The sequence below is a fragment of the Peromyscus leucopus genome, chromosome 20 (assembly GCF_004664715.2).
Source record: "Peromyscus leucopus breed LL Stock chromosome 20, UCI_PerLeu_2.1, whole genome shotgun sequence".
In the NCBI taxonomy this organism is placed as follows: Eukaryota; Metazoa; Chordata; class Mammalia; order Rodentia; family Cricetidae; genus Peromyscus; species Peromyscus leucopus.
The window spans coordinates 46724666-47301381 of NC_051080.1; the positions used below are offsets into that span (position 1 = coordinate 46724666).

General features: G+C 39.3%; 3 protein-coding genes and 2 pseudogenes across 52 annotated transcripts in view; 2 read left to right on the plus strand and 3 right to left on the minus strand.

Moving 5' to 3' along the window:
• Positions 1-4019: 4019 nt before the first annotated feature.
• Rims2 (regulating synaptic membrane exocytosis 2) lies at positions 4020-476105 on the plus strand. Of its 50 annotated transcripts, XM_037197756.1 has the most exons (35): positions 4285-4563; positions 73224-73256; positions 73659-73745; positions 90463-90673; positions 99621-99632; positions 144700-145010; positions 227582-228507; positions 232749-232808; positions 241935-242002; positions 243952-244071; positions 247254-247353; positions 248320-248443; positions 250227-250273; positions 253194-253306; positions 259237-259284; positions 262424-262554; positions 266862-267033; positions 269502-269655; positions 274857-274883; positions 282997-283065; positions 289166-289322; positions 290570-290683; positions 296927-296992; positions 314689-314868; positions 315743-315852; positions 327802-327891; positions 349417-349517; positions 371069-371241; positions 394813-394890; positions 402921-403162; positions 467304-467445; positions 470927-471039; positions 471331-471432; positions 472726-472865; positions 473283-474177. In XM_037197756.1, exons 1-35 carry the CDS (start codon positions 4376-4378, stop codon positions 473499-473501), a joined length of 5028 nt encoding a protein of 1675 aa, XP_037053651.1. In that variant the 5' UTR covers positions 4285-4375; the 3' UTR covers positions 473502-474177. The 50 variants fall into 50 exon arrangements, with proteins under 50 accessions (XP_028735095.1, XP_028735102.1, XP_028735099.1 ...); XM_037197762.1 differs by lacking the exon at positions 232749-232808; XM_037197746.1 differs by lacking the exons at positions 232749-232808; positions 241935-242002 and adding an exon at positions 242138-242346.
• On the minus strand, positions 270986-271148 carry LOC114699936 (annotated as a pseudogene).
• Positions 323054-323173, minus strand: LOC114699935 (annotated as a pseudogene).
• A 49951-nt stretch (positions 476106-526056) lies between the features above and the next one.
• LOC114699921 (dendrocyte expressed seven transmembrane protein) lies at positions 526057-543058 on the plus strand. Its single transcript, XM_028879288.2, has 4 exons — positions 526057-526302; positions 534130-535180; positions 540102-540410; positions 541439-543058. The coding sequence occupies exons 1-4, from the start codon at positions 526274-526276 to the stop codon at positions 541511-541513; spliced, it is 1464 nt and encodes a 487-aa protein (XP_028735121.1). The 5' UTR covers positions 526057-526273; the 3' UTR covers positions 541514-543058.
• A 22339-nt stretch (positions 543059-565397) lies between these two features.
• Positions 565398-576716, minus strand: part of Dpys (dihydropyrimidinase) — an 81739-nt gene continuing 70420 nt past the window's right edge. The window contains exons 8-10 of the mRNA XM_028879289.2: positions 575873-576080; positions 567372-567511; positions 565398-565822 (exon numbers count right to left, since the gene is read on the minus strand). Of these exons, the coding sequence (XP_028735122.1) occupies positions 567383-567511; positions 575873-576080 (337 nt within the window). The 3' untranslated portion in view covers positions 565398-565822; positions 567372-567382. The remainder of the gene's footprint in view (positions 565823-567371; positions 567512-575872; positions 576081-576716) is intronic.

The following is a 576716-nucleotide window of genomic DNA, read 5'->3' on the forward strand; positions in this document are numbered from 1 at the left end:
CATTCAAATGCCCAAGCTTATGCCTCTTCAACACCACAAACCCACTTCCGGGACCAATTCAGTTCTAGTTTGTGTCTCTGTTACTGTGATAAAAGTAACTGACCAAAAGCAACTTTTGGAAAAAAGGGTTTATTTAACTTATGGGTTACAGGTTATAGTCAGTCATCAGAGAGGCCAAGGCAGGAACTCATGGATGGAAGCAGTTATCATGGAGGAATGCTGTTTATTGGTCTCCTCTGCTTGCTTTCTTATGAATGCCAGGACTACCTGCCCAGGGCTAGCACTGTTCATAATGTGCTGGGTCCTCCTACGTCCACCTCAGATCAAGAGTCTAATCTGGTGGAACCGAGTCCCCGGCTGAGCTTCTCTACTTCTTGGGTGACTCCGGTTTGTGTCTAGTTGATAAAAACCAACCAGAACACAGCCAAGTGCCCCCCACCAGGCCACATACACAGCCCAGGGTGCTTGCTCACCATGCAGAACTTCAAGGACAGAAGCAGCTCTCTCTACCTGTTAGGACAAACTGGATGCAGCGGAGTACAAATGATTGTCTTGTAAGTATCTAGATTTTGTAGCATAATACAAAGGCCTCGATACATTTAAAGAATGTGATCATTTTATAGTTTTATACTTCAGGTATTCCTCCTGATACTTACCTATAGCTTATAAATAGTCCTTATAATTATGTAAAAGGAAAGTTCACAGGGGACATAAGCTTACAAGAACCCAAATTCAGTAATAAAGGGCAGTTCCTTCTCAAGTTAAGCAAGAACATTGTATTTGGAGTCTATTACACATGTGTTCACCTAATGAGGGACATGCCCAAGTAAAATAGAATACATGTCCATACAAGACATAGTAAGAAATGACTAACATTTCAAGTAACACAAAACCTGAACAAATTATTTCTAAGATCCATATTTTGGAAAACCAAAGCCTTGTAAGAATACTTTATTACGAGCATAGCAGTCCTATCTTAAATTGGGTGAATATTTTTAAAGTACATCACCTAGGTTACAGATCATTTTAAAGTTCTATATGATATATATGCATATATATAGTCTATCTGTGTGATACAAAAATTACGACAAATTTTTACTTTGTAAAAGTACATGACTAATGACAGATGAATATTATGTATTTCCACTTCTAAAAAAAAATTCAGTTGTAGTAAGTAAAAGACAGCACAACAAAAAGCAACAGCAGCAAACCGCCCAAACGGCAGATCCCAGGCAGCCCACTCACATTCTCGGAGGATGCGGGCTGTGGCAGATTCAGGTTCATGCCTACTATGTGTTAAGGGCCGGTATTGGCTCATCCAGGGAGGTGAGGCAGTGGAGGGGGGAACTCAGGAAGCTACACGACTTGCAGAAAATAATGTAGGTCCCAGAAGGTGACCCTCTGCTGTAAAGCAACCCACATTTTTTTCCAGTCTTACTAACTGCTTTCAAGTTCACATTTTATGTTTTTGAAAAAGCTAAGTTATTTTAACCTCAGAATCTTCAGACTCAGCAGTGTGTGCACATTCTGGTTTCTGATCCTGTTGCTGGCCAGGGTTTAGAGGATGGTATTTTTAAAAACGGAATCAGAAATAAGGTGGAACGTTATTATTTATAGTGCTATCGTCACGTTTAAAGGAGAATGTACCGTGGTTTTGGTGGCTGGTGTTTCCTAGGTTAAAGCTGTATGTATACCAACTGACTGGGACCCTGTCTTTGCATGGTGGCAAGGAGTGTGTGCACAGCAAATTTAACAGTGAATTTTAGGTCAGCGATTCAACGTTCTTCCCAAGTCTTTCCTTTTGCTTGCTTCCTTCCCTGTCTGGTGTTCTTTCTTCACCATTATCTGTATAGCTCTCTTCACCCTTCGCTAGCCATTAGCCAGCTGGGGTTCTTCCACAACATACCCACGACTCAGGTCTCAGAAACGGATTCATTTGCTCCAGGGGTGGGCTCAGGTGTTTTTTTTTTTTTTTTTTTTTTTTTTTTTTTTTTTAAAGCAATACATGTCATCTTCACGTGGTAAGGTTGAAAACCACATTGGACTAAGTTTATCTAGATTCTGGGTCCAGCTCTATTATTATTTACCATATTTATAAATCTCCTGATCTCAGTCTTCAATTTCCTTTATGATGAGCTTAAACATTCTTTAACTGTAAGACATTCAAATCAATTGCGATACATATCTCATCTGTTTTGCCCAGCTCCAAAGCAGTGAAAATAATTTGGATTATGAATCTGGTTGGAAACAGGTGAGTGGCAGTAGCAATCGGCAGTAATAATAATAATAATACGAAACAAAACATAAGCAAGCTTTTCCATTTCTTCTATCCAGTTACAAAGCATGGAGAAAAACAATATAGAAATTTCAGCTTAGAAATCACAAGAGCCATCTAGCGCCGCGTTGTCTGTTCCCAGTTCTCTTAAATTGAGACTAGTCAGATGGTAAGTACCTGGGGAACAAAGGGAGGAGGAGAGAGAGCTTACTACACATAAATACAATACAAACCCCGAAGGCTTTACTCGCCAGCCCACGATCTGGCCTGGTACGAAGCGGTGCGAGTGTGGAAGGCGTGGTGGAGGTGTGTACACACACACACACACACACACTCATGCACGCACACTCTAACCTTGCTATCCGAAGCACTTGTCTAGAGCTCCAAGAAGAGGAAGATGGGGTGATCCGGATCACCCCCATCTGGCTCGCTCCGCCCCCAGGGAGAGCTGTCTGGGCAGCTCTTGGCTTCTCCTTGAGCCGGCGCGGGTGGCGGCCACCTCCTTCCTCCCGGAGCCCGTTTTTCTTCTTTCACGGAGCTCATCTCCAAGCTTCTAAAATCAGGCTAAGGCTCTCCTCTCGCTTCTCTAGAGTGAACGGCAGGAAGGGGCCAGAGAGGCCGAATCCTGGGTCCCAGCTCATCCTCCGGGGAGCAGACCTGATCCTTTTGCCCGCACACCTCCAGTCTCCTCCTCACCCCAAGCCTCAGGCCAACCCTGACTGTCCCCTCCGCCTCCAGCGTCCTCCCTTCAGTGCCTCTCGGTGCCGGCCAGCCCCGTTTTCCAGAACTTCCGCACTCCTCCCGCCCTGGTCCCGGCGGCCCGAGACCCTACGAGCGCTCCCCATTTCTCTCACACCTCCCTGGGGTCACTCCTCCGGCCCTGCCCGCTTCCGGGTCCCCGACCCCGCGGGGACACCCACCTGCTCGGGTCTTTCCCCCATTCCAGGACCCCGCCCGGGGACAGCTCGGGAGCGCTCGGTCCCCGGGGCTGCGGCTCCAGCCACCCGGGGAGCTCCCCGCCCCCACGGCCCCTCCATCCACAGCCCCGCACCTCGGGGGCGCTCACCCGCGTCCCCACCCGACTCCCGGGCCGTGAGCCGCGGGTGCTGGGGACCAGGCCGAGCGAGTCCCCGGCCTGGGCGGTCGGGAGGCGACGCGGGGCCCCCGCGGGGAAGAGCCTGCGAGCGGAGGGAGGGCGGAGGGCGGAGGCGGCCGCACCGAGCGGCGGCGGCGGCGGCGGCGCAGTGAGCGGGCGGACCCCGGGGGCGGCGGCGGCGGCGGCGGGACCCCGGGCGGGCGCGTGCCGAGCCCCGCCGCGGGTGCGTGCTCGCTGGGGTCCCGGCGTCGGCAGCGGCGGGGCGCGGGCCGGAAGGCCGTCCGCCCCGGGCCGGGCGGGGGCGGGGGTCCCCTGCGGCAGCCCGCGCGGCGCGCTTCCCGGAGGGCTGCCTCCCTCCCTCCCTCCCTCCCTCCTTCCCTCCCTTCCTCCGGCCGGCCGGCGGGACAGACAGCCGCGCCGCTTCCTCAACGCCCCCTCCGGGCGCTCCCCCGGCCGGCCGCGGCTCGGGGCGCACCCGGGGCGCCTTCCCGGGACTCCCCAGGGGGTCGGGCTCGCGGGCGGGCGGCGCTTCCCGCTCGGCCGGCGGCGGCCACTCGCGCCCCGGCCCGCGCGCCGCCGCCCTCCCGCCCGCTCGCTCGCCCGCCCGCTCCCTCCAGTCACCCCACCCTCGGCCGTCCCCGCCACCTTACTCCACCGCCCTCCCCCGCCGCTCGGCGCACTCCGCGTCGGGCCTCCTGCTCCGCGCTCCCGCGAACCGCTCACTTGCCAGCCCTTCGCCCCGGGAAGAAGAAACATTTCCCCGGAGCGCACTCCTCAGCCCTCCTCTCCCTCTCCTCTCTCCCCCCCCCCCACCCCAGCCCGGCCCTCCCCTCCCCCTGCCTCCTCTCTCGGGGGAGGGGGGCTGCCGCCCGGGATTGCAGGCCATTGATTTGTATGGTTTGGTCCCCGCGCCGGAGGCTGCCCCAGCCGCCCGCGCCGGAGCCGCCGCGGCCCGTGGAGTTGCCTCCCTGCTGCCCGAGGGTGGTGGTGCGGCTCCACCAAACATGTCGGCTCCGGTCGGGCCCCGGGGCCGCCCGGCTCCCACCCCGGCGGCCGCGCAGCCGCCGCCTCCTCCTCCTCCGCAGCCCGAGATGCCGGACCTCAGCCACCTCACGGAGGAGGAGAGGAAGATCATCCTGGCCGTCATGGATCGCCAGAAGAAAGAAGAGGAGAAGGAGCAGTCCGTGCTCAAGTAAGGACCGGGCTCCTCCATCTTCCCGCCTCTCGCCCTGCCCTGCCCGCCCTCCGCCCCCCGCGGCCGCTAAGCCCCGCGGCCGCCGCGCGCACCGGGGATCGCCGCCGCCTTCCCTCCCGCCGCCGCCGCCGCCGCCGGGGTCGCTTTCTGGCCGTGGGAGCCGCGGGGGTGTGTGTCGCGGAGGGAGGGCGCCCAGGCCGGCCGAGGTGACGGCGGCGAGCTCGGGGAGGCGTCCTCTGCCCCGGCGGGCGCCCTCCGGCTTTTTCCCCTCTGCGGGCCGCCGCGGCTCCGGGGGACCGGGACGGACGAGGCTGGAAGCCCGGCTCCTCGCGTCCCCCCGCTCCTTCCCCGCCGCCCCCGCGCCCAGGCGGTGGCTGGGGCACGGAATCCAATATGGCCGTGCACAGGTGCTCCCCGGGCCGGACCCGGCGGAAGGCGCCCGGGCCCGGGGTGCGGGCGCCGCCGGGTCCCTCGGCCCGCGCCCGCGAGGGCCGCCTCTGTGCCCCCCCACTCCCGCCCCCGGCCCCCGGCTCCCGGGCGGGTGCGGGAGAAGCGCGCTGCCCACGGCCGCGGCGGGCGGCGGGCGGGCGGGCGGCGGCGCGGGCCAGGGGCCTAAGCGCGGCCGCGTCTCGGGTGGGTGTGCGGCCGCCGCCATCTTCCAGCCCCTCCCCCGCGGCGGGTGCTAACACCCTGCGCTCGGTCGCCGTCCTTCCTCTTGGGCGAACTCGTAAATCGGGGCGATCCCGAGCAGGCTCCGGCGCCGGCCCTCGCCCGGTGCGGTGTGGGTCGCTCGCTCCCTGGCTCGGGAAGTTCTACTCTTGTTTGCTCGCAGTCCAGCCAGCCGGGATTTTTGCCGAGGGTGGGAGGCGTGAAAAGTAGCAGCCAGACATCGGTGGAGAGGCGGTGTAACTTCAGCACCAGGGAACTGTCCAGACCGAGTTTCCCTCGGCTTTGGGAGTCCTTGTCACTTTGCAGTGTAGCTGAGATTTGTGCCTACAGGTTTGCTTTTAAATGTTTTATGATTTTGGGTGTCTCGGTTACTCCGGGAAAGTCACTGTCTAGATGTGTAACCTTTTGGTGTTTATCCAAGTCATTTTTTTTCCATTTTTTTTTTTTTTGCTTGAAACGAGTTACTCACTATAAAAAATTAACCTGTATGTGCCTAAAGAGGGACAGTTCTTTTTGCAAGTCACCAAATACACTTTTCCATAATCTCTGTAGAAGCATACAATTAAAAGTGTAGACTTCCTCTGTGAAAAGAAATAACATTCTGACCTCCAGCCACCTAGTTTGAAAACAGGTTGTTGAATTCAGTTTTCTTTCACGTATGAAAACACACTTTGTCTATTGTACATGTGTTCATATTTAATTGAAATATATTTTGCATAGCCTATGGTAACAAAATTTATATAAAATAGCTATGTATCTTAGGAAAATATGCAATTTCTCACAAAATAATGAGGGAAAAAGAGAGCAAATGTAGTCCAGATATATTAACAGAAATTGAGAATTCTTCTTCAAAACTAACTTTCAGATTTGAATAATTACTATGGAATTTGACTTATCAATGGACATAAGATATGAACAAAAAGTTAAGTAATTTAATAAGCTTAAACTACGAAATAATATAGATATTTTTAAAAAGCTCTTTGAACATACTCAACTTTAGGGATACAAATAGTGCTAAACTTTTGATCATTATAATTTTATATTCAGACATATGAATTTATATTTCTTAATATAGTTGTTAAATATTAGTGTAGCCAAAATGATGCTCAAATAAAATATGGCTTTATTTCTTTGACCCACATATTTAAATGGAAATGGGTTTTTATTTATAGTAGATTAAATCATAGTGTTTATTGGCTAGTTAATTTCATATAGTTCTATATTTACTGCTTCAATATATGGACATTTAGTAGAATACTCGATTGCTGAATTAAAAATTGCTCAAAATGAACATTGTATTTTATTGGAAAGATGTTATTAAAGGATTTTTCAGGTCAACTATATGTGTGTACACCTCCAAGTAAACCTACATACTTTGCAAATACATATGTTTGTCCGTATATTTCACATTATTTAGGTAGACACATTCTCTAAACATATCCATATATGTGAAATCACATCAATGAAAAATACAGATTCAGATTTAAGTACTTATTTACATAGTTTTAAATGTTCTTTAAGATACTTTTGAAATGAGATTAGACAAGGAAACTGAGAGTAAACTTTATAATAAATTTACAGTGACAAAAGGCAAATTATTTTGAAGAATTGGACTGTTTATTAAATAATATGTTCCTGGTCTTGGGTGTTGGATAACAGTGTGCTCTGTAGGAAAAAAATAGTACTGATAGTTGTGAGTGACTACTCTTTCCCTTGAAAGTTTAGGGCTGTTACCCAGTTCATGGGGACACAGTTTTCTATAACTTGGTAGTGCTATCCTTTATTTGCATGCTAGCATCTTTTCTGAGAGAAGACCATAGGCACAGAGAAATAAAGCAAAATTCAAATTTATATCTAATACTTTAAAACTGTTATGTTAAAAATAAATTTGATGTGTGAAGCAATTGAAAACTAGGTAAAAATACTTTGTGTGATCTGTGAGTTTCAGTATTCATAATAAGTATTATGCAAAGTAAGATGTTTGTATCCAAGGGCATCACAAGATGATGTGCTGGAATGCAAGAAGAGCATACTAAAACTTATAGTCCTGTCTTTGAAAAAAAATAGACTATGCCCCATTAGTACTTAGTATAGATTAACTAATACTAAGATGCATATAATTTATGAATAAATGCATACATTAAAAGTTTATGCCTGAGATGTTTTCAATAAGAAAGATGAGCCATCAAAACAGGTTGAGGCCACTACAGTAAACTCTCTTTTTAGGAGCCTGAATAATTAAAAATGATTCATACTTCATTATTAGTGATTCCTTCAAGGCCCAGCTCTGCATACACATACTGAGGAAGCCTTCTGCCAATCAAACAATGCTATCTTACATGTGAGTGAGCTACTGTAATTTTCAAAGCATTTTTACATCTCACTAGCCCCCGGTTAATTACTAAACCAAAACCAAGCAAAAACCCTTACGCAGATCCCTGCGGCGGTATCAGTTTTGAGTCTTGAGAAGTCACTGTTGTGTTATTTTGCTCTGTAGCATCCTAGTGCCTAGTAAGAAACGCTGAGCAGAACTGCAGTGCAGTTGGTTCATTCATTCTGTGGGAAAACGAGGAATCAGTTTTTGAAAGAAAAACTGTTTAATGACTATTGTGCTTCTGTTGTCTTTTTTGTTTTTGTTTTCATGTGATTTTAATTTTTTTTTTTTGTAAAAAGTATCAAGAAGGCAAAGCCACTAAAATCAAATAGAAAGGCATCCAGTAAATATGTATTGAGGTTTGTTATACACCTAACATAGTCTTTTATACAAAGCGTTTTGAACACAGAAATTATTTTCTCCTTTCTATCCTTTCTTGCTACTTTTTCTATCCTGCCCCCTCCCCGCCACCGTCCCCCCTGGATAGTGTCTTTCTGTAACCCAGGTTGGCCTTAAACTCACAATCCGTCCGCCTCTGCCTTCCCAATCCCAAGCGCTAGGACTAGAGGCATTTTTTTTTTAATGCCACATCTAGCTATTTATGTGTTTCAGAAGGTGTGTATTATATTATGTCTTCATATTCAGCTTTGATTTTCTATTAATGTTAAAAGGGTAACTTGCCCCCCGAATAACCAGAATAAAGCACATTCTTGATAGATTAAATTAACAAGTACACATTGTGTGCGTGTATGAGTAGTTCTAAATGTTTTATTGTATTTAGTTTATTTATTTATATTTGGGACAGATTGTCGCTTTGTCATTCTGGCTTGTTTGGAACTCACTCTGTAGACCAGGCTGGCCTCAAACTCACAGAGATCCACCTGTCTCTGCCACCCAAGTGCTAGGATTAAAGGTGTGGGCCACCATGCCTGGCTAGATTTTTTATTTTATTTTAGTTTGGGACATAGTCTCTCTACATAGCCCTAGCTGTCCTGGAACTGACCATGTAGACCGGGACAGCCTCAAACTCACACAGATCTGCCTGCCTGCCTCTGCCTCTTGAGGGCTGGTATCATAGGCTGTGTGCCACCACACCCAATTTTAATTTTTTAGTGTTGCAATTTTATAATGAGTTTCTAAAGTTAATTTATAAAGTTAAGTTATATTATTGAATAGATAATATATAGTTTTGCTACAAAATATCTTACTTACCTGTTTATTACCCATGTACAATTATTGTTACCAGAATATTTGTTCTCCGCACAATAAAATCTAGGCGCCAAGAGATGTATGTGTATATAAGCATGTGTATTTATATGTGTGCGTGCGCTTGCACACAATACACACACACACATATGCATGTTTTTTTCTTGTGTATGTGTTGTTGTTTGTTTTTCAAGACAGGGTTTCCCTGTGTATCCCTGGCTGTCCTGGAACTCACTACCAGGTTGGTCTTGAACTCACAGAGATCCTCCTGCCTCTGCCTCCCCAGTGCTGGGATTAAAGGCGCATGTCACCACCACCCATATATGCATGCTTGTATGCAAACATAAAAGTATAAGTATGTCCTGTATTTTGCTTTTTAGGAAATAATTTCTACATTCTGTTCAGTGCCAGTATCTGTCCCATTTTCTGACTATTTCCCTAACTCATGCCATACTTTTAGGTATTTAAGTTGTTTCTGGTTTGCCACTAGACACAGTACTTTGATACATTGTTTTTAATGTATCAGACTGTATCTCTGGGGTCAATTCTTAGAAATAAAATTGTTCTTACAAAGAGTCAGTAAACTTCAATAAATACTACCAAATTTATTTTTGTAGAGGAAGTATGTATAAATCACATATACTGAGGAGATTTTCCTACTTCCTTGCCAAATCAGTGTGTGGTAAGCTTGGTCAGAGTTTCAGTAATAAATATGCCACTGTAGATTTAACTTGTAGTTTTCTTATTACCAATGAGAGTGAGAGTCTTTCCATTTGTTTAGGATCATCTACATTCCCTTTATTGTTGGTGATTTTTAGTGTATTGTTGAAGCTCTTCATATATTTGTGTTAGGACCTTATTCATCCTCTCATCCCTTTTTACTTGTCAGGATTTAAAAAACGTGTTCAAATTTATGGCTTCTAGATTTGATACCAGCTTACAATGGCCTTCTTTATGCTAATATTTGTCTGTCTGCCTGTCTACCTGTCTGTGTCTCTCTCTACATAGCATGCCAGATGAATGATAGTGAGTCATAAAGACTTTAAATAAAGATGATCACTGCACCATGTGAATATATCCATTACCTTTGCCTAAAATGGAGACTTTTAGTTTAAGGATTCAGATGTATTCTAACAATAGCTTGGCATTTTTATAAGAAAGTGTATAAAGAAATTTTAATCTATATTCTGTTTTAAAGTAAGAGAACAATTAGTAATATATTCCAGTTGACAGTTCATTTTAAAAAAGGGACAGTTATAGTGTGTGAATAAAGAGGTAGTGGAGACAGGGGTGATGGGCCAACTTAGTTGTTTCTTAAAACTTCACTGGTTAATAAGTTCTTGCTTAAATTATTAAAGTCTCTGAGTTTTTGAACCTATGCTAGCTATCTGTGTACTAGGGTTGATCATTATCGACTGAGTTTCCTGAGTGTGTAGGTATGCAACATGCCATCATTCTTGTCTACTAATTATAGACAACACTCTTTTAAGAATTAAAACGTTTTAATAACAGATGTAGGTGAAGGGATTGAGAGATTTATTTCTTGTTTAGTAGGATGTCAAAATATTTAGAGGGACATTTATTTATTTATTTATAGACAGGGTTTCTTTGTAGCCTTGGCTGTCCTATTTATTTATTTATTTATTTAATTTATCTATCTATTTATTTATAGACAGGGTTTCTTTGTAGTCTTGGCTGTCCCAGAACTAGCTCTGGAGAGATCTGGCTCTATCTCACAGAGATCTACCTGCCTCTGCCTCCTGATTATGGGATTTAAGGCATGTGCCACCAATGCCCGGGTTCAAGGGACAAATAACTTGTAAGAATAGGATTGAAGTGAGGGAGTATGAGGACTTGGAAGCAGTTTTCTCATCAATATTCAGTTTTTAGGAAGTCTGAGAACTAAGGGGTAGTAGTGAAAATAATATGAATACCAAATACTGCTTACCAGAGGGAATGTAAGTGACTAATTGTGTAGGCTACTTTGTGATTTTCCTTTGTGGTTACTTTTTCATTATGTTATCGAACCAAATATGTACTTATTTGTATTATTCCTATTATAAACAAGAGTCTGAAGCCTGGTTATTAGAACTTAGAATGCCCATCTTCAAATTGTTGCTCAGAAGCTCAATGTGTGTATGATCGTGTCTTTCTTATCCTTTGGACCTTCCCTGAAATCATGCATGTTTAGAGACCCCCTTCTCTCACCATGCTTTTAACCAGGTTTCTTCTTTCTCCTTTATTAGAGCATCTTCTATGTTTCCCAATTTATGGTCTGCCTACTCTGCTAGATCATTGACTTTCATAGACTAAACACTATTATTTAGAGAATACTTGAAGTTAAATCTAATAATTAAAAGAAAAAATATTGCTTTGCAATAGTATACTTATTTCTGAAATAAAATTTAGTTTTAAAATTTATGCCTAATTTACTTGGAAGTTGACATATATAATGCAGCTTGTTTATTTTATAATTATTTATTTGTACAGTTGCAATTGTTTTTAAACTTAGCTTATCCATTTTCACCAGAAAATAGAAAATTGTAATGATATATCATTTTAAAATGTAAGAAACTTAGGAATTAAGTAATATTTTGCTTTAAAAATTTTCTTTTGATCATTCATAAATTTCCATTGTGTGTAGCAGAGCTGAATGTACAGAATGCCTTTTTTTTCTTCTTCAGGAATTGAACCTAGCTAGGGTATTGTGTGTGTTAGGCAGACACTTTATAGCTGAGAGATAGTTGTATCCTTAGGCCTTTAAAAATATGAAATAATTAATTCATTTATTGTCTGTGCATGTATGTCTGAGTACAGGTACACATATGCCACAGTGCCCATGTAGGGGTCAGAGAATTCCTTTGGGAGTTGGTTATTTTCTGCCATCTTATGTGTTTTGGGGAACAAACTTAGGTCGTCAGATCTTCTTCGTACAGTGCTTCTGTTTGTTGAGCCAGTGCTGATATGTAGCCTAGGCTGGCCTTGAACTCATGACCTTTGTTCTTCAGCTTCATGAGGGCTGGGAGTGCTGGCCTAACAGGTGTGTACCACTGTACTTGGCTCACACAAAATGTATTAGATAGAAATAGTTTATGCCTTTCACAGGCAAAGCGTCTGAGACTAACCATTTCATATGAAGACAAAATAATGTAAAATGTTATGAAAAATACAGTAAAGGTGTATTCAGTACATAATAACCATAGTAAAAAACATTCAGACTAATCGTGTAAATAGTTTGTTTCTTGGGCGTTGTTTCAAAGTACCAGTTTATCCTGGTAAAATATCTTGAGATTTTACTCCTAGGCTTCCGTGTTCTCTGGTGACCAATGAAATGCAGAGATCTCTGGGTATCCAGATACTTTTAACCACTGCCAGCTAACCCTTAGGGAATTCAGTGTAGGAAAAGTGATGAACTACACCTAAAATACTGCATAGTAAGTGCTAGACAGCCACTGAGGACAATGCCTCGGGAATATATGCAGGTGAAGAAGTTTCCCAACCAATCCTAGGTAGATGACTGCTCTTGTGTCCCAAAGGATGGGTAGATGTTATCCAGGCAAGTGGAGCTATTCCAAGCAAAAGCCTGACCCAAAGAATTCTTCGATTGTAAACAGATGTGTAGCATATAGGGCATGGTCAAGGAACGGTTCAGCAGAGTATGTGCTTTAAATGGAGATGAGTTATTAGAGGAGACGAGAGAGGCCAAAGGTCAGTTCTCAGGATATGAGTGTCATCGTCATGGCAGTCGGAAGGGATTTTAAACAGTGACACAGTATAGTTAGACTTTTGTTGGGAAATACTCTTACAGTGATGATTAATGAGAAGTGTAGAACTAGAGGCAAGGGCACCAGTTAGCAGACTTTCAGTAATCCAGATGATAAATGATGAAAATATAAAATTAGACAGTAGAGAGCCAAGGTAAAGTTTTCCAAGAGTTAGAATCCAGAATTTCCAGGACTGGACAGCTGTTTGTGAGAGTCAGGTACGCTGTCTTTTAAGATGCTGGGCTTGTTCACTGACGGCCATATAAACCTGCTCATCTCAGTGTTGGTTAGTGCTCTGGACTTGGCTAGTCCGAGCACTAGTGTTTTTCTGATGGAGCAGCCCCACAGCAGATTCCTTTATTGCTTTAGTTTTTCTAAGTTTTATCGAATGAATATGAATTAGAGAAGTAACTCTGTAACTTGTAATGTCTTGGTGGGGTAGAAAATAGAGAAGTAGAAAAACTTACCAAAAGTGAGGAGGAAGAAGAGGAGACAGAAAAAAGTGGAGAGAGAGAGGTCAGTTAGGGCTCTGTGAAGCTATTAATCGGAAAGAACCCTGCTATATCTTTGCATGGAAACTTCTCTGCTGGAGAGCTTCCCTTCCCTGCCCTCACTCTGCTCCCTTCCCTCTTCCCCTCCCCTCTTTCTTTCTCTCTTTCCCTCTTTCTTTCTCTCTTTCCCTCTTTCCCTCTTTCTTTCCTTCCTTCCTTCCTTCCTTCTTCCCTCCCTCCCTCCCTCTCTCCCTCCCTCCCTCTCTCCTTCTCTTCCCTTCCTCTTCCTTCCTCCATCCCTCTCTTCTTTTCTTTCTTTCTTTTTTTCGAGACAGGGTTTCTCTGTGTAGCCCTGGCTGTCCTGGAACTCAACTCTGTAGACCAGGCTGGCCTCAAACTCACAGAGATCCGCCTGTCTCTGCCTCCAGAGTGCTGGCATAAAAGGTGTGTGCCATCAAGCCTGGCTGCTATGTGGTCTTTCAAAACTCCTGGTCTTTTCTTTATGAAACATGCCTTATTCCCATTGATAAGAGAGTCTCAGGAATTTCTCACCCTCTGGCTTTGTTTCAATTCTTGGGCATTTTAACTATGACACTGTCTTTGTTTTATGTTAGGTTTAACTAGAATAAATTTCTGTCAGGTATATATTTATACTTCTGCGAAAATTTTGAAGATTTGGATGAATTTTAGAAAAATAGAAGAAATTAGCTATGGGACTGAAATGTTGGAGTTAATGAAGTTTGTTTCTCTTTTTACTAGATTACTGAATTATTGCAGAATTATAGAATGTGTATTATGAAAGGAAGAGGGAGCTCATTAGATTTTATGGTGTAAATTTCAGAAATAGGATCGGAAGTAGTTGTCAAAGGGGCCAGTTAGGGAGCTGGAGAGATGGCTCAGCGTTAGGATTACTTGCTGTTTTGCAGATGACTCAGGCTTGATTTTCGGCACCCACACAGCAACTCACACCTGCTTGGTACTAGTTACAGTGGACTCCACACCCTCTTCTGGCCTGTACCAGGTGCTTATGTGGTGAACTGAAATGCATGCAAACAGACACTTACACACATAAAAAAAATCGTTTCTTAAAAAGGGAGACAGTTTAGTCCCAGGTGTGATGTGATAGTTCATTTTCTTTATCTGTAGTTCATAGTATAATATAAACAAATTGACTAAAAGTTATCAACTTTTATGCTGTTTGTATTTTATGAATATTTTTACATGTGTGTTATATAAATATTGAAAGCATTATTTCTATTTTCATGTAACAAAGAACTACCTACATGCTTTTAAAAGGTATTTGGGATTAATAACTTTTACCTAGTTTATACATCATAAACATTTAATATTTTTATGTAACACCATTTGGTAGGTTCTTAAACAGAGCTGGATACATACTCCTTTTAGTAAGCTTATGTTTGTCTGGAAGGGAAAAATAGCATGGCAGTTTCCTGCATCTGTGACTAGGCTTCTGGGCTTGTACGACTGGGAAAAAACAATACAGTAAGCAATGTGGTTAGGTAGCAGAATAATCAGAGTGGTATTTGGCGCTTTGGTATTTAGTTGACAGATGGAGATGATGCTCACATCCATCTTGTTTTGTTGGCATATGAGAAGTCTATTATAATTTTTCTAATAGTTTGTTTCCCAGGAGCATAGATGAAAAGCCTGTTTTATCACACATAATTTCTGTTACCCAAAAGCTGTCTTTAGCCTGAAAGAATTAATTAATGCTTGTTCTGTCAAAAATGAATTTTGTTATGGAGATGGCAAGGTGTTCATGTTCGTCTATATTTTCTTTCAGAAAGTTATTGCTGTACATCATGGCCCCTAGCTCTGGCCTCCCTTTATGCTCTTCTCGCATCTGGATAGGTTGATGTGACACCGAGTTTTAGTGGATGACTATACTGTTCTGTTCCCACTAGCTTTTAATGAGTAAGAAATAGGCTTTGGATGTTAGATCATTGCAATTTTGGGGGTTGTAACTATTGTTATGAGTAATATCACCTTGTTTTGTTGGAATGTCTATTATCATTTTTCTAAATTTGGCTAATACCAATTTTCTCAATTTTTTTTTCTGTTTTTTGTTTTTTGAGTCAAGGCTTTACTGTGTAACCCTGGCTGGCCTGGAGTTAATTTTTAAGACCAGACTGGCCTTGAATTTATAGAGATCCATCTGTCTCTGCCTCCCAAATGTTGGGATTAAAAGTGCATGCCACCATAACTTTTTGTTATTTAACTTTGAAAAAGCTTGCATTTCATAACTGTGCAATAATTAGCTACAGAAGTACTTCCATTTATATATTTGTTTGTTTGTTTGCTTATTTACTGAAGGGTCTTATGTATTCTAGGCTGGCCTTGGACTTGGTGTGTAGCTGAGATTAACCTTGAGCTTCTGGTCCTTCTGCCTCTACTCCTGAGTGCTAGGATGGTTGGTGTGTGCTCCTGCACTGGAAGCCTTAAGAAAGGAACTACCTCCCCGGCCTCCTAGTACCAAACTCTTACTGTAGGCCGATAGCTCTTCACTGATTGTCTGGTCTAAGCCAAGTGTTAATTCAGTCACAGGATTAGTGAACAAAATTTCTAAGGAAGGGTCTGTTCCACTTACTTGGTAATTACCATGCTGAACTCTGTCCTTGTTTGTCTGGGTAGGTATAATCATAATAAACTGGGTGGCTTATAATCAACAGAAATGTATGAAAAATAAATTCTTTTCAGTTTAGTTTTTCACAAGTTTCTGCGAAAGTCTAAAATCAAGGCAGTGATGTAGTCATTGTTGGCCCAAGTCTACCTTTCTGGTTTGTGTGTGTGTGGCTTTCCTCTTGGTGTGCCCTCACATGGCCTGAGGGCACAGGAGCTCAGGAGTGCCTTTTCTTTTTCCTTTGCACATAGGGCCGCTGATCTTAGTGGAGGCTCTACCCATAAAATCTTGTCAAGTGCTCCACCTCCTATTATCATGACATCCAGGAAGTAGACTTTAAGATACGAATTTGTGAAACATAAGCATTTGATCTACAATGTAATCTAACGGAGAATTATAGTTGACAGTTCAAGTGTTAGGTCTGACAGGTGTTTTGCTTTAGAAGCATATACAGCACAGAGCCTTAACGAGAAGTCAGAGATACATACCTCTAAAGACTGGTTTAGAATGTGTTGAAGCCTCATGTTAAAGTTCACCAGGTTTAATGCTGATGGTTGAATTCTGTTTCCAAACTGAAGGTAAGGAAGCTTGATAGGAACTGGAAGTTAATTTCAGCAGACATTAAGGGCATACAGTTGAATGCTATTGGAATCGATGCTTGTTACATATTTCTTCCATCTATTCCACTTTCCTTCACTATGTGGCATACTTTTGGAGGCTAATTTATGTGGTTTGTATCAAATGGCTTCCTTATTCTCAAACTTCATTCAGGTTTTGTCAATGTGGAATACTGGCAGAGTAGAATGATAGAAGAGAATGTGGGCATAATATATGTTCATAGTCTTCTTCCCTACCATGTGTTTGTGGGTAGCTTTATCTACCCCCCACCTTGGTTTTTCGAGACAGGGTTTATCTGTGTAGTTTTGGAGCCTGCCCTGGATCTTACTCTGTAGACCAGGCTGGCCTCAAACTCACAGAGATTCACCTGCCTCTGCCTCTGGGTGCTGGGATTAAAGGCCACTGCCTGGCCTGGTTGCTTTATCTTTGTACTCAATCCACAGGTAGTCTGTCCACACACGTTTTCTCCTTTTGTTTTGAAAATGCTTTCCAGCATCACTGTCGAGGCTCACCTCCGCCCCTCGCTGGTTTCCTTCTTCCCTGCCCCACATCTGTAAACTGTCCGTACACAGCACTCCTAGTTTTTCAGTTTCAGAATAGTGTTTCTTTCCTGGTAGAGCCTGGCTTCATACCCCATTGTTTACTAACAAGTTAATGAATGTGAATAATGGGTCACATCGTAGGTATTTAGAATCTCCTTCACTCCATGTACCAATGACATAACCATGCTAATCTTGGACTCTTTAGTCATTACATTCTTGACTCTGTTATGTATATAGCCTGATTCCTTAACTGATAAAGGGCTGTGTGTGCAGCTCCATTGCCCTGATGAGAATCTTTTAATAATTTTGCCAGTTACAGTCTTTCCTTTCAACTTACATAGTTCAACTTACATAGTGTTTTGTATTTTTCTATGTTTCTGATATTCAGTAGTAGTTACTAATCTTTGTTTTCCTTAGAGCAATTAAGTTATTTGAATCTGTGGACTAAATTTTAATATTTTTAATTAAACAATTTATTTTTATGTTCAGGGAAGTGCCAGGTACATTTAAACATGTTTTAAGTAAGACTTGGAGGTGGAAGGATCATCTTGATTTCCTTCTATTCTTTCAGCCACTGATGTAACCAATTAATAAATATTTTTTAGTCATATTTTTCAAATATCTTTGAAATCTGTCTTTTTGTCATCTTCACGGTCCCTGTCTTGAAGCTTTAATGTGATTTGCTTATTTATTTCTAAATTATTATTCATGTCTAAATAGGTTTAATTTTCATGTTTACCTCTTCTGACCCAACCTCTAATAATGCTTTAGCTCTTTAAGACACAGATAAATATATTTTAGAATCCTTAACATTCTTCCGTGTCTTAAAAATTATTTTATGTACATGGGTGTTTTGCCTGCATGTATGTCTGTGTATAACATGAGTGCCTGGTGCATGAAGAGCCCCTGGAACTGGGGTTACAGATGGTTTTGAGCCACCAGGTGGGTGCTGGGAATTGAACTTGGGTACTCTGGAAGACTGTCCAATCCTCTTAATCATTGAGTTATCTCTGCAGCCCCAGGTGTTCATTTTTTATTTTGAATTTGTCTTCCATTAAGTTTTGTTTGGCTTTGACTGTATTGGTGGACTTGTAGGAGTTGAATTATATTCATTCAGTATTTATTATACACTAGGTTTCAGGTCACAGAACCTTGTAAGTATAGGACACAGGATTGTATCTGATACTTTAACAAACACTTGTTTATTTACTAATGCATGTGTCTGTCAAAGACTGTGAGAGCATATGCAGGAGTCTGTGTCTGTACTTGCACATGGAGACCCAGAGAGGGCAGCAGGTGTCTCTTCTGTCCCTTTTTCCTATTGGAGGAGGGCCTCTCCTTGAATCTGAGGGTCACACTTGGGCTAGGCTTGGAAGCCAGCCTCCCCAGTGACCCTTCTCTGCTGTCCTCAGGGTTGGAGTTTTAGACATTTGCTGGGGTGCCTGGCTTGTTCTCTAGGTGCCAGGATTAGAACTCCAGTCCTCACGATTCTGGAGGAAGTCCTCCTTAATTGCTGAGTCAACTCACTATCCCCTGTATCTAGATCTTTTCGACTGAAATGTGTTTCCCTCCCCTCACATTGTCATTTCAAAAGCAGAAAGAGCAGAAGTGCTTGGACTCTGGAGTCAGACAGCCTGGGTCTATTTGTAAAATGGGAATAATATGCACTTCAGAAGCTGTTTTGGAATTGAGTTTATACTTGCAAAGCTCTAAAAAAATTTCTGAAATATCATGTACACCATGTTTTTTTAAATAAATATATTAGTTATGAAGAAAACCTTGACAGCTATAGAGATTGTTATCAGCAAATACTTTCAACAACTATTATAAGGCTGGTGTGACATTCATGATTAGTCTTAGATCTTCCAAAGTTATACCATATTCCTCCCTAGTGGCTTGAAAGAACACACATTTATTATTGTACAGTTCTGCAGGTCAGAAACCTCACGAAGTCTTACTGGGTTAACGTCAAGATGAAGGCGGGGTGCATTTTCTCTGGAAGCTTTATCTGCTTGCTCATTTCAATTGCCCAGACAGGTGTGTGTGTGTGTGTGTGTGTGTGTGTTTTGTTTATAGAATTAAGATTCCCACTTCCTCGTTGGCAATTATCTGAAGAGTATCCTTGCCTTTTGGAGGTCTCTTGCATGTTGCCCTGTTTCAGAACCAGCAGTGGGTGCTGACTGTATCCTTCGTAAGATGTCATGACTCTCACAATTCTTTTGTTCTCTCATCTCTTTCTGCTCAGATCAGTAAGACTTTTCTTGTCCCAGGATTATCGTGATTAGATTGTGCTTGCCTATATTAGATATTCCAAATATTATCTTCTCCTTTTAACCACATCTTTTAAATTTCCTTTTGCCACAAAAGGAACCATGTTCTATGTTCACATATTCCTGGGATTAGTACAGAACACTTTTTATTAGGTAGGAGTTATTCTCCTTATTTCTCTATTGAGCACCAGTGGAAATAGATTTGGGGACACACACACACACACACATTTTTATTTTATGAGTATTTTGCCTGCCTGTGTGTATATGCACCATGGTTGTGTGTTGTTATTCATGAAAGCTGAAGAGGCCATTGATCCCCTGGAACTGAAGTTACAGTTGGCTGTGAGCTGCCCTGTGGGCTTGGAAAGTCTGGGTCCTCTGCTAGAGGAGCAAATGCTCTTAACCACTGCACCATCTCTCCAGTCCCCTTGCTATGATAATATATATATATATATATATATATATATATATATATATATTATAAAGTACACAATTTTATTTTTAGTTTTTAAAATGTCTTTTGTGTCCTGAGACAGATTTCAGAATGAGATTATTCTGGATAGTTTTATGTCAACTTGACACAAATTAGAGTCATCTGAGAGTATTGAGCATCATTTGAGAAAACGCCTCTGTAAGATTAGGCTGTGGGTAAACCTGTAGGGCGTTTTCTTAATTGATGATCGATGGGGAAAGCCCAGCCCATTGTAGGTAGTACAGTCCTGGGCTGCTGGTCCTGGGTTCTATGAGAAAGCAGGCTGAGAAAGCCATGAGGAGCCAGCCGGTAAGCAGCACCCCTCCATGGCCTCTGCATCAGCTCCTGCCTCCAGGTTCCTGCCCTGTTTGAGTTCCTGTCCTGACTTCCTTTGATGATGAACAGTGATGTGTAAGCCAAATAAACCCTTTCTTCTCAACTTGCTTTTTGGTCATGGTGTTTCCTAGCAGAAATAGAAACCCTAACTAAGACTGAGATTACATTATGAAATAATGTTCTATAGTGTACTTTTTTCTTGGGTTTATAATAGTATATCATTCTCAAATTAATACCAATATGATGCTCACTTTTTTATTTACTTAGGAGTTTCCTTCTGAGTTAAAATGTTAGTCTTCACACAATCTACATGTTAGGTTTTTAAAATTAATTTTAATAAAATTTTACATACCAACTGTGCACAGATCCCTCTCTTCCCTCCTCTCGCCTATGTGTTGAGTTTTAAGGCTACACCTTGTATTGAGCCAGGGCTAGCTACGTAGTGAGATGGTCTCCCTGCCAGAAGGTTAGTCTAACTAGAGATGGGGTGGGGGAGCTGAAGATAAGCAGTAGGGATTGTTTGGTGTTCCGAGTCTAAAGATTAAGTACCCTTCCTAAATAGGTATTTTAGTCAATCGCTGTGTTTTTTATGACTTATTTATTTGTATTTTATGTACATTGTTGTACATTTATGCACCTGCATGTGTGTCTGTGTGAGGGTGTTGGATCCTCTGGAACTGCAGTTACAGACAGTTGTGAGCTGCCACGTGGGTGCTGGGAATTGAACCCAGATCTTCAAGAAGAGCAGCTAGTACTCTTAACTGCTGAGCCATCTTTTCAGCCCAATAATTGTATTTTTTGTAGAGTATGAGATAATTTTAACAGAGCTGAAGTAGTAGAGTCATTGACATATTACCAACTATTGTGTTTTCATTATATGAAGGCGATGTTAAAGGCTCAGCCTGTATTTTATATTGCAATGCAAATAAAGATTTGTATTTAAATTTTTCATTGCAATATGGTTTTCCTTGTCATGTGTGTTAACTGCTTTCCCTATCGCTGTGACTAGATACCTGGCAGAAGCTACCTAAGGGAGAAAAGATGGATTTCACTTATCATTTCAGAGGATCATAGGCTCTGGATGAGGCAGAGCCTCTTGTCTCGCTCGGTCCGTGGTGCCAGTGGCACATGGTGTTGGCCCCCGCACATGGTGGGGAGCAGGGAGCAGAGGGTACCGACGAACCGAGCCAGAAGAATGCAGGAATAGCTTTCAAACGCCTGTCCTGAAGTCTCCACAGCCTACGAAGTAGAGCCTCAAGCTGGGAAACAGATGATTGCATTCGTCCGGGCATTACATATTTTGACATAATTTTGTGAGGAGTCATCCTTTTCTTAAAATAAAGTACATATTTATGTATTATTTATTTTTGTAATTATTAGCAAAGAGTGTGTTTAAATGAAAAGATGTACTGTGTATGTACTGTGAGTTCAGCTTTATAGACATGTTTAGAGTATGACCAGTTCATTTGACAGTCATGGACATTAGCAATGAAATAAAGTAGAACAAATAATCCCCAAACACTACCATACATTCATAGTACAGCTTATGTTGTATACGTTAGAGTCGACTAAAGTTCAGAGTCTAGTCAGAACACGGAAGTGCTAACAGTGTTTGAACAGGAATCCATTAATATAGAGGGGCTATTAACAAAACAAAATAAACAAACAAACAAACAAACAAACAACAATGGAAGAAGCACCTTCCTCTGTCTCTGAGGCTGAGACTCGGCCACTGAGGAGCTGTAGGGCTGGCCGACTGTGCTCATGTGTGCTAGACTAGGGCAAACCAAACAGTTTGTCGTTAGGGAAGCAGGAAGTCATCTGCAGAGACTGGTGGACTTGGTGGAGAGGCTGGCTGTGCTCCTCCAGGGAATGTCAGTCAGACTTCTAAGAAGCTGTTGGTGGGAGTGCCACTCGACTTTGCTGGGAGGATCTCCTGTGAGGTGCTGGGGAAGCAGACAAGTAGGTCTGATCCCACTGGGTATTCCTAGACTCCAGGCGGCTATGTAAACAAAAGCTGCACAGCCTCAGAGAGACACCCTTTCTTCCTTCCATGTCGCCGTGGCTCCCTCTACTGACGAGGCTGAGCAGTGTGCCATTGGCAAAGGAGACTATCCGAAGAGCTGTGTAAAGAAAGGTAGTCGGAGCTGAGAGAGAGGCAGCGGTACGTCTTTAATAGGCTGACTGGGTGGTAGACTATGCTCTCCTCAAATACCCGTATGTTAAAGCAGCATTGATTTCTTTTTCATGCTACATGATTCTTTTTCTCGGCCGCTGGCTCTCTAGTCTGTCATTATCATTCAGTGCATAGGCTATTGTGTATACACACTCTCTGTAATGATGTGAGCCGAACAAAAGGGAACTGTGTTGAATTGCAAGCTGTCTCCTAAAGTTTCCTCTCAGATGTACATACATAACTTCTGCTTACATTTTGCTGACCAAAGCAGGTTATATGATCACACCTAAGTCAAGGTAGAGAAGAGGAATCCTATTACATGGAAGAAGAACAGGAAGCATCCCTGTATTGATAGAATTGATACTGTAAAAATTGGCAATATCTAGGGTAATTACTTACAATTTCCCTTAAAAAAATTTGTCTGGTTTTGTGGTTTTTACAGTTTTATAAAAATGGCATTGACATGGAAATGGTGTGCTTAGCCTCTGGATCTGTACAGTTAAACTACTGTACAGTAACCGAGCCAGTGCTTAGAACAGTGGCCGTCAGAAGAAACAAGCAGCCAGAAAAGGTTCGTGAAGGTTCACTACAAATTAAACAGTTGGGAAATCTGTATTAATTGATGCTTATACAAGCTAGCATAGAAAACAGGAAGTCTTTAAATCTCTCTGTGTGTGTATGATATGTATGTGCATGTTTCTGTATGTGTGCACGGGTATACCATGCATGCATGAGGAGGTCAGAGGACAGCCTCCAGTGTTTACCTGCTCCTTCCACCTTGAGACAGGTTCTCATCTGTAAGAACATTTCGGAAGACAGTCTGGCTGTCTCTCATGCATCCAGAAATTCTCTTGTCCCCACCTCTGTCCTGATGCAGGAACACTGGGTTACACTAGATGTGGGCTGCCGTGTCTGGCTCTCTGGATTCTGGGGATCTGAATTCACGCTCTCATGCATGCAAGACAAGCAGTTCACTCGCTGAGCTGCTGAGCTATCTTTCAGCCCTGGAAAATGAAATTGCTTGATATTGAAGAAGCTGTTTTCAGTTTTGGTCAGTCTTGGGTAGACATAGAAAAATAAAAGTTAGATATTTCTATTAGAATTTCAGCTCTATCATTTATATAACTAACATTTTGTCTTGAACAAATCAATTAAGCTTTCTAAAATCTATAAAATGATAAAAGCAAAAGTCCATGATCCCTAAACTGAAATTTTGATGCCAGTATACTCTAGGATTCACATAATTTGGACTTTAGAAATGCAAAGGTGCGTAGACCATGTAACTTGTTATCCTTAGTAGAGATAGGACAGCAACATCCAGTAAAACATACTAATTTTTATCCAGTGAAATGGATGAACATTTATATGCAAGTCAAGGATTTTCTTAAAAGAGAGTTTTGTTTTCCAGAGATTTTTGTATTTTGGAGTCACAGTAAAGGCAATTATGGGGTTAAAGTGACACTGTACAGGTAAAAGAATATTTAAAGGGAAGAAGTGACATGTTTGTTTTGCTGTTGTAGGTGCATTATGGAAGACCAACACTGTAGTCTTTATTGATGATATCAGATTACGTATACAAAATCAGATCGTAGAACTCTTTGCGTAAAGTATCAGTGCCACCTGCATGCATTATTTAACTGAAATTCTTGCTTCAGAACTATGAAACACATAAAATAATAAGTAGCTATTGTCTTAGGGAAGGGTACATAATTAGTACTACTCTAGGTTCACATGAAATTATTCATTATGTATTATAGATGCCTTAGGTCAATAAAGCTTAATTCTTCTATTCGTTTGTATGACAAAGTCCATAAAAAGTACAGAGGTCTTAGTATGCAAATAAAAATCTTCATTTTCCCCTTTCCACTGTTAGTTATCCTTCCTTAGGTTATGTTAGTGCTCCTAAACCTTTTTCATGTCATGCCATATATAGGAAAAAAGATAGATTTGTAGTTTTATTGAATAATATGAACTAGGTAAAAAATCACATTTTTGTATTTCAGCTATGAGCAAAAATGCATGGTATTATGGAATATAGTAATATTAAATTGTAAACATTTTAAAAAATCAAATCTTTTCAATATCTAAAAAGGCATAGTAAGCTGAGTTCCAAGAGTATACCTCTAGTCTTATTTGTCTGTTTTTGTAACAGATACATATATTTCCAAGAATTTCTTTTGATCTCTTCAGGTTCCTGTTGGTTACCATTTATAAGAAAGTCTATACAGGCAGTTTGTAAAACCTGCAGGAAAACCCTTAATCTTTTTGTAAAAGATTGATGGGAATTCTTTTTGTCCTATTAGGATTTTGATAATTTATCTTCAAGTTTTACTTCATAGATAGTAATAGTTTTTGACATTTGGTTTTCATTGATGGATGTAATGTTGAAATTTGTTCCGGTAACATAAATGGATGTTATATATATATATATGGATATTTTAAGAATTTAATTTATTTAAGGATAATGTTGATATCATCCATCATCTATATAGTGTTCGTCTAGCCTTAATTTTCCTTTAGACTAACACTATCATTGACAAATTAATCTCATTTTTCTGAAACTGAATTGTTGCTTGGAGTTTATAAACTTTACCATACCCATTAATGTATTTCATGTGTGGGCATACAGAGGTCAGTCACTCCACCTTATTTTGGAGCTCATTGATTGGTAGACTAGTTAGCTGTGGCAGACGCTATACCCGTTGATCCACCTCCCCAGCTAGATCATGCTTGTTCATTCAAGTTTGAAAAGCTCTGGTTGAGCCCCCCTCTTTCTCCTGCTCCTCCCCTACCCTCTCCACCCCTCCTTTTCCCCCTCCCTCTTTCTGTTAGGATACTGGGGATTGAGCCTCTAGGCCTTGTGCATGCCAAGCACACATCTATCTGCCATTGGGACACAACCCTAGACACTGAGCTTAGTTTTTGAAGTCAGTAGATACCTTCTAACAAATATGTAAGGTAGAAATCATCGTTACAACATTTTTAACTATTAACTTGAAGGTAATTTCCTTTGAGTAGACAATAAACTGAGATATGGAACAAAATAATGCAGTCTTGATCCTATTTCTTTGTATAAAGCCCAAAGCTGTAAAAGGTACCAATAGAAGTTGTAGTCATTAGGAACTGATTAGATTCTCGAATTTGATAGCATTATTTTACATTAAATTATTTATAGAAGTTTTCTATCTAAGAATTTCTCTGAAAATATAAAATTGTATTACTTGAATTTCAGAATTTTCAGAAAGGTTGTAGAAGTTTTCTATTTTCTTATTGAAGATTTACATAATATTTCAATGACTGTTTCAAAGTCTTAGTTTATCTATTTGCATATTTGGTTTGTTTTTGATATGGCTTTGTAAGACAAATAACTTTTAAAGTCATTTCTTTTAAGGCCCTATAACCTTAGTTATTAACTAAATACTGTTACTGCCTGTAGATTAAATTATTTCTGCAATGGAAATTTTAGGATTTTTTTTTTTTTTTTTTTGAGATAGGCTTTCTCTGTGTACCCACAGCTTGGCCTCGAACTCACTCTGTAGACCTGGATGGCCTCTAACTCACATAAATCTGTCTCTGACTCCTGAGTGCTGAGACTCAGGAGGTACACCAACCACCAAACCTGACTGAAAATTTCAGTAATATTTTTGCTCAGTGTTTTCTTTGTATATTCTCATATGCTGTTCTGATTATTGATCATTGGAAGTATCCATTCACTCTGTTTTCATCCATTGATTTAAAGTATAGTGTCAGTTTCTGTGCAGAGCTGTAATTGAGAGGCCCTATTATTGTGTTTTGTTGTAGGGTTTTTTTTTTTTCACTTACAACAAAAGTTAAAGTCTCTTGTAGTAAGGTGTTAGTTAGCATTGGTCACTTGCTTTCATTGTTGTACGTGATAACTTTTTCATGCAATATGGCATTTATTTACTTTGAGGAAGTGTTTTTATTATTATCTGTATAGGGTTATTTAGGACACAGGAATCCAAATTTGAAAAATACAATGCTTAAATAGAGATTTTAACTTTTATTTCAGTAAATACTTGAGGAGTCACATTATACTCATGATTCATTAAATACACTTTTTATAAAGTTCTGCAATCCCTTTGCTGATTTGCTTAATAAAATTATGTTAAATATATGTGGTGATATATTGTGGCCCCCAATATATTGTGCACCCCAATAAAGCTTATCTGAGGATCAGAGTTGAAAAAGCCAGCCACTACAGTAAACATAGAAGTCAGGCAGTGGTAGCACACGCCTTTAATCCTAGCATTCGGGAGGCAGAGATCCATCCAGATCTCTGTGAGTTCAAGGCCACACTGGGAACAGAGCCACGTATGGTGGTACATACCTTTAATCCCAGCACTAACCCGAGAGGTCTGGAGGTCTGTACAGACAGACAGAAAGTAATGTAGCTGGGCGGAGAGAGGAAATGAGATGGCAGAACCGAAAGGCATATAGGCGTGGATATACAGGAAGTAGATCTCTTGGAGACTGAGGTGTGGGTGAGGTGAGGTTGGCTGTGGCTTGTCCTATTCCTCTGATCTCTCAGTTTTTCACCCCAATATCTGGCTGCAGGATTTTTATTAATAAGACCATCTAGCAATTTGTCTTACAAATACATTTTTGGTTTTGAAATTAAAATGACCCATTTTGGACTTCTGTCATGAATAAGTTTTGCTAATCATTAATCCTATCTCAAAAGTCAATTAAAAAAGAAAAAAGAAGAAAGCAAGAAAGATGGAAGAACAGAGGATAGAAAAATGAAAGTAAAACCTGACAATTTATGTTCTCTATATGGATATCTCTAAACATGTATTTATTTATTGTGAGTGTATGTGTGTGGGCATTCACATGCCACAGTACACATGTGGAGACCAGGGACCACTTTGATGGGTCAGTTCTTTCCTTCCACCATGTGGTTTCCAGGACAGCACTCATGTCTCAGGCTGATCATCTCATAGGCCCTCTAGGGACATTTTAATATTAGGTCTTGCTGCTGCTGAAGATAACGATTGCTTTATATGTTAGAAATATATGCAGAGAAAAACTTCAAAATATTTTGCAGATATATGTAGAATAACCCAATCGTGATCAAAGCAACAGTTAGATTATGTGAAATGATCGGGTGGATGATCAGGGAGAGATTTTACATGATGCCGATTAACAAGCAGTGCATGTTCTCTTCTTAAAACAAAAAAAACCTGCCTCTTTATACACAGTTAAGGAGCATCTAAAATATTTTCAGAGTAGTATACAGTGTGGACAGCAAAAGACTGTTTTGGGTTAGCTATTTATTCAGATTTTTGTTTAAACAAATGTATTTTGAGTACCTGCTATAAACTCGCCACTGCACTAATTTGGGAAACTGGAATTGGATATAGTCTCCATACTAAAGTGCTTACAGTCTCATGGGAAGGAGTCATACAAGCAAATTACTAAGCAGCTCTCACCTGTAATCTTAGCACTCAGGAGGCCGAGGCAGAGGGATCTCCGGCTTGAGGATAGCTTGGACTGTATAGTGAAACTCTGCCTCAAAAAAGTAAACTACGTAATAGCTGCTTTAAAATAGTCACGTTGAGCTGATGCAGGGAGAGGGGAAGTATGTATGAGCACTGACCAGTTAAAGGAGGCTTTATAACCAAAGAGAACATTCAGGCTGGCCTTCCAGGAAAGTATTTAGTCTATGTAGAATAGGGGCATTTTAAACACGTTCAAAAGATGGGACTGTGAAAAACTATGCTGTCTTTTGTGGAATGGCTAGTGTTTGTCTCTTACTAGGGAGTCGGAGGATGCAGAGAAGGGATAAAGTGGTGGAAGGAGAAGCTGATGTGCGGGGTCAGTTGTAGCCATTCTTGCATGCAGCATTAGTATAGAGATACTAATTTTAAAAATATTGAATCACTTGGGAGGCAGAGACAGGCAGATCTCTGTAAGTTCAAGGCCGGCCTGACCTATAAAGTGAGTTCCAGGACAGCCAGAGCTGTTACACAGAGAAACCCTGTTTTGATAAACCAATCTATATTATATCGAGTCACCTTCATGCAGATGGATAAGAATTACTGAGAGAATAAACTGATGACACTCTTTAGTATAATCTGTCGAGGTGGGTTGTGGGAATTTGTAACCTGCTTGGTGTGGATTAACTTGGTCCCCTGGAAGGCATATGCTAACTAGCTGGAGTTTAGAGTGCCCTGTTGTTTTTGTCTGAGGCACAGGAGTTTCTGGCCCTATGGGAACAGTAGTATTTATATGACCATGATATGTAAGCTTGCCCAGTGCCTTACAGTTAAAGGGAATTACTGGATACCAGAAAATTCATGAGTTGTTATTTTAATGAGGGAGAAATCACGAAAAGCTTGACACAGTTTTGAAGAACAAAACATGACCCTATTAAAGAGGTTAATTCAATGCTTTCCAAACTGGTTTCTGAATTCGTAGAGTGACTATGTAAATAATTTGGACCGCAACTCTTGTTATGTGGTAAACACAATTATCTATATGTAGTTTATTTGGGGAAAAGATTTATTTTAAACTTACTGGGTTTACATATTGATTTTATATTACTGTATTAGCTGTTAAAATTTTAGAATCACCTATTCTTCTCTACTATGTTTAGAAGTTTGGATGGTCTCCCTAGTTTGTTTGATCTACAGGGAGAGACTTTGAAATAATAATGGAAGGTATTAAAAAGGGCCTGTTGTAATATGTCAAGAGATTCTGTTGAATTAGTGTCATAGTCTCTTTGTGTGAGAATTCTTACTGGTGATTTCTCTTGGTACACTCACTGTTCTGTATTCTGCTTCCCTATCCTGGGTTTGTCTTGTGAGTTTGTGCAGAATATCTTCTTAATACTCAAATTTAAGATGGGTCTAGTGGTACAGGATGGTAATCTGTGCTCCTTTGGAAACTGAGGCAGGAGTATTGCAGATTCAAGGCCAGCCTGGGCTGCATAGTGAGGTGAAGGACAGTTTCGGCAACTTAGACTTTGTCTCAAAAGAAAAAGAAAAAGAGGGCTGGGGTTATATAGTTCAAGGGCTGGGGTGAGTGTGTGCGAGGCCCTCGGTCCGTCTCCAGCCCCTGCCTCCAGCCACCTATTCCCTGTAGTAGTGGGTGCTCTTATAAGGGAAATTTATATGGAATAAACAATCCAGTGAGTTTATATAGTATACTTACTAAGTATCCTGAAATATTTGAGGTTAAGAGAAACCAGCTGCTTTCATTTAAAAAGTTAAATTAAAATCTCCTCAGATACTGTTAAGAACACAAAACCCTTGTTACTCATTTTTTTCAACTTCAATAGGAAATCTTATGGAATTGTTTTGGAACACATGCCTCCAATCTGCCACCAGATTTTGCAGCAGGAATTTATATAATCATGCCATAGCTCAAACTGTCTCACAATTCACCATATGTTTCAATATTTCCAATGTTTTCAAACACTCTCTTCTCTTCCCACCCTTTCTGGTTTACATTTCTCAGCTTTGTCCCAGCTCTTACCCTGCAATTTTCATCTCCTTTCTGATTCACTGATGATCCTGTTGGAGCCTTCTAGTGTAGAATTAGTTCTGTACTGGTTCTTTTTCTGGACTCTCTTCTGCACTATTAAGCAGTGTTCATCCCTCACTTAGGAACTCTTGATTGCAGGTCTAAGTTCCGCACTCTACTCTCAGCACATGTTTTCAGGACATTGAACTAAAGGCCTTACATATGTTAGGCACATTTTCCACCACTGAGCTATAGACTGAGTCCTACTGTCGGTCTTTTACTTCTGTTTAATTTTTTTCTTTTTTTTAAAAATAAAATAACCATAAGTATTTTTTGAATATTAAATTGTTTTGAAAATTCGATTTTTTTTTTTTTTGAGACAGGGTTTCTCTGTGTAGCTTTGCACCTTTCCTGGAACTTGCTTTGGAAACCAGGCTGGCCTCGAACTCACAGAGATCCACCTGCCTCTGCCTCCCGAGTGCTGGGATTAAAGGTGTGTGCCATCACCGCCCAGCCTTGAAAATTACTCTTTCATCTAGTTCAGTGGAAATTTCTATAGGGCAAACCTAAATCAATTAATATAAGCAGCTCCATCCTGTTTTTCTTCTGTACTAAGGATTAAGTAGGTCCTCAGGCACTGAACGACAGCCCCAGCCTTTATACCAGCAAATAATGCTTTTCTGACTGTCTTCTTCCTAGTCCCATGCTTCCTTCCGATTTCTAGGAGTGAAGGCAGTATGGTGTGTGGGAGCAGAATAAAAGCGTTGCTATTGGTCAGCTGTGGGTCATTCTTGTCAATTTCTAGTTCTGTGAGCTTGAACAAATCTCTTAATCTCTTGTGCTTTGTCTCATTATGTTTAAACTGAAGTGAGAATGCCTATTTCACAGCACTAGTGAGGTAGAGGCAGGGTATCAGTAGTTCAAGGTAATCCTTAGCTACGTAGTCAGTATGAGGTCTGCCTGGCCTATGAGACCTTGTCATGGACGGAGAAACAGTAACAATAACAAAATAGAACTGCTGTGTCACAGAGTTGTGCAGAGTGTAAATGCAGTGTATCGGTGCACAGAAGACACATGACACATGGTAGAAATTAGTCACTCTCTGTTTTAGGTTACTACTGGTCGCCATTCTGGTGTTCTTTACCCCCCTGAAGTTTGTTTATATGAAGGTCAGTCTTGAGGGTTTCAGGTGAGACTAGAGTGAGAGGAAGCAAGAGTCTAGGCATGATTTATCTTCTTTGAGGGATTTGACCTTCACTAAAGAAATTTTTACTTTTTGTTTTGCTGCCCTGGGAATCCAATCTAAGGATTGTGCATGCCGGACAAATGGTCTACCACTGAGGTACATACTTGGCTCACCCAAGTGTTTCTAAGACTTGATAACAGCAGATTCATCTATTGGTACCAAAAAGTGTGGTCTTTTTATTAAAAAATTAAATAAATAGCATGTTGAAATTGGTGAGCAGAATCTCATCTGTGCTCTAGTGCTGTTAGTAACTTGACAGTTAGATTTTTAGTCTATCATTACTATTTAAACATTGTTTTTGAAATTCTGCAGTTTATCTAAGCTCTAATTTGTACTTACATAGTTTGACAGGGGTACATATATCAAGGTTGTTCATTAATTTGATCTAAATAGTACTACTATAAGAGTTCTGTGAATTCTCTTCTGACCATTCTGAAGTCGCCATCTTTTAGATACTTTTACCCAGTGTTCTGATTATTATGCAGAAATGAGAAATTCAGACTGTTCACTTATCTTGACGTTTATTATAATCCTGAACTATAGCAACAATAGACATTAAAAATGAAATAGTTCTGTATATCTCATCACTGCCTTCATCTGCGCATTTGTTCACTTTTAATTACTTATCGCCATCTCTGCATATGCTATAGAAAGACGCAGTTACAGTGCAGGGTGATTTTACATCTTGCTTAGAATATATTCTGTTATCTATGCACATTATTGGTTTTTTTTTTCTTGAGACAGGGTCAAAGTCTGTTTCTAAGATGAGATTTTAAGTGTGCCACCATTGTGTTTGACTTTATAATTTCTGCTTTACTTATTAGGATATAGATCTGATACAGATTCATGAAGACATTTTCTTAGTCATCTACTTCAGTATCTATCACTTGACAGGCATTTTCATTTAAATGGGTTCCAATACACTCTGATTTTTATTTTAATCGAGTAATTAAAGTAATTGATTAAATACTTCATTTTTTGAGTCAGAGTCTTGCTATACTGCCCATACTTGCACTGTTCCTTCTGTCTCTGCTTTTTGAGAGCTGTGATTACAGGCACGGACCACTGTGCCTGCCCATTTTAATTTCTGCACTTACTTATTTAGTGTGTGTGCATTCTTCTATGTGTATGGAGGTCAAAGGGGAACTCATGGGATTTGTTTTTTTCTTTCTACTGTGTGGGTCCTGAGATCAAACTCAGGTCGCTAAGCGCAGTGGCAATTGTCCTGCCGAATTGGGCCAGACCCCCATTCTAACTTTTTTTTTGTTGTTGTTTGTTTTTTGTTTTTTGAGACAGGGTTTCTCCGTTTAACAGCTCTGGTTGTTCTGGAACTTACTTTGTAGACCAGTCTTGCCTTGAACTCAGAGATCTGCTTGCCTCTGCCTCCTGAGTGCTGGGATTAAAGGCGTGCACCACCACTGCCTGGCTTTAAACACGTTTTTTAACTAGAGTTACATCACTTTCTGCCCTCCTTATTCCTCATCCAGTCCTCCCAGTTACCCTTCCTTGTGCCCCTCCGTGTTCCCCTTCAAATTGATGCTCTCTTTTCTTTGATTATTATTTTTACACACGCACACACACATCTAAGGGCATGCACAAATAGATAGAAATACAACCTGCTGAGACTGTTTTTGTTGTTTGTATGCGTGTGGTTTCAGGGTAACCACTTTGCATTGGACAACCAATAAGGGGGCTCATCTCTGGGAGAGGCTAATTATCATTCTCCCAGAAGTCATTAGTTCCCTTTGGTTGTCCAGGATGGGCACCCCCCCCCCCAAATTTCTCCCTTTCATGTTACCATGTCCATTTATACTGGCATTGTTCCGGTCTTGTTTATGCAGCCATTCCTAGGAGCAACTACAGATTGCCTGGGATTCTAGCTCTCAGGCTCTTCCCACCTCTTCTGCTTCAGATCCAGGAGATCCATTGGACTGGGCTCCCCATGCTCTGCTGATCTCTGTCTGCATTGTGTCCACTTGTGATTTGCTGTGATGGTCTCTATTTGCTGGAAAGAGGCTTCTTTGATGAGGGCTGGGAGCTGCACTTTCCTGTGGTATAAAAATAGGGTTTAGAGCCGGGCGGTGGTGGCGCACGCCTTTAATCCCAGCACTCAGGAGGCAGAGCCAGGCGGATCTCTGTATGTTCGAGGCCAGCCTGGGCTACCAAGTGAGTCCCAGGAAAGGCGCAAAGCTACACAGAGAAACCCTGTCTCGGAAAACCAAAAAAAAAAAAAAAAAAAAAAAAAAAAAAAAAAAAAAAAAAAAAAAAATAGGGTTTAGAATGAAGTCATTATGCAGGTCTAGCAAAGTGGCGGCGGTGGATTCCTTTCTAAGGCCCATGACCTCACTAGTCCCAGGAACTTGACTAGCTGTCTAGTACAGGCATGGTTTCTGTCCTGTTGAGTTAGCAGCTGTTGGCTGCACTGCCATGTGAGTAGCACTTACTGCACCTGGATGCCTGTTTTCCACGCTGGCTCATAGGTGCTGCAGCGAGGCAGAACTGTTGAATTGCTTTCCTCCCTCGGCAGCTGGCACAGTGTTTCCTGGAGCTATGGGAGCTAGATTGCAGGAAAGATTTTTATTGTTTTTTGTACTTATAAAGGCAATGTGGTTTTTTTTTCTATTTCAGTTATTTCTTAGGTTTCTTCTTTAACTCTTAAGCAGCATCAACTATTTTCCTAAATGAATATAGTTTTTTCTTAAAGAGAAATCTGTAATATCATATGTTAAAGTATTTTCCCTCCATTCTGCTGTATTGGCTTCTCCTGTGCCTTTGGCTTGGGACCTTATGCATATTAATTAAATAAAGCATTCCATTACTCTTCTATATTCCTAGTGCCGATACGGTTTTTCTGTAAATTATTTTCAATAGAATTTAATTGTTTTTTTAGGAGATTCCTGACAATCTTAAGATGTGGGCTTACTAGATCTGAATAACATTAACATTTTGAGTAAGAGTTTATTGTATCTACTTAATAGAAAGCTTAATATGAATTGGGTTGATATTAAGATTAATTTCAGTTAATTTTTTTCTTGGGTTCATAAGGAGTAGAGTGATTTCATGATTAGAAAAAAGTCCTCTTTAGGCATGGTGGTGCATACCTTTAATCCCACTTGGATGATCTCTGAGTTTGAGACCAGTCTGGTTTAAATGGGGAGCTCTAGGACAGCCAGTACTACACAGAAACCCTGTTTAAAAAAAATCTCTGAAGATACAATAATCACAACATAAAATAGTTGTGATTCTTGGTCTCTTAGTAACAGTATCATATCAATAGTGCAGTGTTTATTTATGTGTCCTAGAGTGATAATAAAGAGGTCTAGGCTAAGGTAAAGCTGTGAACTTGGTGGCATTTATAGTCTTCCTAATTTTTCCAGTTAATACTTTTAGTGTTTGTGGATGATATTTTCCTTTGAGCATCTACTTTTTTCCTACTCTTTGATCTCACCATAGCCTTTATCATATGTGAAAAGCAATAATCAACTATATATTCCAAATGGCAAATAATAAAATAACACTGACGAAGTTATGACCTTGAGCAGATTCCCTGGAGACAAACTGTCAATTATTATTATTATTATTATTTTTAAAGATTTATTTATTTATTATGTATACAATGTTCTGCCTGCACACCAGAAGAGGGCACCAGATCCCATTACAGGTGGTTGTGAGCCACCATGTGGTTGCTGGGAATTGAACTCAGGTCCTTTGAAAGAGCAGCCAGTGCTCTTAACCTCTGAGCCATCTCTCCAGCCCCAAACTGTCAGTTATTGACAGCATTTCATAAAGAATGAAGGTGATAATTGTATGCAATTACTGTATTAGTCTTCTTGAGCTCAGTGTAGTGTCTGATAGGTCTAGGCACTCAGTGAAGAGCACTGAAGGAATTAAACACAACTTGCTTGAAGTATTTGAAGACATTGATATTAGAAAGAAAGGAATATAAAGAACGAACTTTTAGAATTATGTTAAAATATTTTAATAGCTGATCCTGATATAAACCAGAATCAGTCATTGTTGTGTGTGTCTGGGGAGTGGGTGTGGGACATGAAGGGAGAGAAGTGGGAAGTACACGTGGGATAGTGTGGTCTTCACCTTAGAGAGGGAAGCACAGACATCCTCTGTCTTTCCAATCCATTTAACTCGCAGATTCCACTTCCTTTTATTGCCTGTTAGTTCGCTGGGGACGGTAAGATTGACTTACACTTCTCCTGAGGAAGAAATAAGTTGGTGGACAAGGAAGTATGTGAGGAATGTAAGTGTATAGGACAGTCTTGTTCAAGGATTAGGAGGTAGGGGTATGTGTGTGTGTGTGTGTGTGTGTGTGTGTGTGTGTGTGTTAGGGAAGGAAGAAGAGGGAGACAGATAGACAGACACATACAGTTAGCATTGCACATTTGTGACTCTTAGTTATTTTCCTTGTATTTGTCTGGAGGCTAAAAGCAGATACATTGAGAATGGACAGTAGGCAGGGACTAGATTGGGCAGAGATTTATTTAGCACAGCACAGAGTTTGATCTTGTTCTGACTATAATGGCAGTGTATGAAGAGCAAATGGGAAGAATGGTATGTGGGGAAGTAGAGATGGGCAGCGTTTGGATGGAAGCCGGAGAGGGACAGAACTCAAACAGTAGTGCACCTTTGATTGAATGGGACATTTGGTTTGTGCTCCCAAGGAAATAGATGTGTTTTAAAACTTCAGATGAGTTAATATAGTGTGATATTATCTTATTGCTATTTTGTAAAGTATTTATTAGGCTTATCGTTTTGCTTGTGTGTTGGTGCTATACCATTGAAATAAATAAGAAATAGAATCTAAGGAAAGATATATAAGTGGTGCATGGTGCACACATCTGTACTTTTAGCAGTCAGGAGGAGAGGCAGGAGAAGAGTGCTGTAGGTTCAAAGCCATCTAGGTCCACAGAGTGAGTGAGTTGTAGGCTATCCGGTGTTCTATATATTGAGACCAAGTCTCAAAAAAGCAAAACAGAGCAAAGCAAGCCATCTACCCAACCACTTAACCACCCAAAATCCACACACAAATAAAAACAAGAATCTAAACCAACTAAACTATACAACAAAACAAAATATAAAAAGAAAGGTTCACATTTTAATTTCTATCTCAATTAAATTTTACTTACCTTTAATATTTGGCACTAAGATGATTTTAACTCGTGTGTATTGTATTTATGAAAAAATTTCTAGGTAGTAACAATTATGATAAAATGAGATTTTATTTTAAGGAAGAGTTTCTGAGGAAATTCTTGCTTTTTGTGATTGAACTTCTGAGTATTTAAACTTAGAGTGGTCAGATTTCTTTTGCTTTGGGTGTCACTGAAATGACATAAATATTAAGGCAAGAATAAAGAAAGTAAAGAGACTCTACAGAGGTTGAGGGTGTCGGAGGAGGACAAGAAGCACAAGAATCACAACTAGAAAAGCAAATCCCGTGCCTCTGAAGTTGTGTAATTCAGAATACAAAACCTCGTGAAAAAGCACATAAAAACTGTACTGAATATTATAACCGAAGGAAGTTTAACATGGAAAATTAATTAGCATGAGTGTTAGTTATCTGTGTGTTTTCTGGAAAGACCAGTGACCACAGGAAACCATCAGGGCTAGGCTGGGGGAGGAGGAGAGGAAATAGATGTCAAAGCAGTGGGTGTAAATGCTGGGATGCGGAGGCTGTGGATGACTGCTGTCACCTGGAGCTGCAGTCTGCTGGTTTAGAAAGGCAGTAGTCACGGGGATGACTCCCCTCAGGTGGACATGCAGTCATGTATGACCCACCTCAGAAGGTGCTGGAGCCTGCATCCACCCATTGCTACCCCGGACACACTGACAGGTGATCCTAGTAACTGCTTCTCTGGAGACAGTTTTGGCTGTCATCCGGGGCAGATGAGCTAGTGGCAAGTGGTGGGCGGAGCCTGAGAATGATTGAACACATGGGCAGCTCCACAGCAAAGAAGACCAGCTGAGAATATCAGCAGAGCTGAGGCTGAGAGACACGAGTCTAGATGCATCGGCTTGTTGAATCAAGATGTACACATTAGCTTTTGTTGACTAGGATATTTTCTAAGTGTTCGTGTTGAAAGAAGATGCATTCCCAGAAAACTGAAAAGTAGTAGAGAACAGTCTGGAGCCCCTCTTCACCACCCCTGCCAGTAATTGTCCACGTGACTTCTGTGCAATGTCATAGTCACAAATTTGGTTGTGGGATCACCTGTGGTCTTGTCCAGGTATGTTGTAGTAGACTGGTGTGGCTATTGTCCCTGGAGCTGTTCCCACGAGCAGTTTTCTCCCGAGTTTCCTGAATATCACCATTGTACCTGCAGGAACCAGGGACAGAAAGAAAGTACAGTTGTCTGCTTTCTCCTGCCATTTGGTTTTCCTCAGTGCTTCCCAGGAGCAGGATGGAATTAGGCACGAGGTACCAAGGGAGTGTCTTAGAGATGCAGGCGACATCTTTCAAGCCTTCTGAGGAGGGAATGGGGGGATAGGACTAGAGTTGACAACCCACAAAGGGAGCCCAGGAAGCAGTTATCAGGTAGGGTTATTTGGTCACAGAGTAGAAGTAAACAAAGAAAATTTGGTCAGTTTTCTGAACATAAAGACAGAACTTTTGTTATTTTGATTTCTTCAAAGGAATTGCTAAAAAATATATGGGCTAATAGAAAAACTTTGAAAGTGAAAGAGTTCTCTACTGAAGTATCAGAGTGTTTAGTTTCAAGAAATGGAAATTGACCTTTTAACCAAGCCTGTAATTGCAGCACTTGGAGCTGAGGCAAGAGGCCTGCCCAGAGTTTTAGGGTGGTCTAGACTACAAAGTGAGACACTATCTCAAAATAATCAAAACAAACAAACAAACAAACAAACAAAAGGAAGGTTTTAGTTAGTGTTTCTATTACTGTGAAGAGACTATGGAAACTATTATAAAGGAAAACATTTAATTTGAGCTGGCCTACAGTTTCAGAGGTTTAGTTCATTATCATCATGGCAGGACACAGTGGTAAGCAGGCAGACATGCTGTTGGAGAAGGAACTGAGAGGTCTGCATCTTGATCTGTAGGCAGCAGAAGGAAACTGTGTGTCACAGTGGGCATAGCTTGAGCATGTAAGACCTCAGAGCCTACCTCCACAGTCACACTCTTGCTCCAGCTAGGCCACACCTCCTAATAGTGCCATTCTCTATGAGCTAAGCATTCAAACACGTGAGTCTATAGGGCCATTCTCTATTCAAACCACCACAATGACATTGCTTAACATCAAGTAGAAAATACATTTGTTATAAGTTCATTAGATCTCAGAAAAGTTGAATAACTATGCCTTGAAAAAAGACAAATTAAAGGATCATCTCTGAATAGCTAGTTTGTAAAATTTATAGGTGGCCTCTTCAGAGTGCTGCCTCTTACATATGTTGACCAACTCCGGCATCTGTTGCTTCCGGTTTGTATTATCAGATAGATTGTCTGCTCTAGATTGGGTTAGTTGCTCACCCTTGGACAGAGAAGATCTGGACAATTGAAAACTACAATGTTATTGTACTTAATAACTAAATACTAAACATACCATTGCATTTAATAATCAAGTACTAGCTTCTCAAAGAAAATTTGAACTATAAAAGAATGATTACTAGGCAAGCAAAAAAAAAAAATCACAGGTTATTTTTTATTCAGGGCTATTTTAGACTAGCAGTAGGTAGCTCAAAATTATGGCCCAAAGTGCTTGTGCACTTGATATGTAATTGCCTCTCTGATCTCTTTGAGTAGTACTTTTGAGGAAGTTGTCATTGTTCTCCTCATGTTGCAGATGGAGGGAGTTGTCACTATTATCCTCATTTTACAGATGAGCAAAGTTGAGAGGTGCACTTCTGATGATGGTGGATTAGGCAATTTGGACTAACCCTCTACAGAGAGCAACTAGACAAACTGGATCAAATATAAAATTCATCTGTTTGAGAGTATCAGAGAGCTAACCCAGCAGTGACGACTGTGGGAACAAGACCCGGAGAAGAAGGAAACCCAAAAGGTGAGCTGGGATGTCAGGCTTCTTTCCCTGCGGAGATGTGTTTCCAGTAAAGGTGGCCAAGAGCCTGAGAAATTCAGAAGAGCTTTTGACATAATAAGGAATTTGATCTAATACAGCTAGTTTGGAGTAGGATTTACTGATAGGAAGACTGGTTAATCCCTAAGCTTTGGGCTGGGACCTTGAGGTCTACTCTTTAGTGGTGAGGATGAATCAGAAAGAGAATGGCCTAATGCCATCTAATATCCATGGTGTGGTGTACATCTGTAATTGCAGCACTTGGGGGGTAAAAGCAGGAGGATCAGGAGCTCAACATCATCCTATGAGTTCAAAGCCAGCCTGGCTTACATGAGACCCAATTTCAACAAAAGTCTACTTATACAACAAAGCTGAACTCTAATCTTGATTAGATTATAGACGTCCAGGATTGTTAAATGAATCTACTCACTAGTCAAAGCAGGATCAGTCCTTCCTGGCAGAAAGTAGTATCATGCATAGTCTCAAAAATTTCTAGGGGGCTGGAGAGATGGCTCAGTGGTTAAGAGCACCGACTGCTCTTCCAGAGGTCCTGAGTTCAATTCCCAGCAACCACATTGTGGCTCACAACCATCTGTAATGGGATCTGGTGCCCTCTTCTGGCCTGCTGGGACACATGCAGGCAGAATACTGTATATATAATAAATAAATAAATAAATCTTTAAAAAAAAATTTCTACCATTAATATATATATGTGAGTGCCTGAGAGATGGCTTAGTGGTAAAGATCATTGGCTGAGGAACGGGGCTTATTTGCCAGCACCACATGGTGACTTACAATCATCTCTAACTCCAGTTTGACAGAATCTGACACCCTCTTGTGAACTCTGTGAGTTCCAGGCACACAAGGTGCACAGACATACATGCAGGAAAAACATTCATACACGTAAAACAAATAAAATTCATACACATAAAACAAATAAAATTCATACACGTAAAACAAATAAAATTCATACACATAAAACAAATAAATTATTAAAATTATTAAAATATATTATGTCTTACAAATATAAAAATAAACATATAGGAGACAAACATAAAACTGAAACTAAGGGACAGCATAACACAAGATTCTGATGATGGAGTTCTTAGGCACTGACTTAGAAAATAAATGTATTTAAATTAGCAAAATACAAGAATGAGGATTTTGGCAGGGAACTGGATATGATAAAGAAAAATATATGGAAATGGAAAACAGCAGTATGAAGTCAAGAACTCACTGAATGAATTTTATAATGTTTTAGGTAACAGAAAAATAGTTAACTGCAAGGTTAGGGGGAAATATGTCTAGTAAAACATGGAAATATAATATGAGGGAGGAAAAAGGAGAAAGGTAAAATATGAGACAGCACTCGCAGCTGGGCTTTCAGGAGGGGCAGAAAGCACAGCAAACTCAGTCTGAAGAGGTCACGGCTGAGACATCCCGCACTGATGAGCACCAAGACAGTGATTGGCAGTTTTACAGACCCAGGAAAGCTAAGCCTAAGGAAAACGTTGTTAAGTAGGCTTTTCTTAATAAATGCAACCCCACTTCCGCCACACACAAATTGTAAACTTTCAGAGCAGAAAAACACCAACTTTCAAAGTGTCCCCCATAAAATCTACATCGATTCTCAGCAGAAAAATGGGAGTGTAAGCCTGGAATGATGTCTTCAAAGTAATGAGGGAAAAGGAAAATGATCTTTAAAAAAGAGGTGGGTCTGTGTTACTCAGGCTGCTCCAACCACTGGGCTCCGGGACCTGCTTGCTGTTCTAGCAGTGGGCGTCTATGGCATTCTCCCAGCTTGACGAAAACAGAAAACAACCCAACTTAATGTTCTGTAAAAACATCCCCCTGAGAAGGCAGATTAAAGGACAATTCAGAAATACAATAGCTGAAATATGTCACAGCTTCCCATATAAGGAAATATTAGGGAAAATGATCTTAGGTGGAAGGCCAGAAATCAATAAAAAAAAGTTGAAAAAAATGGAAGTTTAAATTGACAATGTGAACAAGTATGATGATATTGGGGTGAAATGTTATCAACACTGCACCCATACAATAAGACAGGTGAATGAGTTAAGTGGTTTAAATCATGTTGTCAGGAAGAAGTTAACATATATGCTAGGTTAGTAAGTCGATACATAGGGTAATTGGTGAGTTTATTTAGAATGACAGTCGCAGGGTGTATAACTCTCAGACTTATGCATAGGTGAACCAGAAAGTGCAGTCAATTGAATACGAGAAGAAAGGAGACGGAATAGGCACGGGGCACTGAGAACAAGTGGTAAAATAGTTTGGAACTCAGATTGGTTAGAGAATTCAATGTGTGTTTCCTGGCACGGTGGTGCACCCCTGTAGTCTGCCCTTGGGATGATGAGGTAAGATGATTTACCTGTGAATTCTAGACCGACCGAAGGTCTCAAAATCAAATAATCAAACAAATGTAAATACATTGTTATAAATTATTGATAGACTGGATAAAAATCTGACTCTACTTATCTGCTATGTATAAGAAATGTGTTTAAAGCCTCATATAGATATTGAAAATATAAGAATATGGAAAGGTTAAAAAATAAAATGATGTTAAAATAACTTTGTAGGAATTAACAAAAATAATTTATTTTATAACACCATCATAACATTTATGCTAAGAATTGAGATTATTAGAAAGAAAAGTTTATAGACAAAATTTTATTCAAGAATATAAATGTAAATATTAAAAAGGCAGGAATTAGTAGCAAATAACAAGAAATTAAAAATATTAGAGAACACAAATTTATATATTCCCAAGACCTATAAGTTAGTTAAATGTTTGAAAATCAGTGTAATCGACAACATTAACAGAATAAAGGCAGAGAAAACTGTGGTAATATCATTACATGCAGGAAATGGGCTGGGTAAATCTATTAGGCGTTTGATTAAAAAAAAAAAAACAAACCTCAGTGAACTAGAAATTGACAGAAATATTTTTGTATACAAAGTAATACAAAAATATCCTAGTGTCAGTGATTTCATTGAGTATTCACCAGTACAGAAAGGTCAGAAGAGAAATACATCAGTTAGAATTGGGAAAACAATATAGCTTTCATTGACACATGTTGGTATGCAGTGAATTAAAAAAAAAAAAAAACAACCACAGATACACTTTAAAGTTAAGAATTTTATCACGGCTTCATGATATAGTCAATAGTTATGAAAAGAATGTATTTTTATATCAAAAACAACATTTGAGGGGCTTGAGAGATGGCTCAGAGGTTAAGAGCACATGCTACTCTCCCAGAGAACCCGAATTTGGTCCAGTACCCACATCAGACTGCTCACAACTGTCTGTAACCCCAGCTCTAGGGGTCTGTTGCCTATGGCTTCCATGGGCACCAAAACTTAGGTATATATCCCAAACGCAGGCACACACCCCTGCACATCACTTAAAACACTGAGATAAATCTTAAACAAACAAACAAATCCCACCTGGAAATAATGAGTTTAGCATATGTGATTTGCATCAAAAGAGTAGAAAGAAATCTAAGTAAAGGTTTATAATCTTTCAACACCCAAATTATAATACTTTATTTAGAGAAATTTGAGATTTATAATGTTGGTAGATTGGAGTCTCCATGCTATTAAAAAGTGAATTCTCCCTAAATTCAGTTTTAACTTGTTGAAAATTTTAGCAAAATGTAGCAAATGTAAACAAAAAACATTTACTTTAAATGATAGACTGATTCTAAAATTTACATGGAAATGCAAAGACCCCAAAATAGTCAGACACTCTTTTAGAGGAGCAGAGAAAGAAATTGATCATAAAGGAAGAGATTGATGAATTATATTACAATTACAGACTTGGGAATATGTGCCTGTAATCCCAGGATGTCAGAGGTGATGTAAGATGGTTGCTTGAGACCGGGAGTTTGAGACCAGAATGAACAACATAGCAGTACTGTTTCAAAGTAAATTACCAAGATACTTTTAGAAATGTACAAAATAAGTTTGAGAACAGAAGATATTTGAGAATTTGGGTAAAAGTTAAAATTTAATTGGAAAAAACTGTACTTACTAGCTTTTAAATATAAATATAATAGGCACTGGCTATTTTCTCTAATGAGTTTTTTTTTTTTAAACTTTTTAGTAGTTGTTCAAGTAGGATCTTTTAAAATTCATTTTTTCCTATAAAGGATTTGATTTATTTAAGTCTATTAAGTAATAGCATATAACCCAGAAGGGACTGTGTTCTCTGTCGTTTACTTACTCTATGACTGCCGATTGATTTGTGTCTCTCCTTTTAAGAATTCGCTGTGCCCAGGATATTTGATCCTTTTATTTTATCACATAGTTTGAAATCATTTTTGTTGGGTAGGTAAATGAATAAATGCATGCTATTTGTTGACATGTTACTATTAGTGGCAATCTATAGAAACATGGTTATCACAGTCCAGAAATTCTTTGATGTTTCTAGTTAGGCAAACTAAATTTATTCAGATACTGAGTTGGTTTTCAGAAAATGCAGTTGGAAGCCTCCACTGAGAGTGTGCGGTGGTAAAGGGGAGTGGAAGTGGGTCCTGTGTAGGTCAGGTCATCCCCTCCCGGCTCCCGCTCCCTTCTCTATAGCCCAAAGTTCTCGCCAGCCTCGATTTTCTCTGTGACGCTTTCTTACCCTTACTTAGAGGATTATCGGAACTTTACCTACCTTTTTACATACAGTATCAGTGATTTCATATTTTATGTGATTAATGAGCTAAGAACACTAAGAAGAGTTTCAACAGCATACATTCCAGTATCATTGTTTTATATTATGACTTTACATTTGTATCTGCTACAGAAGACACACTTAGAATACTACTTAGTATCATCTAAAATCAGTTAAAAACTTGAGGGGAAAATATTGTACTTTGGACAGAATGGTCACTTGATGCTGGTTGGCTTTTTTAGATTCAGACCGACAGTCCAGATTTTTGGAAGCATACCTTTTTGAGCTGGAACATTTCTTCTGCCATCTATTAATGTCCATAGGGACATACTACCTTGAAGGTTGTGAAAGTTTAGCAAGAAGACATGAAATATTTAAAGCGTAGCTGTCATATTTTCCATTGCTAATTATTTACTTTCTGTCCTTCTTAACAGTAGCCCAGAGGGGTCTGTATCTTATGTCACATGACAAGAAAAAAATAGGCTAGAAGTGGCACACTTTGTAGTGTTCAATAAGTAATTGAAATTAATTTTAGGTATAAATATGTATAATCAAGTACAAGAATATGTACATATTATCATATGCTTCTGTTACTCATGTCTAACTCTTCCTCAAGTTATAGTGGCATATCTATCCAGCTGTAGCTGAAGGAAATAGCTTTACTATGATCCCAGTTAGGTCATCTTATTTAACTTTCTGGTATTTTGTTGTCAACAAATATGATCCCTCCATTTCATTCAAATATACATCACACATGCTACATCACAGAATTATGACTTTGTAGGTCTGCGATTTAGTTCTAGGAGTGAGAAATAACATTTTCTAACATGTTTTGATCTCCATTTCTACCTTCATTAATTGGTTTTTTTTTTCAGGAGCCAGCAAATGTTCATAGGCCAAATCTGATCTGTTCTCTGTGAGCAGTTACATCTTCAGTTGTTTTAAAAACTCAAAGGAACAATAAGGTTTATGAAAAACATGGAATTTCAATTCTAATGTTATCGGAACAGAGTCCTGTATGTTGGTTTGTACATTATGGCCACTTTGACATCATAATGGTAGAATTGAGCAGTTGGGACAGTGACCAGCTGTTTGGGCCACTACAAATAGCAGTGGTGCAGTTATAATTCAATCGCATTTGGAGTGTAATGATCGTGCTGCGCTGTGACAGTTGGTTTATTTATTTTCTAGTTATCAGAGAATGCTCCATCAGAAGGGAAGATGTCCCATGCGGTTTTTAAAAAGAGATATTTACTTTATGAATCTGTGTGAATGCCTCTATGTATGTGTATGCACTACTTACATGCCTGGTGCTGGTGTAGATCAGTAGAGGGTATCACATTCCTGGAGCCAGGGTTACAGGCAGTTAGGAGCCACCTAACGTGGGTGCTGGGAACTGAACTGGAGGCCTGCAAGAGCAGCAAGTGCTCTTAACCACTGAGCCATCCCTCTTGCCCACATGCTATTTATGCTTTTTAAAATACAGTTGAGAGTTAGCAAGATAGTTGAGCAGATAAAGGAATTTTGCTTATACAATACAAGTCTGATGACCTGAGCTTAATCTCTGGAACTCACTGAGTGGAAGTAGAGAACCAACTCCACAAAATTGTCCTCTGACTCCCACATGTGGCCCATGGCATGCATGTCTCCTCCTGTCCCCCACACAGTAATAATGACTGTTACAAGAGAAGGGCTGGAGGGTTTAAGGGGATTTGATGCCCCTTTCTATCACCCAGGGCTCCTGCATGCATGTGGTGCATACATATGCATTTTGGGCAAACACATACACATAAAATACATAAATATAAAAAAGCACAGTTGAACATAGATTATTTTGTTATAAAATTAGATGACAAAATATTGGATTTATATGTTATTGATGTTGTAATTATACTTAAAAGAAAGTAATGTACATTGACCTTTCTTGGCTAAGCATCTCTTACAGTATTTTCAGCTAAGGGACTTAGGAAATTTAAAATGAGATATACTGTTATTACAGATTTTCTTTTCCAAGATAAAAAAAATAAAAGTAAAAACAAGGCTATGACCAAAGCAAGTTTCTGAGTGACTTAATTGTTAGCAAAACAAGTCCACTTATGGTGAGCTCCTAAAATTCCATTTAACCAAAGAAATTGAAATAAGATGGGCCTAGATAAAATAAACTTGCTTGAACCTCTTAAATTTTGGGTGAGAGTAATTTCTCGGGGTTGAGGACGATCTGGTAGTTAATGAAAAATAATGGTAGAAAGTCTTCTTTGTCTAGTGGTTTTTAATGGTTCCTGTTGAGTTGATGAGTGCTGTCAGACTTTTCTGTTGTTCCTTTGAGGTGTTCACATGAATAATCATTGTGTAATAACCAGAGGCCAAGCTATTTTAAAGGAATTTTAGAAAGCATTAATTTAGTAGAACTTGGAGCAGAATCTGTTGAAATTTGTATTATGGAGCGAAAAAATGTTAGTTTCTACAAATCTATAGTTTGTGCAAATAGAAGGAACTTAAGTCATGGACATTTATTGTGTTGTTTCTAAGGCTGCATTCTGTAGAAAACATTTGAGTCATCGTATGCTATTGAACTGGTAATGTGACAGTGAACTTCATTCTGTTGTCACCTTAATGATGACCAGTTCTGTGCATTTTGGTAAAGTAGAGACCGAGTGCCTTGACTTATTCTGTCATAGAAGGCTAGTGACTTAGGAAACATTTGTGTGAAAATGTCTTTAATTACGGTGTAGAACACAATGGCTTTGTATACTTGCTTTTCCTGTGGAATTGATAAAATTTCCACATATAGACAAAAATATACTTCTTTGTTAAACGTAGAGGTTGTCTTTTCAAATTGACTCACCATCACTGTGGAGTGGTCACTTCAAAGACAAATAACAGTTGCTATCCTGTTCATTACTTTCGTTATTGCTGTACCCAGATACCCAACAGAAGTGCCTTAGACGGTTTATGACGGCTTACAGGTCCACAGCTTATATTTATTTCACCATGGTGAGAGTACATGGCAGCGGGTGGGCGTGGGGGGGGAGCAGGTCAGTTGGTCACTTCCTGAAGGTGGGCAGGAAGCAGAGAATGAACAGGAAGTGAGGTCAGACTACAGAACATCAAAGCATCTTCCTTCTGCCACCTTCCTTCAGTAATTCTCTACATCCTCACCAGTCAGCACTGCCAGCTGCGGAGCAGGTGTTCACACCCACGAGCACATGGAGGTCACACTGTATTCAAACCACACTGCCAGCTGCGGAGCAGGTGTTCACACCCACGAGCATATAGAGGTCACACTGTATTCAAACCACACTACCAGCTGTAGAGCTGGTGTTCACACCCACGAGCACATAGAGGTCACACTGTATTCAAACCACACTACCAGCTGCAGAGCAGATGTTCACACCCACGAGCATATAGAGGTCACACTGTATTCAAACCATACTACCAGCTGTAGAGCTGGTGTTCACACCCACGAGCATATAGAGGTCACACTGTATTCAAACCACAGCAAGCACAAGTAATGTCAGTACTTTACATGCTTCTCGTGCTGTCAGTAGTTAAAGCAAATAGTGAGCGTTATTGTTGGAATTTTAGTGTATAGAATTTTGAGCTCAAAGTATACTTTTAATAGCATTTTTATATGATGATTCTAGTGGAAATAAGATCTCAAAATTTATTTAATTGTAAATAAAGAGCTGTCCACTCAACTGTAGTCTGGAATGTCACAACATGATGAAAGGCAAATCCAAGGGAAAATTCAGTCAGTTCTGCTTTATTCACTAAGGCAGGGTGTCGTCACTGAGAATCACATTCTTGAGGCCTGAGGGGTGGCTCACTCAGTGAGTGCGTGCTCTGTAAGCTAAGGGTTTGTGTTTTGTCCCCGGGCCTCCAGCGGGCACGGTGCCAGGTGCTAGAACCTCCGTAGTAGAAAGACTGAGACAGGAGGATCCCAGGAGCTCTGGTCAGCCACCAGGCTGCTTCAGTGAGAGATCCTATCTCAAAAAATAAAAATAAAAAAAGGTGGACTGCAATAGAGAAGAAAGACTCCTAATATTGACCTAGCTTTGAAAGGCACATGAATATGGGCACACGCTCACATGCACAAGCATTTGCTAACCATGGGTGGGACGTATCTCTGTGTGTAAGTGATGGATTGACACCAGCATCTGATATTTTTACATGTGTGAAATATATAAACTCATATCACAGATTAACAGATGAACATTTGCAGTTAATTTGGGTGATTTTGAATACTAGCTCTGAATCCAGTTCAGTGAGGTGTTATCACCTCCTGAGAGAGTTCCACTGTTTCTTTATGTAGACAGGTTCTTTACACTCAGTAAGAATTTAATAGAACAAGCTGTGCATGGTGGCACATACCTGCATCGTAGCTCTTGGAAGGCGACAGCAGGAGGATCAGACGTTCAGGGGAAAGCCTTGGCTGCTGTCTCCAAAAGAAATTTTGTGGAATGCTAGCACCACATAGCATCCTTAATTTTGATTTGTAATCCAGAAAAACAACAACAACAAAATACTTACTGTCAGCTCTTTCACAGAGCAGGGAAAAAAAAGACTTGCTTATTCCACTTTAAATAATCAAGAAAAATTATTCATCTTTCGTTTGACATATTCATTTTACTCCTGCCTCCTACCGCCTAAAAGATCTTTTTAAAGGAAACTTTGAATAGAAATTATGTAGCACTTTCATGTGAAGTTATGTCTAATTGTTTTAAGCATTATCACATCATTTTTTGGTACCGTTTTAAAGGACTAAACAGAAACAACTCTAAGTTGTAGCTAGAATCCAGATATCTTAACCATCTCTGAATGTCAGAAATCTCTGTCATAAAATTTTATTCTAGTTTGTGAGAATTAGCTAGAGTAGAGATTAGGCTAGCAGGAGCAGTGTGTGGATTGGTAGTATAAATGCTTCCTCCTTACTTGCTTGCAGGGTATCAATTGTCCTTAATTATTTTTACATTATTTAATAATGAGCTGCACTGCTAGAAAAGCCTTATCTTTACCTACATTCAGAGTTTTGAATACTGCGTTAGAAAATAGCAGAATTGTTGTGTAGAAATATGATGATTAATTCTTTAAGTGCAGACCAGGTTCAAATGTATCCCCAGGATTTTAATCCTGTTGTGTTTAACCTCATTACTGCGTTGATTACAGTCAAATGAAATGCTCTGAGTACCAACAGAGGTTTGCCAAATTCAACATTAGCTTTTGGCGAGGCTTCAGGATGCAATGGTAAACTTGGGCCATCTGGTCTGCTTTCTCACCTTCAGTTCTTGCCAAACAGTGAAGCAGTAATCTGGTGTATTTGATTAATGATAGGTCTAGCAGTGGGTGATGGGTTAGACTTTAGTAGTTAAATACGACAGGATGAGTGGGGTTCATATTTAATGAGTCTCTGAATGGATCAAACCTAGAAAGAGAAATAATAAAATGACATGTGGAGAAAAGTTGAGAAGGAGCTAAATGTATGGAAGAGTGGGGGAATTTTGCTTTATGTCCATTAGTTTATTGAATATTGTTACTGGAATTTTTAGGGACAAATACTGTGTCATGGCAGCCCTAATAAAGCTAGGCTTGGCCACCCATTCTCAGGATGCCAGTTGGTGACAGTAATAGTGCGAGGCAGAGGAGGGGTTATTCAGCGTGGCCGCATTAGGAAGAAGGCAAGGAAAGAGGTCCATTTGGGGAAGGACAGGCGGCCTCGGTGTAGAGGGCAGAAGTGCACATTGCTAAGCAGTATGGTCTCCCCCGCCCCATCGTTCCCATCAGTGTCTCTGCTTCAGTCTGAACTGAAGACTGTTGTGATGAGGCCCATCCCTTGGAGACAAGTTCCTCCTCAGGCTGGCATGAGAACTTCAGCTTTTCCTTTCCCCCAGCACGAGGTTCGTAGAAGATTCCAATCCATTGGGGTCTATTGTTTCAGTAGTCTGGTAGCCAACAGCACTGGGTGATTAGTTAATTCATAGTAGTAAGGAGTATGCTAAAAGCTAAAGCTGAGCACTGTGGCTCATGGCTAGAGCCCTGGTACCTCAGAACTCCAGGAGTTATGCAAGAAGATTTTGATTTTGAAGCCAGTTTAGGCTATAGTATGTTCTAAGTGAGACTATTACATCCTGAGACCTTTCTTAATAAACTACAGGCTGGGAATGTAGTCCATCAGTAGAACGGTTTTAGTTTATGCAAGACTCCAGGTTTGATCCTCAGTACTACAAGAGAAACAAAGCAAAACCAAACCAAAGGAAAGCAGTCAAACAAATGTCAGTAAAAGTTCCTGGAAAGAAGCCACACTTTGTACTGAATGTTCTACAGGTTTGCCCAGCTGACTAGAACTTGAGTGATGTGGCGGGGCTGGAGTATAGCAGGTCCAGAACCTAAGGACAGTTTATCGTGGGCCCTCACAACCCCTTTAATAACTGCTTGTTAGGAGGCTGGCACGATGGCTCCGTGATTAAGAGCATTTACTGCAGGTGCAGAGGACCAGGGTTCGGTTCCCAGCACCCACAGGGTTATCACACCTTGGTAACCATCTATAACTCCAGACCCAGGGCATCTGACTCTCTTCTCATTTGGCTCGGCATGACATGCCCAGGGCATACAAGTATATGTGCAGGCCAAGCTCTCCTCAGACCCATAAAATAAAATAAATAAGTCCAATCAGGAAGACTATCATTGCCTTCTTCAGTGTTGACCATTCTGTGACTGGCAGGTTTGAAACCCTTTGTAATGTAGACCACTTAGTAGACCACTCATTTTCACCACCTCCAAGCTAAGACTGTCAGGAGAGGACGTCTGTCACTGAAACCCACCTATCTCATGTTTCACCAAGGTGTTTAAGCCATGTCTTGTGATTTTCTTTACTCAGTTACTACGAAAATGTCAGGAATTGGTTATTAATGTATAAGAACATGAAATTTCAGATAACCTAAAGTGTTTTCATTCTTGGGTCATGATCACTCATATTTGGCTCCAGCAGAAACTGTCTCTTATTCCCATGGAGGGCTTGTGTTTCTTGTGTCAGCACACACAAGCAGATGCTGACACAGCAGGCATGACCTGTCTTCCCAGGGTTGGTCCTCTCCTGGTACAACAGTAACCGAGAGTCAACCGGAAGTAGAAAAAGCAACGAACAAACAATGTTGTGTCACCTCTGACTGCAGTGTGTCTCACTGGGTTATTTGGGTAGCTCAGTTGTGTTTGGTGTAGCCTTCTGTTCTGAGACTGTAACTGCAGAAACACCTTGATGTCCTGTTTTTATGTTTAAGCTCTGAGAAGTATTCTCCTGGTTGTGTCCCAGCAGCAGCACACAAAGGCACTTCTTCGGGTATGGGATCCAATGCAGTGGTTGAAAAAGGAAAAGCTTTAAACTTTATTTTAGATACTTTTAAAAATGTGCTTTATGATAGAAGAGACAGACATTATCCGTAAAGTTAAGAATAAAAGTAAGAAAGGAATATTAATATAGGTTAATGTAAAATGTAGACCCTGTGATGTAATAATGTATATTAAGGTGTATATTACTGGTAAGATCTTTTTTTATTTATCTTATATTTTACTTTGGTTATGTGCTTGACGTTGAACCCAGGGTCTTGTGCATACCTGCCCCTGAGCTATGTCTCTAGCTCTGGTCAGACTTTGGTAATGTCTATTTATGGACTGTAAAGTGTAAAGAAAAATAAAAATATACAAAAGGAAAGCCTGAAAATCTGATAGGCTGTAAAGTAAAAAACCAAATTATCAACTTAATAAATGAATTCAACAATCTGTTAATCAAACTTAGTTCATTATATGATATTTTTACCAACCACTAAGGATATAACAATGAACAAGACGTGAATTTTGTCTTATTTCTCTAAGTCATAGTTTTAATATCTATAAAATCAGTTTATAATACTTAGTTTAAAGGACTCTTGTATATACAATTCAGAAAATTATGTTAACTTCTGTCTTAGGGTTTCTGTTGCCATGAAGAGACACCACAGCAGCTCTTATAAAGGAAAACATTTAGTTTGGGTGACTTACAGTTCAGAGGTTTAGTCCATTATTGTCATGGCAGCACATGATGGTGTGCAGGCAGACATGGTGCTGGAGAAGGAGCTGAGAGAGCTACATCTTGATCTGCAGGCAACAGGAAGTGAACCGTCTACTGCACTGAGCATAGCTTGAGCAAAGGAGACCTCAAAGCCCACCCCTGCAGTGACACACTTCCTCCAAGGCCACATGCACTCCAACAAAGCCACACCTCCTAATAGTGCCATTCTCTGTGAGCTATGGGGCCAATTACATTCAAACTACCACAGTTTCCAATTACTGTAACTGTCTTGTTAAATAAGAAACACAGCCAAATGCAGAGTTCAAAGCCCAAGAGGTCAGAGCAGTAGTTAAGAGTTAAAAACCCTTTCTTACCCTTCACTGCCGCAAGAGGCCTACTTCCTCGGTGTTTGTCCTTTTTTATTGACTTTTTTTTTCTGCCTTCTCATTGATTGTAAACCCAACCACATGACCTCGTCACTGCCTGTCTATACAGACCTCCAGGTCTTCTATGGTTGGTATTGAGATTAACCATGTGTGTCTCCATGCTGGTGGTGTCCTTGAACACACAGCACATTAAGTAGTTCCCTTCATTACCCCTTCTCAGATAACCACTAATCTAGTTCCCATCTCCATGGACTAGTCTGTTCTGGATATTTCCTGTGAATGGAATCGTTAGCAATTGCATGTAGTCTCGGATCTGGCTTCTTTCCATTTACAGTAATATTTCCAAGAGTCATTCATGCGATAACATGTTTGGACTTTACCTTTTTCTAAATGGCTGAATACTCTTCAATTGTATGGATAGTCAATCTTTTATTTACCCACTACTCAGTTTATGGACATTTGAGTTATTTCTACTTTTTGTGGACAATGAATAATGGTGCTATGTGCATTCATGTACAAATTGTGTATGAATTTTCATTTTCTCTTTAGAATTTTTTATTAGTTTTTTGAGGATTTTGTACAATATGTTTTTATCATATTCATCCCTTACCCAATTTCTTCCAGATGCACCCTTTCTCTATAACAATCAACTTTGTGTCTTCTTGCTTTTTTCAAATACCCATCAAATACAATATGTACTACTCATATATTCTTTTTTCCCTTTTATTGATAATAGATTTTTTTCATACAATATTTTCTGATTTTGATGTCCTTCCTCTACCCAACTCCCCCTGTCCTTTCCTCCCCTCCAAATCCACACCCTTTTCTTCTCATTTTAAAATACAAACAGACATCTAAGTAATAATATTAAAATAAAACTAAAACAAATAAATCAGAACAGGACTAAACAAACTAACAGGGAAAAAAAAAGAGCCAAAGAAAAAGCATGGGAAACATATAAATGCAGACACACACACACACACACACACACACACACACACACACACACACACACACGTTTCCCCCCACAGGAATTCCATAAAAACACAAAACTGGAAGTCATAATATATATGCAAAGGATCTGTGAGGTTAAGAAAGAGATGCCCTGACACACATTATGAGAAAAAGAACTTCCAAAACTGCCATCGAATTCATTTTGTTGGCCATCTACTGCTGGGCATGAGGCCTAAGTGTGATTTGTTTCTCCCTTGGAGAGAACTGATTTTTCATTTGTAAGGAGTTATCAATTAGAGATAGTTTCTGAGTCAGAGATGGGGGCATGTGTCCACTTCTCCTTCAGCTCTGGGACCCCACTTAGTGCAGGTCTGTGCAGGTCCTGTTCATGCTGCCTCAGTCTGTGAGTTCATATGTTGTGCTGGGTTTAGAAAGCCTTGTTTCCTTGGTGTACTCCCTCCCCTCTGGCTCTTATACCCTTTCTGCCTCTTCTTCTGCTGGGTTCTCTAAGCTCTGAGGGGAGGGGTTTGATAGAGACACCCCATTTAGGGTTGTGTGTTCCCTTACTCTGTGCACATTGTCTGATTGGGAGTCTCTGTATTTGTTCCCATCTGCTGCAGGAAGAATCTTCTCTGATGATGGCTGAGCACTAGTTTATGAGTACAGCAGAATGTCATGAGGAGTCACTTTATTGCCATGTTCCTTAGCAGGACGGTAGTATTTGGCTTTACACTAGGTCCCTGGCCTATCTAGTTTCAGTTTCTTGGCTACCCAAGCAGTGCCAGGGATGGGTTCTATTTCATGGAGTGGGCCTTAAATCCAACCAGACTTGGTCGGTTCCTCCTATAAGTCTTGTGGTACTGTTGCACCAGCATGTCTTGCAGGAAGGTCATTATTGTACATATAAGGGTTTGTAGTTGAGTTGGTGTTCATCTTTGTTGTTTGGGAGCATGCAGAGTACCTTCTGGTACCATGAACACTAGTTTGTAGGAGTGAGACTCCAATAGTCTGTAGGAGTGAGACTCCAATAGTCTGTAGGAGTGAGACTCCAATAGTCTGTAGGAGGGAGACTCCAATATTCTGTAGGAGTGAGACTCCAATAGTCTGTAGGAGTGAGACTCTAAGTAGCACCAGTTCAACATCTTTGTGATCAATGAGTTGTGTAGGTGTTGTCTTCAGCAATACGATCTTAACTGTTAGTTTGTGGAGAGTAACCTACAGCCTTTGCAATAGCCTAGGTTGTTTGGCGGTTTCCATGGGGCCCTTTAGCTAACAACTCAATTAGTTGTGACCTCTTTTCTGGTACTTGAAGCTTCATTTGGTGATGAGAGATGTCTAGTTGGGACTCAGTCTCCCCTCTTATTTGGAGATTACATTTAGATTGCCTTCATATTATAGAAAGCGTCTACTGTATTAGATTTCCATACTACATCTCAAATGGCCCTTAGTTTTAGCTGTCCCTCTCTGTATTCTCTTCCCTTGCCTTCCCCCTCCCCATTTTATTCTCCCATTCCAATCTGTCCCACTCCATTCATCCATAGCTATCTATTGTATTGTTCCTTCCCTCTACTCCTACTCTCTATCAAATCTCTGTGGTTATACAGGTTGTACCTTGCTTATTAGTGACTCAACAGCTAACATCCACATATAAATGAATAAATACTGTATTTGTCTTTCTGTGTCTGGGTCACTTTACTAAGAATGATTTTTTTTCTAGCCCCATCCATTTACCTGTAAATTTCATGATTTCATTTTTTTTTTTTTTAAAATGGCTGTGTTATATTCCATTGGGTGAATGTACCACATTTTCCTTATTCAGTCATCTGTTAGTGGTCATCTAGATTGTTTCCAGTTTCTGGCTATTATGAATAGAGCAACAATGAACATGGTTGAACAAGTGTCTGTAGAAGGGTGTAGTGTCCTTTGAGTATATACCCAAGAATGGTGTCTTAGTCAGTGTTCTTTTGCTGTGAAAAGACACTCTGACCACAGCAATTCTTATAAAAGAGAGCACTTAACTGGGGCTTGCTTTAGTTCAGGGGTTTAGTGCATTGTTGTCCCAGGGAGCATGGCAGCACACAGGCAGACATGGTATTGAGAGTTCTACATCTGGATATGCAGGCGGCAGGAAGAGAGAGTCCCTGGGACTGGCTTGGGCTTTGGAAAGCCCAGAGCCCACCGTCAGTGACACATTTCCTCCAACTAGGCCTCACCTCCTAATCTTCTCAACAGTGCCACTCCCTGGTGGCCGAGCATTCAAATCTATAAGCTGGCAGGGGTCATTCTCTTTCAAACACCACGTTCCACTCCCTGACCTCCATAGGCATATACTGTATCATAATTCAAAATGCATTTAGTTTAATTTCAAAAGTTGCCATTGTTTATAACAATCTCAACACTGTTTAAAAGTCCAAAGTTCAAAGTCTTTCCTGAGACTCCCAGTAATAACTTAACTGTAATACTTGAAAAATCAAAATCAAAAAGCACATCACATACTTCCAGCATACAATGGCACAGAATATACATTACCATTCCAAAAGGAAGAAGATGGGCACACTGGACCAAAGCAAGAACTACAACCAGCAGGGCCCACTGCAAACTCTACCTTCAGACTCTACCTCCAACTCTTTCATCTTTGTTGACCGTAACACACTTCTCTCTCTGGGGCTGGTTCCACACCCAATCTGCAGCTGTCCTTGTCAGGTATTCCATGGCTCTGGCATCTCCAACATTGGGGTCTCCAACAAAATTCAGGCTTCATAGCTTCATACAATAGCCATTCTAGGCCTCCATGCAGGGACACCCCTGCCCCATGCCTTGCCTCAGCAGCTTTCCTTCACTGTGGAGGGAAATTCCACAATCACTTTCTTTTATTCTTGACTCTAAAGCCAGAACCATGTGACTGAAGCTGCCAAGTTCTGCTGCTTGCTGGGCTTGGAACTTGGCCCCCTCTTTCCATTACATTTGCAACAGTTTTCTGTTGGCAGTGGTTTCCTTCACTACTTTTTAAAAAAATTCCTTTCCACAAGTTGGAAGCTTAGCTGAGTAGGGTCTTGCCCTGAGGGCACCACTCTCTTTATTCCATTTAGCATCAGGCTTTTCTTTAAACTTTTTATCTCCTTGAGCACTCGATTTAGCTCTGTTACACTCCCTGGTGCTCCTTATTACCTCAAACTACTTAAAACAAAAACTTTCCTTTGCTCAGCTTGCTCCTTTTTATTACAGATCTGCATAAGTGTGACTCCTTCATAATCACACAACAGAGTTAATATTAGGCTGTCTTGAAATCTCTTCTGCCAGTGCCAATAAACCAAAACTCTTCAATTTAGCCTCAGGAAGATTTTTGGACAAAAGCAGAAATCAGCCACTTTCTTCACCGAAATAGCACAAGAACAGGCTCTAGGACACTTGTTAATATTCTTCCCCTCTGAAACCCCCTGAGGTGGCTGTCATGATCACGATTAATCTCAGCACTTCTCTCTTCCACTTTCCTAGTACTGTGGCCCTGTGGCTCTGCTTAATGTGTTCAACTGCTTTCCCAATCCAAGGTCTGAAAGTCCACATTCTGCAAAGCAGCAGCATGGTCAGGTCTGTTACAGGAACATCCTGGTGCCAACTTGTGTCTTCGTCAGATTTCTGTTGTTGTGATGAGACACCATGACCTAATGTGACAATCCACAGAGGTCTATTATTAATTTATTAAGGGGTGCAATGGGGTAGAGACTCACTGGCGCAGAACAAGGAAGATGCCACTGCTGATTCTGCTGGTCCGGCTGCTGCTGTCCTGTCCTTCTGCCCCAGGGGTGGTGGGAACCAACTGCAAGCTGCTCCACACCGCTTGATCCAGTGCTGGCCACCCAAGAGAGCGAACGAGTCCTCTCCCTCAGCTCTTAGGGGGTCATGTACACAGACAAAGCCATGCCCTAGGGCTTGTACCCCAAAGCCATTGGCGAATGGAACGAATTCCCACAACAATGACCATTGCTACTAAAATGCATTTAACTGGGGCTTCATTATAGTTTTACTTCATTATCCTCATGGCAGGGAGCATGATGACATGCAGGGAGATGTGGTAGCTGAGAGTCCTACATCCAGATCTGCAGTCAGCGGGAAGAAAAAGATATTGGGACTGGCCTGGGCTTCAAAGCCCACTCCCAGTGACACTCTTCCTCCAACGAGGCCACACCTTCCTATTCCTTTCAAATAGTACCACTCCCTGGTAACCAAGCATTCAAATCTATTAGCCTATGGGGCAGTTCTCTTTCAGACCACCACAGCAGTATATCTGGATCTTAAGGTAGATTGAGTCCCATCTTGCTGAGTGTACTGGCTAGTTTTATGTCAACTTGACACAATCTAGAATCATCAGAGAGAAAGGAGCCTCAGTTGAGAATTTGCCTGCATAAGATTGGGCTGTAGGCAAGCCTTAGGATGTTTTCTTAATTAGTGATGATGGGGGAGGTCCTATAGATGGTGCCATTCCTGCGCTGCTGGTCCTGGTTCTATAAGAAAGCAGGTGAGCAGTCCATGAAAAGCAAGCCAGTAATCAGTATTCCTCCCTAGCTTCTGCACAGCTTCTGCCTCCATGTTCCTGCCCTGTGTGATTTGCTGTTCTGATTCCCTTTGGTAATGAACTGTGATATGGAAGTGTAAGTGAATAAACCATTTCCTTCCCAAGTTACTTTGGTCATGGTGTTTCATCACAGCAATAATTACCCTAACTAAGATGCTGAAGAACTGCCATACTAATTTCCATAGTGGCTGTACAACTTTGTACTTATACCAGCAATGGATGAGTGTTCTTACTTCACATCTTTGCTAGCATGATCTGTCAAGCATTTCTCAACCATTTGAGTGTCTTCTTTTGAGAATTCTGCTTAGGTCTGCACCCCATTTTTCTTTTTTGTTTCTCTATATAGCCCTGGTTGTCCTGGAACTTTCTTTGTAGACCAGGCTGGCCTCACAGAGATCCACCTGCCTCTACCTCCTGAGTACTGGGAATAAAAGCATATGCCACCATATCTGGATTGTACCCCCCTTTTAAGTTGAGTTTTTTTCTTGATATCCCAATTTTTGAGTTCCTTATATATTTTGCATATTAGCCCTCTATCAGATGTGTATTTGGTAAAAAACTTTTCCCATTCTGTAGCCTGTCATTTTGTCTGAATAATGGTATCCTGTAAATGAATGTTTCTTTGGGCCGCCAGCTCACAAAAAATGACACAGAGACATATTAATTATGAAAGCTTAGTCAATAGCTTAGGCTTGTTTCTCTAGCTCTTATAACCTAACCCCATTTCTGTTAATTTACTTTCTGCCTTGTGGCTTTATTACGTCATCTCTGTATTGCCCATTCTTTTTCTTCTCTGTCTGTTTGGCAACTCCACCTTCTTGCCATCTCTCTGTCCTGAAAATCTTGCATAGCAATTGGCTGTTTAGTTTTTTATTAAACTAATCACAGTGACCTATCTTCACACAGTGTAAAGTGTAGTTGTAAGTCTTCTCTGGTCCTGCCTGGCTCTCGTGGTCTTGCAGTCCCACAGCTGCTCAGACCCAAATAAACACACAGAGGTTTATATTATTTTTAAACTATGTGGCCTAATGGCTCAGGCTTCTCCTTAGCTAGCTCTTACATCTTAAATTAACTCATTTCTATAAATCTATACTTTGCCACATGGCTTGTGGCTTACCAGTATCTTTACATCTTGATTCTCCTGGTGGCAGCTAGCAGCATCTCCTCTGCTCTGTCTTTCTCCTTCCTCTCTCTCTAGTTGGAATATCCTGCCTGACTTATTCTGCCTCACCATTGGCCAGCTTTATTTATCAACCAATTAGAGCAACATATATTCACAGCATACAGAATGACATTCCACAGCACACAACAGTGTCCTTCGCTATGCATAAGGCTGTCAGTTTCCTTAGATCCCATTTATTGTTGTTCTTACTGTCTGTCTTAGTCACTGTTCTTTTGCTGTGAAGACACCAAGACCAAGGCAACTCATAAAAGAAAGCATTTTATTGGGGCTTGCTTACAGTTTCTGAGGTTTAGGCCATTATCACCATGGTGAGAATCATGATGGCATGCAAGCAGTTGGTGGAGCAGTAGCTGAGAGCTACATCATCCTTATTTGTAGGCAGAGAGGAGAGCAAGACTCAGTTGGCCTGGTGTACCCACCCCCAGTGACATAATTCCTGCAACAAGGCCATACATACTCCAACAAGGCTGTACCTCCTGATCCTTCTAATCCACAAATAGTTGACTAAGCATTTGAATATATGAGCTTGTGGAGGCCATTCTTATCCAAACCACCACAGTGCCTGTGCTATTACTGTTCTGTTTTGGAAGTCTTTTCCTGTGCCAGTGAGTTCAAGGCTGTTCTCCACTTCCTCGTTTATGAGATTCAGTGTGTCTGGCCTTTGTGAGGCCTTTGAGATATTTTGGAGTTGAGTTTTATGCAGGGTGATAAGTCTGGATCTATTTGTATTCTTCTACATGCAGCAGCTATTCAGTTTGACCAGCACTGTTTGTTGAAGATGTTGCCTTTTCCCCCAATGTATATTTCTATCTTTGTTATAAAAAATCAGTTGTCCATAGGTGTGTGGACTCATTTTTGGGTTTTCAATTGTATTATATTGATCAGTGTGTCTGTTTTTGTGCCAATACCGTTCTGATTTTATTACTATAGCTTTGGAGTACAATTTGAGATTGGAGATGGTGATGCCTCCAGAAGTTCTTTTATTATTCAGGACTGTTTTAGTTATCCTGGGTTTTTTGTCTTTCTTTAGGAAGCTGAAAATTGTTCTTTCAAGTTCTGTGAATAATTGTCTTGGAATTTTGATAGGGATTACATTGAATCTGTTGTAGCACAAATCCTAATTGATCGTAATAAAAACCTGGAGCCAGATATCAAGGTGCAAGCTGAAAGATCAGAGAAGCAGAGCAGCCAGCCACTAGAGTTCTTAACTCTATGAAATCCTCAGCCTGAAAGGGCTCTGAGCTCCTATCTTCTCCTGTCTTACATTTCTTTCTCCACCCAGCCATATCACTTCCTGTCTCCACCTCCCTAGTGCTGGGATCAAAGGTGTGTGCCACTATTGCCTGACTCTGTTTCTCTTTTAGACTGGATCAGTCTTGAGTAGCCCAGGGTGTCCTTGAACTCACTGAGATCCATCTGCCTCTGCCTCCTGAGTGCTGAGATTAAAGTTGTGTGCCACCACTGCCTGGTCTCTGTGGCTAACTAGTGGCTGGCTTTGCCCTCTGACCTTCAAGCAAGCTTTACTTGATACAATGTATCACCATAGTCTGTAGATCGCTTTGGTAGGGAGGCCATTTTTACTGTGTTAGTCCTACCCATCCATGTGCATGGGATGTGTTTCTATTTTCTGATATCTTCTTCAATTTCTTTCTTCAATGTCTTAAAAGTGTTTATTATCCAAGTCTTTCACTTGCTTATTTAGAGTTACCCCAAGATATTTTATATTATTTGAGGCTATTGTGAAAAGTGTTGTTTTTCTGGCTTCTTTTTGCACTGTTTGTTGTTTGTATATATAAAGGCTACTTATTTTTGTGGGTCAATTTTGTATCCAGCAACTTTGCTGAAAGTGTTTATCAGCTGTAGGAGTTTCCTGGTGGGAGTTTAGGGTCACTTATATATACTATCATATCATCTGCAAATTAAAATACCTTGACTTCTTTCTTTCCAAATTGTATCTCTTTGATCTCCTTTAGTTGTCATATCGCTCTAGTTCAGACTTCACTTACTGTATTGAATAGGTGTGGAGAGTGTGGATAGCCTTGTCTTGTTCCTGATTTTAGTGGAATTTCTTGAGTGTAACTCCATTTATCTTGATGTTCGCTCTGGGCTCACTGTAAACTGTCTTTATTATGTTGAGGTATGTCCCTTGTGTCCCTAATCTCTGCTGGACTTTTATCATGCAGGAGTGTTTTATTTTGTCAAAGGCCTTTTCTGTATCTAGTGAGATGATGGTTTTGAGTCACCATGTGGGTGTCTGGAATTGAACTTGGATCCTCTGGAAGAACAGTCCGTGCTCTTAACCACTGAGCCATGTATCCAGGCCTTTAATTAGTGCTCTTTAGAGGCACAGAACTGATAGAATGAATATACATTACAAAGATTTATTAGCTTCGCTTCCACAGTGCATACTACCTAGTCCAACAGTGGCATGCTGGAGTGGCTGTCAACCCAGGTAGCTAGCTGATCAGTCCATGAGGCTGGGTGCCTGTGTCATCTCAATCTGATAGTGCAGGCCCAGAGGACTCCTGGATAGCTTCTGGTCTTCAGTCCACACTGGAAAGCAAAAGCAGCTGGGTTCTGATATCAGTATTTCCGCAGCGACAGTGGCAGTTGCAATAAAAGAGTAGAGTACTTACCATCAAGGGCAAGGTAACTGCCAAATACCAGTGGCGTAGGTCCCTTTATGTCTAGACAGCAGCCTTGTAGGGGAGGATCTCTCTGCTCATTGAACACTTCCAGGAAATACCTCACACACCTGCCCAGAGGCTTCTCTTCTAGCGATGCCAGATGCATCTAAGTTGACAACCAAGATTAGCCATTTAATACTCTATTAAAGTTCTTGAAATTTTAACAATTACAAAATTAGTTTTATTTTTTATGTATTTCAGTGATACTTATTTTTTCATCTTAGTTTTACTGCCTATACTGTGGGTTTTGTGAAAGTAACACTATTTTTGAAAAAAAAAATTCAGAATTGAAGAAGTTTTCGAGTCATTTCTCACTCTGTATTGTTGGTTTGTTTGCTCTGAAATAGCAGTGCTCAGTTTACTTTGCTTGACGCAGGGCCTCATGTAGTTCAGCTTGGTCTCAGACACACCAGGTAGCTGAGCTTGACCTTGAATTCCTCATAGTCCTTTCTCCTCTTCCAACTCCTGGGATTCCAGGTGTGTTCCCTCACATCAGGCTAGGATAACAATTGCTTTTACATATATTTACGGTGAGTGAAGTGTTTATATGTATGGGTGTATTTTTGCCTCATTGTGTGGGGAGAAGTCAGAGAACAACTTTGTGGAGTTCGTTTTCTCCTTTCATATTTATGTGGGTTCCCAGGATAGAACTCAGGTCCTTAGGCTTGGTAGCAAGTGCCTTTACTCACTGACCATCTCACTGGCTCCTATAATAATATTTCTTTTTAAAAAATGGACTCAGTCTGTATTATAAATTATGTACGTGCTACTGATCTATTGTACAACGTGGTAATTAAAATCTTAAGCTTTGGAGTTAGGCTGGAATTTAAGTCCTGTGTCCTTAACCTTGTAGTCCTTATTAGCTATTTTACCGTGTAGAGATTACTTAGTGCTCCAGTCTGTGAGACTGCTGTGCAGGTTATAGGGTATCAGAACAGTCTTCTTCTTTTCCTCCTTCTTCTTTTCTTCAAGTAAAATATAATGAGACGAAGCAAAAAACATCACATCGAAGTTGGACAAGGCATACCAACAGAAAGAAAAGTGTCCCGGGAGAAGCACCACCATGTTCTCGAAGCGTCTTTAGTATGGGAAGGTACTCCACAGGCTACCAAAAGAGAAACACCAATCCAGCCACAAATCCTCTGATCTACAATCCGTCCTGCCTGCAAAATACGCTAGGGCAACGGTGGCACAAGCCTGTGGAGTGACCAACCGATGCCATTTGCCTTAAGGTCCACCCCACGAGATGGAACCCATACTTGATACTGCTTGGGTGACCTGGAGTCAGAGACTAGATAGCTCAGGGACTTAGAGTAAAACCAAATGCTACTGGTCTTTAACTCAGGTAACCCCAATGGAAGAGGAAGCTAAGGGAGTGGGGGAGCCAGAGGGATGGAGGATGCCAGGAGAAGAGGACCCTCTAAATCCCCTGAGCAGAGGCTCTATGACCTCACAGAGACTGCAGCAGCAAGCACAGGACCTACCTGGGTCTGCATCACGTCTTGTGCGTACGTATTATATCTTTGAGTTTAGTACTTTTACGGGACTTCTGAATGTGTGAACAAGTGGGTCTATGATTCTAGAATAACAGTTTTCAAGTTAGCAGTTAACCAAACTCATTTGTGGATGATTTGTTTCTGTGGGTGTCTTCTTTTTCATTAAATTTTGAATGCTTTGCTCCCTGGAATTTTTTTTTTCCTTCAGGAAAAATGTCTTTATAGGAGGATGTGTGTTCAGAGGTAGACAAGACTGAGGCTGTGCTTGTGTACTGTGAGCACCTTAAAGGCCAGAGCATTGAACCTAGAGCTGTGGCCTTGCTAGACAACCTGCCACTGAGCCCCATCCGTCATCACAGCCCTGTTCATAATTCTGTCCGACATCTGTGCTGTGTTTGTTTTGTTTTGTTTTGTTGCCAAGGCTTCACTGTGTAGTCCTGGCTGGCTTAGACTCACTATATCACTAGGTGCTGGCCAGAACTCAGAGACTCATCTGCCTCTGTCTCCTGAGTGCTGCAATTAAAGGCATGCACCCCTACCCCCAGCTACCAGGGCTAGTTCTTTTTTTTTTTAAGTAGTTACTAGAGAGTAAATTCCAAAAGCAACGGTCATGTGTGTAGACTGTAGTGTAGTTCTTGACAATAGTAGGTACTTTTAAGTGTCTACTGAATAAATAAACAAATGACACTTATAAAAGTAAGAATTTCTATTTTCAACAAAGTATAAGTTTAAATCCCTTACTATGACATATGAAGTCCATAATAGTGTAATCAAGTTCCTCAGTCTTACCTATATTCCCTCCTGTTCTGTACTTTAGTCTACATGGTCTGGTAGACATTTCTTGAAAATAATGTCTGATAGGACATTAATAGAAATAGAATATTAATTTTTCATCTGGGGGCATAGAATAAATTTGCTTTCCTTTGTGTGTGTATGTACCATGATAATAAATAGTGAAAACTTATTGTTTAACCCATTGCTTATACATGTTTTATTATGTGTATTTCATATGTATATGCTTACATGTGTGCACACGTGTGTGTTTTCATTTCCATTTGTTTTGTGAGGGTCCTTATTTCTCCCTCCCTTTTTCCTCCTTCATTTCCTCCTTGAAGTGCTAGGGACAAAAATCCGTGGTCTTCACATGCTCTGCTGTTGAGACATACCTAGCTCTAGTTAGCGCTGTTAGGACTTCAAAACCAAAAACCCAACTTTAATTAGTTTGAAGAAGAAAATTTAGGGAATTCTGTTGGTTTCTCTAAGTAGGGTGGCCAGGAGGTTGGTTTCAGACCTTCTCCTCTACTGACTCTGAAATGGTGAGGACAGATTGCTTACATGTTTAGGCCACAGTATCCAACTTTAGCAATTGTGCCGTTTGTTTATTACCTTTTCCTTTGTATGTTCATGTGTGTGCGCACCTGCCTTTGCATGTCTGTGTGGAGGTCACAGGCCAGTACAGTGGATGTCTTCCTTTATCGCTCTCTACCTTGTTTTTTGAGATGGGTTCTCTCACTGCACCCGGAACTCTCTGTTTTGTCTAGACTGGTGACCAGAGAGCCCATATGGAATCACCTGATTCTGCTGTCGCTCTGGGGCTACAGAAGTGTACCACCGTGTCTGGCTTTCACTTGGGTGGTGGGATCCAAATCCAGGACTTCATGTTCATAATTTACTAACTAATCTATACTCTACCCAAGAGCTACACTGAAGAGATGAGGAAATTAAAATACAAAATTAAGTAACTTGCTTGATCATTTAACTAGTTAGTGATGGGCCAAGAATTAAAATCCAGGCTGTTTCTGTATGATTATCTCTATACGCTACTGTCTGTGCCTTGTCTATTAAGAAAAATACTTTTTTTCTGTTTCATTTATACCTATTCTCAGACTAGCCATGCTATTCAGAAAAATAATAGCTCTGAGTTTACTCACCTGTCTAGCTCCATTGGCAATCTCAGCACAGAGCACAGAGCAGAGAGTTTCTCTAAAGAAGATAACCACATGGGTACACACACACACACACACACAGAGCAAATGTTTTGTTGACCATGCTGCTTAGCAACAGACTGTTCCATATCAAACAATGTGAATAGTGCCATATGTTACAGGCCAACAGTATAATCAGTTTTGATTTGAAGTAATTAAATATACTATGTTTTTGTTAGGCAAGATCATTTGCTAGTTGTATATTGAATAGCTAAATTATGCAGATCTTAACAAATAAACTTATAAAAATAAATCTGTTTGGGAAGTTTCAAGATGTTTTCAAGCTATGTATATTTAGTTTTTATGTAAAAATAGCAAGTTCTTAGTTATATAATATAGGTTATGTGTTTGTACATGCCCAGATTTTTTTTAAATTTTAATATTTTTGATATATGTTTAATAAAAACATTAGAGAAATAGCCCAATACTTGATGTCTTTTTGCAGAATTTATTTTAGCTACTGATTTTTAAAAATTAATTTTTATTGTTTTAAAATTATGTATGTCTATGAGTGAGTATGTGTACATGTGAGTACAGATGGCCATAATGCCAGAAGAGGGTCTTGGATCCCCTTGAGTTGGAGTTACAGGTCAGTAAGCCACCTGGTGTGAGTACTAGAAATCAAAGTTAGGTCCACTGCAAGAGCCAGTATGTGCTTTTAACTGCAAGAGCCAGTATGTACTTTTAACTCCCAGAATTTTTCTACCTGATTTACCTGCTTTAGGATATGAGAGGTATTTTGGGAGTAAGACTTACTTCTAATGGATATAGAAATTAAAAAATAAGGTCTTAATAGAGTCATTATGCAATTGTCAGGATGCTAGGAGCCAAAGAGATATTTTGTAAATAATTAAGAAATGGAAATCAAAGTATCATTTATGTTCAGAGAGAATCATTGATTTCTGACTCAGATGCAGGTTTCCTTTCTACCTAAGCAAGGCATTCCAAATGCTGAAGCTTCATAGTCTCAGGACAATTACAAGACTAGTTACCTTGAACCATAGAGTAACTTGTCTACACCTTTCTAGCCAGGAATAATAAGAAGGAACAAAACCCCTCTGTGTCTAAAAACTATTTTCCTGGTCTTCAACATTTTGTGAATTTTCCTAGGGTTTAAGCTACATAAAGGCAGGGAAAGAGTCCAGGCTTCCTTGGTACTTAACACAGAACTCTGCACCTTAGCTAGCATTCAACAAATATCTACTAAATCCTCGAGATATTGCAAGCTCACGTTCTTTTAGGTCTCATGTTAGTTATCACCATCCTTCTGAGGGACCAGTAAATGAAGTCCCCTCTGTTCCTATTGTTCACCACAGTAAGCCTTTTTTACATATTGTACTAGTCTTCTAGCCTCAAGTGCATTTTATAATCACAGTTTTCTTATCTTTTCTTCTTCTTTGTAAGCCCCATGATGCTCATCTTGGTTACCAGTATACCCCTGTGCCCAGAATAGATACAATCCATATGTTTAGTGAACGGATATATAATGAGTTTGTGAGTTGATTGGTTGATGAAAATATTGTGGGCAGAGGATGGAAGGAAGCTTCTGTTGAACTATTGCTCCTAGTAAGTGATTCAATATTTGCAAATTCACAGTTGATAGCAACTGTATATAGCATAGAATGTTCTATAAATAATGAGAACTATTTGTATTTTTTTTTTTTTAGAGAAAAGGAAAAGCAATTTTTGGTTGGTTGCATTCATAGATACAGATTCATGAACTTAAAGAATGCTTAAATAATAATGACTCTGGGCCCTTGGTACCTGAGTTTTTAAAGGTCTACAGATAGAGATCCAAGACAGGCATCAAAACTACACAGAGAAACCCTGTCTTGAAAAACCAAAAAAAAAAAAAAAAAAAAAACCCTAAAAACCAAAACAAAAAAAAGGGGGGGGGAGTAAGAAAGGCTAAGGTTGATGTAGATAGACTCATGAGTTGGGTGAGAAAGCATTGAGGGTAAGGAAAGGTTAGAGACCTGGGTAGTTACTTCTCTTTAAGTTTAGATATGCTATAGAGATTAAAGGAAGAACTTACAAATTTTTGTACTTAGCAATTGGGTTATTCTGAGGAGTAGTGGAATATCTCAGCAGAAGAAACATGACGCCTGCCGACCTTAGTATGTTTTAACCTGTCCCTCCAACTAGTATGGCATTTATTTATAGTATCATCTTAGAAGAAATGAGGACTTTCTCCTCTCACCATGCATCTCACTGGAAAATCAGTCATCTTCCCTCCTTCCCTTCCTCCCTCTTTATTTTCTGTTATTGTGTGATTAAACATTAGAGTTTTTACTGTGGTTGTCACTGCTGTTTTTGCTACATCTTTCTCCTATTGATAATTTCTTCCCTCCCTCTCGTCTTTCCTTTCTCCCTGAGTTCATTCATGCATACTAGGTAGATTAGCTACTTTTCTATTACTGTGACAAAACACCATGATCACGACAACTAACCTTGAAAACAGTGTGGTTAACTGGATTTGGGTTTCAGGAGGGCTAAAGCTAAGGTCCCTGATGGCAGAGCAAAGGTGTGGCGGCAGGAATGCCTGAGAGCTCACATCTTGACCTACGGACAGGAGGCAGAGAGAGCTCACTGGGAATGGCCAGAGTCTTTTGAAACCTCAAAGACTGTTCCTAGCCAGCGTTGTTCTAAACCTTAGCAATATTCTGGAAGCCTTGAAGAACACCCTGAGCATGGAGATTGTCCTGTCAATAAATTATAACTTACCTGTAGTTATTGCAGATTGTGTTTTTTTAAACTGAGGATCATAAAATCAATTTAGTAGCGCTAAAACTAGTAATTAAGAACAGAGAAGACATGGAAAAACAACAGCCTATACTACTGTCTATTTCACTCAATATTTGATAGAATTTCATTTCAGTTATACACATTTGCACAAATATGTATGCTGCATATAAAATGTATTGATTACTATGTGCCAAATTTAAAAATGAATATAATTGTATAGAACAGAGGTCTAACCTTTTGGTTTCTGTGGGTCATATTAGATAAAGAAGATTCAATTTGGGGCTGGAACGATGGTTCAGAGGTAAAGAGCATGGACTGCTCTTCCAAATCACATGCAGGCAAAAAACTCATACACATAAACTAAAATGAAAATAATTATTTTTTGGGGTGGTTTTGAGATAAGGTTTCTCTGTGTAGCCCTGGCTGTCCAGGAACTCACTCTGTAGACCAGGCTGGCCTTGAACTCAGAATCCACCTGCCTCTGCCTTCTGAATGATGGGATTAAATGCATATGTCACTAAATTTTTTTAAAAAATAAATAAGATTAAAACGTTGTTTTGGGCCACTCATTAAATACACACTGATGAAAGCTGATGAATGAAAATAATGTCTGTGTATATTTTTATAATATTTTCTAACTCAGAAAAGCAAGAATTCTCACAAAATAATTCTAATTATGTAGGCTCTGTTCAGAGAATCTTTCAAAAAGAATGGTTGTGTGATGGGACACACCTTTAATCCCAGCACTCTGGAGGCAGAGGCTGGCGGATCTCTGTGAGTTCGAGGTCAGCCTCATCTCCTTAGTGAGTTCCAGGATAGCCACGACTGTGTAGAAAGACCGTGTCTCAAAAAACAAAAACAAAAAAAAATATTTTTTTTTTAGACAAGGTCTCACGTAGCTCAGGCTGTCCCAGAACTCATTATGTAGGGTGACCCTACGTAATGGACGTAGAGAACTTCTACCTCTACCTCCTGAGATTATAAATGTTCACCATCATACATTTTGGTTCTAATTTTGCTCTTCGTGTGCTCCGTTTTTGCAAATAGTTGTCCAGAAGTGTGGGTGCTGCCAGAAGATGACCACAAGAGATGTGATTGAGAAGCTAGGGCATTTGTTTCTGGAAGTCAGAATCTATAAATGCCTAGTAAAGAGAGATGAATTACATCTTCTCAAGGTAGATGTCAGAATGAAACTCTATTCTTTGTTTGAAAACTGGCAGGTATCATACTTATGTCAAGTAAAGATGGAATAGAAAATATACCTAAGTATTTTCCTGAAAAATTTCATTGTTCGTAGGATTATGTTTAGCAGAAATGTCAAAATGCATAAAACTATCTTCCTTAATTTGAGTTTGCCATAATTTCAGTTTCATTTCTAATACTGTTACGATTTTCACTGGGAAGTTATGACATAAATTTTGTTTTTGATACCAAAAACAGTTTGATAACATTATAAAACATGAAATCTTTTTAACATTTGGCCTGGACTTAGCCATCTTATTTCAGTAAAGTTAATGAAGTTTTCATAGTCAACATCAGCACTTTTTAGGAATTCTTGATATTGGTGATGATTTAATCTCTTGGCCACTGTAAATCTCTTCCTTGATGATGATTTTCATGATGTTACCCATTTTTAATGCTTTTGCATATAAATTTTCTTGATGTAATATGCAGTTATACTTCATTAAATATGAGTTTTGGGAAACAGTTGCATATATTAATTTTATAGGTACCTGTTTTATATGTACTATCACCATTAATAATTATGCTAGTTAGGGTTTTTTCTTGTCTTTTTTTTTTTTTTTTTAAATATGTCGACTTGAAGTAAGCTAGGGTCATTTGGAAAGAGGGAGGCTCAGTTGAAGAATTGCCTCCATCACATTAGCCTGTAGGCAAGTCTGTGGTTGTCCTCATGATTCATGACTGGTGTGGGAAGACCCAAATGTGGTCCTGGGTTGTGAGAACTGAGCAAGCCACGAGGAACAAGCCCGCCAGAAAGCAGCTTTCCTCCATGCTGTCTGCTTCACTCCCGTCTCCCTCTTCCTGTCTTGCTTGAGTTCTTGCCCCGATGTCCCCACGTGATGGACTGCCATCCGCAAGATGAAACCAACCCTTCCTTTCCTAAGTGACTCTTGCTCACAGTGTTTGTCACGGCACCGAAAAGCTAACTAGCAGCGTAACTAGACTAGTTATGTTGACAGTAGACATAGAAAATCATTTTAACACATTTGTTCATACATTTCTCGACTTAGTTGTGCCTCTTTTTCTTTAAGGTAGAGTGATCTTCATTTATTTAGGAAACGTGAGAGCGTTCCTTTAATAGAGGACATTGTCACAGCTGCAGGAATGTTCGAGATGGATGTGCCCTCCAGCCCTCCCCTCCTTTTTCTGATCTTGTTTGGTGTTTTACACGAGTTCTTCTCGCAGCTTGTCTTCACTTACCTCTATGCTCTCCTCTGCTATTTTTGGGGTGACTGTCGTACACAATATTACTTTACAGTAGTCCCAGTGCTACCTGTTTCCTTTGTTTTTATTTCTCCCCAGTCAGTTTCAGAGATAGCCGCATTTTCCCAAAGAGAGTGCAGTTTCCCAGTTCTTTAGTGACAAGGATTGAGAGAGTTAACATCAAGAAAGGGTGAGTCAAGAAAGGATGAGGAGGAAAGTGTGGGTCACAGACAGGAGAAACAGAGAGAACCTTGTTGAGTCAGTGTAGTGACAGAAAGAACAACCATCCATGAGAGAAGCTAAGACACAATTGAAGTACAAAGTGTAAAATGTAAAAAAACAATAGATGAAACAGAAGATATTTAGTGTTTCTATCTAGTTTGGGTGCCTTGGCTTGTCCTTTCCCTGGGATTGACTTTTGTATTATTCTCTAAGGTGGGGCCGAGCCTGATTGTCTCAGTAATTCAGCTTTCCCACGTTAGAAGACTTCCTGTGTAAGAGGTCAACTTTTAGCCAGATTTCCCAGGCCGAGCTCCTCCTTCTCACCTGTCAATCACAGCCTTGTCTCCGGTGCTTTGGGAACACCCGTGGGGCTCTGCACTGAGGCCGTGAGGGAGTGTAGGGGCTTGCCTGCCTGTGTTTCCTCTGTGTCTGGGAGGTCTCTTCCTGGTGTGCTCCTCAGAAGACTGCAAGTATTTCTGCAGTACACTTTCCACAACCCCTTGTATCTTGCCAAGGCAATGGTGTAGTGTGTTGCCTTTCCCAGGACTTGTCTCCCCAGTGCCCATTGAGAACCAGAGCTTCAGAACTCTGTTCCAGTTTTCTGTCTGCATTTCCACAGCCTGCCAGGCTCTAGCTGTCTGTCCACACATGGAACCCTGGTTAAATTTCTGACATTCTGACAGTCTCTCTATGCCCTCTAGCTCTCAACCGACCCTTTCCATAGCTTTTGGTTTAAAGTCAGCTGGATCTGTTGCTGATCCTGACACTGCCCTGGTGTCAGGAACTTATGGTGAGGGCTGCTTGCCTAATGGTGGATGGACTGCACAGAGAGCCGTGTCAGTGGGCTCCCTCTCCCGTTCATTCATCTGAGCCCTCTGAATTTCCAGTATTGTCCACACTCAGGGCAGTCGTTCAGTTCTAGTAAGGTATCTAGTAATATCCTCCCGAGAGGTGCCTCACTAATCTTACAGTGCTGCTTCATTCCGTTAAGTTGACACGACGAGCTATTGCACACTATAAAACGAACATATATTTGATTGAAAGAGAAGATTTAACCTATGTTCTTGATGTAATTTTGTAGTGAAAAATCCTAGTTTTTTGTGTAAATTTTATTTACTAGTTTTTGGTCTTCTTTTGAGAAGATAGATGCATTTCTCAAGACAGTTCTTAGTCATTCATGGAAAGTCCGATTTTATCAGTCTTTTCACTACCCTGTGTAAGATCCTTCTCAGTCTTTAATATTCAGTCCTATTACATCTGTATACCTGCAGCTATGGATTGGTCCAGTCTGCTCTTCATTCCCTGTAAATTGTGAAAAGAGTGTACAGATGTAGGTCTGTGGGGTGACTAATTTGTCTTTAATGAGGGAGCATAAGTGAGTAATGCTAATCCCAAGGGTGATTCACTAAGGGTGCCACATGAGGTGGGAGGTTTTGTTGTTGAGTGTGTCTAGTTACTCACATCATATCCACTAGGAATTGACTGTCTGTTTATGAATCAGTTCCTGACCAGGATTTGGATCATATAAAAATCTTATCTCAGTAAGAGAGCCAACTCGGTTTTGGATGCCGAAGGACTGTGCAGACTTGAAAGAGAAGACTTGATTGGGTTCTAGTCACTGCTCACACAGTGTTTGCTTGACCTTGTCCTCATCATACTGTAGTCATGTGAGGAACCTATGGGAGCATGAATATGAATGTTTTAGTTTAATATACAGTGTTTAGTAATGTGAGCTTATGAGACTGACTATGTTACCCCCTCTAGTTCTTTTTATCTGTTCTTTTAGGCATAAATAAAATTAATTACTAAGGCTTTAAAAATTCATTTATAAAATCTTGTGTTTTATTTAAAATATTTAGCCTTTACTTCAATTTATTCTTAAAAATTAACTAAGCCAGGTGGTAGTGACGCAGGCCTTTAATCCCAGCCCTCAGGAGGCAGAGGCAGGTGGATCTTTGAGTTCAAGGCCAGCCTGGTCTACAGAGTGAGTTCCAGGACAGGCTCCAAAGCTACAGAGAAACCCTGTCTTGAAAAACCAACCAAACCAAACCAAACAAAAACAAAACCAAAACCCCCAAACAACAACAACAACAACTAAGAAGTAAAATAGAAATTATTTATTTTTAGTTAATATTACCTTATTTACTATGGTACCTTAAAGTAAAAATATGTAGCAAAACTTGTGATTAAAACATTGTTTTAAAGAGCACCAGAGATTTAGTCAAAGAACAGTTTATCTGGGGCTGAGGTTGTAGCTTAGTAGTAGTGTGACTGCCTACCGTGTGTGTGACTGTAGTAGTGTGACTGTAGTAATGTGACTGCCTACTGTGTGTGTGACTGTAGTAATGTGACTGCCTACCGTGTGTGACTGTAGTAGTGTGACTGTAGTAATGTGACTGCCTACTGTGTGTGTGACTGTAGTAATGTGACTGCCTACCATGTGTGTGACTGTAGTAATGTGACTGCCTACCGTGTGTGTGTGACTGTAGTAGTGTGACTGCCTACCGTGTGTGACTGTAGTAGTGTGACTGCCTACCGTGTGTGTGTGACTGTAGTAGTGTGACTGCCTACCGTGTGTGTGTGACTGTAGTAGTGTGACTGCCTACCGTGTGTGTGTGTGACTGTAGTAGTGTGACTGCCTACCGTGTGTGTGTGACTATAGTAGTGTGACTGCCTACCGTGTGTGTGTGACTGTAGTAGTGTGACTGCCTACCGTGTGTGTGTGACTGTAGTAGTGTGACTGCCTACTGTGTGTGTGAGTGACTGTAGTAGTGTGACTGTAGTAATGTGACTGCCTACCGTGTGTGACTGTAGTAGTGTGACTGTAGTAGTGTGACTGCCTACCGTTGTATCTAACCACAAATATATAGGTAGAAATTGCTGCTTAGGACAGTGCACTCAGTTGTGCAAACTTATTTTTTTAGGATCAAAGAAGAGCACAAACCGCAGCCGACACAGTAAGTAACGTGTTCCGAGTGCAGCAGACGGCCGCTGCCCCTCCGCTTGCTGCACCTCCGACGGTATTAGCCTCCACTAATACTGGATGGCTGCAGCCGGTGTGTCTTCCGCTTTCTGACTCTCGGGCTTGGTAGACAGCTGCTGCAGCTTCTTACTCATCCACATAGTGACTGGATAGTTTCCTGCTGCCTGCTTGTGGACTAGTTAAGTGTCCAAACTTAATTTCCCTACTTCCTGATTGCCTGGTGATAATCGGAGCTCACATTTCCATTGGCTGTAGCTTTTCTGCCTTTCTGTGTGTGTGTTTTGCTTTTTTAAAGAAATTATTTTGGGTAGAAAACATTGAATCTACATTGTTATTCTTTTGGTTTTTCAGTCACATTATTTGCTTATTTAAACAGGTGGTTTCCCTTTAGTGGGATCACTGAACTGGTAAATAACGTTCTTCAGCCCCAGCAAAAACAACAAAATGAAAAGGAGCCCCAGACGTAAGTAAGCTGGTCTATATAGACTAGATATTATCTGTGATACATAATACACTGAAGAGTACGAATTTAAATTCTTCCCTTGGGATGAGTGTCCTCAGAGAGGGAAACTGGTCAGTAGCTCTGCCATTAGCTATTCCATGGAAATCTAAAAAGAAAACAAGGGCAGCTTAGAGGCTAGTGGAACAGAATAGGTAACTCCCTTGTTTAATATGAATATGTAAGCCACATTTTCCCAGAAAAAATATATTTCTCTAATAATATAGGATATTCTAGAGTATCTCTAAACAAAAATAGTAGAAGACAGTAAGAGGTATTAGCTCCTAAATTTGTTGTTTGGTCAAATAGTTTTGGATAAGTTGTTTTAAATGGTTAAGCAGATTTGTTTATTGTAATAATTCTGAGAACCTAAGTATGATTAGATCATAGCATTGTTAACTAAACTTATTTGACCACCAAATCCTGTTTTCACTGAATACTTTATTAGACAATAAAACATAATTTGGGAATACAGTAGTATATTCTAACAATGACTTGAAACATTAAAAACATATAGATTCCATTTCTTTTAGTTGTTAATAGATTTTAAAACATTTTAAAGAAGTTGTTACAGGTTATACCTATTATTAATTGCATAACAGAAAAGTGGACAAGTCATTTGAGCTTACAGCCTGTTGATCAAAATTTATTACGAGATCTTAACTACTTGCAGGGGAGTCTAAAATGTCTAACCATGTATGCAGGAAGAGAGGAAAACTCTAATGAGCAATAGAAATATCTACTATAATTAGTTCACATTTAATTTTTCATTTGTTTCTGATGGAAATTTTCTAAATGAATAGCTCTTGCAGTAAGAATAACTTGAATATTAGTTCCTATTTTAGTATTTTTCTTCAAAAATGCTGTAATGGCTTGGATTGACCGAATGTTAGGGTTAATATCATAATGGAAATCCAAACCTAGACGTGTATTCAGAAAGGACATTGCTGTCTCCAGTGATTTCAGGAAACTAGTCCTCTTTCATTTGGATAGAGGCTGTTTGCCTTATTTTTTTCATTTGTTTTATTCAAGAGCCGTTGGCTGTGTTTTTTCTAAAGATTATATGCTTGGGGGATTTCAAAGATTCTCCTGTCTCACGTCCCCTGAAAGGGGTTTTCGGTAGTGCAGGAAAAGTGGATTGTCTTTCTGGCTATCAAATAGGAATCCAAGGATCAATATTAAGCTTTTATCAAAGAGCTGATTGTTAAACAACCCCTCCCTCTCCGGTCTCGCCTCTCTCCTTCCCCCCTCTTCCTTTCTTCCTCTCTTCTCCTCCCCTCCTCCTCTCTTCTTTCTCCCACCTCTACTCTCCCTCCCTGCCCCCTCATTTTGTCTCCTCTTCTCTTTTTTCCCCTCTCTTGAATCTCCTCCTTTCATTTCTCTTCCGGAAGACTAGATCTTTTGATTCCAGGTCCAAGAGTTCCTTACTACTTGTATCTATTCAAGATTAGACAGTAATGGTTTTGCTTGTTTATGTAATATGTAACATAGCAGAATCTAGGATCAGAGATGAAAACTTAAAATAACAGAGCAGCCTGTTACTAATTCAGAAGAGATATGGTCCTTCAAAGTATTGATCATACTGTTTTGAAGGCTAATACCAGAGTAAATGGAAGACTTTGAAAATAGTGTAATTTTTGTCTGGGTGTGGTGGCACACGTCTTTAGGCAGTCAAAGGACAGAGGCAGACAGGTCTCTGGGAGTTAGCCTGGTCTACATGGCAAGTTCCAGGAAGCCAGAGCTGCATAATAGAGGCCCTCTCTCAAGAAAATAATGTTAATTTTACATTTCCTTTATTATTTCTATTTTTCTCTGAAGACTGATGATACTATTGGCAAAAGATCTTTCTTTCTAGACTCACTCACTGGTGCTTGACTGGTCATGGTCAAAGCAGTTGATAAGTAGTTGTGAGATGCTCCAAGCAGTTGCTGCACAGGTACAACATAGTTTTCATTCTGAATAATCTAAAATGACTGCACTTGTTGCGTACTTTTGAACCATCTGAATTTTGAACCATATAAATTCTTATATGAAGGAATAAATGGAAACTAATATGTTGTATTTGTCTCATGGTGCATACCTATAATTTCAGCACTGTAGTAGTATGACATAGCATAGATCATAGCAAGATCTTCTCTGAAAAGAAAGTATGAAAGTGCTACTTGCTATATTTATGCAAAGAAGGCATTTAGTGAGAGATGCAAAAATTGAAGATGTGCAGCGCATTGACTTGTTCTATAGTGACTGTATCTGGAAATGAGCATTGAGGCCAAGAAGCTGACTGTTCCCAGCCCCCATGCTCCTTTCCAGGAACAGTGCCTCCATCCTTGAGGTGAGGGTAACTTGTGTCCTGACCTCCACAATCCACTGTGTTCTACCTTGCATCATTATTTCTGTCTGTTCTTATTTAGGCTATACATTTTCCACAAGATATTTGTGAGATATATCAGTATGATTTGAAGTAGCTGTACATCATTTATTTGCTTTGCTGTATAGTACTTTGATATCTTAGTAGGTTTCATTTTATTTCCCTATTTAGTCTAAACTATTTTGTCTTAATTTGTAGTTTTTTTTTTTTTTTTTTGCTATTAGTAGTGCTGCTTTATACATCTTGATGACATTATTTTTTCCAGTTACCCTGGAGGATAATTTTATAGTTATTTGTAAAAGTAAGTATTTTAGCTAATGAAAGATACTTTCAAACATTAAAGTTGCTTACTGTCAGGGTGTTTATCTCCATTTTGTCCCTGGTTTATCTGATAATGCTACATGTGCGGTTCACTGAGCATGCCTGAACACTTGAGGATTTAGTGACTCAGCATATGGCCTAGGAGAGAGCAGGAAAGGCAAGCAAAGAAGCTTGCAGAGGAGTGACAGGATTTATGCTGTGTCACGTTCCTGCACTGTGTGAAGTAACTCAAGCTTCATAGTTTGTCTCTGCTCTATGGGACTTGGGGGAATGGAGCCGATAAATGAGGTGGACCAAAGTCTCATGCAATAGCCAACTTTATTGAAAGCGTCAGACAATTTGTACTTTGAGGGTTAAGAGGAGTCATGTGAGTCTAATCACAAGGACAAGCCACATGTGGCAAAAACATGTTTTTCCATAGAGACATATAAACAAATAGCAATAGCCAGTTGTAATGAATAATCTGAAGTAAACTCACTCCTATTGGCTGCACCCAAGGGGCATGAAACCATATTCCAAAAACAATTCTGTGCTTTGAAGAAACTGAGGTCACACGTTTGTCTTGTCTACTTTTGGAGTTTTTTCACAAGCACTCAGAATTCTCCTCGTACGACTCCATTCTTGGACTGTGTTCTGATAATAGTTAATTATGTTGACTATGATTAACTATGACGAAGTCATACCAATTTTTAGAAATGCCAACAATGTCATCAGAGTTTTATTTATTTTTTAAAGGCATGATATTTTATATAGGAGGCTGGGCATAAAAGCATTTTACTCCTTAATTTCTCCTTTCTTCTTTACATTCTTTTTTTTAAAAGAAGCGTTTTGTCTGTGCCCCCAGTGGCCTCAGAATGAGTTCATCTCCTTCTAAGATGCAAAGTTGAGTTTGTTAAGTAATGAAAGTTTCGGAGAAGCTATGAACACACTTTCCCTATTAGTCAAGAAGGATTATGTATATATTGAAGACAGGTTGTGCTCTCATTATAATCACAAGCAGAAAGTATTTTTTATTTATTTTTAATCCCAGTCTCTAATTTTGTGAATAGATAAATGCTCCAGAAATTTTATATCTAATGATTATATGCACATTGTTATGAGCTTGACTTTAATGACTTCAGTTTAATTACTTTTCAGATGTTATGGTAACATAATAAATTGAGAAGCAGAAGTATACTGGTTCACTCCTATCATTGGGAGGCTGAGGCAAGAGAATCCCAAGTTTGAAGGTAGCCTGGATTTTCTAGCAAAGTCTTATCTCAAAAAACAAAAAACAAAAACAAAACAAAACAAAAAAAAAACAGAGCTGGAGAAGCAAGGTCTTTATATTAATGAGATGTATTTAAGAGAAAAGAGGATCAGAGAGTTTGCTGTGAGGTTGTGTTTCCTAGTAATGTCCCAACGCCACCAATAAAGTCTCACCACATGAGAGCCCAAATGTGAGCTGAATAAGGAAGGATACCACAATCGGACATGTCAAAGTGGATGGGAAAAAGCCCATGAGGCCTCAACCCTACACAAAGAACTACAGGCAACTGAGGAGTGAGAGTGGGAGAGGTGGTCCTCCCAGGGAGGAGCACAGCAATTGGTCATCCAGTGCCAAACAGGCAGCCCATGAAACATACATACAAGTAACATATGGCCTGAACCTGTTACATGTGGTCTGTATATGTATACACATGTACATACATATGTGTGTGAAATAACATCTAGTGGAAAAAGTGGCCATGAACTTAAAGTCAGGGAACTGTATATGGGGGATTTGGAGGGAGGAAAGAAGGGACAAATGTAATTATAATACCATAAAAAGAAAAAAGCATAGTGTTAGTAGAGAATGTTATGTGACTTGATATGAATATTTTTCAGTCTTAAAAATTGTTTTTTAATTTGAGAATTTCATACAATATATTTTGATCATATTCTTTCCCCTCCTCCAACTCTCCCAGAGTCTCTTTCCACACCAGCTTCATGCTTTTTTGTCTTTCTTAAGGAAAACAAACAAACACACACACAATCAAAATGACAAAGACCAAAAAGCACAAAATGTCATGAAATTCATTGTGTGATCATCATCTACTTCTGGGCATCGCGCCATTACTGGAGTTTGGTTGTTATACTCAGTATCATTCCATTGAAAAAAGCAATTTTCCCTCTTCCAGCAGCTGCCAATTGCAGAGAGTTTCTGACTAGAGATGGGACTTTATGCCACTCCCCTTTTCCTTGCTGGCATTCTGTCTGGCTTGAACATTACACAGTACATGCTGTTTCTGTCTCTGTGAATTCATGTGTGCATCAGCCCTATTGTGTCTTAAAAATACTTTTTTTCTTGATGTTGTCCACTGCCTCTGGCTCTTGAAATTTTTGGATTCCTTATTCTGCATAGATTTTAGAGCCTTGAAGGGATAAAGACATCCCATTTAGGGCTAATTGTTCCAAAGTTTCTCACTTTCTTCTCACTGTCTAGTTGTGGGTCTCTGTGTTAATTACCCTGTAAAGCAAGAAGAAGCTTCTCTGATAAGATTCATAATAATGGTAGGTTTTCCCCTGGATGTAGTCATATGTTTCTCCTGTTCCACCTGGCACCAAAGTCCCACAGCTGCTTATAAAATAATCACGCAGAGGCTTAATATTAATTATCAATTGTATGGCAGGTTTCTCGCTAGCTAGCTCTTATAACTTAACCCATTTCTGTTTATCTATAAGTTGCCATGTGGCTGTGACTTACTGGTATTTTCACCTCTCCTGGAGGTTTAAGATTTAGCATTTGAATGATTGTTCAATTTCTTCTACCTTGTCTTCAAGACCTGAAGTTCTGTCTTCTAATTCATTCAGTCTGTTGGTGAGACTTTTCCTTTGGACTTTTAAAATGATTTCCTGAGTCTTTCAGTTTTGTTTTTATTTCAGTTTGGCTTTTTTGTGGTGATTCTGTTTCTTTGTTAAATTCTATTTTCATATATGGACTGTTTTCCTTATCATTCTGTTGTGTGTTTTCAAGGTCTTCATTCAGTCATTTATTCTTATCCTCTCTTTAAGGTCCTTGAACATAATCATAGTTGGTATTTTGAAAGCTTTGTCTTGTACTATCTTCTGTTGGGTTTATCTAAATTGTTTTATTGCCAATAATGACTCGAGTGTCAGATGTTGGAGTGAAAACCTGATAGATAAAAGAAGCAGCGAAGGAGTGACTAGTTGATCTTCTTCCCATACTTCCCAGATCTAAAAGGACCTTGAAGCTTTCAAAGCCTCTCCCCACTCTTTTCTGTGCCTCTCTATTGTGTCCTGGGTCCTCCAAAGTCTGTCTCTGTGGGCAATTCTTGTCAACTAGTTGCTGGCTCCGCCCCCCTGATCCAAGTTTAACTTTAATTAACACAGTTTCAGAGTGGTCATTGTGTGATCAAATATCTTGAAACATGCTTTAGCTAAATTGCTTTTCTCAGCAAATCTTATAATAGGAGTAGTGGCTTCTGGAGGAGAAATATTATCTTGGTTGTTGGTGTTTGTGATTTTGGGATGGGATCTGGATGTCTGAAGTTAATGATGTTTTTGGTGTTACTTGGTGTAGATAATCTGATCGTGCCTTTGTTTGGTGGGTGTTTGGGTCTTTTTGTTCTTTCTCCAATCTTTCAGTTTGTGTGGGGCAGCTGAATGATGCTTGGTTTTCAGTGTTGGGGCCACGGTGGATTTCAGGGTTTAGACTTTGTTTCTAGATTGGTGTAGTAGATAGGTGGCTGATGTTGTAGTTGGAACTCTGGGTTCTGACTTCAGTCAGTCCCATTTAGGGTGCAGGGGGAGGGCTGGGTGGTAGGCTAGCAGATGGGATAAGAGGACTGACCTTGAGAATTTTTTTTTTTGGTATTATCTCATATATTACATCCTGACCTCAGTTTCCCCTCTCCACAGCCTCCCTCCCCATCTACTCTGTCTCCATTTCCCTTCAGGAAAGGGCAGGCCTCCCAGGGATATCAACCAAACATGGCATATCAAGTTGCACTAAGAAGGCATCTTCCCTGCCCTCTAGTATTAAGGATACAATCCAGTAGGAGGAAAGGGTCCCAAAAAGCAGGCAAAAGAGTCAGAGACAGCCCCTGCTCTTACTGTTAGGAGTCCCACAAGAAGACCAAGCTACACAACCGTGACATATATGCAGAGGGCTTAGGTCAGACCCATGCAGGTTCCTTGGTTGTCATTTCGGTCTGTGTGAGCCCCTATGAGCCCAGGTTCATTGATTCTGTGGGTTTTCTTGTGGCGTCCTTGACCCCTCTGGCTCCTACAATCCTTACCCCTCTTCTGCAGGATTCCCTAAGCTCTGCCTAATGTTTGGCTGTGGGTCTCTACATTGGTTTCTATCAGTTGCTAGATGAAGCCTCTTTGATGGCGATTATTCTAGGCTCCTGTCTATGAGTATAGCAGACTATCACTAGGAATCATTTTATTGTCTTTTTTTTGGGGGGGGGCTGGTAATGTTTGGTTCTACTCTAGGTTTCTGGGCTATCCAGCCTTTGGTTCCTGGCCTGTAGCCTCTGGTTCCTGGTCCTCCAGGTAGTGTCAGCAGTGGGTTCCCTCTCATGGCATGGGTCTCAAGCTGGACCAGTCATTTGTTGGCCACTCCCACAATTTCTGTGCCACCTTTACCCTAGCATATCTTGCAGGAGGACAAATGTAGATGGAAGGTTTTGTGGCTGAGGTGGGGTCCCACTCCCTCCACCAGAAGTCTTGCTTGGTTACAGGAGATGGCCAGTTCAGGCTCTGTGTCTTGCTTGGTTACAGGAGATGGCCGGTTCCGGCTCTGTGTCTTGCCTAGTTACAGGAGATGGCCGGTTCAGGCTCTGTGTCTCCTGTTACTAGGAATCTTAGCTTGTAGATTCCTAGGAGTTTACATTACACTAGGTTTCTAGCTCATCCCTGAGATGCCCCCAATTCCAGTTGTCTCTCCCAGTACACTCTCCTTCCATCTTCCCTGCACCCAACCCTTACTGTTCCTGGGCATCTCTTAAGTAGGGTTCTGTGTTGCTCCATATGGCCCAGGCCTTGAGACTCAGTGGTTGGGGAGATGCTGAAAGAAGGGAAGGAGTGTGATGGGGAGACTGGCTCTGGGGATTCCTACCCGAAGTCCTCAGTGTAGCACCGGGCCTCTGCTCCAGTCAGTCCCAGACTGGTGCAGTGCAAAGGTGCATGGTAGGCGTGTAAGCTGGTCACCGGAAATGACTTGGGGATCTGTTAAAGAGAGGTTGGGGTTTGGGTTCCTGTGGTCGCTGTCTTGCACCCAGGCTGATCATTATATTGGTAGCCTAAATTCAATGGAATATCTGATTCATTTCAGATCATTTTGTAAAATATTTTCACAGTGACTTACTGATTTCTCTAGTGCGATGTCAAAAACGAGGGTAGATATGTAATAATCTAGGAAATAGTCCTGTGCATGCAATTAGATATTCTAAGTTGCCTTTCTCGAGTCTGCTTTTCTGTGTTTTTATTCTCTCCTGATGTATGTCTTATTCAAAAATGCACATTCTTCCTACTGCCTGAATTTTCATCTGCTTTTATGTTTTGCATATGAAAAACTCAAAGTAGAAATTAATTCCTCACTTGAGACCTACTATACTCACCTTCCAAGAACAGGATGTTTAAAAGCTAAAGAATGTCCCTTTTCTGTGAAGTCATGCTAATACTATTTACAATTAATTTCTGTTTTCTAGAACCAGTTTTTTTTTTTTTTTACATTTATTTTGTGGGTGTTTCAGTTAATTTTTAGTTTGCTTATATGGCTGTCCAATATCCATAAACCATGTCTCTTATTTTACTCTTGACAAGAACTAGGTTATGTTCAAGTTTACATGTTTTGTTCCACCTACCAAAGAGGTTATATACAATGTTACTTATTAATCCAAGCATTCAATAAGTATTTATTGACAAGTTGGCTATGGAACATATATTATTAAGCTAGTCACTGGGGTAAAATTGAGAGCAAAACAAAAATCTCCATGGATTTTTTTCATTACACAAGTAGGGGTAATCAGAAAGTTGTGTCATGAACAAAACGTGCAGCTGTGATAAATGCACTATGTTCTGATGCTTTGGAAAGTCTAATGGAGAGGTTTGACCCAGTCGCTGAAGCTAGGGAATGCATTCCTAAGGAAGTAACATTGAAGTGCTGCAGGAACACTGAAGGAGGGGTAGAAGGAGAGCATCATGGTTCTGTTAGCTCTGGGGAATTGTTGGGGAACGTTCTTTTACTTTCCCCATAACTACATGTAGAACATGGAGATAGTTTGGTTGTTATATTAACGTCTATAGATGATGCTATCTTAAAAGAAATAAAATGAACTAGGAAGGAAATAGTTTAAACTGAAATAGAGGTTAGTTCATAGACTTCTGGATACTTGATTATGAATTAAAGCACAAAATTTTGAGATAAAATATTAGTGGCAAAACCATTGTTATTTTTGAGAATTAGCAATAAATGGAAACCCTAGTGAGTAGGAAGATTCAATGTTCTAAAGATGTCAGTTGTCCTCAAACTAATCTATAATACAATGCAATGGCAGTGATAAGCTCACTATGATTTTCATGGAAATGGATAAGAGCATCATAGTGTTTTATGGAAGTAAAATGTTTTACCAATAGTAAAATCTTTTCAACAGAGAAGAAGAAAGAGACTGAACTATTTTTACCTTTTAACTATTTTAACTATTAGATTTCAAAAACAGTTACAAAGCCCGATATCTTAGTTACTTTTCTACTGCTGTGACAAAATGCCATAGCTCATAAGAGAAAGTGTTTAACTGGGTTTACAGTTTTAGAGGGTTAGAGTCCATGATGGCCAAGCAAAGGCATGATGGCAGGCTCAACGGAGAGCTCACATCTTGATCCACAGCAGAAGGCAGAGAATACACTGAAGATTGCAGGAGGCTTTTGAAGCCTTAAATCCCACCTCCATGACACAGCTCTTACAACAAAGTCACACCTTCTAATCCTTCCTAAACAGGCTCATCAACTAGGGACCAAGGATTCAAACATGAGCCTGTGGGGGAAGCCACCCAAAGTGCTGTATATCAGGGATGGATAGATTTCTTTCCCCTCTTCAAGTCATCTCTATAATTCAGAGTAGGTATTCTAATTTGAGTCTTTATAAATTGATGTGGCAAAGAACTCTCATTTTTTTTATTTTGAACTATAATATACTGCTTGAAGAAAATGGTTACTTTTATTGTTTCTATAACAGTACTAGACAGAAACAACCTAAGGGAGAATGCATTAATTTTGGTTCATGGTTTCAGAAGGTTTAGTCCTTGTTTGCTTGGCCGTATCCATCATGTGGACAGAACATGGCAGTGGGGGGATATGGCAGAGGTTACATACCTCATGGCAGGCAGATGGGTTGGTGTAGGGCTCAAGGAAGAAGAAGAGAGGAGGGAAGGAGGAAGGGATCAAAAGAAGATGCTCTCAATATCCTTTAGGACAGTGGTTCTCAACCTGCCTAGTGCTGTGACCCTTTAATAAAGCTCATATTGTACTGATCCCAACCATTAAATTATTTTCATTGCTACTTCATAACTGTAATTTTGCTACGGTTATGAATTGTAATGTTAGTACCTGATATGCAGGATATCTGATATGCAACCCCTAAAAGGGGTTGGATGCACAGGTTGAGAACCACTACTTTAGGATCTACTCCTCATGGCCAGCATTTTTCAGCTAGGCCCTACCTTCCAACGTTTTGATAACCTCCACAAGTGTTTCCTCAGCTAAGGACCAGACATTCAGTGCAAGATCCTTTTGGGACAAAACTTCATATCTCAATCATAACAAAAATATATCATCTACAAACTACCTCAAAATAATCCAAAGGCTGTATATCTGTATCTTATAGAGATTATATGATGAGTCTCAGAAAAGGGAGAAAATAAATTTAACATCAGTCTAGAAATAGGAAAAGGTGTGAGTTCACCATCGAAAGTGAAGTTTTAAGGAGCAAGCCTGCCACAGATGCCTTTTAAAGCAGTAATGTAAATGATTGGTTTGTGGAGAGCTTAAAGACACATGTATAAATAACCACAATAAAACTATGAGACTGGGAAAGATTTCAAGGAATAGCAGTAAACACGAATTTATAGGATCTGTTAATCCACAGGAATAACATTTACTTTAGAAAATACTGAATTTGATGACTTCTTTTTTTTTTTTTTTTAGATTTATTTATTTATTATGTATACAGTATTCTGCCTGCATGTATACCTACAGGCCAGAAGAGGGCACCAGATCTCATTATGTGTGGTTGTAAGCCACCATGTGGTTGCTGGGAATTGAACTCAGGACCTCTGGAAGAACAGCCAGTGCTCTTAACTTCTGAGCCATCTCTCCAGCCCTGATGACTTCTTTAGTGATGAATATTGATGTAGAACATACACAAAACTTTGGATTATTAAGCTTTTCTGAAATAATAAAAATTACCAACACTTCAAAATTTATGCATTATTGTGTATAACTTAAATATTAGTTTATAAAGTGCTTTTTAATAGAATATAGTGTCTTTGACTATTGAAATTTGCTAAACTTGGATTGTACATAAAGTTTTAGTGGAATATATCCTAGCTCATTTATTTGCACATTATCTATGGCTGCCTTTATGTCTCAGTGATAAGTTGTGATAAAGATTGTACGGCCCACATGCCTAAAATATTATGCAGCCCTTTGCAATGTGTGGTAACTTTCTAATCTGCCTTTCTAGAAAGTTATATATTAAAATTTATCTATGTAAGATCTCTTGGACCTTTCAATGTATTATTGCAAGTTTGGTTTTGACAGTGTTGTTCTGGAGTAAAAGTAGACACTGCTCCCAGTGAAATACAGCACAGTGTCCATCAATGTAAGTGTGCATCTTAATATATGATAGGCTGATCGCACAAATTGGTGGAAGAGAGATTAACTACTTAAGAAATGATGATGGGCAAATAGAATCTCTATATAAAGAATATTGAGATTAAATCAATGTTAAAATTTTAAATCAATGTTAAAAAAATTTTATAAAATCTTTTACATTGTTTTGTGTTTCATATCTTATAATCCAAACACACATTTCAGATCGAATAAAAGCTTAGCTGTGAGAAGTAAAATTATAAGGCTATTTAGAAGAGACTGGAGAATTTATGACTAACACAGGTGAATGCACATGGATGTATCTGTGTGTACATACATGCCTACACACAAACACACATGTGCACACACACACACACACACACACACACACGCAGCAGTTAAATCACAGTGATGAAGGAAGAAATTGGTATATTGAGTACTGCAAAATAAGCAATTAGACCACAAACTTGGAGAAGATTTTGCTATGTTTAAATTTATAAAGGATAATATGTAAGATATCTATGATACTCCTTCAGACCAGGAAGAAAAATATAGGAAGCCATATCCATAGTGTTTGTTAAAAGATCTGAGTAAGCAGTTGATATGAGTAGCAGTCCGTTTGAGTGAACTTCATCAGAAACTAGAAAAGTGTCTTGTTCTTTGGGCCTACTGGTTAGAATCTAATACTCTCACTGCTGTGGTTCAGGTATGATTTCAGGTTGGGGAGTCTTCCTTCTGTTAGGTATAATAGCACCCACCTCAGTCTTATCACTTGGGAATCGGAGCAGGAAGTTCTTGAGTTCTAGGCCAGCCTGGGATACACAGATGATGGGGTAGGTAGGTAGGTAGGCAGGCAGGCAGGCAGGCAGGCAGGCAGGTAGGTAGGTAGATAGGTAGGTAGGTAGATGCGCAGAGAGATATAGGACTAGAGAGAGAACTATGAATCGAAGGCAGAGAGAACAGGTCACGATGCATTCTGATGTATGTAAGGACTGAAAGAAAGACAGGATGACTTTAAAGGAGAGAAGAAATAATGTCAAACCCGGGGTTAAAGATGTCGACTTGTACCTTGTGCTGTCGTATGTCACTTCACAGTGGGGTTATGAGAAATGTATGATAGATGATGTCATCACTCTACAAATATCATATGGTATATTACACAAACTTACTCTGTACCTAGGCTATGTTATAACTTCATGGAACTCCCATTATATGTGCAGCTCATCGTTGCTTGAGGCATCATCATTTGGCACATGACTGTACATTCAAGACTTTGTAGGTCATTATAATAGTCGAGTTAACAATGAGCATATTATTTAATTTTCACATATTTGTAAATTTTATAAAATCTTCTATATTGTTTTGTGTTTCATATCTTATAACCCAAACACACATTTTGATGTGGTTCTGGTTTTCTTAAGTTTGCTGAGACTTGTTTTGTAGTTAACTATGTGGATTATCTTGGAGTGTTGTAGTGTATGCTCTTGAGATGAATGTGTATTCTGCTATTTTGGGATAGAAAATAATTTATTTTTGTCCCATTATATCTAAAGTGCACTTCAAGATCTTTATTTCTGTATTGATTTTTCTGTTTATATGCTCTATAAATTGTCGATAGCGAGCTAATGGACCCATCAGTCTTTTTACTGTTTCACTAGTAATCTAGTGTTTGCCTTCTGTATTTTGCTGCTTCAGTGTTGGGTGTATACATATTTAGAATTCATATATGTTCTTGATGAATTTATTATAACAGAAGAACTTTGTATCTTTTTACAGTTTTTGATATAGTATTTTATTTTTATCAGATGTAAGGTAACCCTCTTTGCTTTGTGTGTCTCTGCTTGTGTGGAATATCTCCTCAGTCCTACTTTAATCTGTGTGTCCTCAGTGGTGAAGTGGGTCTTATAGGCAGCCTACAGTTGAGTTTTGTGTTTTCCTTGGAAAGAAATCTTTCATTTATTTTGACAAGAGGACATTATCTATTATACACAAGATACTTACTGGTAGATGAGGAGTGGTTATTGTGACTTAATTTTATTCTAGTTGTTTTGTACATTTTCCCCCTTTAATTTTTAAATTGGCATACACAATAACATGTTTTCTTATGATGTTTTTATTCAGACCTAGTTTTGTCTAGTTGTCTTTAGAGTTTTTACTTTGGTTTCTGGCTATTTGATGAGAGGGTATGAGAGAGAGGGAGGGGTGGAGTGGAGGAATGAATGAGAAATTGGGGTTTATTTTATAAGGGCTTCTCTGAGGTGTGTTTTGTCTTAGTGTTTTTTTTGTTATTTTTGTAAAATTCCTTGTCCTCATCTCTTTAATTGCTTTTTTTTTCCTGGAGTTTTATTTCACCCACCACATTGACAGTGAGGTCATTGCTGTTTTTCTGACCTCTCTTATCCTCTATCAGTTTCATTTTGGACAGTTTTTATCAACTCATTTTCTATACATTACTATACAGTCTTCTCAGGAAGGAATTCTTTATCTTTGATAGCATAATTTTCCTTCTAGAATTTCCATCCAATTCTTTATTTCATTATTACAATTTTCTGTTCTAATTCCCCATTTCTTTGTAAATGATTCCACCTTTTTTATGTATTTTTTATTTTAATAATTTTAAACATTTTAATTAAGATATAATTATATCATTCTTTTTTTCTCCCTCTTATTTCTCCTATGTTCCCTCCCAAATGTGCTTATTCCCAAATCCATGTCATCTTTGAGTTTATTTGTTATGTTTCTTGTAGTGGATTATTTATTTGTTGTTTTCATCTCTTGGTGCTGTATCTTTGAATTGTATTTGTACCTGGACATGGAATACCCTTGCCGACAGGCTGTTGGTGCTGAGAATTTAAACCTCAAAGAAATCACGAATTTAGATAAGTTTGGATTTTGATGTAGCCATCATTGTCTTTAGTGCAACATAGGCCCAAAACTCTTCCAAGCACGTGAGCGGCTTCTGCATTCCCTTTTAATGGATGTCGGTGTGCTGGAAGTTGCCATCCTTACACATACTCCCCATATAAAGGCTGCATAGGTCACTCCCATACACTGGAGTCTTTGGAAGTAGTCAGCTTCTGATGCTTATTTCTTTATGATTGCATCTCAGGGAAATGGGTGTGCTCTATGATGGTTCCCTCCTTCCAGTTTTGACAGGTCCTAGTCACCATGTGAGTTCTTGGTCTGTCTTACCTATGGAAACAAGTATGCCTTGATCTCCAATTCTGTATCCAGTTTTGGGGCAGGAGTTTCCTCCCATGTCCCAGTGATAAAAGATGTTTTGTTTGTGTTTGGGTATTTTCTGCACTGTGGAGAAAGGATTTCTTCAATCCTTGTCTGTAGCTATAATGGCTCTTTGCCTTCATCTTAAGTGACAGAGCTTACTTTTCTTGCTTGTGGTTTAAAGAAAGCTTTTACTATTTTAGCAAAATCAGGAAATCATGTCTGTACCTCAGCAGCCACAATTTACCTTTTAATGTCTGCACATATGCACTCCCCCCAAAGCAGGGCTGTGTTTCTTGGCTGTGTTTTCAAGTCTTCCAGAGTACTTGTGGAGGGAGGGCTGTGGGAAAGTACTCTGCGTCTTGATCTTTAGCTGTTTGCAGCTGTCATGTTAGATGAGTCTTGCCATTTCACTATTTGTTAAAATTTTAACTGACCTCTGCCTAGAGCTGTAGCTTCGTAGATACAGTATTTACCTAGAATGTGTGAAGCTTTAGTTTCAGTCTCCACAACCACATACAACAGATGTGGTTGTGTGTGCCTCTAATCCTAGCAATGGACACCTGAAGCTGGAGATCAGAAGTCCACGTCATCTTTGATACATAGAAAGTTCGAAGCCATCCTTGGATATATGAGCTGCTATCTCAAAAATCAGCAAACAAATAAACAACTCCTCAAATAATAAAGATTTCCCTTTACCTGTCTGTATGGTACTACTTCCTTCTCCTATGTTATTGCCAGAGATGGAACAATTAGACTTGGTGTACTTTGGAATTTAGATTGTTTGCCTGATAACTTCCCTTCTGATGGGCTTAAAATAAGTTATGGTTTTGTAGATTGTCAGCTTTAGGATTGGAGTGATACCATTTTTAGTTTTCTAAATCTTTAAAAAAATTTCTTTTTGGTGGCTTTTGAGACAGGGTTTCTGTGTGTGATAGTCCTGGCTTTCCTGAAACTCACTTTGTAGACCAGGCTGGCCTCAAACTCACTGAGATCCGCCTGCCTCTGCCTCCCGAGTGCTGGGATTAAAGGGGTGCGCCACTGTGCCAGCACTCCCGGAGGTTTTCTAAATCTTAAGTTAATTATAGTTATGAAGCATTAAAATAGAAAATAGAAAAATTTGTAATGATACAACTTTCCAATTGTCCCTTTCTTAACTTAGTTTTTTTTTTATTCATTTTATTTGTATTTATTTATGTGTGTGTTTCTACATGTTAGTATGAGCAAGTCTGTGTGTTCACAGAGGTCACAAGAGGGTGTCAGAGCTCCTGGGACATTGTGAACCACCCAATGTGGGACCTGGGAACCCAATGTGGTCCCGGAGTAACAAGTGCTCTTAGCTGCCGAGATAGCTCCCCGGCTCCAGTATTTTAATTTTCAAGTATACCTGGCTTTACTTTTCTTTTTTCTTTCTTTCTTTTTTTTTTTTTTTGCATAACTCCATTTGTCAGGCTGAGAATGTGTCACAGTCACAGTGTTTTCTTTTTATAGCTGAGTTGTGTTCTGACAGGTGAACAGATGCATTTATCTCTCTGTGGAGAGTCTAGTTCACTTTAGTTCAGACTGTGTCTCTGCTTTTAAGACACTAGGTTATGGCTTCTCTGTGGAGGTAAAATTGTCTTCCTGTATTTCTGAGGCTAAACTGTTGAAAAATAGTAGTAGGTAGAAGTTTAGTTTAATATTCAAGGAAGTGTTCCACAAACATAATTTTATAATTAATATGTTTATCAAAGATAGAACTAATTTCAACACTTTTATGTTGCAATATGCCATTCAAGCAAGATATTCTATAGTTCATAAAATTAAAATTTATACTCCTTTAATCTCATCCTGTATATTCTAATTATAAAATAGATTGTGATTTTCTTTGATCATCAGAAAACCAATTTTGAAAACCCTTTTTCTTTCCTGCAGAAAACTGCATCAACAGTTTGAAATGTATAAGGAACAAGTCAAGAAGATGGGAGAAGAATCGCAGCAGCAGCAAGAACAGAAGGGCGACGCCCCAACCTGTGGCATCTGCCACAAGACGAAGTTTGCTGACGGATGCGGCCATAACTGTTCTTATTGCCAAACGAAGTTCTGCGCTCGGTGTGGGGGTCGAGTGTCATTACGCTCAAACAAGGTACAGGACAACATATGATTGTTTTCTAATAGTCAAGCTTGTTGTGAATAAAGTGGAATAGATACCTGAAATTACGAAGAACACACCCTGTTGTTCTCATCTTTTACTGAATGTGAAAGGTGGTCTTCACTGTTTCAAGTCAGCTTGTGATGTTGGGTAGAATCCTAGGGCCTTTGACTTTCGAACATAGTGAAGACATTTAGAGATTAATTGATATGTCCTTTGTTGTGGATAATGAAAACTCTGATCCAGAGAGACTAAGATTGACTTTTATAGCCACTGATTACTATCAGAACTCTGATAGAGAGTTCTCTATTATTGGAACACTTTCACAGACTTTGTAGATTATTTGTCTTCCCTGGTCACTGGAAACAAGACCATTCCAGCTCTGAGATCTTTTCTTCGTTTTGTAGAATTTACAGATCTATTTTTTCATATTTATTCTAGGCGTTATCTACACTTTATCTGCTTTAGTGAATATGTAAAGGTTACTCAGAATACTTTGTCAAATTCGCAAAAGCAGTATTACAAATGCTCTGCTGAGTTCTTTGAATTCCCTTACTAATTAATATCTTATCATCAAACTAATTACTTAGATAGTTTTTACATACAGACAAATCTGTACATACATTATTTGGAATAATTGTGGGAATTAGTTCTTCTGTGTGATTTTATGTCTTTATTTTCTTATTGTTTGTTTCTCTCAATGTTTTGTTTGCCCAGAACCAATCCTTTATTTCTCCTACTGCTTCCTCTTGGCTTGATGATAGTTTGTGCATATGTATGTGTATACGTACACATATTATATTGCTATAATTTTGAGTAAAAGTGATACAAGCAGAAATCCTTAGTCTTAGAAGAAATGTATTCAGTCTTTCAATATTAGGTATAATGTTACCTATAATTTTTCATAGGTGCCATCAATTACAAATTTGCTAAGAATTTTTTTTTGTAAGATCTTCAATAGGAGTTGGACCTTCCCAATGCCTTTTGCCTTCTATTGAGATTATTCCCCCCCCCCCCCCCGCTTATTTAAGATGATGAAGTATATTGACTGATTTTTGACTGTTGAACCAACCCTGTTTTTCTTGGAATAAAATCCAGTTAGTTATGATAGATAACTCATTTCATTATTAATGAGTTTGATTTGCAAATCTCTTTCCTTGATTTTGGAATTAGCATCACACTGGCCTAATGGAAAAGATTATAAAGTGTTTTACTCTCTTAAATGTCATAGGAGAGTTTGTATAGAACTGATAATCTATTTTTTTATGTCTTATCCACATGCAGAGCAGTTGAGTTGTCTCATTGGTGCCATCCAGTGACACAAGTCCTTTTTTAATTATTAAACATACTTGTTAGTTTTGATATGTTAAGGTATCTGGGGAGGTGTTAAAGCACACTTTTAATGTTTTATTTGATTTAGGAGGTTTTTTTGTGTGTATGAGTAAGTTTTCATAATTATATCTTTTAAGGAATTTGTCCAGTTTCACATAATTAAATTTATTGATGAAAAATCTTCGTAATATTTCACTATTTTTTAATATGCATATACTCAGTGGTGATGCTGCATCATTCCTTATTTTGGTAATTAGTGTCTTTTTTCTGTTGAATTTGATCACATATTTGATAATTTTATTGACCTAAAAATCAATTTGTTTTATTGAGTTTTCTCTATTGCTAAATTATGCTTTCATCCTTATTATTTTTCCTATTTCCTTTGGTTGAATTTTGTGTTTCTTAAAGGGAAAGTGAAGTTTTAGTACCTTTCTCTGATATAGGGATCACATGCTCCTAATTTCTTTCAAGTACTTTTAGTTGCTTCCCTCGATTTCCAATTTAATATTTTTCATTTTCTTTAAATTAAAAATACTCTCAAACTTTCCTCTCAGCCTCTGAGTCTTTTTCTCATTGATTCTGTCTCCAGGCTCTTCCTAAGCTTCCTCTCACTGTCCTGTTTTATGAAAATTCTTGAACAGTAGTCCTGGGTTTATTATTGCGCTTATCTCCTTGTCTATCTTTCACTGACATTGTCCTTTGTTGCCTTATATTAATTACCTTTAAAACACAACGTTAACATTAGTTGAGGTTTCATACATGCATATATGTATTTGGATTGTATTTTCCCCTCTCCTCCAGCTCTTTCCAGATCCTCCTCCATTTCCCTCCCAACTTTATTCTCTCCCTTTTCCTCTTTCTCATTCTTTCAAATAGCCTACTGAGTCTGTGTTGCCCATATGCACATAGATGTGAGGCCATCCGATGGACCATGGTATAGTACAAGGGGACATACCCTAAAAAAGGCTTTCTCTTTCCTAACAGCCACCAACTGTCCACAACTCCTCAGAAGAGGTAGGGCTTCTGGGCCCTTCCCTACTTCCCGCTGGAGTAGTTCCTAGACTGATCTTGTGCAGGGCTTGTACAAACAACCACAGCTGCAATGAGTTCATGAATGTCTTGTCATGTACAGAAGATACTGTTTCCTCCAGCCCTCCCAAACCTTTGGCTCTTACACTCTTAAAACTTTCACTTCCTCAGAGTTCTCTGAGGCTGGGGAGAAAGTGTGTGAGTAGTTATCACTGTTATGGCTGAGCACTCCAGAGACACTTACTCTCTGTTTTCTGACCATTTGTGAGTCTATGCTTCAACTGCTATCCATTGCACAACATCTGATATCAAGTGTCTGAAAAGACCTTCTCGTCAGATATGGAGGAACATTGTTTAATCTGAGCTACTAGGAAGGCAGGATGATTGTAAATTCGAATCTAGTGTGGGTTACATGTCTCAATTAAAGTAAAACAGGACTGTAGACATAGTTCAGTGATAGAGCAGTTGCCTAGCATGTGTGATTTCTAATCCCAGAACAGCAAACCAAATAGCAGAGAGTCTTCCATGTTTTTATGCTTTTTGTTCAGGTAGGAGGGAAAAATCTGATCCTTGCTACTCAGTGTAGACTAGAAACAGAAGTATCTGATGACATCTGATCATAGCTTAATTGTTTGCTAATACATATCTCCATTTCTTTTTTTTTTTTTTTTTTTTTTTTTTTTTTCTAATGGCTGGAGAGACAGCCGTGGGTGCTGGGAACCGAACTCTTATATTTTTGGTTGTGAGCCTAGCCTTTAACGGCTGAGCCATCTCTCCAGCCCACATATCTCCATTTCTAATATATGGTAGGTACCCTTTTACTACAGAAGTCTTAAGCACAGTAAACTGTTAGACTACTCTGTGGTGGCATTGTGTTCCCCAAAATATTGTGCACCCTAATAAACTTTATCTGGGGTCAGAGACAGAACAGCCACTAGATACAAAGGCTAGAAAATGGTGGCACTCATACCTTTAATCCTAGCACTCCAGAGGTAGAAAGAAATCCCTCTGGATCTCTGTGAGTTCAAGGCCACATTGGAAGCGGGCAGGCATGGTGACACACGCCTTTAATCCCAAGAAGTGAGCCTTTAATCCCAGGGAATGATGGCAAAAACAGAAAGATATATAAGGTGTGAAGACCAGAAACTAGAAGCATTTGTCTGGTTAAGCTTTTAGGTGTTGAGCAGCACAGTTCAGCTGAGAGCCATTTGGATATGAGGACACAGAGGCTTCCAGTCTGAGGAAACAAGATCAGCTGAGAAGTTGGCCAGGTGAGGTTAGCTGTGGCTTGTTCTGTCTCTCTGATCTTCTAGTTTCACCCCAATACCTGGCCTCAGGTTTGATCTTATTAATAAGAACTTTTAAAGATTCATGCTACACTACTCCTTGAACATATGTTGTACTGTGAACAACTTTAAATCTCTATGTTTTAACTTAGCTGCATGAGCAGTTTCATTGAAGAAGGAAGGAGCCAGAGGCAGGACACTTCACGATTCTCTCTTCTTGATTTCTATCTGAGGGTGATGTCAGGAAGTAAAAGACTAAAAAGCAATTTAGATTTTTTAGTTCAGGGAAGACTACCCTGGGTTTCTATATTATAACTTCTAAATTTTCTTTCAAGTGAGAGAGCTGTAATATGAACATCTTAATTTATATAGGAAGGCATTCATTTGAATGGAATGGGGAAAGCATCCACATTATAAGGTCCAACTTATGTTTTCAAATTTGGTCTTGTAAATACCCAGCTGCCTCATGTCATAGAAGGTTTTGCTCTCAATAGTTGCTCAATGCATTTCTTTGACTTATTTAAAGTCAGTGAAATATTGTTAGACTATCCTTATAGAGAATACAAATATTTTATATCTCAATATGAAGTTATTAAAATTCTTGTAATCTTCTAAGAGAATACAAGAAAATAACTGTTTGCTTGGTTTTGAGGCTCTTTCATGTGGAGCCACGCTTTGCAGTTACCTATGTCTCCTGGTACACTGAAGACAGAACAAAAGACATGCTAGTCACATGGAGATGCCAATATAAGATACACTGCACCATTCTGCTTTCTATTTTTCTCTTTAATGGTATTTCTGTAACAAGTAAAAATTCCATAGGATTATAGGCAAATGAAGAGATGAGGAAACATTATTTTGTAACATTTAAATTGTGGAAGACATTGAATAAGACATTAAGAGTAATTTATAATAAGGAATATTTTAAACTTTACTTTTTTTTTTTTTTTTTTTTTCAGATAGGGTTTCTCTGTGTAGCCCTGGCGGTCCTGGAACTCGCTCTGTAGATCAGGGTGGATTTGAACTTGGAGATCTGCCTGCCTCTGCCTCTCGAGTGCTGGAATTAAAGGCATGTGCCACCATGCCCGACAATAAGGATTATTTTTACGCTTCAAAATATGACAGCTTTAACTTATTTCTTTTGTCTTTTGGTCGAAAAAATTGATTGCCATGTGTTTAATTTCCATCTGCTTGATTAATCTAACTTTGAAAAAATTTCAGAATTATATTGTTTAGCTTAAATAGACCACTTCAAATGGGACATTTCATCTTATAGAAATAATCTGGAAAATAAAGCAATTAATCTAAATGACCTTTAAGGTTTTTTTCTGGGTTTAATATCTTATGACATCAGTTTCTACTAACTTACTCTTATAATTCTTGAAATATCTGATAAATGTACTTCTGATAAATGAAGTAAAGCTAAGTATTTCTACTGCTTAAATAATCTAAAAACTAATTAAGAAGCTTCATTAATCCTCATTATATGTGTATATATAGTGACTTAGGCTTTTTTTTTTTAACCATTCTCTTATATATTATAATGAAGGTATTGAAGCTAGTACTATTTTAGAAAACTGGTTAATTGAAATTTGAGGAATGGAAAAGCAAATTTATATGATTATATAAACATAATCTTTGGTGTAATTCTAGCCATCCATGGTTTGTAGAATCAAATTTTGGAAAGAAGTTGAATTTCCAGATAACACATAATGACAGTCATTAAGTTAAAAAATGAAAGTTAGGTTTGGATGAGGGCTTGATAGTGGGTGCTGATTTGCCCACAGGATGCACAGTCGACATGTTCCTTATAGTGAATGAACTAAGTAGTGTCAAGATTTGATAAACACATATTTAATCACATCAGTTTATAACATATCTAAAAATGTGTCATAAACACTTAAACTTTAATGCTAAATTGAAAATGTATGAGAGGTACATAATCTAGTTTATTTTGGAGAAGAGAAAAACTAGTGGATGCAGGGCAAGTTATGATCATATCTGCATTTGAAACGTACATCTGCTATCTGCTTGCTCTTCAACTCTTGGAGAATTTGAACTCTTCAGTTTCTAATGTTCTAATCTGTAGCTAAGATGAGCTGCTTATCAGTAGCTATGGCAAACCTCATGTTAGGAAACATTATTTAGAGTATATCGGGAAGAGTGTAATGACAACCTCAGTGCCTTCTAATAATAATGGAGACTATCTAATAGTTTAAGACTCAGTAAAGTAAGTTAATTTCAAATATTATTAGCCCCACACAATGAACAATGAAATCACATTTTAAAGAAATCCTTATTTTTAACTTGTTTTAAATTCAAGTAGTTAAGATCCACAAAAGAACTATGACATTGTAGTCTTTCGAAATGCTATTTTTATAATTCTTCTTCCATAAATGTCTTGGAATACCACTAGATTTTACTTATTGTAGACTAGACTTCCTGTATCCTTTCTGCTACTGGAATAATCCTCAGATTTCCTTCTGAAATTTTTACCTTTTTCAAAAGTATCACTACATGTTGTCACCTAGACCAGAAAGCCAGACCTCAGATTTCTTCCCTTTATCACTTTCTCCACAAGTTTTAAAAGTTGAATAGTTTTGTTTCTACAGACTCTCATGTAATTCTATTCTCTTAACAGGTCTGTGTGCTCTAGTCTTCGATTCTCAGACACACACACTGCCATAGTGATTCCTCATGGTGTAAAGAACCTCCCTGTCTGTCTCCTGACTAACTTAGGAGCACTCCACCCAGTCCTCTGTGTCCCAGACCAGCCACACCACAGAATGCTCTTTAGTCATCTTCATCTGTGTCTGCTGTGCCCTGGCTCGTCCTTCTACAGCAGTCAGAAATAGTCTCCTCTCTAGACCTCACTCTCAAATCCTTACCTCCTTGATGAACAGTTACTTGTTTTTGTCAACATAAGCACCACCTCCTTCATGATCCTTCTTTGGGGATTCTGTGTGAATCAACCACTTACTCCTTTGTGGTACACTGGATTATACAGATCTCTAATCTAGTATTCTCAAATTTCATTGTTAATTGATTGCTTCTCTTTAATTCACTTGGACTACTCAGTGCATGTTTCGCTGTACTTAGTATGTAAAGGTCAGTGTATTAACTGTTGAGTGAATGACGGGAAGGAAAATACTGGTCTACATATCATAGACATGTGTTTTGGGATATATATCATCACCGTCATTTTTCAAACATTTAATTTTAATTTATTTTTAATAATAACTTTTCTTTATCCTAAAGAATTTTATATGTTTATACAATGAATCTTGATCATGTATCTATTTCCATCCTCTCTGCCTCCCCTCAAATGCCCCAGACCTTCTCAAAAATTGAAGTGTGGGGCTGCCTGCTGGTGTAGAGGAAATGTACTAGTGGGCGCACAGTATAAAAAAAAGATTCTTCCTCCCCATCTGTGAGATTGTCGGCATCCATATGGTTTTCCAAATACTCTTTCTTTAGGCTAGATTCTTCTCCCCTATTTCCTCCACACTCCTGCCCTCTACCTGCAGTATTCCACCTCTCTGCTTTCATTTCACTATCAGTTACTGTTTCCTATCCCTATTGTATCCCCTACCCCAACACCTCTTTCTAGTTTTTTGGTTTCTTCATGTGCTTCAAGTTAAACACACAAAAGTTTTGAGGCTAGGACCTGCGAAAAACTAAACAGAGAAACCCTGTCTCGAAAAACAAAACAAACAAACAAAAATGTGTTTCCTAGTCAATTTGCATTTCTTCTTTTGAGAATTTTCTATTCAGTACCATAACCTTTTTTTTTAAGGGAGGTTATTTATGTTTTTAATGTTTAGTCTTTATTTTTTAGTTCTTTGTATATTCTAGACACTAATCATGTCAGATGAATGGCTGGCAAAGATTTCTCCCATTCTAGGGGCTGTCTGGTCACTCACTTCACACTTTTCTTTGATGCACAGAAACTTTTTAGTGTCATGTGTTTCCATTTGTTGATTGTTGGTCTTATTTCCTGTGCTATTGAAATCTTATTCATAAAATCCCTTCCTGTGCCTGTAAGTTGATGCATTTCCTGCTTTTTCTTTTAGCAGTTTCAGAGTATCAGTTCTTACGTTGAGGTGCTTGATCCATTGGAGTTGAGTTTTGTACAGGGTGAGAGATAAAAATCTAGTCTCTCTCTTTTTTTTTTTTTTTTTTTTAAAAAAAAAAAAACACATTGAAGACAAGTTTGACCAGCACCATTTGTTGAAGGCGCTGTCTTTTCTGCAGTGGATAGTTTGGGCATCTTTAAAAAAATATCAGGTAATTATAGTTGCATTCTATTGAACTCTGTAGACAAGAGACAATATATTTGATAAAGCTCTTTCCTGCAAGAAAACTGTTTTCTTGAAGATGACAATTCAAACTAATGTAAAGGTCAAGCGTACAGTCAGAGTTTATTTATTTATTTAAAGAGGCCAGGCCTGTGAGAATACTATGGTGAAATGAAAGTGGGGCCTTTCAGTTGATTAGAAAAGGCCGCATGCAGGAGAAAATGATGGTAGGTTAACCACAGAGAGCAGGAAACCCAGCAAGGTCGAGGGAGACTTTGATCTTTTTGACGGTATATAGGAGGAAATAAAGACTGTATTTAGGGAGGGTTTTGAGGGGAAGCTAAGGTTCTCTTGACTGTGTTTCTTCTTTGCTTTGTTTGCATTTCAGATATTGAGACTATGACCTGCAATTGCTAATAATAATAATAATAATATTTTATCTTTAATGAGTTATATAATTTTTCTTTTCATTTGCGTAAAATTTAGAAGAAATCTAAATTAATAGAAATAATTTGTGAAGCAAATATACATATTTCATGTAATACTTCATTTTGTCTACTTTTGATAGTAGTTTAATTGAGCAACAATGCAATGTTTTATCATTTTTATATATAAAGGCTTTATTTCTAAATCTTTTTCTGTTTTCTTTTCTGAGTTCAGTATTTAGTTAAGGCTTAATTGTGAAAAGGGCACTTTCCCTTTTCTGATATTTGGGTATTTAATTGCTCTTATGCAAATTATTTTGTTTCTATCTCAATATATTTAATGTTTGGAATGCTTTTTACTTGAATTTAATGAAATAAATGGGAAAATTTCCCTCTTAATTTAAAGTTGCGTTTTTAGAATTCAGTAAAAGTGGAAACATTTTTTCTGTACTTTTTTACTAAGAAACTCTTAAAAGCTGCTCTTACTAAGAATGGAATTAATTATTTCTTTTTTTTTTTTGTTTTGTCTTTTCTGTCTTTTTAAACTTGCTTTCGTGGATATTCACACCAGGAGGACAAAGTGGTTAGAGATTTTTCTTTCTGTCTAATATACTTTTTCTTATTGTTATTATAAATTTAATTTTATAACTACATTTAATTTTATCCTTCTAAGTATTTTGGTAGTTATATTGCATGAAAGTTGCTAAACATTATAACATACTTATGCATGCTGATTTTACTGAAAAAAAAAACAACTTTCATTTCATTGTATTAGAGATGAAAATATTAATTTTTTTATAGAGGCCTGAATTTTTATAATTTAATACTTTTGTTAGTATCTCATATCATTCTCCATTATGATAAGCCTTCCTTTACCTTACAATGTTTTCCTAAACTCACTGTTATATTATTCAGGTTTTTTAAAGTTTCCAACTTAATATCTAAAGTTAATGCCTGCAATAGTAATTACAATGCTATAAAAATGGGTTTACTGAAATGATTATCTTGTAGTTTATCATAAATATTTAATATATTTCTGTTTTTCACAAAAATTTGTTTCATGAGTTAGTAAAATACACCCTAGGTTTTGATAGTTTGATATCTGTCCAGGAATGTCTATTTGCATTTAGATCTGCCCTCAAGACTGATTACTCTGCATATAATGACAAAGATCTTTCTATTGTGGTAGCTTTTCATGAGTCAAACTCAGCCTTGAGCCTGTTCAGATTTCCCCATTGCAAATGACACACATTCAAAGTAGTTGAAGACTTCTGTGTAGTACCATTTTTTTTTTTTTTTTTAAAAAAAACCACCTGGAATTTTTCGCTTCCTTTCAAAGTCTTCAGTTACTCTGTTGGGGACAGTGCATTTTGTGGCAAATACTGAATATGAATTTGGAATGAAATCTCTGAGTAGAAGAAGGGACATTTTAATTCTTTCCCCTTTTAAAATCCTTAGGAATCCTAACACTTTTAGAGGCTGTTTTGAAGATTAATGGGTTAATTAATGCACAAACTATTCATCATCCTTGATTTGGGCATGGTTCTTCAGAGAACGTATGAGCTTTATTCACATTCACCTTCTACCATAGCTTCCCTACAGACAGACAATCCATGTAGTTCATGACCTTTAGAATCTCTGGCAACTTAATGTGTCTGGAGTTAAAATAGGGCGCATAATGGTCTGCTATCTTTTTTCCTTTTATATCATGGCTCCTACTTCCAGAAATTGGAAATTTAATGATGGAAACTTAGCTTCTATGTGCTGACAAGATTTCATAATTATCAGTCTATCATTTAAGTTAAGGGATGACCAGAAGAAAATATATTTGTATGGATTTGGAACATGCAAATGAATCTGGACAGGCCTCTGTTTCTCTAACACAGTAGGTTGTATTCACAAGTAACGATTGAAGTTTGAGAAAGGTTTTACTGATAAATTGATGATTACATTTAATTTTAAATTAATTTAAAATTTAAAAACCACGTGTAGCTAATGGATAAAGCAACTAACCTTGATAGAAAATATTATCTATTCAACCCCTACGAGAATACACAAGACCTCATACTTTATTAGCAGGGTATGAATACTAGCAGTGGACATTCAAGCATTACAGTTTGTAATGTGTGTGTGTATATGTGTGTGTGTGTGTGTGTGTGTTTGTATATATATATGTATATATACACACACATATACATACACATATGCATAAATGTGTATGTATATATGTCAATGACAGTATTGTATGAAGGCAAGGATGATGATGGACAAAGGTCATCCTCCTGAAGGGTAGACTCAGGAACCCGAGTGGCAGTGGTGAAAGTCCTCCTTGGATGACTGACTTGGGGTTGCTAGATAGGGTGGCCAAGGGGGGAAGCAGTTGCTCTTCTGTGGGCGCTGCTGTGTACGGTGGACACTTGTCACTCTGCATTGCTGGCCCTCCGTTTTGAATGCAGTTGTTACTAAAGCCACATTTTCCTTGCTGCTTATTAAATCTTTTCACATAGGTCAGTGGTTCACAGTCATTCACACATCATGACGAGATTTGCTTTCCTTCAAAGATCTTGGTTTTGGAGGTTTTATTTTTAATTAATTAGTTAGCTAAGACTTTAGAATTGCCTCCTTTAGGGAAGAGACAACTATGTTACATGTAAAATATGTTTGAAAGGCTGAGTAGTTGAAAGAATACACTGATGTAGACACTGCTTAGTAGGGTACCAACAGATATTTTCAATTTTCTTTTCTCTTGCAGTCTCCTTTTAGACAGAGTGAAAACCCACAACATTTTCTTAGCTCTCCTTGAAATGGAAAATGGCTGTCAATGCAGTTCTAGTAAATGAAATTAGAAGAAAATTTCTAAATTTGTCTGGCAAGTCATGATACTAAAGCCCTGCCTTTTCATGCTAATAGGATATCTTGACATGGCTTGTCATTTGTTAAGATGAAAGGAAGCCCAAGTCTTCGAGTCACGAGGATGTATTAGCACCAATATTCTCTCAGTACAGAACCACTCAGTTTCTCCGCCTGGCTCTCCTGATTGTAGGTTAGATAGTGCAGAGGTGGCTTTTGGTGTGCTGGAAAGGAAGTGGCTGAGAGCTGCTCACTTCCAGAAGCCAGCAGCCTCCGAACTGTTGGGCGGGGGTAGGGCAGTGATGCACTCCAGTCTGCAACTGGAGGCCTTGAAGCTCCTTCAGCACTTTGTTAAAATAGATTCTCCTGGTCCAAACTATGTGACCCACCAGAGTTTTATCAACCTGAGATGTGGTCAACTTGGATCTCTAAGCATAACTGTGCCTTAGCTCTAGCCACCCACAATATCTGACAGTGAACACGCAGGGATTCCATAGGGACTGTGTCTATAGAGAGGATGTGCTGTCTTAACTTCTGTCCAAAGTTCATTTTTATCTATTTATCACAATAGACTTCACAGAGTTGTTTGTGCAGCTCTAACAAATGCCAGCACATTTTCTTCAAGTTAGACGTAAGCTTCCTTAGTTGACAATGGCACCAGTTGAGGCTGATGTTACTTTAATCAGGTAGTGTTAGATTTACTGTGATGCTGAAAAAGCAGGGAAACGGCCAACAAAAAGTAAGATAATGCTCAGGGAGATACACATGACACAGAGTCCATAAAACTCCAGGACTTGTTGACTTGATTGAATACATGCTATTGGTGGAGGGACTGCGATACAGGAAAGGTATTCTTTGCTGCTAGGCATGTAATTGCCGTGGCATATGACACCATCCATGAATGGGATTTTACCTTAGCATCTGTTTTATCTCCTGTGGTTCCACTTTTAATTTTTTTTTTGCCTTTGTTTGTATTTGTACACGTCTGTGCTTCTGTGAACTTATACAAACATGTGCATATGTGAGCATGTGTATGTAGAGGCCAGAGGTTGATGTTAGTGTCTTCGTATTCTTTTCACTTTATTGTTTTTGAGATAGAGTATCTCGTTGAACCTGTATCTTGACATTTCAACTAGACAGCCCACCCCGGCCTGTCTCTGCCTCACTGGAGCTGGGGTTACAGGAGCAGGCTGCTGTACCTGACTGGTTTCTGGGGATTCTTAACTCAGGCTTCACGCCGAGTAGGAAGCCCTTTCTGACTAAGCTGTTTCTCCTGCCTCTACTTACTTACTTTCTTTCTTTCTTTTCCTTTCTTTCTTTCTTTCTTTCTTTCCTTCTTTCTTTCTTTCTTTCTTTCTTTCTTTCTTTCTTTCTTTCTTTCTTTCTTTCTTTCTGTCTCTCTCTCTCTCTCTCTCTCTCTCTCTCTCTCTCTCTCTTTCCTTTCTTTTTTTTTTTGTTTTTTTGTTTTTGTTTTTTGAGACAGGGTTTCTCTGTGTAGTTTTGGTACCTGTCCTGGATCTCACTCTTTAGACCAGGCTGGCCTCGAACTCACAGAGATCCACTTGGCTCTGCCTCCCGAGTGCTGGGATAAATGGTGTGCACCACCACTGCCCAGCAAGTCCTCTTCTAGTGTAGTTATAAACTAGTTAGTTTGCCTCTGATGTTAAATGTTACTACTAAAATTTATTTCAGATGAATATACTAGGAGTTTTTAAATATTTGCTATATTTTTGCTTCTAACATATACTTGCTTAATAAAGGCAATTTAAAATTTTTATTAAAATGAAAAATTTAAGAATATTTTGTTTACCACATCAAAACATTTTAATATCAAAGTGTATATTTTTCCAGTTGCATACCTTATAGATAGTCATAAGAATGTATTTTTGAAAAAAATTCTAAGCAGAATTAAATATATTAAATAATTTTCTGGGGCTGGAGAGATGGCTCAGCGGTTAAGAGCACTGACTGCTCTTCCAGAGGTCCTGAGTTCAATTCCCAGCAACCACAAGGTGGCTCACAACCATCTGTAATGAGATCTGGTGCCCTCTTCTGGCCTGCTGTCATATATGCTGTATACATAATAAAAAAATAAAATCTTTAAAAAAAATAATTTTCTGATAATTATTAAAAATATGTATTTCTATTATTAACATTCTTAAGCATTGCACCTGTTTTAATTAGTACTTTTACAGTCTTTTTATTCAAATTAGCAAACACGTTGTTGTTGTACCCATGTGCTAATTGATGAACATAAACACTTGAGAACATCAGATACATTTTTGTAACTGAGAACTCTATTGTTTATGTTTAAAATATATCACATTAACTTTAAATTCTAAAGGTACAGGCAGGAAGATTGAATTTATTGTATTTATGTGCACATTGGGAAGTGTAAATATGCAATATGTCAGTAATGTTTCCTAGAAGCTGTTGACTACCAGGTCATCGGAGATTACAGAACACTGTTTGACTGTCTCCCTTCAAGTACCTCAGTTGTCTTTATTTTATATAAAAAGATAGAATGTCAAATAGGTTCAATAATTTTCTCAAGGTCCCACAGCTAATAGTCAGATTTGCCATGATTTATCTCAGAAATTCCCTGATGGCCATTTGCCTATTGATTGTGTCACATTCAGTGTAGGAGCTTTGAAAAAGAAATTGTACACACTTCTTTGTCCATTGGACCAGCTGAGCCAGAATATCCAAAGGTGGTTCTGAGAATTGTTCTTTCCTTTTTAGTAGTTACTGAGGTGATTCTAATGTGTAGGTGGGTTGAGATACCTGTTTTCTCTGACTATAAGTCCTGCTTTTCTCTCACTGTTAACAAATTCAGAAGCCCATATGTCACAGATTCTAGATTTCCAAATATAGAAAGAACATGAAGAGTAAAACTATGTAGAGGTAACTTACGTGTTAAGCCATTAGCAAGAAACTATTCATAATATATACTCTGCCCTGGCTTAGATTGAATTGCCTCATTTTGTTTCTTAATTTAGCATGTATTAGAAATGATTAATTTAAGTAGGTATTATTTCATATTAACATAGAAAGCTAATATTCTGCCAGTGCTTGGGGGATGCAGATTTTAATTTATTGGAATAGTCACTGCTAAGGCTGTGAGGCAGTTATTGAGAATGAGGAAGGACATACATCTTTAATATGCCATGTAAGAGTTTCTAATGCATTTTCTCATGAAACAGTTTTACAAATGGTGATTAAATAGAATATTAGTACGAATTACTCCATGAGATGGGCAGACTTATTCTAAATGCCTGCTGTCTTCTTGGCTGTCTCTTGGTGGGGAAGACATGAATGCTGTAGTAGTCAAGGCCTGGCTCTCCGAACTTTCTCTAGAAAAGGACTTGCAGTCTACTGAACTATGCTCAGAATATGGTACACTTTAGCTCAATGTAGGATGGTTATGAATGGGAACTTGATGTGTGTCTGTTAAAGAAGGAGCTGAGATGGTAGTCCAGGCGTTGATTTTAAACTATGCTTTTTATTCAATATTTTAAGTTATTTGAAAAAATTTTATACTTCCTTACATATTTTTAGTATAACAGCTAATATTTTCATCATGTTATATAGTTTCAGATTAAATTTTCTAGCATTATCAGTATTGACATTTATAGGAAGAGTATTGTATTTGTAAAAAACATAACCAGAAAATTTGAATAGCTTAGGAGTTTGATGAGTTCCATAAGTGTCAAAAACTAAATGCAGATTTTGTTCCTGCTGATAATTTTCCTTCTTTGTTTCTGAAAATGAACATTATATTTTCTCCACATTTTTATTTTTCTTTTGAGAATTTCATATATTGCTTTCATGCATTTTGATCATATTCTTCCTCCAGCACTCCTGCATCTCCCATTCCTTCTCAAGTACATGTCCTCTTTACTTAAACACACACACACACACACACACACACACACACACACACACACACACGGAGTCTACTGAGTCTAGTTAGTTTTGCCCATATGCACACGAGTATAGGGTTGACCTGTAGGACACGGGCCGTGTGTCAGGGCCTTCATCCCTAAAGTAAAGCTCGCTTCCCTATTCAGGAGCTCTAGCTCCTCAGCGGGCGGCTTTGTGAGCCATCCCTCAGCCATGCTGGAGTGTGGTCGGCGTGATCCTGTGCAGGTCGTGTGCAGGCAGCTGCAGCTGTGGAAAGCTCCCAGGTGCACCATCCCGCTCTTGTCCAGAAGACACTTCCAGTGTTGCCACCCCTCTACCCCATGGTCCCTGAACTGGGGACGTACAAGTTGTGTCACATCTGTCCCAGTGGGGGATGTGCACGCCACAGTCGGGTGTTCTCTGCACTTTGATCAGTTGTAGTTGGAGCTTCTTTGAGGAGACGTGAGAGCTGTACCAATTTATACTTGTAAGGATAAGCAGAATAGGAGTAGTAGATTCTCCTCTAGGGTTCTTTGCTAGGTTTTCAGAACTAGATATGAGTTACCTCCTATTAAATGGGCTTTATTCCAATCAGATAGCTTTTGGTTACCCCCAATATGTTAAGTCCACATTACATTGGTCATTATTGCAGTTCACAGCATTTACAGATGAGCAAGACTGTTGATAACTGTTTTTACCTGACAACTACATAGCTCCTTCTGACACTCTGGAGATTAGTTATCAGGAAGGAAGCTTCTAGGTCAGTACCAGCTCAAAGTTCTGTGACCAAAAATGTATGGTGTCTTTAGCAATAGAACAAGTGAATAGAAAAAAAAAAGAAAATAGAAGAACTTACCCTTAAGCTCTGTCAGTCACCCAAGAGCAATGACAATAGCCTGAACTGTCTCTGCGCCACCTCACTAACAACTCAGAGGTAGGATCGCGTGCCTGTCACAGGCCTTTTTGTTTGATGCTCTCTGACTTCTGGGGACAGCATTATCCCTCATATTCCTCCACAGTATTTCTTTCACATATAATAATGTTTTTGGTAGTTATTTCCTAGACATCCAAAGAGAATATACTGGTATATATATTGTCAAAGAAACATCTGTTTATAGTTAGCCACAACAAAATATGTATAATTTGAAATGAGACATTCAAATAGTTCCAGTGACTGGATTGAGCTAAATTATAATTATAATTAATACACAATTTATTAAAGTAACAAGTAAAAATTGTAATTGAAATTATTAAATTTAATAAATTTTACTAGAAACTCATTTCTTAAGGAAAAGGGTAGATTGATTATCAAAGTTGTTTATAAATCTATTCATAAATGTTGATAAAATAAACCTTGATAAAATTTAACAGAAGTTCTCTTTTGTTTTAATAGATTCTTTTGCTGAGGAAAGTTTTCTCAATAATAAGAGCATTTGAATTGAAGTTCAGTTGTAACCATCCACTCAATTCTTTGAATCTGTCACAAGTCATGTGACAAGCGTGGTGCCCTGTCATCAAAACTTACATTGTATATCAGTTGGCTACTAATTTAGGTTTTCCCTCAATTTTCTGAAAGCAAAGAACCTAAAACATTAGCCTTGTAAAATTTATTACTGAGTTAGTGATTCATTCTGTCAGTTTCTGGGAGTTATACCAAAAAAGGCATTACTGATAATTATCAAATGACTATTCTTATTTTTCTTTGACTTAGAAATACCTTGTTGAAGCCAATAGCCTAGGAAGGATTTGGAAAATGTTAATTTTAGTATTCTGCCAATTACAATTTATACTATGAAATCATTTTTGCATTCTCATATACCGAGTTATTTTTAATATCTCAGAACTGCCTATCTTGCTTTCAGTTTGTAGAAAAATGGAACACGTTAGTGAATAGGCAAAGATAATCTAGTTGTCAAACCTAATCAACCAAATGAAAATGGGTTGATGAAAGTCTCATGTTGCTGTCCAATTAAATAAATGTTCATGTTCTTCCTTTGCTGTGTATATGTGTATTATATGCATGTTTACGTGTGCTTGCCTGTCAGTGTACATGTGGAGGCCAGAGGTTGCTGTCTGTGACCTGCTGTCTCATGGTCCACTGCCATCCCTTCTTACTATGATGGACCATGTCCCTTGTAGATGCATTTCTAAACAGTCTTATTAAATAAGAAGCACAGAGCCAAATACAGGGGTGAGAGCCCCAGAGATCAGAGCAATAGGAATAGCCACCAGCTAACCTTAGCTCACCAAGCTTCTTCCTGTCTAACCTGCACCTTTTTTGCCTTGCTGTTCTGCCCTCTCATTGGCTCTTAGCCCAGCCACCTCACTTCCTTGTCACTGCCTATCTGTACAGACCTCCAGGTCTCTATGGTTGGTACTGGGATTAAAGGTGTGTGTCACCATGCTTGGCTGTGTCCTTGAACACAAAGAAAACTCTGCCTGCCATGTGGTCAGATTATGGGCGTGTGCTACCACCGCCTGACTTTTGTTTATGGCTGGCTATCTATGTCCTCTGATCTCCAGGCAAACTTTATTTATTAACATACAAATAAAATATCACCACATTTCAGCACAAATAAAATATCACCATAGTCCCTTAAACTGTACACACTATGACCAGCTGCCTCGTGGTCCATTGCCATTCTTTCCCACTGTGATGGACTGTGTCCCTTAAACTATAAGTAAACCATTTCTCTCCTAAGTTGTCTTCTTAGATATTTGATCATATTGGTGATAAACTAATACAGTGATCCTTATGTAAGTTGCTAGATAAAACCAAAATAATTTGAGTATGAGTACTCATTAGTTTGAAATTTCTTCATCACTTGATTCTCAGGTGTATCTCATAGGTACCACAATTTCCTTCATTATTATCTTCATTTGAAGTGACTGGAAGTATGTATAGGTGATGAATCTACCACAGTTTCCCTATAGTCTAAGTAATAACACCTGTAATTTTACAAACTCTATAAAGCTCAGTGCTATCTTTATCATGCTTTCATAAAATCACATCAGTGGGTCGTATCAGCTGACATTTTTGCTATTTATAGTAGATTCATAGTAATCTGTTGTTTAAGACTTCCTGGCTTCACCAGTGAATGCTATTGTAAAGCATTTCAAAGCATTCTGGAATAACTGCTGTAAGTTGATATGCTTTGTTTCCTAACTGCAGTATTAGTAAGTAGAAACTTTCTTTAGAGGTTAGCTGTTTTGCAGACAAAAGTGTCAAGGAGATGGTTTTATATTGTTGTTTAACAACAGTTTCTTGACAGCAGAAAACACAAGAACACATGTGAGCACTGTATTCTGCCACAGTCAAGGGTTGCTTCTCCTGAGGCTATTTCTTGCATGTTTTCATATTTTCCTCCTTAAATTTGTATAATTTTTAACCGATTACAAATTAACAAGTAGTATTATTTTATTTTAAAATTGTATACACAAACTGGCTTTTAAAGTATGATCTACTATTTATTTACTTGCTTTAGTTGGTGGTGGGACCTGGAAGAGGGGAGCTGACAGACGAGGTGGACTTAGGTCTCATGCGACAGCCACTTTATTCAGAGTATCAGACAGTTTGTACTCTGAGGGTGATGGGGAGTCACATAGTAAAGTGGACAATTGTTTTTCCCTAGAGACATGTAAACAAATAGCAATTGCCGGTTGTAATGAATAATCTGAAGGAAACTCACTCCTGTCCACTGCACCTGAGGGGCATGAAAACACATTCCAAGAACAATTCCATGTTTTTGAGGTAACTGAGGTACCAAGACTCTTTTCTTTATTTCTTAAAGTTTTCTTACAAGCACTCAGAATTCTCTCCACACCATTCCATGTAGACCATGTTCTGACAGTCTACTTTACTGGTAATTGATGAGGTGTACCAGTTAAAATTATAATCTGAATTATTCCTTACCCTAAAACTTTTACAGTATCTTTGCTGTCAGAGTTAAGATGTTGTTAAGTTTAAAAAGCCAGTGTTGTGTTTTAGTCTTGAGTGTGTGTAACTGCACATTGAATAAACAAGTATTGGTTTTAGCTGTTGGTAAAAGTTCATTTATAACAATATAAAATCTACAAATATTTCACATTTACTATAGGAAACTATCACATTTCTTCCCATTTTTAAAATAACAAATACAGATGAATTTGGAAACTAGGTTAAGAAAATTATGATATACATGCAGATTAAGATTACTTGAGAGCCAGGCAGTGGTGGTGCATGCCTTTAATCTATGCACTCAGGAGGCAGAGGCAAGCATATCTCTGAGTTTGAGGCCAGCCTAGTGTACAAGTAAATCCCAGGACAGTTAGGGCTACACAGAGAAACCCTGTCTCAAAAAAAAAAAAAAGATTGCCTGACAGATTTGCTTATCTGCAGTTTCTATTCCACTGATTTGATTTGAAAATATTCTTTAAAAGTTGTAACACTGGCCGGGCGTTGGTGGCGCACGCCTTTAATCCCAGCACTCGGGAGGCAGAGGCAGGTGGATCTCTGTGAGTTCGAGGCCAGCCTGGGCTACCAAGTGAGCTCCAGGAAAGGCGTAAAGCTACACAGAGAAACCCTGTCTCGAAAAACCAAAAAAAAAAAAAAAAAAGTTGTAACACTGGATTATCAAAGGTATTGTAGTTTGAAATTTACCTACTTAAGGGCATTCTCAGTGTTACAAGTCTAGGCTCAAGTCTTTTCTGTAGTTCCCGACAAGTAACAACAGCATGTGTAGTCTGCTCATTCGTGGTGTAGTTTGTTGACATCTTACGTGTTTTGTTTATTAAACCTTCTCTGTCAAATATGGTTTTGGGAAAGGTTTTTTTGTTCCCCCAATTTTTTTTTTCAGATTTGGATCAGTTTATGTGTTTATTATAAAAAGTGCTATGAAGCATTAACTGCCAGATACTCATGCCAGACCTGAATTTGGCCTCCTCAGTTAAAATGATAAACAGTAATTTTTACCTTCTGCTGCAGATTGCTGAGATGCCATGGCCCTCTAAAGTCATTCATCTTCTCTAATTGACTTTATCATGCCCTTCATTATTATAAGTGGGAAGGAAAGTTTGTTGACATAAAGGAGAGATGAGATTCCTTAAAACACAGTTTCTGAGCATCCAAGGTTCTATCTTAAAGTAGCATGCAAATATATTGTGGATTTTTATTTTGTACTATGCTGCCCCAAAATTAGCCACTCCATTTAGAAAGACTATGTCTATACAGGTAACTGTATTTTATGGTTCCCAAAAACCTTCTGAAAGATGATGAATTTCTTTGAATTTGTGAGAGCTTCTTTGGTTTCATCTATTTAAATTATCTCAATAGTGTTATAAGATTTTTTATGAACTATCAAGAAGGGTTTCTCAGAGTACTCTATCTTTGTAAAATAATATTAAAGCACTGTTTCAGTAATTATACACGTAGTATGACTATCCAGGAACTTGGCTATAGCTTTTCCACCTGTAATTGCTTCTTTATCTTCCAAGAAAACTGATCAATTATTAAAAAAAGTTCTGCTTTTCTTTACCTAATATTATTACTGACTATAGTAAATTTAATTTGAACATAGTCATTTCATATGACTTTCAAATGTTGTTTAATGTCTCTATGATAGTTTATTACTTTCCTATTGCTATGACTAAGCAGCAAAACAAAGACAATGTATAGAAGAGAGAGTTCAGTTGGGCTTACAGTTCTAGAGGACCAGAGCCCAAGAAGACAAGCCAAGGAAGAGTGGTAGGGGAAGAAGCCAAGGGCTCACATCTTGAACCACAAGTATAAAACACCAGAGAAAGAAAACTTCAAATGGCAGGAGTCTTTAAACTCTTAAAGCATGACCCCAGGGACACACCTCATTCAACAAGGGCACACCAAGTAGCCCCACAACAGGATTATCAACTAAGGACCAAGAATTCAAATGGCTGAGGCAATGGGGGACATCTTATTCACACCACCAGATATAGTTGGTTTCCTGTCTCACTGCTGTATGCTTCAGGCTAGAGCTTGTAAATAAAATAATAAAGGGAAATGAGAGAACAGAATGCCTCAGCTGTTTTAGAACCATTGATAATTTGAGAAGACTGTTGGGGACAGTCTTCTAAGCCTGCATCATTTCAGCAGCATCAAGACTGTTCTGGATGACTGGGTCAGTGTATGAAGACTTCCAGATAGTATAGCAGCATGTGGACTTCATAACCACACACATAATCCAGGAAAATAGAGACAAATTAATCACATGAAGAATGAAATTTAATTCTGGTTATTTTCTGAAATAGCTTTATAAATATTTTAATTTTCTTATTTATGATTATATGAGGAAGTTGCTATCAATGCACAATTTATTAATTGCCTTCTAAACTGAAAAAAATATTTAATGGTGTTTATTTATTCATTATTTTCCATTCCTCCTCTAATCCGTAACCAGAATTTAAAATAGAAACAATTTCTTTAAAGCTCCTTACCGTTTTGGACAATAGATTCATTCATATCTTTTTTAAATGTGTCTTACTATTTACCAGATTATAATTGACAGACATACGATTTCACCAGGGCTGTGTGTCAAATTCTATAGTTAAGACTGTATGTTTAATATTGTAGCAGGGCAAGCCCTTCATTAAAGCCCTTTATTAAAAATAAGGGCCAGACCTGTATGTGGTGCTAATATTTTCTGCAAGTCTTTATGAGAATTTTGTGAAGCACCTTGTCATATGGCAGAGGAACATGCCATTGTCTAACAGACAGCTTTGGTTTGATACCTGGTTTGCACGGCCTCATTTGCAAGAGGCTATTTCCTGGTTGTTAAGGGACATAAGTCAATTTGTAAGTATTCAAGAAATGAGCAGTTACTCAAATTTGAGTATTATGGGTGAAATATTTCAGAGCAAAAAATTTTTTTTGAGATTGCTTCCCTAGTTTCTGAATAGAAGAGGTAATTTTATTTTTTTATTTTTATTTTTTATTATTATTAATATTTTATTTTATTTTACAATACTATTTAGTTCTACATTACAGCCACAGATTCCCTTGTTCTCCCCCTTCCTGCCTCCCTCCCCTTCCCCCAGCCCACTCCCTATTCCCACCTCCTCCAGAGCAAGGCCTCCCCCGAGGACTGAGATCGACCTGATAGACTCAGTCCAGGCAGGTCCAGTCCCCTCCTCCCAGATTGAGCCAAGTGTCCCTGCATAAGTCCCAGGTTTCAAACAGCCAACTCATGCAATGAGCACAGGACCCAGTACCACTGCCTAGATGCCTCCCAAGCAGATCAAGCCAATCAACTGTCTCACCTATTCAGAGGGCCTGATCCAGTTGGGGCCCCTCAGCCTTTGGTTCATAGTTCATGTGTTTCCATTCGTTTGGCTATTTGTCCCTGTGCTTTATCCAACCTTGGTTTCAACAATTCTCACTCATATAAACCCTCCTCTTTCTCGCTAACTGGACTCCCTGCGCTCCACCCAGGGCCTAGCCGTGGATGTCTGCATCCAGATTCCTCAGTCCTTGGGTGGGGTTTGTGGCCCAACTATTAGGGTGTTTGGCCATCCCATCACCAGAGTAGGTCAGTCCCGGCTATCTCTCGGCCATTGCCAGCAGTCTTTTGTGGGGGTATCTTTGTGGATTTCTGTGGGCCTCTTTAGCACTTTGTTTCTTCCTTTTCTCATGTGGTCTTCATTTACCATGGTCTCCTATTCCTTGTTCTCCCTCTCTGTTCTTCATCCAGCTGGGATCTCCCGCTCTCTTTCCCTCGACCCTCGCCGTTCATTGCTCCCACTCATGTCCAGGTTGTTCATGTAGATCTCATCCATTTCTCCGTCATTGGGTGATCCCCGTGTCTTTCTTGGGGTCCTGTTTTACAGGTAGCCTCACTGGTGATGTGAGTAGCAGTCCAGTCATCCTTGTTCCACATCTAGTATCCTCCTATGAGTGAGTACATACCATATTTGTCTTTCTGAGTCTGGGTTACCTCACTCAGGATGATTTTTTCTAGATCCATCCATTTGCCTGCAAACCTCATGATGTCATTGTTTTTCTCTGCTGAGTAGTATTCCATTGTGTATATGTGCCACAATTTATTTATCCATTCTTCAGTTGAAGGGCATCTAGGTTGTTTCCAGGTTTTGGCTATTACAAACAATGCTGATATAAACATAGCTGAGCAAGTGCTCTTGTGGTATGATTGAGCATTTCTTGGGCATATGCCCAAGAGTGGTATAGCTGGATCTTGGGGGAGATTGATTCCCAAATTTCTAAGAAAGCGCCATATTGATTTCCAAAGTGGTTGTACAAGCTTGCATTCCCACCAGCAGTGGAGGAGACTTCCCCGAGTTCCACATCCTCTCCAGCATAAGGTGTCTTCAGTGTTTTTTATCTTAGCCATTCTGACAGGCATAAGGTGGTATCTCAGAGTTGTTTTGATTTGCGTTTCCCTGATGATTAGGGATGTTGAGCAATTCCTTAAATGTCTTTCAGCCATTTGAGTTCCCTCTGTTGAGAATTCTCTGTTTAGTTCTATAGCCCATTTCTTAATTGGACTGTTGGTCTTTTTGATGTCTAATTTGAGTTCCTTATATATTCCGGATATCAGCCCTCTGTCAGATGTGGGGTTGGTGAAGATCTTTTCCCATTCTTTAGGCTGTCGCTTTGCCTTGTTGACCGTATCCTTTGCTCTACAAAAGCTTCACAGTTTCAAGAGGTCCCATTGATTGATTGTTTCTCTCAGTGTCTATGCTACTGGTGTTATATTTAGGAAGTGATCTCCTATGCCAATGTGTTCAAGGCTACTTCCTACTTTCTCTTCTAGCAGGTTCAGAGTAGCTGAATTTATGTTGAGGTCCTTGATCCACTTGGACTTAAGTTTTGTGCATGGTGACAGATATGGATCTATTTGCAGCCTTCTACACATTGATATCCAGTTATGCCAGCACCATTTGTTGAAGATGCTTTCTTTTTTCCATTGTACACTTTTGGCTTTTTTGTCAAAAATTATATGTTCATAGGTGTGTGGGTTAATGTCAGGGTCTTCAATTCGATTCCATTGGTCCACATGTTGGTTTTTATGCCAATACCAAGCTGTTTTTATTACTGTAGCTCTATAGTAGAGCTTGAAGTCAGGGATCGTGATGCCTCCAGAGGTTGTTTTATTGTACAGAATCCTTTTGGCTATCCTGGGTTTTTTGTTTTTCCATATGAAGTTTAGTATTATTCTTTCCAGGTCTGTGAAGAATTGTCTTGGTATTTTGATGGGGATTGCATTGAATCTGTAGATTGCTTTTGGTAAAATTTCCATTTTTTACTATGTTGGTCCTGCCTATCCATGCGCATGGGAGATCTTTCCATTTTCTGACATCTTCTTCAATTTCTTTTTTCAGGGACTTAAAGTTCTTGTCATATAGGTCCTTCACTTGCTTGGTTAGTGTTACCCCAAGGTATTTTATGTCATTTGTGGCTATTGTAAAAGTGATGCATCTCTTGATTTCCTTCTCAGCTTCTTTGTCCATTGTATATAGGAGGGCTACTGATTTTTTTTAGTTGATCTTGTATCCTGCTATGTTGCTGAAGGTGTTTATAAGCTTTATCAGTTCCTGGGTGGAATCTTTGGGGTCACTCAAGTATACTATCATGTCATCTGCAAATAGGGAAAGTTTGACTTCTTCCTTTCCAATTTGTATCCCCTTAATCTCCTTATGTTGTCTTATTGCTTTGGCTAGAACTTCAAGTACTATATTGAATAAGTATGGGGAGAGTGGACAGCCTTGCCTCGTTCCTGATTTTAATGGAATTGCTTTGAGTTTCTCTCCATTTAATTTGATGTTGGCTGTTGGATTGCTGTAAATTGCCTTTATTATGTTTAGGTATGTTCCCTGTATTCCTGATCGCTCCAAGACTTTTATCATGAAGGGGTGTTGGATTTTGTCAAATGCCTGTTCTGCATCTAGTGAGATGATCATGTGTTTTTTTTTTCTTTGAGTTTGTTTATATGTTGAACCACCCTTGCATCCCTGGGATGAAGCCTACTTGATCATGGTGGATAATTGTTCTGATGTGTTCTTGGAGTCTGTTTGCCAGTATTTTATTGAGTATTTTTGCATCAATGTTCATGAGGGAGATTGGTTTGTAGTTCTCTTCCTTTGTTGTATCCTTGTTTGGCTTAGGAATCAGGGTAATTGTAGCCTCATAGAAGGAGTTTGGTAATGTTCCTTCTATTTCTATTATGTGGAACAATTTAGAGAGTATCGGTATTAACTCTTCTTTGAAGATCTGGTAGAATTCTGCGATGAAACCATCTGGTCCTGGGCTTTTTTTGGTTGGGAGACTTTTAATGACTGTTTCTATTTCCTTAGGGGTTATTGGACTATTTAAATAGTTTATCTGGTCTTCATTTAACTTAGGTATGTGGTACCTATGCAGAAAATTGTCCATTTCCTTTAGGTTTTCCAGTTTTGTGGAGTAGAGGTTTTTGAAATATGACCTGATGATTCTCTGGATTTCCTCAATGTTGGTTGTTATGTCCCCCCTTTCACTTCTGATTTTGTTAATTTGAATGCTCTCTCTCTGTCTTTTGGTTAGTTTGGATAAGGGCTTGTCTATCTTGTTGATTTTCTCAAAGAAGCAACTTTTTGTTTCATTAATTTTTTGTATTATTTTCTTAGTTTCTATTTTATTAATTTCACCTCTCCCTTTGATAATTTCCTGGAGTCTATTCTTCCTGGGGTACTTTGCTTCTTCTTGTTCTAGAGCTTTCAGCTGTGCTGTTAAGTCACTAGTGTGAGATTTCTCCAACTTCTTTATGTGTGCATTTAGTGCTATGCATTTCCCTCTTAGCACTGCTTTCATAGTGTCCCATAAGTTTGGGTATGTGGTGTATTAATTTTATTGATCTCTAGGAAGTCTTTAATTTCTCTCTTTATTTCTTCCTTAACCCATTGATGATTCAGTTGAGCATTATTCTGTTTCCATGAGATTGTAGGTTTTCTGTAGTTTTTGTTGTTGTTGAAATCTAACTTTAAACCATGGTGAGGTTATTCCAATTGTTTTGTATCTGTTGAGATTTGCTTTGTGGCCAAGTATATGGTCGATTTTAGAGAAAGTTCCATGAGGTGCTGAGAAGAAGGTATATTCTTTTTTGTTAGGATGGAATGTTCTGTAGATATCTATTAGGTTCATTTGAGTCATGACATCATTTAAATCCTTTATTTCTCTGTTAAGTTTCGATTTGGGAGATCTGTTCAGTGGTGAAAGTGGGGTGTTGAGATCTCCCACTATTAATGTGTGGGGTTTTATATGTGGTTTAAGCTTTAGTAATGTTTCTTTTACATATGTGGGTGCCCTTGTGTTTGGGGCATAAATGTTCAGAATTGAAACTTCATCTTGGTGGATCTTTCCTGTGATGAGTATGTAATGCCCTTCTTGATCTCTTTTGATTGATTTTAGCTTGAAGTCTATTTTGTTGGATATCAGGATGGCTATACCCGCTTGTTTCTTAAGACCATTTGATTGGAAAGTCTTTTCCCAGCCTTTTATTCTTAGATAGTGTCTGTCTTTGAATTTGAGATGTGTTTCTTGTATGCAGCAGAAAGATGGGTCCTGCTTTCGTATCCATTCTGTAAGCCTATGTCTTTTTATAGGTGAATTAAGTCCATTGATATTAAGGGATATTAATGACCAGTGATTGTTCATCCCTGTTATTTTTGGTGGTATCGTGTGTGTACTTCTCTTCTTTGGGGTTTACTGCTGTTGCTTTATCTATTGCCTGTGTTTTCAAGTGTGTATCTGACTTCCTTCGGTTGGAATTTTCCTTCTAGTACTTTCTGTAGGGCTGGGTTTGTGGATAAGTATTGTTTAAATCTGGCTTTGTCTTGGAATGTCTTGTTCATTCCGTCTATGATGATTGAAAGTTTTGCTGGGTATATTAGTCTGGGCTGACATCCATGGTCTCTTAGTGTCTGCATTACATCTGTCCAGGTCCTTCTGGCTTTCAAAGTCTCCACTGAGAAATTGGGTGTTATTCTGATGGGTTTGCCTTTATAGATCACTTGGCCTTTTTCCTTTGCTGCTCTTAATATTCTTTCTTTATTCTGTACATTTGGTTGTTTAATTATTATGTGCCGAGGGGACTCTTTTTTGGGGATCTAGTCTGTTTGGTGTTCTATAGGCTTCTTGTATCTTCATAGGCATTTCCTTCTTTAAGTTGGGAAAGTTTTCTTCTATGATTTTGTTGAATATATTTTCTGTGCCTTTGAGTTGGTATTCTTCACCTTCTTCTATCCCTATAATTAATAGGTTTGGTCTTTTCATGGTGTCCCAAATTTCTTGGACATTTTGGTTCATGACTTTGTTGGCTTTAGTGTTTCCTTCGACTGATGAAACTATTTTTTCTACTGTATCTTCAATGCCAGAGATCCTCTCTCCCATCTCTTGCATTCTCTTGGTTATACTTGCATCTGAAGTTCCCGATCTTTTACTCAGATTTTCTATTTCCAGCATTCCCTGTTTGTGTCTTCTTCATTTTTTTTCTATTTCCCTTTTCAGGTGTTGGATTGTTTCCTTTATTCGTTTCATTGCTTTTTCATGATTTTCTTCCAGTACTTTATTGTTTTCTTCCAGGACTTTATTGTTTTCTTCTAATTTGTTTGCCCTTTCCTCTAGTTGTTTATAGTGTTCTTCCCATTTTTTGTCTTTTCCTCTACACAAGCCTCTACCTTCTTCATGATGTTATTCATAAGGCTGTTTTCTTCTGCTTCTTCCAATTTTTGATGTTCAGGTCTAGATGTTGGAGGCGGGCTAGATTCTGGTGATGCTGTATTGCTCTTCATTTTGTTGTATGTACTCCTCCTTGACGTCTGCCCGTCTCCTTGTGGTTCGTTCTTGGTCTTATCAGTGCACTTGGTTCAGACAGAGCTGACAGATTCAGGAAGTCTCTCTCTCTTGTCAAGATGGGAGCTCTCTTATCCAAATGGGAACTCCAGGGCAAGCTCTTATCTGGACAGGTTGTCTGGGGCAGGATGTCCCCCAATGTTTTTTCAATTAATCTTTTGGCAGTGTACATAATGGTGGATTTCATTATGGCATTTATCTATATATAACTGTACTTTGCTCATATTCACCTTCAATTATTGTTTCATGTCATCTGCCTCCTCGTCCTTCTCCCTGCTTTCATTAAATCTAGATTTCAAGGGATGGGAGAGATAGCTGACGGGTTAAAAGCACTTGTTATTTCTGCAGAGGACCTAGGTTTCATTCCCAGCACCCACATGGTGGCTCATAAATATCTATGGCTTCAACTTCAGAGGATTAGTACCCTCCTTTGACCCCTCTGGCCATCAGACATGCAGTCTTTCCCCCCTCCCTCCCTCCCTCCCTCTGTAAGGAGCAAGGTCTCTGAGTCTGTGGCTTCCTGAGTTGGTTAGGCTAGCTGGCTATCAAGCTCCAGGCACCCCCTGTCTTTGCCTCCCCAGTGCTGGGATTACAGATGCCCTTTACCGTGCTTGACTTTTTTTTTTTTCTTAAAGATTTATTTATTTTATGTATATGAGTGCTCTATCTGTATATATGCCTGCATGCCAGAAGAGGGCATCAGATCCTTCTAGAGATGGCTGTGAGCCACCATGTGGGTGCTGGGAATTGAACTCAGGACCTCTGGAAGAGCAGCCAGTGCTCTTAATGGCTGAGCCATCTCTCCAGTCCCCGTGCTTGACTTTTTACAGGAGTGCTGGAGATTAAATTCATGGCTGTACGGCAAGCACTTTATTGACTAAGGTGTCTCTCCAGCCCCTCCACCATGTGTCACTAATGCACACATGCACTCTCTTGCATGCGCACACACACAAACAAACAAATATATGACTTCTACATATGGGAGAAAATATGCAGATTTGTCTTTATGTCTTTAACACAATGCTCCCCGGTTCCACCCATATCTCTACAAATGACATACTTTTATTCTTTATGACAGAATAAAGCAATATTGTGTAGATCTGCTGCATTCACTTTATTTATGGATCTATTAATGAACACCTAGGTTGGTTCCATATCTTGGCTGTTAGGAATTAGTGTTGCAATACATACGTATGTGCAACTATCTCTGTAGTATTCTGACTTACAGTCCCGTGCATGCACATCCAAAAGTGGGTATAGCTGTGTCACCTGGTACTTCCAGCTTTCTGAGGAGCTTCGGTGTTGATTTCTCTAGTGGTTGCCTCACCCCAGTGTGCAAGGGTCCCTCTCTCCCCACATTCACCAACAGTTTTTGTTGTGTGTTTTCTTGACTGGTGTGAGATGGAATCTCAATGAAGTTTTAGTTTATATTTTCCTGAGGTCTAAAAATGTTCAACATGCTTCAAATATTTATTTGCCAATTGTATTTCTTCTTCTGGAACTGTCCAATCACTTAATCTGCCTGTTATTAATCAGATGGTATGGTTCAGTTGTGGTGTGTTTCTGGAGGACTTTATAGATTCTTGATATTAATTCCTGTGGGATGTAGAGCTGACAAAGGTTTTCGTTTATTATGTGAGCTTTTTTTTCCCACTCTACTGATTATTTCCTTTGCTATGCAGAAGCTAAATGGTTTCATAGAATTCCATTTGCTGATTTTTTAAATTGTTTCCTGGGCCATTAGAATCTTTTTCAGAAAAATGTGTGCCTGTGCCCATAGCTTAAAGCTCTTCCCCTAATTTTTCGTATATTAGTCTCAAGAGTTTCAGGTCTACTGTGAAGGTCTTAGTTACATTTTGAACTGATTTTTGTGAATGGCAAGAGATAGGGATGGAGTTTTAGTCTTTTACATGTAGATATAGTTTTCTTAGCACCCAGTTGTTGAAAATTTTCTGCAATGTGTGTTTTTTGTCAACCTTGTCAAAACCGGAGAGATCTAGCTCATGGATTTATTTTTGAGTCCTCCATGCTGTTCTATTGATCTATATCTCTCTGTGTTCTTGCCAAGTTTATTCTTGAGAAGTAAACTTTATGAATCTGCAGAGCTAGGTTTTTATTTATATTTCAGTTCCCATGTTGAAGACATTCACTTGTATTTATAGTTTCCTAAGAGTTAATTTAAACCCCTTTAGTGGTGTTAAACTTTAGTGACTGCTCTTTCTTTATTGATTGAGATGATCATATTGTCTCCTGTATTCTTTAAAATGTTGAATTAAATTTCTTAATACTCCACCATTCTTACATTCTTGATTGTAATTGTCTAGGATTTTGTTATTAACAGAATCATTAACATAAACATTAGTTTTTATTTTGACTTACAAATATATGTGAATGGAATAAACTTAGTTTTGCTTATATTGTATCAAAACTTATTCACCTCATACAAAGATCTGTAAGGCTTTTATTATTGTTTAAATTTTAATTTTGTAGAACAGTTTTGTATGGTGTGAATTCGTGATTCCTTGGAAGTCTGGTGATCTCACCTGTAACACCTCTCCAGCAGTTGTTACAGGTGCTCTCCACACACTCCTTCAGCTCACCCTGATGTCGTCTGCATGGTTTGTGGGCCTGCCAGCAGACTTAAACTTCTCTGCCTGAGACCATCTTATGATCAGAGAAGTAAGCCTAACCCAAGGAGAGATGCAGAAGTTCCATTTAGTTACTAGATCAGTGGCCCAGTCTCCTTACTCTTGGTGCAGTGACTGAGAACATTCCCTCATGGCCTAGCTTCATAGGCCTCTGCCAAATAGTCTATTATTTAATTAGAATTTTTTGGCTTATCTTCCTTCTGTGTTTTATTTCTCAAACTTGCACTGTACTTTTTGGGATCAAATTTCAACCGAAGAAACTACTCTGTCTCCTAATTTTTCCACTAGAATCTTAAGGAGAAACCCCAGATTCAGTGTAGACCGTCTGGCCCTGAAAGTTCTACAGAAAACGTTTCCCAGAGGAGGTGTTTCTTTTTAATTTGTAAACTAGTGCATAATTTGTATAACAGAGAAGTCTACAAGCTAGTGGTTTTTAGTCTGTTAAGGATGCCACACCACCATCACCATTGTGGAATCTAGAACATTTCCCTTTCTCCTCCCCAAGCCTACCCTAACTAGCAGTCATTTCTGCACACTCTGATAACCACCATGCTACATTTTATTTATGAGTTTTCCTGTTTTGGACATTTCATATAAATTTATTTACACAATGTAATATATGGCCTTTGTGTCTGGTTTGTGTCAATCCTGATAGGTTTGAAGTGTCATCTCATTGTTTTCTTTATTGACAAGGTCTTTCTGCATAGCCAGCTTGTCTAGAGTCTCACTAAGTAGCCTAACTTCTAGCCACTCAGTCCTGGGATTACAGGTTTGTGCCACCAAAAGCAGCACATTTCATTTGTGTTTCTTTAGTGACTAATGACGTTCAGCATCTCTTCATGTACTTGTTGTTATATTCAGTGGAAAAATGATTATGTCTGTTGATCATTTAATAGTTTGGTTGACTTTTATCATTGAATTGTAAGAGTTATATATGTGCTTTGGATACTAGTTGCTCATCAGATATATATAATTTCCAATTTTTAAAAAATTTTTTGGATGGTTTTTCATTTGGTGTACCAAAATTTTCATTGTTTTGTTTTGTTATACTTAAGAAATGAAGTTTCTAAGTTTCTAAATTACAGTCATGGAGTTTTACTCCCTTTTTTCCTTTAATTGTTGTATGAGTTTAGGTTTTACAATAAGGTTTTTGAGCTATTTGAGTTAATTTTTGTGTATGATTTTATTAAAACCTTATTGTGTTGTAGGTGGATATCCAGTAGTTCAGTGCTGTTTGTTGAGAACAATCCTGTTCAATGGCCATGTCACTGTTTAAGGCCAGTGTGAGCTGACGTCTGGGTGCCAGCCCTGTCCCAGTGGTCTTCTGACCAGTGTGGGTTGACTTCTGGGTGCCAGCCCTGTCCCAGTGGTCTTCTGACCAGTGTGGGTTGACTTCTGGGTGGCAGTCCTATCCCAGTGGTCTTCTGAGCAGTGCGGGTTGACTTCTGGGTGCCAGCCCTGTCCCAGTGGTCTTCTGACCAGTGTGGGTTGACTTCTGGGTGCCAGCCCTGTCCCAGTGGTCTTCTGACCAGTGTGGGTTGACTTCTGGGTGCCAGCCCTGTCCCAGTGGTCTTCTGACCAGTGTGGGTTGACTTCTGGGTGGCAGTCCTATCCCAGTGGTCTTCTGACCAGTGTGGGTTGACTTCTGGGTGCCAGCCCTGTCCCAGTGGTCTTCTGACCAGTGTGGGTTGACTTCTGGGTGGCAGTCCTATCCCAGTGGTCTTCTGAGCAGTGCGGGTTTACTTCTGACCAGTCCTATCCCAGTGGTCTTCTGACCAGTGTGGGTTGACTGTGTGGGTGCCAGCCCTATCCAGTGGTCTTCTGACCAGTGTGGGTTGACTGTGTGGGTGCCAGCCCTATCCAGTTGTCTTCTGACCAGTGTGGGTTGACTTTCTGGGTACCAGTCCTATCCAGTGGTCTTCTGCTTTCTCCTCTTTCAGCAGCACGTTGTCTTGACAACTGGCTTTCGGTGTAAGTTTGAAGTAGGAAAGATGAATCATATAAGAGAGCTGTGATCATCATAAATATTCCATCAGGACTTACTCATACATATTTAAAAACTACTCACAGTTAGGGTCTTAGTGAAAAAAAAATGTTCTCAAGAGTATTATATATACACCAATTGATTTTTATATTGAGTAATAAATGTGCCATTTCCCCAGTAAAGACCAAAATATTATTTAAAAATAAATTAGGAAATGAAAATATATTGAATTGAACAATTTTGGAAAACAATGAATAAACTTTACATATAATGTTTTCAATGAAATAAGCAATCTTATGTACATAAAATAATATTAAAATATGTTTTTCTGAACTTTTAATTTTATTAAATAATTTTGATCAGAAAAATATATTTTGTAATAGTATTTGAGTTTGGGGAGCCTTAAATATTATTTTTAAGACATATGAAACTGAATTTTAGAACTTTGCACAGCAAAAATTTTAAGGAAAGCAGTGTATAACTCTCTTATATGTCTGTAGTTTATATACCAGTTCATTCAGTCATTGGTGTAATATATCTGTAGTTCATATACTAGTTCATCCATTCACTGGTGTTAAGGTTCTGGAAAGATGATAGTGAATTAAAACAGGTAAGTATCTCATACTTTTCTAGAAAACATGTTCTAATTAAGGAATGAGACAGTACCTGAAATAAATATTGGAATATGTAAGTGACCTGGGAAAAATGAAAAAGACATCTAAAATTAATATATATTATTAATTTTATAGCATTTATATATTATATGTGAGTTATATATTAGTTATATATAAAACATATATTTATAATTAATATATATATAAATTAAATGTACACACACACACACACACACACACACACACACACACACACACACACGCGCGCGCGCGCGCGCACACACACCCCATTTATTAGAATGGCTTCCAGGCTCTGGTCCAGGTAGTACAACAATGGTTATCTCTGAATGGAAGGTCCAAGACTCCTGTAGCTGTTCAATCCACATTGATGGATGTTTCAACTTTCTTCAGTGTACACTGGAACACCAACGAAGTAGACTCTAATGCCAATGAAGGAAAGACTTGATAGAGCAAAAGAGAACTTCCTTCTTCCATGTCCTTTATGTAGGCTGCTAGCATAAAGTGTGGCCAGATTAAAGGTGGATCTTCCCACCTCAGAAGATTTGCATGAAAAGTTTATCTTTCTGGACCTCTTGAAACTGAGAAGCTTTTGTAGAGCAAAGGATACCGGTCAACAAGGCAAAGCAACAGCCTACAGAATGGGAAAAGATCTTCACCAACCCCACATCTGACAGAGGACTGAGATCCAGAATATATAAGGAATTCAAGAAATTAGACATCAAAAAGACCAACAGTCCAATTAAGAAATGGGGCTATAGCCGGGCGGTGGTGGTGCACGCCTTTAATCCCAGCACTTGGGAGGCAGAGGCAGGTGAATCTGTGAGTTCGAGGCCAGCCTGGGCTACCAAGTGAGTTCCAGGAAAGGCGCAAAGCTACACAGAGAAACCCTGTCTCGAAAAACCAAAAAAAAAAAAAAAAAAAAAAAAAAAAAAGAAATGGGCTATAGAACTAAACAGAGAATTCTCAACAGAGGGAACTCAAATGGCTGAAAGACATTTAAGGAATTGCTCAACATCCCTAATCATCAGGGAAACGCAAATCAAAACAACTCTGAGATACCACCTTATGCCTGTCAGAATGGCTAAGATAAAAAACACTGAAGACACCTTATGCTGGAGAGGATGTGGAACTCGGGGAAGTCTCCTCCACTGCTGGTGGGAATGCAAGCTTGTACAACCACTTTGGAAATCAATATGGCGCTTTCTTAGAAATTTGGGAATCAATCTCCCCCAAGATCCAGCTATACCACTCTTGGGCATATGCCCAAGAAATGCTCAATCATACCACAAGAGCACTTGCTCAGCTATGTTTATATCAGCATTGTTTGTAATAGCCAAAACCTGGAAACAACCTAGATGCCCTTCAACTGAAGAATGGATAAATAAATTGTGGCACATATACACAATGGAATACTACTCAGCAGAGAAAAACAATGACATCATGAGGTTTGCAGGCAAATGGATGGATCTAGAAAAAATCATCCTGAGTGAGGTAACCCAGACTCAGAAAGACAAATATGGTATGTACTCACTCATAGGAGGATACTAGATGTGGAACAAGGATGACTGGACTGCTACTCACATCACCAGTGAGGCTACCTGTAAAACAGGACCCCAAGAAAGACACGGGGATCACCCAATGACGGAGAAATGGATGAGATCTACATGAACAGCCTGGACATGAGTGGGAGCAATGAACGGCGAGGGTCAAGGGAAAGAGAGCGGGAGATCCCAGCTGGATGAAGAACAGAGAGGGAGAACAAGGAATAGGAGACCATGGTAAATGAAGACCACATGAGAAAAGGAAGAAACAAAGTGCTAAAGAGGCCCACAGAAATCCACAAAGATACCCCCACAAAAGACTGCTGGCAATGGCCGAGAGATAGCCGGGACTGACCTACTCTGGTGATGGGATGGCCAAACACCCTAATAGTTGGGCCAGAAACCCCACCCAAGGACTGAGGAATCTGGATGCAGACATCCACGGCTAGGCCCTGGGTGGAGCGCAGGGAGTCTAGTTAGCGAGAAAGAGGAGGGTTTATATGAGTGAGAATTGTTGAAACCAAGGTTGGATAAAGCACAGGGACAAATAGCCAAACGAATGGAAACACATGAACTATGAACCAAAGGCTGAGGGGCCCCCAACTGGATCAGGCCCTCTGAATAGGTGAGACAGTTGATTGGCTTGATCTGCTTGGGAGGCACCCAGGCAGTGGTACTGGGTCCTGTGCTCATTGCATGAGTTGGCTGTTTGAAACCTGGGACTTATGCAGGGACACTTGGCTCAGTCTGGGAGGAGGGGACTGGACCTGCCTGGACTGAGTCTATCAGGTCGATCTCAGTCCTCGGGGGAGGCCTTGCTCTGGAGGAGGTGGGAATAGGGGGTGGGCTCGGGGGAAGGGGAGGGAGGCAGGAAGGGGGAGAACAAGGGAATCTGTGGTTGTTATGTAGAACTGAATAGTATTGTAAAATAAAATAAAAAAAAAAGCAAAAAAAAAGTTTATCTTTCCACCTTAAGGATCCAGTTTAGAAGTGGGTTTTCCCACTTGAAAGGATTTAATTAAGAAAAAAATCTCTCAAAGCTGTGCCCAGCCATTTGGGTTTTAGTTAATTCCAGATGTAATCAAGTTGACAACCAAGAATAGCGGTCATAGCCTGATTGTTTATACTTGGCTAATGTTACTGTATCTTTAATAGATGTTTAAATTACTTCTTTATTGGGGTGGGGAGAGGTGGGAAATTAACAGTGTAGTCCCAGTATGCAAGGAATGGCTTTCAGTGTGATTGAACAAAGTGCTGTAGCACAGACTAGTGGTACAACATTACAATTGCAGAAAGGTTCTGTTTCCTTATGTTTGTAAGTGAACCTAAGCTTTCAAATATAATTCAGAATCCAAATTCAAAGATATAATGTTGCATATTTATTTTGAAGGCAGCAGTTATCTATTTTGATAATAGTCAATACAGAATTAAATACTTCTTAATGGCTAATTTGCTTTGGAAACCACTCACCTATTTTTTTTCCTAAAATTTCATTAAAAAAAAAAGCATTAATAAAGAGGATAAAAAAATCACTACAAAGTAGGTACAACTGAGCTGAGGATGTCACTCTGTGGTAGAGTGTATGATTAGCATGTGCATGGTCCAAGGTTCAGAACCTCTTCTCTCAAAGTGTACTGATTGGATACTTTTGAGGGAACTGATTGGCCACATTATTCCCATCATGGCATGTGGACAGACACAGACAATCAGATACACATCTCTCTGAAATAACCTGTGTGGTATTTTTAACTTATATATGTATGAAAAATTGAGAAGTCATTTCTCAGTTAGCTAATATGTTGATATCATATATTAATTTACCAGAAGTGTGAATATAAATATCAATATATATTTTATTATTTCTATTAACCTTTAGTAGTTACCAGTTTTACGTGCTTAGTTATGCATGATTGTTGCCACCGGTTTCTGTTGTCCTTTTAAATTTTTTCATTTTTGAGAATTTTATGCATGTATACAATGAAATATGATCATATCTCCTTTCCATTTTCTGCTCTAATTTCCTCTATGTCTCCCAGCATCTTCCCTTTCCAACCTTACATCTTTCTTTTTTCTGTTAATGTTGTGAATATGTGAGGTGTGGTCCAGCCAGTAGATCATGGGGCACCTACCAGTGGCCACATCTTAAAACAAACAGTGATTTTCCTTCCTCCTTCAAATATTAGTTCTTCAGTAAGGGGTGGGCCTGAAGATCATTTAATCCATCTATCCTGCAAATTTGCCTGTCTTGATCTGTACAGGTCTTAGGCAGGTAACCATAGCTCCTGTCAATCCATGATTGTTTTAGCCATGCCCTGTCCAGAAGACAATATTATACAGCACTTTTCCTTTTCCCTGGCTTGCACATCCCTTCCTCATCCCTCGTGGTGTTGCCTGAGCCTTGGTGTCATCACTGATATAGAATCTCTCACTTAGGACTCAATACCTAGCCTCTTATTTTCTGCACATTGGCCCTTTATGCACTTCTCCACTGACTGTTGCCCACTGCATGAAGAAGCTTCTGTGACCACGGATGAAGGTAGTCTAGGCCTATGGGTATAAGCATAAATATTTAGTAGTTATGTAGTGGCACAATAACATGTATATGGCTTTTGGCTGGGATTACAGTACCAGGCATGAAATTCCCTTCTGTGGAGCAGTCCCCAAATTCAAATGAGAAAGTTGATAGTCACCCCATAACAGTCATGCCACTATTACAGCAGTAGGTCCATATTGCCTGGCAGGCTGGTAGTATAGCATTTCCCTGAGTAAGGTCATTCACTGGTGCCTTTTCTCCGCCAGCAGATTGAATAGCACTTTCTAACACTATGAAAGTTAGGCAGCGGGCAAGGCTTCCTGGTTAGTTTGAAATTGACTTCTCCATATTCTGTAGGTTAAGTGCCTGGCTTCCTCAGCATTAGTGTCTTATCTGTAGTTATGGTGGGTAACCCAGGGCAATGGCAACAGTTTGTTTTGGAGAGCCCTGGAACCCCTTAACCAGTAACTTACAGGGATGTATTCCATGTCATGTCCTACAATTTTCCCTTAATAAACCATGTCTTCTAGGAGCAGCATTGCCTACCCATGCAGGGCAATTATGTTTAGACCTTTTATTTTTTTTTAATGTTGCATTATGAAATTAACTTCTTAACTATTGGATTTCAATAAATTGTTTTCATAGATCATTTTTTGTTTTTAAAAAATTTTTTTCCAGACAGGGTTTCTCTGTGTAGTTTTGGTGCCTGTCCTGGAACTCACTCTGTAACCCAGGCTGGCCTCGAACTCACAAAGATCCACCTGGCTCTGCCTCCTGAGTGCTGGGATTAAAGGCGTGTGTCACCACTGTTGCCCGGCCTTAGTTTTAATTAAACCATGCTCTGTAGCCTCCTTTCCTGCAGTCCCTTGTCCCATCTCTGCTTAATCCATTTTTAAATAAAAATTTTTTGGCCGGGCGGTGGTGGCTCACGCCTTTAATCCCAGCACTCGGGAGGCAGAGGCAGGCGGATCTCTGTGAGTTCGAGGCCAGCTTGGTCTACAGCGTGAGATCCAGGAAAGGCACAACACTGAACAGAGAAACCCTGTCTCAAAAAACCAATATATATATAATTACATCTTCTCTTTCCCTCTCCTCCCTCCAATCCCTCCTGTGTTTTGTTCTCAAATTTATGGCCTCTTTTTCTGTAATAGTTGTTACAGATACATGCATACATACATACATACATACATACATACATATATACATACATGCATACACGTGCTTAAATACATAAATTTAGCCTGTTCAGTATGTATAATTTTACTGCACGTGTGTGATCTCAGGGCTGACCAGTTGGTATTGGATAACCGATTGGGAGGCTCTTCCCTCGGGCCACCCATTTCTGTTGCTTTCAGCATCCTCCAGTTGCCTGAAGTTCTTAGTCTAGGGTTGAGACTCCCCCTTTCCGTATTAGTACGTCCGTTGGTGCCATCATTGCTCAGGTTTTATTTAGGCAGGCATGTGATGAGACTTAATGAATGGGCTTCTCTGGCATTTCTAGGAGAAGAAATCTCATAGAAAATGTCCTCTTCCTCTGGCTCTTGTGCTTCCTTTTCCACAAAGAACCCTGGACCTTAGGTGCACGGTGTGGTAAATGTATCAGTTGGGACTGGGCAACCACGTGGTCTCCTGTTCTTTGCATTTTGATTACTTGTGGTTTTCTGTAATGGTCTGTGTTGCCAAGAGGTTTCTTTGATGAGGGGTGAGAACTGCACTTATCTGTGGACATAAGGATAACTGTCTAGAATGTAGTTAGGGATTATGCTGGTTTAGTATAGTGACAGTTGTAGGTTCTTCTCCAAAGTCCATGATTTCACTATCCCTGGGTAGTTGGCTAGGTTTCTAGTACTAGACATTGTTTCCTCCTTATTGAGCAGGCCTTAAGATCAATTAGAGATCTGTTGGTTTTTCACCAGGGTTTGCATGTCAACCGTTGCATCCTGAGGATTATTGTGGTGTGCTGGTGATTGTAGTTCATAGGCATCACAGCTGGGTAGGGACTATTGGTTGCTGTTGGGGAATATTATTTGAAGGTGTGTTACTTTTGTTTATGTTGCATTTGTTTACCTCTGTGAAGCTGTGTTACTGTGCCTGTCTAAAACACCTGATGGTCAAGTAAAGAACTGAATGGCCAATAGCAAGGCAGGAGAAAAGATAGGTGGGGCTGGCAGGCAGAGGGAATTAATTGGAGAAATATGGAAGAAGAAGGAAGAAAGAGCAATAGAAGGAGGAGGACACAGGGGGCCAGCCACCCAGCTACCCAGCCAGCCATGAAGTAAGAGTGAAAGTAAGGTTATAGAAGTAAAAGAAAGATAAAAGTCCAGAGGCAAAAGGTAGACGGGATAATTTAAAGTTAATAAAAGCTGTCAAGAAACAAGCCAAGCTAAGGCCAGGCATTTATAATTAAGGATAAGCCTCCATGTGTGATTAAGTTGTGAGCTGGGGGAATGGACCCCCCAAAAGAGTAAAAAACAACCAACAACAGGTTTCTTTCCTCCGATGGGAGCTTGCTTGGCATCTTCTGGAACCATGAAAGCTTCTCCTCAGGAAGGAGGTTTTCTGATCAGATGCAGCTCACGTCCTCTGAGTCCCGTGTCTGAAATAATTGGTACCTGCAACAATAGAGACTGACCTTCCATCTCTGGGAGACAGCTAAGGCAGCAGCAGCAGTTTATAGTATTTTGGTAGTCTCTTGGACAACCCTAAACAACCCAAGAGGAGGCTTCTTATTTCTAGTGTTGGCTTTTGTTAGTTAATCTTTGGCTCTTGGGGGGCAAGAGTCAGTCCAGATAGGGAGGTTTCATTTAAACTGTATATGTATATGTATATGTATATGTATATGTATATGTATATGTATATGTATATGTAGTTTTTTGTGTATTATATATAATTTTAGGTAGATAACTTTTTCAGACATTACTTTAGTATACCCACCCCTTTCCTTCTGTATTTATCTAATTAAATTTTACCACTTTCCCCAATTAAAGTCCCCTCTCATTTTTTTCTATTTCCTCCTTCAAATGGCCTGTAGCTTCTTAGTCCCCTATATTGCCCACTCCACCCTAACTGTAGTTCTTTTACTTTCCTTGTTTCTGCAGTTAACAGTTTTGGTGGTTTGGTTGAATATCGATGCTCATCCATGTTCTTTAGGTTTTCCAACTGAGAGGAGTATAGGGTTTTAAAGTATTCTCTTATAATATTCTGAATTTGATTGGAATGTTGCGATGTTCCCATGTTCATTTCTGATCCTGTTAATTTGGATCCTCTTTCCTTTGGTTAGTTGGGCCAAGGGTCTGTCAGTCTTGTTTATCTTTCTCAGAGAACTAGCTCTAGATTAGTTGATTCTTTGTGTTGTTTTCTTTGCTTCTTTGCTTTACGAATTTTGGCTCTGATTATTATTTTCCTTGTCCTCTAGTGGATTTGGGTTGTTTTAGTTTTTTTTTTTTAAATTTTGAGTTGTATCATTAAGTTGTTTATTTGTGTACTGTCTGATTTTATAATGTAAGCGTTAGAGCTATCCATTTTCCTCATATAATGATTTTTAATGTGTTACAGAGATTTATTTGCATTGTATTTTTATTTTCACTTACTTCCAGTAATTTTTAAATTTTCTTTCTTGATTTATTTTTGACACATTCATCATTCAGTAACGTGTTGTTTAATCTTCATGAGTTTTATTTACTTACTAGAGAGTTTGTTTTCTATCAGTTCTGTCTTATTTCATTACAGTCAGGTAGGATGCACAGAATTACTTCAAAATTCTGAGTTTCTTAAGATTTGTTTTATGCCCCAGGATATGGTCTATTTTAGAGCAGCTTCCATGTGATGCTGAGTAGAATATATATGTATATGTATATATATATGTATATGTGTGTATGTATATACACATACACATATATATATTCTTTGGTGTTTGGGCAGAATATTCTAGGTATTTGTTAAGTTCATTTGATGTTCACACATCAAATTATTATTTAATTCTGTTGTTTATTTATTTTTCATCCAGACAACCTGTCTATTAGATGAAGTGAGGTATTGACATCACCTACTGTTAGTGAGTTGATATTAATCTGTGTCTTTAATTCCAGTAGTACAGTTCTTTATTTTTTTAAGATGAAATTGGGCACTCTAGAGTTTGGTGCATATATGTTTAGGATAATATGTCTTCTTGGTAAATTGTCCCCTTGATTAGAATGAAGTGTCCTTCTTTACCTCTTTGGATAAGTTTTAGTCCGATATCTCCTTTGTTGGCTATTAGAACAGTGGCACCTGCTTGATTTCTGGTCTCGTGGAAACTTTTCTTCATCCTTTTCCTTTAAGGCTTGTCTGTAAAGTTAGGATGTTTTTCTTGCAGACAGCAGATAGATAGTGATAGTTAAGTTTTCTTTTGATTGGAGAATTAAGATTGTTAATATTTAAAGTTATTATTGAAAGGTATGTGTTAATTGCATTCACCATGTTGTTGAATTTTGGTGGGGCGTTCTTAGTAGTTCCTTGTGTTTCAGTAATTTTTAAAATATTTTTAAAGACTTATTTATTTATGTACTTTATGTATATGGGTGTTTTGTCTGCATGAGGGCACCAGATCTCATGGGACTATGGTTATAGACAGTTGTGAGCCACCACGTGGTTTCTGGGAGTTGAACTCAGGACCTTTGGAAGTGCAGCCAGTGCTCTTAACCACCAAGCTATCTCACCAGCCCTGTGTTTCTGTAGTTATAGTTTCATTTTTCTACATTCTCTTGGCTATGCTCATTCTCTTAAAAATAAAATATTCCTTCTTGTACTTTCTCTAGGTTTGCACTGTTGGATATAGTGTTTTCAGGTTGTTTATTTCATGGAATTTTTTTCTCCTTCAACCATGGCAGATAGTTTTGGGAATGTTAATCTGGGGTTGTCATCGTTGTCTTTTGGGGCTGAGAACGTTCTGCTGCAGGCTCTCGGCGTGTCCTTTGAGAAACCAGCTGCTGTTACTTTGATGTGCTTTCCTTTATATGTGCTTTTTTTCTCTTGCTCTTGTCAATACTGTTTCTTTCTTCTGTGTACTTGGTGTTATGACACGATAAGACGTTTCTTTTCTGGAATTGCCTATTTGGTGTTCTCTGTGCCTCTTCTGTCTGTACAGGTGCGCCTTGCCATAGTTGGGGGAAGTTTTCTTCTATGGTCTGTGCAGGAGCTGCTCTGTGATATTGACTTGTGATTATGGCCCTCATCTATTACCATAATTAAAAGTTTTGGTTTTTCATGGTGTCTTGTTTTCTTATATGATCCTTCCTTGTGTTTACAAATTTTTTTTTTTTATATTCTCTGCTTATTTACCAGTATTCTACCTTCTGCTTTTCTCATTCTTATTGTAAAGTTTGAGTTTCTGGTTCTGCTATTGGGTTTTCAATACCATCTTCATTTCATCTCAAGTCTTCTTCAGTGTTTCTCTTTATCTACTTCCATTTTCAAATCCTGGATTGTCTTTGTTATTTTCAACAGCCTTAAATTTGTATTTTCTTGGTAATCCCTCAGCTATTTATTCTCTTTAAGTTCACTGACCAGTTTCTTTGTGTGTTCTTTAAATTACTCAATAGTTAATGATCTTTAAAATTTTATGTCCTGATGCTCATTTGAGTAATTCTCATTGGTGAACATTTTGGTGGTGGAGATTCTGGCATGATCTTTCATATTGTTTATATTTTCAGTGAGATCTTTTACCTTATAGGCATGTGTATTTATTTTGTTAGGTCTTTGTGTGATATGAACAGAGCAGACTGGGACAGAACACAGAATATGTGGACTCGGTTGAACCTAAAAGTTGGATGTGCCTTAAGTGGCATGAAGTCATGTGGGTGAATACAGAGTGCTGGCTGGCATGCAGGTTGTGTATTCTGGAGTTTGGGCATTAGATCTGGGGGTTCAGTAGGGTATGTGGAAGGCAGAATCAGGTGGATTTATCTGGTCAGACCCTGGCAGATGATGAGTAGGGTCTGCAGAGGGGTTGAATGTGGTATGTGAGGGGCTTGTAATTTGTGGGCAGGAAGGGAGGGTCCTAGTAGAATCCTGGAGGCACAGAATAGGCCAAGGCACTGAATGTGGGACCTGAGCTAGATCTAGGGGTTTGTGGTGGGTGTGTGGAGGGTTGGGTCGGGTGGATTAGCCTGGGTAGGCCCTTGTGAAGGATGTTTGGGATCTGCCTGAGCAGAGGAACTGTCTGCTTAATCCTTTGTCCAGTATTTCTCCAGTTGTTTCATTTCATATGCCTTCTTTATTTTACTTTTTAAAAGTTGTGTTGTAAGATAATAGCCTCCATATAGCTTTTCATATGTCCTTCCTCTGGGTTAGCCCCCCACGGGAGTGGAGTGAACCCCTGATTTTCCCTTGATCCCATGCCCTTTCTGCTTAAGGTTTCTATCCCTGGTGTTCTACTCACTACTTTTGTTAGTCCTGTAATCTACTGTTCCTCCTCCCAAGTCCCTTTCTACTTTCCCGTTTTCCACCCGTGCTCCAGATTAAGACACATAAAACACAATATTGGAAGCTAAGATCTGCATAGGAGAGAGGATACAAGACACTTGTCTTTCTGGGTTGAGTTACCCCCACCCCACCCCAACACACCTATGTATGTTATTGTTTGATCCACTTACCTGCAAATTTTGTGATTTTATTTTTCTTTATAGCTGAGTAAAATTACATTGTGTATATTATTGTTTTTCTTAATCATTCATCTGTTGCTGAATATCTAGTTTGATTCCATTTTGAGTGATTTTAAATAGACTTGCAGTGAACAGGAATGTGCAAATGTCTTTGTAGCAGGATATGAAGTCCTCTGTGTTATGATGCTTTTGGACACTGGTTTAATAAAACGCTGATTGGCAAGTAGCCAGGCAAGAAGTATAGGCTAGATAAACAGACAAAGAGAATTCTGGGAAGAGAAAGGCTGAGTCAGGAGATGCCAGCCTGCTGTCCAGGGAGCAGCATGTAATGGCACACAGGTAAAGCCATGGAACACATGGTGACATATAGATGAACAGAAATGGGCTGAGTTTAAGTGTAAGAGCTAATCAGTAGGAAGCCTGAGCTAATGGCCGAGCAGTTTTAATTAATATAAGCCTCTGTGTGTTTACTTGGGTCTGAGCGGCTGCTGACTGGGAGGGTCACAGGAGAACTTCTGGCTACAACTCTGAGTGTATGTCCAGGAGTGGTATAGCTGGGTCATGTGGCAGTTCATTAATAGTTTTTTTTTTGAAAACCACCCGGCTGACTTCCAGAGTGGATGTGCTGGTGTGTACACCCACAGTCCTCGTTCGCCACACTCTCACCAGCCTTTATTGTCCTTTGTGTTTCTGATGATGGCTGTTCTCATTGGGGTGAAATGGAGTCTTGAGGTAGTTTTAACCTGTATTACCCTGATATCCAAGGATGTTGAATGTGTTGAAGGATGTAAAAGTATTTCCTAGCCATTTATATTTCTTTTGAGAATTTTCTATTCACTTCCATAGTTACCTAATCCCCTTTAAGGTGGGTTGTTTCTCTTGTTTAATTTTTAGTTTTTTTTTTTGGGTTTGTATGTTTTAGGCACTAATCTGTCAGATGAGTGGCTAAAAATGATTTGCCTCCATTCTGTAGGCTGCCTGTTCACTCATGTCAGTGTCCTTTGCCCTACAGAAGCTTTTTATTTCATGAGATCCCGTTTGTTGATCTTTGCTCTTCCTGTGCTACCAGAGAATCATTCAGAAAGTTCCGATCTGGGCGCTCTCTCCTCTTTTCTTCTAGTAGCCTTAGGATGGCAGTTCTTGTGTTGAAGTCCTCATCTGTGTGAGTTGAGTTTTATAGAACATGAGAGATAAGGATCTAGTTTCATTTTTCTGTGTGTTGAAATCTGGTTGTCCAATCATTATTTGCTGAAGCTGCCTTTTTTTCCAGTGTATATTTTTGGCATCTTTGTCAAAAATTAGGTAGTTGTGTGAACTTACATCTAGATCCTCAATTCTATCTCTTTGATCTATGTGTCTTATTTTTATTTTTATGTCTTATTTTTATGTATATAGAAAAGCTAGGTGTATGTGTTTTCGTTTTGTATTGTCCCACTATGCTGAATTTTTTTTTTTTTTATCATTTAAGATTTTGTGTGTGTGCGTGTGTGTTCAGGGATTTTTCTTTAAAGGATGATATTTTCAGAGAATGGGCTTCCTTGACTTCTTCTTTTCCTGTTTCTGTCCTTTTATTTCCTTTCTTATCTTACTGGTCTACCTTAGACTTAAAGCACTCTATTTAATAGGAGTGGAGAGAGTAGACACCTTTGCCTTGTCCCTGATCCCACAGGGAACTCTGAATTTTTCTTTTTAGCATGGTGTTGGCTACAAGTTTGTCATGTCCTGTCTTTCACTGTGGTGAGGCAAGCTTTCTCTGTCCCTGTCCCCCATCACTTCTATCATGAAGGGATGTTGGATTTGTTTTATTTTTCCAAAAGGCCTTTGGGAAAGTATTAATTTGACATTCTCTTTTTTTTTTTTTTTTGAGTGTGGGCACTTAGGACCATAAACTTTCCCTTTAAGACCACCCTCACTGTGTCCCATAGATTTTGGTATGTTGTGTTTCCATATTCCTTTAATGCTAGGATTTTTTTTTTGATTTCTTCAAAAAATCAAATGACATAAGTCTGTTCTTATATTAACTTTAGTTCTGTCATTGGAATTTTGAAGGGGATTGTGTTGAATCTAACGACCACCTTTGTTACTGTAGCCTTTAAAAACTCTATTATAGTCTCTCTGTGCATGTATGTGTGTGCACACAAGTGCATATGCAGGATCATGCATGTAGAAATCAGAGGATAACTGTGGGGTTGTTGAAGCAGGGTCTTCCTTGTTTGTGTGATGTGGCTACTCTAGGTTTTGAGTTTCTGGGTGATTCCTGGTCTCTATCTCCATTACCCTTAGGAGTGCTGGATCTGTAGGTGCATGCCACTTGCCAGCTTTTTATGTGGTTCTGGGGGCTGAACGCAGATTGTCAGACTTTGCAGCAAGCAATACTGGTTGTATTGTCTGCCTGCCCGGTATAGCCATTTTCACAATATAATTCCTGAGCATGGAAGCCCTTTCTGTCTTTTAGTGTTTTCTTAAATGTCTTTCCTCAATATTTAAAAATGTTACTTGTATAGATCATTTACCTTTGGTTACATTATTTTATTGTAGTCTTTTTTTTAAGCTATTGTAAATGGTTCCCCCACTATGATTTCTTTCTCAGCAAGTTATTAGGATATAAGAAAGCTACTTATTTTTTCCTATGTATGTATGTATGTATGTATGTATGTATGTATGTATTTGTATCTTAGAGGTATAGAGTGGTTTTTTTTCATTTTTCCAACATAATGTTTTATATTGGTTACTTAAGAATTTTACACAACGCACCCCAGCTGCACTCACTGCTCAGTCCTCCCAGCTCCATCCCCCCTCACCCTTGTGCCTGCCCCCAAATAGAAGAAGAAGAAAAAGAAGAGGAGGAAGAGAAGGAATATACCAAGTCCAATTTGTGTTGCCCATATGCTCATTGGAGCATGGTCAAACTCCTAGTGGCCAGCCTCTTAAAGAAAACTGGGGTCCGTCCCCCTGGGCCTCCCATGAGCCATCTACTGTGAAGAGCTTTAGCATCCCCATCACATTTTTAAGGGGCTCTCTTCAATAGCTTCCTGTTTAGACTATTTCTTTGTTTTGGGGTGGTAGGAGATTGTCACAGAAGCCTTGAATGTCTCTCATTCTCAACTGCGAGGCTGCAGTCATTGATATCACTGCAAAAGAAGCTTCCCTGTCTGTAACAGCCAGCAGTAGTGTGGATCATGAACTTCCACATGGCCCCTGGCAGCAGCATGGATTACAGACATCCATAAGGCCTTTGGTAGCAACTTGAACCATGGACCTCAACAAGGCCTCCATTGACAGCACAGACCATGGACATCAACAGAGCCCTTGACTATAACACAGGCCATGCCACAGGCACCAACATGGCCCCTGGCAGCAGCACAACCCACACATATAAACATGGCCTTTGATGGCAGCACAGACCATGAACCTCAACGTGGCCTCTGACAACAGCATAGACTACAGGCATTGACATGCCCTCAGTGGCTACATAGGCTTCTGGTGGCAGTACAAATTGCAGACATCCATATATACTGTGGACATAAACATGGCCTTCTTTGGCAGCATGGACCGCAGACATCAATAAATATGGCTTCCAGCAAGAGCACAGACCACCGACATCCACATGGCCTCTGGTGGTAACAAGTACCATGGACATCGACATGGCCTTTGGCAGCAGCATGGTCAACAGACATTAACATGACCTCAGGTGGCAGCACAGACCATGGACATCCATGTGGACCACAGGCATCAACATGGCCTGGGTTGGAAGCATGGTCCATGGATACTAGCATGTCCTCTGATGTAGCAGGAATCTTAAAAGTTCTTATTAATAAAATCAAACCTGAGCCAGGTATTGGGGTATAGCTGGAAGATCAGAGAACCAGAACAAGCCACAGCTACCTCACCTCACCGGATCCTCAGCTGGTCTTGTTTCCTCAGACTGGAGTCCTCATCCAGAATGAATCTCAGCTGAACTGCTGCTCCAAAGCCTGAAAGCTTAACCAGCCAAATGCCTCTAGTTTCTGGTCCTCACGCCTTATATATCTTTCTGCTTTCTGCCTCACTCCCTGGGATTAAAGGCTCACTTTCTGGGATTAAAGGCTGAGTAACCATGCTTGGCTGTATCCTTGAACACATGGATTTCTGCCTCTGGAATGCTAGGATTAAAGGCGTGTGCTACCACTGCCTATCCTCTATGTTTAATATTGTGGCTTTTCTGTCTCTGACCCCAGATAAGTTTATTAGGGTGCACAATATTTCAGGGAACACAATACCACCTCACTCTGGCCTTTCTTTATGTCCTAAAATTGATCTATTTTAGAGAAAGTTCTTTATTTTAAGCCAGATGGTGTTTGGAGAACGTATTAGGTGTATAGACAAGAGCAGTTGAAAACAACCAGCTGCCCCTTCTGTGCTTGTGTGGACATGGGTGTGGATGTGGGAGTGTGGAGAATTCAGACAGTGTTAAGGCCAGTATTTGATATCACTTGTGTTCTATTTCTCTTCTTTAGACATTGTCTTTGTACCAGACAATGTGCTTGGTTAAATTTAACAAGTATCTTTTACTTTATTTATATTTGAAATTCTTATAAAGGAATCACCCTTCAGGATGCGATAGCACTCACTGGTGCATTAGTATTTCAGAGTGAACTCAGCATTGCATTATCATTAAGAATGGGCCAGGAGGAAAAGACACCAAAGTGTTTGTCTATGCCTTTTACGTTGTTCATCACAGTAGCACATTGCCAGATTTTTCTTTAAAGCCACCCAACAGAATTTTAGTTTGACAAATAAGTCCTCTGGATCAATGGCCTATTTCTGATATTTGTGTGAGTAGGTGGGTGGGTGGGTGGGGGAGAGAGAGAAATAGAGAGGGACAGACAGATAGACGGAGTATGTTGGACACACAGCAGAGTGTTGGGTGTCTTCCATCACTCTCTGCCTTATTCCTTTTAGGCAGGGTCTCTGTGAACCTGGAGCTTGTACATTTCAAGTCTGGCTCATGAGTGACCCAGTGATGAGTCAGTGTGTGTCTGCCATATCCCTGTCTTTTATTGTCCCAGGTCAAGAGATTAGATCTTGTGTCTCTGATAATCTTGTATATGTTCAAACATGTCATTGCTGGCAAAAATAGATGGCCAGTTGTGCCCAGGTGTGCCTGGAAGATGCTGGTCTACTCATATAAACAGAATGTGGAGTCCTTCCGCTTTGACACTTGTGCTGTGAGAAGAGTGACTTAAGTAAACAATGCTGCTTTATGATTTGCAATAATTCAAGTCTAGGTACAGTCTGAATGCTGTTGATATAAGTAACAGAAAAACCAGAGTAGGCCTGACTTGTTTTCTTCACATATTGAAGAAAACTAGATAAACCACTGAGAAACAAGGTATATTTTGGTGAGTTACTTGTCAAAGCACAATAGTAGCCAACAGAGAAGAATGTAATGACTTAGCTTGGGAAATGCCCAAGTTTAAACTTGCTCATTTTTCAACCTCCTAGACACTTACCAAAGATCCCATTAGCTTGCTTTAGCCTATAAATGTAGCTATTACCAGAAATGGCATGTTAGCTGTTTATGGAGGCCATGCATAGTCTTGTTGTATATATCAGGTGAATATTTCTGATTCGTGTTCTGTATCCCAGCAGTCTCTTACATAAGGATTATGGTGACCTGTTGGAAAGCCTTAACACTCGAGGATATATGCCAGTATACTGATTTTGAAAATCCATCCCAGCGATCTTGAGAGAATAACTTATAGGTAGTTGCCTAAGTACCTATAAATTCTGCCCATTGTGAGACAGAGATACCTTCAAATGGGGAATGCTGTGATTGAGCTCCTCTGGATTCCAGCTATGTTGCCAATAGCTTTTGCACCCTCATTTTTTTTCCCTTGACATAGGGCTAGGCAGAGAAGAAAGCTTCAAGGGATCCGTGGTGTGATTGCAGCATATGGCTATATTCCATAGCACTGAGTGTAATATGACAGTGTTTGTACTTGTGTGTTTGCTCCCCTCCTTCTACTCTTTAACATTCACAACAGAATTTACACCTCTGTACTCACTATCTCCTTGCAGAGTGTCTGGCATGTACGCATCATCTAGTGAGTGTTGTCTGAATCCATAAACATAGTGAATTAGTTTTAATAGTTATTTTCCCTTCTGTATACAAATTGGAATTTTCTGGTCTGAAATTAATTTTTATGGTAAATTACAGTTTCCTTCAAGTTTGTCTGCGAATGCTGAATATAGTGTCATTATTTTCATAGAGTAAGTATTGTGCTGACAGCTGACTTTTGGAAAAAGCTACTGTTTGGACTTGTCTCCTCGTTTCTGTAGTCTCAATATGTCTGCGATTTCCAGTTAACCCATGTTACTTCATGGGATGAAGTTCCAGGGGGAGTTGGGAGTTCTTGTGACGTGCTTCATGGTACTGAAACTGTGTATACCCCAGTTAAAGATTTCTCTAGTAGTGCATTTTCAATAGAACACATACTTTACAAAGATTTCATTTGTTATCAATTAAAATAATAAATTAAAACCAAATCTTTGTGGCTCAATGAAGAAGTAGTTATTCTATGAGAACTTCACACTAGTGTGGTGATCAGCTAACTTTCCTTAAGTTTTCATTCAGATTCCTAGACTTATGGTTACTATTAATATTTTTGAGGTCCATGATCTTCAAGCCCCATCCCCATTTTAGGAGGTTAAATCATTGCACTTTCAGAAAATATAATAAATTAACTGTGGTGCCAGCTTGCAGCTATCCCCAGAATTTGTTCTTTATTTTGTTCCTAATAATGTGTTGGACTTTATAGCTGATTTGTTGAAGTTCATGACCACACTGAAGGGACTGATAAACCAGCTATAAAGTGTAGATTTGTATATAGTGTATTGTGATTGCATTTGTTGTCTAGCTACCCTTTCTCACCCTTTCCCGACTCCCACCATTCCCTTACTTCTTATGTTTAGTCCCCTTTCTTCCTCTCTCTCCACAGTGCCCACACCCTTCCTTTAAGAAAAAAATTCTTGATAAGGGTCTCACGAATCCAGGCTGGGCTCAAACACCACAGGTGGAAGGTTCACCTTGACTTTGTGACCCTCCTCCCTCCATCTCCCAAGTGCTGAGGTTATAGTGATGCACCGTCACTCAGCTTTAGGTTATTTCTTAAAATAAGTTGCTTTTGGAGTATTTTATACTAAGGATCCTTTCTACCTGTCTCCATTAAACTGCACTGTGGTTCTTTTGCTGCAGTTCTTTCAAGCTATCATCTTGAATATATATTAGTTTTGGATCTTTTTGACAGAGGTAAATAACAGTACTTAGATGATTGCCTTGCAAATTCATTTGTTCCATTGTTAATTATCAAGTTATTCTTTAATGTCTTGAATGTGACTTATTCCAAAGACAGCTAAATTTTAGAGTCCTCTAACAGATTAGTGATTTGTTTCAAACCAGAGAAGTTGAACTTTGATTTTATTTGCTGGTTGAAGACTGAGCTTAGTCAGAGAGCATCTGCCTGGCCAGTGTTCTTGGTTTGCTTCCCGGCAACAGTTCTTAATGTGTTTTCAAAGTTCCTTCCTTTAATAGAGGTTGGAAAGTGTCTGCATTTGTCACATGTCACCTCAAAAGTGGTCATATCTTGGTTATCATTTGGACATAATATGATTTTTAAAACTATTGGTTGATATATTTGGATATATTTATATTTAATGTCTATTCACATCAATCATAGAAAATGAACTGTGGAGTTTGTTTACTAAAAAATGAGTGAAACCACAGTGTTTTTGTTAAAAATACTGCCTTACTTATTTACAAATTAAAAGTGGCACATATATTAACATTATTGTTGAGTAACTTATTTGGGAATTGATGAAACATAAATCTTGGTTTTATAGTATCAAATACCTTACTATATTTCCTTCAGGATTACTTCAAGTGACTTCAAGCTAGTAGGCATTTAGATCTTAGTAGTCTATGATTTATATGGTCTTACTATGCTAACACAAGATAGAGTCTTTGCTTCCAAAATAATAGTCAATTCAGTAGTGGATAAAGGAATATATACCCCATGCAATGAAAGAACAAAATCATAATAAACAATTATAATGCTGTGTGATACAAACTATAATACAACTGGTTTAATGGAACATTTAAATGATATTTTACAAAGCACCCTTATTTCAATGAAAACCACTTGGTTGGATGCAGTGATGGGTAATTATTTATCTCACAAGTTGATTTCTGCTTTGTTGTTGATTAGTAGGCAGAAAGGCTTTCTTTTTTTGTGATTATATTATTGGAAGTCATTTAAATATGAAAAAAATCTTGAAATGTGGAGTCTGTGTGAGAGTCAGTGTAAGCATATAATTCATATTCATTTGAAATACATGCTTACCTTACATTTCACAAACACATTTTTTGTTTGTTTGTTTATTTATTTATTTATTTGTAGAGTTTCCAATTAATCAAAAAAAGAGTTTTGAGATGATAGAGAAGGTTTTCTGGTCATACAGCAATAATGTCCTTAGATTACTGGATTCTGAAAAAGATATTTCAATTACCAGTTAAGCATGAGATAGGTGTTATGGTTGGGAATAAGGGAGGGAAGGGGTATTTCTGTCTAATGAGTATAGAATTGAGGTTTATAAGAAGTTTTCAAATTCTGCTTGGGAACAATTTGAATATAGTTAATATTACTTGAAGTATCATTTAAAAGTAGTGAAGATGGTTCAATTTGTTGGATTTAACTAACAAAACACCACAATAAAAATCAAGTCTATCTCATGTTTTTGTGGAAATATGTTTTATGGATGCCCATTTGTTGTGTTAGGTACTTTTACTGTAGTTACCCCCTCTATGCTCTCTTTTCACTCTCTGTTCCCTTCAGGTCCCCATCCAAAATCGTGCCTTGCCTGCCTGCCTGCCTGCCTGCCTACCTGCCTGTGTGTCATCCATCCATCCATCCATCCATCCATCCATCCATCCATCCATCCATCCATCCATCCATCCATCCACTCACCTACCTGACCACTCACCCACCTACCTTCCATATTCTCTCTCTCCTCCTCCCTCCTGCCCACCCTTTCATGCCTCTCCCACTGCATTAGTACCTCTTCCTTCCCTCTCCTGCTGTTCTTTCTACTCCAGACTCCGCCCCTAAATCTTGAGTCAGCATAGGAGAGAATGCATGTAGTATTTTTCTTTCTGAGTCTGGCTCATTCCATAGCCTAGAGATCTGCTGCATTTGTTTTCCTGCACACATCATGATCATTCTTGTTTATTGGTGATTAAAATGCAGTTCTGTATATGTAACCTATCTTCTTTATCTACTCATCTCTTGATGGATACCTAGATTGGATCCATTACTTAGCTATTTTGAATAGTACCCAAATAAATGTAGATGCAAAAGTAAAAGAATCAAATATATCATTACAATTTATGATCAGTGAATAGGTTTTTATTGAAATTAATAGTGTTGTCAGCTTTGTTTTAGTCATTGATAGCTACTTAAAAGAAATAAAACTCTTTAAATAAGCACATAATATAGTTGGTGGTAGACTATTACTGTTAATAAACTGTTAACATACTGGAAATCTAGTATATAACATGCATTTTTATGAATTATTTTTATTTTAAAAATATAAGAGATGCTATCATTTTGTTTTTATCCCTTGTTTGTTAAAGAAATTGAGTTCTATAGTTATAAAGGTTCAGTATCTTGCTGAAAATTTTAGTTTCCTGTTTTGGAGATACTATTTAAAATTGACTAACTCCAAAATTCATTTTCTGTTTGCTACATCATGCTTCTAAATAAATAAATAATTACAGAATACAAGCAAACAACTATTATTTTGATGTAAGTTTTTCTGTAAGTGTAATTTCATTATAATCATGCTTATAAAATTAAAAGAAAGGATGAATTATTTAATTTATAGTAGCATTTAATCCTGAGTTCATTTTAACTGCAGAAGTATAACCATGTAATTTTTTTGTTGGCTTGAATTTTCTCTCCTTTTGTTTGTCTTTCATTCTGAGGGAGATTTATTTCTTTTTTTTTTCTGTGTTATTTTGTGCAGGTTATGTGGGTGTGTAATTTGTGCCGAAAACAACAAGAGATCCTCACTAAATCAGGAGCGTGGTTTTATAATAGTGGGTCAACTCCATCACAGCAGCCCGATCAAAAGGTTCTTCGAGGGCTTCGAAATGAGGAGGCACCTCAGGAGAAGAAAGCGAAACTCCACGAGCAGACCCAGTTCCAAGGACCCTCAGGTGACTTACCTGTTCCTGCAGTGGAGAAAGCTCGCTCTCATGGCCTCACAAGACAGGATTCTATTAAAAACGGATCCGGAGTGAGGCACCCGATTGCCAGTGATGTCCCTTCTGACAGGTAAACATCTTGTTGAGTCTCTAATGTTTGTGTTTATGTGCATGGTGTGTCGGGGTTCCCATGTGCAGGTCAGAGGAGGCCAACTCTGTGGAGTTAGTTCTCGCCATCTGCCTTCTCGTGTGCTCTGGAGATTGAACTTGGGTCATCAGGCTTGTGTGGTGAGTGCCCGCTGAGCCATCTTGCTGACCTAATGTAGTACTCGTTATATGCATTCCGAACAGAAATAAACATAGGAAAATTTTAAGCAACAGTGAGTTGCCTACATGTTGTATCCTTTTTTTTTTTTTTTTTTTTTTTTTTTTTTTTTTTGTAAGTGCTCTATGTGATGTTCAGGTGTTCAGGATTTGAACTACGACAGATTTAAAGTATTTTATATTTGATATGGGCAAGATTATAAGACAGATTTCCAAGAATAAAGAAATGAATTTTAATATGACAACTTTTGTTGCTGTTGTTGTAAATTGCAGCCTTCCTACTCGGTGTATTAGCTTTTCACTGTAGTCTTTCTTGAGTAAAGGCAGGGGCTGTTTCTTCTTGTATTTAGTAGGCATTTATATAGTTTCTGTGGTAAACAGTCTTTTTTTTTTTTTACACGTTTGCACTAAGTTGTAAAAGTACTTTATATTTCTTTTTAAACTTATGTATTACAACTTTTCTTTTTAAATTTCTTGAAATATAATTTGATAATATACAGGGTTCACTGTGTAGCTCAGGCTGGCCTGGAGCTTGTAATGTAGTAAGGGTTCCTTTAACTTCCTTATTCTCTCATCTCAGCCCCCCAGGTGCTGTCATTTGCCACCATACCCATCTTATCTGCCTTTTGATGAACACAATCCTTATTTTGATGATGTCTGATTTGTTGTTGATAAGTACTTCCTAAGAAAAATCATTGATTCCAAGAAATCATTGCTCACCCTTGAGTCGAAATGTTTCCCTCCATTCCTTTTAGAGGCTTTGTGTCTTTAGTTTGAATCAAAGGCAAACCCTCTTCTTGAGTACTTTCTTTTGTGGTGATGGGAAGCGGACCCAGTGCCTCATGCATGCAAAGCAAGTGCTCTTCCACAGAACTGTTGTCAAGTTGCTTCATCTCAACTGCTAGAAAATTTATGCTTTTATGTTTCACAGTTATACACATGATCCATTTTTGGTTAAGTTTCTTAGAATTAAAAGAGAAACACTTTCAATGTATATTTCTCTGAATTATGAAACTTTAGTTGTTATACCACTGTTTATTACAAAGGCGATTCTTAACTGACTGCTTTTGTTCTTCTGTCTAGAATGAGTTGTCAGCTCTGAGTAGTCCTCCATGTAGACTTGTCTTCTCCTTCACTGGTCTGCCTTCATGCCAAGGCCTCGTTGTTGTGATTGCTAAACACTTATTTGCCTTCAAACAAGATAGTGGTAGGCGTCTAACTTTGTTATTTTTAAAGCTGTTATGGTCATTAGAAGTTTTTATTTGAATTTTAGGATTGTGTAATGAGTATAATTTAGACTAATTACACCACAAATGCATAACATTGTACTTAATTCACATAGAATGGTGTCTGCCATTTCTGAACAGTAGAAAGAGTATAGGAAACATAGCGTTGGGTTTTTAATTTATTCTATAGCTTTTAATTGAGAAATTTACTTAATTTAAATTTTAAGTAATTATTGATTAGTTAAGGTCTTATAACTACTTTGTAATTTGATTTCTAGCATTTTTGTTTTTATCTTTCATTTTCTCTCTCCACCTTTTTTTGATATTTAAATTGACAAGTCAAAATGGTATGCTGTATTTTTAGTGTGTAGCATAGTATTTGGCATATATATACACATACATACACATGCATATATATATATATATATTTATGAATTTTGGAATGGGTAAATCAAACTATTTAACAAATGAGTTTTATTACTTATCTGTTTATCCAGTGAGAAGATTTGAAGGCTGTTCATCAAATTTCAAATCTATAATATCTTTTTACTAATTATAGCTATCATGGTACAAATAAATCTCTTTCATTATTATCTATTAGTGTACATATTCTTGGATGTTAGTGTGATGTATACATGTATGTAGCTAGAGTTTTCCTGCCTTGCCCATAGTCAGGACAAATCTTTGTCACCTGCCAGTCCCACAGCCGCTCAGACCCAACCAAGTAAACACAGAGACTTATATTGGTTACAAATGTATGGCTGTGGCAGGCTTCTTACTAACTGTTCTTATAGCTTAAATTAATCCATTTCCATAAATCTACCTTGCCACATGGCTCGTGGCTTACCGGCATCTTCACATGCTGTTTGTCATGGCGGCGGCTGGCAGTGACTCCTTCTGCCTTCCTGTTCTTTCTTTTCTCCTCTCTGTTAGTCCCGCCTATACTTCCTGCCTGGCCACTGGCCAGTGTTTTATTTATTGACCAATCAGAGTAATTTGACATACAGACTATCCCCCAGCACAACAGAGAGTGAACTGTGTGTCACATTTGTCATAGTTTGAGCATAGGAGACCTCAAAACCTACACAGCTACTCCAACAAGGCCATACCTCCTAATAGCGCCACTCCTCATGGGGACCATTTTCTCTCAGACTACCACAGCTCACTCCATTTCTCTTGCTTTCTCTTGTTTCATCCTCTGTGTTCTTGAATAGTGTGTCTTGGGGCTTGTTCTTTGTTTGCTCAGGTTAACTTCCATATTAATGTCTTTTTTGGGCATGCTTTAAAATTCTCTAGTGTATTTTTCAATTGTAAGATTTCTGTTTGATTTTTAAACATTGTCTCCATTTTTGTTTTTGTATGAGAATTTTGAATTACTTCTTTGTGTTCTACAAGCTCTTGGTTTCTTTAAAACAGCGATTTAGAACTTCATTCAGGAGTATACCTGTTTTCAGTATCTCTTGCCTTGTTTTGGCTGTTAGTTGATCTCAGCTAAAAGTTCTTGGTGTTTGTTGGTCTTAAATCTCATTCTTGCATTGAAGAGTTAGGCACTTATTCTCAATTTGCAATATTTGTGTCTATTTTTCCAAGAATTCTAAGCACGTTGTTTATTTTTTATGGATATGTTGTCCCTTCTGCTATTTCAGCATTTTGTTTATTAGTGTGAATCTTAATTGGTCTTAATAATAAAAACCCAGAGCCAGATATTGGGGTAAATGCTGAAAGATTAGAGAGACAAAGGAACAAGCCACAATTACCCCTTACCTTGCCAACTCCTCAGCCTGAAGGGAGGCCGAGCTCCTGTCTCAGCCTGCCTTATAGTCCTCTCTTGGCCCAACCATATCAATTCCCATTTCCTCCTCCCTAGTACTGGGATTAAAGGCATGAGATCCCAAGTGCTAGGATTAACAGTGTGGGCCACCACTGCCTGGCCCCTATGGTTAACTAGTGGTTAGCTCCACACTGATCTCCAGGTAAGCTTTATTTGTTAGAACAAAAACAAAATATTATCATATTTCCCCCTTTTGTCTAAAATAAAAAGGAAGGTTATAACTAATATAAGAAAAACTATATACAATAAGTACAATAGCTATATACAGTATATACAAGCAATAAATACAACAAGAATATCTAGTCCATTAAAAATTGATAAATTCAGAGAAAATACTCCACATCTATCCTCTCCTGTTGAGTCCAAAAGGTTGTACCTAATTCACCTTCTATTCTAACTTGCCTCACCAAAATTATCTTTTAATGTTTCTCAATCTTATACACTTTACACCTCTTTAGTCAATTTCTTTACTGAACCTGTTAACAAGCAAAACTGTAACTACAACTACAGAGTCTTCAACTCTACCAGAGACCTGAGAAGGAAATAATATTACCTGAATAAGCAGAAAGTGCAAACAAAGCACTTCCAAAAAATGTTAGAAATGACAGAAACAGCAGGCTGCATGGACAGTCACCCAAGTTTCCTCTGCAACATCTTTAGCCTACAGACCTAACATATCTGACAGACGTATCTGTGAAGCAGGATTTTCTGAAGAGCTGTCCTATCTTGTCTTGGCAAAGTTCAGCAGTCTTTTCTTTTGTGTCCTGTTTGTCCATTTGGATAGCATACTGTCAGCATTTGAGGCAAGGGCATTTTCTTGCCCAGTGGCTAACTTTTGCTACAAAGAAAGTAAACTCCATATGGAGTTTCTTTGATGCCCATCATCTTCTCTGAAGTAGATTTGTGCTGCCAGGAGCAGACATGTCTCATTGTCATTTAAAAAAAAAAAACCTATGTTACTAAAGCATCTTAAATGCCATAATCTGTAGGTCTCTGAAGTGTTTGAAGATGACATGTCTATCTAAAATATATCTCTGTTTGATGTTGATAACATACCTAATATGACCACAATTATAATAGGTGACTAATTACTAACCTGCATTTCCTTATTATCTTAATAGTTGGCAATAATAACTTTCAAGGACTAGAAATTTGCATTACCTTGTTAAATGAGTTGTATAGGTACAGTACCTTCAACAAGATTAGAAATGTACATATAGTATGTTCTAACAAAAATAATCTCAACTTTGTATCAGTATACAAAGATCCATATTAATGTAAAATATTTGAAGCAAGTAGTTGCTTTTTAAAAGTAGATTCAATAATCTACCCTTTTATCCTATCATATCTATATCCCCCTTTTTTCTTTTCTTTTCAAGAGTCCTGAATCTAATCTTCTTTGTTCAGCTTTTTTTAAAAAAAAAAAACAAAAACTATTACCAATAACAACTTGTAACCAATCACCCTAAACAAGAACAAATATCCATGACCCAATGAATGACCAAAACCCACCCAACCCCCTATTGAGAATGTGGGTGTCATGTTCTTAAAATTACTTCTTGCTACCTGGGGCAATGGCATCTTTAGGGAATCCTGAGGAGAAAAAAAAATGGGTTAATTGCCAAGTCCTGGGGGAGGTAGCTGTATCATTTTTTATCTAGTCTCTGTGTAATGGGAAGATGCAGGGCTTGTGTAAGTCCTGCTAGAGTAGTCTGTGAAGCTGCATCATCTTAGCTAGCCACCTCAAAATTGTCCTGAGCATTTTGTAGTCCAAAGCCGATCTTTGGATTGTGTTTGTCATTTAGGGGTGTTATGATAGTCCATGTGGAATCATCGTTGTGAGACCCCATCTGTATTTTGGAGACTTCAAAGGTTGCTGTTAGGCGTTGTCATGGTTTTTGCAGAAAACGTAAACATTTTAAATGTCATATGCAGCAGATCTCAATGAGGTTAAAGGATCAATATTTGTTATGTACATCCAGAGTACAAAAACTTAATTCCTAGTTACCTGATAGAGACTCAAACCTAAAATCATGTATAGGAAGCTAGATGAAGCCTTTTTCTAGAATTAGTTAGTACTCTATATGACCATTAATACCATGACAAAAAGTTTAACATATATGTGTGTGTGTGTGTGTGTGTGTGTGTGTGTGTGTATGTATGTATGTCTTAGAAATTTTGAGATAATATTTGTACCTTAAGAAAAGTGTTAAAGAGTCAAAATAAAACCAAAGGATTGTAAGATTGGTAGCAATAGAACAGTCTTTTAATTTTGGTTTTTCTTCTGTCCCATATCAGGTGGCTCTCCTGACATTATACAGAGATTTTGGATTTTCCTCTTAACAAGTATGCTTGGGTTTAGACAAGGAGAGAGCCACACTCCAAATCCATAGCCAGCTTTATTTTTTATTGGACTGGGACTACAAAAAAGCCATTTGTATTATATGTCTGTAGAGAACAGCAGAAACAAACATTTAGGAAGATGTATGAAATTCTATCCTGTTGGAGATGTGATATACCAATCACCCAATTTACTCTTTTTCTTGGGACTTTTTCTCTGGATGATTCATCCTTTTTCTTCAGGTGTCTTATTTGTCCAGTGGTCATCAGATTCTTTAGCTGGGTGCCTTCATTGTCCTGAAAAGACAAAAACAAAACCCTTCTCCAACCCTAATTTTGGGGAGGTTCTCTTTTGGCAAGTTATATCTGATCAAATGAAAAGCATTCGTTAGTCTTAAAGTTAGTTTATATTGACATTGTTTGAGATTAAGAGCTCTCTCTTGCTCAAATTGAACCTTTATCTATTTTGATGGTATCTGTAGCTTATCTTCTTCTGTGGAAACAAAAGTAAAACCTCTTCTGCAACGTAACTCATGTCCTAGTTTTCATTTTTAGGTCAACACATCTTTTAGGTACACAAGCTGATGTAATTCCATAGTTTTTTCCATTGTCCAGTGTCTCTTCGCAGCTTTCGTTCCTTTCTCATTAGCATTTAGAAAACTTAAAGTTAATTAAGCATTATGCAATCTATTTCTTGGGGGTTTTGTTACTCCTTTCTGTTTATTTAGCATATCCTTTAGAGTTCGATTTGCTCTTTCTATGACTGCTTGCCCTGTAGGATTATGTGGTAAACCTATAATATGTTTTATATTGTAATAAGCAAAAATCTGTTTCATTTTAATAGAGACATGTGCTAGAACATTGTCATTTTTAATTTGTACAGGTATACCCATGATGGCCATAACTTCTAGCAAATGTGTGATTACAAAATCAGCCATAGATAGGAAATGTCTTCTAATAATCTTTGAAAGTCACTAAGAGTCCTCAATTCATCTCTCCTAATTTGTACCTTTTGTGGTCTATTTTTTTTGTACACCTATTTTACATTCTTAATAATTAATAGAATCTCCTCTTCGTATTTTTTCAGGAGCAATTTGTAATCTCTAACAAGGCCAAATTTTCTTTACTTCTTCAAACCTTCTTTCTAAAGTATTTAAATTTGAGTCAGCTAATAAAATATCGTCCATGTAACGGTAAACTATAGATTGAGGAAATTGCTTTCATATCATTTCTAACAGCTGACTTACAATATATTGGCACAGGGTTGGGCTATTTAGCATTCTCTGTGGGAGAACCTTACATTGATATCTCTTAATAGACTGAGAATTATTATAAGTAGGTACTGTGAAGGCAAAATTTTTCTCTGTCTTTTTCTTGTAAGGGTACAGTGAAGAAACAGTCTTTTAAATCGATATGCTCCAGTATCAGCTGTTCTAAGGCCTGCAGTTTCTCTGATGTTAAAGGCCATTGCTCAACCCATACAGTTTTGTCCATCAACCATTTTAAAGGTAGGGCTGTTGATGACTTTGAAAGATCAGCAGCTATTGTGCCCTCTTCTTGTATAACCTGAATGGTCAATGACTGTTCTTTATAATACCTTCTGATATTTTCCCCAGAAACATATGTTACTTTATGATTTGTTTCTGAGATTGGAGGAGTGTTAATCTGGGTATTCCATTTTGCTGGAACAAATCATGTCCCCATAAATTCATTGCTATGTTAATCACATATAGCTTTAATTTTCCTCTCTGTCCTTCTGGCCCTATACATTCGACCCATCTCATGCTGTTTTACCTGAGATAATGTTCCAATCCCTAAATGCTGAACATTTACCTCCTTAAGAGGCCAATTTGGAAGGCAACATTCTGGTGCAATTATTGTTACATCTGCACCTGTGTCTATAAGACTTTCAATGACAATGTCATTTATTTGTATTTTTAATTTTGGTCTTTGTTCACTGATCTCCAAGGAAAGCTTTATTTGTTAGAGCACACAAAAAATATACCCATAGCATCTGATGGTTTTGTCAGGTATCTCTTGAATAGTGGACATTTTCATCTATAAGACTCAAGTGTAATCTGCTAGTGTCAGACTTGGTGACCACACGATCCATTGTTCTGAACATTGATACTGTGTCAGTACTGGAGAGCTATTCAAGTCCAGTTTTCTTCCAAGTCAACAGTTGGTAATTTTAGTAGGAATGGGGAACACCTGAGAAGATGTTCCTCTAAGCGTCTTCCTGCATCTAGGGTAGTCACAGAGATCCCATCTACAGTTACTGACCTTGTGAGTGGAATGCTGCCTGACTCTGGGCAGCACTGCTTTGGAGGGATACACTTCAGCATCCTGTGTCAGGAGTTAATGCTCTCCTCCATTTTCCTCCTAGGCAGTTATTTTTCTGTGCTTTGCTAATTGAACTTATGTAAAGAATGGAATGGGCTCTAATACCACAATGCTGTATCATATCCCCAATTCAAAACCCATTAAGACCAGCAGCACTGAGATTGGACCAAGGCCCATCCTAACCCAAGATCATACCAGCCACAGGGAATGGTGGTTGGAATAGAATCTGATGGGCTAGGGCTTAGGGCCTTTCTCTGTCATTGAAGGTGCTATAGGGATTTCATTTTTGAGTCCTGGCCTGGTGATGGGGCTTTAGGGTTTGGGAAGGTTAGGTTTTGCCAGCCTCTTACTGAGTACTAGAAATATACCCTGTGCTTCCTACCTGATAGTTCAGTATGGAGTTTGGTTCCACACTGTGCTGGCCAGGGTTGTAACAGTGTTCACCTGGTGAGTATGATTCCAAAGGCTCAGTGGTTAAGAACTAACTTCAGGGCATGGATTATGGGGCTGTGCCTGGTACTGGGCTTCATTGTAGCAGTCTTGGTGCAGACTTTCCAGCCTAATATCTGGCCTTTATTTATTATTTCTTCTTTATGGCTGCTCTTTCCAAGCAGAGCTGCAGTGCTTGGAGTCTGGGGAGGAGTTATGTGGGTAACTTTTTCTTGCCTTCTGCAGAGATGCATCTTTTATTTTTACTAAGCACCATGGTCTGTTATCTGCTGTGGTGATTTTGAATAAGAATGGTCTCCATAGTTAATATATTTCAATGCTTGGTCATCAGGAAGTAGCACTACCTGAGAAGGAATAGAGGTGTGGCCTTATTGGAGTAGGTGTGTCTTTGTTAGAGGAAGTGTGTCACTGGGGGTGGGCTTTGAGGTTTCCAATGCCCATACTGCTAGATCTAGTGTCTCCTCTCTCTTCCTGCTGCCTGCAGATCAAGATGTAGAACTCTCAGTTACTTCTCCAGCACCAAATCTGCCTTTTACCATCATGCTCCCTGCCATGCTGATAATGGACTAAACCTACTCAACTGTCCACGGTGACATGCTTTCTTTGATGAGTTGCCGTGGTCATGTTGTCTCTTCACAGCAGCAGAACAGTGACTGAGACATCTGCCTTTGGTAGCTCCTAGGAAGAGAGTTTGGTGTGTGACTTGCTGTTCAAATTGAGGAATACTTGATCTGGAGAGAGAACCTCTGAGGATTTTAGTGCCATTTTTTTTTTCACCTCCTGTTTTCTACATTTCATCTTGCTGATTTCATTGAAATTTCATTTGGCACCAAAATGTTTAAGACATAATGTAAAATTGAATAAAAAGTAATTTTTTTTCACAATCAGACTTTCAACATAGTAGTTTTAACATTTGGAGATGTATGTATTTATTAAATACTGACAGTGTGCCTAGAACAAACTAGTTGCATTTAAAATTTGCCACGCGGATATACATGGTTTAAGGCATATGCATTTCCTTTTCATGAGCTCTCTGAAGAAACCGTGGCACAGTGCGCATGAATCTTATCTAAAATGGTTATCACAAACAATGTAGGAAGAAGTAGTGTGAACGTGACAGACATCAGATAAAAAGATACACATTCTTTCTGCACTTTTTTTTTGCACTGCTGCATTGCTAGAGAAGTGCTCTGCTGCTGAAGTGCGTCTCTAGACAAGGAAGACATGTTTACAGGAAATCAAAGTGCGGTTAAGAAATACATTGAAGTATAAGATATAAAACTGATAATTGCCTCAAGAGGAAAATGAATCTTAACAACTTGGAAGCAAATGTACCTCATAAACTTTATCCCTGGATATTTCTTCCTTTGCCTTCTAGATTATCTAAAGAAATAAAAAGCAGTTGTCTTAGTTTATTTTTCTGTTGTTGTGATAAAAATCCTTGACAAAAGCAACTCAGAGAGAACGTTTATTTCAGCTTACAGTTTGAGGTTGTAGCCATAATGGTGGCAGGGTCATATCGTCCTGATCTGTGGCATCTGAGCACATCACACCTACAGTCAAGACGTGAAGGACTATGAAGCTCTGTGCCCAGTACTCTCACTTTCACAATGTTTAGGGAATCATCCTAGGGAAATGGTGCCACCCACAGTGACAGGACTTCCCACCTCAACCTAATCATGATAATTTCCAAGAGGCGGGTGCAGAGTCCTGCCTCCTAAGTAATTCTCCATCTCATCAAATTGATAACTGGGCTTAACCATAACAACAGTGATGTTGGCTATGTGTCTGGTATTAGTTTTGGTGAATTGAACCCATTCAGTAAATAGTTCATATGGTAAATAAGTGAAAACTAAAATATTGTTCTTAATGTTACTGATGTCCTTACTGCCTATACTTGGTCATTTATTCACAGAATTATCTGTCAGTATACTTGAAGATAAATGGCATGCTCTGAGATAGCCAATGCTATGTCACTTGTTTATATTGAAGGATGTGATATGAATTCTGAAAGACAAGCAGTATTTTTAAAAAACGATGTGTATTGACATGCCTGCCACACAGCTCCCGCATTTAAGGCTCAGGGATCCTATCAGAAGAGGGGTGGGAAGATGGTAGGAGCCGAGGACCAGGGAGTTTGCTGTGAAATTTCCTGTCCTAGAAATGCCAGAGAATGTGAGTGTATGAGTGTGAGTGTGAGTGAGTGTGTGTGTGTGTGTGTGTGTGTGAGAGAGAGAGAGAGAGAGAGAGAGAAAGAGAGAGAGAGAGAGAGAGAGAGAGAGAGAGAGAGAGAGAGAGAGAGAGAGAGAATATCATTAGCAATCCATGGAGTCTATTTAATGAACAAAGGAATTTATTTGGGGGTTAACTCACAAGGCAGAATAAAGGAATTTGTCGCAGGATCTTGGAAGGGTGAGGCACGGTCCAATACTGTTCTCTGGCAAGCTCTGCCATGGTCCATTCCAGCATCCCAAACCATGAGGTAATAAAGAGAGAGTGTGTACATTCATCCCAGGTCTTGAGGGTCTCCCAGAGGCCTCGCCCCAGGGGCCATGTACCTCCAGGTCAAGGTTAAGGTCAAGGCAGGCGGAACAGCTGCCTGCTACCTCAGTAGGCATGGTGCTTCCGGGCATGGCTCAAACAGCTCCCACACAGTGTTTCTATACTCATGGCATCTCATCAGCATGGCTGCCTAAACAAGAGCTGTACAAGAAGGACACCAGTAGACAAGCTGACAGGAAAGGAGGAAATCTCATGGAGCCTCAACCCTAGTCAAAGAACTATGGCAACGAAGGAATGCTGAGAGCAGGACTAAGTCTTTCCAAGGGAAGATAACCACCTTCAAAGTGGTTATCTACTACCAAGTGGTCAGTCCTAAAATCATACCATAAGTAACTTTATATGGACTGAGCAGGTTGTATTATACTTACGTTATATGTATGTATATACAATATATATTTATGCCTACACACATACACATGCATATATATGTAACAACAGTTAAGAAGATAGAGGCCATGAGTTTGAGAGAGAGCAAGGGGCCTCCTGGGAAGGGTTTGAGGAAAGGAAGGGGAAATGATGAAATTATGTTTTAATTTCAAAAAGTAAAAAAAATGATGTCTAATAAGTTATAATAATCAATTTTACCAAATAGCAGTCAGTTTGTTCTTTTAGAACAACAAACTTAGATCTCATTCTTACGTGTGGAGATCGAGATTAGAGTCAGGTGTCTTCTTCAAGTACTCTCGGCCTTACTTTCCGAGACTCAACCTGGTGTTTCCTGATGTCCCAGGCTGGCCAGTGAGCTCTGGGGATCTACCTGTCTCTGCCCTCTCAGTTCCAGACCACACCTGGCTTTTTCACTTGAGTGATGGACAGCTAAACTAAGCTGCTTGTGTGGTAGGCCCTCTACCTCCCCAGCCCCTAATTTAAATATTTTAAATGTTATTTGTGTGTGTGTGTGTGTGTGTGTGTGTGTGTGTGTGTGTGTGTGTGTGTACAAATTACACACCCACACACATATACACATCAGATTTATATGCTCAATAGAATTAATTTATTTTCAAATTTCCTTTACTTAACTGACCTAAGAAGATAATTGAAACATGTGCCAGGGCTTTCTTAGGTGACTCAGTCATCCTGCATAGGTTGGTATTTATTCTGTATTTTGACTATTTTATTAAGGATTAAATTAAAATGAACTGATATGAGCTTGAAAAGTCTCCACCCACAGTTCCTGCCATGATTTCATCCTAAGTAGGCTATATGTGCAGTGAACACAGGTCTCAACTAATGTGAAACGTGCAATAATGCATCTTTCCCCCTACTTTCAAGACAGTGACCATTTTCTTTTTCAGGATAGGTTGCAGCGTGCTTAGATAAAGTACTGTGTGACAGGAAAGTATCTGGCGGCATTACATGTGTGGGACATTGCCGCTCCACCTGCAGTCTAGCCCTGACTCGTCTTCAGTGTGCTGCAGGAACATGATTTCTGGGAGACTTTGGAGACCATAGGTTAAGTTTCTGTGAGTGTGTGCAGGAAATAGAGAGAAAGTAACCTGTGCTCTTTGTACAAAGTTTTTTTTTTCAATGTAGAGTATGAAGTTTCACTGTTTATATATTTTGTTCAATATTGAAAATGCCTTAAAATAAGTATTTTATCAATTAGGTACTAAAAGCATATTATTGATAACGAGGTAACTTGCATAAAATTTTGTCAGCATTTGCTGGCCACTAGAGGGCTCCTAGCCACTGAATTTACATTAAAAAAGTACACCATATGGTGAAAAACAACATCACTGACTTTAAAACAACAATAACAAAAAGGAATTCTTTAAAGAAAGCCCCTAATGTTGGGATGAGATGCCCAAGTTGTCCAGAAAGCCTCTAAAGTTCAAGTAATACAGATGGAGAAGATACACTTTACACCTTACTATGTGAAGCATGACTTTTCTCAAGGATGGAAGTGCTTGGCTGGTTTTCTCCTCATTTTCATTACTGGGTATCAATTTACCAAAATAATGGGTTTATTATATATTGTATTAACTCCTTATCCTGTCTTGGTCTTTAAAACTGACTTCAATCCCAAGATTTTTTTTTTTGTGCACGCAAATGCTGAACTATTGCCTCCACTGTCCCATAAGTAGTGAAATTAACGTTTTTTTTCTTTTAAAGTGAATGCTTTTCAATACCAAAATACTGAAATTTTCTTCTATAAAGCAAGGGAAGATTTAACCAAAATAAACAAATTTAACGGTGTAAAAGTCATATGTGTTTTGTTTACCCCGGATCCTGGTACCTTGTATGGAAGTTGGTGCTGGTACTCCTTGAGTAGTAGTTCCTGAGAGTCTTAGCAGTGAAAATACAGTTCATGTCCAAGATAACATAACGCATAGTCCTGTGTGGACATGTTATTAGCATTGAGATGCATCAGACATATAAATTCTGCTGTTTGAAAACTAGAACAATGTCTCGGCACTGCATTCCTTAGTGGACATATATAATAGTATTTTAGGATAGGCTATGTGCATTGGGGTTTGAAAATTACATGTCCTAATTGATCTTGCCAGTAGACCATAAAAACTGTTCCACCTCAAACGGGTGTTTATATTTCAGACAGAGAAGATGACAGCTGCCTAACTTACTCATAACTTACAATTTTGTGTAGGTCTTGTTTACCCGTTACTAAGCTTACTCCAATTTTGAAATTGTAAAAAGTTTATTTCTTCATAGATTGGCTAAAAATTGAAATAACATACAAAACATAAAAACAACAAAAATAATAAAAATAAATATTTTTGTGTGTAGGCCTAAACAATATTAAAGTATTTTATTAGTGAGAATTAAGTTGTTTGTTTCAAAACGACTTCGTATTATTGCTGTTGATGTAACTTTGATAGAACTATTATAATGGGACTAGAGAGATGGCTCAGCAGTTAAGAGCACTCGCTGTTCTTCCAGAAGACCTAGCTTGGACCAGTTCCAGAGGATACTATGCCCTCTTCTGGCCTTCATGGTTCATGGGCATACAAACAAACAAAATGTGTACTTAATCTTTCAGGCATCAATTTTTAGGATAAACTAAAGTTCCCATAATGACAAGCATTCAGTTAAAAGAATACGTAAGTGTAGTTGAAAATTTTCATAGGCATTGCCAATCTGCCCTGTAGAAAGGATTTACCAGACTTTTTTTTTTTTTTGCCAACATTTACTAGGATTCTTACTTCATAATTCTTTAGCCAATAAAATGTAATAGAACTTTTGATCTTTACCAGTCTACCTGTTAAAAATGAGATAGCATTATATACTTGAATAATTTTTCTATCATTATTGAGTAAAGTTGAACATTACTATATGTATTTAAGAATATTTTTGCCGGGCGGTAGTGGTGCACGCCTTTAATCCCAGCACTCGGGAGGCAGAGCCAGGCGGATCTCTTTGAGTTCGAGGCCAGCCTGGGCTACCAAGTGAGTTCCAGGAAAGGCGCAAAGCTACACAGAGAAACCCTGTCTCAAAAAAACAAAACAAAACAAAACAAAACAAAAAACGAGAATATTTTAAATTTCTTATGAATTGTTATCTTTTCTATTTGGTTGTCGATATTTAATACAGTGTTTTTAATAATCTCTACTTATATTGTGGAAAGGAACCTTTTGTAGGATAGATTGTTTGGTTTTTATTCTGTGTAACAAATGACACAAATTTAGTGGCCCCAGACAACTTAAATTTATTATCTTCCAGTTTGTGTGGGTCAAAGTCAAAGTGTAGGTTAACCAGGCCCTCTGCTTAGGATGTCACCAGGCTGAACTCAGATTTTGACAAGTCTCATCTGATGCTCCCAGTTCTCTTTCACTGTGCTGTCAGCAGAAGTCATTGTCTTGCAGTCATGTGACAGGTTGTCAGCCATCAGAGACGCTGTCCCGAGCTGTGCCAGCACCACACAGCCTGGCAGGGTTTATTTCAAAGCCCACAGGAGAGAGTATGTGCTGCTGGACATCTCGGGCTAACATCATCGACTAACTTACCCGGGACAGTCTCTCTTGTTTGCCTTAGAGCAGTTTTAGGGGGCATCACATCCCCCAAATTTCCCCCCTTTGTCATATATTGTGACCTAATCATGGGCGTGATGATGTCATATCCATAGTCCCTCCCCACACTCTAGAGGAAGGAAGGATGGCAGCAGATGCCTGACCTCTGCTCTCATAGGCGACAGTGTTCCAGGGTTAGATTGCCGATTGTCCCCACCCCCAGTTGTTATTAGTGTTTGATTTTGTTCATACTATTCTTTTCCCAATGCATACATGTCATAATTGGATATAATTTTTTTCTTTCATGCCTCTTGATCTTTTTCTTGGGAAATGGAGATATAATTTACTTGGTATAAAATTAATCTTTTAAAATATATACAGCTCAGTGATTTTTAACGTATCTTTGAGTTCATACAACCATTACCATTGTCGAATTTGAGAGTATTTCAGTAGCTTCAAAATAAACCCCAAAGTAATTTGCTATTATTCCCTGTTCTCTTCTCCCCTCACCCCTCTAGTGATCATTAATCTGTTTCATGTTTGTGTTTTTGCCTCTTATGAGCATTTTGTAAAATGCAGTCTTGAACTATGTGGCTTTTTATTTCTGATTGTATAAGTTAGCATACTGTTTTCTGGAGTTTATTCATTATATCGCCAAATCCAGCAATTCCTTCATTCTTACGGCCAAATAGGGATTATTGTATGGGCATACCATATTCTTCAACTGAAAGGCTTTGCAGATGAACACTTTCTATGAGGACTAATGTCTTCAATTCTCTTTAGAGTTATCTCAGTGAATGTAAATTGATCTTGCTTGTATATCTCTAACATTGAACATTTTTCCCTCTGCTTATTGGCTGTTTATGTTTATTCTTTGGATGGTTTTCAGTTAGATATTTTATTAAGATAATTAAAAAACCTTCTTTACCAAAATTAAAAATATTCTCAAGATTTCTTCTAAATATAATGATATCATTAAATTATAAAATAGTGACTTATTTGTAATTTCTAACAATGTTGTAGTAGGTACAGATCCAGCCCTTTAAAACATCATTGTTCAACTGTTAATATTTTTTATTGAGTGATAATTATTTCCTTCTCTTGGCTTGAGATATCATATTTATGACACTGAATTATATCCTAGGTTATATTTATAACATTCAGTTCTGTTCCATTAATCAGTCTGTACAAACATAATGTCTAGTTCTTAAAAAAAATCTATCTGAGCTATTAGATATTGAAAGCAATAAAACTTGACGCATAAGCTTTGTTAATCTATTTAAGTTTATAGATACTTAACTAATTTTCATCAAATGCGTATGGGAGGATGTAATGAGTTAACTAGGAAGGTCCTAAGGAATTGGGAACATTATGTTTTCACCAGTAATATTTTGCCAATCATGTAGTTTGAATGTGTTAGTATTCAGATAAAAGAAAGACAGCAATTAAAATAGAATTGAAGGATGAGAGAGCCTTTCCCTCTAAATATATTTATAGACTGTAGTTTTTTGAGTCAATAAACCTGTATTTATCATATTTGCCACCAGATGGCAGAAGTGTACCCTGAAAAATGATTCACAACTCAGCTGTTTTAGCCAAACTCACTGCAAAGATGATTTATATGTTTAGACTAGAAAATGCATTAATTTACATCCAAGACTGTGAAAAACAAGACCACTGCATTTTTATATTCAAAACTGGTACTTAACCCTACATATGTGCCTCTAGTTCTGAGATTTTCATATACTGGATTTATATTTACAAATGCAAGTTTTATAATTGCTTTCAATTTCACAAATACTGCAGTATTAAACTCTTCAGTAGCAAGTGTTCAGTCCCTCCCAAAGTACTGATTTCCTGTCATCCCTGACCAAGCGGACAGCACTGCCAATTAAAGTACTGGTTTCCTGTCTCCCCTGACCAAGCAGAGAGCACTGTCCATTGTTCTGCACCCTGAGTGTACATACTGAAATCTCAGTCTTATCTTTTCCTTGTTGACTGTCATATTACATTTGTTTGTGATTTTGGTCAATTCAGTTTCAGAAATCCCTTTTGTATCCAACCCTTCATTTTCAATAGATACTGTCACTGGGTTTGTTTGGGCATCAGCTTATCTTATTCCTTCCCAGACTCTTGCTTCTCAGTGAATTTGCGCATTGTACTTTGTTTCTAGATTCATACTATTTAAGTAAAGCTAGGACAAGGTCATTTTTGATGCTTCCCAACTTATACTTCAATTTAAAAATACTTTAATTGAAATATAATTGCATAATTTTTCCCCTTTCTTTTCCTCCTTCCGTTCCCTCCCACATGCATCCCCTCAATTACTCCCTCTCAAAATCATGACCTCTTTTTCCTTAGTTATTGTTATACACACACACAGGCACCCACAAATGCCTAAATATAAATACAAAATCCATTTGGTGTTACTTGTATGACTTGTATGTACTTAAAGTTTTAATCCTTAGCTTTTAAATAGACAAAATTTCTCACTGAGATTGCTTATTTTGGTTGGGAAGACAATGTGTAGTGTCCTGGGAACTATGGGCCTGTGCATCTGCCTGCAAGGAACTCTAGGTGGCACCCTTCATTGAAGGATGAGTGCTCCAGCCATAGTGGTGTGCTTCTCAGGGCCTGGACAGCTCTGGAGAGGGGTTTAGATAAGGGGAGGAAAAAATGGGATCTTTAGGTGTGGGAGAAGTTAATCATTTTAAACAGAACGCTGGAAAAGACCTTACTTAACAAACTCACTTAACACTTGGAGGAAGTTACGAAGTAAGCCTGTAAGGCTGTGTCTGCTGGGAGGTCACTCCAGGCAGTGCCAAGATGAAGTCAGGATATGCTTTGATGTGTCTGTCTAAATATTGTTTTTTTTTTTTTTTAAAAAAAAATTAAAAGCTCAGTTCAAATGTTCCTACTTAAACAAAAGCTGCCTGTATCCAGCAGGAATTATACTTTTTGCTTATAAAGGATACTTTTTAATTAATTTATTCCTTATTGTGTGAGAGTTACTTACATGCCTATAATATGTTTTGATCAAATCTACCCCCATGTTTTAATCTTCTACTCCTCTCTTATTCCCCCACCATTTTCCCTCCCAACTTTTGTGTTCTTTGAAAAAAAAAATAAAATAAAATGGAGTCTACTTAGGGCTGCCTCGATGTTCATGAGTTACACCATCTACTGGAATGTGGGAAGATCTCAGGGGCCACATTTCTGGAGAAAATGACTCTCTCCTGGCAGCCGTTATCCAATAGCTCCATAACTGGGACTGGGACTTCATGAGACCCTCTCCTGTTCATGCTGGGGTTTTTGCTTGGCTTGATCTAGTGCAGGACTTAGGGATGCTGTCACAGCTGCAGTTAGTTCATGCGTTGGTGACATGCACTACCTCTGGTTCTTGAGTCTTTCCGACTGATCGCTGAGCCTTGCAGGGAGGTACTTTTACTAACGTATTTAATACATCTTACTTCAGTACACTTGCCAAGCTCCTGTTTTTGCTAAACGTTGAACTATTTAAGGACACAGTCTCTTTCATATATTTGTGTTAATACACTGAGATTTTAGAAATAGTAGATACTCACTGACCATCGGTTGCAATAGAAAGAATTGAAATAAATTGTATTACTGAAAAAAATTAATGGATTTCCAAGTATTTTTTTTAGCACACTCTTCGTTTATTATTATTTTTATTATTTGTTTATTGTTTTTGAGACAAGGTCTTGTGCATCCCATGCTGACCTTGTATTTGCATTTTTCCTGACTTTGCCTTAAGAATGCTGAGGTTACTGTCATATATCACCAGGTTTGACTTTTCCATACTTTCTGTGTATCAAATTATCTTTTACTTACCAAAATTGAATTTATTCAAAGACTACAATGATTTTCTGTCTCTTAGTTTTATTTTGCAGTAATGTCCTTAAAAATATCGGTCAACACACCTAAGTATGTATTAATGTGTATTAAGGTTATTTATTATTATTATTATTATTATTATTATTATTATTATTATTATTATTATTTTTGAGACAGGATTTCTCTGTGTAGTTTTGGTACCTGTCCTAGATCTCGCTCTGTATACCAGGCTGGCCTTGAACTCACAGAGATCCGCCTGGCTTGGCCCCCCCCTCCCCGAGTGCTGGGATTAAAGGCGTGTGCCACCACCACCACCACCACCACCACCACCACCACCACCACCACCACCACCACCACCACCACCACTGGCATGTATTGACATGTATTAAAGTTCTTAAAGGTCCTTACAAGATCGGTACCCAGTACCCTTCCTTTGAAATGTGTACCATTGATGCGGCATTAGCATAATTTTACAGAGATTCTTAGGCCTTCATGTTTGATCTGTCACATTGTAGCATTGCTGTAATGGATTTTATTGACTGTCTTCCAGTTTCCATGTTCTCAGAGCTGTGTTTGGGTACTTTATTTTGGGTTGGCCTGGCTTGTAAATGTTGTGCTATCAGGATAATAATAAGAGGACTGACATTCTCATTCTTGATAACATCTTGGGTGCTGGAGAGATGTCTCAGTTGTGAAAAGTCTTGCTTCTTTTTTTGTGAGGACTCGGGTTCAGGTTCCCGCATCCATGTTGGGGAGCTCACTAATGGCTGTAACTCAACCACCAAGGGTCCAACTCCCTCTTTTGGCTTGCGTGAGCACTAGCATGCACACTTGAAAAAACACACCTACGCATAAGTACAATGTCTTTAAAAAGTACTCTTATGTGGACAGTACATTCTATGGTTTTCTGAGTCTTTTTAGAGGTTTCCGTGTGACATCTGATGAAAACTGTGCAGAGTTGTTGGACTTCCTGAAAGTTCCCAGTGACACTGCACTGTAGCACACGCTACCCCATGACTGTGTCCTCAGCTGCTCAGGCTGTGCCTCACAGCTGTATCCGGTTAGGTAGCAAGTACGGAGGCTTGTGAAGAAGTGGATAAGAAAAGGTTTATAAACATGTGCTGTCTAAAGTTGAATCAACTGTCATGTGTAGTGACTCCAAGGGTTTTGGCAGCAGTCACAAGTGCTGTACTGTACAGCTGCGCTATAGCCTTGGGCTCTGCAGTGCGGCGTGTCCAGTGCGCACTGTGCACTGCATGTGCTGTCCCATTGGACTGACCCAGCGACACTGGCCCGAGCACCCTGGCTCAGGCTGTGTTGTGACTTGCAGTGATTTCACTGTACACACAAAGTTTCTGTTCTTACAGAAACACGATTTAATATAGAAAACAAAGACTTTTAATATTTTCCTAACTTTTCCTTATCATATAAGAATTAAGTGAGTTTATTTTTTTGATTCTATTGTGTTAGAATGCTTGCTTTTAAAAATATCTGTTTGAGTTACTGACTTGACTTTTATTTAATTTTTGTAAGCATTAAATGAATTTTAGCTTGTCAGGATAAACTTTATAACAATTTCTGAAAAGATCATAAGTATTTCTACTATTTTGTGCAACATACTTCTGTTGAAGTGGTATTCTTAGCGTTGGTGATTATAAAATCAATATATTGATTAACTCTGAAAAGCATTGTGGGTATTCTATGCCTTAGAGTATCAAATTCTCAGTCAAGATAGACAATACATTTCATTGGTATGCAATTTTGCCTTCATCTGTAACATATTAAAGTTATATATGCTAGAGAGTAATTTTAAAATAAGTATCTATATGCTTTATTATTAATAAATGATTTGTATATGTATCTTACATACCTGTGTACCTAGGTAGTATACAAATATCTTTGGCAAAAATGGAAAAATTTTAAGAAGCTCTGATTTAGTCTGTGATATTTCCTGAGCCTGTATTTTAATTCTAATATTAGCGTACATGGAGAATGTAGTCGATGAAGATGCTCTGTACTAGAGACACTTATAATCTACCAAGTCAGTATTAATGGTGCACTTACAAAAATCAATATTTGAAAAATGTATGGAACAAAAATAATTTAGAAAAAATGTAAACTAGGGAATTAAATGAACAGATTTAATGATAGAATCAAGTAGGGAAAATATGTCTTTATAGACATTTGTTAAAACTTCAATAGATTTTTTAATGAAGGAATTTTAAAGACAGATGGAATGGCATTTAATATTAGGAAAGCGAGATTTTATAGTTAAGTTCCTGGTTTTCAGTGTCTCCTCTACCACTTTGATTTTATCTTATTGTGGTTATCAGGTGCAGTGTGTTTGGTTAATCATATTTTCCAGTTTATAATAGTACTCGAGTAATCTATTTAAGGTACCCCCACTATGATTATTTTCACCTCACAATTTATCTTTATATAACCTCTAATGTTACATATGCACACAACTCTGCACATTATATAGTAGTCTTACATTTAAAGAGATTTATTCATGTAGGGATGTTAGATTATTGCTCCAGAGTTCTGCATTACATTCTGTGGTAGATGGTACAGAGGTCTATACATCCTGGTCATAGCATCTTGTGAATATGTCTGTCCCTATGTTACAGGAGAGATTTTTACAGATGTGATTAAAGTTACAGACATTGATTATTCTCAATTACCTTTGTGGGTGCAGTCAAGTCCTGTGTATTTCAAAGTGGTGAATCTTCCTTTAAAAGTATGAATGAAAGAGATAAGAAAAACCCAAAGCAGGAGAGGCCATGCTTCTGTATGAAGATGGAGGAACGAGGCTTTGAGTCAGTGATCCTGGTAATCTTTAGGACTTGGATATTGTCTTCAGTTTATACCCAACAAATGGGGGTACTAGTCTTATAGTCACAGGGACTGAGTTTTGCCAGCAGTTCAGTGAACAAAATATGAACCCTTTGCTAAAATCTCCACAAACCCCTTAGCTGAAACTTCCTTCTGAACAACTGGACTGTGTTATTTAACCTCTGTACTTGTGGTTATTTACTATAACAACAGTAGAAAACTAACGCAGTCCCTAGTGTGTTTCTGTTTTATTCACCATTTCTTTAGTAATGGCAGTCAAGGCTGTGTTAAAAGGCCTAATGATTATAGTGAATCAATGAACTCATATGCTTAGACATGTCTCCTTATGATCAATGCAAGACTTCTCTGTAGTCTCCATATGTAGGTAGTGATTCATATGTCATATAGTATGTTTACTTAAATTTCATTAGTTCTTTGAAAAATCCTTCCAACCCTACTCCTATCTAGAGTACTGAAGCTTTATGATTTCTATTTCTGCATTTTATATTCATTACTTAATATTTCATCTTAAGACTCTGAGACTCTGGTAGTATGGTTGATATGAGGTGATGTGTAGTCTTAGTCATTTATTTATTTATTTTGGTGGATGTGGTGCGCACATGTATGTGGGTGCACTAAGCAGTGCTTGCATATGCGGAGACCAGAAGTTGCTGTCACAATGTCTTTCTCAATTGCTTCTGCTCCTTCTTTTATTTTTAAGATCTATTTTATTATTTGTGTGTTCGTATGCACATATTTGTGCAAGTGCCCATGGATGCCAGAAGAGTGCATTGAAACATTTGAACCCGGAGTTGCAGGTGGTTGTGAGCCACTCATTCTGGGGACTGGGAACCAAATTCTTGTTCTCTGGAAGATCAGCAAACATTCTTAACCCTGAGTCATCTTTTAATACATGTCGAATGGGCCTTAAGTCCAATCATACAGCTGTTGGTTACCACTCTTGTAGCTTTAGGGATAGAGATGTCATCACACTGTTCATTGTTGTGTGGTTCATAAGCAGCAAAGCCAAGTAGGATTGCTTTCCTTCCTTGGCATCTTGTGTAGCACCTTCTGGGTCTATGAAAGCCAGAATTCAGGAAGGAGGTTTTCAGGTAACATCCAGCTTGACTCTTCCAAGTCCTGTGTCTGAAGTATGTGGTGTCTTCAGCAAATAGTGTTATCTTTTCATCCTGTCTTAATTTAGAATCTGCTGTAGATATGGTGAAGAATCCAAGTTTATTTTTTACATGTTGTAGGCTGTTTTCACAAGGAATAGCTACTAAATAACTTACCCACCACTGGGTTTTGATACTACCTACCTGTGTTGATGACATTCATGGTCACTGGCCTACTTTTGAACATTACCTGTCCTCTTCATCTGGTTATCTACATAGTGACAGTGCCACAATGTATTTCCTTCTCCTCCCCTCTCCTCCTTTTATTGCTTCTTCCTTCTTGATTTTCTTCCCAGATGACCATGTCATTTATGAATCAATTCTTTTTTTAATATAGACCTCTTCTTTTAAATTACCATTTTGAAGCCAGCATATAAAGTGATGGATTTCATACTATGTCAGTATACTTTGTTCTTATTTATCCTCTTTCCATACCGCCCATCTTCACTCCCTTACCACTCTCTTCCTGGTCCTTTGCTTCACCCTCCCCACTTCCCCCCAGATTTTTTTTAACAACCAGATGTCTTCATTATGTCGTTGAGAAGAAGTGGTTAAAAAGTGGTTATCTTTGCTTTGTTTCAAATCTTATTGTAAATGTGTGGATATTACAATCAAATTTGATGTTAGCTATAGATTTTTCATAAATATCCTCTACTCTTTTGAGGAAATTCTATTACTAGTTTCCTCAGTTTAATAATGAATGACTGTAAAGCTTTGACAAATGTTTTTCTGCTTCTCTTAAAATGAGAATATATTTTTCCTTCAGTCTGCTGAGTTACACTGATCATTTTGAAGTGCTATACTTACCTTGCATTGCTGGACTCATCCTTTGGTTTGAGGGTGATATTCTGTTTGTGTATTTCTGTATCTGATTTACTAGTATTTTACTGGAGAATTTAAAAATCTTATATTTATAAGAGATATTGGTATATGGTTTTCTTCTAACTTCACTGGCTTTGCCGTCAGAGGAATACTGGCCTCATAAATCAGTTACCAAATAATACTTTATCTTTAATGTTCTTCAGAACTTAATGTAGAAGTGTTCTTTTTTTTCTTAGAATTTTTAAACTATGGATTTAATTAAATGGATATAATCTGTTCAGGTTACTTACTTTTCTCTTGAATGTGCAGACATTTTTACAATTTGGCTTTGTAAGGTGTAGTAGCTAGATGATGCCCACTAGTCACTTGAAAATATTTTTTTTCTTTTAAAATAATAGAGACAAGCAGGATATTCACCTGTAATCAGGTATGTAATGTACCTACCTGTAATGTAGGTGCTTTGTAAGTTTTGGGACTCACTTGATAACTTAGGAAGAGTTATCAAAAGATACTTACAGAAAAATGGGGAAGCCTGGGTATAGCTCTGTGGTATGAATCTTTGCCTAATGTACATGTGCCTTGAGTTAAGTGATTTCATAGTATTGCCATAAGGTGCTGGATCAGATGGTTTGATAGTTTGTTCTTTCTCATACTCCATATCCACTTCTATGTCAGACATACATTTTATTCTTTCAATTCACTTTTATATCTGTTGGTGCATTTGGGATAATTTCCATGATCATTCTTCCTCTGTCTGAAGTTGGTTACTGTTGACTTTCCACATAGAGACATTCAATCAAAATCACTTTCTTTTGTCTTACAGAGATTTTCCTTTTTGTTTACTGTCTGATTTTTTATTTATTTTTTATTGTTTTGTCCTTCCTATTCAAAGTCTAGGGAACCCATTCCATTGTCTACTTCTTTTATATCAACTTGACAAGACTGCTTGCTCCCTGTTGAAGTAGTCTTCAGTTAAACATGCACAATTATAATTGATTGTCATGTCCGTAGTGACAGTTGATTATCTTAGGCTCTTTTTTTTTTCTTGAAAGTGCCTTTAATTTCATTTTAACAACTTTTTTCAAGCATTGAACATTCACTTACAAAATATAGTTTTGATATTAACAGCACTAAGGAAATCGCCTCCGTGACTCTAGAAGGACAGAGGGAAAGAAAGCTGGAAAGACATTGACACAGGTCATTGTTACCCAAGAAGTGGTGGTTTGGGGAGCTAGCAGTGTCCTTTCTTTTAGCTGTTGCCAAGAAAATTGTATGTTAATACAAAATGGTCATTTTTTGAGACTATTCAATTTGAACACTAATTTATGTCTTGGATTACTCAGGTCTCCTCTGTTTAAAAAATATAGAAGTTAATCTTTATAATAAATTTCATGTGTTTTTCCAATTTTTTCCATTACAATGTTTTTCATACATTCTGACAATATTCTTTCCCCACCCCTAACCACTCCCAGATTTTACCATCTGACTATATGCGCTCGCTCTCTCTCTCTCTCTCTCTCTCTCTCTCTCTCTCTCTCTCTCTCTCTCTCTCCTTAAAAAACAAAACCAAAAACCAAAAATCAAATCAAAGAAACCATCCAATAGGAAAAAACAAACAAACAAAAAACTAAAACAAAACCAGTAAGACAAAAAATACCAAAACCAAAACCACACCACAGAGTCTGTCTAGTGTTGGCTGGCTACTCCTGGGCAGAGTTCTTGTCCTGGAGTGGCTGATAGACCCAGTGTCACTCCAGTGGAGGAAACTGGTTTCTCCTTTCCTGGCAGCTGTAAACTACACATAGCTTCTTCCTAAGAGGTGGGACTTGGTGTTCACATTCCTTCTCCTGTTAAGATTTTGTCTGGTGTCAATTTGTGCAGGTCTTATATGTACTGCCACAGTCTCTATGAGTTCACATGTATGTCAGCTCTGTTGTGTCTGGAAGACATTATTTCCCTGAGTCATTCACACCTCTTGCTCTTACAATCTTACTGTTTCCTGCTCTACATAGATCTCTGAGCCTCGAGGGGAGAGGTGTGAAAGGGCTGAGTGCTCTGAAGTCTCTCACTCTGTGCATATAGTCCAGTTGTGGGTCTCTGCGTTAATTACCATCAACTGCAAGAAGCAGCTTCTCTGACGAAGGCTTAGTGATGCACTGGTCCATGAGTAGGCCACTAGGAATCCTTTGATTGATGTGTTCCTTTAGTACAGTGGTTCTCAGTCTTCCTAGTGCTGTGACCCTGTAGTACAGTTCCTCATGGTGTGGTGATCCCAACCATAAAATTAATGTGAAAATTTGATATGCAGGATATCTGAGATGTCCCTCTGAAATGGTTGTCCAACCCTCAAAGGGGTTGCAACCCTCAGGTTCACAACCACTGTTTTAGTACAGTGATTGTTAGTAGTTGTTTCCCTTAGAGCCCATGTATTTTTAACTGATACTGATTTGTATGTTCATAGAATTCTTTACAAATATTTTGTAGATGTATTGGCCATGGACATGAATCTGAATGGTAAGCTTTGGGCCTATTGCTTCTAGCTTAGCTTTTTTGGGCAATTTTTAATGCTGAATACTAACTTGTAGGGTTCCTCATTCATGTCTCCCTTACATTGCCTCTTCCAGTGTGTTCAGTATAACAGTCCTGCCATTTGGCCAGAGGTATAAGGATAAGGGCTACTACTAAGTTAGACTGTCACCCTGAGATGAGGCAAGTGTAGAGACCATTGAGTACAGAATAGTGAATAAACAAAATGAATTGACAGTAACTTCCTCAATGCTTCCTTTCCTTATGGCCAAATGTGATGAAACAAGCCTAAGGTGAACCTGTTGGCAGACTTCAGGGCACGGGGGACAGAACCAAGGAGGCGACCAGTAGACCTCCCTTGTCCAGTGTGCAGGGCAGCAGCGGTTTTTTCAGGGCTCATACCGGCCTGTCTACCTCAGCGTTAAAGCAAACAAGCAACGAGAAGCATGGAGTTAGTGACAAAACTTTAACTAAAGATATACTTTCTTATTTTATACAGTAAATTCTTTAGTAATTCAGGAATTTAAGTTTGTCAAATTGTCACATAGATTTAACATCATGGTGAAACATTTGTGTTCTTTATGTCAATCATTCTGCGACTTCTGCTCTTGTTCTTGGCCTTTCTTCTCGTGACTGTACATAAGCAGTCTTTCTCCATTCAGCTACAGAAGATTCCCTCTTTATCTGTTTAGGGCAGAGCTCCTACAGCTATGTATAATTCTTAAAATATGTGATTGGGTAAGGAATATTTAAGCACTTACCAAAAATAGTTACTAGACTTCAAATTTTCAAGGTACATTGTACAAAGAGCTGAATAATATGAATAATTTTCATAATTTTAATTCCAACTTAATATCCTTTCTTTAATTATTAAAAAAAAACCCCAAACTAAAAATAAAACCCCACCAACTATAATAAGCTTTGTTCGTATGCTCATGGGTAAGGGGCCCTGCCCTGCCCTGGAGTGTGATCATCTTACCTTTAAGAAAACTGACCTCCCTACCTCAGAAGCTCATCCTTGCTCCTAACCGTAGTGTTCACTGATTTGATCTTATGCAGTTGTGAGTGTATGACTGCTACAGCCCTGTCATGTCCAGAAGACACTGGTTCACCCTGGTCTTCCATGATCTCAGTCTCTTGTAATCTTTCTGCTTCCTCTTCCGAGATGGTCCCTGAGCCTTGAGGGTAGGGATTATGATGTATGTGTTTCACTGTGGCTGAACACTCAATAGACATGTGTTCTCTGTACTTTTACCAGCTGTAAGTTTCTGTGTTAACCACCATGCTCTGCATAAAAAAGTTCCTCCGAAGAGTTCTGAGAGCAGTTTCTTACCATGTCTGCATAGCAAAATAGTATCAAGAAATTCACCTCCAGGGTCTATACCTTTCCAGCCATGGTTCTTGAATAGAAGTACAGCATCAAGCATGTATTTTTCTTCTGTGGAGTGGGCTTTGAACCTCACTAGAAAGTGCTTGGTTACTCCCAAGCCCCTATTGCATCCCTGGGCACACCTAGCCATGCTGATCATTATTGTAGCTCACGGGGTACACAGCTGGCTAAGCCTGCTGATGACCCCTGCTCCCAGACTGTCAACCCTGCATAACACTCTAGTACTATGAAAGCTAGCCAGCAGGGAGGAAGCTTCCTGGTTAGTACTAACTCCATTTCTCCATGTCCTGTGACCAGTGTGCTATTTCTGTTTTAATTTTGTATGGTTACTTTTAATATTAAAATCCTAGAGAATGAATTGAATGAATTAGTCTTGTGCATGTCAAGATAGTTTAGTACATATCAGAATGCTCTTTTCCTAAGATTTGGAATGCTAAAATTAATATAGAATTGTATGGATTTCCTTAGTAATTTTTGAATACTCTAGGTTTTTTCACAATAAGACAGTAAAAATAAATGGTATAGAGAACGAAGCTTATAATCTACTGATTTTCTCTCTGAGATACATATCTAGTAGTTGCGTATACATGTTATGTGATACAGTTGGGGAGTTTTGAATGAAAGTCTTTCAAGGGTAGTTTGAAGGTTATCTGTAGAGTAGTTCTTACTGTGCTTACCTAATTACACAGTGCCTGAACTGGAAAATTGAACTTTAGCATGATTTTTCCTCCCTACGGATGCAGAAACCCCTTCCATTTGTTACTTTGCATGTCCTTTTCTTTTAATGTATTTCTATGTAAGCATTTTTCTTTGTCCATATCTTAAATGTTATTTTCCTCATTAGTATTTTCAAATTCTGAGTTTTCTATTTGTATATCCACTTTAAAATATGAATAAAACTTACTTGTCTTAATAAAGCAGACAATGTAGTTAAATCTTTCAGAGAAATTGTATCACAGCTTTTTATGTAATTAAAATGATAGCACTGCATAGTTTAGGGAGTCAAATTTTGATGCCAAACAACCCTTTTCACTTCGGTGATATATACACATGTATATATGTAAAATGCATGTGAGTTATTCGACACAACTGAAGGTCTTCCCATTTATTTTGTGCTTTAGTATTTTATTCCTTCAGAAAGACATGTGATTTAGGAATTGTGGTTATGACAAAGACTTAAATTAGTCTTTTACTCATTTTTACATTATCTTGTCTTGTATAAATTCTGGGGCCACTTAAAAGCTGCAACATCAACTTATAAGTCAATTGAGAGATTTTGTAGGAAGGAGCTGAATGAGATGAGGCACGGGAGTTCTGTGTAAGGAGCATTTGGTTTCCATGATCAGAGTTGCAGAAATTCGGTTTTAGTAAAACAGAGTTTGATTTGCTTACTTTTCATGAAGGGAAGAGAAGGTTTGCATAAGTCAGATGTCTGTTCCCAGATCCTGTCAAGTGTGACTTGGGTGTTTTGGAATGAATAGACTCAAGTCAGAAGAGCTATTTTCAGGATGCTTATCCTACCTTTACCATAAACCACTTGGGAAACACAAACAGCGAAACCAAAATTCACTTGTACGAAATAACACATCTCATGCTTGTCTTACAAAACAGGAGAGTTTAGCATCTTTGACATACAACTGGATATCACTATAGAGATTAAGCATGGAAGAAACATACTGCTTGTGTTTTTTGAAAATATAGTCATTCTCTTGCGTAATAGATACTGAGGGTCAGTATGTGCAGAGAGAAGTTAAGACACTCTGGATGTGGACTTTTGGTAGCCTGAACTAGAATTATATTGAGATGGAAAATGTTGATGAACTTGTGTTTTGTAGGTAGAACTGGTAAAAATCTACTGATAGTTTGGATGTATGTGGTATGTATGTATGAAACAAAGAATATCAAGGATAGTTCCTAGATAACCTGGGGGAAACAGGTTTGATAACATCAATCAGGAATCCTTGTGATGCCAAATTGACAAATGATTAAATGAGTCTGAAATTTTAGAAGGTGAGGTCAAAGATTGGAAGTATAAATGATTGTAGTCATGGGACCCATGTTGCCTTGGGGGAGCCTGCATATGAATATACAGTGTAGCCACAACAGGACCTTCAAGACATCTAGAGACACAGGACAGGAGTAGAAGTTAACTGAAGACACTAAGAAACAATAGTCATTAGGGAAGAGGAAGTTCCAAGGGTATTGTGAAGAATGAAGAGTAAAAATGGCTTCTTGTCAAGGAGAACATAGCATTAGCATCTAATACTACAGGTATGTCATATTAAGTGGAGAAGGAAGAATTTTCTGTTGAATTTGGCAATATAGAAGTCATTGCTAAGAGTAACCTCAATAATATGTTAAAAATAGAAACTTGATCATTTAATCCAGAAAAGAATGTAAAGTAAGGAAGTAGATGCAGTGGCTGTATACAGCTTCCAGAAATTTTGCTATGAAGATGAACAGAAAGAGAGAATAGTCGTACGTAGAAGAAAATTTGAATTCAAGGGAGGTTCTTTTAAGATAAATGATTCAGTAACAGAATCAGTGGGGTAGAACTTGGTAAGAAAATGTGAATCTTGTGTGAATCCCCATGGGTAACAGACTTAAGAGAATACTTTCCTTTTATGTTCTTCAAGATAGGGCATAAATAACCTCATTCATAACTAGCTGGAATCTCAAATAAGTCCCCATTTCTGGTCTTTCTGAGGAACATAGGAATAATTTTAAAATTTTAAGATTGAACAGTAGACTTCCCGGTTCTTATTTTCAGAAGGTCCTTTTGGGTTGAACACAAATTTTGCCTGCTTAGTTTTAAGATGAGGGAAGAAAGGGGTAACTGCAAAACTAAGGTTCATAGATCATTTTCAAAGCAAGATCTGGATCCTATGGAATGAGTGAGTTCAGGTCAAAAGAAATATTTTCAAGAGAATTGTTTTGAATCAGAAGATTACAAGTTGTAGTTCTTCACATTCAGAATGCGTGAATGTAATGCCGAGTTAATCATATTCTTTACAATCACTATTTTTTCTGGTCTCTAGTTCTCCTTTGAGTTCTTCACCTGCTGTTTTAATGTGGAGCTTAGTTGCTTGGTGCCTGTATTTTGAATTATTTTTTATTTACTTGTATATGAGCATGTGTGTGGGCTCACATGTGTACACATGTGGAGGTCCGAGGACAAACCATGAGAGTCAAGTCTCTCCCTCTATCATTTGGATCCCAGGTACTGAACTCAGCCCAGTAGGCTTAGAGTAGGAGTCTTTACCTGCTAGCCATCCTGCTGTTTCTTGGTGCTTTATCTCACACCTCTTATTTTAATTTTCTCTCTGGGTTATCTCATCTACTTACTAACATTCTCATGTGCCCTGAAGTTACATCTTTGCTGGTAATTCACCTCCATGTTGACATGTCAGTTACTAACCCATCTACCTTTTAAAGAACCTTGTGCATATGCTTCAAGTTCAACTCAACCTCTCTCCCTTCCTTCTTTAAGCTGCTCCTCATTTAGCATTCTCTGTCTCAGCACATTTGGAGACTAACGCCTCGTTTCCTAAGAAAGAACTCTAAGAGCTGTTCCTGACTCTTTGACCTTCGCACTCCACTTCTTACTCCTGTGGACATGACTAAGTACTCTTGAGTTAGCCTCCCCATTGTTAGTCCCTTCCTTTCTCTCTTGCTCTACTGTGAGAGCTTTAATCCAAGCCAACTAATAGCTTGTTTGGCTTATTATATTAACTCTCTAATTGATGTCCTTACATCCTTACATAGTAAGGTGGTAATATTTTGATATATTTATGTTTTTCTCTTTTTGTGCTCATGTCTGAATCTTCTTGATTCTGACAATCAGGACTGTGCATTTGTTGGCACCTGTAATACTCGTTCTTGTTTGAACATGCAGTACACTGCACCCACAATATACTCTTCCTTGTTTACACATGTAGTGCACCATACATGTAATACTCTTTTTTGTTTGAACATGGAGTACATTGCACCCATAGTATACTCTTCCTTGTTTGCACATGCAGTGCACCACACCTGTAATATATTCTTCCTTGTTTGCACATGCAGTGCACTGCACCTGTAATATACTCTTCCTTGTTTGCACATGTAGTGCACCACACCTGTAATATACTCTTCCTTGTTTGCATATGCAGTGCACCGCACCCATAATACTCTTCCTTGTTTGCACATGCAGTGTACCACACCTGTAATACTCTTCCTTGTTTGCACATGCAGTGTACCACACCTGTAATATACTCTTCCTTATTTGCACATGCAGTGCACCACACCTGTAATATACTCTTCCTTGTTTGCACATGCAGTGCACCACACCTGTAATATACTCTTCCTTGTTTGCACATGCAGTGCACACCTGTAATACTCTTTCTTATTCTCTTCCTTGCATGCTTGAAACTTTATTGTCTGTGATTCTTGTCTTGAATGGTCCTTAGTCCAGGAGAACATCCTCTGAACTAAAGAGTCCAAGATTATTTCAGGGTTACTGCTACAAATTCTCTTTATATTACTGCTCAGAATCCTCACAGAGGCAACAATATCACTTATTTACTGTCTGTCCCATTAGACTACAAGTCAAAACTCATGAGAACTAGGATGGTATTGTATTCTCTTCCCTCCGTCCTTTCTCCTCCAATCTACCTTTTTTCTTCCTGTGTGCTCTTTAAGAGTTGAAAAGTACCCATAAAACTGTAGTTAATACTTAACAGACACTTCTCGAATGAATGAATGAATGATTTTAAACAGGGATTTAGTCTTTCAATATTTTCATGCAGCATAACAGTTTGGATCATTTCACATTGAGATTCAGTACCTTTGGCTGGGAAATGTTGGGCTGTATCTTCAAGTGACTTAATGTTTAGCACATACCATTCAGAGGATAAAGGACTAAGAGTTAGAGAGTTGTGGGGCCCATATGATAAGTCTGAATTCTTCCACATGTACAGGAAGTCATTAGTTTGTCCTGAAACTGTAGTCCTGCTAAGTACGTCTGGGCACTAAGGTACTAGATTATTAGATATTAATTGATATTATTCCTTTTGTAATTGCAGTGGGATAGAAGTCAATTTTTTTTGGTTCAACATATAATTTAATTAAAAAAATTTAATTATTTTATTTTTTGAGATTAAAATATAATTATATCATTTTCCCCTTTCCTTTCCTCCCTCCCAACCTTCCCATAGACTCCTTGGCTCTCTTTCAAATTCACTGCAAACTACATTTTAGATATTTGTCCTTATATTCACAACATAAAATTTAAAGAAATTTAATAAATCAATTTAATATTTGTGTGTAATACAGTCTTTCATTAGATGAATGTCTAATGCCTCTGCTTGAGCTCTTCACAGATAGCAAGGTCGCATGTAGCACAGTTGACTGAGCCTTCACCATGTGACTGACTAACAAGACCTCTCTTTAGAGACTCTCCAAACACTCCTGTCGGTTTTGAAACAGGTGGGAAAATGGCCCAGTGGGACTCTCTGCTGTTGCCTTAAGTTTAACTGTCTTAATGATAGCTGTGGTTCTGTGATGGCCACTACGGCTTGTAGATGGACCCGAACCACAGGTAGGAACGATGGCATAAACACACAGGGCAATGGAGAACAGTTACATTCTAACTCTGTTTCCCACTTGCCCTGAGCCAGAGACAAGCTGTTGCTTACTTTTTCTGTACATTGAATTGCATGTTTTATATAAATGACAAGAATAAAAATGTATTCTCATTTATGAGAAATGTTTTGTAATGTGCAACTTAATTTGAAAACAGAGGACTGTAATGTTAAAATTTATTCTTATATTTCTATGTTGATAACTTTTTTCAACATAGAAACTAATTGATGTTCTTTTAAAAGAGGAATTAAGAGTCAAATAAGGGGAGTGACCATAATCAAAGTATGATACATACATGTGTGAAAATCTCACAACTAATATGTGCTAATAAAGTGAAAAATATTGTGTATACTTGAGATCTACAATAGCATGCCCTGATAGTAAGGTAGTTATTAGAATTAAGCAAAAGCATATTCTGGTGTTTTAACACAATTTCCTGTAGCCTGTCTCATGGCTGAAACACATTTGTATTTTTGGTTGTAAGCCTAGCCTTTAACGGCTGAGCCATCTCTCCAGCCTGGCTGAAACACATTTGTATTAGTGTAATAAAATTACCAATGGAGAAAAAAAATCCGTTCTTTTTTATAATGTAACAGGTAGAGAGGAATTACGTGAAAGGAATTATAGATAAGAGCTCTTTAGGCCAATATTATAGATGCCACTGTTCTCATGTCTTGCTGAAACATGTTTATAGTTGTGACAGTGATTATTGTTATTTTCACATAATAGCAAGGTTTTGTCAGTATTCTTTCTTGAAGTGTGTAGGGAAGCTTGGGAATTACTAGGTGGCAAAAGTGCTTTTTGATCTCTCTTCTCAAGCTCAAATGGAGTCCTTGGGGTCCCAAGGCTGAAAACATCCCTTACATTGTGGTTCTGGGAAAATGTAATTCAAGCAATTGAATTGGCTCTGATCATGTTCAGATACATTCTGAGACTGTAGAGTTACTGCCAGTGGCTTCCTCGGTGGCTATACTTGGAGCTAGCAGTCCTGACATTGGGCATACATTACCTTTTCTGAAAGACTCATTTTCCTCCTTCTAGGTATTGTGTATCAATTAGAATATTCTCATTTGGGAGGTAGAATCTGGTTGTTCTCAATAGCTGGGTTCTTGCATTCTGTGAAAAAGTATATTCAAGTTGCTGCCAGCTTTTAGGCATTTTTCAAAATATGTCTGAGCCAGAGCACAGCAGGATTCGCCCTCATATCTCCTGGCAATGAAGAGAAGCCTGAGAGATTGTGATGCTGGGACTTCATGTGGCATGGTGGCTTGTCCTTGTTTTCTCTTTGCCCTCCGACTTAGATGACAGAGGTGATTTGGATTGAGTCTGTTCTGAAGCCATGGTGAATAGTATATACCAATATAGTTCAGTCTATGAGAAATCTATAGATTAACTATTTATATTAGAAAGCAACTAGGCATCTACAGAAATTTAAAATCATTATACAACCTGCTTTATTTTATTTTATTTTTTTTTGAGAGAGCGTTACTCTGTGTAGCTGTCCTGGAATTCGCTCTGTAGACCAGACTGGCCAAAAACTCAGAGATGTGCCTGCCTCTGCCTCCCAAGTGCATATTTAAAGGCATAGGCCACTCCCACCTGGTGACCTGCTTTAATTTTAACTTTGATTTTTTTAATCGGATTTTTTGTATGTGTGTGTGCATGTGTATGTGCATCATATGTGTATGTAGGCATATGTATGCATGTTCACATGAATATGGGCATTTAAAATTAACGTAGGTGTCTTTCTAGATTGCTCTTCACATTTGAGCAGTCTCTCTGTGAACCAGGACCTTGGCACTTGGCTAGTTGGGTTAGCCATCTTGATCCTGGGGTTCCCTATGTTCTGTTCCCATGTTCTGGGATTACAGAATTAATCCACCTGACTTTTACATGGGTCTGGAGGTGAGAACTTCTGTCTTCACCCTGCCTATTGGGTGCTTACATGGGTCTGGAGGTGAGAACTTCTGTCTTCACCCTGCCTATTGGGTGACTTTTACATGGGTCTGGAGGTGAGAACTTGAGTCTTCATCCTGCCTATTGGGTGCTTTGCTCACTGAGCACTGTCCAGCCCCTTTATCAGACTTTTGTGAAGACAAATGTTCTAGTTTTTAGATTTGAATACATGTATTTAGGTCTAATTTTTTCCTCTCTTTGATCCCGAATATACTGTCTGGTTCATCCTAAGTTGAGACATAGGGCAAATGACCTGTTTTAAATGCCTCCCATTTATATTTGTTAGGAATTCTATGCTTAGTGTTTCTTGTCTAATTTGTTTTCTCTGAAGTGAATACTTCTGCGATCGTTGCTTCAGTGAAATATTTCTAATAGATGATATTAATTTGCAAAACACAGGACAGGATTTTTAAAGATGTTCTCTGCTATCTGTTTCCCTCTCCTACACTTCAGATAGTCAATGGAACAAGATTAGTGAAGTGGGGAATTGTATCAATTATATGTATACGAGTAATGTGGATATAATACATAACATATGTAGAGAGGAGACTGTATGTATACAGCTATATAGTTTAAGAAATTAAAAGCTCTGTTAGCACTTCTAGATTTTTGTCATGACTTCAAATATTTGTCATCACAATCTCCATAGCTATGCTTTCCATAGCTAATTTCATTAGCTATGCTTAGATACTAGTTTAGTTGTTTGCAGGTTAAAGAGTGTAATAGAAACATTGTGGTACATTTGTTTACATTTACTTATTTTTATGTGTTTGTATGTATGTGGATTTTGTTCATGTGTGAGTACAGATAGGTACATGCCATGGTTCATGAATGAAGGTCAGAGGACAGTTGAACTCAGGGTCAGGATGCACAGAAAGTGTCATTTCCCTTTGGGCCACCTCATTGGGCCTACTTTGTTACTATTAAAAATTTAAAGTGAGCCACATAGTATGGTTCACGCTTTTGGTCCCTATTTGGGAGGTTAAGGCAACAAGATCCCCATGTTTCAGGCCAGCCTAGGCTGCTACATAATGAGGTCATGAGGTTAGCCTTTGCTATGGGGTGGGATCTTATTTAAGAAAACAAAGTACTAGAACTGGTGAGATGGCTCAGGGGTAAGGATGCTTGCAACAAAGCTGGGTGACTCAGGATCAGGCAGTGGAACCCACAGGATGGGATGAGAGAATTGATTCCTTCAAGTCATCTGCCATGAGCTCACAGGGGCAAATGTACACACACACACACACACACACACACACACACACACACACACACACACAGACGACAGACAGACACAAAAATTAAAGACAAATGTGCACATCTTTAAAATAACAAACCTAACTATGCCTTGAGTAATGGTGCCTTGGCAGGTAAGAAACTTATGTTTCTTATCAGGTAAGAAATATCACCAGATTCTGACTCTTACCTTTTAAATTTATGTTAATTTTCTTAATATTTAACTAGCATCTCTTAGATATTTGTAAACCAAAACTTATAAATGACCATGAATTTATAACTCTGATTTTTGAAGATAATATAAAGAAACTAGCATTAAGTTTTGTTTTCTTGTTTCATAGTAACAAATTATATTATTATAGAATTTCAGAAATTTGTTGTTAAAGGAGTCTATTGCTAATGGACATTCATAGCTAAACAGAAGGAAATTAGTAAGGTGGTGTATGATTTACTGAAGCCTTCCTAAGCATATGTTTAAAGGCCCATTCTTAACTCCCACTTCTAATGGTTAGTGATTATCTTGTGATTATAGGGTTATTTATACAAACTGTTGAAAGTTTGCCTTTTCTTGTAGAAAAAAATTGTTATTTTCATATCCTGAGGTAATATTAGTGTTTTGCCTTTTTATTGTTCTGTTTTGTACACTTTTAATTCTTTGATTATATCACTAAATATTGTTCCAAAATGCTTTACCAATGTAGGATATTGCCCATATGATGATCACTTGGTCAATATTTTGCCTATTTAATAGGTGGAAAACCTTGTTTTCATTTTTTGTAATTATTTTAATTACTCTTGGATTGAACTTCAGGTGTTGATTGGCATTTTATATATCTACTTAAGTGGCCTTTGCTTAAAATGTTTCTAAGCACTTCTGAATCCGGGAACTCTTAACGAGCCTGCTGTTTGCAGTGAGTTGCTAAAGATCTTAGTAGAACAGCCACACAGAGCGGAAGGATCTCCTCATCACTTCCAGTGTTAAGTTCCATTTCTACTAGACTAGATAGAGAGGAGGTCACTCTTGGTTGTGAGGCATTTCTTCATTTACTTAAGTTTTCTGGAAAAGGTAAATCATAAGTATTATCTGCCACTGCCGTCTGTTGAAGAGGATACTAGAGGCATGCATGAGAAAACTATAAATATTTTTTGATAAATAAATGTGATAACAACTACACCCGAATGTAATAGTTAAATTTTTATCAGTAATTTGCTTCTGTAAGTTCTTTCTTATAGTGAGATTTCCAAATACTATGTATTGTAGAGTTTATAAAATACATCATGTACATTACATATTTAGTCCAATAATAACTATAGAAGATGAATGAGAGTACTGTTTTGATGTGAAGAAATGAGTATGTACTAAATATATAAAATGAGCATCCTGGGGGCATTATAGCTCACAAGGGTTCAGCCAGTGCTTATATCCAGCTCTTTGCAGACAGACTCTGTGATTTCTGTTCTCCTCGTGTTGGTTAATTTGCACTATAACAAAACATGAAGCCAATAGCTTTAACAGTCTTTGCAACACTTGAGATCCATGGACAGTTGCAAAGTCCATCAAATCACAGTGCTTTTATTCATAAACATAGTAATTCTTCTCTTTATGAACTTTATTGCATGATGTGATACCATGTGGTAACTTGAAAACTAAGAGGCATAGATAAACCTTTCACTGATTTTTCTATTCCATCTATGGAGGTTACTAAAAACTAACAATTTAATAAAGTCTGCATATCTTTTTATTTAACATGTTTATTGTACACTGACTGTATTGGGCACTGTGCTAAATGACTAAAACAGAATGCAAGACACAACTCAATGGATGAATGAATCTTTCAAATTCTGTCGGGTAACTACATGGATTTTACTTTCTCACACACTGTAAAGAGGAAGTGAGGTCATGAGGAGAAGGTACAGTGCAGGACAGAATCTAAACCTGAAGACTTGCTTTGCCATTTGATGCACTAAGAATTAGAAGGACAAGGGAAAGGTAGTACTGGCGAGGGAGAGTAAGAAGTGCCATTGAGGGATGTTGAGGAAATAGGAGCAAACCGGACAGTAGGGTCAGTAGTATGTGAGTTATATGGAGAGAGTATAAAATAAATCTCTGAACAAGCCAGTTGATGAAATTTTGGTTAATTCAAGGATTCATCTTAAAAATTCATTTCAGTGATATCTCTGTGCTTAGGCCACTTTTGAAATTCTTACTGTGATCTGCCCCCAGATCCAGTTTTCAGACACAGAAGAAACATTTTTTTAAACAATAAAACATGCTTTATTCTATATTTATGTAAGTTATCAGGCTGTTTCAAAAGAGCTTTATTTATAAAAATTAAATCTATCCACAAGAACAGTTATTTAGCTAGTAAACCACATATTGTAAGCCATGAAATTAAGCCAAAAGCAGTAAGAATCTTAAAAATATATGCTTCCATTTTATAAAAATTGACCATTTTAAGATCAAAATTATCACGTTATGATCAGAGTCCTAAAAACACACAGCATGTAGGGTTTCTTCTGATTGAGGTAGATGGAAGAAACATACTTAAACTTACTATGCATTAAAATGTAGAGTTGCTTTCTCTTAATTGAATCTCCCTGTTTAGGTCACTGGGTAATAGTTTTCCTGTTCATCACTAGAGAATGGCTTATTTATAGTAGGTTTTGTATATGTGCCAAAGACTGTGTGCACATATATAGAAAATAGAGAGCAGGGACACATGAAATGGACAACGTGAAGACTCATTCCAAATATTCTTTTAAAAACTGTGCAGTCATTAAAGTCCTGTTTTCCATTCTCTATAAAATGGTAGCAGAACTAACATATAAAGTATTTTCTGGGCAATAAAAATAGTTAAAAGGCCCTTGAAAACTGAAAATGTTCTTTATGAATGGACATGTGTGTGTTTGACAAATAGATTGATGGTCACCTATAAAATATGAAGTAATGACATCAAAATAAGGGCATTCTTAGTTTAGGTCAAAGCTTGAGCTGAACATCTTAGATAAATGGCCCTATATATGGAACCACCTAAGATTTCATCTGAGACAGTTATTGGCAGTGGATGCATGCTGATTTGAGAGTGTTCTAAGACCATCGTTGGAACCTTCAGGAAATAGGCTCTTATACTGAAATAAATCGAGAATAATTGATAAAATATCTCTGATCATGGTTACATTTTTTAATTTATGGGAAAGATTTTATATAATGTGTCATTTAGTTGGATTTTAATTAAGATGGTAAAATATTTTTCTATAATTACATAACCCACTATATCGTCACTGTATGGAGTCTTTAAAAAGAGACCAGAAGGAACACTATTCACTTTTCTTTAAAAATAATTTAGGGTGGGTTAAAAAAGAAATTAGTATGACCGAGTGCACGTTTTCTGAGTGTACTGTGCTGCAGAGTTACAGCCTGAAAGCTGTAGGTGGTAGAAGCCTGTTGTCTGTCATAGTCTCATTACTTCGTGATATTGAAAGGAGAACAGAGCACTTATTTTTAGTGTTTCAGTCCTGTGCAGTAGCTGGAAGAGACACATTCTCTGGCTGAAGTCATTCGTTTTTCAGAAAAGAGAAAGAGACTGGAAAAAATGCATAATTTCTCTTCTTTCCCAGTAGCAACATTGAGAAGATACCTTGTCCCATTTTTTATTACTTACAAGATTTTATTGCCGGCAGCCAGATGTGCAGAAACTCCTGACGACAGCATATATTCGTTGCGTGTTTTTAATAGGCTTAGAGAAATATGAGTAGAGTACATGAAAGCAGCCCAGCCTCACACTTCAGCTGGGAATGCCCAAAAGCTCACTGCTGTTTAGAATTCTTGCTACAGTCAGGAGAACGCCGAAAGCTGCACGAGCCCGAGTCTCCTCCGACTGAAGTAGAAGAATAATGACTGTACAATTAACCATCAACCTCTGCTCATTTAAGCACAGTTTTCACAGAGCTCAGGAGAAATATGGAACTTGATTGGCATGTTTTTATTTGATGGTGTCTGCGAATAGATGACTTTTAAAGACAGGTGGTAAGGAAAAATAAGAGGAGGATAAAAGGAAAGAAAATGCAATTTGAGACATTGCGCCAGGTCTGCAATTCTGTTCTATCTCATTTCCATGGGGTTTTTTCATCCCCACCAAATATTATACAGAATGAGCTTTTTGGACAAACGCTGAACAATGCAAGGTAAGTAAGGCTAAAGTATATTTTTTCTAATATTATTTTCAGAGTAGTAATCTTGTATGTCTATGACATTGTTTGCCTTGAGGTATTAGTAATATGGGTGCTGTTTTTTTTTTTTTAAGTAAAATACGGCATTTACATAGCATTCTTAATTTGATTTTAAGAAGGAAAGTCTCTTATTTTTTAGGGCATATTGAGGATATTAAATGTAAGTAGATTGACCTCTGAAACATAATACAGATCAGGCTGTTTCACTATCTCTTTCCTAATAAATAAAATGATTAATTTAAAATGCCTAATAGATGTTTTTCCTGCAATCATGGTAGTGATTGCATTGCACATATAAGCATGGCACTGTATAATCATGTGTGATTTGTTGGAAAATATGAATAAGCAATCATGCGTGCTCTTGTAAAACATGCAGAAGATGATTTCTGGCCTGAGACATTTCTCTATGCAGGGCAGATCAATACTCACTCTTAAATAGGCTGGCTTGTGAGACTGCAGGCAATGTCGTGTGTTAGGTTTGCTTCTTTGGGAGGATTCTTTATTTTAAATTTCTACTGCTCTCTCAACTGATCTTTTTTTTTTTTGTGGTGAAGGTTGTTCAGTTATGAACATATGTTCTAGATGGTTTTTCTGGCTCACACTAACCGAGGTATTCTACTGAGGAGAGCTTTAAAAATGCAGTTTTATCACTAGGCTCTTCCCTCATTGAAGTTGTTCAGCTTTTGAGACTCTTTCCTGTTTTATTCCAATATTAATAAAAAAACATACCCCATTTAGGCAAAATATACACAGGGAAGGACTGAGAAAGATGTCTGATAACACAGAAATGCCCTGAAATTTTCTAGAAATTGATGGAGGGGCTAACAGTGCTTAGAGTACTGAATGGTTTTATCGATCTACTTCTTTCAGGACCTCTGAATACTGTGAGGCAGCCCATTTTAGAGATTAAAAAACCCCTCATTATACATTATGTATCTTCATATAGAAAGTGAAAAGGATGCCCTGAAAATGTATTGTCACTTAAAAATTTTCTTGGTGGCAAATATATTTGACCTTTTCTATTTGTATAGAGGTTTTTTTTTTCCCTTAGTGAATGGACATTTTTTTCATTGTTTCCTTTAAGACTTATCTAAGAAGTGATGGTGTATGAAATGCTGGGCTGTTCTACAGTAGGCTCTTTATTTTAAGACATTGTTTTCTTATTCTGCAACATATTACCTTACTTTCTTTAACTTACTGTAAAATTATATATATTGTGTCATTTTAAAATAAAAGTAATATGTGGCTTTCTAAAAATTTCCATGATCAAGCTACCAGAGTTTTAGAATGAATGCTCTTTTATAGTCTTCTCTGTATGGTTTTGATATGGAGAGTCCCGTGTGCCTCGGTCCATGCTCCCTGGAGAAGCTGTGTTGTAGCAGCATGGTGGGCACAGGTCCTCAGTTAGTGTTGGCAATGTGCCCATTGCTCTGCCATTGCCTTGGCCTTATTTTGCGTTGTTGTTGACATGTTTATAATTTCAGTGCTCTTATTAAATTCTGGCATTTTATTTTGGCACAATTAAAGAATAGGTTGTGAAATTTCTAGTGCTTTCATCAATCAATATTGTTTAGTTTTCTCAGAAATACTAGTAAATGATGAATTTATTCCATTTTAGGAAAAAATGCTTTTATAAGTTCTTAATGTCTTATTCTTTAAAAAAACATGCCATTAATTTACAAATTGCTCTTTAGAAATAATCAGCTACTTCATTTATGTTTATGATCAAGCAAAAGCATTTGTGCACATAGTTATTTTGGAAGTATGGAGAGTGTGAAATAAGTACATGAATTCCCAATGTGTATTACCACATTTAACAGTTTTGGTTATATTTTGTGTTTAGATTAGATAAATGGATTGCTTCAGTTTTCTTATTCTGCTTCAGTTCTCCTAAAAAGAAATGCCTGTGCCTCAGCAAAATGTTACAGTTAATGTTGAAGCAAACCCAACCCCACTATACTATTCCAGTTTCTGTCTTCCACAACTTCATGGAAGGAGGAGCTGAACTGTCAGCTGAGGGTGCACTCAGTGGGGCCTTCCCGCTGGTCTGCACGCCAGTGCCTCCGAGTCCCTCAGTTACATAAGCCACTTCAGTTGGGCTTGGTATGTGAGTAGTACAGTTTTCTTCTTAGATTAGTTGAATGGAAGATTCAGAATTTGTGCTGAGATATTAGTTATAATATTTGAAGTGACAGGAAAATAACGTTGTAAATTAGGCCAAATAATTTTATTCTGAATTGCTTTTTAGGAGAAATTACTAAAATTCGATGCATCCATTGTGGGAAAATCCATTATGAAAAGGGGACCTTGCCTGGCAGTTTTTAAATTAAAGACTTTTCTTAGGTACCATTCCTGTTTTCAAGCGTGTAACTCAACATGTATCGGCTTTTTGGTGGCAATGAAGTTGTTTTCTATGACATATTAGCAATAAAAGGTTAAAAGCTGAACATCTTTTTAATGTGCTCTAAAAACATTTCTAAGTTCAACTTGTCAAAGAAGGAAAGATTTTATGAATGCCAGTAATACTGTGCAAATCATAAATCACTGAACTGGAGATTAATATGGATTGCCAAATCATTTCATTAGCTATAACTAGTAGATATTTATTAGATTATTTAGAGTAGTTTTTGTTTGGAAACCATATAGTTTAACTGTCATGCTTCAGGCTGAATGTTCTTAGTTGGTTCTCTCTTCTTTATGGGCCTTCAGTACCATTTTAGAACATCAGGGAGGCAGGAGATACGATCTGTTCTTCAGCAGCTAAGATGAGACAGCTAATGACCCAGCAATGAAAACGGAAAGTGCCTGGATTCTGGTAAACCACTGCTGATGGCTTTTAAGGAAATTCTTGTCATCTAGTCTTCTCATTGTGAGCTCGTTTTCCCACAAATTAAACCGTGAATTACTTGAATCAGCAGTATACAAGTCCTCAAGTGCTGATTTCATCATGAAATCTAATTTTTAAGTTTTGCGACCCTGGCTTTGGAATTAAGGTTAAATATGTTTAGACTCCAGAAACTGTCTATGACAGAGGGCACTGCATTGAGTTAACAGTTGCTATGGGCAGCACTCAAACGAACATAATAACAATGACTTGTTTTGTAATAAAATTAGGTAAAAGTATACTTTATTCTCTAAATTTTTCTCTTTGTTGGTTTTTAGCATTGTCATACAGTGGAGAAATACGTATTTTCCTTTAGATGCAATTATTGTTTTGGTCATTAAATGTGTGACAGTCAGTTTGCTGTTCCATCTGACCAGATAGGGGCACAATAAGACTGGAATTTATTCAGAAAAGATACTATAAATACTTTTCTCTCCACTGTGCATATATGCAATGGGATATGCAGAATTTTTAAACTAAGATAAAAACCAGTAGAGTAAGGACTATTGTTTTTGTTGGCATTTCTAATGGTAAGTCCAGGAACTGCGTGGGCTAATTTAGCTGGAGTAGACCCATCTTAGACCTATTGTCCTTGATTGCTGTTAGTGCTACTTTTGTCTCACAATGTGTTTGGTGGTAAATGATAGACCACTATGTAATAAAATGAATTATAAATCTTTAACTTACCTAATGGAAATACATCATTTCTATTGTAACATTACAACAATTCTAAACATCAATGTTTTGCATGATTTTATAAAATAAATGTTTATTTAGAATGGTAGTACTTATGGTCAAAGCATTTAATCCTTTACAGACCATTTACTATTGCTTTGGTTTATTATGAAACCACTAATTTGTGTTCATAAATTTTGGCACGGGCACTGTTATTCATGCCTGAGCATTAATGATTGCTCTGACATTGAGGGAGCAGCATGCTTTCTTTTCAGAGCTTGAGGATGCACTCTGCACACTGTGTGCATTGTTGTGCTTGGCACAATCATAGCACAATAATTTTTCATTTTAGGAATGCATTTCCTGGACCGTCTATATTCAGGGGCATAAAGAATTGAATTCATCATGAAATGTAATTGTTAATTTTTGTGATCCTGTCTTTAGAAGCAAAAGGAAATATGTTTGGATTCTAGAAACTATCTTAACATGCACTGCATTGAGTTATCAGTGGACACAATTTATATATATATAAACTTTATTAAGTATATTTGTAATCATTGTTATAGTCATGGAAGGTTATTTTTACAATTGTTTGTGTTTGATTTCTGAGAGAAATGACTTGAGTCAGATATGTATATCATTGACATTTTTACAGAAATATTTATTATGACCTTTGATTGTATATCATGATTAACATGGATGCTTAATAATTATATTGGATATATTTAAGTGATTTCTTCAATGACCTAACTTACAAAGCAACTGCTTTTGATGATAACTGATAGGTTAATATAAATTGCAATTTCGTTACCAATTTATAATAATCTTAGTGAAGTTAAGCCAGTTATTAGTAACTTTACAGATGCTGATGCTGTTCGTGGCATGGTAAAATGCACTTATTTAATGTGTGCTGTGGTCCTCTGAGCTGTCTCTATAGCTATTTATAAATTACTCACAAAAATTTATGACCTCAAGAAAGTCAGTCCTTGGAGGCATGTGCAATTTGAATTTTGATTCTGAAATTTGAGATATTCGATGTGATTCTAAAACATGGCTGAACACTTCTTATGGGGAACTTTAACCGTTGCAGCATGAACACTCTATTTTTGTACAGTACTTTAAGGTCGTACTTCAACAGAGAAGATGCTTTCTTTGGAGTTTAACTCAGAACTATATGTTGTTTAGAATGTGAGGCACAAGAATCATGTTGAGTTATAAGAAACACAGTTTGAAACTTTTCTGGTCCACCACTGTCATATTACTCTTGAACAAACTAAAGTCCAATTGCTTAAATAAAACTCAAGATTTGGATGAACTTATATCCGTGTCAACTTTTTCATCTTTTTTTTTTGGTTTTTCGTGTCAGACAGGGTTTCTCTGTATAGTTTTGCGCCTTTCCTGGAGCTCACTTGGTAGCCCAGGCTGGCCTCGAACTCACAGCGATCTGCCTGGCTCTGCCTCCTGAGTGCTGGGATTAAAGGCGTGCGCCACCACCGCCCGGCAAACTTTTTCATCTTTTACTGTGAGACTTTTGAAATACTGATTTCCCCCTGACTTTCTATGGCACTTGTAGCTGTATGGTTGGGTGTTTTGCTTTGTGTCCCTGCTTATTCTCTGTGCTCACAGGTGCATGTGTACCTGTTAGGAAAACCAACACATATGCTCTTATAATTGCAGTTAAAATTATGTGTGTTACATACGTATATTACCCTTCGCTGATGCATAACATTCCATTTTGTGAACACACCACGATATTACATAAATCTTTAGTCTGGACAGATAAGTTTATGAATTTCTAAAATTGGAATTTGTAGATTACGGGGCATTTTATATACTTAGTCTTATAATGGTAGACCATTTTATAAAATGGTTGTACTCTATAAGCTTCCATTGACATGTCTGAATTTCTGTGGTAAAAATACTTTGACAAAAGCCACTGAACTGAAGGGTTTTACTTGATTATTGTTCCAATGGTTATATAGTCCATCATGCTGGAAAGGAGTGGAGACAAGATCAGAGGCTGCCAGATCACACTGTGTCTGCCTTTGGGAAGCTGAGAGAGAGAACAAGACACCAGGCCAGTCTACAAAGGCTGAGGCTCACTCCGGGTCCATCACATAAAGACTTCACAAACAGCCCTGCCTGCCAGGACCAAGTGTCCAGCATTCCCATTTGAACACAGCACTTCTGACACACTTGTGATCCCATTGGCTGTGGTTATTACTATTTTTACTTCAAGGCAACAGTAGTTCTTGATATTAGTTATTCTATGTTTGTCATTTTAATGTCATTTCCTTTTAAGCACTTTTTAAAAAATTTTCCCGATAGCTAACTATGTACATGAACAACTTTTTACGTGTTTATTGGCCGTTTGTATATGCTTCTCTGTGGGGCATCTGCCCTCTTCTTACAGTTTTTATTTTCTATGGGCTATTTAAAAACATTGTCAACTCCTAAGTCAAAAACCATATTCTATTTACCTTTTATTAGACTGAATTTTAGATTTTTAGATCACATCAACCACAGATTAAATTTTGTTCCTATAATGTTAGCAATGGGGGAGAGATTCATGTTTTTCCAGATAATAGTCAATTATCCTCCTGTGGGTTGCTGAAAGGACTTAAGGATATGTCTCCTATTGGACTGTTTGGACTAAAGCTAGCGTAGACAATTGAATCATTGTATAAAAGTGGCTCTCCTTCCGAACTCCCCTTTCTGTTGTATTGGTGTATTTGTGCATTTTGTGTAGCACTCTAATTTTTATAGTAAACTGAGTCAGTTATTTGTCTTACACTTGTATTCTTTTCATGTTAAGTTGGTGTCTTTATACATGCTTATCTATTCTTTTTTTTTTTTTTTTTTTTTTTTTGGTTTTTCGAGACAGGGTTTCTCTGTGTAGCTTTGCGCCTTTCCTGGAACTCACTTGGTAGCCCAGGCTGGCCTCGAACTCACAGAGATCCGCCTGGCTCTGCCTCCCGAGTGCTGGGATTAAAGGCGTGCGCCACCACGCCCGGCTATGCTTATCTATTCTTAACTCACAGTCCCTCCATTACCCTGTCTTACACTGCTCTTTGGACCTCTTCCTCCACACAGTCGATCTGCTTTTATGATGTATATATCTATATATTATATAAATCTAGATTCCTTATATGAGAGGAAACAGGTAATATTTTTTCTCTCAGTTTGGGTTATTTTGCTTAAAATGGTGACCCTCAGTTCTATGGATTTCCATGCAAATACTATTATTTCATTCTTTCTGATGAAATAAGATACCATTGTATAGATATATCATGTTTTCATTTAATTATTTAATCTTTAAAGTGTGTGTGTGTGTGTGTGTGTGTGTGTGTGTGTACGGACAGGCCCATCTGTGTGTGAATGTGGATGTGCAGGTGAGGGGCATGTGTGTCAGGGGTCACAGGAAAACCTTGGGTGTTGGTCCTTCCACCTTGTTTGAGGCAGTGGCTTCATTGTTTGTTGCAATGCATTCCAGTCCAGCTGTCCTTTGAGCTTCCAGGAATTCTCCTGTCTCTGCTTTCCATTTTCCAGTAGGAGCTCTGGGATTACAGATAGCTGCTTTTGTGTATGTTAAGGGGATTAGAAATCAGATCCTCAGATTTGAGTGGCAAGTGTTTTATCTACTAAACTGTCTTGCCAGCCCATAGGCAGATTCCACATCCTGGCTATTGTGAATTGTGTGTAGTGAACTTAGATGTGCAAGTGTCTGTATGGTACACTGACTTCTGTTCTTTCAAGTATATTTCTAGAAGTGGTGGTGTTGAGTAGTTATACTTTGAGGCGATTGTATGTGTGTCTGTTGTGTGAGTGTGCTCATGTGGATGCAAGAAGATGATGTTGAGTTTCTTCTTAAGTTGTAAGATAGAGTTTCTCTTTGAACTTGGACATTCTGATTTGGGTACACTGGCCTGCTGGTATACTCCTGGTCTTGCTCCCCAGAGCAGCAAGCATTTACCTGACTAGCCAACCCTCCACCACTGAACTTTTTCAGTAACTTTTGTTCCAGGTGGAGACAGGGATCTAGTTTCATTATTTTGTATGCAGATGTCCATGTCCGCAGCATCATTTGTTCAAGTGCTTATATTTATGTTAATACACAGTTTTGGCAACTTTATTGAAAATCAAGTTGCTCTAGCTGTGTGGGTTTATTTCTGTGTCTTTATTCTGCGCGCGCGTGCGCGCGTGCGCGCACGCGCGCGCGCGCACACACACACACACACACACACACGCATGCGTGCTGGTTCCGTGCTGTTTTTCTTACTAAGCCTGGAATACAGTTTGAGATCAGGTATTGTGACATCTCCAGTGTTATTCTTACTGTGACATAGTCCTGATGTTGTATACGTTGTCACTACAAAATTCACTCCCCAGTTGTTACAGATGTTTTGTAGATTTGTTTTGTGTTTTGTACACAAAGTCATCTCCTACAAATAGAGACCATTTTTAGTTCTTATACCATATGTATGCCATTTTTCCTGTCTTACAACCAATAATATATTATCAAAAACAAAGTGTTGTAAGTTTGCAATGATGGTGTTGTCCTTACATTTGACTTTAAATATTTTTGAGGATTTGCTTAAAATATAAATAGCATGAATTGCCTTCTATCAGGTAATATAATGAGTGTCTGACATTGTCAAGTCAGAATAACTGAATACTAACTCTTCCACTTCAGTGTGTTGCTGACCAGGTATGTGGGTTCTTTGAAGAATTGTTTGTGATTGCATTGCAGTATTGGCCTCTATGAGTTAAAACATTTCTGACATGATGTAAATGGATAGTCTGAGTATTTTTTTAATTACTTTATTTAAACACGTGAACTTTTCATTTCTAGTTATTCTTTTGTGTGTCAGGTTTTTATTTTAACTTAAAGTTGCATCTTGAGCCTTTGTGAATTGGCTTGTTGGATTTAAACTGGGCAATTGAAATGTGATTTTTTTGTGCAATAAAAATCCAAACAAAAGTTGTGAAAGTCTACTAGTTTACTTTGTTTTTGTTTTTGAGACTGGGTTACCCTGTGTGTGGCCCTGGCCTTCCTCGTACTTGCCCTGTAGACCAGCCAGACCTCAAACTCACAGAAATCCACCTGCTTGTGCCTCCTGAGTACTGGGATTAAAGGTGTGTGCCACCACTGCCCAGTTTAGTAACAACTTTTTAAAATCATGAATAAGTTGGGATTTATGAAATGCTTTTTCTATGGCTGTTGGAACTGTATATTAGTTCCCTGTACTCTGTTAACAATGTGAATTATGTTTTACTTTTAATTAAACCAACATTGCATTTCTGGGTAAATCCCACTTGGTAATGGTATGTTATTCATTATATTATTATATATATATTGCCGCTTTACCTTTTCTATGGTTTTGGTAAGTATTGCCTACATCTGTGTTCATAAAAGATCCTTTATAGTTTTTTTTATTGGAATATAACATCTTTTGCAAGTTTTCCATTAAGTTTATTTACATAAGCACATCTTATTTTTAAAAATAACTTTAACACTGTTTGCCTTTTTTAAAAAACAATTACTTTATTTTTTGTGTACGAGTATTTTACCTGCATGTATGTATTTGTGCCAAATACATGCCTGTTGCCTCTGGAGGCCAGAAGAGGGTGTTGGATGTCTTGGAACTCAAGTTCTGGATAGTTGTGATCCACCATGTGCAAGTCAGGTCCTCTGTTAGAAGAGCAGGTGCCCGTGACTGCCGAGCTCTGTCCAGCCTAGCAAGCTCTCTTCTACAAAGAACATTTCTTCAGATTTCAGTGCAGTTAGTGATGTCCTTCAATCCAGGTCTGTTTTCTTTAGATATTTGCTTCACTTTTGTTTGGTTTTCTGCTCTTTTAAAAGTTGGGTGACTGTTTTTGGGAAATCTATTTTACTACAGTTATAGTGCCATTAGATTTAGTTGGTTGTGTAAACTACTTAATGTTTGTTTCATGTCATTGAATGTATCGTGAACTTTTCAACCATATCAATCCATTCCCTCTTTCCTTTGACCTTCTATACGTCTTTTTTCATTTCCATGCATTATATACTTTTATGACAGTGTTACAAATTTTCTTTTTTCCTTTTTGTTTTTTTGAGACAGGGTTTTACTGTGTTGTTTTGGTGCCTGTCCTGGATGTCACTCTGTAGACCAAGCTGGCCTCGACAGAGATCTGACTGGCTCTGCCTCCCGAGTGCTGGGATTAAAGGCGTGTGCACCACTGCCTCCTGGCACAGATTTTCCTTTTAGAAGACTTTTACTAATCTTTTGTAACTATTCATATACTATTCATTTCAATAGTTTCTCTTTCTGTAGACTCCTCAACATGGAGAATTTCTTAGTATTTCTTGAAAAGTAGATTACTTCTCTACTATTATTACCTGGAAAACCTTTAATGTTCTTCCTTGTGATTATTTTCACTGCGTGTAGACAGCTATGCTGATTTCAAGTTGAAGTTCTGTTGCTTTCGTGGTCTTCCCAGTTTCCGGTGGATAAGTAAGTCGTTCAACATCACTGCTGTGCTGTCTTGAGGCTCTCGTGACTGCTGCCACAGCTTGCTCTTCATCTTCTGTTTGTCACAGCGTCACTTTGACACACTTGGACACGGTGTGTGTTGTGTTTCAGATTTTGCATTTCTGAGTATCTGTCTCACTCTGATTTGATAATTCTTGGCTGCTGTGCAAATCTTTTATCTCTCTATAAAGATTTTTTATTCCTCTGATTGGCTAATTAAATGTATCTGTTTGTAGATTATCTTACAGTTCCTGTAATTTTTCGATGGAATGCATCCTCCCCTTTCAGATAGAAAAATGATGATTTTACATACAGTATATTCTGATGGTGGTTTCCCTCCCCAACTCCTCAAAGTCCTTCCCCCACTCCTCACCCACCCACTCCCCTCCTTACCCTCCCACTCCCCTCCTCTTTAGAAAACAAATTTAAGATTCTTATCTGTTCTTTTATGATCAACAAGATAAAAAGCTTAGTGAATTTTTAATTACATGTTTTTTATTTTTTAAAATTGCCATTTCATTTTTTATCCTTTTTTTTGTAATTTCTTATCTTTTTACTATTTTCTTTCTCATTATGAGTCTTTAATCTTTATTTCCTTGGACATTGTTGATATAGGTAGTGGCGTGAAACATCCTTCTTTGCTAATTTTAATATCCAGGTTGTATCTCCTTCAGTTTTAAGTGGTGACTTTTTCATGTATTAATTAAGTTTTGAATTGTGTTTTTCATATATGGAGTTGTCTTTGGACATGAAAATGTTTTATCTGTTTTCTGGAGTGTGGTTTGATGCAGGATCTTGAGCTTTACCACGAACTGTGTTTTCCTTGAGGTGATGGTAGCTGAAATGTTACTATTTTAATTTTATCTGATTTGTATATAAATGTTTGATTAGAGTGAAAAGAAAAAGAACAGGAATATTTATTAGAATAAGGAATACTTATTCCTTACATTCTCATGAGATGTACTTCCAGTTCAGTGGTTTTCTTCTCTTCTTTTGAATCAAGGTCTCAGATATGACAAGCTTTTCTTAAATTCTCTGTGAGGCCGAATGTGGGATCAAACCCAGGCCTTTGTGCATGCTAGGCAAGCACTCTATCAGCTGATCTACATCCCCAACCCACAAAAAAATATTTTGTACAGGAAGTTTTAAAGAAAATTTCATGATGTTTATAATTAGAATGAGTAGGCTAAAGATGAAATTCTAGTTTTTAGAACAATGTCTAAGCTTAAAATATGACTATCCGTGATTGTGAACAGTTTTTAAAAAATTTTAAATCCCCACACCTTATTTTTTACAATCTATTTCTGAACATTACTCTTTTTTGTGTGTTCTTCTATGGTACACCTTAATTTCAAAATGAAATGTGGCAATCATAAGAATAGAACTTGCTGCATTTTCTAGAAAAACTGAACAGCTTGTTCTAAGAACTATTTACACAAAATGCAAATCTGAAGATGAAAATACATTTGAAGCTTAAAGCAGTGTGTGCTTTAAAGAATATTATCCAGTTCCTATGAAGTGCATACAGGGGAGGAAATGCTTGTGTGTATTCTTTACTATTGGTATTGTAACAAATGCATGCAGGAACAGCTTCAACTAAATGAAGTACCAAGTTGGATTATATAATGCAAATATTATAATTCTTCACCTGCTTATGTGTAAGTCATAATTTTTTTCTACTTTGTCATTGATTCATTTTCTGTTTTATAATAACAAATGACTACAAGTTGAATGAGCTAAGCATTTCTTTATTGTCTTGCTGTTTTATAATCAGAATCCCAGTTGTACTCAGATGGATCCTAGGGCTGAACCCCAAGGATAGAATGGCCATCTGACAGCTTCTGGGAAGAGTTTATTTCACCTGGCTTCGGATATTTGGCAGCATTTAGTTATTCCCAGTTGTCACACAAAGTCCCCATTTCTTTGGGAATTGTTGGGGGCAGTGTTGTTTCTTAGTGTTAGAGGTCTCTTATAGTCCTTGAATTAGGGTTCCCTCATCCTTCAAAGCCATTCATGATTGGCATGTCCAATCCTAATGCTTGGAATATTTCTTATTTTTTTTCTACTGCTAGCAAGAAAATATTTGTGCTGTTCAAGGAATCCTGTGATTGAGTTGAAGTATTGCAAGTTATATTTCATTTGTTGAACTCTGAGTCAATGGATTAATAACCTTAAAACCCATGTTAAGAAAATTTCTTTCTATCAAATGACACAATGCAGTCGCAAATTCAGTGCCATATTGAAGTCATATGGTTTTACATGGAAATTTAGAATTTGAGATAAAACATTTTCAGAATTTTCTTACCAGACAGCATAAGAAGAAATATTTAAATTGAAATCATACACATTGGTAACAGATCATAAATTAATACAATTTGGATGCTTAGACTAGTAGATTACAATATTATCTTTAATCCTAATTCTGTATGTTTATTTTCAACAAAATGGTTTGATATCTCCCCCCACCCCGTGTGTGTGTGTGTGTGTGTGTGTGTGTGTGTGTGTGTGTGTGTGTGTGTGAGAGAGAGAGAGAGAGAGAGAGAGAGAGAGAGAGAGAGAGACCCAAGGAGTTTCATTAGGGTTAGTTACAGGGGCATACGTGAGGTTTTGTAGTTTTTTTGAGTCCTTATATATTCTGGGTAATAATCCTTTGTGACAAATATTTTTTTACTGCCATTTTTATTATGCTTACCTTAACTTATCAATTTAGAATTAGCAGGCTATAATCTTACATAGTAATTTTCAGTAGAAATGAGTAAGTTCACTTGAAAGCTATCTAATTATTAATGTTTGATTTGATTGGGATCTTGTAGGAAAATTTTTGTGCTTTTATTAAACTTCTAATTAAAATTACTCCTTTACCTGTTATGTGCTATTTAAACTATTATAGTAACTTACTACTTAGAAGAGATTCAAGTACAATTTTATGAAAATTTGTCTATTTTAATTTATATATATTACTTATTATATAATATGTTTGATGGTACACAAGTGTAGAACGTTAAACTAGTATGTGCAAGTACAGGTCACCATAAATTATAATGTAGAATTCCAGCGTTTGCCTGATGCCCAGGACTATACCAGTATAACAAGAGGAAGCCAAATAAAAATGTGCCCAGCTTTTAAAGTGTTACCTCCTGTCTATTATCATTACCGTTTCCATATTTATCTCAAAAAAGTCAGAGGTTGTGTTAGCAAGTTGGTTGTTTATTCGGGCCTGCATGAGGGCAGTTGTTAGTCTTCTGTACCCAGGTGGCTTTCTTTTTATCTCTTCACCACTGCCACCATCGCTCGTGTTCTGTTTGGTTACTTCTCAAAAGTTAGGTTTTCTTTAACCCTTTTATTTGTGTATGTTTTATGTGTGTGTGTTCATGTCTGTTGTGGTATGTATGCACTTGAATATGTGTGTGTATGCCATGGAGGCCAGAGATTGACACTGGGGTTCTTTCTGATCATTGTCTATTTTATGTTTTGAGACTGTGTCTCTTACAACCTGGAGCTCACCAATTTGGCTAAACTCGCTGGCTTGGAAGTCTCTGTGTGTCTCTGCCCACAGTGCTGCGGTTCTGGTGCCCTGCCCAGCGCACATGGCTTTTCCTGGGGTGTTGGGGACCTAAACTCGGTCCTGGTTGCCCCGCAGTCACTTTAGCTGCCAAGCCTGCTCTCTAGCTCCTGCCCTTTGATTTGATTTTTTCATATAATATATTCTGAGCATGGTATCTCCTCCGCCAGCTCTGCCCAGATCCTTTTCTATCACTGCTCTAGAGGACATGGGACCTGAGAGAGAATGGAGTGGGTGAATGAGGCAGACTAAAGTCTCATGCAATAGCCAGCTTTATTTAGAGCCCCAGACATTTTATACTTTGAGAATTAAGAAAGGTCACATGAGTAAAGTTCTCATGAGTTCAAACTGTATGCAATCTTAAGGACAAGCCGCACATGACAAAAACATTGTTCTGTAAAGGCGTATAAAGGATACTTTAAACATTTCATTGAATAACAACAGCAAGGAATGGGTAATCTAAGGAAACTCACTCCTAACCCCTCCACCTGGGAGGAGCATGAAAACATTCCAAGAACAGTTCCATGTTCTGAAGAAACTGAGGTCACAAGACTCTTGTCTGGTTTTTTTGGGGGGATGTCCTCACAAGCATTTCATTCCTGGAGTGTGTTCTGACATTTGTTACCTCCCTACCCACCCAATTCCATACCCTTTCTTTCTCCCTTTAGAAAACAATCAGGCAAACAAACAAACAAACAAACAAACAAACTGTAATTAAAAACAAAAAAACACAACACACACACACACACACAAAAACAACAACAACAACAACAACAACACATAGTCGGAAACCATAATCTATAAGCAAAAGACTAAAGAGACAGAAATGCCCCAACCAAGCAGTATGAGTCAACAAGTGTGCAGAAATACCAATGAGTTCATTTTGTGTTGGCCTCCACTGCTGGCCGTGGAGCCGACCCTTAAATATGGTTAGTGTACCCAGTGAGGCTCCGTTGGAGAAAACTGATTTTCCTTTGTAGTCGATAGTGATTGCAGACAGCTTGTTGGTTAGGGCTGGGAGCTTGTGTCCACTTTCCCCTCAACACAGGGGCCCTGTCTGGCTTGAACCTGTGCAGGCCCTGTGTGTGCTGCCCAGTCTCTGGTTTCCTAATGTAGAACCGCCCTGTTGTGCCTGGACAATCCTGTTTCCCTGGAGTCTTCCATCTCCTCTCACTCTTAGAATTTTTCTGTCTCTTCTTCAAACAGCTCCCTGAACCCTGAGGAGATGGGTTTTCTTTTTAATTTAGGCTGCCATTAATCTCCTGAAATTCTTCCAGTTCCTGAATGTATATATCTCTCCTCCCACTAAATCCTTTTATAAACTCCTTGCAATTAAAGTGCTTATCTGCTGATGGCAGCATGCTGGTCATCTTCAGTACTGTTCTGCTTTCTGTTCTCATGACTATGGATTCATTTTCCTCCTCTTTACATTTATTGTATGTAGTTTCTTGTGGAGATTCTACTTTGGTGTTTCATTTAGAGGAAGCTCCTCTGTCAGCCAGCTACATAATGGACAACCACCTTGTCAAACTCTACTTTAGGGTTTTCTTGATAGTATTCTCTCTTTTATTTTTCTGTTTTTCTTTTGTCCATTGTCACTTTTTTTTCTTTGTTCTTAGTGCATGGTCCTTGTGGAAACTCAACTGAATGCCCAGAGGTTTTCACAAATACCTTTCTAAGCTTGCTAATGGGACAATTTTGCAGTAGTACACAACTTGAGGAAAGTATTCCCAGCTTTCAGCCCTTCCCAGTGCTTCATCTTTATTGCTCTGGGATATGGTAGTTCATTCAACTGCTGAATAATATATTTTATACAGTTACAGCACATTTTGTGCACTCTTTTTACAGATTTTTTTTTTACAGTTTTGCTTTTGTGAAAGTGTACAAATATTTTTTAATATGTTCCCACAAGTATGTTGGATACGTTCCTCTCCCATGTTACTTGTAGGTGGTGATTCTAAAGTGTTCTCCGCCTGGGTTTTTAGGTCATGGCAGTTCAGTGTACATGCTTCTGCACTATGAGAAAACGTTGGATGACCTAACCAGAGCTGCTAGGAGGGATACTTGTCAGTTTGACTGGAACACATGGTGAGAGGAGAAATGAGCTTTCAATGACTGTACTCATACCAGAATTTTCTTTCTTTTCTGTTAGCACATACTAATTAATTTTTAAAGTAGGCTTTAAAGATGGTATTTTAATACATGTATATAATGTATTTTTACCATATTCCCCCCATTAACTTCTCATTTTCCTCATATTTCTGCTGACCACACTAACTCTTCCCAGCTATTCTCCTCTCTGTGTTTATTCTTTGAGGGTTGCCCTGTGCATTTTTTTTTTAGGATTTCTTAGAGGACCCTGAATGGAGATTATTTATAAGAACATGAACTCCTTACCAGTGTTTACACTAAACTAAAGAAAATGTTTTCACTTCTTCTAGTGACTATAAACTGCCTATAGACACTCAGCGAGGGGGTGAAGTCTCAGGATACCACCCCAGTGAATCCCCCTGCCCACACTGCCACCACCCAGAAGGATGATGTCAGAAGTCCAGTCTTGTTCAGATCTTGTGCCTGTAAACACAACTTCTGTGAAATTAGTAGTGCAGCAGTGTTCTCCTTCACACCATGCTTCTTCCATCTCTTACACTTCCCCTTCTATCAGTGCGGTAGGTGTTCCTGAGCCTTGACGCTGGAGTCCCTTTGGATGGATGTTCCGTTTATGGGAGAGTTCCAACAGTCTCTTCTTTTCAACACCCGTGGGTCTCCCACTGTAAAAAGGAGCTTTTTCTCTGATCAAAGTTTATGTCAGCATTAATATTTGGGCATAAACAAATTTATTTAGCTGGCAATTTTATGTGCATATTTTATCCTTTAGTAAAACAATAGCAATAGCTTTCCTACTGTGGTGCCTTCCCAGACATGGACTTTTGACCAAGCTAATGGTGTTTCTTCCTGTGGAGCGGGTCTGAAGTCAAATTAGAAAACTCTTGGTTACCCTTATCACTGACTTGCTGCTATTGCACCCGTGATTAGTTTTTTGCATAGCTAGATCAGTAATGCGGCACACAGGGTTCACAGCTGAATAAGACTTTTAGGGCATTTCTCTCCCAGCAGTCTGCGTAGCACCTTCTGGCAGAATGTGAGGCTATTGTCCATCTTGGTTCCAGCTTGATTTCTCTGTGCCCTGCTACCAAAGCACATGGTGTCTCAGCAATAGGGTCTTAGGACAACCAAGTGACATGGACTCAGAGGCCTCCATCACTAACTGCTTTCAGGAGGTAGCCCACCTGGTATAGGGGTTTTCACTTAATAACTCATGGCTTCTGGATGCATCTTTATCTCCCAGTATAGAGTATTTTCACTCAGACTTTGTTTTCCTTTTTCTTTTTAGCACCCTTCCCTGTGAACCTTCCTCATGTTAGGAGAGTGTTAGTCCTTGCTGCATGACTTGCACACTGGTAGCATGTGTGCAAGTGTGTCCTTGCTGCATGACTTGCACACTGGTAGCATGTGTGCAAGTGTGTCCTTGCTGCATGACTTGCACACTGGTAGCATGTGTGCAAGTGTGTCTTTGCTGCATGACTTGCACACTGGTAGCATGTTTGGGGTTACGTCTCCTCATTGCTGAATGTTGCCTGAGGAGATTATTGATGTCTCTGGTAATAAGAAATTAAAATTTCTGAACCTCCTTAGAGCTGCTGCGTGGAGATTATTTTGTTTATTTATTTCCAATTAACTAGTTACTACAGCTTCTCCCTCCCAGCCACCTCTAGCAGGAAATTAATTCTTTTTTTACTTTTATCTCACTAAATAATAAATTTTAAGTCTGTAAACTTCATTTCCATATTTATTGCTGATTTCTTTCTTAATAACTATTGTATATGAAGTTGCTTTATTAATTGTCTCTTCTTTGAATCTTTATTCTTAAACAGTGTAAAATTTAGATTTGATGACTTTTTCTCTTGTTGTAAATATTCATTATCAGCAATGAGATTCAAGTAAGTAAGATTTCCAGTCTCCCCAGCCTGATGGTGCTCTTTCTTATCTGCCTGTAGCTACAGAAATGCAGGGGGGTCTTGTTAGCCAATCAGCTAGACATCTTTATCTCTACACTCTTACAGATGGTTTTGATGTTTGAGGAGTATCTTAGCATCTGTTTAAAATTTTCAAACTGCTTCCATCAAATTTGTTTGAATCCTATTTGTGCTTACACTTGATTGCACATCTGTAGACCTTTGAGGATTGGCATTAAGAAATAGCTTTATGTTTTATCTCGTACTAACATTAATTATAGGGCAACTATAATTGAAGTGAAAAATAAATAGAAATAACCAAATAGATGTGATCAAGGTGTTTAAAGGAGTAAAACATAATAGGTTTTCTGTACCCCGATAATAGGTTTCTCCACCAACACAGTAAGCCAGATCAAGACGAATTGGAAAAGTAAAAGAACAGGTTTATTTGAGCAAAGCAACTCCTGGGTGAGTTCTCCAGCTCCAGAGATCAAGGCAGGAGAAGTCACATGCCCAAACTAAAGCAGGGAGCTTATATAGCCTGTAGGTAGGGGTGATGACATGTCTGCCTCCAGCTGAGTTTGTGCCCAAGTATGGTCAAAGGCTGGAATGCTTGGGCAGGGATTGGGGTGTTGGCAACTTCAGGGCAGGAAGCTACCATGGCTGCTAAGAATGGGGAACCCGGCTTTTTGGTGCCTTCCTTTGTTTGGAGAATCTCTGAGTGGTCATGGTTTAGAGAAAGAAAGAGATGGGAATGAGGCTTTCTGCATCATGCAGGGATGAGCTGGAGCATAACCAAACAGAGCATAACTTCACTTTATATGAGTTGGTAAAATCTTGCACATAAAACAAAATTCTGCTTTTTAATTATTTACATTACACTTCTCAGTGATTTGGTATTAGAGTAATACTCTCTGACCTCCTCTATATCATTTGATAAAATGTATAGAAAACTAATAAATTAAAAGCAAATGCTCTGGATTTTGTGACTTTAAAAGTAACTAATAAATACTATAACAATGAATTTTATAAAGCCGAAAAATATAAGAAAAATATAAGAAAAATATAAGAAAATGAAATATACTTAGAATATGGCCTAAAAAGAAACGAATTAAATAATAATAAATAAATAATAATTTATAACTAACCAGTATTTATTTTAGTCTCAAGATTTTACTTCAAAAAGATTATCTGATATCTAATGACTAGGTTAGAATATATTAGCTTTCTAAAACTAAAATGCAAAATTATTTTCCTAAGAGTCTAATTTAAATACATTTTCACCATAAATACATAAAATTACTTTCCATCATTGACACTGATTTTGTGCTAATTTTAATTTATTGATTTTGTTTGTTTGTTTGGTTTTTCTAGACAGGATTTCTCTGTGTAGTTTTGGTGCCTGTCCTGGATCTTGCTCTGTAGACCAGGCTGACCTGGAACTCACAGCCTGGTTCTGCCTCCCGAGTGCTGGAATTAAAGGTGTGTGCCACCACCGCCTGGCTAATTTATTGATTTTTAAAATAATTTCTAAGTGTGTTTTAAAGAATGTACTCATCTGTGTTAGTTTACTGTAGCTGCCATAGAAAGGTCAAGCCAATCGGGGGGACACTCAGCAGCAGAACCTCTGGAGGCTTTTAGTCCAAGACTAAGGTCCCAGCAAGTGTGGCTCTTTCCTGTTCTTCAGCGGAGAGAGATGACCACCCCCTCTTGCTGTGTCTTAATGGTCTTTAGTCTGTGTGGATGGATATGTGCTTGGTGTGGGTGTATAAATCTCTTCTAGTAAGCATACTAGTCACTGGGCCCAGGGTCTATCCCATGGTAAGTTTCAACCAATTATGTCTTTCAGACTTCTGTCTCCAAATACAGATGTGTTTTTAGATATTGGGAGTTAAGGCTTTAACATATACATTTTGAGCAGACAAATTCAGATCATGTATCATGTAATTGCCAATTAAGGATAATCAATACATTTTACTCGTTTCCTTGGAATTTAGTGCTTCTATTTGAATCTGCTTTTATTGTACCTTCATAGAATTCCATTGTTTTTTAACTTTGAAAATTTAATTTATTTTTCATTGCAACAATGAATGTCGTCAGTAGTTTTAAAAGGAAGCAGTGATATTTTCTAGGAATGTGTCTATTGGATACTTTTCTGTGATGGTTGTATGTAGTTAGGCATAAAATTTTGAATCAGTGATTTTCCTCAAAGTTCTGCAAGGACCTAAATAAGTAAGTATTTCTTCATCTGAGGGTAAACTATGACTAAATAGTGAAAATTTTTTTGTCTGTATTATTTTTTATAATGATGAGCAAACTTGCTTTATTATTTATTTTATAGCAATGAGTTCTTTTATATATTATTGTATGCTAAAACCATTTGACTTGTTTTATAATTTGATAAAATAATATGAAAATTTATGTGTTGTAATTAAAGTAATTATTTTGGCATGTTTTGAATTTTAATTCTCTTTAAGATACCCTATTTATATGCATTTGGTTACTTTTGAAAGGACCAGTATCTGCATAAGACATCCCAAGACCAAGTTCTTAGCAAAAAGGAGATTTATTTGCTCCACATTGACAAAGGGCAGGGAATAAAAGACAGGAGCTAGAGAGTGAAAGAGAGGAGAAAAAGAACGAAGGAGAAGAGGAAGGGTATTTGCTCTGTAGGGACAAAGGATTGCTTCTGCATAGAGAGGAGACAACATGGCCCATAGTCAAACTACAGTTTATAAAGGTAAAAGGGGAAACCCCATGTTAGGATGAGGGCCAATTAATTTTGGTTGCGCAGATAAATTAGGGTAGCCAAAAGGGCGATTTTGATTACTGGACTTGAATACTTTGATTGCTGGACCTTGGTAGTCAGCCTCATGGGGAGGAAGTGGCCAAATAAGGGAATCGACCTTGGCTAGCTTTAGGAATGTAATCCAATGGTTTTTAGCAAGGAAGAGGGAATAGAAGAAGGGCAAGGCCTGCCAGAGCCATGTTTGCAATGCTCAGGCCTGCTAGAGCCCCTTCAACTTTAATTGCTTTTCTAAAGTTATGCCTACAAGCCTGGTGCATATTTCATTTGCCTAGCATCCTCTAGTCCATGGTATTTTGGGGAAAAAACAAAAAAGAAAATGTTCTGGTCAATTTAGATCTTTTCCTACCTTCATATTTTATTGAGGGATTAAGAGATTTATTTCAGCTGTCTTCAGGTTGAACTGTCTCAGATTTGGTTTATCACTTCTGGGACTTCATTTATTATCTAATTAAATATACATCTACTCTAAAGGAGAGTGTGGTTACACTGTGGTCCTTTAATGTCTTTGAATGTTTGTGTCAATTAGATCTCGTGTTCTGTAGATGGAAGTTTTCCTATGTTACACCTGGTCCTGTGGCCGTTTGGTCCCAAGTAAACACACAGAGGCTTATATTAATTACAAACTGAATGGCCTATGGCTCAAGTTTCTTGCTAGCTAGCTCTTATAACTTAACTCATTTCTATTAATCTATGTCTTGCCACGTGGCCCCTGGTTTACCAGTACTTTCACATCTTGCTTCTCTTGGTGGCGGCTCACAACATCTCTCCCACTCATCTTTCTTCTTCTCTCTTCCATTCAAATGGACCGCCTAATCTTATTCTGCTTTGCCATTGGCCAAACAGCTTTATTTATCAACCAATCAGAGCAATACATATTCACAGCTTACAGAAAAAATCCCACAGCAGTATTCAGTCCTCATAATGTCTGTATATGTCCCTTTCTTTAGTGTACAATTAACTGGTCATAATGGTTTTAAGATATTCAGATAGAGAGGGAAAATCACAATTGTATAACCTTGTTCTTCTGGTGTCAATTTTTCTTTCTGGCTATTTGCTTAACTTTCTTACTTTGTTCAGATTTTTACAACTGGGCATGGGGTTGTCACTTTTATGTGAAGTGACTGGTTTCAGTCTTCTGCTTATCTGTCTATCATCTATCTATCTGCTTATCTATCTATCTATCTATCTATCTATCTATCTATCTATCTATCACCTATTGTCTACCTATTGTCCATCTAGCCTTGTGTTTTCTATTTACCTGTCATCTCTTGCCCCAGAAATATCACATTTTCATGGTGATTATTTTCATAAATCTAGGGTTAGAATTCCTTGTTAGTACTCCAGCTTTGCTGTCTTTCATCCTGACTTCTGATCGTATTAATTATGTCTCTGTAGCCTCAGCTATTCTGAAATTTTATCATATTATCATACCCACCAGTCCTAGAGGGTCTCAATTTTGTAATAACATCTTCTGTCCTTAGCCTGGGTACACAGTTTTCAGTCTCCCATCAGTTATGCTAAATGTCTCCTCACTAGGGTATTTGTACCATCTTGGTTAATGAAATGTCCCCTAAACAGTTTTAGGCAACACAGACACACCACTGCATTTTCCAGTCTTAAATGGTAGAATCATTCCAACGTAAACACTTTGCATCTTTGGACCCTCCTCTCTGCAAACTTCCAGAGCAGTGATGGCCTCTCTACTTCATTCAGTGCAGACCATCACTGCTTGTTCAAGCTTCCATGAGTTACTCCTAATGTCCCTTGCCAGAATGCTACAGTATACCTCACAGCCAGTAAATTATTACGTAGCCTTTACCCCACTCATTTAGGATCCAGGCAGACAGCACTCCTGTAGTATCTGCTGGTAGATAAGATCAGATCTACTGATTATCAGGAGTCAAGGAGGAGGCATATAGGTAGACAATATGGTCTTATAAGCCATCTACCTCATTTGAAGTTTTTGTATAGTTTTAATTAAGAGGGGTCCTCTATGCACCCTGGCCTCATGGCACCGGATGGCCTGTAGTTGATCTCTGCCCGCCCAGGCAACAGTATCTGGGCCACCACCTATGGCAGGATTGGTGGTATCCAAGGGCTTTGCTGCTGCCAGGGCCATACAGACCTGAGTGACATGTGCTGCCAACCAGGGCCAGGGTGTCTTCTGGCCAAGCTGCAGCCAGGGCCATGTGTGGGTCCCTGACTTAGCCACAGCCAGGGTCGGCATTGATGTTTGAGGCTCCAGTTACCATTGAGAGCTCATGGATGCCCAGGATCTACATTGCCACCTGAGGCCAAATTGGTCTTCGAGGGACATGCAGCTGAGGAGTTCATTTAGATCTAAATCACCTGCATTGCCACCTGGGCCATGGCAATATCCTGGCCCAGGCTGCTAACAAGGACCATGTCTAGGTCTGTGGTCCAACCACAGTAGGCGGTCTATGTTGATATCCATGTCCCGTGTTGCCACCAAGAGCCACATGAATGAGCCAGGTCTGGGCCACCACCTAGGCCCATGCTAATGTCCGAGGGATGTACTGCTCTTGGGGCCATACAGATCTGAGCACCTTGTGTACCACCTGGGACCATGGTATCGAACAGGCCTGGGCTTCTGGGAAGGGCCATATCTGGGTCCATGGCCCTGCTGCAGCTTTGGTCTGTGTTGACATCAGTAGTTCCTGTTGCCAATGAAGACAGTAAAGATAGGCTGCACAGAGTTGATACCACCACTCATTGGCTGCAGCACTTGGGAGAACTGGTCCTCCCCACCTTCCAACTGCAGTCCCAAGTAAACACACAGAGGCTTATATTAATTACAAACTGTATGGCCTATGGCTCAGGCTCATTATTAACTAGCTCTTATAACGTAATTCAACTCATTTCTATTAATCTATGTTTTGCCACATGGCTTCATGGCATTACCTATTCTCTCACGTCTTGCTTCTTCTGGCTGTGGCTTGAAGCTTCTGCCTGACTCCACCCTTCTTTATCTCTGTCTTCAGGTTGAATGTACTGCCTAACCTAATTCTGCCTCGCCATTGGCCAAACAGCTTTATTTATCAACTAATGAGAGCAATATATATTCACAGCGTACAGAAAGACATCCCACAGCAAATCCCCTAGAGGTTTGTGTCCTGGTGAGTCTAGATTTTGTCAAGTTGACAATTCTAGCAACTACAGGACATGATCGGAGGGTAGGGAAGGGGGGAAGAGCTCAGGAAGGATTTGGTCTCAAGTAAAGACAAATCTGACAGGGCCTGGCTAAGTGTGTATGGGAGGAGGAAGACATATGTTTGTAAGGTTGAGTCTTAAGTATAGTACAAGACAGTTTTCTCCTTTGAATCAAGAGTTTTAAAATACAATATTGCCATACATTAGGGTCATTAGCTCTATATTGTACCTGCGGTTGGTATGGGTGTCGTACTTTGAAGTGAAGGTTTTTATTATTTTCATTCCTGCTCATTGGGGAGAAAGTGCTTATGACAGCAGCCAGGGCTACAGAACTAGGGGCGGACTTTATAATCAGATGGTCTGGAAAGCACACCAGCAGTGTCTTTGATAAGAAGAACAAAAGTTATGTTCTTCTTGGAATAAAAATAGTGAATTTTGGTGAAACAAGACTGATAATACTTAAAAATGATCTATCTTTGTATGTGTGTGGTCTGTGTGTGAATGAGTGCCACACGAGAGTGGCTTTGTGGGGTGCCTCTCCTCTCCTCACTTACGTGGTTCTGGGGATTGAGTTCAGGTCTCCAGGTCTATGTGGCAAGCTCCCTTACTTCTGTGCCCTCTCACTGGCTTAAGGCTGATAAATCTGAATATACTGTAAATATTAGCTCTTTTGTCTAGAGAGGTAGGAATAGGTATGTTTCATTGATTAATTTGTGATGAAAAACTTAATGTATTTGCAATGAACTTTATTAAAGAAGATTGATTTAGGAAAACTTATTGAATGGGTTTACACTGGAAAGAACAATTTTTTAATATTTGGAAATTTAGTGATATCCTACCTAATAAAAGTATTAAATTTTTCTCACTCACTTTTATTTAATTCTAAGAATTGTTTCTTAGAGTTGGAAATAACATTTCTGATAGAATACTTACTGTTCTCATGTAGTTACTTGATTTCACATGACAACAGTACACAATGGAAAAATTCCCAAGATTCTATCTAAATTTATTTTTAGAAAAGAGAATGAAATACTATTCTACTTTTATGAAAAATAATTTTATGAAACAGGCATTTAGTTTCAAAATATAACATGTCCTTTGTATTGATATGAACTGTCAAACACTCTCACTCTAGTCTGCTCATGGTGGTAAGTCATTGACACTCAGTAGATTTCCTACTGCCTGTGTTCTAATTGGAGTCTAGTTTCAGAGAATACCAATGCACTGTCTTGGAGGAAGGATCATCTTTCCTTGGCGCTTCCAGGTGCCTGTCTAATGCTCCATTGAATGCCAAAGACCAGAAGCCCTGGTTTTGGCTAGAGGATTAAGAGCCTGGGGACGTCCTACTTTCTATCTCTATCTTTTGGAATTACTTCTTCCTTTTCCACCACAGTGGCTTTCTGCTTTTACTTGAAAGTTTTATTTTCCCATAATGGTTCTAGGAAGCTGGGTTAAGAAATAGGTTTGGAGTTTAGTAGGTAAGTCATATATTTTTCATTTGAGTGATTGAAAGTGCTGGGTCTGTTCTGCTGTACGTGATCATCTTTATCTGAAAGTATATAAGATCATCTGTGTCTGTGTCTGTAGTTATATACTAACTCTATGTCGTCTTTGAGGCTCTTGTTAAGGAACATCCTATATGCTTTGTTACAGTTTGGGTAATTTAGTTTTAAAACTTTTAAACTTTCACATCAACTGTACGTTATTACATTCAGATATAATGGGAAATCTGCTTATAGAACAACTTCTGATATTCCTTAAGCTTTTCTTTATCATGCAGAAAAGTAGATCAAGGCAGAAGTGAGAAGTGCCACATTACAATCAAATACATAGCTAAATAGTAGTTTTCTTCTTGGTATTTTATTGGAGGTAGAGAAGTTGCCTTTAAAATGGCTATAGGTTTCTATTAATATGTAATATATATTTTTAACCTGGGCTGTTTATTTTTTGTATCATTAATCATTATATAAAGTTGCTCAATAATTTTGGTAACCAAAATATGTATAAAATATTAAAATTATAATAATGCCATGAAAATGTTTCTTGAATATATGAGCAGACTAAATCATCTGAGAAACATTGTGTAATAGATTTTATTTTATGTAGTTCAAACAAAGGACTTTCAAATATGCTACTCAGTATTTTTTTCATGTTCTAAATACATTTGCCTTCAATATTTTATCATAGATAGGTCCGACCAGATTGAGTCTATAGAGGTTTATATGTCTGCATATATGTGTGGAAACTCACATATATGTGAAACATAGTGGAAACTCAAAAGTCGTACCAAAGGATAACTTTTTTTTTCTGAAAACCAAATTATCAGCTGCTGTGGAAGTGGGATTTTACTCACATATGATTTTACTTTTGTGTACATTATTTTACTACACAGATATATAGAACATGAAAATATAACTGCATTTAAAGGAAAATCATTATGTTGTCATTTATCATTTCAAAGAATCCTCTTGTCCCCCCGCCACCTCATCACACACATAGAAACTAGAGATAGCTATACTGATGTCTTATAATGCTCTAGCTACCAGTGGTACTCTGGCACATAGACATCCTCTACTTCATCGTCTATATTCTTCTCCCGTATTCTAAGATAAGGTATACACAAGGACATTACTTGTCCCCTAAAATGTTGCTGTATAAAGAAGAAGTGCCTTGGACAGTGAGACTGTGGCTGCAAATTCCAGCAAGGCTGAGCCCTGTTTGCTCCAAGGGGAACTGGCACAGAATCACACAGTCAGCAACAACAGGAAGAGTCTGCTGTGGGCAAGGATCAATGGGCTCAGAAGACTTAGGAGCTAATTTGAGCAATGCATTTAAAGTGGGTTTCTTTAGTTTTGAAAGTAGAATCAGATATTATTATATTTGTAATTCAAATGTGCAATTACAAGATCCTTTACAGAGAAGTTTTAACTTAATATGTTGGCTAGAAACTAAAACTTTTGTATGGGCATTATAAAACAGAAGGACATGTCATGCCAGCTTTACTAAATTGATATTTACTTGAAACTGAATAATTTGTTATAAATGGTCTCATATGGCGTGAAAAGAACAGTGATACAAGAGCATATTGAGAGTTGGAGTCTTGGCAGGTTGCTTAGACATGCCTAAAACCATTGAAGTTTTTGAACAAAGTACCGATTCTACTTATGACCAATATGGTATATACCCAATGCTAAGTAAATACTTTCTGTAAGTGTTTGATTTGCCATCTTTAAAGTTGTTCACATGGACAATCTAGTTTTCCTCAAAAAGCTTTCCCAAAGTTTGTTTGTCCTTTTTAGATATTCGCATATAGTGGAGATATTTAATAACATTATATTAAACTATGATATTTTTTCCCTACCAACTGTAAATTCTATTCCTGAATGTAAGATAATGAGTGAGAGTATGTAGATAGATACATAAGCTCTTATTCAGGAAAGTCTATGAATTATCAAAGTCTGGAGAAGAAATCAGATAAGTTATTTATTAATGAGTAAGTTTCTGTTTACAAGTGTATGCTATATTCAGTGGAGATTCTGAGGGCAGTGACCAGTGCCTCTGAATTATTCACTAAGCCATTTTCTTTTTCTCTTTTTTGTGTATGCATGTGCACACAAATGTTCACATTTATGTGGGGGTATCTGTGCACGTGTTTGTGTATGTGTGTAGAGGCCAGGAGTTAATGTCAGATGTCTTCCTCAGTTACCTCCATTTTTTGAGGTAGGCTCTCTCTTTGAACCTGTAGCTCATCATTGGGGCTGCACTTGTTGGCCAGCAACTCCCATGATCCTCCTTCTTTCTCTGCCTCAGCAGAGCTGGGATTACAGATGCGCACCATTGGGCCTGCTTTCCAGTTGATCACTCTCAAGTCCTCATGCATATGTGGCCAGCCCATTCCCCAGGGACATGACACTGGTAATTTGTGACTCTTTTGATCATTTACACGTAACCATACTCAATTGTTTTGTATTTTGTCATTAATGTTAAGCATTTCTTTTAGTATTTGTTATTAGGTATCATGTCTTATATAGATTAGCATTTAGAGAATAGCTTCAAAATTGTTTTTCTCCCATGGCCCCTTTTTAGTTCTCTCTCTCTCTCTCTCTCTCTCTCTCTCTCTCTCTCTCTCTCTCTCTCTCTCTCTCTCTCACACACACACACACACACACACACACACACACACACACACACTGTTTTTTTTTTTTATATGAGAGAAAACAGGTAGCATTTGTTTTACTGAGTGTACATTTTAAGAAAGTTATGTCTTTAAAAATTTAGGCTTGCTGATTTTATGAGCCCTAGGAAAAGCTCCCCTCTGGGGCAGGGATGAGCTAAGAAAAAAAGAGGAGACCCCTGTTCTCCAGTCTTTGTCTTTCTGCTCATTTGCTACGTAGTGCAACTGTTACGAGATTTCTGAAGCTTGTATACTGAGCTACTTGGGAGACAGTTGACATGGAGAGTTCTTATAGGAAGCTGAGGAAGCCCAGAGTAAGCCAATCCTGAATGAGTGAGCATTTTGGCATGGGCATGACCTTGTTGAGGATTCCCAAAGCCTCTGACCTATTGGGATAATTGGCAAAGCCATTACCTATATGTCCACAAGGATTCCCCTAACCTCCGACCTATTGGGACAACTGGCAAAGCCATTTCCTGTATGGCCACATTCAAGAGAAATGGCAAAGGTGTTTTGGAAGTCTGAGTATGAGTGTTTATACACAGTTGATCGGTGTATACATTTATTAGCAAACGTCCACCTTCTGTATGTTTATAGCCTGAGACTGCTTGCCTACAGAGCCTTCCTACTGAGACCAGCTAACCCCTCTCCTGGTGTACATAATAAAGAGGTTGAGGTTCCAGATTGTGGTGGTAGTGGTTGGAGATCTCCACATGATCCCATCTTCGCTGTACCTGTGCCTGTCTTTTCTTCATTCTCTTAGTAAGGGATCCAGGATGTAATCCACATGGACAGTACAGATTATCTTTACCCACAGTGTTCTATTTACACACAGTAGGGTACTTGTTACTTAGTCACTTGCTGAGTTTGGCCAAGCTCCTTTCCCACTCCCCACCATTGTTAGAGCACTGCAGTAATAATACAAACAATTCATAATGTTCTTTATCACGCACATGAACTTAGAGCAGGTATATTGTCTACAAGCACTGATACCTGCTACAACCTTACAGTCGTCTCAGGTAACAAAACACTCATGTTGACAAGCCTTATTAGTGAAGAGACATGACTGCTGTCTGCATAACAACTTCTTCAGGAAATGTAGCTATGCATGGGCCATACTATGTACATTTTTCTGCAGAACTTTTTCTTTTCCTGTATGTCAAGTCTTATTCAGTTAGTTGTTTAAGGAAAACGTGCATCCACAGTTGGTTTTTCTTCATTTGTTCTTATCAGGTTCCACCTGTTTGATCAGAGGTTATTCACTCCATTCTCTCCTTCTGCCTGACTCTAGTTTGAAATTTCTTATTTGCTCATTGGAATAATAGAATTCATCTTCCTTGCCCCAAGTTTGTCCATTCGTTCCTCTCCCTGGCTTTAAGCAGACACTGCTCACGACCTGTCGACTTGCCTACAGTATCCACACTTCAGGGGTGTGTATGCCTGACTCTGCCTCCTCTTGCCACCTCTGAATTTGCTTCTGATACTCCATTTCCCTTTTACTTGTTTAGTAATTTTGCTGCTTCACATTCTGTAGGGAAATAGAGCATAAACGATTTTAATTTCTGAAGTAGTCTGAGGGATTTTTGTATACTTTAAACGTCTAGGCAGACTTCACATGGATTCAGTTATATAATCTGCTGATAACTACTTTTAGTTGTTTTGTGGAAACGTTAAGTGAAGCCTGGCACAGCTCATTGTTTGCCTACTGTCATTACACTGAACATTGGATTTTTGAAAATCGTAGTCACAGAATTTGCCTCTCAGCATCTCTAACGTGTTCTTACTCCACAAGTGCACCTCCGATCTGTGCGGCATGCAGCTCAAGTCAAAGTGTGTAGGAAGAGGGGGGCATGACGTTCACAGCTGCTCAGGGATGTCCATGTTTTCTTAAACTAAAGCTGCAGGCGTTGTCCCCCACCCATGCATAGTTGTTGTGAAAAGTCAACTTAACCCTAAAGCTCTCAGTGAGTGCTAAAGAATTATTTTTTTCGACTTTATTCTCTTTCCTTCTTTCTCAGTGACTGTCTTCCTGTTAAATGTCAGGCTGTGTCAGATCACCTTTGAACTAATGAAGTCTCAGGATGAATAATGGGGCCTTTTGAGTACTCGTTATTCTTTTTCTAGGCTCTAGTTTGGCTGAGGAATAGTGTGCTCTGGTAACTATTTGACAGAGAGAGCTTTAAAGAAAAAAAGGACCTGACTTGCAGGGTTTGAGAATTTCCAGGGTCTAAACACTACATAGCTAATTTAGAGATATTAAATGACACCATCAACCTAGGAGTTGAAAAGAGGTGCTTGCAAGGGACTCTTGGTTGCAGCATTCCTTGGATAAAAAGAGAGAAAATGCCATACTGTTCACATGGTTTCATCTAGGGCCACTCCGCCCTTAGCTTCTTCTCTTTAGACAACTGCATGTGTTTTCTTTTCATGGACGCCTTTCACTTGTTATTGACATATATTTCAGAGGAAGAACAACTAGGTCATTACTGACACTCGATACCTGAGATTTCCTTCTCTGTCCTCAGCACTGAACTTACCCATATGTAATGTAGATTGTGTAATCACATACTTGTGAAAGAAGCTCTTTTCTTTTTTACAAAGTTTTCCTGGAGAATCTAAGTGCACAGAGCTCAAAGAGAACATGGAATTCCAGAAAGTCAGCAGGACTCTGTAACTCTAGTAAAAGGAGGGCTGCTGGTTTATAGGTAGCAAGACTGCACAATAAAAATGATAAAAAGGCAAAAATAGAAAACAGCATATGCCAGCAGGGCCTCTTGCTTCTCACTGGTAAAACTAAGGTTAGTAGAAACTGTGCCTGATCAAATCCTATCCTAATTTTGTTGTCTTCTATTATCATACGACCATTCTTAAGCTCAAGAGAACCCGGGGAAAATCAGTTTTTATATTCGACACACTTCTTCTCTATAAGTAGCCAAGATTCAGTTTGTTAGAAGGTAATAAGTTAGATATTAAGTCGGCAACCAGATGTATTTTATAACTTCTTTCTTGACTTTGGTTCTAGTTCAACTCTGTGGACTCTATTAATTATTTATTAGCTCCTTACTATCATTTCCTCCACTTTCCATTTAAGAATAGTATTTTTAGCTAAGTGTGGTGGCTCACACCTTTAATTCCAGCACTTGGGAGGCAGAAACAGTTCATATTTGTAGTTCAAGGCCAACCTGGTCTACACAGCAAGTTTCAGGACAGCCAGGGCTATATTGTGGGGCCCTGTCTCAAAAAAAAGTATTTTAAAAGTAAAATTAATTTAACAGGCACATACATATGTGATGTTTTCATCCGTGTATGTATCTATACATTTAATGTTTAAATCAGATTGGGTATACCTATCTCTTCAAAATTCATTTCTTTATCATGACATGAAAAAAATCCTTTCTTCTACTTTGAAAAACAGCATATTATGATATCATTATTTATAACACCCGTATTATTAAGTAGCATATCAGAACTTAGTGCATCTATCAAATATAACTTTGTGCCCTATTGTCAGCCCCTTCCTGTTCCCCTCAGCCTCAGAACTGCCATCATAGTCGGAGTTTTTGAGATTAACTTAAAATGTTTATCATGTGGTAGTTTTCTGCCTATGTAATGCTGTTGTCCTTCCTCATTAATTTCTCTTTCAATCTGAAGAATTCCCTTTAGCATATTTTATGTCTGGTAGAAATATATTCACTCAGTTTTTCTTGGCAGGTGGCCTGAGAATTTGCTTCTTACATTTCTGTAGTGTACTTTCCTGACTACAATATTCTTTCTAGCTTGTGGTTTTCCCATTCAGCAATATGGGAGTCTCGTGCTTGGCCTATGAGATTTGTGCAGAAATTTTCCGTGAGGTCAGCTGGGGTATCCTTCATGTGTTTGCCTCTTCTCTCATGCTGGTTTCAGAATTTTCTTTTGTCATTCATCTTCAGGAGCATAATTTTTGTATTGGATTATACTTCCTTGATCCACTAGTGACTTTTGACTTTTTTCCATGGTTATTTGTATTCTCTAGGTTTAGGAAGCTTTCTAGTATTGTCTTCTAAAATAAACTTCCTATTCCTTTGGTAGTTCCCTTGGAACATAAACCTTACATATTTGCTCTTTTAATGATGTTAAAAAATCACTGTAAGCTTTCTTTATTATTTTTTGTCATTTGTCCTCTGACTACATATTTTCAAATATACTGTCTCTGAGCTCACTAATGCTTCTATTTGATCTACTCTTATCAGGCTTTAGATTTTCTCAGTCTATTTTTTAGCTTGACGATTTTTGTTTGACTTAAAAGGAAATTTATTGCTCAACTAACTTTCTTTTTTTTAAGAGTACTGAATGTGTGTGTGTGTGTGTGTGTGTGTGTGTGTGTGTGTGTGTGGTGTTTACTTGAAGCTATTGAGTATCCTTAAAGCTTGTCCTACTGGTTACTTTATGGCTGATGTCTGGCACATTGATTTTTCACTGTTAAGCAATATAAGTTAGATCCTTGAAAGTTCCTGATTCTCTTCCTTTGGGCACTGATAGGTCATGAGTACAAAGACAAGGTGCTCATAATCTGCCTTCGTTTATTATGCCTATCTCTTAGTTCTGTGCAGTCGGCTAGAATTTTCTCTCAGCCTGTAGTTACATCTACTTCTTTACCTTAGGGTGTGTGCCTTACGTTTACATTTGATATGATTTATATGTTATTGTAATTTGGTGTGAGAGGGCCACCCAGGCCAAAGTTTGTCCCAAATTCAAAGTTTCTGTGTTTGGTGGTTTTTTTTGTTTTGTTTTGTTTTGAAATGGAGGAGTACCTGAAATGGAGTACCCTGAAGCTTCTCTCTGTTCCTACAGTGGGCTCATATAGAGTAACCAGCTTATTAGGTGCTCTGGGCTTCTGCCAGGCTCCAGGTAGAACTCAAACAGAGGGACCATCCTCAGCCTCCAGTACCCTACTCATGGCCACAGTGCTGCAATGCTGTGGTACCTGTGCCGAGGAGCCTTCCAAGACCAGTGAGGTAGGTCTAGCAGCACTACTATAGAGGTTATCTGTTGTTAAGGAGGACTCATGGTCCTCACATCCTTCCACCAGCCGCAGATGGGCCTGACTGGAGTAGATGACCAACAGACTTGGATGGACCATGTGCTGCTCCTTGATACCAGGACTGCAGGCACATGTTCCCAGGACAAGAGCTGTTTGTAACTGTTCAGTGTTAGGTTTTACCAGTCGGATGCTTAGTTCCAAGGCAAAGTTCTGTGATGTCTATCCCTTGATACCTTTACTGGATGGAGATGAGTCATACTGTGGTGCCCAATATTTGGTTATTGTTGGAGGAAGCGGTCCCAGGGTCACTGAAAAGGATGCTAAGATGGATTGAACCTACGTTACCGTTTATAGTGCTTGAACATTTCCGGAGTACACTTTGACTTATGGCACCGCTGGTTGCAGTGCAAGCTGCAATGGGAGGCTGCTTGGTCCCTGCTCCACCATGGTGGGCGTCTTGCTGATTGGCAGAACAGTGCTTAGCGGTGCGAACCATGGGCCTGGGCCTGGTAATAACTGTGTCCCCTGAATTTTAAGGGTTGGTGTTGGAGACAGTCCTTTAGCTACCAAAGCTGTTGCTTGTAGGTCATTTCTGAGTAGTGTTCTGGCTGTAGGAACCCCCACAGGCCCGAGACAGGGTATCCAGAGTCTACCTCAGGGTGGCAATGATGCAGGAAAACTTGTGTAACACTGTTACACACACCTCTGCCTAGTTCCATTGCAGATTTTGAGAATGCATCTGAAAACTGTAGCCTTGGCATTGGGACATTTATTTGTTCCTTGGTGTTTCTTATCTCTCTAGGCTCAGACTCTGCCTCTAAGACAAGGTCACCTGCCACCTTTCATGCCCTGTTTCTTGGTAGCTTCAGTACTGATTTTATCTTCTCTTGTTGGAATTTGGGTGTAGTGATGCTGCAGCTGCTTGGCTGCCTAGCTGTTGCAGCTCTGAAGGGTCAGCCTGTGGGTACCAGCTTGGGGGGACTGGATTGTGGGGCTCTATTTGGTACTTGGTTCTACCATGACGTATGTGGTGGTGTTAAGTCTAAGACTCATACCTAATTCTTTCTTTCCTCCCTAAGCAGAAGAGGTTTCTCTTCAAGTTGGACTGTATTGCTTGAAGTTGGAAGAGGGTTGATTTGGGCAGCTCTCTACTTCCTGCCTTTTAAAGTATCTTTCTTTGGTGTTCTAGGCCTTCCCTTGCTAGGTTCCCTACTTCTATACATGTGTTTCCCTTTACATTGTAAGAGTGCTTCCCCGACAGGATGTTGCTGGCCTGTTACATTCTGTCTACTCTGCGTTTAGGACAGGAAGTAGCGTAAATGGTGGTGTCTTACATTTACCTTTTTCCTGAGAAAGAGCTGCTTGCTCACAGATAAGAGTTCCAGCCAGAGTTGATGAGGAGTCAGAAGCAAAATCAGTAGTTTCAGACCAGCACTGTCTATGTCTAAATGGATGGATGTGCATGTGACTGTCAGGAAACCCATTTTTTATATAGTATATGTATAAGGATCCTCAAATGCTTACCTTTTACGAAAGAAAAAAACAGTTTCCTTAGAACTTGAGCTAATTTCATGATAGTCAACAAAATAGCAATATACAGAATTGAAGACATATACCATAGGTTCAACGTTAGTCAAATTTTTAATTACAAGTAGTAGAAACCACGACCGAGAATAGCTTTAAAAATAAAGAGAATTTGTTTACTTATCTCTGCATTCCAGAGGTACATTCAGATTCAAGAGAATTCTGAGTTTTAATATTGTGATTCAAAATCCAATCCTTTCCTTCTGTCTTCAGTTTTCCTTAATTAGATGTTGAGTATAGTTAGGGAAGGCTCCTCCAAACTTTTTTGTCCTAGATTTGACTTTCATTATCTCTGAGAGTTACACAGATCCTTAATTATGAAGCAGTAATCATTGTCTTATAAATGTCCAACAAATGCCTGAAAAGTCAATGTGACCAGGCCATTTTAGGCCATTGTGGTGTTCGTTATTAAAGCAGAATGTGTGTGCAAGTTAGCATTGCTAATTATGGCTCAATCCTACAGCAAGGGGGTTCAGTGTAACCTAAACCACAGGCTTGGGAACAGACCTTCTAAAAAGGAAGAGAAATGACTGATAGAGGAAGACTGATGCTCATTATTGTTGCTTTCAAACTACATTTCCTACTTTTTTTTCACTCTGAAGATTTTAAGTAACCTAAAAATTAGCCTTTTTTTGATTCTTACCTAACATTTTATAGAGTAGACATAAATTAAAGGGTAAGCAAGTAATTATTTCCTATGAGTTATTTTAAATTTACTAAAGAAATAGTTGCCATAAAGTAATAAAACCATATAATTCTTCTGGAGGACTTTCTGTTAAAAATCATGTCCATGTTCAAAAGACCATCTTAACAGTAGTGTTTAACTTGGCTACTTATCCTCATGACCTCAGACATGCTGTTTAGTTGATACTCTCTTTTAATGGAACATTTGAAAAAAGAATAGTATATTTTAAATAGTATTGTCATACAGAAATACTTGTTGAATTTTAATAGTCTTCTTTTACAGGACCCAGAACCATCCTTGTCCGATCTTTTTCTGGGTCATAATTTCATTTGGGGTCTAGCTCTAACAAACATCACATTCTTTTTCTTTCTTTCTTTCTTTCTTTTTGTTTTTTTGAGATAGGGTTTCTCTGTATTACTGTATTTTTTTGTGAGTTCTCTACTTGCACATATGCCTGCCTGACAGAAGAAGGCATCAGATCCCACTATAAATGGTTGTGAGCCACCATGTGGTTGCTTAGGAATTGAACTCAGAACTTTGGGAAGAAGAGCCAGTGAATGCTCTTTAACACTGAGCCATCTCTTCAGCCTGACAGGGATTTCTTTGTAACAACCAGCTTTGGCTATCTTGAAACCAGCTCTGTAGACCAGCCTGGCCTCAGATTCACAGAAATCCACTTGTTTCTGCTTCTGGAGCCCTGGATTAAAGGGGTGTGTGTGCTACCACCACCCTACTTCTTTTTCTTTCTGAATTTGACTCTAATATGTCTTTCTCAGAAGGAATCTGTGGGAAAATGTGGGGAAATAACTGGCAAGAGGCTAAGAAAATTCCATTGAGGAGAAATTTATTTTTTAAAAGCAAAATTGTTAAAACGAGGTAGTATATGGAGGTTTTGAACAGGGAACAAAATGTTTCTGTATTTCTTTAGAAACATCCCTTGAAATTTCCATCTCTACTTTAATGTATCTGTAGTGCAAATATGTAGATTTTGTGTTATCTTTTTGAGAATGGAGCTGGAGGAAAAAAATGGTGGTATCCCAAGATATAAATGACATTTATCCATGTTTGAAGATAATCAGCTGGAGTTCAATTTGTAGTATTTTCTTACCTTAAGGAGTTAAGGAGAAAAATATCTGTTTCCTGAAGAATCTTTGTAAGTAAGCAGCGGGGTTGACTAATCGTAATCTGAAGCAATGAGATTGAGAGAGATAGTTTAGGAGTAACCCACGTATCCTGCCGACACGCAGGTGTTAGGTGCTATTTTCTCTGTGTGAGAATGAACATTCTGTTAGCTGAGACATAGTTTTAAAGTTGTCTTTGTGGACAGACCAGAATGTGCATCATGTAGGAATAATTGGTATCAGTTTTTAGTTTTGTGTCCAGATATATGTATCAGTGTGCCACGTGATCCCTATTGTGCAGGAATATTCAGGAGTTATGTAGGAAGTATTTTTCCCCCAACTCTGGGTATTTTTTGAAGGTTCCTAAATTTATTTTTGTATATTATTTAATGTTTTAGTTTCCAGGTGCTGGGATTTCAGATGTGGGCTACTGTACTCAGCTCTCCACATTTAAATAAAATACATTTTGTTTTTGGTTTGAGCTGGTAGCAGTCCAAACAGTTCTCTGTGGTTTACAGTGAATTGTCTTTTAGAAGAAATCCTCTAGCGAAGGCTTTTTGTGTACTGCTACTCTTCTGAATTTTAGTTTTTGAAGATGCTTATGTTCTCTTCTCAAGAAAAAAGCTTTTCTTTAATTCATCTCTTTTTTTTGTCTCAAGTGATAGTCTCCTCCACAAACCTGGGAGAGTTAAATATTCTAATTACTCCTGAAATGCAATAAATTAGTACAAAATATGTTCATTAGCTGGGAGACTTAAAGAGGTTGTTGTGGGCCTGGAGAGATGGCTCAGTGGTTTAGAGCACTGGCTGCTCTTCCAGAGGATCCAGATTCAATTCCCAGCACCCACATGGCAGCTGACAACTACCTGTAACTGTAGTTCCAGGGGAACTGACACCCTCACACAGACAAAAACACCAATGCACGTGAAATAAATATAAATCAATTTAAAAAATCACTTAAAAAGCAAAAGTGGGCCGGGTGGTGGTGGCGCACGCCTTTAATCCCAGCACTCGGGAGGCAGAGCCAGGCGGATCTCTGTGAGTTCGAGGCCAGCCTGGTCTACAGAGTGAGATCCAGGACAAGCACCAAAACTACACTAAAACTAAAAACTGTCTCGAAAAACTAAAAACTAAAAAAAAAAGAAAAGAAAAGAAAAGAAAAAGCAGTCAGGAAGGGAGTTAAGGCTCCTAGGCTGCATGGTGAAACCCTACCTGACTTTGCCTAAAGAAGAAAGGAAGAAAAGCGAGATGGAAGGAACAGTAAGGAAGAGGAAGCTTTGATATTAATCTCTCAATTGGAATGACTGACATTTTCTAGGCTTTGAAATTTGGAAGAAGCAAAATATGCTTTGGTGAAACTGGTTGGTTTAATTGATAAGAACTGTGGACTCCATGTGGTTGTATTTTATCATTAGTTAACATCTTTTTGGAAAATAATTATATTGAATATTACTTTCTTTTGGAAGATTCTGCAAATCTTTACTAGGCATCTTATAAATTAAAAAAAAATAAGCATTGCTGGGTTATACACGTAATTGGTACCATACACTTAATTCATAAGCACTAAGTGGGCAGAGGCAGGTTGATCTTTTCCAGCTTGGTCTACTTACCGAGTTCCAGGACATCTAGGGTTATGTAGGGAGACCCTGCCACAAAAAACAAAACAAACAAACAAAAACAAGAGGGGAACAAAAGAGAATCACTCTGTTATCTCTATTTACCCCACAGTGCTCCTAAGACCTAACTGAATTCTAGAAGAAAATTTTGTAGGTGAACACTCCACAAATGATTGAACTGTGCTACCACATGTTCCTAGACTCTTGTATAAACCTAACGATGTGAGACTAATCAATAGCATAATACCCTGTCTCTTTGCTCAGACCTCAAACATTGCCTTGTTCATATAGTATAGAAGTTGTTTGGAATGATTTAGACACAGTTTTTCAAAAGTATAATGTTAACTTTTAACATTTTGACTGTAGGAAAACTGTGCTATTTTGTTTTTATTATGGGAGGTAAAGGATTTCAGACAATGAGATAGAGATGTTTAGATTATAAATTAAATGAACATAATTGGATTTATATTCAGTGTCTCACTTCTTAGTTTGCAGAGCACTTTTAAAAATGAATATCTAGGCCGGGCGGTGGTGGCGCACGCCTCTAATCCCAGCACTCGGGAGGCAGAGCCAGGCGGATCTCTGTGAGTTCAAGGCCAGCCTGATCTACAGAGTGAGATCCAGGAAAGGTGCAGAGCTACACAGAGAAACCCTGTCTCGAAAAAAAACCAATAATAATAATAATAATAATAATAAAAATAAAAATGAATATCTATAAAACCTGCTCCTTTTTTAATTTTGAGGGGGAACATTGTCTTTAGATTTAAAAAACAAAATTAAACATTGAAAAAAGTTACAGAATGGGTTTGCTCTGTGTTTTATGACAAAAGCTGAAGAACAGAATTATTAATCAGTTTTAATGATACTGAATTCTGCCATTTTAAAAGGAGTGTGATTTATCGAGGGGAAAGTGGTTTATAAATTTGTAAAGCTGCCAGTTTTAAGTATAGTGACCACAAATGCCTTGGATCCGGATTGTGTTCGGTTCAGTATTGTGAGGCAGTAATCAGCTAAGTACCATAATCCTCCTTAGAGTACATTCTTACTTGACCTGTAGCTATATCCAGCCACACAGTGACAGCATTAAAATAACCCACTAACACGTCCCTCGCTGCAGTATCTTGTGGCTTCCTCCTTGAATGAATGCTGTTTTGACTTTCAGTAGTTGAGTTTTGTAATAAAATGATTGCAAACCAAGAGTCTTTCACCTCGTCTGATTACGGATGGCTCCTATGATTCTGCTAGGGTTAGAAGGATTAAGAGGAGGCACTGCCTGGCATAATACTGATGTGTTTTCATCAGCCTGAGTCCTCCTGCCCGACAGATGTGCATTGGTTGAACAAAGGTAAAAATAAAAATGCTAAATATTAATTGTAATGTGTACAATTTTTTCATGCTTTTTACAAATATAATTTGATTTGTTAAGCTTTTAAAACTGGAATTATTGGCATGGGACGTATATATTGCATGTTCCACATGATCATAGATTTGGTTAAATTCATGATGTTCTATAGTTTAAGAGCTTTGAATATTGACTTTGCAATGTTTAATCTAAACTCTGGAGTTAGCATTATATAATTATATTCATGAAGTATTCTTTTCACTCATTTTTGCAATATCCATGTTTCACAAAACATTTAAAAAGATGGAATATCGTTTCAAATTTTTGAATCTTTGAACATTACCTATATAATCTTTCGTTTTTAAAATAAGTTATTAAATGTAAAAAGATGATGGTTTCTTCTAATTTTTAATTTTTTATGTGATTCAATATATTTTATTTATAAAATGGTGTTCTTAAATGATCTTTACCAGTAAGAATTTTTATTGGAATATGTAGCTAGTGCTAAGTTGTAGTAATATAAAACTCAAATTTATAGAATGACTGTCAGTATCACTGAGATTCTGAAAAGTTTCATATATCATTAGCTAAGAGTTAAAAATATACAAATATTAAGGCTTGTCTTTTCATATGTTCTCTTATTGTCCTCATAAATGTTTTCAAATGTCTACTGCTCCATTTTTAGAGATTTGATATTAATTGGTAAATGTGGTCAGTATTATAGTGATATCATTAACATAAACCATTTAAGACTGCCAATGGAAATTATAATAATAGCAGGATGAAGTTAATATATAATATATAAATTCAAACTGCCTCTGGAATATTAGAAAAGTAACTTAAATTTGGAAAAAGTTTTTTTGGGGGGGGCATTTTCTCATCAATCATTATGATTTTGTAACACAAAGTTTTAAGTAATTGATATGTTTTCTTACTCAAATTACTGTGCATAGTTAGATAAACATTTGTAATGGAACCTCTGGTGCAGTACACAAGTGGAACATTTAGAAATGACTGGGGAGTTAGTACTTGACTAGAAATTCTCAGCAATGACAGAAAGTGCTGCTTGGTAAGGTAGATAGATACAAGATCTTTCGATTGTGTTTTCTACTCATGGGTTCCTGTAACATTGCTTTAGTATGGTCAAAGAGAAAAATAATTTTACCCTGTAGTTTAATAATGAGAAGTATGTGAGTTGAAATAAAGGGAATTTAAGTATGTGTTGGTATTATTATATCAGGAAATAGGAATACATAGAATGCAAGAGAAGAAAACTTCAGGTGCTATATAGTGTCCCATATATTTTATTAGAAAAAAAGTGTACTTTTGACTTGTGTGTCTTAAATCCTCAGAATCTTTGAATGATTAACCCAGAACTTCCTAGGTGAATTGCTTTGAATTATGACTCATGGGTTGAATATTATTGAATGCTTTATTATCCTTTTAGAGAAATGTACACATTATCGTTTATTTTGCTTATTTTTTTTTTGAAAATAACAAATACTAAGGCTTATTTCATAAGACTTTGTGCAGGCTGGACACCACTATACAGATTAGACATATTTGAATTTTAATGGAGTTTACTTAGTTCCTGAAAATACAGTAGTGTCTAAGCACATAGAAATTTTAAAATTTAAAATACAGTATGTATGAAATGATTCATGGTGTACTTGTTAGATATTTTCTTGTCACAATATAATATGTCAGAGTAACTGAGAGTAGATTATTTACTTTCAAGAATCTTACAATGGAATGTTACCTGGCTTTTGGTAGAGTTTTAATATACTAAATTGTTGTACTTCAAGTTTTATTTTGAGTAACAGGACCAATAATCCCTCCAATTTCAGGTTTCAACCACTATTCCATTGTACTTAAGTCCAACAGAAATGAGCATGTATACTATGATTCAGATGTTCCAGGCCTATTTCATAATCAACAAAGTGATTGCTAGTTTAATATTGAATTTTCGTTTCCTATGGAATGACAACAAACAAAACCACTTAGATGTTTTAGCAAAGGACTGACTGTATATTAACGATCATTCTTTTGGAACTGAATTCTATACTGGACGGTAAATTTTCTTATTTGTTGTCTGTAGTTGGATTCCTCTGTTAAGAAGACTATTTACTTTATACTTACTTTCAAAACTTTTGTGTTGTTTCCTCAAGGTAGGAATAAAATTGACTTTTGATACTTCTGTAGTTCTAAGCATAATTTGATAATATTCCATGGGAAATCCTTAATACTTTAAGGTTTCATTTAAACAAATTATCTTGCTGAAGCTTAGGATCAGTGTTATAAGATCATAGTTCCTTAGGACCATTCAGCATCTTAAGATTGGTGATAATAGTGTTGCATTCATTTATGTGTTTCTCATCGATAATTCAGTGTGCAACATTAGTACTTCCCAATATCTGTTTGCTAAAATAATCTCAGTCTAAGTGTATAATTCACATCTCTTTGAAAATACAGACTCTCCAAGATTAGGTGCAATAAGTGTAACTGAGAAATTCAGATCCTGTAACTGCAGTGTAATTTTCATGTTATACACTTACGATAATGGTTTTTTTCTTTAGTCACTTGTATAAAAATAATGCCCAAAGTAAATTGAATGTTCTATATCACGTACTTGCATGACACATGTATGCATACACAGGCACAGGTACACACACCGTGTTGTATAGATTACTATTACAATATTAAAGTATTTTTAAGCTATGTCCTTCACAAGAAAAAAGACACAAGGATCTACCTGAATGTATCCATCCAGCTGGCATTGAAATCAGTGAAGTGTAACTTGCTTAAACATCATCTCAGAGTCTTTTTCTTTGGTTACTAGGAAAAGAAGTCCATCACTGTCCCGGGATCAAAATCGAAGATACGACCAGAGTGAAGAGAGAGAGGAGTATCCACAGTATGTTCCTTCAGATAGCACAATGCCTAGATCGCCATCAGATTATGCTGATAGACGATCTCAACGGGAACCTCAGTTTTATGAAGAACCTGACCATTTAAATTATAGGGATTCTAACAGGAGAGGCCGTAGACATTCCAAAGAGTATATTGTAGACGACGAGGATGTGGAGAGCAGAGATGAATATGAAAGGCAGAGGAGGGAGGAGGAGTACCAGGCTCGCTACAGAAGCGATCCGAATTTGGCCCGGTATCCGGTCAAGCCACAACCCTATGAAGAACAAATGCGGATCCACGCTGAAGTGTCCCGAGCACGACACGAGAGAAGGCACAGTGATGTGTCTTTGGCAAACGCTGAACTCGAAGATTCCAGGATTTCTCTGCTAAGGATGGATCGACCCTCAAGGCAGAGATCTGTATCTGAACGTAGAGCTGCGATGGAGAGTCAACGCTCTTACTCTATGGAAAGAACTCGAGAGGCTCAGGGGCAAAGTTCTTATCCACAAAGGACCACAAACCACAGCCCCCCAACCCCCCGGAGGAGCCCTATCCCAGTCGATAGACTGGACACCAGGCGAGCCGACTCCCCGCGGAAGCACCACCACTTAGATCCCAGCTCTGCTGTCAGGAAAACCAAACGGGAGAAAATGGAGACCATGCTTAGAAACGATTCTCTGAGTTCAGACCAGTCGGAGTCAGTGAGGCCCCCTCCGCCGCGGCCTCACAAATCGAAGAAAGGAGGTAAAATGCGCCAGGTTTCCCTGAGCAGCTCTGAGGAGGAGTTGGCGTCCACACCTGAGTACACGAGCTGTGACGATGTTGAGATTGAGAGCGAGAGTGTGAGCGAGAAAGGTAAGCACTGCCCGCAGTCCCGCCGCGGCTGTGCGGGGCTGGCTCTGTGAGAACGTCTGAGCGAACCTCAGGCTGTTTCTACTCGTATTCCAAGTATTTTAAAGGTGTTGTCCACATGAGAAAAGTCCTACATTATAAAAACGGAGTGCCTTTTTATCCTTGTACAAAAAGGCCATTTAAAGAAACGCTCTCTTGATTTTTTGAAGGCTTCCTTGTATTATTAGATGGCATACTTACACAGACTCATTCTAGTTTGAAAAGTAACATTTTTTGTTTTTTGCATTTCTTTATAAAAGTAGGAAAGTGTTTACAATAGAATACTTGAAACATTGCTCAAGGTATTTTAAAGAATGAAATGCCACCATATCCCTTTCCTAAAAATGAACTGCTGTTATACTTAGGTTCCAGCCCCTTCTCTCTCAATGTAGAGTTTTTGGATTTATAAATTTAGTATAACACTATAAATAACTTAATACCGTTTTTCAATTGCTGTCATATAATCTTATTTTCAAGTCATTTACTATTCTTTAGAAATTTAAGTGACTGCACTTTGTTCTATCATAAGAATATATTATGAACTAAATATTTGTTTGAGGTATAGAAATTTTTTCTAAATGCTATCTATGTAAGTAATACTGCCATGGTCTTCTTTATGCATACTTTTTTGCCTACATATCTGAGTGTGTGTGTGTGTGAATTTTGGGTTTTATATTCATATTTTAGAGTTGCTTTCCAGAAAAGTTCTTAACATCTTCTGTGCTAATTTCACATGTGCTTGAACTTTTTATTTCACAGCATCAAATTTTTGTCTACTGAATAGGCCACAAAAATATCACATCTCATTATCTGAATTTCATCTTATTTTATTGTGATATGAGTCACCTGTTCATCCCTTCATTCTTCCTGTCCACTTCCTTCTGGATATTTACTAGTTTTCTCTTATTAATTTATAAGACTTGGTTTGAGAATTGGGATTTTTGTCTAATTATCTATTATTTGTTAAATTTATTCCTTGTTGGATGCTTGTCTATTAATTTCCTTTGATCATCTGGAGATAGCATGCTTAGTACAGCTGCAGTTGAGTTTTCTTTGTTTATATTTTTCCATTATGCCTGTCCTTAGACACTCTTTTTTCATCTCCAAATCTATTAAATAATTATATATATATATATATATATATATATATATATATATATATATATATATACACTCTTTTAAATTAGTTTTTTTAACCATTAAAATTTCCCCCTGGCATTTATTTTGATATATGGTGAAGTATATTAGATTGATGAGTATCTAACATGAATTCTTCATGCCAAATTCTGCTTCTCCTTCCTTCCAGTTCTGTCATAACGGTTAGTAGATAGTCCTTTTCTCTTTTAGAATCATCAGTAGTAATAAGCAGAGGAATCCAGGAAGTCATATAAAATTATGTAATATAAAATTAATATAGTGATTTTTACTCTGAAACATAAGTAATTAATTAGAAAATACAAATCAAAAGTAGTTCTTATCTAAAATTAAACCAGAAAAAATGTAATTAAAAATAATTATCAAGACATGATGGTATTTGCAGGAAATACAATAAAATTTTCCTCATAACAAAGGAAGATAAGAATAGAGGTTCTTTCCTATTACTGTCTAGGAAGACTAAACACTACAATGAACTGTCTCCACGGTGTCACGAGGTTAGCAATAGCTCAGTCTCCGTTGGGTCCTTACATTGCCCTGTTCTATAACGCTAACAGCTGCAGAACAATAGCTAGAATTGTGAGGGAGAAGTCACTTCACCAGATCCCAACAAAGTAACAGTTATTGCAAGTGTGGCTGGATAGGAAATTTGACAGATCAGTATATTTTATGTAGTATATTAAAAAGTCTTGAATAATAATATCTAAAAGCACTACTGTACAAAAGAGGACATAAAATTTTAAACAAATGGATCAGGGAAATGCACATACAATTGAAAATTAAGTTAGCCTTATTTCATAATTATTACTTTCAGTTGTGAGCTGTGAGAAAATTGAGTTAATAGAAATGTAACTTCTAAAAGAGAACTGTAGGTCTCAATCAGTTTTATTAAATCTGTATAGACATTTTAGTTTCCTGAAGATATAGTCTTTAAGTACACTTAATAATGGTGGTTTTCCGCATTTGGTAGGGTATATATTATGATACTAATAGATCAAAAGCTGATAGTTATTTTTGGTGGTTTGGTTTCTCTACCATCTGGTAGATAATTTACTTATCCTTTGCTAAAATAATGCCTTCATCTATGGAACAAGAATATATTTTAACAAAACTCACAGAGGTGCTTCATTGTTAATGCCTGGAAGAATTCTATTTGATAGCACGTAGGGTTATCTGGTCCATCGGTTCTAAAATAATGACATTAAAAACTCTCATAAATTAACTATGTGTTTGTTATACATTCATACATGATGCTATTAGGCACAAGTTCACCATGTGTTATATACTGGAAGAAACTTCCTATCATTCACATCTGTGCTCTCTTCTAAACTGAGCTCCAAGGACCGACTCTTGTACAGGGTCCTACTTATTGCCTACCTAATAATTTGTTTTACAAAGCACTGTTTCTGCTAATAGGCACAATCATCCTTTCATGTTTAGTGGAAGAAATGGAAACAATGCAGTTTTCCCTGTTGAATAGTTCTTCACTGGTAGAGTAGTGAGAAGAAACGGTAGCTCAACCCCTGCCAGTTGAGAGTAGGAGTTTCTGAGAAGAGGCTTGGATCCTGTCTTCACATTGCATCATTGTGGTAACATTGTTTAGTTGTGAAAAGGTATCAGATGTAGAAGTAAGCAATTTATAAACATAATTCATAGTCATCCTTGGTGGTTAACTAGTGCATGGCATTTCCCCCTAATAATTAAAAGAATTTATTAGCAGCCTCTGAATATGCTTTTTTCTTAGGAATTTTTGTGGCAATATATTCTGATGAGGATCAGTGGGACTTTCCTTTTCTTTTGTCACCCTAGGCTGAACAATTCCAAGAAAGTTGTTTTACATCATAGCTAGCTTTTCCATTGTCTTTGTTTTTCTGTTCCTTCTCATTTTTTAAAAAATATATCAACTCGCAGATCTTTGCAAGGCATATTTGGGCCAACTAGTATACTTTAAAGGTTTTTTTAATCTAATAATGTATATGTAGCATAGACTCATGTCATTGCAGAAAGCTTCTTCTGTCCACGCATTAGTATGTGTCTACAACACAGAAGATATTCCTGCTGTTTTAATGGTAAAGGTTCATCTTTCAGTTCAAAACAAACTTTGATTTTGATTTTTTTTAAACTTGCTTTCCTATTGGCTGGTCTTATTTTTTTCTTCTAGACTTTATTTATAGAGTGATATTTTGATATTAATTCACTACTTAGGTTAGATTAGACCATATTAATTACATAGAATTTCAGTCATAAGTAGCCTCAATGTCATTTTGCTTATCATGTTTTGTTAAGTGACACTAATAGCCTATCAGTGAGTTTTTTATTATTTGTTTAAAAGGTTTTGAAAAGGTTGTTTAAGAGAAAATGCATTCCTTGCTCAGTCTCAGAGTTCAATCTTGGGTGTGGTATTCACTGAGCACACAATCTTGTTCTGCTTTTTAAAACCCTCTAGGTTGGGGCTGGAGCGATGCTCAGTGGCTCCTGCAGAGGACCTGAGTCAGTTCTCATCACCCATGTGGTGGTTTACAGCCATTTGTAAATCCAGTTCTGATTTATCTGATGCCCCTTTCTGGCCTTTGCTGGCACCAGGCACACACGTGGTGCATATACATATGTTCAGGCAAGACAGCCATGTACATAAAATAAAATAAAGAAATCTAAAACACTTAGGTCTAAGTCCTTATCTATAAATCTGTGAAGCATAATAATAGCATTTTTTTTTGTAATTGGTTACTGAAGAAATCAAATAAAACTATACAAACACACAAATGACAATTAGCAAGTACCAGGTATTCTGATCACTTTTAGATTGCTTATTTAATGTTCTGTAGTAGTCAAGAATTCTACAAGATGATTCTCCAGCATTTTGAATGAAAATGTAATTGTGGTTATGTGGATTGTGTTGATTTCACCTCTTACAGGATCTGCCCCGTGTTAAGCCTCCTCATTGCTGTTTAAGAAGGATACACTGTTTTTTAATTGGTGAGGTATACTTTTGAGATATAATTCAATGCCTCAGTAAATGTAAAGCATCTATTTCTCATTTTTCTGCCAAGAACTTTTTCCGTGCCTATTATTTAGAAGGTGTTGGATTGGACCCAGTGGAGAATGTAGAGGTAAATAGCATTCTTTCTCACCTCAAGAAATTAAGAATAAAATTACTAGATACATAGACTTCAGAAGAGTCATTGCTTCTATACGCTGACTTTTTTCCATGCACCATTTGTCTTATAACACTTATTTTTTAATTCAATGTGATATACTTACCTCTAGAATGTTAAGTTAATTAATTATCTACCCTATTTGTGTTCATCTAGGCAATCACAAACTGATTCAGATAAATCTCTAATGCTGATGCCATAGTGTCTCTGAATTTAACTATTTAGTGTTATTCTCAAAGTTTGGAATGTTTTTGGTAAACTTTGTAATGTACCTTTTGCTTTGTTATTTTTATTTCCCTTTTTAGACATCACCATCGATAGTTGGGCCTAGATAATCATGTTTATGAGATTGTGTGTGCACAGCAGTGTGTTTCACAGCATCCCCAGCCCTGGCCTCCTACGTGCCAATAACACTCCAGTCTACTTGTGACGACCATAAAGATGTCTAGACAATGCCAGTCATCCTTTATGGAAAGAATCCTCACCTTTGTCCCCATCCCCTTTCCTGTCTCTCCACTTCCCTTCTTCTTCTCCTTATGGAGATGTTCACATCTAATAAATATTTTTTTTAATTAAAAAAGTGGAGCAGAGCAGAAAATATCAGACTAATTCAGAGATAAGGATAGTGGTTCTGTAACACTTTTGTTATATGTGTTTGTGTACATGTGTGCATGCATATGTGTAGGCATTCTGTAGTCTAACAATGTAAAATACATAATCATCCCTTGATTCTGCAAGGAATTATTCTAGGACCCCCCCCATCAGATCTTACTATGCAAATGTTTAAGTCCTTTATCTAAAGTGCCAGCATTTGCATATAACGTGTGTACACCATCCTGTATCTCTTACATCTTAAAACATACAATGGATATGTATGCACATAATATTAACATACAATGGATATGTATACACATAATGTTGTACTGTTTTATGGTGAATAATGACAAGGACATATGCCAGTATGCGCTCATAGCAGGCACAGTCAGAAGTATTTTCAATCTTGGATGTTTGTTTATGGGATTGGAGTCTTCAGATACAGAGGGCTGTTTCATGCCGTGGATCACTGTCAAGCTACCTTCCCCTCTGTTACAACTCTGTGACTCACTCACTGCCCGAGTTCTAGCACTCTCATGTAGACCTAGAATCAGATTTGGGAGTGGTGTTTGACTGCTAATTGATGAATTGTAGATACTATGCTTTTCTTTTTTAAATTCAGTTTAATTACAATGTGGCATACTTCTGACTTCATAATACAGTTCTATTGTGAGCCATTTTCCTAACTGCATAGGGATGCCCTTTGGAAGCACTGACATTCAGTGTGGACTGGTTTAGCCTCCTTTGCTTTCCAGGGCTTAATTCTACTCACTTTTAGATGGTTGTTAAAGGCCTTTTTTGGTTTACTTGGAAAATTTTTGGAAAAAATTGGGTTAGAAAATTCAAGAATTCATGCTTATGGTAGTTTCCTAAGCCATAAATTGTAAAATGCTTCTTTTAATTATTAGGTTTTTTTTAAAGTAGGCAAAATATACTTAACCTTTTTTTAAAAACTAGTGTTAATAAAGTTGGAAAGATGATACATTCTGTAGACAAGGCCCCCTTTCAGAAAGAAGCAAGTGTTTTTAAACATGAAAGTCCAGTTCGGAAAATGTTAGCTTTATATCAGCCCGGTTTTGATGTCACTATCAATTGTGACATTTGTCCTTGTGTATAATCTTACATTTCTTGTAGTCTTCAGTGGATCAACTGTATGTGTTAGCAAAACACAGGCTACTGAAAGGTTAGTATATATTAATAAATTGAAGAAAATGTTAATTTATGATACTTGAGATATTTAAACAAGTAAAGCATTCTAGACCATGTGGCCTCAAAGCTATTTGTGGAAGTTCTAATAATGAGACTTTTCCTTTTCTGGATAGCTATTTTCTAAAGACTTATGCAAAAGAAATACTTTTTAAAAATCAAAGATTTATTGCCATGTGTATTAATTTTGTTGGCAAGTAATTTTATGCTAAGTACCTTTATCAGTTGTAATATTGATCCTGGACTTTCACTTTTGAATAAATAGAACTCAGTCATACTGAAGCTACATAGATATAACTAATTATGCTGTACTTTTTTTTATTAGGCAGCATCATGAAACCTCGGTATCATGTTTTTTAAAAGTACATGTGAAATCAAGGACAGGCACCTATTATGAAACTTCCTTTTTTTTTTTTTTTGATTTTCAAGACAGGTTTCACTGTGTTGCCCTGGCTCTCCTGAATCTCACTCTAGACCAGGCTGGCCTCAAACTCACAGAAATCTGCATGCTCTTGCCTCTGGAGTGCTGGGATTAAAGGCATGAGCCACAACCACTTGACATGAAACTTCTTTTAAAATGTTATTTTATGAGTATTTTTGTTTTTTGCCTCCATGTATAGCTGTGCAAAACATTCATGTACGGTGGATGCAGAAACCAGAAAAGGGCATGGTTTCTTTGGAACTGGAGATATAGTGAGTTTTGAGCACCATGTGGGTGTTGGGAATCAAATTCAAGTCCTCTGGAAGAGTAGCTAGTGCTCTTTAACTGCTGAGGCATCATTCCTGCCCCCAAGATATACTTCTTGACATCAAGTGTTTGTCATCATTACATGGTAGCATTTCTTGCATTGTAATGACGTCTAACACAGAGCCACTGTTCTTAGGTATTGATCACAATTCCTAAAGGCTGCTTACAGGTCCTTTCCCTCTGGCTATCCATCATAGCTACTTAGTAAGGTGCAAAGAGATTATCTACAAACAAGGTGAAGAGCAACTGGATGATGCAGAGTGCTATCTTGCCTCCCTAGGAGCAAATCCCAGGTCCCATAAAAAGAGGAAGACCATGACATAGGGAATATGGAAGCCACCTTATATTCTTCTGAACACATTCTAGTAGCCTGGGAGCAATACCATGGAGTGTATTTAGAAAACAATTGCCCTATGTAGCCTCTCCTGTAGAGAACTGTTTATTATTGGGTTTATGTGGGAATACCCCTATGTGACAAATTGACCTACAGAAAAGTTTCAGCATCAATTCTCAGAATCCTGCATCTGGGAGACTTCATCAGAGGAGTCTGTGTTTCAGTTAATTATGTTGAAACCATGTTGTGTGATCCTCTCAGCAAAGCACAAGGATCCTAACTCTGCACTCAAGAAATCTATTTTAATTATATTCAGTTTGGAGTTTTCCAATGCTATTTTACCTGGGACTCTGCAAATTAATGAAGCCATTAGCATTTTGCAGAAGCTGTGTTGAATGGAACATATGTTAGGAAATTGCAGCATTTATCTTTAGAAATTGAAGAGAATAAATGACCAATGTGAGAAGCAGGAGGGAAAATAGGACATGCTTACTTTTATTCATAAGGGAGATGATAATACCATCAACTTTGATATAACTATAATTTGCAAAGAATCTTTATGATTATTACTTTATTTCAACCTTTCAGTAGTCTGCAGGATATGACAGTTAATCTCCTTTCAAATAAATGAGAAATTGAGACCCATTGTAGTGAGTAACTTGCCAAATCACAAAACGAAGGAAGGATGGAATCATGTCAATAATTTAACATAAGTGTTCCAGCTGCAAGTATGAAACGTGTCATCGTATGCTGCAATTTCTTTAAAATTATTATGTTAAAATTATGATGTTGAAGAATGCCTTAGTTCACCACTAAAGTTTAAAACTTTCATAAACCTAATGAAAAACAATTATATAATGTTTTGGATAAGCTCTTGCCTAAATTTAAAATACAAATAGACAATTGGCTCAGTTTGTATTAAAAGAATCTTATTTTAAGATCTGAATCTTTTGATTACTTATAGCCAGATCACCGTATTTAATTATTTCATTTTACACTAACGGAATAACTGCCTGTCAGACTGAGTTGGAGCTGATGTGTTTTCTGTATAGCTTCCTAGTTGAGACATCTACAGCTTCTTGACAACACTCTTCAGCAAACACCTCCAGGAATGGGGTGATGGCTGTCCAAACGGCAGCAAGACCTTGGCTTAGCTTTACATTGAAGTGATGACTGATCTGTAGGAAGTTGCTAGCATAGAACAGTGAGAGCATATGTGCCCTTCACTAGTTTCCTCCAACATTTACAACTTGTGTTCAGAGGAAGAAACAGACAGTAAAGCAATGTGTGTCTATACTGCTTTCCTCCTTTTTCTGTCGGGGATATATCCCAAGAGCCCCAGTGCTTCCTGTATCCACAGACAGTCTGTGACGCTACATTATACCATTCATCATCATATGCATATTGATAGTTTAATGTGTAAATTTAGCAAAACAAGAGATTAGTAACTATAACAGCTAATAATAAAACATATTAACAATATTCTGTAATGAAGTCTCTCTCCTTGGCCACAGACAAGGTAGTAGATAGAATATGGAGACTAAAAGGTAACTTACTTCTTGGGTGGAACAGACTAAGACAATACCCTGATTAGTCCCATGACTCATAACAGAAATGTAAAACTTAAGGATTTTTTTTTATTTTCAGAATTGTCCATTAACAATTTTGGACTATGGTTGATTGTCTTACAGTGATCATTGTGATGCTGTCTCTAGAGAGACATCACTTTAAGCAAATCTTTCTTACATGTGCCAATCACTAAGAAGACCTCAAAAAGTCACATAAATATTATTTCATTCATAAAACATCCCTCTAATGACATTTTGAGATTTTTTTCCCATTTAGCATTAATGCATTTGAACACATTCTAAATGTCAATAGTTTTTCCTATTCAATAATCTCCCCTTACCTTCAGTTAATTTTTTAGGCAGCATCTGTGATGTCTGTATGTCCCTTTGTTTAGCTGTTATGTATTGTAGAATGTTTTGGTTATTTCAGCTTTGGAGCTATATAAATAAAGAAATTGTTTTTGACTTTTTTTCTATTTATAAAGCAGTTCGCTTTCATTGTTAAGTACCTTAGCTTTAGATTTTATGTTGTATTTTACGTTGGTCAAGTTTCTGTCTATTCATCATTCCCTGAATCTTTAAAAAATATTTTCAGTATCAATAGATAAATTGATAGGATCATTTGATTTTCTTCAATTTGTATAAATGATGAATTATATTGAATTTGAGATATCTACTCGGTGTTCCAGAAACAAACTTCATTTGGTTATGGATTATTTCTTCCTTGCTAAATTTTATTTATGAATATTTTAAGTATTTCCTTGGTCATGCTTAGATTTATTATTTTCACTTTCTTTTATGTTTGCCATTGGCTCCTCCCTCCGTCCCTCCCTCCCTCTCTCCGTCCCTCCCTCCTTTCTTTCTTTTATCTTCCTTTCATTTTTTTGGTTTCTTTTTTATCTTTCTTGTATTCCCTTGAGTTGTTTGAACACTTTTTGATTTTTCTATTTTTCCTTTCATAATTTTTTTATTGATTGCTCTAGATAATGTAATATGTTTCATGTGTACCTTTTACCTACTACCAGCTTGTATAGTTACCCATTTACAGGTAAATAGAGAAACCTTTTGCTCTTGTACTTAGTTATCTCCCCCTCTTAAATATTCCTTGTTCATGTGTTGAAAACCAAAAATTAGGCATTGTATACTTTGCACTTCAGCTATCTTAAATAATTTAGAAAACTCGGGAGAACAAAATTCTGTTCTATCTATCCATGTTTTGTCTTGCCATGTTTCCCATTCCCTTTGCTATTTCCAGGCTCCTTGTCACTCCCTGTTTCTGTGTCCTCAGCTGCTCTTCTAGAGTAGTTCTGCCTGTGAAAAACTCACTTAGCCTTCTTTTCTCTCACAGTGTTCTTCATTCTTGAAAGATAATTTCATTATCTTTAGAATCTAGGTTTTTTTTTTTCTCATCCCTTGTACCCCACCAAGTTCCGCAACATTTTATGTCAGTCAGTGTAATTCTTTCCCTCCTTTTTATAAAAGTGTATGTGTGTGTATGTGTGTGTGTGTGTGTGTGTGTGTGTGTGTATTATAATAGTTTTTATTTTTATTTTTTAGTTTGGTTAGACTATATCTTTGTATGGATTTTTGTGTTCTAATTTAAAGACATTTTGAACCTGTAGGCTTACAATTTTACAGTATAGGAAATTTTCAACTCCTAACTTTTAATACTTTTTCAGCTTATTTTTTCTCATTCTATAATGAGAATGAATATCTTTTATTACCATCTCTCAGGTCTTTGAATATTTGTTCACCTTCTATAATTCTTTAGTCTATTTCCATTTTCCATATTGAGTAACTTTTTTCCCATTCTACACTCCAAGGCATGTAGTCATTGCTCTGTCCTCTCTGCATTGCGGAGGAGCCCATCATCTGGCTTTGGTATATTTCAGGCAGTTTTCAGTTATACATTTTCCAGTTGGTTATTTTCTGTCTTTTAACAGTTCTTGCTCTAGATCCATGAATATGTTTTTATATCATTACTAAATGACATTTTATTATATTAGTTTTGCCCTTTGAAGTCATACAAGAGTTATTATTAAATAGTGACTGCTAATGTCTACATACCATTATTTGTGATAGTTTAAGATATTTTTTCCATGTGTTTGATGATCATTACTTTATTTAATTCTCAAAATGGCACTAGATTTTACTCCTTTAACAAATGCTATTCAATACCAGGTGTATGATACTCTTATACCTTTTATTTTTCATTAATAGGAGGAATATTTACTTTGGTTTCAAACATTTTAAAGTACTAAACTACATTATTTACAGAGTACAGGCCACATTTCTGACCTTTGTGTAGTCTGAAATCAGGAGAGGATGAGAGATTGTGAACTGAATGAATTCTCTTTCATTTAAATCACCCAGACTTTTTATTTATAGGTGTTATATTATTTATCTCCTTTAACTGAGAAACACATAATGCTTACTTATGGAACTATAGTATGTTTTGAGAAGGCAGCAGATTTTCTAAGATATAAATACTTTGAGACTCCTGGGTCATCCCAAGCAGGGATATAAATATATAGTGGATTGGTCACCTCCATCTATTGGTGTGAACTACTGGAATTCTAATTTTTTAATCTGTGTGATAAAGTTGTTTAAAAAGCACCTTTCTGGTCCATGTGTAAAGAATGAAGTTCTTTCTATACATTTTATTTTGTGTGTATTAGAACATACAGTTTAATTTGTTTTCATAAACAAACATTTAAAGATTGTTTCTGGTCTCTGGGCTGCATTTGTCTGTGTACCAGGATTGCTGTGAATGTGGACCAACACATGTGTAGACTACAGTATCACATTACTGTGACATTAGACACGTCTACATGAGATCCTAATTGCTTGGGAGTCTTGTTAAAACAGATTGCTAGGCCCCACCAATTCTTTTTGATTCTCTGGATCTAGAGCGTGCCCAGTGCATGCATTTCTGACATGTTTTCAGACTCTCTTGTTGCTACTTTAGGGATTTTAAATATCTTTAATACTTGATCCAGGCCAATCATTGTTTAATAACCTCTATGATACAGTTTTAAAAATCATTTTGCTTTTATGAAATATGAATTTTATAATCATTGTCCATCCTGTAATTTTGTCATCTCACAATTGTCTTTTTCTTTTCGGTTGCTTTGACTAGAAATCTGAATGTTAACCTTGACTATTCAGTCTTTCTTGATACTGGAAATTCTCAGTTCTTTTTTCTTGGGGTAGCTCTTGTCATTACTTTTGTGCAGGTTATACTCACCTTTATCTTTCCCAGAGATTATTGAAAACACCTTTCAATTTTAGTTTCTCCTAACCCGATCTCTTTATAGAATTTAGATCTAGCTTTTTAAAGCCTAGGTCAGATTTTGTCTTGTTTCACTCAAGGTTTGAAAATGGTAGCCTTTAATGGACATGAAAGGGTTCCTCTAAGCTGTGCTGTGGTGCATCACCATTCTTGCATAGCCCTCTCTTCTCCTTCATTCCTTTCGTTGAAGGATGCTGATACCCACTCCCCATTTTGCTTTTTTATTTTTACAGCATGGTGTTATTACTTCTTACTGGAATGTTCTCTCTTTTCCTTTCCTTATGTGTATCTCTTTATTTGTCCACTAAGTCACATCTTTCAGTTCCCATGTTAAAAATAGTTACTTTAGGTGTGTTTGGTGAGTTCACATTTTCCCCTAGTATTTTGTTCTCTCCTGTGACACACTCATCTGTTGTGTCTCTCCACACTGTTGCAAACATCTGTCATTGTGTTACCACTGCTCTAGAACTTAGTACAATATAGAACTTAGTACAATATAGAACAAATGGAAGGTATTCTGTAAACATTTTTAAATGAATGAAAATACTAACAGTGTATAAAATATGTGTATATATGTATGTATATTGAAAAGAAGTCCCTTTTGAAGTAATAAATAAACACACTATGTTTGGGAAATAGATTTTTATCAGAAGTTACCATCATGTGATTTGTCTGTCAAAACTGTAACCATGTAATTTCTCAAAAAGATAAATGTTTAATGTAATATTAAGTAAGTCATGTTATATAAGTAAAATTTATGATTTCACTTTTCCTTTCTACTGATAGATATAGAAGGAAACTTTTAAAATCATTTTCACAGAAAATTTGTTGTGTAACTATTTTTTAACACTTAAAATGTTGAGTTTTCATCATTTTAAAGATTATCATATGTCATTTCCAGTAACAATACTTAATTATTTGGATTAAAATAGTATTATTGCTGAGCCACTGTGTAATTTACACACATTCAGCGGTCTTGAGAAAAACTCATGACTTGATACCAGCATGCCAAAATAAATGAACTCAAAACCAGACTTTGTCAATCAGCTTATCCAATAGTCTTTGTTTCTACTTTTGCTTATTGGTAGCAAAAGTATTCCATTTTTAAGGAATTATTGCAAGACTTTTGTTCTGTAGACCTTTTTGACAACAAAAGCCCTATATTTTGCATTTTGTGAGTTCTATTTGGAATCAGAGCTTTTTCCTGGTATCTAATGAGTAATGCAGATAGAGTTCTTGAAAGCAATTAGGATCCCACAGTTTAAAATGTTTATAATTTCTCTATCTGTCCTTTTCCATTGTCTCCTTTATTGCGCTCTTGTCTGCCCGGCTCTCGCAGGAGACATGGATTACAACTGGTTGGACCATGCGTCTTGGCATAGCAGTGAGGCCTCCCCAATGTCTTTGGTGAGACATGTGGAGCCTTGCTATTTAATTTCCGTTATCATTTCACTTTTCCTTTTTTATTTACACCTTTGCATGTTTTCTTTTTTTGTATCTTTTTTTTTTTTTTTTTTGTTTTGTTTTATCTCACACTTGTAGGGGACAGTCAAAAGGGAAAAAGAAAAACTAGTGAGCAGGGAGTTTGGTCGGATTCTAACACCAGGTCTGGGAGACAAAGGAAAATGATGTACTGTGGTGGCCACTCTTTGGAAGAGGATTTGGAATGGTCTGAGCCTCAGATTAAGGACTCTGGGGTAGATACCTGTAGTAGCACCACTCTTAACGAGGAGCAGAGCCATGGTGAGAAGGTACTGCCTCTAGCCTGCTCATCTGGTCTTCCTTCGTTTGCTCTCTGTCACTCATTAAATCAGGACATAATGAAAAGACAGGGCATTTCAAGGGTCAATGTAGCATTTCTTAAGGTGCAGAAAAGAAAAACAAAACAACTGAATGACTAAGTCAAAAAGCCTTTTGCTTGTGTTGCTGTTTTCCTTGATCGACAGCATACCAAAATCTACGTAAATGAAAATAAAACTTAGGAACAAAGAAATGTTTTGTGTGCAGTCGAATGAGAGAACTTTGAAATGTTATAAACAATAAATATTTTTGGATTGGCTTGTTTTAACGTTCACATGTATTTTCCTCGGGATGAAAATCAAATTATCGCTAGTCTGAATCCCAGGCAAAAGGGAGATAATCGGGCGTGTTTGCACAGACAAAGTTGTTTTTCTTTTTTCCCTTCCGCTGTCTCTGTCCTTTGGTTCTGTCATCATGGCGTTCTGATTAGTGTTGATTAGTGTTAGATTCATTGCCATCTGCTTTGATAGTTATTATTTTATTTGCTTTTAGCAGAGCAAAAAAAAATGTAATCTTTCGCCATATAGATGTGATTGCCTGGCATTTGTCTTTTTGCCTGCTAAGTTTTGCATGGAGTTAGGCATGCTACTTTTAGGTGTCCATGGAATTATATGATTACACAAATCATTTACTTTGTTTCTTAGCATTATTATTAATAATGAAATGGTTCATCAGTTACAAGGTCACAAGAAAGAAACAAGCGGGTAATATGATTGTTATGTAACAATAATTGTCTTTGAATTATCTATTAAAAGAAATTTACTGAATCGATTAAAATGTCTAAAACAATAAGTAAACTGTTTGCCTGCAGTTGTGGTGCCCATGTCCTTAATGTCAGCGTCGCAGAAGCTCAGCTGAGGGAAATCATAACATTTAGAGACCAACAGAGGCCACATAGCAATATCAAGGCCAACCCAAGCTACATAGTGAGTTCAAGGCAAGGTTGGGTTATGTAGCAAAACGCCATTTAAAAAAAAATCAGTGAGTTTTTGTGAAGTGAGAGACGTATTCTGTTTATCTTTGAGTAGATCCTGTTTCTTTCATGTTCATTCAATTGGACAGGTATTGGGAATTCATGTAGTTTTTATGTTAATTATGAATTTCGATTTCACGTTTTAATGTTTTCCCTTTTAACTATTACTAAGATAGAGTATTTCAAAAATTTCCAAAAGTGTTTGAAGAAGAAATTGTCATTTTTTTTTTTTACTGAAGTCAATTAAGTAGATTTTTATTGTATCTTTTCTGCCTGTGAGGTTGAATTAATCTTCAGCAAGTTGAGTTAGCATATATTTTTAAAAAAATTTCAGAGCTATTATCCTTTAGTATATTGTGGTAGATGATAACTGAGAGTTTTCTATAATTGGATTTAAAAAACCCTTGCATTCATAAAAGTGGGGTTATAAAAAGAATATTTTAAGAGCTTAAGTCAGTAATTTGGAATGTAAACTGGTTTGTGTAATCATAATACTTTAGAATTCTCATGTTTAGAGATACTGTACAATCATGGTAATTTGACATAAAATTAATTTTTCTTATTTGTTGATGTTGTATGTCAGCACCCTGTGACCTGGCAGCCATCCAAAGATGGAGATCGCCTGATTGGTCGTATTTTATTAAATAAGCGTTTGAAAGACGGGAGTGTGCCTCGAGATACAGGAGCAATGCTGGGTTTAAAGGTATGTAATGAACTGTATGGGATTTGGCTCCATGTTACTTTACAGATCTATCAATAAAACAAATAGAGCTCTTTCTACCTGTGCCGATTTAGGGGCTATCTTATTTCCATTTTCAAGAATTCTAAAATACTGTCCTCCATTCCTGTAAACTCATTTTCCAAGTATTTTTAACAAGTTTCTGGGCTGAATGGATAATCAGGAGGTAAAGTGATTGCTTGGTGAGTACGAGGCCCTGATTCCTATTCCAGAACCCACATGCGGAAGCCAGGCATGGTTTTCCTACCCAAGAACCCACGTGCAGAAGCCAGGCATGGTGGCACATCCTGGTAATCCTGAAGCTGAGGAGGCAGAGATGGGCAGATTTCTTGTCCTTCCTGCTTTGCCAGCCCGATCTGCTCATCAAATTCCGGGTGGGTGGTGAAGAAGGACACTAAAGGTTGTCCTCTGGTCTTCCTGCAAATGCACACACATCCGTGCACACTCATATGCATCTACACCCGCAAACAGACAAACACATCATTCATACTGTACACATGTGTACCTGCAGACACACAAACATCTATGCACACTCATACACATACATGCACACCTGCAAACATAGACAACTCTATGCATACTGTACACAGGTACACCTGAAAACACACACATGCATCCAGGCACGCTCATACACATGTAAACCTGTAAACACATATCCAGGCACACACATGCACATGCACATATGCAAACTCAAACTTATCTATGCACACTTATATATATGTACACTTGCAGACATACGCACACATCTATGCACATTTATACACATGCACACCTGCAAATACACACATTTTATGCATACTCATACACATGTTCACCTGCAAACACACAAACGTCCAAGAACACATATACACATGTACACCTGCAAACACACAAACGTCCAAGCACACACATACACATGTACACCTGTAAACACACACACATCCAAGCATACACATACACATGTTCACCTGAAAACACACACACACATCCAAGCACACATATACACATATACACATGTACACCTGCAAGCACACACACATACATGTGCACTCAGTTATTTTCTGATAGTCCATAATAGTAGTTTTACATACATTTTTAAAAGACATTCATAATAACCTGGTTAAAAAAAGTTTGAATCCTAAACACAATAGATATACTTGAGCTTAGACTGGTTATCTTGGCTATAACTATGTCAGTATTAAAGTAAGAGCTTTAATTTTTATTATGCAAATTTGAAAATATAATATGTATTAAATCAAAATGTATTTTTTGTTGATGTAGTAATTTTTTTTATGTCTAGATGTGTATGTTTTATGGAAAACTGGTTAGGATTGGTTTGGGGTGTCAGGGTCAAATAAAGCCCTGAGGCATGCTAGTTAATCACTCTGCAGCTGAGTTATATCAACCCTCAAATATACCATATGAAATCTGGACACCCCTAAATAATTGTGTCAGGTGACAAATGTATCGATCTCTATATTTGAACAGGAAAGTCATAGAACACTATTTGGCAAATAAGAAAATAGCGCTCTTTTAGCTTTTGTATATCTAATATTCCTAATGAAAAACCGAAATCAAAAAGAATAAATGTTTCAGAGTTAAGCCATTGCTACAGAAATTGTACTCTAGAAAATAGTAAGTGGTAGGATAAAAAATGTTGGTGTTGTGAGATGGGACGGTTGGTGTGTTTGACACTTACCTCTCATCTTAGTCAGTACTCATAGAGGTCTCCTAGTTTTCCATGGTTGTGGAGAGAAGGTGATGGTGGTGGTGATAGGATTTCAATTCAGAATGTCTGTGCTAAAGCAGTGTTTATAGAGATTAGGAAGGCTTGGATTTGATTTCAGTTAGAGGAGTTACTCTTATTGTTTTTAATGGAGGAGAAGGTTTATTGTAGATATGAGGGAGAGCACAGTCAGAGGTGGAGACATCTGGGAGAGTCCAGAGAGAACATGACCCTGAGCCAGAGAGGGGAAGAAGACGTGAAGATCCAGGACACTGAGAGGCGAGGACTGTGAGGGCAGACAAAAGCACGTAGTAGTTCCTCTTTACACAACCCTGGAAAAGTCAACTTCTCATGGCATCAGATATGTCTCCACAGTGGGGAGTGTAGCGTGTCCTGTGAGTTGTTCAGATAAAATAAAGCAGTAAACAGTATTTAGTACAATGTCTGGTATGGTGTCTGAATTTTATAATAACCACCACTGACAGTATAATTATACTAATAATCACAGTGCTACTGTTGTTAAATTTTCTTGAGCAACAAGTATTTTCGTGAAGATGTGAAGCTACAAGAAACTTATGTCTAACCTTCAGAGTTAAACATAGTATTAATTAGTACTGACTGAACTGTAACTGAGTATAACTCACTGTAATTGGGGGATATATGCATGGAATAAGATAGGGTAGCTCAGAACCATTTAATTGCGGTAACCTTTCACTCACCTGTAAGAGAACAAACTGATTGACTCTAGTTAGTGAAGTTAGTCTCTGTCGTTGGCGTCACCTGCTTTGAAATTGATGTGCCCTGCTTGAATAGTGGCTAGCCAGAATCAAAGCGTTAGTTTCATAAGAGTATGGTATTTTACAGCGATTTTTACAGCATTCCTAATGCATGTTTCCAATATATATTTCATTTTCTAAAATAAATATTTTAATAGAAATTAAAAGATAGAAAAATTGGGCTTCAATTAATCTAAAGTTTATTTTATTTCTGATGAAGTTAGTTAAATTTTATAATTTTCTCAAGAAAGATCTATTGTCATTATGGATATTATCAATATAACTAAAATATTATTAGTGAAAATGTAGTATTTTAATTTTTGTATTAGAATGTTTAAAATTTATACCTAAAGTGTTTATATAATTAAAAAGTACTCCAATGTTTTGAGAAGTAAAAATGAGAATTCTATAGTAAGAAATTGTTGAGTTGTTTCTAAGAGATGTATGTTTTTAACAAGAAAATTAAATTATAACAAATTTGCAATAAAATGCATTCCTTAATGCAGACACTTACGTTCAAATGACAACACTATATTAAGAAATGAAATTTAGTACATTAAATTACAGTTTTGGAATCTGAAAATGGTTCTGGTGTTTTTCCTGTAGTCTTTGACTGTGCTTACTTTAATAGTATGACAGTTCTGATCCTGTCCTCCTTTAAACAGGTTGTAGGAGGAAAGATGACTGAATCAGGTCGGCTTTGTGCATTCATTACCAAAGTAAAAAAAGGAAGTTTAGCTGATACTGTTGGACATCTTAGACCAGGTAGGTTCCTACCAGTGGATATTTACGTTCAAAGGTCAGTTGGGGTGAAGAGGATGCTTGCCCTGCCTGTCACGGCTTCGGGTGGATCCCAGCAGTTCAAAAAGAAAAATGCTAGCCATAAATAGTTAGGAAAAAATTCATCTCATTTGTAAGTGATTTGACCAGTAATAATTGTTTCTTTCAACGTGTGTTAAAATCTTTAGTCCTCAATGGAAAGTTTTAACTCTTTTTCCTTATGTCATACTAGACATAAAATATCTTTTTAAAATGCCTTTTTTTTGAGAATTTTATACAGTTTATTTTGATCATTTTCGTCTTTCTCTCTTCCAATTCCTTCTAGATTCTCTCCCACTTCCCTGTACACCCAAATTCAAATATTTTATATTACTGATGGATATTCTAATCTGCCTCTGATATATATTAGCTTATTTTGTTTCCCCAAAATCTTTATTTTTTTTTTTGAAAAAAATTCCTATATTGTTTAGGAAACAAACTTCATCAGTAAATGCACATTTTCTAAATTATGTCATTCCCATATCGTTTGTCAAATTTCTCCAACTCCTATTGGAGAAATCATTAAATTCTTAGAAGAAGATTTCATATTACTATTAATCATTTAGCTTTTTACAAAAAATTTTAGAGTTTAGGCAGTTAAATCTCCTATAAGGAAGCAGTGCTTAATTAACAATGTATATCCTACAAATCTAGAGGAGAATCTTGAAGTCCTCAAAGAGTTGACCTTGATTATTGTATACTATTAAAGATCAAATGGGTTTGACTGTTATGTGGTGTATTTCTACTGACATCGTCCTTTCAAATGAAATATGCTAGTCTAGGTCTAAAGTTCTGTGCTACTGAGCTCTTCTCAATAGGTCTGTTACTCTGTTTGGGTGAATGTATTAGGAAATTTACTGAGTATAGTTGATGGACTTGGCTTATGTTGATAAGATTATTCCTGAACCACAGGTGATGAAGTACTAGAATGGAATGGGAGGCTATTGCAAGGAGCCACATTTGAGGAAGTTTACAACATTATTCTAGAATCCAAACCTGAACCACAGGTTGAGCTTGTTGTATCAAGGCCAATTGGGTAAGATAGTCTTCGTCATTTTCCTTTTGACTTACTGTGAAGATGTATTTATTTTTGTCTATGTGTATGCGTGTTTTGTTTGAATGTATGTATGAGCATGGCATGCATGCTTGGTGCACCGAGAGGACAGAGAGAGGGTCTGATTGGATGGTTGAAAACCAATCTGGAGGCGCTGGTGCTCAGCATGAGCAGTGTGTGCTCTTAAGACCGAGCCATAGCTCCAGCCCTGGTTTCAGAAATTCATTTGTATGTGAAGATGACTGCTATTCAGCACTTTGTGTTCTGCAGTCCAAAATTTTCAGACTACTTTATGAAAATAAGTTTTTTCATAGACATCTTTTTAATTTAATTAAAACATTTGACCAAAATCAGTAATTTTTCATCTGATTATGTAAAATAGGTTGGTGATCATAAATAAGAAGAAATACTTAGTTTTGTAAATTGTTGTTATCTTAATAACTAGTGTATAGCTCCACTCATTAATAGGGGAGGTACTACTTTAACATATACTTTTTGGAAAAGTTTTACTCGTTTTGTACACTCTGAAAACGCCAATCCCTGAAATAGACATAGCTTACAGGTTTTGTTTGTTTGTTTGTTTGTTTTTAATGGAGATTCTAGCTGACAAAAGAGAGATCCAAAATGCATATAATTCCCAGATATAGGGCTTACTTAAGGAAATGTAATTTCTTTAAAAAAGTGATTAATAATAAAATAGACAATGTTAAAGCACACTTTATCATTGTATTTTATTGCCAGTAGCTTATAGATCCCAAAGGTGGCAGTAAATTTAGCCCTTTCATCTAAGCTATGAGAATCATTCTAGAAGTGTCTGACAGGCCTTTTTCTGCAGAAACTTTTATTCTATGATAATACAAAAGGTGTGTCAAAATTAAATAAGAAGAATGTATAACTGGACAGTGAACTTTTGAATGAATTATTAAATCACTGAATGGCTTGCAGCATCTGTGAATGGAGGCTATAGAAATTATTCCTTGTGATCATGCCCTGTTTTCATTCACTTAGGAAATGATGGGTGGTAGCCTTTTGCCTTTTTAAAGTTTGATAATATGGTAAAACCATAGTGTATCAGCTTAGTGTATTAATCAAATCTCTTTAGTGTTAAAGTGTACTTATATTTTAATATTCTAAATAATTTATAGTCTTCATATATATTTATAAAGACCCTCCTATATCAAATAACTATAGGTATTTTTGATGTAAATATGGTTACAAGGTAACTTTGAAAGTTCCCATAAGAATCATGTTTGCCTGTTACCAATGTAACCACTACATTTTAAAATTTTAGTTGTAACTGGAATGTTTTAATGATATTTAATTTGAGTTCGAATATAACTTATTTATAACTAAAGGCAAAATTAGAGAATTGAATTAACATATGTTTATAAAAACTTAACCTTATTGAATACAAAGCATTTTTTTAGAGTAGATGTTTATATAGTAAAGCACATAGGGAATAAAGTGTGTTTTTATAAACCTGCTACAAATGCACATAGATTTTACTTTCTCTTAGAGTTAGCTGCAAAAATGTAATCCCAGACTTAGAAGGAAGAGGCAGAACTCTGTGGCGAATTCCTGGCCATTTTCACCTACATGGAAGATTAGGCCAGCTTGTCCAAACACAAACAGAAATCGTGGCTGGTCTTATTTCATATGCTTCTGCTGCACTCAGTTTTCATATGCCACTTTTAATTTGTAATTTTGGTTAAAATCGAGGCATCACTTGTTAATAGTTCTTTTCTCTCCCTTTCTGTCATTTCAGAGATATCCCTAGAATACCCGAGAGCACACATGCACAACTGGAATCCAGTGAGTGGAATTTATTCTAGGCTATGTCACTAAGCGTGCTGTTCATCAAAGGTCTAACGAAGAAATTGATTTCTTCATATGGAGGAGGAGAAGTAAAAAGAACAGTCTCAAATACTAACGTTAAATTCCATATAAAGATAGAAAGTTTCCTATTAGTTCACAGCACCGTTTGAAAAAATACAAACTATAATAATCTCAGTATTTTATTTTTCCTCTGCCATCATTACTGTGGACTTTTTAAAGTAGCTTTACTAAGGCTTATTCTAATAAACTGCATGACAAGCGTCCAGTTAAGTTTTGGCTACTTGTGTACCCATGTATCGCAGTGAAAAGCCATGACCATTTCCATCATTCCCCAGAGCTACCTACCCCTGAAGTTTCTTACAAAATTTAAATTTTCAACTTTGTATCTCCACTGTCTTGGTAAAGGATATACTTGGAACAAGCTATTGAGTAATTTTATTTATTCTAATTTACATTTTTTGAAACTAAGTAGTTCTAATTTTATATCACAGCAGTAACAACAATAAACATAAATTCAAACAGTCAGATACACATTTTTATTATTTGTTTTCTGATGACTGATTCTTGATTGAAGGGGTACTAGGAGAGCAATGAGGGCGGCCCTTGAAAACCGTTGAGTGGGGTAAGACAAAACAGGGAAGGAGCTGGAACAGAACTCCTTCCACCACTCCAAGAGTGGCTGTTATGGGGGAAGCTTTACAGGCACAGAGGTACAGATACCTGAGAGTGCAGGAGAGCTAGGCAGGCAAGATGAGGTACATGTAAAGAAATACAGGGAGGACCAGCTGGCAGGATGGAGCTGGCAAGGGGAACAGCAGCAGCCAAGTCGCAGTCTTTAAAGCACTCTAAGGACGTCCCCTGGCCGGGTGGTGCTGGTGCACAGCTTTAAACTACACAGAGAAACCCTGTCTTGAAAAACCAAAAAGCAAAACTTTGCCGTGGAGGATACGGGAGCTCTTGGGAAACACTTTCAATGGGGTAGTTATATTTTGAGTCTGTCATTAAAATAATTGGATGCAGTCAATCATTCTAAATTTATTCAATGACAGTGGCAATATGGTGGTGGTCCTGCTCAAATAAAACTACACTGCAATAAGTAAACATTAGAATTATATAGTGCTATTTTCATTCCTTTCATTTTATTTAGTACTTGCAAATGTGCTTGGTGTTGTAGCTATATTATCACTAAGCTGTGAAAAACTATGGGGCAGGCAAAGGTTTTTCCCTTACATCAGTAAGATGCCATGAATGTAATAGGAAACCCTTATTTTATTATGACTGTGTAAAAAGCCTCAGGCTATGCTGGTAAACTACTTTCTGAACAGGCAAGAATCTTTATTCAAAGTGGTTCCAAACATTTATCCTTTAAACATTCATTTAGAGATTTGTCCAAGGGACCATTCTTTAAGTCTCTGTTCTGGATACATCTGCAGATTATTTGCTCTGTCTCATTTTAACTGCCAGCCAAGCAACTGCCAATGCTATATGTTTAAAAGGTGCTGTCATTGTCTCCATCCATGGCTGCTTAAAGAATGCATTCTACTAATTTTTCTGTTATCTAGTGCTTTGTAAGCCTTGTGAGTTAGCAAATTATTCCTACAAAAGCATCATTATTTTACTTATAAATATTGTGAAAAGGCTATTTTATTTTGATCCAAAACTTCCAGATTTCCCCCTATAATAGCTTTACATGATACACTCTCTAAAGGTGAATGTCATGCATGTGCGTTTCTAACTAGGCACACAGCTCTTGTGTCTGCTCTCACAATTAGTCCATCTGTATGTTATTTGCTGTACATTGCTTTTAGATATCTCAAAAGTGTTATAAGGTCACTGTGGTTCCAAAGGAAGTTCTGCTCCCCGCCCTCCGCTCCTGTCCAGCACACATCAGCCCACTGTCCTTTTCAGAGACTCTAACTGCTACACAGGGGACTTTCTGGTCTGGGTAATAGAATTGGAATCTCAGTACTTTCTGTATTTTTCACATCTATTATTTTCTTTTTTCCCTCCTACATAGTTGAGGATTGAACCTCGGCTATCATACATAGTTGGCGAGTGGTGTCCACTGAGCCACTTCCTCAGGCCTGTGGTCCTCATTATTTCATGGCATCTCCTGAATTCCTCTGCTAATTCCCTTTCACAGTTTTGGTATTATTACCTCATTGAGGTCCAAGTGTTCTTTACTATCTCATGTCTCTTCATTCTAATCCTTGCTGTAAGGAGTTGGCAAAGCCATTTTTCTCTTATTAGTACAAATAATTCCACCTTAATATCCTCTATCTGTTCACATTCCAACTGGTTCCTTCAACTGCATAGGAACAAATTAACGCTTGTAACATTTTGTTATTGCTGTTTCTGCTGCTGTTCTGGATCTTTTTTTAACCTCTCATTTCAATTTTGCTGGTGTAATATTTTATATCCTTCAAGATTGGACTACAAATCACCCAGAAACATTTAATAATTTTGGGCATTCTAGTACTTAATTTCTCAACATTTAAAATTTAAGTTTTCTTGAGGTGGTTTGTTGTTTTGGTTTTTCTAATTTTTTCATTTTTAATGTTCCCTCATGATAAAGTTTGAGTATAGTACACTTAATAATAGACAAGTATACCCTGAAGTAGAGCCTGTGGGTACTACAGACAGCAGAGGTGTAACTGTGGGTCTTAAAAGAATCCACAATTGAACTTACACAAAACCAAACTAAACAATGAGAAAAACTACTGTCTGAAACCAAAGCAGACCATCACCAAAACCTCCTTAAGATTATTTCTAACATTCTAGCAATAAAAAGCTCTGTATAAGTTGACATTCAAAGGACATTTCAATGAAACATGCTGAGTGTTCTGAAGTAGTGAAAAGGCATTTTATTATTTTTTATGTATGCTTGTCATTTCAGGTTCTAGCTCATTTGAATCTCAAAAAATGGATCGTCCTTCTATATCTGTTACTTCTCCCATGAGTCCTGGGATGCTGAGGGATGTCCCGCAGTTCTTGTCTGGACAGCTTTCAGTATGTAATCACTAAATTCATCTCCTTGGGAATATTAAATATGTTTTTAAAATATGATGTTGGGGGTTTTTGTTTTTCTTTCTTTCTTTTTGTTTTTTCTAATCCAAGTTCTTCCTAGAACATAATTGTGCCTTTACCTATCAGCTTTTACATTTTTGATAATTTGTAGCTACTTAAAATTTCATTTGCACTATTTGTTGAAATACTTTCTTTTAATGTTAGGTTTATAGAGCTTAATGATTTTTATGAATATATATAACCCCATTTTTTGACCTTAATTATTATTTCAGAAGTTGAGGTGATGAGTTTTACTCATGGTTTTAAAATGACTGGAAGTTGCTATAGTTGTTTAAGAGAGGGGAAAATGGTCTATCACACAAAGATTGTATTAAGGTGAAAGCGATTATTCATGTATTCTTCTTTGCTTTTCAGTCTTAAGGGAATTTGAGGTGACTTTGACAGTAATTCATGGACTTTAATATTGTTCATATGTATAAGGATTCAGGAAGTTTTTTTTTTTTAATCAACAGACTAAACTAAATATGAGGGATATATGTAATAGACTTTGGTGTACTGGGTAACTTCATTATGTGAGCATTGATTTATGTATTTTCAAGTACAAGTTAAAAGTTTTATTCTATATTCTATATTATATTCTTACTACAATGGGTTTGCAAATTTAAGTCCTTTAATTACATTATCATTCCTTCATTAGAGCACATTTGTGTTTATTGCTATAGTAATGGTTAATTTGCTAGTGATTGTTAAATTTGAAATTTCCTAAGTACCGAAAAAAATAACTGTTTAAGTCCTCACAACCCAGAAATTTAATATTGATTGAAAATTGTGACAGTTAAACCCCAAACTATTACAAAATTGTATTTTAAATTCCTTAGAATTGCTTTCTTGTTACATAGCTGAAAATTTCTCCTTTTAGTTTTAAAGGAAAGGCAGTATTTGATATTTTCGGAAGCCTTATTTCTCTGTAACAGTTCTACTTTGTTATATCATTTCAAATCCCAAGACCCTATACTAACTGTGCTAGAGGGGAAGGTAGGAAATACAGAGGAGGGATTGGGAGTATTTTCAACTCAACTGTTGTTCTCCTGATTCACAATGAGTCTGGCAGTAAGACCGAACTGCTAAGACTATGAAGGTAATGTAAAATCCATGTGATTGCAGCTTAATATGAAAAGTATAATTTTGTTATAGCTTGGAAGGGAACTCTTGTATGAATCCAGTTAAAATGTTAATTATATACATTTTGAAACCATACAAAGATGCACACTCAATTTACATACAAACAAGACAAGGATTATTAATATAATTCCTATTTATTATCAGAGATCTAGTTAGTGCAGAAAAACAAAAAGTAAAGTCAGTAATAATCCTGACACTACATATGGCTTTTTACAATAAATGCATGTATTTTTAAAATTATATTCCATATTCTTTTGCATTTTCTTTTTCCTTTCTTTATTTTTGAGTTGGAATTTTGCTGTATAGTCCTGGCTGGACTGAAAATCAATATGTAGACCAGGCTGACATTAAATTGGTGCTCCTCCAGCTTCTGCCCCAGAAGTTCTGGGATTCTAGATGTGTTCTGCACATATGGCCTGAATTCTCCTTTTTCTCTATTACTATATAGACATTTTCTTGTCTTAAACAATTCCTCCTACTTTGATATTCATATCTATATACTGCATTTTAGCTTAACTTCTAGTTTACATTATTACTAGTAATGATCCCACTGAAATAGATACATATTAATGTTGCTTATTTTTACTATGCAAAATTACTTTGTCAAGAAAACTTTTTAGAAGTAAAATTGTAATACACTTGCTAAACTGTAAACTAGAGATTATTTAAAAAAAAAAAAAAGAAAGAAAAAGAAAAACAAACCTCAGCCTGGCAGTGGTGGTGCATGCCTTTAATCCCAGCCTTTGGGAGGCAGAGCCAGGTGGATCTCTGTGAGTTCAAGGCCAGCCTGGTCTATAGAGCAAGATCCAGGACAGGCATCAAAACTACATGGAGAAACCCTGTCTCGAAAAACAAAAACAAACAAACAAAATCTATTAAAATTACACGAAATCTATCAATCAACTATTATATATATATTATGTATATACGTACATATAAGTGTACATACACACACACACACACACACACACACACACACACACACACACACACACACACACACACATTTAAGTTCTGACAGAAATAGTAGTTCTAGTCACCAGGAATATAAATGAACAAGAAAGAATGCCTTTTATTATTATATAACCTTGAATTTCATTCACATTCTTTGTATGAGATCAACGTAAGCAAGATGGTCTCCTGGGTTCCTTACACATCTCTCTTCCTATCTGTATTAACCTACAGGCCATTTTGGTTTGCTATGATAATGCAGGAGTTTGAAATATGCCTATGTATATCACTTCTTAGGAAAATTCTTAGGAAGTCTTAGCTGTACTTTTTTCTCTTAGCTTCTTTGCTGTTGGCAGATTAATTAATATGATAAGAGCAGCGTAAGGAGGAAGGTGTGTTCTGTCTCACAGTTCAAGGTAGTGTTGCTCATGGCAGGGAAGCCAGGCCTCAGGAACTTGAAGCAGCTGGTCACATTATGTCCACCAGAAAGCACAGAGGATGGGAACTTTCTCCATCTTCAGTGGCCAGGACCTTGGCCAGGGGAGTGGCTCACCCATAATTAAGATGGGTTTTCCCTCAGCTGATGTGATCAAGATCATCATTCTCAATTCACTCGGGTTGACACTTAGCTTTGCCCAGCACAGGTGCATCCCCGTTTTCTTCTGTCTTTGACGTTTTGCTTTGAGGAATTTGGATTCTTTCCTCACAAAATCATGACATTTCTAATGCCCGAGAAGAGAAATTATTTACACATATTTAAGGTGATTTCATTTACTGATATTTGTTCAAACAGTAAACATAGTAGACATTTCTTGTTTGCATTTTATACTCAATGATGTTGATTAATTTTTAAAAGATGTATGTAATCAATTTTCTCTCCATGCTAAATCCTGTGGCTTCTTATTTTTTTAGGACTTCCCCACAAAGGATCATTAATGTATTTGATAAGAAAATCAGAATGAGTCTAATCAGGTTTATCCTCCTGAGCCCCGAGTTAGCCCACTCAGCAGCCACACCCACTTATTTTGACTATTTTGAAGTTAGCAGTTTCTTCATTTGCCAGACAACTTTTGTGATTCTGAATAATTTTAAATCTGTTTACACTACTAAGCTAGTAGTTTGATAGGCTGTTAGGCTAAAATACTTCTTATTCTTTTTCTAGGTGAGAAAGGTTCAGAATTATTAATATTTTTCTATTAGTGAAATCAATATTACACTATTGATTCTACTGATAATTATATATTTATTATATTGTCTATGATTTATAGTTGCAAAGTTGCTTTATCTTAACATTTTTGCAATTTTTACTAAATATTACAAATATCAATTTTATTTGCACATTTCAGAGATTTGAGTAATTTTAGAATAATTGTATGTCTTTCATATCTCCCTCTATGGAACCCCAGAACATTTCAGAATACTGCATTTATGAAGCTGTTGGTTTCTCTCTGTGTGTCTTTGCTTTCCTTTCTTTTCCTTTCCTTTTTATTTTTTATTTTTTTTTTAAATTTGACACAGTATATCACTATGTAGCCCTTACTGGCCTGGAACATATGGCATGTTGGGCTAAAACTAACAAACTCCTGCCTCTGCCTTTCCATTGTGTGCTGGAACTTAAAGTGTGCCCTACCACCCTTGCAGGCTTTGTATTTGGACTTTTAATGTTGTAATACTTTATTCTCATAACTTCAACATTCTAGGCGCACTGCACAGAAAGCATGTCCTAAGGGTCACATTACAAGGAATAGTAGAGTGACCTTGGACATCACAGCTAGATTATGGTGTGAAGTTTCACTTCTTCGTTTGTCTGAAGTTGAGAAAATCTACCCTGCATAGAATGCCCCAGTGGAGAGAGCCTTAGAGGGATTGTGGGGTATGGAGTGTTTTTCTGGGGTCATGGCAAAGGTTGAAAGTATGGAAAGTGAGAATTCCACAACTTTCCAGTGCAGCAATGTTCCTGAACTCTAAGCCTTAAAATGGTTAATTGTATGTTTTATATATTTTCCGTCATTTAAAAATTCCACCTAAGAACAAACATATTTTGTAGTCACCTTTAATGTATAAACAAGGATTAAAAAATGTTGATTTTTAGGAATCTGATAGCTGCTTCTTTTAGGTGATGTTAAACTGTTCACTATAAAGGATTCGTTTTTTGAAAATATTCTTTTTTAAAGAGACCCTTTATTTTATGAAGTAATATGTTTATAAAATATTTCCTTTTCTTGATGTATTTTATTTAAAACATGGAGATAGGAACAAGGAAAATGAAATCTCTAGAATTCCTTGTCCCTTCAGCACCTCTGGTTGATATGTGAAAACTTCACACCCTCCTCTCCTACTTATTGTCCATGCAGATTTATGCAAACAGACATGTCACCTCATCCTGTATCTGAGCACTTCTTCTTTGGGGCATATCTCCATTTGAAAAGGAAGAAAACTCAGACTTGATACTTGGGTTTTTGGAGAGAAAGAAAGGTGACTTCTGTTGACCAACAATGTGCTATGAAGGTTGTTTTCCTTTGGCTTTTAGATTTGTTTCTTACTTAAATATAATGCCTGTCCAGTGATCCAGACCTGGGCAAAAGCCCTCCCGTTATCCATCCCAGTTTCCCTAACAGTGGGAAAGATGGGAGGCAGTCCTTCACTATCCACAGCAGATGTGAAGGGGCCATGGAATCCTGTTGAGTATCCTTAAATCCATTCTTTGATGGGCTTCTGATTGTACTCTTGATCTTGATTGGCATAACTGAATTAGGTTATTATGATTTATTTCTATTAAGACTGGAAATGGTCTTAAAATAAAAGCTTAAGAAATTCAGAAGAGAAATTTGATGTTTTTAATTTTTTTCTGAGAACTTTGTTTATATCATACTACGCTTTGAGCATTTAGAAGTTCATCTAGACCTTTTTGGGGTATCTTTCTTCACTTGTGTACTGGGGATAAGCGTAGTTAACCCCCAAAGCTGTTGGGAATATCAGGAGGCAGTGAACATGCCCTAAGCTGTCAGGAACTACAAAGTACGCTGTAAATAAAATCGCAATGCAATCGTGTTGTTAGGAGGCGTGACTGAAGTTAACAGCATCTCCAGCAATGTATCAGGCAGTTGACCCAGTACTTACCCCACCATATGTGACTGTATTTTAATCTATGTGCAATTAGACTTCCACTTTAAAAGGTTTCATAGCCATACACTTACACAATTGTGGATCAATTTTTTATTTATTATTTATTTATTATTCCATTATATTTGATATTATAAATTAGCATTTACCATCTAGAGATGATTAAAATCATTAGAGATCCTGTTAGTTTTGTGCATGTACTATGCCATTTTACATAAAGGATTTGAACATTGGTGGATTTGGTATTTGTGGGTACCCTGGGACCAGTCACCCATGGATATCACAGGCTGTAGTATGTTTAAGGGTAATGTTTTAAATTTCTTGATTTGGGGGTTATACTCTAATCATTCTTTAAAATTATATTATCCTGACTATGTTCTTCTATATTCAGTCCTGTTTCCTAATATATTGACTGTATTTTAAGAATATGATGTAACAAATTATAATATTTTATAAAGTTTTGAATAGGTTGAATATTTTAGCATTGGGAAATACATATTTCTTATAATAAGTACTTAATTTAAATATGTTGCCATGGAAACATTGTATTTAAGGGGCAGTTTTATGTGTTTATTTTTACTTTTGGTCTTTTAGTTCCAGCATATTGTCCTTTTTGGTTTTGTTTTATTGCTTTTTTCTTTAATTTTGCTTACCAGAGCCAAAGCCTTAGTAGAAGAACAACGCCTTTTGTTCCTAGGGTTCAGGTAAAGACTTTGTCTGCCTGATAGAAACTAAAGTTGTGTTTTATTCCTTATTTGTATGTTTTTGGAAAATGCGTAGTAGGAACACTTTTTTTGGTATGTTGCTCCAAATCATACTATTGACTTCTAAATCATTTTATAAGGCAGCTTGTAAAATTCTGCATGGAGATTAGAATATTGAATACAAATTTAAAGAGACAATCATTGTTATTTATCTTGTAAGTTATTGAAGTACTCAAACATATAGGTTTCAAAGTTGCATTCCAATTTTATTTTGATGTAGACTTTGCTTATCACTGTAACATTTACTGAAATAGCTAATTTTAAAACTCTAGATTATTTTCTTTTATTACACAAAGGTTGCTGTCTCTTTAAATCATTCATTATACCACATCACATCCACATTCTCTTGCATTTTCCAAGCAATGACTCCTTGAGGAGATTGGCAAATATATTTGTACCTTATTTAAAAATATGACTTTTTTGTTTGTTATATATGAATCAACTTTTGGAGTTTGAAAGAATAAAAAAATCACAACCCAAATGATATAACTGTATTATGTTGTTTGTATCTTATCACCCCATTGCTTTTATGCACTCTTGGGTACAAGCTGTTTGCCTCTTTTCAGTAGGACCCTGTGTCTCTGGCATAGTGATGCCAGCGTAGTCATCTTAAAAGTGGTAGTGTGCCTCCCCTGCTTTGTTGCATGTTTAAAAAATGCTGGCTTTGGATAATTCTTTTAAGTAATTAAAATATTAGTTATATTTAATTAATTCTATAATATAAAATATTTGTTTGATGTTAAATTTCTATTGTGAACAATTTAAATTGGTTACATGGTAAAGCTAAGAGGATAGTCATATTAAACAATTAAAATGATACCAAGATTTTTATTAAATTAATTGAACTAAGGCTTGTCAAGGATAGAATTATGAGGCTATAATTGTTACATTTTAGGAAACAAATAAGTTATGTTTTAAACATTACTTTTAAAACACATGTTCAAGAATGTGTTAAGTAGCATGGATAATAAAATCCTGTTTGATCTGGATATCTATTAAAACTTCAATGCACACTCTGTAATACAATTGGAATTAGGGCTGTTAGTAAGCGCCCAGTTCAAGACAATTTCTGAAAAAGCCCCGTTTTGATCAGGTGTAATGGGATAGGTTCTTACTTAGTAGTAGTAATACTCATATATTTGGACAGTATATTTTAGTTAACAGTATCGTACTGTTGCAACAGTATGAAAACAATAAAGCTAATATATGTTTTTAAAAGAAATAGTGGTAAGTGATAGTGGTTGGCTTTATACGGAAATTTGAAGATGATAGTTAATGGAAAAAATTAAACTTGTAAAAGTTGCTGTTATTGGTGAAAGTGGAAAATATTTAAATTAATATGACCTTCATCACAGGTTTTAGAATACTGTGAGTCTGTGTACATTTCCTTCATCCCATGAAAAATCAAACATTTGAAATTCATTTATTTTTTTCTCTTAGCTTTTGTGAAAAGAATAGCCTATTCTCTCTATTGACTTATCTGTATCTATATCTGTAGTCTAATATTGCTAAGCACACAAATTTTTAAGTTTTTTCCTTTCAAGTTTTCGAGTCAGTCCCCAGCCCCTCCTTTCAGTTTTTGGTTGTTTCATTTCTTGTTTGAGACAGGTTTTTGCTGGATAGCCAGATTAGCCTTGGGTGTGTAGGTTTGCCACTGTCCTCCTCTGATCTCCAGGAGCTGGTGTTTCTGCATGTTTCACTGTATCCAGCCATTAGATCTGCTTTTCTTGGGGTAGGGGTGGTCCTGGATCCTTAGAATGAATGCTGTCATTCTTAAAACTCTTAAGCTCTCGTTTTAATTTGTAGGTGAATAGGTAGCCTTGAAATTTGTAACTTTCTAATATGCTAGATTTGAGTACTTATTAGATATTTATTAAACACAGTGTGAGAAAATCTTGTTGAGATTCTATTTTAGAACTTTTTAACTGGTAGAAAATTTTTGTTATACAATAGCCAGATAAAACTGCTTTAAAATTCAAGACAAAAAAACCATGAAAACTAGTAATAGATACTTTTAACATTTGGCTGTCTCTTGTTCTTACTCCTATAAGAGGGCTCGTCTGTTTTAACCCTGGCATGGAAAGAGCAGAAATCACTTTATATATCATTTTAAGCTGTCAATCATCTCTTCTGACTCAGAAGTTAGTCAGTTTTGATTTTCTGGAATATATACAGAGGGACCCAACCAAAGCCATGATGAATTGGAACTGGACTGCTGTGGTTTGTGTATAACTAAAATTTGTGATTCTCAAGTTCCAGATTTTTGGTTCCATTTCATTTTTTAACTGGTGGCAAGAGATGCTGCATCCTAGGCAATGCACATCTCTGATATAGATCCAGATAGAATACTCAGTGAGCGAGGAGCGAAAGCGTGAAGTTATGGGAGACGATAACTGTTAAGTTAAAACAATTCAGGAGCAGGATGACATGGAATGACAAACCCTAATTATGATACAGCAAAATTATATACATTTTCTTATTTAAAATTTTAATGTGAAACTTGTCTATTTTAAGGATGCTATGCATTTTCTTCATTGAAGAAGAAACTATGCCTCTAAAAATTTTTAAAGGTGAATTTATTATCATTTCACACAAAACCTTAAGGAATCTATCTATTCAAGCTACTAGTAAGCCTTCTTCCGTCCTCTGAAATGTGTTTTACTATGGAGACACAACACATTTGCTTGAAAATTTCTCTGAAAACCACCTACTTGTTCCTGTCCACATTTAGAACAGTTATTTACCACTCATAATTGAATAGACCATAGTGACTCTTACATGAAGATATAGAATTATTGTATACAAAGTATGCAATAGTATAATTATTATATGTTCATTAATAAGCCACTGCATTTGGATAGTAAAAAGTCCAACTGATTTATCAATGAAACTAAAACATCAGAATTAATTCATTTATTCATTGAAGTTATTATAGTATATCCTTTTATTTTAATAAGAGTTTACTGGGGAAAATCTCATCCCTTTTAATATTAGTACTAGAGAATGGTATAAAGATTGGAAATATAAACATGTATTTGAAGTAAACTTTGAGCTAATAATAAATGCTTTTGCTTTTCAGATAAAGCTATGGTTTGACAAGGTTGGTCACCAGTTGATAGTTACAATCTTGGGAGCAAAGGATCTCCCTTCCAGGGAAGACGGGAGGCCAAGGAATCCTTACGTTAAAATTTACTTTCTTCCAGACAGAAGGTAAGGATTTGAAACTAAAACAAATGCGCTCTTAAAAATAAGTGGGAAAACAAAGAATGTTTCAGTTCTATATCATTCATCATTTTGTAACATGGCAGTCAGATAGTTGTGAGATTTTATAAATATGTTCATTCTGATTATCAGAAAGTGACAGTAAGTATTTGAGGTTATTTTAAAACTTTGCATTTACTATATATGAGTTTATTTAAATGCACATTGTATTTCTTAAGTAGTATATGTTTCTATGCCCAAATTATTAAAATTTATTTTTTAAAATAAGAGATTTTAATAGACTGTATAGTAAACAAAGTTGGAACTGGAACTGAATGGTTTTCATATTCTTCTCCACTTTTCACATCCAGACTTCTTGACCATATTGTTGTTGTTTTACTACATTTCATAAAATTAACAAGTATGATTTGTAGTTATCAGTTATGTCCAACTGCCAATGGCCCATAATCACCTCCTTCAAGCACGGTATTTCGATTTTTGTCATCAGTGATTTTGTTCTATCCAGATTTTAAAGGGATTTAAAACTGGAGAAATACTTCCTCAAAAGTAATCTAATCAGTCTTAATTGCCGGCGTATCAAACTAGAAGGGACTCCAGCAAGAATCATGAATGAGGAAAGAGGGAGGACACTTTCCCTACCTCTCTGTCTGTCTGTCTGTCTGGCTTCAAGGCAATGTGCTCTCAGGTCTGAATCATTTTTCTGTGGTTGGAAGTGGCTCTGAACACATTCATGTTCAGTTTGTTTGCAGGCCTTTGGTCCTTAATGTCCTTAACTGTTTTAAGCAGAAAGTTCATCAAAGTTGAGTTGTATGCTTGTGAGAATTAAGTTTAAGTTCACAAAGAGACCACTACACCAATTTTAGAGTTTGGAGAAGACACATTTAACTCTTGATCCAGAGGACTCTAAAGAGGGAGCACACTGAGGCAGGAAGTAAACTTGGTTTTTAATCCTATTCTTGAGGCGACCATGCCTTTCCTCATTGGCTGGGGACAGACCTCACAGTCTTATTCAATTGGCTACTCTGAAAAGAATTGGCACACTGGAAAGGAAAGAAGGGAGGAAGGGAGGGAGGGAGGGAGGGAGGGAGGGAGGGAGGGAGGGAGGGAGAGAAGAGGGCTATTGCTCCAGACAGAAAAGAATCATTGCTTCAGGCCATCAGATTCCTGGAATGTAGCTGAGCTTTTGAGTAAACAGAGGGTTTACTGAATATAGGGGATTAAAACATAATGTTATACAAGGAGGGAAGGCTAAAAAAGGTTTGCATGCCCTGCTCTAAAGACAAGGTTTATAGTGTTTGAGCATCACCTGAGCAATGACAGCAAAGAAAAAGATAATGTAAGCAATTAGCAATTGCATTGTACCAGATACATTTTTAAATTTGTAAAACAAATTTCAGAATTTGTTAATATTTCACAATATTTAGAGTTATCGGAAACTTCTTAAAATTAATATTTTGCTTTAAAATTAACTTGAAAAAACTTACTGTTTCTGACAGTTTAGATTATCTTTTTTGTCCAGAGACACATACTGAAATGTATGAAAGAAAAAATTTAGCCATAATTGGTGTGGCCATATAGAACCTAAATTTCAACTGAATGGTAGATATCACAGCCAAACAAATACTCTTTTTTTTTTTTTTTTTTTTTTTTTTTTTTTTTTTTTGGTTTTTCGAGACAGGGTTTCTCTGTGTAGTTTTGGTTCCTGTCCTGGATCTTGCTCTCTAGACCAGGCTGGTCTCAAACTCACAGAGATCCACCTGGCTCTGCCTTCCTGGGATTAAAGGCGTGCGCCACCACCGTCACCTGGCCCAAACACTGCATTCTTAACCCTGCCTTATCCTTAAGCTACTTAGGTTTCAACCATTCATACTTTTGAAGAAAAAATATTTTTAAATTACATTATTATTTGTGTCTCTGTGTGTGTGTGTGTGTGTGTGTGTGTGTGTGTGTGTGTGTGTGTGTGTTGTGCACATGCCATAGCATTCACATGAAAGTCAGAGGACAATTTGTGAGAGTCAGTTCTCTCCCTCCTTCTTGTAGGTCCTGAGGATTTATTTCCATTGTCAGGCAAGGAGAGCAGCACATGCCATAACCCACTAAGCCACACCAGCTGACCACATTTTTTTTTTATGATACTGAAAGTTTATGGCATCTTTTTCTTGATTAACTCGTATTATTCAGTTTTATATTACTTTGCCAAATTGTCCTTGCTTTTTCAGGCAGTGGGGTTAATGAAAACATCTCTCCTTACGTTGTCCTTTGTATCGCAGGTACAGTGTGTCTTACTTAGGTCTTTAGTGCTATGAAGAGACATCATGACCATGGCAACTCTTATAATGGAAAACATTTAATCAAGGGGGCTCACTTACAGTTCAGAGGTTCAGTCCATTATCATCATGGCGGGGAGCATGGCAGCCTGCAGGCAGGCATGGTGCTGGAGCTGAGAGTGCTACATCTTGACTCCGAGGCAACAGGAAGTTGACTGACTTTCACACTGAGGGAAGCTTGAGCCAAAGAGACCTCAAAGCCCGCCCCCACAGTGACATACTTCCTCCAACAAGGCCACACCTCCTAAGAGGACTTTGGGACCATTTCTTTCCAAACCACCACACAGTGTTCAATTTTTTTTTTTTTTTTTTTTTTTTTGAACCTCAAAGAATGTGAGAACTATCTGAACTTTTTATTCAGGTCATTTCTCAGCCACATTACTTGTCAGATAGCAAGTGTTTGTGAACAGTTGTGTACTACTCAAGCTTACATTGGTGAATGGTTATTTTAGGATTTTTACCTCTAATAGGAGAGAATTTTTTGCAGTACTCTGAATCACACCATCATCTCAGCTTTTTTTCTCCTGTCCTTTGACCCGGTTTTTACACAGAAGTAAGACAATGAACATTAGCTATTAGTTTACCTTTTCCTGATAATTTTTCAGGAAAAAATTCTTGAATATATGAAATAACAATTGACATCTAGTTGGTAAGACTTCCCAGAGTGTCCTTGAGGTATAAAACATGTATCTGCTCTAAAATCTCAACTGTGTTAGTCAAAACTATTTTCTATTTAATGTACCATATTCGATAAAAGTAATATTTTGAGGTGAATTTGGGTATGGCCACAAATATATTTATTCTTTTCCTTTTTAAATTTTGAATATAAATGTCAAATTTTTGATTGCTGCTTTAAGTTAAACCAAAGGCAAAAAGTACTAGCATGAAAATATAGTTTTGATTAGATTTTATTGAACAAATGTTTACTGTATTGTTAATAATTTAGTGATTAGGGATTTGTTTTTATTTCTAGCAATCTATTTAAAATACATCTCCACAGAGGAGTCTTTATTAGGTACAGTTATTCCCTTTGTACTGTTTGACTTAAATTCCATGGTGGTACTTGAATAGTTTCAGTGACCCTTTTAAGAAAGGCAAAACCTCTTTCTTTGTGCATGTTGAAAACGAGGTTTTTATCACAGTTCTTTCAGGAGGTGGAGGTGGAGGTTGCAGAGCCTCTGCTTTTGTGTGGTATTTTTGTGAGGGACTTCGGGAAGCAGTCCTGTTCTGCTCATTAGAGAGGTTCCTTAGTAATGGGGGACTTTGGTTTTTCATTCTTCAATGAAGCTTATAGCATATTCTTCTAGCTTCCTTCTGACTTCAGTTCTAAGTAGAGTTAATTAACTTCTTTAACTTAAAGAATTTTTAATTTTCTATTTTAGTATATTTTACTGTAACTAATGACATATTATAATTCATGTTTGTAACTTATTAGTAATATTTATAATATAGGCATGTAATGAGCTATATAATTTAAAATATTTTCTAACTAGCGACAGTGTCAAAGTAAGTATGAAAGACTCCTAGCGATAAGTCCTGTCTATCAAGATAATTACCTCTTATTTCCATCATACATTACTTGGGCTACCTTACAGAGAAACTGTATTCTGTGTGTCTAAAGACATGTTTTTGTTTTTTGTCAAATAAGCAAATAGTATTTATTTGAGATAAAGTTACTTCATAAAATATGTAATACAGTTGCTTGTATTTGTATATGAAGTAAACATTGGAATTTGTTTTTTTATAATTAAACTTCGGTAGCTTAAGTGAATAGAGGGTTTTTTGAGCTGTTGCTCTTACTAAGTTACAGAGATGATGCAATTGTATCATAATCTAACAGAAACTATAAGTTTACATTACTGTAATATGACAAATATGTAATAAGATTTCACTTGAAATTTTAACTGGATTAAATTTAGAGTAAAATCTTTGTATGTAAGTTTGCATGTTTTCTTTTTATTAAAATAGTGATAAAAACAAGAGAAGAACAAAAACAGTAAAGAAAACATTGGAACCCAAATGGAACCAGACCTTCATTTACTCTCCTGTCCACCGAAGAGAATTCCGGGAACGGATGCTTGAAATCACCCTTTGGGATCAAGCTAGAGTTCGCGAAGAAGAGAGTGAATTCCTAGGAGAGGTACCTCGCGTAGTTCAGTCTAAAGCTTCTCTGACCGTTCTGTTGTTAGGACTGTCAGAGAATACTCCGGATTTTAAATGTCTGAAGAAGATGTGCATAGTTTGTTAATGTGCTAGCAGAATGAATTTATTGCTTGAAGATGAACTGTAGTGACACGAAAGAAAACAATGTTTCTAAAACCTCTGAGCAAAACTGGATGTGTAAGTAGTAATGCATGCCTATTGTCCCAGCTCCTAGGGAAACTGATCATTTGACTCAAGAGTTCATGTACATTGTGGGCATCAGAGTGAGGTTCTGTTGCATAACCAAAACTAGGAGGAAAAGGAGCAAAGAAAACCCCATAATAATAAGTGGTGGCGGGGGCAGGGGTGTGTCTTCATGTATGATGACTTGATGCAGATCTTGTTGTCTTGTATAGTCTTTTCTACTTCTTGGTATTTTATTAGGCTAGTTATTCATTTATTAACGGATTACATTGTAAACCATACAATGTATTAGACCTTTTTCTATAGGCTTACCTCAAAAATTGGTAGCTCATTGTGGATTCAGATATTGCAATGACCAGGAAAAAGTAGTAGGAATATATAATTGCTGTGCTGGACTGAAACAGTCGAAAGAAGTACCAATAAAAATAGATTTCTGCAGAGAAAGTAAGAAGGCATCAGGGTTGAGGAGTTTAAGTCCCTGCCTCAAATTGGCAAAGAAAGTGGTAAGAAATGCAGCTTCGAGGTCCAAAGAACCCCAGAAAACGGTCCCTGTTTGGAGCCATCCTGTGAATAACGGGAACTAGTGAAAGGTTTAAGCAAAGATTGTCTAAATTAGGATTTGAGAATAACATTTGCAGGTGTAATGTGGAAAACAGATTGAAGAGGCCTAAGAGGGAAGTGGTTCTAGCATTTGCATGTAACACTGAGAACAGTCAGATCTTCACTGCAGTTTTCTTTATTCCACCTAGTTTTCCTGATTAAATGAAAGTCTAATTTCATGGGTAAAATAAAGACATAGACATACGACTGAATTATGTCTCCTAAAGAGGTATAAACCTTGCTGGGTAGTGGGTGCATACTCCTTTAATCCCAGCACTTGCCATGACTTTTCATAGAGAGGGGTATAAAGAAACTTCTCTTTGCACCAAATAAAGATAGTGCTCACTTGCTGGGCGATAGTGACACACGTCTTTAATCCCAGCACTCGGGAGGCAGAGGCAGAACAATCTGCAGAGGTAGCCTGGTCCACAGAGCTAGTTCCAGAGAAACCTCGTCTTTAAAAAACAAAAACCAAACACACACACACACACACACACACACACACACACACACACACACACTCACACTCACTCATACTCACACACAAAGTTAGAAACCTATGAATCATTTGGAGGGTTCTTGGGAACAATAGCTCTGGCCGATGGCCCTTGACCATTTCTGGTACTATCACTTCCAATCTGTGCGTCCAACAAGTCCATCTGTCCCTGCTTTAATCCCCTCTTTCACTAAGGGGAAATAATGCTAGTATGCAGGTCAGTTTAGTAGGAGGAGTAAGTAGGTGTAGTATGTGTTAACTTTTGTAGCACAGTCCTCTTGTACTGAAAAAGGACAGGGACAATTTAGACCTTGTGAAGTGACAGCTTCTGCTTATTCATCTGCAGCTGAGTCGCACTGGTGCTCATCAGTTCATCTTTACATGGTAGACCTACTTATGTTTGTAAATCTGCCACACTTGCACATCAATCTGAAGGAAAGCGAATTCTAATTTCTTTTATAATTAAAAAATTCATATTATACCTTCTTGTGCCTTTCCCTGTTTGTTTCTGAATGACATACAGCAGGTGTACATTATTAGAGGCCTGGTGGTGTGATGTTTTGGTTTTGATTGTCAGCAGTATGGTTCAGTGAACATAAAGAGTTATGAAAGAAACTTGATTTATTTTATCTCGTTACAAGCTTATCTGACCCTAGACACAAGTCATTCAGCCTTTTTTCGCTTTGGCATCCTGTCCTATAAGGCAAAGATAGTAATTTTTTATTCACAATAAAGATGAATAATGTGGTATGATTTGTTGTTAATAGATACTTTAAATTAATTTTTTTCTCATTGGTTATTATGAAGTTATAGTAATAAGTAACTATAAATGAAAATGCTTTTGAGTTAGAAAATAAAAGATAAAAATTAGTTATCATAGACATTTTAAAAGTAAAATTTGCTATTTATGTCATGGCAAATTTAATATCCATGTAATTGGATGGTCATGGTATAGATAATAAATGTCACTGTTTGAAGTATAAAATCACTAAAATGTTAGGAAAATTAGTTCTCATTTAGTTACTGTCAGAACATGCTGACAGTTTGGCCACATTAAATGTCCTTGCTTTGTTGTAACAGCATTACTGTGGTAAAATTATAAAAGTTATAAGACAACTGAAGAGATTATTGTTGGAAAAATCGGTCTCTGTGTCTTCGGGTTCTAGATCTTAATAGAACTGGAAACGGCTCTGTTGGATGATGAACCACACTGGTACAAACTGCAGACCCATGACGTCTCTTCCTTGCCCCTCCCTCACCCCTCTCCATATTTGCCACGAAGACAGCTCCATGGAGAGAGCCCAACACGCAGGTTACAAAGTAAGTTTGGCAAACTTGATCATACTTTCATTGAATGTTTCTAATCGTGATTGTACATCTGACAGAATTTGAAAACAGCATTATAGGTGCTAATAAGCATTTGTTAGTGTTTTCATGGGTACTATTGATGCTTTTTAATAATTTAAAACAGTAACATCAAGTTACACCTATAGCATTCATATTCACAATATTAAAATCATTTTGGTTGCATATGATATGATATAACATCAAAGAAACACAACTATTTTGGGGTATTAGTATTTAAACTGTTAAATGTATGAATGTGATAGCTAATATCATAGAACTTGGTCATGTAGCTGCATATACCTAAAAGTTTGCATATACCTAAAAATATCTCAAATATTTTATAAATACCTAAAATTATGACTATGTTATCATAGTGGTTGAAATTACGTTTCACATTTTAAGTTGATTTTTTTTTTCCACTTTATAAGTGAGTGACTTCAGCCAGATGATCTTTCTTAGATTTTCTCCTTTCTCAAATGGAAATTACATTACTTACCTCATGGTATGGCTATAAGTGTTCTTTAAATTTAGAGCCTGGGAAGCTTTCTGTCAGTAAAGTGTTGTGTAAACCTAAGGACACAATTTGAAATTCCTAGCTACCACTCGAGCAGCTGGCACACATTTGTAGTTCCAGGCTCCTGCTCGGGGAAAGCCAAGACAAGCAGATCGCTGAGGTTCACTGAACAGTCCTCCAAGCCCTCTTGGCGAGCTCCAGATTCAGGGAGAGATCATGTCTCTAAAAGGAGTGGAAAGAGAGAGCTTTCTGGCCTCCACACACATGTACACATTGCCTCTATAGCCACCCATACATGTGCATACAACATATTACACACACATATACAAACAGGATTGATTAATTTCAAATACAGCCCCGTGTGTTCTTGCTCTAGCAATTTTGTCAGGCCATTTTATGATAGTTTTGCACAGTTTAGTAGCGCTTTCCAGATTAAAAAATGCTACTACTAGCTTTGCTCCACTACGTACAGATCTTAAGGTTAGTTTTGTTTTTTTCTGACAATGAAGTGATAGAGGAATAAGGTGAATACTTACTGATCTTGCTGCTATGAGGTGTGTGCTTTTCATGTGGTTACCAGGGTTCTGGTTTACTACATTTCTGTCAGGTGTTGGATCACTGGCATCAGTGAAATTTCACACATGTCCAGTTATAAGAAAATACCATGATGTTACTTGTTGAGTATGAGGAATATGCCTGGCGGTAACAGCTGGTTTCAGATGGATCACTTCCTTTCTGCTGAATGGGTGCTGAATTAGAAATTGCAAAGCTATTGATATGTATAAAATTAAAAGATGGGTCCTATGAGAGTCACAGGAAAGCCTAGGGGATCATCTTTATTCTTTAAAAAAATTAATTCTCTCTAATGATTAGAATTTTATTTTCACTAAACATTCTACCAGATACCCAGATACAATTACACTTGATCTTAGCCAAAAGGCCGAGAAGCGATTACCCAGATACAGTTAATTAGAAGTGACTTCTATTGTTCTTTTCTAACCTCATGAGACCATAAACACTTATGCATCCCTATTTATAAGTGCTGTTACAACCTGCTCTGTTGGAATAATAACAATATTATGAAATTGTCTATTCTTTCTGACCAATGTAGCCTATTTAGTACATTCTTACATCACAGAGTACAGATTAGTAATATAGTTCACTCTACACTAATTCATATAATGTAAGGGTACAGGCTGCTAATGTCCGCCAGTGCTCTTTTTTATATAGTTGGAGAAGAATCTCCACCGGCTTCAGTCGGTGCAGTTATGAATAGGTTTGCAATTCTTAAATTCCTCCATGGTCACTCCCCTATCCAAGCGCTACAGTAATTTTTCTTAAGTCCTTTCTGACAAAACTCTGGTAATTTGTGTATTTATACTTAAATTTCTTATATATTTAATATATGCCATGTGTTTCTCATTTTTAGTTTGTCATATGTTGCCCTTTTGTTTTTGAAATATTTCTTATTTTAATTGCATCAACATTAAGTACTTGTCAAGCTTATGGGGCTTGATACTGTGACTTACCCAAGACCCACGATTTAGGTAGGCATCATAACTCTTTCACCACCTTTATGTGATGTACACTGTTTAAAAAATTGTATCTAGACAGGGTGGTGGTCGTGCATGCCTTTAATCCCAGTACTCGGGAGGCAGAGCCAGGTGGATCTTTGTGAGTTCGAGGCCAGCCTAGTCTACAGAGTGAGATCCAGGAAAGGCACAAAGCAAAACAGAGAAACCCTGTCTCGAAAAAAGAAAAAAGGAAAAAAAAAATATATATATATACATATATATATATATATATGTATATATATATATATATATAAAATGGTGGTGGTGGTAGTTTTTGCTGTTTTGGGGGGCCCACAACCCAGCTCCCAAATAAATCACGCACGGAGACTTATTCTTAATTATACATGCCTGGCCTTAGCTTGGCTTTTTCTTGCCAGCTTTTCTGTACTTTAAATTATCCCATTTACCTTTTGCCTCTGGGCTTTTTCCTTTTCTTCTGTACATCTTACTTTCATGCTTACTCTGGCTGATTGTGTGGCTGGGTAGCTGGCACCTGGCATCCTCCTCTCCTTGTTCTCTTGCTCTTTTATTCTTCTTCTTCTCCCAGATTTCTCCTTCTATTTATCCTCTTTGCCTGCCAGCCCCACCTGTCCTTTCTCCTGTCTTGCTATTGACTGTTCAGCTCTTTATTAGACCATCAGATGTTTTAGACAGGCACAATCACACAGCTTCACAGAGTTAAACAAATGCAACATAAAAGAATGCAACACATGTTTACATCATTAATGCAGATGTTCCACAACATAAAAAAATGTAAAACATCTTCAAATAATGTTTTACAGCATAATATGATATTGAGATACCTTTAAAAATCCTCTTAATAGAGGTTTGGTAAGTCTAAGAAAAGATGACATTCAAAAATTGCCTTCTAGATTTTTATCCACATAGATCTTCACTGCCATGTCCCAAGGTACAGTAGTTAGTTACTTAAGCCAGGTCTCAGCATAGTAATTCTCCTAATGCCGCTTGCCCTGGTACTTATTCCATAGGTGCTAGCTGCATGTTAGAGTTACTTTGTGTGATGCTACAATATTGATGGACCCTAGAACTTTCCAGAGATTGAGTCTTTGTTATCACAGAACCTTTTATCCCTTGTCTTTAAGATGGTAGAGAATTTTGACTTTCTGTGGTGCCTGTAGATACATACTTCTTGAGCACCCTCTTTCCCCATGTGCCTCCCTGCATAGCCTCAGTCCTTACAGTGTTCCCTTATCATGGTAATAAACTTAGAGTTTGCATGTAAGTGTAGAGACACAGACCCTTGATCCAGAGAAAACCACTGAAGATTTAGTGACTCGTTATAATATGGAGGAACTGGGTATGACGGCACAGGCTTTTAATCCCAGGACTCGGGAGGCAGAGATGATGGGCAGGCCTCTGTAAGTTTGTAGCCATCCTGGTCTTCAGAGTGAGTTGCAGGCCAGCCAAAGCTACATAAATAGAGAAACTCTGTCTAAAACAAAAAACAAAAACAAACAAACAAACAAAAAGACAGTAAAATATGGCAGAAAAAAAAGATGGATTAAGAAACCAAGCGTAACAGCTCATAACAGTGTCATACTTACACTTGTTCTTCCTCTCTTTGTATGTGTGTGTAACCTACTGTAGAACGGAGAGGTAAAAACCATAAAATTGTTAGGCCATGTGAGCTTTGAAGAGTAGTTTAGAGATATCAAAGACTAATAGGAGCTATGCACATTTTAGTTAGGCCCAAACAGAAGCAGCAGGGCTGTATTAAATAGAGAAAACAAAATTAGATAATAAATATGTGAGAACGCATAACCTAATATGAAGATCATTAGATTTAAAAATTATATAGATGACTGTATTACACACATTTTAAATGAAAATGTTGAAAGGTAAGTTTGAAATCTAATGATTAAAGTGGCTGTACTGGTGAAGCCTGATATTTATAATTCATGCTGATTTTGTTGTTATGTTTGTTGTTTTAATACTAGCCTAACCTGTCTTATTCAGTTTATTCTTAGGTAATAGAAATATGATGTTGCGAAATGTTATAGTATTTATAAAACTGCTAGTCTACTAGTTTTTTTCCTGTGGTCTGTGATTACACTGATGTCCTTAAGAAATGGTTTCTTGCTGGGCGTGGTAGCGCACGCCTTTAATCCCAGCACTCAGGAGGCAGAGGCAGATGGATCTCTATGAGTTCCAGGCCAGCCTGGTCTACAGAATGAGTCCCACGCCAGCCAGAGCTGTTACAGAGAAAAATCCTGTCTCGAAGAAACAAAACAAACATAAAAGCGAACTGGTTTCTTATACGGTAGCCAGAATACCAAAGTTCTGTTTTGTGCCTACAAAATACTTTATGTAATTCATCTACAGTGAAGGCTTCCTACAGAACAGATCAGTCTTATGAATTATTTGCTTATTTGCTGACTTTAGAATTAACATTGTACTTTTTATACTTGAATTCCATGTTGGAAAATAAGCCTTCTTAAGAACTGATACTACAGTAAGTTACATTCTCTCCATTAGAAGTGTCAATTATTACATTACAGAGAGAAAAAATCAAATTGTATCCCTTTACTTTTTAATGATTTTCATACATTTCTTTAAATGATATTAAAATGTTCAAGTTAAAATCCTTAAGATTTTTGAATGTTTGCCTTTTCTTAAAAGGAAATCAACTGTAACTGTCCATTTTTAAAACCTAGAATTCAAAAATGAGTAATACTTTTCAATGGTTCCTTCAATTTTAGTTGTCTAGTTGTTTAATCCTCCATGTCTAGTAGTTATCACTTGCATTTCAGATTATGTGATGTAACCATGTACTGGACAGAAGCGTTGTGAAGCAGGCTGTAATTAGATTTTGATTTTCTGTATCTTCTTTAGTTTCTGCTCTTATTTTAATACTTTAATTTAGTCAGATTTTCTATTCACTTAATTTTAATTTTCATTCATATATAATGCATGTTTATTCGATTCTGAATTAGTATGGTGTTTTACACTTTGAATATGTTGAATTTTATTGTCTGCAGTATAAATTAGAGATGAGATTTCCACAATTCTCCTGCCAGTACCAGTATCAGTTTGTGTTTTGACATTACTTCCACATTGTTTTCCAGATAAAGCCTTATGTTCATGTAATTCAGGTAAACATGGCATGTGTAGTGTTGAATGCATGTCTTCATATGCACAGTGTAGTGTGCTTGGTTATTTGTGTTTTGTTTGGCTAGTGTGCATATATTAAATCCTAACAAATGTGTCAACTGCCTTTCCTTACTGCCTTTGGAAAGTTCCCAGTATCTCCATGCTTATGTGTTTATTATTTTGATATTAAAACTTTTTAGAAACAGATTTTTATTTCTGTATGTCTAAATAATCTCTTTTTGTATAGTATTATTTCATCAATAAAGTACATTTAGTGTATTGTGATATATATGGCTTCACAAAACAAATTTAAATGGATATATTTTTCAATTTTAATTTACTTTTATTTTGTGTGTGTAGGTGTGTGTATGCCTAAGGTATGTGTGAAGGTCACAGGACAGCTTGTGAGAATCAGAAACCGCCTTCATCCGTGGTTCAGTAATGAAAAGCTTGTTAGGGTTCATGACAAGGGCCTTTATCTGCTGAGCCATCTTGATAGTTCAAAATGGATAGACTTTTAAATGTCTCTGTGTGGTGATATTTTGTGTTTGCTCTAACAAACATAGCTTGCCTAAAGATCAGAGGGCAAAGCCAGCCACTAGTTAACCATAGAGGCCAGGCAGTAATCCCAGCACTAAGGAGGAGGAAGCAGGAATATCAGGAGTTCAAGGCCACCCTGGGCTACACAAGATTGATCCAGTCTAAAAGACAGAGGTAGACAGTGGAGGCACACACCTTTGAGCCCAGCACTAGTGAGGTTGAGACAGGAAGTGATATGGTTGGGCGGAGAGAAAAATATAAGTCAGGAGGAGACAGGAGCTCTTTCGGGCTGGGGATTTCATGGAAGTGAGAACTAGTGGCTGGCTGCTCTGTTTCTCTGATCTTTCAGCTTTCACCCTTTCAGTCTATAATCAACCATTTAAGATCTGATTTTCTGTAGACTTTTAATAGATTTCCTATCAGGTAAATGAAGTTCCTGTCTAATTCATGAGAAAAAAAAAAAAACAGTGGTTACATGTAGATGATATGTTTACTTCAAATTCTCCATAGCATCTTTAGACACATTGTGAAATAGGATTAATGTATAAAAATAAAAGCTAGTTGTATTCCTCTGTACTTTAATACACAGAATCAAAAATTTTAAATATTTATAATAGTAATGTAATATTACTTTCTGGGAATCTCTCTAATAACATTGTATAAAACTGTTGGAAAAGTTAGTATTTTATTAAATAATATTAAGAAACACCTAAAGAAATAAATGTCAAACCCAGTCACTTTGACCTGTTTGAGGGTAGATTCAGCATAGTACCAATCCTATGAGATGTCTTCTTAAATACTGATGAGCAGATTCTAAATGTATAGGAAATAAAGGATCAAGTTATATAGAATATTTCCATCAGGACAGGGAGACAAAGACTTCATTAGATGTTAGCATTCCTGCTTTGGGCAGTGTGCAGCTGTCAGGATGATGACCGTCCAGTCAGTTAGATACTGCTCACACATGGACTGGGGTAACACAGGGAAGAGGAGTGTGCTTGACGTAGTTATCATCCAGCAGATAATAGATGAAGCAGAATCTGTCTTTCTTGTTATTCCATAAAACAAAGTCTAGGTGGATTAATGAATTAAAAAAATGTAATTTCAGGTTTTGAAGAGATGGCTTAGAGGTTAAGCTCACTGGCTGCTCTTCCAGAGGTCCTGACTTCAATTCCCAGTAACCAAATGGTGGCTCACAAACATCTGTAACGAGATTTTGTGCCCTCTTCTAGTGTGCAGGCAGAACACTGTATACAAAATAAATAAATAAATCTTAAAAAAAAAAAGAAAGCTGAAGACTGATTCTAAAGCCTGATTAGAAATTTGTCAAGAAGATTAAGCATATACAACCTGTTGAAGAAGCTGGGAATACTTTGCAAGAAGATTTGTAACAAAATGAGTGGAGAACCCAAGCAGTTCCTAACCAGAGATCAGAAAGAGAAGCGAATGAAAGATCTATGTAGCCTGTTGGCTTCATATTTTAGTAGTGGTCTTTTAGTCTCTGTGATAGAGGCACAGGTCTAGAAGGAAAAGACATTCCAAATGGGCACAGCCAGGCAACTGGAAACATGAGGATAAACTGTAGTTTGTGTCTCTGCCATTTAACCCTGACGTGAGTCCTGTGAACAAAGTCGGTGGCCTTTGTTTTGTGTTTGTAGTTTTGCTTTGCCTACATCCAGACGACGTTACAGGAGCAGTTCAATCCAGCTAACCTCAGAGAAGCCATCTAAAATCCTAGGTTTTGATTTTATTACATTCCCTTGAAGAACCAAAAAGAATTGGAGAAATTAAAAACCATAATCATAGACATCGTCTTACAGCCAGACAGCTAATTATTTGTAAGATAAAGTGCAAAGAAACAGGGAATATATATTCTTGTCATCTATAAGTAAATAATCATCCTATTCATATTTGAAGTAGACTATATAAATATACATAAGTTTTAAAGTGAATATAGGATGTCTTCCACCTATTCAAAAATCCACTATGAATGAATCATAGCATTTGTATTTTTTAGACGGTCTAGCCCTCATATACTCAGACTTTCAATTTTTTTGACATATAGGAACTTACTACTATTTTGACACAGGCCCTTTTAGTTTTAACCTTTTTACATGGTTGTGTTGGGTTGTTTTGGTTTTCTGAGGAGAATTTTACAGTGAATTTCACACTAGTCTTGAACTCAAGATCCTTCTGCCTCAGTGTCCTGAGTTCTGAGGTCTGAGCGCTGGCCACCATGCCCAGATGATGTGACATTTTCAAATAGCCTGTCTCCAAATTACATTAAAAAAAAATTTGAAATTGCAGCATGCCATACTAAATGACTCACAATCTCACCTACCCATATAGCTCTCTTTTCTGCCCATGTAGCCTGTGGTGTGTGTGTGAATTTGTTAGTTATTTTCTTATTCTTTATTTACAGTTTGAAAATATTTGCCTGAATTTTTGCCAGTTACTTTTTTGCATTTCATCACTTTCTCCTGGCTAAGTCCCATGTTCCCTGTCTCTCTTGCCCTAGCTGCTTTCTCTTCCTGCTGCTGATCCAGCTCAGGGCCTGGAACATGCCAGCATAGGCTGTCCACTGAGCTACAACCCAAGTCCCACATTTGTTTTTGAAGAGTATAGAATTCCTCTTTCAGTGATGTTGGAAACTGGCTTTGCACTCTGAATGCATTTCCGTTTCTTCGTCATTACTGATTGAGCTATATTATATTAATGCAAACTTTAGCTGTATTTAAATCCTCCTCTCACTTAATCACTTAATTGTTTTTCTTAGTCTTTAACACTGTGATTGCATTATATGTGCCTTCTAGTTTTAAGGAAATTCTCTTAATGTGTAAAGCCTTTTTCTTTTAACATCATTTGTAGTTTTTTTAGTTTGAATTGTACTTTCAAAAACATACACATTGAAATCCTAACTTTTGGTTACTTCAGAATGTGACCTTATTAGTAAATTGAGATTTTTGAATGTAAGGAAGTTGAATTGCGGTGTTCAGGCATAGCTGTAGTCTAGTGTGACTGGGGCCTGATCAACAGAAGAGACTGTGTCAGAAAGAGCAGAATCCACAGAGGGAAGACTGAATACACACACGGAGAAGGTGGCCAGGCGACTCGAGTGACGCATCCATGAGGCAAGCCTCACCAGCTACAGACAAGCAACCGACCCTGCCACGCCTCCGAATTAGGGCTTCTGGCCTCTGGGACTGTGAGGCAGTCAAGTTCTGCTGTTTCAGCTGCCTTCTTTGTTTGTTTGTTGTTTGTTGTCTGGTCTTTTCCTTGTAGCAGCTCTCGGAAACTAATGCAGAAGTATTTTGTAGTCTGGAATGGACATGTGTGCATTCCTAATTATTTTATCATTGACTATTCTTATAAATGGTGTTAAGTTTTAAAATGAATTTCCTTAATTGCTCATTTATTTCATGTAAGAAATATAATTCACCTTTATATTATTCATTCTGCAAATCTGCTAGTTACTCTGTTTTTAACCTTCTTTAAATTTTTTAAATGTATTTTATTTTTATTGTGTGTATAAGTGTGTGTCTGTGTATGCATTTGTGCACATGAGATCAGGTGGCAGAATAGACCAGCAGAGGAACTGGGGGCCACTGGAACTGGAGTTACCGGTAGTTGTGAGCTGCCATAAGTGTTTGCCTGGACCTGATTTGGGTCCTCTGCAAGAGCAGCACATAACATTTGACCCACCCCTTCTTTCCCCGCAATTCAGATCATGTTACCCCTTGTTTGTAACCTACATTCTTCTCATTTCTCTCTTGTGTTACTGCCTTGTCTAGAACATGCAGTTCAGTGTGGAATAGAAATCTCACCTTTAGAGTGAATGCCCCATATGTTCTTGGCACCAGAGGGACAGCATACAATATTTCATGATTATGTGTGGGTTTAGTCATAGGAATTATAGATAACTTTTATATTTGAGGAGATTGCTTATGAGTCTGATAAGGTATTTATCACAAGTGTGGGCTAAACTTTTTCAAAAGTTTTTATCTATCGAAATAATTTTTACTGATGGTTGTGCACTCTGGTAAGATTTGCTAAAGGAGGTGGAGGCAGGAGGATTAGGAGTTCCAGGCCAGCCTGAGCTACAAAGCTAGTTCCAGGACAACCAGGGATATACAGAGAAACTCTGTCTTGAAACACAGGGGGAGAAAAAAGAAATAATTTTCAACTTCTATGTATTACTATACCCTCAATACACCATAAGTTATTCTGGAAAGAATATTATCAGATTGTTCCCTATTGAAAGAGACTCTAGGGTATTACCTTTTTCATTGATAAGGCAAGTAAAAAAGTTAGGGAAGTAAAAACAAATTAGGGAAAATACAAAACAAAGAACACAAATTACAAATAAACACAGTAAAGCACTTACACCTCAGAATGGATTTGGACTCCTCACATGCATACATGGAAAGTATATGCAGTTTGTTACAAATTTTTGAGACTGTGTCTGTTTATGTGTGAGGGTTTGGTCTGCCTCCATGTATGTACATGCACCATGTCCATGCCTGGCGTCCACAGAGTGCAGAAGAGGGTTTTAGGTCCCCTGGCAACTGGAGTTGAGTTGTCTGTCATGTGGGAGCTGGGAACTAAACTCAGGTCTGCTGCAAGAGCAAATTCTCTTAACTGCCTAGCCACCTCTCCAGCTCCTGTAAAATTTATTTTATGGTTTATTTATTTTCTACAGCAACATTTAATCATGCATAGTAATAATTTTTTATTATCTTTAAAAAACTTGCCTTTTTTAAGATCTTGTTTTTATTGATAACATTTTTTTTCATAGAAGATGTTCTGATCAAAGTTTCCTCTCCCCCAGCTCCTCCTCACCTTTCCAGGTACATGCTCTCCTTGTGTTTCCTTAAAACACAAACAGGCAAGCAGACCAGGATGAGAATAAGGAAGATGCATTCATTTATGGCACAGTTTCTATCACAGATAACTGGAAATAATAAATATCAAATCAGTAATGTTGAGAAATGTGCTAGCCATAAGAAAAAGAGTTGTCTCCATCTTATATGCACATACATTCAAAATGAATGTGGATATAATTGCAAAAGGCAACAATTTCAAAGTTTTCAGAGGAAGACTTAGAAAATTCATTTTCTATAGTTACAAAATGTTTCTTACTAATGAGACACTGAAAATACTATTTTTTTTTTTTTTTTGGTTTTTCGAGACAGGGTTTCTCTGTGTAGCTTTGTGCCTTTCCTGGGACTCACTTGGTAGCCCAGGCTGGCCTCGAACTCACAGAGATCCGCCTGCCTCTGCCTCCTGAGTGCTGGGATTAAAGGCGTGCGCAACCACCACCCGGCGAAAATACTATTTTTAATACAATCAACTAATATACCAATTAAATCTAAACCTTGACTTCATCAGAATGTTAAAAAGACAAAATCCAAGTATAATGAACCTAGCTACAGCACATTTTAACATATTTAAGGTTAATATGGAAACATAGAATCTCAATTCCTTAAGAATTAGAAGAAACTAGTATTTATTCTGCTTAACTCAAAGGCCTGACTTTCAGTCTTTGACTTAGTTTATGCATCTTTGTTACACACACACACACACACACACACACACACAGGCACACACACACACACACACACACACACACACTCACACACAGGCACACACACACAGGCACACACAGCACAGATCACAAAGATTGATAAAATTAGTTTGTCTTTTTCTGGTGTCACTCTTGTTCTAACCCTTGGCTAATAGTAAAAACTTATCATCTTTGTACTATGTACCTGTAATAGAGTTATTAACCTCATACTTGGACCTGTACAAAAAAAAACATTTTGTTATAAATTGGGTGGGAAGCAATTTGCTTAAGTGCCTCAATTATAGACCCATCTTTGTAATCTTTCATCTGGCAAAATCCATTTAAAATACATGTTCTACCTTTATATACTCCATTCTGCCCAGTTTGTTGGAAATTTGTCAAATAATTCTCATATAAATGGCTATGCTAGACAGACAGGATTTCTTTGTGTATTCCTGGAACTCACTCTGTAGACCAGGCTGGCCCGGAACTCACTTATCCACCTGCCTCTGCCTCCTGAGTGCTGGGATTAAAGGCTTGTACATGCATCACCACCTCCCAACAATATCTATGCTTTTTTTATGTCTGTGTTTTTTATTGAAGCTTTCTGACATAAGTTGTGGAGGATTTTATTTGATGAAATTACTTGATACAAAAGCGAGGTGTGAGGTGTGATCTCGCTTTCCTTTAAAGGGAGAAAAGGGGGACTGCACTAGCTGGAATCATACACTTTCTCTCAAGGAAAAGGGCATGGCCTAAAACAGATCAGCAAATGACTGTGGGGAAATGCAGAGTATTTCTGACAGATACATGTATTATTAGAGGGCACTCCTAAACCATCTCGATATCTCTGCTTGGAGGACGGTATGCATTATATGTCTCCAGTTTTCTTTTTGACTGTACAGGAAAGCGTTTATTTCTGAAACTAGTACTCGATGAATGGTGTGTGATATGTGATGAAAGACAACACAAGTCGGGCTGAGAAACTGCACTACTGACTGCCATTATCATTATTCATCTTTAAATGTCTTCTGATACCAAGATAGAGGAAAAACTGTAATCAAAGACTCTGTTGCATAGTGTGTCTATGCTGAGACACATATTGTTAAAAATTTAGTACTTCTTTCTGTGCATGGTATATTTTATAATTAAGTTTAAAAGTACGTTCATTAAAATTCTGTTTTATTAAAAAAATGTCAGTTTTACTATATTGAGATTAACATTAAAATTCCTCGTGACGAACATGGGCAGAGCAGGCAAATCTCTGTGAGATAAAAGCCTGCCTGGTCTACATGACAAGTTCCAGACCAGGCAAGGTTGCATAGTGAGACCTTACCTCAAAGACAAGAAAAAAAAAGCTCATCTATAATGTAATTAAATTCTATAACCTATTGGTGCTCCTGGGCCTCTTCTTAGAAATCACCACAGAGCGACTAGCATTTAGCTTTATATGTGATTTATTTCTTGTCTTCTTCAATCAATGGAAAAAATAACCAAGATTATAGGAAAAAAGAACGTTCAAGATATCATGAATCAATTTATGTTTCTGAAATTCTCTATGATCGTGTGTAATAAAACTTAGCTTCAAAGTTCTTAGTTACCCATATCAGGAAGTGACATGGTAATGATTCGGAAAACAACCTTTCTCTGTGTTTTGAAATTTACCTGGTTTAAGTGCCTTTGTCCCAAAGCATCTAATGCTACCAATTACTTTTCAGTAGACTTTAATTATATATTTTGTACTTAATAGACTTTTAGTAGACTTTTACTCATTACAAATTTTGTCTTACATGTTTCTAAATAATTGTATTAATTGTTACCTCATTGTGATCTGTATCCTAACCTCATGAAATGTCTGTGAAAATCAGTGTTGGTGAGCATGTAATAACCTTCCTCTTTTTTCCTCTATCATCAAGTATTTATAATGCTTTCAGTTATTTTTCCCCTTCAGTAGGCTTTTCTTCCTTCTTCTGAACAACCATCAAGTTTAATCATGGCTCACTTGTTTCTAGGGTCGAAGAGAGTGAGTGACAGTGAGGTCTCTGACTACGATTGTGACGATGGTGTTGGTGTAGTATCAGGTAAGTGTTTAGAATTCTTCTGTAGTGTAAAAAGGGAGTGCAATTTGCCATTATCATCAAAATAAACAAACTGAAGAATACAAATTTGCTTCCATATCTTTGAAAAATAACCTCGCCAACCTAAACTTCCAAACAGTTGCTGGTAATACTATGCAAATTGTTAGAATGAATATTCTTTAAAGAAGCCGGCCCTTGGTAAGAAAATAGTTATAAACTTTCTATTTTAAAACAATTCAATAATAAGCTTTTATGATAAATTGTATAATTTTTCATATAATTGATTATATAATTGAAATTTCATCTGTAATGTCTCCTTAACATTATATAATAATTTATTCTAGTCTTCTTGTTAGATTTATAATTTGCTAGATTAATTAATCTAACAAATCTCATAATTATAGTTAACTTTACTCAGGAAAACATAGTTTTTATGTATAAGACCTGCTATAACTACATTGGTGATTGCTGACTTTTTGATAGATTTTTTTTAGAGTAGAATATGCATGCCATGGTCAATAAACTACTTTTAAAAATTGAGTTGCTGTGTTTTGCCTTATTTCTTATTAAGAATGAACAATATAGTAATTGCTAAGACTGCAGAAGTTGTTTACACTTTTCACATAGTTTAGAGATTCAACCTCAGTTATTTCTTCCGTAGGTTTTCTTTGATATTATTGCTGTCTTACTCATGTTCCTATTCTCTTCCTTTTGTAGTTGACTCATTTTACTTCTTACTCTTAAGTATCCATTGACCTTAGTGTTTTTTCACCCTTACCACTCCCTTCAGATCGTGAAAACACTTCATCCCAATGTCATTTGTAGGCATGCCTACATTCTTTCATTTTTTGTTTTCAAGATTAAAAAAAATTATTCATCTTTATTGAGTTCAGAATTAGTTTTTTAAATTTTGGACTGATATGTTAAAACTGATATGTATTAGTAAGGTAATGTATAGTGTTTTAATACCTATACATATTGTTTCTCATGTTTAAATCTATAACCATCAGTCTCCACAAACATTTATTTCCATAGGGTGAAACTAATTTTTTTCTTGTTTTCTGAAGTATACTGTCCTAGTTATATATATTCACTGTCCTACTTTTTATTTCCATTACTGTGATAAAATGCCCTGACCCAAGAAGCAGATTAGGGAAGGAGGGTTTATTTTAGCTCATGAATCCAGTTTGTGTCCCTCATCGCCGTAGGAACCCAAAGCAACCAGTCGTCCACGCTCCAGAGCAGAGAATGATGCCTGGACGCTGACAGTCTCCTCCCTTCTTCACTCTTGTACAGTTCTCTGTGCAGGGGAGAGTGTCTCCCAGTCTACCCAGACATAGCTGCAGGCCAGCTCTCTGTAGAAGAGACATTATTGAGACTCCCATGTTCTGCTGTGTCCACTTGACAATTAGAGATGACCACCATTGCCCGTCCTGTGCACAATAACATCCAAGGACTTTCTCTGTTTCTCCCTCTCCACAAATGACTTGGTTCAACCATTTGGATTTTTCTGTACTTTTAAAGGAATTGTGTGTTGGGGAAAATAGAGATTTATTTGTTATTCACATTTGCTGCATGGCTTTCCATGAGAGGGGTGTAAAGAAACTTTGCACCAAGGAAAGCTAGGGCTCACAGACCTAATGAGTTTCCACTTGTCCGAGTCTTAGCTTCCTGAGACACAGTGTTTATCGGAGTTACTTACAGGAGGATGGGTTAGTCACTGATAGTCCTACCACCATTAAGTCCCATGGGTAACATCTGGGTAGGTACACCACTGAAGATTATCAGCCCAGTTAATTGACACTGCTTATAGAATCTTAGTAAGGGGAAGACACCTCATAAAGTCTCCTGAAGGCCTTGTGAGTTTCATGACAGACCTTGTCCCTCCCTGGGTCACCTGGGGCAAGGCTATATAACCTCTTCAAACCCACCTGCAGTGACATGCTTTAGGAAGTTTCTGTCTTCTGCATGTTCCATATCTTCCCCACACAGTGCCATTAATTAGGGACAAGCTATTCAAGTACGTGGGCCCATGGAGGAAATTCCTCCTCCAAGTACAACATTTGGCTCCTGGATCTGTATGCTGTGTGGTATATCATAATACAAAATGCATTTAGTCCAACTTCAGAAATCCCCATAATCTTTACCAGTCTAAACACTGTTCAAAAGTCTAGAATCTAGTTCCTTTTAAAATTGAAGGTAATGTCTTAAATGTGATGCCCTATACTTCTAATATACACTAACAAGAATATATGTTCCTTTTTAAAGGGGAATATATATAATTAATATATTTATATATACACTTTAAAAGGAGTGTGTGTGTGTGTGTGTGTGTGTGTGTGTGTGTGTGTTGGTTTTTCAAGATAGGGTTTCTCTATATAACAGCCTTAGCTGTCCTGGAATTCGCTTTATTTATCAGGCTGGCCTCAAACTCAGAGATCCACCTCCCTCAGTCTCCTGAGTGCCTGGATTAGAGGTGTGTGCCACCATATCTAGCAGAAATAAATACATATTTAAAAGGAATGGGAGCATAAAGACTGGACCAAAACCCAGTAAGAAAAACTTCAAGTTCTCAACCTTCATGTCTGGTGTCTGAAGCCGCAGTTTCAAAGGGCCTAAATGGCTCTGTCCTTCAGCTTTGCTGCCTGTGATATACATCTCTTTCTTGGACTGCTTCCACTCCATGTACGCAGCTCTTCTTGGCAGACATCTCGAGGCCCTGGCATCTCCAACATCTCTGAGTCTCCACTGTCACCCAGGCTTCTCCTTTACACCTCCATCCATTGACCTCAGCATTGATGCAGGGATTCTGAGCCTATCACACATGGCCTAGTCAGCCGCATCCTGAAACCACACAGAAGAGTCCATGATCTCTCAGTGTTCCTCTCTGTTGTTCCCATGTGTCTGTCACTGCCATGTTCAGCTGACTCAGCCACTTTAGGAACAGCTTTATGCACAATTGCTCCTTAGGAGTAAGACATCCTTTAGGCTTTTCATTGTACAAAGTGGAGCTTCAACTGAGTGGCATCTTGCCCTGTGAGCCCCTTTTCTGTCTTTCTAATGCAGAGCAGCAGGAGGCTTGTCTTCGAGAGCACTAATCTTAATACCTCCAAATTCTTCTGCTTGGAAGCAACATTAACTTTCTTGTGTCCGGCTCCCCATCCCCAAACTTCACAGCTTGAAATTGTTCTGCTCTGCTTGCTGCTCTCTTTTAATTATCGACTTGCCTAAGAATATCTGCAACAGTCATTGCAGATTCAATGTTACATTATCTTAAAATTTCCCCACTGAAGAAATTAGCCCATTTTTCAAAAATGTAGCTTCAGGCAAGAACTCAGGACATGAGGACACAGCCAGACTCTTTGTCATAATGTCACAGGCCTTGCCTGGAGGTCAGTGGCTGAGTCCTTGTCACCTTCTGCACTTCATGGCCCGGGCCTGGACTGTCTAAGTTGCTCCCTTCCAGGGCTCTACTAAAATGTTCTGCTAACTGCTATTTATGGCATTCAGTTGTTTTTCTAGTCCATGGTTCCAGAGTCTTCCACTACCCTCATGCTGAGCCACCTTGCTAACATCCTAGATTCATTTTCTTCTATGTTCAAGTCCAGGAGTTTCATATCAATTGGTTGAAATGACTGTATTTGCTCCACTGTATTGCTTTGCTTTTGTCCTTGGGTAAAGACCTGTTGAACATCTTTATGTTGGTTTATTTCTTAGCCATTCTGTGTTCTACTGTGTGCTTTATTCTTTGGCCTATCTACAATGTTCTGACTGTTAGAAATTATACTAAGTAGTTAATGTTCCTCCATTCAGTTTCCTGACTCTGGTAATCAGTACCGGTACATTCCCAGCTGTGTGCTTCTCCACATAACCTTTAAAAGCGACCTGTCAGTACCCACAAACTGTTAGAATTTCTGTGCAATCACAGTGAATCTGTAGATTGAATTGGTTAAAAAAACAAAACAAAACAAAACAAAACTGGTTTCTTCTTAATATTGAGTTTCCTGTTTCATAGAATATCTCTCCCTTTATCCCCTGATAATACAGTTTTTTATTCAGTTTTGTTGATTTCTTCATACAGATCTACTTTATATTTTGTTAGAGTGCTCTTAAGAATTTCATTATTGGGGGTGTGATAATTATAATTGGTATTGGCTTTTCAATTTCAAATTCCAGCTTTCACTGATAGTTATAAGAAGGCGATTGGTTGTTATATTTTAACCTTCTGTTCTACAACTTCCTATGTTCATCATTTCCTGGAGATTATTTTTTTATTTCATCAATCCACATTTTAATTACTGTGCATAGACCACTCTCATTTGAGTGCTTTGTTGATATAGTTAAATAACACTAGGGCTTTTTTTTTTTTATTACCATTGATATGACTTGTTAATTTCTTTGCTTTTTTTCTTGTTCTTTTTTTAAAATTTTTTTTTTTTTTTGAGTCAGGGTTTCTCTTTGTAGCCCTGGCTGTTGTGGAACTTGGACTTGTTAATTTCTTAGCCTTCACCTTTTTTTTTTTTTTTTAAATACTTCCTATGGTAGTTAATCTAGAAAATACACACACACACACACACACACACACAACTACTTCAAATCCACTTTCAAATAGTCCTTCATAGATTATTTAATTTACATTAACAAATTCCTTATACTTTTCTCTTTATTTGATTGTTATCATTTTGTTCATATATAATCATGTATGCATATACATGATTCTGTGTATGTTTTATCTCCAAGTTTATGAAAATGATTTTGTATGCGGACAAATACATACAACATTTTTATCTTATTTACCACAGTGTCACATGTATGTATGTATGTACACAGAAATATGCCCTTACTAGCTGCTACCAATGTCTGTTGCTTACAATTCATAGTCATTCTTCTCTGAGGCAGTTTGTGTCTACATAAATAGATAGTGTCTGCTAGAGAAGTACCTGGCCTTTTCTCCATTCATTGTCAGTGCTTGTCTTTAAAAAATTAAAAAGTGCATTCCCTTCGCTGAAAACCACAGCTACTAATGCCGAATTTTCAGAGGGATTGGTATAAGCCTGCATCTTAGTTTAGTTTCTTCCCTTTCAAAATTTCCTCTTCTATTTCATTGACTACTTCTTCAGTTATTTATGTCTTGATCTTTTGCTCTGGTCCATGGGATCCAGTCTTCCTGCAGAACATTAACCCGCTCAGCAGAAGCCACATAGGCGGGAAGTGGTTTTTCTGAGTTATGTCTCTTTATAATCAGCTAAGGTCGACGTGTACTGGGATGAACCTAGGGCCTTATGCATGCGAAGCACGTGTGCAGCTTCTCAGCTTCCCTCAGAGCCTCGGGAAATGCGTGCTCAGTAGTGTGTTTTAGGAAGTGCCCAACATCAGATATTCGTGGAGAAGTGACCGATCACTAACAGCTGCACTGCACATGATGACGGACCAGATGTCCCGTGCCCTGCTCAGCTGCGTCCATGCTTCTCCATCACATGCATCATTCACATCCATACAGCTTCAGGAGATGGCCCTGGCCTCTCCACATCGAACTGCTGCTCTCCTGACGTGCAGAGTCCCCTCTTCCTCCCCGTCCGAGTGTCTGTGCTTCCTAATGTTAACTTCTATGAGGATGTTGAGTCACTGCAGTCTTCCCCGTCTTTGAGTGTTAGTTTTTTTTCTGACTACTGTGCTGTCCCAGCTCTGCCAAGTATTTCAAGAAAAATGTCATTGAGTGTTGCATACGTTGTGTGGTCACCTTATTTAAAGTGTGGTGGAGACTATGAAGCATCTTAGGAACTTGGAACTGTGTATATTAACAATGGTTAAGGAACGTTTAAGTTTCTATGGATGAAATATTTTTAGAGCAATCTTGATCAGTTTTTAAAAAGAACTTAAGCTTTTACCCTACCCAATACAGTGAACATAGTAACTACCTAAGTATCAAATGTCTTTCCATTTTCATTTTTGTGCTTACAACTTTTCAAACATGTTGTACTGAATTTGTTTTACTCCACACTTAGCATATTAAAAGTATCCCAGCCTTACCAGTATTTTTATGTTCCTTAGTGCCACACAGAGAACTTAGTGTGCAGATGATTATTTTATTTTCTTCCTCTAGATTACCGGCACAATGGTCGCGATCTTCAAAGCTCTACCTTGTCAGTGCCAGAACAAGTAATGTCCTCAAACCATTGTTCACCATCAGGGTCTCCACACCGGGTAGATGCTATAGGAAGGACTAGATCATGGTCACCAAGTGTCCCTCCTCCGCAAAGGTAAGAGAGTGTGTCAGTTTTGCTTACAGCATAGTAGTTAGGGTGAATTTTACATAAATTACCATTATATCCTCTAAAAATAAATGATTCTTTAAAGCATTCTTTTAAAGAAAAAGCAGGCGCCATTGCATTGGGACTAAGATGTGACAATGGCTTATTTTCTTTTCATGATCTCTGTGTTATTTTCACTAAGAGTTCAAAACAGTTAAGAAAAACTAACTTTAGATTGCGTGTAAATATTAAGCAGATTCATTTAGAACCAAATAATTATATTTATGAATCATATAGTAATTGGTAAGTTAAAAAAAATTTTAAAAATTTTTTTAAAAAACTAAAAATAGTCATGAGTAGAAAGAGAAATAGTCATACCAATCTATTACTCTAGATCTTATAATATTAGAAATTTCTGATCAACCTAACTGTACCAAAGAGCTACATGAAGTATAAACCACAGACAATACTATATATAATTTATGCATGATAGTTCAGGTGACATACTAAATAAAGAAATGTGTAATATATGAAGATATAATTTTATTTAATGGATTTTTGACTAGTACAATATAGATAAATATGCATATTAGATATGCCTGTGTATTTATACATTCCTCTGTATACAAGTGTGGCATTGCAAACTAATGAAAAAGATGATTTGCTAAGGACAGGAGTCTAGTCCATCACCAAGAATGAAATTTTTAGCTTTTATTCCATGGTTTCAAAGGACTACCGTATTCAGACTAGCTAAGGGAAGGATAAGATAACAATTAGACAGCTATAATTCAATAAATCATAAAGGTGGTAGTTTAGGCTAGAGTGCTACCAGAGAACACAGTTACAATTGGATAGGTACTGATAGTTGTTTTTCTGAGATTTGAACTCAGGTCCGACCATGCGTAAGACACCCCTCCCACTGTTCCTGTAGCCCATGCTAAAAAGCATGTGCAACATTGAACCTATCTTCTTACAAACCCTTCTCCCTAGTGTATAGTATATCACTTATTATCAATTATAGAGAACTGGTGTTGCCCATAAGTAAGGTATGATATTATTTATCTTATCCTGAAGGATATTCTCTTAATGGGCTCTTTTTGTATCTGTAAAGCAGCCCGATCCTCAATTAACTGTTCATTTCCAAATAAAATGTATTCAATCAGAGATACAGATAAACCAAATAAATAGATTCTATTATCATTTTGTGGAGGTTATGCTATAGATTAGTCAGATATATAATGTTCTTCCTGTCTTAGCAGGAATGTAGAACAGGGGCTTCGAGGGACACGTGCTCCTGGTCATTACAATACAATTAGCCGAATGGACAGACACCGCGTCACGGATGACCATTATTCTCCAGATAGAGACAGGTAAACACAACTCTCACTGACCTCTATTGCCTTCAGGAAGGGTTATTGTAAAATGTTTTCTCCAGTCCTTTGTCTCATTTGAGTTTCCAAACAGTGCCTTTTCTTTACTATTTCTACATTCTTTCTTAAGATAGCCCTTTGTTTAACAGAAAAGGTTAAACATGTGCAGTTTTTCTTGATAAGAAAACCCAAACAGGACGAACCTGGCTATCATGGCTCACCGGAGCGCCATGGCTCACCTGACCATGGCTCACCTGAGCACCATGGCTCACCCAGCACCGCAGCTCACCTGACCATGGCTCACCCGAGCACCATGGCTCACCTGACCATGGCTCACCTGAGCACCATGGCTCACGTGACCATGGCTCACCCAGCACCGCGGCTCACCTGACCATGGCTCACCCGAGCACCGCGGCTCAGCAGAGCACTGCCGCTCATGTTTACAGTCCCAGCACTTGGGATGGAGGTCAGGAGAGTCAGAGCTATGAGGTCCACCAGCGCTGCCTAACTAGTCCCTGACAAGAAAAGATTAATAAAAATAGCTGGCAAATTTGCACCGGAGATTATAGTGGTAATCAGAAGGCAATGATTTTTTTTACCTGCACATAGCAAATTATCATGTGTAATATATATCAATTTGCTGATAGAGATGAAAGTCTTTAATAGATTTCAGAGAAATACTGTTACTTTTCATATGCAGAAATACTGAGACAGTGTGGTTTGTTAAGAAAACCTTTATTACAATTCTCCAAGAGATTTTCTCTCATGGCCTTCAGTAAAGCTTTAACATCTTAATAAGTCACATTTGGTGTATTTGCAAAAATTCTCTGAAGTTGCCATATTAACTGTGACAAACTTGGAAGTAACATGGTATAATATTTACATTAATTACTACTAATTTTAAGAAAATTAATTAGCTTTCTAATTCATTTTGGTTATATATTTAAAAAAATACCATGGGACTTTTTTCAAACTCTCAAATGAGTTTAGGATAAGATGATGACAAAGTCAAATATAGTATTCAGAAAATATGATGAAATGGTGACTTACATTCCTTGTCATTCAAGTCCATTGACATGAGAAGTAACTGTCATGATGAATAAAAGAAATAATTTGGTTTGAATCAAGATTAATACTCAAACCATGCATATAATTCCCTTTTGTATCCAAAGATAACATACAGCATATCTTCTACATTGATAGTGCTAAACAAATACTAATGTTAGTGTCTAGGATCAAAGAAGAAACCAAATGGTTATTAAATTAATATTTCTATTAGTATCAGGTAAAAACTATTTAACTTGTTTTGCTTTTTAAATTTTTTAAACATTTCATGTAATCAATACCTTAAGGGTGGTTATGAGTGTGCTACCTATTGGGAAATACGCTTTTCACTATGATAATAGTGAATGTAGGATCGCCATGTTGGCTTGCCTTAGACCTGGAATGTGTTATAAAAAGGATCAGTAGGTATTTTGGTTGCCTAATAGAATGTTAATGTACTTTAGTAGCTTTTCAAATTATTTATATACCTGTCACAAGCTTCTTAGCCATTGAAAATTGGCTTATTGAGGCAATAAAACTGTCTAAATGACTTTAAATTTCTGGTAAGCTTACATAAAGTGAATTTAATGAAAAAAGATGGACTCAATATGAAGCCAAAAAATATGGGCTGTAATCATTGTAGAAAGTATTAGAATAAAATTATAAAATAACTGTTTACTGTTACATTAAATCCATAATATTTTGTCAGTATTTTAAGTCATATATTTCTAGGTTTAATGACCACATACATAGGACCATTGCCTTTCATATCTTCTTTTAAAACCCAGATAATTAATCCCTATTTTATGTAGTCATTATGCTTTTCTTCATGATCTTATGAATACTTCAGTGTAGCAAGAATATTCAAATGTTTGTGGAAATTTTGAAGTAGATAAATCCATCTCACGTTTACAAGGAAGCATGTAGATGTACAGATCACAGTCATTCTTTGTTGGGAATCTATCTTAAGTCTTTTAAAACATTATGTAAAGTAGAATTTATTTTAATAAAAACAATAGAAGGCATTTCTAGTATTTTGATTATCTGTGCAGTTCATTAATACATGAAGAAACATTCACTGGACAACATTCTCTCTTAATGTCTGTTAAAGTTTAATATTCTTAAGGATTTTCAGTAATCAAATTTATCTGAATGTCCTTTTAAAAGGGGAAAATACTCATGTTTTATATTTATGAATATCATTTTTGTAGAATTATGAATCTGATCAGTGTAATTGGGTTTGAGATATGTCTGGGTGATTTATAAAGCCACTTTTGTGTGTTTTTTGAGAAATAGACAAGTTTAGCTGAGAGAAGACGACATGCTTTGAATTTAGTATAGGTGGCTTCCCAGTAGGCTATGAACCTAGCTAGAGGAAGGATAATAAGGGAATCCAGCTAGGGCAGGCCTTATTTCCCTGTTTCCTGGCTAGCCTGAGATGAACTGTTCTCTCTCACTTCACCATCTCCATCAGGGTGGACTAACATCTGGAACTGGTTCAAAATAAATGTTTGCCTCTTTGAAATAGGTTATATCAATATTGTGTCATAGTGATCAGACTTTGGCTAACACGAGAATCAGTCAATCATACAGTGTATTAAAAGCCAAAGAAAGAATTTTCCTTGTGTTAGTAAGTAGTGTAATTTAGGAATTTTAAAAGATGCATGCATTATTCTCCTTAGTAAAATCTAATGCATTGAATTAGAAATTCATTTCATTGAATGTACACTTTTTCATAGGAGTTGGAACCAAATGTTCTTGAATTTGTATTTAGGATTTTAATTATGTTTGGCAAAAACCAAGCATTTTATTTCTATCTCTATAAAATTTATTATATAGAATTGTGCAGATTAACTGACACTGCTTCCAGTGAGAGTTTATAGTCCTTAACAGACAAGCAGTTACCACAGTGTAACACTAGCCGTATTTTAGCAAATGTATTGTTAGGTGAGCAAGGCAGTGCATATTGTAATCCTAGTACTCAGAAGATAGTGCAGGAGGCTCAGGAGTTCCAGGCCAGCCTTGGCTACATCGCCAGTTCAATGACTGACTGAACTACAAAACACACTCTCGAAAAAGAATGAAAGAAATTTTTTTTTTTTTTCCAAGACAGGGTTTCTCTGTGTAGCTTTGTGCCTTTCCTGGAACTCGCTTTGGAGACCAGGCTGGCCTTGAACTCACAGAGATCCGCCTGCCTCTGCCTCCCGAGTGCTGGGATTAAAAGCGTGTGTCACCACTGCCCGGTGAAAGAAAATTTTATAGTACTTAATGAAAAACATCAACTCAGATATTTTATATTTAATGATTAGCAATTAACCTGAAACAACAAACAAACAAAAATCATAAAGCTGAGGAAAAAGTTAATTCAGGCGTTGTGGGAAAGATGTAGAAGATGGCACCTGAATTAGACTTTGAGAAATGGGAATGTTTATTCAGTCCACAAGGGCGAAGTTACAGAAGCAAAACACATCTACACATCCTGGAGTTTGGTGTGAAGCGGTATTTGGCGACATGCTGGAAAATTGTATAGGAGACTTTTACACTGATCACACCCGTGTGATGTGTTGCCGTCTGCATTCTATTATAGTTCTTTATTCAGTGTCAGTGGTGGATGAATGAGGTACAGCATTCACTATCTTTATGGGTAGTGTTTAAGAATTATGTATCTGTATTCTTTTGGGTCTTTGATTCTTTAATCTGTCTGACTCTATCATCATTAGTCAAAATCTTACTCTGTTGTGAAATTAAGTACTATTTACAAGTCCTGCAAGCATTTATATGCAGATTATCAGCTAAAATAATGCACTGTAAATAGGTTACGGTCATTCCTCATTTTGCCCCCTCCTTACACCTTTTGACTCATTGTTTCTTTAGTAACCTTGGTGACTACTACAGCTGAGAGCAGAATTTATGAGGGGAGATGAACACGTGGCTTTAGAACAAGAAATCTTTTTAAGATTTTAGTCATAGGAGTTAACTTACTATTAGAATGTATGTAGAGAGTATTATATATTTTAATTACATCACAGCATATATATAATTGGATTTTGTTGTTTTTTTTTTTTATTTTGGGGTTTTGTTTGATTGCTTGTTTTCATTTTGTTTTTCAAGACAAAGTTTTTTTGTGTAGCTATGGCTGTCCCCGAACTCAGTCTGTTGACCAGGCTGGCCTCAACTCAAAAGATCAGACTGCCTCTCCCTCCTCAATGCTGGGATTAAAGGCATGCACCACCACCACCCAGCTGCAGTTATATTTTTAGCCTGATTGCCTTTCCTTCCCGTAAGTATGATTTTAGCATCACAAATAAAATTTTAAAATCAGGGTCAGTGGAATGGAGGAGACATAGCCCCATGCCACCATCAGCAGCAGCTGGAGGGTTCCCTGGAGTCTCTAGGGACCTCAGCAGCTGGAGGGTTCCCTGGAGTCTCTAGGGACCTCAGTTCTGGCTAACTAAATGTATGGCTTTGGCATATAGGACAGTGTAAAGACTAATCAGATTTGGGGTTAAAGAAGTGATATGTTAATATCGTGTTTAAGAACAAAGGTAAAGAAAAAGATGCTCAGAAGTAAAGAGTACAGAACCTGGGTGTGGGCATCTCTAGCAGAAAATCACCTTTCTTTGTTTTTATAATAATCATCTATACTATTTTAGTGAGTTTTGAAGTTACTTTCTTCAGTAGTTTGCTAAAGGGTCTAAATGAGATCTCAGGGTGTTTCCACAGGATTATTGTCGGGATTACAGTTGATAAGATCAAAACATCTGTCTATGCAAAGAATATTGTTTCATGTTAGCACCTTTCAAAGTAAACAGTTACTGTGCTGGAATTCTTGCTTCTCAGGTGGCAGAGCCTTTAGACAGATTCCTAGATTAGGGACTTCCTTCCTCATGTCCCATATTTTTTCTGTCTTCTGCTTAACCATCAGAAGATAAATAATAAGTTTTCATGTAATGGATTTATATACTAAAAAAGGAAATGCCTTAATGTATAAACCTCTGGTGTACCTCAGATTCTGATGCCATTTTATTGGGTTTTTTTTTCCTTTCTTTTTTCTTTTTTTCCCCTTGGTTTTTGATACAGGCTTTCTCTGTATAGCTCTGGCTGTCCCAGAACTAGCTGTGTAGACCAGGCTGGCCTCAAACTCAAAGAGATCCACCTGCCTCTGCCTCCCGAGTGCTGGAATTAAAGGTGTGCGCCACCACCACCTGGCCTCCATTCATATCTTAAGTCAGGCAATCAATTATTGAAATATGGTATCTACCCATAAATACTTAGTGGATCATTTATTGTGTTCAGAAATTTAAAAATGATACTATCTTGGTATACTAGACATATCATTTTATATTTACTAATTATAGAAAGTAAAATGCTATGAGACTGAGTCTAATATTGTTAGAACAGAAAGGAAAATTACTTGTTTAGGTTTATTGGGAAAGTATTCAAAGAGCATCTGGACTTTAAAGATGAGGAGAACTTTCAAAAGCAAATGAGTAGAGACAGGCTTGGAATGACAGGCATTCCTGCCAGGATGATGAGCATGAACAGGTTGTGGAGTTGGGAACCACGTCCTGTGCATAGAGAGTGCTGGGTGGTCTGTGGTACCTAGCTGGAAGGTAGTGACATGCCGTGTGACATGAAGGTGGGTGGGGTTGAGAGAGTCAGTACAAATGGGGAAGAATGAATCGAGTCACATGGAGGAGGGTTTGAAGGTAGGAAATTAAGATGAAGAAACTTGATTCAAGCAGTGTCAGGGATGGAACAATAAAAGAAAAATAAAACCTCATGAAATGTCCTAAGCATTATAGGTATTAAATATCACCTCTGTGCCCTTAACTTGCTTGATGGTCATTTTATTAATTTTTTCCTCTCACCTTTTCTCCAAAAAAAAGGAAAACATTTTAGTAGTATAAAATTTTCAAAAATATGATGCTCAATATATTGATGCAATACTAATTTTATCATTTAATTAAAAATTAAATCTTATATTTTGTTGCATTTACTTTCAGAACGTTTGGTTTACTTTACCCTTTACACTGCCATGTTCCAATGGCCATTGAGAAATTGGCCAAGCTTTCCAGTAGCAATTTCATTGGCTTTGCTTACTCTGTGATTATGTTTGATTTTAACTTTTATAACTAAACTATACCTTTTACTTCTTTCCTGAGTCTCATTTTATTCTTGTTTCTGCCATGCTTGCAGTCATTTTCTTACTCTACCTCGCTCCAGATACAGTCAGACCATTGAGCATCATCACAGGGATAGAAGGTATACTTTTCTTACAATTGAGTCTGTGTGTAGAGTTGCATGCTCCTGTCTATGTGATATAATTCACTTTTAGTTTTGTTATTATGTATACATGTGTGGTTACTAATTAAGTATAGAACCCGTACCCTAGTAGTGTAAAGTAAAAGTATGCAAACTATTTGAACTAGAATATCAAAAATACCTTCTCTTTGATGGACTAGAATCATCTTCTTATTACCCTGGAAATTATTTTATTAGGAATTACGTAAACTTTGCTGCCACAGAGGAGAGAGTAGCAGTAGAGTTGACATCACTCTCCTTCGCTCTCTGCCTAATCCGACAGGGAATTAGCACTGGGTTATTTGTACCTGTCTTCACAACCTGCTTCCTCCCTTCACAAGAGGAGACTAATTTGAAGTGCTTTGACCTGATTTGTCTGTGGTTACTTGGTCAGAGATAGCTGATCCACTCCTCCATAGGAGATAAGCTTGGGTCTCTAAGAATGCTCAGTCTATGGGAGCACCCCCTTTCATTTCAACTTTATTTTCACTTATTCTAAAGGGATTTTCCAGTGAAGTTGGGTATAATAAATCTAATACTTAAAAATACTATTATTTTAGAGGGAAATACCACTTGCCTGGTGTTTAGCAGAATCTGGCTGTCACTGGGATGAGAACGAAGAAGATGTCTAATGGCATTAAGTTCTCAAGGCCCTTTGTGGCTTAGGTTACATTCTGCTTTGATCATATTTAGTTATTACTTACTATTTTTCACAAATTCATGCATGTATAATGTATTCTGATTTTATGGCTTCCTCCGTCCTCTTTTATACCCACTCCTACTCTTTCAAGTTCCTTCTTTCCGAAAAACCCTCCTTCTACTTCAATGTCTTTTTGTTGTGATCATGCATATGTGAGTGCATGTGTGTGCGTGCGTGCGTGTGTGCGCGTGCATGTGATGGCATGGATGGGGTGATTTACTTGATCAGGGGCAACTTATCGGTGTGGTGTATACTCTTCCCCAGCAACCATGAATTGCTTATAAGCTTTTGTGCATGGGCGGGGCCTCAAGAGTCCCACCCCCATCCATAATGGAATGCGATGATGTGGTTGAGCAAGACTTGCAGATCCCCACCTCTTCTGTGAGTCCATGGCTGCAGCAGCCGTGCTGTGTCCGGATACCAGCTTGCCCAGCCCCTCCCATCATCTCATTCTCGCAGTCTCTCTGCCCCTGTTCCTGAATGTTTACGGAGCCACTCTCAGAAGGGGTGATGGGAGTTTTGAGCCAGTTCACTGGCAACATTTTCAGGCCAGTTAAGCAGGGAAGTGAATTGTGGTGATAGCGTGATGATGTGTTCACCTAGAGTAAATTAGAAGTTATATGTTAGACTATGTGTAACCTTCTTTATCCCTCTTAGTTAGTGGTTGATGTTGATATGCAGAGTTTAAAAAAATACAAAAAAAACAAATGTGTAAATTTTTGAAGTTTAAAATCACATAGACAAATATGGAAGAAAATCCAAAAGAAAACTGATAATCTTAGCCATCAATTTTGCTGATGTCTTTCAATAAATGTAATAGAAATATAGTATCTTGTAATTTAAGTATTAAGATGATTATTGCTAACTTCAGTTTTAATTTACATTTTTTAGTCTTTCTGTTTTTTTGCTCATAGTAATTGTTTTTTTGTATTTGCTTTTTCACTATTGTTCAATACATTTCTGGCAATTTCTTGTTTGCAACAGTTCTAGATTTACCTTGTAAATGTGGAAATACACTTATATACCTGCCCCCTGACACACACTCGGTCTTCTCTTTACAGACTGGCTACCTTGAATGAAACCTCCATGTCAAAGACTTTTGCTGTTTACTTTGGTTTATCTTTAAGTCAAAATCATGTGACACCTTATAGATTTGTAAAGTTAACAAGTAATTTTTTGCTTCCTATTATTTAGTTTTTCAATTCACTAGTGTAGATTCATTTCCTGATCAGCTCTGGATTGACTCTCAATTTCAGATCCTTAGTAAATTCTCAACTCTACCTTCAAAGGGAAGTTTATGAAGTCTTTTTCTGTACTTTCATTTGGTTTGTTATCAAGAAACACAAGATCATTCATGTTTATATTAAAATATAACACTAAAATCTTTATTTAAAAACAATTATTGAATGTCTAACTATAGTATTTGCTGTGAATGCATTTACATGTCTGTTTTATGTGTGTTAAGGCATTTGCCTTTGTTAAAGCAGCAGATCCCATGAGGACCTGAATTCAGTACAGTGTTCATCTACTTTCTGACAGACTGCCTTGAACTCTTGAAGTTGGAAAAACTTTTTTTATGCTAAGTAGCAAATCTCTTATGTTTATTTTCATAAAGTTATGTTTATTATTTTTGTTTCAAATATTGCTTGTTCATTAATTTTGATCATATATTTCCCATCCCCCAAATCCTCCCAGATCCTTCCCATCTCCCTTCCCACCCAACTTCATGTTCTCTCTCTCAAAATAAATACCAAAAAAAGAAATTCAAAATAAACCATGCCCAATAAACAAAAAGTACCAGAATGAAACAAACAGCGCACAAAACAGACAACTAGAATAAAGCATGGTGTCTCTTTGCATTGACTAGCTGCTTCTGGACATGGGCCTGCTCTGGAGGATGACTGTTTCCTCTATTGGAGGAAACTAATTTTCCCTTTCTCGGCATTTTATCTTTGCAAATATCTTCTTGGTTAAAAGTGGGACTTTGAGTCTACCTTCCCTTCTCAATACTAGTGTTTTCTCTGTTTTGAACCTGTGCACATCTTTGCATGCTGTTATACCCTATGTGCATTCATATGTGTATGAGTGATGTTGTATCTGGAAGGTGCTGTTTCCTTGGTGTCATCCATAATCTCTGGCTTTTACAGTCTTTGTGCCTCCATTTCCAAAAAGATCCCTGAGCCTTGAGGGGAGAGGTGTGATAAAGGCACACCATTTAGGGATTAGTGTTCCAAAGACTCTTATTCTGTGCACATTGTCCAGTTTTGAGTCTCTGTTTAATTAATTACCATCTACCACAAGAAGCAGCTTCTCTGATAAGAGTTGGGCAATGCACTGCTCTATGAGTATAGCACTGTGTCATTAGAAATCATTTTATTCCTATGTTACTTAACAGAATGATACTAACAGGAGTTCCCCTAGTGCCCATGACCCATCTAGTCTCAGGTTCTTGATCTATTAGCAGTGTCAGGTGGAGGTTTCATCTCGTGGAGTGGACCTTAAATCCAATCAAGAAGTGGTTGCTTATCCCCAACATATTTGTACCACTATTGCAGTGGTGGGCAAATCTGCATGTAGGTTGAAGTTACAGGTATCAAGATTTGTAGTTGAATGAAATGAATGATTACCTTTCACCTCCAGTAGCACACAGTTTACCTTCTAGCACTATGAAGTTGGTAAGCAGGGATGAATTTCTAGTTGGGCACAAGTTCAGTTTCTCAGTGTTTGATAATTAAATGGTGTCTTTAGCATTAGGGTCTCACCATCAGGTTTTGGAGAGTAAACAATAAGTTTGTCAATAGCTTCTGATACTTGCAGAGTTTATGGGACTCCTTTGACCAGTGACTCAGGGTGTAACCCATTCATGGTACTGAAAATGTTACTTGATGGCATATGGTGTCTAATGTAGGAATGTTGTTTCCACTCCCACCCCAATATGTGATGACTCCATTTAAGTTCCTTTCACTATGTGTTTGTTTAGGAAGCTTCTACAGTAGCAGTCTTCCCATTGGCTTTTTAAAAGGCTTTTAGTGTTCATTGTCCCTCCTCACATTCCCTCTTTACCCTGCTCACCCATACCCCTTCCACATTTATTCTAGCTTGCCCTTTATTTCATTCCAACAGTCTATTCCATCTACATTCCTTGAAAGATTCCATCTCCACTCTTGATCCTATTCACATCTAGGCTTTTTCTAATTATTATAAATAGAGCTGAAATAAATAAACATGGATGAGCAAGTATCTCTGTAGTAAGATGTAGAGTCCTTTGGGTATATGCCTCAGAGTGGTATAGCTGGGTCATGTGATAGATGCATTTTCAGCTCTTTGAAAATCCTTCACCCTGGTTTTCATAGTAACTATACAAGTCTGCACTGCTCCAGCAGTGAGCCACTGTCCCCTCCCCTGCATCCTCGCCAGCGTGTGCTGTCATTTGTTGTACTGTTCTTGACCACTCTGACTCAGGTAATACAAAATCTCAAAGTAGTTTTAATTTGCGTTCCCCTGGTTGCTAGAATGTTGAACATTTTCAAAAGTGTTTCTTAGTCATTTGTGTCTCACCTTTTGACTAAATTCTGCTTAGTTCTATTCCCCATTTTTAAAACTGGGTAGTTGATTTCTTGATGTTCACTCTTTTGTTTGTTTATTATCTTGTTCTAGTTTTCTCTTATATATTCTAGATAATAACCCTCTAACAGATGTATTATTGGTAAAGACTTTTTCCTGTTTTGTCTTTTAATTCTGTGAAGACTTATGTTGGAATTTTGATGGAGATTACTTTGGATCTGTAGTTTTCTTTTGGTAGGATGGCTGTTTTCACAATATTAATCCTACTGATCCCAGAACATGGGAGATCTTTACATCTGTGGTCTTCTACAGTTTCTTTATTCAGTGTCTTAAAGTTTTTATTATGCATGTCTTTCATTTGCTTGGTTACAGTAATCCCAAGATATTTTGGTTGTTGTTGCTGAGGCTGGTGTGAAAGGTACTGTTTTCCTGATTTCTTTCATTTAATATCAGGAAGGCTACTGATTTTTGTGCTAATTATTTGTCCTGCTATTTTGCCCAAAGTGTTCATCAGCCGTAAAACTTTCTTTTTATTTTTTGTATAAAATCATATCATCTGCAAATAAGGATAGTTTGACTTCATTTTTGATTTGTATCCCCTTCATCTTTCAGTTGTTTATTATTCAAGCTTAGACTTGTGTTGTATTGAATGGGTAGGGGGAGCTTGGCTGTCTTAGGTAGGTTTTTACTGCCATGCAGAGACACCATGACCACAGCAACTCTTATAAAAAAAAAAAAAAAAAAACATTTAATTGGGGTAGCTCACTTGCAGTTTCAGAGGTTCAGTTCATTATGATCATGAAGGGGAGCCTACCAGTGTGCAGGCTGACATGGTGCTAGAGGTGAGGGTGCTCCATCTTGCAAGTAACAGGAAGTCGACTGATCGTCACACTGAATGAAGTTTGAGAAAAAGACCTCAGAGCTTGCCCCACAGTGACATACTTCCTCCAACAAGGCCACACCTCCTAATTGTGTCACTCCATTTGGGGACCACTTTCTTTCAAACAACCACATTGGCCATCCTTGTCTTCTTCATTTTAATGGAAATGCTTTGAGTTTCTCTTTGTTCAGGAAGATGTTTATGAGCTTATTGCAAATTGTCTTTATTATGTTGAGGTATGAAAACTGAATATTTACATTACAATTTATAACAGTAGCAAAATGACACTTAGGAAGTAGCAACGAAAATAATTTCATGGTCGAGGGTCACCACAACATGAGGAACTGTATTAAAGGTTGCTGTGTTAGGAAGGTTGAGAACCACTGCCCTATTTTTTTTCCAGAACTTTTACCATGAAGGCATGTTAGATTTTTTTTCTTCATGTAATGAGATGAGATTATGTGGTTTTTGTCTTTTAGTAATATGGTAGTTTTTGTTTGTATGTATATTTCTCTGAGATGAAGTCATGTTGATCATGGTTAATAATCTTTGTAATGTGTTCTTGGATTTGTTTGCAAGTATTTTATTGAGCATTTTTAAATCTATGGTCATAAAGGATGTTGACCTATAATTGTCTTGGGTAGTCTTTATGTCACTTTTTATCAGGGTAATAATGACTTCATAAAAAGAATCAAGGTTCCTTCAGTTCATTTTTGCAGAATAGTTTGAGGAATATGATGTTAGTTCTACTTTGAAGGACTAGCAGAATCCTGTGTTGATTCCATCTGTCCCTGGACTGAAGGCCATGCCCTGGAGCTTTGGATTAATATCCCAAAGTGCATCCCCCTAGGTTGTTAAGCCCCTCGAAGGACCTGCAGTGAAGGGTATAGTGGACAGTCCATCTCACTGGGGGACTCCAAATGTTAAACTTGATACTCGTGAGGAGAAAAGACCAAGTACATGATTGTCCAATTAAAGCATGCTTTATTTTGGGTGCTCCCGGAACTGGCCAGTCAGCTGCCTCCCCTAAATCGGGATTTGAGAGAGCAGCCACTGCTGGCCTATTGAAGTCCCTCTTATAAGCGAGGTACGGTGCTTACAGGGTGAGGGAGTGGTGGTTATACATTGTTAGAAGGATGCAATGAAAAGAAGAACAAAAACAAGATATACATACATCAAGTGAATGAGGTTATAAGCAGTTTAAGTCATCTGTTAGGTCCCTTATGACTGATGATGTTCACTAATTCCATCCTTTTTGTGCTTAGTTTTTGTATGGATATCTGTCTATTGGCGAAAGTGGAGTATCGGAGTTCTCACTGTCACTGTGTCAGTGTCGGTATGTGATTGTAGCTGTCATAGTGTGCCCTTGTGTTTAGTGATATCTTTTTGATGATTTTTTCTTTTAATTAGCATGTAATGTTTTTCCTTATCCTGTCTGACTAATTTCAGTTTAAAGTCTATCTTTTTTTAAAATAGCTATGTCTGCATACTTCTCAGTTCCATTTTCTTGAAGTATCTCTTTCCATCCTGTTTCTCTAAACAGATGTCACCCTGTGTGTGTTTCTTGGAGGGAGCAGAATAATGAAGCTTGTTTTCTAATCTAATTTCTTCATCTTTGTCTTTTTATTGCGAACATGAGACCTTTAATATTGAGTTATTAATGTACAACACTTATTTATTCCTGTTGTTTTTATGGTTTGGTATGGCCTTTCCCCTGCCTCTTTTGATTTACTGCTTTGGGATTATTTATTCTTTGTGTCATCTTGGGTGTAGTTAACTTTCTCTTCAGACTGAAGTCTTCCTTCTAGTGACTTCTATAGTGCTTGACTAGTGGACAGGACTCGCTTAAATTTGTTTTTATTGTGAGCTGTTTTTCTTTCTCTCTTGGTTGTGATGGTTTCGCTGGGTACAGTATTTTAGGCTTGCACCTGTGATCTCTCTGAGCCTGTAGAACATCTGTTCGGGCCTTTGGGCTTTCAGTCTCCATTGAAAAGGGAAGTGTTATTCTAAATGGCTTGCCTTTGTGTGTAACATGGTCTTTTCCCCTTGAAACTTTTAATAGTTTCTTTGTTCTATACATTTAGTCTTTTGATTATTTTGTATTATGAAGACTTTCCTTTCTGGCCCTATTTATTTGGTGTTTTGAATGCCTCTTAAACCTTGATAGGCATCCTTTTATATTGGGGAAATTTTTCTTCTGTGATTTTTGTAAAAATGTTTTCTCTGTCTTTGATACGGATTTCTTCTGTCTGTCTTAGTTTTGGATTTTTCATGGTATCCCAGATTTCCTGGATATTTTGTGGTTGGATTTTTTGTTTTTTTAAGATTTAACATTTTTCACTGGGCTATCTATTTCTTCTACCTTGTCTTCAGACTTGAAATTCTCCTTTCTATGTCTTTTAATCTTTAGTGAGGCTTATCTCTAAGGTTTTTATTTGACCACTTGAATTTTTAACTTTTGGTTTTATTTCATTTTGGATTTTCTTTATTAAATTCTATTTTCATATCTTAAATGGTTTTCATCATTCCATTAAACTGTTTTATATTTTCAGGTTTCATTAATGCATGTATTCATATCCTCTTAGCATTGTCATCATTGCTGTGTTGAAGCTCTTGTCTTGTGTCAGCTAAACTGCTTTTCTTGGAGCCTGTTACGGCGTAATAGGATTGCTGACTCCTGGAGGAGTCAGATCGTCTAGACTGTGTTTGCGCTTTTGTGCTTTGATCCAGGGAGCTGGAGTTATGGGATCTGAAGTGTTTCTTGATGTAGATATCTGATATTTGTCTTTCTTGTGCAGGTGTTCTGTTCTTTGGTTGCTGTTACCTACCCTGGCCCTAGTGAAGTATGGTGACTTTGAGGTCCGCAGTGAAGGGCAGAGCTATGTCTCAGCCAGGTGTGGTGGTTGGCAGGTCTCTGTGTCAGCGTCCCTGGTTCTGTGGATCAGCAGGAGTCAGAAAAGAATGGAGATGGGTTAGAACCAAAGGGTAAAATGGGCATCAAGAAAACACCAGGGGGACCCTGGGTTCACGAGTCCCACGGGAGTGGATGTGGCCTGTGAGGAGGGCCTTCTGTTAGCAGACTGCTGAAGACTAAGAATAACTGGAGAGATTACAGTGTTGTATAAGGAGAGTAACATGTACCTGTCTGTGTTCCAGCCCAGTGTGGCTGTGCCTCCTGGCTAGAGAATGCTTCTGTGGATTACTGGGCGTCACAAAGGAATGAAAATGGGCTAGAAGGAGGGCTATGCTTACCAATTTTAACTACTGTATCTTTTTATGTGGTAAAACTCAATGGCTGTCATGTGTTCACCTCTTAGTTTTGCTATTTTTTTCATTGGTGATGCTGGCACCTGGTTTTCATCTTTCTCTACATCATAATTCCTGCCACCAGTCTGCATAATGTCAGCATTCTCCCAGAATATTTAGTCACCAGTCACTTACGTCCTTACATATCGCAGATGTAGTGAGCTTCCTGCACAGTTCTGCTGTGGGGACACACATGGAGGTTATCAGTGAAGTTCGTCCTGTCTTTGTAATCTCCGTGTACATGCCACTCTCCTCCTGGGTTCTGAGCATGCGCGTGCTTCCTGCTTCCTCTCTACTGGGTTAATTTTATGTGTTCTCTTATTTCAGTAGCAAGCTCTGCTCTCCTGATGCTTTAGAGGGTCGCTAGTCTCACCTGCTCCCACTTCTCCAGAAGTGGAATGAATTCCCAGGAATATTGTAACTTCCCCGAAGATAGTCTTCTCATTTAACAAAGTTCCGTTTTCATTCATTCCTTCTCTTGCACAGTGAATGGCTCTTTGAACTAAATACCCAGCTTTTCTTAAGCTTAGTTGATCCCTTGAAAGGGAAAATTATGTTCATATTGAAGCACATGCACAGACTAGCTCTCATCTCTGAGTAGTCAGGTTTTTAGCTTAGTTTTTTAGATAGCTTGTACTCTCATCTGATAATTCTTCTATGAAGATGTATTAACAAATTTAGGGGGAGGCATAGTATGAATTATTCTATCTAGAAATTTCCAAGTATAGTAAATAAAAATGTTTAAATTATTTCTGAGCATTTCTATGAGGCAGAAATAGCTGGAAGTAAACATGGAGTCAAGGTGTCCAGATTGTGATACTCATTGTGGCGTTCCCAGTCCCCAACTGGTCAACCAGGAAAATCTAGGCTTTCACTTAGCAGACATCACATGAAAAGCTGAGTTTTGTTTCTTTGGGATGGAACAAAGGAGGTTTAAATAATATTTAATAAACTTGCTACTTCAGGAAAGAAATAATAACTAACTGTAGGAGTCACATTTCTTTTCCTTGTCAAGTAAGGGTGACTATTATTTGACCATTGTTTGTTAAAATATATCCACAGTTGAGTATATAGCCTCTCCATAGTTTGTTTGAAAATACACCTCCATAACCTTCTGATTTTCCTGATACTTATTACTGCCATGGCTATGCATGTACAAAGGAATTACTGATATTTATAGTTGGTAACTGGTGGTGGATTTTTATGTAACAGTTCCATTTAGGAGACAACAATTTTGTCTTAAAAAATCAACAGAAATTAATTAGATTCATATCATTATAAGGTAGGGTATCAGTGACATTTAAAAAAACAGGAGCAAAATCTTTGAAATAATATTAACATTTTTGTGCTTTTGGAGCATTGTCATAAGTCATAGCACAGCATGAATATGAGACAATAGTTCTTGATTATTTAGAACCTATGTATTCTGGTAATGGATTGGTGTTATGACTGTAGGTACTGTGTACACGCTGAGGTGCTTACCTAGGGCTGAGAGTTAGTGCTGTAGGTACTGTGTACACTCTGAGGTGCTTACCTGGGCTGAGCAAGGGAAGCTTATTCACTGAAATAGCCACTTTGAAGAATATCTACATGATTGGTTTGAAGGAAAAAAACACATGAAAAGGATACAGATCAAGGTAGATGGAGAAAGAAAAGATAAAAGATTTAATAAATGAAATTAATAATACTTGGTAAATATTGGGAACTGGAATTTTAGGGAAATATTCGAGAACAACTCTTAGTCTTGTATTTTGGGTAACTTGGTACATAAGGTGCCGTCACCACGACTGACACTGGGGTTAAATTTGTCATACTGGGCCACAAGGAAAGTCTTAGAAATTCTGAAAGCTCTGAGGAGGACCTTTAGGACCAACTAGAGTAAATACTATTCAAGCTAGTCCAGCTAGTATCAAAATCTGTACAGAGAATGCTGAAAAAACAAAGAATAGACCTATCATAGGACCCAGCTTTACAACTCCTGGCCATTTATGCTGAAGACTCTGAGCCAGCATATCATAGAGGTACCTGCATATCTCCATTTTTCACACCATTCGTAGTGGCTAAGTTATAGATCCAGCATAGGTGTCCAACTGTAGAGCAAATGATACAGAAACTGTGATTTATACATATCGTGGATTGTTTTTCAGCCATAACGAAGAATGAAGTTAGGTCATTAGCATTACTGTCATGATCAATGATAATTGTAGCCTGCCAGGTTTGCAGCTGGATAAGACTTGATGACTTCCTGCCCAAAAGCTTGGATAGTACTTTCCAGTTCTTTCAAATCTAACTGCCTTAAAAAAATCTTAGTTTTTGTCATTATCATTCTTCCTGCTGACAACTTGCTTTATTTTCTCTAGCACATTTATATTTTTAATGGCACTCTCTTAATTCCTTGGCATTTTTTTTCTACATCAGGTTTTTATATATGTTATATTTTTATCTATCTTCTTTATGGAGTAATGTTTAATATTCTTTAATAAATACATTCATCCTGTTCTACTACCTCTTCAAGCTACTTTGAGATTGTACCTTCCTTTCTTTTACTTAGGCTAGTTTTCAAAAGTATATTTTTGTTTGTTGTTTTTGTTTCTTGGGACAAGATGTCACTTTTAGCTGGCCCTCACCTTGGTATCCCCTTTCTATGTCAATTTCTGGATTATAGGCCTACTCATCTCCTACCCATCTGATTACCATGTCTGACTGACTACATATTTGTATGTATTCTTCCTTCACATCATCGTCTCTTAGGCCCTCACCCTCATAGCTTCTTCCCTGTCTCCCCCACCTTACTGAAGTGATCTTTTCCATCCCTATAGCTAGTCAACCTTTACTCATGTTGGTTGTGTGTGTGTGTGTGTGTGTGTGTGTGTGTGTGTGTGTGTGTGTGTGTGTCTGTGTATGTGTGTGTGTCTGGGTGTCTGTGTGTGTCGACCATGTCTTCCTGCAGCTTTTTTGGTGTGTAATATATTATTCTCTTGTTTCTTATTCTACCCGTTGACTATTTCTCAGCCTTGTTGAGTTTTTCCTCTGACTCTCAAGTCCTTGCCTTTTGGACTGACTACAAGTTTTCTTATATCTTACCGTGCTGTGACTTTGACCAAAAGTCTTATTACCATGTGTTCAACACATATGTAATGTAAGAATGAGTGAATATTAAATTAGTATAAACCAGTGACTTCTTAAACTATCTTTCTCTTGAAAAGTAGAGTTCTCTCACTGGTTAACATATGCACAAAAATATTCTTCCCAGACTACATAATATTAACTCCAAAGCTCCATTTATTAACTTCCCAAGAAGTTTCTTTTAAAGGTTCATCTTCCATTTTTGTTGATAGTTCATCATTCCTGAGTGTGAACTTTAAACATATATATATGTAAGGGGTTTCTTGGGGTGTCAATATGTACTTTTCTATTGGTTAATATGATGTGGATGTCACTGTGAAGTGACTGCTGAGCACAGCAACAGTAAGGCACACAGGGAATTTGCATTACACCCATTCTTTCTTTTTTTTCTCTAATGACTTATTGATTTTTATTTTATGTGCATTAGTGATTTGTCTGAATGTCTATGTGAGGGTGTTGAATCTCTTGGAACTGCCATGTGGGTGCTAAGAATTGAACCTGGGCCCTTTGGAAGAGCAGTTAGTGCTCTTAGTCACCAAGCCATCTCTCCAGCCCTGCATTAAACCCATTCTAAGGAAAGCTGATTGAGTTTTCAGGCTTGATTAGAGAAATTTTTGAATATGGTAGCAAGACATTGGGTTATATTTTATCACATTGTCTCATGATAAATAACAGTCCACACTCTGTTCTTTAGAGACATACCTTTAAAATGTTATTTTATGGAATCTTCAAAGATCTGTAAAAGTAATATCCAACTATCATCTTAGTGAAAAATTTTTACTTTTTATAATCAACAAAGCATTGTTAACTCAGGATCCGTTCAAAATAGAACTAGCTCATCCAATATGAATTTCACAGAAAAAAAGATAATCATTATGTCAAGATTTTAATATGCTGCATGCTCTCACTCACAGATAAACAATTCTTCCCAATTTAGTTTTTTTTCTGTTATTTTTTCAAATAACAATTATTTATGAGAAGTTCTGATTCCTAATAAATTCTCCAAATGTCCTCAAGGAAATTTATCAGTGTGTTCATACTTACTAACATGAATTTTCTTCATTGTTCAGAATTGTGATTTTCCCTAATGTTTTGAGAAAATTGAGATTTTTGATCTTTTGTTCTTGTGATTTCAAATAATGACTATTTTAAAATAGCTCTGCAGGCATAATGATACTACTCATTTGATGACAAAGCTTTTGATTAGTAGTAATCGTGTTCTTCACGAACAGTGTCTCACTTCCTCTCAGCAGTATCTATATTTGCCATCATTATATTGTTACCAGCTTGGATGAGTCTGTATATATTGGTACTTTTGAGTAAGTTCAGTTGCTTTTAAATAATATATATATATATATATAATTCAGCAGAACTACTCTATACAGAAATGCTATCATATCAGGGCTAATTAAATCTGTCTTCTTCTAAATTAAAAAAGGAGTCTTGTGCATGGATGATGCTTGTTTATCATCATGTTCAGGATGACTATTTCTCTAGTCTCCCTTTCCCTCTCTTTCCTGGTACTGGGGTGGAAACCCAGCATGTCCCTGCATTTCTGGTACCTGATCTACCATTGACCTACCCTTCTTATTGTGTCATGCAATACACTTAATGATAACAATATAATCTGTAGAAAAGGTGAAATGCATTTTACAAATCATGAAGAATGTAAAAAGTGCATCTTTGAATTTGAGTCATATAATATTAGTTGTTATGGTAATACAAATATGTGTATAGGTTATATTAATTACACCCTCATTCTTATTTTAAGGTTTCTGGTAACGTCCTATAGTTTTTATTTGGCAATGAAATTAACATCCCGAAAATTTTCTAGATAGTAAAGACATTTGAACAAAAGGTGACCCTTCTGTTATTATCATCTTACTGTCTACACATACGCTCCTAGGTGAGGATTGCCTACCTGGAGATTGGACTCCTTCTTCACAGATAAACTCATGTTTTCACGAGGTAGTGTTTCTATATACGTCCCAGATTAGAACTGAACCTCATGACCCTGTTTCCTTCAACTTTCTAAACTTTAGAATTAAAGAGACCCAGTGGCTGAAAAGATGGCTCAGCGGTTAAGAGCACTGGCTACTTTTCCAGAGGTCCTGAGTTCAATTCCCAGCACCCACATGGTGGCTCACAACCACCTGTAGTGTGATCTGATGCCCTCTCTGGCATAAAGTCGTACATGCAGATAGAGCACTCATACATAAAACAAATAAATCTTTTTTTTTAAAAAAAGAATTAAAAGGAGGTACCACTACATACAGCTCACATCTTACTTTTTAAGTTAATTTCAGAGCCAGGCATGACATTGCACTCATGTAATTCTAGCATTCAAGAAGCGGGGGTAGGAAAATGGAGAGTTTGTGGCCAGTCGATTCTGGGCAGGGAGATCCTGCTGCATAAGTAAATAAATTAAGCTGGGGTGATGGCACACACCTGTTATCCCGGCACTCTGATGGTGAAGAGGATCAGCAGATCCAGAACATTCTTAATTACATAGCAAGTTTAAGACCAATCTGGCCTGTGAGACCTTATCTCAAAAAGAGAAAATTTAAAAATACAGAGATGAATAAATGAATTCAACTTTGTAAGGGAATGACTAATAACTAAGTAACTTTATGTTCCACAGGTTTGTTTTTAAGAAAATCGAAGTGTACTCATGACTATTATATAATATAATATGAAATTTCTTCATCTTTTTTTCATGTACAACAGGTTCTCAGTCAAAAGTTAAGCTGACTTTCATTAATTTCTGAATATTGCTTTTAAACATTGTGTTGTGCTGGTTGTTTTGAATTTTTTTAGATGTATTTATTTAATGTGCATTGGTGTTTTGCCTGTACATACTCTGTGTGAGGGTGTCAAATCCCCTGGAACTGCAGTTATGGACAGCTGTCAGCTGCCGTGTGGATGCTGGGAATTGAACTCAAATCCTCTGGAAGAGCAGCCAGTGTTCTTAGGTGCTGTGCCTAATCTCCAGCCCTGTTTTGAATTTCTTATTTTGTGCATATTTGTACTATTCTAGAGGTCCTGTAGTGATGCTCTGTATGAGACTTTGCTTTGGAGTTGTATCCTTGGAGTGAGTGTGCATGTAGATGGAAGTAAGCTGTAGAAAGGAATGCTGCAGGTTGTTTCTTCCCTGGAACCTTTCCTCAATCTCTTGTATTTTCATTGAAAACAATGGCCCAAGGTAACATCAGTGATTGATTAAGTAGAAAATTGTATCAGATACTTAGAAATTTTTAAAATATTTTAAGAATAGCCCTTCAGACAGAGAAAATGTTTCGAGACTCAATTAGCTTCACTAAATGTCCTGAATTTTTTTCCCTTAAAAATTCCTGAAGGGATACTAAAACTTAATGGTCTTTCATTTTTAGATTATCCGAGGAAAGACTAACATTTCAATCAAAGCACATCTAAATTATTTACTTCCTTTTTTGACTTTTTGAAATTAAAACATAATTGCATCATTTTCCCATTCCTTTCCCTCTCTTGAACTGCTCTCAGGCGTTCCCTTGTTCTGTCTATTATACACACCTACACACACACACGCACACGCACACACGCACACAGCCTGCGCAGCCTGTCTACTGTTTCCCTGTGTGTAAAGTCTTACTTTCTCATCCTGTCCTATCTCTCATGCTTCTCTCAGTCTGCATGTGCTATGTGATTGTCATGGCGGCTCCTCTTACGGTTCTGAAACTCAGTGTCAGGTAACTGAGGGGTGATTAGGCAGTTTCCTCTTAAAATGCATTCAGTTTGCACTACAGTCCTCTACATAGTGGTGAAGCACCATACTTGTATCAATCCAGATAATTACAAAACAAAAATGTGAACTATTTTAAACATTGATTAAAATTGTAAACTGTTCCAAAATATAATTGGGATGGATTGTTAAATCACTTTTTAAAGTACAGTTTAATTGTTTTCCTAAAGTTTTAAATTTACAAGTGAAGTTTTCTTGTTTGTGTTATGTACTTTTTAATAAAACAGTGGCTACCCTTTCTAAAACAATGTTTTTATGTCTAGAATAAAACGAATTAAATAAATTAGGATTACTAAGGAAAATACTTCAATTGGAATACAAACCACAGCTCAAGAACTCCAATTAAACACTGAACACGTTAAACCTTATAAATAGCTATTTAGTGTTTCCTACTCAGTTGTTGATACTGAGGCTGTGTATGTATTCTTCCACAAATGAATGCCTCTTCCAGTGTTGCTAGAAATGCTAGGTTTCCTTATCTGGAGCATTGGGGTGATTCCTCTGGGGTTGTGTCATTCACTGAGTGCTGCTGTGACTTTAACCCCTAAGCCTTCACTGATCACTTCTATTCTTAGCTGGTCGTGAGCACAGAAAGTATAGCTTGACCTTGTGTGTTGCAAAATTTAAAATATAATAGCTGTCCATTACTGTGACAGGATTTATGAGGAAATTCTACCATCTACTGTGGTCTTTTTAATCTTTCACCTATTAACCTACTTTCACCCAGTCTATACTGAGTATGTTTTATATTATTTGTGGTAAGAAAGATATCTGGAAAAATGTAAAAATTCCCTATAATTAGCAAACCATTTTCACTAAAGAAAGAAAAATCTTTATGAGGTATTTTTGCTAAGGTGGGGATGTTTATTCTATAAATAAACAGAATACCTTTGAGGCATGAGACATGTCAGGACATTTGAATTAATATTCTGTCCCTCACCTAGAATTATGAAATAGAATTTCAGAAGAATAGAACTATGAATTTTATGCTGAAATTCCATTTAATTCATTTTTATGGTAATCAAATATGTATGAATTTATATTTAATCTTGGATATCATGACGTTTTTGATCGTGACTGCCCTTTAAACTGAGCCATCTCTCCAGCCCCTCCCCTTCTCTGGGTGTGTTTAGAAACAGTACTGAATTTGACTTAGGAAGTCAGTCACATAAAAAGTTCTTTAAATGAATGTACTTCTGTTTGAGTCTGCAACTTTAAAATATTATTCAAAGATATAAAACAATATAGGATGAATCCAGTACTCTGTTTCTAATAGTATTTGTTTTTCCAAATCTGTATGACATATAATTCATGATAATGAGGATATTGTGTCCTTTTTTTATTACTTTTCTCTAATCGCCCATTTTTTTGATTTTCAAAAATCAGAGCGTATTTGTAGGTAAAATGGTTCAGCCCATGACAATACTGTTTGCTCTCCCTGTAGTCTGTAAATTCTTCCTTTACTGTGACTGCTTTCGGCTCAAATGGTAACTGTTTGAAATGGATTTTGGTCATATATGTTGCTTTTGAGTTCTAGAGCAAAAGTTAGTGTTTTTAAATTTGTCTTCCAAATCATGGAACTGAATTATAGCCATTTATTGATCTCATAAGAGTATTCTTGCTTCAACAAGAATTAATTTTCAGTGGTTGGAGGGGTCTTTATTTTTTATTTTTATTTTTCATTTTGAAGTTCCAGTTTCTCCCGACACCTGTCTGAGTTGTCTGGTCTAACTGCAGTATCTAGGTGGATGCTGGAGTCTAGTTCTCTGCAGAGTGAAGTCTGTCTGGAGGGTGTGTTTAAATATGGGTGCGCACTTCCAAGCTGCCCTGTTCTCCTGTAACCTCATTTTCATTCTTCTGCTTAAGACATTCAAGCTCTCAGTACACTATGATAATGCTATTATCATTTTTATATCTTACTCTGTTTGCTAACAAACAGCCTGCATAACTTCTCTTCTCTGGGAAGTAGTAGGAAACATTGGTGAAAGTCTTTAAACTAGGATACATCACACAGCTCACACGTTCTCTTCATTCTGGAAAGCAGGTTGCTGGGGCTGCAATGATTATAACTGAGCAATCGGTTATAATTCAATTACTGGTAATTGCTAATAAAATCAGATTTGGGTTCTTTAGAACTTTTTAAGGTTAGTCAGAAATTACTCAGGATGTGTTGGGAAAAGTCTTTTTTTGCATACACAGTAATTTTAAGCATTTTTTTTTTTCAAAATCAGTTTGATGCATCATGACCAAATAGCAGAAGGGCACTAAAGACCAACTGAGCTGCTTTCTGACTAACGTTTCAGGGATTGTGAAGCAGCAGATAGACAGCCATATCACAGATCCAGATCAACAGAACAGCGGCCTCTCCTAGAGCGGACCACCACCCGCTCCAGATCCTCTGAACGTCCTGATACAAACCTCATGAGGTCGATGCCTTCATTAATGACTGGAAGATCTGCCCCTCCTTCACCTGCCTTATCGAGGTGAAAGATAAATTGATCAGACTAACTTCCCCGTCTGCTCTACCAACACACCATTTTATTTTCCCAGCAGTAAATGGTCTCTTTGTCATTTCTGACTGATCACCAGTACAAGTCGATACTAACCTGTCAGTGTAAACACACTATTTATATTCAGTGGATATAATAGTGTGTCATTACCATTGTAATTTGTTTCTTAACTGTCCTGATTGCATTTGTTTTGTGATTTCTCATTAGTCAAGAGTCCTGGGTAAATCCTGTCATAACTATCATTTTCTTCCACAGAAGGAGAAATTACTGTGCTCATTAGGCATGACATTTCTAAGAATCCTCACGACAGTAAATAAGTTAGACGTATTTAGTTTCCATGAACATTAGTATTAGATATCCGAATTTTCTTTAGCTGAGTTTGAAGTTACTTGGGATTTTTTTTTTTTTTTTGGTAGATTCATGAAATGTTTTCTAATAAGAAGGATATTTAGTATAAACAAGTAAAAATCTGATTGGGTCAAAGGAGTAAGGTTAGTTTTAAGAATTTATATTATAGTAGAAAAACTATAATATAAATTTTTATTTTTTAAGTTGTAGAATTTTCTACTTGCTTTAGATGAATAGATTGGTAGTCTATATTACTAATTTCACGTGTTTTACTATAGGCTTTGTGTGCATGTATGTGTGTGTGTATACATATTACACCAAAACATAAACATTTTTTGGTGTTTCAGTAACTGTTCAAATGTCCATATTTGTTTTGTTCTCCTTTTAACCAGCAGCAATCCACGTTTAAAAATCACACTAATACAGCCGTTTCATAAGCCAGATAGCATACTGAACTGATTTAGTGCTTACTGAAAATATATTAATGTGCATCTTGTAGGTCTCACCCTCGGACCGGGTCTGTCCAGACAAGTCCATCAAGTACTCCTGTAGCAGGGCGAAGGGGCCGGCAGCTGCCACAGCTCCCACCAAAGGGAACACTGGAGAGAAGTAAGTTCTCAGTTTTCTAATTTTGCCATTAGGAAATACACATGGGAGCTGGGGCGACTCAAGATTTTCTATTGTCATTGTGTTATTATCTTCCTGTATTTAGCTATGTGCATGACTTCATTTGAAAGTAGTTATATTTGTGAATATAATATATATTGCATGTAAAAATTATGTTTGGAGATAAAAAGAAACAATCTTTCTTTGTTTTACATTTCAAATTTGAATAACTATATTTAAAAGTTAGCAGTAGCCTCATGCAAGCAGCTGGATTATGTCTTTGCTACATCTAGCATTATGAAGTTATTGGTGATTATACAAAGTTTATTAGTAACTAGCTAAATCAATTTTCATAACATTGTAAGGACTAGTTTGCTGATGCGCAACAATGGTGGTCCTTCTCAAACCTGGAATGGCAGCAACAGGTCACCCTGAATGCACAGTGAGAGATGGGTGTTACACTGATGCTGCTAGTAAGTGGAGAAGCTGACACACTCAAACACACTTCTCAAGCACTCAGAAATCTCAGTTAAATTCTCTCTGCAATCTTGGATAACACAGAGTAATGTTGCCATCTTTTAAATCACAGTTCCTCTTTTTAGTAACTCTTTTTCAAAGCTGTGTATGTATATATCCGAATCATCATTTAAGTTTTCTTTAACAGACGATCAATTCTGTAACTTTGAAATTTGTGTTGTTTTTAACCCCTATGCTTTGCCCCTGCCCCCATGTTTTCGTTTTATTTTGTTTTCCCTAGACAGTGGAGTCAAGGAGATAGACCCTTATGAAGGTCTGTACATAAGGAACGTTTGTTTGTGCTGAAAGCCTTTGGGGGGGGGGGGCTGTGCATTAAAAATAAACCCAACTGCAACTGATGTCTTTTTGTTTATATAGTTTTATATACAGTTGAATTATTTTGTTTTCTAGTTTCTAAGGAAGCACACAAATTTTATTTTTTGTGAAATAACACCATGGAATTTAATTTGATTCAAGCAAAAGTACAAAGCATTTAACTTCTTTTAAATAACTAGATAATATTTGTTCTTATAAAACATTTAATTTACTTTTTAAACAAAATTCTGGATTTTGAATGAGACTATAAACAGAGATATCAGTTGCAGTCTGTGTTTATGCCTTTGAGGACGTATACAGAGTCTGGCTATATTTATCATTTTATATTTCATTTGTATTTTTGATGTTCCTTTTATTATTAACTTTGACTTTCTACAGAAGAAGTTGTTGAGCTAGATAGTGGTTTTGACTTGTATTTCCTGTTTCCTGCTTTCTGTTGTAGCAAATCTGCTTAGAGTATTCAAGGATAATATGACAGTTTTATGCCTTTATTATCAAACACTGCATTACACCTCGAGAAAAAACACTGAGGTGTAATATGTGGACTGTCATACATTTGCTAGTGTGATTTTTAAAAAAAGCTGCTAGTTTCAGAATTGTGGAATTGCTGGCTGTGTTTTTTACTGCTGAGTCTCCAGCACATAGAAGGATGCCTAGACTGGAACGAATATTTATGGAGTTGACAAAGGAAACACTGTCTTCAAAAATGAAGTGATACCTCACATAGTATATAGATTGGTACTAAAAACTTGTCATGGTGTGATTATAGAAAACTCATAGTCCTGTGACATATTTACAACAAATCCATACATGGATTGTGTTGAGCAGCAAATCTTTTATTGTCTTACGTAACGTTTTGATCTATGTGTGCTCTTGTTAGTTGTGACTGAATCAGCTTTTGTGGGTTCTTCCTCTTCTCGCCTATTTTAATGCTAAAGAGCACACCGGAGGTGTGGCTGACACTCTCGTTTTGTGTCTGATAGAAAGACTTCTGGGGCATTGCTGTAGTGCTTTAGTATTTCCATCAGATTAAAATGCTATGCTTGTAAATGGTTTTCATAAGGAGGGGTCAATAGTGTGCAACTTTCGTTCCCCCAAAAACTTAAAGCTTCCATTTTCCCATCTTTTATAGCAAGTGTCTGTTGAGGTGTGATAGTTTCATATTGTGCAATGCTAGATATGGAAGAGAACAAGCCTCATTGCAGAAGAGAAATTCAGAGGACTTTTATGAATGTGTTACCTACAGTTTTTTTTCCAGGTAGAATACATTAAAAGCACTAATATTAGCAATTTCCATAATGTCTTTAATTTTGATTTTCTGCTTTTTATTTCATAAAGGAAAGAGGAACCAAAACCTTCCCTCTCTTCTCAGTGCGGAGGAAGTTTTGTTTAATTTGTATTGCTTAATGGTACTGGCTGACGTTGAGCAGCATTCTCAGACATGTTCATATTGAGGCTTCAGAGATCCATGAACCTGGAACTCTTTCAGTGTTAGAGGACATACTGTATACCTCTTCTGTAGATCTTCGACCTCTAACCAAAGTTAAAGGTGCAGTCATCCAAAATAATCATCCAGACTGATAGTCCAAATTTCTGAGCTTCTTGTAGATGGTTGCTAGATCTTGTCATTAATGGCATTCCTAATACAAACATAATGAAGTATTTAATCTGCCTTTAGCAACTAGAAAATAAGCTATAATTTAACTATTGTTGTTAATGGTGCCACACACCTTTAATCACAGCACTCAGGAGGCAGAGACAGGCAGATTTCTATGAGTTCAAGGCCAGCCTGGTCTATAGCGTGAGTTCCAGGACAGCCATGGTCTACAGAGGAACCCTGTCTCAATAAAACAAATATAAAAAAAAAGAGTTTATAGTGTCATGGTTTTCTTCATAGAAGAAAATTTATGTAATATTTTCCTAATAATATACCTACTATAGAGGCAAAAAATTGTGCCTCTGTTTTTGAGCTATGCCAAATATTCTAAGGTGTTACGATTTCTGGTTCCCAAGTCAGTACCATTGCCAACTGTGATGATGCATTAACAGTAAACAGATTTGCTTTCAGAGGCATGTCAGGAATGCAATATATAACTCTTACTTTTCTTTTTATTTCAATAAAAATGATTCATTTGTTTGTTATCTTTTAAAACTAACAACCAGACCCCTGGTCTTGTCTTTTTCTTTTACTTTGGCAAACACAGAAGTTCACGAAGAAATTGGGCATGTGGAAGAAGAGGGGGGAGACAAGGAGGGAGGCGAGGTCAAGGCAGGTCTGTCTGACTGTGTGTCTCCTAACTAAGTTAATGTCCAACCTTACAACGTCCTCAGAGTTACAGTGAGACTATCTAGTCAACTCCACAGTCTTTAATTTGGCCAATTGTTTGAATATCTCTTTAGTAATCAAAACAAAGTAGCATTATAGACAATGTCTTTGGCCTAAATATATACATTGTTTACCTAAGCCTGTTCTTTACATTCTGGTTGTTTCTTTTCATTTTAATAAATAATCTTTGTCAGCTAGGTACTCTAAAACTCGATTTCCCTTGTGCTTCCGTGAACAAGGGAACTCTGTTTTCTTGCCTAAGGGTTTCAGAGGTAGGAAAGACACTTCTTAAGGATATCTAGAATGAAAACACTGAATTTATTTAACATTTAATAGACTACGATCCCTTTTCCACTATTTCATTTCCTAAATAAGACCATCTCCTCCGGGTTCCCTTCTCTGTCCGAGCTCAGTATCATGTGTCCTGTTTATCAGCCACTCCTCTCCGTGGCCGCTGCCTTTAGAGGCTATGCAGGCTTTGGCTTGTTCGGTTTTGTAGTGACAACATAATTGGATATCAGGGTCTGTCGGAGTAAAATATTATATACTCAGCACCACACTTGTCTAATTGTATTCAATTGTCACTATGTTTATTTGAACCTCAGAATTGGATCCTAATTTTCTCTAAGTTGATGTCTTGAATTTTAACTTTCTATGAAATCTGCAGAATAACTTAAGCCAATGTCTGGTAATTCTTTAATTGATCTTTTATGATGTGAATTCATGTATGAGTTTTAAAGTTCGGGTTTGCCCCTCCCTCTTTATATCACTGTAAGAAAACAATGCCCTGGTGTATACTCTACCCAAGGTATATTTTCATGGATGCATTCTCTGAACAGAATTTATAGTTTTTAAAACAAAAAGACCTTATGCTAGTAATGTTGTAATTTATCAAGTGAAGAAATTATCAATATGTATCTACTAAAGGAAAGAAAGGCGATCTTAGTTGCTTGGTTATAGAATTTTATACTTACATCCCATTTTGAATATCAGATATTCTCAACACTAGAATTTCAAATGCCTTTCATTTTCCTCACTGATATAGAGTTAAAATTTAGTGAATTGTGGTCCTGTAGAATAATTTCCATTTTCATTTAGTTGAAGAGCTAATCTTTCTGTTTTCCTGTCCTTTTATATCTCATTTATTCACTCAAGTTCTGAGTTTTCACACTTTATGAATTGGCTTTATAGTAATTTTACAGATAGCACTCACTTGACAATTTATGCAATATCAGAATCACTTTTGTTTCTTACTTAACATAAACAAAAGTTACGTTTTTAAAGCCAGTTTCTCACCTGTGACTCATTCTCAAGGAATTAGTAAATTGCATTAGGTTGCATCATAGCCAAACAAAATGCTATAATACAGAATGCTGTTTTCTTATGGTAGCTTTGACTTCTTATGGATGTACTATATGTACTGCATATACTTTATTCTGATGTGTGCGGTGTGGGTGTCATATTAAATGCATGTGTGCTGATTTTTGCAGTGCATTGTTTCATTCTTTTTGGAATGCTTACTTGTTATTTGGATTGTTAACGACTTTAATTATTAATTATTGTTGTCTGGTTTCAATATTAAAGACAACGGGGAAGAAACGTCAAGCTTACCTAATAATGGGAAAAAAGGCAAGTCTGAAATGGCTTTTCTACATATTAGACTCAATGTACTGACATTTACAAAGTGTGTGAATATATTTCTTTACATTATGGAGGTATAAGCCTTAGTCCTAACTTCATTGATTTAGTATTAAGAATACTTGCTTGTATTTATTTCTAAATAGTTATTTAACCTCTAATATGTTTACCCTAGGCTGATGATGCAGATCAGTGGCATAGCATTTGCCTAGCATGCACACAACCACACACACACACACACACACACACACACACACACACACACACGCATTCTCACACACTCACAAGCAAGATAGTATAACTTATTGGTACTAATACAGTTCTATCTTATTAAAATGTCTAGATTACATTTGAGAAGATTTATTTTCTTGATCATATTATGTTGCAAAATTCTGAAGAAAATAAGTGATGGTATGTTATTCATTTAAAAAATACAATGTAGATTTTTTTCAATCTAGAAATTATTTTAAAATAACACTAAAATAAACTTAAAATAGAATGAAGCATTGTGAGTTCAATGATGGCAAATAATAAGCATAACTAATTAGTTGAAAACATTTGTGTAATTACCATTTTATATACGTGGATTAAAACAGTCTTGACAAAGTGATGGTTGACTTTTAATATTTAAATTCAGTGTTCAAATTACTTATGACTTATCCCCTTACAACTGAATTTAAAAGGTATGACCTGTGTTTTAGAGTAATTAATAACCCAGCATAGCTACACATATTTATTTATAATGTCAGCATTTTAATTGTTATGTAAAAAATTAACAGTCTTTAGATACTGTAACATTTGACCCTTTGCTATTGAACTAAATTAAGATGTGGATATGTGTATTTTAATAACTTAATTGAGATGTCTTTTCATCTAAAACAGTGGTTCTTAATCTGTGGGTTGTGATCCCCTTTGGGGATGAAATGGCCTTTTCACAGGGGTCACCTAAGACTTTTAGAAAATACAAATATTTACATTTTGATTCATAACAGTAGCAAAATTGCAGTTATGAAGTATCAGTGGAAATGATTTCATGGTTGGGGTCACCACAACATGAGGAACTGTATTGAAGAGTTGCAGCATTAGGAAGGTTAAGAACCACTGGGTTAAATGTATTCTTCCTTCTCTCCATCTTTCATAATAATGTCTATAGTGTTTCACATAGTTATAATTTATCACTTATGTTTATAATTTTTAATAATATAGACTGATAATTATTATCTGTTCTGTGATATGATTTAAAATGTAGGAGTAATGTGAAAATAGAAACAAGGTTAAATCACATCTTATAATATGATAAGTCAGTATAAAATGGAAATTTACATGAACTCTCAAATGTGTAGTTTTGCAACATTTATTGACCTCTGTGATGTTTCTTAGAATGTGTGAAAGAAAAATTTTAGATGTATTTAAGAATAAACCGGTGATCTGAAAAGGCACATATTCCCATTTCATTCAGTTATTTGGCTGCACATGTTGTAAGCGATTTGCTGCCATATTGGGTTGAAGAACTTCCAACTATTTTAATATGGAGTCTGTTTCCTGTGGGTTCACTGGGCTGAAGACTTTCAACTCTGACAGCCTATCCTCTCTTCTGTTACTAGGATCTTTCCTTAAGTTAGACTACTGTCTAATCTTCTCCTCTAGACTGTCTACTTTCCTGTGTGTAAATGTTCCTGTTGATGATTATTGGTCTCGCTCTTTACGCCTTACAACTTTTTGTCTCTACGTCATTGTAAATGTTTTATCACACAGAAAGTTTAATATTTTCACTTATATCAGTCCTGTGTGTGGTATAACTAAGCCTAGCGAGACATTAATGGATAATGTTTTGAAAGAGAACTTTGAATGTTTTGTATGTAATCTCTCATTTTTAATCAATATTTGGACCATTTTTTTTCTACCTATTATTGAGGTTAAGATATCTGGTGTTGTATTTTATTGTGTTGTTTTATAGCTTTGTATATATGCTTAATATATAATAATTCTGAGAGACAGCTTTCTAAGAGAGAAAGGGTTTGAATAGTTTTGATACCTGTGTAGGTCTTGAGCACATTTTTTTCCTCTACTATCTCTTCTGTTACTTCATATTTTGTCATTCTTTAACAACTTATTTTAATAATGCAAAGTATTTAGATTTTCTAAAACTTTCAAATGGAATTATTGTTGAGGGGTCACTCTGTACTGTTACTATTATCACTTAAAAATCTTCGTGGGAATCAAGTTCATGTAAGAAATCAAATTATGAGGAGGAGGGTTCTGAAAGGTGAGGTGTAGAGTATTAGGTACCTAGCAAGGATGAAAATGACAAACTGTTCTCTGTAACCTTACTTGCCACTTAGATTTACTATATTTTCTTTTTGAAATAATTAAGCATATTTAAATTGTTAGTGTTAGCTGTTACCACTATAATTTCTTGGGCCAATCTTGGATACTCTGAAAATATGAGTTTTAAACTGGTAAGAACAGATAATACACTTGATCTTAGCCAGAAGGCCGAGAAGCGAACCAAAAAAAAAAAGAAAAAAAAAACATGAGTTTTAGATTTAAAGTCAAATTTGATTGTGACCATCATCCTGAACCAACTCTACTGTTACACACACACACACACACACACACACACACACACACACACACACGTTCTTTACTGGTTCTATTCTTCATTAACTAATTCAGATAAGCAACAATACCTTAGAAATGAATGGATTGGGTTACAGCTCGTGTTATTTTATGATGTTTGAACACATTCTCTGAACTTATTTATAAATGCTTTTGTGTATTTAAAAATTAATATACAGAGCTTTAGAATACTTTTGCCAACCAATTTTGTCTGAGGAGTTTTTAATCCACTACTACTTTTCAAGTCTCTTAGTGCTTAAAAGATACACTGTAAGTCAGATTCTTGAGTCTTCATCTTATTTTTCCTTCTAAGACTTTGTGAAGTTTAGCAAGTCTCTTCATTTCTCTGGGCTTCAATGTTCTTTCATGTCACATAAAATACCACATAGGGTTTTAATTGAAATGTGGTGGTTTTGGAGATGTGGATGATGGAATCTAATGTCTCAAGCATTTTTGTTTTCAAGTAATTATTGTCTTGTTATTGTTGATGATACTACATCATTTTAAAAACTTAGCACATACAGCTCAATTGGCCATTAGTGATTCATTATGATTGTGCACCTTACCATTTTATAGTTGTTTCCCATAAAATGTACAATGAATGGTATATACAATATTTTGTTTCTTGAATGTGTAATTTTCAATGTATAGCTGTCTGTGGTATTTCAAATTTAGTTAACTTTATAAATAAGACAGAAATGAAAAATACATAGAGGGAGAGAAGGAAGAAATAAGGAAAGACAAAGGAGAGGAAGGAACAAATAAAAGCAGGTTACTCAGGTAATAGGTTGATAGTCTTGAATTCTTTATCATAGCTGTTTGCTGCTGTATGCTTTTTGGAATTTGCTAATATTTAGGCTGATCATAATAGACAAAGATGTTGGTTCTTATCTTTGTTTTGCTGCCTTTGTGTATTCTTACAAGTGATGTCAATGCAAGGGAATATGAATAACAGTGTTTTAATTATAAATAGAATTGATATCTATACAGGAGTAGATTTTATCTGGAGTTATGTGATGTGTCCTCAATACCTTATTCCCTTCCAGTGTACATGAATCACTTATCTGAAGTTATTCCATGAGTCAAGCATACTGTACAGTGTCATGAATTTTCATCTTAATAACATCAGAATCTGCTTTCAGCAGAATGGTTACTCAGTCAGACCTGTATTTATGGAAAAGTAGCTTGGTGACAATGAGCAAGAGGACTTGGAAGATAATGTACTAAAGGCATATATATTTATATTTTATGGGCCCCCAAAAAACAGAGGTTATAGTACAGAGGAGAATATGTTTAAGGTTTCCTCTCTCAATACATCGTTATGTAGCTAAATACGTGTAAACACATACTTTCTCATTTCTAACCTTAACAGTTCTGTATCTTTTTTAGAGAAGCCTTGCCTCTTTTATTTTATTGCCTCTGCCTTTTCTCATATGATTTTATCTGTATTTCCAAATCCTTTGGTAACTAACCTGGTTTGGGGGGAAGTCCCTTTGAATTCATGACTTTCATAGCTACTGTTCAGGTCCACATCATTGTTGTCTTCCTAAGTATAATTTGTAGAGCATCCTTTCTAGGATATGGAAGGTACCTTAATCTTGGGAAGTGATTTGTTGTAGAAGAATGAGTGCCCAGTCTCATCTGTTTTGGGGGGTCTTTTGTTTCCAGTTTTTAAGGCAGAGTCTCACTGTGATTCTATGATTGCGAATCAGAGGCTGAAGGATCACTGAAAATTTGAGAGTAGCCTGGTCTACATAATGCACGATCACATAGTGAGAACCTATCTCAAAAATCAACAAAGCCCTAAGCCTTCTTGCAATTCATTGGAGTACTGGGATGGTCTTCTGCTTGACAGCCCGTGCAGCTGGATGTTAGCAAGGTGGCACTTTAGAACTTGGACTCCAAGCTCTGTCTTCACAGTATGCTAGCTCTTTAGGAGACTAGGAAATAGCGCATTTCTCCTTTGCCAGCGTGCTACTGTAAGACGAGTGAATTCAGGTATGTAAAATTACCTGTTGACCAGGATGATAAGGATTTTGTTCTTACATGGCTGCTTGCTTTCCTAACTGTTATAAGCAGCTGGTGCAAGGTCTCTGTGTGTTGTGTAGAGTCTGTGTTGTGTGTTAGAGCACACTGAAGCATATAAATCATAGTCTAGTTAGTCCAGGAATCTGTGTTCTTTGGATCAATTGTCACACAAGATTATCTGGTATGATGAAGGTGACCTGGAATACTGTTGCCTACATTGTTCACCTCAGAGTTAAATCCCTGTGACTTGTCTGTCTTTCAGTTAGCTAATTTAGTTCATCAATACTAAGTTTTCTCATCTACAGACTAAAACTACTAAAATAAAGTAATGGTTTAGGAATTTCATAGCTTAAAATTCTTAATTTTAATAATATGTCAGTTTTATAATTCTGTAAAATTTAGGTTCACAACTGAGTTTCTAATCAGTGAAATGTTTAATTGGAATCTTCATAAAAATTTAGTAGTTTACTAAATAAACTTTTCTATTCAATGAACCTTAATACTTTTTTGATACAGGGTTGTTCTGTAGCTATCGCTGTCCTGGAACTCACTCTGTAGACCAGGTTAGCCTTGAACTTAAAGAGATTCCTCTTCCTCTGCCTCCCAAGTGCTGGGTTTAAAGGCATGTGTCACCATTTCCCAGCCAATTCCTAATTCTTACTAGGATGTACTGACACATTCATTCAAGATAATAGTTAGATGAATTAACTTACATTCTAAATCTCTTACTTTCACTTAGTAATGATATAATAGTGATTTTTTTTTTTTTTGTCTTCTGTGATTTGTGTTTCCTAACACTGTAAGATGGGGAATGTTCTGTCACATAGAGTGACAAGTAGACAAAGTGCCAGAGCATTATGTGTGCATGGCGAACCCTTGTGAAGCTTAAAATGTACATGTTAGTAGCGGTTCAGTTACCAGATGGAGATAGAGATATGTGAGTAAAGAGAAAGCTGGACGGTGTGGGATGGCTCAGTCGCTAAGGGGTCTGGCTATCAAGCATGAGGATCTGAGTTCAAACCATGAAACCCACGTGGGAGAAAGATTAAACTGATTCTTACATGTTGTCCTCTGACTTCCATACATTTTTTTTTTTGTGTGTGTGTGTGTGTGTGAGAGAGAGAGAGAGAGAGAGAGAGGGAGGGAGGGAGGAGGGAGGGAGGGAGGGAGGGAGGGAGGGAGAGAGAGAGAGAGAGAGAGAGAGAGAGAGAGAGAGAGAGAGAGAGAGAGAGATTGTGTGCATGGGCAGATACACACACACAATAAAAAATACATACATATATAAATACGTAAATAAGTGAGAAATTTTTAAAAAGAAGGCAGATGACTTCTTAGACAAGATTGTTTCTGAGAGCTAACGTGAAGTGGAGATGAGTGGTGGACAATGGAAGTTTCAGTATATGGCCAACAAGTTGCAATCTTCCCATCACCGTTACCGTTTTCCCAAGCTCTGTCTTGGTGCACTCTGCTCATCCACAGAGACCTCCCTGTTGTTCTGAACTACATCAGACGGACTTCTAACCGAAAATGTTTACACTGGAATATTATCACACACAATGTCCTTTTCCCCTCAACTGAATTTCCTTCTTAGAGAGGACTTCATTGACTCTACCATCCAGAATTCCATCATGCTTTAACCGTTCCATTTCCTTCTCACCTACTCCACGCTTGTCTGTTTAGCATTCATCTCTAAGTCACTGTATGTTTACACGTTCATTGCTACAAGCTCTTCTCCATTAAGTTACAAGTTTTGTAAAAACCTTCATGGGACTGTAGTTTTGTCTGCTATGATACCTATGCATGTGCCTACATTATAGTGAATGCTGAATATTTATTTACTGAATGAATGAATATCGCACCGATCTGCAAATTATTCTAGACAATTGGACATGCCAAGAACTCTGTACTCATGATGCCAAGCTATTACTGCTTTTGCCTTGTTTTATCAATACATTGATTGAAGTATTTCATACCATAAGACTTTGTTAGCATTTAACGAAGGTCATGAATATAGTGATGAATTAAATAGGTGTTTTATTACACATTGTAATGAATTCTCTCTCATACATATAAAAATCTTTCAAATTGTATAGAAATATTTAATATTGTCACAATAAAACAATCCCTAATAATTTTTACCTCTTAAACAAATTCACATTTTTATATCAACCAAGTAAAGTAGTATACTCTCTATCAAGCCATTTAAATTCTCAATTTTTCTTTTCATACTTTGAATCCACTCCTTTTATTAAAAATAAATTGAAAAAATTACAAAAAGTATAATTTAATATTTTAGATCTCGAGATCCATAAAAACAATCTGCACGATATCAAATTCCTATATTTAAAATTTTAACAGCTTATATAATATGTTGGAGAATGTGTCTCTGAAATAATCCCGATTCCTGAAGTATTTTAGGTTCTTTGATGGTCTTTGTTTCTGACAAGCGCTGATGACATGTTTTGTTCTGTTTGTTTTATCTACACTAGAAGTCACATGGGAAGACCAGCAGGGAGCGGCGCTAGGTACACTAAGTGAGGACAAGGCTTTGCCGACACAGACACTCCAACCTGAGTCAGGTGTGTCAGGCTTGGACCCCCGTGAAAGCATGAGGCTGTCAACATTGCATTTCATGCTTTTGAAATGCGTGTGTCCTTGTACCCCATTTCTCATTTTGATGTGAACTTGACTGTGTGTGGATCCCATGTAGATTACAAATAGTTTACTATTATTTGTTGATAAAATTAACCTTGTGGTTTTAAAGAAAACCCTTATTTAAAGGGAAAATGACAGTGTAGCACAAGTGAACGTCTGCTTTATGTGTTTGATGGTGTCTTAATGGAGAAGAACGCACTTCTCCAACAAGACTGAGAAAGCTCAGTAATTACTAGGTTTTGTCTTTTTATGCATTCGTATTTTTATTCTACAAATGCTAGGCAATAGGTAGCTCTACTGTAATGATTTATTTACAACTTTTGAAGTCAAAAGTTACTGGCTATGACATGAAAGAAAAAGGATGACTCAGTTTATGAATTCCAAGAGTGTCTCTTCAAATCATTGATTTTACCAGTGAGTTGAAGTATTTTGTTTTCCTTTCTTCTTTCTTACTTTTTGCAGACCCCACCCCCCATATTTTAGGAGGAATAAAGGAAAGAAATGCAAATTGTAAAGATCAGTTCAATAATGAGAAGTACTTTAATTTGGAATTAGAGAAATGAGTGTACAATGAAATTTTATCAAGTTTAAAATATTTGAATGACGTTTTCACGAGGTAGATTATTTTCAATGGCTGTAGGACCGATAACAGTGCATTTTTGTGTTGACTTATTTTTTTCTCAGAGCTTAAGATCCTGTAGTTCAAACATATCAGTATAGGTTAAAATAGTTCATTCACAAATATTTATTACCATCCCGTTGCATGCTAACTTTAAGGCTGATGGGGATCTCTTTGAGGACACAGGAGAGACAAAGGACCCATGTCTGGTGACATACACAAGATAAGAAGTAGATGCAGTAGATGCTGGGATGCTATAGTTAGGACAGGAGCTATGAGGAAGAATAGAGTGCTTGGGAAAGCAGGCTTATTACATAGTAAGTCTAGCATGCCAGGAGAGATGCCAAATTCAAGTGAAAGTACAATAAAATGGAATTCATTTGAAGAATTTAAATGTGTTCGTTGGAGCTGTAAATAGAATTCTTATGCTCGTTATCTCTTAACTGAAGAATCAGCTTACTTGAAAACAGTAATTATTTTAAAATATTTAAGGTGACTGAAATATAAATACAAATGTAAAATTAATTTATATTATGATTTATATACTGAAAACTACCCCTTAAAAGCATCTCTCAAGCTAAAGATTTAGTCCAGTAGCAGAGCTCTTGCTTTGTTGATAAAATTCTGTGCTAGATTTCTACCACTATAAACAAACAAATTGAATAATTAATTCTCCTTGCTGTATTGTGTAATGTGGATTATCCTTGGTCAAAAACAAGTATTTGGCATCATACCCAATACATTGTGGCCATGTAAATCTCTATTGCTGTATCAAAATCACAAGGCCATGCATGTTTGCCAAGAACTTAAGTCTTACAAACACCAAATTTCAAAGATTAATTTAAATATTTTTAGTTTATTCATACTTATATATGTGAGTATATATCTATACATACATGAGTAGATACCATACATAAATATATGTATAATTACCTACATTCCTTAATTGAACAAAACCTACTTACGAAGAGAAAATTACTGATTACTTCATATATTATAATGATTTAAATTTTATGTTTTGACATTTGTGAGTTTTACTATATATTATGGCAATTGATTGTCTAAATCCAAACCCTAAATTTAAGGAATTAGTTATGCAATATCCTAAGGAAAGTGAATAAATGTTGAATACTTATGTAACAAAACTCTTTCATAATTTTAAAAGACAAGATGGATATATGGAGGGTATTTTTAATGTGGGACTTTAGAGTGATAGAATGGGAAGAAAATAAAACCTTACCATTTGGTGCTGATTCTTTTCAACAGCATGTTATAATCCCAAAGTTTATGCTTGCAATAATTTGTCTTTAGGTAAATCTAAAATTAATGCTCAGATATGGCTTTATCCATTAAAATTAAAAGATCATCTTTCATGAGTTATCAGAATTCCTTATCAGACCTTGATTGTGGTAAAATGTGGCATTAGAAAAAGTTTCTGAGTGTATGAACCTAAATGAGAGATGGAAAGTTCTTGGCATATCAGGAGTATATAATGTTCTTCTTTTCAGTTGTCCTTCTGTGAAAATTTATACAAAACATATTTATAATGCTGGGAATTTTGCCATTTTTAGGAAGTATGTTAACCGTAAATGTGATAAACTCTTTAGGACTAAGTTACTAGTTTGATGATATGGATTTAGAAACTAAATATCTGAATGAATGTGGAACAACGTCTACTCTTAGCTCTTTAGAGATATTGTCACACTTCCGGAGTAAGGGTTCTGCAATGCTACCAGAAAGAGTGGTTGCTTCACTCGATAGTGCAGCACTCGGGAGGCAGTGGCAGGCGGATCTGTGAGTTCAAGGCCAGCCTGGTCTGTAGAGTGAGTTCCAGGACAGGCACCAAGACTACACAGAGAAACCCTGTCTCGAAAAAAAACAAAAAACAAAACCCAAAACAACAAGATATAATGTGATTGATAGCTGCAGATCTGGAGAGTATAAACTATAACAATTTGAATACAAATTTAATCCCCAGAATTTACTGTTTACTCATTTATATTCCTTATTTAGCATATCCCATTAGGTTTGGTTTAGGCTGTAAATTTAATGAAGCTTTTTTTTTTTTAAGTTCTGATGTAAGGTCCTAGGCAAGGCCCAGCCCTAAATATTCTTAGTATAAATGGAAGATTCATAATCATTGATAATATATTGTTTATTTTTTCAATGAGCTATCTTTGTATGTTTTTTGTTTTTTGTTTTTTGTTTTTTTTTTGAGACAGTGTTTCACTGTGTAGCCCAGGCTGTCCTGGAACTCACTGTATAGTCCAGGCTGGCCTCAAAACTCACAGAGCTCTGCCTGCCTCCCTCTCCCAAATGCTTGGATTAAAGGTGTGCACCACCACCACCCAGCTCGATGAGCCATCCTACTGCAGACAAGAGTCCTATTATCATTACCAACACAATGAGTGATGTTCAGTATCGGAAATAAATATTAAATTGATGGTTTGTCGTTGCTTTGTGCGTTTATCTGCACTTAACAGTCAATAGAAATGCCCTCCGAGAAAAAAGCACGTTTCTACATCAGATAGTTTAACTTTACATTGTGTTTGCCACACAGGAAATGTGCTGAGAGAGCTAACCAGGTGACGTCTTCATGTTAATAAATGCTTGGAAATACTACAGGCTCATAGATTTCACATGAGAAAGTCATTGAAGGATAGCCTTGGATTTAAATCATTCAAAATGTGTGAGAATAGCACTTTAGTGACTTCTAATGTATTTGGTGATTAATTAATACTGTCCATAAGTGGGTTATTAGTCTTAATTGGTCACTTTCTATGTGTGAGGTGTGTTATATCTAAGAACCTTTTTGAATTGCCTTCATAGACGAGAACTACTCAGAAACCACATTGGTACCCTTTGTTTGCTGTCTTGTCTGAAAATCAGTCTGTGAGCCTTTTCTTGCCTTGTGTCTGTTTCTTTGTTTTGTTGTTTGGTTTGGTTTTGTGTGTGTGTGTGTGTTTTAAATCAAGTCAGTGAAATGCACTATTGGAGTTGTATATATTATCCTTCTGACTTCACAGAACTCAATGTAACCTCTTAGGCTTTGCCAGTTACTGTGGCATCAGCTCTGTGACAGTTCTCCTTTAGCCTTGTCTGATTTGAGTGGTGGGTTTTTCCCAAGATAAATGTGTCTGTATCATAACACCTATAGAATTTCTAACTAATATGAAGATAGGGATTTTTTTCAATTTATCTTTGGTATTATGCTTTATAAATTTATCCATTTTGGGTGATTTATTATATTAAATTTTACACATGAAATTTTTCTTGGGTATTTTTCATATTTTATATTCTTATTTTTTGGTTTTGAATACCTTGAGATTTCTTGAAAGGATTTTATAATTTATTCAATCTAAAGAATAATTCTAAACTAGTCTTCTAATTTGATATTTTATCCATTAAATCTGGGAAGATTAATCAGGATTCTCTTCTTAGTAACTTCTACATATTGTCTGATAATTTATGGATTTTGATAGAATTAATTTGTTTTTCTTGATAGAAAAATCTTTGTAAGGCAAGTAAGTTAGTGTTTAATAAGATATAAATGAACAGATAAGCTTTAGATCTAAGTGTTATTATTACACTTAGAAATAAATAAAGCCAGCACTTGATTCTCCAGGGCCTGGTTTCAGGACCTCACACAAATTCCAGAATCCAGTTATGTTCCTCCTGACTTGTTCTAAGACCATCCTGCTTGAGTGTGTGCTCATACAGGCTTGTTTTGGAAATATACATCTCTTACAGATGTCATTGTAAATCTCTGAATTAATAAAATCACATTCTGTTGTTAGCTTTACTCTCTAAAAAACTTAAACCCTTCATGTTTCTTTTTCATTGTGTTGGAAATATTTGAATATAATGCTTGTTCTTCAAGGATGTCTGCTAACTCAAGTACAGTCCTTCCAGCACCAGTACTAACTATAATGTGCTTCTCTGAGTGGTGTGACTGGGAACATCGTTAGCTCATCAACAGAGCTTTATAAGGATGCTCAGTGCCTGTGGTGAAAATTGCAGGTCTTATCTATCTGGTTTTTAAAGTAAAGTTTGTTATGATGTCTATTTGAATTTTTCACATATGTTCAGTAGAAATTTGAGAATATAAAATATCATTTACAAGGAAAGACGTTTTGATTTGCTTAAAATTTTGCACAGCGGGGTAGATATACACATTTTCAACATCTTAACTAAACCAAATATGGTTTGTTAAAATAATATATGGTAGATTTTTTTATTGTAAAAGCCAAAATATCTGGATATTTAGCCAAAATATCTAGTTTTTTAGTATGTATGTGTGTATATTTTGTTTGAGTTAGACTCAAGTCCTTTTCTGATTTACATCTTGATGGTTCTTTACATTTAAAAATATTTCTTGAAAGATACTTTTGCATAGTTATAAACCCTTTGTATTTGCTAAGTCTAAAACAGAGTTGTAGCCATAACTGTGACAGAAGTCAACACTTGCGATACAGGGTGCTTTTTGCTATTTGTGATCACTCTTAACAGATTATGGTTAAATGAAGATCCTGGTGTGCTGGTTGTAGAGGGGTGTGGTAACTAGTTGTTGACTGACAGCACTGATAGCGTTTGTGTCCTGGTGATGGTCAAGTAAAAGCTACAGAAATGGGAAGTGTGGAGGGAATACACAAAGCTTTTAAAAATCTACTTTATTGTTAAGACTTTCTCACATGGATACAACAGACTATACTTGTGCCACCCATTCCCTGTCCATCTTACCTCACACCATCTCCCCACTTCATTCTTTAAAAAAGAACTCATTAAGAACACTGGCACATGGGTCCTAGCAGCTGACACACAGCTTCCTCAAGGAGCCAGTGGTGTCTGCTCTCCTCCACCATACATGTACAGAACTTTTCAGTTTGTTAGCTTGATAAAAGTTCATATTGCTGAAGACTGATTTGTGACTTTAAGTGTTTCTTTTAAATGAGACTGTTTTAACAAATGCTACATTTGTAACTGTAACCCAAAGGAAGGCAAGAAAGCTTTCTACAAAGCTGGGAACTGATTGTACATGGAGGTTCGCGTGATGACTCTGTCTGCCTATGTTATATTTTATATGTACTCTTTTGACCTGTTCATCACTGTATCATAGATAAATAAATAATGAACATGGTTTAATGGACACTTCCTGTCAGTAGTGAGATTGTCAAGATAGATCTTTTTTGTTCCTTTTGTGAATAATACAAAATTTGTATTAAATGATTGTCTCTGAGAATGTAGATCCTGACAAATCTCCTATAAAATGAAAGCATCCTGGGCTACTTGACCATTTGTGATGTGAAATTCTTTTACTAAATGTCCAGTTCAGGTCTCACGGTGAGAGGATTGGTTCTTTGTTTCTTCATCATTTGATATCTTGTCTCACAAGTTCTTGGGTCAGATAGCATTGAGTAGAATATTAGCCAGGTAATGAAAACGTTTGTTCTGTTCCTGATCATGACACTGTATTTGTTTTGTGACTTTGGGTAAGTTCACTTGAACTCTCTGTGTCTCCACTATTTACTATAATAATGAGTGAAATTTAGAAGAAATTGTCATTTATAAAACAATATATAGTATGATAACCATATCAATTAATCCAGTGTGCAGGAAAATGCTTAGAAGAAAAGGTAGCTTAATTAATTGCAATTCATGTTTTCTACAAAAAAAAAAAAATGAGATGTTGTATCTGTAAACAATCTTCCAATTCTTACAAATTTATTTTTAACATGTTATCCTTTTAACTATTTTAGCACTGTGCTAATGTTTATCTATAAAAATGTCATATCAAAGAATAATAATGTGACAGACAGACTCCAGCATGGGCCTATGCTATTACTATATTTAATTTTTTTACATTGCCTTCACAGTGTGGGTGAAATGGGTGTGGAAAGGGTAATATGGCTTGCAGCTCTCTGACATACATGTACAAGGGTACTTTTCAGAAGGGCACAGATTGTTTTTTCTTGTGTTCAATTATATTAGGGCCTCTAGTTTGAAATACAATTGTGAGGAGTATCCGATTTTATACATGAAAATATGCTTACACAATAAAGAGAACATTGCTGGGTATCAAATGTCATTCCTTTTCTAGTTATTTCTCTTTCTTCTTCTCTAAGACTTTTTAGTACTTTCCTTGTAATAGAAAGATTTCATTTTCTTGCCATCCATGAAAAGAAGCATTTGTTTTAATAATTAATTACCTCAGGACTTAAAACTCTAATATATTGGTATTCCAACATGTTTTTTTCCTTCATAAATCACTCAAAATCCATAATTCAATTTATCTAGAAGAGAGCGTGGTATTTAAGAATTCTGTATATTGGATTCAGGAAAGAGGATTTGATTTCACTAAGAGATTATGACTTTGTGTTGTTATTTCACAGTGTTAGTTTTGCTGACACTACCTCACCAATATGTTGAAAGATTTTCTTTGAAAGCTTAGTTTAATTGACTTTTTTCTTGATTTCAAATTGCTGTATAAACCAATATCTTTTCAACTTCTCAAGTAGTAGTTAGAAAAGTATTATTTCTTAAATGTATGCCTTATCCAATTCTAGTCACTAGTGATTTGCAAGGGTAAATGTTAAAAGAAACTGTAGTAACAATCTATAATGTGATATTTGTAAGAATTTTCAGAATAAGTAGTTATTATAAAGGAATATAGTCTAAAGAAATTTCTCAAAATTAATGACAATTTTAATGTTCAGTGATAAACTACAACCTTATATTTCATCTACTGTTCTTATGAATTATGTAGTAATTTGTAATTTTGTAATTTTTTATTTAAATATTTCACTAGAGTGAAATTATTTAGTGAGATAATTGGCCTGATAGACAAACTTTTTTTTTTCTGGTTAATTGGAGAAACATCACAGTTTGGGTGGGACACAGCTCTTTTTAATGAAATAACTCAAATTCTTTCTTCAGATACTTAAATATTGAAGGCATTTTCACAGGTTTTAATTTGACCCAGCAATGTCTAAAAAAGGTGGACATACAAATAATACTGTTTTTACTAATGGTATTTTTCTTCAGTGTCAGTATTCAAGATTGGCTGTACTTAAGTAACTAAACTTTGAGATCCTCTTCTATGCACTACCTTATTTTTCTCATTCTGCTAACCTATAGCTACTTGCCTTCTTTGCCATCAGTTCTTGCCTCTTTTAATGCTATGCTTTTGACTGTTATCTTCCCTACGACTACGCAGGATTTCTCTCAATGGCTTGGGGCTCTTCCCTCCAGTGTCACGTTACCTTTCAGTTCATCCACTCACACCCATCTCCTTTGTCTATGTCTGTTCATTATATGCTGTGACCACAGAAGAAGTGGATTCCACAAGGAAAAGATATACAGGTCTGTCTCTCATACTGATTTTCTTTGTTTTTCTTTTCATATAATCTAACTTATCCTGGAAACATCTTACTATTTTTTTACTCATTTCATAAATTTTCACTTTTCTAATATTTGAAAATATTTAATTTTTCAGGTTTTAAAAGTATTTATATTCCAACTTTTTACAGCAGCTGCTTCAATTTGATGGATAAAAGTAAAATAGTGAATTTCATATAATGTGTATATGTTGTTTTTCTATAACTAGAAAAATAATCAGATGTAAAAGATGCATACATGTGTGTATGTGTACATGTGAGTATTTATGGGAGAAAGTCAGCTAGATTAAATTAATAAGTTAATCATAATTTACTCCCAAACTTATTTTTCCCTTATAACTTGATTTGTTACATTTTTACATAACTTGAAAAAAGCTTTTTAGTTGTATCATGACCAGCATTGTTCTAGGATATGAGGATGCCAAAGACCTAACACAGGTCATGAAGAAAGTTTTTTAATTTATTTACTTATTCCTACTACTTAGTAATTAATAGATGAGGATAATATGCTGTGTAAATGTGCCAGTATGGATGGTTTGAACAGTGTGTTCAAAAAAGTTACAAATACAAATAAAATCGGTTTTAAACGGATTTACATAGAGGGCTTCGTGGAAGAGCTGGAGGTTGAATATTTTTCATTAACAAACACTTGTAGTATCATACTGGATGTTGGAAAGATCAAGGCAAACAAAAACAGCTGCATACTCGTCTAACAAATAACTGCAATAATTAATTATAGACACTATTATTATATGAGAATCACAAAAATGATATGATCATGTTTGTCAGAATTGGGGTTAGTTCAAAAAATACTTGTTATATCAAGTTGTATATTAAAAGTTAGAAAATGTTGGCTGTTTCTATAAAGGATATTTCAAATTGATATGGAAACAGGGAAACAATGTTGGTGCTGTAGAGAAGTTATAAAGGCCAGCTACCTTGGGGCTTGGAAGAAGATGCTCACCAAGCAGACAGAGATCCTAGATTCATGATGGCATTGTTTCCCTTAAACTCTGTGATTGACTGCCACAGCTCTGGTAGAATTATTTAGATCCAAGATGCACTGACGAAGAGTTACAAAAGAAGGTGGAAGAGAAGGAGGAATGTGGGGTTCAGGACAAGGCAAGCTGCAGTAATGTGTGAGAAATGAGCAGGGAAGTCATATGAAGTCATGGGTAAACGCAAGTTTCTAAAAATTTCTGAGGGATAAAAGATTTGGTGAATAACTACACGATACTGAAGACAAATCAAAGAGGAGATTATTATCAGAGCTTAATCTGGTATTTAATTTTTTGTGTGTGTGTTAGACATTTACAGATAACATAAAGAGAGCAAGTTTGGTCCCAGGAATGGGTTTCTGAGGGAGAACATAGATGGCAGTTGAGAAGGCAAATATATTTTAATGCTAGAACTTTACATAGGTGCTTGAAGTTATACTGAGGGTCCGTGATGGGTGAAGAGATGTGTGAAATGTGCTTTGGAATTGAATAAACACCAAAGAGATTTACATGGGATTAGAAAAGTAAAGAAGGAGATGCAGATATGCCAGCCTGGAAAACAAATGTACTGTTTTGGGGCTCTGTCTCTCTTACCCACTCATACCATTGTGTGTGTGTATGTGTGTGTGTGTGTGTGTGTGTGTGTGTGTGTGTGTGTGTGTGTGTGTGTGATGTTGTAAGCGCTGAACAACTTTCTATCGGCTAGTATTGTAAGGTCAGCTTTCCATTCTGGGAAAGAGAGAAATGGACCCTCTGTCGAGAATCTGGGGCCACACTGCAGGTTAGGGACAGGGATGGCATGTCAGAGTCCACCGGGAAAGCTAAGAATGCCTCCATTCAAAGCGGGGAGCTCGAGAGGACAAAGGTCATGATTTTTAAACAAAACAGATTGGATTTTTTAAGAAGGAAATGAGTAATGGGTAGATGAAAGAAATGCTCTATATAATTTGTAGTGGCAAAATGAGAAGGGGAATTTATGCTACTCTAAGGGGAAAAAATCCAGAGGTTCATTAATCCTTTATTTTCAAAGGATTTCTTGCAACAGACAGAGGGTAGAAGTAACGTGCCTGGAGAGTTCAGAGATTCCGAGGAGAGAGAGCTGATGACGAAGGCGGTGCTCCACGGGAGAGTAAATGGTGTCAGGATGCACGTGAATTAGAACTTAAAGAAAAGAGAGGGCAAGTTAGAAATGATATACTCACGTATGAAATTCTCAAAACATAAATTTTAAAAATGTATAGAGAAAAAGAAATGTTTTATTGGCTTCTGATCATGCTAGGAAACAGGTTTTGTTTGTTATTAGGTAAATGTACTCTGAAGTCTTTCTTGGCATATTCATATGTTTGACCCTGTGGTAGGGAGATAGGTCTGTCCTAGTGGAGGGCAGGCTCGCCGACTCTGTTGCAGTCGTAACGCTACAAAGGAGGTCTTGGTTTGTACTAACCTCATTGTTTAGATTCCACAAACTCGGTAAACATGGGGTAAGTGAAGATGAGTGCATTCTGTCCAAAGCCATGAACCAAAGAACAATCAGCAGAGAAGGAGCCAAGCAGAGACTCTGATAGAGGAAAAACTGTCAGCAAGTTTTGTGACTAGCAGTTTATGGTGGATGTCAGCGGTAGGTAAAAGTGAGATGAGTTAATGCTTTTCTAAAACTCACTGAAGTGTTAACCAGTAAAAGGTTAGTAACTTCGTTAGCCTTGACTCACATCTCCAGTGATGTTAAAGTTTATTTTCTTTGTCACTGTAACCTAATAATAGCTCAACCCGAAATGTGTGGGAAAATATATGGAAGCATCTTTCTATTATATGGAATTATTTTTGATTTATATATGTTTTATTATTACTTATTTTATTATTCTTATTTACATTTGCTATAAACTACTTATATTGTTATAATATATAATACACATTCTATGTGTCACGGGTGTATCAGTTGGTAGCTGCTAGTGTAGAATGTCATTGTCTCTTAAGACTGCATCCACAGCTTTGGTGCTTGCACTCCTGAGCTTTCTCATTTCTGAAACAATGTCCGAGTAGGATAGGACAGCAGCTTTGAAGTCAGAGAGATGTGATTCTAGTCCACTCGCTAGGAAGGGGAGCTTGGGCTGGCTCCCAAACACTACTTAGTTTTGGTAATGAACTCCAGCTAGTTTAACAGAATGATTATATTTGGAGATGGGGTTCATGGGTATTGAACTTGTGACCTCATAACATAGAGCACATGTTATATACCACTGTTCTACAACCCTTGGCCCAGATTTATATGTATTCATAAGAGAATAAAAGTTTATCAATCTAAAAAAAGAACACCTTCTTAAAAACTACAATCAGAGAAATTAGAGAGAGAACTGACTGTAGTGTGATCACTGTAAACATACTATCAAAATCATAAATAAAAACACAGCATGTTGAGAAAACACATTTGCTACAGCTTAGAGAAAGTATTGAGAACCTTGAGACCTAAGTTACTTGAAAAGCTTTAATAGAAAAGTGAGTGAAAGTTATGTGTAGACATTTCCTAAAATAAGAAATTCAGAGATAAGTAAATATATGAAAAACATCTAAATCATAATCCAAAAAGAATATTAATTGAAGCATGATAGGTTTCTTGAAATATAAAAATGTGATTATGAGAATAATAGCAAAATTAGTGTGATCAACATAAATCCAGAAACTTAAAAATAATCATGGACCTTTTTTTTTTTTTTTTTTTGATTTTTCGAGACAGGGTTTCTCTGTGTAGCTTTGCGCCTTTCCTGGGACTCACTTGGTAGCCCAGGCTGGCCTCGAACTCACAGAGATCCGCCTGGCTCTGCCTCCCGAGTGCTAGGATTAAAGGCGTGCGCCACCACCGCCCGGCCCTAATAAAATTTTTAAAAAGAAAAAAATACTGTTTTTAACCTTTTTAGAATTAAATTCACATATAATAGATTCACTAAGACATATTAGTAGTATGAAAATTATGTCATTTAATGAGGCATTGGCTAAATCATATATGTACAACCTTAGATTTGCTGTCATTTAAATATTAAGAATTGTATTGTTTTAGAGACATCACTTTTGTAATTTTCCCCCTTTTTATGTTATTTATTTAAAAATTGATTTTCAATTTACATACCAACCACAGCTCCCCCTCCCTCCCCTTCTCCTGCTTTCCCTCCCCCCAGGGCCTCCCAAATCCCCCCATCACTTTTGTAATTTGAAAGTACTTTTCATAATCTAGCTCAAATTATGCAAAAAGCTTATTTTTCAGAAAAATATCTACTTTTTACTTACTTTATCATTAGCAAACTCATAGATTTTGCATTACAATTTTGACACTGCATTTAATACATCAGTAACCTCTAACCAACTAGCAAGTAAGATGTTTGAACAATGGACATCCCCAGGATTGTATAAAGAGAAAATTCTAAAATTAAAATTGTGTGTATTTGTATGTATGTGTTTGCATGCACACATGTGTACTTTCATTTAACAGAAGAATAAAAATAATGGCCAGCTAAGATGGAATCCTTTCCATTTCAAGAGTAAACAAATAAATCCCAATAAACCAAAACAAAACACTACCATGGACAAGGAAAATAAGCAAAAAAATTAGGAACAACTCATTTTCTCATGTAGGAGATGAGTTGTTTTAACAACTACAGAAATTTGGGTCTTGGCATAACTAAATTGGTAGATCACTTGTTTAACAGTGTGTAGGTCCTGCATTTTCATCTCTAACTATATAACTAAAGGATAATAATCATAAGATTGGAGATATTTTGTCATAAAATCCTAAACACATTGCCAAAATATAATATTAATTAAATCATGAGTTCCTCAACTATTTAAAGCTTCCTCTTAATATTATTATAGACCAAAACCACACATTTTTATATAGTTCTAATCAATTATAGATTTAATGTCTTAATATTGTCTACTAATACAGGAATAAAAAATGTAGTAAAGTCTTAAAAAATATCTTAAAGTAACCATTATGTTGCATTAAAGTTACTCCCTAGTTACCCTAATGGTGTATTAAATTTATAATACAACATAGTTGACTTACATAAGAGAGAAAGTATCCATAAAATTCTTAATCTAGGGCTGTTAGATTTTACATCCTGCAATCCATTTTTTCAGGGAATGTTTACAAAGCATTCCTTCGGTAGGCCTCTAGATGTTGAGGATAGGACAGTAGCTAAAGCTTACAGGTCTTTCTTGTATAACATTTTGATCAGATAAATACCTAAGCTGTCTGAGGAATTTAGAATGAAATAGTCCTGTCTCCCATCCCAACACACTCTTAACTTTACAGAATACCTGTGACACATTTAAAAGCCAAAAATGGGTCCAGCATGCAAAGGATGACAGAGAGAAAACAGACAAGAGGGTTGAGATGAGGATGCCACAAGGATGTGGAGGTTATAAGTGGAGAGCACTTCAGTCTTCTGTCAAGCTCTCTAGGTTCCTGGGGTGACTTGTATTCATATAGGAGCTACTGGGAGGTCATATTCCATCCAGATGAAGTTGGCTGCCCTTATACCTACTCATCGCGTCCTCCAATTTCTTTCTCTTCAGAGTGACCTCAGCTGAGTTTTATTCTTCATTATTACTATCCATTTTTTAGATTTTCCTGTTTGTGGATTATTCCTTCAGTGTCTGAAGTAGGGTTAAACAGCGTGGCATTCTTCTTTGTGGTTGTTATATCTTTGACTAATTAGCAACTTGGGAAAAGAGGCACAAGTTGGTGGCTGGGCTTGAGTAGGGTTGAAAACCCATAAATGCAAATATCTACTTTTACCATTGTGAATAACTTTCCAACTAATGACAGTCCGAAGTTTGATTACATATATGAATGCCAGTTTGTGAAATGTTTATTTAGACACCAGGAATAAATATATAAATTTTATTTTTTCTTTTTGTGTATGTTGTGAATCAAAATTGGTGTCTACACCCCCTAAACCTCTCCTCTGCTTCTTTCTCCTTATTTACGTATTGCTGCATAAATGTTACTATTTTAACCGAGCTCATGACCCAAATATATCATTACGTTTTAGGAGGTCAACATGTATATTTGGAAAGAAATTGTTACTGCATTGGAAGCATCATGTTTAAGGTTTACTATCATTTAATTTAGCAATATGTCCTTAATTTAAGTAGCAAACATTTTCTTTTCTCTACATGTTTCCCAGTTCAAATCCCACATGTGTATCTTCTTCTCTATATCTTTTGTTTGAGATAGTATTATCATTACTGATTTAAATTATGATTTAAAGCCTTGACTAATATAATTTCAGTTTATAACTAAAAGCTCATAAGACTCTTAAAATGTTGAAATCAAAAATATAAAGGAAACCAATATGAATAGTAATCATATCACAATAATTTGGGGGAATGATTTTTTGTTTGCATTTGTTATAATACAAGTTAATATTAACATTGTTAACAAGTCTAAGGCTTGACCTGCTCAGACATTTGCATATGCTGTGTTAGTTACCTGCTATGTTACAGGGGCAAACTGAAACAGAAATTTACTGTGTCATGGTTTTCTTTTGTAAAATGAGCAGAGATGGATCTGAAAGCCATTGCTAGAATAATAACTCACAGGAGGCTGCAGCAGGAGGACTGTGAGTTCAAGTCCAGTTCAAGCTGTTATGAGAGCCTGTCTCAAACAAAACAAGACAAAAACTACCTATTATTTATCGGTTGACTCATATGAGTAAAGATATATATATAACTTTAAGGTCCATTCTTTGTCCAATCAATTCCCTTTCCACTGGACTTGATCTTATAAATTGTTTTTCATTCCAAGAAAGGGAAGGGGAAAAAAAAAAGGTTAAATTTGGATGAAACAAAAATATTATTTCTGGATTACTTTCCTTTGATTGGGTAAAAGTCCAACAAAGAAAAGTTGATTTGCTGGTGGGTAAATGAAAAAAAAAGAAAGGAAGGGCATGACTATACCTAAGTATGATGGAGGAGAAAGTTTGTTACAGATAAAAGGGAAAATAGGCAAAGACAGGGACGTCGGGAGAGTGGGGAGAGTGGACATGACCATGAGCCATGTGAGGATGGTGGGGAGGGAAGAGAGGGGAGCCAGGGTCAGCAGCCAGGAGGCCCAAAAAATAGAGTCCAGGGAACCAAAATGGTTGGATCATATAGGTAGGGTGGCTGGGGGAAGGGCAGCCCAGCCCCTTGGCTGGAGAGGTTTAGGGTAGGGTGTAGCTGAAGTTTTTCTGTGTATCCCCTGGCTGGCAGTCAGGACAAATCTCTCGCCCACAGTCCCGCAGCCTTTTATAAAATAATCACACAGAGGCTTAATATTAATTAAAACTGCTTGGTCATTAGCTCAGGCTAACTACTGACTAGCCCTTGCACTTAAGCTCAGCCCATTTATGTTAATCTATGTGTTGCCACGGTTTCCATGGCTTTACCGTGTGCCATTACATGCTGCTCCCTGGAGGGTGAGCTGGCTTCTCCTGACTCAGCCTTTCTCTTCCCAGAATTCTCCTTGTCTGCTTATCCCACCTATACTTCCTGCCTGGCTACTGGCCAATCAGCATTTTATTTATCAACCAATCAGAGCAGCACACATTCATTGCATACAGAACATCCCACAACAGTAGGGGGCGGGGTATGCCAGGCAAGAGGGCCCTGTAACACGTAGAGACTGAGGGAAGCTGGGCAAAGCTGGAGGCCAGGGTCCGCTTTGATATAGTAAATAGGCACCTTAGACTTTTGTCCAGAGTTTGAAACCTAACAGTGGGGAATTCTTTATGGCAAGTTTCTTTATCAGTGACTCTTCCTCTTCAAGACTTCATATAAGGCATATTGATTATGGTATGGTCTTCATTTGTCCCACAGCGTATTCTCCTAGAAGATTTCAAAGTTACTAGTTGAGGGGTTATTTATTCAAGCATGTTAGCTAATGTGATTCATTGAGATTTATTTTTTATGGCTAGAATAAGATATTTTCCTTGGATACATTCTATAAGTGGTGATTGTCTGGAAGGAAGCGTTAGCTTGGAGATTGGAAATTTGATAGCTATAGTTAAATATAGCAAATGTAGATTAGTATTATTCTTAGGGCTTGTAGTGGTCTGTTAAATATAAATAATAATACATAAATCTAACCCCACAGTTTTGTGTATATATGTGTATTCGCATGCACGTGTGCGCATCTGTGTGGAGACCAGAGGTTAGCCTTGATGATTGTTCCTCAGGCTTCACTCACCTCATTTTTTTAACACAGAGTTTCTCATTGGCCTGGAACTTGCTAAAGTAAGCAGGCTGGCCATTGAGTCCAGAGCATTCACCTTCTTGACTTCCCTGACACTGGAACTGCCAGTGTGCACCACCATGCATGGATTTTCTTCTGAGCCGAATTCTGTGCATGGAACCCAGGTCCACTTGTTTGCAAGTCAAGCATATAACCAATCAAGCTATCTTCCCAGCTCAGATCCTGTACAATTTTTTGATCATTACTAATGAGAAAGGCCCTTTTGTACGTAAAATTAAACCAATATGCCAAGACGTAAATCTTGTACCATGCTTATTTTATAAATGTAAGTTTTTTAAGTCATAAATGTTGTTAGTTGTACAGATTAGTTCATTTTGCCCCGTGGCTTCCATAGGTGGAACACTGGGCTTTGGTCATCTCTTCACTCCCATCCGCCCCTTTTCCTTTCTCTCCCCTCTCTGACTACTTTCTCCTTCCTTTATAGGCCCTCTTTTGGATCATCTTTTTTTTTAATTTTTGTTTTTCTTTAAGCTTCATTGATGAAAGAAATCATGTGATACTTGTTTTTCTGAGGTCTGGATTATGTAATAAATTTTGTTTAACATAATACCCTCCCATCCATTTTCTATAAATGACATGATTTCATTTTTTTAGCTGAATATATGGAATTAAACGGTGCCCAGTTTAATTCCATAACTTGCCTAATGGGACACAATAAGCTTCATGCTTGAGCCTCATTTCCGTCAACTAAATACTCTCCAGTCGTGTAACTGATGTTACACTGTCAGTAGTCATGTTCTAGTTCTCTTGGGGGGGTTGGTGTTGTTTTGTTTTGTTTATAAGAATAACTCCTATACTATTTTCCATAGTGGCAGTGTTAACTTTCCCACTAATTATGTGTTAGGATCCCTTTCTCCCTATGTCTTCACCAGCATTTTTTTTTTTTTTTGATTTTTCGAGACAGGGTTTCTCTGTGTAGCTTTTGCGTCTTTTCTAGAGCTCACTCTGTAGCCCAGGCTGGCCTCGAACTCACAGAGATCTGCCTGCCTCTGCCTCCCTAGTGCTGGGATTAAAGGTGTGTGCCACCACTGCCGGCTCACCAACATTTCTTACTCTCTCCTTAAAACAACAACTATAATAATAATACTGTAACAGCCATTCATTCTCACTGTTGTGAAAAAAAATTTCAGTATAGTTATGATTTTTATCTCTCTGGTGGCTAAAGTGTAAGCATTTTTTATTTATTTATTAGCCACTTATATTTGTTTTTGCTTTTTCATTTGTCATTTTTTTGAAAATGTTTGTTCAGATCATTTTCCCATTTTTCATTGATTACTTTTCTTTGTTGTTAAAAGTGTATTAGAGAGCTTGACACATGACTCAGTGATTAACCAGAGTCCACTTTCCAGAACCCACAACCAGTTGTAACTCCAGCTCTAGGGGATATAATGCTAACTTCTGGCTTCCCTGGGTACTTGTTTTTCCATGCACAGACATGCACACAAATATGCACATGGTTAGAAACAAATCTTTAAGGAAGTTTATTGATTTCTTTGTGCATTCTGTGCATTAATGGTGTTAGACAAATATCTGACAAAGACAATTAAGTTGTCTGTTCATTCTGTTAATTGTTTGCTGTGAAGAAGTTGGAAAGTTTATATAATCCAATATTTAAATTCTTGCTTTTGTTCCCTAGGATATTGGAGTCCTATTCAGGAAATCCTTGCTATAATCTTGACGAGTTCTCTTGTTTTTTTCAACTATTAGTTTCAAGTCTTTCATAAAGGTCCATGATGCCTTTTCTGCTGGTATTTATAAAATTTGAGAGGTATGGGTTTAGTTTCAATCTCCATGTCAATGTCCAGTTTGCTCAGCACCGTTTGTCTGTCTGCTGTGTATTTAGGGATCTTGTCAAGATTCAGCTGCTGCTGCATTGATTTAGTGGTGAGTTTTCTATTCCATGGGTTGCCATGTCTGTCTTTATCAAGTAGTTAAGCTAGCTCTATTAACTATGAGTCCATTTTGAAATCAGGGATTGTCATGCATTCGCCGTTGGTTTTCTTGCTTGTGCTTGCTTTGGTGAATTTTGAGGTTTCTTTTACTTATGGTTGAATCTCGATTTTTTTGTTTGTTTGATTGTTTGTTTACTTTCTCACTCTGTAAAGTATTCCACATATTTTCTTGGGTTTTGCATTGAATTTGCAGGGTTTTTGTTTTTGTTGCTATGGCTATTTTAATAGTACTAATTCTCCCAATACATAAACATAGAAAGTTTTTTCGCATTATAGATTGTAGCAACCTTTATTTCCTTGATATTTCCATCCCTAGTTATTCTATTTTAATGTCTTAATGCTATTGCAAATGTAATTGTTACATAGAAAGTCTATTAATTTTTATGTTGATTTTACTTCTTGTTGCTTTGCTGGGTTTATCAGTTCTGAGAGTCTTGCTGGAGTCTTGCTGGTTTCTCACAGGCAGTCAGACAATCTGCAAAGGGAGATGGCTCTTTTCGCTGTGCTCTGTTTCTTTCTCTGGCCTAATGATTGTGGTTAATATTCCATTGATGTTTATTTGGTGTATTGGATAGAACTGATGAGAATGGACAGTCTCCCCTTGATTTCAGAGGACCTGCTCTCATTTTCTCACATGTAGCGTGTTGTTCACTGTGGGTTTTTTACAGGAACACGGCCACAGTCCTCTGTGTAAATATTGCCCATGGCTGCTTCCTCAGGCCATGGCAGACTTGCAGCCAAGTTAAAGTCTGCACACCAGCAGGAGGATCTGCTAGTGAGGAAGGAGGAGACAGCTCCTGCAGCAGACTGCTCACTCTGAGGGCGCGAGGCTCGCTCTGCGTTCATACCTGCCACCCAGGTTAAAAGGACAAAAGCCGGGAATGGTGCCCTGTGGATATCCCTGTCAATTTCCCGATCACTGACAGCCAGAGGCAGGCAGATCCCCGGGGTTCACTGACCTGGCAGCCTAACTTGATGGATGAGTTCAGGCCAGTGAGAGACCCCGTCTCTAAAGCTCAGGGTGCACAGTGTCCCCTCAACTGGTCCTGTGATCTAGACATGCACACACACTCATGCACTCACACAAACGAGGACTCCACACGTGCAGGCACATACGCTTACGCATGCACGTACACACTCACACCCACAAACCTACAGTGTGTCTTATCACTGGGTCTTTATATGACAAGTTTGCTCTTCCTCCCTGGTGCCACACTGCTTCCTAGTATTCAGAACTACATGTAGCTGTCACACAAGTTGCCCATTCCAAAAGTCTAAGTATTGGAAGAGGTTTATGTTTATGTGTATATATTTTTTATCTATGTCTATGTGTGCTTAAATTTTCTTGTTAATTGGTATTATTTGTATCTAGCATTCTATTTTACTATTGTGATAGCAACATGAAACTTTTTTTAAAGACTTTTCCCAAACATGTTTAGCTAATAACATATTTTCACTACACATATTTTTTTTTCATCCAGGGCTAATTTTATTCTTTTGCTGTTGTGAAATAAATGTGTTTTATGTCCGAGTACTTTTTGAGCTATTTTTGAGCTATGAACAATTTCACGGGTGTAGTTTAATGGACTAACGGGTATTATATTGACTTGACTATATTTCATGTCACCGGGATTCATATGTTTTAATATATCATTCAGTTTATTCTGCAATCTTAAATTTCATATGGATTCAGTTATACTGTTATTAAAACATGACTATTTTAAGAGTTTTTTGACTACTTACTGAATAATTATTGATCTAAGTTTGACGGCATAGAAACAGGAGCAATCCCATCACTTGGGAGCCTGAGACAGAAGGTTACGGCCCACCCAAACCTGTCTCATAGCACAACTGCAATTTGATGACATATTTAGAGGTCATATAATTTAATTCTTTTTATGCATGCTTTTACCCAAGAATTTGTTAATCTTTCTAGAAAAGTGTGTTCCCCAGTCTTCACTTACAATTTGTTACTAGCAAGACTTATCTGATATATAATGAAATTTTTACAGAGCATAAGTAGTATTTTAAAATAATTAAAACACTGACTGAGGAGAGGATTCTGTAACTGCTAATAATGTTGCTGCATTTTCAATCCCATTTATATTATTATTATTATTATTATTATTATTATTATTATTATTATTATTTTGGATCAGGTAAGTATTAGATGCTTATTTTGATGGGTACATTTTTGTCTAGATATTTTTACTTCAGCTTTAAAGTTATGATCTTGAGCAAAGGGTATGTATGTATTTGTGTGTTTACATTCCTGTCTACATGCATAATGCTTATAAATTTACATGACAGTGTTTCTATAGCCACCAGTGAGTCCATTAAACTCATTTCCTCTTTTGTGCTTTTTCAATGTATATGTTTAAGAAAAAATAATCTTCCCATAAATTCTCTTTATGGAAATCATACTTTTAGTATATTCCATTTATATTTGTTAGGGTTGGTTAAATTAATTTGGTTTTTAATTCAAATCAGAGTTTAAAAACCCATCTAAAATTGATTTATTTTGAGATAGTAACAGTTACTGAGGACACTGATCTCCTTTTATAATAGGCTTATCATTCATTTTTCTCATTTTTTACGTTCCACTTTTAGTTGATTTCAGTAGTTTTATATTTTATATATTTACTGGCATGGTATCATGGAAAGTGTATTCCATAAACACTTTTTAATTTTAGTTATAGAAATTTCAAATTTAAAAATTCCTGATAACTAGATTTATAATGTATTCTAGGAAAACTTGCTTTAACAAGGAGCCTAATTTTATGACAATAGTTTAAAAGTGCAGTTTTAAATTGCATTGGAAAACAGTTAGAAATCAGTTGCAAACCAATTAGATTGACATGATGAATTAAGAGCCAAAGTTCTTGTGCCAAATTTGTGTACTATCAAATTTATTCTTCTGGACACAGATGTGCCAATGTTTTTTTTAATCTAGTTGTCTTCTCTTTTAATCCAAATATATTTTATTCAGATTGAAGTTGTTATGTTTAATAGTCATGCTTTTATTTACCAAAATGCATAATTTAACTTAAAAATAAAGACAATACTACATTTAATTTATATCTCCTACTTTGAGTGAAAACAACAGATCAGCCTCACATTTCTTCTTTTATACATCCTAATTAGGATTTAGAAGTAAGAACTGAACATTAATTTTATGGGTTTTTTTCTACTTGATAGGTGCTATGGATATAGAGGAGAGAAATCGCCAAATGAAAATTAACAAATACAAACAGGTAGCCGGATCAGATCCCAGACTGGAACAAGATTACCATTCGAAGGCAAGACAATTTTCTTTTTAAAAGTTGTAAAATAGCAATCATATGAAGCTGCTAGATTCTTTTAAGTGACTGAATATAGATAAGTCAGACACAAACATATAATGTAATGGCCCAGTGATATTAAATGCTAAAATGTATAATGTGTTTGTGTACCAGCTCTTAGGGATATACTTCTCCTTATTAGAAACACATTATTATATAACATATAAAGTTAAAGACCTAAAGACCAAAGCTTTTAGATTTTTTTTTATTTGATAAAATTTGTATCCCTCCAAAAATATATAGGGAAGTCTTCCATTATCATCCTATGTGTTTTTTTAATACATCTTTTTCTGTTTTACTACTTTGGCATTTTAATTAAATCTGATTTATTACTGAGTTATGGGAGCAAACATATGGTTAGAAGGTTCAAAAGGTGATTTAGCAAATATATTTTTAAATTATCCTCTGGGTATAAATTGAGATAAGAGATCTAGCCAGGAAGATAATTAAGAGTATTATTTATCTTGCTCTTCATTACCTTTATATTTTTAAAGGCATTTTAGGATCATAATTATTGTTTAGCATGAGTATCCTGTCTACTATGATCATTACATATAATCTTCTCAATAATATCATCATTTTAGAAAAGAGTGTCATGAAAAATAAAAGCCAGGACAAAGTAAGGGAAAGGTAGCTCAAGATGTAATGAGCCAGATGTGCAGTGTGGCATCCTAACAGGCAGCGACGGGATGGGGCTCAGCTAACTGGTAGGACACTTGCCTACAAGGTAGGATGCCCTGGACAAAATCATTAGCACTATTTATAAACAAACAAAAAATAAATCAATCAAGAAAGCAAGCAAAGACAGAAAAGGCAGAAGCATGGTTGGTTGAATGAGCTGCATCAGTCATATAATAAAATAAGTCTTAATCCCAGCACTGGGAAAACAGAGGCAGGCAGATCTATGTGAGTTCATGGTCAGCCTGGTCTACAAAGTGAGTTCTGGGCCAGCCAAGGCCTCACAGTGAGACCTTCCTTGTTTGTTTCAAAACCATAAACAGTAAATATAAAGTAAGAAAGAGAGAGAGAAAGAAAGAAAGAAAGAAGGGAGGGAGGGAGGGAGGGAGGGAGGGAGGGAGGGAGGAAGAGAGAGAGAGAGAGAGAGAGAGAGAGAGAGAGAGAGAGAGAGAGAGAGAGAGAGAGAAAGAGAGAAAGAAAGAAAGAAAGAAAGAAAGAAAGAAAGAAAGAAAGAAAGAAAGAAAGAAAGAAAGAAAGAAAGAAAGAAAGAAAGAAAGAAAAATAAGCAAGCAAGCAAGTCCTCTAAAAGCAGTAGCAATGGTTCTTATTTGAAATACCTTACAGGATTATTTCAGAGTCTTGGAAGAAAGAGATGCTATAGGTATGGCTAAGAGTTTTTGTTTTCCAAAACATAAATTTGAAGTCCTCACCACTCTTTGATAACTGAATGTTTAAAGCCCTAAATTTTTATAACCTTTGATACTAAACATTTTAGGTTTGGAAAAAGCTGGAGTACTAATAAAGAACTAATTATACTGAACAAGATAATTTCATAATTTTCAAAGTATAACCCCAGAGCACTGACATCCTTGCCCCTGGGGACATTTTAGAAAAACAATTCTCTGCATTCTTCACACCTGTGAAATCTCCATTAGATGATTAGACTAAAGTCCATTTAGACTAAAGTTTTAAAACTGTTGCTCTAAAATGAAGTGATTCTGAAATTTAGTTTTTGTAGTGGAAATAGTTGGCTAGAAGCTAGAGATGAATGATAATGAAATTTGGATTCTTTATTTTGAGAGCAAATTATCTTACATTTTGTAAGACCTCGTATGGAGTTTGACTAATCTACCAGAGCATAACAAAAATCACAGCCTTTCTTTTTCTGGGGCTAGGATCTGTTCTCTGCTCACTCCAAACTATAATCCAGTCACTAAGGTACAGCTGTACTTGTTTCCAAATGTGGAGCTGTGCTTGGTACACTGCCTCCTGTCATCTCTAGGTTAACCTTGGTGCCCTGTCTCCCAGTATCTCTAGGTTAACCTTGGTGCCCTGTCTCCCAGTATCTCTAGGTTAACCTTTCTCTCTTAAAGGTCAAAGAAAAATTACAGAGTATGTTTTTTCAGTCAAGATTAAGTTATGTTTAGTTTCCATATTAATAACTTCTTAGACCACAATTTTACAAATCATGTCTTCTTTTTAATAAGAGACAGTCACACCTCCAGTCTTCATTTACCTATTTTGATTTTCTTTATGTGCCACTTACAAAACTACTACTATTGGATAATGTATTTTAATATGGTATATCCAGTTTTTCCCCCAAACTAATCTAATAAAGGAACTTAAATAATGAAGTATTGCAAGTTAGGTAATCAATTGTTAAAGATTTTTGACTTTAAAATAATAGAATCTTTGGTATCCTGTCACTAAATATTGAAAGCACGGCTATCTACGGCTAGAAATAAAGAAAGGTTAAATAATTTACTGTTCTAAAATATAGAAAATTAGGTTATCTAGTATTATAAAATATAGAGAGAGGAGGAAACACCTTATAAAATAGAAATTGGTTTACATACAGTTACAGAAAGGTTAGGTGAACTTCATTAAAAAGCATAGGGTGGTTAGCACATGAATGTCAGTCACCCACTGAGTCATAGGAAATGGTACTACAGCTAACCCAGGTTTTCAGTTTTCAGATAACGGACATGAAACCCAAAGCTTTACACATATAAAGCACCTGCTACACTTTTAGCTATAATCCTGGAGTGTTGGTGATGGTATCATGAAGTTCTGTGTCGAATTGTATTAAATATTAGACGAGTTTTTAAAATCCATGGCGTCTACCTTGTTAGCCCCTGTTGGGATTTCTCAAGTCTTCAGTATGGATAATTCTAAATAACTCTTGATAAACTCACAGTACTAACAAACCCTCCTTAGTGTTTCTCTTTAAAGGCATCCTGCTAAGCAACTCTTTTTAGAAACATCTTATGTATTCTCAGAAACCGGAAGCACGGGGTATTTTGGATAAGACTATAAAGGGATATGCACATGTGATTTCTGTTTTTCTCAAGGATTTTCCTCAAAGGAGAATATGGCATTGCAGTCTACATGCTTCTCGGGCTTTGAATTTTCTCCCATCTTGAATGTGATTCACCCTTCCATTCTTGGCAGTGATTTATTGATTAACTTACTTTTCTTCTTGAAAATCAGTGTTCTCTTATTGGCTCAGAAACATGTAATTTGTCTGTGAAACTTAGCAGTATACACAGTCAATGATAGTTGACTGTGATTTATATGTTATAATAAATTAGCATAATCATTCATAATTAAGTATCAAATAGCATGAAAAATTATATAATATTTAAAAATATAATGTTTATTTTTGAATTAGCTCTATCTGGCATCTTGGATAATTTTAAAAACAATTAAATAGCTGGGCAGCAGTGGTGCACGCCTTCAATCCCAGCACTCGGGAGGAAGGGGCAGGTGGATCTCTGTGAGTTTGAGGCCAGCCTGGGCTACAAAGTGAAATCCAGGACAGGCACCAAACTACACAGAGAAACCCTGTCTCAAAAAAACCAAAAAGGAAAAAAAAACAATTAAATAGAAAGGGTTTTGTTTTTGTTTTACTATTTTACAAATATTAGCATACAATTCATTAGCACAGAATGTATAATGGACCTCAAAGATTATTCTCTGTAATAATGTTCTTTTTCAAAGGACATTTTATGGAAAAATTTCTCCAAAATCATCATGCTATTCTCTTCTATTATAGCACCTACACTGCAATTTTCTGATTTGACTACACACAATTAAAAAGCAATGTAATTCATAAATTGTTGCGATATTTTCAAATATAGACCAAAAGCCTGCAGTTCATTTAACCTATAACCTAAAAGGCTATTCTATTAGTCGAATTCAGTGCACTGGTTTTCTAGAAGCAGGACCGATGCTGTGAAGGACAGGAAAGGTTTATTTCTCCGTTCATTGCATTGCCAGTTGTCAGGGACTGCTGACCTATGTCTTGTCACTTGTCCCTTAAGTTTCTAGTTTGATAAACACTCGTGACACATCTCATAAACATGAGTAACACAGTCCAGTTAAATCCATTTAAAGAAAATAGGGATACCAATACAGGTACATATTTCATTTTAAGTACAAATAAAACTAAAGTTTATGGAACCATAGACAATATAAAATGTTTTAGACATTTTGCAAGATAGTCACAATGAATTAAACTATTATATTTTATCACAACTGTTTTAACAGAGAAAGCAAAATCAATGCTAGCCTTTGTATTGACTTTTCAGAAGATGGGAATGGAGATAGCAGAGAGAGGACATCAGTTGAAGCTTGTTAGGAGTGACGACGTGGGTGTTGATAAGAGTGACCTGACCACAAGGGTGTTTAAAAGTTGGTGTTTGTGCAGAAATTCTTGGAAGCTTGAGCATCATCCCATTGTGGAAGCAATTCTCAAGTGCAGCTTGGAGCCAAGCTGACTCCTCTTGGATGTTTGGGTGGCTTTGGTCCTTTATCTGTTACTAGGGTGATGGTAGAAACTTCACTGGGCAGTGTGATGATAGTTATAGGAAAAGATACAGCTTTGTACTTAGTAAGTGCTCAGTAATGACATGGATGATATTAGTTAGTTTTCTATTAATAGTGACATAATCAAATGTGTTCATGGGCAATGCAAATGAAAGTGGTGGATCCCAATAAAATTTCAGAAATAGCTGAGCTAATGAAAGGATCTACTATAGGATAAATACCCTTAAATGTTTGCTTCATTCTATAATAGGTTCAAGCAACCAAAATATAAAAGAAAAATAATATAAAGGGTGGAAATTTATGAACCTTGAAAATGACATGCAAGTTATAAAAAATAAAACAACTGTAACAGGTGACTAATATTTATAAACAAAATTACTAAGATAAAATATACTGTCAAAGTTGGCATTGTAGGGGCTGGAGAGATGGCTCAAGGGTTAAGAGCACCGACTGCTCTTCCAGACGTCCTGAGTTCGATTCCCAGCACCCACATGGTGGCTCACAACCATCTGTAATGAGATCTGGCGCCCTCTTCTGTATACATAATAAATAAATAAATCTTTAAAAAAAAAAAAAAAAAAAAAAAAAAAGTTGGCATTGTATACATGTATTTTCCCTATAATTAATAGTACACATTTTCAAATACATCTTAATTGTGAGGTCATAAATAAATCTGAAAGCTGATCGATTAAACTTATATAAGGCAAAATTTAAAATACAGATTAAATAGTCTTATACAAATTATTAAGATGTATAAAATGTATGAATTTTAGATATGATTTAGAAATAGAACAATGAATTTGTGTATGAGTTTTAGAGCACTGACCGAAATAAAATGTTTGGGGAATTTTTTTCTTAAGCCAAAAGTTTGAGTTGCTGACGTTATACAGCAAGTAGCGCAGTGAGTGTGAGCCAGGCTTTGTTTCGACTGGAGAGAGCCATGAAATACCAGTTCTCAGGCGCCATGACAGTCTGGTACTCAGGGAGCCAGGCGTCATGGCGCCCTCGGCAATGCTTCTCCTTACAGGTCCTCAGGATGCCCCTGTGATGTCCCCGAGGAAGTTATGAACTTCTTTCCCTCCCAGTAAACAGTCTGTTGTTTGATGAACAGAAGTAGGGGTCACAGTTTAGAATTCCTATTGGCCTTACACCAGCCTGGGGCCACACCCCCATTTCTTCATCTTAGCACACCATTTCTGAAATCTTCTATTTGCCTTTGCCAATTTTTTTTTGTTATTGTGTTCATTTCCATAAACCCTGCATTGAACAGATTCTACAGCAAAATCCCAACATCCTTCCAGAGACCAGTAGGACTGCTTTGAGACCCTAGGGAGGCACAAAAGATAAGTTCCACTACTTGGAAGAATTCTTTCTGCCAAGCCAGCTAGCTTGCCTCCGAGAAAGACTGCATGCTAAGGCATGGCCGCTGCCACCCCGTAGATTGCCAAGCAGTGGAAGTGTCAGCCGGTGCCATGTGCTCAGTAGAGATGGCTTCCCCTCTGCTCCTCCACCTTAGCCAACCACTACGCCTTTAATTAGTCACCTTCTGTGTACTTTTGCACTCCACTCTGTGGTTAGTTCTTTACAAGTACATTTATGAAGAAAGCTAGAACGAGATTTTAGAGTTAGTACTTACCAATGGCAGCAGTTATCAGTACTGTCCTCTCACGAGCCCTAATCAAAGACAGCCTCCACTCCCATTGTCAAATTTGAAAAATCACTTCAAGGACAGTCATATATTGAGAAGACAAAGAATTCAGTCATGTTTTGAAAATCTTTTTGTCTCATTTTTCCTTTTCTTAGTTTTTTTTTAAAAATAATATTTATGAAAGGAGTGTTCCCATTTATCTTTTTTTTTTTTTTTTTTTGAGAGAGAGAGAGAGACAGGGTTTCTCTGTGTAGCTTTGCACCTTTCCTGGAACTCACTCTGTAGACCAGGCTGGCCTTGAACTCACAGAGATCTGCCTGCCTCTGCCTCCCGAGTGCTGGGATTAAGGCGTGAGTCATCACCACCTGCTTGTTCCCATTTATCTTGAATATCCATCAGACTAGAATTTTCAGCTAACTAAACATTTTATGTATGTATTTATATCATTTTTCTATTATATTTGAAATAAGTGGAAGAAGGGGTGATAAGTATGTCACTGAGGGTGAAGAAGTCATTGGGAATGTATCTATTTCACTTGATGTGAATCATCAGTACCTACAGTAGTAGCCACATTCAGAGCAGTATACAGAAATACCGATATATGGGCAGTTTGGGAAATAGCAGTCCTCAGTTGATTTTCATCAGTTGATTATAATTTAATGTAGATTGCAGAGTAGCGTGTAGCTGGAAGTTCCAGTCCCACCTATGGGTCAGGCTTCTTGCCAGCTAGCTCTTATAACTTAACTCAACCCATAACTATTAATCTATGTATTGCCATGTATTCTGTGGCTTTACCTGCGTCCCCATTACATGTTGCTCCTTGGACGGGTGGTTTGGCATCTCCCCTTACTCTCCTTTTTCCTTTCACTGTCCCTCTTAGATTTACCCGCCTGGCTCCATCCTGTCCTGCCATAGGCCAGTGCAGCTTTATTTACAGCCAGTGGGAGTAACATGTATTCACAGCATACAGAAAGACATCCCACAGCAGTAGTGTTAAATGGAACTCCAGAAGTAAACTACTTAGTTCCCTCTACCTCTCCACAGCCTCAGGGGAGTTACCTCTTACACTGCACAGAATTGTTTTCCTAATTAAGTCTGTGTACACACAGAGCTGTTGAGATGGGGCCGTGAAGATCAGCATCGTCTAGTCATAATATGCCACTGTCAATGGTAGTGATGGTGATGAATGTAGAGGAAGAAAAAGAATTGCTGTTTCCAGTGAGCCCTTGGAGTTCAGGTTTTATTTGTGGACTTCAAAAGTCTAGAGCAGATAGATAAACTTATCTTTAAGGCAATCATAAAAGTAAGAAAAGAGAAAAATGAAGAAAGTTACAGTTTTTAAGAAACCTAAAAACTTATTTAAGTATTCTTGTGTTTTTCCAGTCTGGTCAAATTATTATCTTTCTTTCATGTTTTCTGTTGATCTGTATATCCTTAAATTTTATTTCAAATATGTCTGTGCTGATATAGTTAGCTAGAAATGTTTGTTTACACATAATTTAGATAGATATGTAAACTGTACACATGCAACATACACATGCCATAAAGCTGATTGAGTGAATTTCTGTCCTTGATGTTTTAGTTGTTTTGTCTCTATAAGGACACCCGTCTGAATGGATTGGCCTCAGCCAAATGACCTCACTTTATCTTTAGTCACTCCTTAAAGTCCCTGTCCTCTAGTGCAGTCACATTCTGAGACACTGACTCCCACATTTGAATTTGGAAGCAACTCAATTCAAACCACAACAAATCTCTGCGGATTAGCTAATGGCCATTTAAATTAACACTTGATGGACTGGAGAGATGCCTCAGGGTCAAGAACATGTGCTGCCCTTGAAGACCTGAGTTTGGTTCCCAGCATCCTCATAGTGGCTTACAGCCTCTCCAGTTCAGGAAATCCAAGGCCCTCTTCTGGTCTACATGTAACTGGTTTCAGGAAGTATGCAAAGCATGTTTCATTACAATGTAGGTAATGATCTAAACACTGCTAACTGAAGCTATATTGGTTGGAGCATTTTGGTTGATTTTGTAACTTTTTTCTTTCTCTTTTTTCCTGTTTTCCCTACTATCCTCTCAAATCCTTAGAAAATATTCTGAGTTTGTTTCTGAAAGTTCACTTTAAAAAGCGTCTTTCTTAGCTGTAAAATCTCATTCAAGTGTGGTTTTCTTAACCTGTGTTTCATACTGACTTTCAGGAACAGATTTATTTTTTCTTCCATTGTTCATTCATTTCTACTTCCAGCCATAGAGTCACATTTAGTGGTAGGAAGTGTTAAAAGAATATTTTGTTATGAAGAGCGAGATCCAGGACAGGTACCATATGGAGAAACCCTGTCTCGGGGAAAAAAAAAGAAGGTTTGAAATAACTGAAACAGCAGCTTATACTTTTGTAGCACAGTAGAAAATGCCATCCAAAATGCAATTTCTTTCTTTCTTTTCTTTTCTTTTTTTTTTTTTTTTTTTTTTTTTTTTAGTAAATATAATGTTCCTAAAGACTAACAAAAGAAAGAATTTTAAATAAAAGTGTCTCTGGCTACCTGCAGATAAAAGGGTCAGCCTATGGACAATAGCACAATTGTTAAAAGCACAGTTTATTCCTGTGTTGTCTAAGAATACAAGGAGTAACAATTCTCTTTTACCTCCAGGAAAAAATAACAATTTACACTTTCACATTTGATTTTATCAATCTATCAGAATTGATGGTTTGCTAACAATTAGAATACTTTTTAGGGAATGACTGGTGAGGACCACAGAAAGGAGAGAAGTCTTGCTTAATGTAATCAGGAACTATATTAAAAATAAAGAATAAATGATGTGAAGTAAGAGAGTAAGTATCATTTCATGCAATCTAATAAGATAAAGTGTTGGTGTATAAGTACTGCAAACATTAAAATTTCCATGCACAAGAATGGGTTTCTGAACTTTGGTCATGGATGGGTGAAGTGCCCATGAGACTTAGCCCTCTCTAAGGATGATTAGCAGTTAGGTTGTGGGAGGAGGGTGTCATTTTCTTCAGTGACAGTCACTGGTAAGTTGCCCTTACTCTATTAAATAACTCCCCCACCCACTATCTGGCAAGAAATAAATAAACTCAGTGGGCCACACACAATAAAAGATGTGAAGGGAGGAGGGCTTCTTGGGAAGAGAGGGTTCAGCAGGTGGGTGGGGTAATGATGACTAAAATTTATTATAGATGTATGAAACTGTCAAACAATTAAAAAGTAAGAAATATAAACAGAAAGGATGTGGAAGATAACACCTGAGACACAGTCATGCCCTGGGCACCCGATGGTCATCTATATGTGTTTCGTTCTCTGGACTGTACAGCTCCTGTTTCTTGTCTTTCCAACTAAAATATGCACTTTTAAGAATGGGCAACACACTTGTCTTTGTAATTCCTCCCGCTGTGGGCATTTGATTTGGCCCTAGTAAGCAATCAATAGGATATTCTGTTTTAATTTATTTTTAGTTTTGTGAGTTAACATGGATGTGGATATTGAAAGCAAGCTAAAATATTAAGCATGTTTTGGGAAAGGTTTTGCAGGTGAGTTTTTAGCATCTGTCTTAGTAAGGGTTTCTATTGCTGCAATAAAACACCATAACCAAAAAGCAAGTTGGGGAGGAAAGGGTTTATTGAGGTTACACTTCACCAAAAGGAAGTCAGGACAGGAACTTAAGCAGAACAGGAACCTGGAGGCAGGAGCTGATGCAGAGACATGGAGGGGAGCTGCTTACTGGCTTGCTTTCCTGGCTTGCTCAGCCTGCTTTCTTACAGACCCAGGGCCACCAGCCCAGTGATGGCACCACCCAAAATGGGCTGTACCCTCCCCCAGATACTATATTTTTAGAATACCAATATCTATATTCTTCTATACTGCTTTTCTAAATTTTCATAAAATTCGCAGTATTATAGGTTTCGAAGGCAGTCACTATTGTGAGTAAACATGTGTATTTAAAACATAACTCTACAGAGTGAGTTCGGGATAGTCAGGACCACACAGTGAAATCCTGTCTTAAAAAACTAAAAATAAATAAATGAATAAATAATAAAAAGTGAAGTGTAACTCTAATAAAATATTGAAGATACGAATGAAAATTAAAGACAAGGAGTTCTGTGTAGCATCTACTACTCTGGATGCTCAGACTTGGCTGCTCTTCCATCCAGAATAGCCTCTGGAGACCAAACTATTACTCCTCGTTCATGTTAACAGGTTCAAAGGTTCAAAGTAATGGACCTTCCAGATTCCCAACACAGATACAATGCTGTATCTGCCATATGCTTGAATGTAATGGGCCAGAGGGATTGTGGGGCCATTTTAGGTTGGTTTTTTTTTTTTTTAATGCCATGCAGTTTTCAGATTATTTTTTTTCCTTTTATTTTATTTTACAATACCCTTCAGTTCTACGTATCAGCCACAGATTCCCTTGTTCTCCCCCTTCCTGCCCCCCTCCCCTTCCCCCCAGCCCAACCCCCATTCCCACCTCGTCCAGGGCAAAGCCTCCCCCGAGGACTGCGATCAACCTGGTAGACTCAGTCCAGGCAGGTCCATTCCCTCCTCCCAGACTGAGCCAAGTGTCCCTGCATAAGCCCCAGGTTTCAAACAGCCAACTCATGCAATTAGTTCTCCTAGCTACAAGTACCTGTGCTCTCTCTCTCTTACCTCCCAAGGTACTGATATTTGAAATAAAGCCCTACTTTATAACTGCTCATATTTCTTCTATACCTGCCTGCTTCAGATTCTCATAGCTATGGTCCTGCTTTTGGCGTTCTCGTATCTTATTTCTATAGCAACACTTGAGATGCTAGCTTGCCACTTCACATCTGGGATATGATAAATAAGGCTTGTCTATTAGGGTATCTCATGTCTTACAAAAGCATGTAAATATTCTCTAATAAACTATAAAAGTTTCGTAATGAGCCATGTAATGCTTAAAAATAACTCCAAAAGACTATAAGTTTTTGTAGGTTGGCCAGGTTTCTTTATATTCTTTTTATTTTTTTAAAAATTAGTAAACAGGGTATTAAGTTTCATTGTGGCATATTTAAAATTTAATTTTTTTTCTTGATCTTTCTACCACTGTCTTCTTCTTAGCCTCCCTCTTGGGCCCTTTCACCCCCACTGGCCATCTTCCCCTTTCATGTCCCACATGATCTGCTCTTCCCATCTCCACCTTCAACCCCTCTGCTTACCCTCGTGCTCGTCTTTCTAGTTTCACGGTATTTCTTAATTCTGAGTAGACCATAAAAGTTTCTGGCCTGAGCTCTGGAGAGGCCTTCACTGGTACCAGTTGATGAAGTGCTGCTATGTGTGGGTCCATCAGTTTGGACTAAGCTGGCATTTATTCTGTCCTCCCTTGGCTTCAGTGTGCATGAAATTGTTTGCTAGTAAGGGTCTGTTCTTAAAAGGAACAAATGAGGTCCTGTTTCATATTGGAATGGGTCATTTCTGTTAACATGGCTAAGGGTTCGTCATTGTCTGAGGAAAGCAGACTCCACAGTTCCAGAATGAGGCAGAAAGTCCCAATGGCATGCATTTGTGATTTCACAGCATAATAAAGAGAAAAAAATAAACCTAAATAAGTAAATGTCCAATTGCTAGTATTCTAAGTATATTTTCTATCATAGGTAGAATTTAAAAAATAACATTGATTATATATTGGGAAAGGGAAATGCCACTTGTAAACCATAAGAATATTCAAACTTTAATTAGTTATAATCAAAGGTTGTTGTTTTTCTTGATTTGAAACTTTCCTTAGAGTCTAATATAAGCATAATTATAGATTAACTATATAATGGCTGAAAGTGAATTAACAAATTGGGATTATTGGTTTCTTTTATTTGCACGACATGGGATTAGAAAATAATTTATAAAGGAGATTGCTAGCTAGTTTCAAGGTTTTTAGGTCAAGATATTTGAAGGTAGAGCTGAATGGTGGGCAAAACTTGGTATCCTGAAAATGAACTTTGGTATCCTCAAAGACTGTGGCTAACGACTGTCATGATAAATATCTACTGAGTCAAGTCTTTTTTAATTTTGGCTCACATTGACCTGAGAGGAAGTTAGTTGTTATTTTCATCTAGACTCAACAAAGTCAACAGAGTTGCTTAAGAATACATGGCTACTATCGTGGAAGAATAGTGCAGTACATAGCCATTTCTTCCAGCTCTCTTAACCCATGGTCATCATAGTATATGGCCTCTTATATGACTACATTTTGATATTCACTAATGTTGTTTATAGAATATGTGTCTAGCTTGAGGTTAGAAAATATATTTTTTCGGATATACACTAGAAAGAGTTTTATATCGGTGTCATGGTTAAGGTTTTTATTGCTATGAGAAACACCATGACCAAATGTAATTTGGAGAGGAAAGGATTTGTCTCAACCACAAATTTCAGGTAACACTCTATCACTGAGGAAAGTCAGGGCAAGAACCTGGAGGCAGGAACTGATGCAGGGGCCATAGAAGAAGGCTGCTCACTGACTTGCTCTTGTGGCTTGCTCAGCCTACTTTTTATAGCACCCAGGACCACCAGCCGAGAGCTTGTACCACCTACAGTGAGCTGTGCCCTCCTATATCAGTCATCAATCAAGAAAATGAACCGTGGGCTGGGCAAATGGCTCAGAGGTTAAGAACACTGACTGCTCTTCCAGAGATCCTGAGTTCAATTCCCAGCAACCACATGGTGACTCAAAACCATCTGTAATGAGATCTGGTGCCCTCTTCTGGCCTGCAGGCATACATGCAGACAGAACACTGTATACATAATAAATAAATAAATCTTTAAAAAGAAGAGAAGAAGAAGGGAGAGAGAGAATATGAGAATGAACTACAGGTTTAGCCATGTGCCAATTGGGTGGGGGCAATTTTCTTAATTGAGGTTTCCTCTTCTAAAATGATTCGAACTTGTGTGAAGTTGACAAAAACCTAGCCAGTTCAATTGGTCAGGTTTGCATCCAGCAACAACAAAAATACGACAAAAATTACCAAAATCAGTAAAAGATTATCTTTTCCATTCAACACCAAGTACAAACAGCAGTCCAGGACTGGAATTACTACTTACTGAAGTATTCTTTCTACTCTATTCTTGGAAAAAGCCTTTCATTCACAGAATTGCTACTGTACCAGTGGGTTCATAGTAAGTTTCAACCAGAGAAGAGGGAAAATTCAACGGCCGGAGTTGGCCCATTATAAACAGGAAAGAAATGGCTTTCTCTTATCCCTTATCTCCTTATCCCTTGACTCCTGTTCATGTATCAGTGGTCACACTAGTCTAATTCTAACCCAGCTGTGTGGGATACTAGAAAATGAAGTTTTGCTTTGCTGCTGTATAATGGCTGGATTACTTAATAAAGAACTGAGGAGGAGCAAGCATGTAGAATGGGTATTCAGCAGTGATGGCCACAAGTAAATAGCCACTAAGGACTCACCATACAAAGACCAAGTACCTATTCATTGCTCCCAAGGGGCTAAATGTTAAGGTAATGTTGGTGTCTCTTAAATGAGTAACCAATATTTCTTTATGATTAAAGTGGAGAATGCTGGAGAGAAGTCAAAGGTAATTCACAGCCACCTTTATGAAATCTATTTGGATTTTGTGTCTTATTAATTAGCACAAAGAATGTGAGAGATACAGAAAGGGCTGTTTTGAAGCAAAAGAGAATATATTTGACTTTGGCCATATTAAATGTATCTGAAAAACCACAAGTGGGAGGTAACCAGTTCATCTGCACAAATATGAGTCGAAAGCTTGGGATAGAGGTCAGGACACAAAACAAAGATCTATTAGTCATTATGTAGTCGTTAACCCATAAATAACGACCTTGAACATCCATGGAATAATATGTGTGATGAGAAGAAAAGAGTATTTAGATGGAAACTTCAGACAAGTGTGTCAGATAAGGATAAGAAAAGTGAAACCAGGAAAAAATAGTGAGAATAGCCAAGGAAGTAGAGGAGAAACCACAAGGGGCATTGTCTGAGAAGCCATTCCAAGAGCGTGCGTCAGGAAAAGAAGGAAAGGAGGAAAGCTAAGAAGTCTCTGACTTTCAAAGAAGCATCCCATTGTTTGTAGAGCAGTTTTCCTAAGTGTTGAAATAGAATGGGCTGGATTATCATTGCTTCTGAAGACTAGAATGGTAACTTCCTTTTTAATGTGAAAACATGAGCTCTACAGCAAGCTGAGGTCTCTAAACCTGGGATGTCTTTTTAGAAACTGGCATAGATCCTACTTCTGGAAATTTTGGGAAATAAACAAAAGATATTTTTTAACCATGAGCTAACTGAATAGAATACAGAGTTCCCACAAGGCCAGGGGTTTAGGAAAGCCAAAATTACCTACTGGTGATATTTCTTCCTTTACAAGTCCTCTGGGAAAAATAATTTACTCAATTACTTTTCTTCAGACCAAAAATTGCAGCTGGGTTCTTGAATAGGTACTGGCGTACATGCTACCTTTTTGATTCTGGTTTTTACTTTATGCTGTTATTGTTGTTTATGCTCCAAAGATTTCCTTGGATTAGTGTATTTCAGGTGTTTTATTGATCTTTACTCATCTCCTAGGACGTTGGTGACTCCTGCAAATACCGCACATATTTCTAAACTCCATCCCCTCCTGTGTGCCCAATTCTGCAGTCAGTGACCACATGATAAATTAATCAGCCATGATTTTTACTGTTTTGTTTGTTTGTTTCATTTTGTTTTTGGGGTACTGGGGATTGAATCCAGAGTTTCACAAACACTAAGCAAGTTTTCTGCCCCAGGCTCATTATGGAAACTTTCAAACTGTAATTATAAACAATGCCTTTAAATTAAACTTTTTGACTCAGAAAGCTGGTTTGTTAACATCTGCCAAATACCACTTCCTCCAGTCTCCATGGGACTTAAAAGATGAGGTAACTACAGAACTGTTCCAATAGTCTCTTCTGCTTTGGTTTGATACTTCATGGTGAAGAGAATACTCTATAATTTATTGTCAATATCAACGTTAATTATTCTGTCCATGTACATTTATTGAGTATTTATTGATTGCCTACTTTTTGCTAGGCAAGAATCAAGATTACAGGACAACAAAATGAATAGTTTTCCTCCCGGAGATTATATCTATGAAGGTGGATAGTTGGAGAGAGGGGAGAAAGGGGGAGAAATGGTAGCAGACCAAACAGAGAGAGGCATGAAATCAAACGATAAAACCATAACAGATTTCATTTAAGAAGTTTAGGATCACTCAGAGTAATGTTTGATCCTCCATGAATACCTCACAAGAGATTTCATCTCTCCTATGTCTTGGAGGGTGACTACATTTACCTAATGGGGAGGGTCCAGGGCAATAGCTCATTTTACCTCACACAACTTTCTTCTAGCTCCAGCTATGACAAAGGCCCCCTTATAATACCTGGAAAGAATCAACGAAAGAATTTGCATATACTATTTAAAACATTGCCTTTTATGAGGTATACAGATAATGATCATAACTAGTTTTGTTACTGCACTGACTGAAGAATCCAGAGGGAAAGTTCAGTATATTAGGCTCCAGAGAAATTTTTCAGCCCTTGGCTCCCCGCCAGCCTGAGGCAGATAGTCTGTGGACTCCTCAGAGTCCTTTCTCTTGAATTTGTTGCCATCAGTAGTCTTTTAAGAGAATCTTCATTTGTAGAATATTGTCTATAAGGCAAATCTTAAATTTAAGTCCAGTGTCTCTGGCTTTTCTCTGCCCCTCCCTCTCATGTACAGATCATACAGTACCCTCATCAGGAGTCACATCTAAACAAAATTGTCCCTGACAATTAGGGCTGTTGTTGTGTGTACAAATTAGTGACTATAAGAGCTTTAAGTACTTCACAGGAGAAAAAAACTAGCTCATGTAAGAGATTAACTATAATTATGGAGTTGTTAAAGGGCAGCAGATAACCTTTTTTGAATTATGATATAATATAAAGGCGTAATGACAAAAGTGATGCCAGCCCCGACTCACATAACTCCTTAATTGACTGTCGTAGGCTTTGTCTCTGTTCTCTGCACTGCCCCCAAACTGATTTCAGAAGTCATGCTTCCAAAGACTGTTAGTCCTAATTTTTTCCTTATCTTTAGGTCTCTTCATTTTTTTCTCCATGTCATAGCTACTTTTCTCTTTCTGTGATAATACACCGTGATCAAGGCAGTTTATTGAAGAAAGACTTTATTTGAGGCTTACAATTCAGTTGATGAGTCTATGACCATAATGGTGGGAACTAGGAAACAGGCAGGCAGGCATGGTGCTTGAGCAGTAGCTGAGGGCTTCCATCATTATGAACAAGCATGAGTCAAAGAAAGCTAACTAGGCTTTTGAAACCTCATAGCCCACTCCCCAATGACATCTTTTCCAATAAGCCTACACCTCCTAATCCTTCCCAAACAGTTCCACCAACTAAGGACCAAGTATTCAAACATAGGGCCTGTGTTCTCATTCTTATCCAAACCACCACACTCCCTAAATGTGATTTAAAGATTCTTCCAAATACTACTTGATTGATACATAAACTTACTTTGTTCTTAATGACGATGATATTGTTTTCTGCCTAGCATTTGTAATAATTTTTTAGGCTAGCATTTTGTAACAAAATACAGTGTTTAGTAAGATTTGTTCAGTTGGAGCTAACCAGTTCTTGAGGAAACTCATAATTCTTTATCTGAGATGTTCATGTACAAAGACTGGTGTAGCCAAAGTTGATGCAGTGCTATGTGGGGGTGGGGATAACAGTCTGGGAAATTGCCCAACACTTTCAAATGGGGACACTGGAGAATATGGAACTTTTATTTTAAAAATTCAATTTTTTTCAACTATATCTTAAAATTTTAATGATTTCTGGCTTTCCAGTAGAGCTTTGCAGATACACTGTTACTTTCCACTAATTTTAGATAAATGGGAAGAACATTAACTTTTCCAGGCCACTTAGGAACTCCTGGGAGTCTAGAACATTCTGAAGAATGATAATTTCCTATAAATTTCTGTAGTTCATGATCTGCTTGAAATTGACATATGAAATATCACAACATTGTTGGGAAAGCCTTGCTCAAGATTTTAGTGATCACCAAGCAGGGTAGTTTTCAACTAAGATTATGAACCTTCTGTTTTTTGCTCCACTAAATAGAAGAATGAGCATTCCTTGTTAATCCGTCAACTGTATCCTGCCTGACAGTTGTTTAAAACCTTATTTGATGTATAGTGCAAAGATAACACCAACTATTTCCTAAATAAACCAATTTACTTATTCACATTTGTAGCTCATTTTCTGGGTATAATAATAATTGAACTGCTTTTATATCACTGTTAAAGTTTATCATTTATTCTTATGCTTTGAGTAAAAAATACATTAAACATTTTCTATATAAATTATAGTAGCAGGTCATAACTTAAAGGGGAGCTTGAATTATATATATATAATTATGTTTTATCCTAAGTATATTAACCATGTCCTTCCTTTTTATATTAAAGGGTTTTAATTTTTTTCATTGTCTTGTTCCCTGTAGCTTCATACATAACATGCAGATTTGAGCCACTTCACCCTCCATTGCCCTCTCTAATACACAATGAATTTTAGTCATTTTCTCCTCCCGATGCTCTCCCTTTCCAACTGAAATCTTTCTTTCCAATCCCCTCCCCACTTATTCCCATGTCGTCCTTTTGTGTGCAGCCCATTGAATTTAATTAGAGGGACTTGCATGAGCAGCTGATCATTAGTTACTCTACTGCAGAAAATTACACCTTGTACCCCCAGCAGCCAGTAGCTGCCAAGAGTCCCCATGAATCAGTGGAGCCCCATGGTTCTACTCACCCATGCAGGAAATTCCTGGTATTGGATAGGTCTTGTGTAGGCAAATACAACTGAAGTGAGTGCATGCATAAAATGGTTATGTCCTGTCCAGAACACATCTTTTTGCCGCACATCTTCCTGTCCTCTGCCTCTTATATTTCCATCCCATCATTCATGAGCCTTGAAGAAGTGATGTAAATGTTCCTTTTAGGGTCTAGACTTGACTGACAATTATTCTAAGCACTTTGACCAGTTATGATTCTCTGCACTAACTTCTGCCCTTTGCAAAGCTGAGAGCAATACTGGTCTCTAGATATAAATGAGTACTTAGAAGGCTTTTAGACAACATCTTCATTTAGCAAAAAAATAGTGGGTTCCCATACATGGCCATAGCCAACATCTCCATAGCCAACCAGCTGTTTGCCCAGATTTGCAGTGCCAGGCATACCTTCCTTTCCTCTTATATAGTGAGCCTCAAATCGAATCAGAAAACCATAGGTTGACTGTCATAACAGTCATGCCATGGTTGCATCAGAGGTCATGTCTTGTCTAGTAGGTTATTGTCATAGTTCATAGGAATCATAGCTGGGAAAGACTGTTGATGACTTCTTTCTCCAGCAGCCTACTCTCTGGCACTATGAAATACGCACACACATACAAATGAATAATGTAATTTTAAATGACTTTCTTGGTCTCACTTTTGAAGTTTCTCATTCTGTTTATTACAAATCTATTTGTGATTGAAGACACAGATATACCCCTATGGTAAACATGCTTAGTTGCTTAGGAGTCAACAGAATGGTACAGTCTTGAGTAGATAATTATACCATCACACTACAGCTTTTAGCTATTTCTGTTCTTGATACAAGCTATACCGTTTAATTCTTTTTATTTTAATGACCGTATGCTTTAGGCACTGCACTTCAACATGAGCTATTTCTAGGAGACTACTGAGTGTCCTGTTTAGTTTTTTAGACAGTCTTGCTTTGTAGTCCAAGCTGGCATTGAATTTCCAACAGTCATTTGCTTTATCTGCTAAGAAAAACACAAAATTGAGGAAGTTATTTTTCCTGGCCTTGAGTAGTTTGTTTCCAAATAGAAGATTTCAAAACATAGTCTCATTTGCCATTTAAACTCTTGCTATGTGTCCAATACTGTGCTGGATACAGGCATTGTTCTGTTCATCGTCACAGCAAGCCCAGCAGAGAGGCATTGTTGTTTTCGACATTGTTTGCAGTGATAACTGAGACACTCATAAAAGCAATTAGTCCAAGAAAGGAAACCTAGTCATTTATATGGCTAGAATTCAGACCAGTGATTCAGTCTCACTCAAGACACTTGGTTTCTAATGACTGCTATTGTCTTTACTTCCTGCTACAGTTAAAGCTCTTCATTTTTCATTTGAATTCAGATATGATGTTTCATGAGCAAAAGCAAATAAGAAATATAATGCTGGACTGCTTTTCTATCTAATTATGAAATATCTCAAAATAAATGGTAGCAGGTTGCTTTTCTTTTTTTATAAATTATAGAAATGAGAAATGAGAAAAATAAAGTCCACCAGGTACAGTTAAATATCTCCTGAACAATTAAAACATTTTTGTAGTTGAAATATTAAAAGATATATTGGTAAAATTAAAGATTTCCATATATGTCTCAACTTCAGGTCAATGTACTTTAAATAAATTGAATGGATAATATAAATATAGTCTATTACAGTTGTTCACACATATATTATTTAGATGTACAGGTGGGTACATAACAGAAAATCTTGACTATCTATTGAAAAAATACAATAATAATAATAAGTTAATTGGTACTTTTAAATGAATTTATTTGAAAAAGAGTATTATGAACTAAATTTGTACCAAATAATTGAATAATGTTATTCATATTAATAAACACCATCATTCTCTTTATATAGACATTTCCTGGGGAAAGGGGCAGCAGTGTTTTGAATAATTTATTTTTTAGTAATTAAAGTTGAAAGGTAAGGTAAAAAAGTGAGTTGCCACCTAATTTAATTATGGATTTCTAGATTAATGAATTTGATTATTAATGTTTTATGGCATCTTAGAAACAGTCCAGAATAGATCCAGAAGAAACAAAACAAGTCATTTGGATATAAATGTTTAAGCTATGGCCACTTGCTGTTCAAGTTGTATTGGTTAAAATGTATCTATCAAATATTTATGCTGAACCACTATTTCTCATGGATTATTTTATGAAATGACAAGTCTTCAAGTCACAGTTAGTAGTTTATGTAAAATACCTGTTTTTTCAAAAGCGTTGTGAAACTTGCCTCTACTATATTTAGAAAGTTCTCAAAAACTAGACTAATATTAGTTCTTAAAAATAAGCATGCTTCAGCATATATATAGATATATATGTATGCATGTCTAACATTATAGGTGTATAATGAGCATAAAAGAAGCTGCATTAGCAGAGTCTCCTGCGCAGTGAGACTGGCATAGCACAGCCATACTGGGTGTGTTTTTAGAAGAATCCAGAAGTAACAACATAGTAATGATACTTCACTTATTTACATCATACTAGCTATCATGTAACGAAACCCATATTGTTTCTAATTTTCAAAACTACCATGCAGGAAGAATATGATTATTATTGTCATCTTACAATAAGAATATTAAAGATTAATTTGCCCAGATTTGCTCAGCTGGTGAGTCTCCTTTGCTCCAAGGTTCCAGGCTCCAAGGTCCCTACCTCCCTTTCCTTCTTTCTTTTTCTTTTTTAAATTTCAGCTTGAGGACTCTTGGCAACTGATCTTTTGTTGTCAGTGATAAAATTCAATTATGTCCATTAGTTTTAACATTAAATGTATTTTATGAGAGTAGGTCATTAACATAAAATATTTATGTTGGTTTTCAATTTACCAGAATATTTGAGCACCCTAGAATCCCGTGAACCCTGCTCTGCCACTTAACTATCTAATTATTTCAATTCCAGGAAGATTGAGCTATTGTAAATAATGACTTTTTCTAATATTTCTAGGATTCATCAAAATTCCTGCAAATGCTCAGAAATTAAACTTCACTTTTCTCCTGGCTTTTCTAAAACGCTTAGTTTTTCATTAATTAGATTTTGTATTATCTCTAGGTTTTCAGTGAAGCGCAATGGATTAAAGAGAAAGTTGATGGCTACTAGAATTGGTCTTTATACAGAGGCAACTTGACCAGATTTCTTTTCTTTCACATTTTTATCAGAAATTTAAGAGCTGTGCTTCCTAATGTTAAGCAAAATGTTTATTTCCCAGATTTTAGCTAAGTGTTCTTCCCTAAGGTTGCTGTTTTGAAACTTTTAATGGCCTCCATTGGGGTGTGGTGGAAAAGCTGCGATTGCTTTGCTAAAAACAAAGGCTTCATATAAATTTGATTTTTGTTTTAGGATAATTGCCGTTCACTTTTGTTTTATATGCAACTGAGTTGGGTATTGCAGTACCCTCGGTGGACAGTTAAAGTGCTGAAATAGGAGCAGGCTAACGAAGGCTTTCTGTGGTAATACTGACAGCTTGTGCGTGTTTGTCAATCTGTGTCAACAGTATCGATCGGGATGGGATCCACATAGAGGGGCAGACACTGTCTCCACTAAATCCTCGGACAGTGATGTAAGTGATGTGTCTGCGCTTTCCAGGACTAGTAGTGCCTCTCGTTTCAGCAGTACGAGCCACATGTCCGTCCAGTCAGAGCGGCCGCGGGGAGACCGGAGAATCAGGTAAGGGTGCTGGGGCAGCAACTGTCCTGAACTTCAGACGGTCTTCTTCTTTTGGATAAATAGCAAATAATCTTTTAAAATACCGGTATATATATATATTGTAAAAGCAATAGGATATTCTATATATGTTATTTTATTTATTTATTCTTGGTCAATTTTTATGGAACTGATGACAGTTTTGTGTACTAAATTGCTTGAAATAATATCTTTGTGTTTGTAACTTATAAACAGCCATGGTTAGATCATTATTAAATTAAAATGTTGGTTAATTAAAGGTGTGAATCTAACATTCTGATAATTATGAAAAACAATTATCTTGGAGGGTACTTTTTTCTGATTGTATATATTTCCTTAATTAAAAAAAAACTATTACTTTTTTAATGGGAGGCTTTCTTACCCTCTTGAAAGTATTATAAATACATGGAAACATTCTTGACTACCTCAAGAAAATTTAGTATACATTAGCTTTTCTTCCAGTTCCCTCTTGTTGCTTCGTGGGTGTTGGAACTTTCCTAATGGAGAGACTGCAGACCCAGCCCGTTTCCCATGTCATTCTGTAACTAAAGATACAGTTTTAAAACGACCACGATTAGGTATTGCTTGGTGTGTCTGGTATGCAGTGAGAAAAAGCAGTCAACATTTAAGCGATTTCAGTTTCACCTAAGTTTGGTCGTTTTCATTGTCTCTCGGTTTCATTTCACTTGCATTTTTCTTGACTTTTCTTTTTTCTCTTTTGTGTTTCTTTGCATGCCTTCCACTTGTGTTTCATTCAAAGGAGGAAAGGAGTAGAGGAGGGAGGAGGGGGAGGAGGGGCTGAGCAAGGAGAGGCAGTACAGGAGGAGCAAGAGGTAAAGGAGGAGATAATTAGTGAAGGTGGGAGAGGGAGGGGGCTCGCAGAAACACGCCATGAGGAGAGACCCAGAGAAGCAGGGGAGGAGGGGAGACACAGAGAAGCAGGAGAGGAGGGGAGACACAGAGAAGCAGGAGATGAGAGGAGACCCAGAGAAGCAGGAGAGGAGGGGAGACACAGAGAAGCAGGAGAGGAGGGGAGACACAGAGAAGCAGGAGAGGAGGGGAGACACAGAGAAGCAGGAGAGGAAGGGAGACCCAGAGAAGCAGGAGAGGAGGGAAAAGCACAAGATGCTCCCGTGCCAGGGAGAGACAGAGAGCACGTGTGCAGGAGCGTCTCCCAAGACGACGAAGAGGACAGGTAAAGGCGCCTCCGGCTGTGGAAGCCCCCCATAGTAGCTTACCTCTTCCCTTCCTGAGCATTGTCTCATGTTCCAAGTTCCCTTGTCTTCTCTTGTTGTGCCTGTGTGTGTGTCTTCTGCTGCTAACACAACCGATTACCGCACTGCAAATTACTATCAGGTTGGTTTGCAGTACATTTATTTGTAGCCACTAGATCTGATTGATTTTGTTTACCAACACATTTAAGTTTGATTTTACTTTGTGTTCTTAGCATGAATTCACAGTCCATTTTACCTTGCTTCCCTCTAAAGATGAGTGAAAGGGGAACTTGCATATCCTTTTACCAAGAGTGGAGACTCCTTAGGGAAAAGGCAGTACCCTTAAAATAAGATTTTATTTACAAAAAAAAAAAAAAATAATAATTGCTTAGTAGAAAAAAATCTTAAAAAAAAATGGAAAACGCTTATTAAGTCTCTGTTTCCCTTGAGACTTACTGATTTTCTGAGACATTCTAGTGCAGTTTGAGGCCTGAGAACAGTTAGAAACAGAAGCAGTGTTCTCCATATCCTGGCATTTGTGGTTCTTCTGGTTTTGTTGTTTGAAACAGCATCTCACTCTTAGCCCATGCTGGACCTGAACTTGCTATGATTAGGTCAGGCTAGTATCAAACTCATGATCCTCCTGCCTCAGCCTCTTAAATGCTCAGACTCCAGGCATGCACCATGCTGCTGGTCCATGATTCCCTGAAAGGAAATGGTAGCTACCCGGGTCTGTCTGAAGGACAGATGTGTTAGATCATGCTCTTATTACCATGCACCCAGGTGGAGAGACTGCGAGGGGAGGGAGGTGGCCCAGGAGACACCGTATAACATAAGAGCAGTTGCTCCCCCATAACAGAAGCCACTGAGTCTTCCGGTGTGTGCAGCACACTGGAGTCCACAGTGTGCAGACAGACGGCCCGTCTCAAGACAAAGTGTTTGCTTTAATTACATCTATTTGAGAATGAAAATTGCAAATAATGTCATTTTTAAGGAATTGAGTTTTCTAGCAGAAATTGATTTTTAAATTATACAAATTTTACTTGAGAAGCAAAACCTGTTTATATGTCAGATTTAAATTAGCATATCAAGACCCATTTCACATTGTGCTTTTCTCAAAATGAAGAAAGGACAATCGGGATAGGAGTTTTCTCATTTAGTATACAATTCAGCTGCGTATATTTCTTTTCTTCTCAGATATATCTATACCCTACTAGGTCTTTATAGCATATAGTAAACATAAAAACTTACCTTTAGTAAGGTACATTATGTGATTTGACTCTAAAACAGTACTTCAAGTTTGTTTTGTTATATTTCTAACTTGATAATTACATAGAGTTATCATATAATTAAAACAACCATTTCCTGATTTGTGGACATTATGATCATGTCACAGCTAATTCATAGAGGAAAAATTTCTGAAGGATAGCATAGCAAAATGTGAGTCTCATGCGTTTTCTCTGTGCTGGACAGAGAAGACATGAGCCTTTGAAGTTTGCCTAGAGCCAGAGTTTCTTACTGGTACACCTGGCTTGGTGGGCAGAAGCTCAGAAGTGTGTGATGTAAGCTCTCCACTTTTAAATGCTGCTATCACCATTTTCTTCAGGACAAAAAGGTCATTTTATTTTATGAGGGCAAGGGAGATGATTATATTCCTAGTGAGATGATTATTTTGTACTAACTTAGTGTGGATGCTGTGGACCTGTAAATTTCAAGGGCCAGGTTGATGTCTCTAGGCAACTTATGTTTTTTAAGATGACAAGAGGTAACTACAATTGCTCATGAGAAAATGTTAGTGTTCCTCATTCATTATGACTATAAATTCTTGAATTTGCTTTCATTTCTTAGGATCAATCTAACTAACTGTCTTTATTCTGAGGGGAACTATGTATGGTTATTATTAGCAACATTGTGTTTTGGTACTTGATATTACAATCATAGATTGTTTAAAAACTAAACGTAACTTAAATTCTTATACAACATTGTTGGAAGCTGTCTTATTCTACAGTAAGCAGTGGACATTTCATATCTTTCACTTTGAATTCAAGTTTTACCAAGAAAAAAGAATTGTCACTGTTGAGTATTTATAACAGTTCTGATCCTTACCATAATGACTTTAATACACACGAATGCTGTTATGATTGCTATTATCTTTGCAATGATTAGACCTTGTTGCAGGATGCATATTTCAATGAAAGACTGTGTTGTTCATTTGTAGTGAGTCATATTAAAGTAAATTTGCCAAATGTTTAAGAAGAAAATGGGTAGCAAAAGTAAATTTAAAATAGTGCCTTAAAATGTTAGTTTTTATATTTTGATTAATGAATGATAGCATTCACAATTGAGTGTTTATATTTACACGTATATATATATATATACATATATATATACGTGTAAATATAAATATATATATATGGTAAAATTTTCCCGTCACCTTAGTGATTGCACATGGTACACTGTAGAAGGTACAAGTATATTACATACATTTTCCGGTTATGTTATACAATAGGGAAGAGAGAAATTAGGACTAGATAAGATACTGAGAGATAAAGAGAAATTGTTCATTCAACCAGTATTCAAGAGAAATCATTCATTCAACCAGTACTTATTTAGAAAACATCTCATGTACTGAACTGATAACTGAGACAGAAATGAAATGAAACATTTCTACACTGGAGGTAAAATGGTTTCTTAGTTAAAATTAAATAATAATTAAAAAAAAACCTCGTCAATGTAGCTGTCGTGAAGCACAGTGCTGTAGGAAGGGGATGGAAGCTGAAAATCAAACAGTGACAAAAATACCTCTTTAGACCCGCCATCTCCACAGCTTTGTCTCCAAACTAAACCCTAGCCATTCTTCCATGTCCTGCTCTGGGGACATGTGGCAAAGATTAAAATTTAAGAAACTTGCCAGGCAAGTGGTGGCGCACGCCTTTAATCCCAGCTCTCAGGAGGCAGAGGTAGAGGCAGGCGGATCTCTGTGAGTTCGAGGCTAGCTTGGTCTACAGAGGGAGTTCCAGGACTGCCAGGGATACACAAAGAACCCCTGGCTTGAAAAACAAAAACAAACAAACCAGAGAGAGAGAGAGAGAGAGAGAGAGAGAGAGAGAGAGAGAGAGAGAGAGAGAGAGAGAGAGAGAGAGAATTTTCATAAGTTTATATTAGTACTATATCTATAAATGCTGCACAAATATACTTTTCATTTTTAATGAAGACTACTCTTCCAATAGGAATTTTTTGGAAGAAAACATTGGTATAGATTCAAGTTTTCATGATTAGTTGTTTTTATAAGAGAGATTTACACTATTGAATTGTCGACAGGAGAGCAGTCGTTATTTAAATATTTATACAAAGGTATTGCTGATGGGATACTAACTTTACATCATAGTTTCCATTTGGTTAAAATGAGAAAATGGACTCATACCACTTTAATGGGAAAGTATTATAGCAGGCACAGTGACTCGTGTCTGCAATCCCAGCACCCGAGAGGCCGAGGCAGCAGTGTTGCCACATGTTTGATGCCAGTCTGGGCTACAGAGCCAGACCCTCTTTTAAACAAAAAGGAGGCGGGGCCGGGGGAGAGGACCAGCAGTAATATTTCATGTAAAAATAGCTATGACTGGGACACTAAAATCATGCGTTCTCATCTTTACTCTGGCCTGTATAGCTGCCTGCTTTATCTTCCTAGTCGTTTTTACCTTGTCAGTGGTTCACTCTTTCCCAGAGTTTGGATGCACACAGTAGACAGCAACACCAGCACACACCAGCACGTGTCGTTGATGATGTGACCTTATAATCAGGAACTCAAGAGGTAACTGCTTCCGTAGTTAGCCAAGAGCGCAATGAAATGTGTTTCCATCAATTGGAAGATATTTTCAGAATGCACCATTATTTAGTACTCAACTTATATTACGTTCTTTTTTGTTTGCATTCTGGAAATGCTTTTCCATGCTGACTCACCTCGGAGGACACAGTAGACTTCCTTCCCTCTTGTGTGTGGCTGGACCAGTGGCATGTGTTTTCCTTTCTCAATGAAAATACAGCTTGCCTATAATAACATGAGAGTCTTATTCTAACACTATCTTATGCTCATATATAACACTAAAGAAGAAATAGAAATATTTGGACACTACCCCTACAGTTGTGGTTCTGTATATTTAGAGTAGGGCTCAGGAATGTCTATATTGAAAGGGAATACCCCAGAAAATGAAGATGCTGTCTCTTTACTCCTTGGAGTTACTGTATTTTCTAATGAATCCTGAAATCAGTTTGGGAGTTTCTGAAAAAGAAAGCAGTTGGAATTTTGTTAGAGGTTGGGTTCAGTCAATTTGAGAGTTATTGCCACTTAAAAATCAATTTTGAATTATTTAAAATGTTGTTGCTGTGTGTGTGCTGGTACATGTCAGAGGGAAACTGTAGAGTCGGTTTTTTTCCTTCCTCCTCCCCATGCATTCTAGGGATCAAACTCAAGCCCTATAAGCCCAAACTCAAGGCTCATACAGCAAGCACCTGTGGGCTGAGCCATCTCCCAGCATGGAGAATTATTTCCATTATTCAGATTATGTTTTGCAGTTCACAAACATGAGGTGCTGTTCCATTTATATTTTCTTTACATTCTTGCAATTATATTTGTATTTTTACTGTAATCATCATACACTTTTAAAAAAATTACTCTTTGCATTTTGTTTTTGGTGCTGTTAATAAATCATTGCTAGGATCTACATTGATTTCTGTTTATTGATTTTGTATATACAGTTTTCTATGACTGTGCATACAAGTCGTCCATGATTAAAGATCACTTTACATCCTCTTTCACAATCTGAAAGCTTTGGTTTCTTTCCTGTGATAACTGACCTGATTAGCCATCCACTGCAGTCTTAAATAGAGGTGGCTCATGGAAGTCCTCAGAGCAGCCATGTAGAGTTTCCTTCGCATTGGCTGTGAAAGATGTTTGAGAATACTCTCTTAATGACACTTGTCCATTTTAGAAAAATTGTGTCATCATCTTTCTTTAAGAATTCATTTTTCTGCCCTGCAGATATGAAAACAGTATGGTCTACTGTGTTTTCTTGTTTCCCCATTCTGTTGAAGAATTTGAGTTAAATGCCAAAATAATGCAAACTCTGTTCAATTTCGTGAACTACATTATATAAATATATTAGTGGAAAGTTTTCTCTTTGCCTCATTATTGCATGTTAAACTACATAGCAAAATGCCTTGATTTTTCTTACTACACACAGAAATACATACAGTAGTCACTATAATCACACAGTTGTGCATTGCATTACTTTCATTAAAACTGTGTAGAACTAAATAGGCTACTAAATTTAGTTACCCACTTCATATTCTATCAGGGTGGTTTTATTAGACTCTGCCCCGCTACTGTTCTGAGACTTGGCTCTGGGTTTTTGTGATTGTGCACACTCTTCTTTCTCTATCTGTCTCTTTGTCCACCTCTGGGAGACTCTGTATGCAAATCCAGTGTTTTCTCGAAACCCATCCTAAGCCCAAGTTCTTTCCACTTTACCCATTTCTGTATTGGTGATGCCCTTTGTTTCGTGGATTTGAAGTACATAGGTGAACATATGTGTGGATGTATGTGTAGATGGATGGGTGAGTATTTAGATAGATGACTTCCAGATTTCTTGTGATAATTGGTCTGACTAGCCATCCACTGTAATCTTTGAATAGAAGTGGCTCGTGGAAGACCTGAAATCAGCCATTTAGAAACACCTTTGCTTCTTTTTAAAGAGTTCCATATATATACATGTATACATATATATATATAAAGAAATTTTCTATTCATTTTACATACCAACCACAGATCCCCTCCCCTCCCTCCTCCCACTCTCCCACCACTATCCCACCCACCCACCCCCATGCCCACCTTCTCCAAGGCAGGGTCTCCCATGGGGAGTCAGCAGAGCCCTGATACACTCAGATGAGGCAGGTCTAAGCCCCTCCCCCTATACTAAAGCTGTGTAAGGTGTCCCACCATAGGTGCTGGGCTCCAAAAAGCCCACTCATGCACCAGGGATGGATCCTGACCCCACTGCCAGGAGGTCCTTTAGGCAGATCAAGCTACACAACTGTCTTGCCTATGCAGAGAGCCTAGTCCAGTCCCATGGAGGCTCCACAGCTATTGGTCCACAGTTCATGAGTTCCCACTAGTTTGGTTTGGTTATCTCTGTACATTTCCCTATTGTAATCTTGATGCCCCTTGCTCATAGAATCCCTTTTCCCTCCCTTCGATTAAACTCCTGAAGCTCGGCCTGGTGCTTGGCTGTGGATCTCTGCATCTTCTTCCATCAGTAACTGGGTGAAGGCTTTATGATGACAGGGTAGTCACCAATCTGATTACCAGAGTGGGTTGGTTCAGACACCCTCTCTACTATTGCTTGTAGTCTATGGTGGGGCCATTCTTGTGGATTCCTGGGAACTTCCCTAGCACCTGGTTTCTCCCTATCCCCATGGTGTTTCCCTCTATCATGGTATCTCTTTCATTGCTCTCCCACTCCATCCCTGTTCCAGCTCCATCATCCTATTCCCTTATGTTCTCATGCCCCATCCCCTACTCTCCAATGCCCCACACACACATCCAGTCTACTCACGGAGACCTCATCCATTTCCTCTTCCCAAGGGTGATCCATGTGTCCCTCTTGGGGTTCTCCTTGTTAGCTAGCTTCCCTGGAGCTGTGGGTTGCAGTCTGGTTATCCTTTGCTTTACATCTAGTATCCACTTATGAGTGAGTACCTACCATGTTTATCCTTCTGAGTCTGGGTTACCTCACTCAGGGTGATATTTTCTAGTTCCATCCATTTACCTGCAAATTTCATTATGCCTCTTTGAAGATGCTCTCATCCATTTTAGAACAGTCTACAGAAAACTTTCTTTTAAAACTTTTATTTCCACTAAGAGCTTTAGTCATCTTCTCTATCACAGGAAACACTGAACTCAGTATGTAGAATTAGATTCTTTATTACCTCCCAGACTGTCAAACAAACAGCCCTAATAAATAGCTCATCCTCTTTTTTTTTCCCCTAGGGGTCTGACATTCTCTAGGGGTCTGACACCTCTATATTCAAACTTGCACAAACCAGAAAGCTGGGCATTGTTCTTTGGTAACTTTTCTCCACTACACAGAATTGCCTCCTTCCAAGCTCCTGGTCTTACTAATTTTCTATTTAATTATCACTTAAGTCATGTCTATTTTCCCAACTCCATTTTTGCTTTCCTAACTTAAAATATTTTTCTTTCATAGACATTACTAGAAAATTCTTATCTCTTAAAAAACATAAATATAAACATTATATTGATAGCATGAAACATAAGCAGTCAATTTTTATGAAGTAGTCAGTTTGTGAAACTTGATAAAAAATGTTTTCATTGAATATCAGTTAAACAATAAGAGATAGTCCTATGTGGCACATTGTCAGCTTGGTAAAGGTTTAAATTACTGGTTCACAATATACAATGTGGACAAAGCTTGCAAATTTTATACCAAGTGAAACAGTCAAAGACAAAGGTTTTGTTACTTATCACACTTGTGTTAAATGTCCAGAATAGGCAAATATACTGAAATAAAAAATATATGGTACTCTGTCTGTGTAGAAGATCATTGAGATGTACACTGTTTGAGACTGAACAAGTGTTTGTTTCTGTCACTACCTTAGTGTATCTGTGGGATATTTTTATTTGTGGGTTCATTACAATGAAGGGATTTTTATTTTTAAAACATAAATTCATGGCAGCTGAGATTTGAGGTGAAAGGAAAACTCAGTGACTGCTGCTGTCACAAGGCTTTGTTTTGTGATGTTGATTTACTGAAGTAGACAGTATTGATGATTGCACAACCCTGCTAATATTAAAAAAGATGCTGATTCATACACCTTCAAAGGATGATGCTCACAGTGTATTAGTTTTTAATGTTGAAAGAAGAAATACTTTCAGTAAGTATTGTATGTAAATATTAAAAATTCAGGCATATTTTCTTCAGTTCCAACATGCCTTAAAAGCTAGTTTTCTCAAGTTTTCATTCATCTTTTTCTTTTCTCATTCTTGAATATGTATTTCATTTCTCGCAAAGAAGTACAGACTTTATTTCCAAGAGCAGGTAACAATTTTCTTTCTTTTCATGGGCCTATTTTCATCCTTTCCTCATAAATGTAATCATTGGCCTCCATTTATATACTCTGTATGTTAAGAATTTGTAGCAAACAAACTAGGATCATGAAATTTAGGAAATGAAATATAAGAAATGACACCAACCCGTCATATTTTCTGTGCATGGCAGAGCTGAAAGTGCCTGTCATACATTTTGAAGAGTCAGAATTCAGATAGACGGTGCTCCGAAGAGTCGGTGCTCCTGAGGACGGGACTGAGCAGGCACAGTCAGTGGAGTGAAAGCCTGCAGCTGGAGCAGGGCTGAACAGACGCAGGCTGGATCCACTGCTCAGCAGAAGGAAGACAGGCGTGAGAGGGGAGACCTGACCAACAGGCGTTAACGTGGGTCCTTCCCACCCGACAGCCTCAGTTTTCTCCAGTCAGTAAGGTCGTGTCTTTTGACCTGGAAGGCCAGTTTTTCCCTCACTGCTCTCTCTATAGAATGCCTTTAAATGGCATGACCTGGGACTCAAAACAAATGGCTTTTCTTTTTAAACAGGCTCTCACTATGTAACCCTGGTGTGCCTCAAACTCCTAGAGATCCACCTGCCTCTGCTCTTCAAGTGCTGGTATTAAAGGCGTGCACCACCATGCCCAGCCAAATGACTTTTAGTAGATTTCATAGGAAAAGTTTCTCAGAAGGAAAGTCATGATTTATTAATAGCTTTTAACTGAACATTAAAAAGATTATTCATTTAGCTTATTTATTACGTTATTATTTCATATGTACCTATAACATTCTTTGATTAAAGTCTCCGTTGCCCTTATTACCCGCTGATTCTTTCCTCCTCCTACCAGATCCTTCTTTTCCAAGGCCCTCCTCTCTTGCTCGGGTGTCTGTCTGTCTGTCTGCCTGCCTGCCTGTCTCACTTTGTCTGTCTGTGTGGCCTGCTGTATTTAGCAAGGATTGACTGCATGAACAGGGTCCTGAGTTACTGGAGGGAGCTCATGCTGCAGTGCCTACACCATGGAGGTTGTGGCCCCTCCTCCTGCGACCTTAACTTCCTGAAATTCCTTGGGAGGCGTGCGCTCTCTGTCCCTCATCCATGATGGAGTGCTGGTGGGCCTGATGTGCAGATAACTTCCTGAAATTCCTTGGGAGGAGTGCGCTCTCCGTCCCTCATCCATGATGGAGTGCTGGTGGGCCTGTTGTGCAGATAAAATGGCTTTGAATGAGGAGCTCAGGAGCATATTTGAGAAGCTTTTCTAGTTTCTGGTGCAACCTGAGTATAAGGCCCCAAATGGATATTTCTTAGATTATTGTTCATCTTTTTATGCACATTCATAGGTTCCTCTATATATTTCTTAATCTTTCATATGAATATGAAAAAGGGACCTAGCTAAAATCAGTCAACAGGTTAAGTATAGAGGGTATTAATACTTAGAAACATAAAGTTCATTCTTTGAAATCAGTCAGTTTGTGAAACTTGATAAAAAATTTTTCATTGAATATCAGTTAAACAATAAGAGATAGTCCTATGTGGCACGTTGTCAGCTTAGTAAAGGTTTAAATTACTGGTTCGCAATATACAATGTGGACAAAGCTTGCAGATTTTATACCAAGTGAAACAGTCAAAGACAAAGGCCATGGTACTTACCATGTTTGTGTATTCTCGGAAGTTAATCCTAAGAAGTGTGTGTGGTGTGTGTGTGTGTGTGTGTGTGTGTGTGTGTGTGTGTGTGTGTGTGTGTGTGTAAGTGAGTCCTTGGTCAGATAACTTTGGGAACTACTGTGTGTGCTGTCAACATTAGGAAAATGCATGTGCATTTTGAGATGTCCTACAATGAAGTCATTTAAATTAGTGTTTCCTAATCTTCAGATGTAATTATTTTATGTAATACTTTTGAAATTTATTTCTGCAGGTGTGCTTAAAACTTAATGGTATACCTTAATTTTCTATTTTTTGATTTAGCTTGTATTTTTTAAAAGGAAAATATTTTGTTCTTGCTGTGTTTAAATATAGAATTGTGGTATAAAATTTAGGACTATATAGAAGATGTCTTTAGAACTTAAAATAACCATAAAGGGTGATGTAAGTGAGCAGATATGTGAAACTATGAAAGGAATTAAAAACTCAAATGACAGTTCACAAATACAACAACAGGAAAACTTATCCAAATAATGTATTTGAGATTTATTTCTCAAATAATGTCACTGGTAGAAGAACTCCATAAAAATACTTCACATAATTCAATAAATCTTATGAACAGTGAACATTTTTGCTGACTTTTGACATATTTGAAAATGTGATTCACTGTACTGTTTGGGAAATTACTTCAAATAAAAACAACTCATAGCACACTAACATGAAATAGACAAATGCCCTACTTTCTCTATTTTCCATACTTATACCAACGTATTGGATTGGGTCCATTAGTTACTGAGATCAAAATTACCACTGTAGAACTCCATCTATGCCGCGTGTGCGTGCGCATGTGTGTGCGCGCGTGTGTGTGTGTACAGATCAGGCTGCACCTAACACATGCTCACCAGGATCTTCCCAAAGTGCCGTCTGTACAAACGTCCCCCCACTGTTGCTATCATGTTTCTGGGGTGTGTCTCACTCTCAAGACTACTTTGAGTTCACTCTTACATGGCGATTAGGAGTCCATGATACCTACATATAATATTTAATGTTATTAAACTTTGTCCACAATTTTAAAAGATTTTATTCTGTACATTACATGGCAAGAACAAATGAAATTTGAGTTTTGAGCTATAAAATAATCAAGTTTTTTTAGTTTAATAATGAATGAGAACTATAGGGAGATATTTTTATATCCTTGTTAAGATAATATGTAATTATCCTAATATCCAATTATGTTTTCAAAGTCTTCACTTAATAGATAATAATGTTGTTCTGTCTTCACAGACTACTTCACTGGTCAAAACCTTATTTTATTAACCATACATATAAATATATGATATGAATGACTTTGCATCTAATGCATGATATTCAGAATACATTGCACACATGTATATGTTTTTAACAGATATATGCATCTGGTATGTCATTGGACTTAAAACAGTTAAGTTAGGGAGGGATAGAGCAAGCAGCACTATTTCTATTTTGAGATGGAGAGTCTCCTGAATTTAGATCTTGTAGCACTGTGATAGGGAAATGTGTGCCCTGGTTGTCACTACAGGAATGAAGGCCCGCCTGTGTCTCCGTGATGCTGCTTTTGGCGAGCATTGGTGTTGCAGTGATGCTGAGCGTTCAGCTTTCTGGAGGTAGCATGTGTGTGTTTCTCTGAGCGCCTCCATGTAGCTCCTTCATGAGTTTTGGTTAGAAATGGATGAATAAATAAATGCCCGTGCCCATACACTTAAAAGATGAGATTTGGGCATTAAAATACCCGAACTTATATAGTGAGTGTGAAAGATGATTCTAAAAGTAAAGATTATATATACTTACTGCCCTTTCTCCAATCATTTAGCTGGTGTGATATTTTTTAATCCTTATAGTCATGATTCTTAATTCTTTTACTACATTTACTGGTTTTGTCTGTGGAGGATGGGTAGGGTACAACAATGAGCATGTGGGTAACAAAGGACAACTTGCAGGAGTTAGTTTTCTCTTTCCATCATGTGCGGCCTGTCTATCAAACTCAGGTGGTCACTATTGGAATCAGGGCAAACACCTTTTCCTACTCAACTGTCTCACTCTCCTCCTCTTCCTTCCTTCTCCCTGATTAGTGATTGCGTTCAACTTCTATCTCATGGCTCATTCTTACATTCTTAGTTCATCATTTCTTTTTCATATTTAATTATATGCAGAAAACCAAAGGCCATAATTGAAAGGACCTTTAGAAATTATTTAGTACTCTGTTAAAGAAGTTTTGTAGTATTACTCTCAAATCAGGCTCATAAACCACAAGGAGAGGTTTTTCCAAATTCTCTGGCTGTGAACTCTATGTAGGACTGGAGAGCTGGCCATCCAGTCTGTGTAGTGCTGGAGAGCTGACCATCCAGTCTGTGTAGTGCTGGAGAGCTGACCATCCAGTCTGTGTAGTGCTGGAGAGCTGACCATCCAATCTGTGTAGTGCTGGAGAGCTGACCATCCAGTCTTGAATAGTTCACTCTACCTTATGAGCTGTATACTTTGAAATTTATAATTATTACAAGCTTTGCATGAACCATTTCTACTTGCCCATGACATTTAAAGGCCACTTTCTTAGATTTTTTAATAAATATTTTTATTTTATAATTAATTTGATTTTACATATCAGCCGCAGATTCCCCTGTCCTCCCTCCTCCCACCCCCAGCCTTCCCCTCCAGTCCACCCCCCATTCCCACCTCCTCCAAGGCAAGGTCTCCCCTGGGGACTCAGCAGAGCCTGGTAGATTCAGTCAAGGCAGGTCCAGTCCCCTCCTCCCTTCACCAAGGCTGAGCAAAGTGTCTAAGCATAGGCCCTAGGTTCCAAAAAGCCAGCTCATGCACCAAGGACAGGTCCCGGTCCCACTGCCTGGGGGCCTCCCAAACAGTTCAAGCTAATTAACTGTCTCACTTATCCAGAGGGCCTGGTCCAGTTCCATAGAGGCTCCTCAGCTTTTGGTTCACATTTCATGTGTTTCCAGTAGTTTGGCTATTTGTCCCTGTGCTTTTTCAAATCATGGTCTCATATCATCCTGAGTGAGGTAACCCAGACTTAGAAAGACAAACATGGTATGTACTCACTCAGAAGTGGATACTAGATGTAAAGCAAAGGATAACTAGACTTCAACTGACAACTCCAGGGAGGCTACCTAGTAAAGAGGACCCTAAGAAAGACACGGGGATTGCCTAATGACAGAGAAATGGATGAAATCTACATGAGCAAACTGGGGGTGAGGGGTGTAATGGAGGGCAAGGGTCGGGGGAAAGAGAGCTTAGGGGGGCGAGAGGTCCCAGCTGGATCGGGAACAGAGTGGGAGAACAAGGAAGGAGATACCTGTTCAACGATGAGACATTTATAGACATACAGTGCTGTATTATTTAAACCCCACGTCACCTTGGTGAGTAGTGGGAGATGAGAACTGCTCTCTACTAATGTGTGTGGGCATTTTGTGCCTCCTGTGTTCTCCCAATTGGACAATATTTATAATTTAAGGGTAAAATTTAGTGTGTGGCTTCCTGCCCAGAGCTTTGCCCAAGAGGAGCAAACCTGTCCTGCCTGTAATAAAGGATCTGGGAACCAAAGGTAACAATCAGCATGTAATTTGTCAGTTTGCCCAACTGAGAGCAAAGAACACTTGACTTACTAGTCATGTCTATAAATGTCTCATCATTGAACAGGAGAACAATAAGGGAAAGTAAGACTTGGTCAGAGAATAATGAGTAGAAATAGCTGGAGAACAGGATGGAGACAGTGCAGGTGTGAGCAGCGGCCTCCCTGGGAGGGGGTCAGCAGCTGGGGGCAGCCGTGACCCAAACCAGAACCTCTCCTTGTTCCGAGCAGCCACTGGAAGAACGGAGCCCGTGCCTCCTCTGTTACTACAGCAGGTGAACTAGGAAATGCCTCTTCTTCTGGTCAAGTTGACATCTAGACACTTGTAAGTGTCACTGACTAAACAATATGTCCCTTTAAAAAGCAAACCTCACTGCAAGACAGGTGCACAAACTCTGGACCAGGCTGCCTTTTTGTTTTTTGTTTTTCCTTTTGATGCTTAATGTAACACATGCCTGAAGCTTGAGTGTTTTCAAAAATCTTTACATTTATTTATTTACTTATTAATTAGTGTGTGTGTGTGTGTGTGTGTGTGTGTGTGTGTGTGTGTGTTAGCTGTGGAGGTCAGAGGAAAACTTGTAAAAGTTGGTTATCTCTTTCCACCACATTGTACTTAGGTATTATGGTAAGTGTTTTTCCTACTGAGCCATCTTGTCAGCCCCTCCTTAAATTTTATGATTCTCTGTCTGATATTTAAGGGGTATAAAATTATTCATATTTTAGATTATTAAAAAGTCTTAAATTGTTACATATCAACAGCTTACAACAATGTTTAGCACAAACGGTTATTCTTATTGCTGTTATTCAAACTTAAAGCCAAAATTGAAGAATTTGAATAAAAGGTCATCAAATAGTAAACTTTAGAAGGATAAGTCATTGCACACATACTGAGAGCTTGCCTCAGGCTAAACAGTGGGTAAAGCACCTCACTTAATTTTAAGTTTTCCTTTCACATTCTCTTGGGCAGACAGTTGCCGCTATTTCGTAATGAAGAAATGGTATTGGAAAGGTCACTGATAGGGGGTTTTTACCCAAACCACATTCGTGTAGTTCATAAGAGGACGTGCAATATTTCAAGCCAGGTTTCATCAGGACTTCTTTTGTAGCTTGTGTTCATCTGCCTAAAGTTGCATATTTTCTGAGATTTGGAAAACAGATAAGATGATCATTATCATCTTGGTCATCAAGGAAAGACTCCATTGTTTGTAACGTCCTTACAAGTAGGTAACTGAATAGACATTTCTGGAATTCCTGTAACAACTGCTAACTGAGGTAAGGAGTTGTTGAAGGAAGAATGAGCTAGGCATGGTGGTTGAGAGAATCTTGCAGCCTGACTGACTAGCAGTCAGAGTGCTTCTTTTACAGAATTTAGTAAGTGTGGACAGATTCATGTTTCAAATCATAGATCATATCGTTTTTGGTTTTGGACATGAGTTTAACTTTTTCTCTTGCACATCTAGGGTCATAAGTTAAGTCATCATTGATGAACTGTGACAGAACAGAGAAAATGAATGTAAAACAATCATTTTCCCTCAAGTTTAGTCATCACTGATAAACGGTTATCTTTTAAAAACATTCTTATTCATCAACCCATGACCCGATTTTTAAGAATCTAGAGGCATATGACAGCCTGTTCTCAGGCTGATAGCTTTGGTGGCTTCAAGGACACTGACCAAAACAAAATCTCCAAGGCAGCCTGAGCAGATTGCCATGTCCAGAGCAGTGCATTATTACGTCTTAATGGTCAGAGTACCCCACCCCCCAAAAAAAAATCCTCAGGCCAAGGATGCTGCAGTTATTATTCAAATTCTGGCATAATGTAATGTTTACATTTTGTATCTTTATAGAACTTACTTATATGTCTAATTCTGGCATTCTTTTGTTCCTTGATCATACTTGACCACAGTAACTCTGCATGAGCTAACTTTTCTATAAATGGGAGGTCTTGCCATTTCATTCTTTATCATCTTCTACACCATTCCTTGTCCATCAATATAAGTCCCTGTGTAGGGCAGAGGTAACTTAAGCTAATCTAACTTTGTTGCCATATGTGCCACATAATTGCCTGAGTATATAGTGGGAAGAGGCTTGTAATCTGAACTGTGACCAACTCCTCTAGCCCACCGAATCTTGTTGAACTTTTAAAGTTTACTTTGTTCCTGAGTAAGTACAGGGACAGATGTTTCAAGAATGTTTCAGGGTCTCATGAAGAGACTTGTGACTCCTTTATGTGTGTCACAGTCTCCAAGGCATAAGGAAGACCTTCAAGCTGATAAGGATATCTCCCTAAAGTGGGAGTGGTAGTGTACTCAGGACTTTCCTGGGGAAGCTTAGAAGCAGTATTCCTGGGAGAAGGCATAAATGATTATAGGAAATTTTCCATCAATCCAGTATCCCCAAGTTGTACAAATATTAAAAGCCCCCCCCTCACGCATGCAACAGGTGGAGATGAAAACCGTTCAACAGTGGCTCAGCAGCCATCCTGGGGCTCAGCTTTGCGGGATCTTTGTCTAGCACCTGTGCTGGCCTTATGACTCCTGCTGTTCCCGTCAGATATGGCTGCACCATTCTATTAAAATGTTTAAAGCTGTGCATGGAGGAGCCACACTGTAGGGTTTATCAAGGAGTTAGCCTTTTGGTTGCCATATGAAGAGCAACATTAACAAGTGGAGGGTGTTTACAAAAGAATGATTGGAGTGACAGACGCCACCTGAGACGGTTCTGTTTACATGAGTGTGAGGGACAGAGGGTGAGCGAACACGCAGGGGAAAGAGGATTTCGGAGACATTGCAAAGTGGAGCCAGAAGGAAAGGAGATGGAAAGCCTTAGAGAAAACTTCTGGGTAAGTTTCTGTTCTCGATGCTCCCTTTTCACATAGTGTGGCAACTGAATCTCACTGACTGCTTCGATAACTCAGTTATACATGAATAACAGCCAGAGTGCGTGTCATAAGTAAGTTCAATTAGCTTCCACTAGATGATCGAATTCCTTACGGGATGTGCGAATCCCAGGCAACCTTTGCTGGACCTCCTGCTATGTATGCCCAGGTCGAAGTGATGACCTCTTTTTAAGGGTTAGCGCATTGCCTCCAGTATGCCAGGGGACATTTCTGACTAATCTTAGGGTTTCTATTGCTGTGAAGAGACACCATGACCACGGCAACTCTTATAAAGGAAACATTTAATTGTGGTGGCTTGCTTACAATTCAGAGGTTCAGTCTATCATGGTGGGGAGCATAAGGGTATGCAAGCAGGCATGGCGCTGGAAAAACAGCTGAGTGGCCTACATCTTGCAGGCAATAGCAAGTTGACTGACTATCACACCAAGGAAAGCTTGAGAAAAAGAAACCTTAAAGCCTACACACACAGTGACACACTTCTTCCAATAAGGTCACACCTACTCCCACAAGGTCACACCTACTCCCACAAGGTCACACCTACTCCCACAAGGTCACACCTACTCCAACAAGGCCACCCCTACTAACAGTGTCACTCCCTTTGGGGCCATTTTCTTTCAACCCACCACATTAAGTAACATTTAGCTAAAAGCAATATTACCCCACTTAAATTCCTTCCGTGTAAAAGGAGCATTTGAGAAACTTAAGTTATGTAGTGTTTGAGGGAGAAGAGTCTATAAAATAAAAATGGTGGCAGGCATGATTTTGAAACCTAGACTTTTGAACAAAAGAAGCTGACTTCTTGCTTCATGTAGATTTACTCCAGTGTATAGTAAATGACACGCTTAGGGTGGGAGCATTGTTCTTTAACATTCTTAAGGAATATGTTTTATTTGTTCATTTGTCTATTTGCTTAAGGGGGTCACAGATAAAAATACACACAGTGCCTCACATTTATGTTAGAAATTCTTTTTTTTTTTTTTTTTTTTTTTTTGGTTTTTCGAGACAGGGTTTCTCTGTGTAGCTTTGCGCCTTTCCTGGAACTCACTTGGTAGCCCAGGATGGCCTCGAACTCACAAAGATCCGCCTGCCTCTGCCTCCCGAGTGCTGGGATTAAAGGCGTGCGCCACCACCGCCCGGCTTATGTTAGAAATTCTTAGTAGAGGAAATATATTTAGCTCCAGAAAAACCTGACACTGTTCCTTTTTCGCTTCCTCCATTGCCTTGTCATGTTATTACTTCCATCATTCCATCTTACAATTAGATTAGAAAACCTCTAACCACTGGGCACTAGACTGAAAGGTGGCTCACCTAACTCCCATAGGTCAATTCCAGTCCCATTGCGTTTCCTAACCCCGAAGGACTAGCATTCTGCCTAGTGAGACACCACTCCAGAGCAGCAAGGCACAGTCTTTGCAGGGCAGATTGAGTTGGGATCTAGGAAGAAGGGCAAGGGCTGGCATGTTGGCTCCCCTGGTAAATGCACTGGTAAGTGTGCCTGCCGCCAGGCCTGGGGACCTGAGCTCAGTCCCTGAGACACGTGACTCCTACAGGTTGTTCCACATTGTTTTCTGACCTCTGCACGAATAAATGGAAGAATGTAAACAGGGAAAAGGGTTAAACGTCTAACATCCTGATTGTCTTCTTTCATCATGGTGACTGATTGTCACAGAAAACAAACTTATACTAGGAAATCATGACTGGAAGATTGTCTAGATGCACAAATATTAGCTAAGCAAATATTCTAAATCAGGTATTTATTGGCATGTTTTTAAATGAATAATATTTTCTCTAGTGGTCAGTAGATAATCATGGAAATTTTTTAGGTAAACTCCTTCAAAAATAAAGCTACTGGCATAGTCCAAAGAGGTAAGAACAGTGTAATTGTAACAGTGAACAATGGTTGCTTGTCTGTGATTAAGAGTTATTTAATCTTCTACAGTGTGTGTGTGGATTCAGTTCTAACTGAATCAGTCTTAGCTAGATGCTAACATGATAGCTCCCTGTGAGTTTGCCCTCATAGCCGCTCTGACTTACTTTCTTTCTCCATGGTTTGAGCTATGACGATCCTTGACATGACATAAAGTCATATCACATACAAGCACCTGTGCATGTGCACATATCGTTTAGAAATAACTCCAATAGCCGCAAACGTGGAACTGGTGAGTGTTTTGAGTCCACACTGGATGCTGCGGCTTGGTGGTGTGTGCTGTTTCTGCCCTGCCCTTCTCGTTTGGAGGTTTTGTCGCTGTTGCTTCCAGTCTGTCTTTTTCTCCCTGAGCCCTCTTCTTCTAAGCACACAAAAGACTGAGAGCCGTGCTGCCTCTGAAAGCACAGTCTAGGCCTCTGCCTGGTTCTGAATCCAAAGGCTGTCTTGAGTCCATACTGCCAAAGAGGACAGACAGGGACCCACCTTTTCTGATCGAGTTTTCTAGATTGGTGCTGCAATGCTCACTAAAACTGCTGTGGCAGCTCTGATGGAGAGCTGCTGATCCCAGGCTCCTGAGGGAGCGGTGGAAATTGCATGTGGTACCTACAAATCATGTTGCCTGACTTGTGCAATAAATGCTCAGAACTGTTGAGACCACTTTTCCGTGTTCAGCTGTCATCAGGCAAATGTCAGACAACTTCCACAAAAGACACTTTGCAAGGATGAATGAGTCATTATGAATAGTAATATTTGTTCTTGAAAAACATATAGAAAAAGTTTTGGAGGGGTTTTGTTTGTTTTCTTGTCGGACTTCAGAATGTCCAGCAGGTTTTGCCATGTCAGTTTGAAAGATAGATTTGAATAGATATGAACCTCAGAGATAATGAGTGGTTGTCAGCCGAAATATGTATGTAGCTTTAAAGCATGTTCTTATTCTCTGAAAGTTTTCAGTGATTATGGAATGGAAATGATTTATTGTATTATAATAAAGTGTTTAAGGTAAATTATGATACATATTGTTTTTCAAAGTATGACACTTAACTTATTTTACACTTACAGTCAGAGATATTACTTGTCTTCTCAATATGTGTCCATTTAAACATTTTCTATTGTTCAGACACAACAGTTTGTAGTTCTGTGGTAAAATTTATATCCAAAGAATATTTTCAGGTTAAGGCTAGCTTTCAGTATTACTTTTATGTTTTATTTTCTGTTTTTGTGTGTGGTGTGTAGGGTAGTGCTTGTACATGAGTCTGAAGGTACATGTATCATTGTGCATGCATTGGGAGCCAGAGCAGTCCATACGTGTCTTCCTCCACCATACTGTCTGCATCACCACCCTCTACCCTGCATTCTGCATCACTGTCCTCTACCCCGCATTCTGCATCACTGCCCTCTACCCTGCATTCTGCATCACCGCCCTCTACTCTGCATTCTGCATCACCATCCTCTACCCCGCATTCTGCATCCCATCCTCTACCCTGCATTCTGCATCACCATCCTCTACCCTGCATTCTGCATCACCGTCCTCTACCCTGCATTCTGCATCACCGTCCTCTACCCTGCATTCTGCATCACCACCCTCTACCCTGCATTCTGCATCACCACCCTCTACCCCACATTCTGCATCACCATCCTCTACCCTGCATTCTGCATCACTGCCCTGAGTCAATGTCTCTCACTGAACTAAAGTTCACTTCTGTGGACCAGGCTTGCATGCCCAGGCGTTTTTTTGAATCTGCCTGTTGCTGCCCTGCAGTGCTGAGGTTACAGACATACTCAGCCATGCCTGGCTTTTTTTTTCCATGGATGCTGGAAATCAAACTCGGATCCTCATGCTTGCAGAACTGAGCTATCTCCCCAGCATCAGTTTTAGAGGCAAAATGTGATTTTTTATATGGGAATGAAGAAATGGCTCAGTAGTTAAGGATACTTGCTGTTCCTGCAAAGGACCTGAGTTTGGTTCCCAGCACCCTTGTGGCAACTCACAGCCATCCAAAATTCCACTTTCATGAGATCTGATGCCCTCTTCTGACCTCTGCAGGCAGCATGCACACATATGCATGCATTCAGGCAAAATATTCATATAAATAAAACAAATAATTGAGAGATTTTTAAATGTGATTTTTTTTATTTAGTGTTCCTATTTCAAAAAAATACACATTTTCTTTTTATGCAATCTTAACAATTAGTGATTCTTTAACAATAAGAATGGTGAAAATGTAAGTTGATACCTAAAGCTATAGGTAAAATAAACCTTCTAATATTTTGATATAGAGGTTTATGTTATTCTAAATGCTGTGTATACTTGTGGTAAAGCCAGAAAACAAGCTCAAACACAAAGGAGTTGGAGAGAAACCTGTCACTGCCCATGACATTTATATATAGGAAGACTTGGCTTTAGTTAGTTTTGTTGGCCTAAGACATAAGGAATAATAAGGATTAGTCCAAGTACAAATATATATATGAGTATGTTGAAAAATGACCTATGTTTTCTTTAGAACTAAATACTGATTAAAAAATCAGTTAAATTGAGAGCAAACCTTTTTAAATTGACTAATGATGCGTGGGGTGGCTTCAAGGGGAAGAGAAGAACACCAGCATGACATGGTGACTGGAGGGATGGCTCGGGTCACAAGCTTTTGCCGCTCTTGCAGAGGACCTGGCTTCCGTGCCCCACCCACATGGCAGCTCACTCCAGTTCCAGGTCGTTCAGCCCCTCTCCTGGCTTCCTCAGACACCAGGTCTGCATGTGGTGCACAGCCATAATGTAGTCAAAATAACCATACACATAAAAGAAATAAATACATCTTTTAAAAGTGTTTTCCTTTAATGAAGAATTATTTAATTATAAAACAGAAGTTAGAAAATCTTAGAAACTTTTACATTTTTCATCTGATCCAAAATTAAAATCATTGAAAGCAGGAATGTTATCTTAGTTTCTAGACTTTCTCTTGGATTCTTAATGTCATGTTTTTCCATCTTGGAACTTTCTATAACAGATTTTAATTTTCTTTTCCATTTGCTTAAAACCCTTCACTTTGTCTAAAGTTTAGTAAAATACCAGGAATCCTTATTTTAGTCGCTTTCTCTCCTCTTGATATCCCTGTGAGCTTCCTAGCTCATCCCTTCTTTAACATTTATCTTCTAGAACCCTCTACCGTTATAGTTTCTCCTCTCTTTCTTTAAAGCCCTTGCTTAGTTCCCTGGAAACTGATATAGCTCTAGTTGAATAGTTTGGTTTTTTTCTTCAAAGTCAGTATACCTCAAAACTACCAACATGGTATCCCTTTTTGAATATTTGTTTCAAATGTCATCTTTGCAATGTTTGGCTACTCCAGTTTCCATGAACAATATTCTTTTACCGTCTGTGAAATTTACCACTCTTCTGTTTGCTGTTTTCTTTTCCTACCCTTACGTATTCATTGAGCTGCCTTCTTGAACTTTTGCATGCTCCTCCTTACCCTGTTAGCTGGCCTGCTACAACCATCCTCCCATCCTCGCCTGCCCCTTGCTCTTCAAATATTTAGTGACTTCACCACTCTAGCCTGGCCTCGTCCCCTGTACACTTGACCTGAGAGGCCAGCTTCCTCCGGAACCTCTCGGTCGGAAGATGACGTAATTCCAGTGTTGACCATTGCCTAAACCAACACTCGTTGAGCAAATGCTTTGCTCTCTAAGGACTTGACATCACTACCCCTTGCCTATGACACCGGGTAATTTGGCCACGTCACACTACTCATCTTTAACTGTGCCATGCTCTCTCAATTCTGTGTCATAATCTATAATATTCCTCCCTGTGTGTCATCATCCTTACCCATGATTCAAGAAACATGTTCCTAAAAGCTCTCTCCATCTCTTCTTTTTAAGTCTCCTGCAGTAGAGTCTCTTAGTGCTGAGTCCAGTGTCTCTTTCCTCTGGCAGCTCTAAGTGTTCCAGTCACTGGCTACATATTCCACATAATGGCTGTTGGGTCCTTCTCTTTTTTCACTGCAGAGCCACAACTACCAGCAGTCCGAGTGGAGTCTAGACACATTAGAGAAAGACGTTCTTCTGCGTAGAGTATTATAAATAAACTAGAGGAAATTCTCTTTGTGTGGAGAAAAATAAGTAAATAAATAAACCATTCTTTTGTTCCCTTCAGTTTCAGCCCCCTTGTGCAGGAATGTGGAGCTCAGGCACCAGTTCAGCCCCCACTCATTCCCTTGGGACCTGACATCAAGTAGGTGCATGGGAGATATTAGCTAAAGGAATCTCTTAATTGACACCATGATGTTTACCGTAGTTGAAATTAGCTGAGTCAAGAAATGTGTGGCAGCCAGTAATCCAAGGGAGAAGAGGCCAATTAGGGTATGTCTCTGAGGATAATAAAGTATTGGCTGATATCAAAAAAAAATATGCAGTGCTTATAAGATACATGTTATGATGAAAATATTTAAAAGTTCTAACTCTTATAACTTTGTTCTTAAGTTAGCAATGAATGAAAATGACACTTCTGATTAAAATACGAACATCTTAAATGTAGTTTTAGAGGAGTGTGTGTGTGTGTGTTGTATGTATGTACATGCTCCTCAGAATTACATGTGCATGCTAGTATATATGCATGTGTGTGGGAACCAGAGGGCAAAATCAGACGCTTCTCTCTACTGCTTTCCATCTTATTTTTTTTAGACTTGCTCATAAATTCAGTGGTGGTCCCCCAATGAGCTCAGGGATCCACCTGTCTATACCCCCTGCCAAGCCCAGTGCTGGGGTCACAGATGCACACTACCCATGTCCAGCCTGTGTGTGTGTTCTCAGGTCCTCCGGCACTTAACCAACTGAGCCACCTTCCAGACCTGGGTTTTGTCTTCCTTATTTATTTATCTATTTATTTGTATATTTAATGAAAGAATACAGATAGAGTCTGGAGAAATATAACCAATATAATAAAAGGTGCTGAAAATAATCATATGAGAATGGCCAGAAGAGTTAGAAAACCTGAGTACTGTCAGGAGCTGTGGTCTATTTGAGACCGGGAGTCATTATCTCATTTTATAGCTCGGGGTCAGATGGGCAATGTAATAAGACCACAGCTCAAAAGCATTTAGGAAAGAGAAAGAAGATAGGAGGGAGCCATGAGAATATGTAATAATATGACCCACAAGTTCAATTATTTTCACTAAATAACTCCTACATTCATGGTAGAGAAAGGATATGTGTTTCTAATAATTTAAGAAAGTATGTATGAATTCAGAAAAGAGAGGTTCATATGGAGATAAACTTAATTTTAATAATTGTAAGTGTTCAACTAAGGAGTATTCCTAATTCCCTTAATGATTTATCCTTTACAAAGATCACTTTTTAAGGCAAATATCTATGATCTCTCTAGAAGCCTTCAATGGTGTGTCTTCAGAGATAAAATACTGGCATTAGACACCTCCCCCCACCCCAAAAAATCTTCTGGCCCAACAACCTGCACAATCTGTGTTCTCATGGTCTCAGGTCTCAGCTCTGGGGCAACATCCGAATCACTCATTTCATAAGAATAAGCATTTCAAGCTGTGATTTTCATCTAGTGCATCCAGGCATCCTCCTGTGCTTTCGGCCGCTGTAACTTTGTGAATTAGCTCACAGCCAGCCATGGTCCTGCCTCAAGGTACATGACTTGACTGATCTCCTTAGTGTACATGACTTCATCACTCAGGACTCAGCTCAATTATTTCTTCAGAGAAATCTCCCTAAATCACCCCAAAATTTCACCTAAACTTCTAGTTCATCATTATCTCTTTTATCTGTATTTTTCTACATCATATACCGCTATTTCATATGATCATTTGCTTATTATCTTGCCTCATGGAAACTCCCATTCTCAGGACAAAGCCAGCCTCATAGTAACTAGGAAGTAAATATATTTTAAAGGGATGATCAGTTCAGTAACATTAAACCTTAAACTTCAAGGTTCTGTCATAATTGAGAAAATCTGTTTTTCTGTATACTTCAGAGAGATTTTCTTCAGTGATTGACTTTAACAGGGTTTCCTGAAATGTTAAAATTTCAAATCAAGAGTTCTTTCTTCTAGTTGTTCTATTTTATTTTTGAGATTATATTATACTGATGTCATCTCCCCTCTGCCTTCTCCCTCTAGACCCTCCCATTTACCTCCTTGGTCTCTTTCACATTTATGTCCTCTTTTTCATTAATTATTATTACACATATATGTATATTATATATGTATAATATAACCTGTTCAGTCTGCATAATGCTACCCATGTATGCTTTCAGAGCTGATCATTAGACACTGGATCATCAATTGGTGTGCTCTTGGACTCAAGCCCACACACAGAACCACAGACAGCTAAGGAATGAATACTGAGAGTGGGAGAACTAGTTTCCTCCAGAGAAAGATTCTTTTTTCTAAAACAGTTTTAGTGTATTGAAGTTTTACATACGAACTGGCTATATAGAGAAAGGAATTTCAGGAATTCTGGACTTCACCTGTGTCCCTTAGTTGATCTCAAGTAAATAGTGAACTATTCTGAGACCATGGAACATTGATTGCTTCGTGCCCTGAGTCCCAAGACTTGAACCCTTCAAGATTCATTGCTAATGGCTATAATCAAGACATATTTTTGACCAAAAATACTTTGTTACTTAGCTAAATATTCTTACCCACCTCTGGACATTAACTCTGTAGTTTACACACACATACATAGCCTCTCAACACACTGAAAAGTCTTTTCTAATACATTGTATCATTTTAATATACTGTATTCATATCCAGGACATCCAATAAATATTAAAATCTTAAATTTCTGTCATAACTGAAATCAAAGAATTACTATGAGAAATTTAGTTTTTCCATATGCCTCAAAGAGATTTTCTTCAATGCTTGACTTCACCAAGGCGTCTCGACATTGAGGATGGGTTTCTGTTTAAACTCTGCCAGCATTCTTACGCAGCCAGTAAACGATGGCGTCATTTAGATCCCCACATCAGGGATCATTAGTATCCCTTAGTCACTGTTCAGGACATGATTACTGTTGTACTTGCTTAGATGGTCATTTGGGCCAAAGTGAAGTAAAGTTAATAAATAGTAAATTAAACAACTTTAAGTTCCACACATTAGAAAAGAAACAGTGTATGGGTATTTAAATTAAAGAACTTTCTGCAGCTGCAACGTCCATATAAGGAATAAGCTACAGTTCACAGGATAACACTTTCAGAGTGAAATGTCTGCCCATCAGCTACCAAGACTGCAATTAGGAATGAATTATAGGGCGGAGGAGATGCTCAGTGGGGGACATGCTTGCTGTGTGTGCAAGCATGAGGACCTGCTGGGATGCTCAGCACACATGTACAAGCTGGGCACAACAGCTCACACCAGTATCCTAGAGCTGATAGGCAGACAGGAGGAACCCAGAAGCCTGCCCAGCCAGCCAGTCTAGCTGAATTGGTGAATTCCATGTTCAGTGAGAGACCCTGCCTCAAAAAACAAGAGGGAGCAATAGAAGACATCCATCACCTGACTGACATCCTGACTGATGTTGACTTGCTACATAGATACATAGGCACATACACCCTCACATATGAATAAACCATACAAATGTCTACATACAAGAGAATTGTAATCTTAACAGATTATCTCTTCACACTTGACATCCAAGAACAAAACAGTGGGAAGGAAGACAAGGTGTGTCTTCCCAGGTAACAGTGCATGAGAGTTTAGCTAGTCCCACTTCCATTTTTTCATTGTGTATCTTTCCCCTCCTGTGCTTTGCATACTCCACTAGATTGTTCTGCTAGACCTTCTGCACCTCCACCCACCAGATCCAAAATACACCATTCGCTAAGTCTTCTGTAAGTTCCTCCTCTCTTCCCAGGTTTTCAAGTGATGAAATACTCATTTATGTGTGAAAACATGTTACTTACAATGCTGTTCCTATGTCCATGTTCTTACAAAGCATAATTTTAAGGCTAAGCCACTTAGCTGTATTCTTTCAAACCTGTCAATTAATATATTTCATTCAGTGTACTCATGTATCTTTATATGCTATGTATGTGTGAACAATATTCACAAATATTTTGTGGGAAAGAGATATTGCTTTCCTCCAATAATACTAAATTTGACTCTTAATTTTATTTCATGATGCATCTTAACAACTATAATTTTGTTGTGAAATTGATCAATTGTGTTGACAATTTTATGTGCTTAACTTTAAAACTACAAAATGTGTAAAGTTTGTATTTTCTAAAGCCAAATCTTAGAGAACACAAAGCAATGGTTAGAACCATGCAAACCCTTATCTATAATCAATCGCCCTGCAGTCCATCACTTTGCAGCTTAATAACCTGGCAGGAAGAGCGAGAAAGCTGTCGTCTTCAAGTCATGGACCGAACAAAGGTTCAGTACTTTGGCTTGTGTAGAGGAAATGTGCTGTTGGTCCCTGCTTGCTCTTTTCTTTTGCCTCTTCTAATTTATTTTATTTTATTGTTGTTGTTGCTGATTCTTTTTATGTTTATTCTGGGAAAACCAGAATAGGAAAAATGGACAATTTAAACAAATATTGCAGGAAAAAAGTTAAAGCTACTTTTAGGATAATGGTATCTATATACAGATGTATGTCCTATAATCTTTGCCATGTATTTATGTTTTCTACTAAAATGATCATTCTGAACAAATAATTTTACCTTTATATTCCCGTTATTCCCTGTTATGTACCTGGTTGGTTCATCTCATGAATCCAGACTTCCCAAACTAGCTGGTTGAACTGTCCAGTTTTTATTTCCTGTTGCTGTGATCAAATGTCCTGATAAGCAGCTTAGGGGAGAAAGGCTTCATTTCAGCTCACAGTTCCAGTTTACAGTCCAGCATAGGGAGGGACCCAGCAGCTAGTCACATCTGCAGTCAAGAGAGAGTGAATCCAGGTGGTTTGGATTCAGCAGTGCAGGACCCACACCCAGACAATGGCACCACCACCTTAAGTTAGTGTCATTCCACATAAATTGTTGCAGTCATGACAGTCCTCCACAGACATGCCCCAGACAGCATAATCTCGACAGTTCCTCATCGACACTGCCTTCCGGGATTTTAATTTGCCTGTGTCTTCTGTAGTAGGTGAATCCCTATTGAATATGTGTGCCAGCCAAAGGAAGCTACAGATATCTGCTTCCCATCTCCCATCAAGAAAATGTTCATACTAACATTCATTGACATACGCATTTTCAAAAGGATATTCTTCCTTAGTGATGAACAATTTTAAACTGGACATTAATAGATTCATTCCTTTGTTTTACTTTGTTTCCATTAGGTTGTTCTTTACATTGTTAATTTTTTAATAAATATAATTGCAGCTAAATCTGTATTCATTGACTTTTAGCTTAGCTTAAATCCTGAAGTAGAATTTCTAAGCTAAATAGTATGATTTTAAAAAATATTTGCATGTTGCCAAATTTCTCTTCAGAAACGTGTCAGTGAGCCAGGTACAGTGCCTGTATACCTGTAATCCCAGCACCTAGAAGGCAGAGGCAGGGCGGGTGGCCACAGGTTCAAGGCCAGCTTGGTCTAAATATTAAGTGCTGGATCAAGCCAGTGCTCTATAGCAAGACTGTTCAAAAGCAAAGAAACAAACATAAAAACACCACACAAACAAGCAAACTAATAGGAAACCAATAAAAGTGTCACTGACTCACCCACAGCAGTGTTGGTTTTTATCATATTTCAGACCCTTAACAACTTAGCCTCTGTGTGACAAGTCCACTTTCCTAACCGCAGTGACAGATCCAGAAGCCCACCATGTGTGACCATAAAGTAAGAGTTCCCAAACGAAGCCTCCATTTGATTGCTTTAGTTTTAGATGATGCCTAATGAGGGAAGGACTGGAATCCTACCCTCAACCTCCTCCTCCAGATGTGTCGGTGGAATGCAGCTGTGCAGAAACTCAGCCCTGGGGTCAGCAGAGGGATGAAAAAGCGCAACATTTCATAAAACATTTAATTTACTTCCACTGTAGATGGTCAAGGTTATGTTAAAGTGAGTGTATGTCTATATGATCATAGTAACATCATAATATCATTTTAACTGTCCATCTACATATTACTTTAATAGTTTCACTTATCATTTTTCTTGATTGATTATGGCCTTTGTATCCAACTATGAAAATAAAATGAAAAATGACAAAATGCAGTAGGAAGTATTGTTTATGTCTGTCTTGCTTTCTCTGTGGTAGATTAGGAGGTTCTTTAGTGATGGATGTATACGCAGTACTCACCCTATGTAACTACAGTACTGTTAATATGGCTGTGGGACACGGGTTTTTATTTTAAAGCCTTCCTCTCAACAAAACTTTGGCCTTCTGAGGATATTCTTTTCTGATAGAGCATGCTCCAAAACTCACATGTTGCCGGGCATGGTAGTGCACGCCTTTAATCCCAGCACTCAGGAGGCAGAGGTAGGCATATCTCTGTGAGTTCAAAGCCAGCCTGGTCTACAGGACAGCCAGGGTGGTTACACAGAGAAGGCCTGTCTTAAAAAACCAAAAACAAACAAACAAATATGCTAAGTGTGTGTGTGTGTGTGTGTGTGTGTGTGCGCGCGCGCCACAAGTTCTTGGAATAAGAGCCATCTGGAAAGAAAGGAGTTTCATATACACAGCTATTCTACTTCAGAATGCTTTGTAGAACGTTATTGAATGATGACAATCGTGGTGATAACTATGAGAAGGAAACAAAATTCTTGTAGTTCTTCCTCTGAGCCTAACACCCCACCCACAGCCTTCCTTATGTTTTCTCACGCTTTAAGTAAGGTTGCAGAAAATTAAGAATTTTCCTCCGAGGTTATATGGTTAGTCACTAAAGCCAAAGATCAAATCCTGATGTCCTGAGTCAGTGCTGTATACTTTCCAACAGTACCATTTGGCTATAATAAAACCATTTAGACATTTTAATCCCTCGGGGTTTTTCAGTTCTGGTATTAATGTCATTCTCGTTGATGATGCTAAATTTATATTTATTTATATGTATTTATTTTGAAGGGCTTTAACCTCCACACACTCCCTAATGTTATCATTTCCACTTAGCAGCTTTTCCCTTTCAAATTATTTAAAACAAATATTCTTCTTTGCAAATGATAATCCTAGGGCTCAGAGTAGCACAAATAATTATTCTCCAAAATATGTTAGTGAGGTGGCGACACCGCTGGGATTCTACTGCATGACTGCCTTCTACACGATTACTCTCCGTTTTATTGAAGAAGAACAAAATCCAACAAATGGGAACATTGTTAGAGTGGGGTATTGTGAAAATGCAAGCAGTGATTTTCTCTCTGCCTTATTTCTCATTAAAACTGATATGAGAAACAAAATAGTTCAATGTAGTTTTAAATTTTCACACTGGACCTTATCCTTTTACATCTTGGAGAAAATGTGCAGATATTTTTGTCTCTTGACTTTTAATTCCTTTCTTTTATTACATGCTGAACAGTCCCATTATCAGGACCAAAGTAAAGCACAAACTATAACTCTCTAATACCACATCAAAACGATGTCTAAATAAATTTCCCAATCCCTGCAAAACAGGCTGCTTCTTTCACGTGGTCCCAGATTTATAGAGAGCAGCTGAAGAGCATGCTTGCCGATGTTTCGTCCCCATTCTGCCTCCTACAACTTCCCTGTAACTGGAAGAATCCCTGGTCCTGTCTTCAATTTACTCCCTGTGAGCAATTAGTCTTGCAGTGGTCCATGGTCCGCTTCCAGGTTTCAGTGATTTGTTAACTGCTTTCTGACTCTGTCTAAAAATATGAGGGAAGTCTTTATTTTTGAAAACTTGAATTACACCAATAATTACAAATTAAGTAAAATGAAACAACTTTTTAAAACATAAGACTAATGAAAATATCGAGCCCTCTTAGAAAAATTAACCATTATTAAGTAAGCCTGGTTAAACTTAAATCACATGTGGCCTTCCGCACAGCCCGCTCTTAAAAAAGCCGCAAGTTTTCGTGTTTGTGTTCCTCCATGACCATTCAGCCAGTGCCTCAGGAGCAGAAATAAACTGGAGTCTGACTTTGTGCATAGTGCCTATTGTGTTATAGTTGTCTGGATAGAGAATAGAGTATATTCCATTCTATGCTACTTGGAAATCTTAAATCCTAAAAATACATTCCTAAGATAATAAAATAGAATTGTTATATTCCTGATGTTTCATCTAAAATGCCTCTTCTGTCTTTTCCTTTTTTACTCTCATCTTCATTTTTAATGATCCACCGGCTGACAGTGTGTTTCCATCCAAAATGCAAAGCAGACAGATGGGCGTGTCAGGGAAGAACATGACCAAAAGCACGAGCGTCAGTGGAGACATGTGCTCCCTCGAGAAGAACGATGGCAGCCAGTCGGACACCGCGGTGGGCACCTTGGGTACCAGTGGCAAGAAGCGACGCTCTAGCATTGGGGCCAAAATGGTAGCTATTGTTGGTCTCTCCCGGAAGAGTCGCAGTGCGTCTCAACTCAGCCAAACCGGTAGGAATTTTTATGTTACTCTTGACTTCTTCCTTTTTGAGTTGTCCTTACAATACACATTCTTTTCATGACGTTTTATCACAGTAATTGTGGATAGTGACATCATCCAGAGGAAAAAGGGAGTTTTAGGCTAGTTCATCCGTCTGAAGGTAACAACGATGTTTTTTTCAGCAATCTAGCAGCCGGTTTGAAAGTGAACTGTGGTGGCTGTTGAAAGTGGGTGACTTTGCTCCTCAAGGGAGACTCTGACCGCGACTGCTAGGTGCTGAGGCTTTGTGAGGCAGCGTTGATCCGCAGGACCCTTGCTCTCCCCTAGGTTCCTCACTGTGGCGCATGCTGCATTAACTTTTGTTCCCAGCAGTTTGCAATGGAGATGACACCTCATATTTTGTGTTTATTGCAGACAACCTAACCTTCTTTTCAGTTTGTAAGCAACATTTACCAGTACTATCCATTTCTTCACTAAGACTTCGTTTCCTTGTTAAAACTTCAAGAACCAGTATTCTTCAGCCGCTGGGATGGAAGGATTTTTCTGCTGACAGTGAAGATATTCAAGGCTTTGCTACTTTAAATCCGGTTTCTAATTACATCTGCAAAAATAAATTATATACAGCACTCCTACTCAGAAAAGCCACTGTTAGCAATTAAGAAATTTCTGAGTCAAAGCATGCCTCTTTTTCAAATGGATGTTGCTAATTAAACCCTGGTATCTTGAAAATAATAGCATATCTTCTACTTAAACAAAGGCATGTAATATGGTGTTCTTTTATACTAAAATAAATTATAGGCAACTGGGTTAAATCTAATTTCTGTTTGGATGCTAGGGTTTTTGTTTTGTTTTGTTTTGTTTATCAGAAATTGGAGTATATTTCTGCAACACAAAATAATTTAAGATTGTATTAATTCTTGGACCCGCCTAATCTTAGTTTTGCAAGCCATACTTTGATAATGAAAATTGGGCCTTGTGTGATAATAACATCATATTGAAATAGTTATTTGATAACGTTCTTTGAATTCTGGTTACAACTTACTTTGTAGGTTTTGTTATTGTAATTTTTGTTTGGTGTTTTAAAATACTATTTCTCATTTTTACTTAGAAACATAACTTTAATTTGCAGATACACAGATTACCTTTAAATGATTTCAAAAACAGCTAGTACTTATACATAATTGTCATGTTGATGTAACAAATATTGGGATTTTGATTCACAGGTGATTTTGTACTTTCTAGCAATTAAAACGTTATTGCAGTTCCTTAGTTAAAACTCAGAAACATCTGGGAATCTGAAATTGCTGTAAAGTAGTCTGTGTTTTAAAAAGAATTAGAAATTCACAACAAATTAGTGGAGGAAAGGGATGCAGAGAGCAGAGCCCTGGCCACTGAGCTGCATTAGGACAGCCACAGGCAGTAGCCCAGTTGTTCACTTCAGGGAAACCATGGTGACATGTTTGGGGCATCCCAAAAAGCCTTAACAAAAGACCTTAAGGAATAAAGATGCTGTGGGTGTTTAACTCAGTTGCAACAGCATACAGTGCATACACATTTTGAAACATCACATTCAGTTAACATGTGAACTTCTTATCTGTGGCAGTAAAAAATAGACTTACTTTTTACTTCAAAATGAGAAATAAGACTAAAATTTAGATAATATCTGGTATTAACTTACATAATTAACTACACTTAATAAAGTCTTTGGCAAGCATTGAGCACTTACTGTGTATCAGATGTATCAAGCACAAAAGCAAGCAAAGCTCATTTATCTCAGGATTCTTTTTGTTTTTTAGAGACAGGGTTTCTCTGTGTAGTTTTGGTGCCTGTCCTGGATCTCACTCTGTAGACCAGGCTGGCCTCAAATTCACAGAGATCTGCCTGGCTCTGCCTCCCCAGTGCTGGAATTAAATGTGTGCGCCACCGCCACCAGGCTCAGGATTCTTAAAACATAATCCGAGACAAATATTTAATCGTTGCTTCCAGCATCTGTCAGTACTGAACTAGAGTTACACGGAAGGTCCACTGGGCAGGCAGAGGACAGCCGGCTCCCCAGTCTAGGGTTTCAGGAGGCTGTTCCCAAGAAGATGGCCCCTGATCTACAGTATCATCCAGTGACTGGAGTGACCATGAACTAGGCTCCAGACAGAAGCCATAATGAACAAGGTCTAAAGGTGGATGTGTGCCAGAATGATTAAGCTGTTCTGTGTAATTTTAACAGAGAGTACTGGCCTGACTGCCTGGGGATAAGGCTGATAGATAAGTGTGCTTATCGAAACTCCTATTGGAATGGAGTGAGTTGGGATGAGGTAGAGAAAGGATAATAAACTCAGGGGAGTTTTAAAGAGTGCAGTTAGTACTCAGGTGCTGACCACTGGGTAGACATGAGGAACTAAAGAGGTGGTTCAAAGCTGTCCCCCAGATTCCTTGTTTGCCGCCATAGGTGGATCGCCATGCCCTTAACACATACTGTATGTAGAAGAGGGTATGTAGGCAAGGACCAGCAGGGATGAGTGATTCAGAATACCCTGATGTCATCTGTGCAAATCCCCAAGGAGAGCATCCAAAACATACTCAACCAAACATGTCTCATCTTGACATAAGCATGAGAGTTACCAAGTTTAGACTACACTAAAGCTGAAATTGTCAGAGAAGAACATAATGGATAAAAGAGCAGTCAACGGAGACAATACTCTTTGGAAGATTTATCTTTAGAGTTTGGTCCAGGAAGGAGGTCACAGAGAGGAGACCAAAAAACAAACAAACAAAAAAAAGATTATGAAAAAATGACAGGAGCTCTTAAGCATGCTGTGTCCAGGATTAGAATCAAGAGAGGATGGCCAGTGTTTCTTCATGGCCAATGTCTTTTGTACAGTTTTTGCAAAAGTATCCCATATATACCTACACAGCATTTCTATTTCAAAATTATGGATCTTGTGAGCCCATATAGAGATTCTTTAACAATACTGACTTGGTTTCCACGTATAACTAATCATAGATTATTTTTTAACCTTCACAAACATTGTGATATTGGTGAACTTAAAATTTTTAAACTTTCTTGTGTAGCCCTTTCCTATGTATTAGAGAAAAGAAAATAAGACCTGTCTTTATTAATTATTCAAAAGCTCTATATCATTCAATTTTTAATCACGTTTAAAATTGGTAATTATTTCCAAATACCAACCTAGTAACAACAGAATTCAGACCATCTCTTTGTACAACTACAGAACACTCCTTATATATAGCTATAATAGATAGGTAGGTAGGTAGGTAGGTAGGTAGGTAGGTAGATAGATAGATAGATAGATAGATAGATAGATAGATAGATAGAGTTGTTATATGTAGCTACTGCACACACACATATTGTGAGATATATATGTGTGTCTATCTTTGTGTGTGTGTGTAAAATAGGTCCCCTTTAACTTGGCTTTTTTCGCCTAATAACCATTTGAGTCCAATTAGTGCTGCCCATGTATTCATGGGTGTGCGACCATCCACTGGAGCGTGGGTAACCTACCAGTGACCACACTCTCCAAAGAAAATGACTGGGTGGGTTCATTTCTTTGTCATGATCTCATCCTCTTATGTCTTGTTGTTACTGCTTATAAAAGAATAAAACTCATAAAAGTTATTGTTAAGGAAACAATATGTTTCCATTATTTCTGTAAAAGCAAATGGTCGTATAGTATACTTTTCCATACATGCAGGTTATAAATTATTAATTTGCTAGTGAACTCTTGTGTTATTTTATTTATTTTCCTATCACAAATTAAGATTGCTTGTTTGACCCTAAATTCTAATCTGTGTACCTTACTATCCATAACTTTTTTTTTTTGGTTTTTTGAGACAAAGTTTCTCTGTGTAGCTTTGGAACCTGTCCTGGATCTTGCTCTGTAGACCAGGCTGACCTCGAACTTACAGAGATCCACCTGCCTCTGCCTCCTGAGTGCTGGGATTAAAGGCATGCACCACCACTGCCTGGCTCCATAACTTTATAACATCTAAAAAGGACCTTTTGCTGACAAATGCAACATGTTTTCAGTCTATGAGGTAGTTCATAGGCACCTTTGGAGGATCATTCTGACTGCCGTCAGTGTTAATAGTAAAGAGAATAGAGAAGAGGAGGATTCAAAAACACTACAATGCAATTAAGTGACTATTTATATCTTAGATACTTTCTTGGCAGCAACATATGAAGATATAAAAGTTAACTCACAATTTACATGTTTTTTTTTACTAGAGAACACAAGGTTAAAACTTTTCCTAACATAAAATTTTAACCAGTACTTACTATATTAAAACATATGATTAGCAGGAGCAAGAGTTTATTGTTTAATTTCACACATCAAAAACTTTATGGAGACAGACCTGCTCCAAAGTTGCTCTTCTTGATGAGTCCATGTCATCTGCAATGTGCTTTTGTAGTTAGTTCTTTTCATATCACTAGAGGGAAACTTCCTTTCAAAATAGAAATTCCTCGGGGTAAGACTTTTAATATAGGCTTTACTATATTCAATTAATTGGTTATAAATTTAAGGTGTAAATAGCCAAGAGGAATTGTTCATGGGAATAATCAGTAGTTGTCTAATAACTGTAAATATGTAGGCCATAAAGAGCATGTTCCTGAGCTGAGAAACACATACAAAGAAAGGAAATCTTTTGATTTTATTAGAGTCAAGTGCTTGAAAGCTTTCCGGGTATCTGAGTATAAACAGGAGTGTAGTTCTGAGGTCAGGCCTTTTGAAATGAATCCCCACACTCTGGCACACAGAGCTGCTCTGTGTCTTTACTCTTCAGAGTCCTGCTCTAGTTAACCGCTATGAAGACTTCCAAAGACAACTGCAGGCATCTGCTGGAAAATGAGTAAAACTGCAAACGGTAGTCTAGGTAGTCTAACTGTGGGCAGTGGCGAGGAGGGATGTGCAGCACTTCCAGTGTGTGGAAAGGGACTGGGGCTCATTATCCCCAAGGGCTTGAGTACTGTTGTGCGTTGCAGAATTCACAGGATGAACAACACTAACACGGAATCCATCCTCTCTGATACTGTTCGAAATGGAGACATTCTTGTAAAGTTTTATTCCAAGACAAATGTTCTTTAATTGAAACTACTACTCACTGCCTTGTAAAAATTTTAAATTACTCAGTGAATATGTATTTAGATTTACTACTTAACAGACAAATGGATAAATGCTCATTCAGATTCTCTGTTTGATATGTATGTTCCAGACGGATAGACGATCTTAAACAAATGAAAATTAATTAGTCATAATTACAAAGTTTGCCTTGAAGTAAGAGTCCATCACAGAGGATACTAACCTAGTTTGCCCCATCTTTCTATCATCAAATGGCTGTGGAATTTCAATTCCACCAATGGGTCTACATTTGTATGCTGTACCTGCTATGAGAGGAAGAGGCAGCAGATTATAGTTTAATCTAGATATATATTCTTGATTAAAATATGAGAAAGTAGAATCTAGCATGCTTTTCTTTAGTATTCAAGTTAGAGACTAATGGAATGATGTAATCTGGGGACTTTGGGTCCTAAGCGTGACTTTGATTTTTGTAATGTTCTGGTATATGCAAAATTCATTTCTTTTTATTGGCAGCTTTATAATTGCTTAGAAAAATCAAAGTGTGGTAAGAGCTCATAACAAAGTATGAGCCGAGGTGGGGAAACATTTTGATGAGGAGATTAACAGTGAAGTGAGGTACAATGCCAAAGCCTGGTAATAACGGCCCAGGAAGGCCAGTAGCACCACACAGTGACTCCAGGAGACTGTCTGCAGATGACACTCTGAAGCAGCTTTCTACGTCAGCACCTCTCAGCCAAACCCTCCTTTCCAAAGGAAATAGGGGCTGAAGGTCGGGCCCACAGCCCTCCTGTCACCCACTTCTCCTCCTGATACTCGAAGTGTCTCTGTCCCCTCCTGGGCCTTTCCTGTTACTTCCAGCTGTGGTTTCTTGTCCTGGACTAGAGCTTCTGTGACACAGGAAGAAGGATGCTGGAGTTGTGACTCTTCAGCAGACCGAATTCTCTTCTTTGCACCAGGCAGTTGGGAAGTAGCTTATTGGAGACTCCAGTCTGACAAATTGACTTCAGCATGTTAAGTAGATTTAACATGAAGACTGTGTATCAGGTTTTTCTCAAATACGATACTTATGTGACTTATTTCACTTGGAAAATTTTCTTTGCAAATAAATATAATGAAGTTATTTTAAACAAATTAAAGAAACTATACATTAAAAACAAAATTCTCAATTTCATGAGCAGTGGAAAAGATGCTGTTCTTTATAACCAAACACAAAGTTAAACATCTAAGAATTCATCTGGCTTCCTTTCTCAGCCTACATTCTAATCTTATGAAAAAAGCAGTGACTCGATGAAGCATCTCTCTTCTGGTTATCCTAACCTGCTGACTCAGGAACAGTACAGGAAGCTCTGATTGGATGCAGCCTCAGCAACCTGCTGCCATCATGAACCCCACCATCGACATCATCAGAGTCCCCAGTCTATTGCATACCAATACTGGCCTAGCTTTAGTTCAAAATGAGGGTCATTGCATTCTTTCAGGCTTTAATCTTGGTGCTTCATGATTTTGGACATGTTTATATCCATAGCTGTGAAGGATAAGCTTTTCTATAATGAAGAAAATATACATGAGTTATTACATAGTAGCTTTTCTTTTTGAAGAAAAATGAAGTATAAGTAATTGAATGTAAGTAATATTTTTTCCATATGGATTTCCGTATGTTTCTAAGTATTTCTTAGAAACAGAAGTTTTGCATACTTTTGAACTTTTATCTTATCATGGGAGTGTTATGTCAGAAACACAAACACATGTGGGTCTCCCACAATTCAGAATAACCATGGCTTTATAAGGTATAGTGGTTTCATTGGCAACAATTCACCAAATAGTCCCGCTTTCCTTGATAGCCCTCCCGAGGCAAACATGCTTCTTTTATTCCAATATTAATTACTAATATTAACTCTCAGATAACAGATGATGTCTCACACAATAACTATATCTATATGTGTATAAATATGTAGGTCACAGAATAAGAGGGGCCAGTGGAGTTCAAGAAGTTTCGAAGAGACCTGAGAAGGAGGCCACTCATAGAAATGCAAAACGAGTTAGAATGGGGTGCGAAGAGGTCTGCTGGAGTCACAGATGAGCCAGAGTTGACCTCCACAAGATGGGGAGAGGTTAGAGAGGTAAAGGGCAGGACCACACTGAGGCGGGCCGAACTGCTGGGCAGATAGGCAGCAAGTCCAGGGAGACGCATTGGAGAGACAGTGGCAGTGCGGAGCACCCGCTAGACCGAGTCTAGCTGAGGTACGGGGCAGGCAGGAGTTCTCTGCCTATTGCTCAGTGTTCTGCATGGTGTTGTCCTCACTGTGGGGCCAGCCGGGGGAGTTGTAGCTTCCCCAGCTGCTAGGTTCCCAGCCTGGCTTTTCCTGATAAGTTAAATATAACCATGTGTCTCCACAATTCCAGTTTACTTGGATAGATGTGCAGGGTGGCACCCTTTCTACTTTTAGGCGTGAATTATTTTTCAGTCTGTGCCTTGTGTGTGGTGCCAGACACATGGTTTCTTCCTTTGTCTATCCTCCTCCATCCCCCAAATAGAGCCAAATGCCACCTGTAAAATGGAGTCTCTCAGGGCAAGGCGCATCTGAAAACCTGCTGTAACTTAGGGTAGACCTTAATCTCGCATGTGAAGGACAAAAACAACACAAGATCTCTAGCAGTGCTCTCCTTTGCCATCAGCAAACTTGAAGAACGTTCACCTACTTTAATCTGCATGTTTGACTGGCATGGGTAGGAAAGTGATAAACTCAACAAGTGTATTAGACATAGAAAGCCAGCAGACATGTGAATGTAGATTTCTGCTGTGAGTTAATCAGCTGTCGTGTTTCAGTATAGTTTATTATGATTAGCAACACATTGTTTCTGCTTATAAATGCAATAAATACATATTCAATACGTGAGTTGCTTTCCTCAGTTTAATATAGCAGGTGGTCAGAATACTGTGTATCTAACACTGAAGCAAAGAAAGAACCAAGCAAACAACAAAAAAAGAGACTTCCTCAAGATCTCATAGTAATATATTAGTAATAAAACCAATAAAAAGCTAGTTCATTACCTAATGATGTCTTAGGCTAAGAAGATTTCTTTTGAAATTCAGTTGGTGGGACTGTTTGGGAAGGATTACGGGTGTGCCCTCGCTGGAGGTGTGCGCTCACTGGAGGTGTGCCCTCGCTGGAGGTGTGCCCTCACTGGAGGTGTATGTTCGTGGAGGTGTGCCCTCGCTGGAGGTGTGTGCTCACTGGAGGTGTGCCCTCGCTGGAGGTGTGCCCTCGCTGGAGGTGTATGTTCGTGGAGGTGTGCCCTCGCTGGAGGTGTGCGCTCACTGGAGGTGTGCCCTCACTGGAGGTGAGCCCTCACTGGAGTTGTGCGCTCACTGGAGGTGTGTGCTCACTGGAGGTGTGCCCTCGCTGGAGTTGTGTGCTCACTGGAGTTGTGCGCTCACTGGAGGTGTGTGCTTGCTGGAGGTGTGCCCTCGCTGGAGGTGAGCCCTCGCTGGAGGTGTCACTGGAGTTGTGTGCTCACTGGAGGTGTGCACTCGCTGGAGGTGTGCGCTCGCTGGAGGTGTGCGCTCGCTGGAGGTGTGCCCTCGCTGGAGGTATGCGCTCGCTGGAGGTGTGCCCTTGCTAGAGTCAGCCCTCTCTCTGCTTTGTCCTTGGGGGTCAGCACCATGCCTGCCTGCCACCATGGACTTTCCCCCTCTGGAACTGTGAACCCCAATTAAATACTTTCTTTTATATGTTGCCTTGATAATGATGTTTTGTCATAGCAATTGAAAAGTAACTAAGACACAGCAGACATGAAGACAGTAAATGTGTCTTCTATGTAATATCTATACATTTTCAGAATTAAGCTGATATTATTGTCATTCTGTTGCACAAGATAATAACCACTTTCTAGCTTTTACATGTCAATCAAGATTAAATGCTACCTGAAAATTTTTATAAGAAATTATTAAGCTGGGTGGCACTGGCATACGTCTCTAATCCCAGCACTTGGGAGGCAGAGCCAGGGAATCTCTGTGAGTTCAAGGCCAGCCTGGTCTACAAAGTGAGATCCAGGACAGGCACCAAAACTACACAGAGAAACCCTGTCTCAAAAAAGAAATTATTAAAAGGAAATTTAAATGTTTAAACATGATCTCTTTGAAATTAGGCAAACATAAAGGATCATACATTGGGTTCTTAGATATAAAGTTGCTTACTATCTTCAAATAACAATGTAAGAAAAATGCAAGTGCAGGGGTTTTTTGTGGGTTTTTTGGGGGGACGGGTGTTTCAAGATGGGGTTTCTCTGTGTAGTTTTGGTGCCAATCCTGGATCTCTCTCTGTAGACCTGGCTGGCCTCGAACCCACAGAAATCTGGCTCTGCCTCCCGAGTGCTGGGATTAAAGGCGTGCGCCACCACTGCCCGGCCAAGTGCAGTTTTTTTATATACTGCTGTAGATCTGCACTAGGAGCGGCTGTATTCACTGTGTTGTTGTGAGTTCCCTGAGAATAAGGAAGAGCTCTTACCACCTGCTTTTTCTACTGAGGAAAGTAATCCAAGGTTTGAAAAATGCAGTTATCTAATTTAGATACAGATGAAAAGTGTTATTAATCATAACAAACTATACTTAAAAACATATAGTTGATTAACTCATAAAAGTAATCTATACTCATATCTGCTGGCTTTCTATATCGAATTCATTTCTTTTTTTCTATAAAAAGCTGGCTCAGTGTCTGTCCCTAAATCAAATATTTGCTAATTATATAACTGACAGACTGAAGACAAGTGATGTGGCACTTTAGATGCCTACTTGGTGTGGTGTGGCCCAGTGGACATACAGCCTTTGCATTAGAGCCGTGTCTCCTGAAGTTCCTGGCAGATATCAGGTCTTTGGATGCCACCAGCTGTTAAACAGAACAGCGGCCAAATAACGGTGTGGGGGGTGGCAGGGGGAGTAGGTTAAGTCATGCTAATATTGCTAATCTTTTCTTAACTACAGGCCTTCATAAAGTCTTACTGTGTTTATGTGCTTTGTGACTATGCAAAATATTTAGAGAATAAGTAATTAATTCCAAACTCGCATTAAGCAAATAATTCTTTAGTGTGAAGCGTGTCTTGGACTATTTGGGGAAACACCTAAGCATCCTCGGGTTGACATCACCTGAAGGATGACCATCTGCAGTCTTGCCGTAGGCCAGCAGTGAAGCGTCAACATATGGGCTGTGGAGTCAATTAGGATAAAGTCCAAACCGTCCTCAATCTTCAGTTACAGCCAGCGTGTGCCTTTAAGACAAGAGAGAGTGGGGAAAGTGGGCAGAGAGCCTTGGTGCTGACTCGTACTATGTCTTAAGATTTCACTTGATATCCTTGTGGGGCACGAGAGAATTAGACTTCTCACAGTTCTGTGACGAACGACTTAAGTAGGATCTTAAGGAAGACCTTTAATCTTAGCTGCCGACCATTTCTACTGTGGTTCTGTATTATGTATCCTGAGCATAGTCAAACTTTACTCCTGAGTCCATTAAAAATACTGTCATTAAATTAAAATGTAGGCGTCCCTGGGGCAAGGGGTGGGCCGAATAGTACAGGACTAACAGGAATAAAATCTGTGTTATTGTAATACAAACATTCTTTCTCTTAAAGTCAGTCTTATTTAAGAGAATGTTATCATTATCATATTAGAACCATAAGAGAAAATGACAAATCCTATATTTTTCTATATAAATGTCTTTTTTTTCTTTTAAAAATATTTAATTATACATGTGTTCGTGCACATGAGTAGCTGTATTCAGAGGCCAAGAGGATGTAAAGTCCCCTGGACCTGGAATTATAGGAGGTTGTGAACTACCTAACATGGATACTGGGAACCAGACTTTAGCTCCTTTGCAAGAGCAGTGTGCTCTAACCACTGGGTCATCTCTCCAGTGACACACCTGGATTGTTTTGTTTGTTTATGATAGCACCTCACTGAAAAGATGTGCCAAATTAAAACTGAAAAATAATGATTTTGTGCACTTCTCTTTATACAACACTTGTGTAATATAATTCTGCATTTCCACATTTGGAATCATTTTTTCTGGAGGAATATTTATTTGTGTACATATAACTTTATTTCCCCTTAAAAGCTAATGACATCTTTTTTTTTTAATGACATCTTTTTATGCCTCTTAAAAGACCTACCTCAAGGCAAATAAATATTGGTGTAATAAATCAGGGTGGCAAATGATCTCTTCTTGAATCAGATGTTAATTGACAGACTTCTGCTTTTATGTTTGGGGGGTTTTTCCCCCTCCTGCAAATAACTTCATATTTTTGTACTTGGGGAATGTTTTACTTGAAAGTTACAATTTTTATCCTGAGAAAAAAAGATATTTAATACACCCTTATCATAGAATATTTAAGCCCTACAATCCACTATTAATAGTTAGGGAATTTTCTTTTAAGCTATTTACATGATTATGTTTGTTTTTTGCTGGTAAAGAAATGCTTTTATTGGGGACAAGGAAACACACAGATGTAGCAGGTACACAAAGGGGAAGACCCTCCACACAGCAGAGGGAGAACTCGGGAAGCAAAGTCCTATTCGTTTGCATAGGTTTAAATGGTGGATCCAGTTTGTACATATTGCACATAATGTTACAACAATAATTATATTCTTATCACAAACATCTGGCTCCAAAAATTCTGTCAAGTACAAACACTAATTTTAAGAGCATATCAATTTTTTAATAATCATTATATTTAAATATGGGACTTTCTTTTAGAAACAATACATTAAAAAGTATATAACCCAACAGTTTTTAATATATTCAAGTCATATGCAACCATCTCCACAATTTTAGAGTATTGTCATCACTCCCAAAAGTGCCTCCCTTCCCCGAAACTGTCAACCCGTTTCTCACTTTTTCCTCCTCTGCCCTTGGGCGACTGCTAATCTCTTCAGCATATCTTTACATTTCTCTATTCTGGGCTTCCATTATAGATGCTCGTCTTTCATGACTAACTTCTTTCACTTAGAATAATTTTTTCAAGATTTATCCAAGTTGTCATGTGTTTTCAGCTCTGTGTGGTTGTACTCTGTGTGGTTTTATGTCAGCTATGAATGGCCATTGGGCTAGTTCCATTTCTTGACTGTTAGGAAAATGCTGGTGGAAGAGTGCTGTACAAGAGCCTTGTCATCTCTATATTTTCATTCTCCTGACTGTGAAAACACGCGTGGGGTTACAGGATGATATGATAGCTCTGCATTCAGTTATTTGGTGAAAAGATAATGAAATTCTGAGCTATTTGGCAGAGTATAGAGAATATTCTTTTGTCTTCTGATGCTGAGACCCATAACTTGTAAATTTGTGATGTAGCTGAATAAAGTTCCCAGCCTGTATTTGACAGCTTTATTAATGTAAACTATTCTCACCGCTGTCGATCTTTTGAGTGAAGCAGTAGATATAACTAAGTTCTGTAGACATATATAACTTCTATTTAAAAGTTTGTTTCATTTTTCATACCAACCACAGTCCCCCTCCTCTCCTCCTGCTCTACCCCACCTCTCCCCATCCCAACCCCCAGCCACTCCTCAGAAAAGGTAAGGCCTCCCAAGGGGAGTCAACAAGTCTGGCATATCAAGTTGAGGCAGGCCCAAGCCCCTCCCCACTGCATCAAGGCTGAGCAAGGCATCACACAGACATATGTAACTTTTGAAGCTGGGTTAGGGTTGGGAACTCTGAAAGCAGTACACTGATGGTGAAATTTTTCCATTATGCCTAATGGCAGCCTTAGATGATATGTATTGACAAAGGAAGAACTATTATCTCCTGATAGAATGCAGTCAGTGTTCTCACTCATATCCCACCCTAATTATATAGAAAGTGTAATGGTGTGACATTTTTTGTACAAGCAAATTTCTATATAGCCAGAGACAAAAGGTCCCGGTGCCGGACCACAGTACTCAAAGGGCCACTGTGTGTTTTCTTGGTGTCACAATGGCTGGACTATAGTTAGCCTGCACATGCCACATGGGTCATAAACCTTTAACATGCAAAGATTTTAGGTGCTGTGTAAACTGCTACAATTTGTAATTTGAGTTGTTCATTACCGGGCTCTATTTAAAGCTGCTCAGGAAGACATTCCTCACTTAAGCTCTTATATCTCCTTCATGATATCTAAAATTAATGATGTTCTTTTTGTCTGACATAAAAGAGATTTTATGCTTGATTGATTTTAAATATTCTTTCTATAGTAAAAATATATTCACTGATCATTGTTCTAAGCCTTTGTGATTTCTCTTTTATCATCAAGATTTAGAATTCTGCAAATAGATCAAAAAACTTTTCAATGGTCATCAGCAGTTGCCATTGAGTGGTTTTTTTTTTTTTTAGAAATTTTATTTTACATAATACTAAAAGGTAAAGTAAAACATACCCTTAATAAATAAAATTAATGAGATATACACCCTATAAATTCTTAGCAAATCAAAGATTGGGGCTTAGAAATAGTAAAGAATGAGGCAATTAAGACTCATTTGCTCCCTTTGAAAGCACTGTAATTTTTTTGATGTGTATGTACTTGTGTATCATATTAAGAAGTCAAGTTTTTTAAAAGTTTATGCATACCATGGTAAGAAGTTATATTTTTGTTTACCATACAAAGAAACTATAAAAATGTATGGTATGTGTAATGCTTTGTTTGTGTTACTGATAATATATGGGCTGCACCAGTATTACTAGCTAACATGTGTTCTAACTAGGGGGTTATAAAATATTTTCAGTATTAACCTAGATTGTGGAAAGCATAATTGCTTTGATTAGATCTTTTTTGCATATGAATAGATGAAAATGTGTTCAGATTTACAGTTACATTTTCATTTCACATCAGAAACCTAATTTCAATTCTATAACCCCTAAGGAATAAAGCTGGGAATCTTATTTAAGCCATTAATTAATTGCATTTCATAGTAAGCAAAATTGATCCATTAAAGCACTGTACTTTTCATTTCTAGTAATGATGGGTTATGCATAAATTTTTAACTACCCAAGATCACTGTAACCTTTCAAAACCACCAAAGAATAAAGAGCCATTCAACATCTCCAAGTAATACATAGGTTTTTGGTTTAGTTTCCCCCCCCCCCCCAAAAAAAAAAAAAAGACAGAAGGCTTCCTAGGTTTGTCTGGATTAGTGCTATACTAAAATCCATACAGAAGGCACTAATGCACATTGTAAACATTATACATTAGGCTGTGAATATAGTAATAGAAATTAAAGAGATTCATCGTTAAAATCCCAAGACAATAAGCTTCTAAAGGTTCGATAGAAATCCATTGTTTTCTCCCTTACTAAATATTGAGAATTATAAAATTTCTAGCGTTCTTTACTGACAGGTGCCTGACTTCTAGCACTGCCAATGTATAGTACAGAAAAAAATGCTAAATATTAGTAACTCTTTGTCTCTATAGGGCTGACAGCTGTGTTTTCCTGAGCACAGAGCCCTGTGGCTTCTATGTTAATGCTGTTACTAGTCACATCCATTTGTTCTTTAAGATCTCATAAACTCTTAGATTGCTGACTTGCTTTCCAGAAGCATTCTGCTCACACAAAGCCAGATCATTTTCTATATCCACCTTAGATAGCATTTGATGTTCTAGCCTGTGACTTTTTGCCTGTTCTGGGAGAAGTAGGAATCCCAAAAGACTCGGCTCTTAGCACAGCTGCAGTGATCTAGATTTTCAGAATATGGCAAAAGGCTGCTTGAAGAAACACATTCTTAAGAAAAAAAGAGAGAAGAGCCTATTTCACCAAGCATATATAAAGAAAAGGAGGGATGAGAAGAAATTACAGTGGCTGACTAAGAAGTATGACAAGTTCTCAGACCAGTGCCATGTCTTAAGTAACATGACCTTAGCAGGCATTCTCCTAGGTCCAATTCTTGCCTATTCCTTCATAGACTTCATGAGTCATAATCTTTGCAACTTATTATTTATATCTGAACCCTTGAAATCTCTTGCTTTCACCATTAAACACAAACACAGCACATTTTGTGTTTCTAAGGGTTTTTTTCCTCTTTTTCTTACTTTCTTCAGCATGAAATTCCATATCTTTGCCTGAATAGCTTCCCTTCTCTTTAAAGATAGATAACTGATAGATAGATAGATAGAAAGATAGATAGACCTATGCCCATATGCCTTTCTGTTCTGCCATCTCATTTCTTCTCTCCGCCCAGCTACATCTTGCCAGCTGTGTCACTTCCTGTCTGTGCAGACCTCCAGACCTTTATGGTTAACTAGTGTTAGAATTAAAGGTGTGTGTTACTGTGCCTGGCTCTGTTCCCAGTGTGGCCTTGAACTCACAGAGATCTGAATGGATCTCAGCCTCCCGAATGCTAGGATTAAAGGCGTGTGCTGACTTCTATGTTTAATATAGTGGTTGGCTTTTTCCTCTGAGCCTCAGATGAACTTTATTAGAGTGCACAATATTGGGGGACACAATACAACACAACATTTCCCCTTTTTAATCTAAAATAAATTATAACTAATATAATAAAAACTATATACAATAAGTACAATATATAGAAACAATAAATATATCAACAATGTCTAGTCAGTTTGCATTTGACAAATTCAGAGAAAATATTCTATTATCTATCCGATTTTGGTGAGTCAAGAATGTAACTAATTCACTTTCTATCCTAATTTGTATTACTAAGCCAAAACTATCTTATGTCTTTCAAACTTACACACTTTATACTTCTTTAGTGAGTTTCTTTTCTGAATTTCTTAACAAGAAAAACTATAACTATCTAATCTTCAAGTCCCTCAGAGACCCGAGAAGGAAATCATATTACCTAGTAAAGCAGGAAGTGCAAACAAGCAACTTCCAAAAATTGTGAGAAATGACAGAAACAGCTGGCTGCCTGGACAGTCACCTGAGGTATCTCTGCAACATTGGGGCATCATCTTCAGCCTACAGGCTTAGTGTATATGACAGACTCATTTGTGAAGCAGGATTTCCAAAAGAGCCTTCCTACCTTGTCTTGGCAAGGATCAACAGTCCTTTGTTTTGTGTCCTGTCTGTCCGTTTTGGACAGCATAGTGTCAGCAGTTGATGCAAAGGGCACTTTCTTGCCCAGTAGCTAACTTTTACCACAGTGAAAGTAAACTCTATATGGAGTTTCTTCAGTGCCCGTCTTCTCTGAAGTAGATTGGTGCTGCTAGGAGGAGACATGTCTCATAGTCATAAAAACAAAGAAAAAATCTATATTATTAAAGCATCTTAAATGCCATATTCTGCAGATCTCTGAAGTGTTTAAAGATGAACTGTCTATCTAAAATATATTTCCACTTGACCTTGAAAAGATACCTAATATGACTACAAGTTTGATTGTAATGACTAACTACTGACTTTCATTTCTTTATTTCCTAATTAGTTGGTAATAATAACTTTCAAGGATTTGCAAATTGCATTACATTGTTAAATGAACTGTGTAGGTACAATACCTTGAACAAGATTAGAAATATATGTACAGTATATTCTAACAAGATCAATCTCAAATTGGTATCAATATACATAATTTTTATATAATATATAAAAATCCAATCCAATGTAAAATATTTAAAACTAGTAGTTGCTTTCTAAAAGTAGATTCCATAATCTACCTTTTTGTCATATCTATATCCTCTCTTTTTTCTTTTCAGAGTAGATTCAATAATCTACCCTTTATTCTATCATTTCTATATCTTTTTTTCAGAGTAGGTTTAATAATTACCTCTTATCTATATCTTCTTTTCTCTTTTTTTTCAAACAATAACCTTAAACCTAATCTCCTTTGTTTAGCCTCTTTTCCTGAACATTAACGATGACAACATATAACCAACCATCCTAAACAATGGCAATTATCCAAAACCCATAGAAAGACCAAAAACCACCTGCCCCACCTCTTGGGAATGTGGGTGTCATGTTCTTAAAATTACTTTCTGCTGTTTGTGGGCAAAGGCATCTTTAGAGGATCCTGAAAAGAAAAATTTTGGATTAATTGTCAAGTCCTGAGTGAGGTAGCTGAATCATTTGTTGTCCAGGCTCTGCATAATGCAAAAGTGCAGGGCTTATTTCAAGTCCTTGCTCGAGTAGTCTGTGAGGCTGGGTCATCTCAGCTAGCCATCTCAAAATTGTCCTGAGCAGTTTGTAGTCCAAAGTTGATCTTTAGGTGATGTTTGTCAGCTTAGTGGTATTATTATTGTCCACATTGAATCATCATTGTGGGGCCACATCATGTTTTTGGAGACTTCAAATTTGTTGTTAGGCCTGGTCATGACTCCCTGCAGGAAACTGATAGAGACTCCAACACAAATTATGTATAGGCAACTAAATAAAGCCTTTTCTCTAGAATTAGTACTCTATATGACTATTAATATCATGACAAAAATTTAAAATATATATATATTAATCTTACAAATTTTGATATAAAATTCATACCTTAAGAAGAGTTATAAAGAGTCAAAATAAAATCAAAGAATTATGAGATTATTGGCAATAGAATAGTTCCTTAATTTTGATTTTTCTTCTGTCCCATATCAGGTGGTTCTTCTGACATGATGCAGAGATTTTGGATTTTCCTTTTAGCAAGCATGCTTGGGTTTAGAGAAGGAGAGAGCCATTCTCCAACTCCAATGCTAGCTTTAAATTTTAATTGAACTGGGACTACATAAAGACCATTTGTGTTATGTGTCTGTAGAGAAGAGCAGAAACAAACATTAAGGAAGACTTATGAAATTTTATATGTGATATACCAATAGGCCAATTTACTTTTTTTCTTGATAATTTGTTCTTTTTCTTCAGATGTTTCATTTGTCCAGTATTCTTCAGATTCCTTAGCCTTCATTCTCCTGAAAGACAAAAACAAAAACCCTTCTCTGAGCCTAACTTTAGGGAGGTTCTCTTTGGGCAAGTTACATCTGAGCAAATGAAAAACATTTGTTAGTGGTATAAGTTAATTTAAATTGAATAGTCATTCTGGTTGATGAACTATTACCTCCTCTAATTAAGAGATAGATCTTTCTTGTTCAAATTGAACCTTTATCAATTTTGATGGTATCCATAGCTTATCTTCTCCTGTAGAAACAAAAGCAAAACCTCATCCCCAATGTAACACATATCCTGGTTTTCATTCTGAGGTCAGCACATCTTTAAAGTATATAGGCTGATTTGATTCTGTAGTTTTTTTCTATTATCCAATGTCTCTCTGTGGCTTTTGTTCCTTTCTCATTAGCATTGAGAAAATTCCAAGTTAATAGAACATTATGCAGTCTATTTCTGGGGTTTTTTTTGTTACCCCTTTCTGTTTATGTAGCATATCCTTTAAAGTTCTGTTTGATATTTCTGTAACTGGTTGGCCTGTAGGATTATGTGTTATACCTGTAATATGCGTTATATTGTAATAAGCAAAAAAACTGTTTCATTTTACCAGAGACATATGCTGGAACATTGTCAGTTTTAATTTGTGAAAGTATACCCATGATGGCCATAACTTCTAGCAATTGCATGATTATGTAATCAGCTTTTTTGGAACTCAAAGCAGTTGCCCACTGAAATCCTGAATAAATATCAATGGTGTGGTGGATATATTTCAATTTTCCAAATTCTGCAAAGTGAAACACATCCATCTACCAGATTTCATTTCTCTGAGTACCCTTTGGGTTACATCCTGCTGATAGTGGAGTCTGTAAAAAGAACAAGTAGGACATTTCCTTATAATTTCCCTGACTTGTTATAAAAAAATCCTTTTTTAAACCCTTACTATTGATATGATGTTTTTTATGAAATTTGGAGGCCTCCAGCACATTTCCTATCAATACTTTATCTATCTTGTCATTACCTTGTGCTAGAGGTCCTGGCAGACCCATATGGAATTGGATGTGAGTTGTATAAAAGGGATGTTTCCTATTCCTTATTATATCTTTTAACTGAATAAGTAACAAAGTTAATTTTGACTCATCAGAGATAAACTCTGCAGTCTTAATATGTAAGACCATACTGAGAGTGAGTAACTATGTTGAGAGGTTCCAAAATATCTATTAATGCCATCAGAATATCATATAATTCTGATTTTTGAACCTAATTATAAGGACTTTGAACCACTTTACTTAAAATTTATGATTTGTAGCCTGCCTTTCCTTGTTTGTTTGCATCTGTATAAAATGTAGGGCCTCTCAATATTGGAATTTCCCATACAATGTGAGGCAGGATCCAATCAGCTCTTTTTATAAGTTGAATTCTATCGCTTTTGGGATATTTACTGTTACTCTCTCTCCAAAAAATTAGTGCAAGATCTTTGCCAAGGTTCACTTTCTGCCCATAATTTGTCAATTTCATCCTTAGTTAAAGGCACTGCAATTTCTGCTGGGTCTATTCCTACTAATTGACAAAGTCCCAACTTTCCTTTTAAAATAAACTCAGAGATCTTTTCCACATAAGTTTTTAATTTTTTACTCTGTTCCTTAGTTGTGATAAAAGATAAATTAGATATGAAACTTTAGACTCACAAATATAGGATAGATAGAATATTTTCTTTAATTTTGCCAAATATAAATAGACTAGATGTTGTAACTGTAATTCTTGCTTGATAACTGTTTTGTCATATGTAATTTTACTGTGTTAAAGTTAAAACCTTCCTTTTTGATTAGACAGAAAAGGGGAGGTGCTGTGGGATGTCTTTCTGTATGCTATGAATATGTGTTGCTCTGACTGGTTGATAAATAAAGCTATTTGGCCAATGGTGAGGCAGAATAAGGTTAGGCAGTACATTCCAACTGCAGAGACAGGAAGAAAGACAGAGAGGAGAGATGCCAGCCTGCTGCCCAAGGAACAGCATGCCAGCAGACCGTAAGCCATGGAACATATGGTAAGACATAGATTAATAGAACTGGGTTCATTTAAGATATAAGAGCTAGCTAGCAAGAAGCCTGAACCATTAGTCCGTACAGTTTGTAAGTAATATAAGCCTCTGTATGTTTACTTCTCTGAGTAGCTACGGGACAGACAGGACACAGGAAAACTTCTGGCTACAGATGGGTTCTATTCACTGAGAGACAAAGGTCAGGTTAGGGCCTAAACAATGTCCCAGACTTTGGAGGATTCAGGAAGGCTGGTGCCATAGAATAGCAAAGAGATCACCAGGTTAATAGACAATATCAACTCCAGCCTTCTAGGTGACCGGGTGTCATTCATTTTCTTCTGTTGAAAGAAAGCTGTGCTTCCTATATCTCCCCATTTCTAATTTTCAAAGAAAAAATGGCACTACTAATAGAGGTCATGATGGAATGCATTGCCTCCATGGTTAGGCTAATTAATATAGGCAAGCATAAAAGGATTCTAAAAATAGCTACCAGAATCAAGGAAAGTGGAAAGCCATCAGAGCCAAGATGGCCATTCAAAGGTTACTTGAGAGATGTTTTTGTGTGTGTGTCTTTATGTAGATCATCAAAAGTGTAGGAATAATCTTGACATTAAAGCAGCACATGCCAGGGAATTGTTGATAACCAAGATTATGTTTGAGCAACAAATAATCTATAGTAGCTTTATTTTGTAAAACTGTGGTCCTCAATTGACCCATCTCTTGATTGATTTCTGCTAATATCTTTGTGTGATATTAGTAATTTTTCTAATCATACAGGCCATTTTTGAGACCTCTTTTTATATTCCAGTAACTATTCCTGGGATAGACAATAAAAAAATCTGTTATGGCGGCAACCATTACAGGATCCAGTAAATGTAAAGAATCATCACAATTCCTGGAGAGAACTCTCTTATTCTATTGGTTGTTTGCACAGATTTACTGACAAAAATGGGTGTGATGCAGCCTATCTCACATACACTCTTATAACCTTCAGGGTGGTTAGTATAAGTAGCATTTGCACAAACACACACACACACACACACACACACACACACGTGTACACACATACACACACAAGTCCATCCCAAAGGCAGTTGTTACCAGAGGGAAGGATATGAATAGAAGCAGAATTGCAACAAGGAGAGATATAAATATATTCAAAACATAAACAATGTGATAGAAAAACACCATTGACAGGAATATCAGGGGAAGCCCTATGAATAGGGGTAGAGATAGAGTCTAGGTTGTCCTATTATTTGTGCATAGTGCTTATGAGTGGGTGGCTCCTATACCAAATAAGTTTCTTTTTAAGAGCCCAGGAATAGACTTGTCTCCTCTGATGTCAAAGTATTATTCCTGTTAACTGCTATGTGCCAAATGAAGCCAGAAGTTATTGTCTGAACCATTGGCAACAGCATAGTTCTAGGTTCAGTAATATCAACTTTGGGAGGCAATACATCAGTTATTCCCTTTTTCATCTTCATACAATTATAGTTTCCACTATAAGAATTTTCTAGAGTACTTAATTATGCTAAAATCCATATTATCGCATTTGGATTGATCGGTTAGATTAGTCCAAACAAAATATCCCCCATCATGTGACTAAGTATTTGTACACCCTCTCCTATCCAGACAACTAGTCCTAAAGGATAAAGACAATCCTTAGAATGGCAAAACAATATCACACTGTTTCCTACTATAGGTGTTCTTTTTATCCCCCTGACAAAGCTGAGAGGCTGAGAGCTAACATATATAAGTCAGTGAACACATTAGCATCATTTCCGAGGTCAGTACTATAGTATCTTGGTGTCCCTAAAGTCTCAACGTGTTGTGTTAGAATTTTGATGTCTCCCAAGTCATCAGCGTATTCTTCCTCACCAGGCATCTTGATGGGTTTGTCATCTCTCTTTGGAAGTTTCATTTATCTGGTGTTTTCTAGGGTGCTATCCTGGGCAGATGTATTGAAATGGGAGCCATCTGGGACTTAATTCATTTTTTCTGGAAAGACATAAGCATAACCTCGTGCTTCTCCATTGATTAGTTTTTACATCTGTACATTTACCATATACTTTGGGTTGTATTTCCTTTAGGGCAAAATGATTTGGGGCAGCAGCAGAAGCATTAATCTTTAGATTTAGGATAACTAAATATAGCAAAATATGTGGGGATATAAGAGGGTATATTCCCTTACCCACTTTTTGATTTTTAAAAAATTTGTCAATTAAGTATTTGATGTGTTTTATAGTAGCTTTACCCTGTGTATAGTAAGGGAGTTTAAGTAACATGATTAATATTCAAATATACTAAATTATTTGTTAGCTTAAACGGAACCATTATTAGCATTCAGTTGTAACTAGAGTCCTAGGAAGGACATGTATAGAGTTATTTGACAAAGTCAAGTTCCATATGAGATATAATGGTATTTCCTGGAGCTCCCAGGGCCTCACATGGCCATGTCTGGGCTGTGTTGTGTAACTGACTAGTTAGAAGAGGCACTGTGAGTGTCTATAGTGAGCTCTAGGATAGAGGGTAAGCTGAAGTGCACTCGTTACTGTTCATGCACTAGAAGCTTGGAGTAGAAGAATGTCTTTATGCTGTATAAAACACTGCCTCTTATGCCGGGCGGTGGTGGCGCACGCCTTTAATCCCAGCACTCGGGAGGCAGAGCCAGGTGGATCTCTGCGGGTTCAAGGCTAGCCTGGGCTACCAAGTGAGTTCCAGGAAAGGCACAAAGCTACACAGAGAAACCCTGTCTCGAAAAACCAAAAAAAAAAAAAAAAAAAAAAAAAAAAACACTGCCTCTTAATGGAGGTCGGGCTCTTATGGCCCCTCCCCCTTTTCCTTACCTCTCTTGACAATGTCTAATCATTAGCAGGCCAATCACAAGTTTAAAAATTAAAAATGTGAACAAAAACCATTTAATTAACAGTGGTAATTAATTTTTTTAAAGATTTATTTATTTATTATGTATACAGCATATGTGACTGCAGGCCAGAAGAGGGCACCAGGTCTCATTACAGATGGTTGTGAGCCACCATGTGGTTGCTGGGAACTGAACTCATGACCTCTGGAAGAGCAGTCAGTGCTCTTACCCTCTGAGCCATCTCTCCAGCCCCGGTAATTAATTTTTTTAAATTTAAAACTAAAAGTTTAAGATTTGGGATCTTAGTTTAGGACCATTTTAATTTTGAGCTCAAGAAGACTCTCCTTTTAGGTAACAAGATATTCAGAAGTACCTGAGAAATAATTATAGAAGAAAAACAATTGAGTTTTTTCATATAAGCATGCAAGTTTATATTCAGTTGATATTCTAAATGAAACAAAAACATGGACAATATCAATGCATAACAATTTCATAGAAGAATAACTTGTTGGAAGTCTCTAATTTTTATTACATTTAGTAGACAGTCTGATGTAACAGATTCTCAGGCTGTTTCCAAAAATAAGCTTAGGTGAAACCTTCAAATAATTTAATCTTTATTGATTGTACATTCTGGTTTAACCCTTTTGGCTTCCAATGGAGTTTGAGAAATATGCAGTTATGTTTCCATTTCCTAGCAATGTATTCCCCAGAAGAAATACTTAAAAAAAAAAAAAAAAAAACCTTTATTTCAACTTATCCCCAATTATTTTTTTAAAATCCAGCTCAAGTCTGCTTACATTGTTATTTTAAATTTTTTATGCTATATAAAATATAAATTTTTAAAAAATGAAGTTTTGGTAATAAAAGGCAAGCTAAACATTTTTATTTTTATTTTTAGTGTTGCTAGCTATTGGATGGATGTATAATTTGACTAGGCAACCATCTATTATACCTGGTTTAAACAAACTTTACTTGCTTTTAGGAATTTATCTCCCACAGTATGTGAGGATAGGGAGTCAGAAAACAAGGTGCCAGCTAATTTTGTTCTTAGTATAGACCCATATCTGGGCCTCCAAATAACTGTCATCTTGGTGTGTCATGTTTGAGAGAAAATAATTACATCAGTCCCTGTTGTCTGACGGCACTAAAAGAGGCTCTGCTATCAGGACCCCACCTAGACCTAATTACCATGTCTCAGTTAAGTTTCTGTTGCTGTAACAAAGACCGTGACCAAAAGCAACTGGGGAGAAAAGGGGTTATCTCATCTTACACTTCCAGGTAGCAGTTCATCCCTGAGATGGTAAGAAATGTATCAAACTATGGTTGTCTTCACTCAAGCAATAAGAATATAAGGATTTGTTCCACTGGACTTTTCAGTATTTTATTTTATATAGTTTTTCTACACTAAGCAGACACTAATTTTAAAATTGTGTGTTCCTTTATGTTCTTAAACTAAAGAAGCAGTTGTTGTATGTGTTGGAACTTCAAGTGAGTATGACCTTGTGACTTGCAAATATTGTCTTCTTATAAACGCTCTTTCTCTGCCTTGCCTGTGTCTATAAATTATTCAGACCTCCTTAACTGCAATTGTTCCTTCCAAATTAAATTGTTTTAATCTTTCAAAAACTAAGTGGTGGTGGCCAAAAATTATATAAAGCAATATTCATCCTCTCTAATAAACAGGAATGTGAGTTGGATCTGATGCCTGTGACTTCCAAGTTTATTCCAGGTCTTCTCTTTGGACACAGGTAGCTCATATACAACAGCCCCTCATGTTGTTTTTGTTTGATTTCAGTTCTTTTTGCCATAAATACATTTGTGTATCAGCATTCCCCACCTAATAGATACTTTGCGGTTAAAATAACTTCCTTTAATATATTTATTTCACGTAAAAGTCCCAGCTGGGATCCTGGTTTGTCAGACCAGATTTAATGAAGTGAGATGCTGAGTATGTGGGCAATAGAGCATGTTCTATGCTTTTCAAGAAGCAACTAAATTTCAAACCAAAAGGAAAGAGGTTTACACAGAAGTGTATTGAAGACAACGCATGGCTTACAAGCCAAAGACATAATAGGAGCTGTTGCATTTTCAGAGACGCTGTTCCTAATAGGCAGTTACCTGGGGTTGAGCAATGTTTGTCCCTGTATTTGTTTGTTTGGAATCTGTTAATAATAAGCAACTGAATGAGCTCATCAATATGGCACCATAGCAGATCATTGCTAAGTTATCCAAAGTGTGGAAAAGTGTAATTCTTCCAGAATAGCCATTGTCTTAAAACTTATCCTCAGAATTAGCTTGATGAAAATTTTTACTATAATTCATATAACCTAACCCTAAATCTAGTTTTACTTAAAAGAGATGTTGGTGTGTTTATGCTATTATTTTTTTTTCTTTTGGGGTAGATAGATTAATTTACTAGTAAAGATACTTCTTCAGGTAGTAGTGCATATCCATTAATCAGTACGTAAAGGAAATCACATGAAAATTAAGTATAAACAGTAGCAAGATTTTTCCTATATATTATTTAGTGTTAAGTGACAGGTAGACAAGCATCACTTAACAATGGAGATGAGTTCTGAAAAATGTGTCATTAGGCCGTTTCCTCACTGTGAGAACATCACAGAGTACTCACAGACCTCTATGATACAGAACAGTCACCCAACCTGCCTGTGTAGTACCGTAGGGACATAGATCAATAGTGTTCATTTATTGTCATTATTCTTTTTTCGGGCTGAATATGCTTGTGTGCTATACTTTGTGTGACTGGCAGCATAGTGGATTTATGTGCACCCAGCATGACCACCCAACCATAATAACGTGTCCTGCCTTTAAATTGCCTTAGCTGTGTCACTGGTTCCAATCCAGCTTTATAGGGGCAGCATGCATGTAGCTTTCTTATTGAAACAGTGTCCTGCCGCTCAGGGCTATGCTTTGAATAGGCATGCCTTGTGAAGTAGAAGGAATACTGTTCTGAATCATACCATAGCAGAGCTGAGATAGCACTTGGGAGAACTTCTGCTGAAAGAAGGCATAATAAAGCTATTTTGAAAGGAAAGGTGTAAGGTGTATGCTTTATAATTTAAAATAAGCATTTAATGGTATTGAATGTCAGTGTCTGTTTTCGTGTGATATGAAAAGAATGGGAATCTTTGTTTCTCTCTGTCTTAAATAACTAACTCATACAGAGTGGCTTGGGTAGAGCCAGAAGTGTTTGACTGTGAACAAACATTAGTTTTACTTGAATGAAATGTAGGAATTTAGCATTTAGGCTGAAAAGATCCATGTGAAAATTGTTTCAAGAGCTTAAGTTCAATTTCTTGCTTTCTGTTAGCCTGAGTAACCTCAGTGCAAAATGTTACCTCCATTCATTCCTTCAACAAATCTTCCTTGAGTAGCTACAGTGTGTAACTGCTATGCCACTTATGGAAGATACAGCTTTGAACAAGACAGACATCGTACTGCCTATGGTCTGATTAAAGCGACTGAGTGTATAACCACACTGTAGAGAGCCCATCTCTGTTGCTAAGGAAGCAGTCAGCCGGGACACTTAGGGGAATGGTGTGTGCCAACCACATATCTCCTCGCTGTTTCTCAGTGCTGGACTCCAGACAGCCTCCCCTCACGTTGCAAAGGGCAGTGAGCTGATATGCTCCCTGACCTCTCCTTGTGAGCCTGGGAGAGCATTCCTTTATAGAGCTACCTGCCCGGACACTAACTAATCCACCTGAATCTTTGCCGTGGGCCGAATTACTTTAGCTGAAGTTCTAACATCATCTTCGCCAGAGTGTTGTTCTTGTCTCCTTCCCAACATGGCATCCATGTCTGTGCCCCCAACATTCCTGCCAGAGATGGCCATTGCTTCTCAACTGCTAGTGTGCTGATGGCCATTGCTTCCCACCCGCTGTTAGTGTGCTGGTGGCCATTGCTTCCCACCCGCTAGTGTGTAGTGTCAGCAAACTAATGCCAGCATGAACGGTGGCAAGCAAGGGTGTTAGCTCACCGTCCTAAATTATGCTTCTGTTATAACTAAAGATTTTAAGAATCTTTTCATATTAGTATTTTAGTCTGTATTTTGGGAAATTAACTAGTCCTTACCTTTGCTTATTTTTGTTGTTGTTAGAATTTATGCTGTTATCCTTTGGTTTTCAAGCATTTTTAAAAATGTATCTTTTATCTGAATTGAAATATTATAAAAAATATGCCCTAACAGCCATCACTTTACTAGAGGCAATTCGGAATTAAACTGGACTGGGCAGGATAGTGTATGAACAGTGACATAGGAGAGCGTTCTCTAAGTCATGCAGTCGTTTGAGGACAAAGCTGCTGAGACCATGGACTTGTAAGCCTAGGTGGAGGAAAAGAAAATCCTGAGCTGAATGTGATCAGAAATGCTGCCGAGCTGGGCCCTGCAGCACCCTTGCTCACACACAGCCTGAGGGGCTTCAGAGAACGTTCTGACAAAGCAGGTTTCTGCATATTAAAAGAAGTGGAGAGAGTCAAGACTAGAGACAATGCTAGATTCAGTCACACTGCAAGTTCCACACGTTCTGAAAGCAGGGAGAATACAATACCGCTGAGCTCTGGGACAAGGTGGGGGACAGGTGGGGTTCACCTCCGGTGACAAGAAGGGGGCCATGAGATGAGCAAAGCGGTGTGGTGGCTAGAGTGAAGAGTACAAGACCCACCAACAGCCGTGCACGCCTGAAGTAGAGAGGAGATGGGGGGCGTCGAGCAGGTTGTGGAACTTGTAATTCCAAGCGCAGTTCCAGGCTTTGTCCTTTCAACCCCGTGAGTTTGTTGTCTTACTAAGGAAGACATTTGAGTTTCGAAATAGTTCAGAAATATTTTTTAGTTATGTGGCGTGTGTGGAGGGTGTGTGCCATGAGTGGAGGCACCTATGGAGGCCAGAGGCCTCATATCTAGAGTTACAGGGAGTCATGAACTGTCAGTCATAAATGCTGGGAACTGAAATATGGTCCTCTGCAAAAGCACTGTGTTCTCTTAATTGCTGTGCTATTCTTATTCTCTCAGGCCTTGATCTGTGATTTTTAAACAGGAAGATCTGGCTAAAATGTGTGTGTGTGTGTGTGTGTGTGTGTGTGTGTGTGTGTGTGTGTGTGTGTGTGTGTGTGTGTGTGTGTGTAAATGATTTGAAAAAGAGAGACTCAAGGCAAAAATCCCAGGAAGAGATCTGTGAAGGAGTCTAGATGAGATACTCAAGACTGGGGCCAGGACACAGGGCTAGAAATAGATTTAGAAAGAATACCTGCCATGGGTGTCTTAAGGTCTGAGTTAGCACTAAAGTAAATGGTTATTTTTAATCTTCAAATTATGCTGGTGTATATTTGTCTTCCGGTGCCTGACTTATTTTAACACTGTCCTGTAGATTCATCCATATTGTTGAAAATGATAAGAATTTCCCTCTTCATATGGTGAAAACTATTTCATTTTTACATAATATAATATATAAGCTCACATTTTTTAATCTGAAAACTTCTTAGCATATATTTGTTGCACAAAATGAATCTTACAGGAATGAGGCCACTTGAAGATGAAGTGATGTAGCCACTAGCCAACAAGCAGGCTTTTGCCAAGTCACAAGAAGTGAGGTCACAAAGTGTGATCTCACATTTTAAAATTCATCCTCCAGGCGTTGATGGCGCACACCTTTAATCCCAGCACTGGGGAGGCAGAGGCAGGTGGATATCTGTGAGTTTGAGGCCAGCCTGGACTACAGAGTGAGTTCCACGACAGGCGCAAAGCTACACAGAGAAACCCTGTCTCAAAAAACAAAAACAAAACTCCATCCATGTATTGTGGACAGCATAGGTTGCTTCCATGTCTTAGCCATTCTGAGTAATACTACAATGAACAGGAGTTTAGGGTAGCTCCTTGGCATACTGTTCTTTTCCTTTGCATGTATTCCCAGAGGTGAGATTACTGTGTCATGTGGTAGTTTTATTTTTAATCTTTTGAAGAACTTCCATACTATTTTTCATAATTTACATGCCCACCAACAATGAATGAATTTTCTTTTCTCTCCATCCTCTCTTACAGTTTTCTTTCATTTTTTGGATGAAAGCCTTTTAACATTTATGAGATTACATATCATTGCTTTAATTTGCATTTCTCTAGTCCTTTTAATACTAATTTTTATATTCCTTTAATATTAAATTTTGATTAAATTATTGATAATTTTAAAACCATACAAATACATACTGAACTGAAGTTTTAATACTAGCATAAGAATTGATTTAAGGACATAATTAAATATATTTTTCTGTCTTGTTTTATATATGGCATTGATATATGTGTATGCTCAGAAGTGTATACACATTTAGATTCATGGAGATTTGTAATTATTATGTACAATCAATGCTTTCTAATCTAGCTAGTAAAAACCACTAGGGTTCCCATGTTTTTCCAGAATTGCCACAAAATTCTCAAAATAAAATTTAATTCACTTCCACTTAATATATATTAGTAGTAGTGTCATAGTATCAAAGATACAGTCAGGGACATGAATCATTCCTCACCACAGATTTCGGTGGCATTATAAATGCAAGATTTTGTCTTTCTTTTATATATAGTTAAGAAGCTAGAAATTGGCACAGTTTATTCTCAATATATTCTGCTCTTTAAAAAATTGTCCAGGCTTCTCTCCTGCATGTTTCAGATGATGAAAGTGAGGCACATATGTTCTCTTTTGATTTGCTTCCTGATCAAGTGGAGGTGTAAAAGATAGGCTCAGAAAATCCGAGGTTGGTGTATTGAACAAGTTATAAACGAATGAGCTAGGGCTTCTTAAATGTCAAAACATAAATTTTCTAAGTACAGATTCAAAACACTAATGAACAAATATCAATTCCAAAGGTGAGTTTCAACAGGAGTTATAGTCAGATGCTCATTCAGAACTACTACAGAGGTTGGTGTTTAATTTCAAAATACTTTTTTTTAGGAGACTAATTAGCTAAAAATATGCTTTAGTGATGTATAGCTTCTTTACCAGCAGGTATTGAGATAAAAGTGTCCTTAGACACAAATCAGTAACCCGAACCTGGTCATTGTGATGGGTTTGGGGATAAGAATGATGATATGAATGAAATACATGTTTTGCCGGGCGGTGGTGGCGCACGCCTTTAATCCCAGCACTCGGGAGGCAGAGGCAGGTGGATCTCTGTGAGTTCGAGGCCAGCCTGGGCTACCAAGTGAGTTCCAGGAAAAGGCGCAAAGCTACACAGAGAAACCCTGTCTCGAAAAAAAAAAGAAAAAAGAAATACATGTTTTGCCATTAGGAAACGTGTGTGTCATATATTTATACATATGTGTATATGTATGAAGACACGAGTATTTTAAGAAACTACAAATGTTCTTTGTTGAAACAGAAAGCATGATATTTACTATTGGTGCAGATAATTTAATCCTCATGCTTTTTATTGTGATAAAATATATTTAAAATTTGCCATCTCAACTATTCTTAGGTGAAAAACACAGTGAGTTCAGTGGCATTAAATGCCCTCACACCTCAGCCATATTTTTGTAGAAATATAAAAGTCTTAGGAAATCAAATGGCCCTAAATAGTCAAACCTTAAGAGAAGAAAACTATAGATCTAACAGATCTTCATTTTAAAACTTAGCTCCAAATCTGATCACAGCCCCGTGGTATTGGTGCAAAGACAGGCATGCACCCAAGGGAGACGTCACGGGGAGACCAGAAGCCACCCTTGCATCTGTGGCAACCCTTCAGGGGAGAAAATGCAGTCTCGACCCAGTGGGGCTAGAAAACTGGAGAGAACAAAACTAGACCCTGACCTATCACCAGGTAACAAAACTTACACCAGGTCAGTGTCTTTAGTTTTGGACTTCCGATTCAGTCTCTTTGCTGGCTGTGGGTGTACTGAACAGGTTCATTCTTCATCATCCTGCCTGTGTGCTTCTGGTGAGGTGTCCACTTTTATCTAGACTTTACACTTGATTTTCGCACACTTGTTCATAGTACTCACTTACCACCCTTTTGATTGCTGTTGTGTTGGTTCTGATTTCCCTCTTTTCACTTTTTAGTTTAGTAAATCCCCCCCTCTCCCCATCTCTCTCTGTCTTTGCAGGTGGCTCTCAGCCACACCTGTCACTAAAAGCTGCTTGTTTATATTATATTTCACTTTTGGTAAATTTATTTTTATTTTGGTCCCCAAAAATGCGACTGTAACACTAATAATAATTTAATACTTGAATAAATTTATTTCTGAAAGCATCTAGAAACACTATTAATTACAGCAATAAAACCTTATAGGTCTTAAAAAAATATTATGAATAGAAAATAAAAACTCTTGATTTGCCATGGCAACACAAAGTGTAGGTGGCATTATGTTCCATTTGGTGTCTGTAAAAGCCAAAGTCTATATCAAGTCCCTCGGCTATTGAAATTTTTAATTAATTAAATAATTTTTAGGCGGAGTCTAGCAGTGTGGCTCAGGCTAGCATTAAACTCATGCCCCTCTGCCTCATCTTCTAGAGTGCTAGGATTATAGGAGTATGCCACCACAGCCTGCTCAAACTATTTTTATTCTTTGGAAGTTACATTATATTGAAATTATGTTAAGGGATGCTGACATTTGCCTGTCCTGAACTCTAGTTAATCTGAATTCTCATCTTTCAGAAACATAGAACAATGCACCAAATTCTGACCAAGGGTCTCTAGTAATATTTGGGCACATTACATGGAAACAAGTTCTTTGCTTTTCTGTATATGTCTGTTGTGTTAGTCAGTGTTTTAGGGCAAAACAGGAACTGTGGGAAGCAAAGCAGGAGCTGTGGGAAGCCCCAGTGGCTTGTTTTTCCAGGTGAGCCTCATCCACACATAGATGCCATTATGCCATAATAGTCCAGGGATGAATTTGCCAATAATTAATCCACTGATGAAGTCATAACCTTCATAATCCAGTTATCTCTATACATTGCTACCTGAGTCTTTGGTGGCACATTTCAGACCCGAATTATAACATCTATCATGAGACATGATACCATGGTCCGTTGAGGAAAGAACAAACCATTAAATTATCCAGTAAAACAAAAATCATTCAGATGATTGTAATGTTTACTGAATATTTGTGATATACCATGCATTGTGTCATATTTGCTCTCAGGTCATTCTAACAGTGCCTGCACAGTTGTTATCATTATTCTCTACCATTTACGGGTGAGGACACTAAGGTGCCGAGAGTAGAATTGCCCAAGTGTACCTTAGAGCTGAGACTGGGGGGGCTAGAGCTGTAGTCGGCCTGATTCCAGAGCTCACAGTATCACTGTGCCATCCTGTACCCCAAGTGACAGAAGTAAGCATCTTGCAGGATGAAGACTAAGGAGTTAGCCAACCTAGTTTCTAGACAGTTCACAAGAGGGAAGAGTAGAGTGTAGTTGGAATTTTCTTTGGGCCGCCAACCAGCTCCCAAATAAAGACACAGAGACTTATTATTAATTATGAATGCTCGGCCTTAGCTTAGGCTTGCCCCACTAGCTCCTTTTACTTAATTTAACCTGTTTCTGTTCATCTACATTTTGCCTTGGGGATTTTTACCTTTCTTTCATTCTGTATGCCCTACTTTCCTGCTTCCTCCTTGTCTGGCAGGCTGGCCCCTGGCATCTCTTTTTCTTTCTTCCTAAGCCTAAATTCCTCCTCCTACTTACTCTCCCTGCCTGGAAGTATTGGCTATACCTCATCCCTCCATATTGACTGTTCAGCTTTTTATTAAACCAATCTAGTGCCTTAGGCAGACAAGGAAAAACAGCAACACATCTTTACATGATTAAACAAATGCAGCACATCTTTAGTACATAGTTAAACAAATATTCTTCAACAGTAGAGATTATCTTGGTGTTGTGTAGAAGAAAGTAAAACGTTTAGCTATAAGCTATTGAATTGGAAAGAAGCCCCGAGACATTTGTGTGTGCAGTAGAAAGAAATCATACAAGTATATTTGTGAAAAGAGATTTAATGACATGTGTAAATTCACATGTCTATTTTTAAAGAGATAACTGGCTAGGATAAAAGCGGACTTTCCTTTACAGCCAGAGACTTGGAATGTCTACTAAAAGTTCCTAAGTAGCATTGGAGACCTATAGTGTATACTCTCTTGTTTGAAGTGTAATGAGTTCTGCACTACCTCACCATTTTTATTCTGGGTCCAGTTGGTCTTTTCCTCATGGAAAGCCAACAGCTTCATCCATTTGCAGAGCAGAGATTGGCTCTGTTATTGAAGGAAACATAAAAGGCAAAATTAAAACCAAAATGAATTTTCTTTAATCTGATAGATTTCTAACAGCTGTGCAGATAGAATTAAATAGTTGTTTGATTGTCCCATGTCACGGTCCCCATGTTCTGTGCTTACTCCCACTCCTTTCTGTCCCGGGGAGCATGATACATGCTCAGCAGTCAGCGTGTCTCACCTCACAGCATAAATGAGTCAGAGGTGTTTCAGCAGTCAGATGTAAGCTCTACAGTCTTCCAGTAAATTACTGTTGTGTTAAATAATCACTCAATCACAGGCTCTTATGAAACCCTCCTAGCTAGATGTATAGTACATGTCATAAGACTTTGGAAAATATGTTTGAGAGGAATTGAGTGACATTCATAGTTCTTTAAACTGAAATGTGAATAATAAGAAAAGAGTTGTTTAAAATTGAGAACCATCTCTATATTATAGAGATTTTTATATGACATAACAAAAACAAGTACTCAGTGGGCAATGGTGCTTAGTGATCTTTTTGAGTAACTGATTCCACAGGAAGTCCTGTGATACAATAAACAAGGAAAATCTGACATTTGAAATGAAAAAGAAAGTGTTCTTGAGGTGAAGCTGAGCCTTGGGGAGATGAGATTCATAAATGCAATAGCAGGAAATAGTCTATTTGTGTTCATATAAATAGATCTTATAGAAAGGAAAACTGGAGGAGGCAGGCCATTTGGTAAACAAACTTTTCAATAGACTTGGAATCCTCTGAACTTGTCAAAGAAAACCAAGTGGAGTATTTAAGTGAGTCTGAAAAATAAATGGATGGGATTCTCAGGTTTAACACTGTCAAGATGACAGGCTTTCTTTAAAAGAAATTATAGTACTTTACTAAAGTAAAACAGAATGCTAGAGAATTTCAAATATCTGAATGTTTGCAGGAATCTTTTGGAGATAATTAATGTAACTACTCCTAGGACTCCTTTGAACACAGATGAAGGTTGATGGGAAGAACAAATAGTGGAGTAGAAATCTTGGGAGGGGGAGACGATAGTTTCTTCAAAATCAGTCACAATACAGTAGAGTTAGTTGCTTCCAGTTCTGTGACTTGTGTTCACACTTTTAACACTTAGCACACAGGGATGTCTGTTTGATGCTTCTGTTCCTGCTAGCTGTGATCTAATGACAGAGATAGACTCCCTCGTGGATCTCATCCCCGGGACCTGTTATAGTACCTCACGCAGTGTAGGTGCTAAATAATGGGAGGAAGCAGATGGTAACAGGAAGGGGAGGCAGTCAGATCAGAGGACAGGAAAATCATCCTCAAGACTGGTCTCAAACACCATCTTCTTGTGACCACGCTGGCTGTCACCTCCGCCTTTCCCCTGTGCTGTATGTCTCCCTATCTTACTGTAGAATGCACTGGGTCCTTGTTTAGTTGGCGCTTCCCCCTGGCTCGATTGTAAGCTTTGTGGGAACGTGGTATTTCCTTTATATACTGATACGTTTGAGGTACTGGAGATATAGCAAGTACCTAAATATAAATGAAATAGCCAAAAGTTTTTGACATTTTGTAGTAGTGTCTGTTCATTGTAGTGCTTTTCATCATGATGTTTTTGTTCTGGTCTATCACATACTCTGATACGTTCCCTTCCCAGTGTTCTCTCTCGTCCCCCCACTCCCTCTCCTTGCTTTCTTCTTGCCAGGGCCCCTTTTAGGTTTTTCTGAAAAAACTACCAGATGGAAGAAGCATCCAAAACCTTCCATGTGTATCTAAAGGCACAGACTAGGGATATGTTGAAATACCATTATAGCTGTTTTGACTCAATAAGATCCAGGGGAATTTTCAAGTACACTTCTGACACAGATACTAAATGTGGACTTGATTCCAATCCTGAGACAGTGAGGAGAGCTGACGTACACACCTCGGGATGAACTCTCTTAAGGCACAGCAGGAGGCTTCTGGTCACTATGTATTTCTAATATGTAATACAAAAGAATGAGGAAAGATTTGAGGACATTTTGAAGGGAAGCAATTTAGCACTGAAAGCCAAATCCCAGAGAGATTAAAGTTCACATGACCTGCAGACATCTCATGTAAGTTGAGCTACCAAAAATGAGGCCACCTTATCTTCTAAGAGAGGGAGAAAGGAGGAGTAGAGTTGGAGGTGGGGGATAGTGGGGCGCTGGGAGGACATGAGGGAAGGGAAACCATAATCGGAATATATTGTAGGAAAAAATAGTTTCAATAAAAATCTCACCAGAAAATAAGACAGAAGTATTCTCTAATATTTTAAGTAACTCGTTATGAAAACCCTAAGTTTGGGAAGTGGGCTGTGGGGAAGCAGTGGCCATGTCTTAAGTATTTCATGGTTTCTATGGAGGCAGACTTCTGCATAGAACAGAAGCAGAATTCGAGTCCAGTCGGGAGGCTACAGTAAGGATGTTTAGACACCATATTAACATGGACTATTAACTAGTCTAATTAAAACTGTAATCCTCCATCACTGAACTATTCAGGAGCAGCTGGCAGGTGGAAACAGTACCCTGCATAGGACGCTGATTGCCCCTTCACCTCTTCAGTCACCTCCTCAGTGCCTTAGAATCTCACTGAGCTGTGTATTTTAAGAGCTTTCTAAAGGAAAATTAAGGTGATTCTTTTAAACTGAAAGGGGTACTTACATAAATGACTTGTTCCTTTTCCCAGTTTCTGTGTTCTTGAACGCCACTGTAATAATTTTGAGAATGTCATAAATCTACACAGAATGCAGAGTGTTCCTGCCTGCCTGTGGATCTTTGGGTCTATTCCATTTTCTGTGGCAACCTGGCATCATGGGTCCTTCTCTCCTAGGTGCACAGGCCAGACTGCAGCTGCTTACTCTAACCTAGGCTCATTCACTGAAACTGACCCTTCTCGGGCAGTTTGACACAATATCCAGCCTGAAGGAAGATTTCTTAATGTCTGAAGTCGGTTGTGGGACGCTCATTCCAGTGATACTGGGAAAGGTACAGTTCTGGCATAGGAAATCACTGGACCTAAGAACATTGACATTGCAGTCTTTTCTACTAAAACAAAACTTCCGTGATAGGCTCAAAGCTTACAGGATCCCTCCTCAATGTTTGATACTGTGATTCTTAATATAAGAAACTAGGAATTTTAAATAGGACAAAATTACCAACACCTTCCAAGATTCTCATTGTATTTTATTAGCTGGGTAAGATTGTGTCTTTTACGTTTTAGTCACTGGGTAGAAAGGAAGTGTCCAGTAGTGAATAAACAGAGATAGCCTTTGTTCCAGTCATGGTTACAGTTGACAGGGGTAGAGAAGAAAACAGTAAATACTCTTATCATTACACTTTTGGAGTGATTCTGTGAAGAGCAGTTGCGCACCACACCAGAGTCTCTCCAGCCCCCACATAGATTCCCCTCCCAGGAAAAGGCTGAGCCCCGAGGAAGGAAGAGTGAAGGAAGAGCTGAGACAGAGTCCATCCTACAGACCACCCCGAGTGCCTCCATCCTGCTGAGCTGCCGCAGGAACGGCCTGTGGTAGAGCAAACTCAGGTGCTGAGGCCATGGGCATGTTGGCGTCATACTGTAGCTGCAGAGACTTTCCAAAGGCTTTGCGTGGCTACTGGTGTGACACATTTTCTTTTTCAAAGATCATCTTGGCTCCCTCATGAACAATGTCTCGAGGCATGGGAGGAAAAGCTTTGGGGTGGGCTAAAGAGAAATGGACAGTCATTAATTATATTTTTAAAGTAGAATTCAAAGTTTGATAATGATTGGATGGAAAGGCATTCAGTAAAGAAAAGATTAAGAAGGGGTGTCCAGATGTTTTTATCTGAGCAAAAGTGGCTACTTCTGTCATTTATTAAGTCTATAAAGAGAAGAATAAACAAAGATTTCTTTGGGAAAGAAACCGAAAGAGTAGACTGAGCCATCTGTGACATGTTCTAGAGGTAATGTTAACCGGACTTCTCTAGAACTTCAGATCAGAGGTGAAGCTGCTGAGAACAGTTGCATGAACATACTTGAGTTTCCAGACTGAAAATTGAAAGAGGCCATCCTGGGGTGAGGGTGGGGAGTGTGTGGGAGAGGAGGGCCCAGAACTGATGGCTAGGATGCACTGTAGACATTGAAGGTATAAGCTTGACAGAAGAGGTGTAGTCCACTGTGGGAGGGGTTTGAGAAGATGAGGGATTGGAAGAAAACTGGCAAGATCTTCTTACAGAGTCACAGCAAGGTCATCCTTTGGAGTCTAGTGGCCCGCTCTGTGAAATGCTGCCTCGCAGACCTGTAAGACCAGGACCTGAAAGACTTTGGGAGGCAACAGCAAATTGGTCATTTTGGGTCTCTTAGAGAACAGTTTTATTTTTAACTTTTTACATTTCCCTTGGTTTATTCTTTTCTGAGTCATTTTGTACCTATATAATTTGTGCTTTTTGTGAAAACCAAAGTAATTTACTTCTAGATTTCCCCCTTAGTTCCCTTTTCCAGTTGAATGCTATGCTTGTCCAAATTGTGTATTAGAATGTAATAATCCTGCAGCCTAGAGAGTTAGTCTCTTGATCTTAAAAATGTAGCAATTAGCACCACCAAAGCAGGAGTATTTTCCCCTCCCTCTCTTCCTCCTCCCCACTCCCCTCCCCTTCTCTTTCCCTCTCCTCCTCCCCCTTCTCTCTCCTCCTCCCTGCCCCCTTCTCTGTTTGTTTTGATGCTTGTTCTCTTAAATGCCTCTGGGCTACGTCAACTATGTTCAAGATGCACGCTGGTCCTTTTATTTTGCATGGTCTGTTTTTTTAGTCTTTCTATACTTACTAATTCAAATAATACATAGTGATTAAATGCAATAGATTTAACCAGTGGTCAGTCAGTAATTGACACAATCCACTACTTCATCTACTTGTATTGATGGATAAATATTTCTTTAATGTTATTTTATAGTGAGTGAGTGATCCAGTCTACTAAGCAATCAATGGTCTATGTTAAATGCTTTCAGTGGAGACCCTTGGGTGGGAATAATACATTGATGCTTCATATATATTTTTGAAGAATATCCAATATGCAAAAATGTAAGAAAATTTTAGATTCACAGTTGAACTAGTCTTCACTTAAATCACTGCTAATGGATGTGCATGCAGTCTTTTGTCTTCTTTATGCTTCAAAATCTGTAAAATATTACTGATGAGTTTCAAGATATGGTTGGAGTTGAGTGTATTGTTTAGTATATGTCAATGTTAGTATATAATTATCTGTTATGTTAATTTTGTTATACCTCGGTTGGCAAAGTACTTGTTATAGAACCATGAGGACCTGACCTTGAATCCCCAGAACCCACATGTTAAAAAAAGCCTGCTCTGGCAATATAGACCCAGGCCTGGGGGAAGACAGGTAGATCTCAAGCTTCCTGATGATATATACCTGTAACCTCACCAGGACTGGGGGGGGACAAGTAGATCTCAGGCTTCCTGACAATATATACCTACAACCTCACCAGGTCTGGGGGGTGACAGGTAGATCTCAGGCTTCCTGACAAGCCAGACAGGCTAGCCAAAATTATAAGACCCAATTTCCAAAAATTAAGGTAAAGAAGAGTTGAGGAACCCAACCCATGATCAGTTTCCCATGTGTGGTTTCCACATATGTCTACATGGGCTACCACTCATACACACACACACATACATGTAACACACACACACACACACACACACACACACACACACGAAGAAAAGGAGGGGAAAAATTGTAGAAAGTAACTTTATAAAACAAAATTATTATCAATTAGATATAATATCTAAAACCCTTATAATTATACCATGGGAAATGCCTAGGGATTCTTGGTTAAGTGCTGTTGTTGACACTGAGAGACATAAACTTATTCAATATCATTTTCCCAGTTGTCTGTATGTAGTCTCAGTATCTTGTGGGATTGGTTCCATGGTATCTCTATACTTCAATCTACAAATGGACAAGTATCTTACATAAAATGGAATAGTATTTGCATACAACCTATACACATTCTCCAGGCTGGCCTAGAACTTAACTGTTTAACCAAGAATTGCCCTGACTTCCTGACCCTTCTACCCCCACCTCCCTAGAATTACAGACATGTGTCACGCTGCCTTGCTGTGAGTTGTCTTTGATGGTTCTTTTTAGTGTCTGTCTACTCACTACATTGTCAACATTATGAGGAAAAGACCCATTCTAATTGATCATCACTTCACTCCCAGACTTCAAAAAGAACTTAAGAGTTAAAAACACATTATTATTGTATTTGTTGAGCAGATAGAACAAATGTAAATTACACCACAGATTGTCTCCACCTGAGACTGTTTTCCATGGAATAGTTCTCTGTCTCCTCAGACTTCAAGATACCAACCTTACTGTGAAGGTATAAATAAAGCAGATTAATGAAGCCACATTAGTTTAATTTCAAGAACCACATATTTCATCTACATTGTTCTTTCCTATTATAAAGTTTCAAATTAGCAAGATGTTTAGGTCGTTCATACACTTAGCACACAGACACTCGGGTCGTTCACACCCTTAGCACACAGACACTCAGGTCACTCACACCTTTAGCACACACACACTCAGGTCGCTCACACCCTTAGCACACAGACACTCAGGTTGCTCACATCCTTAGCACACAGACACTCGGGTTGCTCATACGCGTAGCACACAGCACCTTCAGGGGTCAGCTGGTGCTGAGTTGCTCAATTTGGTTACTAAGTTAGCCATTTGGCACGCCTTTTTTTTTTTTTTTTTTTTTTTTTTTTTTTTTCCTGTATTTCAAATACACTGAGTAGAATAGAACTACCTTCAGGCAGGAATTCACTTATACCCAGTCTAGGTGATATGTTTGACCTAGATGGAATGTTTTTCATGGGCTTTGTTTTCCAATATGCTATTTAAAATTCTGATTTTTTTAAAAATATTTTTTACTGCCTTTGGATTTTAACAACCTTAATGTTACGAATTTCCTATCTCCATGTACAGTGAATTGATTAAGTTGTCTACAAGTAAAATTAGACATCTATAAAAACATCAATTTTTTTTTAGGTCAGAATGGTATCAAGCAGTGTAAACAACTTAATAAATTTATATCTAAACAGTATGTGACTTACCTGAAGAGAGTGGTCATCAAAATTTTATTTCCAGGTATACTCGAATGAATACATGGAATTTAGCCAGTAATAAAAGAATGAAAGTAAAAACTGGACTTAATTGTGATTGAGGGAATCCTATGTTCTGTGCATACTTAATATTTTTGTAGTCACACAATGGTAAAAGGAGTAAATAAATAATGAATGACTAAGAACAAGTTTCAGCACACATATCTCAGAGATGCAGAATTTTATTTCATTGGTGCCTGAAACTCAGGAAGACATTTAGATCTTGTTGTCTACTTGTACAGAATGATTGTACCCATAAAATTCTGAAATGCTATTGATCTCATGTTATGAGAAGTTGCTGGATGGTACTTCTCCAGAATCTCCAGGGGAATCATAGCAGAAAAAGAAATTTCTTCTTTTTCCTGGAATGTTCGAGAGTGATCTCCTGATATTCCTATGTAGACTTTGTATGAATTTATTACTGAGGCATTATGAGGCTATGGGTGTGTGCCTCTTTCTGGTGTGTGTGTGTGTGTGTGTGTGTGTGTGTGTGTGTGTTTCCATCGTTCCTGGCTTATAACTCCTTCCACAGGATAGGCCATTAAGAAGTAGTTTCTTGCCGGGCGGTGGTGGCGCACGCCTTTAATCCCAGCACTCGGGAGGCAGAGGCAGGCGGATCTCTGTGAGTTCGAGGCCAGCCTGGGCTACCAAGTGAGCTCCAGGAAAGGCACAAAGCTACACAGAGAAACCCTGTCTCGAAAAACCAAAAAAAAAAAAAAAAAAAAAAAAAAAAAAAAAAAAAAAAAAGAAGTAGTTTCTTCTCTTTAAGGCAGGACACAGAAAGTCTAATCTCCTTGCCTTGAAGTTCATCAGCAAGAAAATCTACTTTTTCTGATAGTAGATAAGCCCCCCCCTCCCCCTGCCATTTCAGAGGGGAGCTGACCTGTTCTCAGAGGGAACACAGAAAGCCGCATGACCAGACGGTGCTGCTGCTGCTGCTGCTGCTGCTGCTGCTGCTGCTGCTGCTGCACCCAGGCTGCTTAGCATTAGACAACACCCTTTCCCAACCACGCTGCCACATAGCTGCCCCCACCTCACGACTTAATGCGTGTGCAATTCAGTTTCACCATCGCCATAAGAGGCAGTTTAGAGAGATTCTAGATAGCTCAACATGTGGAGGGTGCTAACAGGTGGAGAGCTAAGAGAGTACATAGAAACTACAAGCTCCTTCTCTATTGTGCCCTGTGTATCTCTACCAACAGCCTTTGGAATGAGATATACCCAGATGTTTCCCTTAGTTCTGGGAGCTGCTGGGGAGGGGCTTGTGGAACACCAATCTAGAGCCAGTCAGAATCACAGGTAAAACAAACTGGCTTTGGCATCTAAACTGTAGGGGACTGAGAGCATTTTGTAGGCTGTGAGCCTTCAACCTGGGAGATCTAGGACTCCAGACGGTGTCAGGGAAAGACACTGCCGGCGTCCACTGGTGCTGCAGAACTGGTTTCTGTCTTGCTGCTAGAGAGAGATTTGCACATTTTTCAATAAGAGATGTAATCTGTGTTAGAACAGAATAGGAGAAACAGTTTGCATCTGAGCTGGTTTCTCCTTTATCTTCAAAACCACAGAGCCTAAGCATTGGTTGGAATAGTGCAACAAAATGGTGGATTCAAGTGCTGGGTTTGCTATTTATGATACTGAACAAGTTGTTATACTGTGACTCAAACTTTATAGACTTACTGCTGGTTTCGTTTCTTAATAACCTGTGCCTCAGTTTTCTCTCCTATATAACGAATTTGCCGGTAGTATTCTTCTCACAGTGTTGTGTACTTATGAAATGGTTGTATGTGTTGCGGTGCAGAGCTTTGGCGGGGAGGCTGGTGGACAATAGTGGGGTTTAATGTTAGCCACCATTTCACTAGTGTGGAACTGCAAGAGGTCAGGGATTTCTGTCAATTTTTGTTTGCTCTTGTATCCTCAGTGACAGCAACATGTCTGGCCTGTGGTGTGTATGCAACAAATATTTATTGGATGACTCTCTTGTTAAGTTTGTCATCTGTGAAGTCGAAACAATTAAGGTAACTACCTCATAGTGTTTTTATTAGACTGTATATGTGAAGGACATGAATCTGGCTGCTCTCTTCATAATTATTACTGTGCTTCAAGGGACGTAATTAAGACGGGTGTGTCCCAGTACGTGCTCTTCCTCCGTACTGCCTCACTTTCTCTTTTTATTGCACATGGCTTTGATCTTTCAGGATTTTTTCCCATCATGCCACAGGTCAAATCTTATCACCATGTTTTAGCTTAATCAATATTTTTTTTTACTTCCATGGACAGATTTTCTTAAGAGATAAATACATATATTATCATGAATCTCACTGCATTAATAATGAAACTATTGACCACTTCATCTCTTGGTTTTTTCTTCTTATCATATTTGAACACATTTTTACCTCTTCAACTTCTCTGGGTTTTGGATTGGCCAGCTGCTAAACTGTAACATCTGCTCTTCACTTTCAAAACCTGCCAAATAAAAACTAAAAATACCTTTGAAAACTGAAATCTCCAAGATTTATGCTTTATTTCTGCTATATTAACATAAAGCTAGGAATGAGAGAAAAGAATGTTGATTTCAGATTTTAAATTCAGTTCTGGGATATGTAATATTTGGTATGTTTTATAGGGAAAGCAAATATAGATTTAACATAACCATGTAGGTAAAATAAGCAGTATGACTGTAAGATTGGAGTGTGCGCATTTGTCTTTGATGAAGAACTTGACAGTATAATTATAAGCACACTCATCAGCTCTGTGCTGTGTCTTTCTACCGTCTTAGTTTGACATGAGCGTATGTACATCTGTGGCATGGTTCTCAGACATTACCTGAAGTCAGACTGTGTGCTTACAGACCTGTGCTGCCACGGTCCGCATGTACTCAATATGGCTGAGTCTTTGTTAGCACATCTGCAAAGAAGATTCCCTGTTAGGACTGATGGACTATGTGACATGTTAGTGCAGTGTGTTTTTATGAACTCTATCTGTAAAATATGTTGGTTTGTATTTATCAAGTGGCATACGATACTAGCATATACAAAGTATATCTGTTTATCTTTCCTTCAGAAAGATGATTTTCATATTTTCTGATGGAATTTTTCAGGATTTTATTATGTTTGTTTGTGACTCTTAATCTCTAGTTATGTTTGGATGGATAAGAGAATTAAAAATAAGTTGTGATCCTGGGCTTATCATGTTCTAGATGTATGCTTGTTTCTGTGTAGTGAAATGTAGTGGTTCGTCATTGGAGAGATAAATCCCAAACTATGTACAGTGTGCAGCTACACATAGTAGACTGCATATGCATGTACTAATGGTGTGGCTGCACGTGCTAGGCTGCATATACATGTACTACATAAACTATCCGTGTCTTGGATTTGGACACATGTACTTATGAAATGGTTTTATGTGTTGTTTATATGAATTTTAAATTAATCAGGGGTGACAGCAGATGTGTCTGAATAGACTAAGGAATGATAACCAGGCTTGTTAATAAGGTGTAAGCAACCCATTTGTGTTGGTGTGCACTCTTGTATATCCAGCACTCAGGAGACTGGGGCAGTGAGATTAGAAGTCTGAGGCAAGTCTAGGCTACATAATTGAGACCGATCTCAAAAACGAAAATGCAAACAATGCTAAATATCATGAAATACATATCTTTATGCGAAACTAGAAATATTTTGAAAGCAATTAAGCATAGGACTAATAAAGTGGAATCTAATTTGCCTCAATAATTTCAGATTATTCTCTAAACTATCATGTGAAACAAGAATTATCTCATCATTACTGTGGTGTCCAGCTCTGTGTGGTAGTTCTTTCTGCCTTGAATCTTTCTTCCTTTGAGTAAAGTAGCTTGTCTCCACCTTCCTGAGTCCTGTGCCCCTCTCTGTGCCGGTCCTCTGTCACTCAAGGTCGCAGTGTTTAACTATTTGAACGCATCCCAGGAAGGCCTCGCTGTGGAGTTTCCCCGAGAGGAGTGATGCTCAGCTAGAAATGGCTGCATCTGGACTCCTCCGGTCTGACCAAGCGATGCCGAGGCACATACCAGGGCCTCAGAGCGCCTCCTCATGTCCTCATGCAGCCTCTGCTGGAAACTTGGCATGTGTCTTTCTGGGGCACCTGTCACCCACCAAGATGTTCCTGGATGCTTTGAACAAAGTTTCCTATCCATCTCTATCCATTTTGTTTCTTTGGGAATTCTCTGCTCAGCCCTCTTCCTTCATATGTTCCTCCTGCCAGGAAGCTAGAAATGGCCTGTCAGTGTTTCCCAAAAGTTTCCAAGCAGGTAACTTCCACTCCCCACTTCGTTCATGTATTTGTGTTCGTATAGCAAAGCTGTGTGCTTTCATTACCCTGTCCCCATTCAGGCAAATGTCCTGATGAAAGATGAATGATTTAGCCATTCATTCGCCATCCATTCCTTCTGAGCCAGTGCAAGAAACTGTTTTACTCTTAAATCTAAATTTCCTCATATACAAGATAGTTATTTTATTATATTCATGTTTTCTAAACTATTTCAAAGGCAAGAAACATATCCTACATCATAACTCAATATACACATATACATGCATACATATTCATGAAACAGAACTGTAGAAAAACTCTACTCTTTTATTTCATTTTTACTCTTTAAATTTTGACTAAGAGCTGCAGAGATGACTCAGTGGTTAAGAGCACTGTGCTTTTCCAGAGGACCTGAGTTTGGTTCCCAGCACCCATGTCACCCGGCTCACAGCCACCTGTGACTCCAGCTCTGGGGATCTCATGTTTCTGACCTCTGAAGGCACTAGTACTCACATGCGTGCATGAGCATGCACACATCCATACACAGTCAGAAACGACAACATTTAAATAAATGAATAAATTGCTGATCAAATGCAAGTCAGTTATTTTCAGAACTCACTAAAAAATCATGACTGACAGTTCAAAAACCATAAGATGACTTTAAATAAATCCTTTCCATTTCTCTCAGCCTGGGATCTTTTTCTTTAGTCCTCTAATGAAATTCTTCTTTAATGGTAAAAGCTTCCGTTCTTTCAGTAAAACTGATATGTATGAAAAAGTGTTCCTAGAGTTCTCTGACTTTTATCTGGTTTTGAAATGTTGGTAGTAGGAGAATGAATACTGAAAAGGGAACTGAACTTGAAGCTGTGGAATATTAATAAGAAAGGATGAATGTCTGTCTACAAAACAGGAAATTTGTTCTAAATAACAAACCCTTTTTGTTACAGTTGTGTCGTTTTTAGAATGCTGTGAGAGTTGTTCCTTGTGAGCGTTTTTCATACTCCCCGAGCTGACAGCCAAGCCCGGACCCTGTCCTGTGTGCTCCATCCCTTCTCACCTGCTCCACCACTGGCTTCTCAGCATTCCATGTCCATGCCCGACAGCACCCTGCAGGCCCTCCCTCCTGCCTGCCTTCTTCAGACCTCTTCTCACGTGACACCTAGGCAGTGACACCTATGAGATTTCTCAGCTGCCGTGTGCCCACACCCCTTGCCTCTGTTTGCATCTATTTTTCCTTGTAATACTAAGCCATGTGCTGATTTATTGCTGCTCCCTAACTCCTCCCCTCTGGCAACACACACACACACACACACACACACACACACACACTTCAGTGGGGACTTTCGGCTGCTTTGACCACTGTTGTATTGTAAGTATCTACCAAGATACCTGGCGTTTGCCAGGAGCTTGCTTGACTAACTGAACTTGAACATTTGAATCTCTCAGTACTTCAAGTAAAAATCATGTATATACATATACGTGTGTGTGTGTGTGTGTGTGTGTGATTGCTTAGGAAAATCGAGAGGGTAAATGACTTCCCTAAGGTTTTAGAAACTTAAGGCACTCTTCTGACTCCTAATAAAACGTATCAAGCTTGCTTTGTGTTCAGAGATTTCCACCTTGCAGAAACATGGTAACTTTGCTTATCAATGGTGTTGTTTTTTAGTAACTCTGTGTTGCTTACCAGTTTATGTTAAGATGTAACCTTTTACTGTGATGTTACATTTGATGGTGTTATTCTTAGCAACAGTGGGCAGCTGATTGCCTTGTGTAGAGAAAGAAGGAATTAGAGGTTCCTGGAATGAACGCAAACTTGGCGAGCGTCATTGTGCTTCTCCCCCGTGTTGGTGTTTCTGTTGTCGCTTTTCAAAGAACTCTTCTGTTGACTTTTTCCCGTTACTTTAAAGCTAAAAAGAAAGGGTTAATGTAGGCTTTCGTAAGCCCTGGTTAAAATATGGGAAAGACAGTGTCTCTCATCTACACCCGGGGAGTGTGAACAGCTGCTGAAGAGAAATTGTTAAGGGAAAGTGACTACCAGGAATCTGCCCACATCTTACCACTCTCAGTTGCCTTCTCTTTACACCTAAGTAGTCACCATTCTCAGGTGCTGGCCATGCCAAAGGAGGAAACAGCAGGGCTCCAAGGGGTCTGCAGGTCAGAACCTGAGGTGCGCCCCGGCATCGCGCCGTGGTGCCGCCCCCTCCCGCCGCTGATTGGCGGGGAGCTCAGCATCAGCAGCATCTCCCAGCGAGGGAGGGCACCCGGGCTAGCGGCTCGGCTCCCGCCTCCTGGATCCTCAGCTCCCCTGGCGACACCTTGGACGTCCACAGTGAGCAGCTGCTCCTCTTGACGGCTTTCCTCCCGATCCCTCCCCAGCAAAGCCAAGGTCCCAGCCACATCCCAGCCGGGCTGGACTGGGGAGGCAGGGACCGGAACCCTAGGGTTCCTCGGAACCATCCCGCCCCCCGACCTGCAGGCTCTGGAACCGCAGCGGTCGCCGCGCGCCAGCCGCCAAGACGCCTCGTATCTTGTACCGCGGGAAAAGCGGGTCCTGCAGCAAGATGGGCCGGCAGGGCCTGGGGGGCACGGGCGCCGCTGGGCGCTCCATGCAGCGCTCCCAGAGCCGGAGCAGCCTCTCTGCCTCCTTTGAAGCTCTTGCAGGTTACTTCCCCTGCATGAACTCCCTGGAAGAAGAAGACGGAGGTGAGGACCACTGTTGCCGCCACCCCCTTGGATGGTGTGTGTGTTGTAGATCACTTGGGGTTGGTGGCAGGAGGGTTGGACTCAGGTGAGAACTCCAAACTGTGCCTGTTGGCAGGTTGTTCTTAGAGCTCTAAGGCTCTCCTGGGGAATAGCTGCCCTAGTGAGACTGATTGAATTACAGAGCACTTGGGAGCTGAATGAACATGTAGACTGGGTGAAGGCCGGCGGCGCCTCCTGTGTGCCCCACACACTGTTTGCTTTTGTTTACTTCCTAAATCCGCAGTCTCTGTGTCAGCATGGAGTCTGGAGGACAGCAATGCTGGGGAACTAAGGAGGACTGGAGCAGCAGAACTTTAGGTGTCCCGGCCTGTGGCAGCCAAGACAGGTGGGGAGGCTGTGCGGTGGGCAGGGAGAAGGTGGACACACTGAAGGCGCTTCTGCACTGTGTCTACTCGGAACTTCGTTCACTAGCTAATGTGTGATGCTGCTGTTGGCTGTCTCCTATTCAACAATGTCATTGTAAGTAAAAGGGACTGGCTGTGTTGAACTCTTCACCGAGAGATTTGCAGGCCTTCATAAACTTTGGAATAACAGATCCTGGTTTTCCTTGAGGAAGAACTCTCATAAGATTTGGCAACCAACACTGTATAGAATTAAGATGTGCTTGCTTTTATTTCTTACTAAGAATCTACCTAGCTCTAGTTTAGAAGAAATTAACTACCTACTTTAAGAACAGATGGGAATAAAAATGTCCCGTGTTCGCTCTGGAGAGGGACGAACAGTTAATGATATAGTCAGTCTTCAGCTATCCGAGTTTCTTCCGACTTGATGTTGAATCTTAATTTGCTATAAACAAAGACACATATAAATACAAATATAACACTAAGGCAACTCCCTGTGAAAGCATGACTTTGGATTTTCATACTTATCCTTGTTTTTCTGTTTTGTACGTTTACAGCTGACTTTCCTGCAATTATTTCTTTAAAATTCTAGGAATGGTATGAAGTCAACCAATTAAAGACAGTTAAAGTGAATAACTGCACAAGCCTGTTTGTAGCTGCTTCCTAGAATTCCTTACTTGCCAGGCCCTGCTTGTGTCCTGTAGTGTTTGGCCTTGAGGGCCCAGAACCTTTCTTAGCCGTGTTCCACAAATGAGGGTGCTGAGGCAAGAAGAAGTTCAGAAACTCGCCCGTTCTGTTGGCATTGGAGTTAGCACTTGACGTCTGGAGTGACCGACACAGCCTGTGTGCTCAGCTCCCAAGTTCTAGATTATTCTTTATTGATACTTGACTACACATACTCACTATCCTAGTAAGTATGGAAACTATAATTCAAAGTTAGGTGTGCCTGAAAATACAAATATTTAAATAAAATGTAGACTTATTTCTAAGCATATTTAATGCTAATTCCCCAATCTTGAGTTTACTTCACATAAGTGATCATCATTCTTAAGTTATTACTAGGATTTAGGGGTTTACAAAATACCATCCTAAAAGCATTTTTGAGATAGTAAGAAAGGCTTAAACAAAATGTGAAGATTTTTCAAAATTGAAAGTACATTCACTTATCTGTGTCTCATACAGACAAATCCCAAAGGGAGTTTCTACATATACACATGAAACTGGAACAGATTTCTGTGCAATAATATTGCTTCTTGAGTTGCCAAGACAAAATGTTCCACAAGGAAGGTAGCATTTTTAAATGTACCATATATGTCTCTACTCACAAGGAGGGACTCTCCGTAAGTGAATCCTTCACTGGCCCAGAGTCAAGAGAAATGAATCCAAACTTTCTTCTCTGGTTTCACAACATTCCTTCACTCTTGAAGTTCCTGTGTTTTAAGAAACTGTTTGAACACCTCCACGATCTGTGAGACACAGACACCAGTGGTCCAGAGCAGGACCACAACACTCTGCAATGCTTTTTTCTGTTGAGACACCCATGCAGAACACATGAAGTTAATGTGGGTAACGTACTTGGAAGCATTATTATAGTCATTCCTGTGAAATCTATCCAGCTCGCAAGAAGAAGAAATGCTTCTGAACATGGTGTTCACGTTGGTAGAGAACGGTTGATTTAATGGGAGCGGTGGTCTCCTGATCACTGAGCCTACTAAGTTAGCAGTCTCTTCAGGAAAGCCAGGTGCAGAGCAAAGCTAGCATTTTCCTTTTCTTCCCTTTTCTTTTGTTATCAAGGTTTTTTTTTTTTTTTTATCTTTTTAAAAAGGTTTTCCCCTGGAAATAGTGCAATGGCTGAATTCTCATTTCATTCTTAAAGCATGTCTCTAGGCTTTAGAGACATTCTATTCTATACAGAATGTCTATACAGACATTCTATACAGAAAGTGCCCAAGAGGTCCATAAAGAGACCAAACGCTTTTCAGTCATTATTCAGAAATACTCAGGGAGAGTATTTGATGTGTTTGTAGCTGTGACAGTGTGAAGTGGGTGCATTATCTTACCTTCTTAGAGTCTAATGAAGAAAACAGAAATAACTTCGTAACTATAACAGGTATTAGCTAGGTAAAATACAGTGTAATCAGACACATTAGGAGAGCCTGATTTAGGAGTTAAAGAGGGGTCCCCTGGGAGAGAGTGTAAAATGCTGATTCAGGCATCGGTAACACGAGTTTCTAACATCTCATGAAACAGCATCCTGCACATATTTGAAAACGATCTGTCTGGATTCCTCAGCTAGTGAGTAGTAGAATTAGGAGCTAACCCCGTAACTGCTGACTACAGTGCTTTAAGAACTGTTTCATAACAGTTGTATTAGATTAAATCTCCCTGTAGGAGGCCATGGTCTTGAAAACTGAGCCCAGTAATAGTTATCATTAACTATGTAGCTTCTATGTATTCCTTTCTTTTATTTCATGGGAGTTCTTCGAGATGATTTTTGTTTTTTTATGTTTTACTCTTGTGAAAATATAGACTCAGAAAAGGTAAACACATTGCCTACATATAACAAATCCCAGTGTGGCTGGCTTGAGTTAATTCACTGCATAGACTGGTCTTCGTTTCAGCTTTCCTGCTTACTGGCAAGTTTGTTTTTCCATCCTTTCTCTGTGTTTACTCCACAGGATGTTCTCCATATCTCTGAGGCTATTTTAGATAAATGTGGTGGAAATACTACTCTTCCTGTTATTAACAACTTATAAATTACATGCACTCATGTTATCATGGAACCTGTTTGAATGGGTTATATTTTCACTGTGTAACCTATTTGGTCCCAACAGTAAGTCTTCCTTCCTGATACAATTAGTATATATAGGCTATTTGAATGTTTTGAGCACTTATAAGAATAGAGGAACTATTTTAAGCAATGTTTCCTTCCATTTGTAATTGTAGAAGCAACCCTGCAGCTTCCCATCCAAGAAAACATATTTGTGTGGCAAAGCTGCTGATGCATGAGGGTCTCCGAGATGATGCATGAGGGTCTCCGAGAGGCCATCCACATGTCCCTGCGTTTCTAAGCTCGTGGTTAGTTATGTGTCTATTATGGGACGAACTTTACTTCCCCAACATTTTACACCCTACCACCTCTGATTGAAACTTAATTTGGCCACCATACACAGAGATCCTGTCAACTCAACACAAAGTAGCTAAATAAATTAGTATTTAATTCTTTCTATATATCAGACAGTTTTAAATTAAATTATAAGAAAACCAGAAAGAAATGAAAGTTGCTTAAGAATCACTAGAAAGCCAAGGAAAAACCATCTGCATATGGTAGTGAGGCTGTGAGGATTACTGAGGTAAAGATCCATTTAGCACATCACAATGGTGCAAACCTGAAATTCCCGGGCCTGGGGAGTCAGAGGGGAGAGGACCACATGTTTGAGGCCATTGTGAGTGAGATAGGAACCATCTCAGTAACAAAGGACTTATGTAAACACACACACACACACACACACACACACACACACACACACAGCCTTTTAAGAGACTGTTCACTTCATGGGATGATGTGAGTCCTGGTGTGGAGTTAGTAACTCACTTAAGTCTTAGAAACCATCTTGTTTGAGTAACGACTGGAACTTCCTCTTTGCTCTGTTGAAGTCAAATATTCTCCATGTATGTCAGTATAACTCTGCTAAGTGCAGAAAACAGGTGTTGCTACTAATACTAACTGAATAGTTGTGCTGTTCTTGTCTGTTTCAGTTGAATGCAAATGAAATCAACTCTCCCTATAAATTGTTTCTCAATGTGTGATCTAGACGTTTTAAGTCTGATCACAGTATTTACACATCTTCCAAAGCCACACTGGGGCGAGAGATGTATAGACTACTGTCTTAGGTAGGTCCTATTGCCGTGAGGAGACGCCATAACCACAGCAACTCTTACAAAGGAAAACATTATTGAGGTGGCAGCTTACAGTGAGAGGTTCAATCCATTATTGTCGTGTCAGGGAGCAGCTGGGAGTATGGTGGTGTGCAGGCAGACATGGTGCTGGAGAATTCTATCTACATCTTGATTTGTAGGCAACAGGAAGTGAACCAACTCCCTGGGTGTGGCTTGAGCATAGGTAAGTCCTCAAAGCCCACCTCCACAGTGACACACTTCCTCCAACAAGACCATGTCCACTCCAACAAGGCCACACCTCTAATAGTGTCACTCCCTTAGGGGACCATTTTCTTTCAATCCACCACATCCCACTCCCTGGCCCCCAATGGCTTACAGCCATATCATAATGCAAATATGCATTCAGTCCAACTTCAAAAGTCTCCATAGTCTATCACAGTCTCAACAGTGTTTTAAAGCCCAAACTTCAAAGTCTCTTCTGAGAGCCATGTAATCTCTTAATTGTAATCCCCTATAATCAGAGAGAGAGAGAGAGAGAGAGAGAGAGAGAGAGAGAGAGAGATTATGTGTTTCCAACATATAATGGCACAGGATATACATTACTGTTCCAAAAACATAGGAAAGGGAGCACGGTGAGGAAATACTGGACCAAAGCAAGACCAAAAACCAGCTGGGCAAACTCCAGACTCTCTGCATCTCCATGTCTGATGTCAATATGCTCTTCAGATCTCCAACTCTTTTCAGCTCTATTGACTACAACACACTTCTTTCTCTTGGGCTGGTTCCACTCCCTGTTAGCAGCTCTCCTCAGCAGGTATCTCATGACTCTGGCATCTCCAACATCTTGGGGTCTCCACAACAATCCAGGCTTCAATTCACAGCTTCACACAATGGCCTCTCTGGGCCTCAGTTCAGGGACACTCCTGACACATGCCTAGCCTCAGTGGCTTTGCTTAGTCATGGAAGAAAATTCCATAACCCCTTCCTTCTATCCTTAACTCTAAAGCCAGAACCACCACGCCAAAGCTGCCAAGTTCTGCTGCTTGCTTGTTCAATTACATCGTCACCAGCTTTCTGGTTTTGATGGTTTTCTTTTGTGTCTAAGCTTGGCTATCCTTGGACTTGCTCTGTAGACCAGGATTGGCTCAAACTCAGAGATCCGTCTGCCTCTGCCTCCCAAGTGCTGGGATTAAAGGTGTGCACCACCACACCCAGCTCTAGCCTTTTCTTTAGTTCCTTTTCACAAGGTGGAAACTTAGCTGGGTGTGATCTTGCCCTGATGTTACCACCCCCTTTATTCCAGTTCTTAATCCATTTATCTCCTTGAACCCAGGACTTAGCTCTATTGCACTTCCTGGTGCTCTTTTTCTCCTCAAAATTTTCATTTTGGAATTCACCCTGTTCATCTTGCTCCTTTTCATTATAAATCTTCATTAAGAGTTACTGCTACTAACCACACAACCAAGTCTATACCAGGCTGTTTTGAGATTTCTTGTCAGTGGAATTAATTTAAAGCATTTCACTTTAACCTCAGGCAGACTCTTCAGACAAGGGCAAAAGGCATCCACTTTCTTCACCAAAATATCACAAGAATGATTTCTAGACAACATAGTAAAATTCTTCTCCTCTGAAACCTCTTGAGTGAACACCCCACAGTTCATCAAATCACGCTCAGCACTGTCTTCCACTCTCCTGCTAGTATGGCCCATTAACCAACACTTAAAGCATTCCACTGCTCTCCTAACCCCAGTACCAAAGTCAAGATTCCTCCAAACAAAAGCATTGTCAGGCCTTTCACAGAAATACCCCATTCCTGGTACCAACTTCTATCTTAGTTAGGGTTTCTATTGCTGTTAAGAGACACAATGACCATGGCAACTCTTATGAAGGAAAACATGTAACTGAGGAGGTAGCCTACAGTTTCAGAGGTTTAGTCCATTATCATGATGGGGAGCATGGTAGCTGGGAGTATGGCGACATGCAGGCAGACATGGTGCTGGAAAGGTAGTTGAGATTCTTACATCTTGACGTACAGGCAACAGGAAGTAATCTCAGACACTGGGCGTGGCTTGAGCATATGTGAGACCTCAAAGCCCACCTCCACAGTGACACACTTCCTCCAACAAGACCACACCTACTCCAACAAGACCACACCTACCAATAGTGCCACTCCCTTTGGGGACTATTTTATATATTTTTTCAAAATATAGCTATTGTGGACATTTTTATAGATACCATTTTCCTTGCATTATAATTTTATATGAAAAATCATTTTATTGAACAAGTAAATCGTATTTAAAAGTAACATGATTTTTTTTATTAGATTTGTACTTAAAGCACACAAAGTAAAGCAAGATATTTTGGAGGTTAAAAAAACATAAATGGATGAACACTTCAACTCACATTTAACCTAAGAATTAGCATCTTTCACTATCTTAGGTTCAAAGAGTACCCTTAAACCAGTGGTCCTCAGCCTTCCTAATGCTGGGACCCTTTAACACAGTTCTTCAAGTTGTGGTGACCCCAAACATAAAATTATTTGTTGCTATTTCATAACTGTAATTTTGCTATTGTTATAGATTGTCATGTAAATATCTGTGTTTTCTGGTGGCCTTGGACAACCCCTGTAAAAGAGTCATTTGGCTCCTAGAGGGGTTACGACCCATAGATTGAGAAACACTGCCTTAAAGTAATTGGAATCTTAAATGTAGAAGTCAAAGTAGACCCCAGTTTGCCTTCATACTTCACTAGATTCATTAAATCAAGGCCAGTGATGGGACATCGTTTCTTTGTGGAGACATTTTGTAATACGATGGCTTACAGAAGAAACTGGCTAGGAAGTTGTCATGGCAACCACCCCATCACTATCCAGGACTGTATCCACCCAGTGAAAATGCTCTCTGCTGTGATATGCTAGGCCATTATTATGGCTTAAAGAAGATCATTCTGTATTTTTTCTACCTCATGTTGTACTGGCTTTTGATTGGGGAGGAAGGAGATTTACCAACTTCCGTGTATTTATAAGGTGAGGTATTTAAAGAAAATGCTAACGTAAAACAATAGTTTCGGTTTTAGTTTTGGAATATTTCTCTTTTTGAAATCTGGAAATAAAAATGGGAATTGTGTGTGTGTGTGTGTGTGTGTAAATAATGGTTTTGCAGAGACTTTTCCCCAACTCTCTAGAGTCCTCTAGGCCTCACATGGATCTAAAGACAGCCAGAGAAATCTCTTCCCTTTCTTGCCCTCCTCACTCCTACCTCCCATGGCCGCTTCAGTTTTTTCAGTGGCCAGCTCTCTCTCGTGCTCTGTTGCCCAGAGCCTATGTCCAGTGAACAGTGGTAGCAAGTAATCTGGCTTCATGCATTGCAGCTCCACCATTCTGTAAACTGCACCTTTTTCAATCCCAGTCCCCAAATTCCAGAGAAGAGATTTCACTGCCGGTTTAGTCTTGTCTAATATATTCAGAGGCCAGGGCCTTGTGTGGCTCACACTAGTAATGTGCTTCTGTGAACAGGTGATAAGGGGCACAATTGTGACCTTCTCTGACATCCCCCCAAGAACATGCTTTTGTCTGGATAATATCTTGATTTAGGTTTTATTTCATGAAACTAAAACACAAGGAAAATTATTCGGCTATTTAAAATAGATCAGTTGGTAGCGCCTATTCCCTTAGGGATTTGTAGATCGGTGGCAACATGAACACATAGATCCTCAAGGCAGAAGAGGAGCAGGAGAGGGCTGAGAACTGGGGAGGGCCCATCCACAGAAGGTTGGTGAAGAGTCATTTTGGGCAATGGCAAGCTGACTGAATTCCAGGTTGGCACGATGACTTGTTTTTGTACTCAACACAATCATAAACTGGGTTTGTCCCATAAAACCCTTAAACTTTAAAATATTGGCAGCAAAACTTAAGAATGTCAACATTATTTGGGACAAACAAACACATTTATTGACCAGATCTGACCCAGAGAACATAGTTTTCAACTTCTGCCAAGGAAATTAGCTCCCTTCCCAGCAGTTCTCTGTTCTGTTTCTTCTCATTCTCATTGACAGCTCAGCTGTTTGGAACCAATGAGCTTATCTCTGAAACCTCTGATAATATCACCACCACCTGCTCTCCTGCTTTCAGGGGCCAATCCACTTTCTTTGCCTCTAGAGCAGTGGTTCTCCACCTGTGGGTGTTGACCCCTTTTGGTCAACTGACCCTTTCATAGTGGTTACCTAAGAACATGGGGAACCACAGATATTTACACTGTAATTCATAGCAGTAGCAAATTTACAATTACAAAGTAACAACAAAAAAAATTATGGCTGGGGTCACCACAACATGAAGAACTGCATCAAAGGGTCACAGTGTTAGGAAAATTGAGAACCACTGGTATAGAGCAAACCAGATTCTCTTTCTTCTAAAGAGAGCCTTTATCCTGATGTTCCAAGTCCTTCCAAATCTAACTACTAAATTTATAAGACTAAGCCGCCTTGCTCCAGAGTTTTGTTGATACCTTACTGTTCTTCCTCTACTGCTATGTGTATGTCTTATTGCTCATGGGTGCTCAGTTCACATCCCATCTACCATGAGGTCTTCTCTAAAACACAGGGGTTTCCCTAGGTGGAGGAAAACTTGGATGGACCTAGATTTGAACTAGTAATTCCACCTCTGCCTAGTTAACAACTTAAGTAAGAAACTTCATTTCTTTTAGTTTAGCTTATTTTTATGTGCAAAGTCTATAATAATATATATCTTGGAGTAATATTGAGACTTAATGTTATTATGTTAACCTTCTCATTGCAACTATTTAAAATATTTTGCTCTTCTCTGAACCTAGATCTGTGTTATCCAGTACATGAGGCACTAGCCTTATTTCAGGTGCTCAGTAGCGCCTTGTATCTAGTGATGACCTTATTGGACGCTGCTCCATCATCGAGCATTTCCATCATTGACAGAAAGCTGTGCAGTCCTGGTGATGTAAGGCCACTCATGCAGAACTCAGAGTATGCTGCTCTGGGGCATCGTCGTTGGTTTACTAGCCTACCTCACTACTAAATAAAAAACTTGTGTAGGTGGGAATTTTATGTGTTACATATATATGTAACATATATATATATATACTTCTGTATTATATATATATATATACACACACACACATATGTGTATGTGTGTATACACACACACACATGTGTGTGTGTGTGAGACATATCCCTTTACATTCTATCCCTAGCAAGCACAAAAATATGGATGTAAATGGAGACATGACCAAGGTTCCTTTCTTTTTTGTTGGTTTAGTTTTGGTTGGTTTTGGTTTTTCCAGACAGGGTTTCTCTGTGTAACAGCCCTACCTGTCCTGGAACTCGATCTGTAGACCAGGCTGGCCTCAAACTCACAGAGATCCTCCTGTGCTAGGATTAAAGGCATTGCCACAGGCCTGGCCCAAGTTTGTTTTCTGTGTGCTTATCTACAGATAAGAATGCTAGGTTTCTGAGACCTAAGTTCACTGTCCATAGTTGGTAAATACTTCAGTGGAAACCTGAATGGTCACATCTAGGATGTAACATCGAAGATCACTCACGGCATGTGGGGCAGTGCCGAGGACACCCAGTGAGAGTCCTCAGGGCCTGGGTGCTGTTTCCCATTCTCTACATTCTTCATTGTAGAGAGCCTGGCATGACTGACGTTAAGGAAAAAAGCCCAGAAGGATGGTACCAACTCTCTTAGTGGTTTAACTTTGGATCAGGAGCTGGTGGTTTCCAGTGGTCCGGAGCAGCAACATCAGAGAGAAGATGAAAATCCCATAAAACTGGCAAGTGAAAACAGAGAAAGCACCGGGAGGAAGAGTTTCTAGTATTTAATTGTGTTGAGAATATCAAAATAAATTTACTGTTATGGAAAGAAGAGTAGAATGGTCATACTACTAAGCCACATGAGGTGTCGTTACCTTGGCTTTATTTCTTGTTAAAAATTAGTATTAATAATTATAGGAATTCACAAAGAAGGATGTTCTAGTCCTCTGTTGTGATTCTGTTAAGATCAATCCATGTGAGTCTATTTAATGGGTAGTGGGGATTTGTTAAGATACAAATTGAGGAAATACAGTCATGAGTACAGAACGGAGGAGACATCTGCAGTCATCCTCTGAGCTGACGGGGAGCCAATCTACCTGGCCTTTCTATCAGACCAGGAAGCAGGCAGCAGGGAGAAGGCGCTCGTGACCTTTTAAGAGGTCCTGTAAAATGGCAAGAAGCACCACCTCCTTTGGGCCCCATAGCCCAAGGTCATGGGCGGAACAAATACCACTACAGATCCCTTTGTTTTATAGATGACTTAAGACACAAAAAAGGTCAGGGCCCTTTTCAGCTGTTCATGGTGGTGACGCCACAATTTTGGGTTTGTTTGTTTATAATATATTCAGTGCTCTTTCACTGCCAGGGCATCATTTGATGAAAATCCCCACCTGTTGGTGTGGGTGGGTCTAAAGTGACATGCCCAGAGATTGAAATGAGTAGGTGTTATAGGGAGTAACTGCCTCTAACACAAATTTCTACTCTATCCTAAGTATATGTTGTCACTGTGCTCGTGAGGTCAAAGGTTAGTGAGCTAGCAATGACACTGACATTTTCCCAGCTTTTATGAGTGAACAAAAGTGCGTGAATGATCAGAATCCCAACACTATCCATAAAACAGTTTTTTTAAACTTACCTGAACATTCAAGGAGAAAGTTAATGAGGTTTCAAGTCATTGGTTAATTGGAAGTTAAAAATCAAATACTTTATCAAATAAAAACACAAAATACTGAGTGAAGATGGAATCTAACCCACTTTGAGAAACAGGGGTAGGCTTTGACGTTCTCAAGAGTGAAACTAAAATATGTATTGTTTGCCTGCTGTGGACTTGGCCCGTTTTCTTACATAGAAGGTAATTGTAGTAGTAAACATATTGCGCTGTTATAAAGACTGGAGCTCTGAAGACCTTATATCTAGAAGGCCCTTCATAGTTCCAAGTCAAAATGACAGTAGTTCCGCCTTCCTGTTTTAATTTTGAATTTAGCGGTTGAGTTTTGTCCCAGTTTTAAGCCTCTTCTTTTATGCTGTCATGTGTGTGTCTGTCAGAATAAGTTTAGTTGGGTTCTAATGACAGCCAGAAATACATGAATGACTTCACACAAAAGAAGCCATGTCTGCAATGGGATACATGTTGTATGTGTATGTGGCCGTACATGAATTGTGGTCTGCCCTAAAAATTAAAGACTGTTCCAGTCTTCCAGCCTGCTCCACAAACTCCTTTTCCTACTGATGGCAAGAACATTATGAAGCTGGAATAATTCTGATTACATTGATGAGATGTTCTATGTGTAAGCAAAGCAGGGTGACTTCTGTGCATCAAAGATTTAAAAGGTATCACCATGAAACTGAGCTTGGTATCATATGTCAAGCCTAGTCTTGGGTGGGGCAGTAAGAAAGTCTCCCAGGTCAATAGTGATGAGGACATTTTTATTTTCATTGTCAAGCCCCTTGAAGAGTTTCCTGATATTGGGAAAACTGGCATTTGAGTTTTTAATCAAGTGGTTTTCCTTGAATACAGGAAGTGTCATGTAAATGAGTCATGAGATTAAGCAGAGCAGAAAGGCAAGGCTGCCTCCTGTGTGCTGCCTTCTCCCTGTGGCAGTTGAAGAACTTGATTTTGACCTGCAGGCATCTTCCCCAAATGCTTAAAATACTGTATGCTCATGAGTGGCTTAAGGGCTCCACCACAACCCAGCCTGGGCTTTAGGTACCGGTTTGCTGCTTGGTCTTGTTTAGTATACTATGCATATAAGTATATATGCATGTGCACAGGTGTTCACTTTTAAAAAGCACACCTAAATTCATAACTATTTGGTTGGTCTACCCCCACAATCATAATGAAATGGTTTTACGTATGTTCCATTTAAAAATGCATCTGTGAAAGGAATCAGATGTGCTGTATGCATCTCCTGCTGCTGTAACAGTTGGCACCCAACACCAGCATCTACTCACTAGATCTTAGCCTAGCACAGGATGATCACGTGTGACACCACAGAGATCACAGCACTGGCTCTTGCCAGTGGCTCTGCTTCCAGGGGCATTCGTGTTGGTGGCAGAATCGAGTTCCTTGGAGGTGTAGGACTCCAGTCAAGTTTTCTTGCCACTTGTCAGCTAGATCTGACTCTCAGCAGCTTCTGGTGGCTTCGATGTCCTTTACATGTGTCTTTTTCCATCTTCAAGCCAGCAAAGGTAGAAAGGATCGTTCTGGTGATTCTGGTGTCTCTGATTTCCTCTTCTGAAGCCAGCCAGAGACAGCATTCTGCTTTTAAAGGCCAGGAGCGGCTATGTTGGCCCATCAGATAATCTCCCAGCCTTTAAACAATTAGCAAAATCCCTTTTGCCGTATAAAGTAACATGGTCATCGGGACCAGCATAGAATTCTGCCTGGCTCACTTGTACTCACTCTCACACATCTTCACACTCACATGGATTCAGTTTTTAGGTTGCATAGCAACGTAACATTTGTAGCATTACACATGAATCACCATAATGCATTATATTTAAGTTAAATTGCATTTATTGTGAATTGACATAAAGATTTTTTTTTTTTTTTTTTTTTTTTGGTTTTTCGAGACAGGGTTTCTCTGCATAGCTTTGTGCCTTTCCTGGAGCTCACTTGGTAGCCCAGGCTGGCCTCGAACTCACAGAGATCCGCCTGGCTCTGCCTCCCGAGTGCTGGGATTAAAGGCGTGCGCCACCATCGCCCTTGACATAAAGATTTTTATGATGCTTCAAATTTATAAATAAGTCTATAAATGTTTCAGATAATGGAATATGTAAAATGACAAGTTTTTAAGGGCTGCTGTAAGTAGTTATTTAGCTAGGAACTTACGATTCTTGGACAGTAGCATACCTCCTCAACACAGGGCTGTAATCATGGCCTTTTGTGCACTAATGAGACAATCACAGATTTAAAGATAAAAGATGCCAAGGCTCATGTGCTCCCCTCTCCCTGCCCTTTTCATAGACAACTAGCCCTGGACTCAGAGAGGGACTATGACTTAGAAGGCCACACAACTAACTAGTTAGTGGTCAGGACCAGTCCGAATGTGTTCCCTTCTTCCCTGTCTGGATCTTATACTGGTGCCTTGGTTGAAGGCTTGCTGTGTTTTGGGTACTCTTCCAGGTACTTTAGATGTGTGTTCTCTTTAGCGCTCACCGAAGTCCCGCCAGTTACGTCTTTTTATCTCACAATTTGAGAATAGGGTGTGACTTGCTCAGTGCCATCAGTAAGTTAAGAGTAGAGACGCAGTTTGACACCAGAGCCTAACTGGTTTGAGGCTCCTGCTTCTTCCCAGGCCACCAGGCTGCTTCTAAAGGGCTCTTTGCATCACCTCTACCCGGGCAGTTAGTTGTGTTCTAACAATAAGTTAATGAATAACAGAGGACGTGGAGTCTGGCAGACGAGCACACATTCCGGTCCTGACACTCACTGTGTGCCTTCAGGGAATCTTGTGATCCGATGGGCCTCTGCGCTTCGTCTGTACAAGTGGGAATTTTCAGACCTATGAAGAGATTATGTCAGTAAAGCAGTTGTGGACAGAAGGGTTGCGAGCTCCTTTTAAAATGTTGTTATTCTTAGCCAAGTGGGGTCTGGTTCCCATCACCCATTAACAGCATATTTTCACGTCACTTTTGCTCAATAGCATCAGATTAAATAGAAGATAGATTTTGGAATTGCTGCGCCGTGTCCTGAGATCTTTAAGAACGAAGGTCCTTTATCCTTGGATAACCCTGGTTCCTCCATGCCATTCCCTTGTATATATCTAGATCCTCATCTAGATGCTGCTGAAGTGTGTCTCAAGTGATGGTAGTTGTTCCCCTGGGGCAGGTACTGAAAGGAAATGAACCTCGAAGCAGGAACTCAGCCCTCAGGTTAGCCTAATGTTTGCTGAGAAAAACCACAGTACTGCTTTGTGATGTAGCTATTTGAAGATCACTCTGAAATAAAATTATAAATCTCAGGGGCTGGGGAGAGGAGAGCAGAGTAGAGGCTTGCTGCACAGTATGAGGATGGAATTTAGATCCTAAGCAGCCATGGAAATGAGTGGCGGGCAGACGTGGGGCCTGCCTGTAATCCCGGCAGTCTGGAGAGTAGTCCATCATCGAGCTCTGAGTTCAGCTGAGAGACCCTGCCTCAGTGAGTAAGATAGAATGCCGCTAAGGAAGGCCCACGCTCAGCCTCAGGCTGCCACATGTATGCGCGTGTCTACCTCCACACACGTGCCTTAGGTATCAAACGTGCACTGCACGCAGAGACTTGTGCACAGAGGTCATTAGTGTTAGATTGATGGATACTCCATTCAGCTCTGCCACCTCATCTCTCTTTAAACGCCCTTCCTGTGCATGTGTGTATTTGTTTTGTTTTCTATACCATTTGAAAGTAAAACGCTAATAACAGAAGGTTTTGCATCCAAATATTTGACATATATCTAATAGTCAGGAAATTCATTATAATACTTATTATAATCCACCTAAAAGTTTAGCAGCTTTCTCATCTAATATCCGATCTGTATTCATATTTCCCTACCTGTCTTAAAATTGCCTTTTAATGATTTTAACATTTAACGAAAAATGGTTTTGTTAAAAAAGACTTCTTATTTCATTTTGGTTTTATAGACAAGGTAAAAACCCATACACCCAGGGTCGCTGGCTAACATCCTTGCTCTATTGTAATCTACATTACCTTACTTATGCTTTTGTCACGGTGTTAACTTTTTAGGAGACTGGGCCAGTTCTCTTGAGCAATATCCCATATCTGGGTTTTGTCTGGATGCTTTGTTTGTATGTGCTATTTGTCTTGTGACTTTACCTTCTGTATTTTTGAAAACCAGAAGACTTGATTAGAAACAGTGAGTACATTTTTGTCCAGAACAACTTGATAGGTGATTCTGTATGCTGCTGAATTCGATGACTTGATTATGATGGTGGTGGCTCTGTATCCCTTAGAAGTTATCTTTTTACTCCCCTAACAGAATGAGTTTGTGGACTGATCACTTGGCTCATCCATGTTTTTTCATGGTCTAACTTTTGATGGTAGCCTCCAGTGGCGAGCCATGCATTATCACTTATCCCACAGGAGGCTACAAATCCGTTTTTTAACTTTGTCTCTACTCAAGTGTTTCACACGGAAGCAAACATACACATCTTGGTGAGCAGAGTCATCACGTCAGTAGCAGCAACATTTCTCTGATGAAGAGCTTTCTGGAATCATTGAGGAAGCCCTATGTTTTCTTATCATTTATCAGTACATGTTTGCTGCTCACCCACAATACAGCTCTTGATTAGCTGTAGATCGGTCATGATGTGTATTTGTGTCTACTCTAAAGCATTTTAATGTGTATCAAAACTGGAAATGGGTGAAATGTAAAGCAGTGTTTCAAAGTGGAGCAGATATAAGAAGTTTGGTGGAAAGAGTGTCATCCCGTCAGGAACACCAGCGGCACTGAAAAGAACTTTCTAGTCCCAGCCGCTGGGAGAGCGTGTCGCATGGCTGTTCATCTCCAAACGCTAATGGCTTTCGCAGCCAGTGTGAATAAAGTAGACTTGCCAAGAAGCAATGAGTACAGCTGTGGTATTCTCCTCCCAGCTCCATATTCCAGTGCGCCGGGCTCCTCACAGCTGTGGTATTCTCCTCCCAGCTCCATATTCCAGTGCGCCGGGCTCCTCACAGCTTTGGCTCTTTCCTGGATACCCTACTTCCCAGCGCTCCTTCGGCCACGGCCTTTGCTTCTCCACACGTGGTCACTCCTGCTTTGCTCCTTTGTCCATGCATTTTCCCTTGCCTCAGACACGCTCTTCTCTTCCTGGAGGCCCTGTTGGCCCTCCTTCCAAGCCCAGCTCCAGTGCTGCTCCCTCTCCGGAGCCCTAACCTCTCCAGCTGGATGCTTCGCTCAGTCATGCCCCGCTTGTCTCCTTCCTCAGGGCTGCTCCTCTGGTGGCCTTCTGGGAGAAAACTCCACTAGGTGCAACCACCTTGGAGATGACCGTCCAAGGCCAAAAACTGAAGAGCTCCTTCACGTGACACTTCAGGAATTTTATATTACACAATCTTTCTGGAAGTTACCAACAGAATCAAAACTGCCTTCAAATAGAGTTACCCCTTTTGTGTAGATTTCTTTACCTTTTCATAGCAGTTACCCTAAAATTTTTTTATAAAGTTAAAGCTAAAAGTTGAGTATCCCTCACCATCTGGTTCTTTGTAAGCAATATGAAGGCCTGTTTCTTTAATTAAGACAAAAGAAATGGGAGAAAAGGTAAGCATAAATTAATTTTGCATTTAGAAGTTACAATGAAAAACAAGAGGCATAAATTGATATGGTAATTTAAGTATTGCAATGAAAACAGCGTATTTTATTATCCTCAGTTTGAACCTTTTTGTTTCTTATGTTAATGATTTGAACACTGTTTTAAGTGGAAATAAACAATGGTACTTTGTGCTGCTCACTCAGGGAGACACTGTTTAGAAGTGTTTAAAATACCTTTTCTCTGTGTCTCCTTAAGAACTCTGTCTCCGGGTGCTAGCCGGCCTGTTCTGTAGCCAGGCCTCGATGACAGACTGTGATGCCTTTGGATTTCTGTCTCCGCAGAAGCAGGAGGTAAAAAGTTACGGAGCACTGTCCAGAGAAGCACAGAAACCGGCCTGGCAGTGGAGATGAGGAACTGGATGACGCGGCAGGCCAGCCGGGAGTCCACGGACGGCAGCATGAACAGCTACAGCTCAGAAGGAAAGTGAGTGAGGCCTCGGCCATGCCTGCTCACAAGAGCGCACAAGAGCTAGCTCACACAAGAGCTGGTTCACACAAGAACTAGCTCATACAAGAGCTGGTTCACACAAGAACTAGCTCACACAAGAGCTGGTTCACACAAGAACTGGTTCACACAAGAGCTGGCTCACACAAGAGCTGGTTCACACAAGAGCTGGTTCACACAAGAGCTGGCTCACAGGATCGATTCCCAGGCCCTTTCCATCTAACCTGGCTGAGTCCTGAGAACTTGTTTCACCCTCCACTGAGCAATTGATGTATCAGGCTTTTTATTTTAAATGAAATAGCTTGGGGGAGATAAAGTGTTTTACTTCCATAACAAGATGCTACGATGTGACTCGCAATATTACCTACAGATAAAATAGTTTGTCCGAGCTTAAAATAATAAACAAAATCACAGAAATAATAAGCATACATGTCACACCATGTAGGCAATATTAGTTTTTTAAATCTTTAATCCCAGCACTCGAGAGGCAGAGCCAGAAGGATCTCTGTGAGTTTGAGGCCAGCCTGGGCTACAGAGTGAGATGCAGGACAGGTACCAAAACTACACAGAGAAACCCTGTCTCGGAAAAAAAAAAATCTTCGATCTTGGGGCTGGAGAGATGGCTCAGAAGTTAAGAGTACTGATTGCCGCTCTTCCAAAGATTGGGTTTGATTCCCAGTACCCACATACAGGCTCACAACTGTAACTACAGTTCTAGATCAGATGCCTCTTCTGGCCTCCTCGGGCACTGCATGCATACTATGCACAGACTTACATACAGGCAAAACACCCAGACACATAAAATAAAATAATTAAAAAGTAATTTTTAATGTAAAAAAATCTTAGACCTGTTGAAGAGATGCTATTGAAAAATTTATGCACTGAAAGTTACATAATTTATCTTAATTATGTGAAACAATAATCAGAAGAAAATAGCAACAAGAAGTTGGTGAGCCTTTTTCTCTATGTAGCTTTTCTTTGAATCCACTACCATAAGACACTTGGAAAGGTTTGTAAGCATGGGGTGGCCCTGTCTCCAGAAAACAGCTGTATTTAGTGACTTCTGATCGTACATGAGACCAAAGGTGTCAGGAGAGGAAAGCAAGGCTCAGGGCCTTGCTCTGTCATCGCCATGGAAGTGTTCCATGTTTAGACATGTGTAGCCAATTCACAGACTCGAAGCCATAGGAAATTTTTTTCTTACTGTTAATTACATACCCTGATGATATTTTGTCCAACGTTATTCTGTAAATAAAGGAGAGGTACATAATCCTGCAGTTTTTAAATAGGGGTGTATAAACAGGTTGAATTTTTGAAGTGAAGGGAAAGAAATAGATTTGCTGATCGTTAAGAAAGTGTGAAGGAAGTAAAGAGCTGAGTCACAGGTGAGTGTGGCAGTGGTTCAGTCACAGGCGTGTGACACGCTCCATACACTGGATAAGAGAAATGTGTTCTTTCTGAAAGGAAAGTGAAAATAAATGTGCTCTGAGCATGGTCTGTGTGAACATTGCATGGACTATAAAAATGTTGACTACATGGTCCCCACACACACGTTTATGGTCTAATTAGAAAGCTGCCAGGGATATAAATGTTTCAAGGATGACTTCCACTTCAAATGTTTACCATCTTATTGGAGAAATAACTTGAGTACTCATAAATTCATTCAACAAATATTCACAGCAAAGTCTGCTGTGAGTTGGGTGTGAGCCATACAAGAGAAGCAAATCAAAAGTTAAGACAGTGGGTTTAGGAATCATAGGATCCAAGATAGCAAGAGGAGACCAAAGTTCTCATCTTGATTTCTGGCACTCTATATTTTTGGGTAAATTACTTCATTCTTCTAACAAGAAGGTGAATCACTAAGGGTGCAGATATCCATTGTTTATAGGAATCTAGGCTATAAGAGCTGGAGTCTAGCACCAACAAGAGACAAAACTACTCCACTCAAAGACAAGGCAACCTTCATCAGAAATTTTAATTTATAAGGAAAACAATAGCGCTGGAGAGGTGGCTCAGCCATTCAAGGCTAGGCTCACAACCAAAAATAAGGAAAACAATAAAATGCACAATAAATTGGGTAGTGTAAGTGATGAGGGTGAAATAAGGCAAGAAAAATAAATAAGAGAGGTCAACTAAATAGTCCCATAAGACCTGATTTCAGGAACCTTTGTCTTTTATGTACATGGGCCATCTCTGAAGAAATAAACCCACTTACTTCCTTAGTTTTTAATTTTTATTACATTTTAGTATTTGTGTGTGTGTGTGTGTGTGTGTGTGTGTGTGTGTGTGTGTGTGTTTAGGAGATTTCAGTTGGTCAGTTTAGACTAAGTTAGCTTTCAGATGCTCAATAGATATCCTGTTAGCCAACTGTGCTGTGGGGATGAATGTGTGTAGCCTGGAAAAGAAGGGTAAGCCAGAGAGGCTCTTGGCTAGACACCACCAACACAGACACCACCAGGTTGGCTTTAACTTCCAAGGGAACTCAGACACATGGAAAAGATAACAGGGAAAAAGAGGAGTTTGGGTGTTTAATAGCAGAACGGGCAGAGATTAGAGCATAATGGCAGAAGAGAAGAGAAAGCTTTGCAGGGAGCCAGCATCTCCAGGAAGTGACTGGAAAAGGTTTCTCAGGGGAAAAGGAAGGATGGATTGTGTCGCTGTTCTGTTCACTTCGGTGAGGACAGAACAGTGACAGCGGCAGTTACTGCTGCCGTCATCATTGGCTGACACTGAGCAGTCATTGGCTGACACTGACCGCTGGCCACCGTGGTCATTGGCTGACACTGACCGCTGGCCACCGTAGTCATTGGCTGACAATAACTGCCGTAATTATGACACTGAGTAGTCATTGGCTGACTTCTGGTTAGAGAAATTTGGAGACATCTCAACAAATCAACAAAAAGCTGATTAGAGTTTCCAAATAAAATGGAAGAGGGGAATGTGAAGGTCTTTTCCAAGGATTCAGGGGAACAAGTGGGTGGGGGCTGGGGAGGAGAGCGTAGTCAGGAAAAGGGCTGTTTTTCCTTTTGCATGATGAAATGGCAGCATATTTATATGCCGATGGGAATAATCCAGTTTTTTCAACTGTAAAAAAGATAAATAATAGACTCTCTCTTAGTTTAGTTAAGAGGATTAAACTTGGCAAACCGTGGCGTAGATGAGTGTTCGGTGTATACTGAGCATGCACGACAGAAATCATCTCCCCTACCTTCCAGACCAAGCAAGAGAAGACACATAACAGAAGCCCACATAGTGTGGCAGGCGCTTCTGGTGCCAGGCATGGGAAGCTAGAGAATGTAAGACAGTCCGAGAGTTGTGGGAGGTGGTGTGGGATGCTGGAGTCTAAGGAATGTCAGTGATACCTTAGCCTCGCCACACTAGTGAGGCCAGCAGGAAACCCGAGCTTGCCTGAAAGGAGGGAAGAGTGAGGATTTAATCCTGCATGTCATTCTGTCTTCAGCCTGATTTTCCCTGGTGTCCGCCTGGCCTCCGACAGCCAGTTCAGCGATTTCCTTGATGGCCTGGGCCCTGCTCAGCTAGTGGGCCGCCAGACCCTGGCCACTCCTGCAATGGGTAAGAGTTTCTGTGATTTCATCGTTTTTCCTCTTACATGACTGAAAAATCATATTCCTTCAATTTTGTGATACTGTTAACAAAATTACCAGCAAGAATAAAGGGTCCCAGATTTTAACAGTAAATATTCTTAGTTTTTTTCTTTTGTGATTTCTGTTTGTCTTTAAAGTAACACACTGCTGAGAACGTTTAAATCTTAAAGAATGAATACATCTGGGGACTGTCTGAAGCCAAGTTCTTTGGCTCATGCTCTCCTCCTCCTTCCTGTGTTTCTTCCCTGTGTCCCACCAGGTGACATCCAGGTGGGGATGATGGACAAAAAAGGACAATTGGAGGTGGAAATCATTCGGGCTCGAGGCCTTGTTGTCAAACCAGGTTCCAAGACACTGCCAGGTAAATTAGCAGAAAGCATTCCACTGTTATTTCTTGTGGTCAGGGTTGCTCTGATGTGAACGTTTCCCATCTCTGCTGCAGTCTTCTTAGTCAAGACGTGAGTGATAACTGTTACTGTGCTGCTTGGGGCTGCAGCAGTTCGCATGCACCTGAGGGGACCGTGCGCGCATGCTCTCGTGGGTACCATACAAGGTTTTGAACAGACCGACATGGTTGAGACCCTATCTCTAGAGGAGGCCACTGTCCACAGAGTATGCACTAGAATTTCATTGTCCGGTTAGCTGCTGTTTTATGATACTCTTGAGTTTTCCAGGGACTTCACATTTGCCCCTAGGCATCCATCAAGCTCTGGAATTAGAATAAAAATAGACTAGCCCCACACGGTCCCATAAGCCTATGAATGCTGCCTACCTAAGACAACGTTCAGTCCTTCCTGCAGAATGTGAGAGGCAGTACCATAACCTGACGCCACACGTTTCATATTGAAACATCATTATAAGTCAAGGTGCTTGGAACCATAGAAATGGCACAGAGTCTGGGTGTGCTGTGTGCAGAGATCCGTAGATCCAGTATATAAGGCTGTGGATTCTGAAAGTACTCCTATCCCGACATCTGTACTGACTTACAATTCTTCATTTCTCTCTCAACTCTCAGTCCTTGAAGGAATTTTTAAATGAAGTGCATGTTACTGACTGTATCACTTTGAAATTGTGGTGTAAAGGTCTTGAGGATAATGGACTCCTTCACCATAATTAATTAATAGCATGAGACATGGCAGGAACATGCTTTTCATAAAAGTGTCTGTCATAGAGGCTTTAGTCATAGAATTCCTACTGAACTGTCTCTCCAAGTTACTTTTGAGCATGCCACCTCAGAGCCCACCCCTGTCTTGTGCTCACACCATTATCAGCTGATAAATGCCTTTGAATGTCGGTGAGCTGTGGGGGTGAACGTAACAGCCTCGTTTTAAGCATGTTTAATGAGATCAAAATTTTGGTCATTTAAAGACATTGCCTTTGGATCTTGTTAGGGTCCAGAAACATTTTGCCTTTTTAATTCAACATTTAAATCCTCACAAGAGACGGGGAAGGGGAAAGACTCTCAAATCTCAAAGGCCGTGTCAACAAACTTAAAACTGCACGGCTGAGGAGTGTGCTGTGGTTTTGACACGGAAGGCAGGCCATGGCTGGAGTGCTGCCAGCCAGCTCTCAGGGAAGACGGGCCGTTGCCCTTGTCCCCCGTGAACCGGCCAGTTCACAGCAGCGGGCGTCACTCCCTGTCCTCTCTCCCCAGCACCGTACGTCAAGGTGTATCTGTTAGACAACGGAGTCTGCATAGCCAAAAAGAAGACGAAGGTGGCGAGGAAGACCCTGGAGCCCCTGTATCAGCAGCTCTTGTCCTTCGAGGAGAGCCCCCAGGGGAAGGTGTTACAGGTGCGTGCTCAGTGCCGGCCTCTGCCGGGAAAGGCTTGCCCGAAGCCTGCCCTAGACCTGCTCTCTGACCTGTTCCTCGTGGCTGAAGTTCTCCGTCACCTGGAAGGCAGTGGCCAGTGCTCTACAGCTGTTTGCTGTTGTCCCCATCACAGGGGAATCCCCCCCAGACGTTCAGACCTGGGTTACACACCAGCTTTGTTCCTCGTGTGGCTTCAGACACTGTAGTGAAGTTTTCCTAATGTAACCCTGGCTTCTGGGATTTAAAGGCAACATTGCCATTCATCAGGCTCTGGCACTTGAACTTGACCTTTGACAACAGCACATTAGCTGAACACATTTCACTAGTTTAATTATGACTTTGCTTGTCTGTTGTGATGTGTGCGTTTATACTAACGTTACTTTTTATTTTGCCAACAGATCATTGTCTGGGGAGATTATGGCCGCATGGACCACAAATCCTTTATGGGAGTGGCCCAGATACTTTTAGACGAACTAGAACTATCCAATATGGTGATTGGATGGTTCAAACTCTTCCCGCCTTCCTCCCTAGTAGATCCAACCTTGGCACCTCTGACAAGAAGAGCTTCCCAATCGTCTCTGGAAAGTTCTACTGGACCTTCTTACTCTCGTTCATAGCAACTATAAAACTGTTGTCACAACAACCAGCGATACAGAAACAGAAGAAAATGCACAGGTCGAAACCCTGGTAACACTGCATGCTTGGTGTTGTGTCTTTGGAGCCCACGTCTAGGGATACAAAGCGATCCTGTGTTCTCAGAGGAAGTCGTACACATTGTGCCCTAGCAAAGGCCCTCAGGTCGAAGAGCAGAGCTGTGAAGAACTGTCAGGTTTGGAGTTCAGTGACACTCGAGTTCCCGTCCAATCTGAAGCCATGGATTAATCTCAAAGAATCAGTCAGCCCTTTTCAATGGCACCTTTATATTTTTATCGTTTTTCTTCATTTGTCTGACCCCAAAGCCTGTTAGGCCACAGAAATGGAGCTCTACAGCCATTAAGCCACACTACAGGCCAAGAAGCGAAGTCCTAGGAAGCGTCAGGTGAAAAGCAAGAGACCAAAGACGTGGTCAGGAGCAGAGTTGGCCACCGCTCCCAAGGGGGCTCCGGCAGGGAGACTGGTAGACTCTGGGAAGCCCCAGGAGGCATGGCATTCACTAATGCCGAGATGTGTTGGACTCTGAAATCAAAATTCTGGGACTGCACTGTACTGAATGAAATTAAAGAAACTTTTTTTTGCATGGACACAGATTAGCTGAATATTTAAATTATTTTCTCGGGGCTGCAACTTGCAAAAAAAATAATAAAATAAAATAAAAATCAGCCATTTTCAACAATTTATATTATTTTTAAAAGTAAATTTCACTAGTGCATGGTTTTCAAATGGGAGAGAATGCAACAGGGTGATACAAAGACACACCATGTTTATTCTTTAATCATAGTCTGTGTTTTGGCAGACATTACAAATGAAAATACTTTCTAGCGGATACTTAAAATCCTCTTTATGTGACAATAAGTATAATATATTCAATTTATTTCCATGTTAAATATACAGATCTTATGAAGTTCACTATGTGCAAATTTTTCACATCTTTCCTCTTCTCTATCTCACTTTTCTTCCCACTTTGAACCTTTGTTTCCTTCTCTCTTCCTGAGTGAACCCCCATACTAAAATACTACAAATCGTTCACCTGGCCCTCTGATGCCCCATATTTGATTCAGAGCACAGATGCGTCTGAATTTATGGATTTCTCAAATCTGTCCGAGAGCTTTCTTTATTTCAAGCATGTTGAAAGGATTTTGCAACATGACTTGGGACATAAGCAAGTCAGCACGTATTTGACAAAGAAGATATTTGAACATTTGCAGTTTATTGTACAGTGCATGGTAATTTTTTTTCACCTTAAAAATTCAGTTTACAGGAAAATCCTAAAATCATGTGGCATTGTAATGTCTAACAAATTTGTTTTTAGCACCAGCATTATTCATACAGGGGGTTAAGTATTATTTGTAGGTCTTAGGTTTTGTTTGTTTTTTAATTTGTTAAAGCAATTTCGTTAGCTGATTTCCATTTACTATGTGAATAGAAACACTGCTAAAGACGTGGAGCCCTGAAACACAGGGCTGTTTATTAATTCATTTTTCTGTAGTAAAATTCAATTTTTCACAAATTATATTTCTAAAGAAATATAGTAAACATAAATTTGCAACAATTTTAAAGCTCCAATTTTTAGATGACTCGAAGAACGTCAATATGCCTCTTAACAGTTATTTGACGCCGTCACCAAAAGTCTACATGCAGACCCTCAAGTCAAAACCCCACGTGCGTGCAGTTCACGGGCAGTTTTTACCGTTAGTGACGCTGCAAGGTCCAGTTTCTCTCCAGGTCCCTACTGAGAGGAAATGTCACTGGTCAATGTAACAAACCACTCATCCTTTCTGTTCCTCACACGTGCTTTGATTACACATCCTTAAAGATTGCTTTTATCTCCTTGCAATAATTTTTGAAATCCATCTACATCCCGTTTGTTTAAATGGAGGCCATGCACACACACAAAAATATTTTCTTTGTTTCTCTTTTTGAATTCAATGCTGACCATTGAAAACTGTCATGCTTGATATGGTGCAAAAGTTAAAATGAGCTATCACTCAAAATGCCTTCTCTTTATGTGGTGCAACATGAACTACACCAAGACCGTGTCTTGATTTTCTGAGACCTATGGCAGACCCAGGCGAAGGTGAGACAAGAAGGAACATAATGCTATGAGATACTTTCGACACCTGCGTACCAGCAGCGATTTGGTTTAAGAGACCTGTAGCGTCTTTGTTCTCCCTTAGGCTAGACATTCACTATGTTCCTGACACTAAAATGAGTCACAGAATCTTTTCTGCATATTCCTATACAAATTATTTCTAATTTTACTAAGAAAGACATGACTGTGGAATATTTGTACATACTTGTCATTATGCAGTATTTATTTAAAAGTTGGTGTACTTTTTTTTCATTTTCACATGTCTGCACCTCGACTTGTGGTTCCGTCGTGTAAATAGCACATGCCAGTGACCGTTGCTGCCCTGTACATACAATGTTTTCAAGTAAAGGGAATTCCAGTTGGGGAAAAATGGGGGGAGGGCAGATTAGGCCTGTAACAAACACCGACTGATGTCAATCAAATTCATTCTGGTGATGGTATTTAACACTTTAAATAAACCATTTTCTTTACATATGTTGTTCATGGTGCTTCCTGTGATGTCTCCACTGCTATCCCCAAGCCTACCGCCATTCAGCCTGTGAACTGGTTTATCTTTTCCAGGTGGTAGCACTAATTCTCCTCCTTCCTTGTGACATGAATGGGTTTCTGGTTTTACCACACTGCTGTTAGCAGACAGTGTCCATAAAATCTAGGAAGATTTCTGCTGTTATCATTAAGAGTTGCTAGAGTGCTTTCCAGTTAAATGACTCACAGCTTAGAGATTTTATGAGCAGAATGAATGAGATTTTAGAGTTCGTCCGGAGAGTTACTGACAGCAGGATTACTGTGTCTTAGTTACTGTTCTATTGTGAAGAGACTCCATGACCAAGGCAACTTGTAGAAGAAAGCATTTAATTGGGGGCTGGCTTAGAGTTTCAGAGGTTTAGTCCACTGTCATTATGGTGTAGATCATGGCGGCATGCAGACACTGGAGCAGTATCTGAGATCTAGATTCCGATCTGAAGACAGAAAGAGGGAAAGCAAAACATGCTTGGCCCAGTGTGGGCTTTTGAAACTGCAAAGCCCAACCCCAGTGACACACCTCCTCCAGCAAGGCCACACTTCCTAATCCTTCCCAAACAGTTCCACCAGCTGAGAACAAAGCATTCAAAAATACGAGCCTATGGGCGGCGTTCTCATCAAACCACACCGAGTGTACTGGTCCCTGGGTGAAGATGACAAGCCAAGTCATCATCCCACTGATTCATTTCCATTGCAGAGTCTCTTCAGCTTTGTGAGGGGCCGGGGATTATTTCCAGTTGTGGAGACGCATAGGAACATGACCTAACAATGTGTCCGAAGACTGGCTTACACTGTGTTAGTGTAAGTGAATGAGACTATCACCACATCCTTCCATGGCAGTTCCTGAAACCCAAAGCAAGACAACCCCAGAAGAGTTGCCATCGGGTTGTCCACAGGCTCTGAAATTGGGTACTAGTTGGGGTTCACATTCAGCAATACTGTCTCCACTTTGGGTCATGACCATTTCCTCTATTTCCAATGATTCTCTTCTATCCCAGCTTCCCACACATCCAGTACTAGTTTTCATTGTCCAAAGTACATCCCTATTCTAGTGAGGTATTTCTCTTGCTGCCTGAGAACTACTTTTATAAAGGCCGAAGAGTTTCTTCTCTGTCCTCTTCTGAAAAGCCCTTCATTGTTCTCAAAACTGATCATCTTGGTTCCTTTTGCAACTCTTAGGAACAGTTCCTGACTTAATTTTTGCAGCATGATTGCCATTAAGGGTAATGCCTTCCATTCACATAACCAGGACTCGGGTGCCCAAGTTCCACAGCCAACAACAAAGGTGATGGTCACTCTTACTTGGGCTATGACAGGAGTAGGTAAGAAATCAGTCATCAAAGATGACCTTTACCACTCAGTACACTTAAAAAGCTTGTGCTCTCCACCTCTGTCTCCACTGGATCATCTTGTGAGGCCCTCTATGCCCACTGGTATTTATGGACAATATAAGCTGTAGATCACACACCCACTTCTAGCTTGTGAAATATGTATTGAGCAATAGTATGGGAGATGAGAGTTTGAAAATGACTGAACAGTTTCCCTCTTAGCACAGCAGGCAAGCATGTAAGTCCCTTCATCTGAAAATGACAGAACAAAACCTCTGCACCATTCACATTCTCCCTGGGGCTCAACTCCAATCACAGAACCACTGGCGTTCGTTTCCACTACTTGGGAGTAGTGAGAGGAGTCAGCTACTCTTCGGTCATTAAATCAAAATTTTGACTAGCAGTCAAGATTTTACATCCCAGGGACACGCAACAAAGATTCTGGTCTTTGGTTTTGGTTTTGTTTGTTTCCCCAATGGTAAGAAAAATGTTTGCCATATATGTGTTTAATAAACACCTGCCAAATGAACTTTACTTTGTTTAGAAGCATTTTGTCCCAGGCAGAGCAGTGAACAAAACAAACATGGCCGCCCCCAGGGAAGCTTTCATTCTACAAAAGACACTCAGGGTGAAGAATCACAAATGGAGCTATAGCATTCCACATGTGAAATCTTTAGATTCATGAGAAGGTACAGTGACGTGTTCAACCCGGTCAGGCAGTGGGATAGTTGGTGTCTGCAAACTGTTCAATTGAAGGAAGATCAAGACAGTGGGAAGCTAGGGCAAGATGAAAATAGACTAAGAGAGAAGTCTGAGTCTACCACCTTTGTCTCTATGGTGTCTAGAACAGTGACATGTTAAAAAATACTTGTGAGTCTGGATTATTCTAGAATCAATAAAGAATTGGTGTTTGTTTGAAAAGCTAGTTTTTGTAAATACTCATTTTATTTTTAAATGTATAGTGGGTGGGGTGTATCCATGTAAGTGCAGATGCCTTCAAGAGCCAGAGAGACGCAGGATTCCTTGAGCAGGAATGCAGTCAGTTGTGAGTTGCCTAACATAGGTTCTGGAAACCTTTGGGTCCTTGAGAAGACCAATGAACACTCTTAACTGAAGAGCCATGTCTACAGCCCCAAGAAGCTTGTTTTGATTTAATGGGAGAGAGACCTAGTTATCAATAAGATGGTTGATGTGAAGATTCCTCTGCGCTGTTCCATCTGAAATGCCTCCTTGGAGGCCTCTTACTTCCTCACCCACCAATATTGTTCTCATAAGCCCTGCCATGTTCTAATCTTTCCCGCTGCCGTGTCCCCTGGTGGTGAACTAGGGGCACAGACTTAACTCAGTCAACCCTGTGCCTAACCTGTGAATGGCTTTTGTTGGTGTTCTATTTTACTTTGCCTTGACACCAAAGAGGCTGCCCATCACCTCTATTAGATGCAAAAGAGAAGCTCAAGATACTGGTGTCTCTGCTTTCTGATGACTCATCAAAACTGGTTTTCTATAAGAGAAGATGGGTCAGCAGAGCCAGGAGGAGTGGACGGAACAGGAAGTCCCGTGGTTTCACATTCTCAGCTACACTGGGACTGAGGACTGATGAGGTCTTGCTGTCAAAAGAGTTCCTGCTGTTTGAGGTTATGTATCCAAATTAATACGTGTGTCCAGGATGGATCTAATGAAATTGTAGGCTCTCTAGGAGTCACTGAAGTTCTCCAGGGCATCCATGGAGCATGGAGGGAACATTAAGTGTGGGCCAACACCTTGGCAAGCAGTTTGTTTCCATGGAAGACATCCCACTCTTCAGTCTCAGACTCCTGTTGTGAGTATTTGATTGCACTGTGTAAAGACATGTCACTGTGATTGGTTTAATAAAAAGCTAAACAGACAATAGCTAGGCAGGATTTCCTGACAGAGCTCTGGGAAGAAGAAATGGGGAATCTCCAGCCGGACGCAGAGGAAGCAGGACACGCACAAGGAGAGGTAAAAGGCACGAGCCATGCGTGGTAGCACATAGGTTGACAGAAATGGGTTAAGTTAAGTTATAAGAGCTAGTTAGAAACCAGCCTAAACTAAGGCTGAGCTTTCATAATTAATAAGAAATCTCCGTGTCATTATTTGGGAGCTGGCAGGACAGAGAGACTCATTAGAGACTCCTCTTCCTAAACCCGAGCCTCACTCTCCCTTCAAATATTTTATTCTTCTGAAACACCCTCTATCGTCTAGAAACACACAGAAAAGGGCTGATCCTGTGCCACAAGCTAGACCTTCAAATGCTCTGCTTTCGCTGTTTTATTCCTCCCAACTCTCAGAAGGCACAGTAGCTCGTCAGCTAAAAGCACCTGCCCCGGATTAAAATGGCTCCGAGCTTGACATATCTGCCAGGTATCTAACCTTGAGAGCTGGGAACCCTGTTTCTCCTCTACAAGGGAAACAGGAAATAGTTTTCAGGTGTGGAAAGGAGGAAATGCAGTAACTTACTCGACAGACTGAGTACAGTGCCAGGTAAGCCAGGACTCACGAGGTGGTAGCTGTTCTTGTTACAGTCACAGGGTCACCATTACACATGTCCCCAGTTTACCCTTCCCATTCTAGAGACGTGAAATTCCTGGGGCCACTTGCCACTTGCTAGAAACTGTCATCCTAGCCTCTCCAAAATGAAGCAGAGAGCTCCAAATGGCCACTGGCCTGAGGAGGAGAGGCTTAGGGACACAGGCCACAGCTCTGCCGCCTTTCTCGGCAGCTAGCTCCCACCACGTTTTCAGAGTGAGCTGGTGGTCAATCCAGCATCTCAGAGCCTCCGAGGGATCTTCTTCTTTCCGAGACAAAATGCTTCTTCATTCTGTCTTTGTGGAATTTCATTTTTAGCCAATGGCAAATATAAAAGTTTATTTTTGGTTATTTTTCCTTATGGATTTTGTCCAGTATTTCAAGCTGATGGAATCATTAGGCTGTGCCACCACTGGCACTCACTGAATGATGTGAGTCTTAGGGCTCATCAAACCCATCCACTCGCACTGCCCGCTTTGTGTCTCCTGTAATCTGATAAGGGTTTCCTCTGGTTTTTGTTCATGCCTTTGATAAAATGTTGACTAAAATGAGCCAAGATCAAAGCCTGGTGACAATATTAATGGATATCAGTGTTCACTGTCATATAACACATTGCTTACAAAATAACTTGAATTAATGCATACGACCTAAATTAATTCTTAAGCCAAGCAGTGGTGGTGCATGCCTTTAATCCCAGCACTTGGGAGGCAGAGGCAGGTGGATCTCAGTGGTTTCAAAGCTAGCCTGGTCTACAAAGTGAATGAGGTTCAGGACAGCCAGGACTGTTACACAGAGAAACCCTGTCTTGTAAAAAAAAAAAAAAAAAAAAAAAAAGACTACCTTATAGGATATTTTAAATCTTTGTTTTGCAGGTATGAAAACTATAGTTCAGACAGGTTAAATCTTATGACCAAGGTCACCTATCTGGAAGATAGGCTGGATGCAGACGTGGGTCTTCGGACAGCAAGTTGGATTACTCGTTTCTCTGCGAAGGTGCTTCGTTCGACCACAATCTGCTAGGCGTGCCCTACTCTGTCCACAGAGAATTCATCAAGACCATTCTAAAATGATCTACTTGAAATATGCTATGAACAGTACAGCTCCCTTCTAGTGGTGCTCACATTGCCTAGGCCCTTTGTCGGGGGCTGTTTATTCTATCAGTACCTGAGGTTCTTGAGGCGTCATTAGACTGCATAAGTGGGATCCGCATGAACTGGGCCCTTGCTGGTGGCTCTTCTTGTGAGTATCTCTTCCTGTCCTTTACCATTTCCGGTTGAAGATTTCCTGCATTCCATGTGATTGTAAAGAAAGGAGGCAAGGGAGAATTGGAAAACACGTGAGCATTTTCTCAGTCCTGTCCCAGGAAAGACCTGCCCTTCCATGACAACCCCAATCTACTAAGAGGGTCAATCTTACCACTTCTGGCGGGGTTTGTCCCCCTTGGGTTCTGACCTCCTGCCACTCTGCCTGTGAATACATTCTCTGCTTCTGCTCTCCCTCTCTTAGTGATCCAGCCTCCTCCTGTGACATTTGTTTGTTAAAATCTGACTTCATTGGTAACACCTCTATAACAAAACTACTGTTAGCTTCGGCTCTGTTTATATATTTGCTTTATATTCTGATTTTTTTTTGTCTGATTTTCCTTATTTTCATTGGCGTAGAATAATAATTTCATTTTTTCCTAGATTCTTTCATGATCTCTGCTTATTACCACCTCTGCCTGTGAATCTTTAATATGGCTTCTGAATGTTTCAAGGTGTCGATGGAGAACTCTAGGGTACCTGCCTGATAACCACCAGTATCCATTTTCTTTATGTCTTGACTGTAAAACAAAATACTCCTAAGGGCATACATGACTAATTTCTATGTCACAAAGTGCACTTTTTTTTTTGTTTTGTAAAGAATTATACTCAAATGACTCATATGTATTGTTCAGGCTTAACAATGTCATTTATGTTTTCTGAGACCCCCAGGGAAGGAGATGAGATTGTGGGTAGCGAATGGGCAGAAATGAGTGACATGTATGAACCCACATAGACCAACAATGAGATCACGAGTGAGTGACCAGATTATCAGGAAAACCATGTCATTCTGTGCTGGTCCTTCCAACGAGAGACGAGTTCTCCTTTGTAAGCATTTCCACCTGGACAGTCACCCCAGTTGGGTGTCCCCTGCTGTGTGTGAAGGTGCCCCTCAGTGGTCGCCACAGCCCACTGCCCAGGGTCAACTTAAAGGAACAGCCCAGTAAAGGATCTCAGGCCTCAGGACAGCTAAGAGGCCTCCCCCGAGGAGCAGCCCGCCAATGGAGGGCGACAACTATCAAAACAAGGCTTTGAGAATGTCCTGGGAAAGTTTCACCCCATGTGCCCTGCTCTTTATGGAGAGTCGGGGATGGGAGAAAAAGATCCTGGAAAATGTCCCTATGTGGAGAAGAGCGTCCCCAAATCCTTGTGAGAGCTGTGCATGCCTTCTCACTCAGCTTATTTATTTCCCACGTAAGAAATTGATGATATTCCGCTCCCATTCTCACCTATAAAATCAGGGCTCATGTGTGTTACTTGGCTTCTGTGGACACGGTTTTTTTGATGATTTGAATGAGAACGGTCCCCATAGGCTCATGTATTTGGATGCTCGGTCACTGAGGAGCTGCACTATTTGAAAGGATTTGAAGGATTAAAGGTGTGGCTTTGCTGGAGGAAGCGGGTCCCTGGGGATGGCCTTTGAAATTTCAAAAGCCCACATCAAACCTAGTTTCTCTCTCTCTCTCTCTCTCTCTCTCTCTCTCTCTCTCTCTCTCTCTCTCTGTCTCTTCAAAAGCCCACATCAAGCCTAGTTTCTCTCTCTCTCTCTCTCTCTCTCTCTCTCTCTCTCTCTCTCTCTCTCTCTCTCTCTCTCTCTCTCTCTCTCTCTCTCCCCTGCAGAATAGGATGTAATTCTTGGTTACCACTCCAGCACCATGTCTGCCTGCCTGCTGGCATGCTCCCTCATCATAACAGTTAGATCAAACCTCTGAAACTATGCAAGCCCTCAGTTAAAGGCTTTCCTTTATAAGAGTTGCAGTGAACATGGTGTCTCTTCACGGCAATAGAACAGTAACTAACACACGTGTGCTCATCATCTCCTGGCCTTCAGCACCACTGAGGACTCCCACGACATCCTAACCGAGCTGCTACTTGAGCCTTGCTGGGTACTGAAGAGCAGCGGGACAGCAGAGAACAGACTACAGACCGGAGGAGCTTCCTCAGGACTGCAAGCTTTGATTAGACAGCAGGAGACATTGGGAGCAAAAGCATGTGCAGCCTCGCTTACTCTTGGTTTGTTATACAACGTGGCAGGTTGACGAGGTGTGCAGACATGCACAAATATTGGCTGTGACACAGTTCTGAAAACTCAGCTCTTGAGTGGCTGATGGAAGAGACAAGGAGTTGACTCATCCTGAATGTTCTAAGTTTGATAAGTGCTGAGTGCTTAAAATGTTGATGATTCTGACAAACTTTAAATACAAACTCACTACCTAAAGACTCTGAGGAAAATAACTGCAGATACTTCAAGCCAGAAATCCATTTTTAATGGTTTTCTAAAGAGGAGAAGGGACAGGATACAAAGCACAGAGTCTCACAATCATGTAAAAGTCAAGCCGAACAAACCAGGGACCATTTCACTCCATAGGAACTTCGTCAGCCACCTTGGGGTACCCACACATCTTTCCTGCTCTATGTCATTTTGGGGATTTGGGTTTAGACATTGCAGTCTGTTTGTTAGAAGCTGAACCTCAGCCCTTATCATTCTGTGTTCAGAATAGCAATAAGGAGGGGGTAAAGAGCTGCAAAAGTGTGAACCAGTAGAGAAAATATCCCAACCCACACCTTAGCTAGAATTTGACCTGTTTGTCTCAGAGGCAATGTGATGGAAGTCTTTTTGTATACTGTGCTGATGTGTTGCTCTCATTGGCTTAATAAAGAGCTAGGATGCCGGGCGGTGGTGGCGCACGCCTTTAATCCCAGCACTTGGGAGGCAGAGGCAGGCGGATCTCTGTGAGTTCGAGGCCAGCCTGGGCTACCAAGTGAGTTCCAGGAAAGGCACAAAGCTACACAGAGAAACCCTGTCTCGAAAAACCAAAAAAAAAAAAAAAAAGAGCTAGGTAGGAAGAGGTTAGGTGGGACTTGTGGACAGGGAAAAGGAGAGCACAGGGATGAAGAGGGGCGGAGTCACCAAGATTTGGGGAGAAACAAGGTGACTTTGCCATGCTGAAAAAAGGTGCTGCCATGTGGTAGAATGTAGATAAGAAATATGGGTTAAGATGTAAGAGATAGTTAGTAACAAGCCTAAGCTGCCGGCCAAGTGTTTATAATTAATAATAAGTCTGTGTGATTACTTGGGAACTGGCTGGCAGGACAAACTATTCAGCATACAATGCAAGTGAGCATGTGAACATGGGGAGAACCAGAAAGAAAATAAAAACAGAAACAAACACTTGGAGGCTTCTTTTCATTATACATATCTCCCTGAAGAGCTGTGTGAGCCTTGAATGAGGCATCCTAGCTTACAAGGGAACAGATTCTATAAACCCAGGGTAGAGTCAGCCTGGGCCTGGATGAACTGTCACCAGAGAAAGCAGGGCCACAGGCTCTGTAGGGAAAGGTTGGAGCCTAGTCAAGCAAAGGCAGGAACACTTGCCATGGTTACAATATCTAACAAAATCCTCTCTACAATCACTTTTCCTTTCTCTTCTTGTGTTCAAGAAACATCAAAGTGTCAGCAGGCTGCTCAGCCAGGTATGTCGTCCTTATCTGTCGAGCTGGATGGTTTGTCAGCTGGATCTTGAGGCCACTGTTTGTGCCAATGTAATAAAGACCTGGGAACATAAAATACACAAGGAGACTCCAGGATCCAAGGAATGCACTGGGTAGTGTTGAGAAGTTGTCATTAGAAGAAGCTTAATGACATGAAAAGGTGGCAGTTCCTGCTTCCAGCAATTCTGGGTAATGCACTGCAAGAAAACATGTTCCTGTATTATATTTTAAAAAAATACTGCTCATGACCTAGCAATGTAATAGTGGAAAAGACTGTAGAGTGCCTCTGTGAAGAAGACCTCACTCTATGCTTTCATACCAGCAATACAGTGTCCTCTCTGTAAGCTATCCAGTAGACAGGACATGGACAAACTGGCTAGTTTTCTTTATGAAGGCTGCAAAAGGATGTGAGCTTTTTCTGTTTCCTGTTTGTGTGTATCTGGTTGGGTTTACTTGTCTGTTATTTACAAGGGATTCCAACAATACCCTCTTTAATGGGCTTTGGAATTTCAATGAAAAAACCCACATCCTAGTATACAGGAAGCACCCAGCCAAGATTTCATCTTGTATCGATCAGGAATGACTTGTATGAAGCCATAGGTAGTAAAGACCCTAGGAAAATGGATTACTATTAAATGGATTTCTTCTTCATGGTTGCTTTGAGTACAAGACAGTAGCTCTAGAACCTGCAAGAATATTTGCATCCTAGGAAAGGGAAAGAGAAAGGGGAAATATTAGAGTACCGATCACTGGGCAGCTGCTTTTGAAGCTCTTCTGTTGTGCTCAAGACTTCTTGAATATTAAGTATTCAGTTATTTATATCATATTGTATTAGTTATTAACATTGATGGGTAATATTAGTGGTTCAGTATTTAACCTTTACATTTTATAATTGCAGGGTTTTTATAGATGTTATCAAAGATCCCTTTAATCCTATATTTGCTAAGAGATTATTGGAAAGTCACAAATGGGTGTTAGAGTCTGCCAAATATCTTTTCTTCTTCAATTGAAGTGATTATGGGTTTCCTGTAATACTCTATTATATAGGGAATGATACAAATGGATCTTCCAGAGTCCAACCATTTGATTATTTGGGGGAAGTGACTTGAGTGTGGTTTTGACATCATTATCTTTCTCTAAGGCTGGATTCAGTTTGTTAAGGACTCCTGAATCTGAAGCCGTGATGGATAGTGGTCTTCAGCCTTTCTTCTGTAATATGTTTGCTGGGTTGATATCCAGGCAGTGACAGCCTCTAGATGGAGCAAACTGCTACTGTGTAGGGTTAAAACCAATATGTCTTTCTTAAATGTCTGCTAAGATCCCACACTGAAGCCATGCAGAACTGAGGTTTTCTTTATGGGAATATTTTGACTGAAAAATAAATTTGCTTAAATGCAAAACTCCTATCACATCTGCCTGATTAGATTGTATTTCTTAAGGAATTTATCAGTTTTATATAAGCTGTCAGTTTATCCTCAGGAAAGTATTTGTAACATTTTTTCATCACCTTGATATCTGAAGTTATTATCTTCTTTTACTCCCAATAACAGTAATTTTTAGTTCTTAATCAGATTCGCTAGGTGTCTGTCAATTTTGCTAATCTTTTCAATATACCAACCTAGAAATATGGTCTGTTCCTCTGTTGTTTCCTGGGCATTGATTTCTGTTCTTGATGATTTCTTGCTTTCTTAATTTCCTTAAATTTGACTTGTTCTTTTTCTTGTTTCTTAATGTAAGAACTTAGATAATTAATAATCTATCCTCTTGTCTAATACAAACCATGAAGCGGCCCATCTCCCTCCAGACTGCATCTTATTCCTCAGCTCCAGGGTTCCACTCTGTGCTTTCTGTTAGTCTATAAACACCAGTGATATCCTTTTCACTGATATTCATGTTAAAACTGTCCTATCCTTATTGATTATTGATAGTAAAAAGACACTGGTTACTGGCGGAAAAGTCGCCATCCAAGGCAGAACCCAAAGTTAACTTTTAGAGCTTTATTGGGAGGGAAAGGGAAAGGGGAGAGCCAGGCCTGGTAGGGGAGGGGAGTGGAGGGAGGGAGCAGAGCAGAGAGCAGAGAGCAAACACAGAAAGGGGAGGTGGGGGTCCGAATCCAGCTTTTTAAGGTGGGGATTGCATGACCACATGGCAGGTACGTAGTCGCCAGCGCCTTCTGATGCTGGAAGACGCCAGACCCTGAGGAATGAGAACAGAAACCTAAAAATTTATTGGCATTAGGACAAGTTGATTCACATTAATTACAACTGTATGTATTTATTGATTATAGAATCCCATCAGTTATTGAAAGGAAGGTGTTAAATTCTACAGCTCTTGTTTGTAGGTGGATATATTTCTTTCTTTAACTCTATAAGCATTTTTTTCATTCACTCTGAACTTCTGTTATTAACTATGTAAAATATATTATTGTTAGATCTTTCTTATTAATTAGGCTGCCATCATGGACTATCCCTTTATCACTGTGTTCCTTGCTAGAAATCTACTCTGGGTTGTATTTACATCATTCTTTCTGGCTCAGTGTATTCATCATTCTGCTTTGAACCTGCCTGGGCCTCCTCACTGTATCTCTTCTCAGGTGATATGTGATTGGCTTTTGCCTTTACTTTGGTCTTTTAGTTTCTGTTTTATTTAAAATTTATTTTTATTTATAGGTATATTTTTTGTGTGCTGTGGAGGGGAATGTACATGTGAGAGTGGGTGCCTGAGGAGGTCAAAAGAGAGTATTAGATCCCCGGAGCTGGAGTTATAGGGGCTTGTGCTCGGCCCGATGTGCTTCTGGGAACCAAATTCAGGTCCTTTGCAAGAGCAGTATGACTCTAAACCAGTGAGCCATCCCATCTTATTTTCTACCTTTTAAATGGAATAAATTAATTTATAATTAATATAATTACTGATATGACTGGGTATCATCTATATCATCTTGATATTCAATTTCAAGTTGTTTAATCTGCTGTTGTCTTTTTTCTTATCTTTTCCTTTAATTTGTTTTTTAATATTCCATTTTCACTCTTCTATTTCCTTTGCATTAATTTTTGATTATCACTTCTAGATAAATAACAAAATGCATCCTCAATTTATTACTGCCAACTTAAATTAGATATTTTAATAATTCATGTAAAATGTAAAACTATTGTAACAGGAAAGTCTACCAACCCTGCCTATCCTTTTGGCTGTTTTTGTTAGTTTGCCTACCTACATAATGAAATGGCATATGAATGTATCAATTTCCTTTTTGAAAATTTCATTTATTAATATCCCCCCACCCCACTCCCACCCCTGCTGTGTGTGTGTGTGCATGCATGCGACATGGTGCACGTGTAAATATTGGAACCACTTAAGAGAATTGGTTCCCTCCTCCCACCATGTGGGTTCTGCAGACTGAATTCAAATCATCTGCAAAGAACCATTACAGCAGAGCCATTTTGCTGGTCCCTCACAGCAGAGATGTTTTGCTAGCCTCTTGCTTCCAATCTCAGGTATATATGTACCTGATCTGATGTATTTCTATAAAATCTGGGATGCACAGATGAGTGAGAACAAATGTGCTATTTGTTTATCTGAGACTTAATATTGTCTCCAGTTGCAACCATCCTTCATGCTGTGATATAACTCCATTCTTTTTTATGACTGAAAATATTCTACTTGGTATAAGTACCATTTTTTTAAAACCAGTTTTGTAGCTAGAGTTTTCCTGCCTGGCCCACAGTCGGGACAAATCTCTGTCACCTGCCAGCCCCACAGCCGCTCAGACCCAACCAAGTAAACACAAAGACTTATATTGCTTACAAACTGTATGGCCGTGGCAGGCTTCTTGCTAACTGTTCTTATAGTTTAAATTAATCCATTTCCATGAATCTATACCTTGCTACATGGCTCATGGCTTACCGGCGTCTTCACATTCTGCTTGTCGTGGCTCCTTCCGCCTTCCTGTTCTCTCAGTTCTTCTCTTTGTTAGTCCCACCTGTACTTCCTGCCTGGCCAATGGCCAATCAGTGTTTTATTTATTGACCAATCAGAGCAATTTGACATACAGACCATCCCACAGCACAGTTCCTCTGTTGATGGACATCTAAGTTGGTTTCATAATGTAGCTATTTTGCATAATGCTGCAATAATCATTGATGTGCCAATATTTCCATGCTGGGTTGACTTTGAGTCCTTCAGATAAATACTCAGGGCGGCGACTATAGCCAGATTATATGGAACATATGATCAGATTTTTGAGGAACTTTCACACTAATCTCCACAGTGACTGGTTCACATTCCTGTCAATAGCATGTGGCTGGAATCTCAGTGTAGTTTGAACTTGCATTTCTCTGATGCATTGGGAGGTGGACCATTTCTTCATGTTTATTGGTCATTTGCATTTCATTCTTTGATAACTTTTCATTTCACTGGTGCACTTACTTGGTGATTGGGCTGATTTCATGATATTTGGAGTTTTGTGTTCTTTTATGGCCTAGATAGTAACCCTCTGTTAACTGCATAGGTATAAAAGATTTTTCTCCCGCTCTGTGTCTGCTCTTTGTTCAACTGTTTCCTTTGCTCATACCCCAAGTTTTGCATTATGTTTTCAGTAGATAAAGAATGTGGCAGTTTCTCCTCATCTCACAAGTTTAAAGGTGTCATTCCATTGTGCTCTGGCATCCATTGTTTCTGATGAAAAGTTACTCATTATTTATACACAAGTTTCCTGTTTTGTAGCTTTAAAGATTTATATTAATTTCCTCTTTGTCTTTCTCTTTCAGTACTTTGACTACATTGTACCTGGGTGTGCTTCTCTTTGCTTTGAAGTTTCTTCAAGGCTGTGTGTTCCTTCTACCTGTCAGCTTTATTTCATCCTTACTTAGGGCAGGTCTGCTTAGGATTTGAACTGTGTCCTAGAGCATAGCATTTACTGTTAGGCACAGCCTCACTGTAGTCACAGGTGAACGAACATCCATGGTGTTCACTGAGCTGTCCCTATTCTGGCTCATTTCGAATTCTGGTATTTACCCCCTGCATTACCCGTTAGCTCATAGTTTCACAATGGTTGCTCTCTAGAATGTGGGTCTTTTATACACAGTCCACCGGTTGGTGAAGAAATTGAAGTGAGTGGCCATCCTGACCTCTGGGAAGGTCGTCCCCCTAAACAGCTCTCTCTCCTTAGGCCCTGAGCTTACAGATCCTACCTGCATCAACAAGTTTTCTTCAGAATTTTTGTTCTTCAAGGTCACAACTGTCCTTGGTTCATACTTTCCTAAGTTGGGCCATGGAAGTGTCCTCAGATGAAAAGACATGCCCATGGGCTTAGCAGAGTTTTCCCCTTTTCAAGATCACAGCCCTATTTGAAAACAATTGCTTCACATATATAGTTGTATGCTTTGGCTGAAAATTGTTATCATCAGAAGCAGAAATTGACTGCCAGAAAAGGTGTCGTTTTCTTAATTTTCTGCTACAGCTACCAACAGTGGCATAACAATAGCACTCTTTTTGTGTATTTTAAAGGTATTTTAATTTTTACTTTTTAAAAATCTGTGAAGAATTATTTTACCAGATTGAAACTTTCCATGATTCTTTCTTGTAACTCAAGAATCAACCAGTTTCTTGTATGGTTTATCACTGTTAATGTTTGTCTTTATGCTTTTTCTAGCCATAAATTTTTTCTCAAACAGGATAATCAATAAGTAATTGAACTACTTAAATATTGAAATAAAGAGAAGCATTGGAGACTGGGTATGATAGTGCATGAAAGCTTTTAATGGCAACACTGAAGAGGCAGAAGTAGGTGGTCTCTTGAGAGAATTATTCCTAACATTCAAGATTATAGATGATCAGATGTACAATTAAATAGATGAAGCTAATTGGCTGCAGTGCATTCAAAAATAAGGCATTATATTTTATTAATGTTCTGTCAAGATATTTAGACCCATCCTAAATCCAGAACCATCCCTAGGTTGAAGACAGCATGAGGTCCGGCCCTGCTTTGGATTTCCATTTTGTAGATAGCCAGAGAGTCTCCAAGTCTCTTCCTGTGATTCCTCACAGTAAACTTCCTCCTTGCTTAAGTTAGCTGGCATAAGTTGATCTCTGTTTATTAAACCAAAAGAGATTAGCCACAATTGTAACAATCTATAGCTCGGAAGACTTTGAGAGCCAATCACAACATCTGTATCAAATCTGATACAGATCGAGAGTAGCTGAACAACTGGATGTCCAGAGACTTCACTCTGGCTTGCTTCACTTTGGAGATTAATGTGTCTTTGTTAGTGCAGTGGTTCTCAAACATTAACATTTACATCTTGACTCACCCACAAGGCCTTGTTAAAAACACGTGTCTTGCCAGGCGGTGGTGGCGCATGCCTTTAGTCCCAGCACTCGGGAGGCAGAGGCAGGCGGATCTCTGTGAGTTCGAGGCCAGCCTGGTCTACCAAGTGAGTTCCAGGAAAGGCGCAAAACTGCACAGAGAAACCCTGTCTCGAAAAAAAAAAAAAAAAAAAAAACACCACGTGTCTTGACTCCACTGCCAGAATTCCTGACTTGATGAGGCAAGAGTCAGCTCCAAGTGTGCAACAGGGAAAGGGGGTCCTTGGTGAAAACTGCAGGTTGTCCATGTGTGCCACAGAGGGAATGGCTGGTGGAGTTAAAACAAAGTCATGGGGTTAAGATGGTCAAACCAGGAACACCAGGCTAAGAGACAACGTGCTTGCAGCTGGCTACGAGGCTCTAAGGAGCAAGGTCAGCGATGGCAGACTAGCTGGCTAACTTCTGGGAAACCTTTGCCCCTCAAGAGACATATCCTAGGTATGGTTGCTTTTACATATTCTAACGTCGCTAGTTACAATGGATTAAGTTATAAGTAAGGATGCTGTCCAACAGGCTTGCACCCTCTTAAGAAAGAGACCCTAGATAGGTCCCTTAGACAAAAAGATAGGCAGGGATATCATGGCTACTTCTTGACAGCTGTGAGGAACACAGAACGCTGAGGATAATGAACAGCTTAGGATAATTAACAACTCTTGGAACATCTGCAAGGTTGGAAGTAGCGACACCGACCAACAGCTAACAGAGAGTCAAGGTCAACAACGAAGAAAGCCAAAGAAGATGGATAAAGAAGGATTCCAACCACATCTGACCAGGGGAGCACCATGTAAACAGGGCATTGCAGGGAGCCATGGAGTTGGCTTTGCCTAGCTACCTTGAGAGGAATATATCATAGGATTTTCAGGTTAGAGTCTATGGCTCCTGAGGCATAATCTCCAGTTTCTGAGAGTCCAATGCACTCCCTCAGGCAGTGAAGTATCCAGGCTGCTTTGTGTTCCTCTGTAGTAGTCAAGGAAGCATGGAGGCTTGACAGGATGATTGGTCTTAGACATTAATCTTGTGTACCCTGTGACTTGCAAACTTCCCTGTGTCCTGGCAACTACAGCTGTATTAATCCTGGCAATTGCCATTATGTTCTGTTTCTGATAAAGTCTGATTGCTCTCAATAAAATTGTCACAGCCTCAGTCTTGCTTTGGCCCCTTCAACCCGAGCCTGGTTTCATTCCTCATGGCCCTATTAGATGACCTTGACCCAGTAAATAAACCCAGACCATTACAGGACGTGATCCTCTCTGGACCAGGAGAGCATTCAATGAATGTTGGGTCCTCTAATTAGCCAAATATCATCTTGGTCTTTAACCATTGCTTCATAAAATCTTCAGACACAAGTTTGGTTCAGAAATCCACTGTGGCTCTCTTTCACTAACACTGGGAGTTTTACTTTCTCTCCTTACCAAATCTTTATAGTTAGGGAATCCCCACTTCACATCTCACCATTTTGTAAATCTCCTAATAAAGTTTGTCTTCTCCTCACTCACTCAGTGAGTTATCACTTACAAGTGTCTGAATCAAGCTACTGTTCCAGTTTGATCCTAGGCAAGCGTCCTGGATCACTGTGAGTCTACAAAGATCCCGTCATTATAAAAAAGAAAGAAAGAAAGAAAGAAAGAAAGAAAGAAAGAAAGAAAGAAAGAAAGAAAGAAAAAGAAAAAGAAAAGAAACCCTGCAACAGTAGATTGAAGAGGAACCCTAAAATGTGCATTTCCTACAAGTGTTTGGACGGAGCAGATGCTGCCTGAGTTGAAGATGGTTGGATGGGTAGATGGAGCTTTTAGGGCCGCTGATGTGTTTCAAAGCCAGTCTGTGCAAATGCTGGTCTGTGTTCATGCAACTATCTTTAGGGAGTCGTCAGCTTGTGATAACTCATTACCTCACAAAATCCTGCCATCCATATTCCCAGGGCTAGATGGAAGCTGTTTTCCAGGAGCAAGGAGGTCGGAAAAGGTCTTGTTACATTAATACGATGGGGATTCTTCTAGAAGGAATGGCACAAGGAGATTTGAGCACTTCCATTACTAATTAGGCTGTGAACGAGCAGTCATAAGTATGTGATTGGGGTCTAGCATTATTTCTTTAGTGAACCCCGCTCAGGAAAACTCATGGTGGCAAACAGATGTTCCTAATATGGGAGTTGGTCATTATCACCAGCAGTTAATTTCTAATTCAGATAAAATGAAATTTCATAACCCAAGGGTGGACCATTTTTTTATTAGTTGCAAAACTAAAAAAGAAGGACTCATGATTGCCTTGCCTTGAAGTAGCCCCCCATTTCATCAAAATGTGAAATTAGCACATGAATTCCCTTTGCGTAGTAACAACTCTGGGAATTGAGGACACATCTCGGCATTTCTTCACTCAACCAATGTTTATGGAAAATAACAAAGGTTAGCACTTTGCTCTGGGGGTCAGAGGTCAAAGATGTTCAGAATACAGTGGCTTCATATAGAAAATCACACTATTGAATGGAGAGGATACTTCTGCAGGAATTCCCGTGATGTGGCAAAACAAACAGACACAGAAACCCCACACAAGGGCCTCAGCAATCTACGAGTGGAGCCATTTTCAGTCAGGCAAGTTTCTGCTAACATACTGGCAGGATTTGGAAAGAGACTTCGGGTTTTGAGAGGCGTGAGTGAGAAGAAAAGCATTATAAGGATTCAGAGTTCATTCTGAGCTTTCTGGGTGAACAAGGTGAGGCAATGCCTTGAACACATACATACATTCTAGACAGAGAAAATAGCATTTATTAGGCAGGCCTGGCTCATGTGAGGTTCACTGTACACCATCTACAGGCTGGAGGCTCAGGAAAGTCAGTGGTGAAAACTCCGGGGAACAGCAGCCTATGCTGTGACCCAGCCCAAGGCAGCAGAGGGTTGATGGACTCTCTCAGGCCAAGAAGTCAGACTTCTCCACTCTGTTGTTCTATGTAAGCCTTTCACGAGATGGATGAGGCTCGCCCACATGGAAAGGGCCATCTGCTTTATGTAGTCCACTGATCCAAATGCTAATCTCGTCCAGAAACACCCTCACAGACATGCCCAGAAATACCTCATTAGTATCATATTGACAAAATTAATGCCCCACGTTGTATACTACTTACGTCCAAGTGAGTGGTTTGGTTCTGCCAGAGCCACGTGGAAGTAAAGAGCATGGTGGGGGCGGGCAGAGATGCACTAAGAGGACTTTGAATGGCGGATTTGCCAGACCAAGGGCTGAGAACTTCCTCCGTGCTCTTCTATGGCTGCACTGTAGCTTTTAAGTAAAGGAAGAGTCTGACCTTGGTATTTACCTTGTGACAGCCATGCATTAACCATTCATGACAGAAAGGCAGAGGAGACGATATGGAGACCACTCAAGAGGTGAGAGTCCATGTGCAAAGGTACAAGATGGAACCAGTAAGACACCCATGGGGACCACAGCACAGTCTAGAGAAAGGAAGGGAGGGCCAACTGTCACTGGTTGTGTCGAGTCTACAGGAGAGGAGAAGTTTTTACAAGGATGTTGGTGTCACTCACCAAAGCAGGACAGTCCGGAAGAGAGCTACATTTCAACTCATCTAAACATAGACAATTTGGACGTAAGCTTCTAGCAATACAACAGGTAGAATCCTTGATGGCAACTGGAGACGTCAGATTGAGGAGTTGGGTCATAAGGGCAGATGTGGGATCACAGTGACAGGCTGCTCTAATTTCTCCAGGCCTCAAAGGAGTGCTGTGTCCTGATGGAGAGTTCACACTGGCTACTCAGGACTCAGTTCACCGGGACACGCTCTCCATGTGGCAAGCACTGGCTCATCGCACTCCTACACAGAAGAAGCAAGTGACATCTTTGTTTGTTTCTCATAGGCCATGGGCCAAAGTAAGTTGTATGATCCTTTCTTCTAAGCTCAGGCAAATGCAGACACAGGAGAGTAATTCTACAACAGCTCAGAGCAAAAGAAGAGCCACAGGGCCACCGGGATGGCTCAGTCAATGGGTAAAGACACGTGCCACCAAACCTGAAGACCTCTGTTCCACCCTCAGACCCTGCATGACAGACAGAACGAGGGAGCCAACTCCCACAACTGTCCTCAGACCTTCACATGCACACATGCACACACACACACACACACACACACACACACACACATGTATATGGACATCCATACGTGGGGTGAACCATGTACTAGCAACCAGCCTATCACCCCTGAAAATGGAGAGCTCAGTGTAGAGAGGAACAGCCAAGCTCCACTTACAGAGGACAGAGAGGGATGAGCAAAGCCCCGAGGCTGGAACCTTAAGGGACACTCCTATGGGGCAGGAAGAACACACACTTGAGAACACAGGCAAAACCAAACAGAAATGCAGCAGGCTCTGGCCAATCTCAAGAAGGCTGTCGGAGCCCCAGGCTGGAGTCGACTCCCAGAGTCTGTGGCTGAGAAAGGCCGGAGAGTCTGACCTTGAAGGAGAAGCGTAACCTTCAGGAGTGGTGTTTTGGAGCCAGTGAAGCTGGTTCCACACCAAGCCAGACTGAGGGGGGAGCTACCACGTCAACGCTGAACGCTGGACTGTGGGGAAAGAACAGACAGGATGGTTGCTCGAGGTGACAGGTCCATGTAAGCTGCTTTATTAAATCAAACCTGATGCCTGCTCTCATCTCCCTGCTCAGTGATTATGTGCTGCGCTCTTCCCCTGCCAGGCAGCGCTGTAGGAGCTGGGGAAAGACAGCGAGACAGGCTCGCTGTTCCCATGAGGCTTATCTTTCAGTGGAGGCAGACGTATAATAAACAAGTGAGCAAAGAAATGGACGAGTGGTAGATAATTTCTAATTATACCTAGTTCAGATAAAACGGAACAAATTATATTTAGTTCTTCCCTTCTGAAAAGAAGTGACCAGAAGGGCAGGGAGTGTGGGCTGAGGGGTGGACCCAGGCTGGGCGACACAAACTGGCTCCAACCTGTAAGACAGGCAGGCCAGGCAGACACAGGACTGGAGTGTCTTGTGCCAAGATGAAGTTCTCAGAGGAAAAGGGATTGAAGGAAGGATTTTGGTTTGTTTGTTTCTCTTGTAAGACGGTGTTGGAGTGTGTGTGTGTGTGTGTGTGTGTGTGTGTGTGTGTGTGTGTGTGTGTGTGATTTGTTGTGTGGTGTATGTATGTGCTTATATGTGCACATGTGCATGTGGGGACTTGTGTGCATGTGTGCACGGGGAGGTAAGTGTCAGGTGTCTTCCTCGGTCACTCTTCACCTGACTTTTTGAGGCAGGGTCTCTCACTGACCCAGGACCTCCCCAATTCAGTGGGGCTGGCTGGCTAGTGAGCGCCAAGGACCTATCTCTGCCTCCCCAGGGGTGGGGTTACCAGTGTGCCCTACAACACCCAGCTTCTTACCTGGGTGCTAAGGATCCAAACTCAAGTCCTCATAGTGCACAGCAAGGACTTCACCACCGAGCCATTTCCCCAGCCTCTGCTTTGCGTTGTTATTTTGAGACATGGTCTCATATATCTCAGGATGAGAGTGACATTAGCTTCCTGAGTCTTCCTGCCTCTACCCAGGGGGTGTTGAGGTTCCGGGTGTGGGCCACAGTACCTGTTTGTACAAAAGACAATTCAAAATACCTGCGCGTTTTTGTGTGCACCTCTATGATACATTAGCATTCTAGAAAGTAAGTGAAAGTTCTAGAAAGCAGTTATGTATGAGTGTGAAGGATCCACTGGTTTAGAAGTGCTTCTCTACCTAACACTGCTATTGAGATTTTTGGTTGCTTGGGAAAGATGGCTGCAAAGTAACACCGGTTAGGTTTCAATCCCTGAACAAATGGCTGAGGTTTCTATTTAACACATCAAAACAGACCCTGCTGCCAGCTTCTCCTAGCATCCCTCAGTCTCTACCTGTTACAGGGCCCTCCTGACTGGCATACCCAGCCTCCTACCCTAAACCCTCCTTGCCAGGGGGGATGGGCTGCTCTTCCCTAGACAATCCAGACATTTTGGTTACCTCCCTCTTTCCTGGCTACTGCACCTGGCTCCCCTCTCTCCCTTCTCCCTCCCCTCCCCCACAAGGCACAACCCAGTCTGGTCATGTGCACTCTGGACTCTCCCAGATGTCCCTGCCTCTGCCTCTGCTCTCCCCCATATCTATAATAACCCTTCTCTACCATATCTAGGAGCAGTCATGTTCCTTTTGTGTTTCTTTCCTTTTTCTTTCTTTCTTTCTTTTTTTTTTTATTCAACAACCTGCTGGGGAACCATCTTATCCCAAGGCTGTGGACTGTGCCAAATGCCTCCTCTAGGCTTGGGAACCAGCCATGTTAGCTTAGCGTGCAATGCCTTCTCTACTCAGCTGCTCTCTAGATTCGAGTTTGCAGAACTGTTGATTTTCTCAAAGAACCAGCTCTGTTTCATTGACTCTTTGCATTGTTCTCTTTGTTTCTATTTTACTGATTTCAGCTCTCAGTTTGATTATTTCCTGTCATCTATTCCTCTTGGGTGTGCTTACTTCTTGTTATTCTAGAGCTTTCAGGTGTGCTGCTGAGTTACTACAAGATCTCCCCCCACCCCACCCCTTTTATTTAATGTAAGCACTTAGTTTGGGTATGTTGTGTATTCATTTTCATTGAATTCTAGAAAGTCTTTAGTTTCTTTATTTCTGTCTTGACCCAGCTTTCATCCAGTAGAGAGTTGTTCAGTTTATGAGTTTGTAGGCTTTCTGTTGTTTCTGTTGTTGAAATCCAGTTTTAATCTGTGGTGGTCTGACAGGATACAGGGGGTTATTTTAATTTTCTTGTATCTGTTGAGACTGACTTTGTGACCGAGTATGTGGTGAATTTTGGAGAAAGTTGTTAGAGGTGCTAAGAAGAAGGTATATTCTTCTGTGCTTGAGTGAAATGTTGTGTAGATATCTGCTAGGTCCATTTAGTTCATAATGTCCATAGCTCCAGCATTTCTGTTTCGTTTTTGTCTAGATGACCTGTCCATTGATGAGAGAGGGGTGTTGAAGTCCCCACTAGTTTGAGGATCAATGAGTGAGTTAAGCTTTAATAATATTTTCTTTACAAATATGGATGCCTTTATATTTGGAATATAGATGTTAAGAACTGAAAGATCATCTTGGTGGGTTTTCCTTTTGATGAATATGAAGTATCCATCTCTGTCTCTTTTGATTAATTTTGGCTTAACCAGCTTGTTTCTTAGGTCCATTTGCTTGGAAAATCTTTTTCCCATCCTTAAATCTGAGATAATGTCTATTGTTGATGTTGAGGTGTGTTTCTTGTTTGCAGCAGAAGGATGGATCCTGTTTTCACATCCATTCTGTTAGTCTGTGTCTTTTTATTGGGGAATTGAGTGACTCCATTGACATGAGAGGTGTCAATGATCAATGATTGTTAATTCCTGGTTTGTTGTTGTTGTTGGTGGTGGTGGTGGTGGTGGTGGTGGTGGTGGTGGTGTGTGTGTGTGTGTGTGTGTGTGTGTGTGTGTGTGCTTTTCTTCTTTCAATTTTGCTGATGTGAAATTACTTCCTGTGTTTTCATGGCTGTAGTTAACCTCCACAGGCTAGAATTTTCCTTCTAGTACCTTCTGTATGATTGGATTTATGGATATAGTTTAAATTTGACTTTATTATGGAATATCTTGTTTTCTCTGTCTATGGTGATTTAAGTTTTTCTGAGTATAGTAGTCTAGGCTGGCATCTATGGTTTCTTAGAGTCTGTAGAACGTCTGTCCAGGCCCTTTTGGCTTTTAGAGTCTCCACTGAGAAGTCAGGTATAATAGGTCTAGTTCTAATAGGTCTATCTTTATATGTTACTTGATCTTATTACCTTGCAGCTTTTAGTATTTTCTTTGTTCTGTATGTTTAGTGTTATAATTATTATGTAGGGAGGAGGAGACTTTTTTTATCTGGTCCAATCTATTTGGTGTTCTATTAGCCTCTTGTACCTTTATAGGTGTGTCCTTGTTTAGGTTAGGAAATTTTTCCTTTATTGTTTATTAAATCTATTTCCTGGGTCTTTGAGCTCGGATTCTTCTCCTTCTTCTATTCTTATTATTCTTAGGTTTGGTTTTTTCACATGTCCCAGATTTCCTGGATGTTTCATGTCAGGAATTTTTTTAATTAACATTTTCTTTGTTAGAAATTTGTCTATTTCTTCTTATCATGTCTTCAATAGACTTTATCTTCTTCCATCTCTTGTATTCTGTTGGTGATGCTTGCCTCTGTAGTTCCTGTTCCCCTGTCTACATTCTTCCATTTCCAGTATTCCCTTACTTTGTGTTTTCCTTCTTGTTTCTATTTCCATTTTCAGGTCTTGAACAGTTTTACAAGTTTCCTTCAATTGTTTGTTCATTTTTTTCTTGGCTTTCTTTAAGGGATTTATTCTTTTCCTCCTTTTTCTTTAATTTTTCTTTATTGAGAAATTTTCTACTCATTCTACATACCACCCACAGATCCCCCCTTCTCCCTCCTCCCACCCTCCAGCCCTTCCTCCCAAGCCACCTCACATCCCCACATCTCCCAAATCAAGGTCTCCCATGAGGAGTCAGCAGAGCCCGGCACACTGAGCCTAGGCAGGTCCACGCCCCTCCCCACTGCACCAAGGTTACACAAGGTGTCACACCACAGGCACTGGGCTCCCAAAAGCCTGCCCATGCACCAGGGATGGATCCCGATCCCCCTGCCCCCAAACAGTTCGAGCCAAACAATTGTCATCCATATCCAAAGGGCCTAGTCCAGTCCCATGGGGGCTCCACAGCCACCAGTCCACAGTTCATGGGCTTCCACTAGTGTGGCCAATCATCTCTGCACATCTTCCCATCATGATCTCAACATCCCCCGCCTGCAGAATTGGATTCCCAGAGCACAGCCTGGTGCCTGGCTGTGGATCTCTGTATCTGCCTCCATCAGTCACTGGACAAAGGCTCTATGATGACAGCTAGGTTATTTGCTAGGCTGGTCACTAGAGTAGACCAGTCCAGGCACCCTCTGGACCACTGCCAGCAGACCAAGGTGGGGTCAACCTTGTGGATTCCTGAGAGCCTCCCAGGCACCCTGCCTCTTCCTATTCCCATGATGTCCTCATCTATCATGGTATCTCCCTCCCTGCCCTCCCACTCTGTCCCTGTTCCAGCTTGACCCTCCCATTTCCCTATGTTCTCATCCCCACTCCTCGCCCTCTGCCACGCCCCCCACCCACCCAGTCCACTCATGTGGATCTCATCCACTTCTCCTTCACTGGGCCATCCATGTGTCCCTCCTAGGGTCTTTCCCTGTTAGCTAGCCTCTCTGGAGCTGTGGGTTGCAGTCTGGCCATCCCTTCCCTCACATCTAGGATTCACTTATGTTTTCCTCTATTTTTTTTTTATGCTCTTTTCCTTGGTTTCTTTAAGGGATTTATTCATTCCCTCTTTAAGGACCTCTATCATCTTCATAAAGTTGGTTTTAAGGTCTTTTTCTTGTGCTTCATCTGCATTGGGATATCCAGGTCTTGCAGTAGCAGGGTAGTTGGGCTCTGGAGGTGCTGTATTGCCTTGGCTGTTGTTGATTGTGTTTTTAGACTGGTCAAGGGTTGGGGTGATTACAGGTCTAGGTGCCAGTTTCTGTGTTTGTCTTTGTTGGATGGATGTTTTGTTCCTTGGTTTCTGTTTCCTCTCTGGTCTCCTGGCTGGTGTGACCTGTGGATGATGTCCCCATGCCAGGAGTGGGGGGGGGGGAACTGGGAATAAAGAGGGAAGGCTCCTAATGAGTGGGGGGGTCTGTGGGTGGGTGGCCTCCCTGGAGTCCTGGCAGCAGGAGTGGCCTCTGGGCAATGGGGGCTGGGACCCTGTGACTTAGGAGGGAGGGGTCCAGGGATAGGATGGAGTGCAGGAGGTCCTTGGGCAGGTGACCTACCTGAAGCCCTGAGTTTTTTAACTAGAAGCAGAAACGTATCTTTATGGAGTTTTACACACACCCCAATCACCTTAGGAGATCTAAGCAAACATCATGGTCTGAACTAAGTGGCCCCCAGGAAAAGCAAATAGAGTTGAATTTTCGGGTATGAAAGTGTGATGGGAAAGTCGCCAAAGGATTGATTTGTGTCGGCTCACCTGAATTTATCCCTCACATTTGTCTATTTTCTCCACTGCTGTTCTCCGCGCTCTAGTTTTTGCTTTCTGTTGTGATAAACGTCACAGCCCAAAGCATCCTGGGGAAGGAGAGTTTGCTTGGCTGACACTTCCGGGTCACAACCAATCACTGAACAACAATGCCTGGGGTTGGAGAACAGCCAAGAACTGAAGCAGAAACCACAGAGGAATCCTGCCTCGTGGCTCGCTCCCAAGCTCACGTTCAGCTAGCTTTATTACACACCAGGCCCACCTAACCACTACCCATAGTGGGCGGGGCCCTCCTACCTTAACTGTCAATCAAGAAAACACCCTCACAGACATGTCCACTGGCCAGTCTGATCAAGTAACCCATTTGAGACCTCCTCAGGCAACTCTAGGGCTAACCGTGCCTGACGGGCCTGAGAGGGAGGAGGTGTGTCTAAACATGAGGTGGCCGAAGTTTCCTCTTCAGCCATTGCTAGAAGCATCAGGCTTTCTTTCCGACCACTCCTGGGTATGTTCCTGACTGACTGTAAGTATTACTCCCTGGCCTTGTTTTTCTCCTGTAGCTGCAGAAGCCTCAGCTCTGACATTCAGAGCCCGGGCTGGGAGAATTAAGTCTGGGGAAACCCAGGTAGACCATGGGGCAGGTGGCCTTCCCTGAATACACACAGCACACGGAGATGGGAGCCTCTCCAAGGATACTGTGTGGAAGAGGAGCCTCATTGTAAGATGAGTGTTGGGGTGTATTGTTCTAGTGTGAAAAACTTAAAATAATTTTCTCCTTATATCTTTTTTTAAAGGATTTATTTATTTATTTTATGTGTATGCATGCTCTATTGACTTTGTGCCAGAAGAGCGCACCAGATCTCATTACAGATGGTTGTGAGCCACCATGTGGTTGCTGGGAATTGAACTCAGGACCTCTGGAAGAGCAGTCAGTGCTCTAACCTCTGAGCCCTCTCTCCAGTCCAAGCATTTGTTTGTTTGTTTGTTTTTCAAGACAGGTTTCTCTCTGTAGCCCTGGTTGTCTTGGAACTCACTCTGTAGATCAGGCTGGCCTCAAACTCACAGAGATCCACCTGCCTCTGCCTCCAGTGCTGGGATTAAAGGCCACCTCCATACCCCCACCCATGCCCCCCACCCTCCAACCCCCATGGATCATGACCTGGGCTCCTATAGCACAGGGAGCACTTACTGATGGGCCTTGCTTTGTGTGTTGATTCAGGGAGTGCAGAGTCCATAGCAACTCTGTTTGGTTCCTGTTGAAATGGAAAAGAAATGAATTCGGGAGGTAGAGTGATGCGGCCGGAGCAACTTCTGAAAGGAAAAGATCGAACTACTCATGTGTGGCCTGGCGAAGCATTCCCGGTTGGGATCACTGGAACTTTTCCTGCATGAAAAGAATCCCCACAAGTCACCAAGGGAGAACAGAGGAGAGTTGACCGCTGACCTCGGGAGCCTGGGTGGGCTGGTAACTTCCAGGCATAACTTCCTAAGGCAGCCAGAGACATCACTGAGAAACCAGGAAGGAGGACCTCTTGAGGAGAAAGTTACACTGGAGTCTTGGCTCACATCACACACAAATACAAGCTCCAGTTGGGTTGAGATTGACCTGTAAAGACAACTCATCTAACAGAACATCTCTGGATTTCTGTGATAAGAATGCCCTTTTGAAGACAGAACACCCAAAAGTATAAAGAAAAGTGACTGACAAGCCACAGGAATTTCAAAAATTCTTCTAATAAAGACATAGTCACTGGGTGGAGAATATTCCCATGCCACTTGGGGATCAATGAGGAATGTGTGGTTGAAAAGTCAATTTCAAAGATAAATGACAGAAACAAAGTTTACAGAGGACAAGCGGTCAATACTCATGTTAAGAAATGCTAATCCTGACAAGTGCTCACAGAAGAAAATCCATTCTTCTATTAATAGTCAGAGAGATGCTAAGATAATTAGTCTTCACTGCTGGTGAAGGTTTTGGGAAAGTTTCTTTACAGGCTGCCAGAAAGGGTGCTAACGGCCGACCCCTTGCGGGAGGCTGATGATGGAACATGGAACACAGTGGTCGATGCCCTTCCCCTTTGGTCCAGAAGTCCATTTGAATTGTCTCTGACTTGTCGATGACTTGAAGATCATCACACATGTTTCCGACTTGTGTACGCAGCCATTTCTAGGGGAGACGGTTTCACCGTGGGCTTCCTAGGGTTCTGGTTCTTGCCATCTTTCCATCCCTTCTCCCTTGATGGCCATGAGCCACAGACGCAGGAGCTGTGGTTTGATGTATCCAGTGGGGCTGGACTCACCACACTTCCTTCATCTCTGCACTGTGTCCGGTTGTAGTTTTCTGTGATGGTCTCCATTTGCTGTAGAGAGTTTCTTGGATGAGGGGTGGCAGCCACACTTCTCTGTGGGTACAAGGATAAGATTCAGAACGCAGTGAGACAACTTACACTGTTGAACACTATAGAACCAGTTTAGACTGTGTTGTTTAGGGAAGAGTGGGAAAATGTCTGCATGTGTTCAGTACGCAGGGAGTCTCCTGAGGAATCTCAGCTGGATTCAGGGACGTGGTGGTTCTTGGTTTAAATCACAGTACTCAGGAGTCAGAGTCCCGTGGATCTGAATGAGTTTGAGACCATCCTGGTCTATATAGTGAGTTCCAGGCCAGCTAGGGTACATAACAAGACCCTGTCTCAAAATCAAATTAGAAAAAGAAGAAGATTCTGCGGGTGTGGCCTCCAGGATCTAGATCCTCTGCAGAGAGCCTAGGGCCTGCAAGGACAGAGCAAGGACTGTGTGAGACACAGTGAAGAGACCACACAGAGAGGCCTCGAAAGAAGCCAGTTCTAGCATCTTGATTTGAACTTCCAGCTCCCAGGACTGTAAGAAAATAATGTCCTTTTTCCTAAGCCAAGGACCCCCACCCCATTTCCACCACCACGACGTTTTGTTCCAACAGCCAGAGTTGATGAACACGCTGCTCCCAGGCCTTCCTGAGGGCCATTCCCAGCCCTTTGACCCCCCTTGAGCTCTCCTGTGACTTACATCTCCAGAAGTCAGCATGGATGGCAGATGTTGTAACTTCCCCTTGGGTTCAGGCAGGTAGGTCTCAATACCCAAAGAGAGTTCAGTGTGCCTCTTAGTTGCTTTCCCAGGTTGCTAGGACCAATGCCTGGCAAAACCAAATAAGGAGGAAGGGTTTGCAGTCCGTCATGAGCAGGAACCTGGGTCAGCCATTCACAATGCACCTGCAATCAAGAGGCAGAAAGCATGCTGGTGCTCAGCTTCTCATGCAGTTTAGGGCCCAGGCCTAGGGGATGGTACTGCCTACTTCTCGGTGGATCTTCCCACATAAACTAACCCAATCCACAAAATCCCTCATCGGCATGACCAGAGGCTAATCAATCCTTCCTTAGGTTTGCCTGGAGGTTTCTCTCATGGTTGACTAACACTTTTGGACCCAGAGCCCCTGGAAGCTGGTAATGAGGATGATGGAAGTAAATGGTGGGCATGATCCTGAAGCTTCTTGGGGCCAATCCACTGCTTCAGAGACTGGGAAAGAGGATCATGTGGACATCCTAGCTCACCTATGAGGATACTGGACTGAAGTTTGTTCCTACTTGAAATTCACACTTAGTTCTGTAGGACCAGAAATGGGAAGGGTGGAAGACACCGTTAGCATCATGTACCATCAACACCCTTCCCATCACCTTTCTGTGAGTGCAGATCCTTGGGTTTCTGGGGGTTACTGTTCCTTTCCTGCCTGCATGTCCATCATTCCCTTCTGCTAGCATGTCCCTTCCTCTTCAAGTTCTACAGTCCCCCACCTTTCCTGCAAATAGGCAGAATTGTCTTTGTCAGAAGTGCTTGGGACCAACAATAGTTCAGATACTATTATTAACTTTGGAATATGTGCACATATAAAATGAGATATACTGGACATAGGACCTCAATCTAAAGATGAAATGTATTTATATATGCATAAAGCCTAAATATTAACAAATATTATATCTTTAGAGCATTTACATTTGACTGCAGCCTGGCACATGTGGTCACATATGGATTTTCCTACTTGGGGCATAGGGTCAGTGAGAAAAATGACTGGAGTTTGGAAGATTTGGGGTTTCTTGTTTTTGAATGAAGGGTTAAAGCTACAAAGAGCCCTGGCTATGGAACCACTCACCCTGGGTTCAGTGGTCACTGCTGTGGATGAGATTGACTGAAGGACTTTACAGCCTGAGCTCTAGAGGTGGAAGACAAGGTGCTGTGCTGAGCAGAGGGTGGAGAGGAGGCAATCTCACTGCAAGACATTGACCTGGGGATGGCTGCATGCATTGACCTGGGGATGGCTGCATGCATTGACCTGGGGATGGCTGCATGCATTGACCTGGGGATGGCTGCATGCATTGACCTGGGGATGGCTGCATGCATTGACCTGGGGATGGCTGCATGCATTGACCTTGGGATGGCTGCATGCATTGACCTGGGATGGCTGCATGCATTGACCTGGGGATGGCTGCATGCATTGACCTGGGGATGGCTGCATGCATTGACCTGGGGATGGCTGCATGCATTAACCTGGGGATGGCTGCATGCATTGACCTGGGGATGGCTGCATGCATTGACCTGGGGATGACTGCATGCATTGACCTGGGCTTGGCTGCATGCATTGACCTGGGGATGGCTGCATGGTGGCTGGTATAACTCCTGCAATTATGGAGCATGGGGAGGTGCCAGTGAATGATCTATACTACAATTCATCAGCTGTTGAACACCAGCCACACCACAGAGTTCACACACACACACACACACACACACACACACACACACACACAATGAGTTCACCTACTCGGGACACGGAGTGTAACCAGATCTGGTTGGAAAATGAATACAAACCGGCATTTCTTCCACCTGTGTTGAGAGTTTTCAGTAACCACTAATCTTTCCTAGCAGACTTTGATGAAGAGTGCCCGTCCGTGAAGGATATTGCCTGCAGAAACAGAAACCAAGAGCTGCATATCTGACCTGATGCCCTCCTAAAGTCCCAGACATCCAGGTACATTTGAAAGTGACTATCAAAGCCAGGCCGGTGCCTTAGGCTCAGTCCTAAAGTCAGAGCATCCTTTCATGTGAGCACAGCCTGGCAGGGTCCTAGGCCTGAGCACAGATAGGACCCAGATGTAGATGAACAGTCTTATTAAATAAGAAACACAGAGCCAATTGCAGAGTTAAAAGCCCAAGAGGTCAGAGCAGTAGCTAAGAGCTGAGACTTAAAACCACCTTCTTACCCTTCACTGCCGCTGCCGTCCTTCCTCTCAGAAAGAGACCTACTTCCTGTGTATCTGTCTTTTTATTGACTTTCTGTTCTGCCTTCTCATTGGTTGTAAACCCAACCACATGACCTCCTCATCACTGCCTGTCTATACAGGCCTCCAGGTCTTCTATGGTTGGTATTGAGATTAAAGGCGTGTGTCTCCATGCTGGCTGTATCCTTGAACACACAGAGATCTGTTGGTCATGTGATCGGGATTAAAGGTGTGTGCCACCACCACCCGGCTTCTGCTATGGCTTGCTGTTAGCTCTGACCCCAGGCGACTTTATTTATTAACATACAAATAAAATCATATTTCAGTACAAATGAAATATCACCATATTTCCCCTTTTCTATTTTAATAAAAAGAAAAAAGGAAAAAAGTTATAACTAATATAAGAAAAACTATATACAGAAGTACAATAACTATATATTATATATACAAGCAATAAATACCTAAACAATGTCTAGTCCATTTGCATTTGACAAATTCAGAGAAAATAATTCCATCATCTATTCTATTTTGGTAAGTCCAAAATGTACCTGATTCACTTTCTATCCTAACATATATTACTAACAGAACTATCTTATAATGTCTTTCAAATTTGTACACTTACTCTTCAGTGAGTTTCTTTTCTAACATTCTTAACAAGGAAAACTATAAGTATCTCAACTTTAACTATAACTATCTAATCTTCAACTCCCTCAGAGACCCAAGAAGGAAATATTACTTAACAAAAATAAAAACAGGAAGTGCATGCAAGCAGCTTCCAAAAAAAAAAAAAATGTGAGTTGACAGAAACAGCCAATTGCCTGGACAGTCACCTAAGGTTTCTCCTCAGTGTTGGGGCATCATCTTTAGCCTATAGGCTTAGCGTATCTGACAGACTCATTTGTGAACTAGGATGTACACAAGGCGAACAGTTTGACTTCACATTTGGTAAGAGCAGTCCATGTACCAGAAACACCTGAGTTCCACTAGTGTCATGTCATGATTCAGGATTTTAAATTCTGGAAATTGTTGATTTTGTTTTTAATTCAGCTGTCCATTCTTCTTGGCTCTGTGTGTGTGTGTGTGTGTGTGTGTGTGTGTGTGTGTGTGTGTGTGTGTCTTCATCTCGGCATCCCATTCTTCTCCACATCCCTCTATTAAATGCCAGTCTACTATTGAGAGGTGTGAGTTTAGCTACTCTTCAAGAATAACTGTTTCAGATGCTGTTCCATTGCACATCAGAAGTCATTGGCCCACTGCCTGTTCAGCTGCCTTCGAAGAAAAGGGCACTGTACCTTTTCCAGATTGCGAAGGCCACTTCAAGGATGGTGCCATTTTGTCCTGGCCTCAGAAGATGCCTTTTGATAAAGCCACAACCACACTTGTCTTGGCAAGAATCGGTAATCCTTTGTTTCATGTCCTGTCTGTCCATTTTGTCCTGTTTGTCAGCAGTTGATTCGAGGATACTTTGTTGTCCAGTGGCTAACTTTTGCCACAATGAAAGTTAACTTCATATGCAGTTTCTTCAATGTCAATATTTTCTCTGAAGTAGATTGGTACTGCCAGGAGCCGACATGTCTCATAGTTATAACAAAAAAGAAAAAATTTCTAAGTTATTAAAACATTTTAAATGCCATATTCTGTAGATCTCTGAAGGGTTTGAAGATGACCTGTCTATCTAAAATATATCTGCTCGATCTTGAAAATACACCTAATATAACTACAAGTTCGATTGTAATGTCTAACTACTAACTTTCATTTCTTTATATCCTAATAGTTGGTAACAATAACATTCAAGGATCACAAATTGCATTACATTGTTAAGTGAATGGTACAAGTACAATATCTTGAACAAGATTAGAAATATATGTATGGCATTTTCTAATAATATCAATCTCAATATATATAATTTGTATACAATATAAAACAATCCAATCCAATGTAAAGTATTTAAAACTAGTAATTATCTTTTTTTAAAACAAGAACCTTAAATCTAATCTCCTTTGCTTAGCCCTTTTCCTAACCCTTAACAACAACTTGTAACCAACCCCCCTAAACAATGAAAATTATCCCAGACCTAAAACCCATTAAAAGACCAAAAAACCACCTGCCCCACACCACCTCTTTGGGAATGTGAGCGTCGTATTCTTAAAATTGCTTCCTGCTGGGAAGGTCTCTTTATTCTGAAAAGAAAAATTTTGGGTTAATTGTCAAATTCTAGGAAAGGTAACTATATCCTTTGTTGTCCAGTTTGAGCATAATGCCAAAGTTCAGGGCTTGTCTTAAGTCCTTGCTTGAGTAGTCTGTGAATCGGGATCATCTCAGCTAGCCATCTCGAAATTATCCTGAGCAGTTTGTAGTCCAAAGTTAATCTTTCCGTGGTGTTAATCAGCTTAATGTCTTTGTCATAGTCCATGTGGAATCACCTTTGTGGGGTCCCGTCATCCTTTCGAAGATTTCAGAGTTGCTGTTAGGTGTGGTCATGGTTCCCAGCAGTGCAGATGTTGGTACATGTCCAAGTCCCCAAGCTCTGGGGGTGCTCTGCAGAGCCACATGTGGTCTTCCTGAGAGGGGCACAGAGAACCTGCCTGGGGCCATGTGGGTGGGAACCTGAAGGAGACCAGAAGCAGCTGGAGCTTCAGGACCTCCTCTGTCTATGTTTGGCAGGGGAGACAGTTTGGGCCTCAACCTCCATGTTCATCGCCCCCTTTAGCTGGGAAAGGGGCCTATTGGCCAACCGGTGCTTCCGAGAGCTTTCCAGGAACTGAAGTAAAGCAGAAGCTCTGTCAGCATGCAGCAGTCAGTTAGAGTTTTGCTTTCTCACCCAAGAAAAAACAGCGAGATGACTTGTCATTTGACATAAATTTAGAACAGATTGCACTTTGCAGCCCTACGTCACGGGAGACTTCATCTAAGCGTAACACACATACCCTGACTCAGTTTCACGTGCCCTGGATCCTGAGAGCACTTCCTCTTAGGCCAAAATGTAAACATCTCAAAGTGGCTGATGAATACAAGCCTGAGGACAAGGCCGCCTGACAGCCTTGACTCCCATGCCAGTCCTCACTGAATCCCCCCACCTACCCCCACCCACTTCCACTTCTCACCCCCTTGCATGACTCCCTGGAGTAGTAGATAACACCTCACTCGTATTCCTGAGTGACACAGAGAGAGTCAGCACACTCAGTGTCTGAGAACATGTGAGCAGGAGAGTGTGAGTCTGCCTTACAATCCATGACTCATAACAGTCACTGGGAACTGGGAGGCATTCTTAATTCTGGTACTTCTCACTACAGCCTCATTAATTATCTTATTACCAGTGAAGACCCTGAAGCTCAGACAGGGTTATGTCACTTGTCCAAGATCACAAACACACCTCTGCCTTTTGACCTCTGGGTATCAGTCAGGAACTCTGTCTACTACCCGTGAAGAGAGGGATGTGAAGGAGATGGAGCTACTGACTCTGATCCACAGAAGCCACCCACTGGGAGTAGCTGTCTCTCATCTTGTGTAAAGGCTGTGGAGAGAAAGACTGAGGGAGGCCAGGAGACACCAACAGAAAATTAAATGTTGGATTTTATTTTAAAAACAAATTACCACTCATTCACTATGAGCAGGGTGCAGCTTTTTTCTTAAGATTCCTTTTGTAAGGAACACCATACAGTGTGGGTGGGGATGTAAATTAGTTCAGCCATTATGAAAAACACTAAAGGGTTTAAAAAATCCAGCAATAAATCTACTGTATGATCTAGTAATCCCATTACTGGGTCTAAATCCTCAGGAAACGAAGTTAGCATGTCAAAGAGACATCTATATTCCTGTGCTCATCTCGTCACTGTTCATAATAGTCAAAATATGGAAGCAACCCAAACAGCCACCAATGGGTATTAAAAAAGAAAAAAAAAAATCCTGTCATTTTCAACAAAGTAGATGAACTTGGAAGACATTGTGCTAAGCGAAGCAAGCCAGGCCATGTGATTGTCAACCAAATGGAGGAGCCAAAAAATTAGAAATCATTGAAGTAGAGGGCAGAGTGGTCATTGCCAAGGCCTGGGACAAGGGTTTGGAAGATGCTGCTGAAAAATAGAGGTGTCAGATGGATGGGAGGAACGAGTTCAAAAGATCGACAGGACACCACCTGCCTGTAAGACGCACTCCAGGCACCACCAGACCAAGTACACGAAGTAATGATGCACTAATTATCTCAAGGTCACCATTCCACCATGTACCCACACTGGAAACCATATGCTACGTACACACAGCAACTAACAATAAATGAACAACAGTTCTAAGTTCCCCGTTCAGAACATCGCTGTAGACCTCAGACGAAAGACTCTAATGGAAGAAGAGCAGGAGACGACTCCCACAACCCAGATGTGACTGCTCCGGTCTGAAGAACCTCGAGTCCTCTAGAACCTCTGTCATCCTCATGGGAGGATCTATCCTGGCTCTCCCTGTCTGGGTCAGCCAGGCAGGGCTGTCTTTGCTAGAGCTGATTTTGACCTTCCTGAGACTGTCCACAATGTCTTACGGACTCAGGACATCTCTTTCCTCCCTAGCCAGGCTCCTTTGACTGGGAACAGGGCCTTGGGTGGTCATTATCAATGTGTCATTTTCTTTTCACTATATACAACTGTAGACACACACAAAGACTCTTGACCCATGCCCTGTGTTGGGTGCCAGATAATGTGATTAAATCTCTACCAATCCATGGAAATAGCTTAATGATTATAGGAATTTATTGGGGGGGGGAATATTAATTCACAATATAGGAAACTCACAATACAGGAAATAGGGATTGTGGCAGGATCCTGAAAAGGTGAGGCACAGTTCAGCACTGTTCTCTGGAGAGCTCTGCCCTAATCTACACCAGCATCCAAGACCACAAGGTAACAAAGAGAAGAGAGAGCATGTTATGTGCATCCCAGGTCTTAAGGCTCCCTGGTGGCCACACCCAAGGTCCTAGCAGCAGGTACCTAGCAGCAGGTACCTAGCAGCTATCTGCTGTCTTACTAGGGGCAGTGCTTCAGGGCATGGCATGGACAACCACCCACTACAACCCATTTCTTGAATTTTCCCAAGGAAGAATTCAAATCAAGCTGTTAGGTTTGGATCACAGCCCAGGAGTCTAGTCTTTTAAGCTCCTCTTCAGTTTCTCTACTTCAAAGCTGTGAGGGTGCATCTGTTTAGCTTTTCCCGGGCTTCCTTGTGGATATTTGTTAACTTCAATTGCATCGAGACATGTGTATGTCAACCTTCTTGTCAGCTAGTTGAAGTCTCACTGGTAAGTCTGTGCAAGGTGATGTCATGGAGACGAGGAAAGGGGCCAGCATCCCAGAGAAGGAGGTGCTGAAGTTTTAGTAGGTCCATGACTAAATAAAAACAAAAAAGAAGACACTAGAGGATGGTCCCTGGGGTTGGGGGCTAGATTATTATACAGGACTGACTGATCTAGAGGCCCATATGTAGTAACAATGTAACTAGTAACAACTAATAACAGTGCCGAAGACCACTGTTAGTTGAGCACACATTTATGTGTCTGCTGATCAAGTACCACCTGCCCATAGTACAGAACAACAAACTGTATGTATGCAGGTCCGAGGTCATAGAACAGGTTGCGCTCAGCCAAGACCTTGTGCTCCAAGCCATGAAGCCACTTTACCTTCTGGTGAGAAAGACAAGGAAAGACCAACAGTGTGTCATCTGCACAGCAGGATGCAGAATTGTCTGAAGAAGTGAAAGAAATTCACTGTACAAAGAGCCCTGTGCTTTAGCCTGATTGGACTGAACAGCGTCTGTTTTAAGAGCCGTGAGACCAGGCCCGAGGTAACTGTATGGTTCTGGGGTTCAGCTTCACATAGCATCTGTGTCAACCTTTGCTTCCTGCAAACAAGATCTGCTCCTACTTCCTGGGCAAGTAGCTTCTTGGTCCTTGGTTGTCCCCTTTTAATCAGATGTAGAGCGGAAACCCCCAGCAGAAATCATTTCACAGAGCCCTCAGGATGAAGCTGCGTCTCTGGGGCAGAACTCTGGCTTCCTTGGCATTTTCCCTTTTAAGTCACAGAGAACAGCCATGAGGTCTACCCACGTTCCCGAGCCCAGGAAGAGTCACACAGAAACTGTAAGGACTTCTTGCTGGCTTGTTCTCCCCGCTTCCACAGCAGTCTGGGAAATTCACAAGGTGAATTGCCGCTGCCTCGTGGTAAATGTGCCTTTTGGTGCTTCCTGGCATCTTCTTTTGCTTTCTCTGCCAACACAGACCCCGGACTGAGTAGAACCTGTGCTGTGTCCACGTTCCTTTGCTGAACTGACCCATGGGTCCCAGGGGCTGTGGTGGTGTCCAGTGTCATAAAGCAGCCATCCTGTTAAGGAATTTCAAGGAGCCTTCTTTCTAGTGAGATGCTAAGCACCTCCACACCTAAGCCCATCACAGCCGGGCAGCCTTGTTGGACAAGAGAGAACAGCTTCTACACACGGGCACTTCCTGGGTCCCTCCTGTGCTCGGTACTATTCCAGTGCCCGCCCTGCTGTTCCAGGGTAGAGAGCAGGGAAGGCTCCAGTGCCAGTGTAAAAGTAAAGCAAGTGCCACTGGCTGAAAGGGCATCCCACCAGACAGAGCTGCAGTTCAAACCCAGGCCTCCTCTCTGCCCAACCACATTCCAGCGATGAGCCGAGCTCTGGGCAGTCTTGTATCCAGTGACAACACCCACCTGTCCTCAAGTTCTGTTTTCTGTTTTGGCATGCCAGTCAAACTCTCCATCCAGTGGTCCCGACCTTCCCAGGACTAACTTTCTCATATCTAACAAAGCAAATGTCCTGGGTCAGGTCACAACACCAGCCGGGGTTCAAGGAGAGAGCCAACCCATAAGAGCCAGGACCGGAGAGACGACATCTGAGGCTCCATTCAGCCTTATGATTTGATACTGAGATAAAATATTGAATGCAATAAATTTAACTCTAAGTCAGACAACACCAAAAAAAGAATTTTTGGGTCCATTTAAGTCTGGGCAGGCTTCTTATTAGTCAAGAGTGTAAGTCATCAATCTCCTTGTGGATGTGAACACAAGGCACATGACACCCTGAACTGTCTCCTGCTTCTAGAAAAGGTTGATGAATCCTTTCCCTCACATTTATTTCAGCCATTAACATGGAATGGTAGATGTTGAACCAGACAGAAATAGAAGATAGAGAGCTTGGTCCTGTCAAATGGCCTTAATACAGTTATGAGAGTCCAGCCTCCACGTGCGCCTGGCATCTCCCAGGAATCATTAAGCTGCAGACGCTGAGATGGGAACTAAATGAAGGTGGTTGAAGAAAGGAACAAGGACGGGCAGGCAGAGGATAGGCTAAGGAATAAAATGGCTACTCTGGCTGTGCGAGAGGAGGACACTAAGATGCCTCTTCCATGCAGGAGTACTGGAAATCCTGGAGGTTTATAAAAAGCCCCAGGGATAGCTTGGAGTGTTCCAGGAGGCGATTAGCGGTTCTAACAGCTGGAGCAGAGACAATCTGGCTATGACCACTCTCACCCCCAGGCACTCCGTATGCTCCAACTAGGAAAAGGTTACTGATGAGGAAATGCATCCTTGTCAGCCCCCGCCCTATTCACACAGAGTCTGCAGAAGTGGTCCTGGACACCCAGGCCAGGACACCAAGCTTCAAGACTGATGGAGCCCTGGGAGGCAGATGCAGCCAGAAAATCAAGCTTGTAGGAGGAAAACAGAGTCTCTCACTCCTTGAACAATTGTTTTCTATTACTGTTTACTTTTCCCCTTGAAAAGCAATCTGTGGAATGGAAAAAAAGAAGTCCCCAAAGTCCATTCCAATCCATCTCTTCTCTAGCTTAATTTCCATCCTAATGTCTCTATAGTTGCCACCCGGCACTGTGCACTCATTATTCTCCTTCTGCTGCCATTCCCTCGGGGTCTGCTGCCTTGTTAGGGGCTGCACCGATTCATTTAGGGGTAGAGACAGAATAGCGGAGTCTAGGTGTTGAGGGAGGGGTCCAGGAGAAGCCTGGCACCCTGGGAATGAATTAAATATGGCCTCATTTATTCTGCCCCCAAAGTGGACTTCCTGTAGCTCTGCGTGGCTGTCACTTGGACCACAGAGTTTCCATTCTATGCTGATGGTTGAATGACATGTTACACTCTGGATGAAGGGCAGACTTGGGGCCCAGGAACCTGCTTATCTGAGATTCTGTGTCTTGTCTGTGTGGGAGGCAGTGCGCACTGCCTACCATTAACAACGACCATTGTTCAGCTCTTGAGCCAAGACTGATCGCTTTGGGTTTGACTCTTAGAACCAACCACTCATTTTGCTGTATGGCCTTGGACAAGTAGTGTAAACTCTCTATATCTCAGTTTCATCATTTCATCGTTGAATATCAGCAGTACAGGGCCATTTTCATTAAACAAGCCAGTAGACAAAATCTCCTGGAAGGACAATGGGCACATAGTTAGATCCATGTTAGCTGAGACTGTTTTCGTCATTATCAGACATGCCGGAGATACTCCAGGACGCAAAGGCTGGAGCTGATGTCCCCAGCATGTCCAGCAGCGGATGCAGCACATGTCATTGCAGTGTGTGTGGTCTGTGGCTATCCACTCCTGAATTGTTTGGTTTTGTTTTCGAGACAGGTTTTCTCTGTGTAGCTTTGGTGCCTGTCCTGGATCTCACTCTGTAGACCAGGCTGGCCTTGAACTCACAGAGATCCACCTGGCTCTGTCTCCCGAGTGCTGGGATTAAAGGCGTGAGCCACCAACCGCCCAGCCAGCTTTGAATTTTTGCTGGACCTGTACCCTGACTCCATTATTTTACAGGCTCCGCCTATACTATTCCAAGTCACCTGGCCTCCTGACTCAGCAGTTTGACTAGTTTAGGAGGAAGGCAGAAGGGTAGGAGGTCAGAGAGGAAGTCGTGGCTATTCAGATTTTCCTCAGATGGGTTTGGATGCTGGGCCAAGACCACAGGCCTCACAGGCACCCCAGTGTGCATTTCTATCACATCAGCTGGACTCCCGGGGGCCTTGCCCAGAATCCTGTGCTGCCCTTCAGAGGCTTGTCCTGGTTCCAGGCCTGCTCTGTGCCATCCCAGTTCAGGAGCAGTGGGCGGTGGGCTGGTTCTACCAACAAATCTCTGAAAACAGAAGTGAGGCTGTTTCATAATCTGCTAAGGCTGGATGCGGGCCAGGCAGGGAGAGGGAAGCTGGCCTACTTTAAAGGGCTTTAGAAAAGCAAATTCTCAGTGCATTGCAGACCTGGGAAGAGCTGCCACCTTCAGGCCAACTGAGGATGACAGGTCCCCTAAAGATGCTCAGGTGAGGAGCCTCCCAGAGGGCCAATGAGTGCCTTGTGCTCACTGGCAGGCAAGGAGCTCCAAGCTGGAGTCTGTACCTTGCTGACTGCCTAAGTATCCTCGTGAGAAGACAGAGTCTATCTGTCCCCACCAAGCTAGGTCCCAGGTAGGAGGACACAGCTGTTTCTGGCAGTACCCTTTTGCATTTTTTAAAGACAAGTTTCGTAGCATGTTTTCAGTGGCCTGAGTCTATGGCTGCTGTGCCGAACAGAAAAGCTGGTTGAAAGCTGCAGGGCACAGGAGAGGTGCAGTCTGCAAGTCACCTTAGTAAGTTGCCACAAGGCCTGAAAAGTAGAAGGCTTGCCTCAGTCCACAAGGATGGGCAACGGGATCAGCACCCTCTTGTCGGCATGCCAACTCACTTAGAGCCGTCTGTGCCCTGAAGCCTCCCTCCATCATGCCGCCAGGCCCCTTGCTGGCCTGCCGTTCTGCTCAGACTCCGGCAGCAGTATTGAGCTGGTTGTCCTGAGTCAGAGACACAGAGGAGCTGTTCCTGGTAGACAAGGCTGACTCCTGCAGATCTCAGGGGTGTTTGGGTTCTGGCCTTTTGTAGTCACAGTTCCCTCAGGCCCCAACTTTCCTGTGTGTACACTCAGCAAATTCAGAGCTCCCTGGAGCAGGAGAAAATGGAGCATCACAGGGCACCTGGGGAAGGAAACTGAGGAGCTAGCCAGGGAGCCCAAATCATTTGTCCAAAGACGGCTTGCGCTCGCATGAGGTCCAGATCCTTAAATCCCTGACCAGAGCTGCCGTCTAGGTGACGCTGGGCCCCTTCAGGCAGCTCTCGGGCAACATTTGCCTCAGAGACTTGCTTTTTACAGAGGCAGTGAACTCGGGGTGATCCCTGAGGAGGCAAGTGTGGGAGCTTCTACAAGTTCGGAGACACTTGGATGGGAAGTTGTGTTATATGGAAGGGCCCGCGAGTGGGAAATGCTATGGACAAATGGAAGGCAAGCTGAACTCCCCACTAGCGAGACTCCTTGGATCTCACTAGAGGCTTCTCTGTTGCTGGAGCTGCCTATCTGGCAGCCAGAAAATGAGGAGACAGGTAGAAATTTGTGGTTCAAAGCTCAGCTGTGGATGCCTGGTGCCTCCCTCTTGGATGATGGAAGGCCATTGGGCAGAGATCAGTCCCCAGAAGACCCTGCTTCCCATCCCCTCGAGTGCCCATTTGACTGTGGGGTCTGGCTGTCCTCCTCGGGGCCGTCTGCTGAGGTGAGGAGAGACACTGAACAATATGTTCAGTCAAGCCGTGGTCAGGGCTGCAATAGCCTGGAGCCCTCTGCATGCCTGGGTTCTTTCTTGTCTTGGCACAGCTCCAAAGAACATGCACCCCATCCTAATGGTACCCCAAGAGACTCTTGTAAATAAAAATTTTCAATGTTCCTAACATAAAACGGTTTCTCTGATACCTAGTTCTCCCCAAATAACTTCCTTTTTCAAAACTAACATCCATAACTCCAGGTCTAAAGGCAATGAATGAAGGTGTCGGAGTTTTTGCGGGAGGAGGTGAATGGCATGCACTCTTTCTGAGACTGTTCCTAGCTGCCAGGCGCCATGTCCCCCATTAATACTCAAAATGTGAGGGCCTCCATCAGTCACTTTTTAGCCTTATCTTACCGATCCTTTTAATAGCAAGCAGTAGCAATTTATTAGCAATTTTCCAGAGTCTCTGCCTCCTGGCAAGATGTTTTTCCACCTCTGGAGCTAAAGTCATATTTCTTCTAGAGCAGCGCCACTGGGAGGTCCCGGGGGGGGGGGGGGGTCCCTCGGAGAAAACTCTTGGGGCCTGCAGTGAGGGGACTGCAGTAACATCAGGGAATTCGCAGTGGTTTCTTCTTTCTACTAAGTCTGTGGTTTCAAGTAGTCAAGTGTGGAGGGAGCCTGCCGAGATCAGCTGGAGGACAAGGGTTCCACTTGAAGCTTACCCTGAAATCTTTGTGCTTCTGGGTTTGATTTTCTCTCGTGTAAGAGAGAGGCCACAGGAAGAGAAGAGTGCAGGTGTGTGGGGTGACACTGGCCGTCGCAGCCCCGTTCCCTTAGCTCTGAGTTCCAGTGTCGCCCCGCAGAAAAACAAGGGGAAGAGCTAACCGCTTCTTTGTCCCGTGACCCCTTCTCATTCCTGGAAATGAAGAAGCATGGGCATGATGAGGCAACTCTGGCTCACGCCAGAGCAGCAGCAGCCACCCCGCCCGACGGAGGCACCCACATGTGAGTGAATAGGAGAAGCTGGACCACAGCGGAGCAGTTTTAAGCCCCGGGGGCTGCTCAAACAAGGTCAACCCAAGAAACCCCTAGAGACTTGGCCAGGACCAACCTTTAGGACTGTGTAAGTCCAGTGTTTATCCTACGGAGGCCAAAGTAATGGAGGCCAAGAGGAAGCCAGGGGCTCAGAAAGCTCCAGAGCAGAACACAGCCTTTGTGGGGGTTAGTCCGGAATTTCCAAACCACTTCTCTGTCTGCAACCAGGCACAGCTGCTTTCAAGGGTACAGTTGCTTCGCTTAGTCCAGATATCCCACTCTGTCCCCTTGCTCGTCTGCCCAGTGTGCCCATGGCTGGGGCCCTCCACCCACAGATGGGTCCTGAACTGGTGAAGATGCCAGCCATTCACACCCCTGTGTGCTGTGCCCACCCCATTTACTGCCCTCTCTGGTAATTAGTGTAGGGGTAATAGATGCCATTTAGCTTTATAGGCAAACGGAGGCTCCAAGCCACAACTACCCAGCCAGTAGCTGGCTTCAGGTCCATTTGTTTTTTCCCCGGTGTTTATATTATAGTAAGTTATTGGTATATATAGTTACAAAAATAATACAGTTGATATATAATTATATGACTATAGTCCTATATTAACATAATTTTACAGCTAATTGTTTTTTATTATTGTTGTTATTGGGGTTGTATGATTTAGTTTTTGAATAAGCAATTGTTCATGTGAATAAAAATTTAAGATATACCAAAAGGAATGCCACGTAAAGGCTCCCTCCTCAACTCCTGTCCTTTAGCAGCCAGGTCCCTCCTTAGAGGTAACCACAATTAGGTAAGGTCATGTTTCCTATAAGAGAGCAGTAGAGACAAACATAATAAGCCATCACACTTCTGTTGACCTTGTGCAGTTCTCTGCCTGTGACCCCCTTCCTGTTGCCCGTACCCCCTTCCTTCCTCTTAATTCTTTGTGCTCACTCCATCTCAGCATACAAAGAATGGCCTTGATCTATTTATAGCTCCACGATTGGAAGGCTATTAATTATGTTCTTAATCTCACAGGCAACTTTCCCCCTCCTCTCCTTCCCATCGGATGCACTAGGTTGCATCTTCGATCTGGCTCATCAACACCCAGGTCTGCAGACTCTGGAGAGGCTCTGGGGCTGAGCAGCAGGTTGCTGTAAGCCAGACACCTGGATGTCAGCAGAGTGGCTCCCTTCTTGCATTCCGTGTGCCTGACACTGCCTCCCTCTGTGAGGAGGAAGCATTTGTAGGGTTTCCACTGTCTACACAGTGCTTCCTCGAGGACTCAAGAGATCACATGTCCTATAAGTGTGCAAAGAGGATGCTGGGAAATGTTAGAGTTCTTAATGTCACCCAGATCACGTATGATGATTTTGCAGTGACAGGTGGTTTAGGATTTTAAAGGTAGAGAAGTGAGCAGAGCTCACCTTATTTGCCCAGTCACATCACATTGTACTTACAGAAACACGGAATGGGTGAGCAACTTGTTTGAGAACAAACAACTCAACAGAGAAGATGCCTAGACCAACTAGAGAGGCGACCACAGCTTATACCTTGATGGCTGACAATAGTCCACCAATAAGTGATGTGGGCAAGCAAACTGGTAGCAGACAGCCTCTTATTTATGAGCTCAAATCTGTTTACCGCAGCTTTACTAAGGACCACTGTAAGGTGTTAAACCAAGTGTAGGTGTGGACCCTGGAGGACGTGACCAGATTCTGCTGTCTGACAAGGTGAATACTATGGTAGTTCTTTATAAATGCTAACATAACAGCCAACTTTTAAAATATGCACAGGGCTTGGGGATGGTTCTGAACCTAAGAATGAGTGCTGGATTCAATCTTTTAGAGTTGGCCATCGCCTTCTAAAGTGTTCAAGCCACTTACTATTCCTCACCAGAGGATCAGAGTTCTAGTCCCAGCAGACTTGTAGGGTTGCTCACAGCTTCAAGGGATCCAGTGCTCTCTCCTGGTCTCCACAGGCACCTGCACTCATATGCACATGCCCCTACACAGATACGTACACATAACTGGAAAAAAAACTTAAATCTTTAAAACGGAAAATACGTGAGTATAAAAACAGTTTGTTTTACATTAATTATGTCTTAATAAAATGTATTTCAGGGTAGCTTGACCATAAGAGACAGCCGCCATCTGGAAGGCTACATATTATGTGACCCCAAATATGTAATCTCTGGAAAAGGAAAAAAAAATCCCCAAATATGCATCCGATGGCTGACAGTGATGGTGCCACCATGCTGATTCTTAAACTTAACAGATGCACCTTCTGGTATATGGGCAGATTATGTACGTGCATGGGCAGGGATGTGTGCAAAATTCTCCTTAGGTTGTGAAACTGGGAATTTCTCTAAATTTATATGCATATATTGAGATGGGTAGATATAGAAAGATTGCTTTTGCTTTTTTGTTTGCTTTTTGTGGTACTAGAGACTGAATCTAAGCAGGTGCTCTATCACCAATCTCTATCTCCAGCTCTCTTCTCCTCCTCCTCCTCCTCCTCCTCCTCTTTCTCCTCATTCTTCTCTACCACCACCACCACCACCACCACCACCAGCACCATCATCATCACCATCATCATTGCTGTTGAGACAGGGCTTCACTAAAATGCCAAGACAGGCTTAACTTGTGACTTCCTGCCTTATCCTCCCAAGTAGCTGGAATTTCAGGCCTCTTCTACTAATCCCAGCTTTGGGAACTATTTTTTTACATTGGGATATTTGCTTACATCAGCATTCTGGGGCAGAGAAAGATCAAAGATGCCACCAAGGACCCAGCATTTCCTATTACTCAGCTTTGTTGTTACAAGAGTGGTACTATTGTTCATGTACCACACACAAGCACATTCGTGTCCAGTTGGGGACACATCTCTTCCAGAGTACATATCATTTTAAAGGAAGGGGAAACTCTTCTATAGGCTCTGCTTCAAGATCATTGTGGGTCCCATTGGCCACAGTGAATCACATGCCCATGATCTAATGCAAGGTTGGCTGGGGGCAAGGGCTAGGGTGAGCACCTGCCCAGGCATGCTGACACTCCGGGGGCCAGTGTCTTTTCTCCAACTGGCGAACTTGTCTTCATCTTTCTGTTAGATTATTATCACTGTGAAAAATATCTGAAACAGTTCAGAGGAGGGAGGATCTAGTATGGAACAGAGATTCAGAGGCTTCAGTCAAAGGGTCACTTGCTCAATTGCTACGAACTTGTGGTGAGCAGAATGTCATGGTTCAGGCACACATGTTAGAGGCTGCTCACTTCATGGCACTTAGGAAGTAGAGCCAGAAAGGAAAGGGTCAGGGAAAGATACACTCTTCAAAGACACTCCCCTCCCTTTACAGTCCCACCATCTTCCAATAACTTATCAAACTTGGAGCTCATCAATGCATTGAACCATTGATTATGCCAGAGTACTCAAGATATAATTGTCTCTGGAAACATCATCACAGACCCAAAAGTTATACTTTATTCATCTCCCAGGAGCTTCTCCATCCAATCAAGTTATCAGTCATTGTGGAATATTCCTATACACTGTGTAAATACATGTCACTGTGATTGGTTTAATAAAGAAGCTGACTGGCCAATAGCTGGACAGAATAAGGTTAGACGAGAGAGCCAAACTGAGAATGCTGATAAGGAGAAGGGTGGAGTCTGGAGTCACCAGCAGATGCAGAGAGAAGCAAGATGGACATGCCGTACTGAGAAAAGGTACCAAGCCACATGGCAAGCATAGATAAGAAATATGAGTTTATTTATATGTAAGAGTTAGCTAGTCGGGAGGCAGAGCCAGGCGGATCTCTGTGAGTTTGAGGCCAGCCTGGGCTACCAAGTGAGTTCCAGGAAAGGTGCAAAGCTACACAGAGAAACCCTGTCTCGAAAAAAACAAAAAAAACAAAACAAAAAAAGAGTTAGCTAGTAACAAGCCTGAGCTATTGGCCAAGCATTTGTAATTAATAGTAAGTCTCCACGTTGGTTATTTGGGAACTGGCAAGTGGGAAAGAAACATCCCCGAACAAGTCACAATCTCCATCGCCCTCTTGCTTCTCTCCTTGATTCTCATTTCTTCTACATTCTATCTCCAGGAGGGTTCAGAAAGCCTCCTGCCTTCGTCCTCATGCTTTCTATACCACACCAATGTCTCTATGCTATACTTTAGAATTTGAATGTTTCTAAATGGTCCCATAGCTTGATCCCCATCCCTGGAGCTATTGGGAGGTAGTGGTAACTTTGAGAGGTAGCCCAAACAGAGATCTGAGGTTATGTTACTAAGGCTTGAAGGGAATTGGGAGACTAATCTCCTCCTCCCTCGCTCTTTGTTTCCCAGTTTCCATGAGGCAAGCAGCTTCCCCCACCATGTACATGCTCCCACCTTTTCATCAGCCCAAAAGCAAGGGGGCAACCAACCATCGACTGAAACCTCTAAAACTGAGCCAAAAGAAACCTTCCTACTCTTAAAGTTAGGAGGAAGGAAAAGCTGACTCATCACCCCTTCTATCTAGATTTCCTTATATGTCCCGAGTCTTGGCCGCCAGGGGACCTGGGAACCGAGCACAGGGCCATATGCTTGAAAAACGCACTCAATCAAGAGAAAAAGCAGATGATGCCATGGGTGCCAAAGGTCAAGGTGAGTGAGGTGAGGTGCAGGCTCAGTAGTAGAGTCGCAGGAATAACCAGCATCCATGAGAAGGTTCTAACAGATCTTTCCAGGGAAGCCCAGCTGGGTGTGTGGTTCTGCAGTGCTGAGGAGAGGCGGAGCCAGCCCAACTGGACACCCGGACAGAGCTCTAGTTCTTCTGTCCAGCACAGGAAACATTGTATTGCCTGTTGTGTAGGAAAGGCTGTCCTAACTTAAGGTTAAAGGCTGTTGTGACTGCCCTTCTTTATGCCAGACCCCGCACCTTCCAAAACCACCCTGTCCCTGTCTTGGTTCTCAAAGGGATTCCTGAGCTGAGATGAACTTGGACTCATCTATGCTTATGTGACTCCACACATGTAAAATGGCAGAGATTCCTTGACGATGGGGCTGGGGGAAGGGACGCTCTTGGCTCTAGGACACTGCAGTAATTTTCATGATGGCTGCTCCTTGCTCACAGAATCCCAGGGAGCTCCCCAAGCCCGGGTCCTGATTTCAAAAACACTGTAGGATCAGAATGGACTTTATATCTTTGTCCTCCTTGTCTTGCTGTCTGAAGCTGTTAAGCTGAGGACTGCAGCTGATACTAATGTGCGCTCTCCAAGTCACTAAAAAACCCTGGAGCTGACCGGGTTTAAATCCCTAGCTGGGGATGGCTTTTTCATTTTCTAAATTCACAGAAAGCACTAAAATAACATCTTTCAGCTGAATTGGAGATGTCCCTATTCCTCTCCTCTACCCCAAGAAAAAAAAAACATTTGTAGGAGTCTTTAAGGTAGAAGCTTGCTAGTCCCACTCCCCATCTTGAGAATTCTGGGGTCTCTTGGCACACTCCTGGGGGTACTGGAGAATCATAAGTCTGACTCTTCTTCAGCTGCTCCAGACTGCCCTGAAGGAATCACCAACCTTCTACTGCTTCTGGGCCCGCCCTCCCCTTTCCTCCTTTCTTCTCAAAATGCCGGCAGCTCTCCCTGGACTCACTGTCCACACAGGCACAGGTGTTGAGCTTCCTGGACCTCCCACGGATGCCTTTCCACACATTTCCATCCCCAACAGTGTCCACCTCTGGCAGACTCCTCCCTTCCAGACTCTTGTTCAGCCCTCTACCAACATGGCTCTTCCAAAAGAACTAAAGATGCCCCCATCCCCCGTCCCAAAGACCAGGGCCATTTTCTGGGTCCCCTTTGTGCCCGCTCGCAAGGTCCCTGCCTGAGATCTTCACTGTTTGCTCTTTCCTCACCTGGGCCCCCAGCACTGTTTCTGGATCAGTCACACACACACCCTGGGCAGCCTGCTCCTTATTCCACTGAAAACCTGGACGGTGAGTTCCCCACAGGAAGGGCCGTCCAGGCTGCAGCCCTGGGACATCATTCAGTGCTTCTTCCTATCCTCTGCTCACTCTGCTCTTCTAGTCTTCCTGACATGCGTGTGAGCTCCCGGCTGCAGGGCTATCTTCCCACACCTCAGCTCTCCCTGCTTGAACTCACCTCTGACTTGCCACAGGCAGTCAGCTCCAGAGCTTTGCTCTAGGAACCTGAAGCAGTCCCTGGCTTTCTGAGTGCCAAATGGTCTCAGACGGCCACTCCCAATAAAGTGACACCTTGGTTCTCCCATCCTGTTCCAGTACAGTGCTCCTCAGAAAGTTAATTCACCTCATAGTTTCAAGTTGGATGTGACCCTGTGGTCGGGGAGGCCAAATCGTGCTGATTTGGTTAATTCCCAGCTCTGTCTTTATCCATTATATATATATCCCTGAAGAGATCACCAGGGTAGACGGGCTTATCTTGACACCTCATCAGAACCATAGCAACCTTGGGCCACTGCCTCCATGCTTAAATGGCTCCTACAGAAAGATGCAGATCACCTCTCTTTCCTTGTCCTTACCCAGCTACTAAACAAACAAATCTATGTTGTCTTTCTTTTCCATTTATGCCAATCTGGGGAGTGCTTGTTAATTCTGGATGTCAGTTGGGCTAGGTCTTTGGCCAAATGATCTATATCATGAAGACTTTTTTTTTTTTTTGAGTGAGGTAAACATTTGAATCAATAAACTTTGCATGAAGAACCTATGAAATAGACAGGCCTCATTTACTCAGTTGAAGAGTGAAGACTGGGGTCTCTGAGGAAGAGGGAATTCTGCAGAGAAATGACCTGTGAACTCGGGCTGCAATGCCAGCTCCTTCTGGGGTCTACAGTCTATCAGTCCAAGTCTCATAGTCTCAACTTGCCCTCGATAGATTCAACTGCATTTAACTGAATCAAAATGAATGGCACTCGCAAATGTTCAATGGAGAGAGGAAAAATACTTGTGGATGCAGATTTTGGAATTGCAAGTCTACAACTGAATGAACCAACTCCTTAACCCTTTCCCCAATGTGTGTGTGTGTGTGTGTGTGTGTGTGTGTGTGTGTGTGTGTGTGTAGATAGATACATATGTATACATACACAGATAGACACATATATTTGTTTCTCTAATAAATCTCAAGCCCTTTAAAATCAGAAGATAGAATTTTATTAGGGTTTTACATCTCTCAGTGTCTAAGCATTTGGTAGAGTTTCAATAAATGCTTATTGATTTATAATTCAGTTGAATCAAAATGGATGATACTTCTGCAATTTTAGGGAGACAGGAAAACGTTGGCGTTGCTGATGAGTCCAGATAGCATATGTGAAATAGACAAAAATATTTGAGAAGGGAGAAAATTGATAATTTAATCAGGAGACTAATTGCAATGTTACTTTGTCACATTTGATGTGGAGGTGTGTTTTTGAAAAACGGCCAAGCTTGTTACTATTACATGAGTAATAGTTTTGAAAATATGACTTAATATCTTGAAATTTCTGTTGCTTTTCACTCAGCCATAAGATCAAAAATATTATTAATAATTGATTAATAATAATCTTTAAAGTGACACCCTTCTCAGTGACACTTAAATTTCACTAGGAATTGTAAATTTTCAGATAAAAGCTTTCACAGACTAATTAAGAGTTTTTGAGGTTTTCCTAATTCCCTTAAATGACAACGGTCCTTTAGCCACGGAGCTAAATGTCTAAGCTGATGCGTCCTACATGGGTTTTGAGGCAGGACACTGACTAGAGTTTCAGACCCTGGGCTCATCCAGGAACCTGACTCCAGTCGTGGATGGAGCCTGGGGGTAAAACTAGCCTGTCACCCCACCCCTACTCCTGGGTAAATGAGGAGAAAAGAGGGGAGAGAGAGGAGGTCCCCAGCTTCACAAATCTTTGTGTTCCTAGAGTTAGTTAATGCCTGGAACATGTTCTAAGGAAAGTGCTAGAATGAAGTCCACGGTTCTTTCACACCGGTTTCCCCTTGGTGATATTAAATGACTTAGTCACTTTGTGAGGGAAATGAAGAGATTGATTCAGGATGATGTGGCCACCTTGTCACGTCTAGTTCCCCTTTCCCTGCTCTATATTAAGCCTTGGAGCTTCCAGGAGGGCGTGTTTTATGTTCGTGGAGGAAGCAGAGGGAAACTCGTAAGTAAACCTTCAGAATAATCTTGCTTCTAAAGTTGTTTTTAAAAGAAAATACTATTAAACTGGAATCGAGGCCCATGACTCGAGAGGACTGCTGTAAACTGCCCGTCTACCTCAGCTGTCTGCCCATGTAGCGAAGGAGCAGGAAGACAGCTTTGGGGGGCTGGTACCTGGCTACTCATAATCTCAGGGCAGGCTGCCCAGGGACGTCCTGCTGAAGGCACAGTGTGTTCTGATCGGCCTGGCTTGGGAAGGGTGAATCCCTGTGGCCTGGCGTCCTGACCGTGGTTAGCATGGGGAGCTTGTTTGTGCTGCACTATGCAGAGCGGCCCAACCCAGCCAACGGTGAGCGTCCCAGCTTGGCAGCTCACAGTGACAGACTGAACTGTTCCCTAAACGCTATTCTGTTTACCCTTCAGCTTTCATTAATCTCCCTTCTTGTATGGAGGCAGCCTTCTCGGAGAAGGCAGTTGCTGGCTTTCCCAAGGCAAGAATGATTAAAGCAGGCTGGTGAGGAATTCATTCCACCTCAGGAGAGGTCGCGGCTCCTGCGCATGCTATTTTGGCAGCCTGAGAGAACAGCGTGTTCCCAAGCAAATGATAAGTTTCCAAGAAAGAAAGAGGGAAGAGAAAAGGAGGGAGGAAAAAGGAAGGGGCCGCCTTTCATTCCTCCTCTGTCCCGTTCTGGGCTCTGATGCTCTGCCTCAGAAGCGGCTGCCAAGTGCTCACTCCAGGCGTCTGTGGCTCTCATTCATCTGTCACTCAGAGACCGCTGGGCCAGCAGGGACCTTGAAGAGGGCCCAGGAGGTGAAATGACCGATGAAAAGCCACATAGTCTGTGTGGGTAGATGCAGGCTAGAGGGCAGGGCCACCTGCCTCCGTGTCCCGCATCTTTCTTATTTCACTCTTCCCTTTGCTGGAATTTCTTTTCAAATGCGTTTCATATCATGTCAGGTCCTGAAGAAAGCTGGAGGCAGAGCTGGTTGGAGGTGTCCTGGAGGAGAGATTGTCCCTTTGGGTTAATGTTCCCCCAGGTGTCTGCAGATTATCTGGGCTGGCTGAGCTTAGGCCACTGGCCTCTGTCCAGGAGCAGGGTCAGCGAGTTGGCAAGTGTGAGATAGCAGAGCAGTCCGGTGCTCTGCCGGAGAGAGCCAGCAAGAATAGCATGGTTCCTGAGGCTGCAGGCTTCTGGTCTTCCCCAGCAAGACGGCCACGTTCTTTCCTTCTAGCCTTGCTCCAGCAGCAAGTGTTCTGTGTGCCCCAATGGGGATGTGCATTTTCTAGAGCAATCTAGAACACTCGTAGGGTTGACTGTTCACGTGCAAGTTGTCATCATTATCTCATGACTGTTTGTTATGAGATCCAGCCAGGCCTTGTATCTGTAGTAAGATAGGAAATATACTTGCATATTGAAGTTTGATTTGTGCTCAAAGGTTGGTGCTCAGGAATAGGGGTGTCCCTGCCTCCCAGTAAGGTGGGCAGAGTTGACACTGGGTCTGGGGTGGGAATTCGTGAATTCCATGCCAGGCCATGCTGATACATTGGAATTTAGTGTGTGTGTGTGTGTGTGTGTGTGTGTGTGTGTGTGTGTGTGTGTCACAGTGCCAGAGAAGACCATGGCAGCTGTGTTTGCTAGCTGCATGTGCAGGGTGGATGGGAAAGGCTGATGCTCCTGTTTCCACGGCAACAGCTCAGCTCTGCATAAAAGCAGGTAAACATGGGCTCAAGTTAAATACACAGGCTGTGCATCTCCGCAGGGCACTTGGTTTGGTTCAGGGTCCTCACCACAGCCCTGTTCTTTTCTGTTTCTTCTCACTGGGTCTCCTGAGCATCACCTTAACCCTGTGCAAGGGAGATGGTGTCCTGGTGGTACTCTGCTGTTCACTCTAGCTAAGGTTTCAAACTATAGGCCAGAGATAAAAGCAAGGAAGCGGTGATTGCTTTTGGGAAATTGCTGCTGTAAAAGCGAGAAGCAGGCTCTTTTTGTTGGAGAGACAAGGCTGTTGAGTCAGGCAATCAGCATTATTGATAATGGAAGCAAAATGATAGGTTAAAGGGATCAAGCAGGCTTTTAGAAGCTGCCAAAAGAAATGGCGTAGAGGATGAAGGACTCAGTCCTGTAAACACCAAGGAAGGGAAGCAAACAGAGCTCAAATAAACACCCTCAAACTATGCCAAGGAATGAAAGGGGAAGGACAGTGACTCCAGGGCGAGGCTGGGAAAATGAGCTAAGGTGGGGAGGGGGCGGGGAGACTGGAGGAAGTGATGAGCTTCAGGAAGGTCAAGTGCAAACTGACAGCTGAGTCCCAAATCCACCAGACTGAGCCAACATCTTTTAAAGTCAGCTCTCCCCCAAAGAAAGGTTCTAGGGATGGAGCCCAGTGCACGCAGTGCGGCTGTGTGAGGAAAAGCGCTCTCTAAGGAAGTTTAGGTTAATATGGTCTACAGGTTCCCGCTTTCACCCAATATGACTGATGTCCTCAGAAGAAGAGGGAAAGCTTGCCGTTGCTGAAGAGAGGGTGAGTCTTCACATTTGACTAAAGATAATATACTGTGGAAGAATAAAAAGGAGAAGACGAGGAGGGATAGAACGAGGAGGTGAAGCCAGAGATTTCTCTCCCATCTCTGCTGTGTGAGGACACACAGAGAGACATCAGTCACCTGCATACCAGAAAGAATGCCTTCACCAGAGCTTCGTCCTGTGAGACCTTGAACAGGGTCTTCCAGTCTCCAAAACTATGAAAAAGAAATGTCTCCTGCTTCTTTCTAAGGCATTCCATTTTGGTGTCCCTGGCTGATCATGACATGCATGCAGGAAATTTTGACTCCAAGTCTCTGAGAAAGAAACAAGCAAATAGCGTGTCAGACTTTGGACTTTACTGGTCCTAGGAAAGGAGAGAATCAGAGTACCTGAAGAAAGACTAGCAGGATGGTGGGGCCCACAGTGAAGCAAGAAGAGATCGCCAAAGTCTACTATATAACATAACATCCTAGTACCAGGTAAATGGTGCAGCCATCTTGCCACTCAGCTCCCATAAAGTTGAGCATTCAAGATTTGCCTAGATCAGAAAATAGAAAGCCTCAGTTTTCTATGGAAGCACACGACGATCTGGGAATGTGTTGTGTTGATGGGACACATCATTTTCCAGGGAATGTCCAGGTTTTTGGAGAAGTTTCTCACCCCAAACTTCAACAAGAAGGATCAGATCATGTAAATTAGGAAAAATGATAAGCCAAAGGTGGGGAAGAAATCTAAGCCCCATGAGGGTAAGAGAAGGGGAGGTTCAAGGTTGGGCTCAGCTTTGTCCCTTGTTACCTAGGAGAATGCCTCCAGCCTTCCTCCCTAAGGGTTGGTGTCTTTGGGTGACATTCTGTTCTCAGCACAAAGACAGGCAGGGGGAGGGTGGAGCTGTGCCTTGTTGAGTAAACACGGGCCTCTTATGGGATGAAATTGCAGCCATAGATCTCGTTTAATTGATATTAGATTTTATTGTAGAATACTAAAATTTTAATGTGTCTATAAATCTGTTTCATACTTGTGGAGGAATGTCTGTATTAAGAACATGCTGTACGAGGATAAAAGCAAGAGAAGGAGGAAATGAGCCTACAATATACATTATTAATATTTCAGCAGATGAGAAAAATTGGGCCCTCATAGAGGAAATTAAGAAAAAAATTGAAACTGGGTGTTCTAAATAGGTTAAAGACAAGTCTGCTGGTTGGAGACATCTTAACCTCGCGGGGTCAACTGTTTTGATGAAGAAGAGAAAAATGAATGAGTAGATAGCGGAGATGGGATTGGGATACTTGGGTCAGCTCTTTAGCAGTCACGGGCAGTGAGTGTGACATGTCTCCGGTAGGAACAAGTTTGGACAGCTGAGTGCCCTGTCCCCTAACCCAGACTTGTGAGATCTAGGCAGGACACAGAGGTGATGGCTGCAACACTTTGAATTCCACTCCACCAGCCACTCTGCTTGCAGGCCGGCAAGTTTCAGTAAAGGCTCACAACTTCCGCTTCTTCTGCGTAAAAGGGAAAGTGCGTTTGAGGTAGGGGATGTGGAGGCTTCCTGCAAAGTGCCCTTGATGTAATAGACAGTTAGTACTTTTCTCGTGCCAATCAGTCCAATAACAGCATGGGATCGAATCCAAAAGTTCTACTGTTATTCTAAAATTAATGGCAAGGAAAGTGCTTGCGGCCATGTCTGAGGAGAGAGACACAGCTCCTGACCTGCTCCGGGGTGGATGTTCTGTGCACTGTCCAATGTCCACCAAGCCCTCCTGTGTAGAGCCAGCAGGGAAGTGTCCAGAGCACAGACCCATTGATGATATTGGCCGTGTGCGAACACTGCTCACCTTCCATCTGACTTGAGTCTGAAATGACAAACGTTTGCAGGAGTCAAGAATGATGGTTCTTCATGGTCCCGCCCTAAGCTCCTTTCTAATTCCCTTTCCCTCTGATGAAATTAGAACAACCTCCTGTGGGGAGTCTTTATTAAGAAATATTTTTACTTTATTGTATTAGGGGGGAGGGAGTGGAGTGTATTCACTATGTATTGCTATGTAGAGGTCATGGGACAAATCTGTGGCGTTCGCTCTGTCCTTCCACTCTTATGTAGGTTCCATGTAGCAAAACTCAGGTGGCCATATGTCTTCGTTAGGGTTTCTATTACTGTGACAAAACACCATGACCAAAAGCAACTTGGGGAGGAAAAGGCTTATTGCAGCTTATATGGCCAAATTACAGTTCATCATAAAGAGAAATCAGGGCAGGAACTGAAGCAGAGACCGAAAGGAATGATAAATGGTGCTGGTGGTGGCGCTGGTTACCGCGGAAAGGTCACCACAGAACCCAGTTACTTAGTAGTAGAGAGCTTTGTTAGGAGGAAGGTGGGGAGGGACAAAAGGACCAGGCCTGGACAAGAAAGAAAGATGGGGGAGGGGAGAGAGAGAGCAGAGAGAGGATGGGGTCTGCGTCTGGCTTTTTAAGGGCTCCCCAGACGGAGCTACACCACGTGTGTGCTGATTGTGTGACCACGCTGCACGCACATAGTAGCCAGCACTCAGTGATGATGTAAGATGCAACCCCCTGAACTGCGTGTGTGCAGCTGGAGTAAGGGCAGAATTCTAACAGAGACCGTGGAGGAGTACTGCTTCCCAGCTTTCTTCTATGGCGTGCTCAGCCTGCTTTCTTCTTATATAACTCAGGACCGCCATCCAGGGTTGGTACCACCCCCTCCCATGGAATAGGTCTACCCATGTCTATTGTTAATAATAGTAAAAAAAAATGCTCCACAGGATTGCCCACAGGCCAGTCTGATGGAGACATTTTCTCAGCTGAGGTTCTCTCTTCCCAAATGATGCTAGCCTGTGTCAAACTGACAAAAACGAATCAAAACACCAGGCTTACAAAGCAAATGCCCTTATCTGGGCCATCTTCCTGCCTCCACATGTTTAGGATCCTGATTTCTGTGAAGCTAGTCCAGGTGACAATGACCCTTGTTATGGGAGTGAGTATGTGATGTTCCTGCGTAGGCTCTTAATTTGAATGCTTGATCTCCAGATGATGACACTGTTTTGGGAGGCTTTGGACACTGAAGGGGTAGGACTGAGCTTAAGGAGGTTAAGAGCTACTGGGGGACAGTTCTTAGGGGTGTATTATCCCTGCTCACTTCCTGTCTCACTCTCTATTATCCCTGCTCACTTCCTGTCTCACTCTCTATTATCCCTGCTCGCTTCCTGTCTCACTCTACTTTCTGTCAGGTGACAACTGCCCTCTGCGAGGCCTTCCTGGTGTCTGGATGTTCTGCCCAACATCCTGGGTCAAACAAGTTGGACTGAAGCCTCTGAACGCCCACCCTTAAATAGCCTACCAAGATTTTCTCTCAGGGAATTTTGTTGCAGCATTGAACAAAAGCAACAGATATAGCCTTTCTTCACCTTGAGAGTTTTCTCCGCATCTCTTTTCTGCTAATATCCATTCAGAATGACATCCGCAAGCTCTCTGTGTCATGCACCGGAAATTTACACGTGCTTATTACTAAGGTGCCTGTTTCCTCCATCTTGATTCTGCCTTTTGTTAACCTCATTCAGCCCGATTTTCACCTCTGATTGCTCAGTTCATGCCCCATAGCCACCACCTACGTTCATCATTTCCACACCCAGTGCAGTGAACACATGGGTTCTCAGTGTCAAGCTACACCATAAATCCTATATTTGAGAGTGTTTAAAGGCTTCTCAGTGTCCCCATTAAATCTTATACATATGGTACAATGTTCATTAGATATTTTTATGTCAGTTGAGAGAGGAAAACCTCAAATTTATTTATATCAGTCTAAACGAACCCAACTCATTGTAAGTACATCACAGACCTAAATATGCGTATAAAGCAGAGTAGAATCAGCCTTATAACACCTTAATTTTAATTATCCCAGATCTGGAAAAGATGATTAATTTAGGGACAAGAATATCCTTAGTTTCCCTGAATAGTCTCCAGAGGGACCTGTACTCATGAGGCAGGGACGCAGAAGAGGAAGCAAGGTGCTGAGGCACCTGTCCAACTCCACACTCCAGTCTGGACGACCTTGGTTCGCTTTCTGGTCTGTAAAATGAGAGCACAGAAAACAGATGAGTATTAAAGATGCTCTTGCAGAATGCACTTTATTGGCATTGCAGCCCATCCGTCAACTCTTAGAAGCCACGACACAGGATCATTGCTCTTGTCAATGAACAATTACCGTCAAGCAGACCAGGAGAAAATTTGGTGGGGAGAAAACCAAATGAAACAGCATTTATTATTTTTCAAGTGTATGTGGCCAGCTGGAAGGCTGGCTGCAAGGTCGGGGAGGTGGGGGGGGGTGGGGGAGGGTCTGTCTTACGTATTTGACAATTGCCTGGCCTTTTGTTCAGTTGAGAGAAGCATCAGGACAAAATGTTGCTCACGTCTAGAACCCGATGTGACAGGCTAAACAACATTTTCCTAAGCGGTCTGTGCCCCAACGCCTAGAACCGGAATATGCCACCTTACATGGTAAAAGGGACCCTGCAGATGCACTGAAGTTAAAGGTCTTGAGAGGGCATGTTAGTCCAGACTGTCTGGGTGAGTGGCCCTAAAATGTCACAAAGTTCCTTGGAAACAAAATGCAGAAAGATTAGAGTTAGAGAGAAGAGGTCAAGATGGAAGCGGGGGGCCAGAGAAAAGGAAAAAATCAACCTGGCTGCCGTTGAGATGGAGGAAGGAGGGGCTGTGACCCAGAGGATGCAAGCCCCTCCGGGAGCCGGCACAGGGAAGTAACGCAATGCTTGGGACCCTCCGATGGGTCACAGACCCTCTTAGACTACTGACCTCCAGGAGGAATTCCAAGAGAAAAAATATGGGTGTTTCTTCGATCTGGTGAGTTTGCGGTATTTGTTATCATGTCAAGAGGACACTAACTACACAAATCAGCAGAGGGCAGGGCTAGAATAGAGTATGAAGACATGAGTCACAGGCCCAAAGGCGTCACATGGCCTTTAATTGGTTAAAGCAAGCACGAGGCCAGCCTGGAGCCAAAAGATGCAGAAACACCTCACTCTCCAGTTGTTGTTTTGGTTTTCTTGAGACAGGGTTTCTCTGTGCGGTCATGTCTATCCTGGAGCTTGCTCTGTAGACCAGGCTGGCCTCAAACTCAGAGATCTACCTACCTCTGCGCCAGCACCTCCCACTTCCTGGTGGGTGTCCACTAGGAAGGAGCAGACAAAGGGACCGGTAAAGAAACGACATGTATTTACAGCTAGTCTGCTCTCTGACCTCTAAGCAATTTCTGAACTTGGTTTCTTTTTTATTTCTAGGGACACAGGGAGTATGAGGCTCTGGACCTGGGGCACTAGTATCTTCCTAAGGCTTTGGGGGATATATGTGTTTCCAGGAAGTACTGGCTGGCTGGACTTTATCCAGCATCTGGGAGTTTGCTGCTTTGTGGCTTTCCTCTCCGTGAGCCTCCTGTCTGCAGCCTGCTACTGGGTCCTCCCATCAGTCGCCTCAATCGCGGTGCTCTCCACTGTCTGGACGATCATCTGTGTTTTTCTGTGCTGCTCCAAGCATGCGAGGTGTTTCATTCCTCTGACCTTCCTCTCCTGCAGCCTCCGCGAAGGCAGAAACGCTTTGATTGCAGCAGGCACGGGGGTGGTGATCTTCGGACACGTGGAAAATATGTTTCATAACTTCAGAGGTCTCCTAGACAGCATGACTTGCAACCTAAGGGCGAAGAGCTTTTCAATACATTTTCCACTTTTAACACGATATAGTGAAGCCCTTCGGTGGATTTATGGCCTCGCCAGTCCGCTGAACCTGTTTGATGACCTCGTTTCTTGGAACCAGACTCTAGTGGTCTCCCTTTTCAGTCCCAGCCATACCCTGGAGGCTCATATCAATGACACCAAAGGAGAAGTCCTGGGTGCCCTGTGCCATATGGTAGTCATGACAGAGCTTCTGTCTTCCTTAGGCCAGAAGCTTCTTGCCCTCACCGGGCTTCTGCTCATTCTAGTCAGCACTGGCCTCTTCATGAAGCGATTCCTGGGTCCTTGTGGCTGGAAGTATGAGAACATCTATATCACCAGACGATTTGTTCAGTTTGATGAAAAGGAGAGGAACCAACAGCGGCCCTGTGTCCTCCCTCTGAACAAGAAGGAAAGGAAGAACTACATCATCATCCCATCTCTGCAGCTGACTCCCAAAGACAGGAAAAAACTGGGGCTGTTTTTCCTTCCCATCCTGACCCACCTCTACATGTGGGTGCTGTTCGCAGCTGTGGATTATCTGCTGTACCGACTCATTTCCTCCGTGAGCAAGCAGTTCCAAAGCTTGCCAGGGCTTGAAGTTCACTTGAAACTGCGCGGAGAGGTAGGGGCTCACGGGCACTTCTTGTGGCGTCCTGGGGCTTTTTATTGGTGGGCCTCCATGTCAATCAGTGCCCTCAGATCACGTGGGTGCCTGGCTCACAGGAGCCCAATAGGTATAGGCTAAATTAGGTCCCGGTGTTAGAATAGAATTCTATGTTATTTTTCTCCGGCTACTATAGCAAATGATCACAAGCTGGGCATCTTAAAACAGCATACATTTATTCTCTTTTAGTTCGACAGTGAGAAGTCTAAAATCAGTCTTGCTAGGCTGAAGTCCAAGTTCTGTTGGCATACACATCCTCCTTTCAGAAAGTTGGGAAAATTCACTCTGCCTCATCCAATTTTACTTGGCCAGTGGCATTCCTTGGCCTGTGGTGCCATCACGCACATCTCTCTGTGCATGGAAAAAAATCGCTATGTCCCTCTCAAACCAGGTACATGGTCACATGGTGGTGCATCCAATTTCTCCATCTTGAGGCAGCTGACTTAATCTCACTGCTGAAATCTATTTCCCAGACAGAGTATCACGGGCTCCCGGAGTATCATCTCAGGCTCCCGGAGTATCATCTCAGGCTCCCGGAGTATCATCTCAGGCTCCCGGAGTATCATCTCAGGCTCCCGGAGTATCATCTCAGGCTCCCGGAGTATCATCTCAGGCTCCCGGAGTATCATCTCAGGCTCCCAGAGTATCATCTCAGGCTCCCGGAGTATCATCACTTCTGGAGTATCATCTCAGGCTCCCGGAGCATCACTTCTGGAGTATCACGGGCTCCCGGAGCATCACTTCTGGAGTATCTCGGGCTCCCGGAGTATCATCACAGGCTCCCAGAGCTAGGACATTTTGTCTTTGGGGAATTTACACTCAGCATAGCCTAGAGGGTAGGAACAGATTTGTCTCTGGTTTTAAACTTTAATTTCACTTTGAGTCTCAAGGGTATAAACGAACTTAAGAGGGAGGTTTGAGGCGCGACTTCTCCCACTGTCAAGACTTGAGCAGACAGACTTCAAACTCTTCTGATGAGAACTTTCTCATGCAGCCTGAGTCTTTGTCAACAGAAAAGGGCTTCTACCTCAGGAGTGGGATGTTGGGGAACCCAAAAACTAACTTAAAATGCTGCCCATGTACACCTAACTTCTATTTTTAACATAAGTTCCGTCAGTGACTTTGTGTGTGTGTGCACGTGTGAATGTGTGTGTGTGTGTGTGTGTGTGTGTGTGTGTGCGTGTGTATAGAATTTCTATGGGTAGACACACAGTTTCAGATCTCTTAATAGTGTTTCATTTTGAATGGGAGAGTATTTCTGTAAACACTCCTTGTGATCTTAGAGTAGGTGAGCTACAGACCACACACTGGGAAAGTCGGGCGTAGGGTCTAAAGAGCAAGACCTTCTAAACCTGGGGTGAAGAGTAGAGTCATGGCGGGATTGAAGAGACAAGGAACAGCATCCTCCTTTCCAGAACCCACTTTACTTAGATTAAAGTGGGTTTTTTTCCAGCCCCATCTCAAGTAACTCCAGTGTGCAGCCAAGACTAAGATCCCCTTTCTATAAGATCCCCTTTCTAATTCCACCACCTGAGGAACAAAGCCAGAGCCCTAAACTTGATACCTACCAGAAGCTTCTGCAAGAAACTGTCTTTTCTTCCTTCCTTCCTTCCTTCCTTCCTTCCTTCCTTCCTTCCTTCCTTCCTTCCTCCCTCCCTCCCTCCCTCCCTCCCTCCCTTCCTTCCTTTCTTCCTTCCTTCCTTCCTTCCCTCCTTTCTCTCTCTCTCTCTCTCTCTCTCTCTCTCTCTCTCTCTCTCTCTCTCTCTCTCTCTCTCTTTCTGACAGGGTTTTTCTGTGTAACAGCCCTGGTTGTCCTGGAACTCACTCTGTAGACAAGGCTGGCTTAGAACTCACAGAGATCTGGGATTAAAGATGTGCACCACCACGTCCTGGCTTCTGTGAGAGTCTTTCTTGGACCTGGTGCCCCTGTTTCGTGGGGGGTCTGGCTTTGCCTGAACTCTTCTCTCTTCTCTTGGCAGCCACGAGCCGGTAGAGAAGAGTAGGGTTACATCATTTCTTTTCTTTTTTCTTTCCCATTTTTTCCCTATGGATATGTGTGATTATGCTAACATTTCAGAGGATCTGGAAAATGGCAGACACTTGCCTGTTTTCTAACATTGGAAATTATGGAATTGAACCAGGTGGGGAGAGAGAGAGAGAGAGAGAGAGAGAGAGAGAGAGAGAGAGAGAGAGAGAGAGAGAGAGAACTGGCAGGCCAGTGTAAACACTGTCTCCACATGTCTGATTTGTCCCCTCTTTGTCAAGATGCTGGGAGAAGGGCCACCCTAACCCTATTCTCCCTTCCTCTGTTTCTGGGTGCCTCACATCCCCCTGCCCTGGCCACGCTCCTCTTCCCTCTCTGCTGGTTCAGTGCACACAGTCTCAGGGCTCTCGCCCTCCACATCCTGAGCTGCTTCTTAGAGTTGATTACTCTGAGCTCTCTGCTGCCCCTGAAGAATTCACTTCATTATAAGGTTCTCTGCTGCTCTAGATATTTGGAACAGGCCGATAATGGAAGACGCGCTTCAGATGAAACCAAATAAGAAGCCTAGAAGCCAAAGGCCTCTCCACCTCACTCTCCCCTACAGCATCCCCCCCACTCCCCCCCCCCTGTCCTCTGCTGCTTCTCTTGGGTATTTCTCTCTCAGCCAATACCAAACATCCATGCCTGTTCTGTGAATTCTCACTGGTTTAGATTGGAGTGTGTGTGTGAGTGTGGTGTGTGTGTGTGTGTGTGTGTGTGTGTGTGTGTGTGTGTGTGTGAAGTTCTATCTTCTCATAAATCTCATTTGGGACCCTGTCAAGTCCCAGGGACATAATAATGTCTAGACCATGACAGTTCTGCGGCAGAGCTCCTACGCCTGTGGAAGAGGCCGTTGCATACACCTATAACAGCAGCTGAGTGTGGGAGCTGGGTCAGATAGGAGTGCAAGGTTTCTGTGACATCTCCTGAGCTTTCTCCTGCTATACCTGGGAGACTGTGCCAAGAGCTAGCCTCCTTTCGGGCACTGGCAATGCCCTGCCCTTATCCCAGGATGCCCTTGAAGACTCCTCGCCTGCTCTATTGCTGCAGATTTGTGAAAGAGAAATCAGACGGCAAGAGAAACATTGGTACAAGGTTTTGCCAGTTTTTCTCTTCCACTATCATACAATTTTAGACAAATGTTTTAAGTAAAGGATGTGGGGAATGATCCGACGAGCGTGGATGGATGGGCAGTGTAAGTAATAATAGCCTGAGTTCCTGTTTAGTGAACACATCCCATGGGCCAGGTTCTGGACTCCATTAACTTTCCAGGACAATCCGATAGCAGGGCTTGACTTTCATCCATCACACAGCACCACCATCTCAGCAAATCGTTTACTTAAGAGAAGTAAACACATTTTAAATCATCAGGGTCTCATTTCGGATATTGCTTGGCATTTTGAAAGAGCGAATGTGTCTTCCACACTGCCCTGAACCAAGCCCATACACAAATGTTGACTCAATCTTTCTGAAGCTCCGGCTCCCAATTGCAAATCTCCAGCTCGATTTCTAGACGAAATAGCTCCTGCCCAGACCGAACCCCTGCTGCTTTCTTATTGCTGGTTGCTCAGCACTGACTCAATCGATGTGTTTGTTTCTCCCATCGTATTAAAAAGAGTGCATGCTGCTGCTCCAGGGACCAAAATCTCCATTTCATTGTAGACTGGCTGTCTTTTTAATAAAGGCAGAAGAGGCTCCCCGAATGTTCCTCACTGCTTAGGCACAAATGTGACTTGGCATTTATACAGAGGGCCCAGCTTTGGTGGTAGGTCTAAAATGTAAGATGTTCTCTGGGTGTGGTTGTTTTTTATTTTTATTTTTATTTTTATTTTTATGAGAGGTCGTTTACTTCTGCTTGGCCCCAGGGCTCTGTGGCACAAGGGTGATAATAACTTACTAAGTATTCCAGTCTGTAAGGTTAATGCCCCATCCCCAAGGTGTTTAATTTATACTGGGAGTAGTTTATTCATGGGCAGGATCTGGTCCATTAATTCCTGCTCTACCAAATTAGAAAACAAATCCACCGAGAGATTAAATGACTTTCCCAGGTCAGAGGAGAAAAGAGCTGAATCAGCATGCACTCTCCACTCGGGTGGCTGAGCTGGGTGGCTCAATGTCACCCTCTGTCTTCTGTGTCGTCAGCTGAACAGTTGGCTTGTTCTCTATCCTTCAAGCCCCTTCTGAACACCCAGAGACACCAGAAAATGCCCTGTTTTAAAAATCCCCTCCAACAAGACTTTCGGTCTCCTTCGGTGATGTGGGTTAACATGTCACCCTAAAAGGGAGCATCAGAGTCTAAAGAAGAAGAAGTCCCCAAACTCCAAAAGATTGATTGACACTCTGACTCAGTGCACATCTTTTAACTTCGTGTTCTGAGGAAGGGTAATTTGTCTTTACCTGGAGGCTACACCTGGGGCTTGAATGGCTGGATAACCAACCAATCCTCTCTCTTCCACTTGAGCTGACTTATCTTTCATCACCTCTGTGTGCCCTAAGTAAAGGACCAAGCATTCCATTAAAAAGTGGGTGTATGGTTATGTTTGTTAAACATAGTTCTCTGCCTTCTGAGAACCTGACATTTCCATGGCCGTGTGGCTCACCTGAAGTGACAGAGCAGACAAACTCTGTTTCATAGAGTCACTCCACAAATCCACTTTGGAAAACACTGTCACTTTTATAGATAAAAGTCATCCTTTCCCCTCTGCTCCAGTCATGACACATTCAAGAAGATTTAACAGACAGCCACTTTAGACAAAGCTCCCTGAATATTTGCAGAAAAACAGTGTGTTGTATGGAAATAGAAAGACAGAGACAGAAGATGGCATATCCACTGATTATTTTACTCTTTTCTTTTAGAGGCAAGGAACTCAAGACGTCATCCATGATTCTTCCTTTAATATATCTTTGTTTGAAGCCAGCTGCATCCCTAAACCTCGGCTCAGTGTGTCTGAGACGTGGCTTCCTCTCAGCATTATTCTAGTAACACTAATAGTCCTAGGACTGTTGTCTTCCATGCTGATGCAGCTTAAAATTCTGGTGTCAGGATCCTTCTACCCTGGAGTGGAGAGGGAGCGCATCCAATACCTCCATGCAAAGCTCCTTAAGAAAAGATCAAAGCAGCCACTGGGAGAAGCTGAAAGGAAACTGAGTCTGTACTTTAAGAAGGTAAGGTCAAGGGGAAAGTATGCCTCTAATGAAGCTAATGCTGTGTCTGAAAGGCAAATGATAGTGGATTTCAAAGCATTCTACAACTTCACATCAGGAGGCCAACTACAACATGATTGGGGGAACCTATTGAATCAAGTATTTTTTAGTTGGCTATTGGGAAGATCTTTTGTATTGGCTACTGTGGAACAATGACTAATTTTTACCTTTTTACACCAAAGATAAAGTAAAAACATGGAAGGAAATAGTTGCCACTTAGTAAACTTTAAAGAATTTGCTTATCCTCTACTAAGTCTGTCTATCACCTATCTATCTATCTACTATCTATCTATCTATCTATCTATCTATCTATCTATCTATCTATCTATATCTATCTATCCATCTATCAGCCTATCATCTATCTATCTATCTATCTATCTATCTATCTATCTATCTATCTATCTATCATCGCTGTATCTGTATGCCTCCTCTACACATTACTGATTTTATTTGGCTTATTTATTAGTGGGAGAAAAGAAAGAAACTACAACTGGTTGAAAGAAGAGTTCAAAGAACTCTCATATCGGGTCATCAGGACAACAAAGTAAAGTTGCTTTACAAATGCCAAACTAAGCCGGGCAGTGGTGGCACACGCCTTTAATTCTAGCACTCAGGAGGCAGAGGCAGGCGATTCTCTGAGTTCAAGGCCAGCCTGGTCTACAGAGTGAGTTCCAGGACAGCCAAGGCTACCTAGAGGAACCCTGTCTTGAAGACCAAAACCAAAACCAACCAACAAAAGCCAAACTAGATCGTTCCTCAAGGGTGGGTGGGAGGAATCTCTTGTCTCTAGAGAGAAATTCATTTTATCTCAAGCACGAGATCACTTGCATGGCTGCTGTCAGACACATACACACACACACACACACACACACACAGAGCTAGAAAATAGGTACAGCCAATGAAAGACCCAGAAAGTTATTTTCTACATTTTTCAAAGTTTCTAGCAGAGACATCTGAAGTGATTCCAGTGTCTATTCATCCATTTTCAGATTCATTTTTGGCTTCCCATCCTGACAGTTATTAGGAAGAAACATATGAACACTTCAGATGAAGATGACCCTTGAGAAACATGGAGTCCCTCTTCCTGGGTCAGATGCTGCTGCTCACTGTTTGTTCAACAATAGAGGACTACATGAGAGGTTGGAGTTTACAGGACCCCTTTCCTCTCTGGTTATTTTTTAAGCTACTTGTCCATCATAATGCCAAATGGCTCCCAGATCAGTGGTTTTTCAGTCTGTCTTCCAAACTAAACCCAGTATCTAGACTGTACCACAGCTGAAGCGACTGTGACGGCTGAAATGGAAGTGTCCTCCAGAGGTTCGGGTGTTTGAAGACTTAGTCCTCCATTGACGGTGCTGTTTGCGGGAGGCTTAAGAGATGTGGCCCGGGGGATAAAGTGTATCACTGGAGGAGAGCGTTGCAGTTTTATAAGATATGCACCAATTCCTGTTCACTCTCGGCTTCCTGCTTGTGCCTGGAGATGTGAGCTCTCAGCTGGTCCTGCCTTCGTGTGTGCCCTTCACCACAATTCCCCACTGTGACGGTGATGGAGCCGTATCTCTCTGGAACCTTAAGTCCAAATAAACCCTTCCTCCTGCAAATTGCCTTGATTTATCACTCACTGCCTTAGGCAAGTAATCAGTACAGAGGCCTCTTGCTGAGGAGTCCCAGCACAGAGAAAAAAATTCAAAATACAATTATGAAGTCTGTACTTCGGTCTCACCAGCAGATGCTCAGAACTCACGTATACAAAGGCAGTGTGTATCTATCAACCTCCTAGTCTTTCTGCCCTCTCAATGTCTCCCATATGCTGTCTTTAACAATGCCACCCCACAGCTGCCTCTCCCCCCACCCATTCCCCTTTGTCACCCATTCCCCTTCGTCAGAGACACTTTCTGAAGCCTGTTTACAAGAACACTCAATCCCTTCCCATCACCTCCTCTTCTCTCATACCCTCTATGTCTGTTTTGGTGACTCTTTTCGTAACTCCTCCATACTAAGTTTGGGGGCAGGATGGTGCATTGCACAGCCTCCTAGGCCATGCTTATTAAAATGTACATCTTGGATCTCTTCTCACCTTTTCTATCACAAAATATCTAGGAGAGGGGAACTCTCCTTGAATACTGATCCTGTTATCTCTAAGCACCAGAATAGGGGAATCATTTCTTTCTTCTTTTTTTTTTTTAATTTGTATCTTTTCATTTTGAAAATTTGCAGGCTTATAAAAAGTTGAGGAAACAGTATAAAGTTGTACTTGCCCTTCACCATTGTCTTTGAAAATTAACATCTTACATAACCGCCTCAAAATCAGAAAAATGACTTTGAGAGATACAGAATCCGAGCTCTTGTTGCAATTTTGCCAACTGAAGGACTGGTACCCCCTTCTGGACCCTTGATTCACGCCAGGATCCCACATTACCAGTAATGGTGCGATTTCTCTAGTTGCTCCAACCAGGGACAAACCCTCAGCATCTCCTTTGTCCCGGGACCTTGACACCTTTGGAGAATCATGGCCAGTTACTCTATCTCCTTCCATTTGGATTTGCAAAGCTTCCCTCCTAGTTACACCAAGGTGATGACTTTTAGTTGAGAATTCTACAAAGGTGAGCCGGTGTTTTCCTTCCTGCATCACAGCAGGAGGCCCACGTGGCTGACATGCTGCTTTGGATCACAGGACCAAGGTGACATCTGGTGAATTCTCCCATCGTAATGATTGTTTTCCTTTGTAATTAATAAGCACCTGTGGGGAGGTACTTGGAGACTACACATGCATCCTGTCTAACATGTGTTTGCTCTCTAATTTTAGCATCTGTGGATGCAAAAATTATTGCCATGGTGACTAAGTAGGTATTTTCTAGTTTAATCATTTCTTGTATGTCTCTTATTTATAATGCTGCCACAAGGTGTAGTCATTCCCTCTAAGGAACATTTTTGTGAAAGAGTAAACTTTGTGTTAAGCACAGGCACAAACAAACATTTTGCATACACCGTCCCTTTTATGCTTGGAGCAGTGTGAGGTAGGTGTTGTGCAGACATCAAGGCTGCAGTGGATGAGGAAAGCATCCCAGAGAACAAACGAGCTAGACAAGGACGGGCTCTCTCCTGCTTCCCAGAGGCTGTGCATCAGAATGTCTGCACATGCCCATTCCTTCTCACATACGCCCGCCCGTCTCTCCCAACTCATACCTACTAGGGAAGGCTGGGGAGCTAGCTCAGCATTTCAAGAGCAAAATGACTTGGACCACCACATGATCCGAGGGCTACATGAGACTCCAGGAGTTGGAGCCTAGGGGACAGCCAGTCAGCACTTGTTGGCACTTTGGAAGGTGATGAAAGGGTCGGATTAGGACTTTTCTCAAGCAGTTTATGACCTTAGTCTCAGGTCCCCTGTCCACCTGCAGGCTTTTCTGGCTAGACCACTTCCTGCTCTGTCTAGGCACAGCATCGTATACCTGCCAACCTTTCAACAACTCTGCAAAGCAGGTAATGTTATAGAAATGGGCGTGAAAGATGAGCCTTCTCTGTGGAGTCCCCAGGTGGGTTCTTTCTTCCCCACAAGCTGAGACCTCCTATGTCAAAAGCCTGGCCTTCAGTGCTGACGTTCTCCGTGTTCGAGCAGCTGTTTACCATCTAGAAGCTTTGCACATCTGTGGAGACCTCCCTCGCTGTCCAGCAGTCAGATAGGACCCTGTCGTCCTGAGACAGCGAGCCCTGCAAGCCCTCTCGATGTGGACCCACATGCTCTCAGCCATGCTGCTGAGCAGCATCACCTATTCATGGAACTGGCTCCCACGGTCCCCGGGAGTGTCCTAAAACTTTCTTCTGCTTTGAGGCTACCTCACTGCTCTGGCTGGTCTTGTGTTACGATGGACACTTGAATAAAGCTATCTGTATTAGCGCCCTTTCTGGTCTTACCTTTCCCCCCATTAAAGATTTGGCCCCCAGATGTCTATAAAACATTATCTCTGTTTTTTTCTTTATTCCTTATTTCTGTTTATTTATTGTTTTAAAGACAGCAAGCTTTGGCCCCATAAACATGACTTTGGTCTGACTTAGCCATAGTAGGTGTGTAGTGGCATTGGTTTTTAAATTTTTCATTTTCCTGATGGCTGAAGATGTTGCATATCTTTTCAGGGGCTTATTTACTATCTGTAGAACTTCACAGAAGCCTGTTAAAATGTTTTGCTTTGGTCTTTTTTGTTTTGGTTGTTTTTGAGACAAGGTCTCCCCATGTAGCCCTGGCTGTCCTAGAACTCTCTATATTGATCAGGCTGGCCTCAAATGCACAGAGATCCACCTGCCCTTGCCTCCTGAGTGCTGGGATTAAAGGTGTGTGCCACACACCTGGTTAAAGACTTGGTCTCACTACACAGCCCTAGATGACTTGGGACATGCTCTACAGACCAGGCTGGCCTGGAACTCACAGAGATCTGCTTGCATGTGTGTCCAGAACGATGAGGTTAAAGGCATAAACCATCAGGCCTATCTCTGTTTTTATACATTTGAAAATGAGGTATCATAATACTGTCGGGGTTTGATAGGATTGGAAGGCAGAGTCTTTGGAGTACGCTGATTGGCACTGATTATTTAAGAAGAGCTTACATTGATTGGCCAGCAGTCCCCAGGCTGGCAACAAGGTGTAACTGCTATGATGTGTGGAGCTCTAAAACATGTAATATGTTTTCAGTTCATCCTCCAAGGCCCTGAACTAGCTGCTAGTGCAGGAACTCCTGCATCGGCATGTTTGAAGCTACTTAGTGATTCTTGAAGGCAGCTGGGATTCGGAACCACACTCCATAGAATCTTACAGAATTAGAGATCTTCAAGGGACCTACCTATGTTAGAGATCAGACCTATGTCTGATTCAGCATTTCATTTCTCAAATCAGGTTTCTCACACACCACTTGCCCCATGGGCACTTCATGGAAAGAGGGCTCTTGGGGTATATCGTGTAATAAATCCATAGATGAATCACAAAGTATATTGGGGTAGTCAAAAAAAAAAAAAAAACAAAAAAAAAAAACAAAAAAACTCTGAGAAACTCCACAATAAAGAAATCCCTTTTAACCCGGGTCACCCAGGATTCTCCCTACACTGTTAGACCACAGAACAATTGCATCTCTAGCTATCATAAATAGTAATTAGTCCTATAGACCCTGTTCTAGCAAAGGTACACGTACGTGATAGGAATGACGGTCAAAAGAGGATTTGGAAGGCAAAGATGCAGTTTTGATTTGTTTAAACGCGGATGATTTTATGTGTCCCTGTGTTGTCATGTGCCTGTGTAGAGTGGCTTTTGTCTGGTTTTTGTACGAAAGGAATTGAATCCTGGATCTCATGTATGATAGGCAGGTGCTCTCCCGATGAGTCATGACCCTAGACCTGCTGCGTTTTCCTTTTTTTGTTTTGGGTTTTTTGTTTGTTTGTTTGGTTTGGTTTTGTTTTTTCAAGACAGGGTTTCTCTGTGTAGTTTTTGTGCCTGTCCTGGATCTTGCTCTGGAGGCTAGGCTGGACTCGAACTCACAGAGATCTGCCTGGCTCTGCCTCCCAAGAGCTGGGATTAAAGGCATGTGCCACCACTGCCTGGCCCTGCCACATTTTCTAAACAAGTGTATATGTTAATAATATTATATAATGAATGATTTTATGCATGTGCTTTTTAGTTTATTCTCTCTACACAATAGAGATCACACTCGCATTGACCCAGACAAAGGATCAAATGGTCAGTTTTTAGAGAGACCTGGTTGCTTTTAAACATCTAATTTCTGGTAATTAGAGTCCACCTGCTTCCCACCTTCAGCATTCTTTCAGTCTAATGAGGGAATTGCACATATACTCAGCCCAAAATAAAAATGTGTAGTAGTTTCAATAAGCGCCATGTGCACAGGGTACACAATGTTAGACTACCATGGCTGGCACTCTGCCTCCCTTACCACAAAGGCCAGTTCAGCCTATTCTGTGGGGAGAGGGCCTCACAAGTAAAGGTGTCTTGATTTCATGGAAATCAAATCCAATCTCCCTCTTTCATCTCTGGCAACAAATCATAGGACTTGCGACTTGTGACTTTACTCTGTTGGGCACATTTATCCTGTGATGAAAGGGGACTCCTCCTGGGAAGGACAGATGACAAGGAGATACAGTTGTAGCTGAAGTTTTCCTGGTCCTCCCTGGCCCACAGTCAGGACAAATCTCTCCCATTTGCGTCCCCCAAGCAAACACACAGAGACTTACATTATTTATAAATGAATAGCCATGGCAGGCTGCTTGCTATCTGTCCTTATATCTTAAATTAACCTATTTCTATAAATCTATACCTTGGCACGTGGTTCGTGGCTTACCGGTATCTTACATCATGCTTCTCCTAGTGGGGGCTGGCAGCCTCTCTCTGACTCATCCTTCCACCTCCCAGAATTCTCCTCTCTTCTTGTCCTGCCTATACTATCCTTCCTGCCTGGCTACTGGCCAACCAGAATTTTATTTATCAACCAATCATAGCAACATATATTCACAGTAGACCGGACATCCTACAGCATACAGTCACAAGGAGCAGTTCTGACGTTGGAAACAGGGTTTAGCCTGCTCATTACGGTCAGTCTAAGTTGGACACCAAATGCTTATTTAATTGTAGCCAATCCACTTTAGACTGAGAATGGCGAGTTGTTCTTTGGGGCGTCTATTGTGAAATGTGCTCTGTTGATCTAGCAGAGGCAGAAAGACCCTGGGCTTCAGTGATTTCACACGGCTACCTTCCTTTGCTCCTAGTTCTGATGGCTGAGGAAGTCGACTGCATTACAGACTAAGTCATCATTTCTCATCTCGAACCCCAGTTTGTCAACAGTGCTTTATTGGAGTCTTTCCTTTGTCCTCACTGACTCCATATTTGCTATCATTCGAGGACCAGATGTAGTGATTTTAAGCACCTCATAGTCATCGTGATTCTTCCTGGGATGTTAGACATCTTTCCTTTCTCAGATTCTGTGCCTGTTGCTTTCCCCCATTAGGACCTAATCAGTCACAATTACAGTGTGGGGTGTAGTGAAGCTGTCAGTTTTTGGTCTTAATTTATCTATGACAAAGAAACACACACTTCTCATTCTTAGTAAGAACTCACCGTCTCACCCAAAGTTAATAATAGTGATTTCCAGCATGTAGCAAATGCAATTGAGGTCATTTATTCAAATTAAAGATGACAGAGGAGCTGGCCGGTAAAATGAGAGGTGGTTGAATGTAGTTACATATACATATTTGAAAATCTGTTTTATTAGCTTAAATGCCCTGACACTGCAGAGGTAAGATTCAAATCAGAAGACAGACCAAGTAAGCTTCCAAATGATCAGGATTCAAATCTCCTCTTGATTTTAATCTAGAGTGGTTTTAGTGATATTTTCAAAAGCTAGACATGAAGGAAAGATGATAACACAATATGGGAGACAATTGCCTTCTATTAACTAAATTCTGAATGTCTGTGAACCTCATTTTATACTCAAAGAAATCAGGTTAAGTTTGTCAGTGGACCAATTTGTACAAATGCAAACAAGTTACAAATGAATGACAGAAATAAACTGCAACTAGCCATGGTCAGTGCAAATAAAACAGAATGTCCCCCATGTTTGTGGATGATGAGAAAATATACAGTATGGTGCTGCCCAACCCCTTCCTCCAGCCTCATTTGGCAAAGACTAGGAACGATGCTTCTATGATCATCACACGGCTCTCTGGGAAGAGGGTAGAATCAGAGATGCAAGGGAGGGCTCTGTAGAATGGAGAGAAGGATGTGGCCCTTGCTGACCCACTCTTCCGGAGTCCTGGAGCTCAGGGTTGGTTCAGTGTCAAAATCACCTGCACAGGGCTGATGAAATGGATCAGGAGGTGACAGCACTTGCCATGTAAGCCTGATAACCTGAGTCTGATCTCCTAAACCCACAAAAAGCCAGATGTGGTGGCTTGCACTTGCAACCCCCCCCCCCCCACACACACACACACTCCTAAGGCCAGAGGGAAGGCAGAGACAGAGTCACTGAAGATTGAAGGCCAGCTAGCACGGAGTGGTCAGGGCTACTGACACAGGGGAGCTCTTACCTCAGCAAGGTGTGAGGAGAGAACCTACTCCTAAAATCTGTCCTCTGACATCCCGTGTGTGCACACGTGCACACACACACATGCACACACACACACACACACACACACACACACACACACACACACACGCAAGACAACAACAAAAAAAAAAGATCAACTGCATAGGTAAAAAAGGAAGAGAAAATTGCAGCTCTCCAAACCCACATTCAGGTGTACTGACTGAGGTGTTTTTGAAGGCCTGGAAATCTATGTTGTAAAGAACTCCAGTGACTGAGGTGGTTATGCAACCACAGTACACATTCATCTGGAGAATTTTCATAAGCCTTGGTGAAGAGGGTTGTTGATTAAATAAAAGCACATCTACATGCTGTCTATGTAATTAATTGTGTAGTTGGTTATACACTCAGGACTTCCACCTACTGTTGATGAGACATTGAGTTTCTTCAATAGCACAAGATGCTAATTGCCTGCCAGCCAATGTCCTGCTCCTCTTCTGCAGTCCAATCATCCACTCGTATGAATGTGTGAGGATGCCACGCACAAGATGACTTTGTCTATTGTTAGCTATTTATTAAACATGACTTGTTACTAAATATATTTTTAATTAAATGATGAAATTTAATTAATTTTTCAGTTAAATTTAGGGGATGCTAGGTCACATCGTTTTTAAAGTGGGAGACAGTCTTGACAAACCACACAGTATAGTAGACTGAACAGATTTTTAGATTGAGGAAGGCTGGATCCAAGTCCTTGTGCTAAGGATTGAAGATGCAAATGTAAGCAGCTTGGTGCTTGTCTTTCTGAGCTTGTTTTCATATGTACAAGCTAAGACCCAGCGCATCCACCCCGTAGACACACAGTGAGACGACATGTACAAAACCCAGTGAACACTTCCCATCCACATTAAATAAATAGATGCAGGTCCTTCCTGTTTTCTTTCTTCTTTCTCATTGTTATCAGTCCAGACTCTATTTTGTCAAGTTCAGACAATAAATTCTGATACACAGAATAAAAACAGCAAAGAAGGACTTTCAATCAGGCTTGATCTACAGCTGAGATCTGGAACAGGCCAGGTGGGAAAGAGGGGAGGCTTTGCCTTCATGTGGTCCCTGGTGCAAGGACTTAACGTTTTCATCACAGCAAGAAGACAATACTCGCATGAGCTTGTCTGTGTTCCAGCCAAACTCTGTTGCAAGAACAAGCAGCAGGCTGTACTGAGCCTGCATGACGTAGCTAACAGAGCACCTGATAATACAGAAAGACATTTGAGAAATCCAGGAGCGGACACAGGACCTGACGCATGGAGAGTCTGTAAGTCAGAAACACACAGAGAGGTGCTCAGAGCCTCCTACACCCCATTTCAATCACCAGCTAACTTCACGACTTTACACGCTACTTCACCTCTCAGAGGTCAGCTTTTGAAAGAGTTGAGCTCAGGAATCTCCAAGGAAGCAGCTCTCTCTGAAGCCTAGGATTCTGGGGAGACAGCAGTCCCCTGGAGAGGAGCACGGACGGCAGCCAGACTCTTGGCATTTGATGGGTTTGCTCTTTCATGGTTGGTCAATGAATCGTAAAGAACAGCAGAAGCTCTCAGCTCATGGGTGTGATTTATTTGCGGAAAAGGGGAAAAGATAACACTAGGTCAAAAGAAATGTTCTTTTTTCTCCATAGACTCGGAGACAGTCAGCACGTTTATTCAACTCTAAATGTCGTATGTAATTTCATACAGTTTAAAGTCGGGCTGCGATGTCAGTGGCTGACGACCTGAAAATTGAAAGTCTTGATTTTCCACAGCAAGCGGTGCACTCGTTGTAAGTGTGATATGTTAATTAGAGGAGAAAGGAATCCATCAAGATTGTTTTAAAAAGGAAAGCATGTTAAAAAAAAAAAAGAAAGTGCTTGTAGTGAAACAGTAGGTGCCCTGTGTTTTACAAGTGGACATGTTAATACACTGAAGAAAATAAATATGTTCTTTACAAACACTTGATGCAATGAAGAAAAAAATGCTGAACTCAACATTTAGAGAATGAGTTTATTCTTCGGGTGCTTTGTGAGGCAGTATAACCAAGTATATCTCCCTCCCGACTCCAGTCACTTCTTCCCAGAACACACAGTGGCTGTTAGCGTCCTCACTGGGTGTCCGGCACACCGAGTGTCACAATTCACCAAATTTCTCCGTGTATTGTGGCTTTATGAATGAGGAAACTGAGTCACACAGAAGCTAAGTGGCTTGTTCCGGAATCAGGATTTGAACCCAGGTCCTCTCTCCTGTGCTGCTTTATAAAGTGTGGTGTACTCACACATTTTCACTAATGAGCTCTTCGGAACAACAGTTCCCAATCCGCCAAGGCTTGGAGCAGAGCTGAATGCTGAAACCACCCTTTCCTCCTGCTTCCTCTTGGCTGTTTCTCAGAAACCCAAGCCATCAAAACATAAAGCAAGAGAACACGATAGCTGAAGAATTTCTTCTGTCTTTGAAAAGCAACGGAATGGAAATGTTCCAGATTATTCCAATTTATGAAAATAACTCATCCTCTGAATTCAGATGTTGTGTGGTTTTAATAATATATCACACATGGGTGAATAATTTACCTTGGTTTCATTCTTATGAAGACAGAACATACATTTTACTTCTTTGGTTCTCGACCATGGTAATTACTACAGTCAGCCCATGCATAATACACATCACAGCACCTTCATAAAGGACATAAATCCCAGCTGGGCATGCCAGGGTGCATCTATGGTTCCTGCACCTGAACATCATCCCAGTTGGGCGTGCCAGGGTGCATTTGTGATCCTGCACCTGGACATCATCCCAGCTGGGCGTGCCAGGGTGCATCATCCCAGCTGGGCGTGCCAGGGTGCACCTGTGACCCTGCACCTGGACATCATTCCAGCTGGGCATGTCAGGGTACATCTGTGATCCTGCACCTGGACATCATTCCAGCTGGGCGTGTCAGGGTACACCTGTGACCCTGCACCTGGACATCATCCCAGCTGGGCATGTCAGGGTACATCTGTGGTTCCTGCACCTAGAGAAAAAGGCAGAAAGATGGCTGCAGGTTCAAGGCCAGCCTGGTCTACATACATAAGCCAGATCCTGGTCTACATAAGGGTTACAGAATGAGACCTGTGGTCCTTTGAATAAGCTCACTGGCAGTGGCACTATTAGTAGGTGTGGCTTTGTTGGAGTAGATATGGCCTTGTTGGAGGAAGTGTGTCTCTGTGGGGGTGGGCTTTGAAGTCTTATATGTGTTCAAGCCCAGTGTCCTTGTTGACTTCCTGTTGCCTTCAGATCAAGATGTAGCCAGCACCATGTCTTTCTGCAAACCGCCATGTCACACCATGATGACAATGGACTGAACCTCTGAAAATGTAAGCCACCCCAATTAAATGTTTTCCTTTCTAAGAGTTGCCATGGTCATGGTGTTTCTTCACAGCAGTAGAAACCCCAACTAAGACAAGACCCCATCTTAAATATACATATATCATCCAAACCCTAGTAAATACATGTCGAATGAGGAGGTGAAGGACTCAGGCCAGGAACTCCTCAAGACTAGTCCATGCAGAACACCAGGGGTGCTGTCTCCATGGCTTCTTTGAATAAAATCTGTTTCAAAGTAAAGCCAACATACTCCTTGATATTTCTGGGACATTTGGGTGCCCCCAAATGAGTCCCCTTGCAGTCCTACATTGCTCCAGCTTTAGTCATTCATGAACAACCACCAGCTTTTTTTCAATCATATTTACACAGGCTCTGATCTATCATTTATTTAAACATCGCCTGAGTGAACTCAGCATTTTTACTTAAAGAATTTCTCTAGATTACTAATGCTATAAGCTGGGCGGTGGTGGCGCACGCCTTTAATCCCAGCACTTGGGAGGCAGAGGCAGGCGGATCTCTGTGAGTTCGAGGCCAGCCTGGTCTATAGAGCCTTTTACTAATGCTATCTCATGCAATACAAGCAGTGTGTATTTGTACAATATTGTTTCAGGGAGTCACAAAAACAACAAAAACTCTGCACACGTGCCCTAGAGACACACTGTGGTTTTCTCTGAACCCTTCTAGTCTGTGGTTACCTGGGTGGAACAGGGAGAGAGCCAGCTGCCTTTGCACTTTATACATATACAAACTATAGACGTATGTTTTACACACACACACACACACACACACACACACACACACACACACACAGAAAACAAACCATACTATCACATCTTTCACTTCTAAGTGCGTGTTTGGCAGAAATTGCCGCTCGCCCTTTCAGCGTGGAAGAGCTTAAAAAGGGCACTAAGGGGTCAAGGCAGTACGCACCAGCTCCTGCCAGTGGCTAGTTGTGGGCAGCTGAGTGCTGGGCACTGGCTCTTCCCTGGCGCTCCAGGCTGCACCAAGGGCTTTCCCTACCTGTGAAATAAGCCCCAAGCAGAGACACAGTGTCAGTGCAGTGATGCTGGAGTAGATTCTCACAGTAACAGTGTACGCTCTTGTGTGATATTTTGTTTGTGTTCTACCCAGTAAAGTTTGCTCACACCTTTAATCCCAGCACTTGGGCGGTTCATGCCTCTGTTGCCAGAACAATTGGGAGGTGGAGACAGGAATATAAGGTGGGTGGAGACAGGATCTCGGGCCCCACTCTGTCAGAGGATCAGGAGAGGTAAGAAGTCACTGGTGGCTTCCCCTTACTTCTCTGATCTTTCAGGTTATCACCACTATATCTGACTCCTGGCTTTTATTGATAAGACTAATTAGGATCATGCTTCACCCTCTATTTCCCCACTAGAGAACTGTGATGGGCTGGAACCCGTGGCCACCTCGCTCACCACTAACGTCTTCTTGTTGGCAGGGAGGGAGCTCTGGACATAAAGATCTTTGTTCTCATTCCTGACTGCTTTTCTCCAATGAAATGCCTACTCCTGGCTCAGGGATATACAAGTAAAAAGTTGTTCTGCTGAAAAGTATGCATACATTTTTATGTAGTGTAAAAAAGCAGCTCTCATTGTACTTCAGAATGAAGGGAGTGGAAAAAAACAAAAACAAAAACAAAAAACAAACAAACAAAAAAACAGAAAAACACCGGCCGTTACTTCAGCTTAAACAAACAAATGACTTCTCATTTCTTGTCTGCATGGCTCAACCATGAAATCCTAGAGAACCTCCAAAGAGCCCTGGCCCAGAACACCCTGCTCCTGTTCAGACACTATTTATAACATGCCCTGTGTCTTTATGGTTTTTCTCTCCAATGTTCTTCAGCCTGTGTAGATGGCATTTATGCAATTCAGAAAAGGATGCTTCGACAAGATTAGTCAGCAGCCTGGTCCTCTGACGCAGCTCCGAGATCCAGTTAAAAATAGACAGAGGATGCTTTGCCTCAGTCACCGCTGGTGTGTGGCACAAGAGAGCTGACCACAGTGCTGGTTCCCACATCCTGTTCTTTCATCCAGAAATAGATGAAAACTCTGTCCCTGGATTTTGGACAAGACCTTTTGCTTCTGTGACCTTGGCTCTCTGCTCCTTCTCGCTCAGTGTTCTGCTGCCCACTCCCCGCCCCCCTCACTTCTCCAATATGAAATCTCAACCGTCAGCCCAGGGCTCTGAGAGTCTGTGTTTCCTTCCCCGCTCCCAGGTAGACAGTGCAAGTTAACAAAGCCAGGCAGGGCTGGAAGGGCAGCCCACTTGTACCTCATCTGCAGCATGAGGAAGCTCTTACTCCATTTCCCACAGAGCAAGTGACTTTTCCCAGAACAGCCAGAGTTCCAGATTATTATGGGAACTCATCTAATCGTTAATGTTAGAAATAAAATCGGATTTTAATGTGTTTTTAAAATAGAATGGAGCCCAAACCACAAACTTTAGTTCATGAATTTTGCTCCATTGCTCTTTGGGGATCTTGTATGTTAATCAGCTGGAAAATGGGACTCTACAAAATGTAGACGTTTGGGGTTAAAACTGTCTGCTTTTTCTCATTCTTGACTTCTAATTTGGAATGGGCGTGGGCCTCTGACAGGAGTCCTGGATTCTGATATTTGTCTGGCTCTGCGTTAGCTATGGAACTTCATATTAATTTGCTTCAGTGGCAATAACCTGAGACATCTACCAAACTCCATCCACCTGTGAGCCAAGAAGACCCTCATCCTCACTGTCTTCATCTTGGAGATCAGCTCCCCACAGCAGCTGGCGATCCAAGTACCTTCCGGTTTTCTCAGATGACAGGCCAGGCTTGTTAGTAGCGCTGTTGTGTCTAAAGCCCAATCAGTGCCATCACCTAAGCATTCCTTGAGTCTCCTCGGCTCGGGATGAGCTGTTAGCAGCTGTCGTCACCCCTCGCCAACCGCTCCCACGACAGCTGTTTCCATCCCTGCCACTGCTTCTCCGTCCTCCCAGCCTTTCCACCATAAACAAAACAAAAAACAATTTAGGAGCACTTTGCTCAGGGTTTTCCCCTGGAGGAGAGTTTGCAGTGGATACATATGGTTGCCGTCGCTCAGCACAGCCAACCCCCAAATCGTCTAACGCCCTTGCAGGTGTGTGGGGCCACTCCAAGCAGTCGTGTTCAAGTCATGGGCGGAGGGGCAGAGGTGTACAGCAGGATCAGGTTGGCTCTCAAGTAGTCCCCACATCAGCACGTCAGGCATTCAAACCCCGGAGGTGCTGCAAATATCCAGCAGTCTCTAAAATACTGTGTTGAATGTATTATGGTCAATTCTATCACTCAGCGTTGGGGACTGAAAAAAAGCTCTATTTTTTTTCTCATCCAGAAGTATAAAAGCAACTTGGGCACATTTCCATCTGTCTTTGGGAGACTTGAACTTTGAAAGTAGGAGATTCTGGAGGATTCACACCTCTCAGCTTTGTCTAGTGTTTGACTTGCTACTTTTCCCTTGATTGGCTGTAACCAGAAACCAGACACTTAACACGACAGAGATTTATGACCTTATAAATTTGAAGTCTAAAAGCTCAAATCAAGATGTCAGCAGGGCTGTGCTCCCTTCAGAATCTCTAGAAACTTCTTTCCCTACCTCCTCCAAAATCTGGTGTCAGCAGAAGTCTTTGGCATTCTGTGCTTATAGCACTGTGATTTCAGTTTTTGCCTGTGTTCATAGTCTTCATTCTGTATCAAACATTCTCTTAAATCCCTCTGCAAAATGACACATCATTTGCACATAACCTGTATGTGTCTTCCCTGACTCTGTAAATTATCTCTAGATTACCTTACAGACACCATGAAAATGCTGTGTAATTCAAAGAACCAGAGCCCATGAATAGAAAGGGCCAGCTATATTAAGTAGCTGGGGATAAGAGTTTGAACACAGCTTTGTGAGGAACAGAAGTCATCAAGCAGCTAACAGAGGCACCCTCGCAAGTATCAGACCTGCACCATTAGACAGAACGCTATTTATCTTCCTGTGTCTGTAAATTCAGACATGGAAAGGGCAGGAAACGTCAGGATTCGGGTTTTGATAAATCAGAAGACAGCTGTCCTAAAAAGTTTGGAATGCCTCTTAGACATAGTGATGGGTCTGTTCCCTGGAGTCTCTTGGGGCAGTGAGGAATGAACCCAAAGGAGAAGACCTTCACACTACTCTGAGCCATGCCCTTAAATGCTGTGGGGGTTTGAACAAGGGGTTCCCAGTAGTCTTGGGCATTTACATACTTGCCCCTCTGTTGGTGGCGCTGTTTGGGAAGCTTAGGAGGTGTGACCTTGTAGGAAGTGTTTCGCTGAAGGTGAACCTTGAGAGGATAAAGCATCATCTACCGCTTGTCTGCTTCCTTGCCATTCAAGACGTCAGCCCTCGGGTTTCCTGCTCCTGCCTCCATGTATATGGCTTGTTGCCATGATGCCACTCAGCTACCAAGGACTCTTGACCCTCTGGAACATAAGCCCAAATAGTCTCTTTCTTCTCTAAGTTGCCTTGGTCATGGTGATTATCACAATAGAAAAGTGAGTGATACAAAGTTGTACCCGAGAATGACACTGATGTGGAGATGTAACTGGCCTGGCAGGAATCATATTTGGAAGAGACACTTGTGTTCCTTACTGTGACTTATAGACTATTGACACAGTGGACCCCGAGAAACTGGGATTCCTCCTGGAACTTACATGGGAGAAGAGAACTACTAAAGGCTGGTGCTAGCCAAAGGACGAACTTGCCACCCAGAAAAGTGATTTCATCCAGCACCGAGAACTTGTCAGATCATCTGGCTGGGACACTGGAGCCCAGACAATGATGGGCAGTAAAGGACACTGACTGGGACTACTTAGAGGTGCATATCTCTGGCCCTTACTTAAACCTGGGTTTCACTTCAGAATCCCGAAGATGAACTTGAAGAGGGCCACTGGGTCTCTCCCAAATATGGCCACATTGAATAACTCTCATATTTCTGCTTTTAACTATTATTTTGTCCATTCTAATTGTTATTATTGAGGCCAGGTTTCTGAACCTGGCTTCTTGGGGCATAGACTGTGAATACAAATACAAGGTCATTGATCCACACTGACTGCCAAGGGCAAATGGTACACAGAACTGCTAGAAAATGTGGAAATTCATTCTGAAAAGGCAAGTCGACTGTCAACCAGCATCTGTGGGCCTCCATCCAAGCGTCTCTTAAAAGTCTTGCAATTCTATAGCTAAAAAGCCCAAAACAAAACAAGCACAACCCAATGCAGACCATGGTCCAGAATCAACCCAGGAGAACAATAAGATGCAGAATAATGGCTCTGCAGACTCAGACTCTCTAAAGTGCAAAGTGATGCCAAGGGACGCAGAAAACACAAAGCCAGGCTGGGCAGACCGTCGCAGGTAAAGTGCTTGCCACGCACGGAGGGAGCCAGAGCCTGGATGCCTACAATCCAAGCAAACCCGGTGGGTGTGGCAGCTCTCTGTCATCTCAGTCCAGGAAGGAAGGGACAGGGAATCAAGCTGGCTAATGAAACTAGTCATGTGGGCAAGCTCTGAGGTTGATTGACAGATCCTACTTCAAAGAATAAGGTAAGTGAGCCACGGAGGCAGATTTCTAACCCCAACCTCAGCTTTCCCATGCATACATGTGAAAAGAAGAAAAAACCTGTAATGATTTGTTAGTTTAATACACACACACACACACATTAGTGAGACAAAAGTGAATTTTCACCATGACTCTTGTTCTTGCATGTGCCGAGATCAAGTGCCAGCCCACATCACTAAGGGTGGGGACACTACCAAAGTCTGATCACCATGGAGTGTGTCAAGAAACTCTGAGAGCCAGCCATTATATTTGGAGCCCAGGGTCTCCTGGAGACCCTTTCCCTGGCTGTCTTTGAAGTTCTTAGCTACTGTGCTGTTGCTGTGAAGAGACACCAGGACCAAAGCAGCTTATAAAAGAAAGCATTTAATTGGAGGTTTGCTTATGGTGTCATAGAGTCAGTCCGTTAGCACCATGGTGCGCAGTGTGGCGGCAGGCAGGCAGGCAGGCACTGGAGCAATCCATGAGAGGTTATGTGTTGAGACAACAACCAGGAAGCAGAGGGAGAACTAACCGGGAAGTGGCATGGCCTTTTGAAACCTCAAAGGCCACCCCCAGTAACTCACTTCCTCCAACTGCCATATCTACTCCAACAAGGCCACACCTTCCCCTAATTCTTTCCAAAGAGTTCTACCCACTGGGGACCAACCATTCAAATACATGAGTCTAAGGGGACCCTTTTCATTCAAACCACCACGTTTCATACACCTGGAGCAAACAGCCTGGAACGAGCCAATGAAAATGACTGACAAGAAAAGTTGCTTCTTGACTAGCAGGTGTGAAGAAATTCTCTATTTCTACATTTTAAAGATCATGCCTTAACGTGTTTAAATGTATTTTTAAATTAATTATTTGGGAAGACAGTGTTCCCTTTCAAGACACTCTGTGTCAGGACAGGATGTCAACATGGCTGAGGGCTGCCGTGCTTAGAAGTTGGAATCAGCCATAGTGCTATAGGCGGATTGAGAACGGCGAAATGCAGAAACAAGTTGCCATGGAAACAGGCCACTAAATGGAGCGTGGCAATCCTAAACCTCGTATGATATAAAGAGAAGGAAAGGGGTGAGGTAGGACATGACAGCATGACAGCATAATCCTCCAGTCTTAGCACCCGGGAAGCTGGAGGAGGATTGCCCCAGATTTGAACACACACACACACACACACACACACACACACACACACACACGAGAGAGAGAGAGAGAGAGAGAGAGAGAGAGAGAGAGAGAGAGAGAGAGAGAGAGAGAGAGAGAGAGAATATTTCTGGAAAGAAACCATGTCTGCAAAGAGGTTGGAATGTTTCAGGTCCAGAGGCCAACTACCTACCTCAGGCCAGCTTTAGTTCCATTCCTTGCCTGCCTCTGTGACAGAACTAACATCCCATGACTAACAGACGTGGAATGTATGAACTTGGAACGTATGAACTTGGCCGACCACTAGCTTCCACCAACCCCAAAGCTGAGAAAGCCATCAGGGAGTTCTGAGGCCAACAGAAAGGTTTCCCCATCTTGCTGCCTCTCGGATGCACCTGCTGACGTATTTTGTTTATTTTCATTTGTGACTTTCTTTGTTGTGGAAGACTATAATACTTCATGAGACTGCTTCTGTGTTGGAACGTGGAATTTGGGGCAATCTAAGTCTGTGTCCCAGGGCCATGGTCACACAAATTTGGCTCTAGAATAAACTCTCTTATTCTGTTTAAGGTGAGAGCTGTTGGTTGTTGTTTTGAATACACAGTATGAGACAAAGAACAAGACAGACATGGTTGCCAAGAGGGACAGAGAAGTGTCCCGTGTCAACTCTCTAATACCGGAAAGAAAGCTAATTTTTGCCAAAGCCAGAAAACGTGTTCAATTTTGGAGCCTGTCTAAAAAATTTTAAATTGTTAATTAATTAATTAATTTTGGTTTTTTCGAGACAGGGTTTCTCTGTGTAGCTTTGCGCCTTTCCTGGAACTCACTTGGTAGCCCAGGCTGGCCTCGAACTCACAGAGATCCGCCTGCCTCTGCCTCCCGAGTGCTGGGATTAAAGGCGTGCGCCACCACCGCCCGGCTAAATTGTTAATTTATTTCTCTTTGTAATATTGCAGTTGAACCTAGGGCCTGGCACATGCTAGGCAAGTGTTCTACCACTGAGCTACCTTCCCTAGCCCACTGCCTTGTATTTTATTTTGAGATAGGGTTCCAGTAAGTTACGATCCTCCTGCCTCAGCCTTCTGAATAACTGGGGTCTCGGGCCTGTGCCACCAGGCCCGGTTTGCTGAACGGTTTCAATTTGGCCATGTCCATGTTGTCCTTTCACTCCAACATGACTAAGAGTGACTTCTGTGTGACGGCAGTCCGGCAGGCAGGCTCCAGAGGAGCCTGCCATCCCGAGCACAGTTGGTCCCGCTCCAGAGAACCAGCCCCTGTTTACCCTGTAGCTCTGGTTCTGTGCACCGTCTCTTCCAGGCCTCCTTCCCAGCCAACAGGCTGCACTGTTGCCTTGCCCAGGACTCTTGTCTTCTTGGCCTTGACCCCTAGCCCAGGGGCGGGACATGTCCCTCGTAGCCAGCCTCCCCTGCATGTCCCAGCCTTGTCCCACAGAACTCACCTCTAACGCCCATCTTACTCACCCTGCTGCTGGTCTCCCACGTGCAGCCTCCTCCCTCTCATTTCTGGGCTCAGCCTGACCTTGGCTTTGCTAGGCTGGCATCTGGCTCTGGCTTGGGCATGTGACGATCAGTGTGGATGGTATCATGACTCAGGAAATGCCACCTCATGAGCTGTCACCCCAACCCCAAGCTCCTGTGGCCCACTAAGCACAAGCCCTAGCTTCCTCCAGCGGGGTGGGCAGCACCTCCACTTCCCGGATCCACAGCTAACCTTCCTTTTCTGCCCACGTTTTTCTCTCCAGTGCTTGGCACTCTCCTCGAAGAAGGGCCCGTCTGTGTGACTGTGAGCTCACTCATCTATTTTTAACCCCCCCCCCCAACTGCTTTCTAATTGCTCCCATCCCATGCCTTCCCTTATTGCCGATTTCCAGAGCACCCGGCTGAGCACGCCGTCCACACGGTCGAAATGTCGCACTCATTACTCTCTTATTGCTTCGCTCACAAATGCCATCTCTTTGCGCTCCTCTCACAACACAGTCAAGGAAGCAGAGGAACGCTTACGGTCTCCAGTTCATAGATCAAGAAATTGAGGTTCAGAGAGGGTAAGTGATGTTCCCCAGGCTGTATCCGCATCCTTAGACGCATGGATACCAAGTCTTCTCCAAATGGTCACCTCGTCCATGTTATATATTCTTTATTTTTATTTTATGTGTATTTGGTGTTTCGCCATGGGTGTCGGGTTCCCTGGAACTGGAGTCACAGACAGCTGTGACCTGCCATGTGGATGCTGGGAATTGAACCCGGGTCCTCTGGGAGAGCAGTCAGTGCTCTTGACGGCTGAGCTGGCTCTCCAGCCCCATGTATGTTCTTACCTCAGGAGGCACTGCCCCCTGTGGCCGAGTCTCTGAGTCACCATCATCTGCTCTTCCTGTGAGTCCTTTCTTGTTGACGGGTAAGCCAGCATCCACCAAAGAACTTCAGTAAACAAAAACACCAAGACATTGCTTTCTTCCCTCCTTAGCCTTCAGATCCAGGGCCATAACTGTATAGTCTAGGACCCTAGAAGATGAAAGATTCTTCATTTGCCCTTTGTTGCTGTGGTGATTTGAAAGCAAAGTCGTCCCCCCCCCCCATTGCAGGACTCTCAGCTCCTTCTCCAGCACCATGTCTGCCTGCACGCTGCCATGTCCCACCATGATGACAATGGACTGAACCTCTGAACTGTAAGCCAGCCACCCCAATCGAATGTTTCCTTTAAAAGAGTTGGTGTGGTCAGGGTGTCTCTTCACAGCAATAGGAACCCCAACTAAGACAATTGCCAACAAACAAAATGGAACTAAGCAACAAGACTATCCTTGGAGGCTTCTCCCTTCTCGGGATGGGCCCTGAAGCCCCAGGCCTACATGCTGGGCTACCAGCTGCACCCCCAGGAGTCCAGTCAGGCTTTCCCAGATGCCTCCAGGGCAATGTTTTTACTATGTACTCCTCCAGGCTTGTGTTCCTGTCTTCCTGATGTTCGTGAACCTCTCTCATTCCCACAGACCCGTGCAGAGCAGTCAATATTGATCAGAGTGGGCATGTGTACCTGTGTGCTCCTTAAAAAGGGAAAACGAAGCCGGGCGGTGGTGGCGCACGCCTTTAATCCCAGCACTCGAGAGGCAGAAAAAAAAAAACAAAAACAAAAACAAAAACAAAAAAAACAAACAAAAAAAAAAGGGAAAACGAGCCTTCTTGCATCAAGAGTTCCCAAGACAAGAGAATTATTTAGGGTGAGATTGGCCCCAAGGTGGGAAGCCTCACAGAGTATCGAAAAACCATTAAGAAAAGAAAGCAGAACGTGGGGAGGTGGAGGCCAGCAGCATGAATAACTCCTAACTCATCGGTCTGTACCCTGAGAGAGAAGTATACAAGGCTGCAAGACCAAGGTTGAGGCAGGAGGCGGGCTGAGGGAGCTGGGTGCACCCCAAAAGCCAAATCTGAGCAGGTCCAGTGGGAAAATGGCTGGGTAATGAGCCCGGTGTGGGGAGACTTGCTCTCCTCCAGTCCCTTCCCAGGCTCACCAGTGGCACGGGAAAATGCCACCGGCTGGATAATAGGCCAGGTGCTCACCCCCTTCCGGCTCTGTGCTGGCTGCTTCCTGTGCGTTCTCCTTCCTCTGCCTCACCACACCCCAGTGATTCTTCTGCTGATTCCACTTCCAGAGTGACTCAGTTCCTTGGCTGTGGTCTCTGCCGATCACTGTGGGCTGTTGGACCCCACATCACCGTAGTGTTCTGCAGTGTTCTCTGTGGCGATCTGTTTGGGGTAGATACTCTCTTTCCGCTCTGAGGTTGTGGGTTCTTTTCATGTCATGTTTTCGGGTTGGAGAAACTCTTGAGTGAGGAATCCACTAGAATAGTTGTTTACATCTTGAGTCGCCTGCCAACCAAATGGGCATCTGTCACACTTTGGGCACTTGTTCAACCTCTCTTGAGTCATGGTTCCTCATTTGTGACCTAAGAGCAATGGCATCTCATGAGCTTGTAGACAGAACTAGGTGATAGAGTCCACAGAGCTTAGTCCTGGTGCAGGCCCATAATGAAGGCCTAACAGGTGTTATTATTTAGGGTCTATAGAGCACATTTGTTTTATTAAAGAGAAAAACCAGAGGTCCTGAGTTCTTGTGGACACTACATCCTATTATAAGGTAAAAAAAAAAAATAAAAAAAAAAAATAAAACCCCTCACAGTTTGAGAAAGCTCAGCTAATCTGCCATACCCCTCTAGTTTTTATACAAACACCCTTGTCTCAGAGTCCCGAGGGCCAGTCCCCATGCAGTTTACATTTTTACACACGCTGACTCACCAGATGCAGCCCAGACCGTGCACACAGATCACAATTGGTTGTTGAGTTCCTTTTCCAACCCTCTTCTCCTCTTCCACTACCTGTTATGTGCACAATTATTCCGTTCCTTCGACCCAGATTCCCTGAGCTCTTCCCGGTACCACTCCGGGCAGCTCTGCGGGGGCCGTGGCCACCAAAAGGAAGGGTCTGGTTCAGCGCTCTCCAAACAGCAGGTGCTCACTAGTGACGCCTGGTCGCTCTGTTTCAAAGACTTGTCCACAGATATTTTCCAGAGAGAAGTAAAGGGAGAGAAGGGCCTTGACAAACAGAAATCTGGTTATTACATTGTCTGCCTTCTTTGGGACCCTGCGTTGGGTAGTTTGGAAAGCAGAGGGGAAAGCCACATGGAGGAAGGACAGGAAGGGTGTGCCTCTGGGCTGACATCGTCAGAGAGACCGGCATTATACGTAGTATCTTAGTCTTCAAGCATCTGTGCATAGAAAATAGTCTTGGCTACTGAATTTCCATTTCATTAACAGAAGAACGGAAGCTTGGGATGTTTCCATGTCTTGCTGGCTGGTTCAAATGCAGCTTTTTGCAACCTTCGAGCCCTTGACAAGTTCACAATGCTGCCTTCTCCCACACAGGGGGAAGAGCTCCTGCTAGGAAACATAGGCTGCCTCCATGTTTCCTCTATCCCCATGCTTCCACATGTATCCCTGCTCAGACTGCTCATGGTGGCCCCATCCTGGCCATCCTGGAGATGTCTTGTCTTGTGCCTAGACGTGCACCTGCTTCCTTTTCATGGCTTCTGTTTTTCTGCCACCACTAAGGGGTTGGTACTGCCAAATGTGGTGAACTTCAAGGAAAGAATGAAACCTCTATGGTTTTCAGGACAGCACATCTGTACTGACTCAGCACACTGAGAGCCACGGGAGCTAGCGTTTGTGGACTGTGTAGGGCTTGGGTAGGACAGGCCTCGGGATACCTTTGGAGAGGGCAAATCCTTGTATTGTTTTTGTTTTGTAAATGAAAAAACTGAGATAGGTTTAGGAAGATCAATCAGACTTCATAAGAAAAGGGAGCTTGGTCTCACCGGCCATCTGTAGAACGTAAAGGAGAGCCAGGTGCATTTCCAAGGGCTTTGCTGGAGCAGAATCCTGTGGTTACTTCCCTCTTCTCCTGAAGAGCTGTGCAGGAAAGACTACAGGGCTGTTTCTGTTGCGTTGAAAGCTCTCTAACTCCATCTGTATCAGTCAAAGAACTTAGCAGGAATCCTTTCACTGCCTTGTTTATTTAAAAACTATGAACTAATCACTGATTACCCTTCACTGACCACACACTGTGCTGGGTATGGGGGAGTGCCCGAGGACCAGACAAGCCCCTCCCTGTAGCTTCCGGAGGAGAAGGAGAAGAGCAACAAGCAACTATAGCAGTCAGTCCCTCCTGAGTATGCATGGAGGGTTGGCTTCAGGACCGCGTGGATCCCATGTCTTGGAAGTAAATGCTCTGGAGAGACTGAGATGCCGTATTGTTCAGAGAATCATGTCGGGAAATAAGATCTACCTGTCAGTACAGACCTCCCCGCCCCCCCCCCCCCCCCCCCGATGTTTTGGATCCATTGGCTGAATCCCTGGGCATAGAACCTACAGAGGTAACAGCACACTGTGTAAGATAAAGTGTGATGATGGGTGGATGTTGGCCCCACCATGGAGCTGTGTAAAAGAAGGACCTAACCTACTTTGGAAAGCCTCTGGGAGAAGGTGACATTTCAAGTGAGGATTGACTTCTGGGTAAGAAAGCAATGGACTTACTCACTGGCATAGGATTCTGTGCTCTAGTGTGGAGTTGCCTCTGTCAGGCCCAGTGCAGGAAGAGAACACATAGTTTTGTGATCTCTTTGAACTTGAGACAAAAGGATGTGCAGTTTAATTGAGCTGGAAGATTTCTCTTTGGGTACATCTTACCATCATCCTCTATTCTGTGTGCTCAGGACAAATGACAGCTGAGCCACCCCCACCCACCACGCACCCCCGCTGCCCTCTGTTAAAGGTGCAAACACCCCCTCTTGTGGGCTAGTGTGTCAGAGTGTGGGTACATCCAAAGACATCCCTCTTGGCCTGTCTGCCCAGAAAAAGAAAGAGAAACCCAATCTCGATGCACAGAGGGACTGAGACACAGGAAAGGGCTTGGGAAGAACAGATCAACATATCTCCAGAGGATGCCAATTCCATTTAATCCCCTCAAATCCTGAGTCCATCGATGTGATTTGATTGGATAGTTTGCCTCAGACTCATTTAATGGTTGAACACCTGATTTGATTTCCTGGGATCCATTAAGGGACTTGACTTACAGGAGCCACTGAAAATTCAAGAAATCATGTTCTCTTGTCTGAACCGGTTCTCTGGGTCTTCATCCCACCCACTAGGTAGAAGGAGACACGTGGGACTCAGATACCAGAACACAAAATGAAGCTCCTAGTGTTTATTAATTGTAATCAAATGTAAAATCACAGTGCTATTTTGAACAAATATATCCATTAAAACAAAATGAAACAACAACAAAAACTTTACACAAGAAAGTTATCTTTAAAAACCCAAAGAAAGAAATCTAGTGTAAGAAAAGATGACATTTGAAAAGACTCATCAATGAATCTTCATGCAGACCTCCCATCCCAATAACATTCATTTATATCCTCAATCTTCCGCAGCAACAAAGGCACTGTGAGGCAGACAGCTATTGCTTCTGAGAGAAAAATCAAAGAGGCCCAGAGCGATGATTTTTCCTAAAGGATCTCGGGGAGTTGAAATGACAGGCTCTTCTCCAGGGCCTGACAGCGAGGCAGGGAGGGCCCCTCGGAGCCTTCGCTCGGCTTTTACCTTTGAAGAGAATAAAAGGCACTCAGTGTAACATTCTCCCTCACAAAGAGAGACTGAATTCCAGCTACTGCCAAGAAATGTTCTAATCAAAGTAAACACTAAGCCTATGCCTACAAAAGCAGCAAGGAGCATGTGATCACACCCAGCACCGCTTCTTTCTCTCGCTAATCTCCAGAATTTTAAATATAATCTTTCTGAATCACACGAATAATTTCAGTAATGTGGGAAGGACAGAAATACTGAAGCCTGGAGCTAGTGTTGTTTAAAAAAATGACAACATCCAACAATGAGAGAGCGCGCTGCTGAGGGGCCAGGCCTGCATTGTCCCAGTGCTCATTATCCAAGTCCCCACGGTCACACGGTTTAATCGGGGAGGCACAGATTGTCAGATGTGAGTGTGTGCAGTGCCTGAGAAGGGAGGAGACCAGGCCTGCATCCAGCAGGGCTCCAGCCGATACACACGCACCTTCATCGATCAGGTCAGCTTCCAACATCAGTGTCTGACCCTTTGACATTGCCCTGTGACGTCCGTCATTTCTAAGCTTTACACTGAGAGCCACACACTCAAGTTACCAAAAACAACAACTGCAAACAGCATCTCACAACATCTTAACTACGTTTACAATTGTGTGTTGGGCTGTACTAACAGCTATTCTGTGGCCCACAGGCTGTCAGCTGAACTTGCCAGCTAGTGTAAGACTCTCCCAGACTGCTACATGTTGAGACCTACAAATACACATCACAATTTTAAAAAAATAATCAGAATCTAGTAAAATCACCAAAAGGGGAGAAGTGTATATTTTACTAAGTCAGCGGAAGTGATGTTAGAGAGATGCTAAAACTATAGCACTGTCCTTTAGTAGAGATTTGATGGAGTGGGAAAACAATGGAGGGGGAAAAAACCGGAAAAAATTGGAAATCGTAGGAGTTTCCAAACAGGGAGATCTGTCTGTCAAAGGACAGTGTAGGACTGACCAGCGCTCACATGTCTTTGTATAGCGACAGCTACGTTACTCCAGAAACTACGTTCCTCCAGAAGCTACGTTCCTCCAGAAGCTACGTTCCTCCAGGAGCTACGTTCCTCCAGAAACCAAGTGTCAGATACAACCAAGTACTTGTAGAAAACTGTCTCTCACAAAGTTATGCAACTTTCCTTTATTTCCTCAATTTTATTCATTTGTTACGCATAACAGCATTTACAATGCAAAGATTCACTTTTTCCCACACAAAGTTCCAGTTGTTTTTTAAATATTGACCATGGAACATACTTTTAGTACAGTAGGCAGGCCTCTCTGCCTACAACTAGCCTGTCGCTTTGCACTCATAGGCGATTCTCCGGGGCTCTTTTGGAATATTCCCTAACAGTCTAGAGAATGAACCTCTAGCTAGCTCAAGGCTTGTCAATCACCATTGCCCTTCTAACATTTTAACATCAAGGCCTTTATCAGTGTTCTTTCCACTTTGAAGTTCTGGACTCTTCATAGGCCTGGGAAGAAAGATACTAATTTTATGTGCTGCTAATCATGTGTTGATATTCCAGAACACTTACTGTGCCCTTGCTTAACCACAGTACCCGGATGAAGAGTGCATCCTGGTCCCAGCTCTGTCATCCTCTTCCGTCTCTCTGGATTTCAGCGTGAAGACTTCTCCTTTGTAGGGCGCACGCTGTACTGGTGTGGGTGTGCAGGTCTGAAACAGACCATAGAACGAATGTCATTGTTCTCTTCTGGTTTACTCACTGAATGCCCAGGTTAGCCACATTTATGAATTGTGAGAGCAATAGCCTGTGGATCTATCATATGCATTCTACGTCCTTACCCTAGGCTCTAGGGAGGCAGAGACCAGTGTTCTCCAGGCCAAGCTGGCCAGCTAGACTAGTTGATCTGTGAGTTCTGGCCTCAATTGAGAGATCCTCCCTCATTAAATAAAAGTGGAAGGATGTGGTGGAAGGCACACGATGTAGACTTTGGGTCTCAATATGAATGACATGTGCACCTGCACATACATGTGTCCACACACATTTAAGCACCCATATACACAAGCAAAAAAAAAAAAATTCCTAGAAAAAAGAAAGAAAGCCAGGAAATGTTCCATATGGTCTCACACTCTTGTAACTTCACACCATTCCTATAGCCCATTTTCTCATTCTGTCTTTTCTTCCTTTTTCTAAAAAAGTGTTTTTTTTAAAAAACCTATTATATATTATAAAATATAGAAGAAGTTATTATTTTATGTGTATGTGTGTTTTGCCTGCATGTATGTCTGTGTACCATATACATGCAGTGCCCACGGAGTCCTGAAGAAGCCTTTGTAAGCCCTGGAGTTGGATTTACAAATGGTTGTAAACTGCTGTGTAGGTGTTAGGAATTGAACCCAAGTCCCCTGGAAGAGCAGCCAGTGCTCTTAACTGCTGAGCCATCTCTCCAGCCCCAACTGCCTGTTCTTCTTGTTCCCATCCCAGTTGCCTATAGTCCCTGAGGGCTTTCTTCTCTCCAGCAACTCTTCAGATATTTGGCTGCACAGTAGAATAATTTTCATATGCGCTTCGTCTTCCTGGTTGCTTTGCCTCAGAACAGGCCTTCTGCAGACTCTCACTTCTTCAGTGACCCCCTAGGCAACAGACTCAGATGGAGTTAATTCAGAACTTGAAAAGCTTTCTGAACTTATGAGCAAAGGAATTCATGAGAAGGAACTAAATCATGGTGTCTACAAGCATGCACATATCTTTATTGATGAACCATGAGGCTGTCAATTTCAGCGGTTACGAGAGCGGGTTCCGGAGCCAGGTGGCCCAAACAGTTCTTCACACCTTGCTTCACCCCGGCACTAGCTGGTGTGAAGGACTGTACTACACTGTAGGGTTGTTAGGAGGGTTAAACATAAAGCATGCAGAATAGTGCCTAGCATGGAATATGTTCTCAGTCAATAGGATAATATGCAAAGACACACATAAGCACACAAATCATTATGGGTGCCACGTTGGTGACTCAAACTGTAATGACCAATAAATAGTGTGGGCTTTGAAGTTGACCTGATCGAAGTTGGACTTTCTCTTTCTACTCATTATTTGTAGAGAATTGACAAGTTAATAAATGCTTCTGGGTCTGCATCCTCACCCATGAAATGGTAAATAAACCATCTCTCAGAAACGTGGGAAGTTCCAGAGGCCCCACATTTTCTTCACCCATTCACAGAGCAGGGCACAGACAGCTTGGGTTCTGAGCACCAGGCTGTGCCTCTGCCCTCTCTAGGTCTGTCAGAGGCTTTCCTGGATCCCCATCATAGCTTTCCTTCACCCTGGTCCTGTCATCATCTTGGGACATCCAGACAGTGTCAGTCTCCCATAGGCGCCACGCAAGTGATGCTCTGGTCACATCTGAGACTTTAAACTTATCTAGCCCCACGGTGTCTGACTACATCCTCCATCCCAGGTCTTCATCCGCACACCGCTCTCTCCATCATGTGGCTGTATTGTCAAGCTAGGCTGTATGACATGTCACTGAAGCCTACGTAGTTATCACCCAAAGCAGGACAAAGTGAAAACGGTACCCGACACCAAACAGCCATACCCCAGGCCCTGCAAACAAACCAAGAATTTTCCCCATACCCTCCTCCCACCCCCTCTTGCCTCCTACTTCCAGGTCTTGCCTTTCTCTCTGTTCTGCTTGCATGGTGTATTTCAGTGAGTGTTCCAGGGAAACTAACGTAAGTGGGCAGATGTGTGTGCATATATCTGAGTGCAACCTGACTCTCCCCTGCCTCTGTTCCATCTACCTCTTTCTACAGAAGTTCCTGGACCTTAACTACGTACAGCTGTGCTCAGCTGTTACCTTTCTGTCTGTCCTAAGCACCTCCGGAACAGACGACAACACCAGTGATTCAGGCCAAGTGTGTGTGTAGGGGGATCTCCTCATTCCCAGTGGGCTTGTTCTAGAGCAGCGCTTCTCAGCCTTCCTAATGCTGTGACCTCCAATACAGTTCCTCATGGTGTGGCGACATCCCCCCCCCCCACAACCGTGACATTATTTTAACTGCTACCTTTTGACTGTGATTTTGTTACTGTGATCAATCATAATGTAAATATCTGTGGTTTTCCATGTTCTTAGGTGACCCCTGTGAAAGGGTTATTTGACCCCGCCCCTGTAAGGGTTGCGACCCACAGCCTGAGAACCAGAGTCCTACAGGCTGGTCAGCCGCCTAAGGATCCCTTCCCTGGATCCCAGCTGCAGACTCAGGGCCCATACCAGAATTCTCAATTCAGGCTTATGCAGAAATCTATGGTAGTGAAGGTCTAGCCTCACACTTCCCAGAACTTTTAACCTTTTGACATCTTCCTTTCCTTAGAGATGGGTTGTATAAGCTCTGTCCTGACTAGACTCAAATCATATTCCTCTCTGCTGTCCCCTACCCTGACATCCTACTTCATGTGCATCTCAGAGCTTCAAAGGACGTTCACTGTGACAAAATGGCACTCGCCCTGTGGCACTGTCAATGCTATTGATCAGAAGTCCAGGTGAACATTTGTTTTCCAAGTAAACGCAACCTACCATGCTTAGGAAATTGAGTCTTGAGTCTTTCCTCTAATGACAGTGACAAATTTCCATGTGAAACATGAAATATCAGCATAATATGGACCCCAGATCCAGCAGCACCAGGGACCAATGTTCAGAGATTATGTTATTGGCTCACAGAACCCATCCCAGTTTCTCCAGCTGAAAGAATGCTATCATACTTAGTTCTCAGCAGATTTTTAATGCAGCATAAAACACATGGGCCTATATGAGCAGAGATGATCTGGGCTGAACATAGAAAGTGAATTTAAATTCCTGCTCTAGGGAATCGTGTTCTCATTTGCTCTGCCTCGTTGGCCAACTTTCTCCAGCTCCCTGGATGTTTTCTCTTAGCCTTGATCTCTGAAGGTTTGGGGTCCCTCAGGAGCCGTAGGAGCCCTCTTTTCTCTCTGTCTGACAGTTGCCTTGGTGACCCTGGACTTGGAAATTTAAATCATTATTTGATGACTCTTCACCTACTCTCCAGCCTTTCTCTCTTCCGTTCCAGATTCCCTGATAAAAACGGCTGGAAAACCACATCAGGGAGATATGAAAAAGTAGGTCACGAACAAAGACTTATGCACACATGAGGAGCTGGGGTTGAAAGAGGTAGGATGTGAGCCCTCGGGCATCGGTGACCGCTGGCTACTGGTCCCTGTATCCTAGCACCTTGAATCATGCCTGAGGGTCAACAAATATTTGTGAAACAAATTGAGGATGCTTGGTTATTGGACTTCTGGGAACTTTTTATCATTCTGTTGAAAGCAACAATGTTATTTAAAATTATTCATCAACTTCCTCAAGTTACATCTCAAGACACTGGGGACCTGAGGACATATCAGGTATGGGTCATGCCTGTACACCCTCTCTCCAGCACACCCTAGTCAAGATTTGGCAATCACAGTCAGCATCAGTGATTTACATCTCAGCAGTACTATCATCAAATAGGATGGCTTGAAGGTAAATACATGTGAAAGGGTGTCCTAAATGGCAGAAAGCAAAAATAGGCCCTCACTTGACAGAATATGGGTGGATTACTTTAGCAGATGAGAGTTCAATTTGAGTTCATCATATTTAATTATGATTGTCATTGTGATGTGTTAATAGAAAGACCAAAATGAGAATTATACGCAGTGCTATGAATAAACATTAATTGCAATCATCATTATATCTACATAATTACAGAAATGCTTTTTGGTTAGTTGATCAGGGGAAGAGGAGCATGTAAATTGATAGAAAATGTGACTGTATTATCTACTGAGGGTGGAATGGGAGACGCTAGAATTTCTGAAAGTAGTAGGAACAATAGAGAAGCCTCCCTAGACCTCAATGGAATAACTGATACCATGTCATTCATGGGGACCAAGATACTCAAATATCCATAAAAACAGCAGAAACTCCAAATGCCAAGCAGCCCATGTTGGCCTGGCCTCTAGCAGACAAAATGAATGACAGCATGAAACCCAGCCTGCCCCTGGTGATGTCAGAGGGAATTTTGGACATGTTAACCTGAGCTCCCCAGGGGTTCCCAGTGAGTCACCACTATGTGAGCAGCTCCCGGGTTCAATAGAAGAGAGAGCGCTGGACGATGACATATGTGTGCTATCATTCTTAAAATATGCTTCGAACATTGCCCAAGGACAGTGCAACAACATTGAACACTCTGACTTGGGGGCTGGCTCTTCTGTTACATTGGTCAACAGAAGGGGGAGTGAGACCCTACAACTGCAGGGGGATGACTGGGAACCCCATGGGGGTGGGCGGTGCCTATGCACCTAGTAGTTTTGAAACTTAATGGTTAATGTGCTTTACCATGAGCTTCAATTTCTTATTCTCTAAAATAGGACCACCACCACTTATCTCCAGGGTTGTAAGAATTTAACTAGGACACCTAATTGATGGTCAATAAATATTACGGGCTGAATAATGTTGAATGGTTAAGACAAAGCACAGAAAGAAACAGGCTGAGTGCCCCTCAAAACACTTGAGACGAGACGTCTTTTATATTTTTGAAGTGTTTGGGTTGGGCAGTCCCAGCTATAAAATTTGGCATTTGAAATTTCCTGGTGTTTCCGATTTTGGAGCATCTCAGGTCTCAGGGAAAGCGGCTTTCCTGCAGCGGGGGTCTGGCGAATAGTGACAGCAAGCCCTCTTCTTATCTCCCGTCTTTAACACGCCGCCGATGTAGCGCTTGCCTATTTCTACGATGCAAATGTGCCCTTACGTCTGCTTTTGAGCTTCCGAACTGACACCAACGAGGACTTGGACAGAGACACACCAAGTGTCTCTTTCAGGTCCAAGAGCCGGCTCCAGCGTAAGCCTCGCCCTTGCTGGTTATTCGCCATCAATCTGGTGAATCAGGACTGCGTGGCAGTTGGTGACGTGAATTAAACACCTTTCTCACACTGCCACCTTGAGAAAGGCGTTGACAAACTATGATGTTGGGAATGGAAAATACCCATTTCAAGGACTGAGTCAGCCATCCACTCGATTTTTTTTTTCTTATCTAGAAGGAAAATTATGCTTATCGCTGCAAAGATACAAGACAGTTTAAAAGCTTTGGCAGCAGTATTCTGAAGTCATATATTTCGGCAGGAAGCTCTGCTGGTTTCTCTGTAAAGTGCAATGTGACCGTGTTCTCCAGGAAAGGTGGCTTAATACCGAAGAGAGAAAACGGGTTGAGAAGAGCTTAGGGAAGGCTCCTATTTTCAATTTTTTGTTGAAAATCATAATACTCCAAATACACAAAACTTACAGAGATAGAATCCATTTGAAATCAAAGAGCTTTCTTTGTGTTTGGTAAGGAATTAATAACACGTAGTCTGTTCATTCAGGAGACTTGAAATACCTAAGTTTCTATTACTTTTGTCTTTTCCCTTTATTTCTTTCATTTCTCCTTCCTTCCTGTTAGAGCTCTTCCTTGAACGGCTTTTTATGCAAAATTTAAGAATTTTTTTAATGTCTCATCTTCTTATTTTAAAAGTCCTGGGCAAGATTAGCTACCTATATTCCAAAATAATAATTTTTTAAAAATTGCCTCTACTTCCCTTTAGATTCATAATCTTTTTTGTACTTAAAAATTTTTTAAATGTTTTATGTGTATAAATGTTTTGCCTACATGTATATCTGTGTGCTATGCTGGTACCCAGCAAGACCAGTAGAGTGTATCAGATCTCTTAGAACTGGAGTTATAGTTGGTTATGGGCCACCATGTAGGTGCTGGCCCTAAAACCCTGAACCAGGGTCTTCCAAAAGAACGATAAGGGCTCTTATCTGCTGAGCCATCTCTCAAGCCCCAGTCGTTATTTGTTTTTAAAGGCGTTTATTGTTATCTCCATGTGTACGTCACATGGGTGAAGGTGCCCATGGAAGCTAGAAGAAGGTATCAGACCTCACAGTTGAAGGTACAGGAGGTCATTAGCCACCTGATGAGACTGCTGGAAACAGAACTAGGGTCCTCTAAAAGATCAGCACATGCTCTCATTAGCTGCGACTTCCCTCCAAGCCCGGAACAAGCCTCTTGGTTCCTTGACTATTCGGTTTTCTAATGTTCAAAATGAGGGACATCTCTGCCTTTGCCTCACTGTCTGTCTGTCTGTCTGTCGCAGTCAGTCCTTAGCAGCGTGGTTTGCCTTCAGGAACGCTCATTAAGTGACAGACCAGCAGAAATACCTGGGATCCCTGCAGCTACTCCCTGTCACCTGTCAGTGTCAAAATTAGTTTCTAAATTAACCCCGAAGCTAACTCAACACCATCTTAAATATCATGTCTGTTGACTGAGAGACAGTGGACACAGAACTGTAGGGCCAGGGTGTGGCTCAGCAGGAAAATGAAGGCCTTAGAGGATCTGTCCTAGGTGTCACCCAGCACGGGAGAGAAAAAAAGGAAAGGGGGAAGATAAAAATAGACTTGTGGCATTTGGGAGGAATTTAAAGTATTTAAGAGCACGGGTTTACCTAAGCAAAACCTTAGGAAATTATTTGAAAAGTGGAGGTATTTTGTGTAATGGACTCAGGGAATCTGCAAATGAAACAAATCCACAAGATGTTACACAGAAACCGAAGAGGCCATCAGAACTAAATGAAATGAATTAGAAACAGCTACAGAACTCTGGGGAGGGGTACACATTTGAAAAGTGGAAAGAGGGGTGAGTTCCGGAGGGAATCCATGGGTTACAAAGACCCTGGGGGGCAAGCATGAGTGAAGCCTGCCGGGAGAGCAGGAGGGAGCACACTGCGGGGCAGCCGGGCAGATCGGAGACTTGGTTATTGCCACCTGAGAGCACAGGCCTGCCTGCCCACCCTCAAACTGCAGATTTCTAAACTTTTTTATCTAAACTTGTTTGGTTTTTTTTTTCTAATATTTTAGTGCATTTGGTGAAATTTAAAAAAAAAATATTTAAAATTTTGCACAAATGAAACATGAAAATAAATTAAAAACAAATACCTCGGCTGGGCGGTGGTGGTGCATGCCTTTAATCCCAGCACTCGGGAGGCAGAGACAGGTGGATTTCTGTGAGTTCGAGGCCAGCCTGGTCTACAGAGCGAGTTCTAGGACAGGCGCAAAGCTACACAGAGAAACCCTGTCTCGAAGAAAAAAAAAACAAAACAAGAAAAAAAAAAACACCTCTTTTTTATCACTGAGTTGTTACAAAGATTGTGAGCCTTCATTACAGAATCAGTTATGGGAAAGCAAAGAGACAGGACTGACATATATTAATTCTGACATTTAAAAATCTAATTTGAGGATAGAAATGTTTAATTTTCAGGTGAGGAAGCAGAGCCCAGAGATGACAAGGAACCTGCTCTGGCCATACCGCTGGGCAATGTGGAGTGTTCATATTCCCCAAACTCCACCTCTGGCGGTCACCCTGAGAAAGCACCTTGCAGACTTTTAGCTAAAGGAAGCACAACTCCTCCTTGAGCATAGTGATTGAGTTAAGATCCCCAGTGGTGTGCCGACAGGCCATGCCTCCCACGGCAGCTCCCCGCCAATGACTGGGTAGGATGCTCAGAGGTGGCTCAAAGAATCCCCCTAACCAGAGCCCAGCCTGGTCTGAACTCCAGCCATCTAGAATGTGCTCCTCTCTTTCCTGTCCTCCTTCCTCTCTCGGGTCATTCTCGAATCACATTCTTGGCTCTCAGTGTTTCCCAGCTCCTTTTTCCTCTCTCTCACAGGTATCTCCAATCATCCCCCAACGAGTGCCTTGATCCATCTGTGCTGGCTCTTGGAAGACCCTGACTACCAAATGGTGAATAGGGCCCTGTCATGGGGAAAAGAAAAAAAAAAGTCAAGAAAACTGTAAGAGAGATGTCTGTGAAAGTAGCTAGAAGTTCTTTGATTGGAAGCTGGGGCGTGCCTGTGCTCTCCAGTCAATCTTGATGCCCCAGGAGCATGTTGAGCCCACTGTGACACGATGCCACCACCATGAGCAATAGACAACCAACCTGATACCCAGGGCGGTGAAACGGCACTGGTCACTAGGGGGGGGGGGGCTCACCTGGTCTCGCTGCTTGATTCTCTTGTAGACGGATTCAGCAAATGGTTTGCGCGGAACATACTTCCCATCTCCCGCTGCGACATTGAAAACGCCTGCTTCATACACCACTCTGCCTCGTGAAATAGTCACCAGGGGCACCCCGTGGCAAACCATGCCCTCAAAGATGTTGAAGTTAACGGCCTGATGGTGCGTTTTGGCTGAGATTCTCCTGCGTTTGTAAAACCAGAACAAACTCGGATCATCGCTGGCTCATCTCGTGAGTACAGAATACTACAAGAGGGCTGATTTAGCTCAGCAACTCCGCTAGGCAGGGCTTCATCCCAGAACCAGGGTTTTCCAGAACAGAACAGACCGCTTTCGTTTTGTTACAGTTATTACACTCTTGAAGAGGAAAACCCAAGAGGCCCATCTTTAAGGTGACAAATGAAGACAGACTGGGAAAGGGCATTGTCTGTCATGCTGAGACTTTTTAAAAAGTATTTCAAAGAACAGCATTCCCCTACTTTTAAGTTACAGGACATTCTGAACGCAGATGAGCATGCTGGGTGTACACTCGGTTCTACAGAATGTTGACTTTGACAAACACAGTTGAGGCTCTCTTGATTCTGCCTCCCAAATCCCATTTTCACTCCTTGAGGGAGGGGTAACTACTACTTGATACTTATCAAAATGAATTTGGTAGCTATCAAGGAAAGAAATACATTTTGAGAAATTTCCCCTGGTCAATGGCAAAATTAGAAATTTGAGAACAATTGGAATAGATATGTCAAAATAATCACTTAGCATTTTGTATCACATATTTGCATATTCATTATCAACCACAGTAGCCTATTTTAGCTTTACT

Coding starts and splice junctions, on each gene's coding strand:
- LOC114699921 (XM_028879288.2), top strand. CDS start 526,274: ATGTTCGTGGAGGAAGCAGAGGGAAACTC. Junction 526,303..534,129: donor GAGGAAGCAGAGGGAAACTC/GTAAGTAAACCT, acceptor TTTTATTTCTAG/GGACACAGGGAGTATGAGGC. Junction 535,181..540,101: donor ACTTGAAACTGCGCGGAGAG/GTAGGGGCTCAC, acceptor CTTTTCTTTTAG/AGGCAAGGAACTCAAGACGT.
- Rims2 (XM_037197746.1), top strand. CDS start 4,376: ATGTCGGCTCCGGTCGGGCCCCGGGGCCGCCCGGCTCCCACCCCGGCG. Junction 242,347..243,951: donor AGCAGAGCCATGGTGAGAAG/GTACTGCCTCTA, acceptor GTTGTATGTCAG/CACCCTGTGACCTGGCAGCC. Junction 269,656..274,856: donor CCCAACACGCAGGTTACAAA/GTAAGTTTGGCA, acceptor ATTGTTTTCCAG/ATAAAGCCTTATGTTCATGT.